General features: G+C 43.2%; 74 protein-coding genes, 9 long non-coding RNA genes, 1 other non-coding gene and 1 pseudogene across 163 annotated transcripts; 41 read left to right on the top strand and 44 right to left on the bottom strand.

Moving 5' to 3' along the window:
* The first annotated feature begins 6,583 nt into the window (after window positions 1–6,583).
* On the top strand, window positions 6,584–7,388 carry LOC4803350 (kunitz-type serine protease inhibitor nigrescinin-6). The gene has a single exon (XM_001360079.4). The coding sequence runs from the start codon at window positions 6,693–6,695 to the stop codon at window positions 7,050–7,052; it is 360 nt and encodes a 119-aa protein (XP_001360116.2). The 5' UTR covers window positions 6,584–6,692; the 3' UTR covers window positions 7,053–7,388.
* A 301-nt stretch (window positions 7,389–7,689) lies between these two features.
* Window positions 7,690–15,263, bottom strand: LOC6898061 (odorant receptor 49a-like). The gene is made up of 6 exons (XM_002138111.3): window positions 15,086–15,263; window positions 13,039–13,289; window positions 8,687–8,869; window positions 8,433–8,634; window positions 8,225–8,380; window positions 7,690–7,863 (listed from the first exon to the last, which is right to left on the bottom strand). The coding sequence occupies exons 2-6, from the start codon at window positions 13,239–13,241 to the stop codon at window positions 7,807–7,809; spliced, it is 801 nt and encodes a 266-aa protein (XP_002138147.2). The 5' UTR covers window positions 13,242–13,289; window positions 15,086–15,263; the 3' UTR covers window positions 7,690–7,806.
* Window positions 15,264–15,552: 289 nt separating this feature from the next.
* Window positions 15,553–18,494, bottom strand: LOC4803351 (dymeclin). The gene is made up of 5 exons (XM_001360078.4): window positions 18,150–18,494; window positions 16,886–18,074; window positions 16,317–16,814; window positions 16,134–16,256; window positions 15,553–16,066 (listed from the first exon to the last, which is right to left on the bottom strand). The coding sequence occupies exons 1-5, from the start codon at window positions 18,290–18,292 to the stop codon at window positions 15,917–15,919; spliced, it is 2,103 nt and encodes a 700-aa protein (XP_001360115.1). The 5' UTR covers window positions 18,293–18,494; the 3' UTR covers window positions 15,553–15,916.
* Window positions 18,495–18,571: 77 nt separating this feature from the next.
* LOC6898059 (uncharacterized) lies at window positions 18,572–20,327 on the top strand. 2 transcript variants are annotated; one of them, XM_002138109.3, is made up of 2 exons: window positions 18,572–19,086; window positions 19,138–20,327. In XM_002138109.3, exons 1-2 carry the CDS (start codon window positions 18,881–18,883, stop codon window positions 19,565–19,567), a joined length of 636 nt encoding a protein of 211 aa, XP_002138145.1. In that variant the 5' UTR covers window positions 18,572–18,880; the 3' UTR covers window positions 19,568–20,327. The 2 variants fall into 2 exon arrangements, with proteins under 2 accessions (XP_002138145.1, XP_015039042.1); XM_015183556.2 differs by having other exon boundaries at window positions 18,989–19,069.
* On the bottom strand, window positions 20,089–23,003 carry LOC6898058 (uncharacterized). Of its 3 annotated transcripts, none has more exons than XM_002138108.3 (3): window positions 22,856–22,995; window positions 22,647–22,719; window positions 20,089–20,953 (listed from the first exon to the last, which is right to left on the bottom strand). In XM_002138108.3, exons 2-3 carry the CDS (start codon window positions 22,695–22,697, stop codon window positions 20,762–20,764), a joined length of 243 nt encoding a protein of 80 aa, XP_002138144.2. In that variant the 5' UTR covers window positions 22,698–22,719; window positions 22,856–22,995; the 3' UTR covers window positions 20,089–20,761. The 3 variants fall into 3 exon arrangements, with proteins under 3 accessions (XP_002138144.2, XP_015039041.1, XP_033235037.1); XM_015183555.2 differs by having other exon boundaries at window positions 22,647–22,735; window positions 22,856–22,989; XM_033379146.1 differs by lacking the exon at window positions 20,089–20,953 and having other exon boundaries at window positions 21,528–22,719; window positions 22,856–23,003.
* A 227-nt stretch (window positions 23,004–23,230) lies between these two features.
* On the top strand, window positions 23,231–23,733 carry Tom7 (Translocase of outer membrane 7). The gene is made up of 2 exons (XM_001360075.4): window positions 23,231–23,433; window positions 23,527–23,733. Exons 1-2 carry the CDS (start codon window positions 23,334–23,336, stop codon window positions 23,589–23,591), a joined length of 165 nt encoding a protein of 54 aa, XP_001360112.1. The 5' UTR covers window positions 23,231–23,333; the 3' UTR covers window positions 23,592–23,733.
* A 1,709-nt stretch (window positions 23,734–25,442) lies between these two features.
* On the top strand, window positions 25,443–29,666 carry LOC4803355 (uncharacterized). The gene is made up of 3 exons (XM_001360074.4): window positions 25,443–25,628; window positions 25,702–27,063; window positions 27,145–29,666. Exons 1-3 carry the CDS (start codon window positions 25,584–25,586, stop codon window positions 29,194–29,196), a joined length of 3,459 nt encoding a protein of 1,152 aa, XP_001360111.2. The 5' UTR covers window positions 25,443–25,583; the 3' UTR covers window positions 29,197–29,666.
* Window positions 29,650–35,579, bottom strand: Xpc (DNA repair protein complementing XP-C cells homolog). The gene is made up of 6 exons (XM_001360073.4): window positions 35,086–35,579; window positions 34,238–35,028; window positions 30,881–32,724; window positions 30,360–30,827; window positions 30,125–30,293; window positions 29,650–30,043 (listed from the first exon to the last, which is right to left on the bottom strand). The coding sequence occupies exons 1-6, from the start codon at window positions 35,277–35,279 to the stop codon at window positions 29,766–29,768; spliced, it is 3,744 nt and encodes a 1,247-aa protein (XP_001360110.3). The 5' UTR covers window positions 35,280–35,579; the 3' UTR covers window positions 29,650–29,765.
* LOC4803357 (G patch domain and ankyrin repeat-containing protein 1 homolog) lies at window positions 35,502–36,976 on the top strand. The gene is made up of 2 exons (XM_001360072.4): window positions 35,502–35,622; window positions 35,920–36,976. Exon 2 carries the CDS (start codon window positions 35,923–35,925, stop codon window positions 36,937–36,939), a length of 1,017 nt encoding a protein of 338 aa, XP_001360109.2. The 5' UTR covers window positions 35,502–35,622; window positions 35,920–35,922; the 3' UTR covers window positions 36,940–36,976.
* Window positions 36,977–37,105: 129 nt separating this feature from the next.
* On the bottom strand, window positions 37,106–37,765 carry LOC26533529 (uncharacterized). The gene is made up of 2 exons (XR_001452025.2): window positions 37,584–37,765; window positions 37,106–37,516 (listed from the first exon to the last, which is right to left on the bottom strand). It is a non-coding gene; the product is annotated as an uncharacterized lncRNA (long non-coding RNA).
* On the top strand, window positions 37,470–77,711 carry Trpm (transient receptor potential cation channel, subfamily M). 27 transcript variants are annotated; one of them, XM_033379130.1, is made up of 35 exons: window positions 37,470–37,558; window positions 39,065–39,397; window positions 49,812–49,938; window positions 57,586–57,668; window positions 58,328–58,490; window positions 58,573–58,713; window positions 58,863–58,935; window positions 59,527–59,686; window positions 59,796–59,932; window positions 60,240–60,396; window positions 60,840–60,987; window positions 61,656–61,842; window positions 61,926–62,082; window positions 62,178–62,279; window positions 64,524–64,716; window positions 64,776–64,965; window positions 65,029–65,240; window positions 65,305–65,457; window positions 65,739–65,813; window positions 67,759–67,815; window positions 68,199–68,237; window positions 68,818–68,967; window positions 69,102–69,259; window positions 69,475–69,665; window positions 69,729–69,874; window positions 72,280–72,379; window positions 72,442–72,563; window positions 72,645–72,768; window positions 73,180–73,412; window positions 73,676–73,951; window positions 74,016–74,400; window positions 74,600–74,809; window positions 75,053–75,190; window positions 75,448–75,605; window positions 75,679–77,711. In XM_033379130.1, exons 3-35 carry the CDS (start codon window positions 49,858–49,860, stop codon window positions 76,759–76,761), a joined length of 5,982 nt encoding a protein of 1,993 aa, XP_033235021.1. In that variant the 5' UTR covers window positions 37,470–37,558; window positions 39,065–39,397; window positions 49,812–49,857; the 3' UTR covers window positions 76,762–77,711. The 27 variants fall into 27 exon arrangements, with proteins under 27 accessions (XP_033235021.1, XP_033235020.1, XP_033235019.1 ...); XM_033379129.1 differs by lacking the exon at window positions 37,470–37,558 and adding an exon at window positions 37,808–37,890; XM_033379128.1 differs by lacking the exon at window positions 37,470–37,558 and adding an exon at window positions 37,845–38,023.
* On the top strand, window positions 45,764–47,380 carry ND-51L2 (NADH dehydrogenase (ubiquinone) 51 kDa subunit-like 2). Its single transcript, XM_001360071.4, has one exon. The coding sequence runs from the start codon at window positions 45,847–45,849 to the stop codon at window positions 47,239–47,241; it is 1,395 nt and encodes a 464-aa protein (XP_001360108.4). The 5' UTR covers window positions 45,764–45,846; the 3' UTR covers window positions 47,242–47,380.
* Window positions 52,845–53,763, bottom strand: LOC117183779 (uncharacterized). Its single transcript, XR_004468950.1, has 2 exons — window positions 53,596–53,763; window positions 52,845–53,525 (listed from the first exon to the last, which is right to left on the bottom strand). It is a non-coding gene; the product is annotated as an uncharacterized lncRNA (long non-coding RNA).
* A 411-nt stretch (window positions 77,712–78,122) lies between the features above and the next one.
* scb (scab) lies at window positions 78,123–101,389 on the bottom strand. Of its 4 annotated transcripts, none has more exons than XM_033379144.1 (10): window positions 100,859–101,389; window positions 96,373–96,963; window positions 95,579–95,764; window positions 81,264–82,248; window positions 81,057–81,159; window positions 80,408–80,992; window positions 80,214–80,343; window positions 79,792–80,154; window positions 78,841–79,729; window positions 78,123–78,775 (listed from the first exon to the last, which is right to left on the bottom strand). In XM_033379144.1, the coding sequence occupies exons 3-10, from the start codon at window positions 95,686–95,688 to the stop codon at window positions 78,671–78,673; spliced, it is 3,270 nt and encodes a 1,089-aa protein (XP_033235035.1). In that variant the 5' UTR covers window positions 95,689–95,764; window positions 96,373–96,963; window positions 100,859–101,389; the 3' UTR covers window positions 78,123–78,670. The 4 variants fall into 4 exon arrangements, with proteins under 4 accessions (XP_033235035.1, XP_033235036.1, XP_001360105.3 ...); XM_033379145.1 differs by having other exon boundaries at window positions 96,373–96,863; XM_001360068.4 differs by lacking the exons at window positions 95,579–95,764; window positions 96,373–96,963; window positions 100,859–101,389 and adding an exon at window positions 85,923–86,709.
* A 13,277-nt stretch (window positions 101,390–114,666) lies between these two features.
* Window positions 114,667–129,599, top strand: Fs (Follistatin). Of its 3 annotated transcripts, none has more exons than XM_015183526.2 (8): window positions 114,667–115,146; window positions 119,169–119,659; window positions 120,263–120,448; window positions 121,528–122,645; window positions 122,776–122,914; window positions 124,139–124,369; window positions 128,654–128,772; window positions 128,836–129,599. In XM_015183526.2, exons 2-8 carry the CDS (start codon window positions 119,173–119,175, stop codon window positions 128,947–128,949), a joined length of 2,394 nt encoding a protein of 797 aa, XP_015039012.2. In that variant the 5' UTR covers window positions 114,667–115,146; window positions 119,169–119,172; the 3' UTR covers window positions 128,950–129,599. The 3 variants fall into 3 exon arrangements, with proteins under 3 accessions (XP_015039012.2, XP_015039014.2, XP_002138138.2); XM_015183528.2 differs by having other exon boundaries at window positions 119,069–119,659; window positions 122,779–122,914; XM_002138102.3 differs by having other exon boundaries at window positions 119,069–119,659.
* Window positions 129,323–134,623, bottom strand: LOC4803366 (angiogenic factor with G patch and FHA domains 1). 2 transcript variants are annotated; one of them, XM_015183524.2, is made up of 9 exons: window positions 134,257–134,623; window positions 134,090–134,201; window positions 131,718–131,854; window positions 131,452–131,547; window positions 131,300–131,381; window positions 130,238–130,723; window positions 130,026–130,149; window positions 129,847–129,952; window positions 129,323–129,772 (listed from the first exon to the last, which is right to left on the bottom strand). In XM_015183524.2, the coding sequence occupies exons 1-9, from the start codon at window positions 134,452–134,454 to the stop codon at window positions 129,611–129,613; spliced, it is 1,503 nt and encodes a 500-aa protein (XP_015039010.2). In that variant the 5' UTR covers window positions 134,455–134,623; the 3' UTR covers window positions 129,323–129,610. The 2 variants fall into 2 exon arrangements, with proteins under 2 accessions (XP_015039010.2, XP_001360103.4); XM_001360066.4 differs by lacking the exon at window positions 131,300–131,381 and adding an exon at window positions 130,829–131,237 and having other exon boundaries at window positions 134,257–134,622.
* Window positions 132,631–134,090, top strand: Hex-C (Hexokinase C). The gene has a single exon (XM_001360067.4). It carries the CDS (start codon window positions 132,691–132,693, stop codon window positions 134,053–134,055), a length of 1,365 nt encoding a protein of 454 aa, XP_001360104.2. The 5' UTR covers window positions 132,631–132,690; the 3' UTR covers window positions 134,056–134,090.
* A 1,593-nt stretch (window positions 134,624–136,216) lies between the features above and the next one.
* Window positions 136,217–138,214, top strand: Lnpk (zinc-ribbon metal-binding protein lunapark). Of its 2 annotated transcripts, XR_001452024.2 has the most exons (7): window positions 136,217–136,385; window positions 136,457–136,686; window positions 136,761–136,893; window positions 136,959–137,334; window positions 137,400–137,579; window positions 137,637–137,973; window positions 138,032–138,214. XR_001452024.2 is itself a non-coding variant. In XM_001360065.4 (6 exons), exons 1-6 carry the CDS (start codon window positions 136,359–136,361, stop codon window positions 137,885–137,887), a joined length of 1,197 nt encoding a protein of 398 aa, XP_001360102.3. In that variant the 5' UTR covers window positions 136,217–136,358; the 3' UTR covers window positions 137,888–137,983. The 2 variants fall into 2 exon arrangements, 1 of the variants encoding a protein (XP_001360102.3); XM_001360065.4 differs by lacking the exon at window positions 138,032–138,214 and having other exon boundaries at window positions 137,637–137,983.
* Window positions 138,215–140,083: 1,869 nt separating this feature from the next.
* On the top strand, window positions 140,084–140,971 carry LOC6898050 (tyrosine-protein phosphatase non-receptor type 23). Its single transcript, XM_002138100.3, has 2 exons — window positions 140,084–140,252; window positions 140,320–140,971. Exons 1-2 carry the CDS (start codon window positions 140,238–140,240, stop codon window positions 140,809–140,811), a joined length of 507 nt encoding a protein of 168 aa, XP_002138136.1. The 5' UTR covers window positions 140,084–140,237; the 3' UTR covers window positions 140,812–140,971.
* A 507-nt stretch (window positions 140,972–141,478) lies between these two features.
* Window positions 141,479–142,756, bottom strand: LOC4803369 (histidine-rich glycoprotein). Its single transcript, XM_001360063.4, has 3 exons — window positions 142,597–142,756; window positions 142,288–142,349; window positions 141,479–141,787 (listed from the first exon to the last, which is right to left on the bottom strand). Exons 1-3 carry the CDS (start codon window positions 142,615–142,617, stop codon window positions 141,532–141,534), a joined length of 339 nt encoding a protein of 112 aa, XP_001360100.2. The 5' UTR covers window positions 142,618–142,756; the 3' UTR covers window positions 141,479–141,531.
* Window positions 142,757–146,941: 4,185 nt separating this feature from the next.
* On the top strand, window positions 146,942–157,905 carry LOC4803371 (uncharacterized). Of its 3 annotated transcripts, none has more exons than XM_015183523.2 (12): window positions 146,942–147,119; window positions 147,826–148,452; window positions 149,577–149,712; window positions 149,810–150,822; window positions 150,889–150,966; window positions 154,064–155,308; window positions 155,386–155,724; window positions 155,787–156,104; window positions 156,167–156,314; window positions 156,377–156,582; window positions 156,971–157,154; window positions 157,228–157,905. In XM_015183523.2, the coding sequence occupies exons 2-12, from the start codon at window positions 148,320–148,322 to the stop codon at window positions 157,568–157,570; spliced, it is 4,143 nt and encodes a 1,380-aa protein (XP_015039009.2). In that variant the 5' UTR covers window positions 146,942–147,119; window positions 147,826–148,319; the 3' UTR covers window positions 157,571–157,905. The 3 variants fall into 3 exon arrangements, with proteins under 3 accessions (XP_015039009.2, XP_033234136.1, XP_001360098.3); XM_033378245.1 differs by having other exon boundaries at window positions 147,802–148,452; XM_001360061.4 differs by lacking the exons at window positions 146,942–147,119; window positions 147,826–148,452; window positions 149,577–149,712; window positions 149,810–150,822; window positions 150,889–150,966 and adding an exon at window positions 153,061–153,564.
* A 10,768-nt stretch (window positions 157,906–168,673) lies between these two features.
* On the top strand, window positions 168,674–171,146 carry CCT5 (chaperonin containing TCP1 subunit 5). The gene is made up of 3 exons (XM_001360060.4): window positions 168,674–168,887; window positions 169,343–170,324; window positions 170,386–171,146. The coding sequence occupies exons 1-3, from the start codon at window positions 168,780–168,782 to the stop codon at window positions 170,922–170,924; spliced, it is 1,629 nt and encodes a 542-aa protein (XP_001360097.1). The 5' UTR covers window positions 168,674–168,779; the 3' UTR covers window positions 170,925–171,146.
* On the bottom strand, window positions 171,041–172,173 carry EndoG (Endonuclease G). Its single transcript, XM_002138097.3, has one exon. It carries the CDS (start codon window positions 172,072–172,074, stop codon window positions 171,160–171,162), a length of 915 nt encoding a protein of 304 aa, XP_002138133.2. The 5' UTR covers window positions 172,075–172,173; the 3' UTR covers window positions 171,041–171,159.
* Window positions 172,174–172,887: 714 nt separating this feature from the next.
* LOC117183776 (uncharacterized) lies at window positions 172,888–173,771 on the bottom strand. Of its 2 annotated transcripts, XR_004468937.1 has the most exons (3): window positions 173,327–173,742; window positions 173,024–173,265; window positions 172,888–172,902 (listed from the first exon to the last, which is right to left on the bottom strand). It is a non-coding gene; the product is annotated as an uncharacterized lncRNA (long non-coding RNA). The 2 variants fall into 2 exon arrangements; XR_004468936.1 differs by lacking the exon at window positions 172,888–172,902 and having other exon boundaries at window positions 172,966–173,265; window positions 173,327–173,771.
* A 4,879-nt stretch (window positions 173,772–178,650) lies between these two features.
* Oda (Ornithine decarboxylase antizyme) lies at window positions 178,651–182,570 on the top strand. The gene is given in 4 exon segments (XM_002138095.3): window positions 178,651–178,934; window positions 181,013–181,166; window positions 181,168–181,219; window positions 181,285–182,570. Coding segments are annotated over 4 exon segments (774 nt in total). The 5' UTR covers window positions 178,651–178,893; the 3' UTR covers window positions 181,812–182,570.
* SmD3 (small ribonucleoprotein particle protein SmD3) lies at window positions 179,747–180,613 on the bottom strand. The gene is made up of 2 exons (XM_002138096.3): window positions 180,124–180,613; window positions 179,747–180,049 (listed from the first exon to the last, which is right to left on the bottom strand). Exons 1-2 carry the CDS (start codon window positions 180,440–180,442, stop codon window positions 179,916–179,918), a joined length of 453 nt encoding a protein of 150 aa, XP_002138132.1. The 5' UTR covers window positions 180,443–180,613; the 3' UTR covers window positions 179,747–179,915.
* A 1,034-nt stretch (window positions 182,571–183,604) lies between the features above and the next one.
* Window positions 183,605–184,337, top strand: LOC6898042 (50 kDa gamma-zein). The gene is made up of 2 exons (XM_002138094.3): window positions 183,605–183,735; window positions 183,883–184,337. The coding sequence occupies exons 1-2, from the start codon at window positions 183,724–183,726 to the stop codon at window positions 184,264–184,266; spliced, it is 396 nt and encodes a 131-aa protein (XP_002138130.2). The 5' UTR covers window positions 183,605–183,723; the 3' UTR covers window positions 184,267–184,337.
* A 249-nt stretch (window positions 184,338–184,586) lies between these two features.
* Window positions 184,587–185,240, bottom strand: LOC6898041 (uncharacterized). The gene is made up of 3 exons (XM_002138093.3): window positions 185,148–185,240; window positions 185,013–185,075; window positions 184,587–184,941 (listed from the first exon to the last, which is right to left on the bottom strand). Exons 1-3 carry the CDS (start codon window positions 185,154–185,156, stop codon window positions 184,756–184,758), a joined length of 258 nt encoding a protein of 85 aa, XP_002138129.1. The 5' UTR covers window positions 185,157–185,240; the 3' UTR covers window positions 184,587–184,755.
* A 5,025-nt stretch (window positions 185,241–190,265) lies between these two features.
* Prp8 (pre-mRNA processing factor 8) lies at window positions 190,266–199,363 on the top strand. Its single transcript, XM_001360058.4, has 15 exons — window positions 190,266–190,406; window positions 190,613–191,255; window positions 191,319–191,534; window positions 191,606–191,818; window positions 191,880–192,005; window positions 192,318–192,737; window positions 192,917–193,134; window positions 193,218–194,269; window positions 194,333–194,525; window positions 194,778–195,351; window positions 195,418–195,568; window positions 195,629–195,805; window positions 195,877–196,168; window positions 196,235–197,850; window positions 197,916–199,363. The coding sequence occupies exons 2-15, from the start codon at window positions 190,639–190,641 to the stop codon at window positions 199,242–199,244; spliced, it is 7,194 nt and encodes a 2,397-aa protein (XP_001360095.2). The 5' UTR covers window positions 190,266–190,406; window positions 190,613–190,638; the 3' UTR covers window positions 199,245–199,363.
* On the top strand, window positions 192,052–192,229 carry LOC117183799 (small Cajal body-specific RNA PsiU2-55). Its single transcript, XR_004468977.1, has one exon. It is a non-coding gene; the product is annotated as a small Cajal body-specific RNA PsiU2-55 (non-coding RNA).
* LOC4803377 (dynein light chain 4, axonemal) lies at window positions 199,267–200,225 on the bottom strand. The gene is made up of 3 exons (XM_001360057.3): window positions 199,995–200,225; window positions 199,839–199,922; window positions 199,267–199,779 (listed from the first exon to the last, which is right to left on the bottom strand). Exons 1-3 carry the CDS (start codon window positions 200,061–200,063, stop codon window positions 199,615–199,617), a joined length of 318 nt encoding a protein of 105 aa, XP_001360094.1. The 5' UTR covers window positions 200,064–200,225; the 3' UTR covers window positions 199,267–199,614.
* Window positions 200,226–200,848: 623 nt separating this feature from the next.
* On the bottom strand, window positions 200,849–209,935 carry Hen1 (Hen1 methyltransferase). The gene is made up of 3 exons (XM_033378001.1): window positions 209,349–209,935; window positions 203,331–203,500; window positions 200,849–201,694 (listed from the first exon to the last, which is right to left on the bottom strand). Exons 1-3 carry the CDS (start codon window positions 209,571–209,573, stop codon window positions 200,938–200,940), a joined length of 1,152 nt encoding a protein of 383 aa, XP_033233892.1. The 5' UTR covers window positions 209,574–209,935; the 3' UTR covers window positions 200,849–200,937.
* bsd (back seat driver) lies at window positions 204,241–209,200 on the top strand. Of its 3 annotated transcripts, XM_015183522.2 has the most exons (6): window positions 204,243–204,328; window positions 204,497–204,651; window positions 205,180–205,747; window positions 205,821–205,976; window positions 206,035–208,073; window positions 208,135–209,200. In XM_015183522.2, the coding sequence occupies exons 3-6, from the start codon at window positions 205,351–205,353 to the stop codon at window positions 208,651–208,653; spliced, it is 3,111 nt and encodes a 1,036-aa protein (XP_015039008.2). In that variant the 5' UTR covers window positions 204,243–204,328; window positions 204,497–204,651; window positions 205,180–205,350; the 3' UTR covers window positions 208,654–209,200. The 3 variants fall into 3 exon arrangements, with proteins under 3 accessions (XP_001360093.3, XP_015039008.2, XP_033233889.1); XM_001360056.4 differs by having other exon boundaries at window positions 204,241–204,328; window positions 204,497–205,747; window positions 208,138–209,200; XM_033377998.1 differs by having other exon boundaries at window positions 204,497–205,747.
* A 115-nt stretch (window positions 209,936–210,050) lies between the features above and the next one.
* On the top strand, window positions 210,051–211,454 carry LOC6898040 (GTPase Era, mitochondrial). The gene is made up of 2 exons (XM_002138092.3): window positions 210,051–211,147; window positions 211,200–211,454. The coding sequence occupies exons 1-2, from the start codon at window positions 210,178–210,180 to the stop codon at window positions 211,373–211,375; spliced, it is 1,146 nt and encodes a 381-aa protein (XP_002138128.2). The 5' UTR covers window positions 210,051–210,177; the 3' UTR covers window positions 211,376–211,454.
* LOC6898039 (peptidyl-tRNA hydrolase 2, mitochondrial) lies at window positions 211,397–211,995 on the bottom strand. The gene has a single exon (XM_002138091.3). It carries the CDS (start codon window positions 211,843–211,845, stop codon window positions 211,447–211,449), a length of 399 nt encoding a protein of 132 aa, XP_002138127.1. The 5' UTR covers window positions 211,846–211,995; the 3' UTR covers window positions 211,397–211,446.
* LOC26532207 (cytochrome c oxidase assembly factor 4 homolog, mitochondrial) lies at window positions 211,401–212,071 on the bottom strand. Its single transcript, XM_015183521.2, has one exon. It carries the CDS (start codon window positions 212,024–212,026, stop codon window positions 211,829–211,831), a length of 198 nt encoding a protein of 65 aa, XP_015039007.1. The 5' UTR covers window positions 212,027–212,071; the 3' UTR covers window positions 211,401–211,828.
* A 1,562-nt stretch (window positions 212,072–213,633) lies between these two features.
* Window positions 213,634–214,380, top strand: LOC117183588 (uncharacterized). The gene has a single exon (XM_033378002.1). It carries the CDS (start codon window positions 214,120–214,122, stop codon window positions 214,276–214,278), a length of 159 nt encoding a protein of 52 aa, XP_033233893.1. The 5' UTR covers window positions 213,634–214,119; the 3' UTR covers window positions 214,279–214,380.
* Window positions 214,381–214,411: 31 nt separating this feature from the next.
* Window positions 214,412–217,210, bottom strand: LOC4803380 (arylsulfatase B). Of its 2 annotated transcripts, none has more exons than XM_001360054.4 (7): window positions 216,701–217,210; window positions 216,369–216,492; window positions 216,148–216,307; window positions 215,998–216,085; window positions 215,542–215,933; window positions 214,718–215,468; window positions 214,412–214,656 (listed from the first exon to the last, which is right to left on the bottom strand). In XM_001360054.4, exons 2-7 carry the CDS (start codon window positions 216,474–216,476, stop codon window positions 214,467–214,469), a joined length of 1,689 nt encoding a protein of 562 aa, XP_001360091.3. In that variant the 5' UTR covers window positions 216,477–216,492; window positions 216,701–217,210; the 3' UTR covers window positions 214,412–214,466. The 2 variants fall into 2 exon arrangements, with proteins under 2 accessions (XP_001360091.3, XP_033233891.1); XM_033378000.1 differs by having other exon boundaries at window positions 216,369–216,487; window positions 216,701–216,869.
* Window positions 217,211–218,479: 1,269 nt separating this feature from the next.
* Window positions 218,480–221,452, bottom strand: ZnT49B (Zinc transporter 49B). 3 transcript variants are annotated; one of them, XR_001452019.2, is made up of 9 exons: window positions 221,161–221,452; window positions 220,262–221,093; window positions 220,061–220,187; window positions 219,597–220,003; window positions 219,201–219,529; window positions 219,063–219,137; window positions 218,890–219,003; window positions 218,731–218,825; window positions 218,481–218,652 (listed from the first exon to the last, which is right to left on the bottom strand). XR_001452019.2 is itself a non-coding variant. In XM_033377999.1 (8 exons), the coding sequence occupies exons 2-8, from the start codon at window positions 220,449–220,451 to the stop codon at window positions 218,781–218,783; spliced, it is 1,287 nt and encodes a 428-aa protein (XP_033233890.1). In that variant the 5' UTR covers window positions 220,452–220,456; window positions 220,581–220,717; the 3' UTR covers window positions 218,480–218,780. The 3 variants fall into 3 exon arrangements, 2 of the variants coding, with proteins under 2 accessions (XP_033233890.1, XP_001360090.3); XM_033377999.1 differs by lacking the exon at window positions 221,161–221,452 and having other exon boundaries at window positions 218,480–218,825; window positions 220,262–220,456; window positions 220,581–220,717; XM_001360053.4 differs by having other exon boundaries at window positions 218,481–218,825.
* A 34-nt stretch (window positions 221,453–221,486) lies between these two features.
* Window positions 221,487–222,795, top strand: LOC4803382 (methylglutaconyl-CoA hydratase, mitochondrial). The gene is made up of 2 exons (XM_001360052.4): window positions 221,487–221,906; window positions 221,965–222,795. The coding sequence occupies exons 1-2, from the start codon at window positions 221,588–221,590 to the stop codon at window positions 222,540–222,542; spliced, it is 897 nt and encodes a 298-aa protein (XP_001360089.3). The 5' UTR covers window positions 221,487–221,587; the 3' UTR covers window positions 222,543–222,795.
* A 2,736-nt stretch (window positions 222,796–225,531) lies between these two features.
* LOC4803383 (proton-coupled amino acid transporter-like protein CG1139) lies at window positions 225,532–233,733 on the top strand. Of its 2 annotated transcripts, none has more exons than XM_015183519.2 (5): window positions 225,532–226,147; window positions 231,037–231,152; window positions 231,228–231,462; window positions 232,236–232,357; window positions 232,429–233,733. In XM_015183519.2, exons 2-5 carry the CDS (start codon window positions 231,037–231,039, stop codon window positions 233,387–233,389), a joined length of 1,434 nt encoding a protein of 477 aa, XP_015039005.1. In that variant the 5' UTR covers window positions 225,532–226,147; the 3' UTR covers window positions 233,390–233,733. The 2 variants fall into 2 exon arrangements, with proteins under 2 accessions (XP_015039005.1, XP_001360088.1); XM_001360051.4 differs by lacking the exon at window positions 225,532–226,147 and adding an exon at window positions 229,613–229,764.
* A 77-nt stretch (window positions 233,734–233,810) lies between these two features.
* Iswi (Imitation SWI) lies at window positions 233,811–237,952 on the bottom strand. Of its 3 annotated transcripts, none has more exons than XM_015183517.2 (7): window positions 237,812–237,952; window positions 237,540–237,696; window positions 237,189–237,433; window positions 236,872–237,126; window positions 234,696–236,811; window positions 234,467–234,627; window positions 233,811–234,396 (listed from the first exon to the last, which is right to left on the bottom strand). In XM_015183517.2, the coding sequence occupies exons 2-7, from the start codon at window positions 237,585–237,587 to the stop codon at window positions 234,114–234,116; spliced, it is 3,108 nt and encodes a 1,035-aa protein (XP_015039003.1). In that variant the 5' UTR covers window positions 237,588–237,696; window positions 237,812–237,952; the 3' UTR covers window positions 233,811–234,113. The 3 variants fall into 3 exon arrangements, with proteins under 3 accessions (XP_015039003.1, XP_015039004.1, XP_001357539.2); XM_015183518.2 differs by having other exon boundaries at window positions 237,750–237,843; XM_001357503.4 differs by having other exon boundaries at window positions 237,540–237,854.
* Window positions 237,953–238,043: 91 nt separating this feature from the next.
* LOC117183788 (uncharacterized) lies at window positions 238,044–239,381 on the top strand. The gene is made up of 2 exons (XR_004468964.1): window positions 238,044–238,123; window positions 238,249–239,381. It is a non-coding gene; the product is annotated as an uncharacterized lncRNA (long non-coding RNA).
* Window positions 239,382–239,903: 522 nt separating this feature from the next.
* On the bottom strand, window positions 239,904–241,635 carry prel (preli-like). 2 transcript variants are annotated; one of them, XM_015183516.2, is made up of 4 exons: window positions 241,536–241,635; window positions 241,223–241,478; window positions 240,709–241,121; window positions 239,904–240,650 (listed from the first exon to the last, which is right to left on the bottom strand). In XM_015183516.2, exons 3-4 carry the CDS (start codon window positions 241,021–241,023, stop codon window positions 240,255–240,257), a joined length of 711 nt encoding a protein of 236 aa, XP_015039002.1. In that variant the 5' UTR covers window positions 241,024–241,121; window positions 241,223–241,478; window positions 241,536–241,635; the 3' UTR covers window positions 239,904–240,254. The 2 variants fall into 2 exon arrangements, with proteins under 2 accessions (XP_015039002.1, XP_001357537.1); XM_001357501.4 differs by having other exon boundaries at window positions 241,223–241,580.
* A 197-nt stretch (window positions 241,636–241,832) lies between these two features.
* LOC6898037 (transmembrane protein 14 homolog) lies at window positions 241,833–242,482 on the top strand. Its single transcript, XM_002138089.3, has 2 exons — window positions 241,833–241,989; window positions 242,085–242,482. Exons 1-2 carry the CDS (start codon window positions 241,914–241,916, stop codon window positions 242,348–242,350), a joined length of 342 nt encoding a protein of 113 aa, XP_002138125.1. The 5' UTR covers window positions 241,833–241,913; the 3' UTR covers window positions 242,351–242,482.
* Window positions 242,483–245,320: 2,838 nt separating this feature from the next.
* sona (sol narae) lies at window positions 245,321–295,200 on the bottom strand. 5 transcript variants are annotated; one of them, XR_004468701.1, is made up of 15 exons: window positions 294,601–295,200; window positions 287,666–287,788; window positions 280,810–281,250; window positions 272,371–272,466; window positions 261,589–261,718; window positions 260,713–260,987; window positions 259,754–259,858; window positions 252,932–253,074; window positions 251,773–251,828; window positions 250,271–250,397; window positions 249,751–249,915; window positions 249,446–249,677; window positions 249,283–249,362; window positions 247,395–249,069; window positions 245,321–246,121 (listed from the first exon to the last, which is right to left on the bottom strand). XR_004468701.1 is itself a non-coding variant. In XM_002138088.4 (15 exons), the coding sequence occupies exons 2-15, from the start codon at window positions 287,732–287,734 to the stop codon at window positions 246,093–246,095; spliced, it is 2,763 nt and encodes a 920-aa protein (XP_002138124.4). In that variant the 5' UTR covers window positions 287,735–287,788; window positions 294,601–295,194; the 3' UTR covers window positions 245,321–246,092. The 5 variants fall into 5 exon arrangements, 2 of the variants coding, with proteins under 2 accessions (XP_002138124.4, XP_015039001.2); XR_004468703.1 differs by lacking the exon at window positions 251,773–251,828 and adding an exon at window positions 252,691–252,743 and having other exon boundaries at window positions 247,395–248,427; window positions 294,601–295,192; XR_004468702.1 differs by having other exon boundaries at window positions 247,395–248,427; window positions 294,601–295,186.
* Window positions 295,201–300,913: 5,713 nt separating this feature from the next.
* Window positions 300,914–303,346, bottom strand: LOC4803388 (uncharacterized). The gene is made up of 4 exons (XM_001357497.4): window positions 303,155–303,346; window positions 302,941–303,096; window positions 301,318–301,482; window positions 300,914–301,230 (listed from the first exon to the last, which is right to left on the bottom strand). The coding sequence occupies exons 1-4, from the start codon at window positions 303,209–303,211 to the stop codon at window positions 301,075–301,077; spliced, it is 534 nt and encodes a 177-aa protein (XP_001357533.3). The 5' UTR covers window positions 303,212–303,346; the 3' UTR covers window positions 300,914–301,074.
* LOC4803389 (receptor expression-enhancing protein 2) lies at window positions 301,529–303,322 on the top strand. The gene is made up of 3 exons (XM_001357496.4): window positions 301,529–301,671; window positions 301,752–302,686; window positions 302,840–303,322. The coding sequence occupies exon 2, from the start codon at window positions 301,779–301,781 to the stop codon at window positions 302,643–302,645; it is 867 nt and encodes a 288-aa protein (XP_001357532.3). The 5' UTR covers window positions 301,529–301,671; window positions 301,752–301,778; the 3' UTR covers window positions 302,646–302,686; window positions 302,840–303,322.
* A 67-nt stretch (window positions 303,347–303,413) lies between the features above and the next one.
* Ssrp (structure specific recognition protein) lies at window positions 303,414–306,107 on the bottom strand. Its single transcript, XM_001357495.4, has 3 exons — window positions 305,738–306,107; window positions 304,092–305,669; window positions 303,414–304,035 (listed from the first exon to the last, which is right to left on the bottom strand). The coding sequence occupies exons 1-3, from the start codon at window positions 305,789–305,791 to the stop codon at window positions 303,484–303,486; spliced, it is 2,184 nt and encodes a 727-aa protein (XP_001357531.2). The 5' UTR covers window positions 305,792–306,107; the 3' UTR covers window positions 303,414–303,483.
* A 111-nt stretch (window positions 306,108–306,218) lies between these two features.
* LOC4803392 (gastrulation defective protein 1 homolog) lies at window positions 306,219–308,321 on the top strand. The gene has a single exon (XM_001357494.4). It carries the CDS (start codon window positions 306,342–306,344, stop codon window positions 308,274–308,276), a length of 1,935 nt encoding a protein of 644 aa, XP_001357530.2. The 5' UTR covers window positions 306,219–306,341; the 3' UTR covers window positions 308,277–308,321.
* Nxt1 (NTF2-related export protein 1) lies at window positions 308,307–309,014 on the bottom strand. Its single transcript, XM_001357493.3, has 3 exons — window positions 308,899–309,014; window positions 308,748–308,834; window positions 308,307–308,682 (listed from the first exon to the last, which is right to left on the bottom strand). Exons 1-3 carry the CDS (start codon window positions 308,905–308,907, stop codon window positions 308,371–308,373), a joined length of 408 nt encoding a protein of 135 aa, XP_001357529.1. The 5' UTR covers window positions 308,908–309,014; the 3' UTR covers window positions 308,307–308,370.
* A 341-nt stretch (window positions 309,015–309,355) lies between these two features.
* Window positions 309,356–310,374, top strand: LOC117183629 (uncharacterized). The gene is made up of 2 exons (XR_004468756.1): window positions 309,356–309,805; window positions 309,872–310,374. It is a non-coding gene; the product is annotated as an uncharacterized lncRNA (long non-coding RNA).
* A 5,769-nt stretch (window positions 310,375–316,143) lies between these two features.
* On the bottom strand, window positions 316,144–322,635 carry pippin (solute carrier family member pippin). Of its 3 annotated transcripts, none has more exons than XM_002136781.3 (5): window positions 322,398–322,634; window positions 319,569–319,728; window positions 318,743–318,881; window positions 318,370–318,578; window positions 316,144–317,486 (listed from the first exon to the last, which is right to left on the bottom strand). In XM_002136781.3, exons 1-5 carry the CDS (start codon window positions 322,409–322,411, stop codon window positions 316,407–316,409), a joined length of 1,602 nt encoding a protein of 533 aa, XP_002136817.3. In that variant the 5' UTR covers window positions 322,412–322,634; the 3' UTR covers window positions 316,144–316,406. The 3 variants fall into 3 exon arrangements, with proteins under 3 accessions (XP_002136817.3, XP_033234092.1, XP_033234093.1); XM_033378201.1 differs by lacking the exon at window positions 322,398–322,634 and adding an exon at window positions 319,802–319,956; XM_033378202.1 differs by lacking the exons at window positions 318,370–318,578; window positions 318,743–318,881 and having other exon boundaries at window positions 322,398–322,635.
* On the top strand, window positions 319,808–320,477 carry LOC26533888 (uncharacterized). 3 transcript variants are annotated; one of them, XR_004468759.1, is made up of 3 exons: window positions 319,808–319,825; window positions 320,072–320,213; window positions 320,305–320,477. It is a non-coding gene; the product is annotated as an uncharacterized lncRNA (long non-coding RNA). The 3 variants fall into 3 exon arrangements; XR_001450694.2 differs by lacking the exon at window positions 319,808–319,825 and having other exon boundaries at window positions 319,972–320,173; XR_001450695.2 differs by lacking the exon at window positions 319,808–319,825 and having other exon boundaries at window positions 319,972–320,213.
* Window positions 322,636–325,254: 2,619 nt separating the features above from the next.
* On the top strand, window positions 325,255–346,025 carry LOC4803395 (sodium- and chloride-dependent glycine transporter 1-like). 3 transcript variants are annotated; one of them, XM_033378037.1, is made up of 11 exons: window positions 325,255–325,492; window positions 325,815–326,030; window positions 333,060–333,516; window positions 334,991–335,438; window positions 335,799–336,077; window positions 341,517–341,670; window positions 341,734–342,001; window positions 342,058–342,161; window positions 342,216–342,582; window positions 342,648–342,857; window positions 342,916–346,025. In XM_033378037.1, the coding sequence occupies exons 3-11, from the start codon at window positions 333,427–333,429 to the stop codon at window positions 343,327–343,329; spliced, it is 2,334 nt and encodes a 777-aa protein (XP_033233928.1). In that variant the 5' UTR covers window positions 325,255–325,492; window positions 325,815–326,030; window positions 333,060–333,426; the 3' UTR covers window positions 343,330–346,025. The 3 variants fall into 3 exon arrangements, with proteins under 3 accessions (XP_033233928.1, XP_033233930.1, XP_033233929.1); XM_033378039.1 differs by lacking the exon at window positions 325,815–326,030; XM_033378038.1 differs by having other exon boundaries at window positions 325,255–326,030.
* Window positions 327,737–328,675, bottom strand: LOC6903655 (uncharacterized). 2 transcript variants are annotated; one of them, XM_002136780.3, is made up of 3 exons: window positions 328,502–328,675; window positions 328,172–328,423; window positions 327,737–328,098 (listed from the first exon to the last, which is right to left on the bottom strand). In XM_002136780.3, the coding sequence occupies exons 1-3, from the start codon at window positions 328,599–328,601 to the stop codon at window positions 327,890–327,892; spliced, it is 561 nt and encodes a 186-aa protein (XP_002136816.1). In that variant the 5' UTR covers window positions 328,602–328,675; the 3' UTR covers window positions 327,737–327,889. The 2 variants fall into 2 exon arrangements, with proteins under 2 accessions (XP_002136816.1, XP_015034997.1); XM_015179511.2 differs by having other exon boundaries at window positions 328,172–328,451; window positions 328,502–328,633.
* LOC117183520 (mucin-5AC-like) lies at window positions 343,330–347,089 on the top strand (the record flags this gene model as incomplete). The annotated part of the gene is made up of 1 exon (XM_033377511.1): window positions 343,330–347,089. A coding segment is annotated over one exon (1,554 nt), but the record flags the coding sequence as incomplete, so codon positions are not given.
* Window positions 347,090–351,677: 4,588 nt separating this feature from the next.
* On the top strand, window positions 351,678–352,415 carry LOC6898034 (dynein light chain roadblock-type 1). Its single transcript, XM_002138087.3, has 2 exons — window positions 351,678–351,814; window positions 351,889–352,415. Exons 1-2 carry the CDS (start codon window positions 351,794–351,796, stop codon window positions 352,234–352,236), a joined length of 369 nt encoding a protein of 122 aa, XP_002138123.2. The 5' UTR covers window positions 351,678–351,793; the 3' UTR covers window positions 352,237–352,415.
* Window positions 352,416–352,435: 20 nt separating this feature from the next.
* On the bottom strand, window positions 352,436–354,187 carry shu (inactive peptidyl-prolyl cis-trans isomerase shutdown). The gene is made up of 3 exons (XM_001357491.4): window positions 354,022–354,187; window positions 353,203–353,953; window positions 352,436–353,132 (listed from the first exon to the last, which is right to left on the bottom strand). Exons 1-3 carry the CDS (start codon window positions 354,075–354,077, stop codon window positions 352,614–352,616), a joined length of 1,326 nt encoding a protein of 441 aa, XP_001357527.2. The 5' UTR covers window positions 354,078–354,187; the 3' UTR covers window positions 352,436–352,613.
* Window positions 354,188–355,113: 926 nt separating this feature from the next.
* Window positions 355,114–356,262, bottom strand: Snap29 (Synaptosomal-associated protein 29kDa). The gene is made up of 2 exons (XM_001357490.4): window positions 355,859–356,262; window positions 355,114–355,786 (listed from the first exon to the last, which is right to left on the bottom strand). Exons 1-2 carry the CDS (start codon window positions 356,118–356,120, stop codon window positions 355,206–355,208), a joined length of 843 nt encoding a protein of 280 aa, XP_001357526.2. The 5' UTR covers window positions 356,121–356,262; the 3' UTR covers window positions 355,114–355,205.
* Window positions 356,263–356,822: 560 nt separating this feature from the next.
* On the top strand, window positions 356,823–358,994 carry LOC4803397 (thioredoxin-related transmembrane protein 1). Of its 2 annotated transcripts, none has more exons than XM_033379214.1 (4): window positions 356,823–357,156; window positions 357,464–357,625; window positions 357,692–357,866; window positions 358,087–358,994. In XM_033379214.1, the coding sequence occupies exons 1-4, from the start codon at window positions 357,005–357,007 to the stop codon at window positions 358,546–358,548; spliced, it is 951 nt and encodes a 316-aa protein (XP_033235105.1). In that variant the 5' UTR covers window positions 356,823–357,004; the 3' UTR covers window positions 358,549–358,994. The 2 variants fall into 2 exon arrangements, with proteins under 2 accessions (XP_033235105.1, XP_001357525.3); XM_001357489.4 differs by having other exon boundaries at window positions 356,825–357,156; window positions 358,108–358,994.
* A 302-nt stretch (window positions 358,995–359,296) lies between these two features.
* Window positions 359,297–362,886, bottom strand: ytr (U4/U6.U5 small nuclear ribonucleoprotein 27 kDa protein yantar). Its single transcript, XM_001357487.4, has 3 exons — window positions 362,735–362,886; window positions 362,403–362,667; window positions 359,297–360,871 (listed from the first exon to the last, which is right to left on the bottom strand). Exons 2-3 carry the CDS (start codon window positions 362,609–362,611, stop codon window positions 360,523–360,525), a joined length of 558 nt encoding a protein of 185 aa, XP_001357523.1. The 5' UTR covers window positions 362,612–362,667; window positions 362,735–362,886; the 3' UTR covers window positions 359,297–360,522.
* Window positions 361,144–362,254, bottom strand: eIF6 (eukaryotic translation initiation factor 6). Its single transcript, XM_003736904.3, has one exon. It carries the CDS (start codon window positions 362,002–362,004, stop codon window positions 361,267–361,269), a length of 738 nt encoding a protein of 245 aa, XP_003736952.1. The 5' UTR covers window positions 362,005–362,254; the 3' UTR covers window positions 361,144–361,266.
* A 3,789-nt stretch (window positions 362,887–366,675) lies between the features above and the next one.
* LOC26533512 (FACT complex subunit Ssrp1-like) lies at window positions 366,676–367,910 on the bottom strand. Its single transcript, XM_033377960.1, has 3 exons — window positions 367,802–367,910; window positions 367,223–367,731; window positions 366,676–367,156 (listed from the first exon to the last, which is right to left on the bottom strand). Exons 2-3 carry the CDS (start codon window positions 367,368–367,370, stop codon window positions 367,089–367,091), a joined length of 216 nt encoding a protein of 71 aa, XP_033233851.1. The 5' UTR covers window positions 367,371–367,731; window positions 367,802–367,910; the 3' UTR covers window positions 366,676–367,088.
* A 67-nt stretch (window positions 367,911–367,977) lies between these two features.
* On the top strand, window positions 367,978–368,887 carry LOC26533381 (uncharacterized). The gene is made up of 3 exons (XR_004468718.1): window positions 367,978–368,102; window positions 368,162–368,267; window positions 368,344–368,887. It is a non-coding gene; the product is annotated as an uncharacterized lncRNA (long non-coding RNA).
* A 76-nt stretch (window positions 368,888–368,963) lies between these two features.
* Window positions 368,964–371,407, bottom strand: LOC4803334 (cytosolic non-specific dipeptidase-like). The gene is made up of 6 exons (XM_001357486.4): window positions 371,258–371,407; window positions 370,022–370,790; window positions 369,891–369,958; window positions 369,563–369,827; window positions 369,246–369,497; window positions 368,964–369,188 (listed from the first exon to the last, which is right to left on the bottom strand). Exons 1-6 carry the CDS (start codon window positions 371,293–371,295, stop codon window positions 369,144–369,146), a joined length of 1,437 nt encoding a protein of 478 aa, XP_001357522.1. The 5' UTR covers window positions 371,296–371,407; the 3' UTR covers window positions 368,964–369,143.
* A 9,746-nt stretch (window positions 371,408–381,153) lies between these two features.
* On the bottom strand, window positions 381,154–394,922 carry scaf (inactive serine protease scarface). Its single transcript, XM_001357485.4, has 7 exons — window positions 394,778–394,922; window positions 392,097–392,469; window positions 388,711–388,893; window positions 382,459–383,213; window positions 382,236–382,388; window positions 381,904–382,172; window positions 381,154–381,844 (listed from the first exon to the last, which is right to left on the bottom strand). The coding sequence occupies exons 2-7, from the start codon at window positions 392,427–392,429 to the stop codon at window positions 381,552–381,554; spliced, it is 1,986 nt and encodes a 661-aa protein (XP_001357521.3). The 5' UTR covers window positions 392,430–392,469; window positions 394,778–394,922; the 3' UTR covers window positions 381,154–381,551.
* Window positions 394,923–424,279: 29,357 nt separating this feature from the next.
* LOC6898029 (uncharacterized) lies at window positions 424,280–428,699 on the top strand. 2 transcript variants are annotated; one of them, XR_004468827.1, is made up of 3 exons: window positions 424,280–425,409; window positions 425,981–426,161; window positions 427,465–427,552. XR_004468827.1 is itself a non-coding variant. In XM_033378441.1 (3 exons), exons 1-3 carry the CDS (start codon window positions 424,643–424,645, stop codon window positions 428,334–428,336), a joined length of 1,578 nt encoding a protein of 525 aa, XP_033234332.1. In that variant the 5' UTR covers window positions 424,282–424,642; the 3' UTR covers window positions 428,337–428,699. The 2 variants fall into 2 exon arrangements, 1 of the variants encoding a protein (XP_033234332.1); XM_033378441.1 differs by lacking the exon at window positions 425,981–426,161 and adding an exon at window positions 428,138–428,699 and having other exon boundaries at window positions 424,282–425,409; window positions 427,465–428,076.
* A 1,305-nt stretch (window positions 428,700–430,004) lies between these two features.
* LOC6898027 (cytosolic non-specific dipeptidase-like) lies at window positions 430,005–431,329 on the bottom strand (annotated as a pseudogene).
* Window positions 431,330–431,713: 384 nt separating this feature from the next.
* On the bottom strand, window positions 431,714–446,796 carry Ugt50B3 (UDP-glycosyltransferase family 50 member B3). 3 transcript variants are annotated; one of them, XM_002138079.3, is made up of 7 exons: window positions 445,758–446,796; window positions 436,344–436,426; window positions 436,124–436,181; window positions 435,197–435,380; window positions 433,105–433,401; window positions 432,259–433,046; window positions 431,714–432,181 (listed from the first exon to the last, which is right to left on the bottom strand). In XM_002138079.3, exons 1-7 carry the CDS (start codon window positions 445,769–445,771, stop codon window positions 432,013–432,015), a joined length of 1,593 nt encoding a protein of 530 aa, XP_002138115.2. In that variant the 5' UTR covers window positions 445,772–446,796; the 3' UTR covers window positions 431,714–432,012. The 3 variants fall into 3 exon arrangements, with proteins under 3 accessions (XP_002138115.2, XP_015038999.1, XP_033234331.1); XM_015183513.2 differs by having other exon boundaries at window positions 445,794–446,796; XM_033378440.1 differs by having other exon boundaries at window positions 446,267–446,796.
* Window positions 446,797–446,937: 141 nt separating this feature from the next.
* On the bottom strand, window positions 446,938–448,509 carry Yeti (yeti). The gene is made up of 2 exons (XM_002138078.3): window positions 447,495–448,509; window positions 446,938–447,437 (listed from the first exon to the last, which is right to left on the bottom strand). Exons 1-2 carry the CDS (start codon window positions 448,229–448,231, stop codon window positions 447,347–447,349), a joined length of 828 nt encoding a protein of 275 aa, XP_002138114.1. The 5' UTR covers window positions 448,232–448,509; the 3' UTR covers window positions 446,938–447,346.
* A 653-nt stretch (window positions 448,510–449,162) lies between these two features.
* Window positions 449,163–486,406, top strand: LOC4803329 (guanine nucleotide exchange factor DBS). Of its 12 annotated transcripts, XM_015183507.2 has the most exons (19): window positions 453,484–453,765; window positions 453,844–453,874; window positions 454,784–455,330; window positions 455,397–455,487; window positions 455,565–455,795; window positions 455,873–456,022; window positions 456,078–456,190; window positions 457,240–457,462; window positions 457,522–457,830; window positions 457,894–458,103; window positions 464,426–464,596; window positions 480,510–480,623; window positions 480,748–480,843; window positions 482,513–482,698; window positions 482,760–483,077; window positions 483,138–483,335; window positions 483,416–483,868; window positions 485,475–485,601; window positions 485,735–486,079. In XM_015183507.2, the coding sequence occupies exons 1-19, from the start codon at window positions 453,736–453,738 to the stop codon at window positions 485,836–485,838; spliced, it is 3,702 nt and encodes a 1,233-aa protein (XP_015038993.1). In that variant the 5' UTR covers window positions 453,484–453,735; the 3' UTR covers window positions 485,839–486,079. The 12 variants fall into 12 exon arrangements, with proteins under 12 accessions (XP_033234330.1, XP_033234329.1, XP_015038994.1 ...); XM_033378434.1 differs by lacking the exons at window positions 453,484–453,765; window positions 453,844–453,874 and adding an exon at window positions 449,181–449,855 and having other exon boundaries at window positions 485,475–485,584; XM_015183509.2 differs by lacking the exons at window positions 453,484–453,765; window positions 453,844–453,874 and adding an exon at window positions 449,182–449,855.
* Window positions 461,115–462,401, bottom strand: LOC26532803 (uncharacterized). 2 transcript variants are annotated; one of them, XR_001452013.2, is made up of 3 exons: window positions 462,000–462,400; window positions 461,754–461,944; window positions 461,115–461,682 (listed from the first exon to the last, which is right to left on the bottom strand). It is a non-coding gene; the product is annotated as an uncharacterized lncRNA (long non-coding RNA). The 2 variants fall into 2 exon arrangements; XR_004468828.1 differs by having other exon boundaries at window positions 461,754–462,401.
* Window positions 468,040–470,636, bottom strand: Ir41a (Ionotropic receptor 41a). Its single transcript, XM_002138077.3, has 7 exons — window positions 470,291–470,636; window positions 470,075–470,231; window positions 469,770–470,020; window positions 469,572–469,710; window positions 468,854–469,473; window positions 468,687–468,801; window positions 468,040–468,627 (listed from the first exon to the last, which is right to left on the bottom strand). The coding sequence occupies exons 1-7, from the start codon at window positions 470,546–470,548 to the stop codon at window positions 468,224–468,226; spliced, it is 1,944 nt and encodes a 647-aa protein (XP_002138113.2). The 5' UTR covers window positions 470,549–470,636; the 3' UTR covers window positions 468,040–468,223.
* An 8,557-nt stretch (window positions 486,407–494,963) lies between the features above and the next one.
* Window positions 494,964–496,015, bottom strand: RNASEK (Ribonuclease kappa). The gene is made up of 3 exons (XM_002138076.3): window positions 495,825–496,015; window positions 495,589–495,708; window positions 494,964–495,374 (listed from the first exon to the last, which is right to left on the bottom strand). Exons 1-3 carry the CDS (start codon window positions 496,011–496,013, stop codon window positions 495,276–495,278), a joined length of 408 nt encoding a protein of 135 aa, XP_002138112.2. The 5' UTR covers window positions 496,014–496,015; the 3' UTR covers window positions 494,964–495,275.
* A 1,824-nt stretch (window positions 496,016–497,839) lies between these two features.
* Window positions 497,840–498,901, top strand: LOC6898022 (josephin-like protein). 2 transcript variants are annotated; one of them, XM_015183505.2, is made up of 2 exons: window positions 497,840–498,113; window positions 498,410–498,901. In XM_015183505.2, exons 1-2 carry the CDS (start codon window positions 498,032–498,034, stop codon window positions 498,679–498,681), a joined length of 354 nt encoding a protein of 117 aa, XP_015038991.1. In that variant the 5' UTR covers window positions 497,840–498,031; the 3' UTR covers window positions 498,682–498,901. The 2 variants fall into 2 exon arrangements, with proteins under 2 accessions (XP_015038991.1, XP_002138111.1); XM_002138075.3 differs by having other exon boundaries at window positions 497,842–498,113; window positions 498,182–498,901.
* kune (claudin kune-kune) lies at window positions 498,895–500,006 on the bottom strand. Its single transcript, XM_001357482.4, has one exon. It carries the CDS (start codon window positions 499,902–499,904, stop codon window positions 499,110–499,112), a length of 795 nt encoding a protein of 264 aa, XP_001357518.1. The 5' UTR covers window positions 499,905–500,006; the 3' UTR covers window positions 498,895–499,109.
* A 1,150-nt stretch (window positions 500,007–501,156) lies between these two features.
* On the top strand, window positions 501,157–503,574 carry d4 (double PHD fingers d4). The gene is made up of 3 exons (XM_001357481.4): window positions 501,157–501,875; window positions 502,087–502,356; window positions 502,417–503,574. The coding sequence occupies exons 1-3, from the start codon at window positions 501,425–501,427 to the stop codon at window positions 503,217–503,219; spliced, it is 1,524 nt and encodes a 507-aa protein (XP_001357517.2). The 5' UTR covers window positions 501,157–501,424; the 3' UTR covers window positions 503,220–503,574.
* A 4,972-nt stretch (window positions 503,575–508,546) lies between these two features.
* LOC6898020 (uncharacterized) lies at window positions 508,547–509,500 on the top strand. 3 transcript variants are annotated; one of them, XM_015183503.2, is made up of 4 exons: window positions 508,547–508,701; window positions 508,754–508,995; window positions 509,049–509,159; window positions 509,218–509,500. In XM_015183503.2, the coding sequence occupies exons 1-4, from the start codon at window positions 508,570–508,572 to the stop codon at window positions 509,351–509,353; spliced, it is 621 nt and encodes a 206-aa protein (XP_015038989.1). In that variant the 5' UTR covers window positions 508,547–508,569; the 3' UTR covers window positions 509,354–509,500. The 3 variants fall into 3 exon arrangements, with proteins under 3 accessions (XP_015038989.1, XP_002138109.2, XP_033234460.1); XM_002138073.3 differs by having other exon boundaries at window positions 508,548–508,701; window positions 508,760–508,995; XM_033378569.1 differs by having other exon boundaries at window positions 508,549–508,706; window positions 508,760–508,995.
* A 1,233-nt stretch (window positions 509,501–510,733) lies between these two features.
* On the bottom strand, window positions 510,734–511,315 carry LOC26532816 (ARL14 effector protein). Its single transcript, XM_015183502.2, has one exon. The coding sequence runs from the start codon at window positions 511,224–511,226 to the stop codon at window positions 510,867–510,869; it is 360 nt and encodes a 119-aa protein (XP_015038988.1). The 5' UTR covers window positions 511,227–511,315; the 3' UTR covers window positions 510,734–510,866.
* A 1,586-nt stretch (window positions 511,316–512,901) lies between these two features.
* On the bottom strand, window positions 512,902–513,989 carry LOC26532434 (uncharacterized). Its single transcript, XM_015183501.2, has 3 exons — window positions 513,741–513,989; window positions 513,343–513,675; window positions 512,902–513,284 (listed from the first exon to the last, which is right to left on the bottom strand). Exons 1-3 carry the CDS (start codon window positions 513,769–513,771, stop codon window positions 512,917–512,919), a joined length of 732 nt encoding a protein of 243 aa, XP_015038987.1. The 5' UTR covers window positions 513,772–513,989; the 3' UTR covers window positions 512,902–512,916.
* A 1,019-nt stretch (window positions 513,990–515,008) lies between these two features.
* LOC4803331 (presequence protease, mitochondrial) lies at window positions 515,009–518,704 on the top strand. Its single transcript, XM_015183500.2, has 3 exons — window positions 515,009–515,120; window positions 515,361–515,950; window positions 516,014–518,704. Exons 2-3 carry the CDS (start codon window positions 515,370–515,372, stop codon window positions 518,535–518,537), a joined length of 3,105 nt encoding a protein of 1,034 aa, XP_015038986.2. The 5' UTR covers window positions 515,009–515,120; window positions 515,361–515,369; the 3' UTR covers window positions 518,538–518,704.
* A 2,120-nt stretch (window positions 518,705–520,824) lies between these two features.
* RYa (RYamide) lies at window positions 520,825–529,618 on the bottom strand. 2 transcript variants are annotated; one of them, XM_015183497.2, is made up of 4 exons: window positions 529,481–529,618; window positions 521,829–522,003; window positions 521,425–521,767; window positions 520,825–521,345 (listed from the first exon to the last, which is right to left on the bottom strand). In XM_015183497.2, exons 2-4 carry the CDS (start codon window positions 521,977–521,979, stop codon window positions 521,261–521,263), a joined length of 579 nt encoding a protein of 192 aa, XP_015038983.1. In that variant the 5' UTR covers window positions 521,980–522,003; window positions 529,481–529,618; the 3' UTR covers window positions 520,825–521,260. The 2 variants fall into 2 exon arrangements, with proteins under 2 accessions (XP_015038983.1, XP_002138108.2); XM_002138072.3 differs by having other exon boundaries at window positions 520,825–521,348; window positions 529,481–529,617.
* LOC117183543 (uncharacterized) lies at window positions 522,337–523,716 on the top strand. The gene has a single exon (XM_033377685.1). The coding sequence runs from the start codon at window positions 522,759–522,761 to the stop codon at window positions 523,455–523,457; it is 699 nt and encodes a 232-aa protein (XP_033233576.1). The 5' UTR covers window positions 522,337–522,758; the 3' UTR covers window positions 523,458–523,716.
* A 5,930-nt stretch (window positions 529,619–535,548) lies between the features above and the next one.
* LOC117183567 (uncharacterized) lies at window positions 535,549–541,382 on the top strand. The gene is made up of 3 exons (XR_004468670.1): window positions 535,549–536,471; window positions 540,844–540,983; window positions 541,036–541,382. It is a non-coding gene; the product is annotated as an uncharacterized lncRNA (long non-coding RNA).
* The last annotated feature ends 8,562 nt before the right edge of the window (window positions 541,383–549,944 follow it).

The following is a 549,944-nucleotide window of genomic DNA, read 5'->3' as shown; positions in this document are numbered from 1 at the left end:
CCGGATACTGCACAAGTCTCCACCTGCACCCTTGCATTGTGGACGATTGTAGCGAACGCGGTAAGTGATGGTTGTTTTCCGCAAAACAAAAATGCTTAATGAGCAAAAAGGAATTTACTTTTTTTGATTTCAACTCGAATTACGAGAATGTCTGTAATAAATGGCTGTCAAGCACAAACTGTCGCAGCGTTTTCAAGTTTTGATAGGAGTCAACTGACAGATAAGAATCTCTTAAGTAAGAGGCGGGAAAGTTAAAATTTCACGGACTTATTGAATGGCCTTCATAGATCAAACTACTTGGTAATGCACCTATCCCAGATGCTCGCGTTTCAAAATAATGGAAATAGCGGTAATTGTGGATTAAATCAAAAATATTTCCACTAATACAAAATATGAGACTTTTCACTCGTTCGTTTCATTTCATTCTATTGGATTCTAGTCTTCGGGAATTTCCTTATACTTCTTTTTGTGCTGCATTTTTCGGAAATCTCTTTTATAAATGAAAAAAACTTCTTCTCAGAACCAAAGAAAACTCATCGCATTCCTCTTTTTTACAAATCCATCATAATTCACGCGGACTCTCAGCACTCTGCGTCCGTCTGTTGTTTTTCGATTATGTAGCATTGTCTTGGCTTAAAGTTTTTTGGGGCCCGTCCCGGCCCCCACTGACTGCAACACTCTGGATGTTGCCTGGCAAATATTACAGCGATTCCTACTTATGTCCCGATTCGTTTGCCTTGTCAGGCGGACTGCTCAAAGGGGAGCCGGGATGGGGAGCCAGCGACATGACAAAGGAGCACCGAGCAGAGAAAGAGGAAAACGGGCAGGCGGAAAAAAGGACTGCGAGCGCATCCTTGGACTCGTGCATCACAGGACATGACATGGCACGAGCCATTTCGTTTGTTTTTTCTATTCCCATTTTACAGCAGTCCCATGTCCAAACAAATTTCTTCTAGTTTTTTTTATTTGTATTTTTCCCCCCTTTCTACGATCTCTGAGTAAAATATTATGTTACCAGGCGACAAAGAAAGAAGGAACTTTTTTTACACCCGCCAAAAATTTAATATAAGGGTATATCTGACTATCAAGAGTCTTTTCATATATCATTCTTATTATTACTACGAATATTATGGAAACAATTAAAAGAGAACTTACAAAAGTCGACTTAGGGAATGTCACGATGGTTTTCCTTACTTTGAATAGATATTTCAGAGTTACACCTGTTCGGACCAATATGCGACAAAATGGAAACTATTTGCTTTCCACGAGACAAAAACTAGGTTGTAGGCCTGGATGAGTATTTCTTTAATGATTAAATTGAAAAAAGAATTGTACGTAATTTCGCAGGATTTTGTATTCGTGTCGATAGAGTGAATGTATCCGAAGATAGCGACTCAAAGTTGAAGTTTTCTTTAACTAGTTAATTTCTTTTTTTTTATCCGAGTGGCGGGTATCTTATAGTCGCAATAATTGAGCATGGCGTTCCCAGTTCCATTATACGTTGCCATTACTTTTGCATTTTTGCCAGCGGGCACCAAGCTGAAAGATGAGTGCGGGGCGCGGCATGGCCCCGGTATGGGTCAGGGAAAGAACATATTTAAATGCAATTTCTATAAACAAATTTAGCTGCTTATGCATATGCAGCAAGCCGGCACACAAGCAATTCATTAAGCGGGAGTTGCGCATAGAACATTTCTGACAAAATGATGCCCGACAGTTTACGAGCCGCAGACGGCGGCGGGCAGGAGAATGGTGCCATGGACAGGGGCCACGAGGCAGACACGCCGAACGGCAGGAACTTATTTACAACTTTCAAACGCTTCATTTTATTGGTCTCGAAATGAACAAATGGCGCACAAGCCGCACAGAGATATAGAGAGACGGTTTGGCTGGGAAAAATTTTGCATAATTTATGAGCAGAGGAAGCGGCGGCAACACACGAAGGACTCGGAAAAACAACGCACGAACACCACACGGCCAACTGATTTAAATGCAATTGCATTGAAGTATGCTGTCCTGGTCGTATCCTTGTTGGGTTTCAGATATAGAGACAGCAGCACGTGCTGCATCAACAGGAGCATCGATGGCCAGACAGCACCCTTGTCCTGTTTTGTCTTGCTCTTGGCAATTTCTTTTCATTTGCCAAGGTGTTGAGATGAACAGACGTGGAACTGGGAGCCAGGGTCCAGAGGCCAGAAGCCATTCCCAGCCTGGTATCCTCTTGGCCTCAAGTGTCATCTATTTGCAGGCAAAAAAGAGGCAAACAACCAACAAATTTAGTGTATTTTGTGCATTCTTAAAATTGTGGAATTTATGTGACACGATGCGCCAATAGATCAGATTAAAAAAACATGAGATCCAACGAAGCAAGCTCCGAACAGACAATGCGGGTGATAGAGAAGAGTTATATGGACCGAAACCTTCAGATGGAACGGTAAGCCGAAACTTCATGAATAGAATTTCTACAAACTATTAATCTAACTCTTTCAAACAGACTATTAGCCTACTAGACTATCTATATTTCTGTAAGTACATACTCCCAAACAAAAATGCCGAATGTGCAAAGATTTTCAAATTTACGAAACACGCACAAAAGTTAGATATTAATCGGGAAACCCAAATATATCAGCAAAAAAAGAGCGGTAACGGTATGAGTAGCGGCAAGGGCCGCGGCTCTGGTTTTATTTCCTTTACTCAGTCAAAATATAGGGGAGCTTATGATTTGTGCTGCTTACTATATATTTACTATATATTTCATACGTAATTATACGTGTGCTCCGGATCCGGTATCGAAGCCGATAACTGTCGCATTCTCTCGCTCTCTTTTGGTACCGCTGTTCGCAAAGGGACGAAGTAAATTGCTGGTTAAGGGGAGGAGAGGAGGATCTCTAATTTCTCTAAATTTGTTTAGCACTTGTCACAGAGAGAAAAAGGGGAGCCACGAGCGATAATTATGTTCTAATGTTAGTTCTGTTACGCCGGTTCGAGTTCTATTCCAGTATTTACTCTGTAAAATAAGAAGTACATTCATTCACATTCACAGGCATGAAGGACTTGACAGGATCTTTACAAGATACGATAACAAGGCATCTCAATTTCAATATGCGCCACAGATTAGCGGACAATTCCCCGCTGGAAAGTTTTAATGTCGCACAAAGTTCGTCAGTGCCCTCTGGCCAATAAACAATTTTGCGATAAATTTGCGGCAGCAATGTAATTAAATTACTTAGCAAGTACCTGGCAGAACCCGCCGCCAGGAAATGCATCACGCGAAATCCTTTTAACAGGTCTGCAAAATGCCAAACGTAGGCCGCACAGGGCCGGCCTGGGGCGGGCGCTTGGCTCACGGGCATATTTCCATAAAGCCACCGCAATAACCGCTGTCAATGTGCGGATTAACACATCAATTACCAATACAGATACGGAAAAGGCAGTACGGAAAAGGGAGACGCATACGGATATGGACTGAGGAGTGGGAAGTGAGGCAATGGGAATCACTGTGAGTGGGGGCTAGGGCTACTGATTGCTTGTAGTGACAAAAATTTCATTTTGCGGAGTAATTTAATTAATTGCAAATTTTCGAAATCCAGCCACAGCTTGCTGGCGGAAAAACAATTTGAATTCCATGCTGGCCAGCAGCAAACGTCATAATCCCTCCCGTTCTAGTCGTTACCATTCACATTCACAGTTATGACGTGAATGAAGTGAAAATGTAACCATTTCCAGGCCCGTCTGGTCCCGTCCAGAGCCGGACACTGGATAACTAAATTAATTCGATAATTGACTTCCATTCTCTTGTCTGCCCCACGCATTCAACCCTTCCGGCTGCGAGGCAAACTGTTGATGCTGCCCCATGGACCATGGACCATGACCATGGCATTCTCTTCTGCACACTTCTGCACCTCCTGGCTCCTGGCTCTTGGCTGGTTTTTCTTTTTTATGGGCGGCGCACAGAGAAAACATAAAAACGTCTGTTGCGTGTTGCATATGGAAAACTGCCAAAAGTTGGCTGAAAAAATGAGAGCGAGCGAGCGACCGAAAAGAAGTCGCAAAAGGAAATGTTGCAAAGTAGTAAAGGCTAGGCTAATGGCAATAGCATGACGACCCCTAAGGAAAGAAAAACGTACCAGAGGATGTGGCAGACGGAAGAACAAGAAAACATGTCCAAGAGACCAGGCCACGCCAAGTCAGGAAGTCAGGAAGTTTTTATAGTTGTGCAAGTGCATGTGATTGCTTTATGAGCTACAGATGAAGTGGTCGGCACGTCCGGTTCCAACTACAGGTCCAGGCCCAAGTCCGGGCTGTCATTTAGTTAATTATAAGCAATTAGCAGCGGATGTTGCCACCCGAAAGTTAAATATAAGGCTCCCAAATGCATCTATTGAATATTTTTTGGCTTTGCAAACGAGTCACGGCTGTCACGAAACATTTAAAAAACTTCTGAACAGTTACTGGTGTCGATGTAGCTAGGACCTGTAGCTGTATGTCATTCGAATCCTGACGGATCAAAACGCAGTGATCAGTGATCTTACGGGCTCAAACCAACCAAAATCACCAGGTTGTCGAGGTTTAGAACACTATTTTGGCGTCAAGAAGTCAAGACTGTTGTTATTATTATTGCAAAATGATGTACCAATCTGATGACTTTCGGAAGATTTTCCAACGTCCTTTGCCAAGCTCCTTCACAATTAGACAGCAAGAAGATCAATATTGTCTGCCTTTAGTAAAGGGTTCACCGAATATGCTGCAAAATATACGACAGTATATTTCCAATCCAATTTAACCCACATTAAAGTTGCGCTTGAAGTAGAACCGTGTCAACCTCTTTCAGACAACTTTCCAGCTTGTTACACGTTAATCCGTTGCATGCTCTGGGGTGTCGGGGCTGCCCCATGAGTGGGTTCCAGATGCGTGCAGGTGTGTCCTGACTATTTATCAATTTATTACGCGCAAAAGTTCCTTTTGTGGCCTTAGCCTGCAGATAGTTTCTGTCTCTGACAGCGCTCAACGCTCAATGGGAATTCGCTTGTCGATGGGTGCGAGCCGCTGAATTAGCCTGGCCCACAGACACGTACATATGTACGTATTTCCCGGACACGGAAACGGATACGGATACGGACTCGGGAGCTTGCATCAGGTGGCTGGGCCTTGTTAACGGACTTATGCAGCGCTAATAAAACTTGCTCGCTGTAAATTGATTTATATGGGAGAGCGGGGCCAACAATTGCGGAGCTGAGCCGAGCCGAGCCAGGCCATGTCGGGGAGCAAGGAAAACTTTTAATTTTCCAAATGTATTCGCCGACAGAGAAGCTGATGTCTTCGATGGGCCACGCACATAAAAAACGAAGCCAACTAGAGACAGAGCCAGAGCCAGAGTCAGAGCCAGAGAGAGTCCCAGAGAGAGCCAAGGTGGAATTTAGGGCCAACGGAGCCAACGTAAAAACTGGAAAATTATGACCAAAATGAGAATTTAATCGAAGTACGTGAGCGGAAAAATGAAAATTTGACTGCAACTGGGGAGAGCGTCTGACTGGCCGAGGCCGAAACCCTCCTGCGAAACGTCGGCAGGCAACAGGCAACAGCATAAAATGCCAAGTGCAAGCTCATGCAATTTTTATCATGGCCACAAATGCTGCTCCACCTCCACCTCCACCTCCACCTCCACCTCCTGCGGCTGCAGCGCTTCCGCCTCTCGCTGCAGCATCCTGGCATCATCATCAACACTGTCTTCATCTGCTTATGCGTTACCTCCCACTCCAACTGCATCCCAGTCCTAGTCGTGGCAGTTGCGCAAATTAATGCCGCCGACACTGACTCTTGCTTTCTTTCCAACTCTGGCGTTTACCTCTGCGTCTGCCCCTGCACGATTCCCACACGCAGCCAGACAGACAATTCTCAAATGAGTCAACAGTAGTAAAATTGTTTATTTTATTACCCGGCCTGGCCCGGCCAAGGGAGAGGGGGGTTTAATGGCACTCGATCTCTGCGATTGTAGGAGAGAAACGTGATAAATATCAGAACAGACAAAGATGAACCTTGTAAGAGATTAACATCACTGAGTAACCGTTACCATCTGGCAACACTAACTACATACTGGATGTGACTATTTGGAAACAAACGTAAACAGTTTGTATATGGTAAAAGGACTCGGCAAAAGGTTACTGCAGCTCGAATCAGCAGCTTCTAATAGTTATTAAAATAGTGACGATATTACTATAACCTCTTATAATATCTTCAATCCCAATGCCCTTAAATGATCTGTAGTCGCGCTTATCTAGCGAACAATAACACCTTAAACTTAAACTGTAATCTAACAACGGAGAAATCTTATAAATGTAAATCTGGAGTTGGAGTTACCGAAAAAGCTCGGCAGCTTCCAACAGTGAGCATCATTAGTAACCGTTAACATCAGCTCACTCATAATACTCACACTCACTGGCAACGCCAAGCGATGGAGAGCAGCCTAGGAGCCAATTCGAAAGCTCCACTCGATGTGGGGCTCTCAGCTCCAGCCGTGGCACTGACGATCTGCCGCCAGTCACGTCACTGGCCGTCGTATAAAACCAAATGCCGGGCCTGCGATGCAACCAGTTGCGTGCCACTAGTCGCCAGGTGAACAAGTGAGAGAGAAAGAGAGCTGTATACCAGAGACTGTGTTCAGTTGAGTTCCGTTGAGTTAAGAGTGTGTAACAATGTGCGGAAAGGGCCGACTGTTGAGAGCGATGGAGGTAGCCAGTGTGGTGCTGGTGCTGGGACTGCTGCTGGCCGTGGCGGGAGTCAGCGAGGGTCGCCCAATGGATCTGTACGATGATGTGAGCGACTTCTTTGATGCCATTTCTTTGGACGATGTGGCCAATACGGGCCGCAACACGCATCCGGAGCAGTTCTGCCTGATGCCGGCCCGAAAAGGCGTCTGTCGGGCCCTCATACCGCGATGGCGCTACGATCCCGAGCAGAAGAAGTGTGTGGAGTTCAAGTTCGGTGGCTGCGATGGCAACGAGAACAATTTCTCCAGCTACAAGGACTGCATGTCCACCTGCGAGGGAATGTAGGGGTCACCAAGATCAGGAGCTGGAGCTGGAGCTGGAGCTACTGCTGATCGGCCAATATGGTCGATGTGTTGCCAAAGGCGCCTGCTTTTCTTTCGAGCTCTGCAAAGTAGCAGAACCAAAGGCAGCATTTAATTTAACCCACATACACATACACATCATAATCTATTCAAATCTATTCGATTGTCTGTTCTGTACATGTAATATTTATATAGTTTCTGTCATTGATCCATTTATTTTGTACTTTCGGAGGTGTCCAACGCCACCGATCCACCTAGAGCTTAAGTTATTGTGATAAAATAAATCAAATTGATTCATCATGAAATAAAGAGTTTTATACTGAAACTGAATTAAAAAATGTTTTACAATTTTATGAAGAAGAAATGCAATCACAAACTGTGGAAACGAGCTCTAACTTGACTTCTTCTATTGAAGACTGTAAAAAGAGTATACACTAAGATTTGAGACCGAAAGATACAAGGACTGCGAGGGAATATGCAGGTCGGATCTCAAGCTCTCACTTAAATCTGGATACAAATCCACCGAATACCTCTACATTTGTAGGTCTGTAAAGCTTAATTTTCAATAGAAAGTCTGTTGAATGAACAAAAATGTATTGTATTAACACAACGTTACCCAATCATTCAAATAAAAAAAGGTTTATTTGCAATACATAGAATAACAAGTTATTAACGTTTGCACATATTTTAAAAACTGAAGAAAAAATACATCATTTTCTGGTTATTCTCGAAACAGATCACTTTCCCACAGTTTGGCGAATAACCGCAAAGAATCGATAGGTGATGCTCATCAGCTGTCAAACCAGGAAAAATATTATTCAAATAATACGAACGGAAACGTAAAGAGCCACTTTATACCCGGTACTCCGCAAGTGTTTGCCAATATTTTTGTATATTCGATATTACCTGTTTTCATTTTTCTTAGCATTTATACATATTTTATAACACATCTGTATTCTTTCGCTTTTCTCGCACCAACACCAACCATTCTTTTCCTTTTGTTTGGCTTTTTGCATTGGGCTAGTGATGTCGATCACGAATATGTATACTTTATGTAGTCGGAAATCATTCCTTCTGGCTATTACATACACTTCCACATATACATACATACCTCCACAGTCTTCGAGTACCGGGTATAAAGAGAGGTTTACTCACGATCTTAAAGGTATCGAGGGATATAACGATAATTCCCTTTGCAGATATCTCCGCTGGACGCTGGGCGCGAGCCATAATAAGGAGGAGGTCTTTCTTATACCGTATGGATCCATCATACCAATTCTGAAGATAGGCAGCCATGGAAATGCTGAAACTCTGAAGGGAAAAGAGTTAGTGTTTACCGAGCTTATATGTATGTACATCGTACCAAGTCGATAAGCCGCTGCCCATAGGAGCTGACCATATAGAACTGGGCAGCAACGCTGGCGAAGAGCATCATGTAGGATATTCCCTCCGCATTCAGACCCTGGACAACGGTGTAAAAGGCCATACAGCAGAGCAGACTGGCTGTGGTAAAAAGATTTGAGGCCAAGAGAAGGCCAAAAACCTGATTCACCTCCTTGTGCAACCTTTAACAAAGTGCAAAGCTTATTAAATATCCGTGAAGTGAAAACCTCCCACCTGAGGATCTGCTGATGTTTCTGCACGAAGCTGCACAAGAACTCACAATCCGCTCGTTCTCGTTCTCGACTTGGAAGGTATGCGGCCAGCTTCTTGGCCAGATATCCAAAGTGCATGCAGATCTGGCTCGAGACACACATCATCCAGAGATCTGTGCCCAAACTGACGTTGACGATGAACTGGCTGTAAGTAAAGTCCATGATATAGGCTACAGCATAGCCTTTGGGAGTATCCACGCGGAAACTGAGCCGCGTTGGAAAGATCCGAAGAAAGAGAAACTTTGCATCGTTCCCCTGTAGAAAATACATTGTGAACGACTGAAGAAGAGGCCCTAATGCCATCAGAGCCATCACGAAGTAGTAAAAGTACAACACATATCGCGTCGCTCGGGGAAGATAGTATCTGTTAACCTCGTACTCCCTCCGAAGCGAGTCGTCCGTAGGATACAACTCCTGCAAACCTAAGATTAACGTACGAAGTCGTTTGCGGTAGATTATGAGTGTGACAAACTTCACTTCTGCACTGAGCATGTAGAAGAAGTGTAGGGCCTGGCGCATGATCTTGGATGGACTCCCGGCCACAGACTCCCACTGGATAATCCTGAGAGCCACGAAAGAGGCCTCATAGCAGTTGGAGGCAATGCATAGGAAAAAGTAGCAGCGCAGGAGAACCTTTTGCCACGATGGCCTGGCCGAATCCAGAAAGTCGTATCCCAATGTCTTAAACATTATGTTCGCAAAAAAGATAAAGTCCTGGTATTCACATTGCTTCTCCTTCTCCTTCATCTTTTTGTTTTGCTGCCTTTCGACTCCTGACATTTCAAAGGGTTTGTTTCTCAACTCTAAACTGGTTTGTGTTTCTCAGGAATAGTTGGTTTTATATCCTCCAAGGTAGGAAAATATCTATCGATTGTCCTACACATAATTGTCGATTGAATAATTGATGTTCTAATTGTTTTGTTAAGTGTTAGGAAATTATTTAGTTGACGGTGCTATTAATACTCTTGAATAATATATAATTGGGCTGTCCCGGATCAATCAATGGTCGTTTAGTGTAAACTGTTATTCAAAACCTATTCATCATTCACTTGGATCCTTAATATACTAAATGTTATTTAGTTACTATAATGTAGTATAGACTCTTCTAGAAACTACCCAAGCTAAAGATGGAAAACCAGTTCATTGAATACTTACCAGTATTTGTGCCTTCACCAAACATAAACAGATGCGAATTCCGTGTCTGCGGCCTCACATTGTTTGCAACTGAGTGTCGGCGGCTTTGGTTCGCCGCAGTTTGCCCCTTTGCTGCTTTGCTACTTTGCCAGAGGCAAAAATCATTCAGAGCGGCTCTACTTTCATAGATTTCACTTGGAAATGGCCCAAGCCCAACGCTCAGGTCTCTCAATGCAAAACTGGCCCATTCATGCGGGCCAGCACTCAATCGATCGATTGATCGATCGTTCAACAACATCAAATGGACAAACAAGATCAAATAGCTGCAAAGGTCATATGGAGAGACAGATGACTAGACCACGTCAATGGATTCCCAGTTGGGTCTAGGTGAACAACTACGATCCACTGCGTCAGCGGTAAAAATACGCACAGATACGGGCAGGCGGACGAACAAACCGGTGAGAAACTCACGCCAAAGCCATCGACGAAGCAAGCAAACATAAACAATTGAAAGGTGCGAATTTATGCTAAAACGATTGGCAATAAACCAAAAGGGGAAAAAACGAAATAAGTAACTCAAAATCTAATTCAACAAATATGCATAATTTTGAGACGAAGTCGCTGAAGCAAGACCTAATCGAGGGCAAATCGAGGGTCTGGTCTGGGGCCTGGACTTGGGGACAGGACTGGGACGCCGGGACTGGCGTTTGGCTTGGGCGAATTTCCAAAATATTCGCATTTGAACCTGTATGTGCGGGCCTGCTGCACACGTACCTGAGCGTACACACGTAGTAAAATATATTTGTATTCCCATTCGTCTATTCGTATATAGGTTTCTTTTATAAACAACCTATTGGATCAATGACCTAAAGCCGCTCACCAAAACAAAACGCGAAAATGCGGGCTTTACTGATCCAAATAAATCGAGCTGAGCGTAGTTGCAACACATGATAGCAACCGGCGACTGGACCGGCAGCTACTAGAGCTCTTACGGTGCTCTGATACCCTGGGTCGATGTTTATGTTGATTATGACGAACAGTTGTGCAGGCTATCCCTTGCTCCAAACATATACATTAATTCCATGGAATCAAGTAAAATCTACCCCAAATGTGTCCTAGATATAAACACATATGTACATATAGCATTCAGATGGCGCTATGCCATCAAGTAACTGAAATAAAATATTTTTCGATACGATCTTATTTTTCTTCATATCTTCATGATTGATAAAGAATGGTTATATTTATTGGAACATTCGAGAACTTACTCGATTGGTATACTGTTTAGGACCAGCTCCTGCTTCTATACTCCATTTACAGGTTACAAGAGGTTGTTCGAAGGCTAATTTCTCACTTCTTTCTGCTTAATCGCACAATCAAATTAGGTGTCATAATGGGTCCCAATGCATGGGCCACAGATTTTGTACATCTGTTGAAATTTGCTCAACAATTTGCGGTCTGGTCAAGGGGCTGAGTGAGCTGCGTGGAGCGGAGGGAAGCTCGCTTCAATCAAGCAAAGCATGCGCAATATTTGTTCGCTGTTGGCCAAGCTTCTGGAAAATTCTGCGATGCGATTGGGCAACGCAGCGAATTCAATTGAATGGAATTTAAATTCAGTCAATTGTGGAAGCAAGGTAGCAACGGAAATAGGAACAAGCTATTGGCCAGATCCAAATGGCTAGCACTTTTTAGCCTGTACATCTCCAGAGAAGCAGGTAGCTGCAGTTACTAAAATTGCAACAGAGGTAGGCAGTCAGCCAAAATTAATGGCAAAATGAGCTGCAAAGAAATTTGAACAATTTTCGCCGTTTGTTGCAAGCTAGAAATTAATTAAAATGCACTAGGCGCACGCGGCACTGCAACAGCGGCAACATGCCATGAAACTGCACAATAACACATTTTCCGCGTTTCTGCAGCGGCAGCAGCGCAACTACAGTAAACGCATTTTATTAGCTACACATCCATACAACATGAATGTTTACTTTGGGTTTTTTTTGTTTTCTTTCATTTTTCCCCTTTTTATTCGCTTTCCTGCAGTTCGAAGTTTATTATTTGAGGCACGTACGACGAAGCGCTGGACAAAAGTGCAACGGCAACCAAGTCGGCCGACCACAGTGCAAATAAAAATGCAAAATTCAGAAACTACAGCACTGACCTGCAGAAGTATAGATACTCTTCCACAGTGCGACGATCATTTGATATTTGTAAAGCCAATTGTTGGGCTTCGAATCTGCTTCTGAATGTACCAAAAAGTTTTCCTGTTACACCTATTTATATTCTGAAAAATTGTCTATGATCGCTTAGACATTCCTCGAGTATCTCAAATTGGGCAGTGGGCAAACTTGCAACTCAACTCAACTTGTCATCCTGATCGAATTCATATATACCCTCTGCGAGAGCATAACAATATTCTCTTTTACCCCACCCTCCAGCCACCCTACTGCATGCCTAACCTTTCGATGGGCCTGTGTCTATGTTGAAGCGGCGACAACAACAACGACAACGACAACGACAGCGACAACGACACCGACACCGACAACAACCAAAGTCAACGAACTTTGACGTCAGGCAGGCAGTAAAAGTCAGTTCTTTGGTTTTTCTTGTTGTTGTGGCTGTTAGTGGCGCTGCCTGCTGGTGGGGGTGCTGCTGGTGGGAAAAATACGTAGTAATAAACAAGACGGGGCCCATTGTAATTCTTGCTGCTGCCGTGGATAGTGCAAATATGCATAATCAAGCGCAAGCAGACAGACATCGGTGGCATCGATACACCCATGATTAATGAAATGCAAAATAAAAAAACAATAACACATGAAAACATGAGCTTCAAATATTTGTGGGAACACGCTGCGTATACACAATACCCATTTTTCTGAACATTCATGTGGTACTTTGGTACTTTTTTGTTCAGAAGGCTGCCTATTAAGTTTTCAATTTCTAAAAAAAAACCTTTAAAAAATCTCTGCTACTTATGTAAATATATGAGACTATATTAAACTTACGAATAGAATCTCCAAGAGTGTCTAAAGCTTCGTTCTCTGAAGATAACATTCTGTTATTCTGAATGTTTTCTAGAAAACACTCATTTGGGAAAGCCATTTAATTTTCACTCAATGAATTCGAAATCCTTATGATAGTTTTATCTTTGCTCAAAATCAAAACATTATGGTATCACTAACTTACCCGGCAAACCATTTTCCGCAGGGCTGAGAACTATTTCTGCTCCTCCAAACAATGTCTTTCTGTAGCATGAATTGAATGTCCGAATGGGCATGGAACATGTTTGAATTTGGATCCGTGCCGATGAGCAAGCCGTTCCATGGTTCTGGTGGTGTCTCAATTTCTGGTATGTAGGTGCACTTTTCCTGATGAGCAACACATGTCATCAATCAGCACTTTCAGATGAGCGGAATATCAAGAAAATGTCTCGTGCTCTAATGAAAGAAGAAGAAAAGAAGCGAATGTAAATGCTCAATGAACTTGTTAACGTTGTCTTCTCTCTGTATAGAAACCTTTTAAAGTCATAAAACACGTAGCACACACACACACATACAAATAGTCAACAAAGAGTATTGCCTAGTAGTCACTTTGGACATTAAGAACGCGTTCAACACGGCGAGGTGGAGCTGCATCCTAAGGGCGCTGGAGAGTTTCGACACACCCAGGTACCTGCAGCGGATGGTAAAAAGTTACTTTGAGGGAAGGCTGCTTTTGTACGACACGCAGGCTGACACGGAGGAATACGAGGTATCGGCAGGCGTCCCGCTGGGTTCAGTGCTTGGCCCCACTCTGTGGAACGCAATCTATGACGGCATCTTGCGACTCAGCCTCCCCCACGGAGTACACATGGTGGGCTTTGCAGACGATGTGGCTGTTCTAGTGGTGGCAAAAGACCTGTCCGTCGTGGAAACGACCTGTAACCAAACGATAGCGCGCATTCAACAGTGGCTGGACCTGGTCGGGCTCGAACTCGCACCCCACAAAACAGAGGCAGTGCTGGTATCCAGCCGGAAGAAAGTTGAGACGGCCAACATCTCAGTGGCAGGTACCCTGGTCTCGTCTAAGCGCGCTATTAAATACCTTGGTGTCCTGGTGGACACACGTCTCTGCTTTCGGGAGCACTTGGCCGCCTCTCTTCGATTCGGATCACCAGTGCCTTCCGAACGGTCTCGGACGAGGCAGCACACGTGATCGCGGGCATAGTACATACTACCAGCACATACTACCAGGAAACACATGGCAGAGGAATGGACGCGGCGGCGAAAAGGCAGGTACGCACGGCGTGCAGACAGGAGAGTCTCAGAAGGTGGCAACAGCGCTGGGACACGACCACTAAGGGGCGTTGGACCCACCAGCTTATCCCGTCCATCGACGCGTGGGTAAGCAGGAAGCACGGGCAGGTCAACTTTTACCTGACTCAGCTCCTCAGTGGTCACGGCTGCTTCCGAAGCTACCTTCATCGCTTCGGACACGCGGACTCCGCAGAATGCTCTTCGCGCGGGCACTACGTGGAGGAGGATGCCGAGCATGCGATATTTTCGTGTGGCAGGTTCGCAGCGCAGCGCCAGCGGCTAGAAGAAGCGCTGGGTGGAGCCGTAGTCAAGCAGAGCTTGGTGCCGTGCATGCTCCTGTCCCCGGAAAACTGGGAGGCGACGAGCTGCTTCGCGGCGACCATTATGAGGGAACTGCGCGCTGTTGAGCACCAGACAAGAGTCCAGTTAGTCTAAACGAAGCCTGCACATGTGTGAAGCATTGCTTCACGGCCGTACCACACATGTTGGGCTTGCATAGCCTAACCTTTAATATATGTAGTTTGCTTTAAGTATAAAATAAGTTGTAAATACGAGCAATTAAATGGAATTAAAAAAAAAAAAATAGTCATCACTGCGCCAATTCCGCTCAAGGAGCTGATACGGGAGAGGAAGGAGATACACGACACCACGAAGAACAGTGATGCAGAGGTGTAAGCGAAAGGAGTAGTATGAATAGATTAAAGACGCTGGACCCACAAATGGGTCGTGCCACTTATTGTAGCGCATCCCAAGGTATGGGATGCAACCACTAAGTTTTGTGCAACAATAATGCGGAAGCTTCTGATGGCAGGGATGGCAAAGGGATGTCGCCGGAGTATGAAGGAATGGTTGAGCGAAACAATGCTTTGCGGCCGTACCTAACTACACAGACCCTAAAGATTTTTTATATTAGTACGATTTAAACAGGAATTACATACCTATTTGCTAAATGTACAAGTGTACACCGTGACACGAGAATTTTTTGTATTAGATGTAGTACTTTCATGGACCTCACTGTGCCACAGATATTGTTTCTAAGACTATCCAACGTGTGGGTTTATAAGCAACTTTATCTAATGGAATAGACGTACTGTCTACGCGAAGATAAGAAAATTTGGTAACACATTAGGATTTGCCACCCAGAAAGTTATCTTATCCAAGCGCTGATATAGAATTAAATACAGAAAGACAGAGGGGCACGAGAATGATAAACTTTAGTTATTATATAATTTATCGACTTTTCCAATTGCTAAATACAATAATATATCATTATCCATAGACTAAAATACGCAATGTAAATATATCTATGTTTATGTATACATATATAGGTATATTTATATATATATATATAGATATATATATTATCCTTTTCTTCAATATGTGTATATACTTTTTATCGATTTCGTTTCTGCCGCTCAACATCCATAGGTATGCTCCGTTTGTCAGCGCAGCTAAATATTATCATATGTTATGTGGTTTGAACAATTTCCGATTGGATTGACGGTTAACATACAATAGCGTTACTTGCTCTAGGTATTATCATTAGATCGCTTGTCCAGCTTTGTTTCCATTTATCGTCAACGTTCGAGATGTGTTTTTCGTTTTTCTTTCGATACAACAGTTTGACCTTTTGGCTTGAATTAGTGCATTAGGCATACATAGGTGCGAGCCAGGCTCTGTCTTAGTAGATGACATATACATAGATCAGATGTGCTTCATGGATAGGAGAAGCGAATAAGAAGAGTGTGCGTGGGGAGCGTGGACAAATATTAGCAGGCAATGTCCGTGGTGACGGTCTTTATGCTCTCCGAGCTGAAGTGCACGCAGCCATACTTGCAGACCAGCGTCCAGACATATGGAATGAAGAACTCCTCGGGTGCATCCTCCTCAACGTACTTAAACTTAAGATCAGGAAACTTCTGCAATAATAAGCCATAAAAACTCATGAAGCACATATCTCTCTCATTGGCTTAAAGGCTCACTTACCCTCAGCCGATCGCTGGACCATTGGCTGGCACCTTTCGATATCACCTCGAGCACCTCATTGACCCCCAGTTCGCCGCGCTGCTCTTGCACGCGCTGCAAACGAGATGAGAAGAAGCCCACCACCTGAAAAGGGAAAGGGATAAATCATTTTAATTGAATATGTTTTTAAAGAGTATAACTTACCATGTCGATATTCTGGACGACATCCTGGAAAGCGTGATGACTGCGGAAGCCCTCAAAGACACTGCGCTTGTACAGCAGCGTGTAGACCAGGTTCGGACAATACACAAGCTGATTTGTAAGACAGGAGTTGAGGATTTCCAATACCATGCGCAGCACCTCCTCCAGTACGCTCAGGTCTTGAAGCATATCCTCGGCCGTAGTGACGACATTGACAAACACGGCGCTGTCGGCTGGCTCCTTGAGCTGGGCATCCAGTCGCGTGTGCTTCCGTGCCAGTGTCTCGAACAGCGAGACCAAGCGTTGCGCCACATATGGATGGAGGGCTCGGAAGTGTCCGGACATGTTGGCCAGAGCTGCCAGGCAATTGGTGTGCAAGTACTTGTCGCGCATCTTCAGCATGTTGTACTGTATGGTGCGGATGACGATCAGGATAAGAATGCCGCCTAGCGATATCTCCGATATGCTGCGCTCCGTGTACCACGTGATATTCTTCAGCATCTGGAAACAGTATGGAAATAGCACGCGGATAAGATGGGATGGGAGGAGAGCATGTGACAGGTACAACATACAATTGTGTGCACGTTCTTATTGAAGCCCTCGTCTTCGCTCAGAATGAGGAGTACAATCAGTGACATGTATATGTGATGGGAGTTGCTGTCGGGGGCATTGTACAGAGTCTGCAGAATGGGGATGACCAACTGTTCCAGGTCTTGCTGCTGCATGACGAACCTGTAGAAGCGCTCATTCCGATGGAGCAGCAGATAGAGCAGCAGCGTGGCCTGGTCAATGGTGACAATGCGGCAAAGTGTCTCGTACACGGCCGAGAAGTCAATCTGGAAGGACACCGTTCCCTGCTTGGGCGAGTCCTTGGAGTCGGCGCAGCCAAAGAGACTGGCGCGATAGGCATTCTCCTGGGCCGTGCAGTGGTTTGTCAGTATAAGGATGAGCAGTAGACTCTGGTTGGCCAGCGGATAGTGGGTGCGAAATTGCAGCGAAAGCTCTCCGCCAACGGCGTTGCTTGCCTTCAGCACATCCTGCTGCTTGCGGAACGTGAAGATGGATAGCAGCGATTCAGCGATGCCGAAGACGATGGAACCTGCTGAGCTGGAGCCGAACATGGTATGCGGCACCTCCACCATGCGCGCCACAAAATGCAGCAGGGCCGACATCAGCACGTTGGCGTGCTGGCACTTGAAGACCGTGCGAAAGACTATCGATTTCTCCGTGGGCTGCTGCGCAAACAGATGCACCGACAGCAGCGTGATAAGCATATTGACAGCCTCCAGGTGCAAGTGGTAGGTGAACTCCTTGACGGGTATCACTACGATTAGGTTCACCAAGGCATCAATAAAGGTCTCGAACTTGGCGCCGTCCACGAAGACAGGCGCTGATGCGGCGGCAGCCGCTGCCTGCTCTGTGGCCTCGATGGCAATGGTGGCACTCTCCGCTGGCGTCTGTTGCTGCAGCTCAACGGCCGCCTGCACAAGCTCTGCGCTGGGCAGCGCCTCGAAGTGCTGCAGCAGCTGGAACTCGGAGCCCGTTTCATTGATGTACTTGACCAAGGTGCGAATGATGAAGAGGGCATTGAAGGTCTGCCACACATGCATGTTGCTCTCTTGGTCAGACAGCGACAGCAGCTCGCTGGTCTTTTCCAGGAACACAGTGACCAGGGAGCCGAAGTTGCCAGTCTTCAGATTATTACCGATAAACGACTGACATAGCGTCTCCAGCCGGCTGTCCAGGTTTAGCTGGTCCTGGCTGAAAAAAACGAAGAAACGTTAACCAGACCGCTTGATGACGTTTACACACTTCCAGCACCCGCCCAGTACGCACCTGTTCTCCGGCAACACAATGTTGTAGTTGAGAAGTCCGTTCCAGAAGGCCTCGTCATCGTGTGCAATGTGGTGTCGCCCAACGAACCGCTGCAGCCACTCGTTGGACCCCAGGTCCGCCGTCCGGCTGACGTTGATACCCATTCTTCTCTGTCGTACCACCTGTCCCTGTCGCCACTAGCGACAAACAATCAATCTGTGTGCTCACTGCAGCTCCGTTGTTCTCCGGGGAGGCGTCTACTGCATTTGATTTGATTTGGCCAGTGGCTTGGCCGTTTCCAGTTAACCAAATATAATAACAATTGTCGATGCTGATGGCACGGGCACGTCACCCATTTGTGGAATAGTTTTTTCATATGGTTTTGACGTTGCCGCACCGTTGCCCAACACTGCTCGCCCGCACAGCTGACGTCACTGGAGCCCAAAAGAGTGCAATAGAAAATATAAAAATATAAAATATACATAGAAATAGAAAATCCGTTTTAATACCAAAACGAATATGTTTTGCGCCGTCGAGGAGTGCAGGACCCCCCTGACGGGAAGCAGCCAGAGCTCCTTCAGATTTCCCATCGATTCAAAGCTGCGCCTTCAGTGGACCCTCTTCTGCCGCCGAATTGACGACATAAATTACCCAATGAAAGGGATTTGCGGCTGGATCGGGGGGTCTGTGGATATCTGACACCCCTCAAACTAAAGCCAGAAGCTGTGCCCAGCCTGCAATCGCATCAAGATATGGATTTAGAAATAGTTGAGGAGCATTTGCTGCCACCAGAGACAAACGAGGAAACTCTAATGGTGCAATACGATAAAGAGCCTGCCAGGAACCAGCCAGAGGAGTCGGAGAGTGATTACGAATTTGAGGAACTGCCTGCGGAGGAGTGTCTGCAAGTACAGGTGGTGGACGCCGATGGCTACCTTAAGGTCTTGGAGAAGGAAAAGTAGGGATCAAAATCATTGCATATCCCAATTTAATTTCACTGTTTTTGCAGCTCCGAACTGAAACGCGACAACTTAATAATGAATCTGTCCATCCAGACCAGCGAAAGGGACACGGAGAGACTGCAACGGCAGCTGGACAAATCGAATGACCTCTATGGACAACTCGTTACAAATTTGGAGAGGATATTCTCCCCGGCCCAAATCGAAAAGATTCAGAATGACAGGCGTATCGTGTGGCCCAGGGCGGACCTAATAGAAGCGCATAATCTGTATGCGGCCAGCAGAAGTGTCTGCAACATCCTGCTGAGAAGGAACTATCCACTACCCTCTGTGCGGACAATGCAGTACTGGGAAGCCCGTGAGCGGAACCGAACCGCGAGCGCAGCGAATCAGACTGCCCAGCGGAGCGCAACAGAGCAGGCCATGTCCCATCTGCTCGAGGTCATTGATGCGATCAACCTGGTTCACAATTACACCTAGCGTACACCCACCATATCCATCTATCCTGATGTCGTAGATAACATCAACTTGGATCACAATTATACAAAGGCCGAGTTCCCATAAACAAGATGCCACATAGTAAGGTGTCGATCGAGTTTAATCGAAGCTGCGAACACATTCAATTATTTAGATACATCAATGTGAGGTATTTTTATAAATCATCAGTTTATGAAGATTTGTGTTTTTTTATGTTTTAAGAGGTTTTAACTCTCTAAAATGTCTCTGCTCCATTTCCCGTCGGACTTTTTCGATTAAATGTACATGTATACATATGTATAATAGATTTAATCAGTATAAGTTTAATCAAAGCATTATTATTCGATGCCATACGCAATATAATGCCACTGTTCGATTAACTTTGTTATGTTCTCACGGGCCATCCATTAAGTTGTTGTTACGTTGTACAGGAAACATTATTAAATAGGACTAAGGGATATCTGAATAAAACAGTAATGTATAAATATAATATAATAATATAGTAATAAACGAGACATTCCATATTGAATAAATTGCATTTATTAGAATATGGAACTAAGACTAATTTGTTGATTGGATACTGTTGCACCTGAAGCGCACACAGCCTGCGATTCAGCGATTCACTGTCCAACGGTGTCAATAATGTATGTACGAGTATATCCCTTCCTACTTAGTCGCTTCTCTGGTTTTAGTTGCTTCCGATTTACATACAATTTGTAACTAAATATATATAAATATACATATGTAAAAACTAAACGGGGATCAAAAAATCAAATGGTAAGCGGAAATTTAGAAATTTTCTATCCTCCTCAACCGTACATCCTTCTGTATTTTTTCATACACTACACGATTATCACAAATTGTATTCCTTGTTGGCGCTGCATGCGAAATCGCTGCGAGTGGTCTGAACAGTATAGAAAGTATAGCTACAATATATGCATGTTATAGGTGCAGCATTTAAACAAAAGTTGGTACAAAATAAACTGCCTCGCGGTCATGCCTGTTTGTTGAGTTTTGCGATCGGGTGACTTAACTTAAGAAATGTACAGTGTGAATGTTGTAATGATAATGGATAATGGATATATAATGGCAGATTGTATGACTACAGGACATGGCGGCTGGCCTCCTCGCTATTCCTTTGCTTCCGATGTTAGCCCAACATCGTTTCCGTCTGTTTCTGCAGGGACATCCTCCTCTTTAAAGCTTGCGCAGGGCATTGTGCTTGCTGTGCTTCTTGGCTAGCAGCTGCTTCAGGCTGAACGAGGAGAGGGCGATGCCGAAAAGCGCTAGCATGGTGGCCGAGCGCGTCACCACACGGTTGGAGCTGGACGAGCTCGTGGTGTACGCATGGCTGCAGTTCGTCGAGGCCTGCGCAGATAGCGGCGGCGCCTGCAAGAGATTAGGAAAAAACACGATTAGAAGCGGTACCATCTCACACGGCTCTCTAAATTTTGTAGATACGAGTATTTTTAGAAGGCCAAACAAACAAGTGCCGCTATATAATTGGCCCAGTGCCCAGCCCAGTGTCTGTCTCGTTTACTACGCAGCAAAGAAACTGCGACCGGGGCCGTTGTCAACCGGTTCATGCCACCGATTACCCCACACACAGGCCCAAACACGTTCATTGAACTGATTAAACGAGAGTGGCCTGGGGTCGATGTAATAGCTGATTAAATAGGGACAGCCGATCTCATTCTCACCACTAACGACGCCGTTGTGCTGCAATCTTTGTCCCTCTCGTGACGTCAAAATTTCCACGGATAAGCCTCCGATGCGGCCTATAATCCCGAGACGCACTCAGCCTGTCCTCGTTGCCGCCAAAGTTCACATCTCTTCGGCATCGTTGCTCTGGCTCTGGCACGCTCGAACATGCGCTAGGCGCGTGCCGCACACAGGCGTGCGCACACAAATCGCAACACAAAATAAAGACAAAGCGAAATTGTTTATAAATAAACGAACTTGCTTTCGTTTCTCGTATTCTCATATGCATAATTCCATTCGCAAATTTATTCAAACAAAAAGAATTGCAAATTTTCATAGCTGTGGTGGGCGCTTCACTTCCGAGTCGGCTCCCACTGCCTGCTCCTGCCGGTGCTTGAGCAGCTGCATCACCGCCTGCGTCCGCAAAGCCGTGCCCGTCCCAGTTCTGACTACTGGGCGTCTGCGCGTCGTCTTTGAGCTGCGGGTTGGCGTAACATCATGCCGCTTTATGGCGTCCAGGAACGGGTTGTCCTTGCTGAGAATTTCTTTCTCGGTAATTCTCGCTTGTGTTGAGGCCGTCTTCAAGGGCACTGGATTAAGGTTTGCTTCTTTCCGGGGCAGAGTGGATGCCTTCGGGAGCGGAGTGCAGAAGGGATCGCTCCTTGGCCTAGCTCTGGGACTGAGTATCGGCGCAGTGTTGAAGGTATCAGTATTTGGACTAAGCATAGGCGCAGTCTGCAGCGTCTTAGGCAGTTGCGGAATTTCTTCTTTGGTTATCACGCGATTCGGGAATTCACTCTTATCGGGAATGCTCGGCTCCAGCCAGCTAAAATCTAGCCCTGTACAAGCCTCTGGTTCAGTAAGAGGACCAGAAAGAAGATCCGGCATGGAGATGAGATTCAAATCAGACGCCGGCTGGGTCTCCACTGCTGCTGGCTCTACGCCTGACCCCAGGTCCTGCAGCAGCTGCAGGATGAACTCATCGGCCTCGTCTGGAGCAGCAGTGTTTTCATTTTGTGGGGCTTCAATGGGAACTGTTTCTCCAAAGTCGAATTCCTCGTCAGAGGAAACCTCATCGTTTTGTGGCCAAAGGCAGCTGCGGGACTCGCACTTTAGCAGCTGCTCCTCGAGACTGATGTAAAAGTAGCGTAGCCTGTGGTCCAGGCCCAGGTCCAGGCACTCTCGGCACGGGTCGCCCGACTGCAGTTTCTCCAGCTCCATCATTTGTGAGTGTGTGTGTATGTGTGTGTACGGTAGGGGCGGCCTTCAGTGGGTTACTTCGGAAATCCCCTAACCCCACCGTTCACCCATTTGCATTTTGTTCTTGGTGCGCTTTCTACAATACCTTCCCGTTTTTCTGGTTTAATTTACGAAGGCTTACCTGTCCGAAGGTTAAACGGAAAGCATACAGGCCGAGATTGGTCGTTTTCATGGTCCGGCCAGGCAATGAGCGGCTGCAACACAGAGAAACTGCCGTTAAATGAGTGCCGAGAAGCTTACATAATACGGAATTGATTTTTCAATGTCTTTTTTTCTAGTCGCCTGCGAAAATGACAATACGATAGAGAAACTGAGGTGCTTATCACTTACTTTTGTGGCGCGACTAAACTGAATGGCGCTCTCTGCTGCTAGGTGCAATCCGTGGCGATCTGCGTCGAGAATACTTAATTTGGCGGTGAGAATAAATTAAAACCAAAATAAAAATTCTCTAAAGCGCAGCGTTCCACATGTCAAAGAGAGTTGAAAACCAGCTGTTCTCTATTTGCAGGGTTGCCCAATCTCGCAATGAATTTCCAGCCAATCAAAGTAAATAAATTATCTGATGCCACGAAACATTGACATTGATCTATTAATTGCTATCTACATTGATAATATGAATATAAAAAAAGACCAAAGTGTACAGACAAAATCTACGAAATTCAGCAAAACAAAAAAGAATTATTAATATTTGAAGTCTGGTAGTTTTGGTCGCACCCGTTTACCAATACTGTCAGGCGTTCTGGCGATTTCTGTCGACACATTTCATAATCTTTGATTCTGATTATCGAAAAAATAAATAAAATAAGAAATGGAGCTATCCGAAGGAGTCAAGGAGCGTTTGGGAGTGGTCGTCGGCGTGGTCCAAACGACATTCCACTGGGGATTCGTGCCAATGGTGCTTTATCTGGGTATGTTTTTGTTTTGTTCGCCAGCACGCGGTGACTGCTGGGAAGAAGCAGCTCAGCTCTTTAATTGTTCCATGTTTTTCCATGCAATTGCAGGATTCTCAAAGGGAGCCGAGCCCGGGATGCCACCATTGTCCATCCTGAGCCTGTTGTGGCAGTAAAAACAAGCTAAGCACACTCTAACCCGAAACATGCCGTGGATCTTCCAATACCGCGGTGTGTGCCATAATTTTGGTACGAATTGGATTTCCTGGCAATTCCGTATTACCTGAAACTATTGCAAATACATTTTTGTTTATAAAAGTTGTGTTGAAGAATCCGCAGGAAGGGGAAAAAGTGTGTGTGTGGAAAGTATCACACGAAATCACTTCCACGCTTTTTTACATACAACGATATCTCGTAAGGGCTTGGGAGACACATATTAAAGAAACTTCTTCATGCGGTTGGCCGAGGACTGCAGATAAATGCAACTTTTTAAAATCGATACAGTACTGATCCGAGGACAGCGTGGACGGATCAGTTCGGTGGCATTCACCAGCTTGCTGCATTGATCACCGCAAGCATCTGCATAGCCGCAGCCGGGATGCGGACAGGTGCTCTCCACAAAACTATAGACAAAGCTCGATTTAGAGATTACATTTCAAAGTAGATAGTCATGGAATACTCACAGATCGGCCAAAAAACGGTCGTACATCTGGCGGATGATGTAGAAACCACTGTGGACATCCTTGCTGCAACTATGTTTGCTCCTGGGTGGTGGAGTAATCGAAACTAATGCCAAGCCAGCGATATATGAACTTGTCGCAGATCACCCGCGGTGTCAGGTTCGGCCAGAGCCTTGTTCTAGGTGGCAGTGCCATATTCATCTGATCCGCAGATAAGCAGAGTGTTGTACCAGATGTTGCCCAAGTGGGGAAAATTGTTTACATAAAGCAGGACCCACCCACTCTTGGCCACCCAGCCAGGCCGGTTGTCCGCCCAATTTGCTAGGGAAGTTCTAGTTCCTCATCTGTAACGTGACTGTGTCACTATTTTTTGTTCTACATAAACTACTATGGTCTGCCAGGCAGACATACAAATTTCATTAAATCCATATATATATATATATATATAAAGTCTATATATAGTCTATATGTTCTATCTAGCTTATAAAATTCGACGGAACATAAAAATTGAGCAATTCCAATCCTTGACGGAGAACGATTAACCCGTTATAAGCCAAAGTGTTATTTTTACATTCCACCGAAAATAATGAAAATTGAAAATTTTAATGCAAAAATAGGGTGGCTTTTTTTTAAGTTCAGAGGTAAGATGGCGTGGACCTAGAAGAAGAATTTACAATCAGTAATATTTGCCGCCATTTAAATCAAGTCGTTAATCTGTTTAAATAGAGGGGGGTTGAGTGGGCTAAGACAAATCCGCGCTGATGGGTTGCGGATATCGATGATTTCGATGTTTTCAAAATTTTTCCCATTTGATTATATTATTATTATATTATATTATAAATGAGGATCTGAAGACACGGCGACAGCCTCTGATGATTGCGATGGGAAAATTAGTGACAGGCAGTTGTGGTTGTTTCTGATACTGAGTTTTATTGAACAAATGCATCTCCTTATATAGCTAGCAGTGGTACTCTTATTGTAGGGGAAGGAACTCACAGGCTCCATGTGAGTGAATTTTTAAATAGGGTGCACTTACTCTGTGCGGGGGTTACATTTCAGTGCATTTACTTACATATGCACTTGGCAGCAATAAAGTAAATAGTTTATTGTCTGTGACTGAACAGTACTCTTCGTACCTTCCCAAACACACAACGGGTTGCCTTCGAATGATGTTAACGGCGTTTGCAGTTTCATATTTAAACAAATGTATACCATCTATAGTAAATTTGATTTAATTTAAATAAAATATGCTTACTTACTTTGGCATTGCAATGATATGAAATGAAACTACCGATGTTTTGCAAAACATCGATGCATCACTCAACATCGGTAGCAGCAAAAACATCGGAAAACATCAGTGAACATCGGTACATCACTAACAACAGCTCTACTTGCGACCTCTTGATTCGCTCCAAAGCAATCAAATACAAACAAAAGAAAAAATATGAAAATAATGGAAACAAGTTAGTCGCAAAGTGCAACAACAAGATGGCAGGCATTTGCCCCAGAGAGGCTGTGAGAGTTAAAGTGAAGGTGAGTAGCAAGAGGGCCAGCGAGACAACAAAGGCCACTGCTTCGCGTTTATCACATTTCACATTGGTTGCAGAAATGCGAGTCGACCACCAAACCAGAGTGGCGAAAGTTTTCGGTAGACCCCCAGATTACAACTTTGGAGGTTCTGTACTCTTTGCTCGCCAAGGCGTTTGACGTCAAGTCGGACTTCTCCATTAAATACAAAGCCTTTGATCCGGCTGGCAATGAAATTTACTTGGCCGTCCGCTCTGATTGGGACCTCGATGCGGCGTTTCTTCGAATTCACAACATTTCCATACAGACAGCCTCAGAGCCCTGTTTGATGCTGCAGATCGATGTGAAACCGTTCACATTGGTAAGGGAGTGCGAGACGGAGTCACCCGCAACCACCAGCCGATCAAGCAGCATTACCTCATCGACACTCTCTGCCTCCCCAAGTGGGGGGAGTGCTAGTGGTGGCGGTCATGCATCTGCCCGGGAGCTGGTGTCGCCGCTGCAGTCGTTGGGAGTCTCGCAGAAATATGTTCAACACATGCAGACGAAACTGCCGGGTCTCATCATGAATCACATGGAAAAGACTTTTTCGATCGTTCAGAAGGCATTCAATTTGTCCGAGGAACACATGGCCAATCTTCCGCCTCGTCCTCCCATGTGCGACAGCGAATTTCGCCTGTTCCTAGATGCTCTAGGCCAGATCCAGCGCAAGGATGAGTTGCACAAGGTGATCTTCCTGGGCGGGATCGATCCTAGCCTTCGCCGCGTTGTGTGGAAGCACCTGCTTAATGTCTATCCAGGCGGGACACACGGACTGGCCTTGGATGGGCATCAGCGTATGGAGTTTATGCGGCGCAAGTCGGAGCAGTACTGCAGGCTTAGGGACACATGGAAGGCGGCCATTAAACGGGGCAGTGTGGCCGGAGAACTCGCCTACGTAACCAGCATGGTGAAAAAGGATGTCCTGCGCACGGACCGACTGCATCCGTTCTACGCCGGCAGCGACGACAATCAGAACATTGCATCGCTTTTCAACATCCTCACCACCTACGCCCTGAACCATCCCTCGGTGAGCTATTGTCAGGGAATGTCGGATATAGCCTCGCCCCTTCTGGTCACCATGAACGATGAAGCCCAGGCCTACATATGCTTCTGTGCCATTATGTCTCGAGTCCGCGGTAACTTCATGCTAGACGGCATCGCGATGACGCAGAAGTTCGCACACCTCACAGAGGCACTAAGCTTCTACGATCCCGAGTTCTGGGAGTACCTCAAGTCGCAGCAGGCAGACGATTTACTCTTCTGTTACCGTTGGCTGCTGCTCGAGCTGAAGCGGGAGTTCCCATTCGAGGATGCGCTGCGCATGCTGGAGGTACAGTGGAGCTCGCTCCGTTATGGCAGCAATCCCAGTAGCGAAAAGGAGCTTCAGTTGTTTGAGAAGGTTTGTGAATATAAAATATATTTAGCTTTATATTTGATATTTTTATATGATTTATTCAAATTCGAAATGGGCATCTTGCAGGAATTCTTGGCCATTGCGGATGCCTCAGTGCCCAGCAGTGCCAGCACGTTCTCCAGCTCCTACAGCGCGACGCCGACCAGTCCTTCTTATCTATTAAACAAACCGCGAGAGAATCCTTACACAAAGGTCTGTGCACTACGCCGTCAGAGCTCGTCCGCATCTCTCAGCTCGTTAAGCTCTTCCCTCGGGGCCAGCGGCCATGCTCTGGACAGCACAAAGCGGTTGAATCACAGTCTGGACGACAATATGTCTCGTCATGCGGGGGCAGCTGCTCGTCGTCAGCGACGAACTTCTGCCAAAGTGCACCAGAGCCTAGACGAGTCAAAAATGTTGGCGCTGATTGAGGGGGCCACGGAAAGCACAATCGTTCAGTCTGTGCAAAAACTAACTGCCGGCGAGGATTCCGAGGAGGATGATGATGTATTTGATAGGAAGGACTCCCCGCGTTTTCTTGAAACGAATCCTTTTAAAGATGATGCCCAAAAGGCCCCAGGCGCGGAAAGCCCAAAATCAGCCTCTCCAGGACGGGCCTTCCTGTGCAGTTCATCCTCATCTTGCAACTTGGACGAGGCACCGCAGGGCCCCGTGGGACAAAAGCCACAGCAAAATAACATTTTATCCGTAAGCAATATAATTGCAAAGCAATTGGCATCGAATGCCAGTCACGTCAGCGAGAGTGTAAAGCGCGTCAGTAGCGGCAGCCACTTCAAGGACCTCAAGGAGAAGCTTGCATCGACGAGCCGCATTGGTATTCCGTTCAATGAAGATGGCGAGACTGCCATCTCCGGTAATGGCGAAAGCCAGATGCCGCCCAAGCTTGTCAAGAACTTCAACGAATTTCTCAATTTCGCAACAATTAATAAGAACCGCATCTCAGATCGAATTGCCAATCAGCAGTTTTTGGGCGAAAAGCGGTCTCCCCCAGACTCTACTTCGCTCTCCAAGCCGCTGGTTCAGTTGACCAAAGCCGGACTGGGAGGGTCCCTCGATGAGTCCGACTCTTCTTCGCTGCCAGATACTAGTTGGAGCGCCTCAACAGCGGCAACGGCCATACAACAGGCGCAAGACTTGAGCAGCTACAATCTGCAGCTGGAGTTGGAGAACATCTCGCCAGGACTCCGCACTCCGGACCTGCAACAGAGGGAACCGGGAGACCGGGTGCCAGAGGTGAGAAATACCAGCGACTGCACGCCCGACCAGGAGCCAGACCAGGATCAAGAATATTATCCCATGACAAACGCAATAACACGTGAGCTGCGTCTGGAGGCGGAAAACTTGGATCGCCAAGTGTTCGGCCTCCCCTTCACGGAGAGCACAAAACGGCCGATGGATTCAGACGGAATAGAGTACGAAGAGCTGGACAAGGACACGCTGGACATGGTAGATGATCTTAAGGAGAACGAGATCATAACGTGTCCCGACGTCAGCGAACTGCACATGCGACGTCGCCAGCGACTAGCGGCCACCAAGAGCAACAGCGTCCAGCTGAACGAGTCCCGCACTTTCAATCCGTTCATCGACGAAAGCCAGCTGCTGCTGGACGGGCATAGTCCGCTGGGAATGCGCAACAGCAGTAGCCTGCCAGAGGTGATCCTGCCCATCTCAACAGAGCCGAATTTGGTGGAAGTATCCCCGCTTGTGGAGATTGCCACCAATGCCGATGACGAGAGCGCGTACACACATTCGCCACAACGAACGGGCAATCTGAATGGAATCGCCGGAACACTTGGCACCACGTCGACGGCACTACCTCCGCCGTCAGAATTCGGCGGTGGCAATGCCTTCCTGATGTTCCTTTGCCTTACCCTGCTGCTGCAGCACCGCAACACCATCATGAAAGCGGGAATGGACTACAACGAGATTGCGATGCACTTTGACAAGATGGTGCGCAAGCACGACGTTACACGCGTTCTCAACCAAGCCAGGCGAATGTATGTCGAGTATTTGAAGGCCCAGAGCTGTTTGCAGCATCAGCAGACGACCAGTGCGACACCGTCTCCGGGCAACCCCGTGTCGACGGGCAGGCAGTCGGCCACGACCTTGCCTGCGTAGGTTTAGGCAGCAGTGGAACTTGACCGAAACTCCCATTGATTCTGACTGGAACTGATCGAACTTAACGGCAGATCAGTGTGGAGTACTGAAGTTGAACCAACTGAAGCGATAAGCCACTCTTTTTGCATATTAGTTCTCGATTTTATTTATAGATTGCCTTAGTTTACTAGTGTTCCGATGCATTCCATGCTCTTGTAGAGACTTGACTACCACCACACTGCTTACTATGAGATATTTGATGAGATACAATTGACGACGCCTGGAAGAGTCGGAGCCCAATTACTGTTTTTCCTTTCCTCTATATATTCAAACGTTAGTCGTCAATGTCTTTATACTTACTCAGCTAATGAAAAGTCGTTTTGTAAATTAACTGATACCAAATAATAATATACGATTGATTATGCATATGTAAAGCTACCGAAAATCAAATACTAAACAGTCGCTAAATAAATGAATTCGAAAGAAAGAAATTAATCGCAGAGTTTATTTAAATGGAACATAATTTGGAGCTCGAAACTGAGACAAAGAAGAAAGTCAATCGACACGAAAACACAAAGAAAATTAAACATTTAGAAATTATACTTCCTCTTGAGACGCTCGCGTATAATCAGACCCTTGATGAGCTTCTTCCAATTGCCAAAGACTCGGGTCTCGTACTTCTCCTGCTCTTTGCGCGCCTGCTCCTGCTGATCTTCTTCCCAAGCCGCACAGACCACTTCGCGGAACTCTTCGCAGACAACGAAGCCATCTAGCATGGGGTGGCAAGCGCCCTGGTGGAAGTCAAAGCCGATCACTGCATTGGCACAATCAATGTTCAGCTTCTTGCAAACGCGCATCAGTCCGGGCACTGTCGACAAACGAAAAATACACAATAAATAAAAAAGCAAGAGAATTATGGCGTGGTATCCCCACGGCTAATAGAACTTACGCCTCAGGTGCACCGTTTTCTTGGGAAGCATGCAGGCCTTGAATAGCTCCACATTGCCGTAGGCATTGCGCGGCACAATGCCGTTCTCCGCGGTGGGAGGTTCGTAGTCCTGTGTTTGCCAGTAGCCGAATATCTCAAGTGGCTGGTCTTTAATAACAGAGCGCGTGAGCTGGCAGAGCATATACATTACATTAGTCAATAAGGATGCTCGATCTCGATGTGGATGCTCGCCTACCTTATCCCACTTAGGACGCGCCTTGACAATCTTGTAGGGCTGCTCACCCAGCTTCACGACGCGGGCGCTCTTGAGCCAGATTTCCCGGGAGTGGAGAAGATGCACACAATCTCTGGAATAGACAGCTTCCCCACGTATAAAGCCAAGAGTCGGCGCATCTGCCGGATAGAGGCCCTGAAACTTCAGAAGGTGCCGTTCGAGAACATACAGCGGATGATCTTTGAATTCGGCTATGGACTTGGGAAGGGGCTTCTCCGAGTGTATGCGCCGCAGCTGCTCATCCTCGCAGATGTCCCTTTTGGTGCGACGACCCAGATACGGAGCGATGGTTTCATCGATCCAGCCCTTTTCAACGCGTGCCTTTCGAACGACGGAGCTCCAATTGGCGCAGTAGCGAGCGGTCACATCCTTTAGACTCAGATCATCCTGGAAAGCAAATACGTAGGCCAGGCCTGGAGATGCATTTTTCTGCAAGGGCACGATGTTAACATATCTGATGGCTCTGGAATATTATGTCTTACCCTGATGGTGTCTACGCAGTGCAACTTTAGCTTCACCAAGTCAATGCAGATCCACTGCTCCTCCACCTCGGACCAGACCTCAACCCACATGTCGGATGCGTCAGGCCTGGGCTTGCCTTTTGAGCCGCTCTCATCGTCTGTGGACAAGACTCGCCTGTCCTTGCGCAACTTTTCCACTGCCTTGGGCAGAACCGGCGCTTTCTTCACTGGCCTGGCTGGCTCAAATACTTCGTCGGAGTCGGGCGACCTCTGTAGCTTCTCCAACTTCAGACGCTTCTTGGCCACTGGCAGGTCGTCGGCGCCATCTAACTGCGGTATGGCCTGTTTTCCGATCTTCGGCTGTCGAGTCCGAAGCTGCCGTCCAGAAGCCGTTCTGGCCCCAGCCCCAGCCTCAGCCTCTTGGCTCTTGGTAAGCGCCTGGCTCGGAGTGCTATCTGCTCTTGCTGCGCCAGATTTAACCGTTAAAAAAGTGGGTGAGATGTGGACCTTTGGCGACTTGCTACGCGACCGTGTTTCTCGCGTACCTAGCTGCTGCTTATGCTGCGGCTGATGCTTCTCTGTGGGATTTGCGTTCTCGGCATCACTGTGCTTGGCATTCTGCAGTTTGGCTTTTGAAAAGACCAGTTTAGGAATGACGGGGGATCCGACCTTCTGCGGGGACCCCACTCTGTTCTTTTGCAGAGCTGCAGGTATTGGCCTTTCAGCTGCTTTGCGCGTACGTCCTGCTACTGGGGAGAACGAATTGTCAGGAGCCAACCTGGATTTCTTACTCTCGTCCGCGGCCGCCATTCCTGTAACCGTACTGGCACGCTTTAGCGCAGACAACTGCGGCCTGGCTGCTTTCGAAGTACTTGGTTTTTCCTCGAAGACACATTTTTCGGACTTTGAGTGCGCTTTAAGACCACTTTTAGGAGGGCTTGCGACCACGTCAGATTTCAGTGCCCGCTCTGGTTCCTTCTTGACTATCCTGGACTTTGCGATGGGACTACAGCCCGGCTTTATGTCTTCAGCCTCTTTTTTGGCCGGCTTAGCTGCACCGCTCTCCTTCTTGACACTTTTTAATCTGCGTGAACTGGGATTCGGTCCTTTAGGTTCTGTTGGGGAGCCCAGCTTTGGCTTGCTAGTGTTCATTACACTGCTCACCCCCGCGGGCTTGGCCTTGGCAGCACCTTTGCGCTCCGTCGTTTCGCCACCGGAGTCGCTCTTATCATCGGAGTCGACCGTCTGACTTCGATTCCTATTCGCTTCATTCGACTTCAGCTTGATGGGAATTAGGTCACTGGCTGCCGGCCGCAACGGCATTGGCTGTAGATTGACGATCAGCCGGCAGTGCATGCCCATACCTCGCGCAAGAACAATAAATATGAAGATCATATCCTGCTTGCAGCGAGCTTCCTTACGCGAAATTTGCGTGAGCAGCTCTTTGACAATGCCCTGCTTGGTACCAGCCGTTCGCTCGGGATACAAGTGGGGGCTCAGTAGTTTGATGGCAGTTTTGAACCAGGTGACAAAGGATTGCAGATACTTCAGCTCGGTGCCCCGCTCCGTGGGATAGGCATTCCTGCTGGGCAGCAGCTTCAATGCCCCGTTCATTAGCTCGGAGTCGCCCAGCAGGCGATTGTACAGCATGCTGCGCGTCATTTGGGCCAGCAGACTGACCTTGTGCTGCAGCTGATATCGATCCTTAATGTCGCGGTTGAGCCGACGCTTGAGCGCCATCTCCAGTTCGTGCTGGCTCTTCTGCTCCTTGGTAACGTGGCCGGACTGCAGGCCGATGTGGATTTCCAGATCGCCAGAGATGTTCGGAGTGGCGGCACCATCCTCGTCGCTGCCAAGTTCCGCGTCTGCAATGGGAAGTGGGGTACAATGAGGAAGTGGCGACACTGGCGAAGTGGGGGCTTACATTAAGGCTATATATTATAGGGGCCTGGATAGCACACCACCCCCGAGAGCATACAGCAGACCAGAGCCATTAACTCTTTTTAACATTTGCATTTATTTTATTACATCATTTAAAGTGCGGTTTTAAGTTTAATACTGAATTACGAATTAGTGAATTACTGAATTAATATTACAATCAACATTCCATTCACTAAATTGCGCTAAAATTACGGATTCATTTGTTACTTATTCTTTTATTAATTCTGTTTTTCTTACTCTGCATTCTGCATTCAGAATTCACTCTGCAGATGCTATGCGATGCTACTGCTAAATACTCTGTGGAATGGCCATAATTTTGCTAAAGTAAATTCGTTAAACATCAGTTCTAATCGGTTAGGTTAGCTATTTGTTGTTCATTTGTTTGAAACACTTGAAATTGCCATAAAGTAACTACACAAATGTTGTGCACTCTGCACTCTGCACACTGCACATAGCACATAGCACATTGATTATTATTTGCATTTTGAATTTCAATCTGCTTGAATTCTGGACTTTGCTTTTGTCTCAACGCAAACTTCACACTCCCCAAAACAATCTCATGTACTGCTATTGTATAGTATGTATGTATGTATGTAAATGCAGTTTGTATAAAGTATTCATAATTAGTGAGTGGCCTTTATTGCATATAATCGTGGTTCCGTATACTCGTGTGTGCAGACATTTAAACCACATTTAGATACAAAAAATCAACAGTATTTGAATTCTCTTTCAAATGTCACCCCATCCCCATCCCCATGGACATTTAACCCCCCATCCTTTTACACTGAACTCATGGATATCGAAGAGATTTTAAGTGTTCTGTTTGTTTCCAGAAGCCTCTATAGCACAGTAGTTGAACTTTCGATTTCGTTTTCATAGTAGGTTCTTGGTTAGGCCCGCATAAGTGGCGCAGAGATGTACAGATTCCGAATACACGGGGTTTATACAATACATAAATCACGAACTTTGTCGGCTTGACGTCGACGCCACGGGCCAATACCTTTCACAGGTTATCATCAGGAGTTATTGTTAGTTTGGGTTAAAGCAAAGCACTCTCAACAAAAGCCATCTACTGGGGTGAAATTCTGGGGAATGTGTTAGGCTAGTTCTTTAGTCTGATCGACTAACAATATGTTACAGTAAATAGGTACATACTATATATCGAAGAGATACGACTACATAGCTTCATTCCGTTCCTTACGTCTGTGAGTAATTTCTATTTTCACTCGAATAAATACAAATAAAGTACAAAACAAAACTACAGTCTCATACAGAGCAATTTGGAAGCTTTTGTTTTTCAGATACCAGGATGCCATCCTATTAACACCATCGAGCGCCACAACCAACTTTCATAAGCATGCTCCAAACGCGACACGCGACACGCGACACGCCACTCGCCTTCTGGAGCGTAGACAAACTACTTGTATTTCCTCCTACCTGCCACTTCCTCAAAATCGGAGTCGTCTGTGTCTTGAGCAGCAGCCACCACAGTGGACACGGGCCGCGTCTTGGTGTGCCGCTTTATGCGCGTCGACTTGGTCTTGCTTAGACGAGGCGGTCCGTCCAAGGGAGGCGGCGGGGCCTCTGCTGCAGCTCGTCGCCCTGCTCGCTCCTCCTTCACCTCGTCCTTATCAGATTCGATAGCCTTGGCGTAGTTCTGATTTGGATTTTCGCCCAATGCAAGCAGTGCATTGACATCCATTGTTGCGGCGCGGTTTTTCGGCGATGCGGCTGTGACGGCGCGTCTGGCCAGTGCATCCCTGGTGCGCTCCAGACTGTTGGCATTCTCTAGGAGCCCGCGGAAGTCAAACGCATTGGTCGCTTTGTCCTCGACGCTGCTGTCGTTGTTATCCTCGGAACCGGAGTCGGAGAGAATTTTAACACCTGCATTGCAATCGAATTGCGGCGCTGGCGATTTATCCTTTGACGGTGGCTGAGCCGAAAAGAAGCTCGAGCGCAGATCGAGGTCGGCAGGATTCACCAAATAGTCCTCCACGCTGGATTCACTGCTGGAATCAGCATACTGCCGATCCTGTGAACCGCTTTCATTGGGCGTTCTTGCGTTTTTTGAACCCGACGCTGATGGCGAGTTCTGCTGAGAGGGTGAAGTTTGAAACGTTTTGGGCGGCGGCCGGTACTTGTTGTACAGCTTTGAGCGCAGAGATTGCCCACTTGGCTTGCGCTTCTTTACTGAAGCTCCCTTTATGCCGCTCGGCGGTTTCTGATCCCTGCAGAGGCACAGTGTTAACCAAAAAGGACTGAATGTCCAGTGAGTGTCTGCTTACCTCTTTTTTGATGCGCCCGCAGATGATCGGCCACTAGGCCCTGCAGCACCAGCCGCCCCTGCTGCTTGCATCTCATCAAATTCGCTATCGTCGTCGTCCGATGATTCGCCTCCACGAGCATCTTTGTTGGGCTTCCACTCATCTTCGCTGGCAGAGAAGCCCTCGGACACCGAGTCTTCTTCTTCGTCGGACATTGTTCGGACTGTTCCCGTTACTCCTGGGCGTTTCACATTTAGGTATAGAGCGTGGCCCTTACAGTTATTGATTTTAAGTGCGCAGTTCTGAAGTCACGATTTCGAAAGACCAAGTCTTGCGTCTTTTATACTGTAGTTCAGGTAGTTTCATTTAGGTAATTAATCTAATTAATTAATTAATTACGATTAACCTGCGCTTGCTATTTCAATAACAATTTAAACAAGTTGCGAAATTTACATTTACGCGGTTGCCAAGAAAACAGGCCAAAACGAAGAGGCGAAAACAGAGCATCAACACAGCAGTGCTGGTAAACTCCAGCGATAATATCGAGTTGAATTTATTGTAAGTGTAAATTATTCGAAGAAATTTAACTAAAAATAAAAAATAAAACTATTTTTGATTGAAATTTAGGCTTAAGCTGGGGAACAAGTGTTTTTATTTTTAATTGTCTTGCAAACACAAAATAAGACTCGCACATATATTAACTTTTGGCAATACTAATATGATGTAAATTAAATAAAAAACAACAATCGGGAGACAGATCTATTTGATTCGATACAAAACGTGCAGCACTAGTTTTTGTGTGTTTTACAGCACTTGTATATAATATTGTTTACTAAGTTGATTTTTGTTACAAAGCAAATGAATTCAGCTGGAGACGAATTGCATCCAAACTGGTTGGCACTAACCACTTTGCCGCTACAACTGAAACGTTTCGTCCGAGCTGGCCAGATAGAATGCGCCCAGCAACCAATAAAAGACACCAAGCACAAAATAAACGGTCTGGACGGAGCTGATGCACAGAAGTTCTATGAGGAAGTTTTGCACACACCAGCTACTAGTAGAGCCATTCCCACACACACACATAAGAAGTCAAATGGATCCGGGAGGGATCCACTGCTGCCGTTCGACAAGAGCAAGTTCTTCCGCTACGCCATCAGCAACAAGGTGGAGGAGATGTCTCAAATGCTCATCACAGACAAGGCCATGGAGCTGAACGCCTGCGACGTCTATGGTTGGACGGCACTTATGATGGCTGCATGTGAGGGTGCCAAGGATGCGGTAGCATGGCTTCTACATAATGGGGCGCACGCAGATGTCCGAGACAAATCTGGTAACACGGCTCTCACACTGGCCATGCTGAAAGGTCATACGGAAGTAGTAAAAATTCTAGAAACTGCACCCAATTCAGAAAAAGCTGATATACCGGAAGAAATAGCCGGCGACCCGACAACGCCCTTCCATTGTCGTATCTGCAAAAGAAACTACAAGGAGACACCGTGGTATGTTCATCAAACATCCACCGTGCACCAGTTCAATATGAAAGCTTTTCCGCCCCACAAGCTGGAAAAGTTTAACATATCTTCCAAAAATCGTGGCCTGCAGCTAATGGTCAAGCAGGGCTGGGACCGAGAGCACGGGCTGGGACCTAACCAAAGTGGACGCTTATATCCGGTGAAGACAGTGCTAAGAAAACAACGAACCGGCCTCGGGATCGAGCAATCACCCGCAAGGGTTACACATTTCCAAGCATTCGACACGAATGCAACAAGAAGAAGGGGTCCAGTGCCTCAGCAGCGACGCACTCGTCAAGATATGCAGCGTGAAAAAGTGCGAGACTGGAAGCGTAATCGACGCCTTCGCAGTGAATTAAATTAAGTCAAAATGCATAATAAATACAATGCTGAACTCTAACTCTACCTGTGAGATGAATTCGCGGCTAAATATCTTTATCTGTGTTTGAAAGACAATGAGCGGTGTTTTGCAGCACTGACTAATGCAGCTGACTAACAGCTGATTCAGGAATAATAAAAAATTTTAAATGAAAGGTTTTGCATTTAACATGTTTCAAAATGTAATGCCATTTTAATAGTGGTACTTAAAAACAAAGTAGGTATTTTCCTGTTCAATTGCAATCAACAGCTGATGGTTGACAGCAAAGAGACAACTTTCACACTTAGACTCGTTTCGCTCTTTCCAACCTAAGCATTTCCATGGATATGCTGTTGCATGTATCCTCTCTCTTCGTTTATTTGACTAGGACACCACAACAGTAGGCCAGCAGTGAGTTGACACCGTTTCCGCTTTGCGCCTGCGCCCTGGGCCTTGGCTCTCCTCTCGTGCGTCCTGGTCCTGGCTGGTATATAAGGGACTTGTACGAGTCCGCTCCCTGAGTTCTATTCGGCCTGCAGCACGGTGTACTGTGTCAAGTCCTTTTCTTTCGCTATCCTGACATCTACGGCCGCAAACGGAGCGCCATAAAAATAATTCACTCAGTGTGCGTGTTTTAAAGTTGTACATACCCTAATTACGCGAGAGCGGCGGGAAGTGTGGGCCGCACGAAGGTCAGCAGTGCGTTCCAGTTAGCCAAACTGCAGATAAATATTTAACGCTGCCTGTTCCTAAAACACACAGGAGCGAACTTCATTTCATGGCATCATAGCTGGCTTTTATGGTTTTGCCGCTCATTAGCAAAGTGTGAAATAGTGCGATGGTCTGGCAGCGCTGCTGCGATCAACACGAACAGCTGTTCAGTGTGTGTGTGTTGTGTGGCTGCGGACTAGCGGGTCTCTGGTTCTCATAATTGTTGTTGGTGCTCCAACGTGTTCGGTTCGTAAACGAAAGCCTGGGGGCCAAAAAGTATTCCCAATAAACGTATAAAAGTTCCGACGTCTTGCTAGCAATTGATCTCCGCGTTCGAAAACTCTACGGTGCCCTGTGGCCGGCCAGTGAAGTGCGACGCGTGTGTGTGTCCCAGCCAATAAAAAGTGATGGTCGGCGGAAATTACGCAAATTGCGAGCAACAAAACCCACCCATTGCTCAATTGCTCCATGCTACCATGTGATCGCCCGCGGGCGCCATAGGACTCGCGTCTCGATAGGAACTGGAGAAGCCCGTAGCAGTCGCGGGGACTCGTGTAGTGGAGGGCGCAATAGATAGAATCAATATATGTACATACATATTTTTCCCTTTATGGTTTATTTCTGTGATTTGTTTGGTTTGCATTGGACGTGTATATTTCCGCGGCCTATCTGTCTCTCTCTCTCTCCCTGTTTCTCTGTCTCGATTTGTTTATCTCGCTCGATCGCCATATACTCGTGTACTCACGCAGCCTCCCTACGTTCGGGGTGATCCCGCTTCATTATCTTTTGTTGAAACTTGCAGTGCATTCACTTCTCTTTTCTCACTTTTCTCTGAGAACTGTCAGAATGAATCAATTAATCAGAATAGCCGAAGCGCAAGTATCTTGAATAACATTTTAATTGACCAAGTGTCTGATGCAAGTGCTTTTTCAGGGAGAAACATTTACTACTACCCTTAGTTTGCAACCGTAAATCTTTAAAATCGTAAACCAAACAAATGAATACCAGATCGAGAAGAGCCATGGCGAAAATTCGTTTTGTTTATTGTTATAAAATAAACCTAAAGAACGGTACAAGATACCCACCCCACCGCACCCCTCCCCACATCCCATCCCACCCGCACCGAAGAGCAAAACGAAAAACGAGATAAATGAGATGCCGAAAACTTCCGGGTCATTGCCAGTGTCGGCACTGGCAGGGGCACCTCCTCCTCCTGCCGTGCGCCCATTCGCTCAAATATCCCCCGCTCCTGCTCTAGAGTACACTTGAATTCGAATGTTTCTGTGTGCTGGAGAGAAACACTAAATGTGCATATAAAATAAATTGCAATAAAACGAAGACAAATAAATACACACACAGATATTAAATGAATTGAAACGCAGAATTGCTCAACAAGCTATATTTTCCGGAATTTCTTTAGATTGTTTACCCATCCCGCGCGCAGCTTACCTCGGATCCGAAAGACCAGCGATCGGCGAACAGCAATTAAAGCAATTACAACAATTATAAACAACAATAACACAATGAGCAATACAAAATGTTTGGACTTGAAAAACACACTTAATTGTGCCTGAACCAATCCAATAAGCACATATTCGACATACATATAGAAGACATATTCAAACAGGCCTTAAAACACGATTAATGCCTGCAAAAACAGCCGCATCAGCGAATTCGTCCATTCAAAAACAGGTGTGTCTGCAGCTTATTTTGCCTGGATCTGTTAATTGACTTCTGGGAGTGCTTTCCCAAGGTAAGGCCCTCCGAGATAGGCACGGAAAAGTCTCCGCCCCAGTGTGGGAGTGAGTGTATTTAGCATAAATCTCTCTCCCTGGTGGAATTTCTAATATCACGAAGGTGTTGCATACCAAACGTTGCTTGAAATGAGCAATTTGCCAGAACTTTTGGCATTAATTGCTGCTCCTGCTTCAGGCGACGTTCATGGCCCTGTGTCTGGGGGATGCGCAGGGCCGAAAATGAACAAAAATTAACAAAACGGCATGAAGTTTGTTAGCAAGCTCGATAATGCGTTGTGGCTTCAAAGGATAAAGAGCTTTTCGTATGGAAACAGCGGTAATTAACAGTAATCAGGGGCAGACCTATGGCCTATGAAGAGAGGAGGAAAGGGCGGACGTCTGATTGACGGCCCCATATTATTCATTCACCAGACGAATGTACATACATATGTACATATGTATATATGTATGCATGTGATTTAATGTAGCCTGCTTTAAGGCGCCCCAACTTTCCAGACAACTGCTTTCAAGGTCTCGCATATTTGAATATCTTACTCGTATATAAACTAGAAATAAGAATAGAATAAGAAATAGAAGCAACTTGTGAACAAGCCCAACGGAGGGACGGAAGTAGGGAGGTATCCGTATGTTTGCGGACAATGTGTCTGCCGTTTTGCCCACGTCACGCAGCGAAAACGAAAAACTCTTTCAACGCAACAGCCTTAACCGCACGAAGCGTCCTGTTTGTAGTCTCTTAATTGCTCCACGAAGGACTCGGCGGCAGAATTACACTGATAAAATAATAATAATAATAATAATAATAAGAAAGCTTTTGCTGGTGGCTCGCTGAACGGCTATGCGACTGAGCTACTGAGGGATCTGGCTTTACAACTGGCTTTTCACTGTTGCAAAAGTTAATTAACCCTCGGGGACTGGAAAGGGTCAGCAGAGGAGTCAGCTTGATTGAATTTCTTTAAAACGGTTAATTGAATCCTGATTACCGATTGTTCAGTTCTTCCCACGCACCAGCGAACCACTAACCCATTCCATGGATAGGCACGGGAACGGGGACGGGGACGGGACTCTATCCCCCACATTTACGAGAATAAATCCGGCAATTTTTTCTAACATTCGAGTGAGTTTCAGAGCGAATGTAGCGAAAGTGTCTCGAAAAGTGAAAATATTCCATTGAGCGTGTAAAAGCCAAGCCAAATTTGAGCCAAAGCGACGGGCGGGAGGCCCGTGTGAGGACCCGAGTTCTTAAGGCTGCTTGTGGCAGCAACCAAGTCCACTGAAGCGAGAAATCGACTTAATGCATTAGACTAGAAGAGAAGAAGCGAAGGCGAATGCCAGTAAAGCCTCAGCCCGCCACTCGCCCACGCTGCCGGAATGACACGTACTCGTAGAGCAAACATTTGTGGCTCACGAGTCGCCGCCATAAACCCCAGATAGGTACGAGCAGGCGAACATAACGCCCGCCGCCGATATACGAGTAATATCAAAAACACTGGAAAGCTGCAGGTTTGTCAACGAAGCTATGGGGAAATGCAGAGGCGCCCAAGTGCCCTGCCCCCCACTCACTTGCTCATATTCATATCGTTCCATGGCTCAATTGCTCCATTGCTCCATCGCTCCATCTCTCCATTGCTATGCAAGTTGATTAACTTGAGAATCCGACAACGATAGCAACGGAAAGACCAAAGTCAACAAGTAGCCATAAAACACAGACAGAGACAGCATCACCCACAGATTACAGATACACTTAGATCAGATACAGACTTAGGAGGGGAGCCATGCAGCGGTACGTCAGTGACGGCGACAGGGCAAACACAAAATTCAAGGTTCCCGCTCGGACTAAAGAAAAGTTTCCTTACTAAGATAAAAACACTGAAAAATAAGCACCCACTCTACAGCAACCGAACTGCGTCACGGGGCATGAGATCTCTGCCGTTGGATCATTATATGGCGATGATTTATCTCGCATAAGAGCTCTCCCGGATACCCACGGGAGGCTCTGTGTTCGTGAGCCTGTTCCCACTACTTTTAATAGCTCTTTTGAATGAAAACCAGATAGACAAGTCAAACGTTTTTTGGCAGCATATTCTTGCTTCAGCAGATACAGCAAATTGAAGGAAAGTAAGTGTGCGACTTGGTCACTTGAGTACACCAACGCAGACGTTTGAATACAATACTCCTGGAATACAATACTCCTCAATAAGCAAATTCCTGATTTTGTAAAGTTGCATGAGATGACGATGACATTTTAGATTTTGGCCCAAGAAGTTTCCACAAATTTCCTTATCCCGTTCTTAAATCCATGACATCAGGAGCGAAAGGTCAGTCGTTGATCCAATACCTTGACTGGATTGGAAAGCCAAATTTCGCTGCATGAACCCCTTGATCTTCAGCAAAGAGCATAGCCTGAAGTCAAATCAAATACATAGAATGCTCTGTCGTGATAAAATACTATCTAAAAGATAAGGCTGCAGCACGTGCCACTGCGCACCATATAAACCACAGATTGTTTCTTTTTTGATATCCTGAATGGCCGGCTGAGCACCACACAAATATTGATGTCATCGTAAATGCAAGCCACATTAACACTGATGAATAAAATTATCGGATGTCAGTGACACCATAATATTGGATGTGTTTTTGCACAAGCTGTCAACAAAATTAATGCATTAAACAGGTCCGAAAATTCCGATTCATAGGGCTACCATAAATCTGTACTATTACTATTTTATCTTTTTGAGGTTGGTTTACAATAATTATTGTGTATCCCAATAATATCCTTAAATTATTACCTACAATGATTGCGGTCCTTGCTCCCTACTCCTAGCCGAGTAGTCCGATCCGGACGAGTATTCCTCTTTTTAGGAATGTCTAATGAATACTGCTAGCACGGAAGCGAGCCCTGAATTGGGAAATTGCTGTGGCCAGCTGAAGATAAATATCTACCGATATTATAACTTACAACCAGCGTGGGGCTCTAAAACGCGAGTCAGTTTTGGTTTGGGTGTTTTTCATGACTTTATCAGCAAAAGCATATTTAAGGCAGAAAAAATAATGTTGTCGCATGCCATAAACATGGAGCTGGTATATTCGTTTACTTCTTGCAGGAGGGTCTTAAATTTTTAATGAAACACAAACATATTTTTCAATAGGTTTCTACACTCTCCCTGTCCCCGTCCCCGTCCCAGTCCCTGTCCCCGTCCCAGTCCCTGTCCCCGTCTCTGTCCCTGTCTCGGTGTTTGTTCCTTCACTGGCCAGTCTTTGTCAACGGAACGGAAAACGTATTGAGTGCCTGGAGTCGAGTGGGGCGAATACTTGCATACGGATATATGTACATATTGGCACGAGTATTGGCACGAGTATTGGGGCACGGGGCAAAGGTGGCCTTCGCTCGGACCCTGTTAAATGCAAATCCTGTGAACGGCATTCACATACACCCCCGGCTGCCCTGGTTATTCAAGGCATATTGGGGACCTGGGCTTTGGATTTGGACCTGGATCAGCTCGTCGATTCGGGTCGATTCCCTTTGCCTATTATGAGCCGTTCTGCAAATATGAGAATCCGTTTGCAGTTTGTACGAGCTTATCGCTTTAAATTACGCCCACGTCTCTGACCAAACATCACAGTGTTCACGGAACTGGTAAAAATCCTCTCTAGCGCGAGCAAAAAATTGCACTCTCGGCCTGGATCGGAGAAGGGGAAAGCTTTTGAATGGTTTCTCGTGAAAAAATGGACTATAAACTATCGTCTTTCAGGCACGGTACTCGTATAAAAAGTGCATAAATGGCCGACCTTAAAAGGTGTGCAATCATCGGGGGAACAAAAGTGTGTTAGTCTGCTTTTACATTGTCCCTTGGTTTGTTTTTGTTTCACTTGTTGTTCCCCAAGCTGTTTTTTCCGACCCCCAGAACTTGTGGAACTTCAGTTTGGAGTTTGGTTGTTTCTGCCTGTCTGTGTGTATATGTGGGTCGTACTGGTGTTCATTGGTGTTTTTTTGTGTGAATTATTTCACATTTACCTGCACTTACTGCCCTGATTCTCACATAGCATATCCAGACCCACACCCACTACAACACACTACAGCACTGTAGGTCATTCAGCCCCAGCTTCGTGACTTTTCCTGGCACGTGATTAACTTGCCTTAATGCCGCCAGTTCTCTGCTGGCCCTGTGTCATGCAAATGACCATGGTCCGGTCCGGTCCCGTCCGGTCGGGGCCTGCCAGGCTCGGCCGAGTGCTTACGGCGTGTTTGCATGTTGAAAATACTTTCAGTTTTTTTGTGGCACTCATAATTGTAACCTGTTGTTGCCACAGCTTTAACGCGACGCTCCGTCGCCTGCAGCCGGCATTTGAAATCCGTGCATTCAGATCCAATATTCGCCTTGGATAATGAATTAGCAAATAGCCGGGTGAGCACAGGGGGGAGGAGCAGCAGACAATCAAAGTCAGCTGCAGGAATGATTGAGGGCGAACCGCAGTGGTCTGTGGTCGGATTGGGGGTGATGGGGGGTTATGGGGCTCCCCAAGACATTTCTTCGCCTCAGCTCGCGCTGCAGGCTGTTAACGCGGAGCTGTGAACTTGCAACGACGCGATGGTGGCAGTGGCGACAGCTTGTTTGCCACTCGCGGCTGGGAAGTTGTTGGCTTGTCGGCGACAGTTACAAATTGCCACCAGGAGGAGCTCCATGTGTCGATGTAAATTAGCTTATTTAACGGCAGCCATGGCAGCCATGGCAGGGATGGCAGGGACGGCTGCGATATAGCGTCCTTGGGGCGTCTATTGATGGCTATTTAGTGTGCTCGTATCGACTCCTTAGACGCATGCGGTACACTCAAAGGTGTGGTAAATGCAAGTGGCATCTCATCGCACGTTGACAACGTTGACAGGCTCTTAGCGTTTGCTGGGAAAATGGATTGTCGACATCTGTGCGGAAATAATAAAGATTACATGCAATGCTGAACGATAGTACACTGTACAGGTATCACAGACACCCTTGAATGAACCCCAAGTCCTCTGCCAATACAGATATTTGATCATTGAATATCCCTCTCCAAGAGTGACAAATGTAAGGAATGCCCCTTTGGGACAGAAATTATGCCACCACTGGAAGAGACTCATAGTTTTAGATTATTACTCGTATCCGATCCATTAGGAAAGTACGGATACTAACACGGACGTATACAGACATTAGTAGATTATTGGCAGGGGCAGAGGTCGGATTTTGTTTGTGGTCGGATTTAATATACAATACCTGGACTTCTAGTATCTGGAAAAGCCCTCCTCCGCCTCCCCTAAAGTGCACACAATATCATGTGGAGCACAAAAAGGGGGCTAAACAAAGCACATACCAAAGGCGCGATTCAATCTGTTCAATTTGTGGACTGGAAATGGAAACGCGCACCATTAGGGCTATCTCTGGGGGCTTGATGGATGTTTGCATTGGTCGCGCGTGAAAGTATGCAGCGATATTTGATCCGCGCTGCATTGTCGAAGGTGTGAAAGGAACGTGACTGCAAGGAGCAGAAGACAGCAGAGGCGGAAGCAATAATAAACTCAAAAGCTCATAAAACGTTAAATAAGCAGCACGTCCGTAGGGAGGTCCAGGGGCAGTCCTCCGAGCTGCACAGGCAAGATGACGGGAATGAACAGATGACAGAACTGTGGGGACCACGAACATACTTTCAGTCCCAGAGAGTTTATCCTATACGATCACGATTTGCATCAGATGTTGTCAGCGCTCTGCAGAAATCACCTTTTTGGTTGCAAAGCCCCTCTTTTACTCGGGGCGAACTCTTGTTGTTTGCTGCAATTAGCCGCAAGTTGTGCAGAAATCTCCACAGTCGGCTCCACAGTCATAGGGGGCAATCGAAAGGAAAGGAAGTTGGATCAAAACCAGTGCCGTGTGTGCGCAACATCTTGTGCTAATTGATCCCCTTTGGGGACGGGAGTGGAGTACTTATGTTTGTGGAGGACACATTTCCTTATGCGGCTCATCCACCTTTTGTTGCCTTCCATTAAACTCAAATTTCTGTCGAATGGTTGCATAAATTGAAAAGGGGCCTGCCTGCCTGTCCCATCCTCGCATAATTTGTCGGAAACCTACGGCCTGGGTCCGGGTAGATGTGTGCTCGGTAGGTACCCGGAAATTCACGGGTGCTGTGGCTTCTACTGTCGTTATGGCATCATTTTCTTTGCTGCTCGGAGCCTAGACCAACTCCTCTCCTCGACATAGACAAGTATTTCCAATGGATTGGTATGTTCGGGGATACTCGCTCTCAACAGAATTTCGGTTGAATTTACGGCTTATGGCAGGCCTTTAAGTTTCGATTTAATTGAACTAAATCGGAAATGTTTCATCACACAAATCTAGTAGGTGTATGTGTCGTAGTCTTAGCCCCCGTTCGTTTTACCTATCAACCAGGAAGGACTTTTCCTGTTTTGTATATAAATATGTTTCGGAAGATTATAGAGCTAAATCGACTGCCCGGGCTGACGCAATGGAGACGGTCATTTGTTGCAGGCAAGAATGATCCTCCAAAGTCATGTCTGACGAATGAGAAGACGACCTTCGGTCCGCTGCACGACTGCGACCGCGTCTTTCAGAACCTGTACGGACGCCACGATTGGCGCCTCAAAGGCGCCTGCAAACGAGGGGACTGGTACCACACCGCTGTGCTGCTGGAGAAGGGGTCCGACTGGATAATGGAGCAGGTGTGCCAGAGCGGGCTTCGCGGACGAGGAGGCGGTGGCTTCTTCTGCGGGAACAAGTGGAACTTCCTTCGCTGTGCCGAGTCCAAGCAGGACAAGGTCCTCGTCATGAACTGCGCCGAGGGCGAGCCGGGGACGTGCAAGGACCGCGAGATCATTCGCCATGAGCCGCACAAGATAATTGAGGGCTGCCTCCTGGCCGGCTTTGCTATGGGCTGTAATCGGGCCATCATCTACGTGAGGAACCGCTTCTACAATGAGGCGTGCAATCTGCAGTTCGCCCTGGCCGAGGCCTACCGCTACGGACTGCTCGGCCCCAGCGCCTGCGACACGGGCATCAAGTTCGACATCCTGGTCCAGCGAGGGGATCGCTACCTCTGCGGCGAGGAGACGGCGCTGGTTAAGTGCCTGATGGGCAAGATCGGGAGGCCGCGCAGGCGACCGCCCTTTCTCACCGAGCAGGGATACTTCTCGCATCCCTGCGTGGTGATCAATGCGGAGTCCATTGCAGTGCTGCCCACAATCCTGCGCCGAGGAGCCTCGTGGTGGGCCGACCTGGGGCGCTCCTACAACTCGGGCACCAAGCTCTTCAACATAAGCGGACAGGTGAACAGTCCCTGCACCGTCGAGGAGGAGATGTCGATGCCGATGCGCGATCTCATCGAAAAGCACGCGGGTGGAGTGCGCGGCGGCTGGGACAATCTGCTGGCCATTTTCCCCGGCGGCCTCTCCACCCCTCTGATCAACAAGCAGGTTGCCGGGGAGGTGCTGATGGACTTCGAGTGCCTGGAGGCGGCCGGCAGCAGTCTCGGCTCTGGCGCTCTGATCGTCGTAAACAAGCAGAGCGACCCCCTCCAGGTCATGCTCCGCTCCATCCAGTTCTACGAGAAGCACACGTGCAAGCAGTGCACCTATTGCCGTGACGGAGCCATCTGGCTGCCCGAGCTGTTCGACCGCTTTGTCAAGGGCGAGGCTCATCCACATGAGATCGACTGGACCCTGGCCATAGGGAAGAAGATTAAGGACAGCAATCCGATTTGCGGCTTAGCCCAGGGACAGGTCAACGTAGCCGTCAGTCTGGTCGACAATTTCAGACCGTACATCGAAGATCGCATTCTCCAGTTCATCAAGGATTGACGTACCTGCCAACCACATACTTATATATCTTTTAGCTCTGAATGCCCAAGTTCTAAATCGAAACCCACTGTTTGGGTTGAATTGGTTTCCATAGCCGCTATTATATGATTATATGTGTACGAGTAGTCCGTGGAAAGTATCCATCCGAGTCCATTTTCCCCATGCATTGCTTCCTTCAGCGTTTTCCTGAATGAATGTAATTAAGATTCATGTTTTACAGAGATTATAGCCGTATCTCTGTACTCGTGTGGGTATTCCTGGTCGCCTCCCCCGGTAGGGAGAAGGGACATCTTCAGGGGGCGAACCAATCAACAGTTTAGGCAGCTCAGACCATTCAACGGTCGCCGCCTCCCGTTGGTTGTTTGCTTGCTTTTGGGTGGGAGCTCAGGGCGAGAACGCAACGAAATGGGAAAAAGGCTCTGTCGTGTGGCAATGGAATGTGTGGATCAGAGTCAGAGTCATAGTCGGAGGAGACAATGTTGCCATGAACAAGCACCAGGGCATTTGTCTGGCGCTTGAATGATTGCCGAGACAACAACGACAACATCAGGGAATAGTATGGGCAACGCGGCCCTGTCCGCCCTACTGCCCAACAGTCTTTGTAGTTTGTCCTTGCCATTATCCTTTCCCCACTTCCCGGTGCGCTGCTCGGTTTGCCAATAATCAAGGTTTTGGCAGAAGCAGACACAAACGCCGTATTTGTGGAGAGACTGCAGCTGCATGCCCCCCGCTCCTGGCTGGGTTGGGTTGGCCTGGACACCGCCTGCGTCGCTCTCATCTCAATTAGGAACTCATTCATCCGGACAGCCGAGCACACTTGACACTTGACAACACTCGCAGCGCTGGACAGTGTCCACACCAGTCCCGCCAGGTTCAAGATAAAGGCTTTAATGATTACGGGCCATTCTGCGACGAGCATCTGTGCACTCAAAAACTACAAAAGTCTGTGCAAAGTTAGCCTCAATTATGGACTGTTGAGAGTTAATCAGGATATCATCATTTATGATTCTGATGCACGTGCTGCAAAGACCTTGGGAAGGTCTTATAAGGAGATTGACAAATTGCTTTCATACTCGTTCCCTAACTGAAAAGGCTGTGTGCCATGTAACAAAAGGAAGTATCTCTAACCTGTAGTCAAGGTAGAAGCAGTGCTCAGTGCTCACTGTGCACGTGTCGACACATGGCTCAAAGGAGACATCTGGCTTGCCATCCTTGGGTCCGCCTCATCCGCCTCCGACCTCATCTGTGACAAAGTGGGAGATGCTCTTTAAAAAGTGACGCAAAAGCGGGCTGGCATATACATTTCACACTCGACTCCTTAGCGTCAAGGACCCGGGACGTGCCAGACTGATTGTCGTACTCAGGAGCAGTCGTCAAGCGGCGATAAGGGCCTCTTGGCATCGGGGAACATTGAAAGTTACGGGTGAAAACCGCTGGAAACCGGGATGGTTGCAGCAAGCAGTGCGGCTTTCGAAGTTTGCGGTCTTTAATTCGCGTTGGGGCACTGCCGACGCTCCATGGCAGCACACAGGCCCAAACCACACAACCAGCAAGGCAATTGCTTATTAAAGTCCAATTAAAAGTCTGATCATTGGAGAGGAGGGGCCAGATCCCCGGATAGCCGGACGAAGACGAAGGCGAATGGCGAATGGCGAATGGCAGGGCCCCAAGGAGGGAGTACTGGGCGCAGAGAGCCTAATCACATGTGGCTGAAAATCGAATCAAGGTATCGATTTTGCCTTGTACTTTTTGCGTCGAGGACTGAGTCTGAGGTACACATGTCCATACTCCTACACGCTCACTGCGGCGCATTCCCCGTGCATTCAGATCGTAGTCCAGATATTCTACGTCAAACTGTTGAATGAGTAAAATTGGTCAGGGAAAGCAACGAAAACGTACAAGGATTCATTCTATCTTTCTATATATATTTGTTCCAATCCAGTTCTTCTGTATTTAATAGTCGTACTAAGTAAATACTTCATGTACATATGTGCCATTGAAGTTAAAGTAGTGGTGCATACATCGTATGCCCCACCGCCACTCCATCCGCACTCCATCTCTGCTAGCGGATTATAATGCTCGAGCATAATCTCGAATGAAAGCGAATGTCTTGAATTCCGCAAATTAAGAAGGCCGCAGTCTTAGACTTCCGTTGCTTTTTGTTTCATCCTCGCGAGGCCCCGTTCTGTTTCACGGCCCGCGCCCTGCCTGCCTGGCACTTGATTCATGCTTAGCTGGAATTCTTGGCATAACTTTCCCTGTTTGCTGCGCTTACTTTCTCTCACTTTGGCTCCTGCTTTCGGCCAGCAGCGCAGCTCGCATTACTGTAATGAAGGAGCCTGGCACTCGGGACTCGCAGCCGTTCCGGCTGAGCATGTCACTTGAGACGACACACGCTCACACGCTATCTGCGGCCATCCCAATGGAAAGGTCACCCAAGGTCTACGCCGTAGGCGTGCAGCGCATGATTTTCCCACCACTTACCTAAACTACTACTATATCACACACATGTATACACACGTACTAAATATCTCGTCCTAGTAATTATAGCTCGTTCAACTGTTTTTCAGAGCCATCCTCGCTGACCGTCGCTGGCATCTCGGCCAGTTGATACAGATGTTGGGCAAATTCACCTCGAACCATGTGCAGGTCTACCATCAATATTCCCGCACAGTGTCCGTAAAGAAGCCCGTGAAGGTGAGTACTTGTGCTTGAGTCCTCCGTCGTCTGTCCTGAGCCTGAGCGTCTTGTTGGCACTCTGAGCTCCTAAGTAAACACAATTAGCATGCATTAAAAGAACCCTTTTCGTTCGGTGGCATCCGATGGGGATGGGGTGCCCCATAATTGGGTGCCAGGTGAATGGGAATTCGTGTGTCTTATTTATTTTCTGTGTTGAATTGTATCTGTGTGTGTGTTTCGTTTCCATTTGTTTGTACTTGTTGTTTGCACTTTGCGACGCACAAAAGCGAGCTATAATACTTGCATTGGGATGCAATGGAATGTACGTATGTGTATATCCTTGTGCGTATAAAACGACCGACGACCCACTGCATGAGACTTGACACCCAACGCCCGAAACCAGAGTCCGGATCACCTTCTATCCAGCACAAATTTCCTTCTGCATGCCGGCACGACAAGGCCAAGCCAAGAAGACAATAAATAATTTATAATTCATAATCATTTTTCTTACTCCCAGCAGCCCGCGTGTTGCACTTGCCGTCAGTAACGAACAGGAGTTGAATCGATTGAAGCGGATCCTGTGCGTCCACTGGCAGCCCTCGTTCTCCGCCCGTTGCTCGTAACGAGTTGCCCGTGGCCCGTGGTCGGCTGCCACACCAAGCTGGGCCTCTGCCCCGTCTCCCTGTCTGTCCCGTGTATGTGTGCGTGTCTGTGCGTCCGCTGTGGACGATGTTGAAACAGAAACGTTTGGCCAAGCAGAAGCCCAAAGCGAAACCGGTAAGCAAATCGAACCAATAGCCATCCATCCGCAGCCGAATCGGCCTCAACTCTGACTTCTGTCCTCTCCAGATGCTCACTCTATAACTCTATAATTTGCACTGATTTCCTCACTGCTTGATTTCCAATCTGACAATCTTTCTCTGCTCTCTTCTCTCTTCTCTCTGATACGTATATCTCTGCTATTTGACTGACTGCCAAACTGCTTTGTTGTGGAACAATGGAGCACTCTCTGAGCACTCTGCTCTGTGATTATCTACCATCTATGTACTCTTCAGCTCTCCATAGTTTAGTTGTAGGGAAACCTGCCGTGGCGAGTTCTAGTTCTTTTGGTGCTCCTTTGATAAATGAAACATTCGTAAATTCGAAGCCTTTGTGAACACCCACAACAGAGGTATTTTGTGTACATTTTTCAAACAGTTTTTGTTAGCCATGTTCCTGAAACTCCTCGACATTTCGCGGCCTGCCGCACCAATTATCACAAAGAACAGAGCGCATTGTTCTGTTGCAAAATAGTTTTTGAAAATGTGAATCTGCCCCCATGTGGGGTAGTCATGTTGTCATGTAAATTGACCTAGGAACAGGATTTTTAATCGTCAATTAATTGCAATAACTAGTACATGGTCTCTCAGTATACGAAATGCTAGCAAGGCATACATGTTAAATGTACATGTATGTTCCATAAAGGACAGAAGCTCATCAGTGTGAAACTCAAGCCATAATTGTCATTTTTTAGGCAATCAAATCAAATAATAATAATTGTGTAATTTTTTAAAGATGTATGTATATCGTATGAATGTATGTAAAATCAAAGGGATCACAGTTTTCGACTAGTGGGGCTATTGTTGCCTCGAGATCAGTAAGCCCTTTGATTTGGCTTATATTGGCCTGCCAGAGTTGCACACCTTTTTGGACCGGGTGTAAGACCGGGTGTCACAAAGACTCGAGCTATTCTTACAGGGGGAGCTATCGAGTTTCCGTGCGCACTGATTTTATTTGTTTTTAATGTTTATTAAGGTATACTGATATCTTATGCGTTATTACTCCTATCATGTGTTTTATCATTCTTACAGATGCATAGATGCCTCCTACTGCCTGTTGCACATTTATTTAGGTTTTCAGTGCAATTTCCACTCAAAATCTCAGCGCCGTATGGCCACTATTTACTTAGGTCTATTCGTAACCCAGTTCATGTGCGATCAACGAGCTATACTTTGTTGAGGCAATCATACAAATTCTCTGTGTCACGGTATATATAAAAGTACAGTGAACTTTCTGTTTATGTCAGGTATTCGGTTCGAATCGGTTCTTTGAAAACAGTTTGCGTTTGAGTTTGACTTGCGGCCAATTGAAGTACATTTTGTGTACTATCGTGTACTCTCAATGAACCACACGAGCACACGCATACATAGCTGAATGTTATTAAACATTAATATAGAAGACCAGCGAAAAGAAGAGAACTCTCGTCTCTCTAACCACTGCTACGAGTATATGTACATTCTTATCGCTCATGCCGTGCTACCGCTCTCGCTATGGGCGTGCCCAGTACTCGCTGGGGAGAGGGGTATATACGGTTGGTGTAAATGTGGACTCCGCGATGCCCACGCAGATCATTTTGGTTTCAGATGTGTGACATTTCCACTGCAACCGTTTTTAATATCCACAAAAAATCATTACGATCGAGTAGTTCTTGTAGAAAGAAAAAAATAGACCACAAAGAAGTGCGTCTGACTGGCGCTGGTATCCGATAGTCGGCACTCCCACACCAGCGCTGTTACTCGTTTTTGCTCATTTTTCTATGCGCTCACTCATATTCGATCGTATTGGCGCTATATTTGAGCCGCTAATTGACGCAGCTCGACCCGCCGACTGGGCGGGGGAGCGACAACTCCGCCAGCAGTTCTTGACGCGACACCGAACTGAATCATGCGGGAACTGTCAGCTCCGAAAGCGCATCGCACAGCCCGTAATCGTAATCGTAATCGCAGTCGCAATCGCAGTCGCGCATAGTCGATACGCATGTAGTAGATATGTACATGTTGCATGTGTACCTTTCGAGCTTGCGGCCATAACTGTGCAGATTCCCCTACGCCGAGCGGCTAGCCATGTTCTTCCAGACAAACTGGGTGTTTGTAAGTACGAGTAGATCAGTCAATGAGTAATTTACTGCTCATTATCTAACCGGTATTCGTGTTGTGTTCGTATTGTGCCTACATATACAATATATATATGTACATATACATGTCGACTGGGCCATATATCGGACGTGCTATGACGTGCTCTGACGACTGTCGCCTTGTGTTAATCGGCAGCTGTCGTTGTGCTGTGAAGCGTGAGCGACTTGCTCCCACTCTCCCCTCGTTCTCTTCAGCCGGGGTCTCTTCCAGTTCAAGTTGCTCTTATGTATGGGCTTCACGCAAATGTTGTGAAAACTCCGGCAAAAGTCAATTCCGCACTCATATTGGAAGCCAACCATGCAAACGGGCACTCCGAGACTGCCGGCCCGCACATCCAATGCTGTCATGGAAGCACTACTAATTTCACTACAAATTTCCCACGGTGGCACTGCTCCGGAAGAACTCTGGTCGTGCTGTTTTGTGGTCCACCTGGCTTTACGCACGAGCTGGAAGACGAGACTGATGCACTTGCACCTATCTGGGCATCTGGGATGTCGTATCCTGTGTCTGTTGCCCGGGAAACAACAAATGCTGGCTAGAGCTTTTGAGCCATTCCGTTAGACATACAACCCACCGTTATGATGAGTTTTTGTGGTCAGGCTACAAGTTTTGGGTTGTGTTGCCTCGAGGCATTCGAAATTCCCCACTCCACTGAGGTGTGAAACAGGAGTTAATTAATTGACAGCTTCATACAGGCCAATATTTATTTCAGCATTATTACCATTAAAATGTTTCGATCACGACACGCGCCAGTGCCTGTTAGCCAGTTCCGTATAATATGTGGGCTGGCTGTTTAATTAAATTGAAATGTGTCACATTTTCCTTCCATATCCCCTGAACTGTGTGTTTGTTCCCACACAAAAGTTGTTTGGCTCTTGGGTGCACAGGAAGAAAAAGCTTTTAGTTTAATAGTCGCTGCATGAAGCAGTTTTTGGAAAGATATATGTACATACATACGTACCAGCAGATGCAGATGCACACGCATCTGTATATGGACACATATATGGAGATACGTACGTACGGATATGCAGGGGTATGGCTTGTATGGCTCCTAGTGGGCCCAATGGCTTTGCGGCAGAAAAACAAAATTTCCCCAGTGTTCTGGGCACTTTTTGTAGCCGGCGTCCTTTGGCTCCCATTCAACGGAAGCGTGTGGGTGCATTTTTGTTTGTTATTTCTAATTCGGGGCTCCAAACTTCAATAGTGTACTTAACTGTAGTGGTAGAATTATTGAAAATAGAGAAGTACTGGTCATTGGTTTAGAGATGAGAATTATCGAGCTCTGTTCTTACAAAAAAAAAAAAAAAAACAAAACAAAGCGGTCTGGCAGCAGGTCATTACAGAATACGCCTCGAATATCCAATGAGAAGACGAAACAGTCTTTTCATATCCTCCGACTAATTTTCAATAATATTTCTCTTCTACTTTCAACTTTGCTTTTCACAACACTGACACAACGACTCACACTCGCACACCGTCTCACAACACCCCACACAAACACCAACACAAAATGTGTGCTCTGTTTCGGTCCTTGAAATACCCAAACCCTCTTTCACCTTCCGTTCGGTTTTGAAACATCTTCATTGCAAATTTGAATTATTGTGCTGCGATCTGTTAATTAATCTCTTTTGTGTTTTCACACTCCACTCCACTCCCCTCCCAAACAACGCCACAACCCCCACACGGGAACACGCACACATAAACAACACCCGATCTGTCAAACACGATTTGTCGTTGACAACACTTGAATGCACCGTTTCTGTGTATGCGTATTTGTGTGTGCGTGGGTGTTCGTAATTCGAATTCGCATTCGCATTCGAAATTGCCCAAATGATTAAATTATGTATGCGATTATTGAAACATCAATGTCAATCCAACGACTACAACGACCACCACCCGACAACCAACATCAACATCAACATCAACATCATTGCAACACCAACAAAAACCATCTGCAACGTGCTGCGACACGTCAACACTACCTGACCATTGAACAATGTAAACTGAAAACCAACACAATAATTAAAACACAACCAAGATACCATGGGGACTGAAAAAAATCTGTTGGGGTCTGATAAATATAACTGTGCCGAGGGTAAGCAATCAACATTGAATCCACATTTAGTTTGTATATCATTTACTTGTTTTCGCTGTACGTTCCCCCACAATCGTTGTCGCTAGCTCTGTACTCCACGTTTAGTTTGTTTGCATTTGTTCCTGCCTATTAATCAAAGTGCACCTAACCTTTATTGTACGCGAAATCTGTCCAGCGACGAGCCGAGCCCGGACCGGAGGGCTCTGCGACTAATTAATTAACCTCATTTGATCAACAAAAGCAACTTAATTCTCCACTCGTTCGTGACATCTCGCTGGAATCGATGCTGCCGACTAAACATCCTAGCCTTTTCATGGAACTAATGCCTTCCGATGGGGCTCCGGCCCATCAACTATTTTGGCACGCCCCAATCTAAGGATGAAGCCAACAAAACATCCAAGGCAAATAATTACACAAATAATTTAAATTTTGCCATAGCGTAACAGAGGAGGAGATGGAATGGTCTTGGATGCACTCCAGATTTCAGCTAATAATGAGGCCAGTCGAATTTGGCAAGAGACATACACATCGTACGCCAACTGTTTTCCCACAGAATCTTGGCCAGGACCCCAACAGAAATTTGCATACTCGAGGGCACGGCCATCATCGTGTCATCGAGTCTGTCTGTCTTGATTAATCCCAATTGAACCGGCGCTGGTGAAGAACAGTCCCAAACTGTGTGTTGCATTGTCTGCTTATCAGACAGAGTGTAGAGTGTAGCAGAGTGTGAGATGACACCTTGTCGGAAAATTCAAATTAACCAACCTGCAAATCAAATGCTCCGCTCGAAAACCATTTCATACTTTTGGGAGCCCCCCGGAAAATCGATGCGAAGCTTTCATCGTCGGCATTGTGGAGCAGAAAGTGTCGCCGAAACAACACAAACGAAATCTCTTGTCTGCCAGAGCTTGTCATATCTAATTGGAGAGCAGTTGGGTCCCGCCTACACACCTACACCTTACACCCGGTACGATGGAGCAGAGATTGCGTTCCTGTTCCCCCTCTCAGTAAATATCCGCAGCCGCAGCTGCAGCTGCAAGCCCCAGAAAAGAGAGCAGCTTCCCAGCATCATATGCGTGCCAGTTGGGATTGGACTGTCGCGCCGATAGCACGCCAGATTCTGATTTGGTTTCATATGGAAATGCCAAACGGATTAACAGTGGAGCATGTCGTGTGGATAATACAGTTAAGAGGAAATACAGTATCGAAATACAGCCAACATTGCGGCTGCCAATATGGTTGTTGTCGACTCGCCGCTGGCGCCTCAAAAATACCTGCGTCGCATCTCAAAAGACTTCTCCACCGTGCGTCGGTATAGCAACACGCCAGGCTCCGTTTCCACAGCCACCGCAGTGCGGGTCTCCACCTCCGCCTTTATTGCCGCCGAGGCTGGGGCCCATTTGGCAACGAACACGCCCCTGGACACTCCTGTAGCTACGCCCCGTGGAATCCGCAAGCGGAGGCGGATGCGTAAGCGCTCCTCGGTCTCATCGACGCTATCCAAAGTTCTGATTCTCAACGTGCGAGATCTGCTGAAGGCCCACGCCGCCAGCGAACATCCCAAAGAGGTAGGAAGTGCTTACACTTGTTGCTCGGATCCAGCCGGTGGACCGAATTAGTAACATGTGACTCCTTTGTGGGTGCCGGGCAAAAGATTAGCGGCTGTTGTTGAGTGCGGCTTTCCTGTTGCTCGAAACTCTCCCAGTCAAAGGAGCGACTGGAAAAGGTGGGATTCGGTACTCGGTACCCGGTATTCGGTATTTGAATAAATTGTGTATATTCTATTCGGCGGATTCAAGTCTGTACAGCAACGTGACTTCCAGGTAACCTTACATAAGCGTTACATGCCGTTCTACCTCCCTGCCGCTCTGCCCGTTCAGAGAAAACGGTCTGGTCTGGTCTGGTCTGGCAGGAAGGCAACGTGCTGCTGGCGGGGGCAGCGTCGAGCGATTTATGTTCGAATGCAGCTCAATCTAAAGTGGATGACAATCTCCATTCAAGTCCAAAATGGTCTAAATTAATGGAAAATGAAAACAGAGAAATGAAAAGCTTACAGATGCTTGCAGTATTGTACATACATCATTCTTCCCACCAAACATTGTAAATATATTTGATTGCAAAAAGTATTAACGCATTTCTTTTCTTGTTTCCCACATTCGTTTTTAGTAAATTAACCAATTGTTTATTTCACCTTTGCGTTTAGATATTTCACGTTTAATTATAAATGTTGTTTGTGTTCGATGGGAGATGTGAAATTCGAGATTTGTAAATTCGTATTTCAATCGATTTTTGTTTCCCCAATAATATTTCAAATACTTTTTTATTTTGATATGCTTTTGCGAATTTCTTTCAACCTTTCAACATTTACAAAATGCATATCTCGAGCACCCACTGTAGTCCTCTACAACTCGTGCGCTGAGATCGATCTCTTCACATGGCCATTCTTTCCCCAAGTTTATGTTCTTACTTACATTTATTCCTCTAGCTGTATATTCAGTGTATGCATATCAAAATGTAACAAATGGAACCAATTAACACTTTTGATGGGCCCGTGATGTAGTAATTAACCGGTTTAACCCTTGTTCTCTTCTTGACTTTATCGCGCGCGCCATTTAGCATCAGCCGCGCAGTTGGATCGAGACAAATTTTCAGAAGCGCGAGTGCATCAAGTTCATACCATGCCCAAAGGACGACACAAGGTAAGTGCAACTAGTTTCAGTTACTTCCCCATCTGAACGCGAAAGCAGACGAGCCAAAGTGCAGCGGATGTGGAGCCAGAGGCAAAGAAGTCCAACTCCAGGTCCAAGTCCAAGTCAAGACGGCACCAGTTGACCCAGTTTCGCTAGTATCTAAAGGCGTTCTCTGCTCAAAAGCAGCTACTGCCCCAGTTTCTCGCGATTGTGTGCTTAGTTTCATTTTGGCCCGTTAGCATTTATTGTTTATTATGACAGACGGATCCACAGGCAGACGCAGAGGCAGAGGCAGAGTAGGAGGCAAGACCCTGCAGTGGAGATAGCTACGCCATAAACTGACTGACAGGCTGGTGAAAGTTTTCAGTTTCGTAGATAGCTGAACTGAACTGCTTCGCGATGGGGGTTTATGGCCCTGACTTTACATGACTTTGACTGCTGGTGTTGCCAAATATTTACTCAGTGGCCTAACAGATCCCACAAGTCTCCAAAGCCATGTCACTGGCCCCTACATGTGCCTGATAGTTCACGGGATGATTCCCCGAATGTCTGTTAAGCAAAAATGCAACAATGATTGTTGTTTCCCATTTGGCGAGGGAAGGGTAGGGGTCATTCGTCATTCACTGCCCTGGAGAATGTATGGCAAGTCGTTTCCCTCACTTTTGCAGGTGCTGCTGCGGCCAGGCCCAAATCACGCATCAGACCATACAGGGCATCGAGAGCGGCTCGCCGGGGGACCTCTGGCTGCCGACGAAGCACACCCGACCACAGCCCACGGACGCCTATGGAACCATTGAGTTCCAAGGCGGTGCCCATCCCACAAAGGCTCAGGTGGGTTCTGCTCAATTTTGAGGCGATTTCCTTTAGTGCGGTCCCAATAACTTTTGATCCGTCCATCCCATGTTGCCATCAGTACGTTCGTTTGTCCTTCGACACGCGTCCAGAGCTGCTGGTGCAGCTGTTCACAAAGGAATGGAACCTGGAACTGCCGAAACTTCTGATCACCGTCCAAGGCGGCAAGGCCAACTTTGATTTGCAGGCGAAGCTAAAGAAGGTGAGCTGCGAAAACTTTTGCACTTTGCCACCTTGGCACTTTGGAACTTTGGCACTTGAACACGCTGGAAGTGTGTCGTCGCGTGGGTCACACGCTAATTGAATGGCCGGGCTTTGACAACGACAACCTTACCTTTCTCCGATTCACAGGAGATACGCAAAGGACTGCTGAAGGCGGCCAAGACCACGGGAGCGTGGATATTCACCGGCGGCACCAACACTGGTAAGCATGCGTTTCATTAGTTGAACTTTTACGAAAGGACACTACACTGCCGAGCTTTTACGGCCGGCGATTACTTTCGTCTGAAGCCCCCATCGGGACCCAAGGCAAACACCAGCCAGAAGAAAAGTGAGCAAAAGCAAACAACGGACGATAGCAGGAAACTCAAAGAAAAAACGGCGAAAAGGGATGGGAGGATGGGCGTCCCCAGTCGAAAATTAAATAAATAAAAACTCAAGCGGAAATCACGCAGCCAGTGATTGAGGGCACACTTCCAACTACTTGCCGCCGACATAATGCGACACCCAGTATCCGAAGGGGTGTCCGGGCAGGCCCTGAGACGGTCCGCAAATAACCCGACCCGGTTTACGTTTTTACACCGTTTTCCTTAGTCGGAACGGACAGGAAGATATTTTTTGGTTCGCTCGGCGCGTCTGGATTTTGGGATCCATTTTTATTAAATTTTAGAAACCCCTAACTAAGATATAAAAAAGCGGCAACGCACCTCCTCCTCTTGGAGGGTCAGAACAACGTATTTGTTCAATTGCTCAGTGCCCAACGTTTTCATTGTTGTCTCCTCCTACTGTCACGCAGGGGTCACCAAGCAAGTGGGCGACGCCCTGCTCCTGGAGGGTCAGCAACGGACTGGGCGTGTGGTCAGCATCGGCATTGCCCCCTGGGGCATAGTCGAGCGCAATCATGAGCTGCTTGGGCACAATCGGGAGGTGCCCTGCCACAGCATTAGTTCGCCCAGGTGAGTTCGAGCCGCATCCTGGTCCCAGATGTCGCCCTGTTAATGCATATTTGATAGGGCCCAGCCAAGGGAGCAATTGTAACCGGCGCAACGAACCTCTCTTTTTCAGATCGAAATTGGCCGTGCTAAACAATCGGCACGCCTACTTCCTGCTAGTCGACAATGGGACCCAGGCGAAGTACGGGGCTGAATTGATTTTGCGGCGGAAGCTGGAGAAGTTCATATCGAACCTGAAGCTGCATCCATGTGAGTCGACAAAGAGGGTCCACACAAACACTCGCACATATGTATCTGAGAGCACAATAGGCAATAGCCTGCCCGCAGTTCACAGATTGATGCACCTTATTCCCGACTTCCCTTCAAAAGGCACTCTGTGTTTATATGTTTCTTTCTCAATCAGCTCTGAATGGGGTTATTCAGTCTGTGAACGGGAGTTCTATGTCGAATAATTCATTTAGTCTGGCCCTAGACCTGTGGAGTTCTGGGCCTGTGTTGCATGCCACTCATGAGATGCTCATGCCTCTTTCTCTATATTTTTCCCTTCTCGCTGCAGTCACACATTCCAGTACGCCCGTCGTCTGCCTGGTGATCGAAGGCGGTACCAACACCATACGTGCGGTGCTCGAGTACGTGACGGACTCGCCTCCGGTGCCCGTAGTGGTGTGCGATGGATCCGGGCGTGCCGCCGACCTGCTCGCCTTCGTCCACAAGTGAGTAAAATGCGAGCGCGTTGGCTTTAGTTGAAGATGGTGCTTAGCTTTAGGATGGATTGCCGTGCGGGTACTTTGCAGGACGTAAAGCATATATACGTATACTCGTATCTTCTTATCAGGGAGCTTGATGCGAAGCCGACCGCAGCTTGTGTCCTTATTTTAATTAAGGACATGTCGGCATGCGTCTCTTGTTGTTGCTGTTGCCGGCTGATACTCGCATTGTTGTTGGCACCGGCTCGGTTGCCTTTCATTGTCAAGCACGCGACATTTGGAAAATTATTTAAATTTATCCACCTCCCACCCAGTCCCTTCGGCTGCTGGGGGTTGGGCGCCCTATGCTGTGGCGGTCCGGACCTTTTTGTGTGCCACATTTAATTTTGTTGTTTAATTAGTCGGAATAATTGGGCGCCTGACAATGTTACAACAATATTTATATGCAGATATGCCTCGGACGGAGAGGAGCAGCCTGTACTGGAGTCGATGAGGGATTATCTAATTGGAACCATACAGAAAACCTTCGAGGTGGGCCTGGACCAGGCCGAGAAACTCTACCAGGAGCTGCTGCAGTGCACGCGCAACAAGAACCTGGTAAGATGATCAAATGTTTCGCTGTTAACAGTGTACGTACATACTCGTATATAGTAGTATATGTTCATTCCCTGGTAGGAATGTCGAATGGGGTAGTTGTGCTTTGGGTGATTCAGCAGGTCTCGGGGGAAGTTTTCTAGAACTATTTATAGAAAGGAGACATTAATTAAAATCGCGTAACCCGAAAAATCTTTGCTAAACTTGGCTTACTGGAAGTGATTTAAGCTGACTGGCGGGTGGGGGGTAACATTTCCATCACTCAAGACATTTCGCGAGCCGATTTGAAATTTTAATTAATGCTCGATGCCGTAGCCGTAGCAGTAGCCGTGGCCGTTGCCGTAGCCCCGCTGAGATAATTAGGCTACAGAATTCAATTGAACGTGTAATGAATTTTGAATCACCGCGAACCAGGGCAGACAGTCTCTTGGGAGTATTCCTAGACCAAAATGTTGGCATTTCGTCAATTCCGCCGCAGCTGTTATTAAGATTTTAATTGGTTTTTGAATAAGCAAGGAGCCCTCGCCCCGTTCCGAGTCCTTGACTGGTCTGTTCGGCTGGGGATGGGTCCCAAACATAGGCATAGGCAAATGTATTATGTGCGGTGTGGAGTGGGGTACATTAAGAGATACTTACGGTTTTTATGTATATTTTTTCAATTTCTCTGCCAGATTACCGTCTTTCGCATACAGGAAAAGCCCGAGGGCGAGGCGCAGGAGCTGGATCAGACCATTCTAACGGCCCTCTTCAAGTCGCAGCATCTCAGCCCTCCAGAGCAATTGAGTTTGGCACTGACATGGAACCGGGTGGACATAGCACGCAGCGAGATATTTGTCTACGGCCAGGAATGGCCCCACGGTGGGTCCCCGTCTCCCTCTGAGCATTTGTTTAAATTTCAATATATTTTCCTTCTTATTTTAATTTGGTGTGCATGTCCTTAGGCGCCCTGGATGAAGCCATGATGCAGGCCCTGGAACACGATAGAATCGATTTTGTCAAATTACTTTTGGAGAACGGCGTTTCAATGAAGAAATTTTTAACAATACCGCGCCTCGAGGAGCTCTACAACACAAAGCACGGCCCGGCCAACACACTGGGGTGAGCATTAGGGTCCACAGACTGCCCCAAATGCTCGCCATTCGGCCTATGTAAATTTGGACTGTGGTCCGCTCCGCTTTCTTTGTCGCCTACAGGTACATTCTGCGCGATGTGAGGCCGCACATACCCAAGGGCTACATTTACACTCTCCACGACATTGGCCTGGTGATCAATAAACTGATGGGCGGCGCCTACCGGTGAGTGCCGGGGTATTATATGATTCACTTTTGTCCAAACACACAATGGGCCAAAAAACTATGGTCACATAGCTAAGTATTTCCGTACCGCTTTGTCTGTTTATGCGTTTGAAACATACTTAAACATACTCCTCCATCATCCTGCATCAACCGGCGAGTCCGAAGAGACGGCAGTCCGTATCTATGCCTAGTCCCCCTCGATCTCAAAGCTACGAGTCTAAGTTTCGCCCGTATTCTGCTCACTTTATCGTATAGTGTAGATGCAATATGTTTCAAATGTTCAGTCAAGCAAAAGTCTCAAGCTGCATCCGATGGTTCACTCAAACTGCATAAATTCTAGCTCTTACGATTCGGCAGTTGGCCATGTGAATTCAAGCAAGCGCGCGTCTACTTTTTTTGACCAAAAGAAACTGTAGAGCTTGTGGGCTGCAAACAATTGCCAAAGCAATAAGAGATCGAGATGGCTAAGCATTTCATTCGCCCTATGGATGGCCTTCACTTGTGGTGGTCTGAACTGGGAGTCGGAAAGTTTGTTCATCAAATTTGTTCATCAATGTACACAAAAATTCCTGAGCACCAAGCTGTATTGCAAGTAAAAAGAGCTTCCTTTGTCATGTTGATTTGGGAAATGCGACTACGGGGGAAAGGCAAAGGAGCGAGGCCTCAGCCACACGTCCCTTAATTATGCAGCATTAACATTTTAGCCTGCGAGGCGAAAAATGTTCGGGCGACCTAAGTTTTTTAATTTTTCCCATAAAGTGCGGATGCCTTGGCTCAGCCAGGGATTGCCCAGCAACTTGTTTGTGGCTTAAATAAAAAATCGTTGTTGCTGAAGCTGACGGGATCTGGGATCACTCAATTTAAAAAAGAGTCAAATGCATGCTGAGAAAGTTTGTTGACCCTTGCTGAACCCTGTATGGGGCGAATTTTCGAGAAAACTTTCAAAAATAAGAAAATTCCCCAAACGGCTCTGAGGTTCTATGGCGACGAGGCTTTTAACACAAGCTAATTAATGTGCTAGCTTTAATTTTCCATTGAAGTAGATTTGAACTGTGCACGGGCCTTCCAACGGGTGCCCCTTAACGGTTGTTCCTTTTCAATGAACCCATCTGTATGTCCAGTCCGGCTGAATCCTGATGTCGGCAGCTCAACCTTAAGTCGTCTTTATTGCTTTTGAATAAATATCTTCAAGCATAGCCAGCCATTCTGATGGGGTTTGCTTGCAAACTAATTTGACACCACTTGCCTCTTGCCTTTTGTACGTTCTCGGTGTTCGGTGTTCGGTGTTCGCTGTTAGCTGCTCTTTTTATTCCACTAAGTATCCACTATCCCACCCTACTTTCAACGTGCTGTTTGCCACGTTTGTGTTTCGATCAGAGGTCCCGGACTCCTCCCTCGTCATCGGTGGAATGCTATCAGACAAATGGCCATCTAAATGGCAAATGCTACCTAAGCTATGAGCCGGCATCGAAGCTGTTCTGTTTATATATTAAATTACGGACTTAGGCCCTTTGCCTTTTGCGGCTCTCTTGGGCTGGGGTACTCGTGTGATTTCTTGCTCCGATTCAAAGGGTCTAGACATTTAAATTCGGTCTTCAACAGCAAGAGCAGACAAGGAGCGGAGTCAAGGAGCACTGGGCTTAATTAAAAGCATTAAAGTTTTGCGATTAGATTAACACAAAATTCAAATGGAGCTGCCCTTTTGGCTGCTGTGTGCTGCCGACGGGCAACGGCCAACGGCCAACGGCCAACGGGTGTCTTTCGGCTTAGCTTGGCAGCAAAATCAATTGATTCGAAATTTGATGTGACATAAATATTTGATGGCTGTTTTTCTTGATGCTCTGCATTTAATTGGGCGCACGTTAAACGCCTACAGGTCCTTGCGAATGCCGATTATGCCAGGCCATTGGACTTGTTTGTTGCGTCAAGTAGCAGTACTCGTAGGCTTATTACTTTTTTACCTCCCATTCTGGCTCGAATCCTAGTCCTAGTATTCGTGGAAGAGGCAGTCGCACAACGGGCCTAGACAAGAAAACCAAAATTATATTCAAATTTCAGCCTGGAAGGTACTCGACCTGCCAGCAAACAATGAAATGGGTACACATAATAGAATGTGAATTGGAGGGCTTTCATTATCCGTTTGGTTGTACCCGGTTGGTTGTCTGTGACTCTGGGGGTTTGGGCGTCTAAAAAGTAGCCAATAGCACGAGTATTAGATTAAATATCCGTCTGTGTATCCTGCAGGTCCTATTACACGCGTCGCAAGTTCCGTCCCATCTACGCCAAGGTCATGAACAGCTATGCCAACGCCTGCCGGAAGTCCTCGACATATCAATACCAAAGGTATGCAGGAGCCAATTCACTAAGTCTGGTGACGGGACTGCTGCCGTTTACCTCGGAGATGGCGCTGTTCGAGTTCCCGTTCAACGAGCTGCTGGTAAGAGCTCACCCAACCGGGAGTTCCAAGGGAGTTTTTTAACGGAAGTTCGATTGTAGATTTGGGCCGTTCTGACCAAGCGGCAGCAAATGGCTCTGCTTATGTGGACGCACGGCGAGGAGGCACTAGCCAAATCACTGGTTTCCTGCAAACTTTACAAGGCCATGGCGCATGAGGCGGCCGAGGACGACTTGGACACAGAGATCTACGAGGAGCTGCGCTCCTATGCCAAGGAGTTCGAGAGCAAAGGTGAGTGCTAAGCACCCTTGCGGCTGACTTGCCAATCGAATTCCGGCTTCATACTTGGTGCAGGCAACAAGCTCCTGGACTTCAGCTACCGCCAGGACGCGGAGAAGGCGCAACGTTTGCTCACCTGCGAGCTGCATTCGTGGTCCAACCAGAGCTGCCTGTCACTGGCCGTGGCGGCGAATCACCGGGCTCTGCTTGCCCACCCCTGTAGTCAGGTCATCCTGGCCGATCTCTGGATGGGCGGCCTACGCACCCGCAAGAATACCAACTTCAAGGTGCGACTTCTAGCAATGGCCGAGCCAGCTGAATCTTTGATTCTAAATTGTATCTTGTGTGCAGGTCATCTTGGGTTTGGTGATGCCTTTGTACATCAGGCAGCTGGACTTTAAGTCGAAGGAAGAGCTCCAGCAAATGCCGCAAACCGAGGAGGAGCACTTGGAGAACCAAAACTTGGACAATGACGATTCGGATCGCTCCCAGCCCGATGCCGAGGTAGATCAATCAGCAGTTCAATTTATTCGCCGCTGTTCTTCTGTTCATATATGTAAAACTAATTTCAAACTTGAATTACATTTGTTTGTGTTGTCTGTATGTGCCAATCCTGAGTGTGCCTTACACATTTCAGCGTCAGCTTTCAGTTTATAAATTTAAATTTATTCAACTAATTTACCAACTAAAGTTTACCACTTATATACCATTAACGAGATGCCGCTCTGCTATTCATCACCACTCCTAACCAAACGCTTTCCGAATCCAAATCTATCTGTTTGTAGAGCGCCCTTTTAAAAGCCAAAAGATCCATTTCCTTGAGATATAGGATGGGCGCGAACACTTATAATCGCGAAAAGGTAGTAACAATTGCTCAACTGATCTAAGTCAATTCCTGTGTATTTTCTGTACAAGTCGTCTATGCATACTCCTGATATACATATGTATCTTCTATTTTCTGCTCGCTGTTTCTATATCTCTATCTCTCTTTCTCGCTTTCTCGCTTTCTCGCTTTCTTTCTCTATCTCTACCTCTTTCTCTGATTCGGTGTCTGAGCACTGTGCCTACATATTCTTTGTGTTTTTTTCTACTGTATGTATTATGTATGCTACCAAAACCGACTTTAGTCGCTCTGTACTTTATATGTTTTTAGTTTTCAAATGTTATTCGCTTTCAGTAACGTTATTTGGTATGTGTATGTAAATATTATATATTGTATTTGGATTTAAGCCCTGCAAGGGCTTTATAGTAACGATTGGATAGGAAAATGCTTAGGCGGGCTATGAGACATGTTCGAGCTCAACTATGCCACATTCTGGCTAAGTCTACGAATGGTCGAAGGACGTTCATTCGCTGTACAAATTTCCCATAAGCAAACGGAAGCATTCGCTTCGAAAGATACGACCAGAGACCATTCGCAACGAGCGGTTCGGTATTAACTATTATTGTATAGTATTTTTGAGAGTTTTGACAAAGTCGATTGTTGCACAGAGAATTAAATAGAGAGAAGTAACTAAGGATAGTCACCCGGTTTTTATAGTTTCGTTGAAACTATAAGAACACGAATGAAATTACAGCTCGCAGAGTTTGCCTGCTAAAAGTTTATTTGCAGAAGGCGGAAAAGGGTCAGACATGGCTACGTCGACCATGACGTTGATGATTAGTCGCGGCGTAGATCAAGTACATCAGACATTTGGCCACGCTCTTCTCCGCCTCCGCTAAGAACCCTCAGTGATAATAATAGATACCGAGTAGAGTATCTTAAAAGTTAAATTATTTTTAGAGGCGCTTCTGAATACCCTCGGCATTTGCCATGCGCGTCCCATTAGCGTGTGATGCGGGAGATTAATTGTGGTGACGTGGCATGGGGTTACACAGATACATTTAAAACACACACACCGAACCTTTTGACTTTCTGACTAACTATCATTTGAATATTTTTTAAAGTGCAAGCTCATAGCAGCTGAAACAAGCTCGCCCTCCTATAAAAGCGCCGCTAATTCAACAGACGTAAGTGTCCGAACAAGTGTCCTTTTGCTTCTAATGCTTCCCATAAAATGTTCCATTTTCCCTGCTTGGCTCCGAGTTAAGTGCGAAATACCATTGCCGGAGAAATGATATCAGATATTAGTGGCAGCACAGCCGCCACTGGTTTCAATTAAGTAATAAGCTGGGCACATCACCGCCACGTTCCCCCACGTTCCCCGTCATCGAATCGCATTGATCCCAGCAGAGCCACACATGACGCTATACTTTCAGTCCGTTAGTGTCAGGCTGCCTTCTGGCACTGCACTTGTGCAAATATTTTTTTTCAGTTACGCGAGCACTGCACAAACACCCAATCTTTATTATCATCATATTTCCATCGCTGTCCCCACTGTGCGCACGCTCCACACACGGGAAAAATCCTTTCACCGGGGATCCAATTGTTGCAAAACCTTTAAAGGTAGATTCTCGATGTGTCCACAGTATACTACTTGGGGCAGTCATGGCGCTTGTGTAGTTCTTGATGGTGGTGTTTATTATTATGTATTTGTACGTATATCTGTAGAATGCGAATGGTTATACTCTTATTCGGGAATAAATTATTGGCAGTCATACTTTTATTTTAAGCCATTTCCTTGTAATATAGAATCATTATGATAAATCTTTTCCTTGCTAATCGGTTCAACACACACCCATTTCAACTCTTCATCTCAACTCAAGTATTTCGTCCAAAGTCCATGGCAAATAGACGTGGAACTAAAATTTAACCATTAAATACCCTCTCTGATAAATGCGAAAAATGTGCCCAAACCGTTACAGGCTCTATTGGCGGATACTTATTCAGTACGCGATACAAAAGTACACGAAAATGGCAAAGTGAGTAATCTGACCACTTAAACTGCAACACGAAGCAAACCAACACTCACACCCCAAAAATTTCATCGAAAACTTGTACTGAGAACAGGATGAGATTCCAATTTACCCAATCCCAAAAATCCGTAACTACATACGAAACGACACCCTAAAATTGTATTTTTGTATATTTTGTTAAGAATCGTAAACACCTCTAGAGAACACTATCCCGTAGGTAACCCCCATAGTTTGTAAGTACTCGCATCACCCTGACATTTGCGAACTATGACCAATGATTCATACTCCAGCATCCATACTATACTATGCATACATACAGACAGCTTCACGTAAAGTTCCCCACATGTTGTTTTAATAAGTTTCAGTCCTGGTATCATATCAATTTACAGGTCAATCTCACTGCTGGAGCGGAAGAACCACCCTCCAATGTTAGTTGATCCCGGATTGAGTTTCTCTCCCAAAAGTATTTTTTTTTTCAATGGCACATCTGTAATTAGTTTTAGAATTTATTCCATTTAAGCCTTATTCCTTGTTCTTCTTGGGATGCTCATTTCTTAGTTGTTTATCGACAATTGGACATATTCGTAGCCAAAATTTAAATCATCCTTGTCGGCTTGCCTAAGTAGTGCAGTGTTTTTTCGCTATTTTTGTACGTAATCACTCTTCGAGAAACTATACGACTAACTATACCTGCTTAAACTATACGTGCAGCTGCGTTTCCGCGTCTCTGCGTTGCATGCTGTGTATGAAAACTAAACACGCATATAAATAGCAAACCATACATAACTGAAAATTAAAAATTAACTAGAAACAAAACCAATCAGATCACACTTTCCTCGGCCATTCCTCTAGTCGTATACGCAATTGCCCAATGTACTATATCTCCACTCCCTTTTTGGATGTTTGATTGCACATTGATGATTTAATTAAGCCCAAATAGTGTACCTTTACGCTTTTACGCACACTAGGCTCAGCACGCTGATTAATTTCGTTGGCGTTTCTCCGTAGGTCTCGCTCACTGACTCAGATCCCGCGCAGTTCCGGGAGTTCTTCAACTTGTCGGAGTACAACGAAATCAAGCAGCACCAGCCCCTGCGCCTGAAGAAAAAGTTCCACGAGTTTTACACAGCCCCCATTACCAAATTCTGGGCTGATTCGGTAAGTAGCGTAGCGGAAATGACTATCCCTCTAGCTAGTGGGTTCCCTTTCCGAAATGTCTGACCAAGGGGGTTTTCGGATATTTAAAATTATTTCTCCACCTTTTCATTGACTGTCCAACCCTTCCGTTGCAGATTGCCTACATGTTCTTTCTGATAATGTTCTCGTTCACGGTTTTGGTCAAGATGGGACCGGTGCCGCGGTGGCAGGAGTGGTATTCGATAGCTTACATCACGACTCTGGGATTCGAGAAGGTTCGCGAAATCATATCCTCGGAGCCAGTGGCCATTACGTAAGTAGTCCTCTCCTCTCCCCCGCAAAACAAGGTGTTAAATGTCACCTCTCGATGCACGATGGGAACATATGAGTCCGGACGGACTACGGAGATGTACGCATTTTCATTACTTTTTGTTCTCAATATGTTCGGGAAATGTGTGCTTCTCACGCTTGAATAAACGCTATGTCCTTGGCGACGATGGGATCCGTTGATGGGAATTCGGCGGGCAGGCATAAATTTTCTGTGTGGGCGTGGAACATGTGGAACCCGTGCGACGGAGCTGCCATTATACTCTTCCTCATTGGTCTGGCATTCCGCTTCCGCCCCAACACAATGGACATCGGACGAGTCATCTACTGCGTGGACAGCATCTACTGGTATCTGCGCATACTGAACATCCTTGGCGTCAATAAATATCTTGGTAAGTTAAGCAAGGCAGCGTGGGATGATTAATTTCTCATCCGCGGAGGTCCATCTGTTGCAGGTCCCCTGGTCACCATGATGGGCAAAATGGTCAAGAACATGATATACTTCGTCGTCCTGTTGGCTGTCGTCCTGATGAGCTTCGGCGTCAGCCGTCAGGCCATACTGTACCCCAACAGCGAGCCAACTTGGCGGCTGATCAGAGAGGTAAGCCAGACGACATCTGCCGACATCCGAGCGGGTGTGCGATCGCTGGGAGCGATTCGCTGATTGTAAATACGTATGTATGTATGTACATATGTAGCTGTACTTGACGTCAAAACTGACCCATGTCCTGCTGAGAGTGATTGTGCGCGAGAGCTTGCCCCACTAAAACACACCCACCCACATATACTCTGTGTGTACTGTGTGTCCGTATGATCTGTGCACACTGACGCTGGTTTCTATTGCAGCTTTAAACTATGAGTCACGACCCGGAGTACATACATTTACTTAATAGCAAGTGAAGCAAGTTTTTGGCTTGAGTTCCTCAGTAGTGGTGCAAGCAGAACGTTAATACGTAGTTTTGGGAATTGCCCCGCAATTCGACTCACCTTTTTACCATTTTTAGCTTATGATAATTAGCTAACTACGACGATCAAAAGATCTTGTGAAATTTGATCAAACTAACGCTGATTTCAATTTATTGTATCTCGTATTGTATTCTTGTATTCTTCTTTCTTTCCATCTTTCATTTGTTTCTGGCGCATCAAATCCTTCATTTAATCCCATTTACATTTCACCGTACACTTACTCCCGCATATTTCTTGAATTTGCATTTGCCTTGATTCGTCTCGCCCTTCAACTTTTCCCAAATACCAAATGCTAGGTTATTGCCGGCTCAATTGTAGCCCCCGGATTTCCGGGTGCCCTCGGCCACAGTAGTCGCTCACACAATGCCCGCGGAGGGGGTTACGGATCCACTTTCAGCCCCGGTTCCTTTGCTGCCGGCTATCATCGCGGCCATGCAACGGCCTCGTCGCCCACGGCAACCGCTACCACCACCACCACCACGTCTACAGTGCGACCTCTATCGTCTGCAACAGCAACAGCACCAGAAACAGGCTCAGCTGCAACACCAGCGCCACATGCACCAACAGGCACAACTTTCAATTCTTCTGAGCATGGGCACTTGTCGGGCGGAAATTTAACAAATGTACAAATTAACAAAGATGAGAACAATAAATTGGTTTGCTATTTAGAGAGCCGATTGTAGCATGCTCTAGCCGCGTCCCCCCTTCGCGATTTACATAAGTGTGTTTGTGGCCAACTGTCTATAGATAGTCATTGTTGTGTCCTAATAAAGATCTGTGTGCAAATTTCAGTTTTTTGGATTCCCCAACCTCCAACCCTTAACCCCCAACCACCCTCTTACGTTCTTCGTTGGCCCCTTCTTTGATACTTCGTTTTCTATATACATGTATAGTGCCTTTATCCCCTTTTGCTCAGATCTCTCTCTCTCTGTCTCTGTCTCTATCTCTATCTCTACCGCCCTTTTCCTCTCTTCTGGCCAAAAGCAAGAATTTTTGTATTATTTCCACTCTTAGCTCTAAGCCCAATCAAGTATATCAAGTATATTATGCATTTCCACTAGCATTAACAGGAGCGAATTCACGACCGTTCGTTCCCTCAGCCAAAAATGCATGCAACTCGGTTGAATTTGCAGAGATTTGTAAATAATTTGGTTCAATAGTACAGATTTTCAAATGTAAACTTCTGCATGATGTGTTCGCTAAACTCTTTGTTCTTGCATCCTTTAGGTAAATGTGTGTACTCATTGCGCTTGTAAATATTCATGCATATGAAACCTTATTTTGATTTATGCACCCATCGACTGTCAGCTTTAAGGTCTCCACTTCACTATTGACTTAATCCTTACACTCGTAGAACTACAAGTCTGTGTGTACATTCCTAGTATTTTCATATTGCATGCAAAATGTGAGCCCAACCTTGTGGGCGCATGAGAATGCATGGCCATATTAATTGTTTCCGTCGCATATTTTCCGTTCGGTTGACTTCAAACAAAGAGAAATCGAAAATATTCAATGTCGAGTCCAGCAGTTGTACAATTAATCAAGAAGGACAATGATTGCTGCGACTGTTTTATGTTTACTTTGCCGTTTCAAAGAACCAATTAAGCCGTTCTGTTCCCCGTGATGATGCGATATGCAAATGAGGCGGAAAGTCGAATTCCCGCTATGACCCATAAAAAACATGTAAATAGCACGTAGCATGCTGCTTCTGATATGAAAAGAAAAACAGCCAGGACAACTACTAATCAAACTAAATTGCATCCCGCACACAAGCGCACAAACGCAAAAGACACAGATAGACACATGTATGTATTTGGGTGTACACACACATACATAGGTGTGCCAGTGATGGCTAAAATAACCAAAACTCTGTTTCGATGTGTAAACTTGCATTCATGTTGAGCCAAAGGCGAAAATTGAATTACCCTGGCCGTTTCTGGATTCGGCCGTTTCTTGCTCTTGCTCACCGTGGAGCGTGGACGCCGCGCAGCAGTTGCCAATTTAATGGTGATTTTAATCTATCATCGTATCGTTGTCCAGGTCACCTACCAACCCTACTTCATGCTGTACGGCGAGGTGTTTGCCGACGACATTGACCCTCCCTGCGGCGAGGATCCGCGTCAGCCGGCTTGCGTGACGGGTAAGTTGGGCGACGTGGGCTCTGGCTCTCCGGCGGGAATGACCGTATTAATTTGATTACAGGCCATTGGGTGACACCGATAACGATGTCCATGTATCTGTTGATTGCCAATATTCTGTTGATAAATCTGCTCATCGCCGTGTTCAACAATATCTTCAACGAGGTGAACTCGGTGTCACATCAGGTACGAATGCGACAACTTCAAGGACTTGGCCGAACTCGAACTCCGAACTCGACTCAACCCAAAATCTTCTGATAATTGCAGGTTTGGATGTTCCAGCGATTCACGGTGGTGATGGAGTACCAGCAGAAGCCCGTCCTGCCGCCGCCTTTCATTGCCTTTTGCCATTTCTATTCCCTGCTAAAGTACTGTGTGCGCAAAGCGAAAGGTGAGCCCGGCATGAGCAAGTTTAGCTTTGTTCCCTGTGAGTCTATCATATCTGAATGCTTCATTCGATTGTACAATATCTAACTTCTCTCCCCGGCGTGCCTGCTCTAACACTCAACGTCGCTGTGTCTCTAACTCGGTGTCTAACCATATTACTTGCTCGTATACGCACTTCCATTGTATAAAATCATTTATGGAACATACAATACTCGTACAAAACAACAATAACAACAATAACAACGCATAATTGGGTTATGATGTACACAATGTACATACACTTTTCGTGAATTAATATTCTATTGTGCATTTCCCCCGGTGCTGCTGTTACTGTTGTCCATTGTATCGCTTTCCTGAATTTCAATTTGTTCTCTGCGACTCACATGTCCTCCTTATCGACTGTCCTGTCCCACAGGATTGGAGGTGCAGCGGGACAATGGTCTCAAACTGTTCCTGGAGAAGGATGACTTGGAACGACTGTACGACTTTGAGGAGGAATGCGTGGAGGGTTTTTTCCACGAACAGGAAATAATATTAAATCAGTCCACCGACGAGCGGGTGAAGAACACAACGGACCGGGTCGAGACCATGTCTCAGAAAATCGAAGACATCAATCAAAAGGAGAACATACAAACAGCTACGGTGCAGGTGCGTCTCCATCTCCTACACCCCTACCCTCCGCACCCTAGTTCAGAGCATCCTAATCTTTGGTTTGAATCTTTATTCAAATATCTAATACGATTTCTGTTCCCCGCATTGACATGGGTATTGGCACGAATGGAATTGAAAATGTCCATGGCCATGTCCATTCGGAACGTTCATTGTGCTGCTCCTCATGCTGCAGCTGGTGCACGCCTTTGACGGAAGCTTTCCTCACTCCGCTGTATTGTTTGTATTCTTTCACTTTATAGAACATTGAATTTCGTTTGCGGAAGATGGAGGAGTCGTCCGAACAGATACTGTCGCACCTGGCGGTCATACATCGCTTCATGTCTACACACACGGTAGGTACGGATGACATGCGCGGCTCCGCGATAAACATTCCAGCTGAAATCCATCGCATTCGCACCATTTCAATGTCGGATACCGATGGCGGCGGTGGAAGCTCAGGAAATGGAGGGGGCGGGGGTGGAGGCGCTGCAGTGCCGCTTGTTCTAGGTGCCGGCCTGAATGTAAATTCCTTGCAGGTTCGTTTTAGTTATTTATGTTTTCTCAGTCCTCAGTTAACCCGCTTCGAATTTATCGAACTAGGTGACCAACCGACGCCGCTTCAATCGCTCTCTAACGGAGGTGCGTCCAGACGCCTACATCCTCGACGAAGGCACCCACTTTGAGGTGGTGCCCTTGCCGGAGGAGCCGGATGAAGTGGTCAAGTCGCGCGAGGCCCTCAACGAGCAGGTCGTGCGGAAGGCATCGATGCAGTCGGAGGCAGACTCGGATATCTATCTGCCGTTATCGCAGCGTCCCTCTACCTGTGAGACGGTGAAGCGCACTCCATATGTTACTGTGCGCCAGGACACGGGGGCCAGCACGGAGAGTAAGGACACCTTGACACCTCTAGGCACCAACGATGACGACCAGACGCTCGTTGGGGGCGACAACTCCGATGATGCGGCACCGGACATCAACTTTGAGGGTAATTTCATAGCCGGCCACTAATCAACTGCTTCCCCGATTGCATTTGCTATCGTTCACTCTTTGTGTTGTGTTATGTTGCGTTGATCTGTTCTCCTCTACTGCTCTGTACTGTAATTCTCTGTACTGTAATTCTCTGTACTGTAATTCTGTAGCGCAGTAGCGACCCTCTATAAAAGTATACTTCTAATCGCATACAGCTGCCAGGCATCGAGCGCTGCGCCAGCGCACAGTCTCGCTCTGCCGCCGCAACTCGGAAACCTATTCGCTGGCCGGCGCGGACATAAATCGATCGCACATTAGCCTTAACCAGCTGACAATGCTGTCGCGTCGCCAGATGAGCCTAACTCAGTCCGAGCCTGACAGTGACAAGGACGCGCCGCCAGCGGCTGCAGGCAGCACACATCCGGGTATGTATTGAGGCGAGAAACGATACACTTTCGCACCCGGCCACAGACTTGCGCTCTAAATTCTGGCTACTAACCCTCATGCCCTCCCAATAAGCCCATCATAACCCAACCACGATCCAACCAATCCAGCAAAACGATTTGGCCCCGTAAATTTGCATTACCAGCACTATTGTGCTGCACTATCTCTCGCACCCATTTTATCTCTTACGCATTCTCAACCTAACCACGAACTCCGAACTTTAGGTAAATCAGTATTGCATGCGAAACCCTCAAGAAATATCTTGCTGAAACTGCACAGCGAGTACACGTCGATCACTGATGAGCTGGAGAGCGTCTGCCACATGATTGCCTCGCCAACGGTCTCCCTGCAGAGTAACAAAGGTAAGCTTCGTGCAGAGCCTGGGGCGCACAAGGTCACAATTTGATTTCCCATTACCACTTTTCCGTAACGTAGCCGTAACCAGAGTCCAAGAGAAACCAATATGTATATCCGTGAGAAATGTGTGACAAACTAACCGGGTGATTGCTCACTACCGTTTCATTGCCTTGCTTTAGCCGCCTTCAAAGCAGCACCTGTCAGTCGAGCAGGTCTGCCGTTCCAAACTTTTACTATAAAATGTATCATTTTCTTCTGATAGCTTCATTGGATCGCCCCAAGACGGAAATGTCGCGCGCAGAAGCCGCGGCATTACAAGAGAAGAAGCATTTGAAGGAGTGTGAGGAGAACGATTACAGAATACTAGAGGGCCTGTTCGAGGCACGTGGATCCATCGATGCCAGCGCCGAGGCCTTTGAGGTATCTCTCATTCAAAAAGCATATCCATGATAAAATTTGGCCAATTCATAATATTCTCGATATTCCTGAACAGAGCGTCATATCCGTGGACTACAGCCATCGCTATCCACTACGTCGAGAGACTGCCGTGGAGCTGTCGCCTTCGAAGCCCTCAGCTGAGGTTGATCTCATGGGGGGCGGCGGAGGAGGCGGAGACAGCAGCGATACAAGTGGAGCTGGTAGCTGCAGTGCCATGGGGGCAGTCTCAAGTGGGTTTCAGCTCAAAAACGAGCGCCCCTGGCAGCGCAACTCCTCAATGGAGCAGCAGACATATCCGTCACCTCTGGTTCCCTCGAGAGCCACAAGCGACTTCCTCAATCCACCCTTCGAAAGCAGCGGACGCCTGTTCAAGAAATCGAGCGAAAGTCTGCAGAAGAACTCCAGTACTGAAACAGACTATTCTGCCCATCCGTATCGCTTCATCAAGCAGAGTTCCAACGAGACGAACACCTCGCTCACCGGCTCCTACAACGTGGACACGCCCTCACTTACTGCGGAGCCCTCTTTGGATGCCTGCGACTCGCATTCGGCGACGGGAATTTCCATAAGCGTTGGTGCTGCTGGCGGAAGTGCCGCTCGTTACCAGCCCATTCGCACGACTTCCATTGGCGCGGCCGATGGAAGGCAGCTACGCGACGAGAGCTCTAGTTCGCTGCAGAGTCCAGAGCTCGGAGTCCAATGCTCGGCGCCAGTGACGATGCAGGCACCGCCAGCTGTACCAACACGCCCGATGCTGCTGAAGAAACAGTTTAGCCTCGACAAGGGCAAGCCACAGCAAGCGCAAATTACTGCAGAGGCTATGGCCACACCAGAATCGGGCATAGATGCAGCAACTGTTGCCCAGGCCAGGGTCAAACTGATTTCCTCGCTAAAGCCTCAGTCTCATACGAGCAAGCTGGGAATGAACGTACTCAAGGAAAGCAGCTCCAGCACAGAGGGGTCCCGCGAGGGCGAAGGCCTGTCCACTACGTCCTCGGCGAAAAACAGCAACCCGGCTCTCTCCATACCGCAGATTAGCACGCATCTGGTGCAAGATGAGATCGCCAAGCTGTCATCCAACATAAAAAGCAGCACTGAATCTGAAAAGGACCCGCCGTATAACGAGACAATGTGTTAGAAAAATTGAAGGTGAAGACCATTTCTGAATAGTCCAATTGAGGTTGGAAGCTGGAATATGTGTTGTATACTCATCATATACTGTTACTTGTTGTTTAAGCTAGCCTGGCTAGCACGGCTCTATAAAAATACTAATCATCGGAGCTCGGTGATAAGCTAAAGCCGCTGAAAAACTAGCACTGATGGAGGCATAGAATGGATGGAAGATTGAGACTTTCGAGGGAGCTGGAAATTAGATGCGAATTAATAATTTTGACAATACATAGTTCACAAATTGTCTGTATTTTTATAAAAGTATTTAACTAGAAGATTTCATTGTTGATACATAATATATACATATGCATACTTGGTACATGCGAAAACATGGATATCAATCAATATTAAAAGGACGCATTTCTGTGTGGAAATATATCTTTCACCTTAACAGAAGACATCTGTAGATACTTTCGAAATGCCACCAATTGCTAAAATTAGTGGTAATACATATTCAACACTCCTACAAATGCTTAGGCTTAGTTAGTGTTACTCGTACATATGCAATTTTCACGTAAACACACATACATATCTTGAGCAACTTCACTACTTTACCAGCCACGAACTTCTCCTAACCAAGCATATATTTATGTAGATATTTACACTTACCTTAACAAAATGTAAAACTCAATTCAACATAATGTACTTAATAGTATTTCTGTGAGCACCTTGAACCCATTAGTACGATCCCAACTACAATTTTCACTACGAAATCAAAGTTTTTATATACATATGTATTAGCATAGGTATGTGGCTGCCAGAATTATCTTATTGTGTGCGTTCTGCAAGGTTACCAGTTAGTTAGTCCATTTTACTTGTTCGTAAGAAATAACTGTGTGTATTCTGTGTATATAAAACTGCCTTTTTCGGCTGCTTTAGATGTCTCTGTGTATATCAAATAAATGTTGCTTTAAATTATCGCAAAACTTTTAATGTTGGGCCACATTGTGCGAAAACTATAATTAGTCTTAAGAGATATGTAATTAATTAATATAGCTGTGCATTTGATTGAAGAACTACTGATTCTAGTTATTATATATCAACTTAAAATACACTTATAACACTAAGCATTTTTAAGGAAGAAGTCCCAACTTGTCGAAGTTCTGTTCCGGCTGTTTTCGACCACAACGCCACAAAAATCAACATAAACTGTCTATTATTTCTAGTGCGCTCACGAAACGCTTTTAAAAACTTCGTCTTCTTTCAATATAAAAATCACTTTTCTTAATTGCTACATGTGGAAATTGTGTGGAAATTTAGATATTCTACCTGCGCACTTAAATAACACACACAAGTCAAATCAATCAGTTCCGTCTGTTACGAGCCATCTTTTTGTCATGTAATATAAAATGAATTTTTATTTAATACTTCTTCTAACATAATACTATAAGAGTTTATACAAAAGCTGTATTGTGCGCAAAATAATCTAGTTTCGGTTTTACAGTTGTTTACACATTAATAAAGTCTTTTACGTCGCCTTGTAACGTTACTTAGAACTAGTAAAACTATTCAAAAAATGTATTATTACAAATGTTTAATAAATATTTACAACAAATGGCAATCAAGTCTGTGTTGCACACGAGGCACTTTTTTATATAAAATAGTTGTCGTTAAAATATAAATTGCAAGGCACTTATCGTAGACCACTAGGAAGTCAAACCAACAAGAACATTCAATGCTTTCGCGGTTTAAAAGTTGCACCCTTTCATATAAATTGTGAGGACTATCGTAGATCGATTTCGCTTTCTTTTTAAATGCATGTAGAACACACATACTTAGTAAACATACAATTTGTAATGGCGTCTTCAAGTAATAATATTAGGATTTGGTATCTGCTGAAATTTGCAGCTTGTTTTCGGCCAAACTCTTGAATAAAGTTAGTTATTACCGTCGCTATTTAGGTTCTCAGCCTCGGGTTCGTCGGGGCTCTGCTTCACCAGTCTATTCAGTTCTTCCTTTTTGGCTCGATTGAAGAACCCGAACTAAAATAGGACGAAACAAAGCTGTGAGTTAGGGCCTTAAACATTATTTACAATGGGATACACACCTTATAGAGGGCATAGCTTATCGCTGAGAGCAGAAGCAAGCCACCGATAATGGATACAATTATGATCCAGATGGGCAGGCGTGACTGCAGATGTTTGGATATCACATTTGGCTCAATCTTCCGATTGATGGAATACGAGCTGCCGGACAGGTCTCCCTTCTTCAACAAGTCCAGATCGGTCAGGATGACAAAGTACTCCCATGGATCCAATAAAATGGCATTGACTTCATTGAGGTCAACAGAGTAACGAACATTCAGGTTGACAGGCTTATCCGCTCTAAAGTTGTAGACACGCATCTCGGCTCGGATGCAGATCGTCATGTCTGGATCCCTGCAGTTAAATACAATTGTGCGATTCACCGGCAACTTGCCCTTAAAGTCCTCGCTGAGCAGGTCGTGCGCTTTGGCGTTTGAGATGCGAGCGTACTGCTCGCGGTTGGCAGTCACCGCTTTGAGATCACGCCGCTTGCGCGTCATGGAAGCGGTAGCCACCATATCAGAGTCCAGCTCTTGCCAAGACTGGTGTATATGACCACTAGTGGTAATATCGTATCCCTGTCCATTCTGTCTAATCACCGTTCGCTCCGTACTCTGGATGCCGCGCGTGGAGGAAATTTCTATTGGATCTAGGATGAGCATGGTGTTGTTCTGATCGAACAGCTCTATACCCAGCAGCTGAGCATCGTAGGTAGCCTGCATCTTCAATGTGGTCATGTTGATGATGGGTATGATGGCAGTTGATCCAGCAATTTTATACGCTATAGGTATATGAAAGGACAATGTCAAGTCGTCGATAATACTGGGGCCATTGCTCTTAATCTCGTAATTGTTGATTATTTCCGCGGAGTTTTTGTAGTGTTCCAAGTCAATTTGGCCATTTATTTGGCCCCTGTCAAAAGACAATAGAAACTTATGTTAATTCTTTGCCTGTACAGGCCACACGTTCCTTACCCAGTGGCGTCTATCTCGGTGTACTCCCTCAGGCTGATCACATTGGTCTGCCTGTTGTCCATGGGATTCTTTTCATATCCCGTACTGAACACCTCGGCGTTTATTATAAGTGCTAAACCACTCAGAGAGCTTACATCGAAGCTAATAGTAATGCCATCCCTATCTCCCTTGGCCAGCGGTCGCCCCCGGTTCAGATCGCAGACCATTCCAGTGTCGCTAACCCGGCAATTGCCCGGTATCTGAGCAAAGCTCAAGTGGGGCACGCTCGTCACATTGAATTGTGGCAGATAGGCGGTCTCTCCGTTGTTGGTGATCTCGTAGTTCAAGCGGAGAGTATTGCCACTCCCCAAGGTGTAGGTAGGGCTATAAAATAAGAATCTGTTAGAATATTACCAAACTAAATGGAAACTGATCGGGGTTACCTCACATCCTTGCTTTTCAGTTGTAAGTCTGCAATACAAATATCAGTTGCGCAACCCGTGCTGAATATGATCTTCTCAGTGTAGACCTTCGGCTCTGCGGGATCAACAGCGACACAGGTCTCGCAGAAATCTTCAAAATTTTGGGAAATTTTAATAATAATGACACTGTACCATTTTAAGAGCTTTGATCTCACCCTCAGAATCAGGGACTTTCTTTGTTAGTTCGTATTGCATCTCCAGTTCGATGGGTGTGAATATGTCCTTCTCGCTGTAGCGCACAACGCACTCAAAGACTCTGCACTGCTCAGTCAGTCCTGCGTCGACTGTGAAGCTCATTTCATGGCTTTGAGTCTGAGTAAACTTGGCCCGTTTCAACTGTGAATCGATGACGATGCGTATGGTCATCTCCTGCTTCTGGACTGCCGGCGCTGTGGCCGTTGTGGTTATTCCGTAGCAGGCTGTGATTGCCACCTTGTCCTGCTCCGGCTTGATTTCACGCGACTGTGATTTTACAGTAGCTTTTAACCTGACAACAGGATAGGCACGATACAAATACACGGCCTCAGCATTCGGAGCTCCGATTGCAAAGTCATTAAATCCATTGCCGTCGATGTCGGACCCACGGGAGAGGCCGTGGCCAAACATATGTTCTCCATACTTTGAAGGTTTGCCCGAAGGCGCATCCAGCCGCTGACTGGGCTGGTTCCGCAGACCGTGCTCGCTACCCAGGTAGATGAAAACCGATCCATTTCCCGCAAACGGCGCCCCGACAGCGATATCTGTTCAAAAGCGGAAACGAGCTAATTAAGCAAGTCCGAAATAGATGAAAGGACAACTACTAACCATTGTAGCCATCGTGATTAATGTCTCCCAGGCGGGTCAGCGTAGTCCCGAAGCGTGCCTTGCTGGCAATGGGCGATCGCAGCAGTTTCGACTCAAAATTGAACTGCAATCGATAGCATTTTGATTATTGGTTGGGTTATATTAGGTTAGTCACGTTATTACGGTGCCCTAACGAGGCGGGGCTCACGAAGCCCTACTCATACTCACAAAGCCCTTGTTGATAAAAACATAGATGGCACCGTTGTCGTGCGAGTCTTCCTGGGAGTGTTGGGGGGCTGAAATCACCACATCCGTCCTTCCATCGCCGTTGAGATCCTCGGCGAGGACCGAATAGCCGAAGTACTCCCCAAACTGCTCTCCACGGAACACGTGGAATTTCTTTATGGTCTTGCCCAGAACATCGAATATATATGCCTCGCCGGATTGTCTGTTGGCCTGCGGAGCGGTGGCCACGTACAGCAGAGTGGTTAGGTTCGTGCTGTCAAAGTAACCAGAGGCCACAGAATAGCCAAAGTAGGAGTCATCCTGTTGACCCCAGTTCTGTGGCTTGGGAATTTCCGGGACAAAGTTGTCGGGTGTGTAGTCATTGGAGTCGCTTTCCCGAGTCTTTCGGCGCAAAGCGCTGCTCGTGTCGCGCCGGCTGACGCTTGGGTTTTCTGCAGGGTCCACTCGCCCATAGAGTATCACCGATCCCTTCCAGGTATATATGCCCGGGGCACCAATTAGAAATTTGCTGTTGTCGTCCGAAACATGAGCACTCAGTCCCAGCTCGCCGAGTATGTAGTAGAAGTTGATTTCGTTGTTCTCCTGCACCACCTGATCCGTCTTTAGCCGCAACGGGGAAATCCGATTGACGTGCTCCGGACTGCCAGCCAGGGTGTTTTTCACCCAGTAGCAAACTCCATGCATATGGTAATCCTTTGTGCTGGGAGCATAAAATCGCGGGGCGCAAACCAGAAGCTTGTCCGCGTCGCTAGTGCCGCCGTCCATCGAGCCACCCAGCCACTGGAAGTCCTTTCGCTCCGAGTCGTAGGTGTACTCGCTGAACGGAGCGTCTCGGTTTCCATTGGGATCGAGGACATATGGGTTGCAGGAGCCGGTACTCAAGGAGCACCTGTAAATGGCGCCGGTCTCATTGATCTGGCGCTGTGACTCCAGGGACGACTGGGCGCGCGGGGCTCCTACAATGACACTGAAACGAGACAAGGGGAATCGAATTAGTCAGACTTTGGAGGCAGTTATTGTCTATGTATCATTCATTAGTCGATTTTTCCGTATAAATTTCTCTCAAGTGGAAAACGAGATAGCATATGAGACTGCCCATCGGGTGCGGTTTCTGATTCGCCTGGAGACGAAGCGCACGAGTATTTGCGATGTGCAACAGGGCAATCACTAGCGCTTTTAACTTAGCGGCGTTTGACTGTGGCAGCAGGCAATCTTATCGTAAAGCGCAGAAAACGGAGCTGGCAATGTTGGTTGATAACAAATTGGCATTGACTATTTTTTTAGCTTGAAAAGAACGAGTTTTGATGCCACAAATTTGACATAGTACATCCGACAAAGGTACGAACGTGCGACAGAGCGAATATTTGCATAGTTTCCAGCTCTACCCGCTGCCACCGCTCCAGACTTATACACCCACCCAGTGGGGGCAAGGCAGAGCTGGTATCTAAGAACAAAATATGTTTCTGCAGTCACCTCCTCGTTATGTGTAGATAATTGATATCGAGAGTATGACTTCATCGTTTGCACACGGTCTTCAACGTTTTGCACTGAACTGTGCTTCTTTGTCTTGTCGCTGAACCTCTCCTCTCAACAATTTCATTCACTTTTACTACTGCTACTATTTCGGAGTTCGATTGCCGCCAGCGTGAATCATCCGAACGCAATGCACAACCTGTTTACTCTAACGGACGGCCCTCTCGCTGTCGCTGCCCGCACCCAGCAGCTCCAAAGTCGCGGAGTTTCAGAGCTTCCAGAGTCTTCCCCGCCCACTTACCCATTCGGTCGCAGGCTCATGGTATAACCAAAATATGACGCACGCACTTTGGGCAAAGCGGTGGCGAACTGTGGATCGTTTATCTGCCTATTCGGACGAGGGGATAAGTTAAAGGCCCCTACGCTGCCCGCGAGACAGCAGAACAGCAGCAATACATCCCGAGTCAGGATCGACAAGTGACCTTGCCGCGCCATATCCGCACTTGTAGGTAACTTGTATAAGCCTTTTCGAAATATTGTTTAAATATACTGGTTAAAACTAGACAACTTCGATTTTAGGTGTACTATCACTATCACGCTGTCTTAGCACTAGCACTGAATGACGTGGAGAACCGCGTCCGCATCGAATGAAAGATGAAAGTTGAATAATCAAGTACCCGACCCGACCACCAGACGACTACCTCAATGAGAGCGCGAGCGCAAACGCGAACGCGAGGTGTAGAGAGCCCGACTGGGCCAGTTTGTGCCGTTGCTGAGAGAGAACCAAACCTCTCTCTTTCCTCTCACTGATTACTCACTTTACCGTTGTCGCTCATCCAGATTTCGAAATCGGTTCGCGGGAGAGCTACTGCTTCGAGGAGTATCTTTGTCAATTTTTATCCACAATATTAGTGATTTTAGCGAAACAGATTCATTGCAATCATTACACAAGTGGGTGGGTAGTTTTCGAACAGCCTCACGCCTGATTCATGCCGGATTTAATTGATACGAACTATTAAGATATCCAATATCTGTGTTTTTCCTAGTTTTGTAAGCTGAAAAAACTCCTCGGATTAGTCAGCGCCAATGACGATGCCCAATGGTCCCTAGGGTATACATACATATGTACATATGTAGATACGATTATGCTCGCCAACATTATAACATAGTAGCAAATGTGACAACACCGGTTGCGAGACACAGGCACATGGCAAACGGGCTACCGGCTCCAAAATGTCTTAATGCGAAGGAAAAGGAAAGGGAATGAAAACAGCCAGCCCAGTTTTGTTTTTGTTTCAACGAAGAAGTCTGGATGTGCGATATGAGCGGAACTTCTTGTTCCGTTGTTCCCCAAGAGTGAGTCATACCATGTAGACTGTCTCACACGCATACCCTACCCCGATCCCATGCCTGGCCCTTGTAAGTGCACCGAAGATGCTCGCTTTGTTTAAACAATGAACTGTTTATTTGAATGGGCAACAAGCCACGTTGGGACCACACAAATCTTCGCTCCATCGTCAGCGACATGAGTTCAGGAGCAGCGGCCAACAAATGTTCAAGAACAAAAGCTACCCCGCTACCCTGCTGCAGCGATTTTGGTTTGTTGGTTTTTTCGGAATCGGGTTTAATGACCAGGAGAAAAGCGGCTAAAAATATTTGTGTGGTGTCAAGTCGGTGTGGGAGGGGAGGAGGAACTTCGGCATGGGCATGGGGATGGATGAGGCGCCGCTGCAATACAGAATGCAGCTGTTGCGTTCGCCGACGCCGTAGTACCCCCATTACTCGGATTCTGATTGAAAAATTGTGTGACTCATGCAGCCTGTATTGGTTGCATGGCGACACTCATTTCCCCGTGCAGTTTTTTGACAGTTCGGACTCGAGTGACCACAGTCCGTGGAAATGGTAATATGTTTATACTCGGTACCCCGCTGCTCTCCAGGAAGCAATAGAAACCAACATTAGTTTTTCATTTTGGTCAACTTCAATTGATGTGAAATAAATTGCAGCTTGCCGTGATTTTACGCGCAATTTCCGTATATAATTAGGCTAGAGTACTCCATGATGGCAGCAGTAATTTGTACCTGGTAAAGTACCAGCAATAAAAAAAAAACTAGGGAACTCGGGAACGGTTGAAGAAATTGTACCAAGTAGCCTCACAGGTTTTTTGTGGCAATGGTAAATGGTGTAATATGGTACAGCTTCTAACGAGATTAACAAATCTCTGTTTGATTCTAAGCCAATGAAAATGCAATTCTAAAGATATGAATCAATCATTAATCTTTCTTCAATTAACATAAATACTTTTGAATGTGGGTGGATTTGACCACACATTGATAATTCTCTTCAATAATGTTTAGAATGAGAACGAACCCATAAAAGAAGAGTATCTCGTATCTCGTATTACTTGTGCTTAAAACTTTCTGATTTGAGCCGTCCTCTGAGGTGTGTGATGTCATTTCTGAGCAAAAGTCGCCGCCATCAGGTCTACATATCATATGATTCGAAGTACCTATGTACATACCTACAAAGTATGTAGGTCGCCCAAAAACACATAGAAAAGTGTTGGAGTTTGTCAGTTGTGTGGATCGTCGCCGAAGCCGAGACTTGATCTCGGATCTGTGGCAATTGAAACTGATGGCAATTGAAGCCAGTTTTTTGTTGTTATTTTTAGATATTGCTGTCTGAAGTGATATTGTTTTTGAGTGGTTTTCGGGCTGAGACTTTCCTACTCTACTTGTATTATTAGTTGCTGGGGCATGTTTATGCAGCTGCCCAGTCGAGATTAATGGCGGGGAAAAGATACCCACTTGCCGCCATGGAGCCATTTACGATTGCGGTTTTAGCACGCTACTCGTCAAGCTGAAGACAAATAAAAGTGGCTCTACCAGAACTTTTCTAATTTTGTCAATCCCATCTTTAACACCTCCAAACTATTTACTCGTACAGTACATACCATGTGCCACAAGTCTTAAAATATTGACAAAGGTGGTGACTCAAAGTACGGAATTGAAAAGAATTGGTTGTCTTTAAGCAAATCAACCGAACGGAAGGGAACGTATGCCAGTTATCGAAATGTGTGCATGGTATATATTCACACTGGGCCGGGGTGTTTGTCGAATTATTTACATATGTACAAACATTTCACTCCCCTGCCTCTATGCAACTCACCTGGTTGGACGTATCACCAGGGTGTATCCAAAGTAGGAGCTGCGCGTTTGGTTCAAGTGAAAACGCAAATGTTGCGGGGCGCCTAACACTAGGTTTGCACGCGGCGAAAAGTTAAAGGCATCAACCAGTAGGCCTGGCAGCAGATGCAACTGCAGGGACAGCGACACGAGTATCCAGAGACGGCAGATATCCATTTTAGTTGAAGTTAGTGATTGAAATTTCATCGAAATTCATTAAAAATTAAATTTTGCTCATTCGTAATTTCTCCTTAATTTATTTCGCGCTCTGCGAGCTCCGACATGCCATTAAATCACAGTTTTAAACAGATTCGCTCAGTCACAGTGACACAAGCCACTCGAAAAGCAGGATTTAGTACACATTTATTTATGATTTATTGAATTTAATTGACGCTCTCTACGCACACACTCGGGCACTTTATACTCGCATTGACGTTCGCTTATGTTAGCGTTCTCGCGAATTTATATTTATTAAATAAAGCCCGGCGAAGTCTCGCGCTTTCTTTCGGTCCGCTCTCAGATAGATACATATGAATCTACTTCTGCATGCTTGAGAGATTGAAACGAGGGAAACTGGTGTGATGTGATATCTGTCGCTGAGGTCGTGCCAAGTTGTAAGCTTTAATAATTACTGGTTTATATTATCTGCACAAATATGTTTTATTTCCGTAATCGCTGCCGCAACGCTAAATACAAACTAAGACGAGATCATGCGTGCAACCGAACTTTGTACGTCTTTTCACTCCCCGACGACTCCGAACCGAATGAATTGCGCTCGTGCTGCCGTCGCTGCCTCGGACTGTCTGGTGCTTGACTGTATTTGTCCACCCTACATATTTGTCAGAAGCAATGCAAAGTTCAAACGTATATTTATGTAAATATGGCATATTTTCAACTTTAATCAGTGCTTGTTTTGTTTGTGGTATTACCACAAACACAAGAACACTTGGAACTCAAGACCAGTAAATAAGCATTGAAACACGCCCTTCTGAAAGCACTTTCTCCAGCGAAGTACCATATTGCACATGGTTGTTCCAGATTGTTTTCGACCATTTCGTACGGTGGATCTTCTTGTGTGCATTGCAGGAAAGTGTGAGAGCCTGTGTACAATACAAACAAATTCGCCTCTTTACAGTCACCATGGAGAGGGGACTGGACTGTATAATTCTTATTGATCGGCGAGGGCTTTTACTCATTGCGAGCTGTACTCTTATGTGCATTTAAGATCACACATATTAAGTTATAATTAATATTTACCATGAGTATGAGACACCCCATCCCTTCGTCCATCGTCCATCGCCCATCGCCCATTGCAAGCGCGACAGTCAGCGTGCAAATGAAAATGAAAAGCATATGGCTGACATAAAGGATGCCGATCACGATTCTGATGTGGGTACACACCCGAAAAGTGCAGCTTATGGGGCTGCCACTGTCATTGAACTTGGGGCAAACTATATACATATGTACATATACAAACATAGATACAATAATGAAACTGCTTATCAGCTGGAACCAGCTCGAACATGTACATACATGCATGCCTCCATGTGTACAAAAACATACACATACATACATATGTACATATGTACCAGAATTGGGGTAGGTTTATTTATGATTCGGTGTCATGAAATTATACTAGTATCTACGAGGGTTCAGCGGATCAATTAGAGCGATCTCACAAGCATACAGTACAACAAATACACCATTCCGAGTGGCCGGACCTGATAAGCGGACAACCGCATTTAGTTCGGTTCGTTCTTGGCTGCATGGTGCATGGTGCTCAAGCGTGGGGGTCGGCTCTCAGTAATTGAATTTGTATGCAGTTTATCAAGACAATTGAAAAACAATAAAAGCCAATAGAGGGAAAGTGCGTTTCAGGCCACAGCGTCTGCTCGACTCTGCTGATAAGACCGCGCACAACAGATTTCCCCATTCCCAATCGACATGGTAAATGGTTTCTGCCTAATTCATAAATAAAGTTCTAGTTAGAAGTTGTAAACAACCAATAGTTTCACACTTTGGTTTATTCCCCAAACACAACGTAACGAAAAAAGCTCAAAATCCGGAGAGATCAAGGAAAAGGGAAATATCTGATGTTTCCAGATGGAAACATTAGAGTGGTAAGTGCTTTTGGCCGCGCTCCACCCCACCGTTTTTTTGGCGTCGCTGATATTGATATTGAAACGCTTTTGTAATTATGCGGCCGCCAGCCGATTTGACAGCAATTATGTGCCTGCCAACAACACAGCACACAACGCAAGTGCAGTAGAGCACTGAAACAGAAACAACTGCTCCCCTGAGGGGGCAACAGCCACAGCGGCACCTGCTGTTGCGCGGAGTAGGGGAAGGAAGGGAGGGGAAGTCATGATGTAGCGCATAATTGAAGTTCATGACCCAATGGTCGACGTCAGACGCCCCTCGTACGCGTCGTTTTTTGGAGCCAGAGCAGCTATTTCAGTACGGCTGAAAACGGGAGCACCAAGTGCAGACGCACACTTCTCAAGGCGCAAATTGAATGGTTGAAGTGAGTTTTAGCTTCGAAATGGGGTGCGAGTATGGGATGCAGTTGCCACTCTGTCAATAATTATCTGTCGTCACACTTGGCGGATGTTTGAGGCTCGACCACATAACTCCAGCTTGTGACGATTGCACTGCAAGCTGCACTGCATTTATCAGTGTTACTTGCCAGTACCGCGATTGCTCCGCAGTGTAGTCGGAGTCATGCTTTATTCAAAGCATAAATATGTGCATGTAGATAGGTAGAAGCTCAACCCAACGTTAGCTTGATGCGCAGCTGTGACAATGCTGTGAGGCAGCACCTTATTTGGGCACGGCACACCGGGGGACTTATAAATATCAAAAGGAAATCAATGCAGGTGTGCTCGCTTCTGACGTCATATAAGACGGATCGCTTTGTTGAACACATCAAAGGCGGACAAGTATCCCCTTAACGTCGAGGATGGGATAGGATTATTACAGTGTGTTCCGCGAATGTCTTTGGAAAGGTCAATAAAAATAAATGACCAACCAACCATCAACCCTTTTAAATGAAGGCCCAGCGCCGGCGTTAGGTTCTGCTCATAAAAAATGGGTGTCCGCAACTGATCTAGTGACCTAGTTGAAACCAAGAGTGAAAGAGTAGCCGGCTCTAGCACGCAACAAACACAGACGTCGCCGCCCACATAATGATACCTTTCAAGCGAAAATATCAGTCATAAAGTGTCTGCTGAAACACTTTCACAGCGAGCGGACAATGAGTATCAATACAACGGCCTTCCGGTGTGCCGGCGCCCCGCTTCAAACTGTCAAATCCAAATAGTGTCACACACATATCGAGTGTAATACGAGATGGACAAGCCATGTAGGCCCATACTGTATGTAATTGATACTTAAGTTGATCAAAAAAATTTGTTCACAGATTTTGGCTGACGGTCAACAGAAGCAATCTCGCATTTCAATTGTGGCAAAGTCAAACCTCATTGTTTGTCCGTGATGAGCGAACACGGCACTCGTTTGTTACGTTTGTCACGTTTTCGTCGTAAAATAATCAAACTATCTTTATGCTCTTTAAACATCACATAAAAATTATATTGCAGCTTGTCGCTGATGTTCCTCGCTCAGAATTCTGCTGTTGATATGCTTATACTGCATTTAAAATTCATATCATGAGGAGCTACATTAAAGAGACATCTCTCTACACTGGGGCGTCCCTAAAACACCGACAGCTGTGTCTCTGGGACTTCGAAATGATAGGATTCTTTTCATTTATATTAATATTATATTAAGAAGCAGAGAATACGCCAAAACAAGCAGTATGAGGGGTCGGTAGCGCAGTCGACGAAGCAGTTCAAGCAATGCAAGCAGTACAAGCACTACATACGTCATTACACAACATCTATTGCAGCAATCCAGGCAAACAATGACTTGAAAGGCGGACTGCATCGCACCCCCCAACGTCATCCCACCAGGAGCTACATATGTACATCACAATCTCAAAAAAGAGGTCGAAGAAGAAGCTGGTCCGCATCTATAAAGAATCACTTATTAAAAGACACTTTTGTATAAATTATTATCTTCCCATTTCTCAAGAATTTTTAGTACTAGTAAGCTTTCTAACCATTGGGGTAACATGGGTAAAAAACAAGGCAAGTTTAATTAGCACCAAGCAGATTTTAAAAGCGATTGCTCAACAGCGCATGGAATCGAATCTTTAATCAGAAACAATAGTCAAAATAAAAATCGTTGCGTTTGACCGGGTGCCTAGAGGATTGTTCATCCAGGGTCAAACAGTGATGCCCCCTGTCGCCGCTACTCTTCGCGCCTTATTTGGACGACCATCTTGAAGGAGGACTAAGTATTGGAGCAACTATCGTAAGAGTTCGCCTAGATGCCGATGACATAGTTATTCTAGGACAGACCAAAGACATTCCAATGATGATAGGGGTACGATAGGGGGAATGGACGTTAGACAAGCTAAATCAGTAATAATGGTGTACCGGAGTGGAGGGAGACTAGCAGCATGAGAAAAAAAGTTATTCCAATTTAATTATCTTCAAGTTCTCTCTGCCCACTATTGGCATCAAAAAGCACGTTATAGCCCAAGCTAAAGAAGCTAAGGGAAGCTAAGCTTAACTCAGCGTGGAGTAAGTAGCTTCGTAAACAGACGAAATGCAAGCCTCAGCTCAAAATGGAACGTTTTCGAAGTCATAGGCTGACGTATTCTTTGTTACGGTGCACAAGTGAGGGGAGGGAGACATTTGAAGGGAGGATACTGCAGAGATATTTCGCAAAAAGGATACTTAAATTAACCGACAGTTCAAAAAACTACATTTTGGCGATCGACCCAGGGCTGGAGGAGGGGCAAATAGACAGCTTAAGTCTTCACCTATGATATTTGTATTGGCGATCTTTGATATTCGCTCTTCGAAGCAGTAACCTCACTCTTGTTTGGCGGTTCTTAAAAGAAACATCCAGTAACGGCGCATCAACATGGCTTACACTAGGTAAACCGGTTGCCGGGCTTATAGACTCCTGGTCTGCCTTTGCCTTTGCAATCCATACGCCTTTGCCTTTGCAATCCCTACTCAAACCAGTTTGTCAATTAATTAAGAACTTTAAATTTTCGCGACCGAAGATTGGATTGGATAAGGGAGGCCAAAGGGAACGGAAAGGTGCAAGAACACCCGCCATACAATGATTCTGAAATGCCACATATGAAATCACAGGATCCCTCCAACAAGGACGGAGGCCGCAAAACTAAGTTTATTTAGTAAAATGGCTATTCCAATAATTTACAAGAACGATGCTTGTAGCGCTTTTAACAGGAAATTTGAAATTTTTGTATGGCGCCATCTATTGCTCAGAGAGAAAAGCGAACGATAAAACAGGAAAATTCTCTGTGGGAAATTCATCCTGACCTGTTAGAGGACTTTCCGCCCGAAGGCTGCCGTCCAAGAAAGAGCCAGGATGCTTAAGTGAGAGGTGCTACTAATATTTGGTTAAGTAGGATTTTGCATAGTGTGAAGTGGATTGGGTAAAATTTTGGTTTCCGGCAGTGTTTGCTCGCCGAGCAGTGGCTATGATATTCCCGTTCCTATGCCCTTTTAATTATTTACCATCCACAGCATTGTTGCTATATTTAAGGTCTAATATATATCTATTTATTCTGTTTTTTTACTTATTTTATATAATCAATGTTTTTGTTTTGTTTCTGTACGTTTATAACCCATGGGAAATGGTAAAATTTTCTTTTAGTGAATAAATGTATTTTATAATGTTCTAAACAGCGTAGAGTTTGACATCGGCTAACCCCAGGCCGTAGAACAGAGGCATTTGGATTCTGCCTGGGGGCAGGCTGGCCAATGGTAGCGAGGACAAGTCCGGCCTGAGATCGAGGCAGACTAACAGAACCAGCAGAGGCAAACTGATTGAGTTCTTCTCTCGTTTTTTTTGGGGATATCGAAATCAATGTTAAGTGGTATTCTCTATACCGGAAATTTAGCTTCTGCCTACAGCGCAAATCATTTAGAAGTAATAATGAAGGAAGACGAGCCTCAGCCGGAGTATCCCGAGAGCGCCCCTCGCCCATGCCCAAAACAAACAAAAGTAAATCTCCAACATCTTTCCTTTGGATGATTAGATGAAGAGGTCTCTGTAAATTCTGCGGCATGAATTTCCTTTTTCTTTATATTTTTACAAAACTTTGGACGGGCTTAATGCAATGCGGAACAACCAAATAAAAGAGCGCTGCCATTTCATCGTAAAATATAAGTTTAACAGCTTTATGAAACCTCGCATGATCAATAAATACAATTTTTAACTGCCTATTTTTAGGATGTAATTTCAAATTAAACTTTGATTTTTACAAATGAAATAACTGCGGCTGCCTTTCTGCTGTTCTCCCGCCAGGAGCACATTGGCCGCATATCGATCGTGCAAAGGATCGTGGCTCCGGGGCTCGTTGGGCCGGATGGCATTGTCATTGCTATCGACTGGTTGGTCGACGTCTAATGTTGTGCCGCTCCCGTTGTACGGCAAGAATATCTGTGCTGTTCCTTTTTCAATGGCCAGTTTGGCCATTCGCACTCCCGCTGGATCGGTTTGCAGGATTTCCTCGGCGAGCATTTGAAGCTGCCGTGCGTATATCGCATGCCAAAGCAGCGCCAAATTGTTCAATGCTAGTGAACTCAAACTCAAATGCCTGGAATCAGAACAACACTGTTGAAAATTTGTACCTGAACGCTCCTTCAAATCACCGCCTCTACAGAAGATGTCCGGTGTGAGACCCAGTTAATTCCGTCTAAGATTTCGCTAAAGGCATCATATGTGGAGGATCAAATGCTTTTATTTCTATTTGTGTTTGTGCGCTGTACTAGACAAGATAAATATAAATATATAAAATTAATATTTTCTGGAACCGAATATTAAAAGCGATGAATATAACCTTTTAAAATTTTAAATTTTGTTGGATGTTAACGATCAAATTTACCACAAGAATTCCAGAAGAATTTTTAACAAGAATTCTTGTAGTAAATGAGCTCCAAAAGTTGTGTCATGCACAAGCACACACATATAGCTACTCCTTAGCCGCATTTCAGAAACGGAACGCATCGCTGTATGCGTGTGGGAAACACTCTTATGCGCCTAAAACTGGGTGCTTAAACTGGAATAGACATACATATAATGCATTTCCATAATAGGAAAAGTTATGGTATGAATGACTATGAAATATGAACTATAGAAAACTCAAATAGGCGGCTAATATCTCACCAAAAATATTCAAAAAATTACAACTAAAATAAAAATATGTTAAATATATTAGTAAAATCAATTTACATAGGATCTACTGATTCTACATAGGATTAACAGAGTCTGAGGAGATAAATGATTCATAATCCTTCTTTAATTCCAGATGGAAGGCAGTGAACGCCTCTTGGCCTTCACTATACAGCCCTTCGACTTTACCATCGACATCTTGGGCGGCTGCTTTTTTGGACTTGCTCCTCCGCGAAAGAAGCGAGTATATCCGACCCCATTGAGTATATTTATTCCTGATCATCATCAATAGCGGATTCGATATACCCGTCCGGGCTTGGTGAAATACACCCCGTTCTAATGTTAATTTTGCACTTGTATAATTTTGCACCCTTTCCAAGACTGGTTGCTTCGTAAATATACAGCATGATCTAAATGCCTTTATTTTTTCAATCGCTCAAAAGAGCTTCTAAAAAGAAGCAAAACGACGGTAGAAAATGCGCGAGCCAAGGAGATCAAGACATCTTAAAGGCAACACCTGTCTTGTTAACACATCTGACAAGCTATAACAGTTATATATATCAACGTTCCGATAACCGATTCGAACATGTCAAATAGTGTTAAATTTATGTTAATGCAGCAATTATGATTCGTTTTGTTGTATAAAAGGCGAGCCAAATGTATCCGTTTTGAAAACGGCGAAATCTTGCTTTTTTGGAATAAAAATCGGACCATTTTTGTGAAAGTCAAAGCCAGAGCCTGCCTGTATGAGTAAAAGGTTTAATTTTGAACAATCTTTATTTAATTTTACGTGTCAAATGGCTTTTAATAGCCTATTTTAAAACTCATTATTTTAGCCCAATACTATCGGTGGATCGATTTTTTAGGTCAATAAATTCAAACCTGTCGAATGGCGCCAGCATCGTTGGTTTAACACGTATAAAGCTCACAACGTTCCCAATCCTATCTTGCATGTGAATTTAAATATATGAAATCTGTACAACTGGTTTTGCTGACTTTTTGTGGAACAAAAATTTCTTTGATCAATAAAATTCCACAACTGTGGAAGTCGAGTCTCAATGACTGTAAGCTTTGTATTGAAAGCTTTTGGTTGATACAAATAAATTACTTGACATGGCTCTGTGGCTACATCTAAAAACTACGATATAAACCAGAAATTCTACATTACCTATACATACTAATACACTAATACGAATAAAAGAGTTATACATTAGAAACATTAAATTTATTAGATATTACGGTCCATATGGATTATTATTTTACAGACTAGGCAAAAACAGTTGCAGCGCACCTCACAGGACATTGGCAAATAGGCACCCACGCTCGCTATCTTAGTAAGAGCATCTGGATGGGATAATAGCTGACATTACGACTCACGGCGCAGGAAAGGCGCATACCCAAGCTGTATCATGTCGGCCCGAATCCGGTGAGCGAGCCTGGTAGCCGCCTCTATATAATATACAGCTACATAATATACGCTATATACACCGAAAATGACCATTAAACATTCCATATCGATCCTAAAAAATCAACATATTTTATATTATACACAAAAGTAAATATGCACTTTAACAAAGTTCGATTTTGACAATGTAACTTAAGTCTTCCTTCTTCATGAAAATATCTTATTTCGTTCAGAAGCTAATAATTTATCGAGCTGAAATGGCCGAATGTCCCACTGTGCGTCGCGTGTCAGGTGTTTTTTCTCGATTTGGGACTATAGTATATAGTATAGTCTATTCGTAAACACTTTTAGGGAGACTTGCAAGTATGGAATGGATGCCAGCAGAACTCAGACGCAGATCTACGTATTCACCATGATTTTCGACCTAAGAGTTAGGTTAGGTAGAGGCGGCTGCCAGGCTCGCTCTGAGCCCGGCACACTTAGGCCGGTTTCCGCCCGTTCAGATACCGCTTGGGATCCTTCCCTCCCTGCAGTGGGATTTCATGTCAACAGTTGTCCCATCCAGATGCTCTTATAAAGTTTGCAATCTTTCTGGGACACAGCGTGGACATCTCCGAGATGTCGTTCAGGAAGGCGGACCTAAGAGTTATAGTGCCGGATTTATCCAGAAGGGTCGGACACGAAAAGACCCTGTCCTTCGGGTACCGACATATGTACCTTATTTGGTATATTAGATAATCGTTTCTTTCGTTTGAATACTCTTTGCTAGCGACCCCACCAGACAATTATCATAGCTGATTTAATCGCTGTATGATTTGCCTAATCCTTACTTCTCGTCCCACGAAGCTCGCTGCTACTGATCAGTCTATAGCCCCATCTCTTCCAAAATATCTTACTGGTATACATATGTACATATGTAAGGGCGCACCCTTATTGGTGGTACCTCGTTACGCACTTACCAATGCACGGAGCGCACTCGACGCCGCCTCCGATGGCCGTCGCAAAGAAGTACTCCACGCTGCTCAGCTCGCGATCGGTGTAGGAGAAGGTCTGGCTGGCGCCACAGCATTCCGACTTGGTGATGTTCGTGGAGAATATCTGGCTGCACTTGCCGCTGCCCAGGTGGGTCTGCCAGCAGGTGCCGGCTGCGGAGGGAGGAGAGCAAGATTTGGGCAGAATTTTATTAGAATTAGAATGAAACAGTCGACCTTAGCGATACGACATGCGCTGAGAGATTCCATTGAATCCTCCCCTCCAGATTTAGAAGGCCTGGAAATAGCCACCGTAAATATTGGCGTGTTTACTAAATGGAATCCGTGGGGAGAGTTCCTGCCGCTAACTATCTTGAGGCAGAAGTCGTTCCAACGATCCCAAATATCGCAGCATGCTGGAGGGAGAATTCGCGGGCCGGTCTTTCTGATCTGTTGATATGTTTGTTTTGTTTTGATCGACCCGGCATGCCAAGCAGTGAATGCGATACCGCCGACCGTTGCCGTAAACAAACAACAGCTCTGCCGTGAGAAATTGCGTCATATTTGACTAAAATGTGTCACATTTGTCGTTCGATCCGCCGGGGCAAGGCCGAGGCAGCGACCGACGCACAGCTGCAGGCACGAAGTGAGAGGAGAGGAGATACATTTGGAGACACAGATGGGATGCCATGAACGGATTCAGGGAAATATCGAAATATATGATTTTGGGTCATTCTCTCCTCCAAGCAAGTGTGAGTCAGAAAAAGTATCTGGACACTTACCCGCCGCCGGCCGCATATTCAGTAGCAGCAATCCTAAAGCAAACAGAGCCATCGACACCGCTTGAGAAGTGGCTCGCAGGCGGCTCCTCCTCCGATGTGGACTAGAACCAGATAGGGGCTTCTGTTTGCCTTGCTGCTTATGGTGTTCACGTGCCATTGACACCTCGTCACTTGGATCGCGAGTACCGGGCGTGCGTCTATGTCTCACTCGGTCCGCATTGACGTCACGGCCATGGTCGCCAGCAGCCCTGACACAGCCATCGTCTTTCCCGTCACTGGCCAATTCTTGCAGAGAGTTCCATGCGATTACTATAAATAAACTTAGAATTGATCTACTTTTGTGGCTAGTAGTTGTCGTCGATGTCGATGCCACTGCCGTTGCGGCCGATTCTGATGCTGCTGACGTCTTTGACATTGTTGCCGCTAATTGGTTCGGTGGTGTACGCGCTTCCGCTGATGCCACAGGAAGTGCGCGGATCGTCGGCATTTCTCTGCGTTTGAATTTGTAATTTGATTTTAAAAATGTCAAATGGTTGTGGCTGTTCGTTTGATGGTGATGAGGCATGACCAGGCGATGGAGAACGGCCAAAGCTGAGGATAAAAGACGCACGCGCAAAAAAGAGGATGAGATGATGCATGAGTTCAGTTGCAAGTTCCAGGTTCCATTATAAAATGCACAAAGTTCTTGGGATGGAGTTCTTGGGCATCGCTCTCGCAATGCAGGGAGGGAGTGCGAGTGCAGCCACTTGGCCGAAGAACTCGCTTCGGGCACACAATCTTTTGTACAAGAACGACAAAACGGCAGAGAGCCAACAATTAAGTCTCAAACGTTAAGTTGACATTGAGCAGGCGGTTTTCAAAATGCGACTACTAAAAATAAAGAACCTGTTGCTGTCGCCGCTTGTAGTAGTCGTGGCGTTGTTGCCTTGCCGCACATTATGCAGCCGCGTCCACCTCCGTCTGGCTCTGAAAGACCGTCTCTGCCCCCACCTCTGTGTCTGTCTGTCTGTCTGCCTGTTTGTTTGTTTGGTTGTTTGCTTGGGTCGCTAGTTTGGCATTTGCTTTACTTTGGCTGCCATCGCGGCTGCCATTGCAATCGTCATGGCACTAAGGACGTGCTCGAGACAACATATGCAGGGATGGGGTAGGCCGGAGCAGACATGCAACAATTTCTGCCCAGAGAGGCCAATGAAACGTGACTGTAGTGTGGTTTTTCTCAAGTATCCTAATTTGGCCGACTCGCGAACGTCCTTGAGGCGATGACAACAACCGCCTCCTCGTCCTCACGGAGGCAGCGGCGGAGCCCTAATAGATTAGCCCACTGGAAGCGGTTCCCCCCGAGTGCGGGCCGCCACTTTCGAAAGTTCAGCAGCTCGAACGGCTCCTGCTGCGGATGTTGCCGTTGCATGCAGCTGCAGCAGGCACCACCAGCATGCAGGCAGGCGTGCTGCCTGCCCTTTTCAGGTGAACACTTAATGACCCACTGCGTCATGGTTCCTGTCCAAGCCAGTGTCCGTCGTTTGGACCGAAAATTATGGCGTTAGCATGCGCTGTGACATTTTGTAGGACGCTCCAACTGCAGTTTCGTCTCTCCGTCTGTGCCCACAGCCGTCGCACACGCACACGTACACGCACACTGAGGCAGGAACATCCACACAGTTGCACTGGAGCTGGAGCTGGGGCTGGAGCTCAAGCTGCATTCCTGCGTTGGAGCGGAAAGACGCCTGCCCGGTGGCTATTTTTAGACCTGGTGCAGTCAATGGGTTTGCACTAGTATAACCGCTGCGGAAGCTATCGCAAATAACTTTTTTACTACTCTTACCGATGCACCGATGTACTGATGCACCGACACGTGCAGAGAGAGGGAGTCTGTCCTAACGAGTGTGTCTAACATTTAGATAGATCTGACATGATCTGGGATATGGGACTTGGGGTCTCTTCATGGTCCTTCGAATGATCGGCTTGTGTCAGCAGAGCTTTTGTTTGCGTGCGAGTCGAAATTTTGGGCCTTTACTGTACTCGGAGATATCGCGAATTCCTCAGAGCTTGCAGGCACTTCTTTCGGGGCCCGTGGAGCCAACAGTGAGGAACGGAGCGGCCACGCCAGAGGCACAGCAACCAAAAATGCAAGGAGCGCCGCAGCAACAGAAAGCAGCAAGCAGCAAGCAGCAAGAGCAGGGCATAAAATGCATTCTCGCCAGCAGCAACTGCATTGCCAAACACAATATCACGCATACACAACCGCAATCCCACTGATAAACACACACACACACACAGACACACACAGAAACACAGACACACACACACACACCGCACATACAGTTTTGGAGAGTTTGGGGTTTGGGTCTGTCTGGATACAGCGAATGCCTTCTCGAGATGCAGTTTGACCGTTGGCCGCCGCTTCTAAAGACCTGTTTTTATGTTTTTGGGCATTTATTCTGGACCTTTTTTTTGCTCATTTTTGTTTGTATTGAATTGCATCTTTTGCTGCGCCGATCAGAGTCTGCTGATGCACTTGAGCAACAAGTGCATAATTTCAACCTTAAGACCGTAGCTGGCCAAAAAAAGCATCAAGCGTGGTGCTGAGTTTCACTGCGGTTCCAGAGCCTCCCTTGAAAGGTATTCCAGTATAGGAAACGTAGGAAACCGCCTTTAGTTACATTTGCATTTTGTATTTTGCATACTCGTATTAGATTAGCCCGCTCGCATGTCAACTCCCATCCCGGTCCACCACTCCTCAGTGCGTATCATGTTATAAGTCGCAAGGAGTCGGAGTCTAAGGCGGAGTCGTAGTCGGAGCATGCACTGAAGCACGTGCTATGCGTGTAGCCAGAAAACTGATCTCCCAGATAGAGCTCAGTACATTTGGGAAACAATGTTGCGCTGCTCAAAAAGCACAGCGAGGAAGTTGAACCCAGCTCCAAAGCTGTTGAGGATGGGATAAGTTGGGATTAAGTTGGTCGACAGCTGCAGCACCCCGTCCCCCGTGAAGCCTTCAGCGAGTGACTTTGAGCCCTATTCCTGTGCCCCCATTCCATTCACGCTTTTCCCAGGCTAGGCGATTGCGCAATAGGGGCGGAGGGGACTCAGGACTGATCCAGCTATTTAAAGCACTGTCCGTTCCGCGGAACACCGAATGTCTTATGTTTACGAGTGTGTGCTCTTCTGTGTGCGTTTGCCCTGCCCTGCCACACTGACGTGTGGGCTCAAATCAGAAAAGGGTCAACATATTTGGTTTCATAAATAACAAACAGCCCGCCAAACCGATACCGTTCCAGACTCTCTGGAGTGGAGCTTCTAAGGAAACTGTTTGTCATCTGCCGGGGCGGACGCGGAGCCAGCAAAAACAGGAAATTCATTTCGACAAAGTCAGCAGTTTTGGCGCGAGATTAATGACTTCTGGACAGCGCCCCCACCCTCGCGCCCTTTCAGCGCCTGCCCCTCATTCCACCATTTGCATATGACAGCGGCAGCCACAGCAGCAGCAACAACAACAGCAGCAGCAGCAGCAGCAGCCATAGCGGCAGCAGCAGCAGTAGCAAAAGCAGGAGCTGGTCGTTTGTTATGCAAGCAGTAAATTTTCAATAAATATACATAGGATAGGCGCACAAACAAACCAAACCAAAACAAAAATTGAATTGACGGACTGCCGGCGCGGATGCCACAGCATTCCACCAGAACAGCAGCTGATACCCGGGACGGAGGGACAGGCGACTTTGAGCACTTTGAAGCCTAAGTATCCAAGAAGATGTTTGTTTTTGGAGAGCTCACGCATCGCGTCACGCGTTAGTGGCCGCACTGCACATTGCACATACGCAGCGTTGGCCGAAAACCCGCCACTCGAGAGGGTCTTATTTGATGAGCCCGTGTATGCACCGTGCACTGTACGATCTAAGGCCAGTCGACTCATTTACAGGCATCAGCGGGAGTGGAAGCGGGAGCGGGATCGGTAGCCGCAAAAATACAAAAAGTAAACAGGAAATCGGCAGGATCGCAGAGCTGGAAGAGAGCGTGAAATCGCTGTTTGCTTTTTCTGGAATGGTATGCTATTGGTTTTTCCTCCCATTATTTTTTTGCCCTCTAATACTCCGTAGTACTCGTACTCGTTTCTGTCTCCGAGTCGGACAGGCAGAGGCAGGGCTTGCAGACACAGCAAACCGCACAGGCCCAGGCCCAGGCCCAGGCACAGGCATAAGACTGTAGGACCGTCTCGTCGGGCAAATAAAAATAAATATCGGCTCACATGAAATCCGAGCTCTTATTGAGTCTGTCGATCGCGCCCTTCCCTCTGTTGACAACTATGCAAGAATTTTGTTATTGTCTGAGATGTGCAATTATCGTAGAAGAGTTTTTCTGCCACTGAAGTGGTACCAATAAGTGGGAATGAAAATGGCGACCTACTCCGAAAGTTGTGCCCACGCAATGGTGTCAATGAATAATGAAAATTTCATCCCCGAGAGCGGACCTCTTCTGTCTCTTATCTCACCTTTTCAGCGTTTGTTTAGCGATGATTAGCACCGCTCTGTGGCGGCTCACAGACTGGCTGCGACCACGCGAAAATTGTCGATGGGTTTTGGCTAGTGGCTAGTGGCTAATGGCTCTACTTTTACATCTTGTTTTATCAGCTCGTTGGCCTGTCTTCAACACTTGTGCAAAATGCAACTCAAAAAAATTATAAAACCGAATGAACCGAATACAACACAAAAATATTTCGTGGCCAGAACAGAAGTGAACGTAATTGAAAATGGGTAATTGAAAATGGAAAACTGCAAGCTCGACAACGATTTGTGTTTTGCTTCCGCTAGCTGATCGCTCTTTTCGCCGAGCTTTCTGAAGCAAACGATTCTCGGAAGTTTTCGCGTGCTCCGCACTTGTCTGATTTGGAACACTACTCTAATATAACGTCTTTGCCGAATCACAGAGTACGGTAAGTACTGAACGTTTAACTTTAACTGTCCGCGGCGACACCAATTTCCGTTGTTTCCTTTTCCGCGGCCGTTAAAATTGTGCCAAACAGTGCGGCAGTGCTAACATTAACATCCAATGAGTGGGAAAAAGTCTCTCAAGTCGGAGCTGGATTCGGGTTTGAGTTCGACGTGATTGCGTTTTGTATGGCAAAATCACTCAAAGTCAAAACGCATCGAACCGCATTGCTCAAACCAAGTGGTTGCGTTGCGTATGAACAATCACGCTCAAACCAAACGCTCACACCACAGAGCGAGAGAGAAAAATGTAAGAGTCATTAACATAAAATTTAACATTGGACGTGTTTAACTTAACATTGGCCATGCACTATGAATGAACTTAAAACAACATATAGCGGCTGCCAGTATAAGAAGTATAACAATAAGATCGCTTTAAAAACATTAACCATATTTGTATATTGGTAAGTTTTTTTTTATACCCGGTACTCGAAGAGTTAAGGGGTAAGGGACTAGTTTTGTGGTGGATTGGCATCAATAGCCGAGTCGAGTGACTGTCGGTCATTCCGCTCTTCTTGTTCGACGCCTAGTCCTCTGAGACTAAGAGGAAAAGCAACAGTTTTGTTTGTAGACTCGTGAGATATCACACTGAATCAAGCTTTTTTACAAGTTTTGCCACGCCGCCTACCCCACCCACAAAAGGCGAAAATCTGTGGCATCCACAATTTGCGTATTTCTATACGCATAATCATAACGAATGACCATATCTACCAGATGGCTGAGTCTAGGGAGGGCAGCGAGATATAAAGGCTGGTGTTGGTAGCGGAATGCAGAACAGTATCGTAAAAATGGCCAGAGATAAAGTATTTTAAGACTCTAATCAGATAGGTCATCAGACGGAAAAAGGATTAACGAAGTGCAATAATTAACATTAGAGCAGATGTAGCTTGCGGTTTTATGTCTATAGCTTTGTCTATATCTCTATATGATTCCCGTTCCTGACATGCCAAATTGAGATCGCGGTCTGTGTTGCCTTCCCTACCAATAATTCCCCCTCCCCATTAACCCACATATCCCACATATAGTCCCTTTTGCGAACGGCGATACCAATATAGATATATAGAGAGAAAGAGCAAGTGGCAGTCTTGGGTTCGGATGACAATTCTAGGCCTTTACGTATAAAATAAATTGAATAGTTTACATAAATCCCTAGTAAAAAATGGCCATAATACCTCCTGGCACGTCACCGAGCCATAACGCAGCATCACATCATATCGATCAATATCCAAACGTGAAACTGACGATCTAATATGTTGGTAGGAAAAACTCGCCCAGGCCATAGCGGAAGAGCCACGCTATGCCAACCGTAAGAATTATTTTCTAAAGCTTCGTGTCAGTAAATTATAATTTCTAGGGCTTCTTCTGACGGTTTCAATAATAGAGTCCGAGCTAACACTTTTTAAGGCTCCTGCAAGAACAGAAGAGGCCCATATCGCTTGTAGTAGTCGCCGATCTACTGATATTTTGGCGTATAACTGGCCCGATCGCGAGGCTAACTTCATGGTTCTTATTACATGTTCCCATGAAGCAACAATGCTATTTTGCCCCTCATCTCGACATATCTCTTACTGTGTAAAATGATAATGATTTTCAAAACTTTCTGTAGTGGTGATGAGTACCGAAAAAATACGAAATGTAATGCAGAGAAAAGGCATAATTGAAGCAAGCAGAGCAATGGTTGACAAGGCAAAAGTAAAGGTAACAACAACAAAAAACGAACAAAGCCCATATTAGTACTACTATTATCTTGACCGCAACTGTATGTCCAAATCTCGTCCAAAGGTTCCCACAAGTGCCGGAGTGTCGACGCTCATTAAATCCAGCGAAATCATGCCGCGACTGTATAGAAAACATATCGCTGCTATCCTCAGCCTTAACTGTCTATTGTTTGGCCGAGCAAAGCGGCGTGCAGCGCGAAAAACGATTTCTTTATGGTGCAAACAGCGTCATAAGTTAGATGTATTTGCCAGATACTCGCAGAAACACACTGCACGTCGCTGCCAAGATGCACCTCTGAGGGAAATAAAGACATTGAATGGCTTGGATGTCATTTCGGCATGGAGCGTTTTATTAGGAAATGGCGTGCTGGTGCGTATTAAGCCAGCCGTTGATAACATAACGGTGGCAACTCTTTACTCTCCTGGCCACCATCCCCCCATTCCCACCTTCGACCCAGCTAATGATAGCCGCCAGGCAGTGGCTTGTGTGTGCCTGGTGCCTGTCTGCCACATTGACGGGTATTTATTGAAAGTGCATCTGATGGGGAATATGGACAGTGCGAATCTGTGAGACAGCGAGGCAGCGGCGGGCATGCTGCCCAACCCTGCTCGTGCATGAGTGAATGGAATCACGTTCGCTTGAGTCATGCCGATGCACACATATTTATATTTGGCGGTGCATCCACCCCCACCCCTCTGAAAAGCCAATTGAAAATCAAAATTCAAAAATCGAAATTCCCACTAATTTCAGTTCTCTACGTGTTCTGCGTAGTAGTTCAATAATTTTGATTTTATGAATGAGATTTTTCTGTATGTTTTCTGTACGGCCGTCACATCCAATCAAATCAAAATGTTAAATTCACTTCAAAGCAAACACATTTTTGCAACTTCCGTCCGTCATATTTGAGCTGCAGCCGGAAATGATGAGTGGGAAAAATATGTACGAGTAGAGTAAAAATCTTCATAACGTTTAGCTATCAGTCACACAGATCGAATGTTGTCGTTCATTGCAGCGCAATTTCAGGATCTTTGGCGATTCAGTTTACGTTTCTCACGACAATTAGTACCAGCAAGTAGCAGGTGAGCAGGAGAGCAGGTGACCAGCAAAGGACACTGTAGCTGGACTGGGGCGGCTCAAGTGACGGTAATTTGCGGTGCCTCAAGGATATTTGATGACAAAAGGAAATTGCTTTGTGCTAATCTGTCTGCCTGCTGGCCCGTCTAGACTATGAGTGATTTCTGCCGGCCTGATGTATGCCGGCCGTGTGTGGCACAGTCCGCTTAGGCTTTCTTGGCTGTCGGCACTTTACATCAAAGTAAAAGCCATTGCGATTGGCTAGACAGCGCTTTATAATCCTCTCCTCGTTAGTTGGATTACATTCGGTTTCCCCCACAAATGCTTGTGTGTTTATATTCATTCACACACACGCACACGACACAAGATTGCCAATGTAAATGAAATAAAGCAAAAATTAGCAAGCGAAATAATATATCTTCTCACCAGGTAAAAACCATTCTAATACCCAATGCTCAAAACGTGTATGGGGGTATATTAGATTTGTGGGGAAAGTGGATGTGTGTAACGTCAAGAAAGAAGCGTTTCCGAACCAAAAAGATCAGAATCAATAGCCGAGTCGATAGAGCCTTGTTTGTCCGTCCGTCCGTCCGCCTTATCAGACGCCTAGGTCTCATAGACTCATAAGAGTTGGATCAACGAAATTTTGTGTCCAGACTCCTGTGATATTACAATGTTACAAGTGTTACAACTGTTACAAAGAACGAAAATTGAGGAATAGTGACTTAGTATCGGGTATAAATATAGATTCGCGGCCGTAGCGTCGACTCACAACGTTACCTTATTTTTTTATACCCGATACTCAAAATGATTATTGGGGTATATTAGATTTGTGGTAAAAGTGGATGTGTGTAACGTCCAGAAGGAATCGTTTCCGACCCCATAAAGTATATATATTCTTGATCCATGTCTGTCTGTCCGTCCGTCTGTCCGTCCGTCCGTCTGTCCGTCCCCTGTGGCATCCACATTTTTAAAGATACGATAAAAGCAAAAACGCAGAATCGTAGAGGATGACTATATGTTCTAGAGTGTAAAATTTCAACCAGATCGTATAATTATTATAGCCAGAATCAAGAAAACAATTTTATTCTATCTCGCTCTGTCTCTCTCTAACACACAGGTTTCATGGTCGGTTTTGCCAATTGCAAAATATGAGTTCAAGGATCTCAGAACCTATGAGAGCCAGAGCAACCAACTTTGGTATCCACACTCCTGTGATATCGGACCTTGACCGTTTCGTGTCCAAATTTCGCCACACCCCCTTCCGCCCCCGCAAAGGACGAAAATCTGTGGATGCACAATATTGCACATTCAAGAAAACTGAAAACGCAGAATCATAGATAATGACGAATCTGTATCAGATCGGATCATTTTTGTAGCCAAAAGCAAGAAATCAATTTGCAGTGGCTACGCAGCGCCCGACGTCACGCTCAGATTTTCTGTCTCTCTCGCACGCATTCTTTGTCGTGTCGTTCAATATTAGCGGCGTCTGCCGGAGGAGAGCCATACTGACTATGTATCGGGTATAAATGTAGAGTTGCGGTCTCCGCAGCAACTCACAACGTTCCCCCTCGTTTCTTTTAAATTTTGAGATTTTTAACGGTATTTCACGGTAAAATCGTATTTATGCGTTTGGTCAAACGGCTGCACCTTAAACTTTTATCCGTAGACTTTTATAAACTCCAAAAAAAAAATAAAAGGCTATTCCATAGCCTCCAATGCCTCCTAATGAACCGTAATGCATGCTGTAGCTACATAATAAACCATACAAATAAATATCAAAGGGGTATTCCAAAGCTTATGTCCACTTTAATGCACCTAAGAGAAGCTGTAAGGGACAATTACACGATCACACAAAAGCTGCAGCACATTGGTCAGAAACTTTCGGGGCACTGAGATATCTGCTCACGAAGCCGTATATTGTTGTCTAGGCATTCCTTCGTGTGGAATAGCAAACAAATGTATTCCTGTGAATACTTTCCCTGCAGAGTAACGAGTTCGAATTCTCAAATCCACAGCCTTCCAAATATGAATTATGACATATTCGTCAAAGGATTGCTGGAGCGGTTTGAACAATGACCAACTGATCTTGAGATCCTGTGTTTAGCCGATTTTGCTGTCCAGAATAGAGATGATGAAGAGGCCGCAGAAAATGAGGTCATAGTAGAAGCTTTATCCCCCTCACCGATAATAGTGTTTTATTATAGAACGGACCAAGACTTCAATTTGAAAATATACATATGAGGTTTAAAATAAATGCAGATAGTTTTAACTATTTTGGAGCATTAATGATGCTATTTTATCCGTGGAGAGATGTAGAGAAAGAGTTAGTGAGCAAAAAATCATTTTTACAAAATATGAAATACAATATGAAGGAAAATGTAGGTGAAGAGTCAGTTGATGAGGAGTGTAGGGCTTTAGCGATTCCACAAATAAATTCTCCAAGGAATGTTCTGAATTTTAATGGCCAGGCCGTGGATCAAGTTAGGAGAATTTAAATGTTTAAGCTTCCCCCGATTGTTCCCCTTAATACTTTAGTCAATTTGATTAGATCGCTTAATTTGAAACAAAAATCTTATCGCACCCATGTTCTGCATAAGGCGAGAAATAAGACAGTTTTTATGAGCTTGTAGGTGACGGCGCAGGCGTCGGCATGAGTAGAACAATATCTAACAATTTTCAGACTATTTCCCAGGAGTTTAATCGTTTCCCGGATCTAACCCTAAAACTGTTCTTCTTCTGTGTGCTCCCCCGGGAAAGCTGCATTTGGTATTGGAGGTGCCACACTTCACTCAATGTTTTCTTTACCTCTCAATCACTAAACAATTGGGTCCAGATTTGTTATATACATACCTTGCGTTCAAGATTTATTGATTTTTAAATTCCCATAATTGACGAAATTTCCATGGTCGGTGGAAAAATGTTTTCATATTCGAATAGGCTCCTAAAACGCATATTTTTAAGGCGAAGTATCCTTTTGGTGGCAGTTCTGTTACATTTCGTCGACCCAAGGCAGTTGTGGCCAGTAGGTGATCGTTGGATAATCAAATCCTCATCAGGAGCGTGAAATCCATACAGTGCAATAGTTGGCTCTAGTCTCTGTAATGGCTTCAAGTTTTTCGAACTTAGAGAGCTAATGCGATCTGTACTCCGTTGAGAGTTACCTCTTAACATTACAAATATCAGCAGAGCAACGCAGTTCAGGTGGAATCAGAAATATACTTGATTTGAAATTTGAAATGGAATAGAAACACATACAATAAGAATCAAATATACAATATATACATACAAATATCACTCATATTACAAATATTAGAATAAGCAAATCATCTTGTTTGAAAGCACACAACTATGAACTCCTTGTGACTGGCGCATTAACATAAAGTAGAAGTACTGTAGCGTTAGGAAAATATAAATATGCAACTAACATACACATAAGAGTTTCAAAACTTCGAAAACACAAGGTTATCCTCCAACTCGAATGTCCAAAATTTGCGTAGAGCGCGGCCTTAACGCCATCTGTTGAAATGGTTTTTCCGAGTTTTTTGTGGAACAAAAATCTCTTTGATCATGGAATGAAGTCTTTTGGATTGTAAAAACCATCAACCATGGCGCCATCTGTACGAATGGATTTTCTGAATTTTGTGTGGAACAAAAATCTCCTTGATCAATAAAATCCACAATTTTGAAAGTCGTCTTTATGGATTGAAGGCTTTTGGATTGTAAAACCAGCCAGCGCCATCTGGATGGATGGATTTTTTTGTGGAACAAAACTTTTTCTTTTGTATGTATGTACATATGCACAAAAAAAGGACACAAACCAATATGCTCATATGTATTTTCTTTATGATCTTTCCTGTTTTCGTATGGTTTCTTGCTGCGTGTGGGCTGTGCGTGTTTTAATTAATTTTTGTGCTGTGTTATGTTGAATCGTGCTAAATGGAATAATATCGTGAACAAAAATTTGAAATTTATAATATTCAAACAGCACCAAGCTAACAACTGTTAGTTCCAAAAACTAACTCACCACAAAATGTGGCGCGAAGCCTATAATCCAATTAGATTTGACTTCCAAACTTGTGGTTTGTGTTGAACAAAGAGAAAATCTCCGAAAATCTACTCCTACAGATGGCGCCATGGTTGATGGTTTTTACAATCCAAAAGACTTCAACCCATGATCAAGGAGCTTGAACCTTAGAAAAACCATTTCAACAGATGGCGTTAAGGCCGCGCTCTACGCAAATTTTGGACATTCGAGTTGGAGGATAACCTTGTGTTTTCGAAGTTTTGAAACTCTTATGTGTATGTTAGTTGCATATTTATATTTTCCTAACGCTACAGTACTTCTACTTTATGTTAATGCGCCAGTCACAAGGAGTTCATAGTTGTGTGCTTTCAAACAAGATGATTTGCTTATTCTAATATTTGTAATATGAGTGATATTTGTATGTATATATTGTATATTTGATTCTTATTGTATGTGTTTCTATTCCATTTCAAATTTCAAATCAAGTATATTTCTGATTCCACCTGAACTGCGTTGCTCTGCTGATATTTGTAATGTTAAGAGGTAACTCTCAACGGAGTACAGATCGCATTAGCTCTCTAAGTTCGAAAAACTTGAAGCCATTACAGAGACTAGAGCCAACTATTGCACTGTATGGATTTCACGCTCCTGATGAGGATTTGATTATCCAACGATCACCTACTGGCCACAACTGCCTTGGGTCGACGAAATGTAACAGAACTGCCACCAAAAGGATACTTCGCCTTAAAAATATGCGTTTTAGGAGCCTATTCGAATATGAAAACATTTTTCCACCGACCATGGAAATTTCGTCAATTATGGGAATTTAAAAATCAATAAATCTTGAACGCAAGGTATGTATATAACAAATCTGGACCCAATTGTTTAGTGATTGAGAGGTAAAGAAAACATTGAGTGAAGTGTGGCACCTCCAATACCAAATGCAGCTTTCCCGGGGGAGCACACAGAAGAAGAACAGTTTTAGGGTTAGATCCGGGAAACGATTAAACTCCTGGGAAATAGTCTGAAAATTGTTAGATATTGTTCTACTCATGCCGACGCCTGCGCCGTCACCTACAAGCTCATAAAAACTGTCTTATTTCTCGCCTTATGCAGAACATGGGTGCGATAAGATTTTTGTTTCAAATTAAGCGATCTAATCAAATTGACTAAAGTATTAAGGGGAACAATCGGGGGAAGCTTAAACATTTAAATTCTCCTAACTTGATCCACGGCCTGGCCATTAAAATTCAGAACATTCCTTGGAGAATTTATTTGTGGAATCGCTAAAGCCCTACACTCCTCATCAACTGACTCTTCACCTACATTTTCCTTCATATTGTATTTCATATTTTGTAAAAATGATTTTTTGCTCACTAACTCTTTCTCTACATCTCTCCACGGATAAAATAGCATCATTAATGCTCCAAAATAGTTAAAACTATCTGCATTTATTTTAAACCTCATATGTATATTTTCAAATTGAAGTCTTGGTCCGTTCTATAATAAAACACTATTATCGGTGAGGGGGATAAAGCTTCTACTATGACCTCATTTTCTGCGGCCTCTTCATCATCTCTATTCTGGACAGCAAAATCGGCTAAACACAGGATCTCAAGATCAGTTGGTCATTGTTCAAACCGCTCCAGCAATCCTTTGACGAATATGTCATAATTCATATTTGGAAGGCTGTGGATTTGAGAATTCGAACTCGTTACTCTGCAGGGAAAGTATTCACAGGAATACATTTGTTTGCTATTCCACACGAAGGAATGCCTAGACAACAATATACGGCTTCGTGAGCAGATATCTCAGTGCCCCGAAAGTTTCTGACCAATGTGCTGCAGCTTTTGTGTGATCGTGTAATTGTCCCTTACAGCTTCTCTTAGGTGCATTAAAGTGGACATAAGCTTTGGAATACCCCTTTGATATTTATTTGTATGGTTTATTATGTAGCTACAGCATGCATTACGGTTCATTAGGAGGCATTGGAGGCTATGGAATAGCCTTTTATTTTTTTTTTGGAGTTTATAAAAGTCTACGGATAAAAGTTTAAGGTGCAGCCGTTTGACCAAACGCATAAATACGATTTTACCGTGAAATACCGTTAAAAATCTCAAAATTTAAAAGAAACGAGGGGGAACGTTGTGAGTTGCTGCGGAGACCGCAACTCTACATTTATACCCGATACATAGTCAGTATGGCTCTCCTCCGGCAGACGCCGCTAATATTGAACGACACGACAAAGAATGCGTGCGAGAGAGACAGAAAATCTGAGCGTGACGTCGGGCGCTGCGTAGCCACTGCAAATTGATTTCTTGCTTTTGGCTACAAAAATGATCCGATCTGATACAGATTCGTCATTATCTATGATTCTGCGTTTTCAGTTTTCTTGAATGTGCAATATTGTGCATCCACAGATTTTCGTCCTTTGCGGGGGCGGAAGGGGGTGTGGCGAAATTTGGACACGAAACGGTCAAGGTCCGATATCACAGGAGTGTGGATACCAAAGTTGGTTGCTCTGGCTCTCATAGGTTCTGAGATCCTTGAACTCATATTTTGCAATTGGCAAAACCGACCATGAAACCTGTGTGTTAGAGAGAGACAGAGCGAGATAGAATAAAATTGTTTTCTTGATTCTGGCTATAATAATTATACGATCTGGTTGAAATTTTACACTCTAGAACATATAGTCATCCTCTACGATTCTGCGTTTTTGCTTTTATCGTATCTTTAAAAATGTGGATGCCACAGGGGACGGACAGACGGACGGACGGACAGACGGACGGACAGACAGACATGGATCAAGAATATATATACTTTATGGGGTCGGAAACGATTCCTTCTGGACGTTACACACATCCACTTTTACCACAAATCTAATATACCCCAATAATCATTTTGAGTATCGGGTATAAAAAAATAAGGTAACGTTGTGAGTCGACGCTACGGCCGCGAATCTATATTTATACCCGATACTAAGTCACTATTCCTCAATTTTCGTTCTTTGTAACAGTTGTAACACTTGTAACAGTGTAATATCACAGGAGTCTGGACACAAAATTTCTTTGATCCAACTCTTATGAGTCTATGAGACCTAGGCGTCTGATAAGGCGGACGGACGGACGGACAAACAAGGCTCTATCGACTCGGCTATTGATTCTGATCTTTTTGGTTCGGAAACGCTTCTTTCTTGACAAATCTAATATACCCCCATACGAGTTTTGAGCATTGGGTATTAGAATGGTTTTTACCTGGTGAGAAGATATATTATTTCGCTTGCTAATTTTTGCTTTATTTCATTTACATTGGCAATCTTGTGTCGTGTGCGTGTGTGTGAATGAATATAAACACACAAGCATTTGTGGGGGAAACCGAATGTAATCCAACTAACGAGGAGAGGATTATAAAGCGCTGTCTAGCCAATCGCAATGGCTTTTACTTTGATGTAAAGTGCCGACAGCCAAGAAAGCCTAAGCGGACTGTGCCACACACGGCCGGCATACATCAGGCCGGCAGAAATCACTCATAGTCTAGACGGGCCAGCAGGCAGACAGATTAGCACAAAGCAATTTCCTTTTGTCATCAAATATCCTTGAGGCACCGCAAATTACCGTCACTTGAGCCGCCCCAGTCCAGCTACAGTGTCCTTTGCTGGTCACCTGCTCTCCTGCTCATCTGCTACTTGCTGGTACTAATTGTCGTGAGAAACGTAAACTGAATCGCCAAAGATCCTGAAATTGCGCTGCAATGAACGACAACATTCGATCTGTGTGACTGATAGCTAAACGTTATGAAGATTTTTACTCTACTCGTACATATTTTTCCCACTCATCATTTCCGGCTGCAGCTCAAATATGACGGACGGAAGTTGCAAAAATGTGTTTGCTTTGAAGTGAATTTAACATTTTGATTTGATTGGATGTGACGGCCGCACAGAAAACATACAGAAAAATCTCATTCATAAAATCAAAATTATTGAACTACTACGCAGAACACGTAGAGAACTGAAATTAGTGGGAATTTCGATTTTTGAATTTTGATTTTCAATTGGCTTTTCAGAGGGGTGGGGGTGGATGCACCGCCAAATATAAATATGTGTGCATCGGCATGACTCAAGCGAACGTGATTCCATTCACTCATGCACGAGCAGGGTTGGGCAGCATGCCCGCCGCTGCCTCGCTGTCTCACAGATTCGCACTGTCCATATTCCCCATCAGATGCACTTTCAATAAATACCCGTCAATGTGGCAGACAGGCACCAGGCACACACAAGCCACTGCCTGGCGGCTATCATTAGCTGGGTCGAAGGTGGGAATGGGGGGATGGTGGCCAGGAGAGTAAAGAGTTGCCACCGTTATGTTATCAACGGCTGGCTTAATACGCACCAGCACGCCATTTCCTAATAAAACGCTCCATGCCGAAATGACATCCAAGCCATTCAATGTCTTTATTTCCCTCAGAGGTGCATCTTGGCAGCGACGTGCAGTGTGTTTCTGCGAGTATCTGGCAAATACATCTAACTTATGACGCTGTTTGCACCATAAAGAAATCGTTTTTCGCGCTGCACGCCGCTTTGCTCGGCCAAACAATAGACAGTTAAGGCTGAGGATAGCAGCGATATGTTTTCTATACAGTCGCGGCATGATTTCGCTGGATTTAATGAGCGTCGACACTCCGGCACTTGTGGGAACCTTTGGACGAGATTTGGACATACAGTTGCGGTCAAGATAATAGTAGTACTAATATGGGCTTTGTTCGTTTTTTGTTGTTGTTACCTTTACTTTTGCCTTGTCAACCATTGCTCTGCTTGCTTCAATTATGCCTTTTCTCTGCATTACATTTCGTATTTTTTCGGTACTCATCACCACTACAGAAAGTTTTGAAAATCATTATCATTTTACACAGTAAGAGATATGTCGAGATGAGGGGCAAAATAGCATTGTTGCTTCATGGGAACATGTAATAAGAACCATGAAGTTAGCCTCGCGATCGGGCCAGTTATACGCCAAAATATCAGTAGATCGGCGACTACTACAAGCGATATGGGCCTCTTCTGTTCTTGCAGGAGCCTTAAAAAGTGTTAGCTCGGACTCTATTATTGAAACCGTCAGAAGAAGCCCTAGAAATTATAATTTACTGACACGAAGCTTTAGAAAATAATTCTTACGGTTGGCATAGCGTGGCTCTTCCGCTATGGCCTGGGCGAGTTTTTCCTACCAACATATTAGATCGTCAGTTTCACGTTTGGATATTGATCGATATGATGTGATGCTGCGTTATGGCTCGGTGACGTGCCAGGAGGTATTATGGCCATTTTTTACTAGGGATTTATGTAAACTATTCAATTTATTTTATACGTAAAGGCCTAGAATTGTCATCCGAACCCAAGACTGCCACTTGCTCTTTCTCTCTATATATCTATATTGGTATCGCCGTTCGCAAAAGGGACTATATGTGGGATATGTGGGTTAATGGGGAGGGGGAATTATTGGTAGGGAAAGAAACACAGACCGCGATCTCAATTTGGCATGTCAGGAACGGGAATCATATAGAGAGATAGACAAAGCTATAGACATAAAACCGCAAGCTACATCTGCTCTAATGTTAATTATTGCACTTCGTTAATCCTTTTTCCGTCTGATGACCTATCTGATTAGAGTCTTAAAATACTTTATCTCTGGCCATTTTTACGATACTGTTCTGCATTCCGCTACCAACACCAGCCTTTATATCTCGCTGCCCTCCCTAGACTCAGCCATCTGGTAGATATGGTCATTCGTTATGATTATGCGTATAGAAATACGCAAATTGTGGATGCCACAGATTTTCGCCTTTTGTGGGTGGGGTAGGCGGCGTGGCAAAACTTGTAAAAAAGCTTGATTCAGTGTGATATCTCACGAGTCTACAAACAAAACTGTTGCTTTTCCTCTTAGTCTCAGAGGACTAGGCGTCGAACAAGAAGAGCGGAATGACCGACAGTCACTCGACTCGGCTATTGATGCCAATCCACCACAAAACTAGTCCCTTACCCCTTAACTCTTCGAGTACCGGGTATAAAAAAAAACTTACCAATATACAAATATGGTTAATGTTTTTAAAGCGATCTTATTGTTATACTTCTTATACTGGCAGCCGCTATATGTTGTTTTAAGTTCATTCATAGTGCATGGCCAATGTTAAGTTAAACACGTCCAATGTTAAATTTTATGTTAATGACTCTTACATTTTTCTCTCTCGCTCTGTGGTGTGAGCGTTTGGTTTGAGCGTGATTGTTCAAACGCAACGCAACCACTTGGTTTGAGCAATGCGGTTCGATGCGTTTTGACTTTGAGTGATTTTGCCATACAAAACGCAATCACGTCGAACTCAAACCCGAATCCAGCTCCGACTTGAGAGACTTTTTCCCACTCATTGGATGTTAATGTTAGCACTGCCGCACTGTTTGGCACAATTTTAACGGCCGCGGAAAAGGAAACAACGGAAATTGGTGTCGCCGCGGACAATTAAAGTTAAACGTTCAGTACTTACCGTACTCTGTGATTCGGCAAAGACGTTATATTAGAGTAGTGTTCCAAATCAGACAAGTGCGGAGCACGCGAAAACTTCCGAGAATCGTTTGCTTCAGAAAGCTCGGCGAAAAGAGCGATCAGCTAGCGGAAGCAAAACACAAATCGTTGTCGAGCTTGCAGTTTTCCATTTTCAATTACCCATTTTCAATTACGTTCACTTCTGTTCTGGCCACGAAATATTTTTGTGTTGTATTCGGTTCATTCGGTTTTATAATTTTTTTGAGTTGCATTTTGCACAAGTGTTGAAGACAGGCCAACGAGCTGATAAAACAAGATGTAAAAGTAGAGCCATTAGCCACTAGCCACTAGCCAAAACCCATCGACAATTTTCGCGTGGTCGCAGCCAGTCTGTGAGCCGCCACAGAGCGGTGCTAATCATCGCTAAACAAACGCTGAAAAGGTGAGATAAGAGACAGAAGAGGTCCGCTCTCGGGGATGAAATTTTCATTATTCATTGACACCATTGCGTGGGCACAACTTTCGGAGTAGGTCGCCATTTTCATTCCCACTTATTGGTACCACTTCAGTGGCAGAAAAACTCTTCTACGATAATTGCACATCTCAGACAATAACAAAATTCTTGCATAGTTGTCAACAGAGGGAAGGGCGCGATCGACAGACTCAATAAGAGCTCGGATTTCATGTGAGCCGATATTTATTTTTATTTGCCCGACGAGACGGTCCTACAGTCTTATGCCTGTGCCTGGGCCTGGGCCTGGGCCTGTGCGGTTTGCTGTGTCTGCAAGCCCTGCCTCTGCCTGTCCGACTCGGAGACAGAAACGAGTACGAGTACTACGGAGTATTAGAGGGCAAAAAAATAATGGGAGGAAAAACCAATAGCATACCATTCCAGAAAAAGCAAACAGCGATTTCACGCTCTCTTCCAGCTCTGCGATCCTGCCGATTTCCTGTTTACTTTTTGTATTTTTGCGGCTACCGATCCCGCTCCCGCTTCCACTCCCGCTGATGCCTGTAAATGAGTCGACTGGCCTTAGATCGTACAGTGCACGGTGCATACACGGGCTCATCAAATAAGACCCTCTCGAGTGGCGGGTTTTCGGCCAACGCTGCGTATGTGCAATGTGCAGTGCGCCCACAAACGCGTGACGCGATGCGTGAGCTCTCCAAAAACAAACATCTTCTTGGATACTTAGGCTTCAAAGTGCTCAAAGTCGCCTGTCCCTCCGTCCCGGGTATCAGCTGCTGTTCTGGTGGAATGCTGTGGCATCCGCGCCGGCAGTCCGTCAATTCAATTTTTGTTTTGGTTTGGTTTGTTTGTGCGCCTATCCTATGTATATTTATTGAAAATTTACTGCTTGCATAACAAACGACCAGCTCCTGCTTTTGCTACTGCTGCTGCTGCCGCTATGGCTGCTGCTGCTGCTGCTGCTGCTGCTGCTGCTGCTGCTGTTGTTGTTGCTGCTGCTGTGGCTGCCGCTGTCATATGCAAATGGTGGAATGAGGGGCAGGCGCTGAAAGGGCGCGAGGGTGGGGGCGCTGTCCAGAAGTCATTAATCTCGCGCCAAAACTGCTGACTTTGTCGAAATGAATTTCCTGTTTTTGCTGGCTCCGCGTCCGCCCCGGCAGATGACAAACAGTTTCCTTAGAAGCTCCACTCCAGAGAGTCTGGAACGGTATCGGTTTGGCGGGCTGTTTGTTATTTATGAAACCAAATATGTTGACCCTTTTCTGATTTGAGCCCACACGTCAGTGTGGCAGGGCAGGGCAAACGCACACAGAAGAGCACACACTCGTAAACATAAGACATTCGGTGTTCCGCGGAACGGACAGTGCTTTAAATAGCTGGATCAGTCCTGAGTCCCCTCCGCCCCTATTGCGCAATCGCCTAGCCTGGGAAAAGCGTGAATGGAATGGGGGCACAGGAATAGGGCTCAAAGTCACTCGCTGAAGGCTTCACGGGGGACGGGGTGCTGCAGCTGTCGACCAACTTAATCCCAACTTATCCCATCCTCAACAGCTTTGGAGCTGGGTTCAACTTCCTCGCTGTGCTTTTTGAGCAGCGCAACATTGTTTCCCAAATGTACTGAGCTCTATCTGGGAGATCAGTTTTCTGGCTACACGCATAGCACGTGCTTCAGTGCATGCTCCGACTACGACTCCGCCTTAGACTCCGACTCCTTGCGACTTATAACATGATACGCACTGAGGAGTGGTGGACCGGGATGGGAGTTGACATGCGAGCGGGCTAATCTAATACGAGTATGCAAAATACAAAATGCAAATGTAACTAAAGGCGGTTTCCTACGTTTCCTATACTGGAATACCTTTCAAGGGAGGCTCTGGAACCGCAGTGAAACTCAGCACCACGCTTGATGCTTTTTTTGGCCAGCTACGGTCTTAAGGTTGAAATTATGCACTTGTTGCTCAAGTGCATCAGCAGACTCTGATCGGCGCAGCAAAAGATGCAATTCAATACAAACAAAAATGAGCAAAAAAAAGGTCCAGAATAAATGCCCAAAAACATAAAAACAGGTCTTTAGAAGCGGCGGCCAACGGTCAAACTGCATCTCGAGAAGGCATTCGCTGTATCCAGACAGACCCAAACCCCAAACTCTCCAAAACTGTATGTGCGGTGTGTGTGTGTGTGTCTGTGTTTCTGTGTGTGTCTGTGTGTGTGTGTGTGTTTATCAGTGGGATTGCGGTTGTGTATGCGTGATATTGTGTTTGGCAATGCAGTTGCTGCTGGCGAGAATGCATTTTATGCCCTGCTCTTGCTGCTTGCTGCTTGCTGCTTTCTGTTGCTGCGGCGCTCCTTGCATTTTTGGTTGCTGTGCCTCTGGCGTGGCCGCTCCGTTCCTCACTGTTGGCTCCACGGGCCCCGAAAGAAGTGCCTGCAAGCTCTGAGGAATTCGCGATATCTCCGAGTACAGTAAAGGCCCAAAATTTCGACTCGCACGCAAACAAAAGCTCTGCTGACACAAGCCGATCATTCGAAGGACCATGAAGAGAAGAGAAGGACCCCAAGTCCCATATCCCAGATCATGTCAGATCTATCTAAATGTTAGACACACTCGTTAGGACAGACTCCCTCTCTCTGCACGTGTCGGTGCATCAGTACATCGGTGCATCGGTACGAGTAGTAAAAAAGTTATTTGCGATAGCTTCCGCAGCGGTTATACTAGTGCAAACCCATTGACTGCACCAGGTCTAAAAATAGCCACCGGGCAGGCGTCTTTCCGCTCCAACGCAGGAATGCAGCTTGAGCTCCAGCCCCAGCTCCAGCTCCAGTGCAACTGTGTGGATGTTCCTGCCTCAGTGTGCGTGTACGTGTGCGTGTGCGACGGCTGTGGGCACAGACGGAGAGACGAAACTGCAGTTGGAGCGTCCTACAAAATGTCACAGCGCATGCTAACGCCATAATTTTCGGTCCAAACGACGGAAACTGGCTTGGACAGGAACCACGACGCAGTGGGTCATTAAGTGTTCACCTGAAAAGGGCAGGCAGCACGCCTGCCTGCATGCTGGTGGTGCCTGCTGCAGCTGCATGCAACGGCAACATCCGCAGCAGGAGCCGTTCGAGCTGCTGAACTTTCGAAAGTGGCGGCCCGCACTCGGGGGGAACCGCTTCCAGTGGGCTAATCTATTAGGGCTCCGCCGCTGCCTCCGTGAGGACGAGGAGGCGGTTGTTGTCATCGCCTCAAGGACGTTCGCGAGTCGGCCAAATTAGGATACTTGAGAAAAACCACACTACAGTCACGTTTCATTGGCCTCTCTGGGCAGAAATTGTTGCATGTCTGCTCCGGCCTACCCCATCCCTGCATATGTTGTCTCGAGCACGTCCTTAGTGCCATGACGATTGCAATGGCAGCCGCGATGGCAGCCAAAGTAAAGCAAATGCCAAACTAGCGACCCAAGCAAACAACCAAACAAACAAACAGGCAGACAGACAGACAGACACAGAGGTGGGGGCAGAGACGGTCTTTCAGAGCCAGACGGAGGTGGACGCGGCTGCATAATGTGCGGCAAGGCAACAACGCCACGACTACTACAAGCGGCGACAGCAACAGGTTCTTTATTTTTAGTAGTCGCATTTTGAAAACCGCCTGCTCAATGTCAACTTAACGTTTGAGACTTAATTGTTGGCTCTCTGCCGTTTTGTCGTTCTTGTACAAAAGATTGTGTGCCCGAAGCGAGTTCTTCGGCCAAGTGGCTGCACTCGCACTCCCTCCCTGCATTGCGAGAGCGATGCCCAAGAACTCCATCCCAAGAACTTTGTGCATTTTATAATGGAACCTGGAACTTGCAACTGAACTCATGCCTCATCTCATCCTCTTTTTTGCGCGTGCGTCTTTTATCCTCAGCTTTGGCCGTTCTCCATCGCCTGGTCATGCCTCATCACCATCAAACGAACAGCCACAACCATTTGACATTTTTAAAATCAAATTACAAATTCAAACGCAGAGAAATGCCGACGATCCGCGCACTTCCTGTGGCATCAGCGGAAGCGCGTACACCACCGAACCAATTAGCGGCAACAATGTCAAAGACGTCAGCAGCATCAGAATCGGCCGCAACGGCAGTGGCATCGACATCGACGACAACTACTAGCCACAAAAGTAGATCAATTCTAAGTTTATTTATAGTAATCGCATGGAACTCTCTGCAAGAATTGGCCAGTGACGGGAAAGACGATGGCTGTGTCAGGGCTGCTGGCGACCATGGCCGTGACGTCAATGCGGACCGAGTGAGACATAGACGCACGCCCGGTACTCGCGATCCAAGTGACGAGGTGTCAATGGCACGTGAACACCATAAGCAGCAAGGCAAACAGAAGCCCCTATCTGGTTCTAGTCCACATCGGAGGAGGAGCCGCCTGCGAGCCACTTCTCAAGCGGTGTCGATGGCTCTGTTTGCTTTAGGATTGCTGCTACTGAATATGCGGCCGGCGGAGGGTAAGTGTCCAGATACTTTTTCTGACTCACACTTGCTTGAGGAGAGAATGACCCAAAATCATATATTTCGATATTTCCCTGAATCCGTTCATGGCATCCCATCTGTGTCTCCAAATGTATCTCCTCTCCTCTCACTTCGTGCCTGCAGCTGTGCGTCGGTCGCTCGCCCTTGCCCCGGCGGATCGAACGACAAATGTGACACATTTTAGTCAAATATGACGCAATTTCTCACGGCAGAGCTGTTGTTTGTTTACGGCAACGGTCGGCGGTATCGCATTCACTGCTTGGCATGCCGGGTCGATCAAAACAAAACAAACATATCAACAGATCAGAAAGACCGGCCCGCGAATTCTCCCTCCAGCATGCTGCGATATTTGGGATCGTTGGAACGACTTCTGCCTCAAGATAGTTAGCGGCAGGAACTCTCCCCACGGATTCCATTTAGTAAACACGCCAATATTTACGGTGGCTATTTCCAGGCCTTCTAAATCTGGAGGGGAGGATTCAATGGAATCTCTCAGCGCATGTCGTATCGCTAAGGTCGACTGTTTCATTCTAATTCTAATAAAATTCTGCCCAAATCTTGCTCTCCTCCCTCCGCAGCCGGCACCTGCTGGCAGACCCACCTGGGCAGCGGCAAGTGCAGCCAGATATTCTCCACGAACATCACCAAGTCGGAATGCTGTGGCGCCAGCCAGACCTTCTCCTACACCGATCGCGAGCTGAGCAGCGTGGAGTACTTCTTTGCGACGGCCATCGGAGGCGGCGTCGAGTGCGCTCCGTGCATTGGTAAGTGCGTAACGAGGTACCACCAATAAGGGTGCGCCCTTACATATGTACATATGTATACCAGTAAGATATTTTGGAAGAGATGGGGCTATAGACTGATCAGTAGCAGCGAGCTTCGTGGGACGAGAAGTAAGGATTAGGCAAATCATACAGCGATTAAATCAGCTATGATAATTGTCTGGTGGGGTCGCTAGCAAAGAGTATTCAAACGAAAGAAACGATTATCTAATATACCAAATAAGGTACATATGTCGGTACCCGAAGGACAGGGTCTTTTCGTGTCCGACCCTTCTGGATAAATCCGGCACTATAACTCTTAGGTCCGCCTTCCTGAACGACATCTCGGAGATGTCCACGCTGTGTCCCAGAAAGATTGCAAACTTTATAAGAGCATCTGGATGGGACAACTGTTGACATGAAATCCCACTGCAGGGAGGGAAGGATCCCAAGCGGTATCTAAACGGGCGGAAACCGGCCTAAGTGTGCCGGGCTCAGAGCGAGCCTGGCAGCCGCCTCTACCTAACCTAACTCTTAGGTCGAAAATCATGGTGAATACGTAGATCTGCGTCTGAGTTCTGCTGGCATCCATTCCATACTTGCAAGTCTCCCTAAAAGTGTTTACGAATAGACTATACTATATACTATAGTCCCAAATCGAGAAAAAACACCTGACACGCGACGCACAGTGGGACATTCGGCCATTTCAGCTCGATAAATTATTAGCTTCTGAACGAAATAAGATATTTTCATGAAGAAGGAAGACTTAAGTTACAGTGTCATACCGCTTGGGTAAGCGCCTTTCCTGCGCCGTGAGACGTAATGTCAGTTATTATCCCATCCATCTTCCTCTGAAATGTCGGTTAGGAAGGGTGCGCCCGAAGATACATTCGAGAATATTAACGCACAATCATAGAGAATGACCATATCTACCACATTGCCGCATCTGCATCAGATCGAATCATTATTATAACCAAAAGAAACAAATCAATCGACGTCCCACAGTTAATAATTGTTTCAATGCAAAGCCGCAAAAAAGTAATCTGTGTGTTTTGTTATATTTTGTTCTTGCCATTTTTTAGAGAACTGTAAGGGTTTCAAATGTGGGCCAAACAAAAAGTGCGTCAAGCGCAAGGGAAGGCCCAAGTGCGTCTGTGCCCCCGAGTGCGGGGCAGCGCTGCGTCGAAGACAACACCAGAAGCTATGGAAGATGTCGCCGACAGTGGCAGTGACAGTACCACCACCGCGTGGCTCACGTAGTCTAAGTGGCGAAATTTTCAACAACAACCCCATCGCTGACAACCAAAGAAAGCATCAACAGCGCCAGCGCCAGCACGAACACGAACAAGAACAAACCCAAGAAATGCAACAGATGCTACGGCGCCAGAGTCACAAAAAGGCGCAGGGCGAGACGAAGTACAGAAGACTTTTGATTATAGACAGCAGCAGCAGCAGCAACAGCAACAGCAACAGCAATTCGCAAGAGCTGCCCACGGCCAGGCGGAGCGGCGGCAGAGTGGAAATGACGGGCTATGAGAGGCGCAGACACAGAAATAACCAAGGCAAACACTTTACAAGATCAATGACGACAGGAGCCAATGACTCGTCCAAAGCAGACAAGACGCCTGCACAAGCGGCGCTCTCTGTCTCTGTCTCAGTCTCGACTCCAGCTCCAGCTCCGGCTTCGGCTTCGGCTCAGTCTAGACACAAGTTTGCAAATGCTAATGAACCCGCCAACGACAGTAATAGACAGTACCAGAAGCTAGACAATGCCCCGTTCAGACACCAGAAAGCCACTACCAGAACCAGACGCATTGAGCATGCCCCAAATCATGACAATGGGCAGCGGGAGCCGCGCAGGCACAGGCGGCCCAAACACAGTCCCGGCAAGGATCATGAACAGCACGAACAGCGCTTTGGAACGGCAGTTAACCCGGCAGAAGTGGCTGAGACAGAAGCAGAAGCTGATACGAGCACCGCAGCAGCATCTACGCTGGCAGCGAATACCACAATGTCTGGGGCACATGCGCAGCGTCGTCTGTACCTGGATGAACACGGAAGTGAAATGACTGCGTCATCGGCAGCGGCTGCGGCAGCGACTGCGGTTGCGGACGGCCATAGCATCAGCATCAGCCATGGCCACTTGGCTAATGCCGGTGACTTGGCTTTTCTGGGTGGAATTTATGAGCCTGTGCTGATGGTAAGTCCTCATCCCATCCCATCCCAGTCCCAGTCCCAGTCCCCGCCATTCTATCCATTCCATTCGCACTTAGCGTTGCATACTCCTTGGGGCAGTTTTTTGGGCGTTTTGTTAACTTGGTTACTTTCAGCAGCAGCACCAGCAGCAGCACAAGAATCCGGTTTGCGGCACCGACGGACGCACCTACAACACCGAATGCCAGCTGCGCAAGCGCGCCTGCCGCACAAGCAACGCCCAACTGGAGGTCGCCTATCGGGGGCACTGCAAGAGTAAGTCTACCCATATCCACACACACGCAGAGAAAAATACATATACTGTCCTAGCTGGGGAACGGGAACGGGCTGCTCGCGTGCCACAATTAGATTAGATGACAAATTATTGCACATTTCAATTACGGCCAACAACTTGTCGCCAGTGGTGAAATCAACCAGTCAGAGCCAGAGCCAGAGCCAGAGCCGGAGCCAGACGTTGAAGTTGAAGTTGGAGTTAGGGTAGCACCAATTGCATCGCCTATCCGATCCGATCCCGGACCCGATCCCGATCCCGGTCCCGGTCCCAATCCCCTCCAGAGCTTCGATCGAAATGTTGTGTAATAATTTAATGATACAGGAAGCACTCTCAAACATGCTCAAATTATCAATAAAACAGCGCGGCGCACAAGAACGATGAGCCAAGAGTCCAAAGAACTTGTTGGATTAGCCGTGAGCACACGACATGGCTGCTACTGCCACTGCCACTGATGCTTCTGTGGCCGTTTCGTGGCAATTTCTGTTGCAAGACATAAACGGCAATACTCGAATCAACAACAACACCAACAATGACAGCTATCTAACGTTGGCGCGTGCCGATATCCAATGGAATGCGCAATCGGCAACGCAACCGTTTGCCTATGCATGGAGCTGCTTGCCGCGGAAGATAGAAGGGGATGGATGGGACAGGATCCACATCTACGGCATCCACTCGCACTCGCATTCGCATTCAATAGCACTCGTAATTTTGAGCAGAAAAATGAATGCAATTTCTTGCAAGTGTCACAGTTGGCGCCAACGCGTTGGGGCCTCGCATCAGCGGGCCCCATTGGCGTGGCATGTACCATGATAAATTTCGACAGTTTATTGCTCGCCATATAAGCGAATATATCCACACTCACACACACACAAACACACACTTTTGTACACTGCGACGATCTGGCTAATCATAGAAATTGGCCAATAGTTTATTAATAGTCCCAATCAGCGCCTAAGCAACGAAGACAAAGTTGCCAGATTCGGCATGAGTTTACTCAGGAGACTAGTTCAGATGTGTTGACTGGTGGGGCTTCGACAGCGCGAATGGGGAAGAGCTACGTGGACAACGCCAGTTCTTTGTATTCTGAATACAAAATTTAATTTGCAAAATGAATATATTTTGTTTGAACTTTAAACTTACAAATTATTAGGACTATGTGTACATGTGTGCGTGTATTGTATTGATGTACGCTCTCATTTCCACAGGTAGCTGTAGAGGCGTCCAGTGCTTGAATGGCCTAACCTGCGTAGAGGATCAGTACCTGACCCCGCACTGCATTCCCTGCAAAATCGAGTGTCCCCGGGAAGAGGAGGAGGAGCAGCAGCAGGCAGTGTGCGGTGTCGACGGCAAGACATACAGGAGCCTTTGTGATATAAATCGAATGATTTGCAAAACTGGACGTTCCATCGCCGTGGCATATTCGGGACCCTGTCGTGGTATGTATGAGTATTTTGTCCAGTTTCTGGAGTCGGCTCTCCGACTGCCCGCGTGCCCGGCTGCCCGGCAGTCGGAGTTTGGCTGGAAAAGTCAATCAAATTAATTGGTATGGAGAGCCCTGCTGCTGTCGGCAAACTGTAGCCTGCAATTGCAATTGCAATTGCAATGGCAATTGCAGTGCATTGTTGCTGTTTTAGCTCTGAGGTTTTAGCTGGCTTGATGGTTGTTCCAGAGGGGCTGTGCAAATTTAACAACAATCAGCAAAGAACCGCAATTTTGCATTTGATTGACTTGGCTGACTGAGGCTTAGTACTCGCATAGACGATTCGAGTCGAGTCGAGTCGAGTCAAGTCAAGTCAAGTCGATTGGTTACCTTGCTGCTCTGGCTCTGACTGTGGCTCTGGCTGTGGCTGTGGCTCTGGCTGTGGCGATGGTCTGCAGCCAGGCCATATCGGGTTGCCGCTGCTCGGCGTTTGGCTGAAATTGCTGCATTTGCTTATACGGCTCCATGATTGCCAGCAATTCGATTAGGCCGCACTGTCGCACAGTCTGTCGGCTGCTCCACTTTGCTGGCGCGCATCCACAATTACAGCTTGCCCCGCTACCGCGTCGTCGGTGCTCGTATCATTCATGCTTATTAGTTTTGTGGTCGCACTCCGATTGATCGACTCCAATATCCAATTAATTACAATGCAGGCCGCAGTGGGAGCTGGACTGCCGGCTGCTGGCTGCTGGCTGCAATGGCCTGGTAATTGCTGTGTTTTGTTGCAAATTAATGCCGAAACAAACACTGCCAGCCCCGCGCCGACAGCAGCAGCTGACGCAATTCCCTCTACCAGCCGCACCCCTCTGTTATTACTTATCAATGACCAATCATTCTGCACCCAGTACGATTATGATGTCGGTCCGCATTCTCCGAAGCTACCAGCACTACCATTACTCTCCTGAGAGTCGGCTGAGACCATTCCCGGTAGAGCTTGCCGGCTCCTGTACACTTCCAGCACGATCTTATGCCCACTCTGAACGGTAGCCGGACATTACAATAAGTTAAGATCATTAGCTACTATTCACTTTTGCTTTTAGCCCTTTCCTTTCCTTCCCTTTCCTTCCCTTCCCTTCTCTTGCGTCCCCTTCCATTTCATTCCCTTCCTGCGATTGCGTGCGTGCATGCAGTTTCTTGATCTCGGCCAGACTGCTTTCTTCCTCTGGCACTTCCACTCACACCTAGTCGTTCCCTTGCCATTGCAATTGCCATTGCCCCTTCCAACTGTTGGATTGTACGAATATGAGTCTGTTCCTCATTATGTTCTGTGGATCGCCCGTCGATAAGATAGTGCACCTGTGTGCGTTGGTCCCTGAGCTTTTTATCTTCATGGATAGTCAGTTTATGGCTCTCGTGTGTTTGCTTGTCTGCTTTCACATACTCGTAAATACTTGCAGCGATCCAGCGATCCAGCGAACCAGCAATCCAGGCTCGGGTCCAAGCAAAATAAAACAGGCACAGGAACAGAACAGGCACTAGCACAAGCAGGGACTCAGACTCAGAATCAGACTCAGGCCACTAAGAGTTCCCGCTGCCCCCAAGAAATATGACTACACGTTCAAACCATTAAAACGCCATTTTCGCAACGACTTTGGTGACGCAGGTTCTGTGATTGCAACTGCCAGACTCGGCCGCAGCCACATCCCCATTCCATCCCCATCTCCATCCCCATGCACATACACAGCCGTCTAGCTGTCCACGTCGTCGCGACGTCACTTATGTCTGGCTCAGCGTCTGGGCTCTTGCTCTTACTCTTGCTGTTGCTCTTCCCCTGCGCTGGCTGTAGTTTACGATCGTATTAAAATCACCTTAAACAACACGCAATGCCCGAATAGCCAGACAGCCAGAATGGTAACACAGACGCACACACACATTCACGCACACATGACATAGACACACAGACACATGACCCACGCCAAATTCCTGACCATGCCACACAATGTTGCATTAAGTTCCGCCAACGGACGTTGGGCAATAACCGACGAAGGGGAGATCCGGGACAGCCGCTGGCGTTGATTAAACCACGTCGACATTGCAAATTATAGTTGCCCTGCATTGTGACGGCATTATCAGCCATACCTGCAGCCACATCTGTAGATGTGCGATGTGTAGATATGCTGATGCAGGCGGTACGCGAGGCAGCGAGGCCGTGGTCGTGGCCGTGCTCCCGACATATCCATCACAATCAACCAGTGTGGCCAGGGGGAGCCACGCAGGGAGGAGCCCAGTCGTTGCAAAGGACCTAAAGGCCTAAAGCTAAATTGGCAGTTGAAATTAATAAACTTTAACTGTTACGAATTGGTAGACGGGCGACTTTCATGCACCGTCGCCGTCTTGTCCGCCCAGAGATGCAGAACCAGACGTATGTATATATACTCTGCCCCGCCCCGCCAGCATGCAGCCCATCCCCCGTCCAGTCCATGCCCTGCTCCACCCGGTAAGCAATTGCCTTCTACAATGCTTCGGGGGCATGCAACATTGTTGCCAAGTCGGAGATCATGTTGACGATAAATACATATATTGCCTGGCGTTTGCGGCTGCGTGCCGCTTGGCTGACTCCCTTGCCTCTTGGCCGTCCGACTGTGCTGGATCTCCAGCTCGGTTCGGCTTGCTGCTACCCGTCTTGAGCATGCGCTCCAGTCGCCGCGTGCGGGGTTGGGCTGCCCTGTCCGTACCATTGCCTGCGGTGTGAATAATATGTCAGCGTAGAAAATGGTAGTTCTGGGACCCAACGACAGCCGAAGCCACAGCACCACAGTTAAGCGGAAGGAAAGATAGGATAGTATTGGCATAAGTCAATGCTGCAGTAGATTTCTAAATCATTATGGTGGATATTGGATCCGAAGTAGTAGTTATAACACGAGATTATATATATGCGGAGATTGGACTGAATTTAAGATATCGACAGCTAAAAAAAAAAAACGAGGGGGAACGTTGTGAGTTGCTGCGGACTCCGCAACTCTACAGTTATACCCGATACTAAGTCAGTATGGCTCTCCTCCGGCAGACGCCGCTAATATTAAACGACACGACAAAGAGCGCGTGCGAGAGAGACAGAAAATCAGTCTGAGCGTGACGTCGGGCGCTGCGGAGCCACTGCAAATTGATTTCTTGCTTTTGGCTACAAAAATGATCCGATCTGATCCAGATTCGGCAATCTGATAGATTCTGCGTTTTCAGTTTTCTTGAATGTGCAATATTGTGGATGCAACAGATTTTCGTTCTTTGTGGGGGCGGAAGGGAGTGGGGCGAAATTCTGAGATATACGTTTTATAGTGAGATCTAACAGAAGTGCGGATACCAAATATGGTTACTAGCCTTAATAGTCTCTGAGATTTGTGGATGCCCCAGAATTTCGTCCTTTGCGGGGGCGGAAGGGGGTGTGGCGAAATTTGGATAGGAAACGGTCAAGGTCCGATATCACAGGAGTGTGGATACCAAATTTGGTTGCTCTGGCTCTTATAGGTTCTGAGATCCTTGAACTCATATTTTGCAATTGGCAAAACCGACCATGAAACCTGTGTGTTAGAGAGAGACAGAGCGAGAAAGAATGAAATTGTTTTATTGATTCTGGCTATAATAATTATACGATCTGGTTCAGATTTTGCACTCTAGAAGATGTAGTCATCTTCTACTATTCTGCGTCTTTAGTTTTCTCGTATCATCGAAATTGTGGATGCCACAGATTTTCGCCATTTGTGGGGGCGGAAGTGGGCGGGGCAAAGTTTTGAAATATTTTTGTAGCAGTGACATTTCACAGAAGTCTGGATCCAAAACATAGTTGCTCTAGCTCTTATAGTCTTTGAGCATTAGGCGCTGAAGGGGACGGACAGACGGACAGACAGACATGGCTCAATCGACTCGGCTATTGATGCTGAAACGATTCCTTCTGGACGTTACACACATCCACTTTTACCACAAATCTAATATACCGCAATACTCATTTTGAGTATCGGGTATAAAAACAGCGCATGAATCTTGTGGAGATTGCGATTAAATGATGATGACTTTTGCTTCCTGGTGCTAGAAAGTTTTTTTTTGCATATTTCACGGAGGCTCTGGTTCGTAACGTCTCAAGTGCCGTGATTGGCAGCACCTGATGTTGTTCTGTTCTCATGGGTAGCCGGATATGGGCCGGGGCCCTTCACATTGGCCATAAACTGAAATTGCAAACATAAAACCAAACAGAAACTTAACCACGGCCAACTGAATACGTGAAATCGTGAAATTTATTTTGCAGCGGACCGCGTGAGCTGCGCTGACATCATATGTGGCCCGAAGGATACTTGCTTGGTGGATCTGGAGACGCGTCTGCCGCGCTGCGTGTCCTGTCGGTACAATTGCCCGAAGCAGCGACTGGTGAGCCTCCGCTGGAGTGGAACGATGTGACACATTTTACTTAACGCCCTTTCCCACTTTCAGGTGCACAAAATATGCGGATTCAACAACCACACATACAGTTCATGGTGCGAGGTATATCAGCACTCCTGCAGCACCGGGTTCTTCATAGGTGTCAAGGCCGCGGGGAGCTGTTAGAGAGAAGCTGCTGCGAAGCATCTACGTATTAATATCATTAGCAAATGACATAGAAGGCGTTATGGGGGGAGGTAGCTGTCGCGCATTTCTGCGCTGTGTACTCCCACAGTTCCAGCATCCAAAGATTCTCGTTGAGCGTTTCGTGTTGTAAGCGGTGGATGGCCTAAGGTGGTTGGCAAACCGTCCAAACTGTCCACTAAATAATATCGAACACACTTTCATATGGCAAAGTATTATCAACCATACGACATTACGTATTGCAAGCTCTCTTATCCGACATATGTATGTATATTGCAAGAGAAACCACATATCTTAAGAGGCTTTTGTATTTAACATTAACATAGGCTACTTCATAATTAATTTAAACGATTGATTTTCGTGCGCAATTCACTCGCATTTAGTTTAGCCACACGCGTAGCCGACCGACGTCATATTTATTTAACATTACCATTTTCTACTTTTTTTTTAAATCGAAGCTAATTTAATTAATTGACTGATAGCTTAACCGTATAGAAAGATTTTTAATTAATACTATACACATACATATATACATACATAAATGCAAATCAATAAGTATATGCACACATAATCCACACATACCTATGCATATGTTTGAGCAATTGTTAATTAAATGTGTTTCCATCTTAAAAGTAAAGGCCTTTCAATCGCTCTCGCCGGACAGTTCGAATATGTCGTTGGCTCGCTGATAGCGAGCCTGGGTAATCTTTAAATTGGCCATCTTCCGTTTGTCCACGGGCCTGGAAGCGCTGATAGTTTCACCCCTCCCTAAGCCGCTGGTTCCCTCGTTGGCCACCACATTAATCTATCGAAGCAAATCATAAAATATTAGGTAACTTAGTTATATGACCATTATGTGGGCTGTAACATCATGTTTACCGGTGTCAGTAAGCCTGCACTGGCGTTGGTCTTTCCCAGGGTATTGCCCTTCTGCCACCCAAGCTTGCTCAACATCTTGAACCCTTTGTTTGAGCTGGCAATCTCCCTGCGAATGTAGGTTTTACGAAGCGTTAACGGTAACTACTGAGCAAGAAACTTTCGAGCTTTCGGGCACTTACGTATGCACACACGCCACCTCTGTCTTCTCCTTGTCCGTACTGCTTCCCACGTTGACGCGCCGCGTTGCCGCACGATCATTGTAGTTTGGTTTCTGCTGTCCATTGCCACTAGCTTCAACAAATTCTATAAACCGATAAGAGGATAAAGGAAATGCGTTCCTGGTAAGAAAACACACGTCGAAGCTAGTTACGTTGCGACGGCTACTACTCACTCTCATTTTCCAGACCGTACTTCTTTTGCAGCTTCTTCAGCTGCTCCTTGTGAGACAATACCGTCGCAGTTGATGACAACGCTGTTGCTGACACTGGCACTTGCGTCTCTATCAACAGACCCGGCTCGCATAGTCCGCACGTGCTGTTACCCTCGTGCACATGACACAAGAGCTTAGTCTGTCCAATGGTGACAACACTCCCGTGTACCAGATCCATCGGATCGCTCGCCATGCGCATGCCATTGAGTACGGTGCCATTCCGGGAGCCAAGGTCACGACATCTATAAATTCCCGACTTGGCCTCGTAGTAGAATTCCAAATGACTCTTGCTCACGTTCACATCTGGTATGATGACATCATGCTCGCCCTCGCGACCTAGCGATCCACCCTTATATGTGATCAAATGAAGGCTTCCGACCAGTAACTCCTCCACGTTTGTCTCCTGAACAATGATGCGCAGCGAGGGCGGATACTTCTTGGCGATGTCTATACATGTTGGGAGAACAGAGGGAGAGGTGTATTGTATTAAAAGTCTGTAGAACGACCATTACAGAAGGCGAGATAAAAATGCGGATCGGATCTCTTAAACACCTTGAAAGCGTCCAGCAGCCTTGAAGACGGGAACACTGCCGTCGTCTTCACTGGCGCTACTGCTGCTATCGTTGTCGCTGGAGTTGGAGCTGGAACTGGAGTCGCTTGACTCGGACAGCTCGCCGTCTTCGGCGTCGCCGTTATCATCGGCATTGCGACGTTTCCTTTTCGGTTTGCGGCAACGCTCCTTCTTGTTCTTCTTCTTACTGTGCTTCTTGTTCTTCTTCTTCTTCTTCGCCCTGCGCTTGGACTTTTCGGCTCGTTCTTTAAGCTTCTGCTTTTCGGTTTTAATCTTTTGCAGCGTTGCTGTGTCCGTTATGACGCCTCCGAGTTCGTCGAACTCCACCTCATCATCCTCATCGTCCTCGTGCGGCGCCGGCTCCGATCCGGGCTTAGCTGCGTCGTTCGCCTGCAACCAGTGAAGAAAAGAAATCCGCGTTTTTATCGAAAGTTCTGGGTCTTAGTTCTTACCTAATGCATTGCTACGCATTCGGTCTATGCTCAGTTTGTGAAAACCCTTTAAAAGTCTACTATATGCGCAGGGGTTCAAGTGCTGGGCACCGAGGAGAAGAAGAACATCGGTTAATTATGTGGGCGCCAGTGGGATGTCCACACCCGCTCACCTGCACCTGAGCCTGCGAGTGAAACTCGTAGGAGTCTTTGCCGTGATCGTAGCTGTAGTAGCAGCCTGTGTTGCCATCGTAGTACAGATCGTACTCCTGGGAGAAAGAGAAACAAAGAGCGGGTTAAAAAAAATTCGTGCCCACGATCTACTTAGGTCCATCAGAGCGATAACCTCTGAATGTCACAGCACAACTTGCTGCACACAACAGAACGCAGCGGAACGGGACGTCATAAAGATTACATTCGTTGTTTATTGCATATTTACCGCGTTGTAGTAGTAGCCTGTCTTCGGATCGTAGTACATTCCCGACGTCGGCTCATACACGAAGTTGTTTAAGTTCTCCGCATGCTTGGCCGCCTGGCGCATCTCGTCCACAAAGCTGAAGGCGTCTGTTGCCGAAACTGAAAATGACACAACAACCGCTATAACGCCATGTCACAACACATTGCAAGGGACACTGCGCCCTAGCTAACTTATCGCCCATAGCCACTAGGCCATAAATCGTATACACCCCCACATCCGTCCACTTGCGCAACTTTCAAGCAGCATTGCAATAAACGGAAAAATGGGATCTCAGGGTAGCAGCGCTAATCTCAGGCACTAACAAGCCTGATCCGGCCTGATTATGATCAGGCCTGGGGCCCCGTTGATAGCGGCAGTTGGTGGATGGATCGTGAAAATTGTACCTACTCCTTGGAAAAGCATACTGGGATAGCCCTAACCTCGTGCAGGCAGGTGGAGGAGCATGAAGTGTCAAAAAGAGTGTTGATAAGGTCAGCCAATGACCAGTCACATGTGTAAATCATTTGGTTTTTTACAGAAATTTAAGAGAAGGTGAAGTCTATCTTGTTTCCTATTATGCAGAATAATAATATGCGTCATAAAGTCTGTTGCAACGTAGGTCGGCAAATCGGGAGCTATTGCCAGCAATTGATAGACAGTATTCCAGTCCGAGCGATTAGCATACATCGCGCACTTGTAGATTCAGATTCAGATTCAAATTCGGATTCAGCTGATCTTGCTACCCAAGTGTTTTTGTTTTTAATTTGCTACTAAACGCCTGCTGCAGATTGTGCAGTTATGTCTACGTCTGACGGAATTGCATTGCGAAAAGTGAGCAACTCTTATCGGGGAATAGTGCGAATCGAGGTGTGCTGTCAAGGCGCCTGGTGGGTTAGTCGTTACTCATCGTTCGAGACAAGCGGTTGGACCCAGAGCCCAGATTAGCCGAATCAAAATGATGGATGTGGAGGTGCGAGAACTTATGCAAGCCTTTGTGCTGAGTGACTACCAGGTTCAAGAGGTGTACAGTCGATTCTGTGCGGAAATATCAAAGGGCTTGAAGCGGTCCACACATGCACTAGCCAACACCAAGTGTTTTCCGACTTATGTGCAAGACTTGCCGACGGGCGACGAGATGGGGAAGTATCTCGCGCTGGACTTGGGTGGAACAAACTTCCGAGTGCTGCTTGTTTCCCTCAAAGGTCACCACGACGCCATGGTGGAGTCCCAGATATATGCAGTTCCGAAGGATTTGATGGTTGGCCCTGGCGTCGAGTTATTCGATCACATCGCTGACTGTCTCGCCAGATTTGTGGAAAAGCATGAAATGCGAAATTCCCATCTCCCACTAGGTTTCACCTTTTCGTTTCCCTGCGAACAGAAAGGTCTCAAGGAGGCCATTTTGACGCGCTGGACAAAGGGCTTTGGCTGTCCGGGTGTGGAAGGCGAAGACGTTGGTCGTTTGCTGCATGAGGCCATCCAGCGACGGGGCGATGCGGAAATTGCCGTCGTAGCCATACTCAACGATACCACAGGCACTCTCATGTCCTGCGCACACCGAAATGCTGACTGTCGTGTAGGCGTTATCGTGGGAACTGGCTGCAACGCCTGCTACGTCGAAGACGTAGCGAACGTGGATCTTCTGCACGCGGACTTCAAACGAAACCAGAAAGACGTCCTGGTCAATGCAGAGTGGGGAGCCTTTGGTGAGAGCGGCCAACTGGATTTTGTGCGCACCGAATATGACCGCGAGGTGGACGATACGTCGATCAACAAGTCGGAGCAATTATTTGAAAAAATGACTTCCGGCATGTATCTGGGAAGATTAGTTCGTTTAATACTGATGCGCGCCATGCAGAGCAAAGTCATATTCAAGTTAAGCAATCGACGGGAACATTTTGCCACCGCGTTGCAAAAAAATGAAGACGTCTTTGAAACACGATTCATATCCGAGATTGAGTCGGATTCTTTTCCAGAATTTTCGAAAACAAGAACTATTATCACGGAGCTTTTTGGGCTGGAGAAGGCCTCAGTCGAAGACTGCCAGAAAATTAAGTACATCTGCGAGTGTGTGTCCAAGCGGGCGGCCACCTTGGTGGCCATTGGCGTCAGTGGCCTGATCAACAGAATTTCAGACCGCAGAGTTGTTGTTGGCATGGACGGCTCCGTGTACAGGTACCATCCTAAATTTGACGCCTACATGCGCAATACAATGCACAAGCTGGTGAAGTCGGACAAGGAGTTTGATATTATGCTATCGGAGGATGGTTCGGGGCGTGGTGCGGCTCTTGTCGCCGCTGTCGCCAGTAAGACGAAGTGATAGAATAAAAAATTGGCTCATTCCTGGAACTTACATTCTGCGGCAGTCTCCTTTTTTTCACTTTTGCCAGGAACTTCTTCCTCGTCTGAATCGATGCTAGACTGTAGGGCTGTATGAGATAGTTTCTTCTCCTGGCTCAGCTGTGTCTGAAAATCATAATTATTAATACATACTATATGCACTATGAAATGTACTTTTTACTTGTTTCAGCTTTTGTTTGTTGGCCGCAAGCCTAGTGTCGTATTTTCGGATAATTCCATGTAGTTTTTCAATGTACTGGTATAATTGCCGCTGATCGCAGGCCTCCACATCCTGCATGCTCTTCAACTGTATAAAATCATGCTCTGAAGCAGCTTCACTAGAATCTTCCCCAGCCGCTGCCTCCGCCGCCACAGACATTTTTTGTTTTTATAATTTTTTTGGGGGGCTTCCTATGAAGGTGTAAATTGCCAGGTCAGAGAAATATTCGATTTTGATGCAGTTGATATAACAAGTTATAGCAAAACAAAACATAAATTTCGTCGATGATGTCAAAATGTACGGTCTGACTCAAAGAAATATACCAAAATATACCGTTCCATTTTTAAAATATACCGTATATATACATTCTATATACATATTCCTCGCTTTTGATATTCCATCGAATATTACTAGCTAGCCCCACATAATTTGATCCAATTAATAAACATATTTTTTACTTAACTGGTTTATTTAAACTACGTGCTATTATTGGATTAGCCTAAGAAAAGGTTTTAGCAAAAAAGGTGAAACAAAAAAAAACTTAAGAGAGAATCGTTAATATTGCTCAATTTTGATATTCCGTTGAATAATACTGGCTTACTAAAACCCCCAGCCCTGTCCACATAGTTTTAACCCATTGATGAATAAATTTACAAACAAGTTAAAAAAAAAAAATCGCAATGTTGTCACGTCAATTCATGAGAGCGTGGGATGACAAACATTTCCGCAATTATATAAAATCCTTTTCTACAGGGTATTCGGAATGTTGCCTGTCTGGTCCATACAAATGAATGTTGAGGCAACTTTTGTGCTGAATGATCAAGTAAGAACATGTTGCTGCAACAAAAATTGTTAATAATTGTATATCAACTGTGGTCACTAATATGATTAAAAACACTTTTCCTGTCTAGCGATTGATCAAGGCTCAAACAAACAAAAACGGCATGTTGGCATTTTAGTAACGTGTTAAAATATGAAAATATGCATATAAAATATTCTTATATTGCCCGCAGAACGCAGATACAAATATTTTTGAAATTTTTGTTGCGAAATTTTTTAAGCGGAAAATGAAAATAAAAAGGCCCTACTGCAGTTCAGTATGATTTTTGAATAACATTTAAAAAATGAACTTGATCAGTGCTGAAAGTTAGCTTGAAATGGATTTTTCGTCATGGCGTGCGCCTGCCAGCCCACATGATCCTAAAAAAACTTCAAAGTCAGAACAAGCGGCTCAGGGCAGCTAATGTTGGGAAATTTACAAAAAGGACGAATCATATTTTCACACAAGTATAACATATTTACTGGCCGACATGTGCCATAGTACTTTTTACTCTACAGAAGATGAAATTATCTCACATATAGGGTTCTAGAAAGGCTGTTAGTTTCAAGCAGAAGTTAGCAATACAACATATATATTCACAGGTCACAAAGCATTTATTTTCTTTTAATACATACATTCAGATGGTCAAAAATCAAAAAACCTGATCGAAAATGGATAACAAAAATCAAAAAACCCGGGAAAACTAAAAAAAAATTGTGCTTGCATATGATGTGTTCGGCACAGCTTTTAAACGATTTGGACTTGATTGGAGGCCGAGAAATCAAAATTTGGCGGATTTTAAAAGTAGAAAATTTATATTTCGTTACGATAGATCAGGCAAATCGTCCAGGCTGCTGGAATTGCTCGTGCCCAGGGCTCAGAAAGAACGAGGGCGAAAGCGAAGGAAGAGAGAGAGAACGGCTGCATAGACTGCAGCAATAATATAGGGTATAGGTATCACTGGTGCACCACTGACTTTTTTTGCTAATATTGGACCGAACAGAAAGAATGATCTCAGTTAAAGAAAAATTCGACTAATACTAAAAAAAATGTTGTATCGGTATATTTTGAAAATGTGACGTATTTTCGGTATATTTGTGAGGGTCAGACCGTATATTTTATACATAAATATTACCAACAACAAACAAAAAATAATTGCAAGGCGGCGGGCAGTTTAATAGCAAAATATAAAAATAAATGTTTAAAGTTTGAGCACGTCCAGTTAAAAATCGAAAACTCCAAGATGGGATTCGTTTTGTCGAAATTTCGGGTTCGTATTTGGGCAAAACAAACTTTTTGCATGCATATTAAAATATGACGTGCCCATGATTCTAATTATAGAAGGAAAAATCAACGGAGGAGGTTCTGGAGGCCCTGCAAGTACAGATCAAAGACCTGGAGAAATACATGATAAATACTCAAGAGAGGAAGCGGAGCTTCGTCACGAACTTTCTAGGAATCACAATTGGCGCATACATCGTTGGTTTTGGATTATGGTGTTGCTTTTACTTTCCACCGACATGGAAAGAGCGCATCGTGTACTTGGTACCGCTGCTCCTGTTCCCCGTTATGTGAGTAATGCAGTGATTTGATGATATCACAGAAATGACGCGCCAACTCAAATCTCTGATTTTTTGCACTCTAGCATCGTCTTCATGCGGCAGATGTTTACGTGGTACTTTCAGCGCAAGCTCAACAAAAATGGCGATAAGCTAGCCCAGCTGAAGGAGAAGAAGAAAAAGATATTAGAGCAGGTCATGGACAAAGAGACCTACAAGGTAGTGCAGCCCAATATGGCCACTGGATGTCAATTGCTTGTCTTATTCGTTCTTTTGTTTAACAGGTGGCAGTGAATCTCCTGGAACGCTTCGGGGACAGGAAGTTAAACCAGTCGTTTAGTCGTTCCCCCGCAATGCAGCCTCAACGAACGCCACAACCTGCAGCAAGACTGCCAGGAGCCAGTACGCAGCAGAGATTGTTGACTCCGTATAGGAGCGTCTACCGCAACGTCAACAACAACAATCTAAACAGCTCGACACAGTCGATGACGTCAGCATCTCCGAATGTGGGCGCAGTGCAGGAACTGCGTCGGCGTACGCCTTTTCCAGTGGTAGATCAGAACCGGTCACGTAGCGCAGTGGACCGTATTGTAGACTTTATTGTAGGAGACACTCCGATTCGCTACGGCATGATCTGCAAAGAGTGCGATGGCCATAACGGTGAGAATTGAATTGATGTGTTACGTCCGACACTCTACTGTCGAATTGTGTTGCTCCTCCAATAGGTATGCTGCCGGAGGATGAATATGTTTTCACTTCATTTCGTTGTGCCTTTTGCAATGCTTTGAACCCAGCGCGCAAGAAGCGACCAGTGGCTCCTCGACTCTCACTAAATCAGCAAACACCACCTTCAAACAATCGCATCGATAGCTCCGGCAGCGATTCATCAGATGACTACGACTCTGGTAGCGAAATTATTGCATTTTCCACTTCTTCCACTTCCACTTCCACTTATCTTTCAGATAAGGAGCAACTGTCGCGCCGGGCTTTGTTACAAGATGAGCCTTCGGATGACATTGATAAGGAGGATGTTGAGGCCAATCCCAGTGCCCAAAGTGCAGCAACTGTGACCGAAATAGGAGCAATGGAGACTGAAACTACTGAGGCTGTAGCTGAGGAAGCTGCTGGAGTGGTCGAGGTCGACAGCAAAGCCGAAGCTGTAGAAGCTGCTGGAGCTTGCGACGGCAAAGCTGAAGAAGCATCAAGCTCCTAAACGATCGCCCTCATAAGCTTTAGGCGCGAGTTGAGCAAAGTTTTTACATTGTTTGCTTAATAGTTTACTAATTTAACACTTTGTTGGTAAGAAAAATGGAAAGATTTACTTCTGTTAGCCTGAAAAAAAAATGTCAAATTGCAGATATTGAACTGACTACATTTTTTGCAAGTCGCATCTAAAGCTCCTTTCAGCCGCTTTCTCTAATGGTAATAAACCAAGCGGCCACGCCACCCACCTATGCATTTGGCTGGCACCACACCCCGAGCTCGCACTGGAGCTGTCAGCTTAGAAGGAAATAGATAATTAAAATCTTGACAAAAATAAGGCGACAACTAATGGCATAATAATTTAAAACGCGCCGGGTGACAAAAAAGGAAAACTTGAAAACAGTCGCGATATACCCAGCAGTAGCAGCAGCATTAGCACCAGCACCAGCCAATATCAGCTTACAAGCGCGAGAACAAACACATGGATGCTTTTGGTCCAGCCAGGGCTATGCCGCGCTGGAGACTGGCTACAAAGACTGCACTTTGCGAACGGTCAACCATTTGAATTTCGCTGGCTTTTATTTTTCTCTATTCTATTTTTTCCGGGCCATTGATCAAGGCTAACGAGATCGATCGGCTGGCGTTGGAGCAACGTACCACAACGCATTAGCCATACCAGCGTCGACCACCTACAAGTTGTAGAGCAGAACAGGCAGGCGGCGATTGCGGGACTAGACTGGACTGGACTGGCTATGCTGTGCCGCGCCCGCGCAAATTCCTGGCAATGGCTGGCGGCAAGCACAAATTATAAGAATTAAACTAAATCTGTTACACTGTTGCCAACAATTGGGCACGTCCGCCTGTCCACGTCCGTCTTTATAACATGTTCATGCACACATGTGCTTGTGTGTCGTGTTGCTGCGACCTGTGGCAATGGGTGCTGCCTGATTAGCTCATAATTTGTGTGGCACTGCGGTTTTCATGCCATGTAATTGAGTTTTCCATCGAATTCTGCATCGGCTCTGTGTCTGTGACGTAGCCAGCCCAGGAAGTCGCCGCGCGCGTTGGTGCGTAAGTTGATTCCACCTCCACTTCCGCGGTTCGAGTGGACTGGCGCTGCGCATGCGTTTGTGGAATAGAAATCCGTTCCAACGCCGACAGAATAACGGGTTATGGAAGACAGAATTGCCAAAGGCGAAAGGAAAACAAGACTAGGGATGGAAGAACAAGTAAGGGAAAAGGTCTTGAATTCAAATCCATTATTGAAATCAACGCATATGCAGGACATGTACATACTTGCAAATTTCATATCATATAGCCAGAGTATAGCCACATATCGCCCAACCCTAGCATAGAAGTGAACCTCAGGCCACCTCTCGAATACGTGTATTATGCATTAAGCGAGAAGTAAGATCTAGTGCAAGTTCGCTGCACTGAAACCAGTTTCCAATGACATGGGCTGCTGGCACTGCCTTCCGGGCAGGCAGGCAGGCGTCGGCAGCATGTGGCATGCCAAGGCGATGGCCTCTTACACGATCCTATCCGAAAAGCTCTGAATAAAGTGATTCACGAACTGATCCCCAACATAGGCAGAGGCGAGACAAGGGCCGGTAATAAAAGTAGAAACAACAGCGACTGGCAAATGGCAATTGAAAATTGGCCATACGCCAACGCGCAGTTGTCAAAATACAAAAACAGCCCAGAGATTTCTTTTGGCCAAACGGCAAGTTGGGGCTTAGTTCATTGCTAATGACGGCATGTCTGTAACTCGATATTCATACCTATGTATGAATATATATGTACATACATGCACTATATACACCATTCCTTCATACAATATATCTATGCTATTCGTAGAAGTCTGTCTGCACAAGTATGTGTTCGCACAGTGAGTGCTTAAGCACATTACCTGCATACTGCATGCATGCTCTCGATTCGGCGGTACGTACCTCCAGCCGGCCCCGTTCGATTTATTTGTTCGCGCTCTGCAACAAAGACTCATAATAATCTGTTGGGCCAATCAAGTAAAATATGCGCGAGATCAGTCAACTACAAAAGCAACAACCACAGCCCCAGCAATTGCCACGGCCGCTACGAGCCGCCAATGAAAGTGAAACCGATTCAGACCGAGAGACTGAGACTGAGAGTGAGACCAGACTCGACTCGGTTCTAGCCTGCACCAGCATCCGCTATATAAGCCTGATGGCTGCTCACCGCAGCAACAGTGCAGCGCTGACCAGGAACAGAACCTAATTGGAAGTTTAAGCTATCGACTCATAGTCCAATTTGGTCAAGGATTATTCCCTGCCAGCCAAAGCCAATCTCGCGCCACTCGCAACCCCACACAAACATTCGTCCCGATGTTCTTCAAGCTGGTAAGTGGGTCCATGCCTCCAGACCTCCTCTTCCAAGAAGCAACCAATCATCTCGGCTCTCATTCAGCTGTTCGCTTCCTGTCTGGCTTTGGCTCTGGCCAAGCCCCAGCATCCACCTGCAGCGCAGTATCCGGCCGGCGTGAACCCGCAGGACTGCCCCGGCTTCCCAATCTGTGATAACGAGCGACTGCACAGCCCCAAATCGCAGTGGGGAGCTCCGCAGAATCAATGGCAGCCGCAGCCACAATGGCAGCAACAACCGCAAACGTGGCAGCCGCAACCCCAGTGGCAGCCGCAGCCTCAAACGTGGCAGCCGCAGCCGCAATGGCAGCCACAACCACAGCCCTCTTGGAATTCGGCACCTGCGCCTGCTGCAGGCGGAGACAAATATCCCGCTGGTGTCAATCCCCAGACCTGCCCCAACTATCCGTACTGCGACGTGAATGCCGGACACGCTGGCGGTCCTGTGGCGGCTCCTCCGCTGCCAGGCTGGACAGAGCGTCTTTACCCGGCCGGAGTTTCTCCACACGAGTGCCCCAACTTCCCCTATTGCCACTAGAGCAATCTGGGGTGATGAAGATTCTATTCTATCCCTATCGTTTCTATCTCCCTTCCCCGCAGCTTCCCCAACCTAACGCTTCGCCCTATGTTCTCAATTAGTGAAAATTGATTTGAAATTCTGTTGTTGGCGCCGAATAAAATGCATGTTGGTCAAAGAATCAGAGCTTAAGAGCTGGTTTTCCTCTGCCAGGCAACTAAAAGTGAGAAGTGAGTGGAATGATGCTGAGGCCATTCTCTTGCTCGAGCAAATTCCTGATCTTGCTGTAATATCGGGAGTGGTGTGGTGGGGAACTAGGAACTTCGAGTATCAGCTCGGAGTGCCGCTCTATGTCATGCAACCGGAATGTGGCGTGCTCCGCCCTTGGCTTACAACACGCGTAGTGTACTGGTTGGGCAGACCAAGCGTTGGCCTGCTGGCGGTTGACCTCAGATGGAGCTGGTTGAGTGAGTGCTTTGTGAAAGTCGTTCTTGCAAAACTCCGGCTTAATTGCCGTCTTTAGACGCTGCCCAAGGTCAAGTGCAACTGCAAATTATAATCTTGCATGGGACTGGTACGAAGTGGCCGAATGGGAGATGTGAGATCCAATCCAGAGCGTATACGTACAATCGAATTCAGTTTATTTACAATCATTAACTTAGGAATTGTATAATATTTACAGTCAGGAGGGTTGGGCTGGGTTTTATTGGTTTGGTGGAGCGTTTTGGTGGGGCTGACGACCTAGATCCAGCCGTGTCCATGGTGCGCTGAGCTCCAGCCCTTGTGGTAATCGTGATGATCCTCGTAGACATGATGGACTGGCACCTCCTCGTGATGGACGTGAACGGGCACTGGGAGGATCTCCTCGTGGTGTACGTGGTGAACAGGAACCTCCTTGTAAATCGGCACGTGCTTTACCACCGGAACATGAATCTTCTGTACATGATGGTGGTGAACCGTGTGAACCTTGTATGGAACATGGATCGTATGATGTTCGCTGCGAATTGATTGGAAACATGAAAGTGAAATCAGTCCAAGAGCTGGGAGGCTAGACTTGACTATCAGCAATTGGCACTCGTCGTTTCGCGTATTAGCTAATCAGATTGTCAACTCTACTTCAGTTGCTTGAACCCTGCCGATCGCAGTCAGCAATGGTCGATTGTCACTTGGCAGCAGGCAGCAGACAACAACCGCGACGATCGATGCTCGGAATTAGCAATTAAGTCAGCAAATTATGGGCGCATTATAATGAACTGAGTGCCAATCGCAGCCTGGGAAATTCCTCTACGGCGGAAAGTGAATCGGATCGTATCGGTGCTAATCAGCCGAAGTGCCATTAGCGTTCGATTGCTCAATAATCGAATGCATATTTCATATCTATCTCACTGCCAGCGTTTAAAAGCACATACGAATCGGAAATAACCATTTTTATCGACTGGTGCTGGTTATTTACGGATCTGGTACGAGTACTCGTATATAATTAGTTGATATACTCACTGTTTGCCGAAGAAGCCTGGGCTGGGCGCACAGTAAGCCACGGACAATAGGGCGAACATGATCTGAAAGAGGTGCATGAATAGGATAAATGAAGCTTGAACTGGAACTTTTCTGAGTTAATCGAATTCTTTGCGGATCTTCATATCTAAAGATCTTCCAGTCTGGAGTTTTATCATTGAAACATGAAAAACAGAGCCTCTGCACAGTTGTCCTTTGTATTTAGACCTCATCACATCTAACCACTTGTTTCAATCACTTGATGAACTTGATCCTTTCTCACATCACATCCTCTGGTTGCTGAACACTTACGAATGCTTTCAGGGCGGACATATTTGGTCAAATGAAATCACGAGCTCTTCTACACTGGAAATACTAGTAACGTAACGTATAATGCGAAAACCGAAGCACTGTGAATGCCTGCCGCTGACTGATAACCACAGGCTGGCGACCCATCTGTTTTATACTCGTACCCCCCAATGCAGGCGCCACAGCCGCAGCCACAGCGAGCCGAGTCGAACCACGGGCGGCGGCGACTGCGCTGCGCAAGACAAACGTGACGGGGACGCATGCGCAAGACAGCAGCAACGGCAAAAGTGGACGACTGTTAACAGATAGGTGTGTATGTATGTACGTACGAGGTACATACATATGTATGTACGTTCATACAAATCTTTTTGACTCTTCTGGCCGCTTCTGTTTACGAGGGTTAGGACCGCGCTGGGCTGACGTCGCGTCGTCTGTCCATGCTTCACTTGCTGGCAAACGACAATGAAGACGCATTCGGATGACGCAGACAATCGAACTTTGACTGTCGCCGGCAGAGACAATGATGTTGTACTACAGTAGCAGCTCGGTGATGTTTTGTGAAATATGATACAAATTACATTAATTTCATAATCGCGACTATGTGGCCAGGCCTTCTGCCCGCGCGCCGAAGTAGCAAAAGTAGCAAGGAGGGGATTGCATGGGATGGGAAGGGATGGGAAATCATTCCAAGTGAACGACCAAGTAGCACAGCCATATGCAGACATCACTATTGAACGGTACGGGTCACTTAGCGGCCTTCTGAAGAGATCAGCACTGAACATCGAAAAGTGAACGTTGGAGAGACGGCATCGAATTGTCACATCGAGGTTGTCACACTAATCCCAGTCCCTTCCATATCAGGTTGAAGACATCTTGAGAGTACGACCTTGAACGTTACAATAGCATATACCATACATGTACATATGTATGTAATATGGGTCAGCATGGAAATTACAGGAGAGAGAAAGAGCACACAAGTAAATATGTACATATGTATGCATGTACATATTTAAAATATATAGTCGCATCGTGTGTACATATTGACGTTATCAAATCACGAAACACGTACGAGACGCGCTTCACATAAGATAAATGAAATTAGCAATAAAACGCATTTCGGGCAATTACTTAACGGTAATGCCTCACATGATTTTAACAGGTGTTCGATGCGTAGATTCCCATTCTGTCCCTGATATAACATTAAAGTAGCTAATGCATGCTGAATGCTGCACGCTGCACGCTGCACGCTGCACGCTGCACGCTGCACGCTGCACGCTGCATGTTGCAACCAACTGTTGCAACTCTGTTGACAAAACTGTTAACAATCCCCGCTGCTCCGCATGAGTGCGAATCGGTAAAGTTGGGAGCATGAGTGGAGTCTGCTCGGTGGTATGTACATGTAGGCCAGTGTGCCTTTCTGCGTCTGAGGGCGCACCGCGCCTCCATTCCCATTCCCATCCTGCCCCAGCCGGCGCTCGGACGTTGCTGCATTTGTGGCCAATTGCTAGTTTCAGACATGGCCAATTGCATAATGGATATTTGTTGTGATAAATACGCGGTGGCCCCTACCGCCCCTGGCCCGTGCGTGTCTATAGCATTCGTTGTGCTATGGTAGCTGTACTGCTCTGGATGATTACTTTCCTTTCGCTTTCTGTGGACGCCTCCCGAGTGGCGAATGCAAATACTTCCTGCTGGGTGAGTTTTGGATAACTGCGAAAGTGGAACACCCGATGCTACGGACAGGAGCCCGAACTACTGGGAACTGGAACTGGGGGACTCGGTCATTGTGGGGCTGTGGCCTGCTGGTCAAACAGCTGTTGCAGCAAATGTTGCTGTCTATTTTCTGCGATTATGATCCTACAACACAAGAGCTGGCCAAAACTAGTTTCTGGGGAAAGAGCTTGGAATATAGTTAAAGATTACATATGTATACGCGTATGTTATGCACTGCCAAACGCTGATGCTGATCAAGAATATACATAAGTATGTATAGATTCATACTGGCGTCAAAGACGAATTACTGGCTAATGCTGTTTTATTGGACATGTTGGTGTTGGTGGGTTGTCAATTAGCTTATCTGTGATTATATACATACATATGTATATTTAAATGGTTAACGTTTTCCACGAATCGGTCACAGTAAACGAAAACCTGATTATTATCTCATACTCATACGTTTGTTTGTACTTATAGTCGAGGCTTACATGATAGGAGAAAGATTGATTTGCAGAAGCAAACGAATTTGCAGCATGAATGAGTGGGCGACTAGGCATTTTATTTAGTGAATGTCGATCAGCTGGGGCTTCCTGTTGGCCCACATTTGTCAATCAGCTCTTGACAAAATTTATGCGCCCTGGCAGAAACCGTTTACCCAATCGATAAGTATTACATGACGTGGAGGAGCCCCCAGTCAGCCAGCTAGTTGATCGTTCCTGCGGATCCGCCGTCCACCCACGATCAACCCACTCGCAGTGGTATCTGCCGCCAATATCTGTTTTTAGACACGCGCTGCGTATTGAATTTTCACGCAAAAACGCTAGAAACGGCGCCACCAAGTGGCTGCCATTTGCCCACTTGGCAGGCGCAATGCGTCCCTCAAAAGCGCCGATCGCCCTCTGAATTTTGATTGACTTTTGAAGCGATTTTGGATTTCGGATAGGGTCGATGTCGATGGTGCCGGAGCTGGAGCCGGAGCCGAGGGACAAATACCAAGCAAACCTCGGTGCTGCCTGTTGCATTCAAGTGATATGTAGAGCAACGCCTCCCACAAAATATTCACACAAATAAATTATTTTGCAACATTTGTCTCGTCTGCCAATACTGATACCTGCTTCTATTTGGCAATCTTCAAGAAGTGACCCTTTTTGAGGGCGTGGCCACGGAGAACATTAGCGGCTGCTGTTGCTGTTGCTCCTTGCCTTTATAATTCCCAGGAATTCCTGATATGCAAATGAACGAACCAGAACGAGCATGAGCTCATTTCTCAAGCTTCCAGCGAATCGAGGAGACTCGACTCCTCTGCCACCATCGTTCATCTTCCGCCAGCGCCAGCGTCGATGTCGATGCCAACAGCGACGCATGCGCACAGACGCAGACGCCGGCAGTGGCAGTGGCGATGGTGATGTCGACGCGCTGATGAAGAACAACCCCGGCCTGAATTAGACGACGCCAGCGAGCATGACAAGGTCGGCACTTAAAGGTGTCGCCAATTACACACCTCCTACAGCAACACCACCCCTCCACCGCCCCCAGTCTCCGGCACCCTTTCGTGCCCTTTGACTTTTTTTCATCTTTTTTTCGGTGAAAACACACACGAGTTAACGGTTGAGCAGCATCTGCTCGGCATCGGCATCGGCTGCCGAAGACGAAGCCCACACCAAATACATGTGTGGCCAGTGTGTCCGTTAAATTTAAATTTCTCATCGCTTAGGGGGGCTAACAAAGCGGAAAAGAAAGATTCTCGGCTTCGGGTGCGATTCTAATTTGAGTGGAGTGCTCTACTGACTCCCGCCTTGCAACCAAGAACTCTGCCTCTAATTGCGCGCACACTCGAGCCATAATCACGCAAAGCAGCGTCTGCTTCCGTTAGCACTCTTCAATTGATAGGTACATACAATATGAGCTCATATAGCGACACAAAAGCTCGAAAGAACTACTTACTGGGTTTCATCGATACTTACTATTCGAAAAGCGAAGCTGTTCGGTAAATCGGTAGAAAACCCTATTATGTGCAATAATATGATAGAAACATGATACATATCTACAAACTGAAGCTATAAGTAAGTTGGTTTTCTGGGTCTGTGTGTGGGCATCAGAGAGCTTTCTTCCCCTATTCTCTTCTCTTCTCTTCCAGAGTGGACATGACTAATACGAAATACAACAAGAGCATTCGAGCTTCGCTTATCTTTTAGTTTCAATCCTCTTCTTACCATTTCGTTTTGAAACGTTTTTCGAGAGTCATTGCCAGCTATTAGGCGGAAAGAAGACGCGGAAGACGGACTCCCAAGCAGCCAGAGGGCTGGGCTGAGCTGGGCTGAGCTGGGCTGTCTGCCCCCTCTTTCCCGACTCATCCCCACATCGAATCATCGCCCCAAGTGGGCGCAGCGAGGGCAATGCTAATGATGATAATGATGATGACGATCTGCGGAGCCAAACTCCAGTGCCTCTCGTCTGCCCATGCCCCTCCGATGTCCCACCTGTGTTCGAATCTAAACGCTCCATACAACAAAAGCTTTGTGAGCGCTGCTGCTCTGCCGGTGTCTCTGTCACAGCGCAGCCGGCGGCGACGCTGCCGCTTTGCTTTCTGCTCTTTCGATGAATTTCAAACACAACTAAATCAGAATTTTTATTCGGCTTCAATTGTTTAGCGAGTGCGGATCGGCGGCGAGTTCGAGTCGCAGCGAAAGCAAACCAAACGAATCGAGACGAGACGAAAATCAGAATTGAAAGCGGGTTGCAAAAATATATTCGTAATCCAATGCAAAGCAAAGCAAACCCAGAAAAAACTGAGCTCAAGTCCGAAGCTAGTGAGTGTAGACCGGGCGGGAGAGAGATTTCTTGTCATTAGCCAAAAATACGCAGTGTCAAAGCGCAACGTACCTATCCATTCGCCCTAATCGCAGTCGTGAAGCGGAAAGGCGTTGAAGAAGCTGACCCGAATCCAGGGACCCCAGAAGAAGTGGTTGAAACATTCTACATACTCGTATATATATATATATATATATATATATACTACAATAGTACACTTCGTAAGATTTGTTTTTAAATTGTGAGACCTACATATTCGTTGCAACCAACAGCCACAAACCTTAGGACGGCTTCAGTTGGCCTCTAATTAATCATCAAGATTCTTCATCAAGCCATCAAAGTCGGCAAATAAAAATAAAAAATTATTGTTTTTTGGGATTTTTGGCCAACTTGGGTCGGATCGGCTTGGATCGGCTTGGATGATGACAAACGCTGGATTTACGCATTGATGAGCACTTTGTCATTCGAGTTTTTAATTATTGGGCAATTCTTGTTTCTAACCATTGGTCGAAAGGTCACAGGCACGGCACCCTCTGCCTCTGGAATGGGATGAACTCATCGTCAAGGAAGTTCCTAGCCGATCCGAGCCGAAGCGCTTCGTTGGAGAGGTTATTGACTCTGGCTATCTCTTTCCCACTCGCATTTACAAGCCGCCCAATACTCATCCGCGTAATTATGTAGATTTGGTCTCTTCCGCAACCGTAGATTCTTCAGGCTTTTCTGCTGAGCCGAGCCCATAAATAAGCGGCAGAGAGGGTCCCACTATAGATGTTGGGGATCTTTTATAATGATCTGCATATTTTGGCAACATAATTAACGGTGAAAGAATGTGAAAAGTAGCGAAACGTAACGCGAAAGCCAGAAACACTCCAACACGAAAAGAAATAAAAATAAAAATAAAAACCACTCTAACACGCGACTGTGACTCTGAAGAAAGGCCAGAGAGAAAGAGGAGAAATAGTCGTAACGAATAAGGTTTCTACGCGCCTCGCGTGGCTGCCTGTCTTTCAGTTCGCCATCTCCGGTCCGTCCTAACAGTGCGATGCAAACACGATTCTCTACACAGAATTTATAAAGAAAAACCTCTAATAATGTAAAAGGAAGGCAAGATTGATTACGAATCAAGGACCAAGTGAATCTGTACCAAACCAATACAGATAGGATATCGGTTCCACCAGTGAAAACAATTTCGAGGCCCAATGATTCGGTTTATGGAGGAACAGCACAGGCGGCGATCACTACCGATGCTCTGGACGCTCTTCATACTCTTCGGCATCTGGCAGACCGCAGAGGCACTAACTGTCGATAATCAGTTGGTTTCCGCACGAAATGGTAAGTGCGATGACGCGTCGGGAGGGTTGGATAAACGAACCCTACATATCCCTACATAGAAGTACACACATTCATGTTGTAGATATAGGAGTAAAAGCTCCATTTCAGGCATTTTAAAGCAGAACATCGTTCAACGACAGGACAAGCGAAATGATCTTAACCCCAATATCACTTAAGAGAAATTCACACCAGAGAAATAATTATGTACCCGGTTAGATATTCGTTAAATATGTGTAAATGTAACAACAAGGGGGAAGAGTTTCCAACCCCTTCAAGTTTATATATTTGGAGTATTCTCAATACCCATCGATGGCATCAATGAACTTGTCTACCATACTCCCCAATCTGGTTGCGATCGGTTATATTCATAATGAAATAAAAAAGAATACAAGTTTCACCGCATGCGTGACCATCTCCCTTTCTCTCCTCCTCTCTGCCACTAACTCTCTCCCAGTAAGATTCGTACTGGAAAAAACTTGATTAAGCGGACAACGGGGACTGCCGCACACTCCTTGATTGCAGGGAAAAGGAAAAACGAGATTTCCTAGGAATTGGTTGAAATCCGTCCCTCTAAAAACCATAGATTGACAACCAAGCCGTGGAGCATGTCAAAGCCACAGACATCACAATGAGAGTTTTGTTTGTGTGTTTGACCTTTTTGAATTATTCATGACACTCGCATACCGACAGCCACCAAATAGGAGAAGAAAGGAACTTATACGAGTCGCAGATGGGTTAATGGCAGTCAGCTGCGTCGCCGCGGCACGCAATGCTAATACAATTCCAATTTGAATAAAGAACAAAGCTAGCAGAATGGCAGACAATCGGAAAGCGACAATTGCAGAGTCGATAAAACTAACCTACCATAAAGTGGATGAAGTGGAGCATCGCACCAGCTCCACTGAGTGGTGGCCTTGAAAGTGCAAGTGGAACTTGCTCATCATTTACCCATTTATCTGGTGACGCAATCCGAGGTCCACTGCTAGCTCGGCTTAGAGGAGGGGGATTCCTCTTCCTACTCCCATTCCCATTTCCATTGCCCAACTGCAGTTCGCAAGTAGCAACCTTTAAGCGCAATAATTGTTGTATGATTGTGTTTTTATTTGAATTGGAATCGTCGGCAGACTGCTTCGAGCGGATCGCACTGGAGGCGATGCTGCCATTTGAGAAGACCTTCCGCACCGAAGACACCAACTCGCTGAAGATGTGCAAGGAAAAGTGTCTGCAGGCGGGCGAGAAGTGCCAGGCCATCTCATTCGGGTGAGTTCAAGCTGTCACACGGCGATTACCCAATCCCGATCCCAGCCTCTTGGTGTCCCTCTTGGTTGCGGCCCTCTGAATTCGTTTCTGTTTGCAGTGTGCATCGACGCGGAAACGGCACATGTCAGTTGTCGTCGGAGCAGTACGGCTCGGGCGGCGGTGGGCGGCCGGGAGGCGTGATTTTCGATCCCGACTTTGATTTGTATACTCGCAAGACGAACTGCTTCGACCTGAGCGACAATTCGATTGCACCCGGACCGGGTCCCAGTCCCATCAGCCCCGGACCGACCCCGGCGAACTTGCCCAATCGTCCGCTGGAGGTGGGTAACACTCCAGTGCTGATCGTGAACCCGACTCCGCACACGGACGAGCCCGCGCCGCCGCAGCTTCCCGCGATCTCTGCGCCATCTCTTCCGCCGCCCCCTGGTCTCGGCGATCGGTTGTACTTCTCGCACGACTTGTATCCCCTATACAAATACCCCGCCCTCTATGAGAACAACTATCCAGCTCCCAACGAAGACGTCTACATCCCAGGCGGCTACGCGGCCAACGCCCCTGAGATAGAGGACCACTATCATGGCCCGCCATCCCTGGAGAATGAGGAGGCGAGGCCCACACCCCATGGCCCCCCACGCCCCATCTTCGGGCTGGGCTATGGAAACGGCTACAGTTATGGCAGCCCGGAACGGTACACACCACCTACCATGCGACCTCCGAGCGCGTCCTCGGATGAGCGGCCACACTATGGAGCCAGGCCGCCTCGTCCTGACTATCCGCCTCCTCCACCGCGGCCGTACGACAGCTCCACGCCTCCATCCTACGGACTGCGACCCAGTCCCAGCTACGAATCCCACCGTGAACCCAGGCCGGACTACACTAACCGACCCGATCCGCCGATGCAGTCCACACACGACGGCGACTATGGCATGCCAGGACCCTCCGCCCGCCCTCCACCCCCATACGATGAATCTCCGCCACTGCGGGACGACTACGTGCGACGCAATGGAAGCGCAATGCGCCCTGGGGACGGGTATGGGGGATACAGCTTGGACGACGATAAAACCATTGCCACCTACTTCAATCCCGATGACTACATGCAGGGGAGCAACAGTAAGTGTGAAACGATGATAATCTGGAAGTTCTCTGGACTGAAAAGGCGCCATGGTAAAATTTCAGAACGACCTATGGGCGACAGAGATAGAGACCGCGATCGCGATCACGATTATCTCGGTTATCCCACGGATAAGCTGAAAGGTAAGTGCCTAAGTCTGATTTCACTTATACCGACCCGTCCCCAATCCACATTCGCCTACTAATTATCGGATTCGCGCTGTCCCAGAAGTTAACCTACGTACCTGCACTTTCAAATATTCATGTAACAGACAATGACGCGGGTCACTTGACAATTACAAATATATGCTACTCGTAAAATGTAGAACTAACATGGCGCACAGCTAAAAATCATTTGGTTTTGGCGTCCACACAGGTGACAGACAGTCGGACAGACAGACGGACAGCCGAGCAGCCACTCGATTGACCCACATTCTTTACCTTTTATTCGCCCAACAAAAATAAACCCATTAGCCTGGCAGATTGTCTACTCTCGTCTCTCATCAGCTCTGGTAAAATCGCGTCCGGTGGATGGGTGGTTCGATATTCATCCACACTCAAACTTTAGCATTTTACGAATTCGCACTCTACAGCAAAGCAAAAGCTCAACAAAGTTTGGACTACTACATGTACATAGATTCATTTGACAGTTGCTCTCTGTATCGGAAAAGTACAAGACGAGTAAATCAGATGAGGTGAAAGATTCCTTATTAGAGAAAGAAAAACATACTTAACTTACGAGTTGAAGGATTTAAGCATTGAAGTATGCACAAACGTATTTATGGGAGGTAAGTAAGTATGGGACTCTTCCTTGAATGTTTTTCCAAAATCATATTTTGCTTTAGCAAGAGTATGGCAATACAGCAACTCATATCGGTGTAATCTGAAATCCCTAGACAAAATGATCTCATTTCTTACAGGGGGCATTCTGCTGTCAAGCGCAGAAGATTTATGATAGCTCTAAAAATTTCATCAAAGAACAATTCTACTTAAACATTTGGCTCAGCTTCCCTTCGAGCTTCCCGAGTGTGACGAAGTTGAGTGCATGAACAGGAACTCCACCGAAGCAGCGGGTGGCGGTGACATAACCATATGCCAAGTGCCAAACAAATCCAAGTTCAAATGGCAAACTTGATGACGTTAACATGGTTAATTGTTGTTTCTGAGGTGGCGTGTTCGTTTGTTTTGTTGGTTAGTTAGTTAGTTCACTAACAGATCGTGGGACAGATCGTAATTCACACTTGAAGATTGGAGCACAGAACAATTTGGTTTGCTCGGAGGCGGAAGCAATGCTCCTACACATCAGCGCCTTTTTTTTCGGCTATGCCAGGCCATGCCACGGAGTTGTGCAAGAGCAGCACACCAGAAGAGAATTGCACTATGCATGCACTTGAATGGCGATGCAGCTCCCCTGGCATTCATTGTATGCAAATCCCAACCATAAAGCCACAGCACAAAAACACAGAACCCCCCACTCGTGGTGCATACCAGTAGCCAGTAGTGACATTGATTCAGAAACGGAAATGCGCTCAAGCTCTCTTATACCTCTTGTACCTGAGCTTCTGCATGCATATCATATGTACCTGCATATTCTATGAATATGGCATCTAAAATGATTGATGGAATGGAGTGTTGTCTGTAAGCAGGTCTCGCACAAAACTAGAGAAAACCATACGTTCAGCTTTGCTCTGGGAAATAGTTTTGAAAATCCTTTAAGACACCAAAGGACCCAAGCGGCGAATATAGTTCGTATATGGCAGGGCTGATAACTGATCGAAATATTCACATCCTTGAACTCCTTTAACTCTTTCTATACTTAACCATTAACCAAGTAACAGTTAAGGTAGTTTGCTAAAATGTAATATAATAATGTAGGACGAGTAAGTACGAGTATTATGGCATCCTTGACTGGGGTGTGGGTCGGCGGGTCCAACTGGAAACGCTTGGCTGCATCTTGGATCTCGTCTCATCCATCGCATCTGCTGGCAGATCTGCCCAGGGCAAATCTCATTCATGCGATCTGTACCCTCGTATTTTCATCTGAACCATCGCTGCAGATAAGCAATCTTCTTCCAAAAAACTCTCATTAAACTAGACTCAAGGCTTCAGACGATACTCACCCACAATGGAGCACGGCATGCGGAGAGGAGGGGCGAAGAATCCCCATGAAAATGCGAAACTTTAACTGAGAGCGGAGCGACAGAGATCAAGAGAGTTTAGCGGAGCGAAAAGCTCAGCTCGGTACTCGTATAAAACCGCAAGCTTGACCACAGCCGCTGTTCATTCGCGATTAGAATCACCGTTGCCGCGTGTCGTTCTGGGCCGGGCCCCGAAATCGTTCTCGTGTATCCGCCGTGTCCTGCATGCTACCGAGAGGTCATGCTAGCAGGCGGCCTGCCACCGCGCTCCCGCTCTCGTTCATTGTTCTAATCATTTGACATTGCACAGAAATTAATTGGCCCAGAACGCCAGTTACTAATTACGTAATCAGTCATCAGTGAGCGACGCAGAAGCGAGACAAATTATAAATTCAGTTTTCAATTTTCGAGGCTTCATTGGAATCTGTCTTCTTTAAAATGAGGTCACTCAGACGGGATCAAGGGCCACCGACTCCGGGTCTGAGTCTAAGTCTGATTCTGTCCTTGTTTCTGCTGTATGTCGATGACATCGAAGCCAAATTTGTGAGTCCCACCAGGCACAGCGACCTGAGCAGCACAATTATCATTGTGGAGGATGCCAAAGGTAAGGTCGGGAGGTTAGCCACTTCGCCCACTCGGTCATTCCACTTGAGGTATAATTTTATTTTGGGGAGTTGTGGTGCGTATTAAAGTAATTTGCATAATTTCCATCGTGGGCCTGGGTTCTTTTTCGTGGAGACGTAGTGGCTGTTGTCTTTTTTTTCTCGAAGATAATCTGTGGCGAAGGCTGATGATATACATGGGTGTTGTGTCCGCCGTAGCACCGAACATGACTCGAACATAATTTACTGAAGCGGCAGCGGATGTGCCGGTGCCGCCAAAAAGAAAAACATGGCCCGAAACAGAAACATCAGAAACATCAGAAACATGAAGCAAGCAACCCACTCCCAGCCCCGATCTTGGGTTCTGTCCGCGCTTCACTGACTTTCAGCGTCAAACAGTTTTTCTTACTAGCAGTTGCGTAAAGAGCCTCAGCATCTCCACATCCACCTCCACCTCCGCCTCCATCTTCAACTCCAACTCGAACTTTATTTCCATTGCAGCCTGCTTCCGTCGAGTCTTAGCTGGGAAGCGCATAGCGCCCCACTGGGTGCGTCGCTCCATCTCCTGCGAGCGGGTAGAGGAATGCATGCGGGAGTGCGGCCATGAGAGGAGATTTATGTGCGAGGGCTTCAACTACAGGCTGGACCCCTCCGGGCATGGCCAGGGCGATTGCGAGTTGATCGAGATGCCCTTGTCGCAGATGGATCTCTACTCCAGTGCCAATCGGCGGGACTCTAATCTGCTGCGGCATCCGGACTACGATTACTATGAGAGGGATCGCAATGCGCCGTCTAGTTGTCGGCGCAACGCTTGCCAGGACTGCTCAAAGGGTCCCTTGAGTAGCAATCCCATTTACTTGAAGCCAAGCACTGGTCCAGGACCCAGCAGTAGCGGCAGCGGATATGGTGATCGCGATCGAGACCGCGACAGGGATAGGAATCATTTTCGGCCACCACCCCCAAGTAGCTCAGCTATTGACCATTATCGAGGGCCGTCGAGTCCGCCGGGTCCGCCGGGTCCGCCGAGGGCGCCGAGCAGCTCCTATGAGCACCGACCTTTCTCCTCTGATTACCAAGGCTCGCACACCGCTTCTTCGTCATCGTCGTCGTCGTCCTCCTCTTCCTATGAGTTCTCCTCACATGGGTCTGGATCCGCCGGCTCCGACTATTTTGGACACACACCACCCAGCAGCTACGGAAGCGATCACTCTTATGCAGATCGTCATGATCCCCCACGCTATAGTCCAGTTCGACCAGATCGATGGGAAACGTTACCGAGCAGTTCTGGGTACGATGGTTCTGCGTACAGGCCACCAAGACCCGAAACAGATCGAGTCGACAAGTACCGACCGCCCTATCGGCCGGGCCCTGACTTCTCTCCATATCGACCGCATGAGCCAAGCCGTCCTATCCATAATTATCTCGATCGCGATGGATCTAGTGCAGGTCCTAGCCCATACAAGAAGCCCAATAAGTTTGTTCCGTATCTCATCGGGGGCGAGGAAAACTGGGGTAACTATGGCGGCAGCTACGGGGGCAGCAACAGCAATAGTAAGCACACCTCCTACTGGGGTCTGAGTGAGTCGCAGCGACGCAAGGACCATGACTTCAACTACTTCCAGCTGGGGGCACCGCATCGGGAGTCCAACTCCGTGCTGGGTTACCCGGGCTCCAGCTACGAGGACGACTATCCAAAGCGGCGCAACGATTACAGACAACAGTGGACACGACGCCCCGGGCCGGATGGTAAGTAAAAGCGAAAGTGAAGGTGGAGGCCTCCCACCGATTGACAAGTGCATGAACATTCTTCGCCCCTCCATCAGAATGCTCGGCGAAGACCAGCGAAGGCTTCCGACTGCATAAAACGGCCATAAGGCACGCCTACAATGTGCCAACATTGACGGAGTGCGAGCGCCTGTGCTCGGACCAGCGGCCTAGCTTTAGCTGCCACACTTTCAGCTACCGGTACAACCAGGCGGGCAGGGACAATTGCATGCTCTGCGACAGGCCAGTCAACATGCTGGATTACTACGTGGACATTGAGCCGGATCGAGACTATGACATATACTCCATGGCGGACGATATGGATGTCTGCAGACAGCCGCTCCGTCGCCACGACAGCGGTGCCCCCAACACGGCGCTCTCCGATCCGCGAAATGCGCGTAAGTTTGCGGAAGGGCCTAGATGACATGACTGATGATCAGCGTATTGATGATCTTTGCAGAGTGTTTCTTCCGAGCCATCGACGCCACGCGGTTCTTCAAGTCCATTGTTCGCGACTCCCTTACCGTGAGATCCGTGGGGGAGTGCGAAATGGAATGCATTCGTTCCACCAAATTTACCTGTCGCGCTTTTGCGTACCGCTATGGCCAACAGAGGCACACGGGCATAATTGACAATTGCCAGCTAAGTGACTGGCCCGTGCGGGACATGGACAAGGAGCGGCACCTCATCCTGGATGCGGCCTTCGACATCTTCGAGCGCGCCAGCTATGGACACGGATGTGAGATTCAGCCCATCGTGGACGAGAAGCACAAGAAACGTGAGTAGTAGAATCGATCCCAAGCAAAGATCCACCCTGTAAAGAAACCTCTCCCATCGCAGTGTGCTATCTGGGCTATGGCTCCCCCGCCAGGCTCCTCCCACCAGCCATCAAGAAGTTGATATCAGTGCCTTCGGAGATGGCCTGCAAGAAGGAGTGCATACGATTTAGGGAGACTACTCCATTCAAATGCTATGCCTTTAGTTACGGGTAATTAGAGAGTAGGCCGAATGAAGATCCATATACAGTAAAACCTCTTTCAACCCTCCCAGCTCGCATGCTAGCTCCCATAACTGCGAACTCTCTGACCTCGACCAAACGGAGCTCAAGCTCGATGTTCACTATACACACACCAAGGAGCGGGACTTCTGGCTCTTTGCCTGGAATCCCTTTGACTGGACCTGTCGTGACAAGGTGAACACAATTGGCGGATCGCGAGTGAACAACGATCGACGAATGGACATCTTCCGGGAACCTGGTAAACTAAAGCTATTAACCTGTTGCAACTCCCCCACTGTGTAAATAACCCGAGCGGGCTCCAGATCCACCTGCTGTTCCAAGGGAAATAGTCTGTATAGCCCAAGTTAGACCTAGTAATGTATTTATACCTAATATTAATCTGTAAAATAGCTTGTAGCGGAGAATGCTTTGTGTATAACGATTACTAGCATGTACAGTTGGAACCTGATATAACACAAACCAACCAATCTATCATTGCATCAACCTACCAATCAACAGAAAAGACGAATCCAAATACCACCCAACTCTTCCCCGAATACTAACCAACAGCTTGCATACCAATTCCCACTCCCTATGTCCATTTCCATATCCATGGCTTTTCTAAATGCACTTCTCATTCGCAAAAGGCGATGTGGCCTGGCGTCATTACACGGTCTCCGGCAAACCCTGTCGACGCAGCAGTCCCTGCGAGAAAAATCTGATCACGGGATTTTACTCCTGCGAGACGGACGGCTCTGAGGTTGGCTCCTGGGACTACTGTTGCAAGGCGGATCATCCGTGTGGCTACAGCAAGGGCTTCGATTACCCCTGGTAAGTAAGGGCGTCCATCTCGCTCTTCCTGCCTCCCACTGTCGGCCTTCTCGCTTTATTCTATACCTTCCAGGTGTTTTGTGGGCGACGAGTCTGATCAGTGGCGCAAGTGCAGCGATCGATACTATCCCGGCCAGAACGGAACACAGCCGACGCACTCCCACCTTGGTCTGGCCAGTCCCAAGGAGCAGCAAAAGCAGAAGCACCAGTCACACTCACACCAACACTCTCACTCGCAGCCTGCGACAGCGGCAAGCAGCGAATACAGCCAGCATCCACCTCGTCCTGGGGGATTGCAAAGTCTTAGCGATTTCGCCGCCGCCCGCCTCTGGCCCGTCACCTATCTGTACAGCGAGGGCCCGCCAAATGCCACGGAGTTTAGTAACTTTGTCGACTGCAATAAGGAGTCATGCTAAGATGTAGTAGTTCTCAAAGCAGGTCGATGTACGATGTACCAGACTCAGACTTAAGTGATATGTACGTGTACGTGTATACCCAACCAAAGGTACTCGAGCCGCGCGTTGGAGAACGAGACAAAGGAAACTTCTCACAGAAAGTCGTTGTGATCATCAATGAGATTGGATACCATTGTCGTCATATTCAAGCAAATCCAATTAACTTATTAATTTAATATACCTTGAATCTAACTTAAATGACAGCTTGCGTGCAGGCGATCTTCTTTGTACTTATGCACACTATGAACATAAGTTTAGTATGAACATGTATTAATAAAAATTAGCTTTTATGGAAACACTCAGCCTCAATCCCTTCCCACACTTTGGAATATTAGGTGATATTCAGGTATGGTATCTTTCCGCACACTCGGTCGACTTCAGGTTGACGTGAAAGTATAGAAAACAAAAAATTAATATAATAATTTAAAATATTAAGAAACTCCGTCAGGTCCCCGTAGCGTACCTTTCCGACCTCGACTCCGATAGATATTTGGAAATTGAATTGAATTGAATTAATATGTGTAATAATGATCCCAACGATTCGTATCGAATTGAAGTCACAGCGGCGGCGCTTGCGCAAAAGCTAGACGATGGCGTTTGTAACGAACTAGGCAGGTGTTGGGGAGTGGGAGAAGATGGCACGCAGTTATTCCTGGCTGGGATACTCGTCGGGTAATTGGGGTGGTGATCTTGCCCTCCTCTCACTTAAGGCCTATCCTCATTAATACGAAGCTATAATTTGTGCGTGCTACGACGATAGTTAAAGAGGACCTAAAATTTGCATAAACACATAATTGGCCCTTTCTCCGACCTGTCCCCGAACGCTTTTTATACCCGATACTCAAAATGAGTATTGGGGTATATTAGATTTGTGGTAAAAGTGGATGTGTGTAACGTCCAGAAGGAATCGTTTCCGACCCCATAAAGTATATATATTCTTGATCAGCATCAATAACCGAGTCGATTGAGCCATGTCTGTCTGTCCGTCTGTCCGTCCGTCCGTCCGTCTGTCCGTCTGTCCGTCCCCTTCAGCGCCTAATGCTCAAAGACTATAAGAGCTAGAGCAACGATGTTTTGGATCCAGACTTCTGTGATATGTCACTGCTACAAAAATATTTCAAAACTACAAAACTAGCTAACCGAAGGCAAACAAAAAACTATATTCTAGAAAATTATATTATATTTATTGAATCCTATCTAAAGAAACAAATTTCTAAACTAAAACTAACCCCAAACCAAAAAAAAAAGGACGCATATGCCAAAATGCCTTAATAATAATGATAAGTAAAACGAACAATTATTTCAAATATAAAGACTAACAACGGCCAGACCGAAAAGGGGGGAAGAAACAGAAACAGTGAGGGGGAAGTATATAAATTATTTGACTCTCTCCTCTTTACTGTCTTCAGTGGGTCTTGAGTCAAACTGTTTCGGTTGAGTCTTACTGTGTTTTTCTTTTACACTAACCCGCAGAGACGAAAGCGCTTTCCGGAGGAGACTAGGACCTGGAACGAGAACTTATAACATATAAGCACACAAAAAAACTCACTCTCAAATTCCACTCTTTCCTCTCTCCACTTTTATTCTTCGAGCCTCATTTCGCTCGGGTATAAAAAAAAAACTTTCTCGGCCCTTTTCTTTTCTCGTTTACGCCCGGCCTTTGCCGACTGCCGATGTCTTTTTCCCAAAAAAAAAACGAGGGGGAACGTTGTGAGTTGCTGCGGACACCGCAACTCTACAGTTATACCCGATACTAAGTCAGTATGGCTCTCCTCCGGCAGACGCCGCTAATATTAAACGACACGACAAAGAGTGCGTGCGAGAGAGACAAAAAATCAGCCTGAGCGTGACGTCGGGCGCTGCGTAGCCACTGCAAATTGATTTGTTCCTTTTGGCTATAAAAATTATCTGATCTGATCTGATCCAGATTCCGCAACCGGATAGATATGGTCATTCTCTATGATTCTGCGTTTTTAGTTTTCTCGAATCTGCAATATTGTGGATGCAACAGATTTTCGTCCTTTGTTGGGGCGGAAGGGAGTGGGGCAAAATTCTGAGATATACGTTTTATAGTGAGATTTAACAGAAGTGCGGATACTAAATTTGGTTACTCTAGCGTTAATAGTCTCTGAGATTTGTGGATGCCTCAGAGAAAGAATGAAATTGTTTTCCTGATTCTGGCTGTAATAATTATACGATCTGGTTGAGATTTTCCACTCTAGAAGATATAGTCATCCTCAACGATAAGTGTCACGGCCTGCACATAACCTTACTTTTAAATTGCCTCGAACTGTTGCCTGTGTGCATGGAACTCACTTTAGAATACTAAAGCCTGTACAAAACCATTTCGTTTTCTTCAACATATAATTTCTATTGTTTTATATTTTGAATCTATTGAAGTTTTAGGAATGTTATAGGAATGGGTTCTGGGTTTTTCTGCTTCATTCCAAGTCTTCAGTTCCCTGGTCATCCTGTTCTATTCTGGAATAGCAAAGAGGGTCCTTGAGTTTTTCTGCTTCATTCCTAGGAATGTCGATTCCTGGTACAACTTACCTGTTTCCCCATCTTTAGCGCAGTAGGAATTGATTACGTCTCGGGAACACCACAGAGAGGTGAAAGCGGGTCCAGCGGCTCCTCGGGTGGGGCAGCCATATTCAAGGCGAAGGAGGCATTCGAATCAGAGTCATCGAAGCTGTTGCTTGGGATTTCTGGTGCTGCTGCTGCCGAGATTTGACAAATCTTCAGCATTTAGATTTAATATATTATTTATTTTTGAAATGATTTTATTTATTAAATTTAAGGCTAATATAAAATATTAACTTAAAAACTATTCGAGCACTAGCTAAGGAATGTGCCGAAAAGAAACTGCACACTTACAATCGTCAATTTCTCGCAGTGCGAGCTTTCGATCATGCCGTTCGATTAGAAAGCTTGAGAAATTCTGCCTTGTTTGCATGTTCATTTTTCACTATTCACTTATCAGTTTCAAGGATGCCTCGATTTAAAGAGCAAGTTCGCAAAAAAATTTTGGACAATTATTGCACAGAAAAAGGTGTGTCTTACAGACAATTAGCTAAACGCTACAAAGTTAGTGTTAATAGTGTTTAAAATATTATAATTAAGTTTGGAGAGACATGTTCTTTAAAAGATTTACCAAAAACTGGGAGAAAAAAGGGTCCAAGGGATCAAAATATTGATTAAAAGCATTAGCCTTAATCCACAAACATAACACGATGTCCGTTCGAGAATTGGCAAAAAAAGCGCGAACAAGTATGAGCATGGTTAAAAAAAAAAAGCAACGCCATAATTTAAAGACATACAAAAAACAAAAAGTTCCGAAAAAAAGTCTGCGACAAGTAGAAGTCGGCAAAACGAGAGTGCGAAAGCTTTATGATCGCTTGCTCAATGATGCAGTTCAATGCGTTATTATGGACGACGAAACGTATGTCAAATTGGACTCGAAAACTTTACCCGGCCCTCAGTTTTATACAAAAGTTAAAGGTGGAACTGTTGACGAGTCGGTGTCAACAATTCAAGTCGATAAATTTGGGGAGAAAGTGCTAATATGGCAGACCATTTGCACCTGTGGCCTAAGAAGCAGTGCTTTTTTCACAAAGGAGACAATCAACGCCGATGTGTACATGAAGGAGCGTTTGAAAAAGCGTCTTATACCTTTTTATGAAAAACACAATGTGCCAAGAATATTTTGGCCAGATCTGGCGTCCGCGCACTATGCCCGCTCAACGTTAGCGCTACTTGACTCAAAAGGCATCAATTTCGTGTCAAAAGAGGAGAACCCACCAAATTGCCCAGAGCTCCGGCCAATAGAGCGATATTGGGCATTAGTTAAAAGAAATTTAAAGAAGGATGGTAGTCTCTCCGAAAACATGGAAGATATGAAAAAAAACTGGATGCGTGCGACCCGTAGGATTACCAAAGAGTGTGTGCAGAACTTAATGAGCGGTGTTAAGCAAAAAAATTCAATCAAAAATAAAAGGCTAGACATTTTTTTAAATTTATTAACAAAATTGAAAGTTAATCTTTTTCTCTAAAATTAAAAAAAATAAAAATTGAAATCGGAACGAAAACATCGAAGTTATAAGAAAAAAAAAGTGTGCAGTTTCTTTTCGGCACATTCCTTACTAGGGCCTTCAGCTCTGCTGTTTAATTGCTCCTGTTAGATATATTCGTTTAATTTACATTTTTCTAAAAATTGGTTAATTAAATTAATGTTTTCAGGTTTAGTATGCTCAAGAAATGCTGAGGGCTTTTTATCTTCAAAGAATTCTTGTCTTATCCTTGACCATTATGTACAAAATATCTAAAAGGTGATCCACTGAGAGAGTGTCCCCACAAGGCGAACGTTATGCGGTTTTGCCGGTTAACAGGTGTTCATGAGACAATTTTGTATGGCCGATACGTAGGCGGATGAACATGGTCCGTTTGGATTTTGTACATTTTGCTGGATAGATCGTGGGTGAACCACTCGGGTTAAACATCTTGTATCGGTGGGGGAATTGGTTCCAATCTTCAGAGTGTCTTTGGGATGAGATCTGGGTGATGAGCCTTTTTATATCAATTTCCTCAGTGGAAGTATGCAGGAAAGGGCTTTTGTGACGTGATTTGCAGCTAAGTCCGCATACTCATTTGCTTGGATAACCTGATGACTGGGCACCCAGAAAAGAGTTCGTTTTTTTGGATATTGACTGCACAGGTTTCGAATCTCGGCAATTACTTTATTGTGGCAGTTTAAATTTTTGACAGCTTCAATAGTAGAGAGGCTATCTGTGCAGATCGTAAATGGACCGGGGGTTTCCTTTGCAAATGGCGAAAGCCTCTGCAGTGAAGACTGAGGAATAATCAGGAAGTAAGGCTCCTGCGAAAATTATGTTTTCGCTGTTAACCACGGCAAAGCCGGTTTCAGAGATGTTTGTTGATGCATCGGTAAATAGCCAGTAAGAGTTACTCCTTTTGGAAAACTCTTCCAAGAAGAGCTCATAATATTTCATTTTTTGAGTTGGTGAATTTGGAGATTGAAAGACGAGCTGCGTAGCTGCCATGGAGGATAGCAGAGGCGTAATTTGGGTTTTCCTGGGGATTGTATTTTGTGTTGTTTCCAGACCATGGCGCTGCGTCGTATGGTTGAGAGTACTTTGTGTTTACGTTTGGAATTTATGGCACTCATAAAATATTTGTTGAGTAGCAGCCGGTTGGCTGACCGCGAGAGTTTTTGCAGCAGCCTGAGTCTGGATTCATAAAACCTATGTATGTATGTATGTTTGATGGACGGAAGGCCAACTTCTGCTAATGTTTGCTGGAGTTCATTTGCACATTCAATTCATTCTTTCAAATGACATTGTTCCGAGCAACAGAAATAGTTCACAATAAGAGCACATGGTTTCCCGGGTCAGTTAGTGTTAGTGTTGTGTTGCTCATGAGTGAGTGAACAAAAAAGAGTTGTTCACTTAAGTGATGTAACGTGTCACCTACGCACGTCTGTGTATATAAATCCTGCCAGGCTAGCTGTTATTCAGCGAACGGAAGCACACGCTTTGGGTTTGATGTTCTTGCCCCGGGAAGCTAGCCGCTTGATCGGACCGAGCGCTCCCCAAATGTCTTCTCCCTCTGCTTCCACGCTCGCTTCTCCGATGGCTGAGCGCTTTCCAGACAATCCCAAAGGTTTAAACGCCACTTTGCTAGGCTTGCGGCTGCTGTTGTTTGCTTGCTGGCTTCCTTGGACGATCGAATCCGCACTGATTAACTCGGTTTACTAAGCGCCAAGACAACTCTTTGATATTTTCCTTTAGCCCTTCTCTTCTTTTCTCGCAGCACTTACCCCAATCGGACTCAGCGCTATACGGCTTCTGACGACCTCGCAGTCGAATCTTAGATTTAGATATTTAGATTTCCTAGAGTTTTTCTTTCACTAAATTCTTTTTGTTTCCTTTTCGTCGGGCCGATGCGCAACCGACTCAATTGACTTTCACGAGGGAATAGTGACGCCAACGTTCTGGCGGCAAATCCTCTAACAAATCCTCCTGGATGCATTTTCAACCGAGATAGCCTGACGTTTCGACCTGTTAACGCCTTTTTGGTTTTCTGAGCTCTAGATGGCGCCCCAAAAACTCGGAATTTCGGAATTGCGGCCATGCTGAAATGGACACTAGCTACACGCGAAATCTTCCTCTATCTGGACCGTTTATAAGAGAGACAAAGCGAAATATTCGCTGTAGCATTGGGGCAAGTCTAAGATATTTAGATAAATTAAAACGAGGGGGAACGTTGTGAGTTTATACCCGATACTTAGTCAGTATGGCTCTCCTCCGGCAGACGCCGCTAATATTAATCGACACGACAAAGAGTGCGTGCGAGAGAGGCAGAAAATCAGTCTGAGCGTGACATCGGGCGCTGCGTAGCCAGTGCAAATTTATCTGATCTGATCCAGATTCAGCAACCTAATAGATATGATCATTATCTATGCTTCTGCGTTTTTAGTTTTCTCGTATCTTCAAATTGTGGATGCCACAGATTTTCATCCTTTGTGGGGCAGAACGGGGTGGGGCGAAATTTTGAGATATACGTTTTAGAGTGAGATCTAACAGGAGTGCGAATACCAAATTTGGTTACTCTAGCGTTAATAGTCTCTGAGATTTGTTAATATCCCCAGATTTTCGTCCTTTTGCGGGGGCGGAAGGGGGTGTGGCGAAATTTTGAAACGCTAATGTTTTACTAGATCTAGCCGCTAGCTAGATGTTTGTTTTATGTTTTATGTTTTACTCTAAGCAAAGCCGCCTATGCTACGTGTGTGTTAGAGAGAGACAGGGCGAGAAAAAATGAAATTGTTTTCTTGATGCTGGCTATAATAATAATACTATCCAATTCAGATTCTGCAGTCTAAAATATATGGTCATTCTCTACGACTCTGCGTTTTTGGTTTTCTCATTTCTTTAAAATTGTGGATGCCACAGATTTTCGTGGGGGCGGAAGTGGGCGGGGCGAAGTTTTGAAATATTTTTGTAGCAGTGACATATCACAGAAGTCTGGATCCAAAACATCGTTGCTCTAGCTCTTACAGTCTTTGAGCACTAGGCGCTAATAGGGACGGACAGACAGACAGGGCTCAATCGACTCGGCTATTGATGCTGATCAAGAATATATATACTTTATGGGGTCGGAAACGATTCCTTCTGGACGTTACACACATCCATTTTCACCACAAATCTAATATACCCCAATACTCATTTTGGGTATCGGGTATAAAAAATAGCATTTCTACACAAACGACATATAAATATATTCTATAAAGCATAAGCTCACATATGTATGTATATTGTGACTGAGTTGCGGGTATAAAGTAGAGCAAGCTTTTGCCGCGGCTCAAAACGTCCCGCGGTTTAAATTAATATTTAAAACGTTGGAACGTTGTGAGTAGCTCTACATATAGTAAATACTTAGTCGCTGCGTAGCCATTGAAAATTGATTTGTTCCTTTTGGCTATAATAATGGTCTGATCTGATCCAGATTCGGCAATCTGGAGATATGGTCATTCTCTATGATTGTGCGTTTTCAATTTATTTGTATCTTACAAATTGTGGATCGAAAAAAATAAAAATCATAGATAATCATTATTTTTGAGTTTTCGTTTTTTTGATCAAGAATAATGAGTCTAAATTTTATCAAATTACTCAAAACTAATGATTATCAATGAAAAAAAATGTATACAATTTAAATATAATCATTACCAAGGGTTTTTATACCCGATACTCAAAATGAGTATTGGGGTATATTAGATTTGCGGTAAAATTGGATGTGTGTAACGTCCAGAAGGAATCGTTTCCGACCCCATAAAGTATATATATTCTTGATCAGCATCAATAGCCGAGTCGATTTAGCCATGTCTGTCTGTCCGTCTGTCCGTCCGTCCGTCTGTCCGTCCCCTTCAGCGCCTAGTGCTCAAAGACTATAAGAGCTAGAGCAACGATGTTTTGGATCCAGACTTCTGTGATATGTCACTGCTCCAAAAATATTTCAAAACTTTGCCCCGCCCACTTCCGCCCCCACAAAGGGCGAAAATCTGTGGCATCCACAATTTCGACGATACGAGAAAACTAAAAACGCAGAATCGTAGAAGATGCCTATATCTTCTAGAGTGCAAAATCTGAACCAGATCGTATAATTATTACAGCCAGAATCACGAAAACAATTTCACTCTTTCTCGCTCTGTCTCACTCTAACACACAGGTTTCATTGTCGGTTTTGCCAATTGCAAAATATGAGTTCAAGGATCTCAGAACCCATAAGAGCTAGAGCAACCAAATTTGGTATCCACACTCCTGTGATATCGGACCTTGACCGTTTCATGTCAAAATTTCGCCACACCGCCTTCCGCCCCCGCAAAGGACGAAAATCTGAGGCAACCACAAATCTCAGAGACTATTAAGGCTAGAGTAACCAAATTTTGTACACACACTCCTTTAAGATGTCACTATAAAACGTATATCTCAGAATTTCGCCCCACCCCCATCCGCCCCCACAAAGGACGAAAATCTGTTGCATCCACAATATTGCAGATTCGAGAAAACTAAAAACGCAGAATCATAGATAACGACCATATCTATCAGATTGCTGAATCTGAATCAGATCAGATCATTTTTATAGCCAAAGGAAACAAATCAATTTGCAGTGGCTACGCAGCGCCCGACGTCACGCTCAGACTGATTTTCTGTCTCTCTCGCACGCATTCTTTGTCGTATCGTTTAATATTAGCGGCGTCTGCCGGAGGAGAGCCATACTGACTTAGTATCGGGTATAACTGTAGAGTTGCGGTGTCCGCAGCAACTCACAACGTTCCCCCTCGTTTATTATATAACTTATAATGATTACGGTCCCGGTCATTTCATCCACTGTGCATCCACGTTGTTCTTCTTCTCACAGGCACGTATTTATGTATACATACATATGTATGTACATATACATTTTTCTTACCCCAATTTTAATCCATAGCTCATCTATAAATATGAAGAACAGCTCTTTCTCATAGTATTTTAAATTCCCAATGAAGTTCACTTCTCCATTTCTCTCGAAATCTCTCTCTCTTCAGCGGCGGTATCTACGGAAATAGCTCCTGTCTCTGGGGCAAGCGTCAAGTCTGGCTTGCCATCCGGGCGTACAGCCATCTTTGAAAACAAAGCTGGCGCTGGAGGGCAGATGCAAGGTGGACACCGCTGCCGATCAGGATTTCTACTACAACCAGGACAGTTGGCTTAACTCGTCGCAGGCCTCGGCATTGATGACTATTTAGATGAGGCTCTGGTCGACGACTATGGAATCACTCAGAATGATGACAGCCATGATGACTTGGACAGTCACCTATTGAGGGGCGTAAGTTTTCTCTGTTTCCTCTTTTGTTCCACCTACTTATAATCCGTTTGTACAGAGCAAAGAAAACCCGGCCCCAACGAGTTGCCTTACTATTGGCGATCAGGAGATCATGGACCGCAAAGACCTATTCGACAAGCAGCGGCAGGAAATATTACTTGCGCCAGAGCAGGGGCAGCTCGAAAAAGAGCGCCCAAAGATCAGGGCCAAAAAGGATTATCTTCAGCAATTGACATTTCAATGCCTAGGAAAACCTCCCGAAGAAGATTAATCCTTAATCCCTCTTATCCCTAAGAGGACCTATAAAGTACCAGCCGACAGCAGCAGCTCTATTACAAGTAACCGGTCCCCATGTCTAACAGACTGACTGAAATGACTCAAAACAATACATTTAAGAATATAAATGTTTCAAATCTTTTATATGTGAGACAAGGTCTAAGGAAGGCCAACGGTTGCGAGAATTTTGAACCGAACACTGAAATGCTGTTAAAAAATCCCAGCGACATCGTTATTGACGATAGTGATGTTAGCGATTAGTATATTATTAAGACTTTATTATTATTAATATGTCTTATTAAGACTTAAGGTTATTAAATAAAATGAATTAAAAAATTATTTCGAATAGGCCAATCATGTAGGAAATAGATTAATCAATCGCATAAAATTATGATGGCATTGATAAATGTTCTATATAGCTAGTAATATTCGTCGGAATATCAAAAACGAGGAATATGTAAAATAGAACTTGAAGTCGTCAGTATTTATGGCATATTTTTAAAATGAGGCGGTATATTTCGGTGCTGTTCTGAAGGTCATACTGTAGAAATACTGGTTTCGCCGCGCTCCCATGGTATTTTTGTCAATTTCATCAATCTATTAATTTAATTTTCAATGTTATATAGAAATCCAATAAAAGGAAGTATTTCGAATAGGTCAATCATGTATAGAATTGATTCATCAATCGTATAAAATTATGTGGGCATCGCTAAATGTTCTATATAGCTAGTTATATTCGTCGGAATATCAAAAACGAGGAATATGTAAAATAAAACTTGAATTCGTCAGTATATTTACGGTATATTTTTAAAGTAAGACGGTATGTTTCGGTATATTTTCTGAGGGTAGGACGGTATATTTTATCGATAAGTCCGCGGTCACACTAGTGATGTAAATTTGGATGAAAACATCGATGTCGATGTCCATCGATGTTCTCAAAATCAAACATCGATGTTGGATTGATACATCGGATTGATTCTTCGATGCATCGATGATGACCGATGTTTCAAAACTTTATGCTTTCATAGCAGTCTTTTACATATCATTGTAGATCAGAGATAACTATTATTTCAAATAAGTACTATTTGTCAATGCTTTGCAAAAACCAAAATGCGGCCCGTTCAAAATACACCCAGAAGATGCCATTAACGTCAAAAATTGCATTGCAATTTTGTATAAATTAGGACAGGTACTGTTCATACCGTCCCAAAAACACGAAGGACTGCTTTCAAATGAGGCAGGCATTGCTGTGTTTGCTGCTTACAGATTTGAAATTAATTGATCGATGTTTTGCAAAACATCGATACATCACTCGACATCGGTAGAAGTAAAAACATCGGAAAACATCAGTAAACATCGGCAGAAAAACATCGATGCTCGATGCATCGATGTTTTTTTTACATCACTAGGTCACACTGGCTCCGGAAAACGAAATTAAAAGCGAAAAATATAAGATTGAAGGAAAATTTAATCTCGAAAATTCGTAAAAATCCGCGATTCTTAAAACTTAAAAACTATGAACGCCTTCCCAGGTACGTTCGCGTTTGACGAATATGGTCGGCCTTTCATTATTTTGCGTGATCAGGAGAGCCAGAAGCGCATCACAGGAACAGATGCCATCAAGGTAAATGAAAACTATGATCCGATTGTCCCAAGTGGACAAACCTCCTTTTAAAAGGAATGAATTTTAAAAAAAGGACTCCAAAAGGTCTTTCCCAGTGAATTGTAGTATTGTCTTCCGCATAAAATGACGCATCGCCTGCCGAATGTTCCAGATGTTCATTCCAGCCGGAATTTTTATGAGAGACAGTAAAATGCATTCATAAAAGTGTTCAACTTATCCTGCCAGTGGAGTGGACAGGGATGTTGGAAACGAGTTTTTCCTTCAGCTATATTATTTAGTTGAAAATGCATCAAACTGACGTCATTTTGTCAGTTTTGAGGTTAAAAAGCCGCACAGATGTTCGCCGTTAAAGCGCCGCAGCGTGCCGCCGGCTGAGTCACGCGCACTGTGAAAACTTATGGTTGGTGAAAGATAGGTAATTAATAGTCTTTTCTTGGTATTGGTGTTATTTGCAGACGCATATTATGGCGGCACGTCAGATCGCCTCGACTGTGAAGACGTCTCTGGGACCCAAGGGTCTAGACAAGATCATGGTCAGCTCTGATGGCGATGTGACTGTCACAAATGACGGTGCCACTATTATGAAACTGATGGAGGTGGAGCACGAGATTGCCAAATTAATGGTGCAGTTGTCGCAGTCGCAGGACGATGAAATTGGCGACGGCACCACTGGCGTTGTTGTCTTAGCCGGTGCACTGCTAGAGCAGGCAGAGAGCTTGATCGACCGTGGCATTCATCCCATTCGCATTGCAGATGGCTTCGAGCTGGCTGCTCAGTGCGCCATCAAGCAACTCGATGCAATTGCTGAACCCTTCCCCGTGGATCCTAACAATAAGGAGCCACTCATTCAGATAGCTATGACCACGCTGGGAAGCAAGATTGTGAACAAATGCCATCGTCAAATGGCCGAGATGGCAGTAGACGCTGTCCTCAATGTGGCCGATATTGAAAAGAAGGATGTCAACTTTGAGCTCATCAAGATCGAGACTAAGGTCGGAGGTCGCATGGAGGACTCGATGCTGGTGAAGGGCGTCATTGTGGACAAGACTCTTAGCCACTCGCAAATGCCCAAAGAGTTGAGAAATGTTAAGCTGGCCATCCTCACCTGCCCATTTGAGCCTCCCAAGCCCAAGACCAAGCATAAGTTGGACGTTACCTCTGCCGAGGACTACAGGGCGCTGCGCGAGTACGAGCAGGAGAAGTTTACGCTGATGGTCAAGCAAGTGAAAGACGCCGGCGCCACTCTGGCCATCTGTCAGTGGGGCTTTGACGACGAAGCCAACCATCTACTGCTGCAGCAGGATCTCCCCGCAGTACGCTGGGTCGGTGGTCCTGAGATTGAGCTCATCGCTATTGCAACTGGTGGTCGCATTGTTCCGCGGTTTGAGGAGCTGACTCCTGAAAAGCTCGGATCAGCCGGTCTAGTGCGTGAGATGGGTGAGTTTCGATGCTTGCGCATGTCTCAGACACTATAATTGATTTATGTCTTCACTTTTAGCTTTCGGCACGTCGAAGGACAAAATGCTTGTGATTGAGGAGTGCAAAAACTCAAAGGCAGTCACAATCTTCCTGCGTGGAGGCAATGCAATGATCATTGCCGAGGCCAAACGCTCTATCCACGATGCGATCTGTGTGGTGCGCTCGTTAGTCAAGGACTCGCGTATTGTGTACGGTGGTGGAGCCGCAGAGATCAGTTGCTCCCTGGCTGTGGCCAAGGAGGCCGACCAGCTGTCTACCCTGGAGCAGTACGCATTCCGCGCCTTTTCCGTGGCCTTGGAGAGCATTCCCCTGGCCCTGGCCGAGAACAGCGGTCTCCATCCGATTGAAACGTTGTCGGAATTGAAGGCCAGTCAGGTCGCTGAGAAGAAACCTAGCTTGGGTGTTGACTGCATGCTGACCGGCGATTCGGACATGAAGAGCCACAATGTTGTGGAGTCGTTGAACTCGAAGAAACAGCAAATCTTGCTGTCCACCCAGCTCGTCAAAATGATACTCAAGATCGATGACGTGCGATCCAAGAACGATGGTAGCATGTAGAGAGTGCCCTCGCCACGCAACACACATCAATCAGCACCCAGACATAGATTTTTCACACATCCCCTTCGCTTTGCTATTTTCTCACGAACACCCGCGAATCGCCTCATCTACTTATGTTTATCTGTATTAATTGTTTCAATTTATTAATCAACAACTAAATTCTTTTGAAAAGAACAAAAATTATATAAAAAAGGTACACAAATACACTAAAATTCAACTAAACTTTGGCTCAAACTCAAACTTTCCTGCCGTTGATGCTGGCCAGCTGGTTTCTGTTAATCTGATCAAAGAAGAGCAGTCCGGCCGCCCGCTCCACCGTCTCTGGTGGTACCTGGAACACATTTAATGGGGTGTCGTTGCTAATCACCTTGTTGGGCATTACGTATGCCTCCATGTGTAGTTTGTGATCGGCGGCCTCGCCCACGATAACCTTATAGAAGTGAGTGGGCACGGCAACGGTGTTGGACCCGATGACTTCGTACTTGACATACATTTTGCCGTCATCCTCCTTGTGGGGGAGGTACAGTGGACCCGTGCAGACATACACATTTGAGTAACTCTTGGTTAGCTTGCGCACGTGCATTTCCAGAGAGTTCCACGCGTCGCGATTGAACCCCTGGCCCACCTGGGGCGCCATGTTCGACAGGTAAAAGGTTTCCTCGCAGTGCTTCTGGTGCAGTCGATGGTTGCCAGCGGCAGCCATGTGACCACGATCAAAGCCAGACTTTCTATAGTCAGTGTTCTGTGATCGGAAGAAGGGATGTATGCTCTCATCTGGTTTGAAGTCGCATTTCGAACGATCCACAGAATCGTTTTTTGCCACTGACTCCGCTGTGAGGTGCTCAAACACCCAATGCGGAATACGATTGCGTCGGTCGTAGGAGAGCACATAGTCTGAATGGGAGCGCACGTTGTCCAGCCCTGGAAAGCCAAACTTCATGATCTCCGAGATTCGCGACGGCGTTGCAGTCAGGTTTACATTGGAGGCCACAAGACTAGCGGCTGAAACTGTCCCAAATGTCGGCAGTCCAGGCAAGCGCGGAAAAACATCGCTGCTCTGCTGGAGACGTTCTGTTCGGGAGCCTAGGTAATAAGCTCCCAAGGCAGTCGCACTGAGGGCTAACAAGCCGCGTACTCTAAGCCCACTCATATTAAAATTGTAATAGATAAAACGGAAAATATCAGAAGTTCCCGCTATTGCACAATTCAAGAGATGTTCAACAGCTGACCTAAAATATGCGATACATATCGATAAATATATATCGGTTCAAGTATGGATCTTTCGCGTGGCAGCACCCGCTGGAACGGTGGGATATTTTGACAGATGTGAAACCTCGATTAACACTGGCAGCTTCTACAATCTACAAGCCGTCAAAAAGCAGCTAACGAGCATATAATACACGAGGGGGAACGTTGTACATTTATACCCTACATTAAAAGACAAGGAGTGCGTGCGGGAGAGACAGAAAACGTGTTTGAACGTGTCGTCGGGCGCTGCGTATCCACTGCAAATTGATTTGTTCCTTTTGGCCATAAAAATGATTCGATCTGATTCAGATTCGGCAATCTGGTAGATGTGGTCATTCTCTGTGATTGTGCGTTTCTAGTTTTTTCGTATCTTCAATATGATTACAAAATTTGGTCGATCTGGTATAATTCTCTACGAATTCTGCGTTTCTGCGTTTTTGGGTTTCTCGTATCTCTAAAATTGTAGACGCCACAGATTTGCGTCCTTTGTGCGGGCAAAAAGGGGCGGGCCGAAGTTTTGAAATACACTTGTAACAGTGACATATCACAGATGTCTGGTTTGGGGGTGAAATCGTAACTAACTAACTGTATGCCTTATGATGCTTTTGCTGCCGTGAGCGCCGTGTGGATCGTGGATTGTGGATCCGAGCGCCCCTCCGAGCGCGCGAGAGTGAATTGGGACCGGGGCGCACGAAGTTGGCACAGTGCGCGGAAATTGTTTACTGCTGGCCTGAACACTCATTTTGAGCATCGGTTATAAAAAGTTTTGGAATGAATTGAGAAATTTACACAATTTTAAATTAGTTAATTTTATATTTTATTGGCTATAATGAAACAATCCATATACATACAATAAACGTTGCTCTTTGGACTTCCGTGAAAATTGCAGAAGCTCTCCTTGGAAGTTGGTTTGGCCCTGGCTGCTTCGCATTCTGGTGCTCCTCCTCCTTCTGGACTTCCAGCATTTTCCGAAAAATCTCCAGAAGATTTTCCAGCTACATCCGCAGTACTATCATGCGAAATGTTCATAGCGAGATTTTCCATCTAAGCTTTCCTATTTGACATGCGTGTATTGTTTGTTTTTTTTTAATGGCTGCAAAATGCTAATCATAAAAAGCAAACACATACATGCAAACATACATATTACTTATTACCATTACTGGCCATTCCATTTGGTATTGTGTCAGTTGAATTTTTTTTTATTAGTCCACAACGATTTAAAATTCATATTATGATATGATAAATATATATCTAGGCGCAAACTATTTTTTATTACCATTCAGTGCTTTCAGGGTTGCATTTGAAAACCATCGGCTAACTATCGCATAGAAATATGCGGTTTAGGAACATCCAAAATGGATGATGGATATTGTCGTCAGTATGAATAGCCTATAACGAACCTTACAATTTGCCTTGGCTGTTTTTGCCTGTTGTCCATACACTTTTTTATTGACCATTCAAAATTACGACTCTTTTTATCGTCGCAGGAGTGAAGCAGTGTGGCCGCCTGACCTTCAGAAATACCGTAAATATACCGATGAAAAAAAACCTAGCCTACTAAAACCCCCTTTTTTTAACCAGGATCTCAAATTGAATATAACTGCGAAAATTTAGTCTACTAATAATAATAGTTAATAATAATAATAAAAAAATAACATATGTTTATGCTCCCGTTTCAAATCCCGCAAGATTTCATCTTTTTCAAAAAGAAAACATTTTCCTTGATAAAATGAAAAGTAAACGGTTTTTTATAAGACGAAACGAATCTTAATTGTTTGCCTTCTGCCATGACCGAGGACTACCTCACATGCTCAAACTGCAGCGGAAAGCCTGCAGAATATGACAGATCCTCCAAGATAAAAATCACCAATCCGCCATGAACGTCTCTCCGCAAATCCTAGGTGCTAGAAAGGTGAGAAATGTCCCCTCGTTGGCCGTACAGCGTATCCTTCAACAGGCCTGCGTTGATACTCGTCGGCACTACTCGGCAGAGCCGGATTACAAGCCCACGGTTCTCCTACAGAACCGCAGATGGATACGAGCTCCATAGCTCAGGTTCTTATGGAACTGCAGAGGTTAGTAGCGGACCTCAAAACGGCAGTAACAGGTATCCTACAATCCCTCGACGAACTGCGTAACGCAGGTACACCCCTACCCTTACAATCTCTCTGAAAACCATAATGCTGTCGGGCCTGAGGATCGGATTCTGGAACGCCCGTAGCCTGGTTTACAACACTAATGGCTGGCTCTATTTGTTTAACTATACCCAGGGAAAAACTACCCGCTCTACGGATACGAGTGTTACAGAGCTGAACACCCATCCAACAATTCCAGAGGAGGAGCAGCTGTATTCGTTCGGAAGGATATTTCCCACTACCAATTGTTCTGTGCAATTGGAGCACATTCAGCTTGTGGCGGTCATGGTTTTATTGCTGCAGCCTATCGATTCCCTGGTCAAGCACTGATTTCGACAATCTTCTGTCGTAACTGGGTTGGAGGAGACTTTAATGCGAAGCACAGGCTTTGGGGCAATCACAGATGGTTGGCGCTGCATGACGCTCTAACCAATGGCTCGACAAAAATTCTAGCGACAGGAAGCCCCACCTTCTACCCACCGTTTCGGAGATCCATGCCCTCCTGCCTAGACTTCTCCATATATCGATCCATATATCTATTCCCAGCAATCAGCTTAGCATCCGTGAAGAGCATGACCCCAGCGACAACTTGTGCCCAAATAATTCTGTTGCCAAAGCCAGGAAAGCCACCGGAAGACCTCAACAACCATAGACCTTGTCGACCTTTTACAAAATGTTTTTAGGGCTGCATCCTACGAAGGATACTGAAGTCGCCGCAGGTCAAGGCAACCAGGCAGACCCTCAAGGTGGCAACATTTGCTGTGGTTCTCGGGAGCTAGCTGTGTCTACGATGGCACAGACAATCTACAGCAATACCTCAAGCTGTTTAAAAACTGGACCTGCCGATGGAATATCTCCATAAACCCTGCTAACTGCTTGGGAAACTCGTGGAGCAGCGTAGGAATCACACATACCTCTGAGTTACACTGGATTCACGTTTAACTTTCGACAGTCACATCCGTAGCGTGAGGAGCAGAAATGGTCCAGAAAATGTTCTGGCTAGTGGTATATCCGTAAACGGGACATCGCCAAGGACCTTAACGAAGAGCCATATTTGTAAGCTCATAAGCAAACATAATTTATTTGCGAGGCGTCTTGCGAAAACCAGATACCGGCGTAGGCTGGTCAGAATACACCCAGTCGACCTGCCCATCCTAGAAACCTGGACATATAATTGCACACATTTTTTTTAATCATCGTAATTTTTCCTTTGCTTGTTATATAAGTTGCTCTAACAGTAACTGCAAAAAACATAATTGTATCTGTGATAAAATTGTATGTTCAAATACAATATTCAAATTACCCAAAAAAAACAACATAAACAACATAAATTTTACGCCATAACTAGGGCAACTTAGCTTGTGCCTTCATTAAACATTTTTTTGTAGACCAATCTTAAATTTGCGTCGGAAATAATTGGTTAGGGCACTAAAACATTTCGGCTTCGTGCAAACAGCTGACGCAGTCCGATTCGGTTAACGGAACGTTGGCAAAAAATACATTTCTGTGCATAACAGCTCGGAACATACGCGGATGACCACGATATCTTTCACCTGAACTGCACTAGAATTTTTCAAGATTCATAAGTTTTGTGGATTCATTAGACCAAGAATGGGTATCGGGATCGAGATATAAACTGAAATAGCTAGTCATATCAAATCGCATATCCAAATCGACGAATTTGACCTCCAAACTTGGACATTAAAATACTCTCCACGAGCAATATGAATCTTGGCGAATTTTAGCGCAATTCAGGTGAAAGATATTGTGGAGTTTTTTGTAATTTAAAAGGATAGGATGGATCTACAAGAAGAATTCACAACCAGCACTATTTACCGCCGTTTCCCTCAAGGTGTTCACCTAATTAAATAAGGGGGGCTTAAGTGGGCTAAGCCGATTTTGTCTTCAAGGTATATTGGTCAAAATAGGTGGATTTTACCTGGAATGCATTCCGTTTCTGAGCCGTTTTGCCTGTTGTCCATACCCTTTTTTATCTTCCATTATGTAGCAAATGTGTATTTCTGAGTGTCAGACGGGTGTATTTTATATTTTATCGACACTGACATCAAGAAAAGCAACCATTGTGAGGCTATCAAAATCTTCCAAGTGTTTTTGTGGACATCAAGGCAGGTGCTACGTTTTCGTAGGCAGTTTTTCCAACTGAACTGAACAGCGAATTTTTCCGTATCAAAACTTCTGTTTTATATCATTTCAATCGTTGTTTGTGCTTTAAGTTGCAACCATTAAGTGTAAAAATGCCATCAAGTATGAATAATAAACTGTAAGTAATGGTTCCAAGGTGCCATACAGAAGAAAGTGTGCAAAAATCGATTTTGTAGTGCAAAATGAAAGATAATGTAAAACAGTGCGCCACGACCCCTTTCCAATTGGTGGCATGTAGCTATGGTTGTAGTGGTTTGTAGTGAAGTAGCTGGTGTAACCTGCTAACAAAATTACGGTTTTGGTGTTGGTTTTTTTCTTATACACACTCACCAATCTACATAAGTGTTGGTACTTTTTAAGAATGTGTGACGCACACAGAAGAACAATAGAAGAAATGAGTAAAGAAATCTGCCAATCTTGTACACACAAATGATTGTAGCATATTTCGTAAGTAAAGTAAATAATTCGTTTAAGAAAAACGCCTTTCTGCTTTTTGACTACATATGTCTTGCGATATTTATTTTGTTTTCCAGTCATCTTTTTGTGGTCGCCTGCGTGGTTGCCACCCTGTTTACAGCGTCGGTCTTTGGGAGATCTATCTGATTTCCTGTTTATATTTTCGTATATTATAGTTAGTTCGACTTATTCTAATTCCGTTGTCTGCTTATCCGAGATTATATAACAATTAAGTACTTTAGTCGCCAATCCATTCTGAACAATATGGCAACGCCTCGCACATGCTTCACACATGCATATGCGCTGTTATTTTTTGTTTACTTGCGTCCCTTTCGCTTCTAATTGGAATTATGTGAACAGAAGCAAGCAATTGAAAGTCTCCTGACTTTACAGTTACAGACGGTAGAAGAAACAACAGCACTTAGGTTCCATCAGACTCGCGCTTTTATTATGTCACAAAATGCACGCACACACACGTACCCTTGCTGTATGTACAATAAACAAGGGAAAATTCCATTCGATTCGCCATTGCACTTGATGCTTTACTGCGCGTGCAAGCGAGACAGCGAGAACATGAACAGGCAAACAACCAACAAAGAGCTCTCCCGATTTTAGGTCAGCGCTAGCCAGAGCCAGCCCAGCGTGTTCGCTTCTAGATGCTTCGTTAAGGGTGTCCGGGGGTGGTATTTCGATTTCCCGCCACCATAAGCAACCTTTCAGCTTACACGTTTTAATCTAATCATAGGAGCAACAAGTAATCGTTCTTATCGCTTCTGTTGTTTTGGGCCCGCAATAAAATATCGGGCTTCTTTGCTTTGTGACACTGCTTTTGTGTTAAATCTCCACGGCTTGTTTGCATATTTAGCCTCTTTTTATTGCGTCTTAAGCATGTTTGCACTCGGTGCTGAAATTCCCTATCTCGGAGCACAGCACTGCTCCTCCAATATTTGCGGACGCTGTCACGCTGTCATCTGTTTGACAATGTTACACATGCGATTTATCTAGAGATCTAATCTGCATCGGGTACTACAATGCTTTGTTTATTTGGTTGCTGCACGGGGCTCTGCAGGGACAAATAGCCCATTTCTACCTGCATATCATATTTGTGTGCCGTATTATATTACTTGGCGGTGCCATGTGATTGCCGCAATAGGTTAGTTTTAAAACATGCCTTTGCTGTATCTCGAACAATAAAACGGAAAATGTAAAATGGTTTACCGTTTGCGTGTGTGCAATCTAGACATTGAGAGCCGTAATCGCGTTGAAACTTGTTTATGGTTGAGTTGGTTGTTAAATTTCGATTGAGTTGGCATTGTTTTTGTTATCGCAGATTATTTATATTGATTTGCGCGAAGCGTCGCACACGTGCTGCCGAAAAGCTCTCGCCCCAAATTTGCCACAAATAAATCTTGTGCTTGGCAAAAACAAAGCTAATTTCTGTATTTATTTCTCCGATATTTATAGCTCGAGTTTTCAAGTGTTATTTACGTAGAAGGGCCTACTTTTGACGGCGTTTAGCAATGCAAACGTACATAGAATTATTTCCACATTTTGTATTTGTCATTTCGGAAGGGGACTCTGTTTGACCTTGGAACAGACAGAGGCCTCTATTAAACCTGAGGAAAGTTCTTCGTACCAGCTTCCACTTCAAATAGTATGTGTACCTATTCATCGGCAGCAGGCCATTTATCTCATAAATGATGCCGCCGCCGTGTGTATGTCGTCAGTTGCCAGCCAACGCTCAACGCTGCGCCACGGGAAACAATTCAGCTTCAGACAAGAGAACAAACGCAAACGGAGGGAGAAAACTGAATCCGGATAAGATCTTTCGATGTAAACCCCAAGCCTCAATAAGGAACACCAGCAACTAATCTGTGATAAGAAAACCGTTAAGTGGAAGCCAACTGAAGCTGTGATTGCTTTCCGTACAAATAGCTACGCCAATTGTGCCCAGCCCATCCATATCAATGACATCGACCAACATGCAGCCAGAGCGCCTGACTCAGTGGTACGTCCATCCCCTTAAAAGGTACATATACCATTCGATGGCATTACAGTGAAACCCCATCAGTTTCTATCTTTTTGATGTCCATGCATCCGAGAATTGCATCCAGTGGGATATTACACTGTCACCTCTTCGCCCGCTCCTGTGGGGGTAGACTCGGAGCTTTCGCTTTGACTGGCCATCATTCTCAATTTGAAATGCCTTGCCAAGTGCGCAGTTTGCCGATTTAATTGGTTGGCGGGCATGGATGAGAAAAACAAAATACTTTGCATATTTCCCCGTATGCCCGGTCAGCCGGCAAGCAATAATACATTCATACATATGTAGGTGGTGTGCTTGTTTGTGCTGTCCCGTTCCGTCCCGTCCCCCTTAATGTTCGACTAACAATCGAGAAGAACACAAAACACGAATGCGAATAGGTGAATAAAGAGAGCTGTCCGTCGACAGTCAACGTACCAATTTAATACTGTCATGGAATTGCTCTCTTTGTATAATATTCGACGTTGCGCAGAACTAACCAAATGTGTTCCAAAATCCACTAACAGTTGTATATCTGTCTGGGCTAATCTGTCTTTTGTCTGTCGTCCCCTCCACTTTTCTGTATAATACTGAACGAATAGTGAAATAAAGAGAGCTATCCGTCGACAGTCAAGTTAATCAGATTGTAATACTGTCATGGAATTGCTCTCTTTGTATAATATTCGAAAAGCGCCGACACATGTGCATAGTTTCGTAACTTGTACTTCGTCCAAACGGTGGCTGGCTTAACTACTTTTCTTCCTTTTCTGCAGGCCACAATAATACAATAAGGCCGGTTTTCATATTCAAGGTTCTTTCTGTATTCATAGCAAAAGTTATCTTCTTGATTCTCAAAATACATAGTTTACAATTGTGTTGCCTTTCAACAATTTCGCCCCGCCCGCTAATAATAGAACGCCCTCAACTTATATATTAGTAATGCATAGTTTGAATCCTTGAGTTGCCTTACAAACCGCCGCGTCCACGTCCGCCGGTGGGTCCGCCTTGCCAAGCTCCACGTCCGCCACCGCCTGGAGCACCAGGTGGTCCGCCACTACCTCGTCCTCCGCCCGGAGGTCCGCCTCTGCCCCGACCTCGAGCTGGAAATCGACCAAACGTTAATATGCAAACTGAAGTGACGCGCCGCGCGGCAAAACAAAAGCCGCCTACTCACCCTGTGCACGCAGAATGGCCGCCTTGCCGCGGCCGGCCGTTCCTCCCAGGCCCTTCCCCGTCTGTTTCTTGAACATCGGTGCGTTCTTTAACATGTCCGGAAGGATCAGAAAACGGATTTTCGAGCCACGAATGTAGACATTCTCCAAATTGCCGGTGCGTCCATCGCGGTAGGTGACTGTAATCTGTGTCATTTGGCAATTCATGTTGTCTTCGGCTTCAATGAGTTTGCCGCGGTACACTTCGCCGGTAATCGTCTCGCAAGTGATTATGTGGCCCTCGGCCTCATGTAAAACCTTAATGGGCACACCGATTGACATTTTTGCGTTATTTTTATGTGTTTTCCGAACGTTTTTAGCTTTTAATTATTGATTTTTCTGCAGTTCGACGCTGATGAAATATTTTTACGAATTTTCTTTTCTCAAACGTTTACGAGGCGAGTGTCTGTGTGTGTATGTGTCTGGCGCGGTTTTGACAGCTGCCAGCCGCCATGTTGTGCGCGTGAGCGCACGGTTGTATTAGCCTCACGACATTCACGTCCCTATCGATATATTTTTATCGTTAGTCAGCCCTCGACTTAGATAAGGGCGCGAGCATATCTAATCTTTGAAATATAAACACTTACTTGTTAATGCACATACATACGTACTTTTGTCGTGAGAGGAGATTATTAAATGAATTGCTTTCATATTGCTGATAAGAGTACTGGCGTTGTGGCTATTACTTTGCCCTCAGCTATTGCGCCGTTAAGCAGTGTTTCTCGCCACCAATTAACTCCAAAATGATTTGGTAAATTTTGCCTCTACAAAATCAACGAAGGCACACTCCATTCAGTAGAGGGACTAAAACTAATTTTTGTATTTTTAATGTGCCTTTCTTCTCGTTTACAGCGACCCAATGTTTAGTAGTATTGTTAGAAGAGATTTTAATGATAGCGGAATTGCCGATGGCAAGTTCCGCACCATTTCGACTTCGTCTTGCGCCACGAACATGTCGAATGAGTCCTACCGCATCTCTCTTGGCGTAGGGCCTCTGTGGTGGTCCTGATGTCCCTGTCCACCACAGAACAGATCACGATAGGGCATCGCTCTTAACGGGTAAGCCCTGCAAATGGAGAAGGAGATTTGTGTTCCTCAGCTGAATTTGTTCATTTATTTCACAGGCTACAGCCGTAAGTCTTCGGTCGACTCGGCTGGTGGCAGCTTGTACGAGGTCAGTTCCCGGTCTTCGTCGCCCTCCTCCTCGTCAGAATGCTCTGACTCGGAGTCGCACAACGATATCCATTCGTTGTGCTCGGACGATGATTGCCAGGAAGTACTACGCCAGATCTTGCAGCATGACCAACCGGTGCAGATTTCCATCAAGCTGCATGTGACCGAAGACCAGTATACGAATTGGATGTCGATTTTGAACCCAGTCAACAACATGCTTTATGTCGCCTTCCCCAAGGATTTACCACCAGCTGGCTCCAAGGAGACCTTTCTCTCCTTGCTGGAGTTTGCCGAGGATAAGCTTGAGGTGGACGGCATTGTAATGGCCATGCGCAAAGACCATCCGGAGCGCACACGTTTGATTGAGGCATTTTTGTTTATGGGTTTTGAGCCAATGTCTAGAAAGGCACCACAGGCCCCACCATCGGCCATAAATGACAAGGATAACTACTATTTCCTATACACCATCGAGGGGTAGTTCTACGGCGCGAGAAACGATTTCCGAAGCAAACCATAACCTTTACATTATTACAACACTAATATGTATATCCACAAACTGCAATATACGTAGCAGCATCCCCAGATATCACGCCACACAACATATACATACTGACGACATATTGTCCCCAATGTGTTCAACGAAAGCAAACATTTTATTCAAATCTTGGTGTATATGTAACCGAAAATCGTTTTTAACTCGTCTTCAGAGCGGCCCGAATTATTGTGGTAGTCGTTCTATAATTCCCACTACTAATCTATTTGCGCAAGCCACGTTAAGAGCAAGCTAAATTGTCGTAAACTATTACATCAAACTATAACCGAAAAATATCCAGCAAAAATGTAAAAAAAAAAATTAAAAACTAAAAAATTAAAAAAAAAAAACAACTATGTATTAATCATAAGTTTATTTGTGAATTAACCAATATTTTTGGATTTATGTTTTCACTTTTTGTTTATATCCATGTTTTTTTTCAATCAGTTTATTTCATTTATTACTTATATTTAACCATTTGGGAATGAATCATACAAGTAGTCCCATGTTTTTTGTATACTATCAAATATTTTATTTATATTTTTATTAACATTTTGTACACCGTTTTGCGAAGAGAATGAGAAACAGCTGCAAAGGAGCACTCAAAGGGAAACACACATATTCATGTATAAGCTAGTGCACCTACGCCAGTAAATACATACTATATATGCAGATACAATATTAATAAAACTATAAATCAATAGATTCAACAAAAAAATCAATCAAATGGGAGTAATTGTTTGCTTCGCACGTTATTGTTCGTATCGATAATAACGCAGGGGGCCAAATACGCAGTAAAATTCTCAAGTGGTTCGCTTCTCATTACCTTCTCATTTTAATATTACAACCAATCCCGAGTCAGCGCTAACAGTGGAATGCAACGCGTGCCCATACCCGTAAAATAGTCCATTGAGATCGATGAGCCCAGTAGGATTGTCCTCTTCTAGATTGTCCTTAGTCCAGGCTGGGCTTAATTTTCCTTCAAAGAATTTACTGCCTGCGGAACTGATCAATCTGATCGCTGCACCTATGGAGACACCCGTTATTATCAAAAAATAGGGTGGGACAGTTTGTATCTTTCGCTTTGGATTGACCCATCCAAAGACGAAACCATAGCCCGCTGTGAACTAAGAATTACTCATAGGTCTCGCAGTTTCTGGAAGAGCATTCATTTGTATTGTATTTATATTCTTTCTTCCTGTTGAAATGTCGTGATTTATTTGAAGAAAGGAAATCATATCCACATAAAATCCACATGTTACAAATTTTTAGGTTTTTTTATAGCTTTTGGGCAATTTACCGTTTGAAACTGCAATGATATCTTTTAAGCTTTTTCGGATTACCTTCAGATTTCGCCAAGTACAAATAATTTCTAAGCGACCTAACAGATGAGATGGCCAGCGGGAAAATAACACTATTCGGCGTACATGCGTGCACTCATGTGTATACGAGTATATGTATGCACAAACGGTATATATATATACATATATATTTATTTATGTGTTGCTTTAAAGTTTTTAAGCTCTAGAGCAAATTCCTCTGCTGTTGTACATTGGAAAATTCAACGACTCCATATTGTTATGTATATATGTACATACATATGTATGTACTCCTCATAGCACATATATTGAGTTTATATGCGATAAAACTCTGACGAGCTCAACTAAAATATACATATGTACATATGAGGTTCCGAGCAGAGTGTCGTGTATACCGGGGTATATAACAGATAACGATATAACCTGGAATGAAAGAGTTTCCGAAAAACAGTCGAGTCTCGAACGTCAAATCGCTTGCACCACTCGACGCAGAAACTCTGTAAAGCTGACCGACAGCATACACAATATATAGCGATACAATGTTCAAGGAGGTAAGTGTTTGATGTGACCGGGGAAACGGAAAGAGATGGGACGGGACCTTATCTTATCAACATAGATAAGCGTTTGCTTGACTTTCAATCCTTTTTTTCGATTTTGTTTATTTGAATCACTTTGATTGTATCCGATCGCTGCTCTAGATTATTATATTGGCAACGCTTTTGGCGGTCGTGGCCCTGGCTATGCATCCGGATGCATCGATGGAAAACCAACACCATCGTCAGCTGGCCCACCATACTCGCAACGGGCATCTGAAGACAGTTAAACATCATTCACACGATCAGGAGCACATCCAACATGGCAAGCTCGCAGTTCCTGCGATCACTTCACACGTCCACAAGCAGCACACCCAATCCGCGTCACACAAGAAGCCGGGACAGAGTAAGGCAACCAAGTCAGTGCAGGGCCAAAAGAAGCATCGACACCTGCATGCTCCCAGCAATCAACGATCGAAGAACCGCAACCAGTCGCATGATGGCACCCACCACCAGAAGCGCCACTCGGGATCGCGTCGCCACTTTTAGCCAGTAAATTTTTTGTACATAAGATGTATCCATAGGCCCCAATAAAGCTGGAGAAGCAGTAGTTGAATTCACGAAAATTTGTTATTTCGCGCAACCTTTTTTGAATGCGCGAAGATTGGTTGCGTTGGCTGTGTGTGCCGTAAAAGCATTGGCTGGGAAAAGTCCAAGCAAGTCCCCTGCTCCAGGTCGGGTCGGGGGTTTCAAATGTGTAATTACGCTTGGCCAACCCGGCTTTCTGTTTATGTTTCTTCGGAAGCGCTGGCAGTCTCGAAAGCCGGTTTTGGCGAGCTAAGTGTAGCAAAAATAATAAAGCATATATATAAGATGTTTTGCTTTTATTGCGATTATGCCGGGGCGGTGTTAATTGTTTCTGGGGTCAAAAACTTCATCCCAAATGCCAGTATTTTTGGTACGTTTACACAACTTCGTTGGTTACAATAGTGGTCAAGCCGCTAGTGTTCATTTAAGGGTGATGTTCAGGGATTAGCCTTAGCCCCAGACTGGATAAATTGGTGGACGATAGTAGCTTCCGTAGCTGCGATATCTACCGTAGCCGCTGTATCCTCCGTACTTATATCCCCCTCCGTATCCGTAAGCTGGAATAGGAGCCGCATAGTAGCCATAGCTGACAGAGTCGGCAGTAGAGAGGTCACCCTCGGACATGAAAATTTTCCTCTTGGAAGAAACAAATCGATCTACGTTGAATTGGTCCGTATGGTGTGATATACTATAATTTTTTCACTTACTCCCACGGGTCCTGCAAATGTAGATGACGCTAAAAGAGCCAGCACTGAAAGCACAGCAAATGTCTGTAAGAAAACGGAACATAAAATGTTTTACACCCATTTGCGCATTTACACCCTTTCCTCTCGTCATCACACCTTTGTCATTTTTAAAGATTTAACGACTTGTTCCCGGCGAAGATCTGTTTTTCAACTGTGATTGCAACCAACAAGCTTACAATATTTATAGTGTTCACAACAGTCCGGAGATCGATTTTACACATGATCATTGATTTGGCAAACACTGGGAGGTCTGGAATAGACGTTATCCCAATCAGGGTCATGAAGATACATATCTTGACAAGTTAATTATAATTAATAATTTTTTAGACATATGTATTCTGTGATGGGGCATTAACAAATTTGGCACAATGAATTTAGTACTTAAAAACCTGATTGGTCTTTTTTACTCCGATTTTATAACAACGACGGCCCGGTTGACAACATTTAAATGCTTGTCGTTCACATTCAAAAAATTTATATTTGGCGCGCACCACTCGTATCCAGTCGATACGATAACAGAACCCTGACCTCACATCTAATGACGTAATTGCTTTTATTCAAAGCAAAATAAAAGCCGTGGGTTTAAAGGTGAAATTTAACTTCTCTTATGCCAGGGAGATAGCCTTGTTTAAGATAAGCATCTCCCCAACTCAATTTGACACCATTTGCTCCAACAAATTTTGGCCGGAGCATTTGGTGGTGAAGGAGTTTAAGGCTAAGAAGAAGAATAGGCCCCCCATATCCCTTCCAAATCTTTCCAGTGTGACACCCTCAACCTCAACTTCCTCTTCCTCAACTTCCCGTCTTGCTTCCACCTTTCCAAAAAACTAACTTCTCTTTTAGTAACCTATCAGAATGTAAGAGGCTTGCGTAGTAAGCTCAGCATTCTTTTCCAGGATAGTGTTGCATTTGCTTCCCACGTTATTGTGTTTACTGAAACCTGGTTAAAGCCGGACATTCTAAGTTCCGAGGTTTTGGCAGGTCGGTACACAACTTTTAGAAAGGACCGTTCGTCTCGACGTGCAGGAGGGGTCTTATTGCGGTGGACTCTTACTTCACGTCAGAATACTTCACAGTCCAAGTTCAACAGGAACTGGAATTCCTGTGTGTAAAACTGATTCTTCCCGCTTTCGCTATATTCATTACTTGCTCGTATATCCCACCTTCTTCGGAAATTTCAATTTATGAGCAGCACTTGTCCGCTTTAACCGCTGTCCGCTTTTTCCTCGCTATCTGATAAAGATCGTATTATAGTTCTTGGTGACTTCAACTTGCCAGGAACTGTTTGGTCTTCGGTAAACGAGTCTAGTATCCTAGTGCCCATGTCACGACATGACTTTGTTGACGGCTTGCTTGACCTGTCCCTGTCTCAAGTCAATCATGTGAAAAATTCCTTGGGTCGATTGCTTGATCTATGCTTTGTATCGGATCCGACCATAGTGTTGTTAACCCGAGCCCTTCCGCTCACTATACCTGAAGACGCCTACCACCCTACTTTCGAGGTGTCGCTAGATATAGGACCAACTGTATTGGATCGGTCGAGTAGACTACCTGAACGTGTCCGCTGCTTTCGTAAAACCGAGTTTGCGACGCTTAATAACCTAATTAGGGATTTTGATTGGTCCGCTTTGTACTTGTGCACTGATGTCACAAAAGGCACAAACATTTTTTACAATGCTCTTGGCACATTTTTTGATTCTTGTGTCCCGCTTTCTTGTCCGATTAGATCTGGAAAACCCCCTTGGTTTACCAAAGAGTTATCCAGTCTAAAAATCTTAAAATCAAGACTTTATAAAAAATTTCAAGAAGTGGGCTCTCCTACTTCTCACTCTCGTTATGTAATAGCTCGGTCAAATGCTCAATGCTATAAGAACTACCTATCTCGTTGCAGGATACGTTTTTCTCAGGATCCTAAACAGTTTTACTGCTTCGTAAACAGTAAGCGTAGAACGTCCGCACACCCATCCTCGCTATCATTTTGTAATACGTCGGCAAATAATGATCAGGCAATTGCCGATCTTTTTGCCCAGTTTTTCCAAACTACCTATTCTGAGGAAAGCTACCGAGGTCGAACGGCATTTTCAGTCCCTTGTTAAATGAATATTCCCTACTTCATGATCTTCGAAGTTAAGCCGGTGTTTTCACCGGGTCCAGACGGGGTTCCAGGTTGTGTACTCAGGTACTGCGCCGAGGCTCTGTGTGGACCATTGCTTAAACTATTCACCCTGTCCATTGATTCCTCTTGCTTCCCCCAATCTGGAATGAATCGTTTATAATTCCTCTCCATAAAAAAGGTAGCAAGTCTGATGCAAAAAATTATAGAGGTATAGCAAAGTTATCCGCTATTCCCAAATTTGTTGAGAAGGTTTTAACTCCGCATTTGCAACATCTCTGCAAGTCACTTATATCTCCAACCATCACGATCAACCACCACGAACTTGTTAGAGTTTACCTCTTTCATTATTAAAGGCTTACAGACGGATGTTATTTACACCGACTTTAGTAAAGCATTCGACTCTGTAAACCATTCCCTTTTAGCACATAAACTTGACCTTTTAGGGTTTCCGCCCAACCTCCTGAGATGGATTTCTAGCTATCTTTGTTCTAGGTCTCAAAGAGTCCTCTTCAAAAACTCCCTCTCTTTACCAGTAAAGGTTTCTTCGGGAGTACCACAGGGCAGCCATCTAGGCCCCTTACTCTTCACACTCTTTATTAATGACTTACCTTCAGTATTAACATACTCTCGAGTACTTATGTATGCGGATGATGTTAAGCTCTGTGTCCAGTACAAGGACATTTCATTTCATTCTCGCTTGCAATCCGATCTCAATAGCTTTCAGTCATGGTGTTGTGCAAACTTGTTACACCTTAATGCCTCGAAGTGCAAAGTTATGACATTTCATCGTTCTAGCCCTTTGTTGGCTCCCAACACCCTATTTGGCGGTTATCTTGAGAGAATTACCCTGGTGGATGATCTGGGTGTTATGTTAGACCCCAAGTTAAAGTTTTCCGAACACATTTCTACCATGGTAAATAAGGCCATGGGCGTGCTTGGGTTTATAAAGAGGTGGTCAAAGGAATTTGACGACCCCTATATAAGAAAGACTCTCTATACCTCGCTTGTTCGTCCGATCTTAGAATACGGCTCCTGTGTATGGTGCCCTCAGTACAAAGTACACCAGGACCGTATAGAATCAGTACAGAAAAACTTTTTACTCTTTGCTCTGCGGGGCCTTAACTGGGATGCGGGTGTAAGACTCTTAAGAATCTTACTCTAGTAGACTATTATTAGTAAACCTCCCATCCTTAGTTAACCGTAGAATAATGCTTGGTGTGATATTTATGCACAACTTGATCAGGGGTGACATAGACAGCCCTGATCTGTTGAGCCGCATAAACTTCACGATTCCTGTTAGACTGACTAGAAATTTTATACCGTTGTTCCTTCCACTTTGTAGATCGAATTATTCTTTGCATGAACCGTTTAGGGTCTTATGCTCGGATTATAATTCCCTCTACCATATTATATCCAATACTAATTCTCTTCCTCTTATTAAATTATTAATCCTTACACACCTTTCTAATAATTAGTAACTGTAGTGGTATTTGTATTTTGATTGCATGCTTAGTTTCTTAGTAAGTTTAGTGCTAATTTTCCTCGAATGTTAGTCTAATAGCTATCTTTCTTGCATGTTCGCGTTTGGTTTGGCTACGCACCGCGCGTCTTGCGGCAGCGCCCCTCGGTCGGTTGGGCGCGAGGAGGGCTGCGTTTTGCCTGGGATCCGCGCGTAACAGCCTTCTGCTGGTGTCACACGGGCCACTTGCCGGTGCAGTAACTGCATCGCCTCTTGAAAGATGCAGTCATTGCATGTCAACGTCCAGATAAAAAAAAAACAGAACTTGAATCGGGTAAGGACCTCTTTTACCCGGTTGACGCACACATGTTGCTAATTCCATGTTCACATACCCTGTGGGAAATAGATGTTATAGAACTGAGAAAATATTTGTCATCCCAGGCTCTAATTAATGCAGAAACTAGTCAGTCTCTTTTATTTATTTTATTAAACGATATTTTGAAATTATTATTCTTCTTACAGATACCAAGAACTGTTACTGGGATCAGGATTTATGAGCAAGAATCTAATCAAATGCATGAATAGACAAAAAATCTAAGACCAGGTCTTTATTAATTACAAATGTTTATACCCTGGTTGACAACAAATGAGTGCAAATATTAGCAGCATTGACGTCACAGCACTGCGACTAAAACCGTGTTTTTTTCAAAACAAAAACATGCAAGTACTTAAAAGTAGCTAATCCTGATTTAAATTGATTCATCAACCATATAAAATGATCTGGGCAAAACTGAGAGATCTATATAAATGAGAATATTCGACGGAAGATAATAAACGAGTATTTATTGGTGAATAACCGGTTGACAACATTGATTACCGGCAACCCTACCTTATACCACTACATATATACTGTATGGTTAGAGCTTATACCCTAGGGAAAAGGATGTCTTAGAGTTGAGAAAATGTTTGTCATCACAGGCTCCGTAGGTATCAGGATCGAGATGAATATATACAAGATACTAACAATATACATGAATATGTCTAAAGAATATAAATTTTAGAAAAGCTCTTTATAAATTACGATTCATCTTCATATGAAATTAACGAAATATGGTGTACAAAGGCTATACACGCATCATGTCTTCAAATACCAGCAACATTGCTACTGTTTTTTTTTTGTTGAACTGTTTTGTTTATGCCTTTTTTTAGACAAAATACAACAAAAGTAAGTACTAAAAACTAACCAATTGTGTAGAAAATTTATTCATCAATGGGCTAAAATTATGTGGGCAGAACTAAGGGTTTTAGTTAGGCAGCATTATTCAACGGAATAAAGAAATTGAGCAATTGGAACGATTTTTCTCTTAGGTTTTATTAAGTTTCATTTGTTTGACCTTTTTCGCTAAAACCTTTTTTACGCAAAATGCAATAAAAGCAAGTAGTTAAAATAAGCCAGTTAAATACAAAATTGATGAATTAATTGGATAAAACTATGTGGGCATGGATAAATGTTCTATATAGCAATTAATGTTCCACAGAAGATCAAAAACGAGGAATATGTATAATAGAACTTGAGCTCGTCAGTATATTTACGGTATATTTTTAAAGTAAGACGGTATGTTTTGGTATTTTTCGAAGGGTCGGACCGTATAATTTTTAACGATAAATCCGCGGTCGCACTAGAAATGGCTGCCGCATTGAAAAAAATTTTGCAAAACCGGGAAAATTGTTAATTGTTAATTAATTGTTGGTGAAGCAGTAAATTGAAGGTGTAATCTGGGTAAGTGCCGGCTTGGGAAGAGTGTCTCTTTTCATTTAAGACTAAAATTTGTGTTTAAAACCACACTTTTGTGGCATTTCTGCGTGGTGAAAATTGCAAAAGCCGCTGGTGGCGGCGGCATCGACGTTTCGCTCTGAGAAAACGTGTACATAAGTACATGTGCATTTGTGTCATACTAAATGTTCTATCCTTTACCGAACGAACAGGACTGGGCATTGCATGCAACTAAAAGATGTCCATTCCGCCGTACATGATACCACAAAATGCATGGGCCGCTCAATTGATGGCCCAGCAGGCATACGCGGCTGCACACGCACAGCAGGCACAATTGCATGCGCAGCAGCAGATGGCCAACCAGATACAACAAATACCACCACCAGGAGCACCCTTACCGCCAGCCAGCGGCCATTCTAATGGCATACCAATTCCGGCCGCAGGCCAGGGGCAGTCTGGGCTGGGGCAAATTCCCACGCCAAAGCCGGACATACTTACGGAGGATAAACTGCAGGAGAAGGCGCTAAAGTGGCAAAATCTGCAGTCCAAGCGTTTCGCTGAGAAGCGAAAGTTCGGCTTCGTCGACACACAGAAGGAAGACATGCCGCCGGAGCATATAAGAAAAATTATACGCGATCATGGTGACATGACCTCGCGCAAGTATCGCCATGACAAGCGGGTTTATTTGGGCGCTCTGAAGTACATGCCACATGCAGTGCTGAAGCTGCTGGAAAATATGCCCATGCCATGGGAGCAGATCCGGGACGTACAGGTGCTGTACCATATCACTGGTGCCATAACCTTTGTTAACGAAATACCATGGGTTATTGAGCCGGTTTACATTGCTCAGTGGGGGTAAGACGTATTCGATTTCCTAAATGGGATTTATGCTCATATCAAAAATGATTTTCTCACCAGAACAATGTGGATAATGATGCGTCGCGAGAAGCGTGATCGTCGCCACTTCAAGCGTATGCGATTTCCGCCGTTTGACGATGAAGAACCACCGCTGGACTATGCGGACAACGTACTGGATGTGGAGCCATTGGAAGCCATTCAAATTGAGCTCGATAATGATGAAGACAATGCCGTGTACAAATGGTTCTACGACCATCGTCCCCTCGTAGACACGCCGTGAGTTCTATCCTAAGTAAATTGATTCCGTATCGTGTAATACCGCTGCGCCATTCTGACCACCATTCCAGCTATGTGAATGGGTCTACCTACCGCAAGTGGAATCTGTCCCTGCCTCAATTGGCTACTCTTTATCGCCTGGCGAACCAGTTGCTCACGGACCTGGTCGATAACAACTTCTTTTACCTATTTGACCCGAAGAGTTTCTTTACCGCGAAGGCTCTGAACATGGCTATACCGGGCGGGCCCAAATTCGAGCCACTCATCAAGGATAATAATGTTGGGTAACGAAGGCATTTCCAACGCCACATCTTGGTCCTTGCTTAAACCCGTTTTTCCTTCCAGCGATGAGGACTGGAACGAGTTCAACGACATAAATAAGGTGATCATCCGCCAACCAATTCGCACGGAGTATCGTATTGCTTTTCCCTACCTGTACAACAATATGCCGCACTTTGTGCATCTAAGCTGGTAAGTAAGTGGGAGAGAGGGAATGGGTATCTGTGCAACTACTGAATTTGCGCGTTGCTTGATGCGTTGCCAGTTGAGAACTTCACTGGAAACGTTTCGCATCGCGGTAGATAAACGAAACACTCCCAGCTTACTACTAATTTAGCGATTAAAGGGAGTTGCAATGAATATGTTCGTGATGATTGAACAGCATAAATCGTTGCTGCTGATACTTGCATACACTGGAAAAGGGCGAGAATGCTTCTAGGATTCTCCGCAAAGATTTTACTATTTCGCATTAATTAATTTCGCATGTTTATGTTTTACTTTCAGGTATCACACACCCAACGTGGTCTACATCAAGACTGAAGATCCCGATTTGCCTGCGTTTTACTTTGATCCGCTCATCAATCCCATTTCGCATCGCAATGTAAATTCCAAGCTGCAGGAACCCCTGCCTGATGACGATGAGGACTTTACGCTCCCGGATGAAGTGCAGCCGTTCCTGCAGGACACGCCGCTTTACACCGACAACACCGCCAATGGAATTGCTTTGCTATGGGCTCCGCGCCCTTTCAACATGCGTTCCGGTCGCTCCCGTCGAGCCATTGATGTGCCGTTGGTCAAGTGCTGGTACAAGGAGCACTGTCCACCTGGCCATCCGGTAAAAGTGCGCGTCAGCTATCAGAAATTGCTGAAATATTATGTACTAAATGCTCTGAAGCACCGAAAGCCCAAGCCGCAAAAGAAACGGTAAGATATATATTTCAATTAAAATCGGTTCCGGAGGGTACAATGCATGAATCTCCTCAGCCGAGTCGATCGTTCGATGTTCGTGTTTATCCTTCCGTGAAGGCACCGTTCTTGACAGACTCAAAGCTGTTGCTGGTAGCAAGACATAGTCATATTCCAATATATATTCTCATTTGCAGATACCTGTTCCGGTCCTTCAAGGCCACAAAGTTCTTCCAGACCACCACGTTGGATTGGGTTGAGGCTGGATTGCAGGTGTGCCGTCAGGGATACAACATGCTAAATCTCTTGATTCATCGCAAAAATCTTAACTATTTGCATCTGGACTATAATTTCAACTTGAAGCCGGTCAAGACATTGACTACCAAAGAGCGCAAAAAGTCACGTTTCGGCAACGGTAAGTTGTTGGGATACTCGCAACTCTATAGGATTATCTATAGGATATATCAGATTGATTGGAGTGTGTTTTCTGTATTTTAGCGTTTCATTTGTGCCGAGAGATCCTGCGTCTGACCAAGCTCATCATCGACTCCCACGTGCAGTATCGCTTGAATAATGTGGATGCTTTCCAGCTATCCGATGGCCTGCAGTACATATTCGCGCATGTCGGTCAGCTCACTGGCATGTATCGTTATAAGTACAAGCTGATGAGGCAGATAAGAATGTGCAAGGATCTGAAGCATTTGATCTACTACCGCTTTAATACGGGACCCGTGGGCAAGGGACCCGGTTGTGGTTTCTGGGCACCCGGATGGCGGGTGTGGCTGTTCTTTATGCGCGGCATCACTCCCCTGCTGGAACGTTGGCTGGGAAATCTGCTGTCTCGTCAGTTCGAAGGACGCCACTCCAAGGGCGTAGCCAAAACCGTGACCAAGCAGCGCGTCGAGTCGCACTTCGATCTGGAGCTGCGAGCCTCTGTTATGCACGACATCGTGGACATGATGCCTGAGGGCATTAAGCAAAACAAGGCTCGCACCATTCTGCAGCATCTGTCGGAGGCTTGGCGCTGCTGGAAAGCCAACATTCCGTGGAAGGTACCCGGCCTCCCCATACCCATCGAGAATATGATCCTCCGCTATGTGAAAATGAAGGCGGACTGGTGGACAAACACGGCCCACTACAACCGAGAGCGCATCCGACGAGGTGCTACCGTGGATAAGACCGTATGTAAGAAGAATCTGGGCCGCCTCACTCGTCTCTACCTGAAGGCGGAGCAGGAAAGACAACACAACTACCTCAAGGATGGTCCATACATATCGCCAGAGGAGGCGGTGGCCATCTACACCACCACAGTGCACTGGCTGGAGTCACGTCGCTTTGCGCCCATCCCATTCCCTCCGCTGTCCTACAAGCACGACACAAAATTGCTGATCCTTGCACTCGAGCGACTAAAGGAGGCCTACAGCGTGAAGTCGCGCTTGAATCAAAGCCAGCGTGAGGAGCTTGGTCTCATCGAACAAGCCTACGATAATCCTCACGAGGCATTGTCTCGTATCAAGCGCCATCTGCTGACGCAGCGGGCTTTCAAAGAGGTTTGTCACAGCAATTTCTTGATCGATTGATCTTCGATCTATAGATTTTGACTTCGATTACAGGTGGGGATTGAGTTCATGGACCTGTACAGCCATCTGATACCCGTGTATGAGGTGGAACCGCTGGAGAAGATCACGGACGCATATCTCGACCAGTACCTCTGGTACGAGGCAGACAAGCGGAGGCTGTTTCCCCCCTGGATCAAGCCCAGCGACACAGAGCCTCCGCCGCTCCTGGCCTATAAGTGGTGTCAAGGTAGAAGCTAGATAAGAAAAAAGTTTTTATATCCCGGATAACTGGGTATCCAGGAATCCAGACTGTGGACATTTTGGGTGTGTGATTTGTGGCAAAGTGATATGCATTTGATCATCCCCTTGTTGCAAACCTCACGCCAAAGTTGAATCCCACACCTACACTCTCAGATAATGATCATGTGAACGAAAACAAAAGCGAAGGTGAAGCTAGCCCTGGCCTAAAGCAAGAACGATTTTATTTTCCTTCATCTAGGCATCAACAATCTTCAGGAGGTCTGGGATGTGGGCGAGGGCGAATGCAATGTGCTGCTGGAGTCGCGCTTTGAGAAGCTATACGAGAAGATTGACTTGACCCTGCTTAACCGTCTTCTGCGCCTGATCGTGGACCATAATATCGCCGATTATATGACGGCGAAGAACAATGTTGTGATCAACTACAAGGACATGAACCACACCAACAGTTATGGCATCATCCGTGGCCTGCAGTTCTCCTCGTTCATAACGCAATACTATGGCTTGGTTCTGGACCTCCTGGTGCTGGGCCTGCATCGATCCAGCGAGATGGCCGGCCCTCCGCAAATGCCCAATGATTTTCTTACCTTTCAGGACGCAGTCACGGAGACGGCACATCCTATTCGGCTGTATTGTCGCTACGTCGATCGCATACACTTGTTTTTCAGATTCTCGGCGGAGGAGGCGCGAGACCTCATCCAGCGGTATCTCACCGAGCATCCCGATCCCAACAATGAAAACATTGTCGGCTACAACAACAAGAAATGCTGGCCCCGCGATGCTCGTATGCGTTTAATGAAACACGACGTCAATCTGTTAGTTTTCCAAGTACAAAAATACTTTTAGAGAAGTGTCTTATGTAATTTCTTATGTATTTGCAGAGGCCGCGCCGTCTTCTGGGACATTAAGAACCGCTTGCCGCGCTCTGTTACCACCATTGGCTGGGAAAGCACCTTTGTTTCGGTCTATTCCAAGGACAATCCGAACTTGCTGTTCAACATGAGCGGCTTTGAGTGTCGAATCTTGCCAAAGGTTCCTATAGCTCCAATCCATAATCCAGGTTCAGCTATTAATTGACTTTTCTTCACGTAGTGTCGCACCCAAAACGAAGAGTTCACACATCGCGATGGCGTGTGGAATCTGCAGAACGAAATAACCAAGGAGCGCACAGCTCAATGCTTCCTGCGTGTGGACGATGAATCGCTGGGACGCTTCCACAATCGGGTGCGTCAGATCTTGATGGCTTCCGGTTCCACCACGTTTACAAAGGTAACTATTTTAGACTCGGAGTACTAGAACTGTACGGCTTGGACGGTTTGAACGGTTCTATTGCTCTTCAGATTGTTAACAAATGGAACACGGCCCTCATTGGCCTGATGACGTACTTCCGCGAGGCTGTTGTCAATACCCAGGAGTTGCTGGATCTACTGGTCAAGTGTGAAAACAAGATTCAGACGCGCATCAAGATTGGCCTTAACTCGAAAATGCCCTCGCGCTTTCCACCCGTCGTGTTCTACACTCCAAAGGAGCTGGGAGGTCTCGGCATGTTGAGCATGGGCCACGTTCTCATTCCGCAATCCGATCTGCGCTGGTCCAAGCAGACGGATGTGGGAATAACCCACTTCCGATCGGGTAGGTTCAATTTGAATGTGTCCAAGTGATGATTTTTTCCTAATGCCTTTGGATTTTCATTTGAAGGCATGTCCCATGACGAGGATCAGCTTATTCCGAATCTGTATCGGTACATTCAGCCGTGGGAGAGTGAGTTTATCGATTCGCAGCGCGTCTGGGCGGAGTATGCGCTGAAGCGCCAGGAGGCAAATGCTCAGAACCGTCGCCTCACGCTGGAGGACCTCGAGGACAGCTGGGATCGGGGTATTCCTCGGATCAACACGCTTTTCCAGAAGGACCGCCACACTCTGGCCTATGACAAGGGCTGGCGCATACGCACCGAGTTCAAGCAGTACCAGGTGCTGAAGCAAAACCCCTTCTGGTGGACCCATCAACGCCACGACGGCAAGTTGTGGAACCTGAACAACTATCGCACGGATATGATCCAAGCGCTGGGCGGCGTGGAGGGAATTCTCGAGCACACTCTGTTCAAGGGCACCTATTTCCCCACCTGGGAGGGTCTGTTCTGGGAGAAGGCCTCTGGCTTCGAGGAGTCCATGAAGTACAAGAAACTGACCAATGCACAGCGCTCTGGTCTGAATCAGATCCCGAATCGTCGCTTCACACTCTGGTGGTCCCCGACGATCAACCGCGCCAATGTCTATGTGGGCTTCCAGGTGCAGTTGGATCTGACTGGCATATTCATGCATGGCAAAATTCCGACGCTCAAGATTTCGCTGATTCAAATTTTCCGTGCCCATTTGTGGCAGAAGATACACGAGTCCATTGTAATGGACTTGTGCCAGGTGTTTGATCAGGAGCTGGACGCTCTTGAAATCGAAACGGTGCAGAAGGAGACGATCCATCCGCGTAAGTCCTACAAGATGAACTCCTCCTGTGCCGACATTTTACTCTTCCCCGCCTACAAGTGGAACGTGTCGCGACCCTCTCTGCTGGCCGACACCAAGGACACCATGGACAACACGACCACTCAGAAGTATTGGCTAGACATTCAGCTGCGCTGGGGAGACTATGATTCCCACGATGTGGAGCGTTACGCGAGGGCCAAGTTCCTTGATTACACCACAGACAACATGTCCATTTATCCCTCGCCCACGGGTATCCTGATTGCCATCGATCTGGCCTACAATCTGCACTCAGCATATGGAAATTGGTTCCCTGGCTGCAAGACTCTCATCCAGCAGGCCATGGCCAAAATCATGAAGGCCAATCCGGCCCTCTATGTCCTGCGCGAGCGCATCCGCAAGGCTCTGCAGCTGTACTCCTCAGAGCCAACGGAACCCTACTTGAGCTCACAGAACTATGGCGAACTTTTCTCAAATCAGATCATCTGGTTTGTCGACGACACCAACGTGTACCGCGTCACCATCCATAAGACATTCGAGGGCAATCTGACAACGAAGCCGATAAACGGCGCAATCTTTATATTCAATCCCCGGACGGGCCAGCTTTTCCTAAAGATTATCCACACTTCGGTATGGGCGGGGCAGAAACGTTTGGGTCAGTTGGCCAAGTGGAAGACGGCTGAAGAGGTGGCTGCCCTGATTCGCTCGCTGCCCGTGGAGGAGCAGCCGAAACAGATCATTGTGACGCGCAAGGGTATGCTTGATCCTCTCGAGGTTCATTTGCTCGACTTTCCCAACATCGTTATCAAAGGCTCTGAGCTGCAGTTGCCCTTCCAGGTTAGTGCCTAGGATGCCCAGCTACTGACATACGGATCTAACTAATACATATTTTTATTTTTCAGGCCTGCTTGAAAGTGGAGAAGTTTGGTGATCTGATTCTGAAGGCCACCGAGCCCCAAATGGTGCTCTTTAATCTTTACGACGACTGGCTGAAGACAATTTCCTCGTACACGGCGTTCAGCCGTCTCATTTTGATCCTACGAGCCCTGCATGTGAATACGGAGCGCACCAAGATCATCCTAAAGCCAGACAAGACCACTATTACCGAGGCCCATCATATCTGGCCAACATTGACGGATGAGGAGTGGATCAAGGTGGAGGTGCAGCTCAAGGATCTCATTTTAGCCGACTACGGAAAGAAGAACAACGTGAACGTGGCCTCACTCACACAGTCGGAGATCCGCGACATTATTCTCGGCATGGAGATCAGTGCGCCATCGGCGCAACGTCAGCAGATAGCAGAGATCGAGAAGCAGACAAAGGAGCAGAATCAACTGACGGCGACCACCACGCGCACCACAAACAAACACGGCGACGAGATCATCACTTCCACCACATCCAATTACGAGACGCAGACTTTCAGCTCGAAGACTGAGTGGCGCGTGCGAGCCATCTCTGCCACGAATCTGCATTTGCGAACGAATCACATATATGTCAGCTCCGATGACATCAAGGAAACTGGCTATACTTACATTCTGCCCAAGAACATACTGAAGAAGTTCGTCACCATCTCCGATTTGAGAGCACAGATTGCGGGATATCTTTACGGCGTAAGTCCGCCGGACAACCCGCAGGTGAAGGAGATTCGCTGCATTGTGATGCCTCCACAATGGGGAACGCACCAGACAATTAACCTTCCCAACACCCTGCCCACCCATCAGTACCTTAAGGACATGGAACCGTTGGGCTGGATCCACACGCAGCCCAACGAGTTGCCGCAGCTATCGCCGCAGGATATCACGACCCATGCCAAGATAATGCAGGAGAACTCCAACTGGGACGGCGAAAAGACGATTGTAATTACCTGCTCCTTCACTCCCGGCTCTTGCTCGCTGACCGCTTACAAACTGACCCCGTCGGGCTTCGAGTGGGGCTCTAAGAACACGGACAAGGGAAACAACCCCAAGGGCTACCTGCCTTCTCACTACGAAAGAGTTCAGATGCTGCTGTCGAACAAGTTCCTTGGCTTCTTCATGGTGCCCGCGCAGAGCAGCTGGAACTACAATTTCATGGGAGTGCGGCACGATCCCAACATGAAGTACGAACTGCAGCTGGCCAACCCAAAGGAGTTCTACCACGAACTGCACCGCACGTCGCACTTCCTGCTTTTCTCGAACCTCGAGGATGGTGGCGATGGCGCCGGCGCGGATCGTGAGGATGTCTATGCGTAGGCGAATCGTTCAGGTGTTCGTGTTTTCGTTTTGTGCATACCAACAATTTATGATTTGTGTTTTCAAAATGTTAGCGACTAGGTACATTTCGTAATAAAATTAAATTCTTTTCTCACGAAGCAACATCGAAACGGAAGGAAGGGCTGGGGGTTGCCAAAGTTACCATGGAAATCACACGTATTGGTCGGTTGGTTCCTTCTTCATCCGTCATCCGCATTTGCTGCTACTTGTGCGTATTTGAGTCCATTAACTGTACGGTACGCCGTTTGTATATTGTATTCGCGTATGTAAAACTCAAGTTAATACAAAAATAAACTTCTCTTTGGGAGGTTTCTAGGTACGTTTGATTGATTGGTGACTCGCTCGCTCTCTAAGAGCACTTCCACAACACAATGGCCAGATTGCCGGCGAAGAATAGGTACAGAATGTTCTCTGTTTCATAGGATACCTCAAAGCCGAATCCCTCGCCAACAACCACATGCCAATAGATGCCAAACTTCTTGTCCATGGTCTCCTTAATGATCTTGGCTGCTTGCTGAAACGAAACCAGGCAAACTGTGAAGCTTACCCAATAGGCTTGCCCCCACCACATACCTCATAGTTTGACGAATACTTCTCGCACGCGGTGATGCTCAGTTCAATGGCCTCCGTTCGCATTTCCTCATTCATGTCCGAGTGCTGCGAGAAAAATCGAATACTGAGGTTAATCTTGCGAACGTGCTGTAAGGTTCATTAAGTTGCTCTGCAAACCTTTACTAGAGGATAGACGTGGAGGATTTTCTTTTCACCCTCCTTGCCGCCTTCACCCTCATCGGCCATGGCTTCGATTGACTGAAACTGTCGACTGAACGAACCACGCAAGACTCCTCACACAATCACAGGGCGAACTAATGTAGTAAAAATTGAGTTAAATTCCGATTTACATGTGACACTCGACCCAAGGTGAAAGGATGTATATATATGTACATATATATGTATGTATATGTGTCTACTTCTGTTGGGTGAATGTTTATGAATTCTTGTTTTCGTTACTTGTCACGACAGCACCAGGCCACTAGGACGGGGCTACTTTTGCTACTATGGCAATTCGTTCTTAGATATTTTTCAGTTCGCTGGCCCCCTTGTCAGGAGCGAGGTTCACTTACAACTGACGATGACTCTCCGGCGCCAGCTCCGAGCTGACGCCAGCTCCATTAACAGAGCTCTGGGAAGGCAACCGCAGAGTTCCGTAGAGTTTCAGGGTGCCAGAGAGTGGAGTGTAGTGTATGCCGGGTGGATGCATTAATAGCGCAGGCAATTTCGGTATGCGCTGCGTTTGCGCCAAGTCTGCATGTTAAACTCTCCCCTGCTTTCCCCCCACCTTGCTGCATCCCTCTATTGTTGCAAAAAAAACCAATTTCCGTGCGGGTGCCCCAGCTAGACAGACGACGCGGCGTCGGCGTCTTCATCATCTTGGCGGCAACCCCAATTTTCGCAACGTTTCGCAGTGATAGTGGTCTACTAGGGAGAAAGGGCGGGTGAACTCCCTCAACTGAAACTGAAATTGAAACTGTGCTTGGAAAAACCCACCCTGGACCCCGAAGAGATATGTAAGAGGGAACAGATTTGGTTCTGGATTTATTCGAAGTCCCAATATGGGAGTTCACCGCGTCTTATGAAAAAATATTATTCTTGGGAATCTTGGGAGCGGAGCTTAATTGACACCCCAAAGCTCCTCGTCCTCTCCGGATAATTGGACCTCATTCAAGCTCTGCTCATCGGCATCACTATGGGTTGAAGTTACGGAATCGTCGTCCGAGTCCTCTATCAGAACGAAATCATCCTTGACCTGAACTGATTTCTTTTTTAGGATATCGTCAAGTATTTCTCTTGTAGCGCCAGTGCGTTGGATGCGTGACAGTAGTGTCTCAAATGGTAGTTTATGTATATCCGAACAGTCGTCATCCTCGGTTTGGTATTTGCAGTATTGCTTAAAATTATTCAGCTCATATTGAACATCGTCCCAGATACGTTGCTCCTGACTCCTGGTATCCACATGAAAGGGATAGGTGACGCCATGTATGAGCTGGTAGGGACTGGATGTCCCTACATTGCGAATCAGCGGATTCTCTAGCTCCAATTCGAGGATATCCTTGCGTACGAATATCGCTATCTGCGACACATGACCGACGGACTCATAGCCCTTGGGAGGATCTCCCACTCCCATTAGGGCGAACATGTAATTGGGATATTTCTGAACAATAGACGTGCACCAGGACTTAAATTCTTCCCGCGTCCATTCAAACTTGTGATCTTCGTGACGAAATCCATTCGGTAGAAGGGGATTGAAGCGCGTAAAGATGACATTATAGTCCGAATTAGGCGTGCTGAATATGGCAATTTTCGGTTGCATGAATCCGAAAACATTCAATGGAATTTTGGTCAACACATCTTCATAAACGTGCTCAATGCTGTAAGTAAATAAATGCGTACATAAAATTATTATCTTCTGGAGCCGAATATAAAAAACGAGTAATATGATGATTGACTTTTATCACTTTATGTCTATTAATTTGAGGCCGCTGATTCTAAAAATACACTCATTTGTTTTGAAACAGCTCTAGTTTACGAGTTAGCTTTCACTCTAAATTCGCTTTTTCATAGCCCTAATTTGCTGTTACTTATTCAAATTTGATATGGCACAGTCTGTTTGTGCATAGCCTTGTGCATAGAATTCTTTGTGTGAATAGTCCGAAAGAATATTTAAAGAATATCGTTTAAATGTAACAGAGTTCGTAAAAGAAGCTTGAATGAATTACTTTGGTCAGCCGCTGGAAATTAAATATAAGCATTGGGTTCCGCAAAAAGTATGCAAAACGTGCGTTGAGTTTCTGCGTTTGTGGACAAATGGAAAACGGAACAAAATTAGGTACAAAGTCGCTATCTATGAATATTTAGGACGTTGATATGCAACGACTGCATCTGTCAAGTGGCGATGCAATATGCAATATGGGACGTACAATACCTTTGGCCACCTTTTTATAAACCCAAGCAGGCCCATGGCATTATTTACCATGGTAGATATGTATGTGTTCAGAAAACTTTAGTTTGACGTCTGTTATAACAGCAAGATCATCCACCAGGGTAATTCTCTTAAGAGAAATAACCTGTGAACCACAACGACGACTGTTATTTTAGTTTGGTGAACAAAAACAGAGCCTTAAGGAGAAGCACATGCATTTTAAGGTGGAAAATGACAGTACTGACGATCCGACTGATCCAAGACGATTTAAACGATCCTATAGGAGATCTAGGACTGTCAAAGACCGCTTCACAAATTGTAGCCTCTAGGCTAAAAGAAGGACAACAAAATATCGTCTAGTTCTGACTATCCTCAACACGTCGAACAACTAATTTATCACTTTCAAAGGGTTGGATGTAGCATAAGAATTATGTTATACTTTCTCCATAATCACCTGGACTATTTTTTCGTCAATCTTGAAGATCAGGATCTTCGTACGATGGAGGGACGCTATCAAGGCTACTGGAACTCACACATGATGGCTGACTATTGTTGGATCATTCAGAACAGCTCTCTTTCAGCCTTCAGCTGTAAAAAGAAACTTTTCTTCAACTAAAGATCTAAATAAAATAATCCTCTGAAATCATCAGATATGCTGTGCAGTGTTATTTATGAAGAATAGAAAATATTATGTCTCAACATCACTGCTGTAGTACTGAGTACATCTAATAAGATTATGATGTAAAATGTAAAATGTTGCTACAACAATTCCAGTAGAAAATTTTTACAAATTTGTACTTGTGTCATGCAGCTGTCGAACCATCGATAGTGGCGCCCTCGATAGTTTTGAATGGAATGATTTAAAAAATCAGGTAAATAACGCAGCCAAATAGCTTATATCAAACGATTTTATCGTTCGTATGAAATGGGTCGGATTACGCTGGAGCCCTGTCGTATTTTATACAACACAACATTTTGCAACGAAATGCAAAAACAGTGCGCGCGGCATTAAATTCATTAAAACTATACGGACTAGCTAAATTATTGTAGTAAATAGTAGTGTAAATATGCAGTGTATTTCTTACAGTTCCAAAGCGATAACAGCATCTGTGTCCCGCAATTCATCCGAGGAATCGGCGACGTTTCCTTGCAGAACCTGCACTTGCAGGAGACTCTGGCGTTTCTTAATATGGTCGGAGAGCAATGGGTCTATTCGATTCATGTTCTTCCTCAGCAGTGCTTCGTCAATGTCCACCTACGAAAACAGATAGAAGCGATTTCATGTTAAAAGAATTCGCGAATGTAAATTGCGCGAATATAAATTTTCTTCTAACTTTTTTGAGTTAAGATTTAAATCAGCAACACTCCACATAGTGAAAAGGATATTATATAATTGGGGAAATGTTTGTTATCCTAGGATCCAATGAATGAAGATATCACAAGCTATCACAACAAAATGTTGCAGTTTATTGTCTTTTTACAGAGACCAAGAATAGGTATCGGGATCGAGATATATTTACAAGAAAATATTAATACAAGGTCTAAAACATCTCACTCTCGGAAAAGACCATTACTAATAACGTTTTAAAGCAGCTTGGAAACCAGAATTTGAGTATTAGTTAAAAGAAATAGGGTATAAAGAGAATAACATTCAAGACACATTTTCGTTTTATGCTTTGAGCTTTTTTTTAACCTTATTTTAGACACAACCAAATAAAAGAGAGTATTTAATATAAGCCAATCTTGTAGAAAATATCACTTGGATACAATAATGTCTTCAGAACTGAGTTTCCTGGCTAGCTATCAATATTAAACCAAATATCAAAATCGACTAATATGATTTTTGAATATGGACAAATGTCCGTCCTCCGCGAAAATTATGAATCATGAAGAATTCTAGCTCCAGCTGTTTAAATAAAGGGGGTTTTAGTGGTATAAGATCGTTTTTTCATCGGTATATTTGCGTTATTTCTGAGGGTAGGACGGTCACACTGCTGTTCTCTCGGCAACAACAACATGAGTCGTAATGGGCTATAAATATGGGTATGGACAATAGCACAAAATAGCCAAGGCAAATTGCAAGGTTCGTACGAATCTTACCTCGCGTGTGAGAACAATATATATTGAAAAAAAAATCGTCTTTTTCTCTTCGAGGTATATTGGGAAATGGGGTAGATTTTACCTTGCATGCGTTGCTTTTCTGGGCCGGTTTGGCTCTTGTCCATACCCTCTTTTTCCTTCCATTATGTAGCAAATGTGTAGAAACTGTGTATTTCTGACTTGATAAATTTTATCGATATGTTGAAAAAATGTGTAATTACTAAAATAAGCTAAACAATAAAGAGAAGAAAGCAATGAACTATATGTGAAAATTAAACGTGTAAGACGCCGGGCCAACTAAAAATTGTAAGCATTTATTTACGGCTATGAGCGGTACAAACCTACAAGAAATGGTCTTGTAGAGGACAGAGAAAGAAAAGCTACAAAAAAAGAAGAAGAGAGCTAGCAATACGTGAGAAAAATAGCTACTGGAAAATCAATTCAATCGAGTTTGTGCTGAGGAAATCGAGTGGCAGCTATAATATATCTATAACGAATACTCTAGTGAAAAGAAAGATTAACAATATGCTTTAATGCTATGTGCTGTAATGCCGGGGAGAAAAATCAATTTTGTACTCATTTGTCTGTCCGTCCGTCTGTCCTGTTATTTTATCCCCATGTTTACAGACATTGAATATTGAATATAAATCTGCAGACTTGCACGCATTTACACATGCTATTCGAATAATGAACAAATCAACATTTCGGACATTTCCGAAAGATATTAAATTATTTGTTTTGTTTGTGTGTACATAATTATTACACACTAATACAAACGAACACTATGTCGCTGTCTATTTGACATACCACTCTACGCTTTACTCAAATCTCAAGTGAAAAAGCATAGACAACAAGCTATAAAACGGAACTCGAAGAAAACAATAAAATTTTTACGCGCAAATCTAATCAACGTTCCTTAATACGCCTCGCGTAAATCTGCAACGAGACTGAGCTATAGCGTAGTCCGTTTGCAACCAAATCCAAGGAGGGGGCATCGGCATCACGATGGGCAAACGCCTCCCGTTGGAACGCCCACCGATAGACCGCAACATACGCAAACGAAAGCGAGCGCCGGCCAAAACCAGCGGCAGTGTGACGGAGAAATGCCTGCGCCTCAGCGCGGCGACAAATGGCAATGGATATGAGTTCCACGAGAACGACGACGAGGATTCCTCATCGTCGGGGTCTGCTGGCGGTGGTGAAGTGGAGGAAGATACATCTGTGTTGAAGACCCCGCAAGCTCAAAGCCTCCTGTTGGCTGGAGCTAGTTTTGCCAGTGACCACAATCACTCAAACTCTACCGAGTCGCCGCGTCCGGTATATACGTTGCGTCCATCTGTCGTCAATGGAACCATACTGAGGGACGTGCTCTCCAAGGCGTGGCGTTTGGGGCGACCCATAGGTGAGTGGTGATCGACAGATTGGTTATAATGCAAATGCAAAGTGCGCATTTTAACTACCATATTTTTCTATAGGCAAGGGAAACTTTGGCGAGATCTTCCTAGCCTCAGAAGACACTGTCTGCCCCGTTAGCTCTGAAAGAGCCAAATTCGTCGTCAAAATTGAACCCCACTCAAATGGACCACTTTTCGTAGAGATTCACTGTCTGATCAACACATCTCAGACTAAGAGTAAGCATTATACACCGTAGGTTTACTGCTTGATGCTATGATCATTCTTTTGTTGTAGAAATAGCTGATGATCACGAGGATGCTGCCAACATTTCGGCTCGTAGGCATATTATTAGCAACGGGCCCCCGTCCGGAATACCCAGCTACATTGCATCGGGCACACACTACTTTGGAGATGCTCGGTATCGGTTCTTGGTCCTGCCCCGCTTCGATCGCGACCTGCACTCGCTCATTAAAAACTCACGGGTGGAGCAGAAATGCTTGCTGGTCCTCGCTATCCACATAATTAATGTGCTAGAGCATCTTCACGACAAGGGCTATTGTCACAACGATATCAAGGCACAGAACCTAATGATATCCAAGTGCAAGTACCTCAAGCAGCAGGCAGTGCCTGCCGGAAAAGTCAAGGGGGCAAAGAGCGATGGCTACGACGAGCACTACGATGAGAAACAGCAGACGACAGACAGCGGGAATAGCTCGGAGCAGGAGACAACCGATGATGTAGTCAAGTTCAGTGATGGCGACGATGACTACTTCATGAAGAACAAAAAGTTGGCTTTAAAGCAAATTGTGGATGCCGCCCAGGAAGATGAGGAAGACGAGGACTTTGATGATGGCGCCACTTCGAACAGTAACAACAGCAACAGCCTGGACACGTACCACACGCCACTGAACAAAAATAAGGGAAGCGTGCGCAAGACTAACATCGAGTTCAGCGGCTCCAATCCGGTGCGTTCGTGCCGTCGAGAAAAGCGCAACTCCATGTACGAGGAAATGGTCAAGTCGCACTATCTGCGACCCACCAAACGCGTTAGCTACCGCGAGGACTTTAACGAGGATGGCTATCCCATAAAAAATAATGAGGATAAAGACGATCAGTCGCCAGTAACGTCCGATAACGATTCAGAGGAGTTTCTTCCACCCTCGGCGCGACGCGCGACAGCAGCCGTGGGTAAACGGGCAAGGCACGCACAAGCACATGCACATCCATCTACGCCCTCCAAGTGTTCCATAACTACACGAGCAACGAGACATCAATCGAAACTTAAAAGTGAAATGAGCGAAGGTAGCAAACGGAGTGGAAGGCGAAAGCAGGACGACACCCAATCCCACGCAGAGTATCAGCTTCTCCCCGCCGAGGAAGAGCACGTGTTCCTTATCGACTTTGGCCTGGCCTCAAAATATCAAGACCGCGGTGTTCACCGTCCGTTTATTATGGACCAACGACGTGCGCACGACGGCACTCTAGAGTTCACATCGCGCGACGCCCACCTGGGCGCGCATTCGCGACGCAGCGATTTGGAGTGCTTGGGCTACAATTTGGTGTACTGGTCCGAGGGTTACCTGCCCTGGAAGGATGTGGCCCAGCAGCAACAGCAGGAGAAAGTGCACCGTGCTAAGGAGCTCTTTATGACGGATGTCTCGGAAATGTTGCGTCAATTCTACGGAAAACAAGTTCCTAAGTATTTGGGCGAGTTTCTGAAACAGATTGGCCAGTTAGCATACCAGGAGCGTCCCAATTATGAGCGTTATCGCAACATCTTTAAGCGAGAGTTTCATCGTCTGGGCCATGACCCCAGCCAGATGCGCTTAAACAGCGAAGAGATTTTGCTCACCCGCGTGGCTGTTAAGGACGAAATGTATGGCAACAAGTGCGATATATTTGAACTGAATAATAAGATTTCCACCAACGTGATGCGTAACTCAACGCTTAGCACTCCGTTCCAGGAGCACTCGATAACAAATCGTGTATCGCCCAAGAACCTGCGATCCAAGTCGAGCAAGAAGAATGTGAAAAAGAAGTTCTCATGGGCGGAGGTTATCTCTCAAGACCCCGATCAAATAGCCCGCGAACGGGCGGCCAAGGAGTTTGAACGGGAGGAGACCATATGCCCCTTGCAAATGCGTCTTCCTAAGCGCTATGAGGGCAGGCCAACCTATGCGATACTGACGGTTGAGCAGAGTCGACGCGATAAGGGGCTGGTCGTGCAGGAACACAACGAAGGCGAATGCCATGATGCAGTCGATGCATTGACTCGTGAGCAGGACCAGGAGGAGGAGGAGGATAATGATGCAGCAGAAAGCACTGATGGAGAGGTAAATTGTGGTGGCATATAAAAACATTTATTTTTATGTTTTATCATTTTTATCTTTATAGCAGTATGCAGAGCAAGGCACGTCTGAGGAGAGCGATTACTCTGACCATTCCGAGCAAGCAGTTCGTCGACGCGTCGGGGGGGGAGCCTACCGGAAAAGAACCAGCAAGCAAACCCAAACACAGCAGCTGAAATCCAACCGAGGTGTATCAAAAATCAACAAAAATATAGCCTCGGCTAAATTTGCCGGCGGTGCTGTTAGCAAATCTCGGTCTACGCCGTTGTCAGCAGTGGCCAGTAACAAACGTGGCTGCGCCACACGCAAAGAAAATGCCACTGTGTCCTCTGCCACCGATGAGGTGGAGCGCAAACTGAAGTCAAGGCGGTCGCCAGAGGATCGACCTAAGCAGCGTCGCACGCGCCGATGCCTATATAAGACTGAGTCAAAAATTGGCGAGCACGATGTAGAGAACAACTCGAGCTTGTTGGAAGTGCAGAATCTGTACAGCGAATACGATGACGAAAACAAGTACATCAAGGGGCGTAATGTCAACCCGTCCAGGCATTCTCGCAAATTATAGAGCTATAAATAGGGACCGACCGACCAACCGACCGACCGACTAGGCTAGGGGGACTTCAAACCAAGAATTAGAAAACTAGCAACCTAAATTCGTTTTCAAGTATTTTTAGTGGTTAACAAGGCACTACCCGATGCCAGATGAGTTGTTCAGAGGAACAGAACAAAACCTAATCATGCTAATACACGTGGACACCACTCGTCATGATTTCTAATTTTGGTTTTTAATAAATTAATTTGTTATCTTTAAGCATTCAGATTGGTACGCTCAGGCAGTCGGAGCAGAGCTATGAGAGCATCGGCTCAGCACAGCTCGGCTCCATGCGCAAGACGTTGAATTACCCATTATACGATGTTGTAAGAAATATATGTACGGACAAAAGGTGTGCAGAAACAGTGCACCGTTTGGCTCCACATGGCCTTGATAGCAAATCTTTCATGTATTGAATTTTTATTTGCCACTTTTCCGTTATTGTTAGGTTTCATTTCCCATTTTCCCTATTACATTTAAAAGGTATACTCTACTCAATAAAGTATTTAATATATATATATATAGATAAAGGTTATTTCGTAATTATTATGATAGCAGTCTAAGATAGGATACAGATACAGCCGAAGTAAATAAAATATAATCGTGTTTCCTTAACAATGTCCCTAAAAAAACGACGCGCTTTTTTCACGCTGAGTTTCAATGCTTACCAGAACTATATTTTCAATCGTCTCAATTCGTCGTAGTAGGGGGAAGAACCGGATTTCGGCACAGCCAAATTCGACCACCTTCTTGATTTGATCCTGCCATCCCATTAAAATTTGAATTGCCGCGCAGTACCTCTGCTCGTAAACTGGCGGCACGAAGCTTATATTTTTCTCCGTCATTGTGGTGACCGTTTGGAAGTCCCCGCACGGCAGCTTATATGAAAACATTGTGCGTCTTCTATTGGGGATTTGTGTTTGGCGACTTCGATTGATTCACGTGCTAATCTTTGTTGCAATTATATTATGTGAAATGTATTGAGGTATTCTTTCTTTGTCCTGCTAATCACTTGGTCGCGAACGCGTTGAGACGATTGATTGTTACACTTTCAATTACAGGTCCAATTCTGCTCATCTATTGGTCGTATTTCACTACTGTAAATATCGGTATTGCATGAAAGCAAAAACACAACTATTAATTTGCGTTGGCGTTGGTGATTTGGTGGTTCAGCGTCACACACCGGACGATTCTTACATACATATGTATGTACATATATCGCATGTGATAATTTCACAGTATGAATTTATCTGCTGCTGCGCTGCCGCCAGTTCGATGACAATATCGTACTATTATATCGTACATTACTTTTCCCGTAATGTTTTTATTGCTGGTCTCACACTTTTCAAGTGTTGTCATATGTGTGTTTAACCGGTCCGGTTAGAGTAGTGGAATACGACCATTAGCAAAGAGTAATGTCATACGGCCAGGAAGAACATCAGCTATCGAAATTGGCTATCGAAATTTGCTAAATAAAAATAAACTTGATTTCGCAAGATGCGGTATAATTGGTTTTCAAGTGCTTTAAAATTGCTGAATAGGACTAATAGCAATCGATGTTTGCTTACAAATGGACGCAGCTTGTCCAACGCCACTCAATCCGACGACACATCGTCCAACCCTGCGCAACTACCTCCGCAGGAGAGTACGAAGAATATCAACAAGTCAGTGGATCAGCAGATGTCCCTGCACATTGCTGTGATTGGAGTCCCCAATGTGGGCAAGAGCACGTTCATCAACAACATAATTAACCACAGGGTATGTCCCACATCCGCTAAAGTACATACCACCCGCAAGTCGAACACGGCCATTTGCACAACCGGACAAACTCAGCTCGTGTTCTACGATACGCCCGGCTTGGTGACCCAGCGGGAAATACGGAAGCACCACTTGGAGCAGAGCTTTAAGAGCTCCTACCGGCATGCCATTCAGCATGCGGACGTCATCGCCGTCATGCAGGATGTCTCAAACAGCTGGACGAGAAAGGAACTGCACCCTACTGTCTTGGACACCTTGAAGGCCTACGCCAACCTACCCAGTTTCCTCGTGCTGAACAAGATAGATGCCCTTAAATCGAAGCGCGTGCTTTTGGATCTGATCAAGACTCTAACCAATGACACGCTCTCCGGTCAGCGAAATGGCAAAGGTGCGACGCGAGGTCTGGCAGCCGCTACCACGGGTCAGGTGGCAGAGGGAATTCCGCTAAGCAAGCGACAGACCACTTGGGATCACTTTGATAATGTGTTCCTTGTCTCAGCCATGACAGGTAATGGCCTGAATGAGCTTCAGAACTATTTGATTGGACAGGCATTGCCAAGACAATGGAGATTCGCCTCGGACATTCACACAGATGCCAGCCCCGAGGCGCTCATTGTAGAAAGTGTTCGTGCCCGTTTGCTAGACTACTTGCCGCAGGAGATACCCTATAACCTGAAGTGCGAGCTAGAGTATTACAGCTTGGAGAAACGTATGTATACGATACAGGAGAAGTTCCATATAAAGTACGATTCTCATTGCAGATGTTGTCTACACGTCCGTTCAAGTACAATGTCCCACTGAACGCATTGAGCGGCTGATATGTGGCGAGTCCAATGGGAAATTGCGACAGATAACTGAACGTGTGACCTCCGATTTGGTGGAGATGTTCGGTCAGGCGGTTTCCCTGACCATTTCCACGGCCTCCAAGGTCAAGTAGACCGGCCGAAGCTAAAGAATACCTGTTGTTAAATTTTACTTTAATTGTAATGAACATATAAAACTTAGAGCTCATAATAGTTTCAAGTGTGCAACCAATTTATCCAGTTCAGAAGCTGGTGCTGGTCCCAAGCCCAGAACCGTCGCCGTTCCCGGTTCCAGCTGTGTTCGGCCAGCATCTCTCACCAGAGCAGCAACGACGTTCGCCTCCTGCGCTTGTCGCTCCAGTCCATTAAGTTGCTCGAAGTTTTCGACCCGTAACACTATCTTCGGTTGGCCCATACGACACCAACGCTGCAGAACAGCACTCTGTTCGGCTGTTCCGTTAGCCGCGTTCTGGTAGCACATGACGGCAGCGTGTGCACATTGGGCCGCTGTTTTGCCTTTGGTCATCTTAAGATCGCTGCGCACGACGAGCGCCAGCTTGGTTGGTTTGATGAACTTCTGCAGGATGCTACTTGACGTTGGCATACTTTTTACTCTGCTGGTCGACGTATTTCTGCATGCAGGCCCTGAATTCTTTAACTTTGTCCTGGCACGCACGCCAGTCACCGGTGTCGGCTATACACTCCTGCACCTTGTAATGTAGCTCAATGCAGCCTGTTTTCTTCAGCATCAACTCCACGGGATCCTTTTCTTCAGCGGCGGACATGGCGAGTGTTACATCTCTCCCTCAAAAATATAAAAATATATACTGACGAATTCGAGTTCTATTATACATATTCTTCGATTTTGATCTTCCCTCGAATATTACTAGCTATATAGAACATTTAGCCATGCCCACATAATTTTATACGATTGAAGAACCTATTTTCTAATTGATTGCTTTATTTTAAACACTTGCTTTTATTGGATTTCTTTATAACGTTGAAAATTAAATTTAATAGAATGATGAAATTGAGAAAACATACCATTATATACATATATACAGTAAATATACCGTCTCATTTTAAAAATTGTATTGTACATATTCCTCGCTTTTGATCTTCTGTCGAATATTCTCAGCTATATAGAACATTTAGCCCTGCCCACATAATTTTATCCGATTAATGAATCAATTTTCTGCTTGACTGGCTTATTTTAAATACTTGACTTTGATTATTTTTGCCTCAATTTTGGTTCCTTAACAACAATATAGCGTCTCGTATGATGAAAAACCGAACTTAGCCCACCTAAGACCCCTCTATTTAACTTGTTTAACTACTTGAGGTAAATGGCGGAAAATATTAACAATTGTACATTTTTCTTAAGGATTCACGCCATCTTTCCTCTGAACTTGAAAAAACAACGATATCTTTCACCTGAACTGTGCTAAAATGATTCAATTTTCATTATTTTCGGTAGAATATTTAAATAGCCCCTTGGCTTCCAATAGGTTAATCGTTCTCCGTCACGATTGGAACCCATATTCTCCCAGGTTTATATCCCGTTGAATATTACTATTTAGATAGAACATTTAGCCATGCCCACATAGTTTTATCCGACTGATAAACTAATTTTCTACTTGAATGGTTTATTTTAAATAGTGGATTGGATTTTGTCTGAAAAAAAGGTTTAAGCGAAAACGGTCAAACAAATATAACTCGAGAGAAATTTACACGATTCGTTCGTTTTCATTCGTTTATTTCTCTGATGTTTTCTACTTTTGAACTGGTATGGAAACCCTTTTCACATTTTGTTGTGGCGGACTCGGGAAAGAAAGTTTAAAGACAAACAAAACTGTTTTGAAATGTCACATAAAGGTAAATTTAATGATTTTTTAAATCACTTCGACGCTATAGGCGAGAAAAAAGCAAAGTGCACGCAATGCAAGTCGGAGTTAAGTATGGTGGCTCACTAAGCAATTTGACTCGGCATTTGAAGTTGAGACACCCAGCTTCTATCGAAACAATTGAATGGCAAGGAAGTGGAAGTACTGGAGCTAGTAATTACGAAGTTAAAACGTCAATGAATTGCATTTAAGCTTAAAACTAGATATTAGATTTTAAAATTTAACTAAGAACAAAAAGACAAATGAACAAAGAAGATAAAAAAAATGAAAAGTATGGAAGTATGAAATGCGTATGGAAGTTGATATAACTACTTCTTAAATATACATTTGAAAATGAAATTAAATAGGTTGATCCTAGGTTGCGAATTATACAAAATTAAATAAAGTTATTCTTAGCTAAAAATCTATCGAATGTATTTTGTGTTATCGATACTAATTAAAACTAAATTATACATGTTAGAATCTTTGATACCCTGCATTAAAAGACCACATATATAATACATTTTTTTTTGCATTGATCTTATTTAATTGGTTATTTTTGCTATTAGAGAATAGATGTACTAACTGTGAGAATTGTCCCGCCTGATCGCTCACACTGCCTGATTTGCTCTTATAGCCGCAGAGTTAGTTTGAGTAAAGACTAGTGGACTTGATGAAATAAACTACTTGAGATTTGCCTGTTTTTGTCCTATTAGTTTCGAGTATCTTCGAATACAGTTGTATCCCAGATTTATGGATAATTCTCATGGAAGGCGGCCTGTCCATTGGCCTCGAAGTGGATTGAGTAAATGTTTACCCTCACAGCGAATCAGGTCAAAGACAGTTGACCAGACGGAACACAGCCACAGCTGGACAAATACATGTACATATGTGGATTGCTGAGCAACTGTAAGATCTGGGTGCTTATAAATAAGGCCTGATCCATTAGTAAGATAGTATCAGAGCTTGAATAAAGGCTTCTTTCGTTCGCAATCATGGACATGTCGGTGTTGTGTCTGTATCTGCTCCTGGTGTCCGTCCTGATGTTGTTCCTGGTGCCCACAGCCGAGTCAACATTCCTTCTCTGGGCCTGCATTTTACGGCTAAATATCTGTCCATTCCGCACCACCACCCCAGCCACGGCTTCGTCTTAATTGAGTATGATGGAGACATGATGGAGACAGCACCCGTCAAATTGATAATCGATTATCTTTCTTTAGATGCTAGCTATAAATAAATGCCAAACTCTATCGAAATTCGTTAAACCTAGCCAACTTCAAATAACTGTTAATAGACTAAAACTTGATAACTTTATTTTAAGCAGTCTTCTTCGCAGTGTCCTTCAAAACTTCGAGCTTATATCACCCAGGACAGCACCTTTGATATTGCCATAATAGTCCCCAAAGTTGGTCCATGTGTAGTTGAAGTACATAGGACTTGCCCTGGGATCATCAGGTTGGTTGGACGGCGGCACAGCAGTGGAGTTGATATGCTGGAGCTCCGCCATCAATAAATCGAGTACCTTGGGATATCTGAAAGAATGAAGGTATTGAGGGACAACCGAACAAGTAAAGCAGATAGTCTCCAACTCACTGTTCCGCCAGATTGAATTGTTCGCACGGATCGTCGCGCACATGGAACAAACATGGGGCTGAAAATGCGGTCGCCACACAACTGGTGCCCTGAGTTGATTGCCCTTGGCAGGTGACTGTGGCAGTCTCTCGCAGTCTCTGCTGATCCGCCCGACTTGGAAGCATTTTCAGGCCAGTCATTGCTTTGCCACTGCTACTCTTGAGCACCAGGTTCCAGTCGTAGAGATGGGGATCTCGCTCCCCACCCGGTCCGTACCAGCCGTCCCATCTTCCATTGTAATTGGTGCCCTGGATCATCTTCCAGTCGCCGACCGTCAAGGCGGCGCTGCCCCAGATGTCGTCGATGTTGTGGAGCACAGTCTTGCGCGGTGATGGGTAGGCATGGACCAGCGTCTGCCAAATGCTCATCCCATCCAAACTCTGACTGAGATTGGCATTGGCCAGAGCCGGTATGCCTCCAGCCGCCTCAATCAGCGTCGGTAGCCAGTCGCTGATGTGCATGGTCTCGTCGACAACTCGTTGCCTCTTCTCGAGAAGCGGTGACCAAACGAGACCTGCGGCTCTAACGCCTCCCTCCCACAAGGTGTTCTTTACGCCCCGCAACGGATAGTTCGAGGCAAAGTTCAGGTTGAATCCCTGGGCCGGGCCACCGTTGTCCGAGGAGAAGATAATGATCGAGTTTTCCAACATATTCGACTTTCGCAGCTGGTCCACAATCACGCCAACACTCTCATCCATTTTGGCGACCATGGCTGAAAGCGAGAAACCAAAACAACGTCGCAGCATCAGGACTAGAGGTACTTGCGATCGAAGCACGAGACTCACCGGCGTATCTACGACGCTTGTAGTGGAGAATGTGGTCCAGCTTCATCACATCGTCGTCTGGCACCGGCAGTGGATTGTATGGATTGCCCGAATGACCTGCCGCATGCGCCACGTACAAAAAAAGTGGACCTTTCGCTGCGTCATGGTTGGCTATTACTGAGACGGAGTGCTTTGTTATCACGTCTGTCGTGTACTGTCCGTGCAGATTGTAGGCCACATCCGTTCCGTTGCGCATGTCCAGCCCCCACAGGTTTTTCTCGACGGCCGTATGATCGTTGTAGTCATGATGGCCGGACCAAAATCCTACATGGCTGCTGAAGCCCCGAAACAGTGGCGTATACTCGAGTTTCCAATGTCCCAGATGCCATTTTCCAGATATGTGAGACGTGTAACTGGGGACCAGAGGGATCGAGATAAGGACAAGAACGTTTCGGGGATAAATTGCAAAGGACCTACCCCAAGTCATTTAAATATTGTGGTAGAATCTTTTCCTTGAGTGGCAGTCCACGTGGCTCAGCCGCATAGAGCACCGTATGCTGCATACCTATCCAGGACGAAGGAATGGATTGGATTGAATAGTAATATGAAAGGACTTGGTCCACATACCTGTGTGTATGGGGTATTTTCCCGTCATTAGTGCGGACCTCGAGGGTGTACAGATCGGAGCGACATAATAACGATTCAGAATGATGCCCGAGTAAGCCAACGCATCGATATTGGGAGTGGGAATCTGTGCTGAACCATGGAAGCCCACGTCGTTGAAGCCCTAAAAGTAGAGATAACCAACAGATAATTATACGATTCAGGTTAGGATCAAGGGAACTTACTAAATCATCGGCCAGAATGAAGATTATATGCGGCTTGGGCGGATCATTGGCCGCCTCGGAGGGAATCGGCATGGGTAGCACCAACCATAACAGCACCAGAAACAGCATTGTTTGCGTCTCTGAACTGGAAGATCGGGTGAGATGTGCCGGCATTAGATGTCAGTTGCTCACTAATTGATGTATTGCAGAGATTCGCTGTGTTCGAGGGTTCCCTTCCCCATCAATTAAAATCACGAGTACGGTACGCGACGATCTCAATTGATCGCCCCAGTCTACATTTTCGACTACGTATCGTATTGAGTGTGGCATTGATCGTCGTCCGGCGAACTTACCGTCACAGTTCGGAGAACGGGAATGCAACTGAATCAGCAATCGGACTGGGCTTGATGTCCAGTCTGGTCTGTGCTAGTTACTCCCAATGCCACACTTCAGCTGAAGCGACGCCTAATTGATTCGGTGACAGATTTCATGGCTGTACGAATGGGAATACGATTGTCTCTGCCAGTTGGAACAGGAATGGCTGGTTATATACCTGCCGCACACATTTACATATCTGCACAGCACAGTCCAGAACAGAACGGCTTCTGAAGTCTGAAGTCAGGTCCCATCCAATTAGCATGTGAATTGCGTTGTGTTGTGTCGCTGCTTTTACCGTTAATGGGTCAAATAAATGCCACACGGTAGCACCAGCAGCGTCAGCAGAAGAAGCAGCAGCAGCTGGCTGTACAGTAAACCAGTGTGTTCAAATTAAAAAACCAAATCGGAATGAAAGAATCGGATTGATACGTCGATCTTTAGCTCAGGCGCTAAGGCGCTGCTAATGCCCATGCCCCAGCCGCAAGAACAGTGAATGAGAGTGTATCTATTATAGTGTTCGTCGAAGTTCGTTCACCACTAAAGCATAAGAGAAATTCCTTTATAAAAAATTATTCATGAGCGAGTGTTTTGTTTGTTTTGGTTAATATAGAAATGGTAATAAGGGGTTTTTTGTTGGTTGTTATACCCTTTAAACGCGCATTATGGAATTGATCAGACAATTGCAGTCCAAATAACGAAGCATTAACATATATTTCAGCTGACATATGAACGAACGGGTTTAAAAAATTCGTTGTCAAACGTACAGTCGAACTTCAAGGGTATATAAAATTCGGGGCTTGGAAATGAGCTTCCTTACAGGCTTTACTTAAGAACTTTTTGCTGATCACTTAAATTTATGAATAAGAAGTCACTTTCGTTTCACATTAAAATTGGTGTACACCTTTCAAATAAAGCTTCACGTTTGCATTTAATTTCATTCACAGCCAGACCAGACCGCCGCAACCGTTTATTCAAAGAGTTGGATTTGGTTCATCCATTGGTGATTCCAAATGAGCTATGTTAACTTAACAGCTAACCTTACAGTATGTACATATGTACAAAGACGCTCCCAGTTCATACAACGAAAAATTATCCCAAACATCCCATAGGCCTTCGGCTCTGGGAGCTTTCAGCTCTCTCAAGGAGCGTTCTCTCTTTGAATGAGTGCATTTTAATGATTGCGTGCGGTAGGAAGAAGGGAATTCTATTTTGTTTTCGTTTTCTGGACTTTAGAGTATTAGTAAGCTTTAAAGAAGCAATAACTGTAACTGTTATTTTGAATATCCCTTAAAGGCTAATTTAATAAACGGATATTCTTTCATAATTTTCTGCATATTAGAATAATTGGAGCAATGGATATGTAATCTGTAGCGCAAATATGACACGAAAATTTGTATAAGCCCATGTATCACCCGTAGCTGGGCTGAGAACTCCCAACAATGCGAATTTTAAAATTACCATCCCTACAGCACTGTTATCTATTATGCATTATGCAAGCGCAATCAATATGTTTTTTATCTCCTTATAAATTAATAAGATGACTACTTGGTATAAAAATACTGAGTTATAATATTCAATCGACTTTCATTCGATTGCCTTAATGCGGTAAAAATTTGTCTTCATTGTCTTCATTTTTTCAACCGGCTGAAACTTTTACGCTCCAAGTGAGGGAGGCCAGCTGTTTTCTCCTAAAAAAACCATTTCATTCGTCGACCATCGATTTGGACCTTTAATTCGTACAAACAAACATTATAGTTAATTGCATTTATATTTATATTATTATAGTACATAGCTCTCACTGGTTTCAACGGGGCATGGGATTAAAAAAGCACACTTAATTCAACTACAAACTCATAGCCGGGTATCCTTCACTTCAGCCAGACGACTTTAGAAATATCCAGGCCCAACACATTTAATGTTAATGATACTAGATAGATTCAGTAGACAATGGAAAATAAATATAAACTAAACAGGATATCATTTCTTATGGAAAGCACCCAATCACCTAATGCTTTTTGTTTGTATTCAACAGTCCCACAAGGTAGGGAACCTGTCCTAGAGTATTTCAAGGTCCACGTGTCGAATTTCCGGAAATTGCGTCTGCCAGGGGAAGAGAAGTGGATAGCTGTTGATCAATTTAAAAAGGCTTTTCAGTGTAACTTACCCGCAGATTCATTTCAATGCGATCGATCTCACCGCCCATCAGGTCCACAATGTTTTCGCCATGGGCGAGCAGGAAGGTCTCCAGATCGTCCACCTTTTGGAACCCACGAACAGTCTGAAAACAGAGAAGAAAACTTTACAAGAAATTATTAAAAATAGGTCAGGACAACGCACCGTTAGTAGCTTGGCGAGATCCTGCTTGTCCAGATACGAGCGCGTCAACTCGCGACCATCAAAGTCAAGCTCAGCCTGAGGGCAGATCCATGGAATTCAGTAAAATGTCAGCGAAAATGAAGAAGGTCAGGGTCTCACCTTATAGCGCACACGAGCATTACCAATGTCAATGCCTTTGACATCATAGATGGCTCGGATCATTACATCAGCCTCCAACGCAGTGTTGATCTTCTCAAGACGGTCGGTTGAAATGGAGACACCCACCAGAGCATTGGCATTGGTGTATATAATGAAAGAGGCCACAGCGCCCAGAAGACCGCCAATAACAAGCGATCCTGCGGCGTCAAAAATAGGTGAGCCCGTATAGCTGCTCAGTCCCATGCAGGTGCCGGCTACTATGACACCAGTCACGGCAGCAGCATCCTCGCAGAGCACCACATTCACGCAGGGATCCTTGCCAGAAATAACTGATCAGTGAAAAGATATACATATGTATGAGAAACTAGCCTCCAGATGAGTAAGGAAAATGCACACCGTATTCCTTGAAGCTCACGTTATTTACACGGGCCGCACGCTTCAACTCATTTATGGCAACCATCAGGGTAGCTCCTTCGGAGACCAGCGATCCCATCAGAATGCAGTAGACCCAGAAGAGATCGGCGATGGGCTGTGGATGGAGAATGCCCTCTATACCATGATAGATGGACAGGCCACAGCCGACACAAAAGATGCCCACGCCTGAGATCAGCGAAGACACATATCGCATGTTCATGTAACCATAGGGATGGTCGGTATCAGGACTCTGCGAGGACTTGTAGATGCCAAACGCGAGGATAAGCTGGTTAATAAGATCCGCCAGTGAGTGAATGACCTCGGCAAACATGCTATGGGAGCCACTGTAAAACCATCCACCTGCCTTGAAGAGCAAATTAGCTGCATTGCTGGAGGAATCGAGTACGTAAATCGTTTATGTTGTCAAGCAATTAATTAATTCTTACATGGCAATTGCGGTGGCGACTACTTGAGCAGATTTCTCTGACTCTGTTTGATTATCCATCATAATTTTGGTGCGAGAACCAATCTCCCGACGATAGTCGCGCAGGCGGCGTTTCACAGTGAACAAATCTGTCGGACCATCCATTTTTAGCAATACTCTATTAACTTGACAAATATGTACAGTGAGACAGGAAGGCACTTACTCTGCTGGTACTGTTTGCGCTCCACCTCGCGCTTGAGACGCTCACGCAGAAGGTTCTCCTTGGAGCCCCATACTTCCACAGCTTTTGCCTCGACATCTCGTCGCCAGTAGACGGTCATGGGAGGCTCTTGTTCGTATGGAGATCTCCTCTTGATCTTCGATAGAGAGTCCAGGTCAGCAGCCGTTAACATAAAATCTGCAATTGCTCTTCCAGGAGTCACAAAGTTACGCTCTAGTGAGGCGCGATAATCAAAGCGAGCGCGCTTTGGTGTGGGTGTGACGGCAGGTGGAGTCTCTGCAGGTGGTGGTGTTGGACTGACCTTGGTGTCCTTAACAGGTGGCGATGACTTCGGAGCAGATGTGGGGGAGCTATGCGGGGTTTCGGATCCCGTGGTACTATCGGCTCCTCCTCCTACTGTTGCACTTGCATTGGACTTTAAATTAATGTTCGTTGTGTCGGATTTCTCAAATACAATCTCATTGATCTTCGAGTCTTCAATTGTCGTGCTAATGTTTAGGATCCCCTTGGAAGTTTTCACCTCGAAGTTTTTTGTTTGTCTAGCATTCGGCTTGGCCTCAGTGGTCTCCTCCTTCGATTCCAGCGCCTTCTCTTTTTTAGTGGAATCGCTGCCTCCAGCAGTACACCGAAACTGGATGAACATGCCAGGACGAGTCCACGCTTGGGGCCTGATGAGTTCGGAGTCATTTTGCATCCAACTTTTGCCGGAGTCACGTCGCACAGAAAAGTGATTAATAGCTCTGCTGAACTGCTGGTGTCTTCGCTGCAGGACCTGCACGCCGCGAAATAGCATCCTGCTTTTCGCAGCAATGCTCTGAAAATACAAATACAATTTACAAATTCTTGCATGCTTCGATTATGGTATCTTTTCTTCCACTTACACGGCGCGCTATTTCAATATCACACTGACTGACTTTTGCTTTTAATCAGATGTTGTCTATTGTTGGCGTTATGATTCCACTTTAACCAAAAATCTACCCATGCAGAGCTACGAACAAAGCTTGTCTGTACGCACTCCTTGTGATGCTAAAATTACGTTGTTCCAGGCGTCTTCAGGCGTCTTCTGAGCCTTGAAATTATACTTAAATTTTGTGATAAATTAAAATTAACAAATTTTTTACAAATTTAACCCGGAGATAAAGAAAATGATGCTATCGATACAATATCGAGTGTGTACGATACCACAGTTCATACAACGATACATATGAACTGTTACCGCTTTCCAGCACTAGCGACCACAGCTGTTTTTGCCGGTTTTATAACAATCTTTTTCCGTTCCGTATTTGTTTGCTATATTCTGTTAATAAGATGTATCTGATGAATAAAATTGCCAGATTTTCCCGCCAGATAGCTCGCCCCCTTGTGGCGGCCCGAAATTTGGCCGTTGAGGCGCCATTAGAAGGCGGTAATGAAGTTTTGATCGAACGTTTGGAAGGTGCACAGAAAGGTATTACAGTACTTGGTCTCAATAGGCCTGCCGCAAAGAACTCTTTCAGCCGGGGAATGGTTGATACCTTTGGCGAAATATTGGAAGAAATTAAAAAGGATAATGGTTCGAGAGTGGTTGTCCTACGCAGTCTCACGCCGGGCATCTTCTGTGCTGGCGCTGACTTGAAGGAGCGTAAAGGTACAAATTACAATCAATATTGTTTTAAAGATTTTCAATAGTGTTATTATGATTCCAGGCATGTCCACCGAGGAAACCAGCGAGTTTGTGTCGAATCTACGAAACCTGTTCATTAGCATTGAACAATTGCCGATGCCCGTAATCGCCGCATTGGATGGCGCTGCTTTGGGTGGTGGTCTGGAAATGGCTCTGGCATGCGATATACGCACGGCAGCTTCAAATACCAAAATGGGTCTGGTAGAGACTCGACTGGCCATAATCCCTGGCGCCGGGGGCACTCAGCGACTCCCCCGCATTCTCTCTCCCTCGCTGGCGAAGGAACTTATTTTCACTGCCCGAGTCTTGGATGGAAGTGTGGCCAAGGAGCTGGGTCTGGTCAACCATGTTGTAAGCCAGAACGAAAAAAATGATGCTGCCTACCAGCAGGCCCTAAAGCTCGCCGAGGAAATCCTCCCCAACGGTCCAGTGGGTGTGCGAATGGCCAAACTGGCTATTGACAAGGGCATGCAGGTCGACCTAAGCACGGGCTACTCCATTGAAGAGGTCTGCTATGCTCAGGTGATTCCCACAAAGGACCGCCTGGAGGGACTCGCCGCGTTTGCCGAGAAACGCAAGCCCGTCTACAAGGGAGAGTAAATGGAAATGCCACGGTCCTAACGTTAAGCTGAACAGTGCATTTATAAGTTATTCTGCTATTGTCGTAGACACACACAAACACATGGCCGAGCCCAATATGCTTGGTTTTATATAAATCTAACGATTTTATCGAGCTGCCAAATAACTTGAATTACGTTAATTATCCAGCTATTTTTTAATCGGTCCGCTGACGCATCTCCTTTTGTTCATGCCAATGTTAATTACAGCCATTAAATACCACCCCACCGATTGACATCTACTTCTATTTCCATTGCACTCACAGCGTGGAACTGGAACTGGAAATGACATGCAAAACTCACCTTGATCATGTTGTCGCTTGAGCTATGCGGAAACAGATATTTCTTTGGAACCTCCCAAGTTCACAAATCATTTAGAAAGTATCTGTTGTTATGGGGGGCCATAGATATATGTACAAATCATACGTAAGTACGGGTCTGTAGAACAATTTCTTTTGTCGCTTGAGTCCGGCAACTGTCAGACTAAGAGAGTTGCTATTGCTGTGCCTGCATTTGTTGAATAATTTGTAATTTGCATAATGCAAATATCTTATGGGTACTGCTCTGACTCGCCTTTAGGGCGTGTTCGACACTTATTATTTTCGGGGCCCGCTCGGACAAAGGCCGTTTGTCGCCTGTGGCAAGAAGCAACGAAACAGCCACAGCCATTACTGAAATCACTTTTTGAAACAAATAAACAGTGAGAATCTCAAGATGAGGCTGCAACCGGTTTCTCCACAGCATGTCAAGGAAGTTTATTTTGGACGTCTCATCCCACCTCCACTAGCCCACATTTCTGTTACGTTACAAACACTGACACCACCCACACATGATAGCCCAGAGAGCATCAAATTAAAATGCGGTGCGGGTGTTTGACATCGGGCAAGGTCAGTGCCGTTGATCGTTGCGCTGCTTGACATAGCAGCAGCAGCAGCGACAGAACTTCGAATCCATTGAGATCTGAAACGACAATCTTTAGAGCTAATGCCAAGCGCAGTCTGCATATTAATTGGTTAATTACTCAGCGCTGAACTCGTCCGATCTGAGCCGACCCCAAAAACAGTGTCAGAAGGCAGATCCGGAAATCAATTGCGGAAGCACATCAGTATATTAATTGTGCGATAATAAACACAATACGAATTGGATTTTTTTTGTTGCGAATTTTTCGCCGAACAGTCTGAAATTTAATGTTGTTTGTAATTTTTCTCAGTTGGTCAGAAAAAGCGTGATTGGCATTGTAATGAAGGGGCAGATGAAGTCTTACATTTTATATTTGGGGGATCTTGGGATTAAACTGAAATACACTGTTTCCAGGTATTTGAGCAGCGAGTTGTCTCACTTGAATTAGATTGATGGGAGAGATGTGTTCAGAAGCTGAGCGCTATATGTATGTACGTATGTAGATGTAGTGGAAAGGGTATTCTAATTGAGAATCCCCGGCAGGCCCCGGTAATACCTTAAGAGCCCACCCATCTAGCTTTCACAACCGGTAATTCCCCATTAATGTGATAAAACTTTATCAAGCTCAACCGAGATTGTCAATACGGACAGCCACTGTGGTAAATATTTTCAAAATTCACTACGCTCAATCGATAAGGAATCGTTAAGTCAACATTGCAGCGGCTAGAGCCGAAGCTCTTGACCTGTTTGCAATGGTCTTGTCTTCTCTTTGATCCACAAGCGGAACCTTTGAGCTTATCAATTATCCAAGGCTTTCCCATAGCGTGCGTATACGCAACATGACTTTGTCGTACGTCAAGAAGAACATTGTTCCCAAGCAATATAAGATTGCTCTGCGTATAACAGGTGTACTTTTGTAGCGTGTAATTAAAGATACACGATAAACGCTGTTCAATAAAGTCCCATGTCAGCTCCCCAGCTAGTGGAGAGACATTGTTGAGGGTATTAGATCATACTTTTAGCAGTACACTAGGCCAATTTCAACTTGAAAATTGTATTTTAAATGCCGCCATAAATCTGGGGCATGTGACAATCAATTAGGACCGACAATATTTGAACTCGAAAAATTCCAAATGCACATCACGTGAAAAATGCATTTCATTTACAGTCTGTGCCATAGCAGAAAATTTTCCACTGCCCCACTGTATGTAGCTACAGCGGTTGACGACGAATTGGTAACGAATCTAACACATAATGCGGTTATCTAATCTAATCGTTATCTACTGATCCACCTAAATTTGCCGAAATCGGATAAATATTAGAGACCCAACGAAGCACGTTGTTTCCTTATTGGTTTATCCTTCCTAATGCCCGCACTTTTCTGGCATCGCCTAAGATCTGAAATAACAGATACGAGTATCTGTAGGCATCTGGAGAGGAAAAGAGTGGTTTCAAAAACTTATTTCGATTGTAAGTTTTAATTGAAATAGTGGCCTTATAAGCTTACTTCGACTCCAATCTGTTGTCTAAATCTGTAAGCTACCAGCCAAACAACAACAAAAGTCGACGACAAGCCACTGCAACACCAATAAGCTACTTGAAACGAGTCAAGCACCAAGCTCGATGATCTGTCTAAAGAAGCAGACTGCAGAGGCGGGGAGGGAGAGAGGCAACCCCTAACCAACTAATAGGAGACCAGAAAGCGGTTCGAAATATCTCACAAATTCTTGAGTTTGCTAATGTTAAATGGTCTTGATACTGTCGTTAGTAGCTAGTAAGCTGGTGTGACAAAATATGGAAAGATTGATGGGTGGTAGGCTGCAGAGTGGGCAGACTGAGTGTCTGTGCTGCATACAGGGTGAGCCACAGAATGGAGCATGACCTTGGACATTTCTCGGAAGAAATCCAATTAGATATGCTGTTGGAACCAATCAAATTAATACTACTCGTATTTAGCATATCTCTGATCACATTCCAGAACAGCGTGTAATCTTCTTTAGATAAGGAGGTGTTTTACATCACCCACTTGTCCTCTGCTTACTTCTACGGCGCCTCCTCCAACAGCTGCACGTACCACGCTGCGTATGAGTAATGGGACGAAGGCAGACCTGTCTGGCAGCCGAATGCCCAAATCTGAATGATGTGTAGAAAGCACCAGTACGCACGCTCAAACACTCGCACCGAGAGAGAGAGGCCGACTTCGCCCCACCTGCGTCACGGTGTCGTTTATTGCCCATTGCGCTAATTGCACCAACCGACTCTCCTCTCCCATCTGGAGTCTCCAGTTGAGCTCTCGGCTGGCGGAATATATCTGAGTGTTCGGGGGGCTTAACATGTAGCCGCCACGGCGACGCCGCCGCAGCAACAAATTCAAGCACAAACATTGGCTTAATATCAGTCACTAAGCGATCGCCCGACTGTTAACAACATAGGCAGATACAAAAGCTTGGAAACAAGCGTTTAAATATTACTTTGTTATGGTTTGATCGTGCTTGTTTCTCTTGATTGCCTCTGCAAATTCGCGCCATCAAGCACATCGCAGGCGAAAATTAACGCGTCGGTGTGAAAACACTTTTTTGTGAACTTTTCGTGTCAATGTTGAAGGCGACCTGTACCCCTTCCCACCAGCTAAACTAAATAAAGGAATTAAAAATATATTACAATTAAGTTTCATAAACCAGCCAAAAGGTAAATATCGGAGAGAATACCGGCCGAAAGTTGAGCAATTATTTGTTTGCCTTTTTTTTTGTCGCGTTATAATTTAGTAATTATTTATAATTAATTCCTGCACATCAACTTAGCTATCGGGAAATTATAATTGATAATTATCAGATGCATGTGACACGGAAAATTACCCTAAGACCAAGGCATTCCAAGCTAGTGGGGGCATTCCTGGAAAATTTCCTGCCCCCGCCTCGATTGCCAGTCATGGCAGGAACGGAACCCGAGAACAAATCATTTCACCAAGCTTTTATTTCGCGGCTGTGATAAGAGCCGAATTGGATGTCATAAAAGATTATTGACTCACTTTTATCTTGGCAGCTACCTTACGGTGCCGCTAGTGCAATAAACTTCAAGTTTTATTCAGTTTCTGACAATGGTATTCCTCCCTTGACATCTCCCGCGGCTGTCAGTCAGAGCTGGCGAGGCAAGGCATTATCTCATCATCGCTCGTCATTATGATTGTGATTACCGATCGAGTACCCAATAATTTATTCGGCTCGGCTCATCCGCTTTGCAGGTGCGATAAGGTCGCCAGCAAAAAGATTCGAGTACCTCGAACTGATCCGCCTTGCAGCCATCTCGTCTGACGCTGAGTTCCTTTCCCACTCACTAAGTAACTCGGGCACAGGCGCCCCTAGCCACATATGTACATGCACGTACATATAATATATGTATGTATATGCATTGACAATCAGTCAGTCGTCAATCCGGGCGGACAACGGGTTTTCTTTTCGCTTCTTCTTTCGGCACGTGAAGCGAACGCGCAAGCAAAACAAAGCAGAAAACACACAGAAGCAAAACGAAACAAAACAGCAAAAACAGAAAACGTCAAAAATCGCAACCAAAAGCTGTTTTGGCTTTACCGGAATCCATTGACCCAAAAGAGATCCTACAAACACTCAATTCAAAATTGCTGTTACCAATTAACGGCCCTTAGTCGGCGATACAGTACTTGAGAATGAGCAGGGAAGCAAACTCTGAGCGAAACCGGGAGAAACCCAACGGTGCTGCAATCGTGTTTGTGTAATAACGGCGAAGGCCATTCGGGAAACAGATCAAGTCGAGAGGAGGCAGGTGGGGTCTGCCATTTTTTTAGGACAAGAAGATAAAAATATATATCCTCGTATAATGAGACATAAATATCTGAGCTAAGGCTTTGATAAAAAGGAGCAGCATCTTAAAATAAATGTCACACATACTCGTATACACACTCCAATGGTTGGCCTCTTTCATTTTATACCTTCTGTAAATAATCTTTTAGAAGGAGGACCTGAATTACCCCTGAATTTTTTTCAATTGTATGGAAGAATAATAAGGAATAAAGAGTATTTCAATTTGTCTTGCAAACACATACATATATAAAGAGCCCGATTTTAAAGAAATTTCACCTGAATATTCAATAAGCAAACAGTGGACAAGGCGCCCTAGGTTAAGTAAGGACTCAGATTCATCCATGCATCCAGAGGATAACAAAAAACTATTTTTGCTGGCTGAACTAAAAACCGCTTGGCAAAATCGAATATTCATTTTCGAACTAAAAAAAAGGAAAAACTAAAAATATAAACACTTTTAAAGAGGATGTTTTCGGGGGTTATTGATGCATTTCTAATCTCAAACAAAAGACTAAAATTATCTATGAGTTATTTAGATAAAGTGCTTAAGGAGAAATCAATTAGACATCGGCTTAAAAGTGCATAACTATTTGATCCATGCCTTTATAGATCGTACTAGAGAAATAATTAACATTTACATATACATTTATTGCTGATCAGATCCCAGACATGTCTAATAATAATGATCTAATCCCACTATCAATATACATGTACATATATGCCTATATGTATTTAGTTGTTTTGTTAAGATTTGCGTTTTGATTCGGCATCTATTTGTCTCTAAAATTTAGAAGAGTTTGTACTGCATTTTAACCTTATGTACCGAGACGGTATGCACGATACGAATATGTTTTATATATGTGCATCTAGATATGTATCTCAATCTGTGCATCTGTATCCGTTGGATACGGCTCGTCCGGTACTGTCTAGGTATCATCCATTGGTTGCCGAATTGCCGAGCTGCTGTAAGGCACAGGCACAGGTACAGGTGGTACAGGCAGGGAAGAAATCGGTTGCTATAGGATAGCGGTTATATCCAGCAAAGACATCGGGCAGAATCGGCAGAATTTAACATTTCATTGCCATCTGGCTGGGATCACGTAACATTTTCCGTTCGATAAACAGAACTTATGGCAAACGTCGGGCCAACTATTCCAATAATCTGCACAATTCTTGTACATAAATATTTAACACTATGTCGGTTATACAGATGTGTAGAGATGGTATGGGTATGCCTATATAGCAGGCTAATTTCCTAAGCTGTCGAGCTGAGGATCTTTCCACTTTAACTTGCGTGGAAACAAAGATTATACAAATCTTTGCGTATTCCGTTTCGCTCATTAGTAGAACCTTAAAGAAAATACTGCTTCAGTGCCAAGGCACGAAGGCTTAACTTACCCAATATATCGATAGCTGATTAGCATGATCATAAACTCTGATTCGAGTTTATCTCCATAACACCTAGTGACGCACTTAACACGAATTTGAATTAAATTATAGATCTAATGACCCAACCCAAGTAATTGTCCATAAAGCTAATAAGCGACAACTTTGGGCCGACTAACGACTGTGATAGCCAGAGAGCTAATCAATGGCCACGCCACATGTCCTGATATGTATGATTCAGTATCGAATAAGTGGACGCGGGCGCGTGACGTCGTATAACTGCCCCCCAGAAACACAATTAGAAGTCGATCATAAAAATTTACCGTCGAGTTGTGTGCCGCCAACATATAATATTCGATCGTAACACATGCCATAGGTATTCATGGGTATGCATATCCCTAGAACAGTATGAATTGTGCTGGCCCTATTTTTGACGACTTCGAATAATCTTATCGGGCGACATAATAACAATAATATTAAACACGCTTTACTCTGATTACCGCTTTCAATATTGTATGTATGTATATATTGTATATTTAAACATTTTAATCGCTAATTCCCCAGAACGAAGTCAAAGTTTTTAGGGATAGCTGAGTTAGTACCGTTCATTTATAGAGATACCATGTGTATTTCATTGATGAGTCCTATTGCCTGGGTTTCTCTTCGTTCCGGCTCTGTTCTGTTCTGGCCAGCAAATTAGGTGAATGAATTTGTTCTCGGGTCAGGTTCGGCTCAGTTTGGGAACGATAAGGTTATCGGGGAGTCATTTATAATTGATTTTAAAGGTAGATTTTAACATTTTATTATTATAGGCATTTGGCGGGTATTTGTTGTTTATTAATTATTGTTGCCTGTCTTGCTTTAAGGCGTTATCATTTTGGGACATTGTTACTCCAACGTTTTCCGACACTTTTCGGCGCCGTGGCACCAACTCATGCCAGGCCCACTCGAAAGCATTCACGTACCTCATACCCGTAGCCGCTTATTACTTTTAAACTGATTATTCAGTTGCTTTTGGCCAGAGGACGCGTTCGGTCCTCAATCGCTCAAGATCTTTTCGGACCGTACTACGCTAGCTGAAAAGTAAGTTCCCGGACTCGAGGCTCCCAATAAGGAAATAACGACAGGACTAGGGTCAGAGAAGTGCATTCAAATATTTGACAAAATGTTTCTTTAATTTAAAAAAGTCTTTCAATTATTCCGGTGTTGCTTCAAAAAAAAGTGTTACATTCTATATGTGCCTTTAATACGATTACTTACAAATCCCAAGCGAGCACATTCTTCAAAGTAATGGGACATGGACAGATTTGAAATACTAGTACATACATATAAGTGATATACGCCCTCTGACTTTTATAATAGCATGCAATTACATTCTTGTGCCGAAGATCTGCAGATGTAATCCATATCACACATTGGATCATACCTCCTTCGATGCCATTTTCTAGAACATACATTTATACATATAGCCTACGCACATATGTACATATGTACCATTTTAACTATCATATCATTCGTGCTTCCGTTTTGTGTCAATTATATCGTATATTCTTGGTCAAAGGACTTTTAACAAGCCATTTTATGTAAATTATTTGGAATAGATGAGTTCCATTCCGGAAACTTTTATAAACTAATTTATGAGCTAGGTTACTACGGATGGTTATTTATACCCCCATTAAATGTTGTTGTCCTTTAGAACAAATCGGAGGAGCCAACAACAATCCCATGCGCATTAAGAAAGTATTGTAATTGTTTCATAAATTTTAATTTATAGTATAAGAGAGACGGAAAGGCTTATAAATAACACTTTGCCATGATTACGATAATCTTAACCCACTCACAGAACATAGTCAAGTATTTGGGGGAATTCAAAAAATGAAATGACTCCATTGAGCGCTCAGATACGATATCGGGAGGGGGCTACCACATTCACGCTGATTTAGAATCGCCTTTATGGCCATCAGTCAAAGTGAGTGAAATTATAGGCGGTCTTTAGGGCCATATGGCTATAGAGCCATAAAGCAAAATTTTATGAATGCAGTCCAGTGTTTTTTATTTGCGGACCCCCAGCCCCAGGCACCGATTCCAGTCGCTGGCGATAAAGATCTGCTAGTATCTGGAATCTTTTTGCTAAGGCTATTGTAATACTTGAAAGCTCCAAGCTGTCGATAAGATACGAACGGCATGCGCCTAGCAACCCTTCAATGGATTAGCACAAGCTGCAAATGGACGAACGAAAGCGAATCTCGTACCGGGGGTCATTGATAGTCGCCTACTCGTGTCGATTCATCATGTGATTGAATTACGTAATTACGATCAATTTCTCATTCATTTTCGGTATCTCTGCGCTTGTAGATGACAGATAATGCAGGATTTAAGCCAGATGCGGAGGTGTTTGCTTCGGCAGGCGACAATCCACCCGCCTACTCAACATCAACATCAGCGATCTCGTTGAACGACTTCAATTCGAAGTGAGTACTTGAACTCTCTGTAGATCATCTAGTATCTGGACCTTAAACATTTTCCTCTCTCTTTTTCGCATGCAGAGCCAACTTGACAGAGAAGAATCAGCTCGCACTCTCCGAGGATCCCTATAGTCCCTTTGAGCATCGCGATCCAAAAGGAGCCAGTACTGGAGGCGCTTTGGCACATTTGCTCAAGAGTTCCCTGGGCACAGGAATTCTAGCCATGCCTATGGCCTTTCACAACGCCGGCCTGGTCTTTGGAATGTGCATGACGCTCATCGTTGGCTTCCTCTGCACCCACTGTGTTCACATATTGGTAAGCAAATCTAAGACTTAGCACCTGATTTCGGCTGTTGACTTAAAAAATTACCAAATAAACCATTACCAGCCGAGCTGACGTATTTGTGAGTTAGCTGAAGTAGCTCAAGGTGCTGTCCCAAGTCATCTGTCAATAGAATTTGAAAGGCCTTGATAAGGCGTGCAACAGATAGTCCAGTTATTGTATTCCACGCCTCTGGAAGCCAGACATACCGCGATATGGTCTAATCAGAGAGAGATAAATACAATTTATAATTATATCAGCAATCAAGCTAAGTTTTATTGTTGATTTTATTTATGATCATGCATTTCCGATTATCGCAAATCCTTCAACACATAACTTCCCAGAATTTAGACGTACTTCACTTTCCAGACAGTTGTACAAAGCCGAGTGCGACTAAAAATCACATTCAGATGCCAAGAAAGCCCAAGTCACCGATCTATACATATTAATAATCCACTTGAGACATACAGATTTATAGCACAAACATTTTGTACAGTCATTTTTAACCTTTGTCTGTCGTCATTTTAAATAATGTTTACTACTAAGAGATGACTTTAACTCTCCAGATAGACCCGATGCTTAGCTTTCACTCCGTAGGATATAAAGCCTGGTACCAAGCTCTCCTGTTAGCACTACACCTTGAAGCAGCCTTTTCTATTCAAGTTCACTCATGATAATAATCAATAATAGAAACTGAATACCTGGTTTCGATCCAACTGGTGTATTTGTGATATGAAGAACTTAATTATCGTTTTTCTTTATTTCAGGTGAAAACTTCGCACAACATTTGCCGCGATGCTAAGGTGCCAGCTCTGGGATTTGCTGAGACGGCCGAGAAGGTGTTCGAGTACGGTCCCAAAGGCATGAGGCCCTATTCAAACTTTGCCAAGTACGTAGAAAAGTCAAATCTCACTCTATTAAGCAACAACAAAAATTAGACAATAATGTGCATTGTTTTAGGCAATTTGTGGATATTGGCTTGATGGCCACCTACTATGCGGCGGCATGTGTGTACATCGTGTTCATTGCTACCTCCTTCCACGACGTCATCAACTTCGACTGCAACCTGAACTGGGATGTACGAATCTATATTGCCCTAACGGTTATTCCGTGTCTGTTAATCGGACAGATCCGGAATCTCAAGTGGCTGGTTCCGTTCTCGCTGATGGCCAATGTGTTCATTGTGATTACCTTCGTGATTGTCCTGTACTACATGTTTGACGAGCCACTAGTGTACTCTGATAAGCCGCTGATCGCCCCGGCCGCGCACATTCCCCTCTTCTTTGCGACGGTCATCTTCGCAATGGAGGGAATTGGTGTAGTGATGCCCGTGGAGAACTCAATGCGCAAGCCTCAGCAATTCCTCGGATGTCCTGGTGTTCTTAACACGGCTATGATAACTGTGGTGCTGCTCTACGCGATCATTGGCTTCTTTGGCTATGTGAGATTCGGGGACACGGTCCGTGGCAGCATCACGCTCAATCTGCCAGAGGGCTCCTGGTTGGGCGACACGGCCAAGCTTCTGATGGCAGTGGCCATTCTGTTCACCTTTGGCCTACAGTTCTACGTGCCTAACGAGATCCTCTGGCGCAAGATCAACCACAAGTTCAGCCCTGAGAAGCACAACATTACACAGATAATGCTGCGCAGTGGCATTATTCTGGTGAGCGGAGGCGTGGCCGCTGCTATTCCCAACCTGGAACCGTTCATCAGCTTGGTGGGCGCCGTGTTCTTCTCACTGCTAGGCATTTTTGTTCCCAGCTTCGTTGAGACCGTTTACCTTTATCCCGATCGTCTGGGTTGGTGCAATTGGAAGATGGTAAAGAATATTATTTTGGGCATTCTGTCCATCCTAGCTTTGATTGCTGGTGCCGTGGCCAGCATTGGGGAGATCATTGAGATGTACAGCGGCGATGACTAATGGGATCTCTAAAGTTCCCATCCCACCCATCGTACATGGACGATGGACGATGGTAGTATTAAATACGATGCAGGTACCCCTACAGATGGAATCGAAAACTGAGACAGAGAGATGAGAGTTTGAGTTCAAAGCGCAGTTATCTAGCTCCGCCCCGCGGCGACAAGGCGGTGTCGGAGCCAATGTCGATGCCGCTGACTGCATGAATAAGATGATATTAATGTTTAAGTCTTTATGTGTGTGCATGTATAAGTGCCTCGTGACACCAAAACTGCTAAACTGCAATTCATAGAATTTATAAATGTTATTATGTTAAGTCTATAAAGAGAATGCTTCTGAAAATGAGATTGAAATTGTTTCCCTCCTCCGTTTACTTTCTAGAATAAAGGTCGGATAAACTGTTCATTAGGAATACTCATTGATCTGATGTTGCAATATATAAATATAATAATTAAGCTCTTAAAATCAAAGTACAAATACGTGGAATAGAATACAGCGGCGCGCAATGATATTATAGTTGAATTTTTGAATGCATATTTGTTGTGGGCTGTGGTGGCTGTTGGGGCAACTGAACTAAGAGCTACGTTCATACATATCTATGTATTTGTCTATGCAGACTGAAATATTAAGTAATCTGTTGTCTTTGCTCTGGAACTGCAACTAATGATTGGAAAGGCCAAATCTCAAGGGAATATCTTGCGATCGTACATTCCGTTCAGTACCTTTTTTACTTCTTCTTCTTCTTGGAACTGCTGCTGGTGGCCACCACATCGTTCTTGCGCTTCTGATTAGCCTTGGGCTGGGGCGTTGGTGCTGGAGTGCTGTTGTGGCTTCCACTGCCACTAGAAACGCTGCCTTTCGGCGTCTTTTTCTTCTTCTCGGCGCGTTCCTTTTCCTCCAATTCGATATTCTCGCGTTCGATGAGTGTAATCAAGGTGTTGCAACGACGTTGAAGTTCCAGAGCTGTGCGCGACTTGATAAACCAATCGAAGCGGAACTGCGGCGATGCTCTGTCGAATTGCATCATAACCAACAACAGAATAAGTAAGAGTTTCAGATTTTGCAGACTTCTCCACTTACCTTATAGCCGCTCTCAGTTCCTCGTAGACATTCTCCTTGTCAAAGCCAAGCTTGTGCAGCATGCAGACTAGGAAACGATCTTCGATCTCGGTATAGTTTTTCCCCTTGTTGTTGCCGTATTGCAGACGCAGTTGATGGAAGGGTGCTCGATACCTTGACATCTTTAAAGAGATGTGATATTCATTAAATGTGATACATCCTCTACTAATAAATAAATCATCCGACATACCTTTTGATCCAGGGCCTTCTTGATCGACAGCCGTCGCTGAATCTTTCCTTCACCTCGCTCAATCTGTCCCATAATTCGTTCAATGTCCTGCAGCTCTGTGCAACGCTCCCAGAACACGGCGTTGTACTCAATAACCTCTTCGGGAGTCTTGCCCTCCACGTCCTTGGCTATGTTGTCAATGTCATCACGTCCGTACTTCTCGTTGGCCTTGATGAACTGATTGAAGTCCCTCTTGGTCCAGGCCGTGAAGCCATGGGAGAGGAGGTTCTCTTTCTCGATGATTTCGTCTTCGGTGAGGGGCTCGGCCTCGTCAATCTTGCGCTGTTCCTCCCTCTGAATTTTGTTGGCTTCCGAGCCGAGTTCTGTATTCTTGGGCACCTTGTAGTTGACAGTCTTTCGGAAATAGTAGATCTCTTGGTCGAGCAGCTCGAACAGGCGGGGCGGAAAGAACTGGAAGTCCTGGACAATAGGTTGCTTGGGTGGGCGTGGGGCCTTAGGGGCTTTGGGCTCGGAGACGCGCAGGGCTTCCCTGAAATAGGCGTCCACGGCATAGTTCGCCTTACGCTCACGCTTCGGTGGCTCAATCCAGTTTCCAAGTGCGTTCTGCTTCTGCTTCTCACGCCAATCCTCGCCCTCAAACTGATAGACAGACGAAGTGCCGGCCTCGCCATTCGTGTCCATGGTGAAAGTGCGCAACGAGCTCTCTCCCATGCTATCAAGTTGGGCCTTCTGCTCAGCCGTTTTAGCCTCACCGCGCTCCAGTATGACATCGATATCCTCGTCGGTGATGTCAGTTTCCTTCGAATTAAATACTTGGCTGGCTCCGAATCGAATAATGTTAAGCATTTCATCTTTGTTAATTTGACTGGAGCGGTTGTCAACAAGGCGGCCACCCTGAATGACCATTTTGTCCAGCCTCAGCTTGACCTCGGCCCTCTCTACGATCTTCTCCTCTACAGTACTCTCTGTGATCAAGCGAAAAACTCTTACTTGCTTCTTCTGACCGATACGATGTGCACGATCCATAGCCTGCAAGTCCATTTGGGGATTCCAATCGGAGTCATAGATGATGACAACATCGGCGGTGGCCAGATTAATGCCCAGGCCTCCAGCTCTTGTGGACAACATGAAGACGAATTTTGTACTATTCTCCATATTATATTCCTGGATCTGTCGGTTGCGGTCTTCGTGAGGCGTTTGACCATCCAGCCGACAGTAGTTATAGTTCTTCCAATGGCAATAGTCCTCTAGAATATCGAGCATGCGGGTCATTTGGGAGAAGATCAAAACACGTGATCCCTGTTCCTGGAGTTTGGGCAAGAGTTTATCCAGAATGGCCATTTTTCCAGAATTGTAAACCAGATGAGTGTCCGTGGTATATGGAGGGCCCGGCTCGGCTCCATCAAACAGATAGGGGTGATTGGTGCACTTGCGCAGCTGCATGAGGATATTTTGCAGACGCATCTTCTCCACTTTACCAGCTCCGTTAACAATGTCAATGTCCTTCAGCAGTACCTTGGTGTACCAATCTCTTTGCATCTTGGAAAGACCAACGAATATCTTCATTTCCTTCTTGGGCTTCAGACGCTTCTCCACCTCGGACTTTAGACGACGCAGCAAAAAGGGTTTAAGTACGGCATGCAGTCTCGTGATGAGGGCATCATCTCCCAGGCATGTGTTTGTGTTGAACCACTCATCAAAGTCCTCCGCCGAGTTAAATACATCGGGCAAGAGAAAGTTCAAGAGGGCCCAGAGCTCGTGGAGATTGTTCTGCAATGGGGTACCGGTGATAAGCAGCCGATTAGCTGTTTTGAACTCCCGGAGTATCTCCGAAAGCTTGGATTTCTCGTTCTTGATGCGATGTGCCTCGTCAATAACCAGATAACGCCAATTGAACTTCTTAAATACGGACTTTTCACGTATGCACATCTCGTAGGATGTCACGCAAACGTCCCACTCGCCCGGCATCAACACATCACGGATGAAAGTGTTGCGAGTGTCCTGGTCACCAATCAGGCAAACAGCCTGCAGCGATGGGCACCATTTCTTGAACTCATTCACCCAATTCTGTAGCGTGGACTTGGGAACAATCACGATGTGGGGACCAGCTTGGTTTCTGCAGGATAATCAGAATGCTCTGAGTACTTTTGAAGCGTAACACATTTGGACAACTCACTTGAAATGTTTGAGATACCCAAGAAGAGAGATGGTCTGTAGGGTCTTACCCAAACCCATTTCATCGGCCAGAATGCCGTTGATGCCATTCTCGTACAATGAGATCATCCAGTTGAGACCACGAACTTGATAGTCGCGCATTTCACCACCCTTAATGTAGGTAGGGGAAGCATCGAAACGAAATAGTTCCTTTGTAGCCGTATCCTCGGCCAACAACTCTTCATCCTCCTCCTGCTCTGTTTTGCGATGACGATGACTACAGGGACAAACAGGTGGGCATAAGTACGCGTAAAGAAATATAAAATTATATGCATTTACTCAGCCAATTCCTTATCCTTATCTTTATCCTTATCCTTCTCTTTTTCTTTATCCTTGATCTTTTTGGGTCTTCCTTTTGGCTTTGTGGGACTCTTGGCGCTGTTTGTCATGAAATGGGTGAATATTTCAGCAGTTTGTTTTAGCAGAAAATCGAACCGCCGACTCCGGTCGGCTTCAATCTTGTTGTCGAACTCTGCCTCCTTCTCCCCCGAGGAGCTGGTGGCCGCATCGGAAGTGGTTTCATTCTGCGGAAAGGCAAAGAAAAATTTTAGAATATTCTACGCTTCACCGACACCCTCTATGGCGTCACTAATCGTAAATATATTGAATTTCCCTCAGCTTTCTACTTACAGAGTTCTCCTCGGTGGCGTCGACGGAGGCAGCATCTGTTTTGGACATTTTCTTAATGCCGGTGTGGTGCCTTTCTTTAATGTTCAATTAAAACTGTCCTTGCTTTCGCAGTGCACAAAAGGTTCTCGTCAGTTTGTACTGGGTACGTCTGTGCAAACTGCAAATTGTACGGGTCAGTGAGCTACGTTATAGAACCATTTATGCAATTACGTTCATATAATCTGCGAAAAAAACACTTTCTTGAACACAAAATACACAAAAAATGCGCTTACATGCGATTTTTAGAGGGAAGTTGGCGTCGCCGGGTTGTATATATTGTTATATCGATATATGTTTAAGTGATATTTCCTTGGTTGAAAAAGATCGAAATCGATATTTTTGTGCGATAGTCGGAACGTCTCTGAATTCGAAGGAAAATTTAATATTTTTTACTGTTAGGGTACTGTAAATGTAGAACAATGGCATTCCATAAAGAAAACCTAACGGTTATGGTATTGATGAATCGTCGGTATTGGCTGGGAAGTTTCCTCTTGTAGGTATCCATTCTTTCTGGAGCATCATCATTAGCAAAAGAGGCGGGCAAGGTGAGCAGATCGACTGAAATCACCTCATTCTGACCATACATCTCGATTATTTCCGTTCCCATACACATAAAAAAAACCGGTATGTTTCGCCTGCTGAAACTTTTGCTGATATATTTGGCAACTAGAATGTCAATGGAATGTATGGCATATTATTTCCAGTAGATGTGTCGCACCATATATCATATTCCTCAGAACGCTAAACTTTCAGGTGTAATGACGTATTTTCCAAATGATAAAACTCAAATCGATCATCTATAGACCTCGTCGTCCTCATGATAAATATTTTGTTTTTTCATACGTGGGAAAGTCTATCCCAGTCACCAGTCGAGCAGCAGAGCTTCAGTAATGCAAACCACATAGGACGGCACTGCTATAGAAAGTTAGCAGCGTTGATCTGTTAGCGATCTGGAATGGCACGACAATTGAGTATTGAGTATTCGGTACCATTGTGTCGATTTGTTCCTTATTGCATCAGTAATTTGAAATTTCCACTATTCTCGTTGTAACCAGCTACGATGGCCCACTAGTGTCTACGTAAATTATGTTTATTTCTAGGGATCTTAAAAATACAATCTACATACACTCCACGACACTTAAATACGACATACTAAAATGTACACTTTAGGCACCAACATTTCCGGCACAAGCCAAAGAAAACGGTGAATTTGAATTTTCCTCAAATCTCTATTCAATTTAGCATAAATTAAAATAAAATAAAATAGTAGCAATATTCATCAAAGTAGATTGAGGAAAAAAATTTAATTGACATATGTAACTCAAATTTCCGCTCCCAAAAAAATGCGACACTTGAATACGACATTCACATTGAACAATTTTTTATTTTGGATGTGGTCGCGACCGGACATTGAATAAATTCTCAAAAATCAATTAGGGTGTCCTTATTACGAGAAAAAAATTTGGGTTATGGTAAGTCCTTTTCAAAGGACGAAAACTCCACAATAAAAGCCTCGAAGGAAGTAGGTCCATCAATAATGAAAATAAGTGATGAAATTGGTAAAACTAGGTGTGTTCTGAGTGATTTCATAAAGAACGGGTCAAATTATGGCAAAAACATAAAAAACCGAACCAAAATTGCTACTTCCGAGACCTCCATAAGATCTCATCTGCGAGCCGCATCTAAAAAACACGACTAAAACTCGATTTAAAAATCTAAAACTGTACTTTTAGCTAGTGCTAAAATAATAAAACATGTTTTTTCGAAGACTCCACACCATAAGGGACTGTAATTAATAAAAAACCTCAGCCAACGGACGAAAACTTAGAATACTCCCGTACTTTTGCATATTCATATGGCGTGGAGTAGAGACTGTCGCTATATAGCATTTTCAAAGGGACAAAAATTTTAATTTGAAGGGTCATAAGGGTTTCTTTTTTATATTTATAAGGACTCAAGGAAGTAAAGGAAGTGAGTAGTAAAGAAGAATTATAATTGGATCGTTTTCACAGCAGTCTGAGCGCTATTATTCTGTGGTGAGCAAAATCCTAATTTTCATTAAGTCGAGTTTATCAAGCATGCAACAAAGTTGAGAGGTTTCTACTTTGATGAATATTGCTATTATTTTTTTTTTAATTTATGCTAAATTGAACAGAGATTTGAGGAAAATTCAAATTCCCCGTTTTCTTTGGCTTGTGCCGGAAATATTGGTGTTTAAAGTGTACATTTTAGTATGTCGTATTCAAGTGTCGGGAAGTGTATGTCAAATATAATCCATTTATTTTGAATATGAAAAGTAGATTTGTAAGAGATTGGTTGAGGGCATAATTTAAATATTAATAATTTATTTCAAAATATACAAGTTTACATACAATTCCCGAATTTTACGTACAGAATGGTTGGCCTAACAGAAATATAGATTAAACAATGCAATTTGCTTGATTAAAATTAAAGAGTTCAACAAACCAACCGTGCCATCGTTCTCATATTTTTTTGAGGGCACACTCACACGGAATGAAATGCAGCAAAGTATCAAAGTTGGTTTTGTTTGGAATACATATAATTACAGCCGGCAAATTTTCCGCTTGCCACAACGCTGAACTGAAGTCGAATCCAGAATTCGCCCCAAATCGAAGCTTTCCCATTCATTTCCCATTCTAGAAGTATAATAGCGATTCAATTTCTAACTGAAAACAGTTGTGCAATCTTGGAAGCATGACATTTCATAAAGTCATAGCCTATCCTAGCCACACTCTTTATCGTGCTGGTGTGATTCGGGACCGCCGCCGTTGTGGCAACAGACAGTTCGCTCTGATGGGCTGCAAACGCTCCCGTTGCTCCCGCTGCTGGAGAGGCTGAATGATGGACACTCGATTGGCTTTTCGGGAACATTCTGCGAAGCACGTAATCAAAGCCATTAGAAGCCTTGTTGCTGTTCGACTTAAATCGTTCAATGCCAAAGGCCCGAATGGCACGTGAGAAGCCAAACACTTGCGAGCTGATGTAGGCCCGACGAACGGCTAGTGTGCTTCCATCATTCTGCTCGGTGTAGGTAACGATTTCATCGACTCTCTAAAAATCAAAACATGTTATTTCACGTTCCCTTGCAAGAACTAGCAAATTTACTTACCATTATCTTCTTCATGCCCAGATTGCGGGTGAATGTGGTGAAGGTCTTTGCAACCGGATCTAGCACCGAATCCTCAACAATCTTGACCGGCACATTGTTGTAGAACCGAGATCCCCATTTGGGCACCGGATTAGTCTTTGAGAGCAATCTCCGCGAGTATAACTTGCCATCCCGTACCTCCCGTTGGATAGTGTCTTCGGTGAGGACGTGTGAGCTGGAGGGATTCGGGTAGCGGTTCCAGTAAGCAACTACAACATTCTTCCAGCTGTAATCGAAGACTGCCTCAGTGCGGTAACTGGACGCCGTGATGACCATGACGGCGGCAATGAATTGATAAGCCCGCTCGTCGGCGCGTGCCTTACCGAAAACAAAAGTGAATTCCTCACCAATTCACGCCGGACTGCGTCCCTGAACTAAAATAAAGAGACAAAAAGAGAAAATCAATTGCAATCGCATGTTGCAGATATAAATAGCAATCGGCAAATTGACAATTGCCTCGAGCATCGGGACCTACCAGCCTTTAGCCTTTGGTGTGTGCACAGCTCCAGAGTGCAGTGGGGGACCCCTTTCTTGGGGCACGATGTGGTTTTTGTTATGAATAATTCGTCCCCTGCCACTTTTTGTGGGCGCCCACACGTCTGTGGCAAGAATTTTGTTGTGTAACTGCGTCACAGACAGGCTAACTCGAAAACTATGAATTTCTTTGTCTTTGGGCCTTTTCTCATTAATCGGAATGGTCTCCGACGTTCACTGTTTCGTCATAATGGCACCTGTGAATTTCATTCCTACCGTTTTATTTAATTTCATCCATTTAATTTAGTTCGCACCTGGTCCAAAGGCCACTGCTGTCACACTTTGCAAGAGGGTGTGGAATTATCGATATCGGAATACCATAAACGTTCACCCTGCTGCTGTCACACATCTTTCAACTTGTATTGATCGCCTTTTGTATTGATAAGCTGTCACACCTTGTTGTGCTAGCACACCGTGTAAAATTAATCTAGAATTATCTTATAGTGATTGATCTGCCTTATAATCCAGATCGTTTGAGATACATTTTATTTAAAATTTTGGAAAATAAAATCTAGTTATTCCACAAAAATATTAATATTATATATATCGTATATCGATATCGATTGCTACTAGTTTTTCTTGTGCAACAAAAAAACAATTTGTTTTTTAATTGTTAAGTATAGCAATTTAAAATGCCGGTGGATTGGTTTGGTTATGCATATGCTGCGACAGTTGCGGCGGGCGGCATCATGGGCTATGCCAAGGCAGGTGAGTGCTTTCGTCGGAAGAGCGTAGTTCTGCCACAATATTCGTTTTAATGGGCCATGTAATCCAACCTCCTTATCTCTTTGCCATTTCACCAGCATCGATTCCTTCGCTTGGAGCTGGCCTTGCATTTGGAGCTCTACTCGGCTATGGAGCCCACCTAAATTCCCAGGATCAACCACGCCCCATGCTCCAATTGGGCACGTCCCTGTTCTTGGCTGGGCTAATGGGTGCCCGCTGGAATCGTTCTGGAAAACTAATGCCTGCCGGCGTTGTCTGTATGATCTCCGTGGTTGCTCTAGTGCGAAACCTGGTGTCGTACAACCGCTACTTGCCGCTGCCTACAAGCTCTAAGGGCGCTTAAAGCGATCTAAGCTGGATTTCCAGCAGCTCGACTTGCCGGAGATTTTCAAATAATTTTTCCATTATATGTACTCATTCTTGCGTTATTTGATTAAAATTTTTTATTTTGGTGCTTGGACCTATGATACTTAAACATGGGGAGTTGTGTCATTTTCGAAAATAGCGATAAGATACATGTACATGTTGACAGACCGGACGAAGAGAAGACCTGGCAGACCAGGACTATTTCAGAGACAAAGGAACAAAGAAGTACTAGGTAACTGGTGGCGTCCCCCAAGGATCAGTCCGGGGGTCGCTGCTATGGAACGTCATTTACGACGGAATCCTGCGACTCCAGCTACCAGATGACACATGCATGATAGGGTTTGCCGAAGACGTTGCCCTGTTGTCGGTCGCAAAAAACCTGAAGGATGCGGAAGGAAAAGACAATCAAAGAGTGGATAAGCTCATTTGGGCTCCAACTGATCGACTACAAAACAGAAGTAGTCCTGCTGAGCAGCCGAAAAAGAACGGAAATAGTGGTAATAAATGTAGGAGCATGCAGGGTAGAATGCCTGAGAGCCATCTTGGACCTGGAAGTGATGCTGGATACACGCCTATGCTTCCGTGAGCACCTAAATTGAATGAGTATAAGAGTGGCGAAGCTGAAAGGGCACTAAATCGGCTCAATACAAGGGGCCGAAACAAGGGGATGGCTCCTACTGCATAATGCCGGTCATTGCCGGTGCATTACCAATCGACCTGTTGGCACGAGAAGCCGCCGACGTCTACACAGAGCAAAGGAAAACTACTCAGTCGGCACCAAATAGAGATTTTATCCGACGTCGGGAGCGGCACAAGAAAATGGCCGAGTGGCAGCGGAGATGGAACGAGTCCACGCAGGATAGATGGACATAATCTCTCATCCCAATCGTAGAAGAGTGGTGCACGAGAAGGCATGGAAATGTGAATATCTATTTGACCCAACTTCTAAGCGGCCACGGTTTAAAGCGGCTTTAAAGCGTATCTTCACCGATTTGGGCACGAAAGCGACAGAGATTGTCCTGCCTGAAGAGATGGATCTCCAGAGGATGCGGAGCACATACTCTTCACTTGTTCCAGGTTCGAAGTCGAGAGAGAAAGGATGAAGGAAAGCTGTGGTCGAAGGCTGACTAAAGAAACGTTGGTGGGGGTACACGAAAATGGGATGCGCTGTGCAACTATGCGTAAACTATGCGAGGATGCGCGAGCCAGAAGACGGCTACCAGGAGGGTTATATAGTGCCCTGCGACGCAATGCCTCACGGTCGTTCGGCAGGAGCTACTGGCAACAAACCTTCTTATCTTATTATACCCGATACTCAAAATGAGTATTGGGGTATCTTAGATTTGTGGTGAAAGTGGATGTGATTGATCAGCATCAATAGCCGAGTCGATTGAGCCATGTCTGTCTGTCCGTCTGTCCGTCCGTCCGTCTGTTCGTCTGTCCGTCTCCTTCAGCGCCTAATGCTCAAAGACTATAAGAGCTAGAGCAACGATGTTTTGGATCCAGACTTCTGTGATATGTCACTGCTACAAAAATATTTCAAAACTTTGCCCGCCCACTTCCGCCCCCACAAAAGGCGAAAATCTGTGGCATCCACAATTTTAAAGATACGAGAAAACCAAAAACGCAGAATCGTAGAGAATGACAATATCTTTAAGACTGCAGAATCTGAATTGGATCGTATTATTATTATAGCCAGCATCAAGAAAACAATTTCATTTTTTCTCGCCCTGTCTCTCTCTAACACACACGTAGCATAGGCGGCTTTGCTTAGAGTAAAACATTAGCGCCTAGATCTCAGAGACTATAAAAGCTAGAGCAACTAAATTTGGTATCCACACTCCTAATATATCGGAACGAGACGAGTTTGTTTCAAAATTTCGCCACACCCCCTTCCGCCCTCGCAAAGGATGCAAATCTGGGGGTATTCACAAATCTCAGAGACTATTAAGGCTAGAGTAACCAAATTTAGTATCCGCACTCCTGTTAGATCTCACTATAAAACGTATATCTCAAAATTTCGCCCCACCCCCTTCCGCCCCCACAAAGAACGAAAATCTGTTGCATTCACAATATTACAGGTTCGAGAAAACTAAAAACGCAGAATCATAGATAATGACCATATCTATCAGATTGCTGAATCTGGATCAGATCAGATCATTTTTATAGCCAAAAGGCTATACAATACAAAGACTATACAATACCAAGATGTTGCATGAGGAACAAATGGTTTTTATACCCGATACTCAAAATGAGTATTGGGGTATATTAGATTTGTGGTGAAAGTGGATGTGTGTAACGTTCAGAAGGAATCGTTTCCGACCCCATAAAGTATATATATTCTTGATCAGCATCAATAGCCGAGTCGATTGAGCCCTGTCTGTCTATCCGTCCGTCCGTCCGTCTGTCCGTCCCCTTCAGCGCCTAGTGCTCAAAGACTATAAGAGCTAGAGCAACGATGTTTTGGATCCAGACTTCTGTGATATGTCACTGCTACAAAAATATTTCAAAACTTTGCCCCGCCCACTTCCGCCTCCACAAAGGGCGAAAATCTGTGGCAGGGGACGGACGGACGGACAGACGGACAGACAGACATGGCTCAATCGACTCGGCTATTGATGCTGATCAAGAATATATATACTTTATGGGGTCGGAAACGATTCCTTCTGGTCTTTACACACATCCACTTTTACCACAAATCTAATATACCCCAATACTCATTTTGAGTATCGGTTATAAAAAGATCCAGTCCGGAGGAATAATGGCATCACCCTTACTATGCACTATTGGTTGACTTGACCTTGACCCCAGAAAACATTTCCAATGGAACCTGATTCTGTACGCATTGAAATATTTTAGAGAGGTATTCTTATCTTCTTATTCTTATTCTTATTTTCATATCCCCAGTTTAATCAAAGATGTACAAGTATTTTCATGTACAGATTTATTTATTTTATGTACATACATATATTTAGGCATACGTTTTTGTTTCTTTTTGTGTGGGTGTGTGGTTGATAAATGTACAGTTTCATTTATTAGCTACAACTAAAACTTATTTTGTATATATTTTTTTTGTATCAAACATTATACTACGTAACTATAAAGTAATGATTGTTTAAGAATGTACGTCTCTAACAATTTTAATACAACAATGAAATGGAATTTTAAGTTTTCTTGTAGGCAAAGTGCGGCAAGGTATCAACGGACAATTCTCCACCTTTTTAAGCAATTTTCAAACAAAAAACGATAAATATATTTTAGTAAAGAGTACAAATTATATGTTTATCACATTGGAAAGTGGGATTATAATTATTTTTGTTCGTCTTGTTTGATGATTTGCTCAAAGAATAATTTAAGTAGTCTGCCAAAGTTGTGCGAATGAAATGTTTACAGAATAATGTGTACTATTTTACAAGAATTCGCATTAAATTAAATTATACCGAATCATTACATAATATATGTATGTATGCATGTACTGAGCAACATTTCATACGCATATTCGTATGAATGTTAAATTGCTTTGTTGCGTTGGCGTTTAACAGACAATATTTTAAATTAGTTGTGGCTATATCTAAAAACAATCAATAGTTTTCCATTCAAATAATAATAATAATAAATTCTAGCTAAAACACATTTTAACTGCAAAAACTTGTTCCAATTTCGATGGCAGTGACTGTTACTAACCAATTCCAATTGCTGCCTGTACAGCCGTCATTTCGCTAGAACGGAAACAGCTTCCAGTTAACCACTATTTTGGAGAGGGGAGGGAAGGGGAAATAAAAAAATGGAAAACGTAATTAGTAAGAATAGATCTAATGCGGCTATATCACTTTTGTCGGGCGTGCAGAATCAATGAACATTTTCTGGATTTGTTTTATATTGTAATATGTATGTAAGTATGTATGTATGTATATTTGTTGCAGTCGCCGCCATTTTGAAGTGTGGGTGTTGTATGTGCGTGTGTATTATTTATATTTCAGTTTTATATTTCCAATTCCATGCGCTTCCATTTGCCAAATTACTTTTTGTTGCACTCTCGCCTTCTGCAGCTTGATTTTTAGTATGCAAAAATGCGTTTGGTTTTGATTATTCTCTGATTCCATGCCATTTGTTGTTGATCAACTAATACTTAATTGCTACAATTCTATATATTTCCAATATTTCGATATTCCTCTCAATATGTATGTTCGAGTATGCATGTGTGGTGGTGGTGTGAGAAGGAGAGCGTGTATGTTTGTGGGTTTCTATGCTGGTACGAGTATGTGTGCGCATGTTTAAATGCCAATTTGTTCCTGTTTGGATTTGCTTGAATGCATGTGTGTATGTGTGTATGTGTGTTTGAGTGTTGGCGTGTGTCGATTTTGGAAAGATAGAGGCGAGAGATATGTATACCGGAATAGCAAAAAAAGTATCAGCGATGAGATTTTGATCTTTGAAAGAAAGTTTGATGACAGTTTTTCTTCAAGCATGCTGTATGAGGTTCTGACTATGTGTCTAATGCAAATGTACGACATTGTTTTCATCAAGTTCTGACTGGTATCGGTCAAGGATGAAGAAGGCTCAATAGTCGATAATTCTCGTTTAACTTGTTGGAAATGTAGGAGCTAATTAAAATATTATATTTCATGCAAATTCAAGGAACAATAATTTAAGAACTACAACTGGGGCCACTGACTAAGCGGTCCCTACACTACTGAGTTAAATGTTTGTTTCTTGCAGATGTCAGATATGATCGATGCAATTTCCAACGCCAAGTGCTAAAAATATATTCCATATTACAGCTAAATGGCTAATGGCCAATTACGTATGCGAATAGGGAGCTTCAAATGAGTATTGTTTATCATTTAATTTTCACTTATTCCTACTTCCATGTCGCCCTTAGCAACCAAGGTTATATTTTTGTATTTATTATAGGGCAGGCAGCGTAAAAACGGAAAATACTTTAGAGTAAAGCTTTAGACTACTGCTAAGGAGGAAGTTAAGAACCGGATTGAATGCTGGATTGGTTTGGTTTGGCTTACCGCACGTAAGAAAAACGAATCGTTTTCGGTATCGGTATCGGTATCGGATCGGTCGGTTTGACATATATGTACATGTGTACATGTGTGTGTTGCGTGTTGCTTTGTTTTGTGTGTGTGGTATTGTGGACGTTGGTCGTTGGACGAACGACGAAGGACGAAGGAGCCGTTGACATTGTATGTTGAAAGGTTCTTGTTTTGGTTTTGGCAAGCAGCTGATCAACTGTGTTTTTGGCTAGCAGTATTTAGTAGTTTATAATAAGTGGTAGCAGAGTTTCTTGTTTGCGTCTTTCTCCGTATCAGCATCTCTGTCACTTTCTCGCGTTCACTTTATGGTTACATGACTCGTGTGCGGCGTATTAGTTTTTGTGTTTTAATTTTGGGTTTCTTGGGCACAGCTGTACTTTCTGTTGTACTTGGCGCACTGTCCAACACCGCTGGCAGATTATTTGTGGTGTCGCCAATGTAGCTTGGCCTTTGTTGTTGTTGATTTTGTGGATGAGGTTGACTACTACTAATACTCGTATTGCTACTACTAGTTTTGTATGCTTTAATACTACTCCGAGTTGGCGTACGTTTCAGGAAGGCGCTGCCCTCAAATTTGTCTTCTTTCTGCGGGTGTTGCGGATGTTGCTTGCTTGTTGAGCTGACGGATGAAGAGACGGATGTGATTGTGCTGGTGGCCGTTACTGCGCCATCCAGTGTTGGTGAATGCAATGCTTGTAATTTTTTAAAATACGCATCGAGAAATGATGATGTTGTTATCCCTTTGGCAGTTGTTTCTGATGTTGTTGCTGATGTCGTTTTTGCAGCAGTTGCTATTGCTGTTGTTGCTATGGTGGATTGGATGGGGAACTTACGTTTTTGCCGCTCAATCGCTTCATTGCTCTGAATGCCGGCAGTGGCTTCATTTTCCTCATCGGTTGGCTGTTGCTGTTGCTGTTGCTGTTGCGGCTGCGGCTGCCTCTGGTTCTCTTCGCTGGTGTTCTGTTGGTGTTGTTGTTTTGCTCCGTTGCTGTTGCTGTTGCTGGTTACACTATAATTTTTAATTTGTTTTTGTACCAAAGGTATTTCAACTATCGACTGTTGTGTTTGTTCTGACTGTTGTGGCTTTTGTTCTGGTTTCAATTTTGTTGCATGTTGTTGTGTTTGTAGCATGTGTAGGTAGTATTCAATTTGTTTGCGTAATTCATGTGTGTAGACTTGAAAGAGATTCGGTGTTTGTGTGGTTGTTGTTTTTGGTATTTTTGTTGTAGAGGGAGCAGAGGGACCGCTAATGCTGCTGACGCTACTGCTGGTCCGCGTCTTCACCAAAACTCCGTCTTTCTGAAGCCATTGCCTCTCCGCGTCGTACAACGGCAAAATGCGATGCAAGTACCCAAACGCTTTCGCCTTGGGTCGCACTGTGGTCGTTGTCGTCGACTTCGTTGTAGATGTCGACGTACCAGCACCAGCAGAGGCAGCGGAAGCCGAAGCGGTGTCTGAGCTCTGCTCGACTTTATTATCCTGCTGCTCCTCGCTACTAGTGGTGCCCTCATCCTGCTCTTGCTCCTCCTCATCATCGTTCTCGTTCTCATTCTCATTCTCATTCTCATCTTCTTGCGACTCGGCCTCTTCGCTACTATTTTCAATGTCTTCCGTTGGCTCAGAGGTTGCATCTTTTTTGCTGTCGATTTTACTACGGTTGCATTTGTGTTTGGTGTTGTTGGTGTTTTAATTTAGTGTAAAGGTGTAAAGGTTTGTTCATTAAAATTTGTTTTTCTGTGTATATTCGTGTATGTACTTTGTACTCTAAATTTTTGTGTTTTAGTAAGTAGAATGCTTAGCTTACACAACAAAACTACTAAGGAACAGTCTTCTCAATAAACAAAACCAAATAAACTTTACTCACTTGTAGACTAAACGATAGTTGTTTCCATAGTCGGGGATGATGTTGGAGGGCAGAGGGGTGCACCGACCATCCAGACAGTGCTGTGTAGCGGTAAACATGTTTGGGTTAGTCGGGCCGAAAGCAGAGTGCGGCTATCAATCACAGGTGACTTAGGGGGACTTACATAACCGTTACCACAGGCCGAACCCTCCGCAGCGGGTCTGTAGGCCACGCAGTATCCCGTCTGGGCGTCGAAGCAGAACAACTGGGCACAGACGCGCTCGTCCTTGAAGCAGGCATAAGTTCCTCGGTCCCGCCGGCATTGGGCATCCAACGAAAGCAAGGTGCCTGGCAGAGAGCGTCCCAGAGCGCTGTCCTCGTGTGGGGCGTTGTGCAGGCAGGTGGCCGTGTCTCCACTGCGAACGAGAAAGAAACAGAGCCAAGTCAAGTACAATCTTCTTATCCTAGCCGTTCCTAAGATCCACTCACTTGAGAAAATGATGAAAGCTCTGGACCGTACAGGCGGACCATCTGAATCCGCGCTCAGTGTGGCGCAAATCGGACATAATGTATCCGTCCTCCCAGCGACAGCGCTGGGCGCCCGGGCCGCCTAGGTAGCTTGGTGGCGGCGACCCGTCATGGACCGCTCCCAGTCTGCGTGAAAGAGCAAGAGACACATTTTGATTGAGGAGCGTGGACGGGTGGGAAAAATGTTAATTGATTAATTGCAAGCCGAATGATGTCAAACGGAAATGCAAACGAGTTTCAGTGACCAGTTTCCAGCAACGGAAGCTATTCGCTTTTTTTTTTTTTATTTTTTTAGTTTGCTTCTGTTAAAGCTGGACAAGTGAACCCCAAATACACGTCTTTGATCAGGGACTTGGGATACTAAGTACATGAATTGAAAGTTGAGCAGAATGAGTTCCGCTCGCCGGCCGGTCAAGGAAAGCCGCTAGGAGTACAATCGTCGCTTCCTATATTGCATATATGTTCCTGTGGGACTACTTACAAGTGTCCCACTTCGTGGGCAGCCACAATGATGCCGCTGAAACCGCCGGTGTCTTCAATGATGGCCACGCTGTTCACCTTTTCCAGTCGCTTGTTCACTACGCAGGCACCGCCAACGTAGGCGAAGCCTTTTCCGAAAGAAAATACATGAAGAAAATTAGGCAATTATTTTGCGGGCCTTTTTCACATTGTGTAAATTTTCTTTTCTGTCCAACAGGAAGTTGACAATTTCCTTAAGGCAACGTCGCTGAGCTGTCGCAGTTATTAACCAAAATTATGATGTCTTGTTCCATTTCGGCCATTCGTTTTTACTCTCAAACATAATTTTCTTGTCCGTAGACAATAACTGCAACAGCTGAGAGAAGGTCTCGAATTGTTATTCGATGTGTGAGAGCGATTACGTGTAAAATTAGTAGCTAAAACTGCAAAACTCCAGCTTAGATATGACTAGCCCATAACCAAAATGGTGAAACGTTAGTAATAGTATATGGATTTATTAGTGTTATTAACAGAAGCCCAATATAACTAGTTTGAAAAGCATTTTTATTTTTGTAGTGCTTTTATAAAAATAATAATTAATTTGTATGGCAATTTGTGTCTTGCAGCAATTCGTTCTAATGAAGCGTTGCAGTTAGTAGTATATTCATATATTTATGTATGTTAAACCTTTTTTCAATTGTGGACTTTCTATATACATTATTCATTAAACATCGTTGATACTTTTCATTCATATTTATTATTTATTTGTCAGCTGAAATTCAATAAATTGGTTATATTAACAGTTTAAGAGTACATATATGTACATACATATGTACATGCAGTTGACACAGAAGACAGAGAAGAGTTCGATAAAGTAATTCGGAAAACGTACATACATATATAGCATTTAGACGGAAGCCGACAGAATATCGATAGCAGTGGGAAAGTTGTACAGTCTTAGGAGCGCTGAAGAAACCGCTGAAGAAAGGCTCAGCGCGCATGTGAATGTATGTATGTACATATGTACATACATATGTATGTAAATATTTATTAATGAAAACATTTACAAAATGTATAGTTCGAAACGGAATGCTTCAAAGAAATATGTACATATGTATGTACATATATAATTTACACAGAGAAAAGGAAGAATTGCAAAGATATCGTTCGCCAGCGCATGCGCACATTTCCTTGTTCTTGCTTCCGCACAGCAGCGATTACTCGAAAAGCACTCGTTTAATTCGCTTTGCCGGAAGGAGAGAGGTGGAGCAGTGTCAGAGGCAGAGTGGGTTGGATAGAGGAGGAGGGTGAGAATAGAGACAAAGAGACGTGCATGAAATTCATTAAATTTGCTTGATTTTGTTGATGATGGAGCGACGCATTTGGGGCTTGGCGGGGCCCGCCTTTAATGTTACTTATTTTAGCGCGTTTGCACAGCTCGATGTGCTTATTTTTTGCATTTGTCTGTACAGATACATAGTAGTTGTTGGCTAACGAAGTGAATGATAGTTGTGGGGTCTTTACCTGCGGTACCGCGATTACATTCGCCATAAGCGGAGGTGCGACGGCACATATCGAGTCTGCGGGCGAAAATTGTTCAAAAATGCGTAGAAATTTTAGATTTGGTTTCGGTTTCAGTTTCGATTTGGGGTTTCTGAACCATTTATTTCATTATCTCCTCGTGGCCGTTGATCGATTGTTGTTTTGTCGATCGGGGGGCGTGCCAAATTCGATATTGATTGTTTGGGCAGGCACACATAGCTTGAGCATTACTTAATATCGTTTCAAGAGCGGAGAAAGGGCCACGAGAAAAATCTATCTTCGACGCACCGAATCGTGAAGCAAAGATCGGGTTCAGAAATGTACGCAATACTCGTATCCCAGTTTTATAGATTCCAATCCAACTGCCGATAGGGAACACTAATTTAGGGATTAAGTCTTCCATTTACCACTTTTTGTCTACAAATGATACCACATGGAGGCCTTTCCAAGTTGGACGTAAAAAGTATATTTAAACGCTAGTATTGATGTAAATATATGATTCAAAGCGCAAACCAATGCAACCGTGAGCCAGGTACTGATATAAGATACTCGTACTAAAGAAGTCAACCGGTTTTACGATTAATGCCCGATCCGCTACTCAAATTAGTTTAACGCTTTGGAATTAACTATTTTTTACTAGTATGTTGTGTGTGTGTGTGTGTGCGTGTGCGTGTGTGTGTGTGTTGTGTAGTGGTGGTAATTTATTAAGACCCACACGCAAATTTAGGTGACTTTTTTTAGTGTGTCTTGTAGCTGGGGAGAGGTGATAACCAAAAACTAACTCAAATATGTTAAACACCCGTAATGACATTTGTTCTGAGTGTGTATCTGTGTGTACCAGTGTTTGTGTGTGTGGGTGTGTACAAGTCTAGGTCTAGTATTTTCATGGTATCTCTTTACCCGCTGTGCCCTTGGTGCAACGACCTCCTTTACGCCTGCGACACATATCATACCTAGACACAGGAAGACATTATAGGAATGTATCTTTAGGGGATATGTCTCTAATATAGTTAATATACTAATAAAGAGTAAAAGGGGAAGTGCCGATAGCTGCTCAGAGAACTCAGAGAACTGCCGTTGATCCTGAAATGAAAACCAAAACACTGGGCGACAACAATGCCGGATCCCCCGAAGCACTTACTTAGTTATGGCCACGGCGATGTCGTAGACTGGCAGACGGCGCTCGCGAAACAGATATTTGCCCATGTCGGTGAGGGCGGCAGCCGAGTCGATGGCGTCCCGTCCCACTCGATTGCGTTCCAGATAGGGGGTGGCATCGCGGCCCTGCAACAGTCAGAAGGTAATGGTAAGGTTGGGAGTATTTTTATTGGATACGGGGATGCTAATGGTGATGCTGAGGAGATGCTGAAAGGTTAATATTATACAAACCTTTCAAAGTTCTTTGAAAGTTCAGTTTAAAATTTACAGTCACTCCCAGTAGCTGACATTTCAGCTGGGCGAACCGTGAAATAATCTGTACCTCAGCGCCGTCATCGGGTGACTTGGCGACCTCCATTGGATAGAAGCCCCCAAAGGAAACTCCACTTTCGATTGCGCAACCGATTTGGCATTTGACTGAGGAAAGCCACACAAATGGAAAGAGCTTCGAGCAACATATGTATTTATGGCCCATTTCTCGGTGGAAATGATGTTGGTGGCTACACTCGAAACGGAAATCAAGTGAACGTGAAAAACGTGCCATTAGTGCTGTTGCAGCGATAAGGCCGTTGCAGAAGACGATCATCGCCATCATTGGGGATGACGATGTCTGATTATTGGCAAAGTCAAAGTCGTGTGGGTTTTCTTTCAATCGTATTGCATCTGATTGTTGTTGGGGGCAGGCCACAGCAGACAGCAGACAGCACACAGCACACAGAAAACCAGTTGCAATTGTGCGTTGCATAATTGGGAGTTGGTTGCAGTTCAATTAATTTCATCAGTTACATCCCAGGGCAACTTTCAGTCGGCTACTCGTGAATATACACATACTATACATACATACATACATATGTACATATGCACACACTCGTACATTGCAGATATCGTGACTAAAGGGGCGTTGTGAGATTTACTGAAGTGACAGCTACATAAATTATAGTAACACAATTGTCAATCACTTTGAGCCCTAGGCAAATCAATATGTTAATAGAATGGCTCCACGGCTAATCGTGTATGTGCCAGAACCAGTTGCAGTCGCAGCTCCTTCTCCCTGGACGGAGGTACTCAGCGTGCAGGTGATAAAACCAAAGTAAGGTGACAAACAGAGCCCGACTGACACATTTGATTTGCAGCCATTTTCCAACTGCACAGCAATCTCACAGATTGCTCACATCTGTATCTGGGTATCTGTGTGTCTAAGCCGGAGGACTGCAGCCTAAGCTAGAGCATTTTGATAAATTACCAACTAGTTGAGTAGACAGCAGACGGCAGACAGCAGACGGCAGACAGCAGACGGCAGACAGCAGATGTCTAGGAAATGAACAGAGTCTGACAAAGTGATCTATAAACAGACAACCGCAAACAATAACAAAATATTCAAACATCAAACGAATTCGAACGGATTCGAGTCTGCGAAGGCATCAGTATTGCCAAATGATATGCAGAATGTGTCCGCTCGATTGGGTGTATTTGTATCTGATAGTTTAGTGGGATTGCCGTGTACTCGTATCTAGTATCTATCCATTAAAAGTCCGCACTCCATGTCGGCTCTTTGCCGCTCTATTCCCATTCCCGCTCGGGTTTTGGACAAGATGACAGACTGATCAATTCCGAGTACGGGCACGTCGTGCTCCCCCCTCCCCAATAATGAACAAACATCCAAAATGAATATTTGGCAATTCTTCAGACGAAACGATCAAGAATTTTAAATGTTCCGTCTCTGGCCTTGGGCCGAGTGGGAAAGGCAAACGCATGGGGTCTACGATTCGACTCGAATTTGCCAAATTACAAATAATTATTACAGAATTACATTTTGAATAGTTTATTAGAGCAGTTTGTTGCCAAACGTGAAGATGATTCATTGAGCAGCGCACCTTGGGATCACACACTTGGGATCTCTGGCACAGCAATTGCAAAGGAATGGAAAAAGGGTTTCGAATGTTTTAAACGCATGGGCATTTCACTCTAAAGATTTCCCCAATCCTTCACTGTTCAATCCACCCAAACTTGCAAACTAGTAATTATACATTATACATTTGTTGTGCCCAGTCCCGGCGAGGGATCTCAACGTGCCTTGTTCTCACACTGGGCCACACACGGCCATCGATGTCACAGAAGTTGGCCTGGAAAAGACAGCCAAGACTGAGCTGCCAGACTAGCACTAGACTGCCTAATGCTCGTACATAGAGTGTCCCCTATCCAGAGAACCAGCGGGAAAGCCGTCGGACCATGGATGACCTGGCACATCTTTGATTACGGATTGCACAATTCGAGTGGCCACTGCGGCCCCGACTCTGGGGCGGCAGTCCACCACGAACATTAGCCACTAGCTAACTTGGGAGCACCGACTTTTATATACCCTGTGCAGTAAAAAAAAATTACACTCGGAAGGCCTATCAGCTATGGCGGTCATCTGCCCATCTTTGAAAGGAGAATATTTGCACAATTTCGGCGAAACCGTTTAAAAACTGAAAGAATAGTTTGTACGAAAACAGACGGAATGTGATCAGGATATGCTTCGTGTGGAGATGATTCCTAGTGGATTTTACAAACTTCTGACAAAGTTTAAAATACTCTCCAAGGATACAAAAAAACATGTTTCAAATAATCAGATTTGAAAGCAAAAGCCAAAAAACGTATCAGAGAAACTGTCAGTAGGACCTAAAATGTAACCAAACCATGGCAGACACCCAACCGGGACCGGTTTGCCTTTCCCCCGAATAAAAAATTACATAGAAAAGCACATAAAATTAAAAATAAAATAACGTTTGTGCGACAGTTTCGCAACAACCTTTTGTGCGTAATTAAAAGCAAAATGTATATTTTAATTTAATTTTCCAGCCGGTCTCGGGTGCCTTTCTCTGGGCTGGGCTTATAAGTCTTTTATAAAAACTGTCAATGGAATGGTCTGTAATTTCTACCATTTCGTAAGGCTTGCTAAACCATCTGACTGGGAGGTGGACGGTGTTCCACTAAAAGCACTCACACCCACTCACACACCCACTAAGCCCCTTCGATTCCCTCCTTCCAGAGACACTCGCTTCGGCTTTTGGCGCCCACACATCGGATACGTTGGACCTGGGCGACAGGCGGCCGATTGGGGCACCACCCACAGAGTCCGACAGGCTTTTGGGTCAACCAATGGGGGATAAGTTTTCATTTTCAATACCCTGCAACTGTGATAAGCTGGGCTTACCGCTAGCAGGTAGGGGGTCCTACTCACGGAACCAAGAAAAAGGGATAAACTCAACTGAACTCTGCCTATGGATATGATCGATTGTCGATATGTACATTTAGCTTATATAGACGTCCTCGTAGAGTATTCCCGGCAAGGGCTTTGAAGACAGAGTGTTTGCCAAAGGGGACGTTTTACTCTATTTTTTATTTGGTTTTCTTTGTGTCCAAGCTTTGCTTCAAGTTTCCATTTGCATTATTGCAATTTATACGTTTGTCAGGCACTTGCATTTTCGGCTACCGGCACTCTATATGCGAGTGGGGGAGATTTTCCCTGAAGCCAACATCTGGTCAAGACTGATTGTCCAGGTCTGGTCCGGGCCTGGGCCTGGGCCTGGTCCTATCCCGGTTTTCGCCGCGGCACAAGCTTCGTTAGCTGAGGAATTTGTTATGACAACTGGCAAATATGAGAACTGGCGAAGACAACAAGACTATTTCCATATATACTTTTTATTTGGGGCCTGCTGGGTGTGTCACTCATGCATTGTTTGGCATTTTTGTGGCACTCTAGATAAAGTCACCGCGATAAGAGCGAATGGAGAATGTTTATTGGCGTCTTGAAAGTGGATGGGGATAGCCAGACGAACTGAACATTTTTGGTCAGGGGAGGTCCGGGAGGAAGTCGGAAGAGGAGTGGAGGCGAAGAATCGGATTGACTTCTTTTCTCTGCTGAAGCGGATCCATTAATCAACCGAGTGGAATTCCCTGGGCTGATAGCCAACTGCAGGTGATCATAACAAGTCATGGATATAGATTTATAAAGCCAACACTATATATCAGATCAGATCAGATCAGCTCAGCTCAGATCCAAGCCAAACCGAACCGAGTGGAATTGGCGTGGGGGTAGCTCTCAAGTCGGCTACCGACTGGCCTGAACTTTTATCTGTGACATTTAATTAACATTTTAATTAATTGCGGGCAACTTTCCGTTAGAAGTTAAACAGCCTCGCCCCTTCTTCTGCTAGCCCGGCTTACTGCCTGTACAAGTGTCGAACGCACTGGCGCTGCGCTTGCGCCACAATCATATTTCAATTTCAGCCAAGTGGCAGCTGCAGCGGTAGCGACTATATTGCGTATACGCAATTTATTAGGTGCGGGTCGTGGTTGTGTGGCGCTCGACTTTGGGTTACGCAGTGCTGGGATTTGATAGGGGAGATTGAAGTTGTGAACGTTGTGAAGTTGATTCATTCCATACACCCCTTCATACCCAGCTGTACTAAAAAACTGTTTAATATTCCCCGGGCAAACTGTAATTTGAGTGCCTGCCACTCGATGAGAATTTTCAGACTAGCCGCTGGCGGATCTCGTAGCTGCGTTGCAACTCGATCTAAGCTCATTGTTCTGCCCCTCATTCATGGGTAGCACAGAGACTAAAAAAATGCCGGCACGCCATTAACTAGGCTGAGCTGCAGTTGCTGTGGGCTGTTCTTAGCGCCTTGTGCAGTTGAGTTACGCAGCCCACGGCTTATTAATGTGGCAACGTTTTGTTGTCATTTTGTTGCGGCTCTATTTTCGTTTTGGGTTTTTCCAGCAAGAATCAATTAATCGAACAACTCTCATAGAACTGGCAGTCCGCAGTTGTTGCCTAAGTAATTCTCTTAGTTATTTGTCAATGAGTGATTAATTTATGTGGCTTTGGGTTGCGTTCTTTCTGTTAAATGGCTTCAAAATTTGAAAAGCCGCTGGGCGCTTTGTCTCTGGCATTGGGGTCAAGTTGTTTAACTTTTCAAAAATGTTGCTCTAGAGCACGAAAAAGTGAAGGATGTCCAGAGTTCAGCCCCCAAAAACCCTTCCGACTAAGTGCCACTCACGTTCAGGGGATTAGTTTAGAGTCCTTGCCGTTTTCGGCCACTCGTTGTTGGCCAACATGCCTCGGCAGGTTATCGGACATGGATATCCCATAATTTGTTACCCAACTCAAATTCTGAGTAATTATTCGAGCCCAGTTTTTCGCAGGTTGGACTGGCCAGAGCGCAAATGCAATCCAACATTTATTAGCGTAGCAAAAAGTGCTTAGCGACGACTTCCCGACGACATACACGAGCATTTACGGATACACTTGCTCGAGTGCATGGAGAAGAGGAAGTCATGTGTGTGTGAAATTGGGCAAAAAGGAGACCAAAATGTGTGTACGGAAAAATCTGATCTGAGTCAACTGCGGCTAAGGCCGAATGCAGTTAGCGTGGCCCATTAGATTATGCAACTGCGGCCAACACGCAGTACTGGCACTGGTGGCAGTGGTGGCACTGGTGGCACTGGTGGCACTGGTGGCTGTTGCATTATTTATGCGGTCTGAAAATAATTTTTTGTGGCTGCAGAGTCGGAGTCAGAGTCAGAGTCAGATCCATAGCTAGAGCCAGAGACAGAGCTAACGCCAATTGACGTACTTAGGGTAACCCGTCGACATCGTTGTCTCCTCGATGGCCTGCTCGTTGCTGTCGTGTGGGCAGCCGCTTGATGCAACTTGTGGCGTCTGTGTGCCGCAGGTGCCTCTCTGCCGATGCTATGCCTGTGCCTGTGCCAATTTTCCACTTTCGTGTGCCGCACTTTCGAGCCGTCCCACTCTCCCTCGATGGCTCCCTCTGTGGCCACGACAAATGGCTGTGGCTTCCTGAACCAACGCCAAACTGATTTGTGTGAGAAAGTCTAACCAGGCGGCAGTCTGGGTCTCAGATTGAGACAAAACGAAACGAAATGGTAACAGAGACACGATGCTATAATGTTGTCAAAGTGTTTTATGGTTTTGCGTTATGCAATCAAATTAGTGGACTGTTAATAAGTGAAAGATGTTCACAGCGATCTATAGCTGGCTGCCTGGAAACGACAGCCAAGTGTTGGCCTTCTTTGGTGAGCTTTTCCTCTTTTCCTCTTATGAAATGCACACAGAAACTGTCCTATTGAATGTGGCTGTTACGTGTCCGTATATTTATTTCCAATACGATCTTAAACCAAAAAGGGCAGAGAACGTTGAACACTAAACGTTCTGTTCTACTCCCAAGAGCATGCCCATTCACATCTAGAATGGATAGGAATCATCTTTCGGAGAACTGTTCAATGATACCAATATCTATCCCCCAAACGGGGCCTGAGGAAACTGAATCTCTGAAACTCTTGACCAGCTCGATTCGCGGGCCATAAAGCATTCTGTGGCTAATTTTTAGAAAAACATTTAGCAAGGCTTTGGAGCTGGCACGAGTGTGCCTCAAAACATAGCCAGGAAAAAACTTGTTAAAATTTGTTGGCCGAGCTTTTTGCTGGCTACGGCCAAGCAAATAGCCAAATTGGTTGTTCACATTTTTTCCAACGAATCGCAGCGCATGCGTTGCATGTTTTGTTTCCAGCCAGATCCCAGATCGTGACCGATCATTGGAGCTGACTCGGGAATTAGCTGCCTGGGTCGGGGTGGAGAAGAGCTGCTCCAATTTGAGAGACCGATTTTGGCGAGAGGTTAAAGTTGAGCTACCAAATGGATTGCTCAATTAGCCAAATGAGAGTGGATGGCTGGGATTGTGTAATGAGCTGGCTCGAGGGTTTGTTGCAGGGCATTGGATTGCCGTTAAGTCGTACTTACCCGGGAGATGATGATGCCAGCGATGCTGATGCGTATTCTGGGGCCCTTCAGCAGGCGGTAACGAAGATCGACGCCGTTCCAGAATGAGATGAAGTACCGCTTGACCTGCGTTTGGGAAAAGGGGGGAGGCTAGCATTAGTCAAAGCTGGAGAACGGCGCGGCTGAGTACTCGTATCTATCAGCTGCGGTCCGGACACATTCATCAGTCCTATCTGCTTTCATCTGGGCCGCTTCCCTGCCGCTGGCTAGTCTTGCGGCAGATTCTCGCGGACAAGAGCGCACCCAGGTCGGGCAGACCTATAAATCTCCACTGTGAGTGATGTGCATAATAATCAAATTTTGTGCGTCGGCTTTACTTCGAAGTGAATCCGAAAACGCAGAGATAGAACCACTGAGAACTGGAGATGGAGCACATTCGAGCCTTTTTGAGCTCAGAGCCGATTTCAGAATCCAAATTATGGTGGAAGAAATTGTATCTCTATTACCGCACTATCCCTCCTACATTGTTCATTAAGATCGTTTGCACGTTCTGTTCTGTACCATTTCTGTTCCATTTTACCTGTGTTCTTTGCGTCTGAAATACTCGTACAATCCTAATCCTAATCTGGACTCTCTGGCCGCTTGGGGCACCTGGATCTGGATAGGCTCACAGCCAGACCAGACCTATCTGTCAGTATATATTCCATGTATACACATGTAGCTAACAAACCACCAACTGGCAGACCAGGCAACAAAAAGACACAGACCAAAAAACAACTTTTACAATCTTCAGACTTCGAAATCCCCCGCGGGCTGGGTTGCGCTGGGTGCGACCGTATCGGAGTCGTGGCAGCGCCACGCACAAGCGGAGACAATCCCAGCTGTCTGCAATCGCGGACAACTCCATTCGGGCTCTGACTTTTTAATTTCTTTTTTCTGCACCCTCGTGCCTCTGGAGCGGCTCGCCATCGCTCACGCACCTGCAAATTATCGCCGCCGTGGAGCCGATAGCCATCGTAGTCGACGATAACCAAGACTTCGGGGTAGATGATGTACGGTGCCTGGCGCCGGGAACGGGTGCGGGTGCGGGTGCGGGACTCGGCGGTCTGGGGCTCTGGGTCCAGAACGCCCTCATCCTCGTCGTTGAGGTCCTCGAAGTCGGGACTGGTGGGAACGCTGCGCCGTTTGCGCCGCTGGCGCCGTTGCAGACGCTCCAGCTTCTCGCTGGCCAGCAGATCATCGGGTTCCATGAAGGCTGCATACGAAACGAAACCGGAAAACGTAAATTAAGCAAAATTAACAACAATCGAGTATCGGAATGTCTTTATTATGATATAAGAAGCTGGCAAGTCAGGTAGCCGAACATTTAACTGTATTTAGTATAATTTTTGGGCGCATTTCACAAAAGCCGACTGTGGAAATACCCGTATTTCCCATAATTATTATTTTTGATTTCTGAGAATATTGAATAGTGCACGGTGAGGAAAATCATCCATAAAGTACATGTTTTTATAGTGGAGTTTTTTGGCTGGAATTTTGGCGCCACCAACCGGAGGGTAAATGCATTCAGCGAAGGGCGTACTGTTACATTGAACTCTTAGCTTCGTACGAGTGTTTCTTTTGTTTTATGTTATTCAGCCGCGAAGAATCTTCGAACAGGAAATGCTATCGGCCTCACGTTGATCTCAACTTGTTGCCGCGGCCCGCGATTTATGGGCCACGGCTTAGCGGAGTGCTTCTATGGCTGCTACGGCTTCCATGGGTCAATGCGCCCATTAAGAATGTACAGTGTGCAGTGTGCCACACAGGGGCTCGGGTCAATGCTGCCCCAGGAACCATCCATCACCCAGACTTACCGAAGTCACTCAGTTGATCTTCTGCTGCGCTCGCCTCGCGCTTGTACACAATGTGGTGGGCCTCCTCCTGGCTGGGACTGAGCTCGTGCGGCAAGGGCTTAATCACCAGGTCGTGACCGATGCTGCCCTCCTGAAAACGACAGATTGGGGAAAATGTGATCAGTAACGAACATGGCGAATAAATCAGGGAATTAGTCCAATCAATGATACTTGTAAGGCTTTAGATACACATATGTACATATATACATACATATGTATAATTCAAAGCGGAAACGTTGTGAGGCGCGGCAAGGGCAGCGGTATTCAATCAGTATATATGTACATCTTTACACAACATATTTTATATGTCGATTATAAGATTTGATCCGATGGTCTGGATCATAGATGCGGCAATCTGGTGGGTAGTTTCATTCTCTATGATTCTGGGTTTTTTGTCTTTCTCGTATCTTTGGAATTGTTGATGCCACAGATTTACGTGCTTGGTGGGGCCGGAAGGGGGTATTGAAACGAATTTGGTTTTTTTTTAACATCACAGGAGGGACATCTCTTATAGTCTCTGAGCACTAGGCGTCAAAAACGATGGACAGACGGACATGGCTATATCGACGCGACTATTGATGCTGATCAAGAATATAAATACTTTATGGGGTCAGAAACGTTTGCCTCTAGGTGTTGCACGCATCCACTTCCACCACAAATCTAATATGCCCATAGCCTTCTTTGAGCATCGGCCATAAATATGTGTGAATATGTAGATGCAATATAAATAGCTGTATCCACCTTCCTTTGGAATTCAGTATATATGGTTTTTGTATCCACCCAAAAATCATATTATGTATCTTTGGTTTAAGTACGTTAAGCACATATGTACGTTTCATTCAAATTTGTCAAAGAAATCGCAATATCGAATCCATTTTGGGCCAGCCGTTAGACATTGACAAGTAAGCGCCGTATAAATAATTTATTACACTTATTTCGCTCAGCATTCTTGCTCCGTAGTGCCCATAGAGGTACGAGTGCATATGAACGCCAATATGAATATGAGTTGGCTTTGAATGACTTTGGCCAAGTCATAAAAATTAGCTGCAATTTGCATAGTTGCACATTTTATGCAAATAATCTGCGATCGTCGATAAGAAATGTATCCACACTCTTTGAGTTCTCGGGTTCGGTTTTATCGCCTCTGTAATTGCAATGATTAGTAGAGGGTAACAGAGTAAGCCAGACGGCAATATATACACGTACACGTACACGTACACGTACACGTACACGTACATATGCATAAGTAGACAAAGACGGAGACAGACCTTGAAAAAGGTTAGCTACTTGTTTGGACACCCGAATGCCTTCGATTCAATTTGCTTATGAGTTTATTTCAGCTTTAATTGGCTTTTTGTTTATCAATCATCGATTTGCCAGAGGCCCAGCGACCATTGGCACCCACTCGGTACGAGGTGGTCCAATTAAATCTTGGAAATAATCTCTACATGCTATAATTAAAGCATTAGCTATGAACTAGAGCTGCTGCGAGATGTTGCCCCCAGCTGAGATCGTGCCAGATACAAAAGGAAGTGGAAGTGAGAGCTACCTGAGAACTGAGCTGAGTCAGCTTTAGATAAAGATACACTTTGATGACTGGTGTTGGGATACAGTGCTAGGTGTACACCCTACATCTTTTAAGCAAGTTTGGGCCCAAAAATGGCTAATCAGGCACACAATGATTCGACTTCGCTCTCAATATATGTATGTATATTTGACTATAAAATACAAAACGGCAAAGTTCAATGTCCCGCAACCGCGGCTGCAGCTAAATGTCAACAACGGCGACAGCTCAACAGCAACTTGTGCCGCAAACAAATTGCAGGCAAAGCCAGGCCACAAATTGCCATTGATGACATGAGCCAGTCCAGGCCAGTCCAGGCCAGGCCATGCCGAACCGGGCCGGGCCGGGCCAAACCGAGCGGTGCGAAGCCTATACAACCCAACGGCTACAAACTCTTCAACTTGAATGCAGTTGGAGCCTCGTTGGGAACTTGAATTATGATAAATATTTGAGCTGGCGACACTTGAATGGCTGTTGGCACACAGTGCGTATGATCAATGTGCGAGAAGCAGCTCCGGCCTTCACATTGACAGCGAGCCGGAACGAAAGGATTGCCTTCCTTGTCCTGCAAGAGGCCACTTGTTGTGCGTAGGAGTAGGAAAATTCATTTCAACTCTGCATACAAATAGACAGACCTGTGGAGGCCAGCATCCTAGTACCGTCTACTTACTAGCATATCGCCGTAACATTCATAAGTGTGTAGCAATAAGTAACTCTTAATTTTCGCATTAATTCTGTCTTGGGCAACACTGCTCGCAATTATTTTTAAGTTTATTTAAGTTTTATTTGGCATTTGGCAGATCTTTTAATTTATGCGGCTGGCTGCAAGTTTTCTCGGCATGTGGCAATTGGCCTAATGCTGGCTAGCAAATTTTTCGTGTTTCGTGTTTTCTTTTGGTTTTGTTTTTGTTTTCCGCATTTCCACCAACAAGTGCAAAAACAGAAACAGAAAAACAACCGCCAGCTGAAGTGTTTGGGCGTGTGCTTTATTTTTCTCCGACTTACTCAACGCTTTTTCACTCGGCCTGAGTTTGTCCCGCCGTCAGAGTTCTGGTTGGTACGCGGTACGTGGAACGTGGAACGTTATGTAATTGCCAAAATGAGGCAGGCTCTAATTTTCAAATGCCTGTTGCCTTGTTGCCTTGTTGCCCAGCTGCCTTGAACGCAATTTATGCGAAAAGTCCATTAATAAATTACCCCTTCCTATTCCCGACCCGATTCCTTCGCCGGGCGCCAAGCGTTGAGAGTTCGGCTAAGTAATTGGCTTTTAATTGTGACGGAACACACCCGTGAACACACTCTCTCTTGGGTAATTGAAAGCGACTGCGAGAGATCTGCTATATGCAGGCATATCTGTTCAGGCCAATAGGAAGTGATTTTGCAATTAAACTTCAAGTGGATGGGGATTTCCTAGTGGATTGATTAAACCAAGAGTGTACTCGCGTTTCCCAACATTGGGTGCAGAAGTTCTCTCCCTCATACCCAGCTCTGTGTAGATTACTCATGAGTCATGACCAAAGGTGGATCGCAATTGAATGCCACTATCCAGCCCCTCGGTAAGTGCAAGTGCTGCAGGCCAAATCTCAAATGATGGGGAAAGCCAACAGGTGATTGCGGGAGAGTGAGGGAGATGGGTGGGGGGAAGCTGCGAATTGCTTTCAAATCACGCAGCTTACACTCTGCAGATGGCTTCGCGGCTGTCGGGTGGCTCTCGATGCTTTGCCATCGGCTGGCCCCAAAATAAAGTTGTCGGAGTTGTCTTATTTATGTAATCACCCCCGACCCGACTCGATTGTTATATCAAGATGAGGAGGACCGGTGTGGGTATTACGTTGCCGAGTGATTTCTAGGTTTTGTTTCAGCAGCCAACCTTTCGTACACCCCGGACAAGTGCGCGTATCTGTCAGATACAGATAGATACTGTTTGAGTGAGATAGACACTTGCAGAAACGCCCACGGATTGCGATCGAATGGCGGTGAATTTGATTGATTTGTGATGATATTTTCATTAGGATTTGTTGTCTGCCGTTTTTTCCCAATGAAATATAAATTATTCTACAACATTTCGGTTCAACCATCGGGGCTAAAAACGAGCAGAGATTGCACAATGTGACACGCCACAAAGAGTTCAGTGAACCAAAAATTTACTTACAATCAAAATTATCACCTTTTGGTATTTGTTTTTCGGGCTTTGCGGCGCTCGCTGCTGCTGCTGCTGTTTCCTCTCTGCCCAGAGCGTCGAAGCGCTCAAATGTGCAAATATCCGAAATCGGCAGACACCAGAGCCCAGACTCCAGCAGCAGCAACCACAGAAATGGCAATAGAAAAATCACTTTGTGGTTTGTAATTTTGGGAAATTAGCATAATTTGTGCAAATTCATGACACGAACGGTGGCCCGACGCGAGGCCAGGGGAAGGAGTCGCAGTCAGAGTCGTCATTATAGTCATGACTATTGCGGTTTGTTGAGGTTATTGTGGCTGGTGTTGGTGTTGCCAAGAGCTGGCTGCCACTTGCCACTACCACTGCCACAGCGGGTCATAAATGCCGGGAGACGTCAGAAAATGAATATTAATTGAAATAGAAGGCGTCTGACGAATGGCTGTTGTTGAAAATGGTGTTAAACTGAATTGAGTTGCCTGCGTTTTTCCTTAATTCATTTTCTTAATGTCAATAATTGGTTTTTGGGACTAACAATTTTACGTTTTGAATAAATGTACGAATTGCCCGTAGACTTAAGCTCTGCTATTTGATATTGGATATTTGATATTTTGTTTTTCATTATTTATACAACTCCGATTCAAATGCAAATAAAACACATTCCAAAGGATTTACTGTATGCACGAATTAGACACCATTTATATGAAAACATAGTTCGGCAGTCGAAAGCCTTGATTTGTGGAAATATTCGTAAATTCTGGTCTTTCAGATGCTGATCTTGTCACGGCGGCATCAATGAAAATGCGTAAGAAAAATATCAGTTGAGGTGTTTTGTTGGTTGTTGTCTTTTTTGTTGGCTATCATCTTGGTCAAGGTTAGATCTAATCGGCTCTTAAGATCGCTGTTCAATGCGATTGCATGTAGCCATAAACTACGGCGTCAACAATGAGAACAAGAACAGGCACTAATACCCATATCACGGGACATAGAGACAGACAGACACACAGAGATAGAGATAGAGAGAGAGACCTGCCACGGGTGCCCCAACTGTGTTAACAGTTTGTTTACATAAAGCAGCTCGTTAAAAATATTCCGAGCCCACCTTCAGGCAGAAACCCACTCGGCTCCATACGGATTCAGCAACTGTATTGGCATCTGTACCTGTGTCCGTGCCTGTATCTGTATGGGTATCTGTATGGGTATCTGTATGGGTATCTGTGGTCAATGAATATTTATAAAAGAATCAAAAAGCAGCAGAACAGCAGTGGCCACCGCCCATGGTCAGTCTGAGTCCCAGGCGGAGCTCTAAGAACCTGGCCCACACAGCGGCTCCCAGCCGAATGCATTCAAAAGCAATCAAAATTAATTTGCTCACAAAATGTATCTGCCACTAGAACGCACTTTGGTTCTTGCCTCTTTTTTTCGGTATACGCGTAATTTGTTCTGATGCCTCGTGTGGCGCTGCCAACAAGTTCAATGCGAACTGGAGACAAGTCAAAGTGCGCTTTCAAGTTGCCGCTCCAATAGCTCCAGATACTTACAAACGCACACGAGTGGTTCGATGGATCGGTGGCTGAGATGCCTGAGGTGGCTGGGTAGCCAGCCGGGCGTATGGGCGTATGGGCGTATAGCCTAATGAAGCTCGAGTCGCATGTCGGAGTCAAGTGGAGTCAGCATCAGCATGTAGATTGACTGGTGGACTGCTGTCCGACTGCAGGTTGTCCTTGCACTTAGAAGTTTCTCAAAAGTGAAGGCCTCTCAAGGTTATTCTCAAGGGTGTGCGACATTTTGGCATACAGTTGGCATTTAGTTGGCATTTAGTTGGCGTTTAGTTGGCGTTTAGTTGGCTGGGGTTAGTAAAACTGAGACTGAACCCAGAAGTATCTTCCATTTCGTTGCTCCCCTCAAATGATTAATGATATCCATTGATCCGCTTAATTGAAATTGGATCGCCATTCCTCCAAATTGAATTGGGTGGCTACTCCCCGTTCCCTACCCCGTCTCCGTCCCCGGCACCACTTGTGCCCCAAATTTGGTTATCTAAAGCGTGAAAATTTCAGGCCCGTGCTCGGCAGCCCCTGTCCCCTGACATTAATCGGCTTATGTGATCTGCGATGTGTTTGTGAATGCCCTGACGTAACCGATATGGCCGCTTATTAATATGCAGCATGCAGCAAAGTCTCGGAACAGCACCCGCCTGCAATGCTGCTATCGCCTGGTGCTTGCCACACCAAGTGGCACCAATTAAAAAACATTTTCCGCGAGGAAATTGCAGCCACTGCCCCAAAATAAACGTGGCGTTCGATTAAATAATACGAGTATGATCGGAGCCGGGCATAATTGAAAAGCGATTTGCTGGCCGCTGTTCGTCCGAGCTGTGCGTACGCACATTGCCAATAGAGCTGACGGAGTGGAGTGAGCACGACAGCTTTCGTGTCACGCTCTCATCTCTAAAAGTTGGCTGGACCCGGGGGAAACCTCTTGGGATCCGAAATCTGCATGTGAGCGGCCAACTGAAATCGTCGGGCTGCTGCCTCGGACTTATGAATATTGGTAACACGCTCGTTGTTATGTCGACTCGATTTAGTTTCAGTTTTATTACATTTTCCTTTCCTTTCGGACAAGTGAGCCGCGTTCCTTGCGGCTATCGGGTAACCAACATCGAAACCCGTAAGACTTGAGCAACTCGAGCAGCCAAACTCGTCAGTGGGGGTTGTGTCGTCCACATGGTATGTCCAGTATGTCCAGGGCGGGGCAGGGAACAGCGTTTTGCAAAACTATTTTACATTAATTTGCAGAAACCGCTGCCCCGAGTCGCACCAATTTCTGGAACACACGAGCAGCTCTTTGAGTTGTAATCAACCGAGAGTCAAAAACAGTGGCCGCGGACATAGCCATCAGCTTTAGTAACATTTGAAAATGCCATCGTCCCATAAATTGCTATTCTCAATTGACGATCAGAGGCTTCCCCGCCTGAATATCAGGACGGCCGCAGGCCTAACACTTGGTCCGGCTGCCCGAAGCTAATGCAAATCAAATCGGCCAAATCAGCGGTCAGACAGCTACAGTTTTAGTATTAATACAGAATTTCCATTCAAGAAGATCAACTATCGCACAGACACACTCGCCAGCGAACACTCAACACTCTGTGTAAATATCAAGGCCAGCAATTAGCTGGGAGCTGAGCTGAGCTGAGCTGGGAAGGTGAGAATACCCCAAGCCGAAGAAGCTACCGCAAGATACCTCGGATAGAAACTCGTTTGGCACTTTGGACATGAATGTTGCTTAATGATGACGACTGCGACTGCTGTCTAATAGAGTCGGCCCAAGCGCTGCCAGCCGATTCCAAATGTCGCCTCCCGAGCTGCTGCCAGCTCCCCAATAGTTCTACGTGTTGTCCCTACTGTTGCCATGCCTGTTTGCTCAAATGGCAGTACAGTGCATGATATTTCAATCGTTGGCAATCGGTGGCCAAATGTCAAATGTCAAATGGTCTAAAAAAGAGCAGCGCATCGCTGGGAGTGGCAGCTGAGGGATGCTCAAACATCTGCAGCTCAGGACAGCAGAATAAAAGTATAAGTACTCTCTCCTCGCACTGAGTGTGTGTAAACCCATCTTTACGTCGCACTTAAGCCCAAACTTCAATCAAAAATCGAACTGCACAGAAGACCTTCTTTTACCTGGGGCGCAAGCAACCCGAAGAAATTTCGAAAGCTCATTAATAGGTAGATGCCTATCTGAGGTGCCTCAACTGACAATTGCATAAGCGCTCCGGTACGCCACCTGTGAAAGGGCCCCTTGGCCGAAGTGCATTTCAGGGCCAAATTCTTCTGAGCACAGTGTGATTAGCAGACAAGAGGCAGACATCAGATACTCGTCAAACATCGCATTCATCAGCCACACGCACCGCAACGCCTAGCATCGCAATTAGCATTAATCAAGCTGGGTTACAGAAAACAGATGCTTTATTTATTCGAGGTACCCGAAAGAGCTCACAAGATGGTGTGCCAGAAAAGCCGGAATTATAGTTTGTTCGGTGCTGGCTCCTTTAATTAGCCAAAATAGCTAGCCAAGAACCATGCCCCCGAAGTAATTGTCATCAGTTTTTCGTTACAAGCCATTTGGGGACTCCGCTGTACCCGTGTATAATTGACCATGATACTACGGGCAATATTCGCCTGTAAGTGTTTCTCTTTTGTTTTCGTGGTGCCACACTCTTCGGGGATTTTGAGTCAATGTCAGCATTGATTAGGTCAAAATTGGCCACGTTACCTCGACTGGCAGTGGGTGGCTCAGCTAATGGATGCGGCAAGTGAATCGAGTTGAATCATGCTGATGTTCAAGTCCAGGTCAGCTAAGGGCATTCGCGGCGACCTTCAACTTCTGGCATGTATATGTATAAATCAAATTCGAGTTTTATTTTCGGGTCTCTTTTCCCACACACAGCAGAGACTACACTGCACATCCATCAAGATGATGGAATACCTTCGGTTGGAGGATGCATCGTTTACAGTCCCGTATTGTGGGAACCGTTTTGACCGAAGCTCGAAAGAATCTGAGGCTGTCTTCAGCCCGATCTTGGTCTCTTCATAGGTTCAGTCTACTTTTGGCTGCTGTACCTTCCCTCCAGACCTCCTTCCGATATCAAATTCGAGTACCTTTCGGTTAGTTTCAACAACAACAAGGGCGTGTAAAACTACTGTAGGAGATTTGAAGTGTTCAGTGAAAATGCTTTGCAATGCGCTGAAGGCAAGTTCGTGTCTGAAGTCTTTCGTACAGTGGCTGCGATTGATGCACAATTGATAGATTAACTATACTCGAACCTCTCGTTCATTAAGGTGCACAAGTATATTCTGGAGTTCCAGAATCTGTGCCCAATTTTGAAACGCCTTGCGCAAAATATTTTAAATACTTCTGTTGAGTTTGAGTTTGAGTTTGAGTTTGGTCTGTGGTAACAATTTCCTTAAGTAAGACGCACATTTTTTGGACGAAGTCTCTTGCGGCGGGCCTAATTAAATGGCCATAAACGTAGGTGAGTGAATGGGGCAGCACTGCGCAGCAGCAAGTTTATTTGTCGGCATTGTTTGAATAGTAGTCCAACAAACGAACAAACGATCGAACAAGCAGAAGTATTACGCAATTGTCGCTGCCTAAGACATCTTCTGACGGTTTCTCGTTAATTACAAGCCGGTAACGGCATCTCGATAGTTTTGAGGCCCGTCCGTTTAAGGTCACATCAAAGCCGGAAGACGGCGTCTGACTCTGGCTATGGCTCCGGCTGGGGCTCGGGCTCGGGCTCGGGCTCGGACAGCGGCTAGCGGCTAGCCGCCGGCGGCCGGTGGCCAGCAGCTGCTGACACAGACCCCAGACCCCAGACCCAGCTGCGTTTTCTGCATTTTGGCCAATTGCGAAACATTTTCACCGGCTTTTGCACCTCGAAATGTCAGCGAGCAGGCATTTTTCATGCTCACATGAGTGCTTGTGTATTTTCTACATATTATTTATGAATTTTTCTGTGTGTCAGTCAGTGCTGCGGCAGCGGCAGCGCCAGCGCCAACAGCGGCTTCAACCTGATCTGGCTGGCGCACTTGGCCATAACAAGTCGGTCAAGTCGGACCGGGCCAGAAGTTGCTGTTTGACCTTTTATTAGCTGTCTGTAATTATTATCAAAAATACATTTTTTTCCTACCCAGCTTTTGTTTAACAAATTGAAATCCAAGCAGACGCTGTCGAAGCCAAAAAGTCAAAGAAATGGAGTCAACGAAAAATCTGTGCGAAGGCAAAGGGGAAGCCCGAAGACGCTTGGCGATGATTGTTGTCTATTGACCTTATTGTCTGTCAAATTATTTGTTGGTCATTTTATGATTTGCTGCCCGTTTGTTCGTCTGAGTATTAATTTGCTTGAATTGTGACATTCAGTTGTGCAATTGTCCGTGCAGGGAGCCTCAAAAGGTTTCTTTCGGTTCACATAACCGAAATGGAATGGATCCGTTCTCTCGCCCTCGCATAAAGGAAAACATCCCCTACACAAAGGCCGGCGATTAAGGCCCACTTCCTCTATGCCAGAGCTTGTGCTGATCGCTCGGGTTAAATGTTAATTGCCAATTCTCTCATAAAAGAACGTCAGCAGAAGCACTGGAAAAATGAGGTATACAAATGGGACTATAAAATAAAAGACAATGTCTCTCAGCGATGGGAATTATATTACGCTGACCTTCAGCCGTTTCAGCCAGGAACAATTATTGCCGATCAGGCGGGGGCGGGGACGGAGTCGGAGACCATTCATTTAAAATATAGTCGAGATTGATATTCTGTGACTCTATCGGCACATTTATGCGATTGTTCTCATTCAGAAACATGAGCATTTATGGTGTAATATATCTTGGCCTTATCGCCCATACGCCATCGCAATTTTCACTCTTGTTAAATGGGTTCAAGGTGCGCGACGACAGCAACAGCAGCAGTTCTTTCCTAGAAAAAACGGGTGTATTTGGCTGGGGGGAAGGGTTGACTGCAGCCGGCCCGGCAAATTTTTGAAGAAATTTCAAATGAATTGATTATTTGGATGTACATACGTACATCTGTAGTAATAAATACGCGAGCAAGGAACCAATAAAGCATGTCCGATGGAGTTTGGTTCTTCAGTGCTTATGATCTACCATCCAATGCCACCTCTTAGATGTGCGATTCCTAGGTACCCGCCAGTCGTCCCAAGACCCCAGTGCAGCTCCAAAAGTGACCACAACAATGGCCGTCTGTCATAACAGAAACAAGTACGTAGCAGCACAAGCACGTACAAGTACGAGTGCGACCAGAATAGAGCCCACGAGCACAAGAACAGAATCGAAACCAAATCGAAAGCAGAATCAAGAACAACTTAAGAACAAGCCTAATGGCCTGCGCTAATTGAAATTCCTGCGGCACGTCTCTCGATCGGATCGGCGTACTGGCGGTGTGACCTTGTGGGGCGTGTTGGGGAGGGTGGGGGCTGTTGATTAGAGACCACTTATAGAACACTTACCATTATCAAGTCGCCCGTTTCCATGTGGCGCCGCATCAAGATCGCTGCCATGTTTCGCTCATCCTGGAACACTTCACCAATCTCGTCTTTGTGGTGCTACAAAACAAGAGAGAAACAGTATGATGAATACCATTTTGGTGAAAATAATGGGTGTTGATTTCACCGAGTGGAGTTTTAACTTCGAACTGATGTTATTTTCAACTTCAGAACTGACATGACTAATTACGAGCTAAGACTTGATCGCTCGCCCATCCCAACAAGTGACACCTCATGTATGCCTAGCAAACCTTTTGGCCGGTCAGGCAATCTCTCCTTTTCCTCAAGTGGCCTCCCTCAAGAGGACTGCCTTGTGTGTGTCGGTCCTGTTCATTTTCATTAGTGGGAGATTTCCATCGCATCGGATAAATTTCATTTTATTTCTCCTCAAAGAAGAGGTCTTTCCAGCGTAAAAAAATATGATTAGTCTATTATTCGTAAACTCTCGCCTAAGATATTTGAACAGTTTTTTGAAGGTCTCGCCATTCCTGGCATACCAATCTGTGCACTCAGACCCAGACTGCCACAGGTGGCCGCAACGAAAAACTTAAAGCAGTTTTCGTTTTGGGTTTTCGTATAACAAATGTATGGTTTGTTGGCCGCCGACCAGAGCGGCGCTGACCAAGACAAAACGCGTGGTTAGCGGCTAAATTTAATTAAATGCAGCTCTGGCCGGGCACGGAGAGAAAGAGAGTGAGCAGGAGGAACGGGGAACTGGCGAGGAGCGTGGGGTAGGCAGCGGTAGCAGCAGCAGCCGGAGCAGCAGTTAGCCGAGCTTTGATTAATGCCAGTGGTCAGAAAATGTGACGCCTCAGCATGCACGTCACTCATACGCCGTGTGTGCCGTTGCAGAGTCTAGAGTCCGGACTGACCATGAAAACGGCGCTGCTGGCCGGGCTTAAAGCCTAAGCTTTTGACATTTGGCCAACTGCTCTGGTTTCGATTCTGCAAATGTTTTTTCCAATCCTTTGACATCGAAGTTCTGTGTTTTCTTTTTTTGTGCGCTTGCCATTCAAGTCGATCGCTGGTCGAACGCGCATACCCCAGGGATATTAGTCTAGTATTAGCATAAATTTTGATTGCGATGGTTTATCTTTAGTCGCGCTCCGGCCAAACTAATTAAATGAATTGCCGCTGCGTAGCCGGGCCAGTTCCAGGTCGGTTCCATTCAGTTGAGTTCTCTAATAAATATCGAAATAAATGTAATCTGACACTTGACATCGGCATCAGCATTTGGCATTGGACTCAGTTTCAGACTCAGACTCAGACTCGCCATAGGTCCCCCATAAACTTGTCTTGCCGGCACTCTATCAAATTACAGACATAAATCATAACTGCCCCCTCAGCATAGAGCAGCATAGTACAGTTACTAATCGCCGTATGCCGCCTGAATGGAGCAGAAAATGCAGCAAATGCAGCAAATGCATATGGAAAAGTAAGTCAAGTGCCAAAATCGAAATAAAAGTTAATGTCAGAGTCAGAGCCATTGGCCAGTGGCCTTTGGCAGCGGCAGCGGCAGTGGCTATCGCCTGATGGGAGCTGTCGAGCATAAGAAATACTCAGATTAATCTACACGCTTGTTTGCCAGAGGTAACTCACACCTCAGAACTATTTCAGATACGCTAATACTCGTATGTACCTAGATGATCTCTCATTCGAATTATCGGCCCAGGGCGCCTCCAGATAAAGGCTCTGCCGCATGAGGAGGGGGAGTGTTGAGGGAGAGATTGAGGCATCGCTACATTTCGCGAAGAGGCAACCTGTCTTCTTTCTTATCACTTATCCTTCGGACCCAGTAGCCAGAATTCAATTCATTCCGCTATTGCCTTCCCCGAAATGCGCTCGAGTGCGGCAATTATTTATCGCTTCGATCGAATTACTGAGCTGTCCAGAACGGGGCGTGGCACTTGTTAAGTGACCGCCAAAGCGTGTGGACACGCAGCGGCAACAACAAATTCATGTGCAGCAAGCAGTTATGGCTTAATTTGTTGTTGCTGCCCAGCAAATGCTGGCTATTTTCTAGTTGGACACGACGACCTTGTGGAAAATAAGTTCAAAGCAACAAGTGGCAAGTGGCGACCCCCACGCCGCATACACTCGACTCGTAGACGTGTGGCATATTGTACAAGACTCACGTATTTCGGCTGCCATGAATCCGAATCCGAGTCCGATTCCGAGTCGGAGCCGGTGCCGATGCCGATGCCGGAGACCAAAAAGCAGCTCGAGTTGTCAACTCTTTGGAGCCTGGCCAAGTGTTTTGGCCATATTTATGAACTGTCAGTCCACCACTTATTGCTCTTGACTCTCGACTTTGCATGGACCAATTTCCTTTGCCCAGCTGTGTGCCGCATGTGTGCTGACAATTGCTGTTCTCATTTTGACTTATTTTGTTCTCTCGCGACTGCAATTTTAATTAGTTGACTTGCAAATTGTGAACTGTTGGCTGTCGCGCGTTTTTCTGTTTGGTTTTTTCAACTTTTCTACTTCGTTTCGATTGCAATTGAATCGAACCTACACTCACACTTACTCTTTTGACATTCTTGGCGGCGTAAATTTGTTTAATTGAAAATGGCGACAAGACATTATGTAGATCGTTCAGCTCTGATTAGGCGGTTCCAGCAGAAATGTCTCCTTCCTTTGGGCGGGCCCGAATTTCTCGCCCCACTTGATTTCCATTTCAGTTGATTTAAAATCCCAAGGGTTTTGCCAGTGGTTTTGCCTATAGGCCTATAATTCATTGCGTGGCTCGTTACGGAAGAGAAAAGAAAGACTTTCAACTCTGATTGAAGCCCATAGATGAGAGATTGTGTTTTTTCTCAGCTCTGAATGAATGCTGCGAGTAGGTGTCCTCGGCTTGGAGAATCAAATGGAAGTGAAGTGATTCACCAATGATGACTGATGTTTGAATGCTCTTTATTGACAAAAAAAATCACCTACTCTAATTCCTTGGAATAAAAGTGGTCAGATGGTTGTGGCACACTGGAGCATCTCCCACTCTATAAAGTTTTCATATGTATGAATGTACGAGTATGTACATATTTCTATGAGAGCCCAAACATCTCTCTCTCTCTGCAGCTGGCTCTTTGTCGTTCAGACTCATAGTCGTAAAAATACCCCCCCACCCCACTTCTGTGGTCTTCCTACGGATGGATATAGGTCAGCAATTTATTGGCGAGTTGGCTATAAATAGGCTTGTAATAGAGAACTGGACATTTATAGGGTCTCGAAAAGGATATCCAATTCACGACCAATTTGTTTTACACAGCCGACAACTTGGTTGTGGACTACTCCGATTTTAGCGGCTACGAATATAATTGGTCCTTAAGAGATCCACACAGCATTCATTCCTCTGCGCCAATCCTTAAAATACATAATTTAAGCTCCTCTAGCCCCAACACTCCTCGCCTGAAGCTGAAAATGAAAGTAAAAGCCCAGAAACTGAACCACTTCCTGAGTGCTGCTTTCGAGTATACTCGATTTTTTTGCCTTGCTCTTAGCCATTTTGTTATGCAAATTAGTTGGCAATAGTTGGCAGAAGAAAGACACAAATGACCCGGAGCAGCGAACTTGGCAAAGTGAAAATTAGCCCCTGAACTCTTGTGGCGAGGCGAAAAGCGGAGAAGAAGGTTAAGGCATTAGTGCCAGGCCCTTAACCGAAGACAGCGCTAATTTCCCATTGTTTTCCTCTGCGGAAGGTGAAATGAAAGCGCAGGGCGGAAAGACTTTTCCGACTGTACGCGTATTCGTCGGGAGCCGAAACCGATCTGCTTTCGGTAATGTGGGCGCCCCCTACGCACCGCACCGCACCATACCATAAATCCGCGAGCCATTAGCCAAGTTAACTGGCAATTAACGCATTAGACGACTTGTAGGCGTTTCTCCGCTCAAGCCGTCTGTTCGCTGTTTGCTGGCTTGCTGTTCCCTTTCGTTCGGTTTTTGTTGATTTGTTTGACGTCGTTACGCATACGCCGCATTGGTCGCACTGGCCGCATTTGAGCCTCAAAGCTTAGCCATGCGTGTGTGTTTGGCTGCCTGATTTGCTTTGGCAGTTATCCAGTTTATTACGCACCATTATGCACTGCAGACATATATCCGATTCGAGATCAGCACCGAGGCAAACTTTATTTGTTTTTTTGGCGTCGGCTCTTGACGCCGATATAATACAATGCCAAGGCTGGGGCGACCCATTATTTGTCCATTATTCGGTCAATTATGTATCCCATTGAGTCTTTGGCTGAGCTGAGATCTCTTGGATGCCTAGAGGACTGTGGGAGTCTGTCCCTGCCACACTGGCACACTGCCCAAGCGAATCGGGTAACAGGCCTCCTAAAATCCCGCTTTGATCTTTCGCCAAACGAGCCCCATATCTGGATGAGGCTGAAACCCTCTAATGGGGAAGGCAAAAGGGAGCGAACAGGCTGGATGTTGCCTATGAAGCAACAAGCCGCGCAGAGCTAACAACATAACTGCGACATGAGCATAACAGGAGCAACAGCAAGAGCAACCGCAAAAGCAACGAAAGGAGGGGAAAATGTCAGGCCACAGCAACAACTTGCAGCATTATGCAACCGATTGTAGCCGCAGCCGCACAAACAGAGAAAGAGGTAGAGACAGAGAGACAGAGAGAGAGAGAGAGAGAGAGCAGTTAGCTCTTAACTGCTTTCTAAGCCTCCAAAGTCTTTTCTGCCAGTTACCCATGCCTCCCGCTCAAGCAGCCATCCCCTCTCTCTCTTTCCTTGTCAGTTTCTGCCCCTGCCACTTCTGCTGATTTTGCAACTTGCATCACCCGCGCATTCAGAGAGAGACAGCGAGAGAGAGGGACAGAGAGAGAGAGAGCGAATAAGAGAATGAGGGAAAGAGTTCCAGAGTGGGCTAATTTCAAATTCATTCAGCGGCCAAATCGGCCAACTCATTAATCATGCTTCTGCGCCGCCGACAACAAGTTGGAACCGTTTTGCAATGACAACGATACTCGTGCATGTTGAGTGCAACTGCAGCAGCAGAGGAGCTGTGGCATGGGGCAGCCACAAATACCTTTGCAGTTTCATTAAGGAGCAACTTACACACACAAGCCTTTTTTAATTATGCACTTAATCTACGAGTAGTTGCCATTGCCAGCCATCAAAAGTACATTTGGAAACCTCAACTCGTTCGCTTTCGATTCGCTGCGACTCGCTGGTGGTGGGTGTCTGGTGCCAGGGGAGGCAGGATAGAATTGGGGATCGCTTTTGCGATTTTAGCGCTCGAGTTTGTTGCCCAAGTCTTTCGTTTGTGCTCCGACTTTATGGTAATTGTAAGGCTATACAATCCGACTACGAGTCGGAGCCCGAGTCTGACTCTGAGTATGACTCTTGGGCCCAATGGCAGGTTGCCAAACCGAAGCCAAGGGGGCACAGTCCACTGTGGGTCCACCTAGAGATAGGTATCGACTACCTTGAGTACCTTGCGGTCATGTAAGCCCAAATCAATTGTCTTCCGTCTGTGGTTTGGGCTGCGAGGGATGTTGATCTGTGGGAACAAGTAGACAATCTCTCGATCTCTTGATGAAGTGAAGTCTTCGTGCTGAATACTTTAATTTGGAATTCAAGAAGCCCTTGTACTTGATTATATTCGAAACTGCTCTTAGCTGTAAGAAGTAAGCACTTCCTTTCGAAGATTTCGTTGAGCGATCTCAAGGTAAGCGGATTCCTTCTTCGGTCCAGTCATATTTTGGGTCCTACTCCACACTATTGGTTCTGTTCTCCATCTACTTTCTCCTACGTATTTTCTTCCCACAACTTCTAGTGCACAGTTCCTACCTCCATTTACTCCACTGAGCGCTCCCCTTTTTGCCAGTTTCCATTCCGGGCAAGGGAAGCGAGATCTAAGCCACCTTATTTTCGGTATTTTGTGGCTGTGGCTGTGGCTGACCTTTGTGCGAGGCCTATCGCAGTCATCGATTGAATGCGGCAGTGGGAGTGCCCGGCAACGCCTTGTGTTTGCCTTTTGGCTTCGTTGCTCGTTATGCGGGAGATGGGGAATGGGAGTGGGAGTGGAAGTGGGAGTGGAAGTGGAAGTGGGTGTGGGAGGGACCAGGTGAAGGTAGGGTAGGCAGTGGTGGATTTCGTTCGATATAACACTGCAACAGGAGACATTTCTCCGCACGAAATCGCTTGGTTTTGAGTTCGAGTGAAAAAGAGATTGCTCTCGGAAAGTCTTCAATTATTTTTTCGCAATTAACTTTTTACTGCGAATCGATCAACAGAAACTGCAAACACAAAATTTTCCTCACTCGGAGGTCGTTTCCGACCAAAATAAAGTAGAAACTGAGTCAGTTCTTGGGACCAGATATCAATGTTATATTATTTTTGTGTGCTTTTGCGGTTTGCCGGCAATGAATGGCCAACAGACAAAAAACACAACAGAATGCCAGAAATTAGAATAAATGGTTTTTCTTGGGCATTTTTTCGGTTCGCTGGTGCTCGGAAGGTCTCTGACAAAGTGCCGCCATTACCAAAAAAGAGCCAAAAAATCCAGCATGGAAAACATTGAAATTGTTGTAGTTATGTGGTCTATATCTTGGGGCCATTTGTTCGAGGCCTGAGTGCAGCACGGCAAAGAAAAAACCCAAATACAAATAATTGCCAAGTCAGTGATACTCAGAGGAGAACAGAGGTCTTGCGTGGGTTGCCCAATCCAACATGCATCAAATACTGAAATAATACTCCTGCAGCTTGATTCGTTTTAATTAAAAGCAAAGACAAATCCCCAAAAAAGAAGTGGCAGCAACATCGTACAAATCTTTCCGCATTTCACGGCGGAGGCTTAACACTTGAATTATCACACATAAATCACAAACAACAAAAAGTACGAAAACTGAAACAGCTTGAAAAAGTCCAAAGCTGAACAGACCACAGCCGCAAGAGTTCGGTCGGCGGGTTCATTTCTTTTTTCGCTTTGGCTGTCGTCTGACATGACATTTCACTTTCATTTCCGAAGTCTTGCGTCTTGCATTCAAAACTATTTTGTATGTGCTATCCTTTCCTCTCTCTGCGCCCTCTCTCCCCGCCTGCCACCCTTTCCCTCCAAGCCAACTGGCAATAAATGGTACGATCAATGGTATCGATTGCGCTCCATAGGAACACGCCCACAACACAGCAGGCAGCAGCCACAGCACTGGCATGAATAATGGACGACTGGGTTCCAATACAATTACAGTATGTGTTACAATTACTGTGTACTTCGGTGCCAAAAGAAAGTGAACTTTACTCGTAAGTCCAGGAAAGTCACGTTCATGGCTCAAAACCAATGTTTGCGAACGAATTCGACTTGTATGGCACCTTGTAGGTGGAAGCACCTGCTATTACCCATAAGTACATACATATGTATACACAGATATATTTCTGAAAAGATCTTAGTTGGGAACAGTTTGAAAGAGAAATCCAGATCTTTCGCGTGAAGCGTGTCAAGGACCTTCACGGCAGAAAGAACCTTAACGCGGCTCTTGGAACCGACTGAACCATGCTTTGTCCAACCAATTAATACCCTGTCTAGTTACCCTGTATCTAATTTAATCTGGAGATTTGTTCCCCCCTACTGAAACCTGCTCAGAAGTCATTTATATCCAAATCTATTACGTACACAATACCCTCTTCTGTTCAATAAGAGTTGATTGATAAGTTGATTCCTCAAGCTCCTCAATTCTCCTAGAACACACTTGGACAAAAATCACACGTGATTAAAGCCAATCGGAATACAGTCAGGCGGATTTCCTAGGCGGATAATTTGTAACATTTTGTTTGTAATAAAACTTGTGTACACTTTTCATTCACACAATTACGTATAACAAATAAATTTAATTGCATTTGCGGTCTGAACAGTTTTCGTAGAGACACAAGAAGCGCGGCCTGCGTCTAATCTCTTTATCACTTGGCCAATTAATTTTGATTAGATACGAGTATGGGTACAGGCGCAGGCACTGGCACTGGTACAGCTACAGATACAGATACAGGCAATAAAAGCAACGAGTGCCAAAGAAACAAAAGAGAGGCAAACGAAGAGAAGGAAAATCAAACAAAACAAAACAAAATAAGTCTTTGGACGAAGCGCAGCTTGAAAAAGAGTGGAAAAACAAAAGAAACAACAGAGTAAAAATCTGCCTACCTCAAGCGGAAGTATGGCGAATCGGCAAATCAGAAAACGTACAAAAGCAAAAAGTGACTGTGATAATTTTCTTATGTTACCCGCCCGCCGTGATGCAATCAATGAAAGTGCCACAAAGACAGATACAAAGATACAATACGTATGAGGGGGAAGTGTGCAACAAGCCAGCTATTGGGGGCATGGAAGCCAATGAAAGCGATCGGGCGTAAATAAACAAATGGGAAAACCCCAGATTTCGAGTGAAATGCAACTCGGACTCACCTCCTCCTTGGGTATCTCCTGAAGGTCGAGGCCGTGGGTGGCATTGGGCTCGCTGCCCACGCTCCACATCCGCAGCTGGTGGGGCGTGTCCTTGAAGAGGCCCTTGGTTGGGCGCAGGGTGAGGTTCAGGCGGTGTCCGAAGGCGCTGAAGGAGACGTTGTGGGACTGGATGGCGCTGACATCGAGGCCGGACAGATGGTTGCCCCCCGAGGCCATGGCCTGGTGCTTCAGCTCGCTGTAATAGGAGTTCTTGCTGAGATCCTTTTTCACGTGGTGGGGCGGCAGCGCTGTGACCGCCCTACGGCTGTCGGAGATGCTGCGCCGCTGGCGCTGGTGGTGGTCGTGGTGCAGCAGCTGGACGACCTCATAGTGGGGCACAGCGTCGTGGCTGTCCACGTGGAAGACGGACTGCAGCTGCTCCGGCGACATGTATTTGTGCAGCTGAAACGACAAGGAGAAGGAAAACACTTGAGTTCGGTGAACAAAAATGCGTGCCCCGGGCAGTGGCAACAAATTGTAGCAATTGTTTGATGGTTAATTGAAAAATTATCAATAATTCAATGCAATAATCAAGTGTTTGTTGATCGTTGTTGAAACGGTCTCATGCGTTTATTCGGCTATTCGACTATTCGGCCTGTGTTTGGATTGGGCCGCCCCTCAAGTGCTATCTGGAGATTAACGACTAAGCCAAAGCCAAAGCCAGAGCCAGAGCCAGAGCTCGCCTCGGCTATACTCTGAGTATTCGTCTTCAAAAACTGGGTCAGGGTCAATGCGTTGTTTGATAGATTTCTCATAAAGTCACACACATGCTTTATGTGCTCGCAGTATATCTAAGTATTTCCGAGTCAAGCGAACCGCCAGAAACAGAAATTTAATAAAAAAAAAAACAATCTTGTCCGTCTTGCGTGTACACTTTTTATACCCGATACTCAAAATGAGTATTGGGGTATATTAGATTTGTGGTGAAAATGGATGGGTGTAACGTACAGAAGGAATGGTTTCCGACCCCATAAAGTATATATATTCTTGATCAGCATCAATATCCGAGTCGATTGAGCCATGTCTGTCTGTCCGTCCGTCCGTCTGTCCGTCCCCTTAAGCGCCTAGTGCTCAAAGACTATAAGAGCTAGAGCAACGATGTTTTGGATCCAGACTTCTGTGATATGTCACTGCTACAAGAATATTTCAAAGCTTTGCCCCGCCCACTTCCCCCCCCACAGAAGGCGAAAATCTGTGGCATCCACAATTTCGTCGATACGAGAAAACTAAATCGTAGAAGAATGACTATATCTTCTAGAGTGCAAAATCTGAACCAGATCGTATAATTATTATAGCCAGAATCAAGAAAACAATTTCATTCTTTCTCGCTCTGTCTCTCTCTAACACACAGGTTTCATGGTCGGTTTTGCCAATTGCAAAATATGAGTTCAAGGATCTCAGAACCCTTTAGAGCTAGAGTAACCAAATTTTGTATCCACACTGCTGTGATATCGGACCTTGACCGTTTTGTGTCAAAATTTCGCCACACCCCCTTCCGCCCCGCAAAGGACGAAAATCTTAGGCATCCACAAATCTCAGAGACTATTAAGGCTAGAGTAACCAAATTTGGTTGCGGATAATTGTATAGCCAAAAGCAACAAATCAGTTTGCAGTTTTCCGTCTCTCTCGCACGCACTCTTTGTCGTGTCGTTTAATATTCGCGGCGTCTGCCGGAGGAGATCCATACTGACTTAGTATCGGGTATAACTGTAGAGTTGCGGTGTCCGCAGCAACTCACGACGTTCCCCCTCGTTTCTTCTTATTTTTGATCTATAGTTCAATATTTCCAATAGTTCCCGAAATTGCGAAATGAATTAAATATAAATTATTTCATATTGTTATTAATGGATTTTTAATTTGTGGCCATTTGTTATTGCCTATGAATTGTCTCTGGCATTCACAGAGCACTCATTCTGAAAGAGGATAGTTCTCCTTTCTGTTGGAAATCTGAGAGAATTATTGAATTATTATTGCTAAATGAATACTCATTCATGTCTGAGACGAATCATCCTATAGATACATATGTAGTTCCCCTGCCGTACGACCGAAGATAGCTCCAACGTGATTATAGCGTAATTCCAACTCAATCAATCCGAATGGAGCCTCGCTCAGAGCTATGCAAATCTCCACTGAATTGCCGCTTTATTTATCTGCCAAATCTGCATCTCACCTGCGACTACAATCAGCGAATAATCAGATCAGTTACAGGGTCAGAGCGGGACTGATATTTCCTTAAAGAAACGGTCAGCACGGCCCGGCAATGACAAAAGTCCAAGACAGCGAACTTCTTGGCTGGGCTGCAAGCGGTCCGTAATTTGGCCAAATTTCTTGCATTTATTTTGTCCGAAATGGCCCAAAATGAGTCAGAAATGGAGCTGAAGTGACGGCGAATGCAGACACAAAAAGCGAAGATGCAGACAAGGTAAACGAGATATAAGACTCTACAGCTACTCGTTCGCTGAGATGCCGCTGCTCTTGGCCATAACGGTACGGTCAGCATAATGATTCTTGTATAATTGAAACGCGAACCTCCGCAGTGGGCTTCCACTTGGAAGCATCATTTAAGGCAGGCAGGTGAACAAACGCCAGAAGAAAACCAAACGCAGGGGACGCAAACGCAGACAATGCCAAAGAGTTTTTACTTTCATTTGGAACGTGTTTCGACCACAGACAACAGTCGCACATGAGGCCAGGAGCCGAAGACAAGCCAGCCAGCCAGCCAGCCAGCTGCTGCTGCAAATGAAGCAACTGTGGCCGGTACTGGCGAAGTCGTCGTTGTTGGCCCATTGAAAGTGAAACTGAAGCTTGGAAAAGGAAAACAGCAGACAAAAACGATGACGCGTTGAGCCACTCGTTGCCACTCGAGTGAGATTGTGATTGTTGCATCGAGTCGAGTGCAATCTTTGGTCTTGAATGCACCGTTCGACACTAGGGCTCTTGGCCAGCACAACCAAAAGATGTGGAAAGTTTTGCACCTGCAACGAATTATCCAATATTCTTCAGTGCTCTCGCTAAACGATATGCAAATCCCGCTCTGGGGAACGGCACCGGCAACGGCAACGGGAACCACACCCAGACACCAATCAACACTTAGCTCTGGCCCTTGTGGCCAATTAATTGCAATTAAAAACAAATGAGCCAGAGAAAAACTTCGATCAGCAATTACGAATTATGCAAAAAAGGCGGCATCCAATGAACAAGATCAGCCGCGGCGATTAGAGAGCCAGGGACGGAGCTCAGCTGGAAAGGGAACCCTGGGGAGCCTGAGGAAACCAATGAAGGAGCTGTGAAGATTTTTGTACAGTCCTGCACTACAGGTACTTAACATACATAACACCCATACACTCGAATGATCATGTTCAAATAAATTCAAATAAAATCTATAATTTTCAAAAATAACTGAAGCAACCGCTTCAGAATGGTGGCAGACCCTACTGCAACTTGTCATCCGAATCGATTAGCTGGCAGTTTTTCAGTTGCTATTTGCGATCTGCGATTTACGATTTAGTAGATGCCACAGTCAGCGGCACCGGCACCGGCACCGGCACCGGCAACGCCACCGACAGGCGCTGTTTATCCACCGATTTGTCCAGGCATAGGTTTGATTTTATTTTCGGTTTTTGCCGAGTGCAATGACGGATATTGTGAAAATGTTGCTGTTCGTAATTTGTACGGCTGGCTGTAGCGGTCGAAGCGATGGCGATGGCGATGGCTGACTCGGGCAATTACTGAAATTGTGTGAGATTACTCATACGCCCGGCAGACCACTCGAAGAGCGATACTCGCATATAACCGGCATGACGACGATGACGCCGCGACGGCGATGGTTATGGCGATGTCGATGGCGACCAAGTGCAATCACAGTCAAGCCAAAGTAAAAGGTGTAGCCGCCATATTAACGCAAAAAGTGTGCTTCAAATTGGCTCTGGCTGAGGCCAATACACTTTTTATGGCATATGGCATATAGCCAGCGCCAGCCCCAGAGCCAGCACCGGCTAGAGTTGGTGTAAAAGCCACATTAAGCCTGTTGCAATGGTTTTCCTCTCTTTCTACCCGGTCAAAGTCAACACCACAGCACCAGCAACAACCCCCCACTCGAAAAACAATCAAACAACCGATCGACGCACGAAAGAGTGTCACTCGACCTTTCGCATAGTCGCACACAAAGAAATTATTCACTTCAAAAGCAACGGCAACGGCAACAGCAACAGCAAAAGCTTGAAGATGGATCCGAGGACTGCGCAGGGTTGAGGGTAGAGGGTTGAGGGTTGAGGGAACTGTTAACCATACACCAAATTGCGATCGTGTGCTTGGGCTTCGCTTCTTTCCATTTCCTTGGGTGTGTTGACCTTGCCGCCACGGCTGACATGCGGCGGAAATTAGCAACTGCTTCTGTCGGCGCTAAATGCTCAGTACTTTCGGGTTTCCCCCCCCTTGTTACGGGACTTATGCTTATGTCAAACATCAACAGAGTGTGAAAAGTTCAGGGTGTTACGACACCGCCGGCATGGATGGGGAGCGCACACTGAAAGTGATGGCAATTTTGTGTCTACAAATATACTGCACACTGTACCGTAGGCCAGATCGACAGAGTGCTGAGTTTTTGGATAAGTATTCTTGGCCTGTTATAGCTACAGAAAAGGAACGTAAGAGTGTCCGCTGTGTAGAGCAAGTAATTCAACTTAAACTCCATCGACTTCATTGTTTGTACAAATTTCGGTTCAAGCTGCCTCTCATAATCGAATATTTGACGTTCCGCTTGCGATTGCATAATCTCTTTATCTGTCGGCAATTACTCATGCCCTGGCATTCCACCCACCTCCACTCAGACACACACACGTACACAGTGGGGGAGAACGTGACCCCAGAACGGGACAGACACAGACACAGACGGAGACGGAGACGGAGACAGACAAGCCAAAGCCGAAACGCAACTCGAGCCGTGAAAAGTATCAGACAACTGCAGACTGAGACAAGAAGCAGTGACAGCGGAAACAAACAAACCAAAAGCAAAGAATCGCAGGAGGAAGGCTACATCCTTGCAGAAGCTGGAGCTTTTAGTATCCTTGCGGATCCGTAGCTACGCTTCGATATCGATGCAGCTTTTCTGAGCTGAGAGCTAAGCCAACTAATACACCTAAAAACATAAGTAATTTGTATGATAGTACTATCAGCGATGTATTTTCCTTGTTGGTTCCCTTGCCAGCTGCTCCGATTAGTTAGTGGTGACTAGTGACTTATTTGCATAGAAACAGACAGACAACAGAATATCTAAGCTCTAAGCTCAGTGTTCGGTACGGTAAAGCTTCCTTCTGTGCGTGGTAAATATCACAATCGTAATACCCTCTGCAAGGGTACTCTCATAAAGACTAACTGCAACGATCCTGCAGCAGGCACAGCGAATCGTGCCCTGGATGGAGCAAGCGACGCAAACAGTTCTTTATTTCACAATTAAAGGCTTAATTTATTTGGCCGGCCATTGATAGCCACGGAGGAAGGCGGAATGGGGTTTCTCATAACTTTTTTCCTCGTTTCTGACAGCACATGAAACATTAACAAGATCTGCAGCAGCAACAGCGGCTGACTCATGCATTTTGCTCCGATATTCGGGCTGTGATTTGCATGTTTTGCCTTGCTTGGCAAGTTACTTCAGTTTGAATAAGTTTGAATACTCTTCACGAACTTGTAAGGGAAAGCCATAACAAGAGTACGATTCTTATGAAAACATATGTACTAATAGTCAGCTTTGCAGTATTTGGCTGAGAGAGCGTCTTTGTTTTTTCTGCATTTGGCATACGATATGTACACATGGGCCACGGATTTATTCGATATTTTAGTGGAAACGATCGTGCTGCAAGGGTATGCCGTGCTTCGGCAGCCGAAGCTTGTTCTTCCTCCTGGCCATGCTTGGCTGCCATTTGAAGGGCCTCGTCATAGTTTTTGCTGTTGCTGCAGCTGTAGCTGTAGCTGTAGCGTGTCAACTTTAATTGCAGTGGAAGACGGAGACGGAGACGGAGTCGGTTATGGGGCATCATGTTGCAAGCGCCGTTTATGTGACTACGGCAAGGCTATGGGTCGATGTCTCCACAAGCACGAACTTGCTCGGAAAACTAGCCAGACGAAATGATTAAGAAAATCTTTGCCAAAGCAATCAGCCATCGGGTCCATTCAGCAAGATCAGCAAGGCGATAGTTGAGTCATCGAGAGCCGTCAATAACCATAGGGCTAGGGCTTTCTACCTCCAAAAAACACCCCAACGACAGCAGAAAAGTGAACGAAATAACAAAAACCACAGACAGACAAGCTTGAAGGGAAAGAGAGGGGGATAGAAAGAGAGAGAGAAAAGAGATACTTGAAATAATTACAAGAACTTCTTACGCTTGACCTTGAGATACCGTTTTGTGGGCAAAGCTTTTTCTTTGAGACAAGCAAAAGCGCTGACCTGAGTCGGATTTCAATGAGACACTCACACAGACGCGCGCTGCCGTTGTGTTGGTGGCGGGCGAGCTGGCGAGCTGGCGAGCTGCCGAACGAGACTCTCTTCGGGTGGGTCCGCTCTGTTTTGTAATTGACTTAATGCACAGAAAATGTTTTGTTGTTTCTTGAAATGCTAATTACGCACAATGCGAATGACAATGAAGCCGCCGACTGGCGGGGTTTTTCTTCGCTTTGTTAGCCTGTTGACTGTGGTAAGTGCCCCCAAAGGTTATTTGTATCGCATTGAATTGATTGATGAGTTCTGGGACTCGGCCTGAACGTGATCCGAGGCACTCGGTGTGCACTGGGAGTGCTTGCTGTACTGTCTTGCTGTACTTACGTCTGGCTGGGCCTGGCATATCGTGCTCGCCAGGAGTAGCGCTGTGATGAGGCCTAGTGTAGAGGACATTTTGCTGGGCAGCTCGCCTAGAGTGTGCTACAGTGTTTCCTGAAAACTGCTAACCTGAAAATGTAAGAAGTGGTAAAATCGATTAATAAACTGATTAAACAAAGGGGCGTAATCTAGTTGGTTTCTTACAATTTCTCCTCCTGTTCTTTCCCTCCATTTTGGAAGAGCACTTCTCTCTCTCATATTGTAATTACTTAAAGTGGTGCTTCCCTTTTCGTACCTTATCCATTCTCTTCAACCGATTGCGGCATGCAAACCCTATTGAACATTTCTGCCTTCCACCACCCCTGCTCTCTTGAACCACCCCCACACCTTTTGGTCATGCTCAAATGGACATTATTGCATTAATCCAAGTACAGTAAGTACATGCCATCATCGACAGTGTTCGTCAACTGTTGCAACTGCATCGCTTCTACGAGTATGGCTGTTCACTTAATAATTGTATTTTTAGTAGCAAAACCTAGTTTTCGGACCCGTTGGCCGAGTAATTAATGGTTGCATAAAGCCAAGAAGCAAGCAGCAAGAAGCAAAAAGCAGCCTCGTGACGGTAAAACAATCTTGAATCGTCCGGCCCTGCTGATAGCTAATGATGCTGCTGTTGCAGCCTTTGCACATCCGCCCCGGCATCAAATGCGGCTAATTGTCAGTAATGATGCAGCGATGCGTGGCAGGAGGCAAACAGCATCCCATTCCATGCCATGCCATGCCGGGCCATCCTATCCATACCTTTTGACAAACCGACCAAGAAAACAAACAGAACTGACCAACAGCAACTCCAGCACCAGCAGTAGCAGCAGCAGAAGCAGTAGCACTGCTTCAGCAACTGCGATTTCATGTTGCAACTTCTCGGCGGCATTTACGACAAATTGCATGACATTTTATTTGCCCGCTTCCCCCTAAAGGTTTTGCACAACTTGCATGCAAATGATGCAAGATTTCTCATGGCCCGAATTCAATACAAAGAAAGTGTGGGCCCAAGTATCCTTTGATTTTCCCCTCTGCCCTTCACCAGAGAAAACACAAACGATAAACGGAGTGGCGTTGGACATGGACTGCCACAGGCTACTGCTCTTCCGATTCTGAGCTCCAACCCAAGGTTAGAGCAAGAGTCGGAGCCAAAGACCGACTCGTCTGCAACAGAAAGTGCAATTTCCCAAGTATTTAAGTATTATTTCTGTTGATCAGCAAAGAAAGGAACAGGAAAGAACAAAAGACTCAGGAAGCAAACTTCTTTAGTGCAAATATGAAAATGAAAACAATTTAAAGGCATGCTGGAAGTCAACTCAAGTGTAGCTAATGAACACCGAATTATTGTGACTAAGCCGGAGGACAAAACGTAACGTTTACCAGTACAGTGTTCGCCTGTATTCAAGATCCAAATAAGACAAGAAACAGAAACAGTTATGGGGTAAACAAAGGCAGGTACTCTGCAGAAGCGGCTCAAGATGGCAGGCAGCTCCATTGAGTCGATCATTTGCATAATTAAGGTCGATTAGGGTCGAATCATTCGCCATATGCGTGCATGCATCGAGCTGAGTCGCAGCCAGCTCAAGGTTATGGCTATGGCAAAACTATTTTTTGATTTGTATTCAATCTTGCATAATTGCCGCTCATATTTTTATATAATTGCTGGCATATAGCTCCGCAAAAGGCGGAGTGAAGAAAAGATACGCATCATCAAATGTCAACCAGTTTCAAACAGAAGCAGAAACAGCCTGCCCCAAGAGTGTGGAAATGGAAATGGAATTGGAACTGTGCCAAAGGCCATTGAAAGAGACAACAGCAGCCGCAGCGAGCGGCAGAAAGCAAGTTGCACCGTCAGCTTCCGCATAATTATGCCACCGACTACGAGTCGGCCAGCACTCGGCCATATATTTCAGTCTTTTTTCACTTTAATTTTTCGGCTGGCTTTTACCCCAGCGTCAGCGTCAGCGTCTGTTTCGGCTTTATGGGAATTTTTTCGTGTGGTTGATGGTTTTGGTGTTGGTATTGGTTTTGGATTTGGTTTTGCTTTTGCTTTTGCTTTCAGCTCCCTTGCTTTCTTAATGAATTTGCTGACACAACAATCTGAGTTGGTTTGGCCAACGCTGCCACTGCTGCAGCGGGGCTGTTATATGTACATATGTATGTGAGTCCATCGCTGGCTGTTTCTGTTTTTAAGGGGCGTCAGCGTTTTACTTAAATTGACATTGACAGTCGGACTGGGCCAGCACCTCTCGCCTCCAGTCCCTTTCTTTCTCTGGGCCACGCCACCTTTTTCCCCTGCTCCAATAGACAGCCGACTTTCAGTTAATTTGGCTGCTGCCACCGCTGCTTCTGTTGGCGGATAGCCATCGTTTCAATGGTGAGCACCAGGGCCAGTGACGTCTACCTGGTGTGATTAGCTCTGCATTTCGCTTGATAATGAACTTAATTTATCATTTGCTACCTCGCACTAGTTCTGTCTCTGGGTCTGGGCAGAAACACCGCCCTCCAGCAGGGCGGATGAGCAATGCTGATCGGAATTAGCGCACTCCGCAGTTCAATCTAGACCCAAACCATTGCATACTCCACAAAGGTGACAAAACAAAGTTCAACTGTGCACATTTTGCACAACAGATAATATATGTTTCTCAGCTATGTACGTATGTATTTGGCAGACACAATTCGCTGCAAGTTGCAGACGGCGATTAGGTGGAGGTGGGGGTGGAGACGGAGACGGAGATGGAGACGGAGATGGAGGCGGAGATTACGTAAAATGTCTGTGACCTGAACTTTTTGTATTTGATCAACATTTTCAGCCTCTCTCTCTCTCTCTCTCTCTCTCTCTTTCCCTATCTTAGTTTTTGTGAATGTGTGTTTGGATAAGGGCGAGCGAATCTTTAGACCATTGTCTTGATCATTTTTATTAGACAATGGATGTGTGCTTTGGGAACTTGTACCTTGAGTCGGGTGTTGAAAATTTTGCCGACAACATCAGAAGCTGAAGAAACAGCTGTGCACATATATTTTACATTGTTGCCCAGAAGCCAGAAAAACGAGGGGGAACGTTGTGAGTTGCTGCGGAGACCGCAACTCTACAGTTATACCCGATACTAAGTCAGTATGGCTCTCCTCCGGCAGACGCCGCTAATATTAAACGACACGATAAAGAGTGCGTGCGAGAGAGACGGAAAATCAGTCTGAGCGTGACGTCGGGCGCTGCGTAGCCACAGCAAATTGATTTGTTCCTTTTGGCTATAAAAATGATCTGATCTGATCCAGATTCAGCAATCTGATAGATATGGTCATTATCTATGATTCTGCGCTTTTAGTTTTCTCGTATCTGCAATATTGTGGATGCAACATGTTTTCGTCCTTTGTTGCTCTAGCTTTTATAGTCTCTGAGATCTAGGCGCTAATGTTTTACTCTAAGCAAAGCCGCCTATGCTACGTGTGTGTTAGAGAGAGACAGGGCGAGAAAAAATGAAATTGTTTTCTTGATGCTGGCTACGATTCTGCGTTTTTGGTTTTCTCCTATCTTTAAAATTGTGGATGCCACAGATTTTCGCCCTTTGTGGGGGCGGAAGTGGGCGGGCAAAGTTTTGAAATATTTTTGTAGCAGTGACATATCACAGAAGTCTGGATCCAAAACATCGTTGCTCTAGCTCTTATAGTCTTTGAGCATTATTGAGCATTTCTTTGTCTGACGGACAGAAAGACATGGCTCAATCGACTCGGCTATTGATGCTGATCAAGAATATATATACTTTATGGGGTCGGAAACGATTCCTTCTGGACGTTACACACATCCACTTTTGCCACAAATCTAATATACCCCAATACTCATTTTGAGTATCGGGTATAAAAAGCGAAACCTTAAAATATATGCTAACAAAATATTTGAATCTGTTTCTTCTGAGCACTATCTAAAGTCTGAGTTCGCTGACTGAAGTCATCAAAGATGTTGGCTTCCAAACCTGTTTCAGGGCCTTGGCTTTAGATGTTTGGAAAACTTTTGGCCGCAACATCTGTTTTCAGGCAAACTATTAATTTATGTAGATTATGCTCCTAGCCAAGAGAATCCACCAAAGAGAGCATCGTAAGCATGGGCTCACGCATAGCGGACCATACAGTGCGTATACGTAATACCATTAATTCAAAAGACAAGAGAGAGAGAGATATAACAGTAAATAAATGCCTAAACCTGTTTGAAGATATACTCATTAAGGGGCCATTAAAACAATGTGCAAATATTGAAAAATTGCATGAAAAAATGACGAAGAAGAAGAAGGCATGCAGAGAGAGGGAAAATTGCGTATACATAATATGGCAAAACTAATTAAATTTCAAGATGCAGGCAATGACAGCAGAAAAGAGGCAAAAACTAACAAAAAAAAGGAAAAGAACAACATGCTGCATAAATCAATTATGTGACCAAAGAACTGGCACCAACATAATTCGCACATTTTTTATTTCGCTTTCAAAAATTGTCGGAGTTTCTGAATGAAAAATTTGTTGTGGCGGCTTATGTTTCGCGCTGCATTTCTCGCTTGCTGTTGCAACTACCGCTGCTCTTGCTATAATTTTCCAGCTGTTGTTACAACATGCAACAACAGCAGCCTAAGCTGATTGCGTGCTACGTCGACGTCAACACCAACGTCGCTGCTGCGGTTGAAGCCGGCAACTATCGGAAAAGTTGTAAACCGCATAAAAATGAAAGTGAAATTGAAATTGAAGAAGACGTTGCCCGAAATGTTTGACTTCAGTTTAGATTTGATTTCAATTTGCTTTTGATTTTTTATTATTCCATTTTCCATTTTGTCTATATTTTGAACATTTTTTAACGTAAGCGTAAGCTGAACGGTTTTTACGGAAAATTACACATTTATATTATATTTGTATATTTTTAATTGATTTTAAAGTTGGAAAATTGGCATTTTCCTGTCTTAAACTTGAATAAATTATAAATAAATTTAGGCTTTGAACAAAGAATAATATATCGAATATAACGCGAAGCTTTTTAGCGGATTAAATTATTTAATTTCTTCAGTTTCTATTGAACTGTTTGAACAAGACTACAATAAATACATCTCCCACTAAATAATTGCATAAAACCCTTCGGAAGGGGGGGAGAAAAACAAATGCTTTCTGTGCAAGTGCAAAACAAACAAACTTGAGTACATTGACTACCCGGAGCGGAGCAACAGCAACTATTCCATGTACATATGTATGTATGTTAAGCAAATATGAGTAGCAGCAACCACTGACTGCTGAATGAATGTTGAATGGCAACAAAAGTAAAAATACGAACCAACAGGTTACTCGAGTTTCGTCTTCGAAACACAAGTAAATTAATGCCCGAAACAAATTGCATTTAACCCCTTGTGATGAATGAGACCTGCACTGGTTATTCAAAACATACCGTACATATGTACATATGTATACTATATTTATATGTGGAATATGTCTCAAGAAACAGATTTATATATAGATGTGTTAGGGCTGTTTGAATGACTTCCAAGGAATACCAATAGCATAGAAAGTTGCAATAATCCCCCGTGGTCGACGGCCAGCAGACAAAGGCGGAGGCAAAAGCTCAAAGCTTCTTTCTCTCTCCAGCTGGAGAGCTCGCCCGCTCTGCCACTCTCCAGCTGACTCTCTTGCACAGTCTTTCTCTTTGTTGAAATCAAAAACTGCAATAATTGCAATAGCAGAAACAACATTAAGGAGAGCAAAGCGTAGCGGGCAATAATAACTGTAGCAATATTACAAAATCGCGTTGGTCCGAGGCTCGAAAAGCACACCAAAATACCAATCCATACACCAACAAATACACATACACACAAACATACACAGACACACACCACCGACAATGGGATAATAAGCCTACAACAACAGTGTGGCACGAAAAGTTGTTTCAGCGAAATAAAAAATATATAAAACAAAACCAGCTCCACTCAACCTCCACTGGAAAACAAGCCCATTTTGTGGGCCCAACTAAAACAAAAGTTTTTGTACATGTACTGGGTATGTACATACATACATACATAAATATGTACATGCATATGGTATATCTGGGCTCCCCTCCCCGGAGCCGGATCCTGCTCTAGAGGTCTTGTTTATCCCACCCTCCCATGCCGATTGCTTACCAGAACTGTTGTTTCGCCCTCTGCGTTGCACAGATACAAGCATGTTCATATGTATGTACATATGTATAGATTAACGTATGAATCTCTGGAGTTCCATTCGGAATCCCCTTTGAATTGTTCTTAAAGATTGTACGAGTGTATGGGTATGTTCTCGATGTAGAAAAGTTCCATTGCCCTTTCCGAAGAAATGTATTTCTAACAGTTACCATAACTTTTTTTGTTTGACAAAGCTATTAGCAGGTCCGTCCATATTGGAATCGAAGCTCACGTATGAAGTAATAACTTGAACCAAAACTTGTCTGCAAATTAGTAAAATCCAACCAGGCAACTTTTTATTATATTTCTTATATGTATATCAAATTTTGATCCCCCTTTCGACTAATCTAGCGTTGTGACATGCCAGAGGAGATGTCCAGGAGGGTAAGAAGTCTGAGAACAGTGAAGAAGATCATGTGATGAATGGAAATGGATCTTACAAAAAGTACATACTAGGTAAAGGGTTAAATACATTTTCCTGAATAAAAGTATCAAAATTTGTACGATTATTTTCATCGATTTCACTTCGATTTCCGCATTTTTGAATCGGGTCTTCAAATCACACCAGAATGGTTGTTCTCTATTGGTCATAAATTCCCTTGCTATCTTTCAGAACAGATCGAACTGGGAAATATTTTTCCAATAACTTACTGTATATTACAGCCTATTATATCATATTATGTCATATACTATATTATTTAATAGTATCTCTAAACTCACCTAAGTTTGTTTCTGTGTTTTATTTCTGGCAAAACTAGAGCTCCGAACCAAACTTATTTTTATTTAATTTCTAAGTTTTTGCAGCACTCTCATATGCAGCCACTAAGCACTGTGATTATCTGGTTGACTTGACTCAAGAACTCTTCCAAAGAAATGGCAGTGGTACAGCTACTTTTTGTTGAATTTGAAAACGAATTTGCTACGAAAACGATAGGACAAACGCGCGACAGATAGACAGAAGACAGCAGCGGAAGCGTATCGAAATCAAAGTCGGAACGGAACCGTGGCCGTAGCTGAAGCTGGACCTGGAGCCAGAGCCGGAGCCGGAGCACAGAACACACGCGAACGCGAACGGAACGGAACGGAAAGAAAGACGAGCAGCGATTAAGCTGGAGGCGGTCAGTGGGCAAAGATTAAATACGGCGTGAAATTCGCTCGCCAGCGGATTTTTTCTTGTTAACTTATTTGATTTTGTTGCTTTCTGTAAGCGAAATATATTTTTCACTCAATTTCGTTTCATTGTGATTGTATTGCTTTTATTATTACCTCTCAACCTTCTGAGCAAGCAGGAGGCTGGGGCGGGGCAGGCAGAGCAGCAGCTCAGAACACACAAAAACATAAACAATACGAGCCGCGACTTCAGCAGCGACAGCGGCGGCGGTGAGAGCGACGACGACGGCAGCGAAACAGACGCAAAATTAAAAGCTGGGTGCGAGCGAGATGGAGTCTAAGATAACTTTAAAAGCAGATTCACTTTTTTGTATGCTTTTTTGCACAATTCGATTACGAAAACGGGTGCTAAGACAGAGATAGGGAGAGAGCTTGACGAGGAGCTGCTGCTGGACGGGGACTGAACTGCACTTTAGAGCTCTCCCTTGACGTCACTTTTGTCACTGCACTGAACAGAACTCTGAATGGGATTCTGAATGGGATTTCGGGAGTATCCGTACAGCAGCGATCTGCATAACCGTTAACTGTTGAATTTTTTTGTTTTTTTTTTTTGTTGGTTATTTTGTCTTAAAATGTTTGTGGCCGTCTCGGAAACTGGTCGGCGCACACTGAAGTTAACGTTCGCTTGGGCCGCTCGACGGAGTCCAAAATTGATCCAAAGCTGACGGTGCAAACGGGACAGCAATAGCTACGCCGCTACGCGAGAGACAGACAGAAACTGAGAGTGGTGGGGAGCTTTGGGCCAAACCGTTGATCGTGGCTGGAATGGGGCTAGACGACACGCTGGCTCAAGCCAAAAGCCTTGAAAGCTTTCAATGAAAGCGAAAACAGAAAACACTTGCATTTTTCGTTCCATAGTTCAAGCTTTGGACTCTGGCTTAGCTTTTGAGTCAAAGTCTTGAGTGAGACTCGTCATTCTCTCTTTTGAGTTAAGCGTATTGTTGCTTTTGCTTCTGCTGTCGTTGCTGCTGCATGATTAATGTTGTAAAGATTTGTTTCAATTAATCTTTACTGGCGAATCTTCACATTGAAAATTGAACTCCAAAACAGTTGACGTTGTTTAATTGGTGAACCAAAAGCAATATTAATTCAAAAACTGCCATTAAGGCATTGGCATCTCTGACACCTACTCCAGGAAGAACATCCCAGTCGTGCTCTACGGCTAACGGTAGAACCAGTGAGTACATATGTACAGTACTGTACATGTACATGTACATGTGTACATGTAAATATGTACATATGTATCAAAATAAGAGCGTCATATCTGAAGAAATGGCAAATGAATATTCATTCATATGTACATAAAGCCTCCACATATACAAAAATGTTCCAATGAGAGTTCTATAATCAAGGTTCAACCTATATTTTTGGATAGATAATGGGCTTCCTTACAAAAACCCATTCAAGCCACTTCCCGTTCTCTTTGAGAAACCATCTAATTATGATTAATAACCAAGGTAATCGATAACAAAAAGCATTTTTTCTGAAGTCTTTTCATTCAAATCAGGTTCAATGACAGAGGTGATGTGAAATTATTTATGGTTACATTGATGAAAAAACACATTTGACTCCCACGTAAAGATCAACAGCTAAGGCATACAAAGTGGGCCAATTAAAAAGGTAATTGTCACACATTGAGAGATCGATGTGAAGATCTCAATGAGCACAGTTCCGAGTGCACTGCAGGCACAGTGAACCCTCGACGCCGCGACGTAAGACCGGCAGCAGCAGAAGCAAAAGGCTGTGTTTCCATTTTAGGTGAAACGGCAATGAACCGATCACTTGATCGATAACAACAATGGAGATGACTCAACGTCAACGTCTGACCGCATGCACACGAGCTGCTCCAGTAACCCCTCATTTGCATGCAAAAATCCACCATTATTACCATTATTACATTATACGAACCCAAGCAGAACACGTATCTCCGCTGAAATTCGGGTAACATTTCAGGCGACACTTACCGCGGAGACAAAGATACGAATCTATTAATGAGCTGTGAATTCCTCCCCCATCAACACCACAGCCCCAAAGGTTTAACAGGTTTCGTTTTGGCAATTGAACCCATTACTTTCATGTGGATTTCGTGTTAATTACCTTGCATTCGTTGGCATTGTCTTAAATTCACGGTGTTTATTGGCCTAATCGCGCCTTTCTCACAGCCCGTCATCACATTTCATTTGACTTTATTTCCATTGCATAAAACACATTACTTGTTCTCCCTCCGTTTGTGGGTCTCCGAATTATTGAACCCGAAACGGCGGCTTTTTTTTTGTTGTGGGAAGTAGGAAGCTGGGTGTTGAGACTAAATCAGGAAAAATGTGCGGTTTATGAGTAGAGCAAACCCACAACGGACCCAAAACAGAGAGAAAACATCACTCCCATGTCACTCCAAACATCACAGCCCATGTGCTATAACTCTCTATGGATGAATAGGCCTTCTGATAAAAGAATAACAACCTGTACATGTGTCTTTCCCTGTTCTCTTCTGAGGAAACTTTACAGAAGCAACACCCAGTCAGGCACGCTTATTCCTAAAGGTCCATTAGCCCCGAAACATAACACATATACCTAATACTGGTCTGTCAATTTTGTATGCCTCCAGCCGGGCATTAGTCCGTGTCGAGTCATGGGGTCAATGTCAATTGGCTCCCATCCACAACCCGAAGCGAGGGAGGGAGCGGGGGCTAGTTATTGGGCAACCGCAGATGGGAAACTCATGAGAGATCCAACTTGTTGACCCCTTCTCCCTCGATGTCTGAGCCCGTAGTATCGCCATCAAATAATATGTATATTAAGAGTCAACAAGGCGTGAACATCCGAAAATGAAACATACACAGCATTAAAAGATCATAAAAAAACAACGAAACCAAAATCTGTTAAAGACCAATTTCATCCAAATCTGAAATTTATGACTGTTCCCTAGTAAAACAAATAAAGAAAAGCGACACAAAAATTTGCATAATTTTCAACATTTCATACAGCGACGGATTTTTGGGATATAGGTTTGGAAACAAATCCGAATCCGCCGACGAAAAATTTTACGAAATCTTTAAACAAAAGGTTAGCTTCAGTTAAGTGATGTAATACTAGTCGAGCCAACTAAGCAAATTAATCAGGTTTGTGAACAAAATCGCTTGAATCAAACTGAAAATACGCATGAATAGCGAGCAAGTGCAGCGGACTGCAGTCCGTTGAAATGTTCATTGTTGAATTTCAGAGGCAGCCGTACCAAACTTCAAATAATTGCACACAAAATCGATTATATTATTATTACCGTTATGTTGGGTAGAAAACAGCTGGCTACTGACTGCCAAATGCCCAATGGACCAACTAAAGCGTTTCGGTTAAAAAGGCGCCGCCAATAATACGTATAATCTGGCTCACAAACTGGGTCTGAACCTCTCTTTCTCTCTCTCTGTGTTCCATATCTCCGTCGCGTGCGCCTTTGGTTATAGTTTTGGTTTGTTAGTTTGCCAAACAAATCTATAAATATGCATAAAGTACGCTGAGGGTAGATACACACATGGATTGGCCTGGCTCCTGGTCTTGCGAAAGCCCCAACCACTGCTCCAGGCACTAGTCCAGGCACTGCTCCAGGCACTTAGCCAGATCGGAGCCATTACATTACCACTCTGATGGCTAAGCTGATGGCTAAGTGTTGGCCGCAGTATTCGATTGCTCTTAGTGCAGAGCTCTAGGAAGTGACAAGGAGTTATTTGATTGTTTTCTTTTTTCGATTGCGCATGCAATCATTATAAACTATTTTCAGTTGGAAAATCATTGATTCATGGCAGATTTGAGGATTGTGGCCTAGAAAATATTCAGAGGCCATTGCAGTCGCTTCGGAGTGCTCGTCCATGATTCATTTTTTGGGACTTTACAGAAGCAGCTGCCATCCGTCGAGACTTTCCATTAATCTTCAATGAGAAAAGTTCATTGGCAGGACGAGGCGCCGTATGCTAATTGATTCCTGAAACAGCGCCCCAATCCGATGATGATCGGTAGCAATTTGTTGGCCAATGGCCTATCATGTAATTACACATTGGACAACCAAATTGTGTTTGAGAAATTTGTTGAAAGCTGAAAACACACATGACCCGAGTGTTACATTGCTCGAAGTGTCACATCCCTCGTACCCCATATCTCTCCCCTACCAATGATCGACTGATTAATTAAGTCGAGAGCGCAAAATGCACACTCAAACAAAAGACTGAAGCAACGAACTTGCGGCGGCGGACGCGTGTGATGGCTTTGGACAATGATTTGCACTCAACGGAATGCTGCTGGAACAATTTTAACGCAATTAGCACACTATTAATCTTGATCAGAATCGAATATCCAACGAACTTGCCATAACAACTGGGCAGGTAATAACGCAGTCACCACTCCCTCACCTTTCCCCCATTATCCTCACCAAAAAACGATTTGTTTCAGTTTTGTTTATCGATCATTGAGCTCAGCTGGACTTTATAAGCTGATCTGGCTGTGAGGATTCCTTCTCTAAGCTAATTCAGTCAACATTACTGGAATTTATTGCGTCCAACATTTTCCTGTTGATGCATTTCCTTTCATTAGCAACAATTTAATTCAAATTAAAGAATTTGCTCAATTGTTGATTGACAGGAAGACAACTTTTGCAGCCACAAAACCCATACAGCTTTAGATTTGCTTCTGGCAACGCGTAGTTTTCAGTGATCAGAACATAATCCTAGCCCTAAAGAGACCAAAACCAGATACACACATATGTTCATATGTATGTATAAATGGTTGATATTCATGTTTACAAACTAATTTAATCAGATGACTGCACCCACGTTCCGAAAGTGTCATTAACTTCAAACCGAAGTTCCTTAGCCTTTTGGCTGAGTTTTCGCCGAATCGGACGAGCGGCTAAGACTCATTTAAATTTGGATTAATCAGCGATAAAGCGCGCATTGCCATCGCCAGCATCGAAAACCGGCCAAACAGAGTGCGAAATAAATATTTACATTTACATATCTTGTAAAAATAACAATAACAAATAAGAATCTTCAATTAATAAATCGGCTTTGTCTCGCACTGCTAATTGTTCGTCATTCATTTGCATGAAAAAAAACAAAAAACCAAAAAAAAACAGAAAAACACTTCCTAGGCAATGTGCGGGCACATGACAGATCCAAAAAAGATGACACCTCTCGAACGCGGCTCGGTTCAGCCCGGATCACCTTAGAGCCAAAGCCACTTGAATTGAGGTTCAAGTTTTTGCAATTGACCCACAAATTAATTATGCATGCAAAATGCTGGTAATTGTAATCTATACGTAATGTTTCGCTCCCTCTATGATTGTGTTATTTCCGTCAACATTTCATTCCGTTCGTTAGATACAATTTGCAGTTGATTTCAATTGCTGAAAGGTCTTTGATTTGTATGGGAACCACTGCTGATTTCTTTTTGAATACACGGTCCAAATGTCATGAGCGTTCAACGGTGGGCCAAGGCTCAGCCAAAATCTGAAAATGTCTTCAAACACCCAAACGAACCTTTTTTGTTTTTGTTGATATTTACATACATATACATATACATATACATATACATATACATATACATATACATATACATATACATATACATATACGATTAATTACCGAATAATAATATCAATTTCCACGGGCAATGAATAATTTAAATCGAGGGCCTTTTGTTCTGGATCAAATTGGAAGAGTTTATTTTTACAGTCCTTTCTGAACCATTTAAAATGTCATTTAAGATTTATATGATTTATAAAAATTTGTCACGTGTCGCAACCTTTAATACATACATATGTACTATGTACATACAAACAAATCCAACAAACCTAATCCCAAGAAGAACTCATAAATACTTTGAGTGGAAACAATTTTATTATCAATACAAAGAGACAATCAAATTACGAATTAATTTTTTCCCGCATGTAAACGAATTTATGGCTAATTTATAAATTGGTTTAATGCACTGCCGTCGATTTTTATTGCAATTTGCATCCAACTCATATTTTTCACCACATTAACGATACTCCGTCAGAGTGAAGTAAACCTTGACCAAGGCCCGTTCCTGGCTATCAAAACTGAATGTAATGAAGAGGGCGTAGTCCCCAGATGGCAGGGGCAGCAGTTCCAAGGCTTTGACAGGGAAACGAAAGTGTTCCAGCATAATTTCAGCCTGCAGATAGACCATTCGACGTAGAGTTAAAGTATAATACAATATATTGATAAATAGTAAATATATCACTGGAATCAAGTAACTTACAGGAAGCGGGCACCGGTTCACATTGGTTCGATTGGTAAAACTGTTGAATATGATGTTGACAAAGGGGTGATTCCGCTTCTCCAGATACTCGCACAGGTCCGACTGGCAGATATTGTACAGGAATGGCTTATACCCACTGGCCCGCTTCAGCAACTGTATTCGCATCTGTATTGATGAATATTGATGAAAATTGAATTTATTTTGCTTATACACAGATCAGCGAGGCTTTGAAATGTCAGAACTGTCTAAATAACATATGTAATATGTATATCTAAATCATTTGTTTATTTGATTCCGCCGGCGTAAAATATACATATTCTTGTTAAAATTTTCAACGAATACATTTTTCAATAGGTATCAAACGCCACTGAATTCAAGCAAACACAAGTCAAAATTATTCAATCATATAAATCGTCTTTATACATTTTTTCTAGCATAAAAACAACGGAAAGAAACGCAAGATGTGTGTCTTCAGCTGTGCAGCGTGGGTTCTCTTTTACATATACGGGACCATTTTGCCGGCCTTTTACACATTCAAGGCTGTGTCGAATGGCACTCAAAAGGACCTCACGCCCTGGGCTAAGTATTGGATTGTGTATGCCTTCATTGCAACCTTCGAGGTGCTGGCCGATATGTTTATCTCGTGGGTTCCACTGTATGGCATCACCAAAATGGCGTTGATATTTTGGATTGGTCACACGGCGCCAGCTGCCAATGTGTGGATTTTTAATTCGATCCTGGGTCCATTGCTCTTTAAGCATCAGAAGCAGATCGATCACTTCTTGCAACGGGGCAAGCAGCAGATGCTAAACGAGTTCTTCATTTGGGGAACGCAGATTATCATCCGAAGCCGAAAGACCGTACTGCCCCTTATCTGCGGCGTTTTTAAACGCTCTGGGAATTCCATTGTAATGTCGCAAGAGGCCACTGATGCAGACGGTTTGGAGGAATGCGAGTTGTCAAATAACCGGGAAGCTGTCCCCAATATATATCCTGACCCCGAAATGTATGCTGAAAAACTGACTTTATCGTCAGCCGTAGCCGTAGCCGGTACACCGGTGGCTCACTCGTCTAAGGATTCATCTGGCGAGCTGGATAAGAAAAATGGCTTGCCTACGGAATCATCCGGGACCTCTCTAAGCCGCGGCCACCGCAAGCGTTTGTTGCGTTCCTCCAATACGAAGAATGAAATTGAGGATCTACCGGCAGTACCAATTCCGAAGGAAGAAGGTAACGAAGAAACAGAGGATCTGCTAGCCAAGTCACAAAAGGAGGGCAATGGCTGGACATTCAGACAATTTTTGAATCCTCGAAGCAGTAAATTTTAATCAGTCCTAACTTTCTACGCTATTCAAGTACAGTACCTAAGGTGAGCATACACACTCGATACTATATACTCTTTGGGTATAACTAAGCACGGAAAATACATCTGACCGCTATTGGGGTCACTTGTTGATGCCGTTGAATACCTTTAATGGTCGATTTCCGCACACCGTTCAATCGTTGTACACAATTATTTCAGATCAAATCGTCGTCAAAATGTTCGGTACTCATTCAACCAAAACAAAAAACTCAACTACGCAGAAACACACAATTTGAATCAAAAGCTAATATCAAACTCACCGAAACTGGACGCTTAGGCCAATGTAATACCTTGGCGATCAGGCTCATCTCAACCACATCCCTTTTTACTGCATAGAGACGGCACCGCGAAAAGTTTGCGAACTTTTCATCAACAGCAAAGCACTGGACATTGGTGAACTTGGCAATACCACGGACCTAAGAAGATCAGATTCGTAAATCGAAACATAACCAGAGGTGAGTGCTCCAAACTTGCCTGGAGAATGTGCCAAAGCCCAATCCAAACGAAGAGGTGGCCCCACAAAGTGGCCATAACCGAAGACAGGGAAAAACTCTTTATGACTGAACCAATCAGTCTTCAAAACGAATGTGATGTGCCATCGAAAACCAATTCATGCGAGAAATAAAGCTGATACAAATCAAACATTATGGGCAATTATTAAAACCATACCAGATAATTACATGAGCTTTGCTTTGCTCTTGAAAGTTTATTTAAACAAAAACATATTTTTTAGGGAGAACTTAAAAACTAGGTTTGTGTGGCTGTGTGACTGAATTATGGAATAGTGTTGAATGACTGGGAGCCTAATCACTGCCCTCATCTTCCTCTTCATCATCGTCCTCGCTGGCATTGCTTGCGTCGTCGCTATCCCCCCCTTCGCTTTCGCTTTTCTTTGAGTTCTTATCCTTGTCCTCAGCGGTAGATTTGTTTTTCTTCTTTGGGATTTCCTTGACCTTTTCCTGATCGTCGCTGGTGGATTCATCATCGGAGATGTATTCCTTGCTCTTGAAGCCACTTCCAGAGGTATTTGCTTTCTTTGATGGCGATGGCTCAGATTTGCGTTTCTTAGTTGCCTTGCTGGTGCCTCCTTTTTCGTCCTCACTACCACCGCCCGCTCCGGACTTGTAGTTGCGCATCTCTTCCTGATAGCGAATCTTATCTTTGTTAGCGGCCTCTTCCCACTTGGACTTGTCCTTGAGCTCCTTCCACATTTCGCCGCCCTTTTTGGCTATCTCGGTGACTTTGATGCCCGGATTTTCACGCTTAATGCTTTCACGGGTATCATTAAGCCACAACATGAAGGCGGAAGTCCCTCGTTTGGGCTTGCCGGTATCCTTCTTCTTGGTGGGTTTTTTCTGGGGAATAGACAAATATTGAATACCGTTCGCATTAAGATGTGATTTTTTTTTACAATTTTCTCCTTCTCCTTATGTGTCTTCTCCTTTTTCTCGTTCTTTTTTTCCTTGTGCTTCTTTTTGGTCGAACCATCAGTACCACCATCTCCTCCGCCGCCACTAGCGTCACTGTCGTCGTCGGAATCATCCTCCACATTGCTATCATACTCTTCGGCCACGTCCGATTCGTTTTCGTTGGGTTTAAAGTCCTCATCGGTGGATTCTTCATCGGAATCATCGCCGTCATCATCTTCCTCCTCTTTTTCTCTGGCCTCGGCCTTGAGACGGGCTAGGTAAGCATCGGGCTCGTTCTCATTGTCAGAATCACCAAAGTCTACATCTTTGTAGCCACTCTTGTCCTTGCCCATATTGCTCACATGCAACTTCTTCTGTGTGATGAAGTCAAAGAGCTTGGCATACTCTTCCTTCTCAATGGACGAGAATATGTGCACCGTTCCGTTTTTCAGGGTGACTTCGAAGTCAAAGGAACGCGTGGATCCTCCACTGCGAGCGAAATTCACTGAGCTAATCTCCTCAAAACGGATGTGCAGGGGCGGCTTGTGAATGTAGATAAAGCCACGCTCAAGGGGATACAAATAACCAGCGGCAGCCTTGAAGGAGCAGCCCACAGCTGCCGTGCCCGAGTGGCCTATAAAGTTTCCCGGCCCTGTAATCTTGCGGCCAATTAGCACCTTCATAACCTTGCCCATCACCTCGTACACTGGCCCCGACAACTCCTTCTCCAGCTTGCCTTCGTATTTGTCACGCAGCTCGGCCTCCGAAAACGGCAGTTCAATGGTGGTCTCCTCGTCGGGTGCGAAGAGCAACACCAAATAATGATACCGCGTCTGTCCTTGCTTGATGGGAGGATCCAGTGAGAGCACGAAGAACATTTGCCGGCTGTCCTTGTGTGGTAGCATGAACAAGCGTAGCACCGAGTCCATGGGTATCTTGTAGTCAAAAGTCTTGCCATGCAGCTGGAAGAAAGTCGAAAAGATCTTGATGTCGTAACGACCGCGAGGTGTTAGAATCTGAATCTCTCTAAAGATGGCGATGGACTCGCCAGACGCTGAGATGACCGAGGCCTTGCTCATCACATTCTGATGAAATTTCTCAACTGGGTCATCATCTGCTGACTCCACAGCTGGAATGTGAAACCTCATCTCGAGGAGACCGACCGGGGCATCATCGTTTTGGTGGTACTCCAAAGTGACCTCATTCTTGCCAGTCACACACTGAGACACATGAGAGAGCGGCACTTCAAATATGGTCTTCGAGTCTTTATCGAAGCTCAAAACGGAGCCCATGAATCGAGCCGTGCCCCAGTTCCAGCCTTTGACACACATCTCCTTCTCTACCATTTCCTGCGAATAGGCATCCTTTATGAATTTTCCCAGCTTCTCGTGCTCGCTGTCCCGAAAGCCTGTGAAGCGATGCAGAGCACCGCTCTTGGTGAACACTCGTAGTCCCCAAGTACCCACAAATTTTTGAGAATTAATTAGATCAATATCATCCACGGAAATCTGCTCCACCTTGCCCGTCTTGTTATTTTTGAAGATAATGTTCTGGTCGGTAAGCTTGAGACGACCAGATGACTATCATGGGAAGGGATTAACAAGTCAGACGAAATGTGCAAAAAAATTATTACATTTTTGCGACTCACCAGGACGCCGCGGACCTCGGCATTTATGTCGTTGTACTCCAAGGAATCCGTCATGTTTGATTCCCAGTGCACGATAAACTTAAAACAACAAACTAATTACACCAGCAGGGGAAATTCTTACAATTATATTCTTGACAAATCTAACACGAGCAAACGCCGCCGGCAACAAATAACACTACTACCTACGCGCTCAATTTTAGGTTAGACGACGCTATCAGCGAACTAGTTTGAAACAGTGATGCGTGAATTCGCTTGTTAAATATGACATGTTCGCTTATATAAAATATCCAAGTGTATCACTGTGTGTACAAATATTGTTTATGCCAGGAAAATTCGATGGCCTATTGAATGGATTACATGTTAGAAAGTCTACTAATTTTCAACGAAATCTATTTATATTTTATTGTACCTGCTCATGGTAGTTCAATACCGAGTCAGAGCTAAAATGATGTAGCTCCCAGTTATTCATGTGAACCTATATCTTGCATCGATAGTAGTATCGATGGTAGCTCGATAGTTGCACGCTCACATTGTTTACATCGCGCCTCTTGCGAAAAATTAATATTAAATTAGAAAAAAAAAACTTAGTCCAGGGTTCCCAGCCATGCAACGTGGTAAAATCTCCTTTGGGAAAATCCAATTAAACATCAATCAACCTCCTGACGAGCCAAATGCAGATGAGAATGAAGACGGAAAAGAATCTGGCAGCAGTGGCGGAGGCGGCTTCAAGAAAATGGACAAACAGCAAATGATTCGACAAATTGAAGATGTCGCCGAAGATTTGGAGAGTCAGCACTTGAAGGAAGTGATGGGCATCAGTGGGTTTGGACGCAAGGCAGCCCAAGTGTTTGACATTAATGAGCAGATAGCCAAGGCGAAGATCACACGTCCAGGTGTGGAGAAGAAGAGAGAGGTGGCCGAGCAGGAGGAAGATGTGATCGGGCCATTGCCACCGGCAGCAGTCGAGGATTCAAAACAAGGCTGCAAGGATGAAGCCACAAATAAGGTCGAAGACTCCGATGACGACTGCTCTTCTGATGAGGATTCCGATGATGAGCAAAGCCTCTCCAAGCGTATACCATACACACACGAGGTCCAAATGCAGCATGGCTCACGGGCTGTCTTGGCCCTGGCAGGCGATCCTTCTGGTGCCCGCTTGGTTTCCGGTTCCATAGACTACGATATGTGCTTTTGGGACTTTGTTGGCATGGACTCAAGCATGCGGAGCTTTCGGCAACTACAGCCATGCGAGAACCATCCAATTCGATCCTTACAATACTCAGTGACCGGGGAGATGATCTTGGTCATCTCTGGCAATGCTCAGGCCAAGGTATTGGATCGCGATGGGTTTGAAAAACTAGAGTGTTGCAAGGGAGATCAATACATATCGGACATGTCTCGCACAAAAGGCCATGTGGCGCAGCTGACCTCGGGCTGCTGGCATCCCTTTAATCGGGAGCAGTTCCTCACGGCTGCGCTAGATGGAACACTCCGTATTTGGCAGGGCTTGAAGGCCAAGGAACAATGTCAGGTTATCAAGACGAGGGCAATTGGAGGCCTTAGAACCAACGCCTCGTCCTGCAACTTCAATAGAGATGCGACTCTGATAGCAGCCGGGTGCGTGGACGGCTCCATTCAGACCTGGGATACACGCAAAATGTTTGTGAACACAACCCACTGCGTACGAGGGGCCCACCAGAAAGGCGCTGAAATTACCTCCATTGTTTTTTCATATATGGGGCAACAGTTGGCCACCAGGAGCAACGACGAGACCATGAAGTTGTGGGATCTGCGAAAATTTAAGCAGCCTCTGAACACTTGGAACAATCTGTACTCTCGCTACGACACCACTGATTGTTGTTTTAGCCCAGACGATCGGTTGTTGGTCACTGGCGAGTCCCTTCCGAAGGATCAGGCCGAAGCTAATCTCTATTTCTACAGCACCAAAAGCTTCCAGGAAGTTCAACGCATTCCCGTGTCGAACTCGCATGTGGTTAAGACGCTCTGGCATCCAAAGCTAAACCAGCTCTTTGTGAGCTGTGGAAACGGCACTATTAAGTGCCTGTACGACGAGAAACGCAGCATACGAGGCGCAACGTTGTGCGTGGTCAAGACCCACCGAAAGCGACAGCAGATGGAGATGGTGGGCGTTTCGCAGATCATCACTCCTCACGCTCTGCCTCTATTCCGACAGGAGAAATCCCGTTCCTCCCGCAAGAAGATGGAGAAGGCCCGGATGGACCCTGTAAAGTCGAAACGACCGGACTTGCCCATCACCAGCGGACAGGGTGGTCGTGTGGCAAGCTCGGGTGGTACACTCTCCTCCTATGTCATTCGCAATCTCGGCCTGAGCAAGAGAGTAGATGATGATCAGGATCCTAGAGAGGCCATTCTTAAGTACGCCAAGGATGCGGCTGAAAATCCATACTGGATAGCACCTGCTTATAAAGAAACTCAGCCTAAGGCCATATTCTCGGAAAAACTGCCCACCGACACAGAGCCGTCTACAAAAAAGCCCAAGACGGAGGTGGACAATTAATTAGTTACTAAGTAATGTAAATAAACCTTCCATATTTCAAGTTAAGTTTAACTTTTATTTGTGCAAACTTATGAACTAGGTGCACCTGGATTGATCACAGGGTCACTTCCTGCAATCGATAGCAGTCCGAGGCGATTTTCCACTTGTCACCTTCGGCAGTTACAATGAAAGCCTGCTGAAAATTACGAGTCGGCTGGTCTTGATACTTAACAGTGCCGCTGGCCATTACCAAGTACGTTAGCTGAATGCCCACTGCAGCATCTAGTATGGGCTGGGCATCCAGGGTGTTCATCTGATGGCTAGACGAAGGCAACTCCAGAAAATAGCGCTCGATCATTTGACGTCCATTGGCTCCATTTCCATTCCAGCTAAAGACTGCATTGTCAAGGTACAGACGTCCTAATTGCTGCAATGCATTATTTTTGTTGGTAATTTCGCATGGCATTGAAATGCGTGAGCAACTGAACTTACATGGCGACGATTGTCAAAGGAAGCGTAGTAAAGGCGCGTGAAATCCTCGGCTGTGTGAGCACAACGTTCAACTTTAATCTTTAGTTCCTGCGAACAGATTTATTAGTCAATTACTATTTAAATAGTTTACATATAGCCGGCGCAGCCTTACGTTGTTCATCTTGTTGTTGTTGCTTTTTTAGCTTGTTTCTATTAGTACAATTAGGTGTTTTGGGGGTTAAGCATTTATCGTTAAAATATACTGTCCGTCTCAGAAATATACCGTAAGTATACTGACGAATTCAATATCTATTATACATATTTCCTCAGCCCTGCCCATAATTTTATCCGATTAGTGAATCAATTTTCTACTTGTCTGGCGTCTTTTAAATATATTCTTTTCTTGGATTTCTTTATATCGTTGAAAATTAAATTTAATAGATTGATGAAATTGACAAAGTATACCATTATATACCGATATACCGTAAATATACGATCCGTTCAATTTTCACCTCAAAAAATACCAATAAGCATGTGTATTGGCTAAGTGTGGCCAGTTTATGGCATCGAAAACACTTACATCAATATGTAGGAATTATATATATATATATAGTATATATACTATATGGTTAGTGGCTGTATTAAATCGTGAAACAAATGCCAAGCTGTTGCATGCGAAGATATCGATAGGGAGGAAAGATGTTTGAACAGAGTGGCAAGGCCAAAATTTAAGGGGAAAAGTTAGCGAAGAGTGGCGCCACCTGGTCCTGGAGAGTGAGAGTTCCGCGCGCTCTCCGGAGCCGTTATGAGAGAGGATTTCCGATCTCATCCCATAACGGAGTCCCGAAGCCAACTCACCCACACCCCACAGAAAGAGAGCCGCCAGCAGCCCGAATCAGGCCATGACCTTGAACCTAGTTCAAGGGCGATAGAAAAGAGAGCGATGGGGGATCAGCGGCCCGGGAGCATTAAACAGAGCAGCTAAGCCAAGAGGGGGTTCAGAGAAAGAAATTCCCGCAACGGAGGAGCATGCGCGCTGGTCATAGTGATCTAGTGATATTTTTAGTTTGAAAGAAAAAGTGAGTGGGATAAGGATGGAGTAGTGGCCATCACCCGATAAAAGATAAATAAATCTGTGATTCCAGGGGATCAAGATCAGTGAAACACCAGGAATTCTAGAGCTGACCAGCGGGACGGAAAGTAGACCCAAAAAGCACAAGAGTGAGTCCGCTCCAAAGGGGGAGTAAAGAAACCCCAAATTTATTATTTTTGTTGGCAAATCCATAGGGAATAGGCCACAGCTCCGCCATCCTGGCTTGGTTTTGCTGGTCTCGAAGGAACTCTTCTGGCCACGTAGTGCGGGTTCCCTCGCTCATTTAGGGAGAAAAAAAAGCACCAATTAACTTATTTACTCCCATTATTTATTTTTGTTAGATGTCTCCATTTATATGTATATGTTAATCCCCTAATTTAAGTCCGCCCATATTATATCTATATGTAATTTATTTATATTTATTATATTAAGATTAAGACGAGGGGGGAATGAATAGGCAGGCTTAGTGTAGCGATGATAACGTGTAAAAGCAGGAAATTGAAGTGAGAATTATAACGAAGGAAATGAATTGCTAAGCGTTTCATATGGGGGGAAGAGGAGTCACAGCAACGAGAGGGTAAGGCTGCTGCACATGGCAGGGAGATCCAGAACGTCGTGATTCGGGTCTCAGGTAGGGTGGGTACATCAGAGGTAAAAACATCGACACCTCGACCTGGTCCACGTCTGTGTTGAAGGAAGTTACTGTAATGTTGTTTGTCGAGTAGAGTCCGTTTGCAGTTTTTTTGTCGGTTACTTTTGTTGTTTTAATTTGTTCGAGATGTCTAAATAGTTGGTATATTGTGCGACCTGAGGGCTTGGGAAGTACCCAGCCCTGGGATGACTGGCTAGCCGGCCTTGCCCCGAAGAAAACAAAGGTTCGTAACAGGTTAGGTTAGGTTAACCCGGACGGCCCTCAGCGGGGCCACGCATAGGCCAATATGGCCCTTAGTTATCCGGATGGGGGGTTTATGAACCGTCGCGGGAGTGTTAATGTGGTTTTAAAAGTCCCCGAGAATCGAGGTATTTTTCGTTCTTTTGGAGGCATCTTCCAGTCATGCCAACACTGGGGCGCCCAGGTATCTCCTCCTTGCCCTTGAGAGAGCCGGACAGTTGCAGATGAGATGTTCCAGGGTTTCGATAGCCCCAGGTTCCTCACATTTCCTACAACTGTCTCTGTTGGTGATGCCTAGCTTTGCTGCATGTGCAGCAGCCAGACAGTGACCTGTTAGTATTCCCACTATCAGTCTACAGTCCTTTCGTGGTAGGTGCAGTAGGTAGTGGCTAAGTTTCTCGTTGCGCTCCTTGCACATTATCTTCGAGGATCTGCAGGTGGTGGTACTCCTCCACCTGCTATCAGTCTGTGCTCTAGCCTGCTTCTCTAGATCGCCTTGCAGAGTTCTGAGGGAGACAGGCACGTTCTCGGTTCTCCTATTCTCCAGCCCGACGCCTTCCTTAGCTAGTACGTCCGCCGCTTCGTTTCCTTCGATGCCCTGGTGGCTGGGAACCCAATAGATCCGCACTGTCTTTGTCGTGCTTAGGATGCCTAGTGCCTCCCTGCTCGCCAAGACATTTCTGGAACTGACCGCGGACGACTGCATGGACTTATCGACGAATAGGTTGACCGCATCGTGTGCTCGTTCTGTGAGTAGAGCGACCTCCGCTGCTTTCCCGATGGCAAAAACTTTTGCCTGGAATATGCATCATTGGTCCGGTAGCTTATACGACAGCCTTATCTCAGGGTCTGTACAGTATAGGCCCGCTCCTACTCCTCCGTCCATCTTGGAGCCGTCTGTGTATATATTGAGGTGCTCAGTTTGGTCCCTTCCAATTTTCCAGTCTTCAGGTCCCAAAGATGTGGTTGTTTTGACGTCAAGGCAAGTTTGGGGGGTCATGTAATCATTTGATCTGGTCATTTCCCTGCCGATTGAACTATGCCCGTATCCTTGTGGAGATAGATTTCCTGATGCTATGAGGCGTTGTGCTGCCTTTCCCGCAATCAGGCGAGCGTGAATGCCCAGTGGGTCGATTCCGAGTACAGTTTCGAGTGCTTTTGTTGGGGTTGACCTCAGCGCCCCTGTAATACAGAGCAGAGCCTGTCGCTGAGTCTTTTCCATAAGCTTATGGTATGTCTTCTTTTCAGTAGCCTGGCACCACACTAAGGCTCCATACAGCAGAGTTGGTCGCACCACCGAGATGTAGATCCACTGCATTAGAGCAGCCAGCTTGCTGTCCAGTACTGTGCCTAGGTATTTCACCTGTGATTTTGGGGTCAGCCTAGTTTGGTCAATTTTCGGGGGGGTCCATATCGGTACCTTGTACCTCTTGGTAAAGAGTATGAGGTCCGTCTTGTCCGCGTTGATACTGAGTCCTACCTCTTCCGCCCACTCACGTATCTCCCTGAGTGTACGTGTCATTAAGGAGCTGAGGGTCGATGGACATACACCCGTAATAAGTATGCTTATGTCATCTGCATAAGCTGTTCTTTGGGGCCTTCCTTTCAAATCTCTTGATGAGGTCGTCGACCACCAGATTCCACAGTAGTGGCGACAGGACTCCACCCTGAGGTGTGCCTCTGTGTGCCCCCTTTACCATGGAAGCAGTGCCCCACTCCGATTGCACCCGTCTGCAACTTAGGAGGTTTTTGATCCAGACGTTGATTGCAGGGTGTATGTTACTCGCTTCTAGGGGACTTGTTATTGCGGTTGTGGCCACGTTGTTGAATGCTCCTAAGATGTCCACAAATGCTCCCAAACAATACTTTTTGTTGTGAAGGGCGCTCTCGATGGTGGCTACTAGCGAGTGTAGTGCCGTCTCCACTGATTTCCTTTAGTGTAGGCGTGTTGGTTTGGTCTTTGGTCAACTGCATCATGGCTGGGAATATCCCGTCCAGTCCTGGTGCTTTTATGCCCGCAAAGGAATCTATGGCCCAGTGGAATCTCTTAGAGGTTAACAGACCTATTGGAGGGTGCTGTTCCTCGGTTGCTAGGTCCTGATGCTCCTTGGCGTCAGTGACCTCGGTGCATCCAGGGAAGTGCGCCTCCATTAGTGCTGTTAGGGCTTCTTTGCTGCCCTCTGTCCACTGTCCGTTGTCTAGTTTTAGTTGGCTCTGTACTGTGGGCTGCTTTGAAAGCAGCTTCCGAAGCCTAGCGGTTTCGTGCACTTTCTCGATGTTGGAGCAGAAGTTTCTCCACGAGTTCCTTTGTGCCTTACGTATTTCCTTCTTGTAGCTCCTAAGTAGGATTTTATATTCCTCATTGACAATCTCTTCGTTCGCTTGTTTGGCGATCTTAAAGAATTCCTTGAGGTTGTTCCTTTGGAGAGAGAGATCTCGGTTCCACCAGAGTGGCTTGGACCTCCTCTTCGTTCTCGAGGGTTTGCACGATGCATGGTAGGCGTTCAGTAGCTCATTGTATAGGGTCTTTAGGGACTTCTCTATATCCTACGCGGATTTCACTGAGCCCGGATTCGCGAGCTTCGAAGTAACTGTCTCTTTAAACTGTGCCCAGTTTGTGTTCCGGGGGTTTCTATAGACTGTTGTCTTCGAAGGGTGTTTGAATTCGCACTTGAACTGAATGTACTTATGGTCTGAGAAGGATGGTCTATCGAGGACCCTCCAGCTAGATACCGTAGTACTGTTTCCCGTTGCAAGTGTAAGGTCTAGCACGTTGGATGAGGTCGGACCTACGAAGGTGTGCTCCTCCCCAACGTTTGCTATATATAGATTAGTTGCTAGTATAAAGTCTAAGAGTGACTCACCTCTGTCATTGATGTCGGTGCTTCCCCACACATTGTGGTGGGCATTGGCGTCCGTTCCGATGACGAGTTGATAGTTTTTGGTGCCGGCTTCTGTCACCAGGCTCCTGAGTTCGTCGGGTGGTGCGGGTCTGTCGTGAGCCATGTAGCAGGAAGCCACCAGAAGGCGCTTTTCCTCACTCTCCAGCATCACAACCGTCAGGTCATCCGTGCTATAATGAGACATAAGGTAAGCATGGATTCCCTTTCGTACGAGTACGACGGTTCTGTTCCTGCTTACCGATGTTGAGTAGAACAGGTTATGATTTGAGGACTTTAGTCCGGCCACTGAATTGCCTGTCGCAATCCAGGGCTCCTGGACTAGAGCTATGTCGGCGATCCCTTGCTCCATGGCGATGAGGAGCTCCGCTACCTTGCTTTTATGCAAGGTGAGCTGCAGCACACTCAGCATGGGTGGCTGGCTCACTTGCACCTGACGGGTTGACTACCAGCGTCAGGTCACCGTCTTCCTCTTCTTCGTCTTCAAGCGCAAGACCCTGGGCGGCCTCCACGATGGACTCGAGACCTAGGTCCTTTTCCCACCTCGCCTGCCTGCAGGGTATGCGCGTCCTTGTCCTCAGGGTGGCGCTTTTTGAGGCGCAGATAGACGCTACCCATGCCCCACGCCATCTTCCCGAACTTGGGGTATAGCAGATCCTCTGCTTCCTTGTTTATTTGGAGGATCACACATTGGCCCCCCTCGTTGGGAAGTGGGCTACCAATGTGTAGGATCCTCCAATCAGCCGTTGAAGGAGCTTCAGCGCTCGGTCCCCCTGGATTGTGATGGGGAAGAGTACCTTCGCCTTAGGCTTGGACGGGATAAGCTCCCGGTCCACAACCTCCAGCTTGGCCCCCTCCAATATCGCCTCCAGTTGGCAGACCGTACGCGTCAGCCACCTTAGGGTTGGATCATCATTGCACTTCAGGATCTTAACCCCATTTAGCCACCCAGCACCATCGAACGTGGGCATTGGGGCCGCGGGGTCTTCCTCCATCTGTGCAAAAAGTGCGTCGCCGAGACGCGCGTGCACCAGCTTCCACTGTGCCGCTGACATCTTGCCGTTTTCCTCGCTGCGGTCGATGAGTGCCACGATCAGATGTCGTTTGGTCACATCGCTGACCTTCGCTTTCGGCTTCGTTGGTAACAAAGCTTTGACAACAAGTAAATCCAAAACCCACAGTTTGTAACTGTTTCCACTGGTTTTTCGGTTCAACGTCCATTGAATGCGCCCGAATGCCAAACACCAAATGTATTTTCTTATGTTATTTGTTCCGATAGGCTTCCAACACACATACAGTAGTCAGCTTGATGACTAGAAAGAAATAAAATTCCTTCTGCATTCCATCCGCAGTCAACATCCCACTACCTAATTCGTTGCAAAGGTAAACCGAGGAACACCATACTGACAATATTTTCCAATATTGCCAGACAATGTGAATATTTGAATGTCAATCGACATATATCTGGTCAATAAAATTAAATTAAATTTCCTGATCTTGAAATAGAACGAGGGGGAACGTTGTGAGTTGCTGCGGACACCGCAACTCTACGGTTATACCCGATACTAAGTCAGTATGGCTCTCCTCCGGCAGACGCCGCTAATATTTAACGACACGACAAAGAGTGCGTGCGAGAGAGACAGAAAATCAGTCTGAGCTTGACGTCGGGCGCTGCGTAGCCACTGCAAATTGAAATGATCTGATCTGATCCAGATTCAGCAATCTATTAGATATGGTCATTATCTATGATTCTGCGTTTTTAGTTTTCTCAAATCTGCAATATTGCGGATGTCACAGATTTTCGTCCTTTGTGGGGGCGGATGGTGGTGGGGCGAAATTCTGAGATATACGTTTTATAGTGACATCTTAAAGGAGTGTGTGTACCAAATTTGGTTACTCTAGCCTTAATAGTCTCTGAGATTTGTGGTTGCCTCAGATTTTCGTCCTTTGCGGGGTCGGAAGGGGGTGTGGCGAAATTTGGACATGAAACGGTCAAGGTCCGATATCACAGGAGTGTGGATACCAAATTTGGTTGCTCTGGCTTTTATAGATTCTGAGATCCTTGAACTCATATTTTGCAATTGGCAAAAGCGACCATGAAACCTGTGTGTTGGAGTGAGACAGAGCGAGAAAGAGTGAAATTGTTTTCGTGATTCTGGCTATAATAATTATACGATCTGGTTCAGATTTTGTCGAAATTGTGGATGCCACAGATTTTCGTCCTTTGTGGGGGCGGAAGTGGGCGGGGCAAACTTTTGAAATATTTTTGTAGCAGTGACATATCACAGAAGTCTGGATCCAAAACATCGTTGCTCTAGCTTCTATAGGCTTTGAGCATTAGGCGCTGAAGGGGACGGACAGACGGACAGACAGACATGGCTCAATCGACTCGGCTATTGATGCTGATCAAGAATATATATACTTTATGGGGTCGGAAACGATTCCTTCTGGACGTTACACACATCCACTTTCACCACAAATCTAATATACCCCATTACTCATTTTGAGTATCGGGTATAAAAACAGTCGATATCATTAAAACGAACTTTATTCTCTAATCATATATGATTTATTACAAAAGAGATACAATTTAAAGCAGATTTATCACAACTTGAAAGGATACCGTGAAGACTGAAGATTACCGTGTTGGAATCACTGAGGAACACTGGAAAATCGATAGATTTAAATAACTACGAGGCACTAAGGATAGAACTAAGAGTACGCCAAATACTATCTAAGCAAACTAATTGTAATCTTAACAGCCCTGTATACAAGCTAGCCCCCCTAGGGGTGACCTATGCACTTTCCGCTGCGTTTTCTTTTAGTGGTTGCAAGGGTAGGAGCTTGACCGTCTTGTAGCCACGGTCCCGGCGGAACCACAGCCAGTTGTTGCCATTAAAGTAGTCCTCGATGTGCTCTAGGCTGCGACCCTTTGTTTCGGGCTGAAATAGGCACATAAAGATGGTTAACAGGAAGCTGGAAAAGCCGAATACCAGGAAAACCCCTCGCATCTTTAACAACGACTGCAGAGCAGGGAATCCCTTGGCAAAGATGAACAGGGCCACATTCATGGAGGCAAACACTCCGCCCGCCGTCCGACCGCGAATCCTGGCCGGAAACAGTTCTCCAATCATGATGCCCGGCATCACCATCAGCGCTGTGTTGAAGACTATATAGCCCAGGAGGCAGCCACCAGCCACCAATAAGTCGTACGACATCTTTGGGTGACCCATCCGAGCATACATGAATCCGCTCAAAGCCAGGCAGAATACGCCCGAGCCGATGCCCGACAGGATCATAATGCGACGCCTCCGCACAAAGATTAGGATCGCACAGAAGATCATGCAGCAGACGACCCGTACAGCAGCCGTCCAGATCGCAGCCTGTTTAGAATCAAAGTCGGCCCCGAACTCCGACACAATATCGATGGCGTAAAATATCACAATGAAAGTGCCAGAGAACATCTGCAGTAGCGAGAAGACAATCACGATGACCAGAGGTTTAATAGCCACTCGCTGGCAGCACAGCCTGAAGATATTCTCATTGGTCTTGGTGGTGTCCCGCTCCTTGTCCAGGCGCTGCTTCATATCATTCACCTCCTTCTGGGCACTAATCTCGCTGCCCCTAAGGAAGGTTAGGGCTTGCAGGGCTTTCTTCTCGTGCCCGTTGCGCAGCAGCCAGGACGGGGTCTCCGGTATGCAGTAGATAGAGACCACAGCAAGAAACGGCAGTACGTTGGCACACCAGGCCACATTCCGCCAGTACATAATGGAACCGAGCGAGTAGACGAGCAGTATGCCGCAGGAATACGCTACATAGGGTGCTCCAATAAGCAGACTTCTCAGATTGGGTTCCGCTGTTTCGGCTATGTAGACCTGTGGAGTGGAGTTGACCATTATTTAACAACTTAGAAGACAATAATTCTATTCTCAACACAAAAGGAAAACAAAAATGCCAATTCTTAAATTGTAGACGTGACCCAAATAAACCCTGACCCCACACAAGAAGAAAAACTTTTGCAGGTCGAAGACAAGCAAACAATTTGATCAAATTGAGGGTCACAAAAGCATCAGTATAATAATAACTGAATCTAAATCTCAATCGTAATCTTCCGAATGGGGATGGTAATCATAAAATCGTAAATCATGCCAGCAAACCATTAATGAAAATGAAATTCGCTCGGACGACACACACGCGCAACAGTCGACGCCCAAGAGCCATCCATCCCATTCCCCATCGCCCACCCACCACTCCGATGACAACAAAAGCATTATTGTAGACTAAGGTCAAGAATCCGGAACTACAGCGGTTGTGTGTGCGGAAAGATTTTGCTAATGCAAATGATGCGCGCGCCATTTCAAGTCGAGTATGATGAATGGGAATGATGGCAACAACGTCAGCGTTTATGAGTCCGACTATCCTTATCATTTTGGCCGCAAGATAAGTCACGGACATATCCATAAGGTACGAGTAAATAAATAAACAGCCGGCTTACATCGCATTATCATAGACACAATGGGGAACCGACCAGAGAATCCGCGACAATAGACGCTAAGTGAGCAATTGACAGCCAAACTTGGACAACTTGTCAGCAGCTGTCTTCTCGCGCTGTATGTGTGGGGTGGGGTTCAAGGATGAGCCATTTACGGTTAATGGGTCAGTCGAACATGCTCGACTTGTGTCAGGTATTATCACCGGGAAAAGTGAATGAACTCAAGAGAGCAGTCTGAATGAATCATACATAAATGGATCACTCACCTGTCCTGGTCCGCCCAGAATGCCAGTGGCAAAGCCGCACAGAAAGCGGGCAAAGATCATAATCTTAACGCTCTTGGCTGTGGCCAGCGTGCTCCAGCCTAGGAAGAGGGGAATCACCGACACCAGCAGAGTCTTGCGACGTCCCAAATAGTCAGCGAGGGGCCCGGACAGCAGCGAACCAAAGGGCGTGGCCAAACTATGGACGCTCGCTGAGGTTTTGGAGAGACAGGTAGAAATATATTAGATCGTAACCCGAATAGAAAGGCAGACTTGAGATAGCCAAAACTTTGTTTGTCTTTGCCGATTAATAGTCATCTTTTTAATCGCAAATATTTTGTCGCAGCTTGTGCGGCTGATTTTCGACTCAACATACCTATCCATGAGCCTGTGTCGACATCTATTGGTATCTCTGTGGTATTTCCATCACTCAGCTGGGGCAGCAATACCGCTGAGAATCCAATGGGCATACCACAGCCGGCGGACAGCAACAAGACCGCGCAGGTGGCCAGAACCTGGTGGAAAAATGAATCCAAGGAAAATGTCAACCAAAAAGGAATCATTCTATCAAGGTCTCAGATGGTCAGGGCATCAATGCAACAGTGTCCCATGCTTGAAACGTCTTGCACAACAATTGGCTTCAATGGAAGTTGCCCCACAGACGCCACACGCCGTTTGACGCAGCGGCGCTGCTGTTGCATGAGCATGAGCAGCATTTTTGATTTCTGGTGATAGTCATAAACGATCTCTCAGCTGATTCTTGATTGCCTTTGAACCTACATATTCAACTCAATTGTGATGCGGGCACGCTAAACACGGACACGCTGAAATTGAATGGCATTTCAGTCCCAATCGATTCTATTCAATTAGAGCGCCTTCATCACATGAGCGCCACATGTGGCCCCCACAAAAAGCGTTTCTAATCATTGAGTGAAGAAAGTTCAGTTCAATTGCGTATCTTATCATTTTGTCCTTCAGAAAATATATTGTATCTGCCGAGCATTCGCATGTCTAGGCCGTGCCGAAATGGTTTTTGACAAGTGACTGACAAGATTATAAAATAAATCAGGAATAAAATAAAAAGGTGTAAACTCATCCAAACTTTGTCATTTATAACGGCCTGCTCTTTCAGCTTGTTCATTAAACTTCAACCCTCTGAAACCCAGAGTCACATCATCACAGTCTTTATTAAATCAACTCACCTGATTTCTCATCCCCCTTCGATTAGCCTGCTCGTAGTCCTGCTCATCGATGGTAGACAGCTTCCTAGAGTTTTGGTGGGCCAGTTTGCACTGGAAATCAGCTCCAGGCACGACATGATAGGCCAGTTTGTTCGGCATAAATTTACTATATTCGTCATCCCTGTTTTTGAAATAGGGCGGATACGAAAGTCGTAGATTTGAATTCAGTGCAGATATCAGTACAATGTACATACATAAGTAAGATGATAAAAAATAGGGTAAGCGGAAGTATCTTTAGAAGTCCGAGTATCTTTCAACTCTCTCCAAAGACATGTTCAGACTTCAATTACCAATTGATTTGTCTGTATGCCCCTATTGAAATGCAAACCGAAAAAGCAAAGAGTTTTCTATCATTTATTTTATAGATTTTATGGCAGCAATACAAAGCCTAAACAATTGGTTACACATTAATGTATAGTATTCTCAGGTCCCTTTGTTCAAGGTCCCCCATTTTCCATTTCCAGCTTAAATTGGCATAACAATTGCAATTATTGGCAATTTCATGGGCACTTGGGGACAGCCTACAGCCCTACGACCGTCTGGTATGGTCTGTAATCGAGGCCATGGTAATTAGAACGCTTTTTACACGCCACTCGAATCGATCAGGTTGCACTTCCACCTTTTTCATTTGTGTTGTGTTCGCCAATTAATCCAGAACGTTTTATTGTTTAATCATTCAGTCGCTATCTCTTTCCAGCGCGAACAAAAGGAGCGGACCAAAGAGAGGAAGAGCTGGTGAGATAAGCTCGCTTGAGAGAGTGCGAGTGTAACGACTCATGGCTCGCCTACGTCACAAATGTAGTGTTTGAGTTTGTTTTGACTCTTGCTTCGCGTTGATAATGCAAAATAAACGATAAATAGCAACTCGGATTGGTGTTTATTATTATTCGCTCTCTTTTGAATGTATGGCATGGTATGGTATTGTTTTTTGATCGAATAAGTGTCTGGTGCCAAGGTCCCTATGAAGTCACGTAGAATTAAGCCGTAGCAGTTTCTTTTATTTTTTGATAGTTTTTCATAAAATTCACAATTCTTCGTGATAGGCATAGAAAAATATAAGTGAAACAGCACCTTCTCGCCAAAATAACGAGCAAGAAGCAACAAATTTTCGGTGTACAGATAGTATTGCATTATCGGAAGGGTTAATCGTCAGACTTGACTTTGATTGAGGAAGTGTCGACAAAGCCGAAGGTTCAATGTGCCAAAACAAACTCCAGACATTGAAGCACACCACATTGTATGAGAGGAAAACAGAACACTTTTAGTTTTAATTGGTTTCAATGACACCTAAAGAAGCTTCTTGCTAACAAACTCATTTTTCAAGCTTCGGATGATGGACTTTCTATTCTAGGTAAACCAGTTAAATCGCAGTCAGTCAGGTCTGTTTGGTTATCGATTTTTGGATGTGTGAATTAAAAAAGTTTCTGTACGATGTTAGCCAATAATAGAAAACATACAGTCGCCCACTGTTGACACCGAAAATTAGATAATTGATAACAGCTCACACGCAGTAAAATCGTGTCGCGACATGTGCAGCCCAGCCATTCAATCGATTCAAGCTCAAGCAAATTACTATGCTATTGCTTTATTGGGACAACAAGCCATTCGATGATGCTACGTCACTCAATCAGGAATGGAAATCAATCCTCATCATCGTCATTTGAGCTTCGGGTAGCCATGGCACGGATCCGACCCACCCACCGTATGCGTAATAATAATTAAATTGCATCGCATAATGGGGTAGATAAGATAAGGCGGCCCAGAAGCGTGGGAATCTCGTTAATTTTCTTAAATGAAATTCTAAACGAAGCCACTGGGCTTATCAACCAATTATATGCGAGTAATTTCTGGGGTACACCAAACCAGTAAAGGAATTTAAGGGGAAAGAAAAAGTTTGTGCAGATGTTGAATTGCACAATATTCTGAAATAATTTTATTTTATCAATTATCTTTAAAGGAAAGGAAGCCAGCCCATTAAGGTTTTTAAGGTATATTTACAGCAACAAAACTCCTACGGCTATACCGTGATAACGTCTTCTAGTATAGTGACAGATGATTGATCAGGTAATCGTTCAATCTCCCGATCGAAACAGGCTTTGATAACACCAGGCAGACACGATTCGTTTTACATTCTACTAATGTTATGGAAAATTCGAAGTATTTTAAGCGAATAGTTTACTGGGAAGTACTTTACTTATCACTATGGATAACCGAACCATTTAGCACGTGTTTCTGTCTGTAAAATACGCAACTATCTTATCGCATTGGCTAAAATGTACAGCAAACATAATTGTTTATAATCATTGCTGAGCCAATAGATAGGGTATAGTAGAACTGAGATCTGTCAATCTGAATTACGACTATTTCATTGATCAGCCAAGAACCAAAAATCGCATCTGGCCGACGGAAACGGCGAATTTGATCGATAAGACTACTCGTCGGAGGCAGATTTCACATATGTATATGTGTACACACGAGGGCCACGCCACCCACATTCGATGAGTTAGCTCTGAGTTAGGAGAACCTTATCAATGGTGGAACAAAATATGAGTAATCTCAGACCTGGCCCTCCATCCGTCTGTCTACCTGAACCTGGCAACAGGTGAAGGCTATACCCGGTAAAAAGAACCGAAAACTTGTTTTGTTTCATACGCGTAAAGGTTTAAAGTCGAATGATGTATTTTTAGCTGACCAGACAGAAAATTCTCATAGTTCTGATGAATATGCAATATGCATGGCACAATCGATTTGTATATTCAATATTCTTTTGTTGTGTTTGGCTTGTATTACCTTTCGACGCTCATTTTGGCGGACAAGTGGTATTCTTTCTAATATGTACTTATGTAACTTGCACTTTTCCAGCCCCGATTTAATACGCGCGTTTCTGATACATTTGTTTAACAAAGAACAACACGCGATCGGTGTTATAGTTTTCTATCGATGGGACAAACGAAAAAATAACAGAGACACACTACACGGACAACAGAGAGGCACTCGCCGATCGCACCTAAAATTTTTTTGATTTGAGCAAGTGGTTCAAAAACAGCTTTTATTTATGAGAAGCGCTTGCCCGATCGCGACGATCCAAACCAGTGCTGCTATTTTAGCATATTTCAGGCTACATCTAGCTTTACGACGTGGAATTGCTTATAAAATTTTAGCAATGCTTATACATATATATATACATATACATATATATGTACATACATATTCATTCAAGCATTTTAGCATTTTGTTAAAAGAAATTCAGCTTCCGAGCCTTTTAATCCTCTTTCCAAATATTAAGCTTTATCTGTTTTTAGTAAATCAAAATGTCCAAGCAAGGCTTGCTGTATAATATATTTTTTCGAATCTACCTTTTAGTCAGTCTTAAATTCTGGCAGCACTGATCAAAACACGCACACATGCAGGCCGATCAAATTCGCTCTCTTTTTTTTTCGGCAACGCTCTTCGTCACATTATTGACAACAACAGCAATATCAACAGCTGATCTAGCCGACGACACCGTCATAACGGTTATTGTGCCGCGCGTGGGCTATTTTTCTCCCGCCACATTAAGTGAGCGCAACTTTAGAGAAAGAAAGCTTTTGCAGCCAAGCAAAGACCACAACCAGAACGCAGATTCGGGTTATTTTTACTAAAACCAACTGAAATTAACAAAATAGAACCGCATAGAATATGGAATCCAGCTATATACATATAATGGCTTTAGTATGATTTCTAATCAGGGACCTCTCTTTAGTGGAAATGATGTAAGTAGTAGAGCCAATCTCAAGAAACGAATGCAGTATATCTTAGAAAATCCTATATATCCGTTAAAAGTTTGTTTAGTCTTGAATATATTACATATGCAGGTAGCATATACTTTGTATACAAACCTTAGTGTTTGGGTTCGGAAATGCTTCTTTCTGTTCGTTGAAACCATCTAATTCAACCTACAACGCCGTCTTCAAGTTTATAAAGGTGAGGTCGATTCTCCCGTTGTTCCCTCCAAGTTTCAGTTCCTGTGCGCCACAAGCTGTAGCTGCCAGATTAAACTTGCCCCAAGGTGCAGGTTCTGAGACTAAAAGACGAGTAGAAATCAATATAAATCGTGCATACGTTCCCTGTATTGCTTCTGAAAAGTGCACAAGAGTCATGGTCAAGGTTCTCTTAACCAGCTGTATCTCACTCTCTTGCTATCGTTTCTTCCTCGTCTTTCAGTTAGCAACCACACAAAATGAGCAAGTGAAAAAAGTGCCAGAGCGGAGAGCACTAAGGACACACGCGACAGGACAGCCAATCGGAAAACAGCCCGAGGGTCCAATGAAGCTGAATAGGAAAAGCTTTTCATTCATAACAGTACACCCGGCAACAGACACAAAACGACGACAACAAACGCAGCAGCCGCCTGCTGCAATGGAGCGATGTGGAAATACTCGTATGTCGGTACTTTGAAAATTTCTATAGATAAGTCGCCCATTCAAATGGGAAAAAATATTGTGCGACTCAGCTGCGGGGCATGAAAGTATAGAAACTATATGAAACTGAGCTATTGTTTTGCCACTTTCTGCTTCCACGGAGGTATGTGCTTCCGTAATCGGCTTACGCCGTTAGAGATTCATCTGCGGCCCATTTTCATTCATGCGCATCACACTCCACAGAGTTGAGCTTCTCATGATTCCTCCTGTTTCGTGTTTTATTTTTCTATTTCCATACATTTTTGCTTGATAGGCTGTTGTAGCTGGCAGTGCTTTTCAGCTGTTTCTAATTTGCGCTAAGCTGGAACGCATGGGACGTGCTCTCTCGTGGTTCTCTCTCACTCTCCCGGAGGCAAAGCGTTTTCAGTGCCTAGGTCGAGGCAGCCTTATCGTCGTAGTGGGTGTGTGTGTGTGTTTGTGTTTGAAGGTCGCCGCCTCTTTCGGAGGCCGTCAAATAGTTATGTTATTGGCCTTTCCAGCAAAAATACCCAACTATGCTAGGGATGACGACCACTGTGTGAGGATCATAGCTCATTTGCTGGTAGCTGCTAGTTATATTACCATCCCACTACAAATAATGCATGACATTCAATAAAGATATTACCTTTTCAGATGATTTTGGGTTCGTGTTAACAACAGTGATCAGATGATTTGACTATGGTAAGGTATCATGTTTCTACTGTTCTTAGCGTTTAAGCGCAGTAGCTTTGCCCAATCTCACAAAATAACGCATTGTTGTCCGGAGCGAGTTGCCTGTAACGTTTCAGGGACGCAACTCCCACAACAAAACGCGGCAACAAGAGGCATTGCAACGTGCCACGCGCACGGATTCACCCCCGCCCACACATTCATAATTAAGTGAATTATTATTCAAGGACCAGTTCAGTGGAAAGCCCCTTCCACCCACAAAGAGAATTGAGAGCTTAGCGCTGCATCGCACTCCAGCGGCACTGCCAGTCCCAGTCCCAATCCCGTTCCCTACCCGCACCGATCCCCGTTCGCAGTAAATCGAATTGCAAATCAAAAGCACCGCCCAGCCGCAGCAATACATGTTTATGGCTAGTGAGAGCAGCGTAGAGCTTTCCCTCTCAAATGCACAAAAGCTCTCTCCCTGCCAGAAAGAGAGCGAATACACCGCCCACCTTGCCCAATGCCAGTAGTTGGGTTGTCGTTAGTCCTGGCTGCTGCTGGGGCTTCCGTTTCGATTTAAGTCGCTTTTGAACGGTCCGCCTGTTTGGACCTTTCCCTGTTGCTATAACAATTTCGAGAAACGAGAAACCAAGTCTTACAAAAACAACAACACGAACCACAAATTCTACTGCAACAGCGTTGCAACAAAAATCGTTTAAGCTCGCAGCAAAAGGTTCCACTGCACAGGCCAGCAGAAGCTTAGAAAAGAAAAAAAAGACCGAAAAGTTTAATTGTGTAAGTAGCGTTTAATGGAAAGTTGTATATACTCGTACTCTTACTCGTATACGTGTACGTATGTGTATAACTGTGAGAGTGGGCATAGCTTGTTCTGGTGCGTGTGTCCTTCGGGCCTTTTGTGCGATTGCTTAACCCAGAAAAATATTTAAAACAATTAACAAACAAATCGTGACGAGCGTAATGAAAGCTACAGTCCGAGCTACGGTCATCGGTGCACGGTCCGCGGTCCTGGGCTGACGTTGCCAAACCTAATTAAATGAGATCGAATTGCGCAGCCGGGCCATTGTGTTCACCCTTCACCTTTATTCTTTGTTCCCAGCTAACTTCATTGTCTGGTCAATTATCTGGGAATTCGAATTCAGCTTTATTATTGTATTGCTACACTGGCCAGTTTCAGGCATGGATGGATGAGGCAGGTTCCAGGAATGACCAAATGGACATGAAATATCGCACAACAATTCTGCGTTTCTGTAGTATACTTTTTGGAAAATTGAACATATGAATCGATCCGAGTGAATCGTAATTAATCAGTCAGGTATTTATTCAGAAAAATTTGTAAATTCATTTTAAACGGAAATTCGTGCTTTTTGTCATGCTTGATTAATTTCCCTTAATATCCATTAACGTTCCCTGTAGTTCAATAGGTTGGCGAATTCCATGTTATAGGCCCGCCCTCAGCTGCATCCCATTTCGGTCTAAATGTATAGTTCGGGCTCTGCAAACTTTTGCCACAAGTTGACTCTCCTCCCTACTATCGCTTTGAGGGAATGCAATGCCCAGCCCAGCCCAGCCCAGCCCCCCAATGGCATCCTCCAAAGTCCGCCCCTAGCCCCGGGCCATTCGCTGTGGCCTGAATGAACGCAAAATTAATTCCAGCCTCCCCCTCCACCCGCTCAATTCCTAGTGGGTTCACGGCTTTTTCTGAAAGAAGCTCGGTTTCTCGGTTTTACTGCCTTTTTCTATCTTTCTCTGTCGTTCTAGCTCTAGCTCTACCTTTTCTTTTCCCTTATTTTGTTGTTACTCATTGTTATTGGAATGTCTATGTCGGGATTTTGTGTTTATTGTTGTAGTTGTCGTGACTTTTGTACTAGTTATTGCTGTTGCTGTTGCTGTTGTTGTTTTTGTTACCTTAGCATCCTTGCCCTTGGCTTCTGAGCGCTCTCATCTCCTCTTCTGGCTTTTGTTCCCTTCCTGTGTGCCGTACCGCCTGGCTTCCTTCCTGTTCGACATGAACGTGCGTTGTTTCCTTCTCTCGCAAGCGTCTGTTCTGGCATTGGGCTGTCCCTGTCCCTGTCCTTGTCCCAGTCCCTGCTGGCGTCCTGTGCGTATTTGCTTCGACTTGAGCTCAAGTTTACTTTTTTTCGTATTTATGCAAATGGAAATCAAAAATAATAAAAACCATACCTAGTTATGTATGATATGGCTATACATTACCTTAAATATGTACATATGTATGTACATAAACAATATACATTTACATATACATATATACTCATCACATTCAGTTTATTATGTAATTTAACGTTCGTCCATCTTCGAAGCGACTCATACTATGCTGTTCTTTTTAATGCCATGTGATAGTACATCGTACATTATTATTTATTATTTATGTATAAGGAAGTGCAATAATAAAAATATCTAATAATATATGTACATATACATATAATAATAATTAATATTTAATAATAATTGAGAGAAGCAATAAAGTTCAACCCAACAAAATATTATTTTCATTATTTCGATTGGACGGTGTGTAAGAAAGAGAGAGAGAGAGAGAGAGAGAGAGAGGGAAAATTGATTAATCGGATTATTTTTATTCATTAATGCGGACGTGCGGAAAGTAGAGACGAACTCGAGAAGTGGAAAGCGAAGGAAATGTTGAACCAAGAAGGGGTAGGGTAGCCTGCTGTAAATGATGATGAACTTTGACCTTTGTGAAGTGGGCCGCTCGCTCCCCTCCGACTCTCTCTGTATCCCTCTGTCTCCATCGTCAGATGTTGATGCATTTTGACGACAATGCAACTGCCGACATGTCTGTTTCAGTATCTGTGCCAGTACGAGTATGAATGTCTGCATGTGTGCGATTGAATTAGTTATTGACATTGCATTGACATTATGTCCTTTGAAGCGTGTCTCGTTCGAGGCAAAGGGACGATAGTAAAGGGGGACAAGGGGCAGCAGCCATTTCTTCAAATCCATAATCACTCATCCATTCACATGTATGCAAGGATATACGAAATCTTTATGTACAACTACTACCAAGCGAATGTTGCATTGGGAAATATATATTGTGACCTTGACTCCAATTATGCAGAAACAATGTTTCCTAACCAAGAATATAACTTGTATATAGTATGTAGCAGAAGGTGGTTTTCAAAGTGTTTGTCCATTTGCTCAACATTCGGCAATCTCCTGGAACTGCTGAACGATCAGGCCGTGCAGTATTCGCCCGGACAGCTGGCATCCGTGGCAGGAACAGCTCTGAGTGCTGGGTACATGCCGATGCTGTAGGGCGGAGAGCTGCAGGGTGCCCTGGGCGTTCAGTCTGTGGCGCCTCTTTAGGGCCCGGCTCTTCCAGTACACGCAGCTGTAGATGATGAATGCTGGAGCGCAAAGCGAGGGTCGGGGAAGGGTAAGGAATGTTAGGAAAGAGATTCTGCCGTGCTGCATACTCACCCACGCCCACAACGAGAATGTGCAGCAGCAAGGCCATGAAAGCAAGTCGAACAATTTGCTGATGATGCACCAGCTGCTCCAGCGGGACGTTGGAATCCGTACTTCTGCCACTGTTGCTGTTGTTGCACGGATGGCAATTGACAGTGATGTTGTGCAACTGCAAATGCAAATCCGGGATGGGTTCGGTGGAATCTGTGCCATTGTCGGAGCCATCCACTTGCAGCAGCTGCGTCTCATTTAGCCAGTCAAAGTCTTTCGAGGAATTTATAGAAAAGGAAAACTACCAAACCAATTCAAACACATTTCTCTCGGGATTCCCAGAAAACTTACCCGTGATGTTGTCACTGGCTTTGCTCTTGCACAGTCGGACACACAGGATGAAGGGCAACAAAAGCACCCACTTGGCAGTCTTCGTGTCATCCTTGTTCATTCTGCTGTTCAACTGCTACTAAACGACCCATAGACTCGCTAATCCATCCCAGTACTGGCCTGGCCTACCAGCCGCAGCCCATTACATCTAAAACAGCTGTTACTGCGCAGAGACAAGGCGTTTAAAACAAATTTATCAAACTGTTTCCAGGTGCCCAACAAAGCGCCAGCTTGCTCCAACTTTTGTCCCTACAAGTTGCGCTAATTCTTTTTCGAACGCTCGCTACGCAAATTGCAAGATCAATTAAAAAGTAAAAGTCAGGGACTAAAGCCCACTGCCCGCACAGTCAGGTAAAGGGCTATCCGCTTTCAGCTATCCACCACAAAATTGTATGGGATGTGATTCTGCTTGAATCACAACGCGAACGCTCATTCTTTTTTAAATGGTTAAGTTAAGCACCGGTCTGATGTCCATGCTGCCCCTTTGGGGATGTCTGAAAGCATTAAATCTGCCATTTGGGCCCTGCTGCATTTGCGGTAAACCAAATAAAACTATACCACTGGTGCTGAGAGATTACATTTCAATTGCAAATTTCGAGCGAGTGCGAGCAGTACACTCGCATTTGCTGAGCAAAATACAAACAGCCATGCGCATGCAGATGCAGAGGAAAACCCACTCAGGTACAGACAGACTCGAAATTATGTGAATGTATGCAAAGGGGAAAACCAAAAAGAAGGTGCCGAAACTTAAGTGAAAACAGCGAGCCGAGATATGAAGCTTTTTCCAGACATTATTTAATTTTTTCGCTGTCAACCCCCCATCCCCATCCCCATGCCCATCACAATCCCATCTTTACTCTTCGGGGCAGCCCCTTTCTATGAGTATTTTCTTATTTTCTCCACGTTTTCCTCTAGCTTTTCCGTTTTAAATTCAGAAATTCAAATGAATTGCATTTGGAGTCCTCAAGGTTCAGTATAAGCAGAATCTTTATCCCCTTTAGGAGTTGTGGACAGCCCGTTAATGAGAAATCTGTGTAAATGCTAATTCTGAAAATATCGGAAATATCAGAACTTACGAAACTTTACGGCTCACCATTGCTCTAATATTTTGCACAATTTAATCAAATAATGATTTAAAATTTCATCTTCCCAAGAGAAAATCACTTGAAATGCCACATAACGCCTTTTTCATTGTGATTTAGCGCTGAATTTGCGATTACCAGGAAAATGACAGCGAAGGGCGACAGAAGATGAAGAAGGCGATGAATATTTAATGAGGTGACGACGGGTAATCCAAGGTGTGAGTCAGGCTGCCTGACAAATGAGGAAGATGCTATCCGGTTAGAGGGACGGGAGTAGATGCGCTACATTTGCACGTATTCCCTGGGCTCTGACAATGGTCAGGCTGCTCTTGGCCAAATAAATAATCGATGTCGTTGGCTGACATCAGGTATGGCAGCAGCGTGAGACCAAGCTCGGTACGAGTATTGCAGCTCCCGAAACGACAATTGGAGGCTTGGTTGTCAAATAATACGGCGATTCAACAACCAACACTTGCAAAAGACTTACCCGAGCAAATAGCACCGCTGATTGCTCAATTGTCGTTTTGCTGCTGAATGCAGATGCAGATGCAACAGAAAATGGTAAATGCTTACAGAGAAAAAAAGATGAACAGTTTGCTCTACGTGCCCAGGCCTGAATGAATACAAATGCTGGCCAACCACTGCATCATAACAGAACAGTCCTCAACCCTCTCCAGCACAGGGTCGTGGCATGTCCCTCCCCCTCTCCTTGTTTGCTGTTTGTGGGCAACCTTCGTGTGGATCAAGTTCAAGTGCTCTGGGCTTGCCCCTTAATAATTGCCGAGACTTGGGCAGCAACAGCAGTGACGATGATGACAATGAAGGTCTCTCGCGTCTCGTGTCTCGCCTTGGGTGCCAAGCCGAAAAAAATGTAACTTTCGCATCAAAACATCAAAAAGAAAAAAAAGGCGGCAAATGCTGCGGGCGAATAGCAAAAAGTGGGACGGAAAATTTATAACGCTGCTCATGTTAAATGTTCGCTACAGCTACAGCTTCAGCCCCGACTGTGTTGCACATTGCGAAGGTCATTAGATGCAACTCACCCTTCCACCAGCAGCCCGCCCCTCTACCCTTCTCCCGAGCTCTCATCAAGTGTAAATAAGCGCGATAGCGGAAGCTCGAAATCATTTTCACACTCGAACTGACCGCATTCAGAGCGGCGGGGCGAAGCGGGGAAGGATTGGATTCCCCTTCCCCGCACACGTCAAGAGTAAAATAGTTCCACACTGATTTCCTTGCCTGCAAGGATTTTTAGATTTTCCCAAAGATTCGAACTGTAACTTGTTTGAAAATATGTATCCGCAAAAAAGCATATAGTAAAACCAAAGCAAAACCGTAATAAAAACCAGAAAGGAAGCAAACTTCGCCGCCCAACTTATACCCTTTAAACTCCAATATTCACGTTTTTTATAAGATACGTGGGTCTTTCCCGAATTCGACCTTCGCCGTAGTGGCCATCGCCGTTGACCCCTTTTGCTTTGGCAGAAACTTTTCCCACACTTCACACATCACACTTCACTTTTCCCCTTTCACGTCCCACGTTTCACGTTAAAGGGTAACTTTTTCTCTTCCGCTTGCCACCTCTCATTGTCAGTTCGAGTGGCGAGTTGTCTGCCAAATGTTTCAACTGCCAAAATCAACACAAAGCTAAATGTTTTCCAGTTGTTTTTGTGTTGTAGCTGCATCGCATGCCTCAAACTGCCTCCGGTCATTACAGGACTCATTAGAAACTATTTGCTAAGCCAATTCCAAAAGCAACGGAAACGACCAGTATAGAACTAGAATTTGGTCGAAAGCGAAATGTAGGAGAGAACGGCTAGGCTTCTTAGTTTTCCACTGACCATAATTCAACCTGCGAAAATTGCATTTTGTGTTATTATTTTTATGCCCTGTCTGGCAAGTTGCGGGAGGTCACCATCACCATCATTAACGCCATTAACCAGCTAGCTAGGTTAAAGATAAATTCGACGGCCTAATTACGAGGCTGTCAACAAATTGTGCTGGGGAAACAACAACAGTAGCGACAGACAGCTGCAGCCAAGAAAATGGCACATAAAAAGAAACACACAAGAAACGTGACCGAGGGGAATACCCGGAATACTGTGGAAAAGCACACCATCTCATCCTCAAAATACTCAAAATACGATACTCAAAATGAGTATTGGGGTATATTAGATTTGTGGTAAAAGTGGATGTGTGTAACGTCCAGAAGGAATAGTTTCCGACTCCATAAAGTATATATATTCTTGATCAGCATCAATAGCCGAGTCGATTGAGCCATGTCTGTCTGTCCGTCTGTCCGTCCCCTTCAGCGCCTAATGCTCAAAGCCTATAGAAGCTAGAGCAACGATGTTTTGGATCCAGACTTCTGTCATATGTCACTGCTACAAAAATATTTCAAAACTTTGCCCCGCCCACTTCCGCCACCACAAAGGACGAAAATCTGTGGCATCCACAATTTCGACGATACGCGAAAACTAAAAACGCAGAATCGTAGAAGATGACTATATCTTTTAGAGTGCGAAATCTGAACCAGATCGTATAATTATTATAGCCAGAATCAAGAAAACAATTTCATTTTTTCTCGCTCTGTCTCTCTCTAACACACAGGTTTCATGGTCGGTTTTGCCAATTCCTAAATATGAGTTCAAGGATCTCAGAACCCATAAAAGCTAAAGCAACCAAATTTGGTATCCACACTCCTGTGACATCGGACCTTGCCCGTTTTGTATCAAAATTTCGACACACCCCCTTCCGCCCCCGCAAAGGACGAAAATCTGGAGCAACCACAAATCTCAGAGATTATTAACGCTAGAGTAACCAAATTTAGTATCCGCACTCCTGTTAGATCTCACTATAAAACGTATATCTCAGAATTTCGCCCCACCCCCATCCGCCCCCACAAAGGACGAAAATCTGTTGCATCCACAATATTGCAGATTTGAGAAAACTAAAAACGCAGAATCATAGATAATGACCATATCTATTAGATTGCTGAATCTGGATCAGATCAGATCATTTTTATAGCCAAAAGGAACAAATCAATTTGCAGTGGCTACGCAGCGCCCGACGTCACGCTCAGACTGATTTTCTGTCTCTCTCGCACGCACTCTTTGTCGTGTCGTTAAATATTAGCGGCGTCTGCCGGAGGAGAGCCACACTGACTTAGTATCGGGTATAACTGTAGAGTTGCGGTGTCCGCAGCAACTCACAACGTTCCCCCTCGTTTATTCATTATTCTATATTGTTATTGGAAACAACGAAAGCTGTGTGTTAAATATTTTGTGTTTATTATTCCCAACATCTGTCGCTCATAATCGCGCCACCTAATGCAATTTATTTAACTTGCTTCTATTTTAAATGGTATTCAGATTGATGTATTCTCTCAGTAATGAAAGTTTCCCTCACATAACTTTGCTGAATTTTTACTCGTACAGCTCTGCTGCAACAATTTATCGAGAGAATCTGCCCGTGGAAGCTCGGCCGCAAGGCAAGGCAAAGGCATCAGTTTGCCTAAAAGTTACAATTCATGCAGGAAATCGCATTAATCACAGGGAACATCTAGCAGCTGAAGTGGAGAGCGAGATACGAATTTCCACGTACTATAAAATCAAAAACCCATCAGCAAGAGGAAATAGCGCAAAATTGGGGCAGAGAATAGAATGCAATTAACGGCAGCTTTTCCCGAAGAGACAGTAGGAAAAGCAGCAGCAGTTTCCACAGCATCGACAAGCTCATTGAGAAAATTCATCTAAGCAGCTCTACGCGAAAAAGCAAACTACTCGAAAAGGACAGCAGTAAACCATGGACAAGAAATCGAAGAGTAAAGCTAAAATGAAAGGTCTAAAGCCTAACAAGGAGTCGAGCACTATGCTGGATGTGGATCTGTGGGAGGTAAGTGGCAGTTGGAGCCGATAACCCTGCCTGCTGCAATTATTCCACATTTCGCTATAATCATTGCCCAAGCTCTTAGTAATGATGAGAGCATCGAGCTGCAGCCCGATCCATCCCAGATAAAACTTTCCGACTCAAAAATTGCCAATGCTAAGATATGAATATTTTAATTTAAAAATTATAAATTTATATTTTTATACCCGATACTCAAAATGAGTATTGGGGTATATTAGATTTGTGGTAAAAGTGGATGTGTGTAACGTCCAGAAGGAATCGTTTCCGACCCCATAAAGTATATATATTCTTTATTCCGTCCGTCCGTCCGTCCGTCTGTCCGTCCCCTTCAGCGCCTAGTGCTCAAAGACTATAAGAGCTAGAGCAACGATGTTTTGGATCCAGACTTCTGTGATATGTCACTGCTACAAAAATATTTCATAACTTTGCCCCGCCCACTTCCGCCCCCACAAAGGGCGAAAATCTGTGGCATCCACAATTTCGACGATACGAGAAAACTAAAAACGCAGAATCGTAGAGAATGACCATATCTATTAGACTGCAGAATCTGAATTGGATCGTATTATTATTATAGCCCGTATCAAGAAAACAATTTCATTTTTTCTCGCCCTTTCTCTCTCTAACACACACGTAGCATGGGCGGCTTTGCTTAGAGTAAAACATTAGCGCCTAGATCTCAGAGACTATAAAAGCTAGAGCAACAAAGGACGAAAACATGTGGCATCCACAATATTGCAGATACGAGAAAACTAAAAAAAACGCAGAATCATAGATAATGACCATATCTATCCGGTTGCTGAATTTGGATCAGATCGGATAATTTTTATAGCCAAAAGGGATTTGTTCCATTTTCAGTGGCTACGCAGCGCCCGACGTCACGCTCAGACTGATTTTCTGTCTCTCTCGCACGCACTCTTTGTCGTGTCGTTTAATATTCACGGCGTCTGCCGGAGGAGAGCCACAGTGACTTAGTATCGGGTATAACTGTAGAGTTGCGGTGTCCGCAGCAACTCACAACGTTCCCCCTCGTTAAAGTTATTTTTGTTGGCAACTGATCTGAATGGATGGTACTTAAATTGTGCCCCACCAGTACTATATTTTTCTGAAACAAAACTGCTTTTATCTGATAGACTTGGACTATATTAACAGCTAGTCGTAAACTTAAAGACTTATCAAAATTGCAAGTTCCTTCACAGCAAGCTGAAAAATACTCAAGTTATGACTGTTCGGAGTATATATTTACTTTTTTTCTATATTTGGAGCTCCAGGTCTATCAGGAAAAGTCTATCGATTTCATTCATAGAGTGTTAATATTTATGATTGATCAATAGGCAAGACTGAAACCGATGAACTGCGACAATTGGCGGCGGGCCAAACAGTTGGCGGCTGTTCCCTCGACTGTCCCTCACCCCCAAATCCAATTCTGCAAAAATATTATTTTTTGTGCTGTTCATTTCAGCAAAACGAAGATCGCTTCACCACCATCGACATTCCGGGACCAAAGGCACTGGGCAAAAAGAGCGCTGCAGAAGCGGTCATCGGAGGCGGTGGCGGAGGAATAGGAAACGCACCAGTGGCGGGAGCAGCGGTGGGAGCTCTGCCCTCTGGGGTTGTCTGCCCATCTAATGCATCGGCCTTGGCCAAGGACGTTGTCTCAGTACCGAAGGCATCCAAAGCAGCCGCGCAAATGAGCACCACCCCCACAGCGTTAAGCATTGCTGGCTGCGCCTCTGGCACTGCTCTGGTCACACTCGATGCCGCTCTCGTGGAGGCTGCCGATGGCGGGACAGAGCCGGAGCGCGGCAATTGGAGCGGTCGCTTCGACTTTCTACTTTCGCTTTTGGGCTACTCCGTGGGCTTGGGAAACGTCTGGCGCTTTCCCTATCTCTGTTACAACAACGGCGGAGGTAAGTGTCACCGATGCTGACACATATGTAACATTCTTCTTGTCCTCCGTCCCCTTTCGGGGAGTACATATTGCTATTTTTAGTATTTTTATAATTATCACCGTTAGGATACACTCCATTTCCAACCATGTATTGTAAAGTACTGTTAAAATGGAAAAGAAGAATAAAATAAATGTATGGTTCTTTCCAATTGAAGATTGAGTGAAAAGCTCTCATAAGTTAAGTGCCATACCATTCGAAGGATTGTTAATTAGGAAAGTCTTCTTTCTTAATTAAAGGTTTTCGAAGCATCGGCCAGCCGAAGCGCGCATTCATTCCTTGATCGTACTTGTTCACATCTATCTGTTGTATCCTCTTCAGGTGCTTTTCTGATTCCCTTCACCATAATGCTGGTGATTGCGGGGCTACCCCTAATGTTCATGGAGCTGTCGTTTGGCCAATACGCTGCTTTGGGACCAGTGGCCGTATACAGGCGCTTCTGCCCTCTGTTCCGCGGCCTAGGTACTGGCATGATCCTGGTATCGGCTATTGTTATGCTCTACTATAACCTAATCATTGCTTGGACCATATTCTATATGTTTGCATCCCTGGGCACCACGCTTCCTTGGCAGAACTGCGAGCCGGCATGGAGCACGAAACGTGAGTATCTAAACTCCCTTTGGGGCTGGGACTGAGGCTGAGGCTGGGGCTGGGGATGGGACTGCGGCGGGTAAGTGGATAATCCGATGGTTACAATTAATTAATAGCCCAGGCCACTCAAGACAATAACAAATGGAACAATAAGTGACAGATTCTCATCTTTTGTTACGATTTAGGTAATAAATTAACCAAATTGCAAGCTGTCAAAAGTGTAACTTTATATTTGTTTTGCCTCAGTTCTGTTCTTGTTTCTTTTTTCATTTCGTTTTCCTGCTGGCACGTGGCCTGGGTGGAAAAACACATGGCTTCGGGGCACCTGAAAATGGGGAAGGGAATGGAGGGAGGTGCGTATCCAGGAGACATAACAGACAATGGGTATGACATATAGTATGTACTGTGCGTACGGATAGAGATAAACGTAGAGCTAAACACAAACACAAGAAATTCAAGTGAGACTTTAGAATAGTTACATACATATGTATGTATCATTGCGAATAACGTTTGATTTTGTTGCACCGACATAGACTCTCAGATAGAATGTTTAAACCATCCTGCCACACGAAACGCATAAGTCTTCCACGAGAGTTGAACACTGGCAGAGTCCGAGAGATCATCGGAGTTTTATGGAGAAGAACAGAGCATAAGCAGACATTTTCTGGAACTTTGGTTTATAGGTTGGGTGTTATTTCTAAGTTTCTGATAGTATTTTTAACGTTTATTCTTCCAAACTAACATTCCTGAACATCCTGAAACAACACACAGTTTTATATAATTTAAATATACCATTGAGAAAAGGAGAAAAAGTAACTATCTATATACTGGTTCCTGATCTATGATCCGGGTATGAAATATTCCTGACAATCTCCACTTTCGCTTCTCATCTTTCGCTTTGCAGCTATTCAGTTTGCTTCTTTTGCGTGTTCTTGTTTAACCTTCTATGCGCCTATATATATGTATATGTATATGCATATGTATATGCATGAACATAGAGCGCACAGAAACTCAACTGGCTGTATCTGTTTACCTGGCAGCAGGAACAACAATAACCATCGACCGATGCCATTGAACGTTTTACACGTACACATCATACGCACACAAGCAGAGGACACGAACACAAGCAAATGTGCACACACACGAAGAGCGATGATTTAATACAAGTTTGCCTGAGACAGGGACACTGGGGACTGGGAACTGGGAACTGGGAACTGAGGACTGGTGACTGGGGGCTATTTCAGAGACTGAGAATCTGAGTCGGGCTGAGGACTAACATTTCTCTGGAGAAATTAGGAATCGATAGAAAGTGGATCTAATCTCTCCTGTTCTCCCCCAACTCGGTCCTATTCGCCTATTCGTCTTGTTCTCCATGGAACGGCAGCTGAAATCGTTAAAATGACACACAATTATGTCTTAACTGTTTTGGACATTCAATCGGCAGCTCGGGAAGAACGTACGGGGAAACCTTGGTACGGGCTCTCTCGCTTGAGCTCTTGAGATACAAGCAAGGAAAAGTCGAATGGTGCAGAGAGGGAGACTATAGACAGAGACACAGACACAGACACAGGAGGGGAGAAGGCTAGAAAGAGTGTCGTAGCAGACACGCAATTTCTTAAGGATTTCATTTATTGACACTTTTCGCGTCTGCTTCGGGTTCGCCTTCGCCTTCGCTTTCGCATCCATCCACCCACTCACCCCACTGTCATCCATTCAGAGCATCTCTGACCTGCTCGAGAGAGCTCTGGCTGTCTTGTCGCTGTTGTCTTTGTCTTCATTCAAGTCTGTTTTAGATGACAAATGTTTACGTTTGGTGTCATGATTAAAATGTGTTTAACTTTGTTTGTCCATTGATTGAAAGTCTCAAACTCATGATCCGCCTCTTGTCGAGCTCTCCAAACATGTCTCTCTTCTTTTGAGTAAATATTTCGATACAAATACATATTTATGTATGTTTGTCTAGAGTATATGGTGTAGTAGATCTGCCTAATAACGTGAATGGGATAACATTATGTTGAAGTAGAGTAGAGTAGGGGGATAAGAGAATATTGAATTCTTTGACTGGAATACCTGATAATATCTCTTTAAATTGAAGCGGAGGATTGCTTAGATGAAAATGAAGCTACCAATATCTGAATTCTAAAGACTTCTTTCTTTACCATTCCGTACTCTATTCTTACGACATCCTCAGTAATCGCTTCTCCCCCCAAGTGGCCCTTAAGCTTAAAGGTCGTCGAATTTGAGCCCAACGTTCAGTGCCACATGCGGAGGGAATTCTGGCGTGTAAATAAGGGATGTGGATGTGGGTGTGCCACACCAACACACATGTAGACACTGAAACTGTTTGGAACTCGACGTTTCCTGCATCCCTTTTTTCCCTCACTCAAATAAAATGATACATGATTCGTATGTGTGTGTGTGTGTGTTTGTGAGTGTGTAATCAAATTAATTGCAGAGCAAACAGATTCAGACAGAAACAAAATTAAACGGCTTGTAAACACTTTGAAGTTCTGCCAGCTACCCCAACCCAAGCCGCAAGAAGAAATTGTTCACATTTTCTATTCTGGATTCTGATGGATTGATGAATACAAGTTCGTGTGTGTGTGTGTGTGTGGTTGGTGGGGGGGGGGGGGAGTGGAAGACCTGAAAATCCATCAAACTTTTAGCTCCGTGCTTGTCACTTTATCTAGACGTATCTGGTGACACCATTGCGTATGAGTAACGTTGAATGCCTGAAAGCTGGAAAGGTCCTAGTAAAGCTACTTTAGAAAGTAGTCCAGTCCATGTTGTATTTTGGAGCTACTTAAAACCTAAAATGTTAGGGAGGAACCTTGAAAGCTCCAAATTAGATTCAATGGCCCACGCATGGCACTGCGCAGGCCTCCGTGCGCTCAGCTACTCATTTCTGTGGTCAACTGCAGCTCCGCTCCGAGCTAACTCATCGCATTAGCACATCACACACAGCGGGTTAAAAGGGGCCATTTGGACTATCTCGTGTTGCCCAATCCTGCAGCCTGGGCCCAACGCAGGCAGCACTTTTATTTTGGTTGATTACCTTTTTTGCACCATCACCGCACACAGAAGTCAAATGTCAGGCGCTGCAGCTGACAGAGCCTTGATATGTAATTTGAGAGCTCATGCCATGCGGATACAACTTTGTTAAGAGGAAAAATTGGGGAAAATTGACCAGAACTAAGTATGGATATGGAGCGAATTTAGATCAGATCAGAACAGCCCGAGAACAGAATATACGACGAGTATCCATTCAGTGCATATGATTATGGCGACATTTTTCCGGCAAGCCTTGTGTTAAATATACATTTTTAAAACCAACGAGGGGGAACGTTTTGAGTTGCTGCGGACACTGTAACTCTACAGTTATACCCGATACTAAGTCAGTGTGGCTCTCCTCCGGCAGACGCCGTGAATATTAAACGACACGACAAAGAGTGCGTGCGAGAGAGACAGAAAATCAGTCTGAGTGTGACGTCGGGTGCTGCGTAGCCACTGAAAATGGAACAAATCCCTTTTGGCTATAAAAATTATCCGATCTGATCCAAATTCAATCATCTGATAGATATGGTCATTATCTATGATTCTGAGTTTTCAGTTTTCTTGAATGTGCAATATTGTGGACGCAACAGATTTTCGTCCTTTGTGTGGGCGGAAGTGGGCGGGGCGAAGTTTTGAAATATTTTTGTAACAGTGACATATCACAGAAGTCTGGATCCAAAACATCGTTGCTCTAGCTCTTATAGTCTTTGAGCACTAGGCGCTGAAGGGGACGGACAGACGGACGGACGGACGGACAGACAGACAGGGCTCAATCGACTTGGATATTGATGCTGATCAAGAATATATATTCTTTATGGGGTCGGAAACGATTCCTTCTGGACGTTACACACATCCACTTTTACCACAAATCTAATATACCCCAATACTCATTTTGAGTATCGGTTATAAAAAGGCTTATGTTTTCCAGGTTAAGCAGAGCTGTTATAAGAGGGACAATTACAGACAAATTCGTTCGAGTTTGGATAGAAATTATCCCGTTCGAGGTTCGGCAGAGAGACTCCCGTAATGGCAACTCTCCAACTTAGCAAAATTCCCAAGCCAAAGCCTTCCAAATTCAAGTTCAAATCATGTGGAAAATGAAAGCCAAGGGTCGAATACTGGGCGGACTGTGGTTACAGCCTGAAGGTCATCCCTTTTCGACAAACCCTTTCACCCTCCCAGTGCTGTTTATACCCGATACTCAAAATGAGAATTGGGGTATATTAGATTTGTGGTAAAAGTGGATGTGTGTAACGTCCAGAAGGAAAATATTTCAAAACTTTGCCCCGCCCACTTCCGCCACCACAAAGGACGAAAATCTGTGGCATCCACAATTTCGACGATACGCGAAAACTAAAAACGCAGAATCGTAGAAGATGACTATATCTTTTAGAGTGCGAAATCTGAACCAGATCGTATAATTATTATAGCCAGAATCAAGAAAACAATTTCATTTTTTCTCGCTCTGTCTCTCTCTAACACACAGGTTTCATGGTCGGTTTTGCCAATTCCTAAATATGAGTTCAAGGATCTCAGAACCCATAAAAGCTAAAGCAACCAAATTTGGTATCCACACTCCGTTTTGTATCAAAATTTCGACACAGCCCCTTCCGCCCCCGCAAAGGGCGAAAATATGGAGCAACCACAAATCTCAGAGATTATTAACGCTAGAGTAACCAAATTTAGTATCCGCACTCCTGTTAGATCTCACTATAAAACGTATATCTCAGAATTTCGCCCCACCACCATCCGCCCACACAAAGGACGAAAATCTGTTGCATCCACAATATTGCAGATTCGAGAAAACTAAAAACGCAGAATCATAGATAACGACCATATCTATCAGATTGCTGAATCTGGATTAGATCAGATAATTTTTATAGCCAAAGGAACAAATCAATTTGCACTGGCTACGCAGCGCCCGACGTCACGCTCAGACTGATTACTGTCTCTCTCGCACGCACTCCTTGTCGTGTCGTTTAATATTCGCGGCGTCTGCCGGAGGAGAGCCACACTGACTTAGTATCGGGTATAACTGTAGAGTTACGGTGTCCGCAGCAACTCAAAACGTTCCCCCTCGTTTATGTTTCCATTGTTGTCGGATGAGCAGTGGGGTAAGTCATTCATTGACCTGATGTTGTTGGGACTGCCACGGTCTCTTGCATGCTTTTCACTGATTTGCTACTTTGTCCTTTTAATTATGTAGCCGAACATAAAAAGTTGGACCTTGTGCCTTTTTCCTCTGCCAGCGACAAATAGTTCATAAATATTCAAACGCCTTTGCCCTTTTCATGCATAATTCTGGAGCAATGGGAGGATGGTGGGTTGGGAGCTGGGGGATGGGGGATGACTATCCCGCCTGTTCAACTTGTTGACAGCTTAAGCCTCTTCCAGATTGCTTCTCGTATGTCCAGGCGGATCAGTGCGAGGCCACCAACGGCACCTACTATCTACGCACCTGCTACAATTCCACCGTGGCCGAGGAAAATAACATAACGACCCTGGCCCTGCATGCTCTGAAGCGTCCACCAGCCGAGGAATACTTTAAGTGGGTCCCCTAACAGGATTTCTCTCTTCCTTGTTTTAAAGTGATTTCCCTTGGATTTTGCAGCAATTTTGTGCTAGGTCTGTCGTCCGGCATCGAGGAGACGGGTAGCATTAAGCCCTCTTTGGCAGGCTGCCTCTTCATGGCCTGGGTAATTGTGTTCCTTTGCCTGTGCAAGGGTGTGCAGTCCTCCGGAAAGGTTGTATACTTCACCGCTCTCTTTCCGTATGTCGTTCTGGTCATACTGTTTGTGAGGGGTGTAACCCTTCCCGGCGCCAGTACTGGCATACTATTCTATCTGACACCCGACTGGAAGCAGCTGGCCAATGCTCAGGTAGGTATTGATCCATAGCACGGACTTACATGACCTTCATTGTCTCCTGTTCTAAGGTGTGGGGCGATGCGGCGGTGCAGATATTCTTTGCCCTCAGTCCCTCCTGGGGTGGACTGATTACCCTCTCCTCCTACAACAAGTTCTCCAACAATTGCTACAAGTAAGTAAACCATTTCATTACTAAAGCATGAAGAGGAATATTCAATCCCGCCAGGGACTCCATGATCGTGGCTTTCTGCAATATTGCCACGTCGTTCTTTGCTGGGCTGGTGATCTTCTCTATCATTGGCTTTCTGGCTCACGAGCTGGATGTGGATGTGGGAAAAGTGGTGGACCAGGGTGCTGGGCTGGCATTCATTGTCTATCCGGAGGTCGTGACCCGACTGCCAATCTCCCCGGTGTGGTCGGTACTATTCTTTGTAATGCTTTTGACCCTGGGCCTGGACTCGCAGTTCGCTTTGATGGAAACCGTGACAACGGCGATTTTGGACAAGTTTCCCAACCTGCGTCACTCCAAGATTTGGGTGGTACTGTCGGTTGCTATATTTGGGTATATCGGCGGGCTCGGCTTCACCACCAACGTGAGTATCAAACTGGTCGACTATCACCTCAAGGATCTAATATTTTTGATTTTATTGGTTTTTAGAGCGGGATGTATTGGCTTCAGCTGATGGACAAATATGCAGCCAATTGGTCTGTCCTACTCATTGCCATCTCGGAGTGCATTCTTATCTCCTGGGTGTACGGATCACAGCGTTTCCTCAACGACATTCAGGGCATGATTGGCAAGAGGTCCTGGTTGTGGAACACTTTCTGGGGCATCATGTGGCGCTACATAACCCCAGCCACTCTTTTGGTGAGCTTCTATTAGCGTTCGGTCTGCGAAACTTTATTGAGCTTTGTTCCGATTTCAGTTTATCCTGTTCTTCAATTGGGTCGAATACAAGCCGGCCAAGTATGGGCACTACGTCTATCCATTGTGGGCTGACACTGTGGGCTGGATCATCGGACTTCTGCCCGTGTTTATTGTGTTCCTGGTAGGTTTTCAGCAGATCTGGAAGGCTCCCAAGCACCTCAGCTTCCTGGAGCGTATCAAGTTTCTTCTTAAGCCCACCGCCGAATGGGGACCGGCAGGCAGACCCTGCGTCAACCTGCATGCCGAACGTTATCAGACCCAGAACTACGATGGTGTGACCAATGCACAGATCCTGGTCCACGGCGGCCCCTCCGATGTGCTGGCATACGAGGATGCCGAAGCTACTGCCAATGGCAGTGGCAGTGGAAATAACACCCAAAACGGCTACTGCGACGAGGCCATGCAACTCTGAGAGCGGGTGAAGGCATCCTCGTCGACGGTGGTGACCGTTGATGTGGATGTTGATGTTCTGCCACTGGCAACGGTTGGCAAGCTGCCAGGACCAAGCATCTTGAAGTCCTCAGCGAAATACTGCAGCATTCAACAGGCGGTAGATGACAATGGCAAGCACAGGGGCCAGACTCAGACCAGTTCTAGCAAGAAGCCACTCATCGTAACAGATACGGAAAAAAAGAAGAACAATCAAAAAGGTGAACAAAATTTGGCTAGCACTACCAAGGTTCTGTCTACTGGCACCATGAGCAGCGGACGTGAATGCATCACCATGTCCACATTCGCAGGGGCTGGTGAGAAAGACTCAAAGAAAGTAAATCAGCCGACACTTGGAGCTGTTGGGTCGGTCAAAGCGTCCATAACATCTGGTGGACCTCCCTTGAAGCCCATGGCTTCTACTGTTGCATCTCGCACATCTCCACCTGGAAATGTCTGTGCTGCTGTACTTCAAGTCAGGGCATCACCGACAGCAGCTATATACTGTGAAGAGGACGGAGCTCGGATCAAAACGACCTCATCAGTAGCGGTGGGTGCTTTTTCAGTCTCAGGAAGGACACAATCAACTCTTGGTACCACAGAGATAGCTAAACTCAAAACAACTAAAACAACTCCTGCTGGTAGTGGAACGAAGCCAACCGCTTCTTTGACAGCGTCTAAGCCAAACACTACAGCTTCATCGACAGTAAACGTTAGTGCGGCCAGCACCACAACAGTCAATGCCAAAATAAATGCAAATGCAGCTTCAAACGATCAAAAGACGCAAGCTGCCGGTATAACTGTGACGACAATTACAGAGACAGCTGTTTGTGTTGCCAATGAGAGAGCGGAGCCATCGCCAATTTCTGCCAAAGGAATGCCGATTTCAGTGATTTCAACAACAACAACTTTAGCGAGTACAGCAGCTGCATCATCAAAACCGCAAACAGTAAGGGCTATACCAGCGTGTAGTATACCAGGCGCCACAACACCAGCAACATTTGCAGCCCCAAAAGCAACAGTGGCAGCTACTCCCACAGAATCAAATCCTGCAGTAAAAGCTCCTGCCAAGAGCACTGCAACCAAGGGATTATCTTCAAAGCCGACTGCAGGTGCAACAACAGCCACGCCAAAAACAGCACCTCCTTCTTCATCAGTAACTGCCAAGCTACCCGCGGGCTCGGAAACCGACCCAAGGGAACTATCATCTGTCAAACAATCGAACATAGCTCTAAAAACAACGTGCAGCCCTGCTGCTTCCGATATTGCCCCACAAGCTAAAAACAAAGTCAAAACCACGAAACCAGGCACTGCGAAGCCAATGGCTACAAGTCCTACGAAGTCGACAGTCAAGCCAATAAAGCCAGTATCAACCAGTCCCACAAAAACAATAAGGGGAAAAGCTATAACTTCACCTGGAACCTCTGCTAACACAGGAGCATCAGTGGGAACCGTTGGTAAGACAGGAGCTTCTACCAGTAAGACCACTAGCAGCGGCAAAGCGAAAGCAAATTTATCAGCATCAACTAGGAAATAAGCAGACGAAGTGATCTCGTATTCTCATAAAACTAAAAATAGGTAAATGGGATAGAATGAATCTGTTGAGATCATACTATTGCCCAATATCGAATACTATTTTTATAAGTATTATATATCTAACGAGCTAAGCAAACAAATTTTGTTAGCCCAACGGCAACCTAACCATATATGATTGTTATGCGTTTAGATGTTTATACATATATGTATGTAGATAATCGGAAAGAAAATATTTTAGGAATCTTTAATTTGGATTTAATTTTACGGGAGACAGGCAGAAATTAGGATGAATATGAACGAAGATTTCCAACGGGAAAGACAAAACAGAAAAACCTTCATGTTTCCTATGAGTACCTATTTATGAGAATTCTGTTCCTTAGTGCATACCTAATGAAGATATAATAGCATGGAGCGGAGATGGATGTGGGTGTGGATTTGGAAAGACTTGATTGCCATTACGAACAAGTTAACGTAGAATTTAGTAGGCTCGATGAGGGAGATGAGATGAGAATGTCCTGTAGTTTGTTTATATGTATGTTTATATGGAGGTACATATGTATGCACTTTCAATACATCCATACAAATATATGAGTGTGCGAATTTGCAACCCAATTTGATAATGAAATCAAACGAAATTAATAGCAATGTGCAAAAGCAAACGTTTAAAGTTTTTAAACAAAAACAATTTATATAAAAATATACAAATAATGTAAAAATAAGAAAGCATTTCTTTGTTTGTGTTGTTTTATACCACAAATATTTTTAAAAATATTTTGGAAAGAGCGATCAGACGGAGTAGAAAGGGTAACTTTGTATTTTATATACAGAGCTCCTGTATTGTATATGTATGCACATTGTACATATATATACTCGTATATATCTCATAATCTCTGTAAATGTATATCTAACTATACACTCGCTGTACCCCATGTTTTCTTAGGCGTAACCAAATGAGAGACTCATGTACCTAAATGAAAATGAAGTTGCATCAGATCCAATCGATTTGCGTGCAGTTGTATGATAAAGAAACAAAAATATAGTTATAAATGTTTTATGTGTGCGAATTAGAGATACTAAACTAAAATCAAAATGCTCATAGAAAAACAGAACAAAAATAAAACAATAACTATTACTACAATTCAAGAATTTATATAACCATTGTTGTGTATTCATGTTTGAAATGTAATTTATTAGTTGCCCAATTTAACGGCAAAGAAACGATATATTAAATAAAATATACAAAATAAATAGAAAAATATATACACATATACATAGCTATATATTTATATACATATATGAATATTATATAAACATTTGCATGTGTTTATATCTGCCTCTGCAGCTATTTATGGAAAAAATTTTACGTTACGTTACATTTGTTTTATATATGTACTGATATTATTGAAATCTTCGTGTTATCCATTATATAATTGTGACAGACATCTCTTTGTATTAATAATACATATATCATTTAAAAGTCAGCAATTTATTTAAGTGTGCCTATCAATGTATAATTTTACTGATTAAAATACCCCTACCCGAAAAATCCCAAAAAAATGTGTGATAAATAATTTGAACAAGCTCAACATAGTTTTCGATTTTACTATGTCAACACATTTTAGTCGTAAGTCATGGAAACAGGAATATTAAAGTAAACATTTTTGTTACTTGGATCCTTTGTTGTTGTTGTTGTTGTTGTTTTGTTAGCGCAGTAGCTGTGACCCAAGCCTACATACATATGTACCTAGAACGTATTTTTATCAGACACATAACATAAAGAGAATATATGTCTATATTTATAAGTATTTACAGATGAATAATACATTGATGTTGCATGTTTGTTAATTGACATGGATGTGTACCTGTGACAAAGCCCAAGATTAAAATTAGAGTAGAATTATTAACAATAATATACATACGAGTATATGTACATATACTGAAATGCATAATGGCTGTCAAAAAATATAAAAAGGCAATTATGTATATTGTAAATAATACATTACTTAATTAAAATGATAATATCGAAAATCAAAAGCAATTTGCCGGAATCTTAAAACGAAGAAAGAAAAACCAAATTCCTGTCAATTCAGATACATTGTTTGTACATTATTTTTCATTATGAGTAGAAAATGTGGTGATGTAAGAAAAAAAATGTGCTACTTCCCAAAACAGAGTATATTCATATTTATACCAATTTTTTTGACTATCAAGAGAATAGATATTGAATAGAATAGATATTGAAATGCATGTAACTTGATGGCGTTCCGAATACAAGTAAATTCGAAATATTCATATCGATATCGACGTACCCACAGAAAAACGTGTAACATTTGTAACATCCCACCCGCTCAATGTACAATATCTTGAAAGGGTCTTGAAAATGTGCATCGTTAAAACTAATATACACATATGTATCCTATATTTTGCTGTTTCGGTAATTAAATATATATTATATATGTTATACGAAGATTAAAGTGTAAGCAAAAATACATATACTCCAATAATGCCAAACCAAAACGAAAAATATAATTTATAATGAAAATTAATAAAAATTAATGGGTTTTAACAAAAAGAAAAACTGTTAATGGGTCAAGGCGCACAAGCAGAAGGCTGTAAAAACAAAATATGTACAAGCAGTGTCCTTGAGGCGCGGGGCAAAGAATGCAAAAACAAAATACACGCAACTCGAGCCTCGCAAAGCCTCGGGGCAAAGAATGCAAAAACAAAATACACGCAACTCGAGCCTCGCTGGTAAAAGTTTTTTTTTCTGTTGCTTGAATGCTCCCCAACTCAACCTGTTGGGACGCTGTGAGTCACAAGTACCGGTGAAGGACATTGCCGATTAAAGATTTTGCAAATTCGAATTATCGGCAGGAGATCTACTAGATCGGGTCTACAACCTTGTTTTGTCTGTAATTTGTTATGACAAGTTGGCATGAACGCTGGAGTTCCCAGCAGAGTAGGGAAAATTCCGGAAGGACCCTCTTAACTCTGTTAAAAGCGAAGTAGTACTAATCCAGAAGCTTGAGAATGTAGGAGAGAAGGCGGAGAGAGAGAAACACGGCGGCGAGCTTTCAAGAGCTGAAAAGTCCTAGAGGACCACTCCTTCTCAGAACACAGGTATTTCGAGGCGATACCATCCCTCGAGAGCCACAAACTGTTGACTATATTTATCCAAATATATAGCACAACCTTGGCGGAGTTACTCCCCTCTAAATCACCAATATATCCAGACACACAACAGGTTCACGGAAGCATGAAACAACGCTAGGTATGAAACAAAAACCTAGGGTAGTCTGGTGGTCAAAACAAGTAGATGGCCTACTCAGAAGATGCCGAACTCTTTTTCAACAGAGTTAAAAGTGATAACTAAGAGTAACACTGGTCAGACTACAAAGCTAGTCTACAACTACTTTAGAACTTGCTAGGCTACAAAAGATCCTCTCAAAAGCAACTCTTTGGTGGGGTACCTCAAAAGAATTAGTGTAACATGGAAAAAACTAGGCTAAAACTGAGATCACCTATAAATACTTACATGGCTACAACATCCACGGAAACGGCACTCCATGAAGTAATCTCTCTTTCTCGACAGCGAGGGAGCTTCAACAACGTCGTACCAGCGAGGGAGCCTTCAACAACGTCGTACCAGAAGACAGTACGAAAGCCCAAGCGAATCTGTGAGTAGACCATCACTTGGTGATGCTCATCGATCAATTGCTCATATACAGGACAGTGACATCATGGGAACCAAAATGTGGTGTCCGTCTCATCTTCTATGGAATATATGTACATATGTAGATATGTTTTTTAGGTTATCTCGGTTGTATTATCCAGCCCTTGTGCTTTAGAGCGTTCCCTAAGAATAATATTAATAGAGGGAACCGAAGAAAGAACAAAAAAACGAGGTGGAACGTTGTGAGTTGCTGCGGACACCGCAACTCTACGGTTATACCCGATACTAAGTCAGTATGGCTCTCCTCCGGCAGACGCCGCTAATATTGAACGACACGACAAAGAGTGCGTGCGAGAGAGACAGAAAATCAGTCTGAGCGTGACGTCGGGCGCTGCGTAGCCACTGCAAATTGATTTGTTCCTTTTGGCTATAAAAATGATCTGATCTGATCCAGATTCAGCAATCTAATAGATATGGTCATTATCTCTGATTCTGCGTTTTTAGTTTTCTCAAATCTGCAATATTGTGGATGCAACAGATTTTCGTCCTTTGTGGGGGCGGATGGGGGTGGGGCGAAATTCTGAGATATACGTTTTATAGTGACATCTTAAAGGAGTGTGTGTACCAAATTTGGTTACTCTAGCCTTAATAGTCTCTGAGATTTGTGGTTGCCTCAGATTTTCGTGCTTTGCGGGGGCGGAAGGGGGTGTGGCGAAATTTGGACATGAAACGGTCAAGGTCCGATATCACAGGAGTGTGGATACCAAATTTGGTTGCTCTGGCTTTTATAGGTTCTGAGATCCTTGAGCTCATATTTTGCAATTGGCAAAACCGACCATGAAACCTGTGTGTTAGAGTGAGACAGAGCGAGAAAGAGTGAAATTGTTTTCGTGATTCTGGCTGTAATAATTATACGATCTGGTTCAGATTTTGCACTCTAGAAGATATAGTCATCTTCTACGATTCTGCGTTTTTAGTTTTCTCGTATCGTCGAAATTGTGGATGCCACAGATTTTCGCCCTTTGTGGGGGCGGAAGTGGGCGGGGCAAAGTTTTGAAATATTTTTGGAGCAGTGACATATCACAGAAGTCTGGATCCAAAACATCGTTGCTCTAGCTCTTATAGTCTTTGAGCATTAGGCGCTGAAGGGGACGGACAGACGGACAGACGGACAGACGGACGGACGGACGGACGGACAGACGGACAGACAGACATGGCTCAATCGACTCGGCTATTGATGCTGATCAAGAATATATATACTTTATGGGGTCGGAAACGATTCCTTCTGGACGTTACACACATCCACTTTTACCACAAATCTAATATACCCCAATACTCATTTTGAGTATCGGGTATAATAAAAGCAAGTTACATAGCCCCTTCCATCAGGTAACCAAACTCTACCAATGAATTTTCGCACATGCGGCTAATATCAGTTAATTCTGTTAAGGGTGCACATGCCAAGGCCGCCTCAATATATCAATTCGCGTGCCGAAATTTAATAAGTGCTCTCCAGAATTAAGCCCTGTTTTAAGACCCAACATTTAATTACTGTTCCATACAGTTACAGTTAAATAACCCCCACTTGCATGCATGTTCGTTGCAGCGATAGAGAACCAATTATAAGCCACCAACAAGACTGATTGCTGATAACAATAATATTTTAGTTTTGCATTTAAATTTTCTCATCGTCATACATATATTAAGAAAAAGCCCATGCATATATGTATGTACATAAATTCTTATTCCTATACATATAGTTGATCAAACCCCTAGAATCAAGCTATTATCGTGTTAAATCGTTTTATGAGAAGTTCGGAATTTTTGAATAATGTAAAATCATTGAGGCGGCACACTTCCCAAGTGATGGCTCAGTAACTTCGATGGCGCATATCCTCACAAAACGCCAGAAGCTGACAGGCTGTAATGTATGATTATTATAATGAAAATACAATGAAGATTAGTCGATATTTAATTGGAGTAAAGTAATTACAATGGGGTACTGGGAGGAGAATATATTAAGGCTTAAGGACTAACACGGAATAAAAGAGCAGTGTTTACATGGTTGGGTGGGTAAACTCGAAATAACAACACCTGAATCCGCGCGGCTATACATATGAAACAATCGACTGGATTTCTGTAACCCGTAACGCCAGGTTGGCAAATAAAATCTTTTTTATGTGTTTAACTAGAACAACTAAAAGATCCAGCCCATGCAAATAGCCCCGGGGCGAAAGATCCCCCATAGCTACCCATGATCTCTAGAAAAGTTTACTAGTTTACAGCAACCATCACACTAGAAAACCGCGACCCATTACACACAAAATTTGGTTTCTCTGCCTCTGAGAACTAGGCGTCAAGAACAGATATCGGGTCAGAAATATAAATGCCAGCCCACCCTTGCCCTTATACGCCTATACTCTTTGAGTTTCGTAAATAAATGTTCAAAATATTGTGGAGGGAAACAAGGATGATAGTTTTCCCACGGATTTGACAACCGTTACGGGCACCGAAGGCGAATTCCCACCTGTTCAATCAATCTACCTCCTCTTGCATTTACGGCATTAATTATTGTAAAATTAACCCGGCCAAAGAGAGGGGCACCGCTCTCAGCGATTCATTTCAAAAACGCAATGAAATTTGAGTCTTTGTCTCCGGGCGGTCTCGAACCTATGTCATCAAAAGAGTCTGCGAGACTCAACGCGCAGCACCAAACAGGTCACTCCACAAAAATCGGAAAATTGTGAATTTTGTTGAGCAAGCAGTTCACACTTAAATAAACTGCTTGCATTAAGAAACCCTTATGGTCAATTTGAAACTAGCCGCCAAAATTTGTTTAAATTTTAAATAAAATTTGAGTTTCACTTCATTCAATCCAGTCATAATTCTATTTTCATGGTTTAAAATGTGTGTGTTAATTGTTGATAATACAAAAACTGTTTACGACTTCGTACGAAAATATTTGTAACTAAAGATAGCAGCTAAGATGAGACTTAAATTGTTATTTATTCTGTTGTTGATTATTCTAGCAATGGTTTTATTTATGACGAAAGTCAGTGCCAAACGATGGGCTGATGGAGTAGATGGAGTGTGTGCCTAAGCACTTTTTATAGTGTTAAATTATACCAATAAAGATGATGTAGCAAGCTTAGCGATAGTTGATTTAAACAAGTAAATTCATTATTTTTGAGCTACAAGCTGATCTCAAAGCGTAGAGCTCTGAGATATAATACACACAATGCAGGCAGCCGAAACTGAGGTTTGCACATACCTATCTATCAAATGTAGAGCTCAAAGTATTATAATTCAACTAACGAATCGCCAATTCCACAGCCCAAACGTACCAAGAGTTATATTGATGAGGTATACCGACTTTTAGAAAAAAAGCCAGGGGTTGAAGAAATACTAATCATGAATCGTTCCGGTGTGCCGATCAAAACGTCAATGGAACGCCAAGACGCACTTCAACATGCCTGTCTCTATGAGAATTTGCGTGAAAAGTGTCAGGCATTTCTATCAAAAATGGAGCCACCACAGCTCCTGACCATGTTGCGAGTCCGTACCAGATTCCACGAGGTCCTGCTAACACCTGATGGCAAGATAACCGTTTTGGTAGTGCAAAATCCAAAGGATACACATCTTAAGGTTGAGGATCTAAATCGTCATTCCTCCAATTTTTAAATAGTTACTCCTACATATATCTACGTTGTTAGTCATCCAACTTCCTACGCGTAAATCATTCTTCTCACTTTGTACACAGCCCAAACAAAACAAACTGTTCATTTATGTGACTACCTGAATATAAATTCAATCAAATAAGTAATAAATAGTCCTCAGAGCTTCAGCTTAAAAACAAAATATATTCCAAAAACAGATGACATTTTCTGACCAACAGAAAGTAAATATATTCTTGTACTCGTATTTATAAAACACATTTCATTTTCATACTCTTCAGTATGTACAACATAAACGTTAAGTTCTTCTAGAACTAATGTAAAATATTGAATTTGGTTGTATGTTTTTTATTTATATGGATTAATCCTTCAATGGGAAACACATCAGTGCAGATTTAGCTTGGACAACGTCAACTCATTCTCGTCAATAGCAGACACCGTTAGTTTCATTTTGTGCTCCTTGGCCATTTTGGATAACATTACAATGTCCGAGTTTATATAGGCACCCCGCAAAAATTCCACCGACGATTTTTCGGAAGTCTCAAGCACCTTCACAAGTTCTTCAAGACTGGGATTACATTTGGTTTCATCCTTTACTTCTTTAAACTTCTGGCCTGACAACGCACGAGTCCAAATGTCCTGAGATGCCTCTTTGTATTTTTTGATTTTTTTGTCCAGGTCAGTAATCTTAGCACTGATCTCATTGTTATCGGGCTGTTTGGCTTGAGCCTGCATAAAAATACACCGAGCATCCTCATATTCGCCTAAGGCGGACAGGGCGCAACCTTCCTGGTAGAGGGCCTTACAGGAAGGCTTATTTTCAGTGAGACGCCGCAAGGCTTTCATCGTAATGCACACGCGTTGGGGATTATGCAATTTATTGTAGCAGATCATCAAGTTTTGCTGGAAAAGTTTAAAAAAGAAAAAACACATAAGTGGGGATGAGCCACGACGCTACAAGTTGCATAGTTACATTGAGGGTGATCAACAGAGCGATTTGCTTGCGCTCATCCTCATCATTGGCTAGGCGGCAATAGTTTAGAGAGCTTACGGCCCGCTCGAAGGCAGTGATGGCGTTGCGGTAGCGAAAGCGCTTCACACAGTCCTTGCCATGCATGTGCATGTCTAATGCCTTGGGGTAAACTATTGCAAACTTGTCCTGATCCACAGCGGCCATTGACGCGAAGGCATCTGAGTCCCCGATCAATGTAAAGTGAAGAACTTCGATTTTGAAAAGTCCATCTGAACGTGGTTTAATGCGCGGCGGGCAGCCCATCTCGTGAAATAGCAACTTATAGGATATAATAAATTCGGCTTTTTCATATGGGCGCATGGTAAGTACAGCAGCCTGGAGGCCTTCTAGCACATCGCAACCGGCACCGGTCTCAAAATAGAATTTATTGCGGCGCATCAATGAGGAATCAAAAGGAGAACTCTCGCCTTCCCAATAACCACTATAGCGCACAGCGACACGTGCCTTGTCTGGCACCAGACCTCGGCCCTGGTGCCCCTCACGTGTGATGCGCTTAAAAATGTTCTCATTGATCGGCTCCATCAATTTTTTGAGTTCCTCGAACGATTGGGTCCATGGAGAAGCGAGCTCTTCTTCATCAACATCTGGAGCGTTATCACTATCTTCCATTTCGTCGACATTAAAATCATCATCGCCAGCCCCAAATGGCGACTGTTCTACCTCAAATTGTGAGCCAGAGCCAACGAGTTTTCTAGAAGAGTAAGAGGCAGCGTCTAGGGAGCACATGATTGTGCAAATGTGTCAAATTTCGATGCTTACCCAAGTTGCAGTGGTTCCTTGAGCATTTGAGTGCAATATGAAAAATTATCTTCCATTTTTTCCACACTTTTTCCCAACTTTAACTTGTTTGGTAAAATTAAAAAAATGCGCGCTAGACAGTGACACCCTCAGAACTATACCAAGTATATACCGATGAAAAAACGACCTTAGCCCACTTATGACCTCTTTATTTAAACATGATAAAAAATTGAGCTAAACCGCGGAAAATAAATCTTTTCTCTGAAATTAAAAAAAAAAAAACACACACACACGATATCTTTAGCTGGAACAGCGCCAAAATGATTCAATTTTCTTTATTTTTGGTGGAATATTAAGAAACCGCCTTGGGCGACAATGGGTTAATCGTTCGGACAAGGATGGGAAACCGTATTTCTCGATTTTTATTCAAGATATGCTAATTTTAGCCACTCCCTTTTACTGAACTTTTTATATAAACAAAAAAATGTAACGAAAAAGGTCGAACTGCCCACAAAGTTTTTTTTTCTACACGATTAGCTACTTTTAAGTACTCCTGAGTACATATGCAGATGTCCCAGTTCATAGAACGAATAGATAAAACCACACCAAGGAATGAACCAATGATTCATTAAACATTTCTAACGGCCCAAATGTATCTGTGTATTTGAAAAGTTATTAAAAAATTTAATTTTGTAGTCTAGTATAATTAGAAAATCTTTTACCGTTTCTAGTCGCAGGCGACGGATAGAAGTGATATTTATGTGGGGAGTGCTGGTTCCGGCCAAGTGTTGTATGTACCCCTGCAAGCAATCTACGTGGAATCAACGGATTTATTCTTCTCTTTGCCTGGATTTCTGGAGCGCCAGTCCCTCAGACTCGGACTCCCTCTCTCGGATCAGCTGCAGTGATGCAGCTCGTTCGAGACCTAGTTCGAAAAAAAAACAATTCTACCTTTTGTGCAGTGCGGAAATGAGAATATTTTCCATTGGGCAACCAATTTTTTAGAAAAAGGTTTGTTTTTTTCGTTTATATGAACTTTTTATTCAATAAGTGAACGCGAATATTTGCTTTTGGTTTGTGTATCAGTACAAAGCTGAAAACTAAAATGAGGAATGCATTTGCAATGGCCTGGTCATTCATTACGCGAGAGATATGTTATGACTATGTTATAAATATAATAAAGAATTCAATAAAGATGATTAAAACTATTTTTTTAGCAATTTATTCATATCCTTGTTTTGCCTGGTCATCTTCAGGTCGACATCCTCGATTTTATAGTTCATGTTGTCCAGTAGCTCATTTTGCGATTCAATCTCAGTGCCCAAATCAGTTGCCAAAAACTTCAAGCGCGACAAATTGTCACACATATCTTCAAGATTTGAGTCCAACTGAGCTTGAAAAGGGTTGCCAGCCTGAGTCGTCGGCTGATATTTACTGCTGGATTCTCCGCGGATCCGACTTACTGGATGGTTATCGTAGGGCTCAGAGGGTGACATGGGAGCGGATGATCCCCCGAAGACTCCAGCGTTAACATTACTGTTGGCTTCCTGCGAGGATTGACTGGCCGTGGGCGAGGCCGTGGCCGAGGTTGGCTGATCTCGATTGCCTGACAAATAGTTCTTCAGTCCACCGAATACACTCTTTAGACCATTCAGATGACGCTGGCTAAAGCGTAAGGTCGAGTTGATTTCATCCAATTGATGTGAGGTCTTTTCCAACTGCTCCCGTTGCTTGGCCAGCTCTATGGCCGTGGCCTTTCCAACCTCCTCGGTTTCGTAGAGCAGACCTGTTAGAGTTTTCGTGTGTGTGATCAATTAACAACGCCTCTTAATTGGCGAGCCTTTTCTGAAATTATTACCCAAGCTTTTTTCCGTCGAGTCTAGAGTACGTTGCTCTATTGCTCGTCTCTTCTCTGCGTACGCCTGCCTCTGAGCTGAGATTGAAGAGGTTGTAGAGTCCTCGTCATCATCGTTTTCGAACGGGTTGGTGCTGCGCTGCTGTGGTTTGTGGCTGCTAGCACTTGTTCGCTTGTTCTTCAGAAACAAATCATCATCGACATCCTCGAATCGGTCCACGTCATCAAAGTAATTGTGCACTGGCTGCAGATAATTATTAGCCATGTCGTTGGCAGACTACGCGAGCAAATCGAGCGAGAGGCAAATTTAGTTTTTCAATGTTTTGATGTAGTTTTTCTTTGTTTTTATTTTTATCTGTCTAGCAATGTCGCAATTTAAGTATATCGATAGTTGCTGGTTTATTTCGTTCTGGTGGGCGGCGATTATGAATTGAACTACTATCGAATCATGCTAGGTTTATATACAGTATATGGATGCATTTCCCAAATCGACGTGATATTATTCTGGAGCTGGAGCAGATAAAGAATGTACGAGCAACATGATGGAGCTTAAATACAAATAATTCGTCAGTATATTTCGATATTTGTGACGTATTTTCGGTATAATTCATATGGTCAAATTGTATATTTTACCAATAAGTCCGCAGTCGCACTGGTCGGCAGGGTGACCGCTTACGGTATTTTTAATATTTTTCGGTATTGAGGTCAAAATTGAACCGACGGTATACTTACGGTATATCGGTATATAATGGTATATTTTGTAAATTTCATCAATCTATTAAATTTCATTTTCAACGGTATATAGAAATCCAATAAAAGCAAGTAAAACCGGATAAAATTAGGTGGGCAGGGCTAATAGTAATATACCACGAAATATCAAAAACGAGGAATATGTAAAATAGGACTTGGACTCGGCAGAATATTTACGGTATATTTTGGTATATTTCTGAGGGTCGGACGGTATATTTTAACGATAAACCCGCGGTCATACTGCTGGTCGGCGTCGCAGTTTTTTACTTTTGTTTGAATTTTAAATTGAATAAAAATTTAGCAAATAAAATAGCCATTTAAATTCGTTGCGTCAAGTGTTACATATTGTGTGACTAATACGTCCCACGCATAACATAACCCGCAAAAGAAAATAAACAAATGCAGTGTAATTCACAGCTTGTGGCCGCGTCATGTGTCATAGCGCTATTGATGTCGACGGCGCAGGCAGGACTGCAGCCAGGTGGCAAGATAATCGAACTGGACGAGGATAATTGGCACTTGATGCTCAAGGGAGAATGGATGATTGAATTGTAAGTTAGAAAATGAGACTCCCTGCTCTCCATCCATCCTCACCTCCCTCCCCGCCTGACGTAACGCAGTCGCAGTCCGGTGTGTGGTGGGCCTCATGCGGCGTGTAAATGCGGCAACAAGCTTGCAACAACAACCACGCCGGGCAAGCTGGTTTTGTGGAATGTTGCATACCGTTCTTTGTTTCTTTCTGTACGCAGTGCAGACTCATGCTGGTGACGCAGTCCCATTCCAGAGCCCGTTCCTCCCACCAACCCCTCCCACACTCCCGCACTTCTCCAAGGCAACTGTTTTAATGTGTATTTTCAGCTTTGCCCCTTGGTGCCCGGCCTGCAAAAACTTGGGACCCACTTGGGAGCGGTTTGCACGCGTTGCAAAAGATGTCAAAGTGGAGGTGGCCAAAATCGATGTGACCACATCACCATCCCTCAGCGGACGTTTCTTTGTCACAGCCTTGCCCACCATCTATCAGTGAGCCATTTATCTAACCGTATAACTGACCAAAAAAACAGTATCATATAATGTGATCCTTTGTAGCGTCAAAGATGGCGAATTCCGTCCGTATCGTGGAGCCCGCGACGGGGACGCTCTGCTGTACTTTGTGAAGAAGCAGCAGTGGCAGAAAATTGAGCCGCTATCCGCCTGGAAGAAGCCTGATACCATACACATGTCCGTTCTTTCCTATTTCTTCAAACTGTCGCACACCCTGAAGGTACGTTCACCTGCTTAAGTGAATTGCGATGAGCAATCCACTGTGTTTATGTCTACTTCTCACACATCAGTTCATTGCATGCGGGATGCGGAAGCTTATCACCGCCAACTGACCCTTGGTGTTGAGAGCTGATTACGTTCCATTCACATTTGCTAATTGACTCATAATTCCGGTCTTTGCTCTCTGCATTGCTTCGTGTTTGTTGTTCATATACTAATAGCACACGCAAAAACTCTTTAAGGACTTCAACGGACGCCTTCAAGAGGAATACGGACTGCCCACATGGGGCTCCTATGCTCTGTTTGCAATCGCCACCATCTTCGTTGGAGCTGCATTGGGACTGCTGCTAGTGTGCCTTGTGGACTTTGTGTATCCACCCAAGAAATCGCAGCGACAGAGCTTCTCCGAGTCTCAGGATAATCTAGCTGAGGGCGTTGAAGATCTGGCCACCGAGGAAATCGAAGATGATGGCGAGGCTGACGACGATGATGATGAGGAGCAGCAGCGTGACAGCGTCGACGAAGAAGAGCCGGAAGACGAGAAGGAGGACGATGAAGCCGATGATGATGGTGAGCCGGAGAAGACCGACAAAGAAGTAGCGAAGCAGGGTGGCGATGCCGTGCCAGAAAAACTCGAAAAGACAGACCAAGTGCGCAAGCGCAAACCTCGTAAGGCGGATTAGATCCAGTCGGTCTCAGTAATTGGACCAGCAGCAAAAGACTAACGAACTGAAATAGAATCGAGAAAAAATCGCATTTTTCAAAGCAAATCGTTTTCACATATACTTTCAGCATGTCAGGTCCTCTGCTCTGCGCACAAAAAAAAAGATTTTCCACACTTAATACCAGCATTAAAAGCAAAGCCAGTTTCCACGTGCTATGGCACCTTAACATGTATTTCTTAAATATGGAAACTATAAACGAAACGTAACAATAACTACTTTAACCTTAGTCGTACACTTTCATTTTTGTTGCAAAAGCCTTGTGTTCATAATTGTTTTCCTTCTCGATAATGTAATAATAAATTCTCTAAGCATTTCATTATGTATTTGAATTTAAATCAAATTTCAAAAAGGATGTATTAAAATGTATTAAAAAATAAATTTAAACACAAACCGTAATGACCGAATGTAACTTTTAGTTCATTTTTTGTGAACATCATAACTGAATGTCTCATTCAACCAAAGGTGCATATGGCCAATCCCGGTAATATAGTTCTTAATATCGAAGCTGGGATACTATGTACTTATGTACATATGTATAGACACGTTCTAGCCATTTTGTCAGGATCAATAATCGAAATTACCTTTTAACCATTGACTTTTTTTTAAAATCCATTTTTCTTTTTTAAGATTTTTCATCCAAGAAAGTCTCCACTAAAGTAAAATTATTTATTTGTAATTTGTTCCTTTAAAAATAAATACAAAAATATTGAATGATATAAATGTTTCGATTTTATTTTCTTACATTTTCGTTCAGTTTATAGTAGGAGAATATAAAATAAGAAATAATCCCTGCAATTTCGATATAGTTAAGGGCTACAGATAATGGAGAGATAAGTGAGAGTGTGTGGGCCAAAGGTTTTTCAATTTCCAATAAATAGTATTTGCCAAAAGTAGAAAAAAACTGTCACTATTGCTTATAATAGTTTGTTTGTTGTCATACAAATACATATGTGTATTTAATAGTCCTATAAAAGAGTACAAAATGATCATACAAATATGTTTATATAAAAGGTGAATCATCTTAAGCGTTGATCTGCCTGATCTGCGTTGGCACTTGTGATTTAAATCGGAATTAACTGGTTTAATTACAACATTTTGATTGTTAACAAATAACGTTTCTTTCAACAAATTGCTATGGCTATTGTTCGGTTTATCTGGGGGATCATCAGGATAAGGTACTTGTGGTGTGTGTGTATATAATTAATTTCATATATATTAAATATATATTTGATATATATTTGTTTGGTTGTAAAAGTTGTACTATTGCAGCGTATGGAGGAGTTTTTTGTGGGATAGTTTTGGGATCAGGAGCAGGAGAAATAGGGATTGGTTTGTTTCGGGTGTGTGTTTTCAAATACTTTAAGTAATTGTCTGTGTGTGGTTTGGAAATTTTGCTGTTGTGAATTTTAGGCGCAGGCTGGCCTTCAGTTAATTCGTATTCCGTTCAAAATGATGTGATGTCAACAAGAACAATTGTTAATTACTTTGAAATATTTAAAAATCAATCGTCGTCGTGCGCCTCAAATGCAACTGAAAGCAGACTCCCCAAATCTCGAACATTTTGCATTATGTTATAGGATAGGGCTTTTGTGGGGCTTTGCTTTCAGCTTCAGATATTTGTTGTAAAATTAACGTGGTAACTTTATAACAAAGGCGCACTTCTGGCTAAATATACTACTACTAAATAACTAACTGAGGTATGAGTGTGTGTAGTGCTGTTGCTGGGTGGTTTGGTTGATTGAGTGGAAATTTTTGTTGGGATAAAAATTGGAGAATTTTGTAAACCGGTCTATTGCATAAAATTGCAGGTTTTTGTCCGTCGTCGCTCGGCCCCGTGCGTGCAACGAGGACAAGTAAAAAATCGTAGCAAACTAGTTTGGTTGGTAGTGGCCGCCAGGGCAGCGAAGGAGCGAAAAAGGACTCCTCCGACAGCTAGGCCACGAAATCGAGCGGCCTGTTGAAGCCACCCTTGCGGTTCATATACTGGCGATACTTGCGCTTGAGGATTACGTGCACTTCACCGACATCATTGCCCTCGACCTTCTTGTTCTTAGTGGTGTCGAACGTGCAGAAACCCATAGTCTTGAGCATCTCAACCTCTTCCGGCGATTTACCCTCCAGATCGGCATCATTAATCTGGGGACGATCAGCAGCTGCTGCAGCAGCGGCTGCTGCTTTGTTTCGTGTGGTTCGCCTGGACGTTGATGGTCCCGAGCTGCTGTTGTTGCTGCTGCTATTTCCGCCGCCAGCAGCACCGCCGCCGCCGACTCTCGAACGTGATCTGCAAATTGGGAATTTCAGCTTTGGTGAGTGACAGTTTCGTTCTGCAGTGAAAGATGATTACATTTGGGTCGAGAAAAGCTTGACAATTAATTGGGGCAGCCTGGAATCGCATTGCATCGGGCTGGGCAATTGGAATTTGTTATTTAATTACGGAAAGGAAATATGATACCCAGAAGAACGAGAACCAGTCCGGGCACTTCATTAAAGGGTCGTATGGAATCGTATGTCTATCATAGCTAGGGCATAAACATATTGACTAAACGGATCTAATGTGTTTCGTGTTGCTTTTTTGTATTTCGCATTGCGCTCTTAAATGACATTGTATAGAAGATAACAAAGATATCGCTTAGATCAAGTACATATATAAGGGTTTGATTAAAACGGAATGTCCGCCTAGGACATGTCCTCAATCAGGGCCGCGCGTAATTTGGTTGTCACCGCAGCCGGCTGTGCCTGATTCAGCTTAAAGACGCTCTCAATCACCGATATCTCTGTGGCTGTTGTGTTCATGCCCACAAAGGAGAGCCAATCGTTGACCACCATGCCGGCCGCGAGGACCTCGCTACCACGGTTCACCGTTCCAGCTACGAGGGGAACCTGCAGCAGAGAAGACAGCTCGTCCTGGTCCTGTATGCTCGTCTTGGGATGCACCATGCCTCCCTGGTTGCTCAGTACAGTGTAGGAGCCGACCAAGGTGTTGTCGGCAATGGTCTGGCGAAAGACCTCCACATTGAGGACGTCCCCAATAATCTCCTCTGTCTCCTTGTCCAAATCAGGGTGAACAAGGGCCACATAATCGTTGCAGGCCACCACGTTGCCCAGGGCTGAGAGACGCTCCTCCACCCGCTGGATCTTTACGGCGTCTGGCAGACTATTGCGCAGATGCTGCAGCTCTTCGTCTGTGGTCGAGTTGGGCACCAGCAGCCCGTTGCGGTTGCCGACAGTGAGGCGTCCGATGATGCGGCAGCCTCCCACATTTGCATGCACCACCGGAATGGTCTCGGCCAATTCGGCCTCGAAAGCACTGTAGAAGGTCTCGGAGCCGCCAATGGCGACTAGACAATATGTATTTGTGAGTTTGGTGAAGACGCCGATGTCATCGTTGTTCTCGAATTGCACGCGAAGCGCCATTTTTTCTGTGTCTTTTAAAGTCGGTTCTTCCTCTGTGTTTGTTGAGTGGAGTGGTGTGTATTCGGCTTGACTGAGCCCGAATCTACCTAGTTTCTAGATATGCTTTATACTATTTTCAGTGATTTTGTTCGACGTTGTGATGAAATTCGGATAAATTTCACTTCACGTGGTAATTTTTTAGGGCGCCGACAGAGCTGCAAAAGAACCGATGACCTGCTCGATAGCGCTCTTGTGGAAAAACTATTGAATCCCTATCGATATTTTGTAACTTTTCCGTGTTTATGCCCCACCACCCCCATTACCAATACATAATGTGTATGGATAAATAATATTGGGGATATTACTTTTTATACTTATCGTTTGGCTTGGTTTTTGGTACACTACACTTTGTTATTCACCTAGAACGCCGTCCTCCTCCGCGCGCACGATCTCTGTCACGGCTGCGACTCCTCTCGCGTTCACGATCGCGGTCACGACGACCGCTGCTGCTGCTCTCTTTCTGCGCCTCTCTTTCTCTGGATCGGCGTTCGCGTCTCTTTTTTCTCTCTGTGCGCTCTTTCTCACGTCTTCTGTGGGCTGGAGAGGCGGGACTGCGACTTCGACCCATTTTTCCACACTTTCTTCTGCGTGTGTTTGCGGGTTCTTAAACGTTTAAAGTTATGCCTAAATAGAAGTCACACGAATAACTGACAGCCCAGAGTATGGTAATCGGCAAAAGTGCCACTCTCACCGTTGCTTTATGCTGTGTCTAGCATTATTTGGGCGACACCGGCATCGGGTAAAAACGCGCTAAACTTAAAACTAAAACGTAAAAAAACAACCTCACGGCGCGACGTTGGCGTCAGTGTGACCGCGGACGTATTGGTCAAATATACCTTCTCATCTTTTCATATACCAAAATATACCGCCTCATTTTAAAAATGTACCGTAAATGTACTGACGACTTCAAGTTCTATTTTACATATTCCTCGTTTTTTGTATTCCTTGGAATATTACTAGCTATATAGAACATTTAGCCATGCCCACATAATTTTATCCGATTATTGAATCTATTTTTAAATTGACTGGTTTATTTCAAACACTTGCTTTTATTGCATTTTGCGTAAAAAGAGGTTTTAGCGAAAATGGTCAAACAAAAAAAAACCTAAGAAAGATCGTTCCTGTTGCTAAATTTTGATATTCCGTTGAATAATGCGGCTAACTAAAACCCTCGGCCCTGCCCACATAGTTATATCGCATTGATGAATACATTTTCTACAAAATTAACTACTTTTAAGTACTCCCATTTATTGTATTTTGACTAAAACAAGGTTAAAAAGCTCAACAAAAAAACAGTCGCATTGTTGTCCATCAATGTTGCTGGTATTTGAAGACTGTTGCTTTTCAGCGGAGTGTGGCCATAAAGATGCTGTTTTCCAATTAAACCGTAATTAATTAATAAAATGTTCTCAAATTGATATGTCTTAGACCCTATTCATGAATTTTGATTAGTTTCCTATGTACATATCCTGATCCCGATACTCGTTCTTGGTCTTCAAAATGGCGTTGAAGTACCTTTTAAACAGAGATGAACCTAACTAGTTTCTGCATTCAAGTGAGTCTAGATGACAAATATTTCCGCAATTCTATAATATCCTTTTCAATAGGGTATGGGATGCAGAATGTTCAAGGCAGAACTCGGATTAAAAATCCCCAGGAAACGTGTGAGCCAAATTTTACACGGAAATTTGAACCTTTAATATCAAAATAAAGTTGACAAGTTTAAGATTGTGAGGCGGCAATCCTGGAAAATCAATGCAGGGCAAAGAAACGTTTACATTTAAAGATTTTAAGTGACATTTTAACACAGAAAATTTACATTTTACCAAAGACAATTTGTTTTTGAGTAATGTACCGTCGTATAAATACATTATAAATACTTATAAATATTGAAAAATATTGACATTAATATTTATACGATACTAACGTCACTCAATTGTTTGCCTTCCCGAAACGCCTCCAATAACACTTAAACTTTATGGTATTCTATTAAAGTTGTAATTGACTTGTAAGTATTATTACGAATCTCTTGTATGCGAATACAGAAAATTTATGTTTTTTTTTTACTTTTTCAGGCAATTGTTTTTAATTTTAATTTTAATTAAAATATAGTTTCGGACGACGATTTTGTTCTTTGCGAACTTTCCAAAACACGGACATTGGTGAACTTGTCAATGCAATGGACTCTAAGTGCTAGTGTTTTGCTACCATCCCTACATTCTCGAGGTAGTATTTGTCGCCTCCCCATCTGTCTTCATATCAACATTCTATCGCAAAATTTCTCAAAAGTTTGTAAATTTGCAGTTTTTACGCCGACAATTTACGAACGGCAGCGTACCCGCCAGAGGTATGGCTGTATACATAAAAAACAGGTGAGCCTAGTACAATCCTAGGAATGTATTCTTAAGTACTTTTTACTTTTGCACAATACAATCAAAATGTGTTTTAAACTATTTATCTTGTCATTTCGTTTGTTTTCTCTACGAAATATAATACAATTGTATAATATATATAATATAATAATGTATATAATAATATAATAGGCGCAGAACTCTGTTCCATTCCTCAAGTCCAAGTACCAGGTTCCCTACTAGCGCCGCTAATGAGATCTTTGATCCAAGCTGCTCCAAGCACTTCATCATCGACAATGAATTGACCAGTAAATTGCTTAAGCTGTGTCGACAGAATGGCATAGGCGTCATCAGCCATGAACACGGGCTTGCGAGACCACTGGGCCGATTCAGAACCAGTAAGCATTTCAATTGCAGCAGTCAGAATAATTTAAGAGCGTTGTAGCCTCAGGTATACGGTAAGTTTAGTCTATAAAGTGTTTGGGTCCGATTTATAGCTACATTTATCAGGGTTTCAGAATTGCAAAGTTTAATACCAGGCGAAAGATACTTAAATTATGGGAAAAAAAACAGCCTCTGATAGAACCTCAAAAGCTGAAAAAAGGAAACAGAAAAAAAATATTATTATTAAAAGTGTATACAGCCCCAAATCGATCAGATCTTATAGATATCCTATCACCGTGTACCGTGTACTCGAAAAAATAAAGATTTGAAAGATTTCCCGTTCAAATTATGTTTATGTCATGAAAATATCTCTATTCGTTCAGAAGTTATTAATTTTTCAAGCTGAAATGGCGGAATATCCCACTGTATATCGGCACGTACGTTTTGAGCTTGAGGCTATTGAAGATTACAGAAATGTGAAGAGTTATATGTAAAACTCTGAAACGATTTCAATAAACCATAAAACGAAAATGTAGCTACCAATTTTCTTCCTGGGGAGATTTAATTTGATGTTGTTGGTGAGAGGGATACATTTTTAAATCGGAAATAGTCGGCAAACACGACGATCCTTTTTTAAAGAATTTGAATTACAGTGTATAAACCGAAGTTATGCTCTTGTTTTTCGCAACAAAGCCGGTATTAATCTTTATTCGATCGAGTGCCCCAGAATTTGGTTAAAATTCAATTACATCATGAAATGCTTAGAGAATTTATTGTTAAATTATCAAGATGGAAAAGAATTATGAACACAAGGCGTTTGCAAGAAAAACGAAAGTGTACGACATAGTTTTAAGTCAGTTATTGTTACGTATCGTTTGCAGTTTTTATATTTAAGAAATACGTTAAGGTGCGTAGCACCTATTTGGGTTTGCTTTTAATGTTGGTGTTTGAGATGCCAAGCTTTTTTTGGCAGCTATGTATGTGTTTCAAAAATGAAAATAGAATTTGGTTTAATCTTTATAATTCGTATTTAATTTTGGTGGCTTAGCGGAAACCGATTGTTTGCTATGGCCAGTTAAAATTTATGCGAGATCGATATGTAACCAATGCGCAGAGGGGTTAGCATAGAACTAAAATAGACGACGGCGTCAGATCAAAGTTATTGCCGAAGTGGCGGCGGCAGAGAGCCCCCTTAGCGGGAGCGCAGCAGCTCTGCAGAAAGTCAACGTTTTACAACATAAGCGGCTCTCTCTGCTCATACAATAATAATTCTTAAAGCTACGGTTATTATTTGGCGGCTGGCCCGAACAGTTGGTATTAAGTGGGAAAAAATTTTTACATTGTACATCGTATTCATTGCCACCTCCTTCCACGACGTCATTAACTTCGACTGCAACCTAAACTGGGATGTACGAATCTATATTGCCCTAACGGTTATTCCGTGTCTGTTAATCGGACAGATCCGGAATCTCAAGTGGCTGGTTCCGTTTTCGCTGATGGCCAATGTGTTCATTGTGATTACCTTCGTGATTTTCCAGTACTACATGTTCGACGAGCCACTAGTCTACTCTGATAAGCCGCTGATCGCCCCGGCCGCGCACATTCCCCTCCTCTTTGCGACGGTCATCTTCGCAATGTAGGGAATTGGTGTAGTGATGCCCGTGGAGAACTCAATGCGCAAGCCTCAGCAATTCCTCGGATGTCCTGGTGTTCTTAACATGGCTATGATAACTCTGGTGGTGCTTTGGCCTCTGGAACAAGAGCAACCGTCATCATTGGGCTCCCGGGATAATGTGCCAAAACCCAAACCATAACCGAAGACAGAGAAAAACGACTGACTAAACCCCAATAGGTCATCAAAACGAAAGTGCCTACAAAAACCAATTCATGATAAAAATAAAAAATTATGGGAAATTATTAATACCATAAAAAGTTTGGTTTTGCTCTTAGGGAGAACTTAAAAACTATATGTGTGACTGAATTATGGAATAGCGTTCAATGACTGGGAGCCCAATCACTTTCATCATCGGAGATGAGTTCCTTGCTCTTGAAGCCACTGCCAGAGGTATTTGCTTTCTTCGATGGCGGTGGGTCAGATTTGCGTTACTTGGTTGCCTTGCTGGAGCCTCCCTTGTCGTCATCACTGCCACCGCCCGCTCCGCACTTGTAGTTGCGCATATCTTCCTGATAGCGAAGCTTATTCTTGTTAGCGTGCTCTTCGCGTTTTGACTTGTCCTCGAGCTCCTTCCGCATTTCAACGTCCTTTTTTGGGTTTTCGGCTCTGATGGCCGGATTTTCGCGCTTAATGCTTTAACGGGTATCCTTAAACCCCAACATGAAGGCGAGAGTCCCTGGTATCCTTCTTCTTTTTTTTTTTTCTTCGGGATAGACAAATATTTAATACAGTTTACTATTCTTTTCCTTGTGCTTTTTTTTGGGCGAACCATCAGTGCCACCCTTTCCTCCACCGCCACTAGCGTCAATGCCGTCGTCCGAATCAGCCTCCACCTTGCTGTCATACTCCTCGGCCACGTCTTTCTTCGGAATCATCGCCGTCATTATCTTCCTCCTCCTTTTCTTTGGACTCGGCATTTAGGCGAGCTTGGTAAGCATCGGGCTGGTTCTCATTGTCAGAATCTCCAAAGTCTACATCTTTTTGCCTGTGGTTAGCTTGTATCCAATTTCACCAGCCCATCGCAAGTGTTTTCGATGGACACCTTGTTAACAATGTTCCGTATGCCCTCTAGCATGTCCTCCGTGTAACTCCGTGTCCACATCATCACCAACGGTATTCTGTTTGGTTTGTCTGTGGTTTCCCCATGCATGACCATATTGACTTCAAAGTCAATGGCATTTATTGGCACCCAAACACACACATGTTATCCAGATCTAGAAAGTTCTCAAAGTTCAGCGGAGCATCGTGAAAGACCATTTTGGCCTGTTCCTGTTGAAGCTGTAGCGAAATAGAGAAAGGAAAAATGATTAGCATGCGAATGATATCCACAGAATAGGGTCGGCACGACCTAATCTATTGTCCACCCCCGTTACGATATGCCGCGTCGCGCACACAGTTACACAAGCTTATACGAATATTCCAAACGGAAAACAGACTGAAGAATTGCTATATAAGCTATATACATTTCTTGTATATTATTCTAAAATACATATAAAAATCTCTAAAATGGTTGGGCCGATTGATTAATTTGATTAATTGTAGGATTTTTTCTTCCAGCCCTATAATAGAAACGTTGGTCCAGATTCTGCATTACTTCGTCATTACTCTTGATTCTGCAGAACAATGGCTGTTGGTTGTCTCCAAAGGAGGTGAAGGTGGATTGGTTTGTTAGAAAAAGTAAAAAATGTCACTGTTTCCCTTACAATAGTTTGTTGGCTTGACGCCTATCCGGCTTTCTCAATTCTGTGATGCCGAAATGGATAAATGCAGTTGCTGCGACAAGGAATCCGGCAAATTACAAAAAATTAAATTTTGTAAGTACATCTCCTCTAATTTTTGAAGTATTTTATTTTTATTTCTGATTGATTGTCGGTAATCACCGCTAATCAGCCCAAGATAAATAATCTGGCTGCTCTACGACGTCCCGTCGCAAGGAAGAATCTGGCGATATCTGTTCTGCTGCAGATCTTACAGCAGTGGGCCGACATCAACGCCATTCTCTTCTTTTCTACTTCCATATTCGAAGATGTGCGATGTCACACATCTCACACATTTCAGATGAGTGAAAGCGGTCCAGATTCGGTGGTCGGGTCGTTTCCGATGTCGTATCCAAGCATTCGAGACAGACCGAGTACTATATCAGTCAAACAGAATCGTACCCTAGCAGGACAGAACCCTTGGAAGTTCCGAACATAACAAGTCATTGATTGCCAGTTTAGACCCCATTTCTACCACTTTTTCTAATACCTTTTGTAATATTTTTGAGAATTTTGTAGTATTTTCTAGTATTTATTATTGAATCACCTCGTTGTGCTAATCCAATAAAGTAAAAATCCAGTAAATGTCATTTAAAGCCACGTCCTAGGCCATATCGAATATAAGCATATATCGTATAACCATATCGTGATAAGCATGAAATTCCTGATCAAAATCATAATCATAATTCAGCAATAAAAATCTCGGGTTTTTAAAAAATATCGGGGGTAAAGGCAATTCAAAAAGCGGAAAACTGAAGTTTTTGCTTATTCCGGTGCGTATGTATGTATGTACGATATGATTTAATATCTAAATACAAAAAATAATATAAATTCATAAAGATAATACGTATATGAATATGTATATTGTAAGTGCACAATTGTGATGTTATATCGCTGTTGTAGTCGAATCTCGTAGGTCATCATTCTACTTTCCTACAACTTTCCCACCTCGTGCAGATAGGCGCCGAGAAGTTTGGTCTGGTAAATGAAAAGGCTTTAATCACAACGAAAACTATTCGTTAATTGGAAACCTACCCCTTCAATGTAGTTGTAAATATCGATCTTTTCATTTTGAGAATGAGCACCATCATCGCAAGCACCCACAGGCACCAGGATGACATTTTTTCCAGTCGCTTCCTGCAATGTGAGGGTGACAGGAATGGAGCCGCCTTCGCGAGTCATGTCAGGTTCCACATTGAACACATGCTTGATAGCACGCTTCGCAGCCTCGTAGTGTGGGTGGTTGGGATCCTCAGTCCAGGGCTTGCCAGCTGACAGCATGACGACCTACATGCGTAAGATCAAAAGCTGGTTAGCATGTATCAATGTTTGGGGACATGTAATAAACATACCTTCATTTTGTTGGGTGAGCCACGCTCCACCCATTTATCATTGATGTAGTTTACAACGCACTCCTCAATGTGCTTTGGGTCTTGGTCGGGTACTAAACGAATGGAGAACTTGCCAATGACCTTCTTGGGTATAACAGTCTTTGCGCCCGGCTCATAAAAAGCACCTTCGATTCCATGAATGGACAAACTGGGAAACCGCCATCTGGCCTGAAGTAGTCTCGTTTTGTCGCCGTTATGCGGCAGCTGCTCGACACCAACGTCTTTCCTGCAGGAGATTACACCGATTACAGAGATTTACGATGTAGATGTGGAGATTACATTAAATTACTTATACTCGGCCACTTCAAAGTCGATGTTCTCGTAGATTTCTTTCTCGTTTTTTAGCTGCGGTGCCACCTATTAGGTGTGGTATTGAGGAATTTAATAACTAGTCGCTTGTTATCTAATATGACCACTCACGTCACGATCCACTCCTGGAATCAGTATATTGGTGTCCTTGTCGACGAGTACGCTGAGCAGGTAGCAAAGATCTGGCATTGCTTCATGAACGGTTCCACCGAAAACTCCACTATGCAGATCCTTGGTGGCACACTCTACCTCCAACTGGAAATATGCCAAGCCACGGAGACCATAGGTGAGGCACGGACGTTTCTTTCCCAACCAGTAGTTGTCCGAAATGCAAACGTAGTCAACATCAGCAAGGAAATCATTTTTGCGTTCCATCAAGAGATCATCGAGGCCTTCGCTGCCACTCTCCTCCATTCCCTCGAACACAAACTTAACGTTAAGTGGCAGTGGAATGTTCAGCTTCTGGTATGCCTCGATCGCATGAATCCAGCACAGGACAGGTCCCTTGTCATCGGATGCCCCGCGGCCAAACAGCTTTCCATCGACCTCAGTGAGCACAAAAGGCTCGGTGTCCCAGCCGTCCTCCTTCAAGGCAGGCTGCACATCAAGGTGGCCATAGACCAAGACAGTCTTCTTAGTGGGGTCCTTGCCCAGAGTCCCCAGCAGCACCTTTGGCAACGGAATTATCTGGCCGCTCGGCAGGGTCTGCTTACCCACATCTGCAAGCTCGATTTCTGTGCCCAATGCCTTTAGCTTGTCAGCGGTCCAGTCAACCATGCGATCGATTTCGCCGCGCTTATCAGGCCAAGCCGAAACGGACTGAATCCCCACAGCGGTTTTTAGAGCGCCTATGTAATCGCCTTTCTTGCCATCAACGAAGCTAGAAAAAATGTAATCATTTTATGACCAACAGATATGGGCGTGTGAAATTAATAATAGGAAACCACATGTTCTATGAACTAGAAAAATATGGATAATCGTGCTTGCGGTTTCTTTTTTCTCTTTTCTATTCACCCCTCGCCCATCACACATCTAACAAAGAAAGCGATAAAGAGAAGAAATTTTTGCAACGTATTCCAGCCAGCGGTCGTCCGAGATAAAATGCAAATCACCCCCACCCATTAATGTACTCGTACATATAAAGATAGCGCGAAGCATATATGCACGAATATCTTTATGTTCGTGCCAATGAAATGGAAAAACAAGCATTTAGCCATCTTTTTCCTGTCGTCCCTTATCAGGCGTTCTCTTATTTTTGCGGCACAGCGTGTCTGACGTCAAAAGCGGCTGGCAACAGGATTTCAAGTTATCCCTGCCACCCACACAATCAATTTTGTTTTTACTTACGCGAAGAATTGCTGAAGTTCACTGGGAAGCTCTGACATTTTTCTAATATTTTAATTTTTAACTTCGCCGTTCGCGTTGCGTTTAAATAGTTTTTCGAACAACAGCTGTGCAGTGTGACCGTGAACTTACCACCCAAATATACCATCTGACTTTCAAAAATATACCCTTACATATTCGAAATATACTGTTAAGACACGTCTTTTCGCTCACTAACTGTTAAATATTTTCACAAATTAATGATTTTAAAATACGTTATAATTTGTATTGTGGGTAATTGTTAAGCGAGTCAAAGATTGGGGACAAAAAGGTCTGTACTCCAATAAGTTGTAACTAACTATAGCAAGCTTTGCAACGCCATAGAAAAGGAAATATAATAAATTATGTGTTACGAACCTTTTTTTTCATCCCAGGGCTGGGTACTTGCCAAGCCCTCAGGTCGCACAATATACCAACGAATTGGACATCTCGGACAAATTCAAATAACAAAAGTAACCGAAAAAAAAAAACTGCAAACGGACTCTACTCGACAAACAATATCACAGGAACTTCCCCAGGTCGAGGTGTCGATGTCTTTACCTCTGACTTACCTGAGATCCGAATCATAACGCTCTGGATCTTCCTGCCATGAGCAGCAGTCTTCTTATCCTCTCGTTGTTGTGGCTCCGCTTCCCCCCATTCGAAACAATTAGCAACTCATTGTTTTGCTTATAATTTTCACGTTGACTTCATACTTTTACATGGTATCATTACTAAACTATGCCTGCCTATTCATACTCCCCTCATCTTATCATTACGGGCGGTTAGATAAATAAATAAATAGGAATAATTAATATAATAAATATAAATAAATTACATATAAGGAAGAGTATATGTATAATTAGATATTATTTAGAGAGATTTTAGAGAGAGATATTATTAGAGATTATATATAAATGGAGACGTCTAAAGTGTTAACAAAAAGTGTTAATTGGAGTAAAAAAGTTAATTGATTATATTCTCTGCTAGTCCCTAGCAGGATGAGGGACCCGCACTATGTGGCCAGGATAGTTCCGCGAGACCAAAAAAAAAAAGCAAACCATGGTGGCGGAACTGGATTTCGCAAAAATAATAAATTTGATCCTGGTCCCCTGGAATCACAGATTTTTCGATAGAGTGAAGAGGCCACTACTCCATCCTCATCCCACTTACTTTTTTTTTCAGACATAAAGCGTTACAAAACTTTCAATCGGCTGCACATTCGCGTTAGCCTCCGTTTCGTACTTTTTTTTAACTGATATAATTCCTGGCTTAAATGTTCTATGTATCTCTCCCGGACCGGACTCATCGTCTTCCCGATCTAAAGTCGGGGGAACTGAACCAAGGCCAAGCTAGAGGTGCCTGGCGGCCAGGCATAAAATGCTAGGGGGTGGTCCCCCCGAAAATCATTAACCGGTATGGACCTTCGGGCCAAATATGGAGGCAGATAAGGAGCAAGCACGGGTTGGGATGTCAACCCAAACGTCGGTGGAAAGCGTGACTGCTACCACCGGCGGGCACGGGGAGGAGCAATCCTCTCTGCGTGTCGCCAGCGGTCACACCTCGGGCATGGCGGAGCAGGCCATGTCAGTTGTAATACTACTGCCACAAAAACGACGCGTTGCAGGGTGAGCCGCGCAGGTGCCGTTGTCGACGCAGACTCGGACCCGGAGAGCGTGCTATCCATTAGCAAGACCGAAGAGGAAAGCCTTCTTCACTCGCCGGAACCAGGTACCAGCTCCCTCCGTAGGGAAGGGCCGAAGCGTTCCAGGGAGGGGATGAAGGCAAAAGCTCAGTATAAGGCGGCCCTCAAGCTACTGAGCCGGCTCCAGGGCAAGGCGGATATCTCCCAAGAGGAGAAGTCCAAGCTAGCCTGGGCTGAGCAACGGGTACAGGATGAAGGCAACAAACGGTGGATTCGCCAACAAGGTGGGGGAGATGTTGGCCACCAAGAGAAAACGCTCGATCCAGAGTGCTGGCAAAGACACTCCGTCGAGCAAGCGGCAACGCGGGCCCAAGGTGGCCACCCCCTAGCCGAAGACGAGGAAGCCGAGACAGAAGGCCATGAGCGAGGTGTCCAAGAGACATCTCATTGTGGCCTTGATCGACCGCAGCGACGAGAACGGGAAGATGACGGCGGCGCAGTGGAAGTTAGTCCACGCGCAGCTCGTCGAGGCACTATTATCGCGAATGGAGGAGGACCCCAGCGCTCCCATGCCCACGTTCGATGGAGCGGGATGGCTGAACGGGGTCAAAATCCTCAAATGCAATGACGACCCAACGCGGCAGTGGCTGGTGCAGAAGGTGCCCCTACTGGAAGCTCTGTGGGAGGGGGCCAAGCTGGAGGTGGTAGACAGGGAGCTGATCCCGTCCATACCAAAGGCGAAGGTGCTCTTCCCCATTGCTGTCCAGGGGGAGCGAGCACTGAAGCTGCTGCAGAGGCAACGGACGTGCCAACGGACTCGGAGCAGGATGGTGACCTGACAATCATAGTCAACCCGTCGTGCGAGGTTGAGTTAGCCACCCATGACACTAAGGGTGCTGCAACTCAATCTTAATAAAAGCAAGGTAGCGTCGGCGGAGCTCCTCATTGCCATGGAGAGAGGGCCCGCCGACATAGGGACAAGGGCCCGTGCAAACTTTAGTCCAGGAGCCGTGGATTGCGTCAGGCAACTCTGTGGCCGGACTAAAGTCCTCAAATTACAACCTTCTCTACTCAACATCGGTAAGCAGGAACAGAACCGCCGTACTCGTACGGAAGGGAATCCATGCTCATCTTATGTCTCATTACAGCACGGATGACCTGACGGTGGTGATGCTGGAGAGCGAGGAAAAGCGACTAATGGCAGCTTCCTGCTACATGGCCCATGACAGGCCCGCCCCTCCGGAAGAACTTAGGAGTCTGGTGACAGAAGCCGGCTCCAAAAATCTCCAACTCCTCATCGGCGCAGACGCTAACGCCCATCACAATGTGTGGGGAAGCCCCGACCTCAACGATAGAGGTGAGTCACTCCTAGACTTTATCTTATCCACTAACTTAGACGTAGCAAACGTGGGGGAGGAACACACCTTCGTGGGTCCCACCTCGTCAAATGTGCTAGACCAAACTCTTGTCACGGGAAAGAGTACTTTGGTGTATCTGACTGGAGGGTCCTCGAAAGAATATCCTTCTCAGTCCATAAGTACATTCAGTTCAAGTGCGAATTCAAACACTCTTCGAAGATAAAAGTCTATAGAAACCCCAGGAACACAAACTGGGCAAAGTTTAAAAAGACAGTTACTTCGAAGCTCGCGATATAGATATAGAGAAGTCCCTAAAGACCCTGCATCGTGCAAACCCTCGAGAACGAAGAGGAGGTCCAAGCCAATCTGGTGGAACCGAGATCTCTCTCTCTCCAAAGGAACAACCTCAAGGAATTCTTCAAGATCGCCAAACAAGCGAACGAAGAGATTGTTAATGAGGAATATAAAATCCTACTTAGGAGCTACAAGAAGGAAATACGTAAGGCACAAAGGAACTCGTGGAGAAACTTCTGCTCCAGCATCGAGAAAGTGCCCGAAACCGCTAGGCTCCGGAAGCTGCTTTCAAAGCAGCCCACAGTACAGAGCCAACTAAAACTAGACAACGGACAGTGGACAGAGGGCAGTAAAGAAGCCCTAACAGCACTAATGGAGGCGCACTTTCCTGGATGCACCGAGGTCACCGGAGCACTGGATGCCAAGGAGCATCAGGACCTAGCAACCGAGGAACAGCACCCTCCAATAGGTCTGTTAACCACTAAGAGAATCCATTGGGCCATAGATTCCTTCGCGGGCATAAAAGCACCAGGACTGGACGGGATATTCCCAGCCATGATGCAGTTGACCAAAGAGGTTATTACCCCACGGCTCCTCGCAATATACTCAGCATGCCTAAGTACGGGCTATATCCTCATCCAATGGAGAACCTCGAGAGTTGTCTTCCTCCCTAAGGCAGGAAAGTGCAGCCACGTGAGTCCCAAGGATTACAGACCGATAAGCCTTACCTCCTTTATACTAAAAACACTAGAAAAGCTCTTGGATTTGCACGTCAGGAATGAGGCAGAGGCACTGATGTCAACAAACCAACACGCCTACACCAAAGGGAAATCAGTGGAGACGGCACTACACTCGCTAGTAGCCAACATCGAGAGCGCCCTTCACAACAAAAAGCTTGCGTTGGGAGCATTTGTGGACATCTTAGGAGCATTCAACAACGTGGCCACAACCGCAATAACAAGTCGCCTAGAAGCGAATAACATACACCCTGCAATCAACGTCTGGATCAAAAACCCCCTAAGTTGTAGACGGGTGCAATCGGAGTGGGGCACTGCTTCCATGGTAAAGGGGGCACACAGAGGCACACCTTAGGTTGGAGTTCTGTCGCCTCTACTGTGGAATTTGGTGGTCGACGACCTCATTAAGAGATTTGAAAGGAAGGCACCAAAGATAACAGCTTATGCAGACGACATAAGCATACTTATTACGGGTGTATTTCCATCGACCCTCAGCTCCTTAATGGAACGTACACTCAGGAAGATACGTGAGTGGGCGGAAGAGGTAGGACTCATATCAACGCGGACAAGACGGACCTCATACTCTTTACCAAGAGGTACAAGGTACCGATATGGACCTCCCCGACATAGTTCAATCGGCAGGGAAATGACCAGATCAACTGATTACATGACCCCCAAACTTGCCTTGACAAAAACAACCACATCTTTAGGACCTGAAGACTGGAAAATTGGAAGGGACCAAACTGTGCAAACAGACGGCTCCAAGATGGACGGAGGAGTAGGAGCGGGCCTATACTGTACAGACCCTGAGATAAGGCTGTCGTATAAGCTACCGGACCAATGCAGCATATTCCAGGCAGAAGTTTTTGCCATCGGGAAAGCGTCGGAGGTCGCTCTACTACAGAACGAGCACACGATGCGGTCAACCTATTCGTCGATAAGTCCATGCAGTCGTCCGCGGTCAGTTCCAGAAATGTCTTGGCGAGCAGGGAGGCACTAGGCATCCTAAGCACGACAAAGACAGTGCGGATCTATTGGGTTCCCAGCCACCAGGGCATCGAAGGAAACGAAGCGGCGGACGTACTAGCTAAGGAAGGCGTCGGGCTGGAATAGGAGAACCTAGAACTTGCCTATCTCCCTTAGAACGCTGCAAGGCGATCTAGAGAAGCAGGCTAGAGCACAGACTGATAGCAGGTGGAGGAGTACCACCACCTGCAGAACCTCGAAGATAATGTGCAAGGAGCGCAACGAGAAACTTAGCCACTACCTACTGCACCTACCACGAAAGGACTGTAGACTGATAGTGGGAATACTAACAGGTCACTGTCTGGCTGCTGCACATGCAGCAAAGCTACGCATCACCAACAGAGACAGTTGTAGGAAATGTGAGGAACCTGGGGCTATCGAAACCCTGGAACATCTCATCTGCAACTGTCCGGCTCTCTCAAGGGCAAGGAGGAGATACCTGGGCGCCCCAGTGTTGGCATCACTGGAAGATGCCTCCAAAAGAACGCCACAGGAACTGCTGGCCTATGCTAAAAACACCTCGATTCTCGGGGACTTTAAAACCACATAAACACTCCCGCGACGGTTCATACACCGCCCTATCCGGATAACTAAGGGCCAGATTGGCCTATGCGTGGCCCCGCTAGGGGCCGTCCGGGTTAACATAACCTAACCCAAACTACATATATAAATGGCAAACGAAACGCATTAAAAGTTTGAATCCAAAATCGTTGTTTTCAAAAGAATCCTTAAATTGTGATGGACCTATTTCAGGTTAAGGTAAGCTCAGTCACGTCCAGGGGTCAATCCACAAAAAATTTGTAGAAGTAGATGGAACTTTAAGGAAAACGTCGGGTTTGGCCTATCGCAGGTGGTGGTGTTGGTAAATAATATATATGCGGGGTGTTGTAACTTATTAGCAGGTTTATGTTTATCACACGTTGGGGGATGGATTGTATCGAACCCTTTTAGGTTCGTTACAAAATCAAAAAGTATTCACTTTGGTATTAACTTTTATAATTGTACGGAAAAATTTATTCTTAGTTTTTAGTCCGGAAATAAAATTGTTCTGTTATTGCGTTGTATTCTATGAATATTGAAGAGTTTGTAAATATTTTTTTGTACCTCCTTGCAGTTCAAGAACCAGTTTTCTACGCGAAAGCTTGGTACCTCTTAATTAGCAGATTAATTCGATGTTTCTATGGTTATTCAACACTTTTTCAAATATTTCTTTCAATTCTGATAAGTTTTGGGTCTCTGTTTTCATTACTAAATGCTCATTTCAATGGTCTAAAGATTCTCGATCGGATTGAAACCAGGAGCATTTCCCGGCCAGTCCATTGTCCTCATTCCCACTATTGGTAAATGTTATTTGAGTTAAGAGAACCTATCATTGGAAAAATCAAACTTTTTGAATATATCATTACACAATATAATACAAAAGTTTGAAAAAGTATGCCTGACCAATCTTGCCCGGTGGTAAGTAGCAGAATTGTCCTAGAAGATGAGGGCGTCAGCAAGCGGAAAGTTTTCCGCTGAAATTTTTTTGCACGGGACCGCCTTCACATATCCGTCAATTTGTGCCAGATAAACTCTAAAATAAACGAGGGGGAACGTTGTGAGTTGCTGCGGACACGTGCGAGAGAGACAGAAAATCAGTCTGAGCATGACGTCGGGCGCTGCGTAGCCACTGAAAATTGATTTGTTCCTTTGGCTATAAAAATGATCTGATCTGATCCAGATTCACCAATCTAATAGATATGGTCGTTATCTATGATTCTGAGTTTTTCGTTTTCTCGAATCTGCAATATTGTGGATGCAACAGATTTTCGTCCTTTGTGTGGGCGGAAGGGAGTGGGGCGAAATTTTGAGATATACGCTTTATAGTGAGATCTAACAGGAGTGCGGATACCAAATTTGGTTACTCTAGCCTTAATAGTCTCTGAGATTTGTGGATGCCCCAGAGTTTCGTCCTTTGCGTGGGCGGAGGGGGGTGTTGCGAAATTGTGACACAAAACGGTCAAGGTCCGATATAACAGGAGTGTGGATACCAAATTTGGTTGCTCTGGCTCTTACAGGTTCTGAGATCCTTGAACTCATATTTTGCAATTGGCAAAACCGACCATGAAACCTATGTGTTAGAGAGAGACAGAGCGAGAAAGAATGAAATTGTTTTATTGATTCTGGCTATGATAATTATACGATCTGGTTCACATTGGACATCTGGACATCCTTCTGCGTTTTCAGTTTTTTTGTATCTTTGAATTTGTGGATGCCACAGATTTTTGGCGGGCGGAAGTGGGCGGGGCGAAGTTTTGAAATATTTTTGTAGCAGTGACATATCACAGAAGTCTGGATCCAAAACATCGTTGCTCTAGCTCTTATAGTCTTTGAGCACTAGGCGCTGAAGGGGACGGACGGACAGACGGACGGACGGACGGACAGACGGACAGATGGACAGATGGACAGACAGACAGGGCTCAATCGACTCGGCTATTGATGCTGATCAAGAATATATATACTTTATGGGGTCGGACGTTACACACATCCACTTTTACCACAAATCTAATATACCCCAATACTCATTGTGAGTATCGGGTATAAAAAACGAAAAAATCCCCAGAAAATCCTGCTGCCTCCTTGCATAACCGTTCGTTTCAGGCATTAACTTTTATGGCGTTCTCCGACTTATATTTGCGTTTATTTTAGATCAAATAATAACATTATATTTCTCCAATCATTAACAGTCAAAGTTTCGTTGAGTTTGGGGATAATAGACCTAAAAATAATGTTTTACACATTATTTCTTTTTTGTTTTAACTTTTTTTATGAAAAAAAGACTTTAATTAACAGCTAAGAAATGTATCTACACAATACAAATTTTTCCCGACTGACTTCTGAGTATTTGAATACGCGACATCGGTTTAAAGTTAGATAACATGAGTGTCCACATATTACTGTCTGCTACTGTAACTAACATAAGCTTTATTTTTCATCGAAGTAAGAGATCAAGATGCCAGACCGATAAAAATAGTCGCTGGTGCTGCCACACCAGCGAACGATTATAAGATTAGTGTTGAGGGGCTGCGACCCGGGCTGCCGCATTACACCCCCTACAAAAGTTACAAATCTTTAGTTTTGTCTTTTCTTCTCGTATGTCCGTAATGGAACACTTGATAGCAGATCGTCAGAAGAAGAAGAAGAAGCCTGTCGAATCAAAATAGCCGTCTCTTTTCCATTAATGCGGATGGTGAAGACCCTGATGACTTGGATGCAATCGGGTATGGTCCTGTGTACGGCGGCTCCAAGGGTTTTATAGCATCATTCCGAATAAAGACATGAGAACAATTGGGAATATCCTTAAGCAGGAAGAGTTTGGGCTTGATGATGATACCACCTGCATTCTTCTCCTGAACTGGCTGGCAAAGTCGAGCAGTTCCGACGGCACATCCAATTCGGAAAAGTATTCGTTGGGAAGACGTAACGTACACCCATATAGCATCTCTGCTGCTGATGCCTTAATGTCCTACTTGAAGCACGTGCGGAGGTCCAGCATGATGGTTGGAAGTAGCTTGATCCATGGTACATCCGGTTGGCACATCAAGGAGTCTTTCATGGATCTGTGCCAACGCTCGATCATGCCATTTGACTGGGGGTGGTACGGCGTTGTGTGAATGTGCTCGCTTCCCAGCATATTCGCTAGAGACTTAAAGAGTGCAGACTCGAATTGAGTTCCTTGATCAGTTGTAATAGTCAATGGGCACCCGAAAATCGATATCCAGCGCGACCATATTGCTTCACATATGCAGTCATATCCTTCAACGGCACTGCCTCCGGCCATCGGGAAAAATGGTCAATCATTGTCATAGCAATTTCGCATAAGTTTGAAAAAATAGGTTAGAGACTTGAAACTAGATACAGTTGAGTGTATTAATATATATTAGAGCTGAGAGAAATCCGGCCACGCTCACCCCTACCGCCCATATAATGTGCAGTTTTTACTTGCTGTTTTTGTTGAGTAATGCGGTATCTGCTTCATCTGTTTAAATTTTTATATTTCTACAGAATTTTTGCAGGATTCAATGTTGTGCAGCACAATAGACAAACAAAGCCCACAAGACACACAAAACAAACTGTCAAATATACAATCAAACTCGTAGCAGATCGAACATCTGACTTTGAAGGGCTGCAAACCTTTCAGCTCTGCATTAAAATCAAATATATAAGTCCAGGTTATTTTGATATCGTATCATTCAAAATTTGTTTCCATGATATTTTTGAATGCCAGAATATCGGCCCAGTGTGCCTTGTATTTTCCGCTGAAATACATTATCGCATTCGATTTGGAACCAGCGAGGTGAGAATGATAACTAGTGCGACACCGGTGGCTGATAGTTGTGTACGATACAATGTGTAATGCAAATAAACTTCAACTTAGTTTCAAGTTCGCTTGTAATCGAAATCCATGATTTTCGCCTGTGTCGACAGGATGTTGAGCATTAATAATAAACTCTTTGATATATCTAAATAATTTTTCTTTATTTAAAATTTAAATTAGAAACTAAATTTAGATGAATAGACACTTTATACAACATTTTAAACATATTAACATATACCTACACGATTTACGATACACGATATAGGAAAAGCTTTAAATAATAGTAAAAATATGTGTAGATGCTGCAGCTGAGATGTGGTGGAGTGGTGTAGAGGAGTGCCGTTTTGCTTATGTCTAGAAAGAGTGCACTGGGCACGACTTACAATACATAGTACATATATGGATTGAAGAAAGTATATTTTATAATCTCAAGTTTCAAATCAAAATCTTTGTGGGTCGTCGTGGTTTGCGGAGCTGGTAGTAATTAGTTTGGCCATTCAAAAATTCATGTGAACAACCTATCGCTTACAATTAATTATTTTACAACTCGTCAATAGTTTTTCTACTGCTGAACTGAATTGAAACTACATGGTCGGATAGTTGTGATTGCAACAAATATGAACTGTGGTGTCCTACTCGGGTTATTTTATGGTCTTGAATAAATATCTATAATGTGGGCGTGGCAGGTTGCGACTTAGAACAACAGTAGTGCAATGTAGGCTAAATTTGAGATAGTTCAACTAAAATCAAAAGACTATTAACCGTCGGAGCTGTTCTATTGTAGGTATTCAATTCTCCTCTTTGCTCACTGCTTCACTGTACTCCACTTCGGAGAACGGTTATCTATGCGTCTTTTCGCGGATTAGAAACGTTTCAGGAGCAGCGGCTTGTTCCTGTCGGCAAACGCCGTGTTAATCCACTTGATATCGGGCTTGGCAAAGCGCACCGTCTGTCCGTCCCCGCAGGAGTTCTCGGCGCTGAAAATGCCCTTGAGGCGGATACTCGACCCGCTGCCGCAGGCGAGCGCGCTCCCCAGATCGAATTGGCATGCATCAAACTTCGTGGCGCTGCATACGCTGGTGGCGTCCGCTGCGCACTCACTGCGTCCCTGCGACGATGTGTCAGTAACGTGCATGATTGCGCCTTCCTCGTGAACTAAGGGATTGAAGAGTGAGTGGATACATATGTATGTGCGGACGCATGTCCAAACTTACTTGACAATGCCTGCTTGCCCCAGCCGGAGGTCACGCACTGTTCCGAGGCCTGGGGATCCGCGTCGCTGATGCAGATTGGCTGGATATGGGTGGCGAACTCCAGGCGTTTATCCAGCCGAATAATGGCCAGGTCGTTAGCAGTGCTCGAGGAGGCATATGATGGATGGACGTCAATCGACTTGGCCCCGGTCAGCTGGAAGGGCAGTGGCTCGTTTGTGCTTCCCAGTTCCCATTCTCCGGCCTTGATGCGGATGTCGTTAACTGGCAGCCTAAACGTGATTCGATTCTCATTGATATTGAAGAAATATTGCATGTAAAATTCTTGTTCTTACCCGTTGACGCAGCTGGCGGTGGTCAGGACGAACTCGTCCCCAATGATGGCACCGCCACAAAGCAGCGTTTTGCTAGACTCCCGCAGAATCATTGCCTGCCATGGGATCTCGGCAAAGTTAGCATCCAGGTCCTTAATGCCAGTGGGCTTAGTGCTTCAAAATATAAAACAATACGACTATTGTATATTGCTGTTTTTGAGATTAATCAATTTGTTTTGCTTACCGCTTATTTCTGGTGGCGCACACGCCGGCCAAGTTGACTGGCCACGGGTCTACGTAGTTCGGATCGCGGCAACATTTTCCAGCTGCTCCACTCTCGGCCTGCAAGCAGTCGGTGAGGGGCACTCGGAAGGCCGCTTCCATGGGAGATAGCTCGACGGGCGTTTCGGAGAGCACACCGATGGCATTGCAGTAGTTTTCGTCCGTACAGACCAAGGCAGAGGCGCACTTTGCAAAGTATTTTGGTACATTTACGGTCTGTGGCGTTGGGAAGATCTGCGGCGAAAGCTGATCCTCGCCGCGGTACACAGGCTTCTCATTAGATGGTTCCGGAACACGGTCCGGCTCGTAACGTGGAATCTCGCGGTGAGGAATCTCATTCACCGATACGGGAGGCAAATACTCGTTGGTGGGACGACGGGTCGATTGCGGCTGTGTCGGCTGTGGTCGGTAAGCGGGCTGCGTGGGCTGGGTTTGCGGGCGGATGGTAGTGGGTGGCGGCTGATAGACGGGACGTTGTGTTGTCTGGGGGGGTTGTTGGTACACCGGCCGACGAGTCGTCTGTGGTGGCAGGTACTCGTTAGTGGGACGAGTGGTGGGCAGTGGACGTAGGGCAGGCTGCGTTGTGCGGACGGCGGGCACCGTGGGATTGGTGGGCAGCGGGAACGTCTTGTCAGGCAGGTTAAATATGTATCCGTCTTCGGTTAGCGTTGTAGAGGGCATCCGGCAGCACACCTCGGGAGCGTAGCAACGGTTGGGCTGCAAGAAAAATTTGTGAAACAAAAAGGTTAGAGTAGGCTCGAGGGTATCGATGGTATGGGGGATAGGTGACAACGCACGCTATGTCACTTAAACTACCAGTTGGAGCCTCAGCACATCCAGCTACGTGCATGGTCGTTGTCGCGCTGCGGAGTCCGTGAACCAGCGCATTAAATTACAGCAGCAGAAGTTCTGCTCACTGGTTGACTGGCAACGGACTGCTACCTGGTCATTAAAGCGGCCATGCCGTCTGGCTGTGAGTTGTCTATGGCTGTGCGGTTTCATGGTGCAATGCAATACGACACGTCGAGGGCGGGGACTTTGAAATGACTTTGACGCGGCGCGACGCGACGCGACGCAGATGCGGTTGCAGTGGCTGACGCGAGTGGATGCTGATTCAAGTTTGTCGGCCGAGTCTATTGTTCGCTGAAGTTGTCAAATTTTTTTGGGGGGTGTAGGTGGGGCCTTCTTCGCTACTAGCATACTTGAAGGTGTTCTCCCATAGCTAATCATTGTGGAAGGAGCTGATGACCAAATAACTGTTAAATTTTGATTCTGATTCTGATTCTGAATAATAGAGATCTACTGTATGTTCATATTCATCGACCTGTTAACGTTAACTGGTTAAATTATGTATAAATAGGCAATTAGTCAGCTGACAGAATTCAGAATACGGCTATATTTCGTCCATACATTCATACACACTTATAGTATGTGTGCTTTGAGAATGTATCAAGTTGCGGAACCATTAGAAATTACAATACAAATGCGAGATCATTTGCATATTTTTTAGCAGTCGAAAAATTTACAAACTCTGTTGGCCGGTTCGAGTTGCTGCCTGCTTACGCAATCATCGCGATAATCATCAGCACCAGAACCAGCACCAGACCAGTAGCACCACCAGCGCCCACCACAAAAGAGTGGAATTAAACGGCACCCCAAGTGCTCCCTCTCTTTCCTCGCTCCAGGCGGATTTTCTCACGCAGCTTGAGCGCCGGTCTCGGCCCCCAGTCGAGATGTCAACGGGACACGACCTTGGGCTTATTGTTTCGCGCAATTTGTAGCTCGTAAGTCAGAGAGCAGCATCCGCCGTCGGCCGTAATGTAGGAGTAATGTGCTCATTTGTTGAAATTAAACAAAAAGTGATCCGTGGGTAGCTGATAAAGGCAGCAGCCGCGTGCTCATTGCTGACTGCTGATTGCCTGAAAGGCAAATTAATAATAATAATTATTAAAGTATATGCGCTTCCGTTTGGCAAGTCTTGAGCAAGTCTGATCTGTCCCGTCCGGACCGGCTGAGCTTGGCCCAATTTCCGATCATTAATGGAAACCACCATTATCATACGCTGTCCTTCTGCTCCGGCTGACCCGCTTAATTTCTTAACATTGTCATTAGGCGCAACTGGCGACCCTCTGCGTAATTTTCATTAATTAAGAGTTAATCAAATGTTATCTTAATGTAGACATCACTCATCGCAGCGAAGAGGACCATACGCCTTAAACTTTATATAACACACGAAATACACATTGTCCCAAAGGATGCCATACCTCAGCCAGAAATCGAAATAATGACCAATGACAATACCAGTGAGGGGAAGTGGGAGGCCCTATCCTCGCCTCCAGATTTACTCTGCCCCGCTGTCGAGCTCCACCTGATCTCCGATTACTTGGACTTGCTTGCCGCTGGTCTCTGCATTGCTTATGATCAATCATTTCGCGCCGAGATAACAACATCGACAACGAAAACCACAAGCTACTTGTGTACCAGCGACAGCTAAAATATGTAATCGCCAGAAACCACCAACAGCAACTCAGAAATGCTTTTAATAAATGTTGCTGGTGGTCATACAAGACAACTTGTCCATTGTTGACATTGTCGTTGTATTTTTGGTTTTATGTGCTTATGTCTCATAGATTGTCTGGCGCAATTTTAAAATAATGTTGCAATTACTATAAGCATATGATATACCAGAATGCCCGTGGATACACGAATCTTTGAACATTTTTGTTTATGGATTTGCTAAGTTCATATCTGAGGAAAATAATATGGGCTTTGGGCTTTGGGCTTTGGGCGATGGGCTATGGGTTATGGGCTTTGGGCCATCATCCAGTTGGATGAACTGAGTCAATTCTTGCGACTGGCAGTCGCAGCTTGAAGGACAGGCCAAGCTCCAAGCCTATCTGAAGCTTCGAAATTTATGGCGAAAATGTTTCACAGCAAAGACGAAATTATTTTTACGACCGCATTAATGTGCCACTAACACATCAATAAATTCCTAGAGCCTGGTTCTTCGCTTTTTCTGCCCGCAATTTATGCGCCTATAAAATTAGGCAATTTTCGATCTCTGGTGAAGAAGCTTCTGCGCGTCGACATCGCTGTCGTCTCGGCCCTGAGTGCATGCAAGTCAGCAGTCGGTTGGAACACAAGTTTGCCGCTTAAGTCTTTTGTTTATGCGCCTGCACTGCAATTTATGCATAGGAGTCATAGACCAGGGGATCGGGTGTAAGTCAATAATTTACGACCAAACTGAATGACATATAATTCAGAAATGGGCGTAGCCTTACCAATAATACTAATGAATAGTCTCTGAAGACATAACAGTATATATTAAAATTTGAGTATAATTCAAAAATGTGTCGTTAAAACCATTCATGAAGTTGTAGTATAACAAAAGCGACATTGACATTGTATTGATCTGAAGCCCGGAGACGCAGACCAATAAAATCATAATAGGACTAAAAATTTGTATTAATTGTTATTATAGTAAAATTAAATAACAATAAAATAACAACCAAGCGAAGCGCCACGAAGGGTTACGTTAGGCAGATCTGCACCAGTGACAACATAAAAGCGCTGACAACGACTTTCTGTCTTTGGTTTGTCCCCATCGCGATGGGGGCTGAACTCGAGTTCGACCTAGACCTTGGGTTGGCGCTCGCTTCGTTTCCCGCTCTACGTCACCCTCTGTTCTTGCTCTGCGTCCACTTAATGCTGACGCTCCGACAATCACGACCTGCTCTGTTCATTTGTGTGAGCCTTGGTATGTGTGCCCCTTCTTCCGACTGCTACAGTTTTCAAGTGGTGCATCAACCGACTAAATTACCCAAACTACCCCAAACCTGAGGTCACAACTACAATTTGTTATGTAGTTATGGGGTGATCATAATGCATTGCATCCACGGTACCACAGAAGAGGCTTGAAGACGCTCACCTGATTGCCAGAATGAATATATCAGGCTTATCAGAGCTTAAAATTTGTCCAACTAGACAGCCTTAAACCGGCTTTCTCAAAAAGCAGCGTTGTACACGCATTTGCGCGTAGGAAACGATACCCTAAATGGTAACTTTAATGGTGGATTTCACAAAATGTAAAACATGCAATCGAAGCCACACACGGCCAGCCAGATCTGTCGGCCAGATCAGCCAGGCCGAAATGATAAATGGCCGGAGTGTAAGTATGCCCTATAATATTCATAATTATCAGTGATTTGGTGAGCCAGTGAAGGCTTGCGTGCTTCCCCGTTCATCGATCGAATCGACTCGACTCGACTCGACTCAACTCCAAATCCTCTTCCATTAAAACGATGTTCATGCTGGCTTGGGTATGTTATCGCGTCTGACAAACGCTTGGCATAAGGTCGCTCTGCATACTACATACATACATAATACATGCGTATATACGTATGTATGTACATATGATTGCTATTTCAGTAGCATGTAAACATTAATTGATCAGATAAGAGCATAATCTGGCAAATGTGGAAGTTGAGACTGAGTTGGCCCACAATGTCCAAGTCCACCTAGTGTGCCGGACCGGTGCCATGCCATGCCGATTTAAGAATCAAGCTTAATGTACCTTATGTGCCTTATTTGGAAGTCTCAATTCCTGTCAGTATCGTCCCAGTCTTGGCCTCAGATCCCAGCCCAAAACGACCTTGCGTGCATTCCTCGCATTTTCAACTGCTAAACTACTCAGGCCATTTCTCCTCCTTGCCTCTTGTAGGTCGGGAATACGACTTTGAGCAACTGGTTGCTAATACAGCTGTTGATGTTGGTCAGTTGGAGACTGATGACACTGCACCAGTGTGCATTTTGTAGTATGCCAAGCAATTGGCGTCAATGCCTGCATAACTTAACGAGTTCGAGGCAAGAGCACCTGAACGAGGGCCAACAAGAAAGGCATTTTGGTCGGAGGTTGTCGACACTAATTTACCCTATGCTTTAAATCTCGTCGACCGTTTCACTTCAGCCTATGTATGTAGTATGTTTAATCTGTACTCTTACATAAAATCCATGTTCGCTGGCCCTCTCTTAGTAAAGATAACTTGATTGGGTATCAAACGGACTTTTTCTGACAACTCTCAAAAATTGAAGCTAGAAGCCCTGACAAAAAAGTGTGGGCAATACTTTAGCCGTATCCATTGAGATAAATCCTTCAGTGTCACACTAAGTGAAAGCATAGTATACCCGTACAGTGCCTGAATACCGAGCAAAAAAACTAAAACGATTTTGCTTTAAGTGCGACCTGCAGCTGCAGGGATGTCCGTCTGGGCTGCAACATATTTCACTTGCCGCGTTGATTTTTTCAGGCGTTGCATGCAACAACAACGTACGCAGCCGACCCGTTTTGTTGGCCATTGCATGTAAACAAATTATGCAATTGCAATAGCCAGTTGAATATATCGAGACTTCCCTTTGCCTCTCTTTGTTTCGGCCTCCCAGAGCCTCTCTTTGGCTGCCATACGCACTTGTATCTGGCGCTCTGGTAGGCTGTAATTTAACACTTTTTTGGCTTGAATGTATGTATATTGCGTTACTGGAAGGTAAGGTTCAACCGCATTCCAATTTGATTGCACCCGATGGCGTCAAGTTCGTTGCCTGAGTGCTGCGCATTAACATTTCCCCCTGTGGCAATGACAGTGCTATGTACGAGTACTTATGTATGTACATATGTATGTACTACGTACATCCACATTGAGTATACCACACGCACATATGTATGTGCATATACAACCGTTATGAGAACGATTTAGGTAATATCGTAACTTATCGTAACGACAGCATCACGTCACCCGTCTAAGATTGCCAAGAGAATAACCACCCACTCGGCGCGTGGGGTTTGGGAGAATCTCAAGACGAAAATCAGAGCTCTGGCGATTACAACTAATTGTGTGCTAATAAGCTGTCGGAGCTTTGTGAGATTGTTTGATTGTTTGGTTGTTGGGTCTTTGGGGCTTCCCCATGTGCTTGCTGTACCGCTGGGCTTGTGTAACGCGCTGGGATCGGATCGGATCGGTGTGGTCGACTCTGATTCCTCCAAAACGAGGTGCATCTGCTCAGATCGCTTTGTTTCATACATCAAAGCGGTTTTACTCAGCTGGTCGTTTGTTATACTTCTCAAACCGATTGCATGGGGAAACTCTGCATACTAAGTATCGTGTTTCTTGTGATCCTCCATCTGGGTTGCCCAGATTTGTAAGTGTCAGCCAAAACTTACCCCTTGCTTCTTCACATAGTTGATGGAGCTGATCTCCCCGTTGCGGCAGTCCTCTGGTGCTACACAATCCGAGTCGCGTGGACAGGTCGCGAACGGCAGAGGTGTGGTAGTCGTTGTGGTGGTGGTGGTGGTGGTGGGTGGTGCGCGGTAGGTGCAGCAAACGTTCGAGTCCGGCTCGCAGTTCTGTAAGACAAAGAGTGACTGCGATGAATAATGTGCCAAAGCGCAAGCAGTAAAGACACTCGCAGATTGACTTAAAGATAAGACACCCACAATCAATCAGCAGGCAATGCGATTGAGCCACTTGGGGCGTACTTGACCAGTGCAGCAGCCATGAATCGCTTGCCCCCTGCAGCATTAATTGAGAGACTGCGACTGCTGTCGTCTTTGTCAAAAGGTCACCAAAGTGCAGCCAATTGCATTAATGATGTGCTAAGAAGTGTTCAGCCAGGTGCCTGGGGCTGTGGCTGGGGCTGGGGCTGGGGCTGGCGCTGACGCTCTTCAGTTGCATTTGCATTGAACTTTGCCGCCGCGTGCTTGGAGACGTTCTACCAAACCTTCGCAGATGTCTTGCTAATTTTTTGCTTGCGCTGCCTTCGCTCTTTGTCAACTGGCATTTAGCAACTGGACAATTTCAAATTAATAACTTTGTTGGATGCGGCCAAAGTTCAATAGCCACACATGCTCGCTCTTATTTGTCCGTGTACGGCCAACGGCAGCCCGAGTGTACGTCCGCTCTTAGAAATACGAGTAGTATATTTCCCCAGATGTCCCCAGTGAGGTGAATATAAAAGAGAACAGTCCGAAAAACCCGTTCACAGTGGCGCAGAAGCTGCCACTCAATATATCAATCAGCCCCTGTACGAGTATGTTACAAATTAAACTGTCCACGTCTAATTTATTCCTGCCTTTATAGCCCCAAAAACAAGAAAATCTATAATCGGAAACCCATTTAAAAAAGCCGTGCGTAGTTCTGAAGAATGACCTTGAGTAATGAAGAGATTCAGCATGAGGTTATTTTCGAGCTAAGCATGCTAAATGGGTAATAAATGGGTATAAAGCAATAACTTAAGTTTAAGCTCGGGTTTTTGAAAGTGCCTGAATCTGGTTAGTGGATGAATTGGGCATGGGATTGATGTTAATGCTGAGACCAGGGGGGGGGAGGGGGGGGGGGTGGCATCATAAGAGACATTTACCGCAAGTCTTCGAATCGATCGCTTATGGTAAAAAAGCGGATGAGGTTTTACTTGAGGCGGCTTCGCTTTTCCGTTTTACGGGACCGGAGCTGTAGCTGGATCTGGAGCTGGAGACGTATCTGACATTTATCTATACTATAGATTGTTCATTATGTATGTGACGCACAGGTTGATAAACCCATCAACAGACGGAACAACTGGAAAAGATCCCCACACAAAAAGCGAACTTTTTGACATCATCGTCTGAGAAATCTGCGAGATTTCATTTCTATTTGTGTTCCTTAATTGCTTGGGTGTGCTGTGGTCGTAACTTGCAATCGTTTCGATAATTATTCCCATCTGCTCACTCGAGTTCAAATATTTGTTCACATTCCTGGCTATTGACAAAATAACTTTGCATGCTAAGCATTGCGCATAGCTCCAGCTCCCTATAAAATGAGCCATTTTTCCCATCATTTCACATCAACACGGATGAGGTGTGCGAAAAACCAGCGAATTTCCCGCGATTTTCTCGCTCCCCTTCCCCCAATTCTTTCTGCTGCACTGCTGCATCAGCAGTGAGTCAATGTCAAGATCACACACGGCTTGGGATTGTTCAAACAAGTTACCTAGTTTGGCTAGACACTGGCTGATCGGTCTCCTGCCAGCTGGTCTGATCTGGTCTGTGCTGTGCTTGATCTTGTCTTGCTCGGTGGAACTAAGCGAGAGACGCCTACGGGTCGGGGTGACAATTGTTGGCTCAAAGTCTTTTCGCCTGCTGTTTTGTCCACAATTTGTGTGAGCAAACTGTTGCAAAGTTTGATGGCGTGAGTGGATATTAGGCGATTGTAGTAGGAGTAAATAACGCCAATTGCCATTAAATTCGGTCGGGAGTGTATGGCGATGGTGCAATCCACTTCAGAGACCTAACAGAGCATGCATCTATGCAACGTTCTGTGCAGCTGAGATGGTCGCCAATAAAAACGCATTTCTTGTCTAGATTCGACTTGCCAAACTTGTCGCTGCACTGCGCTCCGCTGTGCAGGTCGGTCATTGGGTCAAATGAGCACTCAGTGCCGCAAGAGTCGCCGTCGCAGCTCCTTAGCTTCAATAATTTTTAATTAAAAAACATAATTCAGAAGTTTTGCAATGTGCAGTATGCGGTGTATGTGAGAAATAAAATGCATATTTTATATCCAACTGCCACGAGATACTTCATTAGGTGTCCGTCGGCGTCAGCGTCGGCGTCGGCGTCGGCTAGCTTGTTGTCGGAGTCTTCACCTTGGATCTCGTCTCCCATAATCATAAGAGTTGCCTATTGCGTCCCCAAGAATGTCAGTATGCCCAAAATGACTTGCACAATTTCACATCGTGGTACGAGCACTCGAGCACCCTTTTCACGTCCTTCCCCTACTGTGCATCATGGGCGTCATCAGCTTCATATGCACCTCCAAACAGCAGTGGGGAGGAAGCCCACAAGAAAAGAGAAATCCGCAGCTCAATTGCACACGGGCACACGGGCACAGGTGGTCGAGACAACCGAGCATCAATGGAGAAGCATTGCCCTGCGAATGTCTTGTTTGTGTTATTTACGAGCGCGAAGGGCTACGACGCCACTGAAAAATATGCAAAGCAGCGGCAGCTTTTTTACATACGTTTATGTGGAAGCGAAGCCAACTTGGCGAGGGGCAATTAAACATGAACTTCGCTTTTTACTTTCTGGGATTACGACATTCCCATCCCGGACTGGGCAGCGGAGCACAGAGCAGCGCGTACAAATGCGCGTATACGAGTATGTGATTCGGATTTCGGTAATGAAAAACCGGAAAATAACGGTAACTGTGCCAAACAACCCAGTTCGTATAGGCCCCACCGATCATCCGCAGATCAGGCTGGCTAATCAAGCAACAACTACGACTGCAATATTTTACGCGTTATCGCTGAGGACGGGATTTTAATTTTTTGATTGTAGGGCTGCTGCGGATCGGTCGAGCACGCTGGATCCGATAGGGTCGGATGTCGGGGAGCTGGGGCAGCTTGTCAAGCGCAAGCTCAAACTAAATTTATTGTTGTTTTTGCGTGGCTGGCAAAACCCAAATCAATGTCCATTATGCAATAGACAACTGGATAAATTGAAAGCGAATGAATGGGTGCCCCGGGTTAGAGAGTGGTCCAGCGCACGACCGTTGCTAGGGTGGGATTGGGGCTTACCTGGATCTTGGGCAGTTGCTGTGTGTAGTATCCGTTTTGACATTGACCCTGACGCACACATTGCTGGCCTGAGGCGCACTTCAGGAACTCCTTTGGCGGCAGGTATGTGGGGCCCTGGAAGGGCGAGGCTTGGCGGCTGATGATAGCGTGATTCAGGAAGACGTTCGATGCGGCGTTCACGGAGAAGTGGGTCTCCTGGTGCTCCTTAGCGCCGTTCTTGTACTGCCCGTTGAGAAACATGTTGCCCTGGTAGTCGGCACTGGCCAGAGCCAGAGCCAGCGCCAGCATCGCCATGGAGAGGACGACTGCGAACTGTTCTCGAAATCGGAACATGGCTTTTGCTTTCACTTTGCTCTGTGTTGCTACGAAAAACCTGCGGAGAAGACAATATTTCGATTAACAGCGGCCAATAAGCTGCCTTTGTATGTACCTAAGTATAAAGGCTAAGAGTCGAACAAGAAGGTGCCAGTGACAATCAAGAATATACAGAGTGACTCGCGTAATCGATTGAGCAGTGTTTCGTCATCGTCAAGATGCAAACAGCGTCATGACAACATTTCGCGACGGGATCGTGAAAGACCCATAAAAGTCGAAAAGCTGGATATGCGAAGCCACCCGAGTATTTGTCAGCTATGGAGATGGATGATATTATGGAGGATATTCCATAGATGATGGGGCAGACAGTCAGGCCCGAGATCACGATATCGATGGCAAATGGCACTTGCTGCTCCGCCAACACTGAAGACGAAGTAGCTTGTCCAAAGGAGGAGCTTAAGTTAACTCAAGACAACTCGTACTGGCGCGGTTGGGTGTGAGATTACCGGTCCCTCCTCCCTCGTCCCAGCTATCCGCTACCCGCTCCCCACCGGTTCTCAGACATCTAAACACTTTTGCAAAATGTATGCAGTAGTAGTGTGTAGACACGAGTACGTGTGCAATTTGTCAGAGCTTCTTAGTCGGATAAACGACTTCTCTGGTGGCCCCGCTACTGCTGTCTGCTCTGAAGATCTGAAGAAGCGTGCGTTACGCAAAGGGGCGGCAGTCGTTTGGTGTTTAGAGCGTCAATTTCATAATTGACGATATTTTATTATATGTATAGCATGAGCCCCCTCCCATACGGAAAGACTGGCAGTACTGGCAGAGTTGTGATGACTGAATTTGAGTTGGTTAGCCGAGGAGCTTTGCTGGTGTTTTCCCACAATCAGATCCGGATAAGCATGATTTGCCAAAATCTATTCTCAGTCAGGCCGAGTTAAATCAGTGTCTCAGGTATCTTGGCTCATAAATCGTCAGCCTGATTGTTTTAGCCAGCAAGAGCTGGTGAAATTTGCATGTGACCATAAACAAAATCTCAACAAGAACTAAGCCGAGCTCGTGCCCAATCGCTAAATCGATCTCTGAGCCAAATTGCGGGATGCGTTCGGCGTGAGTCAAACCTAAAAATAGTTGACTATGAACAAATTAAATTGCTGGTTTTTACCAAACAAAATTTGCATAAAATATTTTCAGAGTTTCTTTGAGTCATTTGATTGACCAGACTATTAACTTTTGCCTTGGATTTAGAAATTCTGCTTTCTATTTCATGAGCTTAGAATTTATTGAGTTGCGTATAATATTTTTTCCTCATATACATATAATAATACATACATATATGTACATACATATGCGCAGTCAAAAATCTACCCGCGGCTACCACAAACGATTCATTGACACACTTTCAGCGGGAATTGATGGACGTCCAGACCGAGGGGAAAAACAAAAGACTCGAAAAAGCGACAAACTTTCTTGAGGCTCCAATCGGGGCCTGTTAACTAATTGAATCTCAAATCGCCATTGGCAAATAGCTTAGACCTTCCAATCCCATATTCGTAAAACTCTTCTTCCTCCTTCAAGAACTCGTACGACGCATGTAGGTGTTATAGGTAGTATACATATGTACATATATGCACATACATATGTACATACATTGTCTTTTTTTTTGTGCTGGTACGATTAGTAATTTAATGCCCATGCCATTGCTGTGTATAAGTTGCAGCATCTGTGGTGTCTACTGCCGCTGTTCTGTGGCCGCTTTTCACATAATTTAAAACTGCAGATTTTTGCGCTGCTGTATTTTGCAACAGTGCAACAAAACACAAAACAATCAACTGCAAAGTTCAGATCGCATCTCCAACAAATAAATTTCCAGCACTCCAAGCAACGGTCGAAATGGTTGCATGAGACAGACAAGAAACTGCGGAATGGTGAGAGGGTAGCGGGGTAGAGGGGGACAGACATGGGTGGACATGCAGACAGGCAGAGGCAGGGACGGGACTAGGCATCCGCAGAGAAGCGACAACTGCAACTGAATCAATGAAACTATCCATCAATCAATCAACTGCAGATGAATTTAATTTCTAGCCACAAAAGGCTGCTGCAGCACAATTTATACTCGTACTTAGAGTAGCGGTATAAATTGCAGCATCTGTGGCTGATCCTATATCGAGGTCAGGGCACACTAGGGATTCGCTATTCTCGGACGTCCTTTGGATTTTCACTTCACCACCAATTGGCCAGTCACTTTTTCCGTTCGTTAAGAGTCTGCGGCTGTGGCTGAGCAGCTTTCATTGAACTTGGGTCTGAGCACTTTTTGCATATGGCACACCGATAACTTTACTAAATCTATTGACGCCGTCGCTTACACTGAAAAAATCCAGACACCTCTCGACTCGAGCGCGCGTACGAACAGCTTGAAAATGATTGTGAATATTTTACCAAGATCGTCTGTTTTATATGTACCAAGCAGGCGCTGCTTGCGTTGCCGCCGCTCCGCTGCGCGGCCGCAGACTCAGCCGTCCGCAGCAGTCTCAAGCCGCGCAGAAGAGGTACGAGTAAACGATACGCTTGCAGCTCAGCCAGCAGATGAGTCAACGCCAACGCCAACGCTGAAGCTGACGCCAACGCCAACAGCGAAGCTCACTCTCATGCTCACTTTCGTTTTGTTGTCTCTGAGAGTAAGCTCCAAAAGTTGGATCTCGGCGCGGGCGTGCTCTTGCTTTGCCCCTGGAAGTCGCAGCAGCGTGTTGAGAGTTGGCATCTCTTTGCTTACTGTATGTCACTATGCGCATTCCCAGCAGCTTTCCGCTTGGCCAGGGACTTAATTTGTTTTCGCCTGCTTTTGGCTTTGCCATTTCAGTGGGCTTTACATTTTTATTAGTAGTATTTTTGGCTCTCTGGTTCCTACTAATGGATTTCGTTCTTTGAGCCTTGTCCAAATAATATTTAGTTTGCTGTGTGTGGAGCCTAAATATGTATTGTACTTTTCGATTTGTGGTGTCCGCAGAACACTTTTTGTGGCATTAAAGTATTATTATATTATGAGTCTCGTAGTAAATTAAAGGCACTATAATGAAATGGCGGAAAAACAAATCCGGGTAGTTCTAGGCACTAGCAATCGTCAACAAATTGCCTTGCTGGGATGCTGATGAATCATATACTAAAAATGCGACATCTGTCAAGGGTAAACGCTCATACGAAATTACTCCCGAACACAATACACATAATTATATATGTATCTATTTGTCCGGCTTGGGCTGGGCTGAAAAGTCTTGGACGTTATCACTAATACCTTAGTGTGGAGAAATTGGATCCGAATCAGAGCGCTAAGAAATCCGAATCCGTTCCACTAAAACAATGTTGCAATTTGCTAAAACAAATTTAATCAAAGCATCAGCGACAACTCAAACGTGTGGTCTATGTTGTACTCTGATTTGTTTTAGGTGTATTTTTATATGTATTTAATATATTAGATAATAGTTTAGGGGCACGCTAATTACTATTTTTCAGTTTGCTCAACATGTTCATATACGAATATGCAAGTAGCGAGATACATCCGATAGATACTATTTTTGCATTGGTGGAGCCTAGGCCACTGCCAAGCCACCAATCTGTCATAAGTTTCATCATTATTTCGCATGCCCCCGGTTCGTACATGTATTTGTTATGCTTATCAAAAGTTAGTACAATTAATGGGCATTTACCAGCCAGATTTTGGATTTCGGGCGATGCTTGTAAATTGGAAAGCCGGTTAAGGGACTGTCACTGTTGATCTGCTGCCAGCAGTGACGCCCCCAAGTCCTCTTCTTTTGCAAATCATCTCCTCTCAGGCACACACCGATGACATCTCTTATAATTCAGTTGTTTGATATACTCGTAATCATAAAGTATACGTACATATATATAAGTAGGTACATACATATGTAGGGTGTAAGGGCGTTAGATCACCCTTAGCGATCGTGATCGAAAGCAACCCAAAAGTTAGCTCTTGCTTGCGTATGCGGGAAGTGTGCTTCTAATTGAACAAGTCATAGTTGATCATGGTGGTGACATGCCCCGATGAGATTGCATTAAAAATCATATTTGCCAAATACACTGGCTTATTGTATGCTTGTGGTTTTTCATCAGGTCAGTCTGGAGTCCATTGATACTACAATTGGACCACAACTGTTCGCTTCGGATCATTGGAGCTATGATGAAAGCCATCATCTTGTGTAATTATGCCAGGTGAATACGAGCTTGCCTCGGAAATCAAATGCCCGTTACAATTATTGCTTTTGGCTGCCTGAGATTTAAGTCAAGAGCGATTCAAATGTGATTTTAATTTGAAAAATTTCACAATTCGACACACAAGTGTCTCTCAAGCTACTCTCCATTAGTAAATATATTTCGAAATACTCGCTTTTAAGATCCTGACGACTGTCTGCAGTTATATCCCAGGAGTCAGGACATAAAAATTAGTCTGCTCTCGCTCCGATAGTCTCTGAGAACTAGGCGTCCATCGGGACTTACCATGTTGGTGCTTGCTTCAACGAAATCTCGCGCATCTATCATCTCTCGGATGGACTGTGACTGGGCCAGAGGGCAGCCACATAATTAGAAGGTTCATTCCCATTCTAATGGCATTTTCATGCAAGCTTTGCATTGGCACATTGAAAAATTAATGCTATTCATTCAAGCCGACCCCGCAGCGCCAAGGCGGAGCTTTGAGTCCATGCTGACCTATGGCAATGCGAACATTTACGGTTATTTGTTAATGCAGCAAATGACAGCAAACGCCTCGCAAAGTCGGTGTGGCCACCTTTGACGCATGCACAGCTGTCCATTTTTTAGCAGCTAACATTTTTTGTTGTGTTCATCAAATATTTCTTGGGCATTTTTACAAGCCGCCAAGATGTTCTTTGCAGCCTTGTAAGTGCTGTTTATTTGCTCTTCGTGCTCTTCGGGCATCCATATTTTGTAATGGTATTTTATCATGCTTTTATAATTATTCATACGGATATTTGGGGCAATATCTATCGAGTCGTTGCATCCTCTGGTTTTGTATCGGAATAATCTGCTTAAAGTATCAAAAGGAAAACAGAGGGCTTGTGCGATTTTCATATGAGATAAAAACTCACAAGCTACTGCGCTTTTTCGCTGTTGCTATACGGTTTTATTGATTATTAGGATTTTGCATATCAAAGAGCTCTTTGTGTGAGTTCGCAAAATGTTCAGCATACACAACTGTCTACATATGTTAAAACTACCCATCGTCTTAATTGTCTAGACAGAATTTAGATCTCGGGTACATAGTTTACTATTGTGTCCTGCACACAGTATCATTATTTCTTCTTTAAGGTCAATGCCTCACCCAGCTTTTAAATTTTTTAATCTTATCTTTGTCGCTTAGGGGAAGGCCTACGTGACTATTAAGCGTTCAACTCTAGTCCACGCCTGTCAACATCGCCCGAGCTCTTAGCTTCATTATCTGAAGACAATCAGGGAGCCTACCGTCGCATACAGCTCAACGGGATATCGAATACGATGTTAATTGCAGTAGTTAAAATTAGATTTTAATTAATTCCAGTTTTACGAAAAATACAATTCCAGCTACAAACTCAGACGTAGCTGGATACTTGGTTCTAAGAAAAGAGTCCGCAAAAAGAATCGACCCTGCCAGTCTACATTCCAGCAGCTGATAAAAAACTTCTGCTCCTTTAACCAATTTAAAAGGCGGATCCCTTATGGTCCCATCGTCTTATGGCAAACCTGCAGTTACGTGGTTTTGTGGTCAAGCTCCAAGTATGATTATTTGTGACGTGACTAGACTGCCAGCCCAGTGTCTTGGCTCTGGGTCTCAAGGTCGTCTGTTGACCGACCTTACTGGTTGAGTGAAACTGCTGCAAAGCAAAATAGAAGGAATGGTTGCTCCGCTGTTTTGTTGCTTTAACCTGTGAGGCAAGTTTTTCTAGGCTTAGGCATTTTATTATACAGTGGAACATTCTTCTTCTGTCCAGATTCCACTATACCCATGTTAAAAGTTTTGTTCCAGGATCGACCTAGTATTTTTTGACTTTATTCTATTTCTGTCCCCGTTTTTTATCCTCTCACAGGATACCATTTCTGTTCATATGATTGTAACGTACAGAAAGAAGATCTCCTATAACCTATAAATAGGATATACCAGACATACATATGTACATTAGCATTAGTATCCAGCCAATTGGATTGTTTATCCGTGTGTTTCTTTGCAAACCAGCCTCTGAGTTTTTAATTTAATATCAATCAAAAGCAGATCTGAAATAGAAATAATTACTTAAGGGAAAAACGCTACCAAATATTTAAAATGGGTTTTCAATTTACTTGTAACTTTAAATAAAATATCTGATTCGATACATTGTAAATATTTTGTAATTTTAGTTTTAAGTTATAATTTAAGGTTCGACAAAGTACGCTCTTCTTTATTTTTGTTGGTACTTTTATCGCTACGGCATTAATAGTTTATATGTTTATGTTTATGCTGCCATCGCCTTACTTCAAAGCCAAGCATACAAATCTGGGAGATGCCAAGAGGTAATAGGTACATACATACATATCTACATATACATACATACGTATATGGATACAAGTGGACGCGGTGAAACCGGTTCCGGTTCATTATTTTCGATGAGAGCAGCTGCGGACTTGCAATCATTTCAATGGGTATCGGGGCAGATTATAGTTCTTGCACAGTATTCTATTTCACATTTTAGATGAGTTTGTTTGAAAATGCCGGAATTATGCTAATTTCAGAATAAGAGTTGCCCATTATGTCAGCTCAGCAGCACGTCTCTCATAAGCTGCGAGAGTTTACTGGCCGACAAAAGCGGAGCGCAACTTGTGGCTACCATATCTAATCATATGTATTTCCGTAGCGGAAATAGGGAGCAGAGCAGATACAGACTGCAGCCAAGCATACGAGTATACGGCGGTGCCAAGATTCTTAAGTGAAGTAGCTTAGAGACATTTGTCAGCACTCTGATTAATGAAGCGGAGCTAAACTTGATCCGGCCAAGTGGGCCCGGGGTACAATCATATCATCGACGTCTTTGTATTGGTGGGGCGTTTAGCATGTTTTGAAAATCCATTTACAACTTGTATATTTTACGATGTTTTTAGCACTACATTTGCACAGTTTCCTCACAGCACTTTGCATAAATTCTGTGCCATGGCTTTGGATTAACATTTCAATGAAAACTATTAGAATTATTTAACTAAATGAGTCATTTAATATCAAACTCAAAAACAAACAAAAAATTCCATTGCAGTGAAATCCGCAGCAATATAGCAGCATTGCCAGTCTAAATTAATTTTATATTGTAGTTTTCCATCTGTATTCTGTGGCCATCTCCCACGCAGCAGTGTTACTATAATCATAATCATTTCGATGCTTAAGGTACATAAGTATAAGTTTTTACATACTCGTACATATTTTGTAATATATGTATATACTTATGAGTAAGCTTCGTCTGATTAATTCGTATGTATGTTTAGTCAGGACATAATTAAAGACTTAACTTCATTTAACACACGTGAGCATTGATTGGAAATTGATATTCCTACAGGGAAATATTTATCAATTGGAGACCCCAGAAAAACATTAGTGGCCCTGATTTAAACTCACTGAGAGGGCTGTAGCATACCGTTCGACCATGCAAAGGGACATTTTCAAATTTTCTAATTTACGGCTGATTCATAAACTTTAAATCGACATTTCTTAACAGCAGAATCATGAATAATCTTCGACCTCTAGTTGGAGCCTGTGTGCAGGTTCTACATTTGGTACTGATCAGAAAACAGAAAAATACTGAAATAAATGCAAGAACCGAGGGCCAAGCCCCCCATTGGGTATGTAAGATGTAATGAAAGTTGTAGAAAATTACTAGTACTTAATATTCCCGACCTGTACACCGGAGGATGTGTAGGTTCTTAACTTTTTTTTTGTATACTACGATGTCACATTGTTTCTTATTCAACTAAAGCGTTATTAATTGAAACAAAAGATTTTATTCAAAGATTTCAAGATTTTTATTCAAAACAAAACGTTGCTATTAATGTGAACTCATCAATCGGAACTTTCCAAGTATTTTTTGCAGCACAATAGTTTAAGGAATTTGGTAAAAAAAAAACACAAATTAATCAGGTTTCAAAGACGTCTATAATAAAGATATTACCAGCTTGAATCCACTGAGAAGACAATAGAAAACGAGGGGGAACGTTGTGAGTTGCTGCGGACACCGCAACTCTACGGTTATACCCGATACTAAGTCAGTATGGCTCTCCTCCGGCAGACGCCGCTAATATTTAACGACACGACAAAGAGTGCGTGCGAGAGAGACAGAAAATCAGTCTGAGCGTGACGTCGGGCGCTGCGTAGCCACTGCAAATTGATTTGTTCCTTTTGGCTATAAAAATGATCTGATCTGATCCAGATTCAGCAACCGGATAGATATGGTCATTATCTATGATTCTGCGTTTTTAGTTTTCTCAAATCTGCAATATTGTGGATGCAACAGATTTTCGTCCTTTGTGGGGGCGGATGGGGGTGGGGCGAAATTCTGAGATATACGTTTTATAGTGACAGCTTAAAGGAGTGTGTGTACCAAATTTGGTTACTCTAGCCTTAATAGTCTCTGAGATTTGTGGTTGCCTCAGATTTTCGTCCTTTGCGGGGGCGGAAGGGGGTGTGGCGAAATTTGGACAGGAAACGGTCAAGGTCCGATATCACAGGAGTGTGGATACCAAATTTGGTTGCTCTAGCTCTTATGGGTTCTCAGATCCTTGAACTCATATTTTGCAATTGGCAAAACCGACCATGAAACCTGTGTGTTAGAGTGAGACAGAGCGAGAAAGAGTGAAATTGTTTTCGTGATTCTGGCTATAATAATTATACGATCTGGTTCAGATTTTGCACTCTGTAAGATATAGTCATCTTCTACGATTCTGCGTTTTTAGTTTTCTCGTATCTTTAAAATTGTGGATGCCACAGATTTTCGCCTTTTGTGGGGGCGGAAGTGGGCGGGGCAAAGTTTTTAAATATTTTTGTAGCAGTGACATATCACAGAAGTCGGGATCCAAAACATCGTTGCTCTAGCTCTTATAGTCTTTGAGCATTAGGCGCTGAAGGGGACGGACAGACGGACAGACGGACGGACGGACAGACGGACAGACGGACGGACGGACAGACAGACAGGGCTCAATCGACTCGGCTATTGATGCTGATCAAGAATATATATACTTTATAGGGTCGGAAACGATTCCTTCTGGACGTTACACACATCCACTTTCACCACAAATCTAATATACCCCAATACTCATTTTGAGTATCGGGTATAAAAATCAGTGTATGTAGCCCGCATTCTAAGCAGAAAAGTAAAAGTCTTGTCAATATATTTTGTCTGTTTATGTTCATACCACCGAAGAGGGTATATTCATTTTTACAAACTATTTGGTACGCTGACAAGGTTCCATCTGCATAATATATAAAGTAAAGTATTATGATTATTCTTTATCTAACGGCCGCCACCTGTTTAACATTTGACCTTTTTATTTGCGCAGTAAAATTCTTAACCCTCGAAACCGTAGCTTAATATCAGCGGCCATTGGAACGATCGAAACAGAAACTGTAGTGAGGGGAAGCTGCTATGGAATCGATCCATCTGAAAGAGTATCCAGAGCTCGGCATCAATTTGGTAATTGTTTTCAGCTAAATATGAATTTTATAGATGGGCTGCTGGTATGCTTTGTTGATCAAAAGAGATGAAATTAATTTGTAATTAATTAATATTAATATCTGCTCAGCTAGTCTCAGCATAAATTAACCGTGTCGGCATGCACTATGCTATCCAAATTAGTATGGACCGTTCACTGTGAGCTCCAGTGCCTGCTGGAGATGGTCTGAAGCGATGGTCCGTGTTGATCGATATATGTACGTCTTCCTCAACCCGATGTGCTGTTATAATGGTGTCATTCGTTTGTATGAGTATCTTAGCTTTAGAACTAGAATCGACAAATTTCAGCATCGGATCGAAATGAATGGAATTTGCATAAATTTAAAAAAGTTACCCAGCTTGATTACGTGTATATACACAAGCGAGTCCTAAAAGTTTATTAATTATAAATATAAATATATATATACATTTATGTATACAAAAGTACATAGTATATCGTACCGTGTGAGAGATTTCTATGCAAATATGCGGGCTTCGGCGTGGCACCCAAGCAAAAGGCAAATTGATTTCAGAGTTGGGGAACTTCAAAGAAACTGAAAGTTTGCATTGGAAGACAATTTCATGGTGTGAGAACAAGCTTAACTTTGAATTGACAAAACAATTAATTTAAATTCATAGCTGTATCACAAATGGAAATGGTCTCGACGTGTCTTTGTTTCTTTTTAGCGTTGAAAGGCGATTTGAATAATTCTTATGAAGGGAAGATCTTTCAAAATCAGCGTTACATGAATTTAATCGGCTATGATGTATTTTAGGGACACCAGGATTATCTAAAAAGTTATGAGAATGCCCGGAACCTCGCTTGAGAGTATATTTCAAATAACTTTAAGTAGCATTATTCCAGCACTTATCAGCCTCCAATAAATCGCAATCGCAGTCACCATGGCAGTGGCAGTGGCAGTGGCAGTGGCAGGGGCTTTGATTGATGGAAACGAACGTTGAATACACAAGCAATTGGAAACAAATCTGAGGAACAGAAAGTATAAAACGGAAAGTGAATTAAAGAGCATTAAAAATGAAACAATTGATTATGACATCACGTCGATCGCCAGCACTTACATGTGGGTGGAAGATCGGCTTCAAGTTGGACAGATGCCAAGGAGGCCAGTAAGGTTGACATTCGATATTGAAAATTATTATTGTTAGCATATGATAGAGAGACTTACCAGTCCTCAAAATAAAACCGTTGCGACAGTTAAGTTTTCTTAATATTGAAAGCAATCTGAGTATGTTCTTTGCATATTATTAGACATAACTTATATTTAGCTGATGCCCCACAGTGACACAAAACGCTTTTAACTTCATTAGGCATTTTTTGACTTTATTCTTTCGCGCTCAGTTTTTACGGAGCATTTATTAGCATATGATTATGAAAGACCTGAAATCAATAATGACGGCGAAACATCAATGGGCGCAATTCATGTGGAATTGACGGCTGCCTGAAGTTTCCATGTAAGATTCTTTTACCTTTTACTTGTTCTGCTCAAAGAAATTCGTTTAGAAAACGGAACTGGAATCTGGAATTTATTAGATAAGTCACAGCTGCCAGGTCACAGCCAATATTATTTACAAGAAGAGGGCGTGAGATGCTGAAAATGCAAAAATGCTTCCCGCTGAGTCAAAGTGTGTGGCTTCACCTACGACTCAGAATAGACACCAATGTGAACATCCAAGCCATCAACCTGTGGTTTATTGTGCGTAAATAATGAGTGGAATTAAGAGCGGCACCTACCACCAGTCGCCATTGGAATCACCGATAGAATCATGATAAAATGCCTGAGCATTACTCATACGCCCCATTACTTGGATATGGTGGCCACATTATAAAAATGCTCATTTTACTAGATGAGAAAATAATACGTCGTCATCCGCAAGAATGTTGAGACAAAAAGAAACCACTAATTAATTGAGTATCGTCAAGGAGAGACGACTTGAAAATATTTTTGACACCGCGACGCTCCGCTAAGCGACCTGGCGCGGATCGGCGTCAGAAGTTTCGTGGAAGGTTTTGTCGTGTCTCGACTAATTCGCATAGATGCGACTTGAAAACTAATAGATCAGTTTCATATCAATCACACTTTATGATAGTTGGACTGGTTTGAGCACGCACACCGAAAACCTCAGCCACGAAGACAAGACTTTGGCGAGCACAACTTGTTTTATGCACGCAGGCGCTTGTTCGTAGACATAAAAATCTAATGTCCAATAAACATTTTTGAGAAATTCATTTGGCGCCAGGTCAACCCCGAAATGTCCACTACGTACTACAGTTGGCCACATTCAAAAGACATAAATATATTTTTGCCGCGTTAACTAGAGTTACTGAAGAACTTTTCAACAGTGTCCCAGCCATCTTCGAAATATCGTATGTAAACCTACACACCAATGTGTGTGTGTATGTATATGTGTCTATAATTAAGTTTGTACAATACATGGCACTGTCTCAACCTCTGAACTTTGCGTAATTGAATTGCCTATTAATGCAAAAAATGGTGCCGCGGGACGGACTATGCTAATAAGACTCTTTAAAACCAACTTGTTTGGTTAACAGGGGAATACCGAATTTGGTTTGCCGGGGTGTTGTTAAAAACCAGTTCAATTGCGTGTATTAATACATTTTTATCATTCACATTAGCATTCACATTCAGTGGGATTCAGAATTGCACCTATTGAAAATTTGGTAATTAGAGTAGCTTGAAAATGCACAAATAAGCGAATTCGCCCAGTTATCCATTTGTCTATTAAGAGGTTTTCCACGTTTTCACGTACATAAATGCATGGAAGATACAATTCTACTAGTATACTAAGAATATGTCAACATAGCTATACCGGTATCATCGCTCGTACAATTCTTTCAATTATCTTGTGGTCAGTTACTGAAACCTGGATTTCAAATGCGACATGTCGATGGAGAGACTCTTTGGTTTTGGTGTGTGTCAATCTCTTGCTAGTGATAACCACAGCATGAACGTAGGCGGGACGACACTGGTGCACGGTCCACACCATCAAAACTCAATTGTCGCTCGCTGGTCAAGCAGCGTATCTGTGTTTGACGTTAAAGGTGGTCTGTGTCTGTGTCTGTGCCTGTAGATGCTCAGGGTGAGTGGAAGCGTAGTTGGAGCTGAAGTCATGTCACGCTTGACCTTGAAGCCTCCTTTGGGTTAATGCCGGTTAACTCAAGTAAATGAATGAAGCGTAGCACTCAGATAATCGCAGTGGAAATCAAGTGACACGAGCAAAGCCGTGTACGTAATGTACATTACATTTACATTACTTACTTTTCTGATTGAAAGTATTCCTCCGATACCAAAGCTGCGGACCTCGCATCTCGATGGAGCGATGCTTCTTCTATGGAGTTAAAATAACTTTTTTTTCCTGGATGTAAATAAAGGACAATGAAGCTATGCATACATATACTGGATTGGATGTTATCTGAAAACGGACGTTCGGGCTTTCCAGCTTTTCTGCATATTCTGGGTTTCGTATTTATATTTTACATTGAATAACATATTTATTTGTATATATCTGGTAAACCAAAGCTTCGAGAATTGCCAAAACCGTTTATAACTGATATAGCCGCTATAACTGATTAGCTTGTTTTTGGAGATTCAAAATATATGTAAGTACGTGTGTTTAGCTAGTAAGTATAATATTTCATTTACTAATACTAATGGTTGGGTCTGTCAGTAAGCTCTTATATTCCTTCCGAAAATTCTCAAGTGCCCATTGGCACCACATGGAGAATAGGTACAATATTCAAAGGATTAACGATGTAATAATAGTATGACGCTTCAGTAAAATGTTTCGGATTGATTTTTGTGAAATAATCATAGCAAATGAAATTTTAATGATTTTAAGTAGTTATGGGGCTTTGACCGAGCTGATGAGCTAATTGAAACAACCAAAGCTAATTTTGGTAATATCTCAGCCGTCCTTCAGCCGTCATCTGAATCAATTAGCAAGGCGCTTGGCGCTTATTTTTATACATTTGTCGTCCCACTGTCAGCTTGAACGCCGTTCTACCATAAGGCCGATTTATTCAGTTATTTTGTAACAGTTGCCCAACCGACAAGTATCTTTCATAAACCAGGCGAATGAACCTAGCTGAAGACTCAAAAACAGACAAACAGACACGGAAAAATTTGCCAAGTCTCATCGCGTTAAACAAAGCGCTTCCGTTCAGAATGACTAAAACCTTAGCTGGGCCAGGCTGGGGCATCTACAATGGAACTGGGGCAACATATAAACCATGGACCAACAGCCGAAACTGAATTCGCGTTGCTGCTGCTGCTGGTTTTGATGATAGTGATGTGATGTGCTTGCTTCAAGTTCATTTCAACGGCTGGTTGGGCAGCAATCGCTGTGAAACCTTCTCGAAAAAGAGAAAAAATTAATACTGTTGAAAATGTAGAAATAAACAACAACAACAACACTGTGCGGGCTGGTATGCTCGTCACACAAACTCTAATTTATTTGTTCATCTTGATCTATGAAAGCATAAAATTTAATGGAGCATTATGAAAGAGTTCGTAGAACAAAACCCAAACAACAGCAGCTACGAGCCTCAGAAATTGAAAGGTGGGAAGAGACTGGTCCAACCCGTCTAGGTACAATGTGATAGCGACTGACAGCACCGACAGCACCGACAGGGCGACAGGTCGACAGGTCGGATAGTTGCACGTCAACGCGTCACTTTCTGTTGAGCACCAGCAGCTTCGGGCAGCTCAGATGAAATTCTTTGCCTATACGCTTTAGCAATTGCAGATGCTTAATGGCAAATGGTCAGTGGCTGACCCGTACGGCGACGTTCAGATAGCAGACAGCACACAATTAAATTATCATTACAGACTTTGAGGCTGTGCTATCGGCTTGATTGGCGCTATCGCAGTAAAATGATGCTCTACATTAGGCACACCTGGCATTGATTAGAAAAAACATCGAGTGAAACGACTATTAGTCAGCGTAATTAAGTTCCGGCAGCTACGAGTATACTCGTAAATGCAGCCAATTCATATTGCAAACTAATACTCGTAGATGATGAATCCCGGTCTGGCGACGACGACTTTTCGTAGACGGATGTGAATTTCGGGGTTTTACCAGCGAACATATTCGGCTGTAACTTGTTGCTGCTTCTGCCTTTGTTTCTGTCGCTGGATCTACAGCTTTATTCTAGAACTTGTTGCTAGATAGTAGCGCGTTCGTTTCGCCTAGGTGTAAATATCCCATGACTGTGACGGTCCCGAAAACTTTAAGCTTCCAGCATTGGCCTTATTTCATGATTGCTTAATCAAATCAACCGCAAAACTTTTGACTTGGAACAATGGAAAGAAGCTCTGAATCACTACATAAAAATATGGAAAACCTACACAAAAGTAAAAAAAAAACTAAAGTGGTTGATTGAAGGCATCAGTTCTAAGATTGTGTTATGTTGAGACTGTATTGTACTTCATTGGATCCGATGCACTTGGTAATAACCCGTACATACTCGTTCATTTCATCAGCCTTTGATGGTTGTCACAGGGGTATCACAGCAGAAATGTAACGGACTATGTGAACACAAAAAAATTTCAAAATAAAAATAATAATAAAAAATTCTCTGTTTGAATAAAAGATCATTAATCCATGTTAACTGTCAGTAGACAGTTGAGAGGTGAAGCCACATATTGTAAAGATGATTTCTGAGTGCAGACAGCATTTGAGGGAAAGATCAGCTGTGATCCGTTGGCCATAAATTATATTTTACTCGTACTATCCTTGAAGGCCGTTTGTAACAGATTGGAAAACACGAGAAGACAGTGATGCAATGTAAAATATTCATTAGTAGCATAGATAGTTAAAAAAGACAACTTTTATTTTTGGACGGACTCAAATCGTTACGGATATTTTCGTTGTTTTCCAAGATGTATAGGTTTCCCATTATCCGAGTGATATCGAAAGTAAATAAAATTCGCCCACACTTATTAACGAGCATTTAATTTAGTGTCATTCGACACTTTTACTACATGCCTCTCTTTTATATCTTATTATAATCTCATAAATCTCCTGCCATTTTAATTTGCTCGGTACCTTGCGCCCCATTTGCATAGGTTTTTGCAACAATACAATGAGTTAATTTGCTGCTTTATAGTGGCATACCACTCGTGCTACATTTAAAATTTAACGTTCAATTAAATTTTATTGTTTCGAACATAATGAAGAAGTAAAATGTGCCTCCAGCTACCACGACCGTTCCTGCTCCAACTCTCGTTGCAGTTGTAGTGGAGTGCTGTGGAGTGGAATGCTGGGGAAGGGGCGAGGCTGACCTTCAACTCAGTTTCAGCCGCTGTGTATGCACTGCCCTGCACTTGTTTGTCCAATATTTCGGTTCTGATATCGTTTTCCTTTCTATATTGGAGCTATCATTTGTTAATTATGCGAACTATTTTGTAAGTCGTGTAATTCAAACTCGCTCCCTACCATCGCAACCAAGTTTGCATTATATTTGTATGTACAGTATATTCACAGAGGTTTTGGTTTCGGCTCACTAAACTTCAGCATCAAATGGCAAGGACATTTGAGGCGCGTTATGAAGCATTTATTAAATCATATTAAAATCGCAATCCCAACTGCTAAGGTTGTTAATAATCAATTTATATTATTTAGTGGCAGCGTTGAGTCACTCGAGTCTACAAATACATATGCATGAATGAATGAAAAATGAATGGTAGTTAATTAATTTGTCTTTAAAATCAGTATCAAATATCAAAAGAATTATCTCTTTTTAATTTATCCGTAGTCCACCTGCAAGCTCCTGACTTTTCGCTGAGCTTGAACTCTGAGTTAGTTAAGCATTTGTCTTGGAAGCCGCGAAGGCTACAGGTCATATCCAATTAGAAATTTGTATGTGTTAGGAATAAAATTATACACAATGGGTAACACCCAGAAGGACGCTTTTCAGTATATACATATGTCGCATAGCGAATATATGTATGTATGTACATATATTCTTGATCAGCATCAGTAGGTCGATATCAGTCTGTCCGTCCTTCCGTCTTCTTTGAGCTAGGGCAAACAATTTTTTTCACGCTCCTGGGATCTCTTCCGAATTTGTCACGCCCCCTACCGCCCCCATTAAAGGCATCCAAAAATTTGATGATAGAGCTTACGAAACAGTGTACATGGATACTGGAACATGCCATTGGATATATTTTATATTCATTCAAATCCAGAGCTTGTGACCTGCCGAAAATTAATTAGAAAATCTGAACCACTTCCAGATGGTTTATTTATGGCTACTACGCCAACGGCAAATTAGTCAAAGGTAAAAAAACCTGGTCAAAAATCAGGTTTGGTAATTTATATGCTTACATATTCACTTTGGAATTGGTAATAACAACGTTGAAGACGCTCAACTGCTTCTAGAGCAATTGAGCATGCCAAAAATAGTTTCTCCCTTGTCTGATATATTGTATGTATACTACTCATATTTCTATAGCTGTACATACATAGTTCATACTTCCGATTGCGTGAAGAACGAGATCTTAGCAAAATTTATTAACTGGCTGAAACTCATGCTCGTCTGAGTCTGAGGGTCTGTCTATGCAAAGAAGCAGGAAGCAAACACAGTCCCCACATCGCATGACACGAGAATAATGATAATTTCGGCTTCATCTGCCGCAATGGAGCACTTGCTTTGCCTATTGTAATGGGCCGCCGGCGCTGACGCCGCCAACGGGAATGGCTGTTGTAGCGCACGATTTGACCTCAGTGTTTAAATGTTAATTGATGTTTCTCCACAACTGCAGCCCGGCTAACAGCTGTTGATATTCGCCTTGGTGCGTACCAGCTTCGGGTGCTGACGGCTATGCCTTTTAGCTGCCTCTTGATGTACCCTTTAAAAATTCCCTAAAGCTTCCAAGCCAGCACAACAACACTACGTTAAGATAAAATGATACTCAGTCTGTATAATTATAATGTTATGATTGGTGTAACCTATACAATATATATTTTAGTTTTCGGTAATAGTACGTAAAAGCTGGAATTATCGGATCCGATGAATGCCGCACGCTCTCTCTATGTGTTTTGGTATCGCTGTTCTCAGAAGGGACAGATTTATTATTTGGTTAACGCGGAGAGGTCCGATTTCGGGACGGTCAAAATATTGAAATACACTTGTAGCAGTGAGCTCTCTACAGTGAGCAAAAGGAAGTGAGTTCTGCAGTGAAAAATTACAAATAGTTTTGTAACAGTGAGAGCTCTACAGTCAGTTCGAATAGTTTTTGAGATTTGTGGATGCCCCAGATTTTCGTCCTTTGCGGGGGCGGAAGGGGGTGTGGCAAATTTTTGAAACATACTCGTCAAGGTCCGATATCACAGGAGTGTGGATGGTTGCTCTAGATTTTCACCTTTGGTGGGGGCGGAAGTGGGCGGGGCAATGTTTTAAAATATACTTGTAACAGTGACATATCACAAAAGTCCGGATATGAAATGTCGCTGCTCTAGCTCTCATAGTCTTTAAGCACTAGGCGCTAATACGGACGGATGGACAGTCCGAAATTGCTCAATCGACTCGGCTATTGATGCTGATCAAGAATACATATACTTTATGGGGTCGGAAACGATTCCCTCTGGACGTTACACAGATCCATTTCCACCACAAATCTAATATACCCCTATACTCATTTTGAGTATCGGGTATAAAAAGAAAGAGCACGCCAGCTAGCAATGTTTTAGGGTTTGTTTTTCCACTGGATAAGGAAGAGTGAGCGCGAGTAAAAACCATACTTTTTGTGAGCAGGGTGGTGCAGTTTAATATGCTCAATGCCGATGGGAGGGCTTACAGAATCTTTCAAATCCTCAAAGTAGATTGGTAGTAAGATTCGTTAGATGCTTTAAGCCCCACAGAACACAAAACTGGTGTTGATAAAGGAATATATTTATTCATTTATTTGTATACCCAATACTGCGGCTACCCGACCTTCTGGTGTAGCAGAGGGGGATGACTTTCCGCCGACAAGCGCTCAAGCCAAACGCTACACCTATGCCGAAAAGAGGAGTTCAGGGAACATACTCCGTCGGCAATTCGCCAGAAGCGAAGCCAGCCCATCAGCCGACTGGCTGAAGAAGATGGAATGGGCTTCGACTATGCTCCCGGAGTTCACCTTAGAACAGAAAAAGGTGGCTCCGCAAGCTAAGAGGCCGCGCTCGCAGGAGACGGCTTCAAAGAGCCACAGCGCATCATCCAGATGTGCAACCTAGGCCTACCGACCTCGGATTGGAAGGTAGCCAAGGTTGAGACGACACAAGGGCCGACTAACCAGCCAGTGCTCGTCCTCAACAAAGAGTCGCTGGCCCCGATAGAGGCAGCAGATCCTTAGTTAACCGTAGAAAAATGCTTGGTGTGATTTTTATGCACAACTTGATCAGAGGTGACAAAGACAGCCCTGATCAGTTGAGCCGCATAAACTTCACGATTCCTATTAGAAATTTTATACCGTTTTTCCTTCCACTTTGTAGATCGAATTATTCCTTGCATGAACCGTTTAGGGTCTTATGCTCGGATTATAATTCCCTCTAAAATATCATAATCCTTACACACCTTTCTAGTAATTAGTAAGTGTAGGGGTATTTTTATTATACCCGATACTCAAAATGAGTATTGGGGTATATTAGATTTGTGGTAAAAGTGGATGTGTGTAACGTCCAGAAGGAATCGTTTCCGACTCCATGAAGTATATATATTCTTGATCAGCATCAATAGCCGAGTCGATTGAGCCCTGTCTGTCTGTCCGTCCGTCTGTCCGTCCGTCCGTCTGTCCGTCTCTTTCAGCGCCTAGTGCTCAAAGACTATAAGAGCTAGAGCAACGATGTTTTGGATCCAGACTTCTGTGATATGTCACTGCTACAAAAATATTTCAAAATATTGCAAAATATGAGTTCAAGGATTTCAGAACCTATAAGAGACAGAGCAACCAAATTTGGTATCCACACTCCTGTGAAATTGGACCTTGACCGTTTTGTGTAACAATTTCACCACACCCCCCTCCGCCCCCGCAAAGGACGAAAATCTGGGGCACCCACAAATCTCAGAGACTATTTAGGCTAGAGTAACCAAATTTGGTATCCGCACTTCTGTTAGATCTCACTATAAAACGTATATATCAGAATTTCGCCCCAACCCCCACTGACTAAGTATCGGGAATAAATGTAGAGTTGCGGTGTCCGCAGCAACTCACAACGTTCCCCCTCGTTTTATGTTTATTTTGAATGCATGTCTAGCTCTCTTAGAAACTTTCGTGCTAATCTTTCTCGAATATTAGTCTAACAGCTATCTTTCCTGCATGCTCGCGTAACAGCCAGCGTAAATGTAGAGTTGCGGTGTCCGCAGCAACTCACAACGTTCCCCCTCGTTTTTATGTTTATTTTGAATGCATGTCTAGCTCTCTTAGAAACTTTCGTGCTAATCTTTCTCGAATATTAGTCTAACAGCTATCTTTCCTGCATGCTCGCGTAACAGCCTTCTGCTGGTGTCACACGGGCCACTTGACGGCGCAGTAATTGCATCGCCTCTTGAAAGATTTAGTCATTGCATGTCAACGTCCACGATAAAAAAAAGAAGGCGAGCTAAACAGTGCAGGACGTCGCTGCGGAGATCGAAGCGCCTGACGACGAGCTGGAGCCAGACCAAGAAGGCTTCTCTTCGGAGACGGAGCTGTTGCTCGATTTTTAAGCAATGTGCCGAGAGGGTCTGAGACGACTCGGACGCAGATATTACAGTGGTGGAGAACCTTGAAAATGGTCCTAAGGATACTTCAAATCAATCTCCACCACTGTAAAGCAGCATCTGCGGTCCTCATACGACGTAGTCCTGATCCTGGGGCCTTGGATGGTAAGAAACAATGTTGGTGGATTAGGGACTATGGCATACAAGATCCCAAAATGAAGGTAAAACGAGTACCTGCAAACTTGCAAGACATATCTCTTAAATATCTTTCTGCTCCACAATAGCGATGGCGTAACACGGCGGCAAGCCTAGAGATAAACGGGACTCATCTCAGGCTGGTGACGTCCTATATGGCCCACGAGGAAGATGATCATCCCAACGACCTTGTTCGCAAAATAGCTAGCGACAGCATAAGTGCGGACAAAGTCCTACTAATAGGTTGCGATACCAACGCCCACCACAGCCAATGGGGGAGCACGGACACGAATGTAAGGGGTGAGTCACTTTTCAGCTTCATCCTGGACTCAAATTTATTGATTTGCAATCGGGGCAACGAGCCCAAGTTTATAATTAAAAATAGGCAGGAGGTTATTGACCTCACGCTAGTGTCAAAGAAACTGATAGACACAATCAAGAGTTGGAAAGTCCTAGAAGACCATTCCTTCTCGAACCACAGGTACATCGAGACGATATTATCCCTCGAGATCCCTAAACCCACCGACTATATCAACCCCAGAAAAGTCAACTGGGAAAAATATAGCACAACTCTGGAGAAACCACTCCCTCCGACCACCACTAAATGCCGAACACGAAAGACGACCTAAGCCGTCTTGTGAACAGGTTCACGGAGGCGTCCCATAAAGCCTTCAAGGCAGCATGCCCTTCTAACAGACCAAGGGGAAAAAGAAACCCCTGGTGGTCTAAACAACTAGATATCCTTCGTAGGACTTGTAGGACGCTCTTCAAGAGCTAATAAGGATACTCACGGGCAGACTACAAAACCAGACTAGCACTATACAACGAGGGGGAACGTTGTGAGTTGCTGCGGAGACCGCAACTCTACATTTATACCGGATACTTAGTCAGTATAGCTCTCCTCCGGCAGACGCCGCTAATATTAAACGACACGACAAAGAGTGCGTGCGAGAGAGACAGAATATCAGTCTGAGCGTGACGTCGGCACTGCGTAGCCACTGCAAACTGATTTGTTGCTTTTGGCTATACAAATTATCCGATCTGATCTAGATTCCGCAACCAAATTTGGTTACTCTAGCCTTAATAGTCTCTGAGATTTGTGGATGCCTCCGATTTTCGTCCTTTGCGGGGGCGGAAGGAGGTGTGGCGAAATTTTGACATAAAACGATCAAGGTCCGATATCACAGGAGTGTGGATACCAAATTTGGTTGCTCAAGCTTTTATAGTCTCTGAGATCCTTGAACTCATATTTTGCAATTGGCAAAACCGACCATGAAACCTGTGTGTTAGAGAGAGAGACAGAGCGAGAAAGAATGAAATTGTTTTCTTGATTCTGGCTATAATAATTATACGATCTGGTTCGTATGGTACTACGAAACTTTGCCCCGCCAACTTCCGCCCCCACAAATTGCGAAAATCTGTGGCAATTTGAAGGATACGAGTTAGCCAAAAACGCAGAACCGAAAAAAATGATTATATCTTTATATCCAAACTCCTGTGATATCGAACCTGCACAAGAGTATTTCAAAATTTCGCCCCACCCCTTTCAGCTCGCGAATACACAAATCGCAGACTATTAGAGCTAGAGCAAGCAATTTTTTTATCCATACTCCTTTTAGATCTCACTGTTACAAGTGTTATTACAAATTTCGCCCCAAATCTGTGCCATCCACACTATTTAAGATACGAGTAAACTATAAACGCACAATCATAGATAATGACCATATCTACCATATTGCCGAATCTGAATCAGATAGGATAATTTTTATAGCCAAAAGGAACACATCAATTTACAGTGGCTTCGCATACTGACTGAGTATCGGGTATAAATGTAGAGTTGCGGTCGCCGCAGCAACTTACAACGTTCCCCCTCGTTTGTATTGTCACTAAACCATACAACTGTATGGTTAGTGGTATTGTCAACGCTCATTAGTGTGACCGCGGATTTATCGTTAAAATATACCGTCCGACCCTCAGAAATATACCAAAATGTACGGTCTCATTTAAAAAATCGTAAATACACCTTAAATATACTGATTAATTCAAGTTATATTTTACATATTCTTCGTTTTTGATATTCCGTCGAGTATTACTAGCTAGACAGATATCTCAGCCGTGGACACATCATTTTATCCAATTTATGAATCAATTTTCTACTTGATTAGCGTATTTTAAATATTTGCATTTATTGGATTTCTATATAACGTTGAAAATGAAATTTAATAGATTAATGAAATTGACAAATGTCAATTATCGAATCGATAACTGACAAAAGCTCGCCGCCACAAGTAAATTATCGGTTTGTCATTCGACAAAAACTGACATGTATGAAACTGTATGTATGAAAAAAAAACTGAGGTTAGCTGGCCAAAAGTTTTTTGAGCCTATATTGAATACAATTTTGATTAGGAAAATAAGGCACGTGGTGTGTAGGTGTGGTAAAGGTGGTATACTATCCAGGGCCAATTTTCGGGCCAACATTCTGGAGCTGCTTCAGCTAATATGAACATCGCGTACTTTTTCCGGTCGGTTCACCAGCGCCTTTCATAAGCTGTGTTGATCATCTCTGCCAATTTTGGGGGAAGTGAATCAAAAAATAATGATACATGTTGATGATATATGTAGCTATTCTCTACGATTCTGCTTTTTTGTTTTGTTTCGAGCTGTCGGGTCAAGCAACTTAAATATTGTAAATTATTGTCCAAAATTTAGTAGAGTCCGCTTATAACGACTCTGCTTATAGCGTCCGTCCGTAGGTCATTGCGACGAAAATTCGATGACTTGGTTGGTCCCCATACAAACTTATATGAAAGGGCCTTCGCTTAGTACGTCTCCGCATTTGCCGACAATATTTTTCACAATTCAACCGGCTATTGCGACGTGCCGAAGAAAAATACAGCGAAATAATGCCAAAAAAATTAAGCATTAAGCGACACAGTTAGAAATGTATGTATTTATCAATTATCGGCACCGATTTCAAATAAAGAACTGGATGAATATGTTCTTATTGACAATGATTTGGCGATTTAAGGCAGCAGAAATTTTGAATAGATTCCATTCAAATTTTAATGACGAGAGCTTAACGCACAGCATATCAAGTTTAAATAATGCTGTGCGCGATTGTTTTTATATGCCAAAAACAACTGCTAAACAATAAAAAATTTAAAAAAAATAATGATTATTTAAAATAAGAATAAAAAGATAACCCACACATAGAAATTCATTTTTTTATATTATGAATTATGTATATGTATACGAGTTTCTATGAAAAAAACGTGTTGTTGAATTAAATTTGTTACATGTCTTTTTTTTTTGATTACAAAATTAATTTGTTCTATTTAAAAACCTATTACGAACATGGCAACCATAAAATAAATAAACCAAATTTGTTTGTCTCCTTTCGGTTAGAACGTCTTCCGGGTATAACGACGTAAAATCGTCGGTCCCTTGAGTGTCGTTATAACCGGTCTCTACTGTAAATATCATTTTTTTGTTACCGCATATGTGTATGCAACATAATTCTTTCGTCTCTTTATATTGCCTGTATCAATCTTTCGTACTCGGCTTAGCAGCAGCCCCGAGCTGCTGTAACGCTCTCGGGCTAGCCTACTCTCTCGCTAGCGTCTAAGCTTGCTCCATGAGGACCAGAAATTTGGACCGTCAGCATTTTTAGCTAATCTTGAGCTAATCGTCGAGAAACACTAAAAACGATATACCGTTGTCCCTTCAGTTTGGTACATCAAATTTTTCCTTGCATACTCGCATGGGCCACTTGATGGTGAAGTCATTGCATATTACCAAAGACTATACAATATTGTATATTGTATTGTAGTATTGTATAGTCTTTGATATTACCGTCCAAATATCACTACACTTTTCTTCTTGTCTCTTTTCTCAGGTGGGAAAGGCATGCCCCGACTACAAAAAAAGACTATACTAAGGCATACATATACTGGGAAACGAATTATTATTAAAACAACACGTCTGTTATGCTTTTTCGGTAATTGTAAACAAACTGAAGAAAAAATTAATTTTAAGTAAAAACTGTTTAAAACAAATAAAAAAAATTTGTTTCCAATAAGTTTATTTGTTTCCTGTAAACTAATAATAAGATTATTCAAAATAATACTAATAATAATAATAATAGGCAAAAATTTCAGCAGAATTGCAGTATCGTCCTGAAAGATGAGTTCTCTTTCAGTAACGTCACAGTCAGTAAGAATAATCTTTTATGCTTTTTTTGCATTGACAATACCCTCAACTATTAAAAGCAATTCAGTTTTATTTATAGATTGCATCCTCATATCATTATACAACGAAACGACTCATCCGAGAATATATTACGTGACTAGCCAGATTCACCCCAAATTGATTTTTTCATCAACCAATTTATTTCTAATATGAAGGATTTGAATTCAACCCAAAATCGAGACGTACGATTTTTCACAGCCTGCTCAAGTCTCTATATATAAACATATATATTCTTGTGTATATGTACTATATTAAGAATAATATTCTGACTGAAAGAAAGGGATATTATCTACCTTCTGTGTAATTATCTATAATGAAAAAGCCAAAATCCTGTGTAAAAAAGTGCACTTGCATCGGTTTACAGACAGTATTACTCACAAAACAACCCAACAGTCTGTATGGAGACTTATCTCAAAACAGGGTGGAAAACTAAGTCTGCACCCTGTTGTGATGGAAGACGTGACAAATGTAGAGTTCAGTAGATAAACAGCAGCGTGATGGAGGCATTTTCTCCCTCATTCCTCTATAACATATTTATCGATCTGATCTGCCTTCCCACGTAGTCTAAAATGCATCTTCAATGACTCCATCTCTCCGTACAACTACTCTCGCTCAATTTCCTACTTCTCATCCACTCAGGAATTCATTAACTTTGATGAAACATTTGTTAGATCTGGCGATATCCCCCACAAAAACAGATTTGAATTTGGCCATTCTTTCGGGTTCCGAATACAAAACGTACGCATATTTTTTAATCGTAAACTCGTTGAATCGCCGGGAGTGTTATGTCTCTGATTCATTCCGAACGGTATAGTAGTTTTAGTAAGTAGATCATTGTTTAATGTTAATTTAGTTGTTTATCAGCTTATTGGCCTTATTAAATAATTCAATTTTAATCTGTAGATATACAATTTGGTATAGAATAAACATTTTATCAAATGTTTGGGAGCATTACCATATACATATAAAACAGTCGAGAACATCTCAATGGCCATGCAATCATAATCATTTCCAGAACGGTGGGCACATCTCCCAAATAATGACAATTTATTTGCCGCTTCGGCCTAATAATAAAGTCCGCTCAATTTTGTTTGGTCAAATTAAATTGGGTTTCGTTTAGTAAGTAAAGTCTATATTCTCTTACTTCCAAGGGTTGACATTTGATTGCGTAGACAATGTCAATAAGGATTGGAAAGGAAGACTTGGCTCTAAATTGTGGGGATGAAAGTACGGGGGTGGATTTTCATTGCCAATACATAACACTTGCTAAAATATTAACTGTCATCACCAACAACGCTACTGCCAAACTAGTCAACTTTAAGTGCCCCAAGCTAGCTTGCAATCTCCAAATCGATGGTCGGAAAAGAAAGAAAACGTGATTGTCAATTGTTTATCTCTGACTGTCCTAGCTAAAATAGATTCATAAGGATCATCAAAGTATTTTCAACGGGTTTCAGACAACCATTGAAGCCACGTGGTTTTGGGACAATCATTTTCAAGTTGCTCTCAAAACACGAGCAGTATTGTTCTCTCAGATTTGAATTTAGCCGGATCGGCTGCCATTTTTATGTTTAGTTTGCAGATTGCTCTTTCTTGGTACCAGCTATAGATTCTGTTTTTGTGATAAGAATATTTTAACATTTCTCTGCGTATTATTCTCTAAGCTGTAACACAATATTTCAAAGATGCAGCTTAGATTCGTATGTGTTTGTGTGTCTGTTTTCGTTTGTGTACCAAGGTACTCAAAGAGTGTAAATGTGATGTATGTAAAAGCCAGAAAGTATTGATTCCGATTATTCTAGATCAGCAGCTATAGTCGATATATATATCCTATCTGTCTGTTCTCCAGACTGGAGCTATGTACATATGTATGTAAATATATAGAAACTGAGTACCGGGTAGTATAGTGTCGCGGCACGTGAGCTGCGACTAAAAATTTTTCGAATGGTTTTTTTTTCCTCCTGCTGGCGTTGTTGCCACACGTGTTACACACGTCCAGGTCCAGGGGATTGCCAGTGGACAGGATACATTCAAGGTCCACAACGTTTGTTGTTTTTCAATATACTAACTATACTAATGTAAATAACCGTATATATACTGAAAACGGACTGAGTTTTTTTTTGTGCCTGATTAATTACAGGCGTCATTTTTCAGCTGTCGACCAAGATGAGCAATAGAGTGGCAGCCAATTGATCTTCTCTCTTTCTTATACTCTGGACACTTTTAACATCTGTCGTACCACAGAATTCCACAGATCCTAACACTCCGCGCCGACCGGCAGGACACACATCCTGCGAAACGCCTTCTCATGGCATGACTTGAGGTTTCGGATTTCACTTTGGAAGGCAATCATTAGCAGTTTCCTGCTTATTAATGGTTTAGAATAGCCTTATGTACACACACATATGCATTCTTATGTAAATAATCCTAAAAAACTAGGCACATCCGAAATCCATATCGCTTTTATGAAAGGAAATAAGGAAAAAATGAAAATTCCATATCCATATGCAAAAAAGTCTTCCTTGTACTTCCTTTCTGTAGAAAAAATCAATTAGGCTGCCGTCAGTCTGATTGATAATCCACTTCATAAAGGAAATATTAACGAGGGGGAACGTTGTGAGTTGCTGCGGACACCGCAACTCTACGGTTATACCCGATACTAAGTCAGTATGGCTCTCCTCCGGCAGACGCCGTTAATATTAAACGACACGACAAAGAGTACGTGCGAGAGAGACAGAAAATCAGTCTGAGCGTGACGTCACGCGCTGCGTAGCCACAGCAAATTGATTTGTTTCCTTTGGCTATAAAAATGATCTGATCTGATCCAGATTCAGCAATCTGATAGATATGGTCGGTATCTATGATTCTGCGTTTTTAGTTTTCTCAAATCTGCAATATTGTGGATGCAACAGATTTTCGTCCTTTGTGTGGGCGGAAGGGGGTGGGGCGAAATTTTGAGATATACGTTTTATAGTGAGATCTAACAGGATTGCGGATACCAAATTTGGTTACTCTAGCTTTAATAGTCTCTGAGATTTGTGAATATCCCCAGATTTGCATCCTTTGCGGGGGCGGAAGGGGGTGTGGCGAAATTTTGAAACAAACTCGTCTCGGTCCGATATATTAGGAGTGTGGATACCAAATTTGGTTGCTTTAGCTTTAATAGTCTCTGAGATCTAGGCGCTAATGTTTTACTCTAAGCAAAGCCGCCTATCCTACGTGTGTGTTAGAGAGAGACAGGGCGAGAAAAAATGAAATTGTTTTCTTGATGCTGGCTATAATAATAATACGATCCAATTGAGATTCCGCAGTCTAAAAGATATGGTCATTCTCTACGATTCTGCGTTTTTAGTTTTCTCGTATCGTCGAAATTGTGGATGCCACAGATTTTCGCCCTTTGTGGGGGCGGAAGTGGGCGGGGCAAAGTTTTTAAATATTTTTGGAGCAGTGACATATCACAGAAGTCTGGATCCAAAACATCGTTGCTCTAGCTCTTATAGTCTTTGAGCATTAGGACGGACAGACGGACGGACGGACAGACGGACAGACAGACATGGCTCAATCGACTCGGCTATTGATGCTGATCAAGAATATATATACTTTATGGGGTCGGAAACGATTCCTCCTGGACGTTACACACATCCACTTTTACCACAAATCTAATATACCCCAATACTCATTTTGAGTATCGGGTATAACAATACTCATTTTGAGTATCGGGTATAAAAAGGCATACGCTAAAAAAAACTGAGGAAACAGTTGGTCGGCCTGACGGGCAAATTACACAGATAGACTAGGTTTGTTCCTTCAGTACGCTATAATCAGTAGTAGGGAAAAATTACAGCTTCATGGGAAATCTCTATGTTATAATATTTTCACAGTATTACCGAACAAGCTGTCAGTCGACAAGACATTTCTGAATAAAGCGATCTAACGATTTTATTGTCTCTATTGTCTATACGCCAAAGCTTCGACTGAACCGCTAAACGATCGTCATCAGAATCGGAAACTCGTTTGCCTTTTCTATACTATGCTTCGCAGTACATACGCACAAATATCCACAACACCAAATGTTACCAAAACAATCCAGGATCCGTGTCTCAAGGATTCAAAGACCCAGACACAATTTGATCCCACCACACACGCAGAAAGCGGCATGAGCTCGGTTCAATCCGCTGCCTGACAGCATTATTTTGCTTCCTATGTAAAGGCCTAGCAGCCTGGCTGCTAAATCAGGCGTATACAATTCCTATGTGCTTCATTTTGTGGCACACATTTGTTCGCTTCTACCTATTGTTTCGTTTATGTACTGTTCGTCTCGTCATCCTCATTCATTTACCGCCTCTATGCGTCGCGTCGTTTGTCCGCTGCACTGCCGCCTGAATTTTGGGAAAGAATTTTTAGAATGGTTTGAAGCAGATGTTTCTTTTTCGTAAATCGGCTTTTATCTTTCCCATTTTGGGATCTCTAAGACTGGCACTGAAATGATCTGTGGTCTTTTGTGCATCGGCTGGAACATTTCACCCATTTGCCTGTTCATAAAATTATCTTTTATACATACATATGTACATACACACTCGTACAGCTCTAGCTCTTGTTAGGGCTATAGATATGTCAAGAGATCCTTTGTGCGGAAGCTCTGATACTTTTACCAGAACACCGATACAGAACGGTTGGCGGTCCAATTTTCGAAAAACAAAAGAATGGGCGTTCTTTCTGACAGATTAAGCAGATCTACTCTACCAACTCATAACTTTATTCATAGATTTACATATATACAGTCCTTTGTCAAATGGAAGTCCATATAACTGCTTAAAAAGAGAAAAAGAAACATTGGCGAGTAAAAAGATAATGAAAAATCGATTTGATTCATTGACGCTGGGCTAAAGTCATGGAAATATACTTGTAAGATTTTAAAGGCAAAGCAAACCATATTCAGGAACTTCTATTGCTTGTGTTAGGTCCTTCTTCGATTATAAAAATATTATAATGCTCACTCCCACTCTGCAATTGATTGTAAATACCTATTTATACCAGGTACTCGAAGAGTTTAGGGATATATTAGTTTTGTCATGGATGTGTTAGCATCAATAGCCGGGCCGATATACATATATTTAGCTTTGTAAAGGTAAATCTGTTTGTGCGTCAGTCTGTCTTGATGGGCGCTTAGATGTCAGTGACTATAAGAGCTACAGTAATCAAATTCTGCATCCAGACTTGTGTGATATTAAACTGTTAAAGACGTATTTCAAGATTTCGCGACGACCCCTTCCGCCCCCACAAACGACGAAAATCTGTGGCATCCACAATTTTGAAGATACGAGCTAAACGAAGTGCTAGAATGAACATTATCAGAACGCCGAGAGATCCCCTTCCCTGCATTAACCAAAAAATCACTTTCGCGAACAGCGGTACTAAAATATATGGTATAAGTTACATGAATCATAAGCTCACTGACTGAGTACCAAGTGCAAAAAAGTAAAAGTGGAAAGTGGTTTCGGATGATAAAAAACAAAATTTAACAAAACCTGTACATATGTATGTATGTAAATATATACATGTACATACAATGTACATGAACATGAAGTGTGATCAGATTTAATTCATCGCTAAAAACAGCCATCATTTCTTAATGTATTCGTATTCTTAGTGATGCATACATATTTTTGAATTTGAAAAGCTAATGCTCTGTATAATGAGATCAGCTTTTGAAATCTAGTTATTACTATTTTAATTTCCTGTCGAGATAAAGTAAGAATAATCATCAGTATTGATTTCCGGCTCAAAGGTGAATCTTTGTATACTGTACGGATTTCGATAGGAAAAGATTTAATAAAAGCTGGAAGTTTGTCTAGGTGTCTGGCACAGCCTTATCACAAGCTCCACTTTCTTAATGACTGGTCTACGTGACCTCGTATGTTTTTTGTTGTCAGAGATCCTTTTATGTGGGTCGCAAACATCTTGCGAAAATCGGGTTCGCCTCTGCAATGGTACTAAATTGTTCTTAAAAGCCTTCGGGGTTGCTGGTGCCCTCACTTTAGTTATCAGCAGGACAGGGATGTTAGATTGGACTTCAAGTAGCACATTGACAAATATTGCTTGCAATTTTCTCTCGATACAAATTACCTGATTTAGCAAAGGAAAAAGTGGCAGAGAAATGATAAAAACGCATGATTTTGTTTTAACCAAACATTTGTTTCGTTGGCTTTATTTTCTGCGCACTACTACGCAGACATATCTATTTTAATGCTACTTTTAAGACACTTACATATGCACCACCAAATCCGCGCCGGAAGCCATTCTGAGAGCAATGGCTAGTGAGAGAGAGAGCGCGAGGGAGAGAGAATGAGCGAGCAGGCTCATCTTTCTTCTCTGGGGACATTAGCGAGGGTGAGTATGAGGGTGTATCTGTGTATACTCTTACAGCTGCAGTGAGAAGCATCATATTATCCATTTCAAGTCACCAGCGCAGAAGCCGATGTTGGTAGTGATGGTGGTGGTTGTTCGAAATTTGAAGCACAATACCGACGCCATTGAAGTCAGCGCACAGTGGGTGAAACGGCCAAATATCTAGACTTGTCTAGTCTAAAACTTGTATAAATTGGTAATCTTCCTTAAAACGATCACTTTTTCCAGAATTCAGAAATTTTAAGTGTGTCTTAGGATATGGATCCAACCAGAATATCATTCCGAATAATATTTTATATTTTTTCTTTACTAGTTTTTACCAATAATCAGATGTGTATATTTGTTTTATTATTATTAAATAAAAATGAAAAATTTAAAATAATTTAAAAAAATTGTGTATAATAATATTCTATGATTCATAATACACATATGTAAAAACAGGAAGGCGATATCTTTTTTACTTTCGAAGATGTTATTTTGTATACGCTAGATTAGCCGTTTCACCCACTGTGCAGCGTCGGCGTCGGCAAGCAGGAAAAGTTGAAAAACCAGAAGTAAGAGAAGCCGTAGACTCATAACAGGCATCAATACAAAATACAAATCAATTTTTGGCGGTACGTGGGCCCGAAAGGTTCAAATACAAAATACGGTTCTGGCGCTCGTGATCGTGATCGGCCATAGTTTCGAAATAACTGGCTTTTCGGTGGTGAATAATATGAAGTAATACAATATGCCCGTGTAGCGAATCGGGGTATCAATAGTGAATGGTGTGGTGTGTGTTATCTGAATGAGCTGGTCTGTATTTCGGAGTTGGTTCAGAGTTTGGATTTTAGGGACCATAGTGAAAGAAAGCGAAAGGCTTAGCAAGTGATTGTGATTTTTAAGTGATACCTGTCTGTTTCGACAATTCTTCTATTTGTGTGATGGCATCGACATCTACGCCTCCAACTACAGTAGTTTTCGAAAACGGCACAATGCTGGGCTCCATGAGTTGTGAGCACTCCCATGCAAAGGTCCAGTTCCTGGGAAATCAGTCACACTTTGTTGTACCGGAAATAGTAATTAGTTACAGTCAGAGCAGCAATAGTATCTACAACCATCGAAGTCCCTGTGTTATGTCGAGCTCCAGCGCACTTAGCAGCGCAAGTCCAACCATAAACGAGAACGAATTGTCAGAGGAACATGCATCGCTCCTGGAAATTCAGCAAGGAGAACGCGAGGAAGAGTCTGAATTTGAACAATTCATATTGAATCGCACCACTTCAGAGAGCAACATACTAGAGTCCAGCTCCTACAGTGAGTTGCAGATCCCAACTTCGCTGTGCGTTCCAGCAGCTCAAACCCTTGCTCTAGACTGTTCGCGGTCCGACTCAGAATCTAGGCAAGGCAAGCGAATGCGGCGGAAGGCTGACAAGGCCCAAGCCAAGACGAAGTGCTCTACCAATGCACTTGGGTCTCCCACGCCCACAGTGACGTCTGTGGCAGAAGGATATCCTCCACAATACACAGCGATTTTTCTGGACCGTCCCCATAGAAACAGTGGTGTCCCAGCGAACGCAGCGGTGCAAGGGACAGGATCCAACGCGGTCAACTATTTAGAGTTTCATCAATACTGTCAGCAGCGCCCGGGAATGGGCAACGTGTCACTCGGACATCTACATCAGCATCATCATCTGCATCACCCGCAAAGGTAACGCAACCAGACGGAAAACTGACTTAATATCTTTTAAATGACAATGCTGCAGAATATGTCTTTCCAAAGCCGAACCAAATCCGATACTATAAGATACATTTAATATATATTCTTGACTTTATATTCAACTATGTCCATACGACTATGTGTATCTAATGGTCTAATTTTTAAAGCAATCTGGTTGAATATTCAAATATACCCTTCATATTGATGCACGAATGAATACTGGAAGAGTCCAAAAACTAGTTTGAGAGAAAAACTTTGTTTCTAATATTCAAATTAATTTATATGTATAGAGGACATTGAATTTCCGTTTATACACATATTTCACTACATAAAGCTAAAAAAAATCGTCCGAAAAATTGTCACAATGAATTCAAGAATTTCTTTCTACCAACCGTGCACAAAGGTTCAACAAAATCTTGATTCGAATCTTTATTCTGTGCGTATCTAAGCTACGACTTCGACCAATTCTTTTTCTTTCAACTTGCTGTCAAACATCTGATCTCTCCCCCGCTCCTTGATTTTGTTTAACTGGAATACATTTAACCGGTTCCTTTTAATGCAGTTCCAATATTTACCATTATGGCATTCTTGTGGTTGTTATTTGATACCTCCAAAAGCGAGGGACGGAAGCTCATCAATAGTCAGTTCGTGTTTCACATTTTATGGTTGTGTCGGTCAACACTGGACAATATAACCATCTGGTTATAATGTGAAGGAGAGGAGTAAACCTAAAATGTTCATATGTATGTATATGCATGTGTGTACGTCGACTTCATTACTCTGATAAAGCCTTGACTATATTCTTTCATTCAAAGCTCCGACAATTTCCTTTGGTAGCCCAACACGTGCGCAGTTGTATCAGCTTTTTAGCCATCGGCGAATGAGATTAAAACTCCTAATAAATCTACTGCGGTATTAGCTGCGCTTAAATGAAGCTTGCTTTCATTAACAACAAACGATTTAGAAAATACAAATTCCTTTAGCCAATGCCAATAATCAAGGTAGAGTAGAATGTCTAATCTCATTAAATTTTTTAAGTGTTGTCGAAATGAGATCAAAAAGTGGAGAATAACAGCGTTGAATCATTACTCGAAAGGTATAATGGTATATTAGTGGTATTATATATATTTTTGATCAGCTTCAATAGCCGAGTCAATAGCCATATCTGTCTGTCTGTCCGTCCGTCCGTCCGTCCGTCCGTCTTGTTTGACGCCTAGTTCTCAGAGACTATAAAAGCTATACCAATTACATTTTGTATCCAGACTCCTTCGATATCACACTGAATCAAGTTTGTTTCAAAATGGAACACCCCCTTACGCCCTCACAAAAGACCAAAATCTGTGGCATCCACAATCCTCAAAACCAAAAACGCAGAATAATCGGAAATGACCACATCTAGCAGATTGCCGAATCAGATCGGTATATTTACTGTATATTTTTACATAAATAATATGTATGTATATACGACTGAGTTCCGATCAACGGCCTCGACTCACAACGTTCTCCCTCGCTTTAAATAGTTTTTTGAATTGAAGTGGGACTTGTATGAAGTTTATAAGAGTACCAGCGAAATTCACAAATAGAGAAATCATAATCATAATGATTGCATCATTTAATTTAATGCAATTTTATATGTAAAATCTAAAGACTACTTTTAAATGCAACCCTTCTTAAAAAACCCTCTTCGACAAATAAAAAAACACCAAATGGTGCACTCGATGCTAGTTTTAAAATAAACGCAGACATAAGGGATCGTTGGAGATGGTTTTGGAACAGACAGAAGACAGGTGCAACGTGCCAGATTTGACAATGTATTCCTCTTGCCCATAACTTTTTTTGTGCGAGTAGAGTTTCAAAAACTATCAATAGCAATCGAGGTTACAAGTGAAAGACACAAACATAGATCCATACATAGAAAAGGTAATGTGAGTGGGACCGGCAGCTACCTACCTGCCAAGGGCTAGTTAGATTGGATAAATTTAGGATGCATCAGGTAGATTCCCAACTCCTTGAAAAAAAACTAATGTGTGTCCTCGTTCTTTGCAGAAGTCTGTTTGAAGTGGCTGTACCGCTGGCCGGTAGCACCGTGGAAGCCAGCAACAACTTGTTCAGTACAAACATCAATATGTGTAGTGCAGCTGAATCCTCGGGCAATCTGGCTGTGACCTATAATTTTCGAAAGTGGTTCGCACGTCCTTCGCTGCCTTTCGTAATAGGAATATTTGCACTTGGTGGCGTGGCATGCACACTTGGCGGCATAGTGCTTGGGAGCACGGGCCTGATAGAGCATTCGACACAGTATCTAAGTGCGGCTCTCTTGATGATTGGCATTGGGGTCTCGCTGTTGGTGATATCGGGCGCCATTTGGCGTCTGAGTCTCCCCGATGATGTCGATGACTGTCCCTGCTTTCGACGAATGGAAACCTGTCGCAACTGCAACAGTCCACACTGCAACAACCGCCTTCTTCCCGGCAGCTATTTGTACCCAGAATTCCAGCATCGGCAGCCGCCGCCTTCGTATCTAACATCACTAAACGAGTACGCCTTCATCTATCATCCCAGTGCCCAACCGACAGCGGCAGCAGCAGCAGCAGCAGCTTATGCTACATTGGAAATGAACACTCCTCCGCCGCTTTATCGTTCGACCTACTCCCTCAAGTAAGCATAGCATTTCTTCCAATCGATTTCGGGCATGTAATTACCAAAATTATCCTTTCAGCACTTCAGCATCGATGGGTTCGCGTACAGTATTACAACTGCCGCGTACGACCGATCATTCATCTGAGGATCACCATCCGGTCTTGCTCATCCGAGAAGCCACCAGTCAGACATCATTAAAAGAGGTCGAGATCGAGGACATGCGTGAGGCTGGGAAGAGGGAAATGCAAACGCTTTATAAGGAAGATGAACTTGACTAGAGGGTGCGGGCTCGCGAGAGCGAGCGTTTCAGGAATTATTCAATGATCTTCTGATTTGACTGACTGACTATATTAACCTTATTCATTTATACATACATACATATGTACTTACTACATGTGTACATATAGTACATGTTATAGTCAACCGAATCTTTAAATAATATTATGCGATAAAATGTTGTAAAAAATACGTCCATATTTTTGTCCATACAAATTACATATTCTCGAAACTTAATTTTAAGCAGCGTGAAAGCCAATGAATAACGTTTAAGTACATATTTATGTGGCTCATTGATCATATCAAATGATATAATGCCAAACTCAAACTTAATAAACATATGAATACTCGTATTCAACAGTCAATTTATTATTCTCAAATTGATGGGGTTTCTCCAGCTCCTAAGGTCTCATAAGGCAGATTATTATGTATGTTCTTGTGATATGCGTTTTTCTGAATCGCAAATTTTTCAATGAATAGCATAGGATATCAGACTAATTGTTTATAGCTTTTTTTTTTTTACAAAGTTCGATATAAAGTTCGGCCATTCTACGAACTATGTATGGACATACAAATTTTAGTCTAAAAACATTGTTAGAGGTTGGTTTAAGCATTGTTATTTAAAATAAAAAGGATTTTATAGGTATTCTTTTTTTGAATATTCAACTATAACTGCTGGCCAAGCCTCATGAAAATTATAGATATTGTGCCATTTTTTTTTTTAATTTAATATTTTACCATTTCATATCATCAATTTTCAAATTTTATGGCCGAATCGCAATAACTAGAAAGTATGTATCTTTTCATTGCTGTTAATCTTTTATCCCAACATCCAATTTTTAAGATTATTTGGATTAACACCACGTTTAATAACTCTATAGTTATACAAATTATGGTGCGCCGAAGTTTCTTACCTTCCTTAGTGGTTATAATTTAATTTTTAATATCTTCGAAACTTGCACAAAATTCAAAGGCTATTTTATAGCTTCATTTATGGGTCGCACAATAGTTTTTAAATGCTTATGTAGTTTACAACGTTTAAACAAGGAGGAACCTTGAGAGTCGCTGCTATTTTATTTTTGGCCGCGACTCTATATACACATTGTACTACCACAAATCTAATATACCCCTATACTATTTTTATGTATCGGGTATAAAAATGCATAACCGTTTCTGATTCTTCAATGAATTTAACCCTGGACCGCCATCCTTCGTAAAAAAGACTACATTTCACGTGTACATCAAACGTACATCAAATAAGGATGACGGTCCAGCGCTAAAGATTTGTTTTTGAATGCTTGTCGTCATTTTTGAGTCTAATTACATTATAATTATAGATCGGGGTCTGATTCTTTGCGCGTTTAGTTGTACGTTCTGCCGGCTTCTATTCCTACTATTTCTAATAGAAAATCCATTGAAGGCTATGAGGAAATTCATTCATCGTAGAACAGTTCACAGTTGGTTTTTACATGCTGCTCATGAGATGTTCCCTGCATATGAATAGTTGATTCGAAGGGTACAGTAGAACCGCTAGTAAATTAATCTTTTCTTATTTTTGTATCATTTTTACTATTTTTATTATTTTTGTACTAATAGTAAGGTAATTAACCTTTTTTTAAAGGAGATAACGGATGTTTTTGCTTATCCCAGTGCGTATGTATTTATGTGCATATGTACGATATGATTTAATATCTAACTACAAAGGGAATGTAAATTCATAAAGATAACACTTATATGAGTATGTATATTCGTAGATCATCATACAACTTTCCCACCTCGTGCAGATAGGCGCCGAGTAGTTTGGCCTGATAAATGAAAAGGTTTTAATCACTATTCGTCAATTGGAAACATACCCCTTCAATGTAGTTGTAAATGTCGATCTTTTCATTTTGAGAATGAGCACCATCATCGCAAGCACCCCCAGGCACCAGGATGACATTTTTTCCAGTCGCTTCCTGCAATGTGAGGGTGACAGGAATGGAGCCGCCTTCGCGAGTCATGTCAGGTTCCACATTGAACACATGCTTGATAGCACGCTTCGCAGCCTCGTAGTGTGGTTGGGATCTTCAGACCTACATGCGTAAGATCAAAAGCTGGTTAGCCTGTATCAATGTTTGGGAAACATACCTTCATTTTGTTGGGTGAGCCACGCTCCACCCATTTATCATTGATGTACTTTACAACGCACTCCCAATGTGCTTTGGGTCTTGGTCGGGTACTAAACAAATGGAGAACTTGCCAATGACCTTCTTGAATATAACAGTCTTTGCGCCCGGCTCATAAAAGGCACCTTTGATTCCATGAATGGACAAACTGGGAAACAGCCATCTGGCCTGAAGTAGTCTCAATTTGTCGCCGTTATGCGGCAGCTGCTCGACACCAACGTCTTTCCTGCAGGAGATTACACCGATTACAGAGATTAACTATGTAGATGTGCAGATGAGATGAACTTACTTATACTCGGCCACTTCAAAGTCGATGTTGGGTGTGGTATTGAGGACTTTAATAACTATTCGCTTGTTATCTAATATGACCACTCACGTCACGATCCACTCCTGGAATCAGTATATTGGTGTCCTTGTCGAAGAGTACGCTGAGCAGGTAGCAAAGAACTGGCATTGCTTCATGAACGGTTCCACCGAAAACTCCACTATGCAGATCCTTGGTGGAACACTCTATCTCCAACTGGAAATAAGCGAAGCCCCGGAGACCATAGGTGAGGCACGGACGTTTCTTTCCCAACCAGAAGTTGTCCGATATGCAAACGTAGTCAACATCAGCAAGGAAATCATTTTTGCGTTCCATCAAGAGATCGTCGAGGCCTTCGCTGCCACTCTTCTCCATTCCTTCGAACATAAACTTAAAGTAAGTGGCATTGAAATGTTCAGCTTTCTTTCGTGGCATCGATGGCAGCTGCGCGGATAAGGACACGGTAGTTTTGGGTATCTGTCGGACACTCCAAGAGGGACTCCAAAGCTGAAAAAGCTAAAAAAGGTGCCTTGTGCTGAGAAAAAATTACAAGATTTCACTGCTGCGCACGGTGGGTGAAATTTCAAGTGTTTCTCTAGGAAGTACCGCCGGTCACTTTCTGAGAAACCAAACAGATGTCAGCTGGTACATAGTATCAGGTTAAATGGATAGAAGTAAAATTACAACCATATCTCTTAGTGTCACCAGTTATTAATATTATCAATTAAATACTATAGTGCCTGTTCTCCGCCCCTTCAAGTTCAACAAATTCTTCCGATGGCCCCAAATTTTCGTAGCCGCCTTTGGCATGGCGTTGCATATTGCTCTACCCTATACTCGTAATAGCATATGTGATCGACTAAATGGCCTTAAACGACCAGAAAAATTACTGAAATAAGATGGTTTAAAATTAAACACTTATGATTTAAGCTTTATTTCGTTTTAACTTTTCTCGACATTTTGTTTTGTAGACTTTGGTTTCAATGTTCCGTGATCAAAAATTTTATTCTAGGCTATTGGAAAAGTCATTTTCGGTCATTATGAATAAAGTAAATATTTACAAGGTAATTTCTCCCGTCAATATAAGGAAAAGAAAGCTACAATTTTTCAAGTTTGAGCCTTTTTGGACGCACATCACAACAAAACCCACTTAAGCTTAAATTTTAAACTGATATACGGCCTAATCAGTTATCTAAGGGTGGGATCCAGTTACAGCTTCTTCGACTTTGTTTTGCCGGCTGTAGGCGCGGCAGTCGAAGGTACGTGTAGGCTGCGCAGCTTCTCCGAGCGAAAGTCGAGTCGCTTGATTAACAAAAAGAGACCGTACAAGGAAAGAAGATAAACAAGAAGAACATCTAGTAGATAGTATTGAGACCAGCTGAGGAAAGTAATGGAGAGGTTTAATATTTTGGATAGAGGTGGGAGAGACATACATATGTATGTGTATTAACTCACTGCATATTGCGTGCTGGAGCTTGAAGATGATAGGCGCCCTTGTGGCGGAGCACGTACTCCGTCCAGTATATGGCAGTCTCAAGGGCTGTCGAGCGCTGATCAAGCAAGAGGTTCTGACGATATCTGGCAGCGCTCCTATATCGGGAATCGTGTATCACTTTCATAATGGCCTTGTAGAGCTGATTCGTCGATAGTGTCTCCAGGTCTAACTTAATGGCGTAGCCATCGGCCTCAGCCTTAGCGGAGTTTACATCATGATCGCAAAAAACAGGCATGGTTACCACGGGCACTCCATGATAGACTGTTTCAAACATGCTCAATAAGCCCCCATGAGTGACAAAGGCTCGCAGCTTTTTATGGCCCAGAATATCCTGCTGTGGCAACCATCGTGATAGTTTCACATTTGACGTCAGGTCCTGCATGTCAGCGGAGCTTCCTTCGTACTTCCATAGTACATGATAGGGGAGGCGGGCAAAAGTCTTGACTAGCATACGACGTAACGACTCTGGCATATTGGCAGCTTTTACCGAAGACCCCATCGACACGTAAATGAAGCCAGAGGCTCCGGAAGCCCCAATGAAGTCCTGCAAATCCTTGGGAAGCTTTCGAGCGGGCTTACAATGTATGCAAGCAACCTCTGCTACATTAGGATTGAGAGCTCTGGGATATGACACCACTGCATGGCCGTTTTGCAGAATAAAGCTTACATTGCGTGACATCTCGTAGGGATGTGGTATTTGGGAGCCCAAATGTTGACGCAGGACAAGATGCGTTTTGCGCATAACATACTGTACAAAAATTTGAGAATACAGAGACACTGTAGAGCCGTGCAAAGACTTTACTCACCATGTGCATTAGGTTTTGTCCGATTTGCATTCCCGTGTTGATTGCCCGCTCGTAGAGACTCATGTTGTCAGTGAAGCGCGAGTAAAAGTTTGGAGTTATGGCATAGCTAATGGGGTTCCCCGCTACTGAGAGACTTCCTGTGTAGAAGCCTACAGTATTTATATACATGAATGGAATTTTGTATTGATGTACCAGTCCCAGCACACACTCTGGAAAAGCTCCGTCCAATATGGCTAGATCAAAGCTACGGTTTGCCAAATCTTTGGTTTCCGCATCGCCAAGCATAGCATCACACGACTGTCGACAGAAGTTTGAATATAAATTTAATCTGCTCTACTGATGATAATATTTTATCAAATTCATGTCAAATGGATGAAAGTTACTCATAGAGTACAAGATAGACGGAGAACATATGTATGTGCATGTGAGTGTATGAGTATTTATTCTTAAGCGGCATAACATCATTATATTTATTTATTTGCATACTTTATCCTAGCGCTACAAGTTTACACTTATGTTTAATGCGCTAGTCACATGACATAGACCTTAGAGACTATACGAATTTGCTATGTATGTAAAACCGTTTTTGATTAATTAATTATAACTTTCGAATAGTTAATGCAGACAGAATGAACACAATTGGTGTGCATATTTGTGTGAAAATTTGCAAAAAGCAAAGCACTATTTTCCCCCATTTTGGGAAGGGTACATCTATCTATCTACCCAGATATATTTCAGAAATAGTTGCGATCAGATAAATAGAAGATAAAAGCAGTACCCCAAAGGGTACGTTTAGCAGAATAACTTGCTTCCAGATAAATGATTACAAAAACGAGGGGGAACGTTGTGAGTTGCTGCGGACACCGCAACTCTACAGTTATACCCGATACTAAGTCAGTACGGCTCTCTTCCGGCAGACGCCGCTAATATTAAAAGACACGACAAAGAGTGCGTGCGAGAGAGACAGAAAATCAGTCTGAGTGTGACATCGGGCGCTGCGTAGCCACTGCAAATAGATTTGTTCCTTTTGTTCAGCAACAGGATAGATATGGTCATTCTCTATGATTGTGCGTTTTTTCTTATCTTCAATATTGTGGATGCTACAGATTTTCGTCCTTTGTGGGGGCGGAAGGGGATGGGGCGAGGAGGAGTGTGGATACTAAGTTTGGTTAATCTAGCCTTAATAGTCTCTGAGATTTGTGGATACCCCAGATTTTCGTCATTTGCGGGGGCGGAAGGGGGGTGTGGCGAAATGTTGACATAAAACGGTCAGGGTCCGATATCACAGGAGTGTGAGTACCAAATTTGGTTGCTCAAGCTTTTATAGTCTCTGAGATCGTTGAACTCACATTTTGCAATTGGCAAAACCGACCATGAAACCTGGGTGTTAGAGAGGGACAGAGCGAGAAAGAATGAAATTGTTTTTTGATTCTGGCTATAATAATTATAGGATCTGATTCAGATTTTGCACTCGAGAAGATATGGTCATCCTCTACGATTCTGCGTTTTCTCGTATCTTTAAAATTGTGGATGCCACAGATTTTCGCTTCTTGTGGGAGCGGAAGGGGCGGGGCAAAGTTTTGAAATATAATTGTAACAGTGACATATCACAGATATCGTCTTTGAGCACTAGGCGCTGATAGGGACGGACAGACAGACAGGGCTCAATCGGCTCGGCTATGGATGCTGATCAAGAATATATGTATATACTTTATGGGGTCGGAAACGTTTCCTTCTGGACACACATCCATTTTCACCACAAATCTAATATACCCCAATACTCATTTTGAGTATCGGGTATAAAAATTACGTCCATGTGAAGCTTCGATTAACTAAGAAAAGTATCACAAGAATCAGTAAAATACCGTACTTTTTTTGTGCAGCATGAAACATAAAATTTTGTATCACGAATAAGTCTGGTGTTGTTAATCTTGGACGATCCGAGCATGTTTAGCAAATAGCAAGGACTGTTTAGGTTTTTACCCAGATTACTTTAAAACACAGAGATTATTGGTATAAGGAATATGATGCTGCCTTCTGTGAGTTGTACAACCTGACAAAAAATATCTTTGCACGAGTATACAATGCTTACCTCAAAAGCATATCGAAGACCATCCCACGGCTTTATAGGCATTTCTCCAGCCATTCGTGAACCCAAAAGATCCCAATTCGTATAGTTCTGAATGTATTCAACCAGGCCAGCTGGTGTCACCTCCTGTAGGCCTTCGATATGAAAATCTGCTGGGAACCCATTTAGGAAGGTAATATTATGTCCTCTGGAATCGAGAAAGGTTGTATATTAGACGAACGTGCAAGTACAGATGAATAAATGACTTTAGATTTACTTTTGTTTTTCCGAAATACTAAACCACTGAAAATGACAACAGATCAGTCAACAAATGAAATCGTCAGTAGAAAGTTTATATACCCTTCCAGTTCATAGGAAACATCAAATTAAAAGATTATTTATACTATGTTTAGAAACAAAATTTGTTTTTATTTCTAATATTGTATACTAATATTTTTCTAATTTTGACTAAATCTGTTTAAGCTGTATAAACGTATGTGTTGTTTCTGTGCGTTATGAAATTAAATTTCGTGAGACAGCCAGCGACAAACAATTTTTGAAGCTCGGTGATTCAAAATAATTCACTGCGGGACCTCGTTCTCTAGGCCCTGAAAACATTTACTTGTATTTACTGATGCGAATTTTCTACTTTGAATTCAGTGCCACGACTCATCCTAATAAATAATATCCGTTCGAAATAAACACTCAAACAAAAGGGGAATAATACAATACAAATATTCGGTCGCCCTGTCAAAGTTTTTCCCTTTCAGAACCAATATTGATTAATTTTAGTTTTTCATTGATTGATGTAACTTAGAGGTACAAGGTTAACATAACTGGAAGCTTAGTTTTATGTAATATTCTATTAATTGGCACTTTTTGCTCTGAAATAAATACGCTTTTTGCACCGTTGGCATTGTGGCGAGTGTGAAATCTAATAAGAATACGCACCTGGCTATTAATCCCTTGGCCAGCTCCCAAAACGGTATCTTATGTGATTTGGTTCCACCTGTAATAATTTTCATCAATTAATGCGTCGACAATCTTAAAATTAGTCTACCTGTTAAGAAGACAAAATATAAATATAAATACAAAATGGTCTAAGCATTTTTGAAATGATCTTAAAGGTACATATGTATAAATACGCAGTTTGTTGATTTGAAACTCTTACCTTGCGTAGCCATTAGAATGTCCGCCGCCAGTGCGCCGCAGGTACATAGGATCAACAACAAGCCGACAGTTCGATGCATGTTGCTGCAAGGGACACAAAAAATATGGTCAGCTTTGCACACTTATATCCTCGTAGAGCTTCTAAACCGTATGCCGCGACTTCAGATTAGTATTTGGTACGCAACCACGCACGCTCCCAGATTTTATAGATTTGATACGAGGCAGCCTCATGCGCGTGATGTTTAAGTTACTTAATCGAGCGTTTAGTACACGGCCGAAAATGTTATAATGTACATATAATTGTTGTATTCTCACTGCTAAAAGGAATTTTTTAACTAATGAGCTTACGCACAGTGTCAGCAAAAAGTCAACGGGCAATAAACTGGAATTCCACTTAACTGGAGACACAGGGCAGACTTCGGTTCGACTTAAAGAGAGACTGGTCTAAATCGAATACCCTTTGCATACGTACACATATAGCCAATGTACGAGTACCAACCATTCACGCGTATTAGTATACATAATTGGTTTCAACTTTCGACTTTGGAAAAAGGGACATAAGGAATGACACAAAATACCTAATTTTTCAAAAGCGTTGAAAATCGCCATACTCCTTTAATTCCAAACATCAGAACCAGAGCCAGAGCTTTCAGTTCCCTCGAACATAGCATATTTAGACACATCTGTATTTTTGAATATCTGTATTTAATAGTCATTTCTTCAGTTTGCTTGCTTTTCGTGTATCTTCAAAAACCAAACAAAAAAAAATATTCACGAAAGTTTCTCAAAACTTGTTTTTACTGCGATATGTCCTATAGAAGTTATATGATAAGTAATGGGGTTTTTATTTTTATACCCGATACTTAAAATGAGTATTGGGGTATATTAGATTTGTGGTAAAAGTGTATGTGTGTAACGTCCACAAGAAATCGTTTCCGACCCCATAAAGTATATATATTCTTGATCAGCATCAATAGCCGAGTCGATTGAGCCATGTCTGTCTGTCCGTCCGTCTGTCCGTCCCCTTCAGCGCCTAGTGCTCAGAGACTATAAGAGCTAGAGCAACGATGTTTTGGATCCAGACTTCTGTGATATGTCACTGCTACAAAAATATTTCAAAACTTTGCTTCGCCCACTTCCGCCCACACAAAGGACGAAAATCTGTGGCATCCACATTTTTAAAGATTCGATAAAACCAAAAACGCAGAATCGTAGAGAATGACCATATCTTTTAGACTGCAGAATCTGAATTGGATCGTATTATTATTATAGCCAGCATCAAGAAAACAATTTAATTTTTTCTCGCCCTGTCTCTCTCTAACACACACGTAGCATAGGCGCCTTTGCTTAGAGTAAAACATTAGCGCCTAGATCTCAGAGACTATAAAAGCTAGAGCAACCAAATTTGGTATCCACACTCCTAATATATCGGACCGAGACGAGTTTGTTTCAAAATTTCGCCACACCCCCTTCCGCCCCCGCAAAGGATGCAAATCTGGGGATATTCACAAATCTCAGAGAGTATTAAGGCTAGAGTAACCAAATTTAGTGTCCGTACTCCTGTTAGATCTCACTATAAAACGTATATCTCAGAATTTCGCCCCACCCCCTTCCGCCCCCACAAAGGACGAAAAACTGTTGCATCCATAATATTGGGGATACAAGAAAACTAAAAACGCAGAATCATAGAGATTGACTATATCTATCCGGTTGCTGAATTTGGATCAGATCAGATAATTTTTGTAGCCAAAAGGAACAAATCAATTTGCAGTGGCTACGCAGCGCCCGACGTCACGCTCAGACTGATTTTCTGTCTCTCTCGCACGCATTCTTTGTCGTGTCTTTTAATATCAGCGGCGTCTGCCGGAGGAGAGCCATACTGACTTAGTATCGGGTATAACTGTAGAGTTGCGGTGTCCGCAGCAACTCACAACGTTCCCCCTCGTTTTGGGCTGATTTATGTATTTTGTTTTCATTATCATGTTTTTTTTTGCCCTGTACTGAAAAAGAATATGGGTATATTAAGTTGGTGTTATGTATGTAACGGACAGGAGGTAACGTATCCGATCAGCATCAATAGTCAACACGATATACCGCCTAGTTCCGGGAGACTTTAAGATCTAGGAGCTTCTACTTATTACACTGTAAGTTCCTATGAAAGGGTGGAAATATGTGGAATACACAATTTTGATCATAGAAGAAACCCAAAAACGCAGAATTATAGACAACGATCAGATCATTATTAACCCATGCTACTTCGTTGATGTGCAGAAAGAGAGAAATAAAGAGAGATGTGGGAGATTACGGTGGGACCATCTAAAACCAGCCAGAAAAATTATTCTAAAATTCAAGTCAAAAAAAGGTGAATGTGATTATTGGTGAATGAAAAAGTTACGGCTACGTAATTATGATGCGTATTTGCTTAAGTCTAATACTTATTAACATTTTTTACATTTTTATACAAACATGCATTATAGTGCTTGGTTTTTTATACCCGATACTCAAAATGAGTATTGGGGTATATTAGATTTGTGGTAAAAGTGGATGTGTGTAACGTCCAGAAGGAATCGTTTCCGACCCTATAAAGTATATATATTCTTGATCAGCATCAATAGCCGAGTCGATAGAGCCCTGTCTGTCTGTCCGTCCGTCCGTCTGTCCGTCTGTCCGTCCGTCCGTCTGTCCGTCTGTCCGTCCCATTCAGCGCCTAATGCTCAAAGACTATAAGAGCTAGAGCAACGATGTTTTGGATCCAGACTTCTGTGATATGTCACTGCTCCAAAAATATTTCAAAACTTTGCCCCGCCCATTTCCGCCCCCACAAAGGGCGAAAATCTGTGGCATCCACAATTTCGACGATACGAGAAAAATAAAAACGCGGAATCGTAGAAAATGACTATATCTTCTAGAGTGCAAAATCTGAACCAGATCGTATAATTATTACAGCCAGAATCACGAAAACAATTTCACTCTTTCTCGCTCTGTCTCACTCTAACACACAGGTTTCATGGTCGGTTTTGCCAATTGCTAAATATGAGTTCAAGGATCTCAGAACCTATAAAAGCCAGAGCAACCAAATTTGGTATCCACACTCCTGTGATATCGGACCTTGACCGTTTCATGTCCAAATTTCGCCACACCCCCTTCCGCCCCCGCAAAAAACGAAAATCTGAGGCAACCACAAATCTCAGAGACTATTAGAGCTAGAGTAACCAAATTTGGTATCCGCACTCCTGTTAGATCTCACTATAAAACGTATATCTCAGAATTTCGCCCCACCCCCTTCCGCCCACACAAAGGACGAAAATCTGTTGCATCCACTATATTGCAAATTCGAGTAAACTAAAAACGCAGAATCATAGACAATGACCATATCTATCCGGTTGCCGAATCTGGATCAGATCGGATCATTTTTGTAGCCAAAAGCAAGAAATCAATTTTTAGTGGCTACGCAGCGCCCGACGTCACGCTCAGACTGATTTTCGTGTCGTGATTTGTCGTGTCGTTTAATATTAGCGGCGTCTGCCGGAGGAGAGCATACTGACTTAGTATCGGGTATAACCGTAGAGTTGCGGTGTCCGCAGCAACTCACAACGTTCCCCCTCGTTATACCCGATACTCAAAATGAGTATTGGGGTATATTAGATTTGTGGTAAAAGTGTATGTGTGTAACGTCCAGAAGGAATCGTTTCCGACCCCATAAAGTATATATATTCTTGATCAGCATCAATAGCCGAGTCGATTGAGCCATGTCTGTCTGTCCGTCTGTCCGTCCGTCCGTCTGTCCGTCTGTCCGTCCCCTTCAGCGCCTAATGCTCAAAGACTATAAGAGCTAGAGCAACGATGTTTTGGATCCAGACTTCTGTGATATGTCACTGCTACAAAAATATTTCAAAACTTTGCCCCGCCCACTTTCGTCCCCACAAAGGGCGAAAATCTGTGGCATCCACAATTTTAAAGATACGAGAAATCCAAAAACGCAGAATCGTAGAGAATGACTATATCTTCTAGAGTGAAAAATCTGAACCAGATCGTATAATTATTACAGCCAGAATCACGAAAACAATTTCACTCTTTCTCGCTCTGTCTCACTCTAACACACAGGTTTCATGGTCGGTTTTGCCAATTGCTAAATATGAGTTCAAGGATCTCAGAACCTATAAAAGCCAGAGCAACCAAATTTGGTATCCACACTCCTGTGATATCGGACCTTGACCGTTTCCTGTCCAAATTTCGCCACACCCCCTTCCGCCACCGCAAAGGACGAAAATCTGAGGCAACCACAAATCTCAGAGACTATTAAGGCTAGAGTAACCAAATTTGGTGCACACATTCCTTTAAGATGTCACTATAAAACGTATGTCTCAGAATTTCGCCCCACCCCCATCCGCCCCCACAAAGGACGAAAATCTGTTGCATCCACAATATTGCAGATTTGAGAAAACTAAAAACGCAGAATCATAGATAATGACCATATCGATTAGATTGCTGAATCTGGATCAGATCAGATCATTTTTATAGCCAAAAGGAACAAATCAATTTGCAGTGGCTACGCAGCGCCCGACGTCACGCTCAGACTGATTTTCTGTCTCTCTCGCACGCACTCTTTGTCGTGTCGTTAAATATTAGCGGCGTCTGCCGGAGGAGAGCCATACTGACTTAGTATCGGGTATAACCGTAGAGTTGCGGTGTCCGCAGCAACTCACAACGTTCCCCCTCGTTTTTTATTATTATTACTATATTATTTTTATCGATGACACAACAAAAAAATTCTTTCATTCGATTATTAAATTGAGTTGCGGTACTAATTGATTTGAGGTTATGCGGTAAATATGCGCATACGCAATTATTTCATTATTTTTATATTTAATAATTTTTAGTTTAATAATACAAATAGGTAAAATGTCTAAGCATTCATATAGATTAGTACATATTGCGGACAGAACGATGCTTCTGGGCGTTCATATATATTCTCGAAAACAATACTGGGTATAAAAAGCAAACTTACATATATGCATAGCAACCATCCTCTCTATATCTTTTGAATTAAATAAGAGGAAGTAGATTTTAAAATTCAAGGTAAAACATGTGACGTAGTCCATCGCGCAAATACCATTTCAGCACAGCTCAGAGATTTCATTTTCATGATTTCAAAAGGCCCATTGCATAAATTACCACTTTTTATGCTACTGGAATAATTTTTCGATCGCGACGATTTATAAAATCTTTATATGTAAATGTGTCAAGACATTGTCAAGTTAAATATTATCACATCGAGTTTCTCTCAATTTACGGGGGTGGAACAGGGCGTGACAAAAGATGTGCTCTGGATCTTTAGGTCCCATATCAACCTTGTACTCTCCGAATGCTTTAACATCAACTTAAAACTTAATTTTACACTTCGTTTTATTTTGTATGTAATGTAAACGAATTGAAAATGAATGGTAAACTTTGCAAGTAATGTAAACATTGAGCTCAAGGCAGGACGGGCCTGCCAAAAGTGTTAGAAACTACATATGTACATATGTAGTGCAAAAATGTTTCTGCCGTGCAATTAATTTTTTGCTCTTGTTGAGCAAGTTGCAAAATTAAATGCCTCACATTGGCTTTTTTAGCGGGATCTGTATTCTATTACACCAAGCGGATAAATCAATAATACCAAGTCATTCGCAATATTACGAATATTTCAGCAAAAGAACTAAAGTCTTATTATGAAATACCCAAAGTTCATCTGACTTACGATTAGCGGCACAATACTAGAGAATACGATACTCGAGAATAAAATCGTTTATGTGGGATTCTCTCTAAAATATAAGGATATCAATGTTTCATCAAATCTATTGTAGCCAATGTAAAGACATAGACGTCTCTAGTCGTTTTATATAAATATCTCTATAAGTATATACGTATGTACATATATTTAAAAACACTATAAAGATTAAAGACAAATGAAAATTGTATAGTTAATATTGAAGTCAACATTTTTTTTTCCATATTTGTGACAATTCTTCCTGTTTTCTGTATAATTGGTGTCAAATAGTTATTGCTAATAAATACAAAAGATATGTGGAAGCCCATGAATATGAATGTAAGAGTTTAGTTGGGCTTTTTTAAAACAAAAAAGAGCGTGAACGTTGTGAGTCGCAGCTACGGCCGCGAGTCTTCACATACATATGTACATATATCCGATACTAAGTCAGTAAGAATCACCTCCACGGGAGGGTGCATTCTGCGTTTGTAATTTTGTTTGTGTGTTCAAAATCATGGATGTCACGGATTTTCTTCCTTTTTGGGGGCGGCAATATATTAAGACTTTATTCAGTCGTTCAGTCATATCACAGGACTCTGGATACAAAATTTGGTTACTCTAGCGCTAATAGTCCCTGAGATCTAGGCGCTTATCGACTCGGCTTTTAATGCTGATCAAGGGGGTCGGAAACGCTTTTTTCTGGGCACTACACACATCCACTAACACAAAAATCCACCCCTGCACCCCTATATACCTTTTAGGTAACTGGTATAAATGAAATATTTCTCACACTACATTTTTTTGATGGAACCTATATCAAATATAAGTCAATCATACATAATACATATACATAATATACATATGTACGTACATATGTATGTAGGTACGTTGAAAAACAGTTTTGTTGCGTAGTGTAACCGCCCGATGAGATTTACGATCCGCAGTTTATGCGCGACACGTTCAATCGCATGGTTCGCATTTGTGGCCAGAAATCGCGATAGTGCAGTTGGCCAAGTGTACAAGTGGTTCGGGCAAAGTGGATACATATACATACAGTACATAGTACGTGCGTGTCATCAAATCGATGTCGTAACAAAAGCACGGTTATCTCTTTTATGCGTATGCACATGAGAGCCGAAAAACCCAAAATCGTTTAGCAGACGCAGAATGCGTAACGAAAACAAAAGGGATAAAAGCGTTTTGAGTTTTGCTTTAATTGGTTACGGTATCAGACGAGGCGTCAGTCGGTGCTCACATATGTATGTACATATGTACAAGTATAGTACTTACTACGTATGCAATTGTAGGTTAAATCAATAAAAAAAATCATAATTAATTAAATGGTATGAGGCTTTCACTTTCTGCTGTGGGTAGTACAAGTATTTGCATATCGGAGTCAAGTTAGCCTCTGTACCGAACTTATAGAAGCCGATTGCATTCCAACGGTATTTTTCAAAGCTTTATTTATTTTTAAAGAGTGGAGTCCAGGAGGAGCACTGCTACTTAAGTGCATGCGCGCTCTGGCTTTTGAACACGACGATAAGTACTCGCGCTGTGTTTCACTGCAAAGCCAACCAGTTGCAGCTGTCGGCTGTAGGCTGGGCTGGCAACTGGTGGCAAGATCATTATTACGTGTTTCGTCATTATCATTCAGTCAGTGCAATATCAGGTTGAATGCGCTCAAAGAAAACGAAAGTGCAGGCGTTTCAGGCGTTTCAGGCGGCGCTCAGAAAAACCGCCATCGACGACAACACAACGACGACGCATACACACATGTAGACGTGGCACGCCTCATTTAGCTGCAGTAAACGGGCGCACCAGTCACCATACCCCATACGCCATACGCCATATGTGGTACAATCAAAGCTCTTTTTTAACAACTTCGCCAAATTGGCCGAAAAGAATGTGGCAAGAGCTTCTCAGATAGATATAAAAATCTCCACCTGCAAACTATTTTTAAAGGTGTTTACACTATACACTGCTTCGCCAAATACCATGATCCAATCCAGAAAGTAGCCCAGCGCAGAATGAAGGAGTTCAGTTCAGTGAAAGTCAGCCCAGCAAGCCTCAAAAACGTACTGAGGGCACTCAGAGTCTCTTGGCTTCCAGCATTCGCAACTTGAAAGAAAGAAAACAATATTTACCTAGGAGTTTGGTGTGACCGTTATTTATGGCCAATGTTGTTGGAACAGTTGTTTTCATTTACTATGGCGATGCTCTCCTCTCCTCTAAGGGCCATTGTTTGGTTACCACGGTTTTACATCATAGCCAAAAAGACAAATCCGTTAAGACGAAAAAAAATTTTGGCGTTGCTACACTAAATATTTCGTTAAGCTATGTGCCTGTTTTATGCCAATTACCCTATGCATGGCCTTACACCTTTGCCTTACAGCTTTGCCAAATGTCGTATGGAACGCAGTTTCTTATGCTTTTGAGGCTGCTTTGTTGTGCTGGCATGTGTCAGGCCGACGCCGGAAAGCGAATTGCTTAAGTGCTTCTGCCAAAAATTAGACAATCATACCGCAGAGTGGAGATTTTTTAGAGTAGCTCAACGACTTTGCACAATTAGCTAATACAACTGTCACTTTTATATACGCAGCAAAATAATGATTAATTTGATAGACTTACAAAAACTGAAAAATCAATTTGGATGATTTGCATCGAGTCACTGAGTCTAAAAACTTCTGAGGCCATTGCCAAAACAATTTGGGATCATAGGGGCTTAACCATTTAATAACAACATGGGTTTCTCGAAATTTCTCGCAATTTTGTTTATTTGATTCGCTTGTCTGGGACATTTGATGTTATTTTACAAAAGCTATCACTTAACAAATAACTTTGGGATGACACACAGCAAATGACAACTCCGGCAATAAAAACCAAATAATTCCCAACGACTCTGATCAGCCTTGACCAGATTTAAGAAAACGTTTAACATTAATAAACACACAAATAAAAACATTCCAACTATAGAGCACATGAAAAGTTATACATACGAGTTTATACATATGTACGTATGTGTGTATATAGGTACAGATTTTTAATTACATTATGTAATTTATTTAATTTTTTAGTCGAGTCTACACTGCTCCACATTTTACGAAATGATGAGCGAAACATGTTCGTCTCTTGAGTCTTCTGTTTTGCCTCCTTTAAACATTAAGATTTCAGTAATTTTGTTGAATTTTTTTTGTTTTCTGTTTGACCTTGCGTTACGGCAAAAAGACATTGTCTCAGTCTCTTTGATATATCCTCACTTTTTTAACAAAACATACACTCTATAAGATTTACGAAACTTCATGCGAAGAGTTGGTTTCCTAGTAAAGCGTATGGTTGCAACATAGTGGGCAAAATATTAAAATCCAACCGAACTGGTTATCAGTTATTCTCACAACTTGTTCATCTTGCTGAACTCCAATTAAGTTTGCGTTTGTTTCACAAGCGTTGAGCCCTGAGTGACCCACAAGAATTTCCAGTCGAAGACATTTCAACATGCGTGTATCTATGTACATATATGTGTATCTACATATGCATGTATTTAAGTTGTTTTTCATAATTGGATTGGGGGGATATTTCGGGTATATACTTGTACAGAAAACTCGTTTGTTTCAGCAAAAAATTGGCAAAAAGTTTTTGATATTTGTATGTACTTGTATCTTAACTTACTGTTGCAGTACCATTACCAAATTGGTATGCTCATACCTAATGCAACGACGAGGTCTTAGCTTTGTGAATCGGAGCACTTGGATTCGCTTTGGTTGGGCGAGTTATTCAAATTGCTTGAGATTGATTTTGCACAGTCGCATGTTCAATTCTGTTTATTTGTGCTGCACTTTTAACCTTCCATGCATATGCATCAACTTGGATTCGAGATGAGTTTTGTCTCCGGCCGAGGCACGGGCTTTTTTTTTTGTAACTGGGATAGCTTTGTCCGCGGCACTCTTAACGCATATGCAAAGCTATTAACACACTTTCACCAATGCCGACGTATTATTTAATATTCGATTTTGATACAGTGATAATACAAATGAAACATATTCCCCACGTCGATTTTCGAAGTCGTGGTTGCCAGCCACCAAAAGGGGACAGAAGAGCAACGGCGAGGAGCCACAATAAACAGTTGCCCCTTTTGGGGTAGTAAGTATGACTTCGGCTACCGACGCGTCGTCGCTAACCAATTGAACTTATTGGCCAATTGACACTTTTGTCGAACAAAAACGAAACGAAAACCACAAGACTTTTCACTTTTCTTCGGAGCTTGAGCTCTTGCCTTTACGAAGTTTCTCGGCGGGTTAACTGAAACAAACTGATCGTTGGGCTTGCTTTTTGGCGCTGCTTAACGTAACGACCAGAGACTGGTGTTACAGCAATATGTGCATACGAGTATAACGCAGAGTCGACGATTGGGATCGGTTTCGGTTACGTTTGAGTTATTTTGGTCGGCACTGCATTTGCTGCGTGGTATTTTTTAGTGTCATTCCTTCTTCAACAGCACACGGGGTCTACTTGGTCTGAAAATCTGGAAATATTGCTTCGTTTTATGGAAGTTTTACCTCTTGATAACCAACTGGAACCAAGGAATTACAAATGTATGAAGTTCATACTATGAACCCTTTTGATGTCTGTAACTTATAAATAATCTAATTTCAGCTTTATGCATGTGTGTACATATGTACATTATTTACAAATGCAAATATGCTTAGATGCTAGATCTTATCAATTTCAGAGATGCGAGAGAAGAAGAAAGGATAACTCTTTTTGATTCTAGGCTAAGAAAAAGGCCATTCAGTTAGTAGTATTTCTCGGATTTTTTGTTCAATCAAAATAACTAAATTATACATTACAATCACGGTTGCAACACTTGGCGATTTTTCGCCTAAATTTTTTTTTATTTTATTGAAATTGTCGATATTTTTACCATAGGTCTACTACTTTGGTTCTACTAGACTTAAGTGTAACTAACTAAAAGATTTGTGAGCCCAGATGCAGATCTAATGGGAAAAACAGGCAGTGTTAGTTAGAGAAATATATAAATTTATGAACCATTAATCATTTTTCGGATTTCTTAATAAAGTTTGCGATGTTTTTAAATTTTGTTGGCGAATTCTGATTTTTCGATGTGGCTACCGTGCTTGCAAAATTCAAAGTAGTTTACGTAGACTTAAATAATATATGTCACTTAAATTTAGAATGTAATCGGTATATGGATTTTTATTTGAAAATTCCATAAAAGGGAATGAGTATAGAGACAGGACTTAGTTTTGCCGGCGCGTTTGACGTAAGTTTTTCTCAATTTCAAATTGTCGCAAATCGGTTCTCTGTAAAAAGTCCTGCCGTTCTAAATAACTGAAAGATAAAACAACATTAATGAAATGGTGAAATTTAAGGAACATAGGTACGTACCCATCCTTGCCTTTATTGTGAGTGCTCAGCTGCTCATTAATACCTTCGTCTGTTTTAAAAGTTTTCCAATCCATTTGCGACTTTTCCAGCACAGACAATTTCTTTTTTTTCCCCAGTTGATTTAGAAAAGAGCCAACTCCACTTCCAATTTGCGGTCTTTTGGATACACGAGAGAAGCATTTCGAACTGGTGGCTACAGGTTGCTGTTGGTTTTCCTTTGCATTGGTGGAGTCCTTACTTTTTTCTACATCGAACTTCGTATTTAAACATTTAGAAGTGTCTTCTCGAGGGATAATTGCTGGGGTAAGTTTCTTTGAAGCAATCTTGGTGTCGTCTGTGGGTTCTACTGGTGTCTCCACAGATTTCGTCTTATGTTGAATTTGTTTCTCTGTCCCAACGTCGCTTAAAAAGTCGGCCCAGAGCGCATTGGAACGCGATTTATCTGTTTCCTCATCTGACTCCAGCTCGTCTTTTTCCATATTTATGCGATCATTTTTGTTCCTGTCTGCTTGTCTTGTTTTGCGAGGTATGGAACTTTCAGATTCATAGACATTAGAGGAAATATGTTTTTTCTGATTCTTGGTGGATTTGGAAGGTTTATCGTCAGAATCGTAGTTTTCGGAATCAGCGTCATTATTGATGCTATCATCGTCGCTTCCCGAGTCAACATTTTCACCGTCAATGCAATAATCTTCGTCGTTTTCGCTTTCCGATGTATATTCTTCTTCCTTGTTCATATTTTCTATTTACTTTTTATTCACACCGACTTTGTTATATATTTCAATATATATTTATTCAATAAATATTTTGTTCCGGTATGTATACTTCTCGTGTTGAAACGTTTTGTTATTCTGGTTAGATACGTTGTCCTATATCCAGCTACAGCAGCAGCTACTTAAATAAAACAATAAAACTATTGATTTCACTTTACGCAAACGCCGCGCTGACAATAGACAAAATCAACTAAAAATCGCGTAAAGCGACAAAGTAAGTAGAGATGGAAAATTATCAATAGTAAAAATATTCGATTCATATGGGAATTGCTTAGGGTATTCCGGTTAGTGTGGTATAGGTTTAATCAAGACGTACTATTTTAGAACAAAAATAACATATCAGTCAATTGGTGCTCCCGTTTTCAGAAAATGCAAGATTTCTCCGTTCAAATGAAAAGCAAACGAATTTTATACAAGAAAACTAATCTTAATTGCAAAAGGAAAAAAATTGATGACTTATTGAAGCATTAACATAAATTTAATACCATTACCAGGGCAATTCAGCTTGTATATAAATATTATAAATATCCTTATAAATATTTTGTTTGGCTCGGCTCAAATTTGGCTCGGAAATAATTGGTCAAAGAAACAACACTTTTCGTTTTCGTGCTGAAGCAGCCGGATTGGCTTATCGGAGGGCTGACAAAAATGTGCACAAATGTGCGCGAACAGCGGGGTAGGACAGCTGTTTCCCGCCACACCGGAGCACATAAAAGCTCTAAAGCTTTTATGAATAATGTCGGTCTCCTGATTAATCAAGAGCAATTTATAGAGTACCGTCATTATTCAAATGTATAAGTACATATACGTATACCTATGCATGTACCTATATACGTAAATACATAAACGGCGACCTTAGAGGAAATGATTGTGCGCATGCTCATCATCAGCAAATGCATACCAATCCAATGATTTCAGCTTTTAAGTACGTTATGACAAGCATCACAAACAAGTGGATTAAGATCAAAGTTGCCGGTTCGGAGTTGTAATTCCTTTATCGTAGTAGTATTGTCCACTGTAAAAAAGGCTCTGGTAGAGAATTTTTGCATTTGACACTCATTTGATGAACAAAAGCATAAATAGTGGTGAAACTACTTATTAAAAATTGTATATTATGATGTACAAATATTATGTACATGCAAATATAGTATTATATGTACATTTTTAAAATTAAAATCGTTTAAACGACGGTTAAATGTGAAAAATGCCCTGAGTGTCATGTCTTTTTGATCAATATTGTTGATTTTACAATTTGTGAATTTGTGAAACCAAAGCTAAAACTTTACAAAAAACTAAATTTATACAAAGATACGTAGATATGTTTGTACATAAATACAGAAGAAGGATTCTGTAATGGAAAACTCGCCGTGCCATTCAATTGAAATACAAATTGATAGTTTCCTTGAGCACTTTAAACGTAGTGCTTCTAAGGCCGTCGAAATTGATGGCAGCGAATGGAGCAATGGAAAAGGCATTCACGGAGCAGCGTCTATCTCTGGACAACCAGGAAGCCCGCTACGTCAAAAAGAAAAATTCTTAAAAAAAGCTATGAGTCAATCCAGCTGCTCAGTCGTATCCGAATCAAGTGGTAGGTATCATTAGTAAATTCAAGGGCACAAAAGCCACTACAAATGTAATATTATTGATTTTTCCCTTTTTTTGAAACTGATAAAGATATTGCATTTACCAAGCTAACATATATATGTACATATGTACATGTTTCTGCATTTATATTGGCAAAGATTTATCGTAATTAAATGAAGCCAAAAGCTATACAATTACCAAGATGATGCATACGGATCCAAAAAACCGACAAATTTTCAACGGCGGGGTTTTTTCCCTTCGCGTGGGGTTTCAATTTATTTTATCCTATGCATCGTCTCTAACTGCGGCAGAGCTGTGTACTCGGCGAGCTTTGAGTAACAGCATGGCCAAAGGATTAATTTGTTGGACCAACACTTGAGTGTGGCGGGAAACAGGAAATATTTGTAAAAGCAAAAACCGAAGCCTGGCTTGATTCCAGTGCACAAGCGAATGGATCAAAGCGGGATGGCAATAATTCAATGTATAAGCACACGTATTCTATAATAAATGACCAGACATTTTATTGTCATGGGCACGAGTTCTTGACCATCAATTTACTGGGTCATGCGTTGAATATTGTTTTTGGTTTCTTGCGACCAAACCGAGTCACGAACCTCGGTACAGAAGTCCCCGGTGAGCGTCGCTAAAGACTGTGTATTTTATTATTAGATTCAGAGAACCACAATAGACCGACTCAGCTGCCCACGCCATTGACGAACAAACGAAGCAAAGAACACAGCACTGCCGCAGGCGAAGCCTAGAAAAAATGACAATTGATATTGAGAAATTGAACAGTACCCTTCCGCTCGAACCTAAATCGGAATTTAAATGGAATTTGTTTCTGATGCAGTATATTAATATTTTATAGTCTTTGATGAAGCACTTCAATAATTTATTAGGATACATCCGTTAAAGACAAAAACAGCTAGAGCTGTGAAAAACTGTGATTCAGCCAAAAATCACTACATAAACACATATATCTATCATAGAACTAATTGTTTTCAATATTCAACAAATCTCAAAAAGTTGAAATTTTATTGACTCTGGTCATAGCATATTCTTTTTTATTAAATCGGCTGATATTTTATATTGTATCGAATGGGAAATCTAGTAGGCCGACTATGGGATTCTTTGTATTTTTAACTATTCTTTTGGAAATAAAGTCTCCTTCATTCCGGAAGAAAGAAACTCCAGGAGAACTCAAAAGCAGTGCAGTTTTCAGTTCAGAAGCACCGTGTGAGAGGTTTGCAGTGGATATAGCAGGCCCATTCCCAACCAGTAACAGTGAAAATAAATATGTGCTCGTGGTAATTGATTATTTTAGCAAGTGGCTAAACACGTCCGACACCACTTCACCCTCAATCCGGTGGAATGGTGGAACGTTTTAACAGAACCTTAGAAGAGCATCTTTCGAAAATCGTCGATGCAAATCAGAACGAGGGGGAACGTTGTGAGTTGCTGCGGACACCGCAACTCTACATTTATACCAGATACTTAGTCAGTATGGCTCTCCTCCGGCAGACGCCGCTATTATTAAAATACACGACAAAGAGTGCCTGCGAGAGACAGAAAATCAGTCTGAGCGGGTCGTCGGGCGATGCGTAGCTACTGCAAATTGATTTGTTCCTTTTGGCTTTAAAAATGATCTGATCTAATCTAGATTCAGCAATCTGATAGATATGGTCATTATCTATGATTCTGCATTTTTAGTTTTCTCGAATCTGCAATATTGTGGATGCAACAGATTTTCGTCCTTTGTGGGGGCGTAAGAGGGTGGGGAAAAATTTTAGATATATGTTTTATAGTGAGATCTAACAAGAGTGCGGATACCAAATTTGGTGACTCTAGCGAAAATAGTCTCTGAGATTTGTGGATTCCCAGGATTTTCGTCCTTTGCGGGGGCAGAAGGGGGTGTGTCGAAATTTTGACACAAAACGGTCAAGGTCCGATATCACAGGAAAGTGGATACCAAATTTGTTTGCTCTGGCTCTTATAGGTTCAGAGAGCCTTGAACTCATATTTTGCAATTGGCAAAAAAGACCATGAAACCTGTGTGTTAGAGAGAGACAGAGCGAGAAAGAATGAAATTGTTTTCTTGATTCTGGCTATAATAATTATACGATCTGGTTCAGATTTTGAACTTTAGAAGATATAGTCATCCTCTACGATTTTAGTTTTATCGTATCGTCGAAATTGTGGATGCCACAGATTTTCGCCCTTTGTGGGGGCGGAAGTGGGCGGGGTAAGTTTTGATATATACTTGAAGCAGTGACATATCACAGAAGTCTGGATTCAAAACATCGTTACTCTAACTCTTATAGTCTTTGAGCACTAGGCGCTAATAGGGACGGACAGACGGACGGACGGACAGACAGACAGGGCTCAATCGACTCGACTATTGATGCTAATCAAGAATATATATACTTTATGGGGTCGGAAACGATTCCTTCTGGACGTTACACACATCCGCTTTTACCACAAATCTAATATACCCCAATACTCATTTTGAGTATCGGGTATAAAAATTGGGATGAGCTTATTGAAATATTTTTAATGGCATATCGCACCGGAAAGCAGGATACGACATCGACCATATATTTGGCAACGACAATATTTAGGAACGATTTAAGGCTTCCGGCTGATTTGAAATTCGGCGTAACCCAAACTTTTAATGGAACTACCAATGATGGTGATAGAAGAGACCAGTTGATCGAGATTCACAAATTCAGAAGAAGTCCCATCCAATTAATTAGTGATAGAACAAAGATCTGAAGGCGTTTTATCTGTTTTATAATCCACAAAGGAAGAAAGTATTATCTCCGAAGCTACGCACAAATTGGCAGGGTCCTTATACAATCATAGAACGAATTAATGATCTATTGTATCGTATTCAAAAGTAAGATAACTGAAGCTTACCATGGAACCGGCTAGGAACTTATTCGAGACGAACAAGCTAAGGTGGAGGAAAGCAGTGTAACGATTGTGAAAATCCAGTAGGCCGATTATTTTTAATACAAAATAGTCAGTCTCTCGGTGTTGTTTGGAAGAGCATACAAATTCTACGCTCCTCAATCCGAAATACGAACAGTAGAAACGTAAGAATCTAGTCTACTCCATTAATTTTTAAAGCGGTATGAAATTAGACCTAGCTAACGGGCTGGGTTATCTTGGTATTTTCAATAAAATTTAAATTTGTTTATGCAAATGCCATTGATTAAATAGATCTGTTAATATTAGTCTCAGTCGAAATTTAAACAATCCGTTTCATTGAAATTTTTCGGTTATATATTTAATCATAGTTAACTCAAATAAACATACTTACTACTACCTCTAACCATACAGTAAACTGTAAACTGTTCTTAAGTTCATTTTTTCATCGGTATATGTACGGTATATTTCTGAGGGTCAGACGGTCACACGTCTGATCTCTTCGAAACGATAACATTAGTCGTAATTTTGAATGGTTTATAGAGGGGGGGTATGGACAACAGGCAAAAACAGCCAAGACAAATTGCAAGGTTCGTACAAACCTCACCTCGCTTGTGAGGACAATATACCTGTCTTCAAGGTATGTTCAGAAAAAGGGGTGGTTTTTACGTTTCCTGCGTTGCATTTTCTGGGCCGTTTTGCCTTTTGTCTATACCCTCCTTTTTCCTCCCCTTATGTAAAAAATGTGTAGTTGCCATGTAATGCATTGAGCAAATGTAAATATTGTGAAACAAATAAAAATCTTAAAGAAATCGATTCGCTGCCTTCGAAATAGGATATATTTCTTTTGCAACGAAAACAGCTGGAACATTGCGTTGCAACAACGGTTTGGAGGCGTCACAAATTTGTATTTTGGATGTGGAGCGTGGAGTACGCATCGTTGTGCATGCCCTGACATGCATTATGCAGACGGAGCTGTTCAACAGGTTCACTAGCTAGTGCATTAGGATAGTAAAAATAATATATTTAAGTTTTATTAATCTGACGGTTTTACGCGACTTAAGGAAACGGTAGACGATTATCCTGTGCCTGGAGGTAAACCACAAACCCCATTTGTAGTTCTATATATGTACATAATTTAATATACGCCGGTGTTTTCACAAATAGTTTTTTTTATGTAAAATGTACATCAATTATGATCGACATGAAAATAAGGGATGCGAGTCTTTCACAGCTGGCACGTGCAGCTAATTGAATCACAGACAATTTACAACTTATCGGTATTATGCATAATGTTTATTCCATTATCAAACCACAGTTACATACATACATACATATATAAGTTATATTTAGCCGCTATGTATGAGTCAAGTATGTACATACTTGTACATACTGTGTACATACAGATGCGGTTAATTGAATATAATAGTTTTAAAAATAATTCGAAGCATTTGGTATACCAGATACTTGCGCATAAAATCAGACAGGCGGAGGAAAGTGGCTAGATCGACTCGGCTCAACATCCTGATTTAGATTATTTATACATATAAATATATACATATCTACATATATGTGTGCATCCCTAATGGTATTTTGCCTATCCTTTGTGCGTTGCAACATCAGGTAAAAGTCATAATATCTCTACTAGGGTATATACATAAATTGTGAAAACTTAAAAGATATGTATGGCTATATGGTAAGGATCCTTACGTTATAACAAAGGTCTATGCAGTCGACATTATGAGTAATTTCTACCTAGCGTATGCAAATTCATATCTTTATTATTGCACTTAAATCTATCAGCTTTAAAATTAAGTTTAGAAAAACTATACATACTTTGAAACGTAAATACTTGATTAGTACCAAGAATGTTTATTTAATAGCATAATAATTGGCCTTATCCTTATTCAGAAATATTCGACTAGTTATAGTTCAAATCGAACTTTGTTATTAAACGATATAAGAAATGAACTAATTATGTTCTGTTTTGTCAATGAAACACAGCTAATGATGTCGGGAGCCAGCCGACTGAATCACAGGAAAAAGTGGTGGGCACTTCTCAAACACAGCCGCGTCAGCAGGCAAAGCTTAGCCAGCACATGATCGACTCCCAAATTTCGATCAGCAGTGGGGCATCCATACAGACGGCTTTTTTTCAGTCGCTCAACAATTCCCCGGCACATCAAGATCAAGCAGCCACAGAACCCATGCACTTCACGACGTCAACGTTCAGTAGCATTTCCGCCACATCTGTCAACACACAAGGTGTGTTCTACGCAACAGACGCGTTGATCGCTCAGCGTCCATCGGAACTTATAAATTCCCTTGTGGAACACATTAATCCAGCCCAAGTGGCAGCTGCCATGAACGGCGAGGGCGTGCTGAACATTGCCGATGTGGCAGATCTGTTACACCCACAACATGCTATCATCACTGGTGGACGCTCGCAGGAGGGGTGCCCGCTAATCATATTTCCAGATAACAATAATTTTAATTTGTTAGAAGAAGCAGATTACCAAAAGCTAATTTTGTATCTCAGTTCAGTACCGTCGTAAGTACCAGTGATTGCTGACTCCAGGCTGTTGTTTAGTCGTTAGAGTTACATTTTATATTTCAGATTGCAAGACGCTGATCTTGGGTTTCATTTAATTGTGGATCGACGAAAGGACAGGTGGACTTCGGTGAAGACTGTTTTGCAAAGAATCTCGGTAATTAACTAGCACGGACTGCTTTCAACCAGCCCAAGATGGACTCAGAAATTGAAAATATCGTTATTAATTTCTAGATTTATTTTCCGGGTATTATTCATGTAGTATATGTGCTTCGTCCGTCGGGGCTCTTTCAAAAAGCTATATCAGAAGTAAGCACTAAATTTTCCAAAGATGAATATAGATTTCGACTGGTTGTGTGCTCGGCTCTTTCTGATCTGCATGAGTTTGTCGATGCTAGCCAATTAACACCCGATATGGGAGGCGTTTTGATCTACTCTCATCACGAGTGGATACAACAAAGAATTGTATGTATTTTATTTCCAGTATATATGTACATATAGGTTTTTTTTTTGTTTTACTTCAATTGTGTTATACTTTACAGTCGCTTGAAAAGTTTTCGAGCCTAACACACCAAGTTTCTGCTGAACTGGATATATTTATTACAAATATACACGATACTGAGTTTCCTAATTCAGTAGAGGCCACTAAAAATCTATTAGAAGTTCAAGGGACAGACTATACCCGCTTAAAGGTCAGTTTCAGTCCTTTTTGTTTTTTATGTGTTTGTCATTTGTGTATTCACCTAGGAGGAAATACTTTCTGCATCTAAGCACGGAGAGTCCCTTCTTGACAACATTAAGTTAATTGATGAGTATAAGGAATTCTCTGAGCGCACCGGTAACGTTAGTGCCATAGAAAGGTTTGTAATCAGAATTTCAAAATATGTACTAACAAGAATAATAATTCGACTTAACGATTTTAATATATTTTGAAAATCTTGTTTGTGTTCTAACAACTAAAACTAAATGTTTACAACTAACTCCAAGTAAATTCGGTTTTAAAGCTCTGCACTGGTTTTGTATTCTCATAATTTAAGAAAGTAAGATATTCAGTTAAGGGGCATGTTTGAGAACTAGATCCAATTATTTGATATTCTTTATGTTTGAATCATTAGGCATTTAAGAATTCAAAAGATGTCGACAATAATACATCAAATATTTGAAATACATTCATTAAAAAATAACATTTAGTGACAGAGTACTAACTTTTCTAAAATGGGTTTGCAGCATTGATGTATACATTTGTTACTAGTTATGATTTTAGATGAATTTTAATCCTGTAATCAATTAGTGCAAATAGTGCTTCTCGTTGCCATTGCATGGATGTACATATAATTGTTTGTGCTTTTTTTTAGTAGACGATATAACAAAAAATGTATGATAAATATAACTTAGAACGCTATAGTTGCGGATTGTTTGCTTTGTCGACATCAAGATGCAAATTCAATAATGCCCAATTCAAATAATGTAGCATTTCCGGTCATGGAAGCGTTAAGCATACTAGCTCTACTACAGATGGTCTCGAGGATCCCAGTGCTCAAGCGGATTGACCACCGTCCAACCCGACATAATTGTCTCAATTAAATATGTACATATATATATATGAATAATATCAACCTTCAGACATCCTGGACATAATCACTAGCAGCATTAGAATTTTAAATTGGCACCCATTTATTCACTCAATTCACCAACAGCACCAACACGTATACATTTGTGTGAATTTAAACAACTGATCAAATGTTTTCAAGCTCATTTAAGTGTCACCCATCTCGCTTATCAAAGTTGTTGTCGTCTTTTGTCTTTCCCAACGTGCGCACGGGTGCATACATATGTAACATAACAAAATAATATTTCAAAATCAAATGAACTCAATGCACTGTTCGCCTACCAACAACCCGACGTGCAGATCCAGTGCAGGGCAGCCGATGCACCGTCAGCAAATTATTTATCATCAACAATATACATTTAAAAAACCCCAACATTATGATGATTGTCGCGATTACCGTAGACTACTCGTGCAGCTGGAGGAGACTGAGCGACGCTTCGATGAGTTCTGGCGAACGCACCGCAATCGCCTGGAACAGTGTCTGCGTCTGCGGATGTTCGAGCAGGGGTTTCGCGATCTGCAGGTATGGTGCAGTGCAGTCTTATCAAAACTGTTCCTCATTATTCTGAACCCCTCCTATAGAACCTATTCGATGGGCATCTTAAGGCGATTGCTGAAATGAATGAAATCGGCGAGAGCGTGGAACGTGTTGCTATGCTGATACAAGAAACCGAGTACTTTCAAGCAATGATCAGGACTGACGTTGAGCGTATCGAAGAAGTTGTTCATGCCGGACAGCAGTTGATAGGATCACGGGGAGTTTACCCCTGGGAGGTCGTTCAGCCCAAATGTGATGAGCTCCAGCGCGTTCGCGACGTAATTGGCATGCGTCTAACCAAAAGGTTGGATATCCTGGCCAAAAATAGCGAACTAATGGAGAGAGTTGAAAAGGTAAGCATTGCTAGATTGATTTTACAAAGTTTTTCTACTGACGTTCCCATTCCTTTTATGAAGGCTAATCAGTGGTGCGCCAATGGTGTGGAGTTGTTGGCTTCCCAACGCATCGAAAAGTGCTCAGTATCAGCAGATTTGGCCGAGCAGAGTCTACACGAGATACAAGCTTTCATCGCTTCTGCTTCTGAATTTAAATTATCTAGTCCAAGTGAATTTAAAAAAATTTTCCTTGATAGCACTACTCCTGAGACCAAAGCTCTCGTATCACAGGTGAGTGGATCAGTGGATCCATTAAAAAGATTATAATTTTGTTTGATTATAAATCAAAATTGTATCATGCTGACTAAAGTTAAAGTACATCGTGAAATTTTTATTGCGATGATTGTTTACGGTTTTTGTGGATACACGCATTGTGTCATTCAAAAGAATACGAGATGTGCATTTCTATACCCGATACTCCTAATGAGTATAGAAGTATTAGGATATATTAGATTTTTACGGAAAGTGGATGTGTGTAACATCCAGAAAGAAGCGTTTCCGACCCAATAAATGATATATACTCTTGATCAGCATTAATAGCCGAGGCGATAGAGCCTGTTCTGTCTGTCCGTCCGTCCCTGTGAGCGCCTCGCGCTCAGAGACAATAAGAGCCAGCGCAAGGACATTTTGTATCCAGACTTCTGTGATATGTCACGGTTACAAGTGTATTTCAAAACTTCGCCACGCCCCCTTCCGCCCCCACAAAGAGCGAAAATCTTTGGGATCCACAATTTTTAAGATACGAGAACTGCAGAACTACAGAAAACGCATGTGGCTTTCTGTCCCCCTCTCACACATGCTTTGCCGCGCATAATGTGTGCCCTCTGGCGGAGTTGACCTATACTGACTTAGTATCGGGTATAGTAAATGTAGAGTCGCGGCCGTAGCAGCGACTCACAACGTTCCCCCTCGTTTTTTTTTTTTTGTCTATGGCAGAAACTTTTGCGGGGCTGTGCGGTATCTTAACAGTACGAATACCTAATATTTATATTAGGTGGAAAGAGGATGGCGGAGTGCGGGAAAAAATTGAAAAAGTTGCATAAATTATAGAATTGCATATTGACAACCACTGGGTAGTTTAGTGTCACGACTCTTCGACGTCAGGGCTGGTTTAATATCGATTATTTGCACTATTGTTTTGGGTTTGTTTCTAAAACGATTTATAAAGATTTCTTTCATTGCAAAAAGGTTGAACAAATAGAGCTTGAAGTTTAACTCAAACTTTCGAGAATCGTGTTTTAGCGCAAAAATTGTGTATTTTAGAATTTTGTATCAATTTGCCGATCATTAAGCTATTGTATATGGTAAACGGTATTTTGAAGAAAAAATTATAAAGTTATAAATAATTTTCCATTTTGTAGTTGTCTGTACTTTAATGTATGGCCTTATATTAACTAATCTTAAATCGACAGCGGGAATTCAAAATCTTAAATTCTCACACAGGTTTCATGGTCGGTTTTGCCAATTGCAAAATATGAGTTCAAGGATCTCGGAACCCATAAGAGCTAAAGCAACCAAATTTGGTATCCACACTCCGTTTTGTATCAAAATTTCGACACACCCCCTTCCGCCCCCGCAAAGGACGAAAATCTGGAGGAACCACAAATCTCAGAGACTATTAGAGCTAGAGTAACCAAATTTGGTATCCGCACTCCTGTTAGATCTCACTATAAAACGTATATCTCAGAATTTCGCCCCACCCCCTTCCGCCCACACAAAGGACGAAAATCTGTTGCATCCACTATATTGCAAATTCGAGTAAACTAAAAACGCAGAATCATAGACAATGACCATATCTATCCGGTTGCCGAATCTGGATCAGATCGGATCATTTTTGTAGCCAAAAGCAAGAAATAAATTTTTAGTGGCTACGCAGCGCCCGACGTCAATCTCAGACTGATTTTCTGTCTCTCTCGCACGCACTCTTTGTCGTGTCGTTTAATATTAGCGGCGTCTGCCGGAGGAGAGCATACTGACTTAGTATCGGGTATAATTGTAGAGTTGCGGTGTCCGCAGCAACTCACAACGTTCCCCCTCGTTTTTAATGAATCTAAGATAAACCTGTTTGGGAAAGTATGACAAATGATCGTCGGAAAGTCGGCATGACTTAAACGAACGATGTGGCAGGGAGGCAACAGGATGGTCTGAATGGGGATGTTTTTTTATATTTTTTTATGGAGTTGGGTATCTGGCTCTAATTGACGAGTAGGTGAACTCGGTCACGTCGAAACAAACTTCAGAGTAAAACCTCAGACCGGCTAATGAGGAGCACTTTCTATATTCTGACGCCCTCATCTTCTAGGACCATTCTGATTCCATTCCTTGGCTCCGTGCAAGATTTGTCAGAAATATTTTTTTAAACTTTGTTATTGTATTGTGCTACAATTTATTTAAAAGGTTTGATCTTTCCAATGATTTGTTTGTTTTTTAGCTAATTTTTTAGCTGTTATGAATCCGATGGAGAAATTTTGGCACATCCTGAACCATTTTTTATGAAAGCAGAGGCAAAACTTTATTTTTATGTATTGAAAAAAATATAGAAATAAGTCAGACATAACGATATAAACAACTAAACGATCTGTAATCTAGAGATACCAGGCCTTCGCGTAGAAAATAGCACAGAGGACAGAGGACACAGACCTATAATGAAATTGTACAATTATTATTTTGAATTAAATAAGTGAATACCAACGTGAATAATTTTTGATTTAAGGATTCTTTTAAAACCAAGGACATTTGTATTTAAACTGTAGGCATGTTTTGGTAGACTTTTATATTGTTTACTTAGTTAAATAAGCTTTTTTCTTAAGAAACACTCAAAAACTTGATAAAACCAAAAACAAATACTTCTTTTTACTTTCTTTTTACTTTTATTTTCTTGATTTATTTTATATTTTTATTTGGTTAGCTGTTAATAAGTACAAAACAAAAAGATTGGTCTGTTGATGCTGCAATTCGTCATACTTAGATTAAATCTTGGCATGGGTACCCAAGGCAACTGCTTCTGTCCCATATAAAAAAAGAAGTTTCGTTGCTCTCAACCCGCCCATTCGTACAAGTGACTGTGCTGGACTATTTTGTACTCTTCTTATACTCTTGTAGAAGGTTCCTTACTTTTTTAACCAGATAATTGAAACGCACAAAAGAATCATATGATCAGAGAAACAGCTGGGTCGACCATATGACTGTTTGGCAAGCAGCAGATTTGTCTCCAGCGAATAAAATATAAAATGAGACAGGTATACATTTTGCTTAGTTTATTTCTTAAAAATATCTTCTTCAATTAATAAAATCAATGGAACCAATATATTGAGGTAGTTCAACTTCTTTCTTTTTTTCAAGTTGCATTGCTATGCCGTCAAACTTGTTTCGTTAAATTGTAGTTGAAAGACTTATTCTCTAGTTTTCAAACTGGTTTCCTGTAGTTTAAGGCAATATGCATAATACGAAGAAATTACTAAATCGCTTTTTATTATATAAAAAGAACATTAAAAAATAATTGTATTAGGTCATATCCTTGTGAGGCAAGACAGTCTCTAAAGACGTTTAGAGATGCAGATTCCAAATTGTTTGAACAGTCATGAGTCGGGAAGGCCACTCTTGCGCAGGTTTCTCTGTTTTTTTGTTCCAGAAAGGCCTGTCCAAGTATGCATGAAATAGGCCATGCAAACCCGTTTTCTTTCTACCAGTTATTTAACTGTAAGCACATTAAACCTGACCCATTTTTCCAAGCTCGCTAGGCCGCTTTCTAAGCATGTTTAATCAGTTAGAAAAATCGACGTCCTTGATAGGAAGGAAATGCAGATTGATCTAAAAAAAGTTGGTAAGAACATTACGCACCAGCATTCGACAACGAGAGGAACAATAATATATTTGCATACCAATCGTAACATGAACATGAACATAGTTCATTTAAATTTGGTTAAATCTGAAAACCATTCGCAAAAACGGCTAAAACAAGCGCGATCATCGATGGCATCTTGCATAAGAGGAGGTCAACGGAAGTCTCTTTCACAGCTGGTGGTTGTGCAACCCAAAGAGGTTGTTGAAGTTCAATAACGCGTTGACCATCCTGCCAAAACAACAGAAAGTTTATGGGAACACTGGCCAAATAAATTAAACTTAACCAATGTACTCGAAAGGCTACAAAATGTTTAGTAGGAAAATGTTAAATTACATTATTTGACTGGACTTTCGGTAAATTTCAAATTGTTAAAAACTGGTTAGCTCAGTGCTGTGTCAGCATCATGTACATCGAAGCTTGTGCCTTCGGCAAGTTGAAGATGCGCTCAAGCATTTTTGATAAAAGCCCGGCTCAGGTGAAAGCGAAAGTGGACGTGGATATAGATAAAGTGGGGTCGCCTTGGCGCAATTACGTAAAATGTCAAACGGCATAACACCGCAACTTTACTGCAATCCCCGTTCAAAAACCGTTGTGCAATAATGGCGTCCTAGACAAATTAAACAAGAGCCCGGAAAAATATCAATGTAGATGCAAGCAAGGTACCAGCAAGTGAACTAATCATTTATCTGAAATTAGAACTAATAAACATATCGTCAACATGTTAAGAGTTTGGTAAAAGTAATTCATCTGATGAATTTGTTATGAGAAAGCCCATATTAGATTTTAAGTTAGAAGCCGGATTGTGCCTTGGTTATAGGGCAATTATTCGTAAGCATTAGAATCGCTGAAAATCCAAAACCTTGTGCGTTTTATTGTCTGTTTTCAGCTGCCTCAAGAAATGGTTCATCTTCCGTGCGGGTGACTTTCTAAAAAGTTTTTCTTTCCGTTACACTAAAAAGGTTTTCACTCAACAATGGAAACGAAAATCACATGCTCTTCAACTGAATTCTGCGTCTTAAGTGTAATCCATGAACTGTGGCAAGGGTTAGCGAGGTCCCATGAAAGCGTCCCAAACACTTGTATTGTACAATAAAATGTACAGGATAAATGTAAAAATAAAAGCTATAATCGTATAAAATCAGTTTAAGTTTTGATCACATCTATCTCGCCGTTGAGTTTGCTCATTCTCTCGCCCTCTTTTATCATTAATCATGGTGATACGTTTTGATTCTTTTCACTTTATGTTTACATTTTAAAACGAAAATAATATGCAGTTAGGCAAAGAATAAGTATTGTAACCAGAGTACAGAGTAAAACTAGAATAAGAGCATTTCCATGATTTCGCCCAGAACCGCCGCACAGTGTTGCAAAATCTGAAAACCGGTGGCAAAAGTGATTTTTATAATTTGATAGAGACTTCAGCGGGGCTTTAAAAACTCCGCGAAAATCGAATTTTTAGTTTAATTTAGGAGATGTGAGCCTTCAAACTCTTGATCTATTTGTTTTCTTATATTTTTCAATTTTGACGTAACGTTCAGAAAAAATAACCCCTGGTTGAAGAAGAATACAAAGTGCAAATAATTAGACCAACTTTTGAGTTTTTAATTTAAAAATTTAATAAAAAATTATTATTTATATTAAAAATAATCATTAGAAGTTCTTTATCGAAAAAAAAATTGTACAAAAACTAAGCAATCTACACAAGACAGTTCATATCATAAAAACATCTACATATATTCGTTCAGAAGTAAGGCCATAGACATTTAAAGTAAACAAAATATATATCGAATAAAATGAGTGCATAAGAACAGAACGGATTTTCGCTGCCTACAATTCAAACACCGTGCAATGATGTGCTTGAAATGCTTATACGTATATTGTGTAAAAATCCGATGGGGCTGGCTAATCTAAGTTTCCTGGCGGCGCGCTATCTCTCGGGACTTTAAATAGCGTTTAAATAGTTTTCTGCTGACTACTTTCATAGAGGTAGTTTTTTAATAATGAAATGCATTATATAGTTTTAATACCCGACACTCAAAAAGAGTATAGCGGTATATTGTATTTGTACGGAAAATGGATGCGTGTACCGTCCAGAAGGAAGGGTTTCCGACCCCATAAAGTATATATATTCTTGATCAGCAGCGATAGCCGAGTGAGATAGAGCCATGTCTGTCTGTCCGCATTTCCGTCCATCCGTCTTGTTTGACGCCAAGTTCTCAAAGACTATAAAAGATAACGAATCGAAATTTTGTATCCAGACTCTTGTGATATCACACTGAATCAAGTCAGAATCAGGTTTTTAAAATTTGGCTACGCCCACTTCCGCCGCCACAAGAAATTCTGTGGCACCCTCAACTTTGAAGATACGAGCAAACAAAATCAGAATCAGCAGAATCATAGAGAATGACCATGTCTTCCAGACTACAGAATCTGAATCAGATAGGATCATTATTATAGCTTCGTTGATTGGCCACGCCCCATACTCATTTTCTGTCTCTCTCTCTCACACAATCTTTGTCGTGCATTATGCGCCCTTTGGCAGAGGGGAGCCATACTGACTGAGTATCGGGTATAAGTGTAGGGTCGCGGCCCTAACTGCGACTCACAACGTTCCCCCTCGTTATATATGAATATATCTGAATACGTGCAGAATACGTGAATGATTATTTGTAGCATATTTTATATAAGTTTATAAATTCTATTCTTCAGGTGCTGCAGAGAATTGATGATGTGTCTTTAATGTGCGACAAGCGAATTGCCAGTCTCAAGAAGTTAGCACTGAAACCTCCGCGACCTGTGCAGCAAGTTACACCGGAGCCGGCTGTTCCTCTACAACCCCCCGGAGGGGCACCACACCTACTCCGCCGTAAGCAAAATAAGGTAAGTACCACACTTTAAATTCGTATTGAAAAAAATACTTGCGTAAGTATGTACATATGTGCATAGCTTAAGTCTAAATTCTTTGGAAAACAATTTGGTTACATATCTTCTATTTGTTAATTTTATGTATATGTATATATTAATGATAATTGAGCACCACGAAAGTACTACCAGTACACAGGGTATGTAAAAGCCGACCTAGCATTTTGATTTAAGTGAAACTTCCACGGTAACCACTTTAAAGATTTTCTTTTGTGTTGCACAGTTGTTGTACATGTTTCAAGTTCATTGTGCGAATTTCACACACTGATCTTTTTATCTACTTATACAAAAGATTTGGCCTGGCGGCTATGAGCAATTGTTTCGTTGCATCAAATTGGTTTAACAAAAGCTCAGGGCGAAACAGAGCCAAGTCACTTGGCTCTGCATGATAAGACACCTCTACGAAAAATTTCACTTTTCTCTATTCGGAGGTCGACTCGACGCGACTCAACTCGACCGAGAGCCCGAGTCCACAAAAGCTTTAAGGTCTGGATGGATACTTGCAACCGCCAGCCGCAATCCACGGTTGTTTAATGACCCGCTGCGACGCGGCGCTACATTTTGTTTGCGGACAAATCATAGCTGAGTGGAACCGCTGCTGGTATTTAGCATTACGATCGTTTTAATGACACCAACAGCCATTTAAAGGCATTTCCTTTTAAACCAGCATATATAGCTACAAGAAGCCCAAGAGCTTACCACCACTGGCGGTCTATGATGTGGTCATTGGCTTGCATTTACATAAGCCAATACAAACCCAGGCGAGAAGTATACGAGTGTACGAAAGAACGTTGTTCTCAGTTGGGAGTTACACGTTCGGTAGTCTTAGGTGCCTTGCCATACATATGTACACATGTACGTACGTACGTGCATACGCTCTGAAGATATGAATGAGCACGTACGCTCCATTCCGCGGCTTGTGGCTGTACAGGGAAGGTCAGATATATGCACTCGATAGCGGCAGTAACAATCTAAACTAATTTTATTACATGCTGTAACTGTTTAAACAGTTGGGTTTTCTTTCCGGAGAGAGAAAATAATTTGCGCTAAATTCAAAGTCTTCAATGCTGTGGAAAGACATATCTAAATACAGCTTGGATAGACTTTTATTTACCGTTTTGCTTGGCCAATTCTAAACGGAGCATTTATAAAAAAGGCCAGACGTTTTACTCTTTTCTAAGTCTGTGTCACTGTCGCCGCCAACAAATGTACTGTTGACGACTGTCATGAAATAAATGAATAATGAGGCTACCATCATACTATACTTGGCACATTAAGACCTTTTTCTGAACTTCTGGGTGGATGATTAATGCTGGGACCGATTTGGTTCCGCTTTTTATTGTGTGTGGATCGCAAAAGTAGCTAAAGGTTGATATTGAAGCGACACGTTCTGACCAGTGTACGCACATTTTGTACGTATAGTTTTTAGAGCTTTCTACTGGAGACATTTCCAACATTTCAAAAGTCCGCTTTGAACAACGTTTCACTCGAACACAGCCATTGTACATAAAGTGCAATTTGTACACCTATTAATCAGGCAAACAATCGAAAGTCAGTTATATTATGCTACTATCAGGTGCTCATATAAATTACACTCAGTAAAAGCATTAATGAAACCAGTAGCTACGATGCTTGGATCTTACATCTACCACCTTTTACCGCATGTTTTCACCACCTCCAAGATACGGGAATCACATCATTCCCTAACCTAACTATTTGATGAAAGTTAATCGCCTTACAGAAAGCAACAGCTACTGATATTTTTACCAATGAATTTATTTTCAGTTTATCCATAATTATATAATTAATTCGCTTTTCTAGGCTTGTCAACGATCCGCGCGTTGTAGTAGCTTTTTCACTTTCACATATTTATGCATAAACTATTGTACTTATTATTATAAAATGTTTGGTCTGCTGTACTCGCCGCGCTGTTGACGTTTGTTTTCTTTTGATGTTTGGCGTTTTAAAATTGTTAAAGCTGCGCACGTAAGGTTGAGCAAGTGCAGTAAAAGAAGCACAGTCACAAGTCGAACTCTCTAATTTAACGCTGATGGGTAAATCAGAGGTCACACTGCGTACGTTGTTCGTGACTTTCCTTTGATACGAGCACGCAAGAACATAAATCTATCGGTGGACAGAGATACATTATCTTTGAATTGCATGCTCGTACGCGTACTGGAATTATGGATAATCCCCTTATGCAACAGAAGCGTTGCCCCATATTTCTATCATTTTGGCAATACGTTTTAAAAGTATGTAGTGATCATGAATAATAATTCAAAGCATTATAAACACTCTATTAAAAACATAACTAGTATACGCTTAAAATAAAGAGCCTTTTGGCATTACTAGGAAACAACATTGAACTTTATACTTACGCTTCGAAATAAACCGAGTTTTCTGATAGATTTGTGTATATATTTAAAACGAGGGGGAACGTTGTGTGGCGCTGCTACCCTCCGCCAGAGTGTGCACATAATGCCCGACAAAGACTGTGTGAGAGGGAGTCAGACACGCTGCGTAGAAATTTCATTTCTTCCGTCTGGTTCTGATCCGATCTGATTCAGATCTGCAGTCTGGAAGATATGGTCAGTTTCTATGATTCTGCTGATTCTGATTTTCTCTTCTCGTATCTTCAAAATTGTGGATGCTACAAATTTTACAGTAGTCTGGATACAACATTTCGTTGCTCTATCTGTTATATGAGAGCTAGGCGCTAGGCGTTATATGAGAGCTAGGCGTCAAATAAGTCGGACAGACAGACGGACATGGCTCTATTGACTCGGCCGGCTAGTGATGCTGATCAAGAATATACATATATACTTTATGGAGTCGGAAACGCTTCCTACTGGACGTTACACACATCCATTTTCCCAAAAAATCTAATATGCCCCTATACTCACTCTGAGTATCGGGTATAAAAAACCATTGTAAAGGCCCAAATCTATCAGAAAAGTCGGCACGAAGAGTAAATATGGTGTTGTATAGTGCAATCATTCCTGAGACTCATTGACTTTACTCATTAATATACTCTTACTCTACAAATATTCAAGATACTGTAATTTTTTCAAGTAATAGATTTGGCCTTGCCATGGCAAACGTTCCAGTGAATCAAGATTAAATCGGACACAAAAAGAAAGCTGCGTTGAGGGCCAATTAACCTTTCACCAAAAAAATATGTCACGTGTCTGTGGCCAGGCTGCCCAGACATTTTCACGTCGCATAAATATGAGCATGACATGACGGCTGACTACCCAAACTAACTTTTTGTCTTACTGATGGCAATACTGCTATAGAATTTTGGCCTACTTTTGGCCGACATACAAATTTCCACAGAATCTCCATGCATGAAAATTATTTGCTTGAGTACGTGTATAAGCTTTCAATAAAGATACAATATAAAGAACTGTTATTCGATTTCACAGAGCAGTTATTTCATCTGTGCGTTAAACTCTTATGCTCAATTTTATTGGGTAATATTTTTTAAGAGTAATATTCTCAAAATAAATTTTTTGTTTTAAATTAAAGTCTACCTCGTATAGGTTTAGCTATTAAATACCTCTAAGAGGGTTGTGCAACAATTTCCTAAATCAATGATGTATTTGTTGGTGTTTTTTTAAAATTGTCGACAAACAACTCGGCTACAAAGATCAGCGTGGCGACTGTAGATCCCAATACCCAGACGAGTATAATACCTGCAAAATTCGACATCCCAAGCCGGACAGGACCAATATCCTCTTGGCTTCTCGTCATGGTGCTCTCCACCTGCTGTTGTTTCTGAACGTTGAGATTGTCGGCGACCACACGGTACTCCCAGTATTTATCGAATCCGGATGAATGCCAACTATAGATTAGTGTATTGAACTGCTCAAGTAATGGCCACAGTCTGGGAACGAAAGCCACCGTGTATTGGTAGTAGAGGTCCTCCTGCATGATTACCATTTGATCGATAGCTTCTGGTAATAAGTAGTCCCCAATTGCAAAGTGACCTGGAGACATTGGATATCAACATTAAATGACATATACATTTTCAAAATATCTAAGATACCGAAGGGAAGACGTTCTACAGTGAAACCCATTCGCACTTGAGTCTCCTGTGCCAATTCGAGCAGCTGCTCATCGCTGTAGATGTGGAAATTGCTTAAAAGATCTTGCACCAAAGGCTGCGAAAGATAAATGGCTCGTAGCATAGCTATTGTACCACACACAACTTACATCATCAGAACCACGGATAGCTGAAACCCATGCCTCCGAGTTAGCGGCCCACTGCAAACGGTGGTTGCGCAACCGTGGCACTGTGTCCGCCGCTTCAGACATACTTGGTATAGTCAATATACTAGCCAGACCACCACCATAAATGCTGGTTATGATTATGTCGTTGAGAAAGCAGGCAAAGAGCAGCACACGGACAGTTACAGAAGTCGTTTTACTGTTTCCAGACTGCGAGATGAAAAGCTTAAAAGCCGTAGCCAGGCCCAGCTTTGCGCAGCACCACCAGCCATCACGGGCGATTTCCGAGACGTACAGCTCTTGCTCGCTTCTGTAGGCCAACACCAACCCCAAGGTCTCCAAACAGAGATACACCAGGACCGCAGCCCAGAGGTTTGTTTGAAACGGCTGAAGGGGAAGGTACCAGCTAGCTAGTCGGAGAGGTGCTGGGACCAGACAAGTTATTCCGGACCGCACGAGATACATTGATAGATCTAAATATGTGTAGCCCTCATACCACGAATACATTGCGCCAATGCAAATATCTGCTTTGTGATTAATAACCATGCCCATGGCGCCATCCCCAGACATATTTTGGTAAACGGTGCCCCAATCATCGGCATCAGCTGTCAATGTTAAAAGAGAAGGGGTTCAACTCAGTGTAGTTAATTGTAGTCTTCTTGGTAGACACTAGGACCTAAGTTAAAACGTATTGACGACTTACTTGTGTCAATTTGCACTGTACAATTGAACTTTGCACAAAAGTTGAGAACAACGCGTGCTTCCGTGCCATCAATGTAGACATTGCTCAAGCCTGAATCTTGTGTCACACCTATATCACGTGTGTTGCTATTCTCTTTGTTCTGTAGAATGGATACAGATACCTTAAGTTTTTTACTGCGAGGTTTGGCAAATAGCTTACATATTTTATAACCGTATAGGGTCTATAGTCAAAGCCGGCGATGATTACCTCACGGCCCTGCAAGTCCTTTAGCTTATTCGGGAACAACAAATTCTTTAGCTGAAATCGTTGCTCTGCGACATAGTATCGGTCCAATAGTTGTAATTGTGCCGGTTTTTCCGCCCTAGTGCCCACATATTTGTTGGTCTTTATTTCAAAGACGGCCCCAGATGCATCTTGACTCTCCACTATAAACAGAATGTTCGGCTGATCTGAGGATATTCTAATGATGATGATATTTGATGGATGATATTTTAATTATTTACCCTCGAAGAAGAAGTTGTCACAGCAATTCTCGTTCAGCTCATCAGCCACGTGCGAGAAAATGAATCTGTTGTGCAAAGAACGCCATATGGAATACATGGATGCATTTGTGAAAGCGTCCACAAAACGTGCTATGTCATTTCCAAATACCATAAAAGTCTGCATTTAAGAAAAGAAATTGTGAATAGTAGATTGTAAAACCAATTTGAAAATCGTACCTCACAGTGTGTCACCTCAATAGATATCATAAGCTTGAGCAGAAGGTCATCGTACAGCAAATTTTTCTCCTGTAGCTGTTTTTTCATTGACCGTACATCAACAGTGCCTTCATCAAAACTTCCCTTCAGATTATTTATATTAATACCCACGAAACTGGCATAATCAGCAACTGAGGCTTGTGGCTGGAACTCAAAGTTCCTATTCCAAAATAGGCATATGGTACTCCCATTCAAATAGGTTCCTACTTTGTATGACATATTTTCCTTGAAGTATTTTCCTTTTCGCCATCAACTTACTTACTTATAGAATTAAGAACAAGCGACCAACTCTGCTGCACAAATAACATTTTCATTTTGAACATTCGATGGTTGGAAGTCGAGCGATTTATTTACACCAAATTGAGCTGAAATTGCAATAGCTTTGACCGATTTTATTTTTTTTGTTTGCTTATCAAATGAAGCAATTGAACAAATTGATGTAAACGGTTATCTATTGTCAATTATAAACGCTAAAGTGGAAGTATTTGGTTTTCGAAGGGTATATCAACTTGGTTCATATTCTGCCATTTATTTTTTTAAAGTGGATGTTAATAGTAATGTTTTTTTCATCTTTACTTTATGAAATAGCAGCCAATTATATCCCGAACGAAAGGAGCAAAAATCATGTAAAAGTCGTATAGCAATTGAACGCTTCTTTAAGATAAGTTTGTAGTGATTTTAAATAATATAAAATATATATTTAAATATGTCTTGACCACATATGACTTCTGTATATTGCGCATTTATCGACCGATCAATGCATCAAGAAAAATATATTTTTCTATGCCATATGATTTATCTTCAGTAATTATAATTTCTTAGGACCTTGATTTCCGCCATTTGAATTAATTTAAATTAAGCTCGTATACAATCTGCATAGCGGTTTTTAAGTGCTACCTTCTACTAGGCCTAACAGGTACCCAACCATTTTTGGTAGAGTACTCGAAGAGTATATTGGTATATTAGATTTGTGGTAGAAGTGGATATATGTACCACTCAGGAGGAAGCGTTACAAACTCCATAAAGTATATATATTCTTGATCATCATCAATAACCGAGTCGAGAATCATATATCTGTCTGTTCGTCCGTCAGTTCGACTTGTTTGACGCCTAATTCTTTGATACTAGAAGAGCTAGAATCTCCAAGCAATTTTGTGTGCAGACTCCTGTGATATCACACTTTTTTTTATTTAATATTTATTTTTTATTAGTAAAATTAGATAATTAGTATTGTATTTTGTATTTTTGATTATGAAATAATATCCCTGAAACAAACAATTTTTTGTTCCTGTTAGAGCAACTTATACAAAAGTCACAAATAAATAAATACAAAAATGCGTGTCATCAAGGTCGAAGAATTCGGATGAGGATATTATTTGGTTCAATTATCTGTCAAGGTTTTCTAGGGAGGAGGTCCTCTCCTGTTGTGCAGTTCGACTGGGTGTATTGGGCCAGCCTACACCGGTATCTGGATCTCGCAAGACGCCTCGCCAGTACATTAGGGTGGCTTCTGAGCTTACAAATGTGGTTAGTCTTGGCTGCAATCCCATACACCTGAATGCCGTGGCACGGGCTAGTATGACTTTATAGATCATGACTTTGTTATACCCGATACTCAAAATGAGTATTGGGGTATATTAGATTTGTGGTAAAAGTGGATGTGTGTAACGTCCAGAAGGAATCGTTTCCGACCCTATAAAGTATATATATTCTTGATCAGCATCAATCAATCAATCAGCGTCTGTCCGTCCCCTTCAGCGCCTAGTGCTCAGAGACTATAAGAGCTAGAGCAACGATGTTTTGGATCCAGACTTCTGTGATATGTCACTGCTACAAAAATATTTCAAAACTTTGCTTCGCCCACTTCCGCCCCCACAAAGGACGAAAATCTGTGGCATCCACATTTTTAAAGATACGATAAAACCAAAAACGCAGAATCGTAGAGAATGACCATATCTTTTAGACTGCGGAATCTGAATTGGATCGTATTATTATTATAGCCAGCATCAAGAAAACAATTTCATTTTTTCTCGCCCTGTCTGTCTCTCTCTAACACACACGTAGCATAGGCGCCTTTGCTTAGAGTAAAACATTAGCGCCTAGATCTCAGAGACTATAAAAGCTAGAGCAACCAAATTTGGTATCCACACTCCTAATATATCGGACCGAGACGAGTTTGTTTCAAAATTTCGCCACACCCCCTTCCGCCCCCGCAAAGGATGCAAATCTGGGGATATTCACAAATCTCAGAGAGTATTAAGGCTAGAGTAACCAAATTTAGTGTCCGTACTCCTGTTAGATCTCACTATAAAACGTATATCTCAGAATTTCGCCCCACGAAAAAGAAGGACGACAAACTGTTGCATCCATAATATTGAGGATACAAGAAAACTAAAAACGCAGAATCATAGATAATGATCATATCTATCAGATTGCTGAATCTGGATCAGATCAGATCATTTTTATAGCCAACAGGAACAAATCAATTTGCAGTGGCTACGTGGCGCCCGACGTCACGCTCAGACTGATTTTCTGTCTCTCTCGCACGCACTCTTTGTCGTGTCGTTCAATATTAGCGGCGTCTGCTGGAGGAGAGCCATACTGGTAAGGCTAAGTATCGGGTATAACTGTAGAGTTGCTGTGTCCGCAGCAACTCACAACGTTCCCCCTCGTTTTTAGCTTGTTGAGCTGAGCTTGTTGCTTTGTTTAACTACCCAGAACATTTTCTGAGCCTTACCCACCAACTTGCTCCTCACGCTACGAATGTGACTGTCGAAAGTATAAATCCGAGGTATGTGTGATTCCTTTCCCAAGCAGGAAGACGCCAGGACTAGAGCCTATTCTTAAAGTGTGCGTCACCACTACACTTTTATCAGGGTTTATGGAGATGTTCCATCGGCAGGCTCAGTTCTTAAACAGCTTGAAGTATTGCTGTAGATTGTCTGTGGCATCATAGACACAGCTAGCCCTCGAGAGTACTGCTCTGAGCTGCCACCTTGAGGGTCTGCCCTGTTTGCCTTCGGACCGTAGAGCGATTTGGCATGGCGAGGGTGGATAAGCAGTACAGTGTCGGACGCTGTACGCAGTACGCTGCCTTGCGGTACTCCTGCCTTGATGGTCTTGGTCAAAGAAGCTGCACCAACCTGGACTACACGGCAGGTACTGTACGTCAGAAAGTTTTTAATATCTTCATACAGCTGAGGGTTCAACATCATTTTTATCTTGACGAGTACTCCCTCGGGCCTCGTGATATCACACTGAATCAAGTTTATTTTTATAAATTTCACGCCCCCAAGAAGTGCAAATCTAGAACTAGATCGGATGAGTAGATGTTATAACCAGAAGGAACAAATGTAATTACAGTGGCTGGGTACAAAAATTTTGCTGGATCTAAGACAATGGACTGACTACACATGGATTTCTCAAAGTCTAATTTTTAAACTACTACTGGTACTATTTGTTGTGATATTTGTCACAGATGGGAGAAAGTATTACGCCAACATTCAATTAGATCTGGAGTAGGCTTAAAAATTTACTTATTGAAGCAAAATCAGTTGAGACCGATGTATTTCGTACGTTTCGGTTATTACGCTTCGGACTCTCGGATTGGAGCAGTTGCAACGCCGCATTAGGCTTTCCGCTTTAAGCCTTTCGCGACCTAGTGTCACTCCCATATACTTCACATTACGGCAAAGGTTTGGTTTGGTGTGGACGATAAAATCAAAAGCTTAATTTTAGTGATGCTGAGTTCACCGCTGACTTTGCGTCGCATACAATGGTATACACGCATGTTTGTTACGCGATAATTTCTCTTGTCGCTTTTTGTTTAATTTAATTAATGAAAAGATGAATTTTTCAGTTTCATTGTTTTCGACGAAGTTTCTCTTTCAATTGAACTTTCTGTTGGGTTCGTTTCGTTTGCACTATATTTTCCAGTGTACGCTACTGCTGGTGGTAGTCTATTTGTGGTTGTATTAATTCTTTCCTTTTAAACCCCTACTTGACATTTTTTTCATGGCACTGGTGAAATGAAATTAAATGTATCAATATAAATGTAGTTTCAACAGAATTTGAATACAATACAAAGGAAATATTTTTATTTTTCATTCGATTTTCCAATTAATTAGTCTTCGTCAGTTTTTTTATCATAATTTTTCTGCAATCTTATCGTTAGCTTTAAATTTTTTTTTTTTAAGGTAAAGCTGTTGTAATAAAACCTACCTAACTACTTCAAGCATCCCAACCTCAACAGATAGTAGTGCCGCAGGTCTTGGAAGCCCGACGGTTAATTTAGCAATTACTTAATTATAGACTCTAGAAAGAAAAACTGTATATTTGGAAACCCAACAAAATCTTATTTTCGTCAATATAAGAAACATTTCAAGAAGCCGTCATTAGCGGAAACCCGACTTACAATCAGACCAAGGTGGCAGGTGGCAAAATGAGAAAGAAAGCGCAAGAATCTAGGTGGATTGCGGCCAAGAAACGGTTCGCTGTGGCAGTGGATAAAACGAAAAATATACATATCTAATATATATCTCTAATTTCGAAATGTTTAATCTATTTAATATTAATGTAATCAGGAGAAATAAAATATGTTTTTAAATACGTACCATAAAAACAAAATATTTGTTTTCATTATTAATTTTTTAATAATGTAAAGCACAATTTGTTGTTTTATGTATTCTTTTGTGGCGTCCAAATGTCCGGTTCTGTTTGTAATATTGGCCAATGTGATTTAGATAGTCGAAAGTGTTGTCTGTTTCCAGTATGCAGGGAAGAATTCTGTCCGAATATTATTCTAAACAATATTTTATATATATAAAATTCTATGATTTACACCACATTCATTTCTATAAGCTGATTGGCCGTTTGTTTTATCCACTGTACGTGGCCTCAAACCCAAACATGTTGCATCGAACTCGCTGCAGTGCTCATCAAACCCGAAGATTATACCCCAGCAACATGTGGACGAGAGTGGGCAACATTGTAAATACCCTTGGGCAAAAGGCATATTAGTGAAATTTTTTTCATATCGTGGATCCATAGTATGATTAATATATTAATAGTATATTAAATTAATCGATTTTCTAAATTTAATTTTCGAGAAACAGGAAACTAACCTTTTTTTAAGCTGTCTCAACGAGATTTCTCATTTGTATTAAGGAGGGTTCCACAAAAAACTCTAGAGTTTTTGACTTAAGAGTTTTTCCAAATCATTTTTCGGACACTTTTTCGTAGTTCACGCACAGCAATGAGAATTGTAGCACAGAGTTCATATCTTTAAGTTTTGTTTTTTTTTTATTTTTTCATTTTTATTCAAAATCTCCACTTCTTATTTGTAGAAAAAATGTTTCTGATTGCGTGTGACTGGCAAGCATTAATTGTTTACATTATAAATCGTGAAAATATCATCATTATTAAATTATGATGATGCAGATAGGTATGTTCTAAAATTAAAACATTCTTTACGAGTCTGTTTTACTAAACTTCAAGTGATAATACTAGTTTTTAAACCAACCGGATTGCGTATTCAGGTTGGAGTGACAAACAGTGGCACCGCCGTATTAAATAAGTTTTAACGATATTTATTGAGAGGCAGCCTGAAAAACAGACTTTTAACGTTAATAGGGTGTACAAGCGTCCATATTCCAAAAGATATCACTGGAACCGGTTTACCAGCAACATGCAAGAAGTGAGTAGTAGCTGAGACAGTGGAGTGGAAGCACTGTAGATTTTTCTGCATCAATCTTTTTCGAGTCGCGGACAACGAAAGTAGTTGATAAATACCTCAAAAATATCCGTATTGATATTCGCGCAGAAAAATATCACTTACACATGTACGAATACATTAACAAAACAAAAAATACAAGCACAGAACCGACGAAAAGAACAGCTTACAAGTGACAGTGGCCTTAATATGTATATTTATTATGATTTGTATTTATGCAAAAGTCCAAAACGGAGCTTAAGTATGATCGACCGCGACTGTAGCTTCCCCAGTCCGTAATCCGTAATCACAAGTGAATCTATTGATAATCCTAATAAAAGCAACGCAACCACCAAGATTAGCATATGAATCGTGAACAGTCAAAAGAGTTTTAGACGTGTGTGTAGTAAAGCTTGATACAATATATATACTCGTATGGAGTCTGTGTTTATATTTATGTACATATTGTACAATGTACATAAAGTATTGCTGAATTTCCCTTGTGAGCAGGCAAAAACTACAAGTATTATTATTTAAAAGTTTTCGATAAAAATGCCCATAGGCAAATTGCCTCTTCCCCTACCGCCAAAGCCGTTTGCAGGCGACATGTGTGGGCAGGACAGCACGATTGACTCACGAATGTCTAATAGTGGCATCGGCGGAATACCCAAAATGGAGCTACTAAAAGTTAACTATGTGCATCAGTGCAAGCAGGCTATAATGCACAAGCCGAATCAGTCCCCACAGGCTCTCAGGCTGAACAATCCCGCCCGATTTGGTGGATACCGCAGACAACCACCCCAATCAAGTATCGAAGCTGAAATGAGCATGTCAGGACGACAGCACTGCTTCTCACCCAAGATTGTGCCGGATCCAAAGCCTTCTTTACCACCACCTACAATAGAGTCGTGGCAGTTGCTCTTGCAACAGAAGCGCACATCTCTGCCCAGGGTCCATTCTCAGAAAGGTACGCAGACCACTCTGCCGAATGAATTGGAATGTGCTCTGTCGCAGTGTTGCACTAATTCTTCCTGCTCATGTGATGAGTCGCATTCTGACACAACAGAGACCAACACCGGTGTAGATGACTGTAAGAAATCGCAGAGCTGGAAGTACCATAGGAATAAACGTGACTTCCAGCGCGCGGCTGTAGGCATAAAATCTCGGGCAGATCGTATCGCGCGCATCGAAAACAGAGAGGGCGATACACGTCTGCAATCGCGGCTCCGAATCCCAAACACGATAACGAATTGCGATGTAAAGGAGACTGCACCAACATGGATGTTTCAGAAAACAGATGGCGCGAGTGGAAGCAGTTCACAATTGGTAACAGAGCAGGAGTCACACCGCATTCAGCAAAAAGTCAAGTTGGAACGTGTTCACATTCGAAAGAAGCGGCAGCCACTGCTTATCGTTAACCACTTAGAGGTTAAAAAACCACAGAGTGGCTACAAAATACAGGTTTCGAACAGCAATTCTGAACTTTCAACATGCAGCTTTGCGTACTGTTCCCTCTCCCGGCATGATAGGTGTCGAGATAATATAACTGTTAATGGAGAGAAGCGTTTTTCTATCGAGAGCTGCTCTGACTCTGGTGTATCTTTCTCTAATGACAATAGCCAGGAACGGGGTAAGCAAACGAACAACCGCCAGAATGGAGAGTGTGTGGGCTGCAAAAAGGGTCTTGAAAAGCAAAGCCAGATCAAGAAATTCGATGAAACAACTGCTCCTACTCAGATGAAATCGGCTGCTGATCACAACGATGTACAAAACTTTGCCAAGAAGAATCTCACTAAGGTCACTACCAACGAGCTGCTAAAAGCTGCCGCAGTTCATGCAAAGCAATGCAATATCGAAAAACAACGCAACATTAACGGTCTTAATGTAAAGGGAGCGGACACTAAGTCCACAATCGTAGCTATCGACGACAGCTGGGTCCGAGAGTCCAGCATAGATCCCTATGATAACTACATGGAAACCGAGGCTCAAACGTTTTCGAAATCTGCCGGCTTTTTAAACCACTCATTTTTCAAACCAGACACAATAGACAACTTAAAAACGATTGTAAACAACAACAGCAATGGTGAGAAGTTGAAGGAAACGCCCAGAAGCCATTCTGTGGCCCTGTCATCAAGCATCTCAACGTCTTCGTCTGGTTGCGGCGAGGAATGCTATCTTGACATTAGCTCGCAGTGTGACTCGGAACAGGATTGTTGCCAATGCAACCCCTCAAAATCGGCGAACATCCTTTCGAAAGACTGCTGCAATGCCGTCGGCGGTGTTTTCTGGAACAGTGCATATAACGAATCTTCGACGGACGTTGCGGCTAGCTGTTGCTGTAGTATATCCAGCTGCGACGAAGATGACTGCTCCTACTACGATGGGGATTCCAGCAACAACATAGCATGCTTGCAAACTTGGCGCGGGAGCCAACTGACACACACTTCCAAAGAGCTCATACGAAACAAAAAATTACTGCTTAAGGTAGGAAACGAATCTCGTACTGCTATGCAGACCTAATAATTATTGTGTCTAATAAGGCGGAAGTTGTACTAGGAACTGGCGCTGGGCATAAAGCTTTGGACTTCCGCTTGCCTGCTGAATTTTCCCATGAATCATACAGAAAACTGGGGGTATTCATGCCAGGTGTTCGTAGATTACAAGGCCATTTCTCTGTCTGTCTGGTTAGATCTTCCAGACTATACGAATAAGAGCTTTTGTGATGCACACGTTACCAATCTCACGCATATCCTACCAATCTGAATAGTTCAAGATATGGAACCTCGCTTTGAATCAATGGCATATATTAGCCAATATTAGGGACCTTAGTTGATAGTTAAATGCCACTCTCTATCTATTTTAGTGTCAATATGCCTAGGGTTACGTTACGTGTGTGGCCACATGAAATCGTCGCCGAATCATCACCGACACGTAAATACCGCTCGGCCTTTCACTTTCTCTATTTTTTGTGCATTTCCAATACTTGAATACAACGCAAGATGAGTTCAGGCCAGATCAGAGCCTCTGTTGTTTTGGTTTACAATCCACAGGTAGAACCATCGCATCCGAAATAATTTCTAGAATGTTTATGTATAAATCTCTCCCAAAAAGAGATTTAGTTTATATTCAGTGACCCTATTTTTGTTAGCCTTCAAAGTACGGTACAAATTTACCTTCGCATGCTTAAAAGACATAGAGGGGCACAGCATAAAAGAGCAGGTTCCATGTTCATAAAAATTTAATACAGAAATCATCGAGCTGATTCCGCTGCTATTCACTCAGTCGTCTCCTCAATATTAAACACATTTTACCAACTCTGATTGAGGTTCCTCTTGCTTGTACAAAGTCATTAAACATTTAATATTACTTTCTAAACGATTTCAGTCGATTGTAGCCACGTATAACGTATCGTTGTTCAAAAGAAACACATATTTGGGTAGCCATAGCGAGGCTTACTCTAGTTTTCATGCCCCTATTCCACACTTCTTTAAAATGTGAGCAAGTTTGCGTTCAGCTCACAGAGAACAAAGAAAGCGTTACCTTATTTTAACATGCATCGAAACTTGCATACCCTTAAAAACCTTTTTCTGGAATCTCGGTAAGAATACATAGGAATTTCTATGGCATATTTACATACAAACATATTTGTTGGCCTAGTGAAATGCCTTGCAATTGTAGTCCTTTAAATTGCTAGCGTAAAAATTCACGGTATTGAATAATGGTAAGCTCGAAAGAAACGATCTAATATTCAGCTAAAGACACCAGACCCCAGGCTAGCTTCACAACATAGCACTGCCAAGAACTATTACAGTTATTTTCGAGATGCAGCTCTTTGACGTTGTTGGCATAACTATGACTGCCAACGAAACATAGCCACGAAAGCCAAACGAAAGTTGCTCTGGACATGCTAAGATGGCTAAACACAAAGAACCGTTTTCCCAAATAAATTAGCGATTGTAGTTTGAGAAGTTTGGAAGTCTACTTTCTGTTGAATTGGCAGAATTAGAGAGCTCTTGTTGTGTAAAGAATACAATAGCCTCGGGCCCTCTTTTTATATTTATGTTGGTCTGAGAATCGCGTGGCCGATTGCGATTAATGTCAACCGGTGAATCGTATGAAGGTCCAAATTTTTGTAACGTAGAAAAATTGATCAACATCAACAGCTGAGTCGATAGACCCGTGCCCCCCGTGCTCTCAAAATTCAAGGGAAAGCGCTCTTTGTTAAGAATATGTATGTGACTAGTGTCAGTCATAGGGTTAAGATCATAATTTCCACAGGAAATAATAGTAAATAATAGATAATTTAAACAATTTCTTAGGATCTTTTCAAATGTTGTACAATTAAACCCCATAATGTAGTGCGAACTGAAGTTCGATTATATGGTAGTTTCGTGTTTTTTAATTATGCCTGTCGAAGGTATTTCAAGTAATCTGTAACCACTTAGTATGCATTTCTTTGTTGATTTACAGACTGATGGAATCCATGATTTAAGGCCTACATCTATCGATGGTGCAACGGACTCGGGGATCTCGTTAACCAGCAACTCGAACCCAGACAGCGTCGAGCACGTACAAAATCAACAGGTTAGTAATTCAAAATAGACAAATTGAAAATGCACTCATATTGAGCCTCAAGACAGACCAAAGAAGCAGTGTTGTTTAGTTTAGCTCACACTCATAATAATTGAATTTCATTGCTGTATTTTAGGACGTGGAGGCCCGACGCCTAAAACGTGGTCATGTTCTAACGGAGCTTTTAGAGACGGAACGCATCTACGTAACCGAAATGAGCTCGATTCTTAAGGTATTTTTAATTTAATTTTTCGTAGGTATAAACTGCGAATATTGTATGCCTACAAAAAGTCGTTTGATTAAAACAAATTTTAGACGAACGAGGCGGTTCTCCGCTGGCCACACGTGCAACCAACCGTAAAACTCCAAGATTTTATTCCTAATGTTTCTAGCTCAAAAGTGGTCAGCGAACTGGAGCCGAAACGGAATTGTTTAAAGGCCCACTATCATAAGGCCCGGGCCATGCATGAATGCTCGTGGTTGTAATTAGTGCATTAAGTTCATAATGTTTATCATCTTCAAGAACATCTACTGCACACGTACCAAAGCGGTACGGCAGTCCACTCATTCTGTGTTTAGCTTTTGTACGCGACGGTCGGACGGGCGATCGAACTCTAAGCTCTGCTCAAATCTAGAAGCAAATATAAATATGCGATATGGCGGATATGATCTTAATAAAGCATCAAAGCCAAAGTCTTCTGGTGGACAATACTCCATTCAGTTGCGACGGGTACAAAATGCAGCAAACAATATTGTCAGTCGCTTCAATTTTAAATTAGGGAGCTCCATGAGCAGGCAACTTAGCTTTTCGATGGGAGATTCGAAAATTCCTCGTGCCTCTCCTCTTTCGTTTCAAGGCTCCCTTTTTGAGTCTCACCCGTCTAATGGGTCCCTCTGCTATCGTCCTAGCGATTTTCGTTCCCACTTTGCCCCAACTATTGTTGGGAATGACGGAAGCTACGTTTTCGGCATGAATTTTTGCAATTTCGCCACGCGGAACGTACTAAATGGAAAATCTACTATTAGCATCTTTAACAAACTACAAAAATGCGAGGATATGCCATTTTCCGACAGAGATAAGGAAGTGGGTCCTGATCCTTGTGGGCTAACACCAAGCACAAGCCTTCGACGTTTAAAAGACGAACGTCGCACCGTTTTCAAGGAGCTAATTGAGTTGTCCAGTTGTGACGAATCGCTGGAATACCGACTGGTCAAGGACTATTTAGAGTCAAACACTTATTCTGAAATTGAAAACGATACTGAGTTCAGAGAGTATCTTCAACGTAAAAATTATTCTGACATAGTCGCCTATCTCGAAGATAGTGAACAGAAAAGTTTTCTATCCGTATCCCCGTCAGTGGCACGTGCACAAAGCTCGCTCAGCTTGTTGAACAACGAAAAAGTGTTGTCCACTCCTAAGGCCCTGATAGAACCTAACTACGTGCCTCCGATCGACAGTCACATTTGCCACAAATGTCGACTTAACCTGGAACAAAACCACTTTGGTCCCCTGGAGAATAGCTCAATTTTACAGGATGAAAAGAAAAGAAAGAAACAATCAAACGAACGCAAAGACTACGACGAGATACTTAAATTTTGTCATGAATTTTTTCAAGAAAGCTTCCTGAAAAACGATGCTGGCACACTTCCCAAGATACGCCATTCTCAATATAAGCCAGCTAAGTATGAGCGGGTTCTTAACGATTTTGTGTTAGCACATGGCTTTGGTACCGTTGCACAGTATGTGGATCAAAAATTTGGACAGTTCATCAAGGAAAGCAACGAGTGTTCCGTTTTCAATAATATTGAATTTTTTGATGTAATTCACTTTATTATTTGTACTTGAACTGCCCCGATGTTTTTTGAAAATCCCAGTTTTATCTTGATATGCTTTTTTTCAGGGCTATTATGATCGGATGAAATCAGAAGATCTTTTGCATCTTGCCCCCCCGAGTTTAAATGGGAAGGAGGATATCTTGTTTGGCAACCTACACGAACTCTATACCTTTCATAACGATGTCTTTCTTAAAGACCTGGAAAACTGTATTTCAACCACTGAGCTTGTGGCGCTTTGCTTTGTTCAACGGGTAAGTGTTGTCAAGTGTATATATATCTCCCTAAAACTTAAGTACTCTTCAATTTCTTTAGCGAGATACTTTTTACCGGCTGTATTCATTTTATTGTCAAAACATCCCAAGATCAGAGCGGTTGCGCGAAACCCTTGTGGACACGCACCTATTTCTACAAGAGTGTCAAATGCGACTGGGTCATAAGCTCCCGCTAGCGGCGTATTTGCTAAAGCCAGTACAAAGGATCACCAAGTACCAACTTCTTCTGAAAGATTTGCTCCGCTTCAGCGATAGTGGCAGCTGCACCAAGGAACTTCAGAAGGCGCTAGATTGCATGTTGATCGTACTGAAGTGCGTCAACGACTCCATGCATCAAGTAGCTATAACTGGTTTTCCGGTAATTAACTTCGCTCAGTAGATTTTCTTTCCCTAATGTTCTCTTTTTTAATTTTTACAGACCGATCTATCCCAACAGGGCGAACTACTTCTTCAGGATTCTTTCCAGGTTTGGACAGAATCAAAAAAGGACATTCGTCTTCGCATCAAGCCCCAGCAGCGTCACATATTTCTTTACCAAAAATCCATGTTGTTCTGTAAACAAACCGCAAAGTCTGGTCATAACAAAAGCACCTACCAGTTCAAACACCACGTAAAGGTGAGTCTCATTGAAATTAGCCAAATCGGCGAACCAAATTATATCTTAAGTGGTACATACCCACTTATTAAAATTTTCAGATGTCTCAAATCGGGTTGACTGAATCTGTTCGGGGCGATACCAAACGTTTTGAAGTTTGGCTTCAGGGTCGACAGGAGGTACATACTCTGCAGGCACCGACGGTCGATTTAAAGAACAAGTGGGTGGCAGAGATCAAGCGTGTTTTACTCAATCAGCTAGAGGAATTAAAAGGCGAAAAAATTAAACAGTACAGCCTTAACCACCGTGGCCTCAGGCAGACAACTTCTTGGGACACCCCTAACATTATTCTTGCGAACACGATAAGCTGTGACGCCACTTCAGAGTCTTCCAACCGAAACTCAAACTGCAGCAGCGACGATAACGCTGGAGCTACTTTCGTCAACTCTCTTAGCGGCGCTGCTGACAAAGAGCAGCAGGAAGTTTGTGGATGGAGCTCCGACTGCTCGAATAGCGAGGACGAATTGTCTTTGGTCGAAGATAATAGCACCCCGGTGAGTGGACCTAATTCTTTTAGTTATTCCAAAAAAAATACACAAAATACGCAAATCCCCAAGCTTACAATTCTAGAGTTCTAAAAAAAAAATCAAGATAATCTAAATCGACACGCAGTAAAAGTTTTCTTTCTCTATTTTGCGCAAATAATTATATTATATTAGTATATATATATATTATATTATATTTGGTAATGAAATATCCAAACACTTTTTGTTATTCGACCAATCTTTGCTATCGAAACATACCAAACCCGAAAAATAATTAACCCACTTAGGAATGACGACAATGTTTCATTGACACACGTTAATTCTATGAGGTTTGATTCGGCCTGTAACTTTGATCAAAAATATACATACATAGTATGAATATGTGTCTTGTGTGGGTTATAATATTATTAGTTTTAGCGACCTAACAAACATCTCTTGCTATTCGTTCGCATCTAACATACCACAAGAACATATGTACATAAGTTCGACTACTTGTCATTGAAATTAAATGATAATTTCATCGAGATCGCTTACATTTTGTTTGAATTAAATTTAATTATATGACTTACAATATACAATGACTTATATTTTCTTCATTCAATTCAATATTTATGGGTTGTTTCTTTATTTTCATGAACAAACAACAAACCATTTAATAAAAACCAAAAATTGTGCTCGTAAACTGCACAATATATGAAATATTTCATTGGGTTTACACAGTGGGTGACGAAACATAGAGATGATCCACCAATTCTGGCCTCACTTACAGGAAACAGCAAATCAAATTCAGTTTTCTATGTTTCATTCGATCAATAAATTGTATCTATACTATATAAAAAGCCAAATAATAATCGAAATTTGACATCAAATATGCGTAACTGATAAGTTAAAGATGCTAGAAATTGTATGAATGGACAGCTAGAACTTACATCGTAGCCATAAGCGTTAAATTTATCAAATGTATATGTAGTATAGTAAAACTTACTCCGTATAATTATTTATTCAATGCTCATCGCAAATGCGCAGGTCTTTAACAGCAATAACCAAATTAAACGAAAAAACCGAAATCGGTTAATAGCTTTTTCTGGCTTTTCTGGCTTAAACTGGCTCTAACTGCTTTTACTAAAAAAGATACATATGTATATATAGGAAATTTATTTCCTGAGTTTTAATCAGTTGTGCACGCGAAATTTTTTATATTATCGTGATTTTAGTTAGGCTTGATTTGATAGTCCTTGAATAATTATTACATTTAAGAAGCGTATTTTCCAACTTTTCATAGAAGCTTTTAGGTCCAATACTAAAGTCACTTCCATACAACGCCAAATTTTTCTGGCACTACGCTGCTCGGTACAGTCTCAATGGAAATTTCAAGAAAAAGGAAAAAGTTTATATCTTATTGAAGAATGTTTGGTTTGTTAGAATCGTTTGTAACGCCATGCCATGTACCTAAAATTACAAATGTACATATAAATAGTTTTAGAGCTACCACACATTTCTTGAATACTTTTTCTTACATTTTTCTTCATACATTTTTCTTATTGGAATGAATAACGATATCAACATATTATTTCTTGCATATATATACTAACACTTTGTGTGAATTTTAATACAGGGCAGTAAGTTCATTGCCCTGGCTGACTATACTGCTATGGGACACTCGGAAGTTTCGATGCGTGAAGGTGAAACTGTAGAGCTGCTTAAGGTGGGCTGTGCTGGATGGTGGTATGTTCGAATCTTAGGTAAATGTTCAAATTTAATGCATGTACTAACCAAATTCATAATACCTAATTTATTTACTTATTTAAAAAATTGTTATAAATATTTATTGCAAATTTAGAAATAATCATAATATCCATGTTGGATCATTCACAGATGCCAATTCAGAAGGCTGGACCCCAGCCGCGTATCTGGAATCAATCAATCGAAAATCTTCACGATCATCGAGTCGCAATCAGGAGCGAATAAATTGTGGATAATTTGTTATTCCTTTCTACTAGCACAATGCTTTTTAGTCGTTTTGCTTTAGCCAAAACCAAATTCATCGTGTTCTATAGATGCAAGAATTTTTGTTGTCGAGGCACGTAACAAATTTTTGTAGTTTTGTAGTTTGTAGAACACAGCTCATCTCATTTTACCAATATAACAGAACCTTCCAATATTTTGGTGCCGCCTATTTATTATTTTCGTTAAATATAACAGGACGAATATACATATTTACATATATAAATATATATATCTGTTCAAAATCCCTGCGGGTAAACGGACAAGCTTAAAATGATTTTGCTTGAGCCAATTCGAATAGGATAAGTTTTTGCTCTCTAGTTTGTAGACTTATCTATTTAAGCAGTATAAACCAATATAAGAACTAGCTTAAGTAAATACATAAATATTTCTAAACTTTGCGGACTGTTAAAATTATTGTTGATATAAAACATATTCGCATTGCAATTAAAAAATATTCTTCTATGTAATGGATTCTATTATATTTTAGCTTAAAACTAACATAATATGTCATTGTTAATAAATCGAATCATGCAAAAAATACAAATTATTTTATTATCTTTTGTTCTGACTGCCAGATGTACTGTGTGAATTTCAAAATGAATACTACTTCTTGTCATTGACTTTGTAAAACTATTTTTCAAATGTGAGTTAAAAACAACCATTTAGTATTGTAAAGTTAATAAATATCAATACGTTCTGTGCACTTTTACTAGCGGTTTTCGAAATATTAACGTTTAAAGCGAGGTAATCAGACCGAGAAAATATTCCAGGTATGTATTAGTATTTATAATTTACGAAGAGAAAGTAGATTAGTGTTCAATACTCGTATAGTGTGATTTTGGGAATTATAGTCTCAACATTTAATGTTGATTCATGCATGGAACCAAACCTATCTGCAGTGTCGAGCACGCGTATACAAATTTTATCGGCCTATTTAGTAGCGTAGTGGATAGCGATTGACATTAAAGGCAGCTCAAGCCAGCGTCAGCCAGCCAGAGTATTGTTGGACTCTGGTTCTCAAGTGAACTTTATCACCGATGAATTGGCAAAAAGTCTGCAGTTAAAGAGAACTAGAAAGCATATTAGTTTGTTAGGTATTGGAAAATCCTTAAGCTTATCGGCACACCAAGATGTGCAAACCACAATCTGCTCTCGCATACACCCATTCGAAATGGTGGCAGATTTCGTGATTTTAAAATCGATTTTCTCGTAGCATCCAGAAAAGGCGGTTCCGCCTGATTCCTTAATGGATGCTACTGAGAACTATCCACTGGCTGATCCAGTCTTTTACAAGCCACAAAAAGTTGATCTGCTATTAGGTGCAGACGCCTTTTTCGATATCTTAAGTAATGGTCAAGTAAAACAGGGCAGAGAGGCACTAACCTTACAAAACACTGTTTTTGGGTGGGTGGTGTCTGGACGTTGCAAGTCCAAAGGCTCTCAAGCCACATAAACTTGCTCTATGGTGAGCAGTTCAAGAAGCCTGCCCGCTCGACAGCTTGGTCAAACGTTTCTGGGAGTTGGAAAATGTTCCAAATGCATCCATAGAAAGACTGTATACCCCCGAAGAAACTATGTGTGAAAAATCCTTTATCGACACTATCACACGTCTACCCTCCGGTCGATTGCAAGTTTCTTTGCCATTTAAGTCTAGCCCGACATCTCTCGGTTCGTCGTTTGAGACAGCCAGAAGACGATTTTTGTCTTTAGAAAGGCGATTATGCCAAAAACCTGCCATAAAATCGATGTTTATGGACTTTATGGAGGAATACCTGTCGTTAGGCCATATAACTACAATGGAAAACTCGATCCCGGCAGAGCCGCATTGTTTCATCCCGTATCAATGCGTGGAACGACCACAAAGTACATCCACTAAGCTTAGAGTAGTGTTCGATGCGTCGTGCAAAGCAACGAGTCAAGTCTCGCTCAATGATTTACTCATGGTGGGAGCAACCATCCAGCCGTGCCTATACGCAACGTTGTTAAGATTTCGGGGTCGCAAATTCGCTCTTACAGCAGACATTACAAAAATGTACCGTCAAGTCGAACTTGATGAGGCGCATCGCAAATTCCAATTAATTATTTGGAGACGTGCAAGTTCGGATCCCTTGCAAGTGTTTCGTCTAAATACGGTAACTTATGGCACGGCCAGCGCACCATTTCTTGCTGTCAGGTGCTTGAAGTATCTAAGCGAAACTCATTTAAATTCGCATCCACTTGGCTCAAAGTCTCTTGCTTCCGATTTCTATGTTGACGATCTTCTTACAGGCGCAGACACGAAATCCGAACTACGGATATTGCGTCAACAGTTAGTTGAAATCCTAGAGCCAGCCGGATTTGTGCTGACGAAGTGGACTGCTAATTGTCAACTAGGTGACAGTCAGAAAGAGAATCTGGTTATTTCAAGTGGAGATCAGCAAGATTGCAAAACTCTTGGACTGATTTGGAACCCACAGGCAGACATTTTCAACTACTGTCTGAAACCAATAGTCTCGTCCGAAACCACAACCAAGAGAGTAATGTTATCCGTCATAGCCAGTCTTTTCGATCCCTTGGGTCTGCTATGTCCGGTGATTACTAATGCAAAAATCTTCTTGCAGGAAATTTGGCTTTTGAGCCTTGGTTGGGACGATCCCATTCCCTTAAAGTTGCAACAAAGATGGGAGTCGATGGTTTCGGACATGCAAAGGTTGCATGAAGTCACCATTCCACGTTTTGTAGGAGCTAGCACAAGCACTCGATGTCAAATACATGGGTTTGCAGATGCGTCCACGCGAGCATACGGCTGCTGCATCTACGCTCGTGTGTCCCATTCAAATGGAGTGTCCGTTAACTTATTAACGGTAAAGTCAAGGGTGGCACCCTTAAAGACAAAAACAATCCCAAGATTGGAGCTATGTGCCGCTCATCTGTTGGCAAAGTTGTGGGAGGAAGTTCGATCTATTATTGATTGCCCCGTAGAGAAGGTTATATTGTGGTCAGATTCGGAAGTGGTTCTACATTGGCTGCAAACTCATCCCTCCCAGTTAACAACATTTGTTTCAAATCGAGTTGCAGAGATACAGGAAATCACTTCGACTGCCTCATGGAGACATGTACCCACCGAAGAAAATCCTGCAGATCCAGTATCTCGGGGATCATCAGTAGCAGACTTAGATTCACTATTTTGGTTTAACGGCCCGTCATTCCTGCAACAAAATGCCATGGATTGGCCTCAAAATCTTAATTTACGTTTGACAGAAGGGGACGCGTCATTAGAGAAGAAGAAGGTAGCCACTTCGCTTGTCGCGGCCGATGGCGAACACAATCCCATCCTCATAGAAAACTCATCATCATATATGAAAGTGGTAGGCACAATTGCATATATCCGCCGGTTCATAAATAAAAGGAAAGGAGTAACTTGGAGTAGTACTTGTCCGTCATCAGAAGAGCTCGGCGCAGCGTTTCTAGCAGCAGTTGAAGCTGCTCAAAGAGACGCATTCTCCCAGGAGATTGACAAAATAAAAAACTCATCAAAGTTTCAGGCATTACTTCAAAAACTAACTCCCTTCATTTCAGAAGAACAAGTGGGCTCATGCTCGTTTTCATTGGTTCGAGTAGGTGGGCGCCTATTATTAGCAGTGTTTGTCTGCTTTGCATCTAAGGCCGTACACCTAGATATTGTAAAAGACTTGACCTCTTATACATTTATTTTGTGCTTATCCAGGTTTGTTGGACGTCGTGGGCCTCTTGTCAAACTCTATTGCGACAACGCTACGAATTTTGTTGCGCGCATGGATGCAGTCAATGCCAAGGACGAAGCCCTCAAGGCGTATGCTGCGGCTCACAGTTTTCCGGTGGAATTCATTCCCCCGCGAGCCCCGCACATTGGAGGCCTGTGGGAGTCGGCGGTGAAGTCCGCCAAGAATCTGCTGCTCAGGGCTATGGGCAGCGCAGTGCTTAAGGAGGACGAGCTGCTTACGGTTCTCGTGGACGTCGAGGCAGTGCTCAATTCCAGACCACTGGTGGTCGGAGGGCGGCAGCCCCAACGAAGGGGAGGTGTTGACTCCAGCGCATCTGCTAGTCGGCAGAACGCTAGTTTCGCTGCCGCCCGAATCAGAGCTGCACAGACCAGACAGCAGCCTCTCATATCTGCAACGATGGCAGCTCGTGTCTGCCATCAAGCAAAGATTTTGGAGAGATTGGTCCAGAGACTATCTTCTCAGCCTTCAACAGCGAGGGAAGTGGTCCGAGGAGGTCGCCAACTTGGAGCCAGGCAGAGTGGTGGCAATTCACAAGGACAACGTGCCACTTCAAATGTGGCTCACCGGAATAGTGGGCAATCCCAGGAGCGGACGGGAACGTTCGCGTGGCCGCGTCTGATTCCAGTGTCTAATTAAACCCTCAGAAATCGTGCCTAAGGATGGAAGGTCTATTAAAACCAATCTACATACTAGGGTAAGATGGCAGTCTCACACACGCGCAAAAAGTAACGTTTTTCTGGACTGATTCAATACGGTCTTGGTATTCTTTGTACTGAGGGTACCATACATAAGAGACGTATTCTAAGGTCGGACGTATAAGAGTGGTATAGAGAGTCTTTGTCGTCAAATTGACCATCTCTTTATAAACCGAATCACGCTTGGCGTCTAATATAACACCAAGATCATCCACCAGGGTAATTCTCCTAAGAGAACCACTGCGTAGGGTATAGGGTGCCAACAAGGCGCTAGAACGATGAAATATCATTACGTTGCATTTCGAGGCCTGAAGGTGTAACAAGATCGGATTGCAAAGGAGAACGAAATGAAATGTGCTTAATATCATCAGCATACATGAGTACTCGAGAGTATCTTAGTACCGAAGGTAACGTTCGAAAAGAAAGGGGCCTAGATGGCTGCCCTGTGGTACTTCAGAAGTAACCTTGACTGGTGAGGAGAGGGATTTTTTGAAGATGACTTTTTAAGACGTGGAACAAAGGTAGCTAGAAATCCATCTCAAGAGGTTAAGCGGATATGCTAAAAGGTCTATGTGCTAGAATGGAATGGTTTGCAGAGTTGAATGCCTTACTAAAGTCGATGTAAATAGCATCCGTCTGTAAGCTACCTTGAAAGCATTTAAAGATGAAAGACGTAAACTCTAACAAGCACGTGGTGGTTGATTGCCGCCTTATAAATCCATGCTGAGTTGGAGATATAAGTGACTTGCAGAGATTTGGCAGGTGCGGAGTTAAAATCTTCTCAAACATTTCCGGAATAGCGGATAACTTAGAAATACCTCTATTGTTCTTTGCATTATACTTCCTACATTTCTTATGGACAGGGTGAATAGTTTAAGCAAGAGTCCACACAGAACCTCGGTGCACTACTTGAGAACACAGCCAGGAACTCCGTCAGGACACGGTAAAAACTCTCGCTTAACTAGTAGAAAATCATGAAACAGTAAGCTTTTATTTAGCAAAATACTGAAAATGGCTTCCGATCTCGGTAAACCGTTTGGGTACGGCTGACCAGAGTAGCTTTCCTGAGAATATGTGGTTTGGAAAAATTGGGGGAAAAGATCGGCGATTGCCTGATTATTATTTGCTGACGTATTAAAAAATGAAATACATGAATATTTTGACATGCACATGTGCTGGTTCGATATCACAGCAGTGTGGATACCAAATTTGGTTGCTGTAGCTCTTATAGTCTCTGAGATCTAGGCGCTCACTTTTAGCGATAGGCAACGCCGACTATGTAACGTGTGACATATGTAACAGTGACATATCACGGAAGTCCGGATACAAAATGTCGTGGCTCTTATAATCTCTGAGCACAAGGCACTCACAGGGACAGACAGACATGGCTCAATCGACTCGGCTATTGATGCTGATCACGAATATATATACTTTATGGAGTCGGAAACGCTTCCTTCTGGACGTTACACACATCCACTTTTACCACAAATCTAATATACGCCTATACTTATTTTGAGTATCGGGTATAAATATTTTTGTGACGTTTCTATTTTTATAGTGCCTTCTTATATACATTTTTGGTTACGGTCAACATTAGTTGTTGAATCTGGACAACTATAAAGAATTTGATCCGAAAATTACAAACGTTGTTTTAAAAAAACAAAAAAGACTTGCAGCCGTTTGTGGTATTTATCAGATGAAAATATCGCACTTGCATTGTTTGACGATAAAGTTACTTTCATGGGGAAGCGAAAAATGGCGAAGCAATGGCACTTTGTGCTGACCATGATGATGTCGAAGAAAATAATTTTCCAACGTTTATTACAAAGAGACTATCTGGTATTGTGATACCTATTTCTGCTAAATATTTTATGTATATGATTTCCAAACGTGTTTAACTGAAGATTCTTCAGAATGGCATAGTAATGAAGATTTTCAAAATGCTCTAGATATATTAAAACATTTAAAAGTGGCTAATGATATAGCCGAACGTGCTGTTAAACTTATGCAAACTATAACCAAATACTGGCCAAAAAATAGATGACTTTCAGAAGTTGCTTAACGTCGTAAAAGAATATGCTAGTCAATATCCCCTGAATAATAAAAATTCCTTAATATAATAACAAAGCTGTCGGTTAACTATTTATATAACTATACTATATATTATATATTACATAACTATACTAACTATACGGTTAACTATACTCATTTTGAGTATCAGGTATAAAAATATTCCTTCATTTTATAGCATCAGTGCACAGGTACAAGGCGGCCCAATCAAAATCCCTAATAGGATTCCCTAATAGCTCAAAAGAGGGCGATAGAAGGTAAGCTGATAAGCCGAGCACTGAAGATAGATAGAGAGCGAGTGAAAAGCCTAAATACTACAGCTGCAGTAACGAAGAATTCGGGATATAGACCCGAGGGCCGCTGCCGTGCGTAAGGATCTGTGGTAAACTATGTATGTATGTGTACAAGGTTCTGCTGAAGCGCTCCACAATACCATCACCATCGTGTTATCCGAATTCCTAATGAGACTCTAAATTGCGAATCTGGGCAGAGTGTAATTCCAATTTACCTCAGAATCTGGTTACCCAATTACTGGTGAACACGCTCGCCACTGGTGACGCCTCCTGATTTAGGATCTGATATACCTCGGTCCACTTGCTCGAAAATAGTCAAATACCATGGGCACATCTATATTTACACTGTGACTGACTGGGAATGGACGGTGGACTGGGAAACGGTGTTCCTGAATTGAACTAACGCATTTTTCCGTGGCTTCTAGTAGATGGTCCACCATAGCACAACGGTCGTATAGTCGGATCGATTCAGTTGCTGACTCCTGGCAACCAATCCAATTGATGATGACCTTGGCATGTGCCACTACATTTGTTTGTAGTGGTGCGGATCGAAGATCAATTCTCCAAACGTCAAAAATCGTTGATCCAATTAACCTGTGACCTGTGGATCGTAGACCTCCCGAGCGACCCTCCGAGCGCGCGAGCGCAAGTTGGGACCGGAGCGCCCGGCGTTGGCACAGTGCGCGGCAATCATCTCCTGCTGGCCTGAACAACATTCATTTTGGTACTCTTCAATGAGTTCTTTAACTCGTTTCTGTGGTATAGTCGGTATGGTTTTCGAATCCTCGCTTTCCATGATTGTTATAGACTTCGTTTTTGAGGTCAAAATTTTGCCACTGAGTCCAGTTTAACTTCCGATAATCTTCGCACTACTGGAGAACTCCATGGGCTAATGGACGGGCTATATTATTCCATTACATTCTGTGGCCGATATTAATTTTCTTGGTTCTTCCCTAATGGGCAGTGGAATCCTACGTGTTGACCTGTGTCATTTATATACCTAACAAAAGCTGTTCTTCCTGTTAATTTATCCAAAGCATTGCAGTGCCAAAACTTTTCTAACAAGGAAGAATCTTTTATCTTTTGATAGTAGATGAACCCAATTTTGTAACTGTAATCTTTCCAAAGGCTCAGGTTCCACACGCTGATTACTCATTTGTGATTCATTTCACTCGCATTTTACAACCATAGAATACTCTTGAAACTGTCCAATTTTATTCGTTAAAGTTGGGTTTAAAAACATTACTGGTATCTGTCCATCTTCAGTAGCATGTAGAAGAGCCTTTCCCAACAAAACGTTTTTAGATTTCTTTCCAACGGACTCGACAACCACTAACTTTTCATCTCCATCCCTTCGACATAACTTTATCCACACACATGCTTGAAAATTGCCCACATAGCCGTCGTCTCTGCTTGCACTAATAGGCAGTTCTACATTTCCATAGCTCAGAATTTTTTTTGGTAAATTTAGTTTAAAGCCATAACTGATCATGAAATATTCTGCAATAATATTATTGTCTACGAAATCAGGAACTTTGTTTTAACCGCAAATCATTTGCCATTCCATGATTTTTTTATATCAAGCCTATTAGAGGCGCGTCTTCACCTGCATCCGTTCGCAGTCCAGTCGTATCCCACTCAAAAGTTCCTCATTTCCATTACCATTTCCACACTTCCGTCCAAAGTCATTACCAACTCGTTTCCATCCATTATGTCTCTGATAGTAAGGTTCTTCGAGTTTTACACAAACTGGGAAACTAGAATTGTGTGACAGTCCAAAGTATGAGTCAGCATAAATTTTGGATCTGATACAGTAAAAATACCGATATCTGCTCCGTTCAGTGCGTATTAAGCGAGTGATTCGATGTAATGAGAAAGCCGAGACGCTGATTCTAACTGACCGAACGAAGCGAATACCAAGTCCCAACAAATCGATTCGTTGCTTGTTCATGCAGAGCTCTAGTACTATGTACCCTCCCTTTCGCATTCTAAGCCCGATACTCATATACTTTTGAATTGGTGCATACATAATGTATATATGCAACGCGGTAAGATCATAGACTTTCTACATTTCAACCAGGAATTACTCATACAAAAGCTTTCCGTTAAACAAATAGGAAATATTTTTCCCATTCAGATATCAAAACAGGATACGAATTAAAGTTATTTTATATTTATTCTTGCATAAACATTTGAGCTATAAAGGATGTCATAGAACATCTACGAAAACTTTGTCATAACCATTGCATTGAATCCAAGAAAATTTTAAAAGATAATCATTTGTCCCCATTGTAAGTCAACTTTACTGCAGATATTTGGCAGTAATTAAACCAAGACGGAATGTATTTTATGAACAAAAACAAATATATTACATGCGCATACTGTATATATAGGGTGTGTTGTGGAAAGATTACAACATATGATTCAAATTATACTTCAATGACATCACGTAAGGAAATATTATACAATTAAAATAAAGGGTTTAACAAATATCTTCAACTGAACATTTCAATACTTTTCTTTTAGTGCAAGCTTTGATGAATACACCAGTACATTATATATTGACAACTGAGTACGAGAAGCAGTTAGAAATCTAAAATTGAAATATTTAATTGGCAGTTACTCTGCTGTTCATGTAGAATTGTTGTGCAGAAAGCAACAATGTCAAAACATAAATGCATGCTGCGATCCAGCAGTTGTAGGCGTTCTGAAAAAAAAAAACCGATAACTGTTACAACAACAAAAACATTACTGGTTCAACGCAAATATTCGTTACGTACATACGTACATATGATATATATGTACATAGAAATCGTTAAATTCCATGTAAATATATATTTATGTGTGTATATAACGCTCTGGTCATGTACATATGTATGTAAATGTCAAGTACTCCGATTTATCCCGTGATATGAACTAACCTGATTGTACGCTCTATTCGCAGCTGCATAAAAATCTTCCAGAGAATGGTACTCCTCATCTAGGGGCAAATCCTCAATAAGGGCAACACTATTAATGTAGAAAAACAGCCCCATCAGCACCTAAAACAAAAGTAATTTAAATTTGTAGAATAACTCATGACTATAAACTGTAACCTTGTGACTTTCAAGTGTGACCACAAACACAGACATTCAGCTGAAAGAACCAACGTACTCACCAGTTGAACAATTCCCCAAACGGAGATAATCAAACCACAAAGGGATAATTTTGGACCACAGATTTTCATTTTGCCGACTTTTGGTTTAGTTGTACGTAAATTTTTGGCAAAGCTCAGAAAATTCTCATCAAACACAGAAAAACTCGTCAGGTGAATATCATGTGACCTAATTTCAGTGTCACCGTACATAGAAAAATGTTAAATACTGCTGGTAATAGTTTTGGTATATTTTTACGGATACATTTTTTTCAGGTAGTTTCCAGGGGTCAAAGATCATAAAATGTCTGGAGTTTTCAATTTCACCTTATATATAGATATCACAGAAAGTTGCCAGAAAACTCAAGAATATGCATAAAAAGATACATTTTACGCTACAGTTTAAATACAACTCAAAATTTTCTTAGCGCTATTGAAGTCAAAATGTTGAGAATTTCCACAGTAACAAGTAGACACAGACAAAAGAACGTAGTGCATGACAATATCAAATCGTTAATTCGACTCGATGACTCCATAGAGTCTGGGATCCATGCTTCTGCGCGGTTCCAATATCTTATCAGATGCCGTCTAAAGAGAAGGTGTAGATTAGTTTTGTACAGTATCTAGTCAATTGGAACCTGAAACAATATCACTACAATAGTCAATATAAGCTAAATAATACAATAGTCAATATAAGCTAAAATACTAATATAGGTAGGCTGGCTTTGCAGGGCTTGTGTTTAAAAAATTTTTTGCATGGTGTGATACATACATATGTATATGAAAGCCCGTATACCGAATTTTGAAACTATGGATACTGATCAAGAATATACAAATATAATACTAATATTAAAGATTTTTTTTAGATATATCTATTTATATCTTTTGTGAATATTGGTAACAAAAGACATAAATAACATACATATATTGTATTCATTACATAAATAATATGCTCACAGATATACTGATTGAATAGGAAAAGTAGAGCCTTTGCAGATATAGTGCCATCCATCAAGTGCAAAACTTTCCCATTTGATTATATTATTATTATTGCGTTATTATTATACAAAAAATCTTAAAACTTAAAAATTAAACTTAAGCTTTCATAACAGTCTTTTACATATGATAAGACTAAGCTAAAAAATGTTTAACATAAAAGAAATAGCTTTCATAGCAGTATTTTCCTTTCATTGTAGATCAAACTAGTATATAAAAAAAGTACTTTTTGTCTATGCTTTGCACAAATTAGTTAAATTTATTCTATTACTTTTTTGAGATAATAATAAGCAGGAACGGAAGAACGGCAAAAATTGCATTGCAGTTCAATATTTCAACTATATTTTAAAGCTTATTGTCTTCTTGTAGGGACCAAGAATAGGTATCAGGATCGAGATATATGTATTTACATATATACAAAACACTCATCATATACATGAATATGTCTAAAAAATGTCAATTTGAGAAAAGGTCTTTATTAGTTACGTTTTATCTTCAAATAAATATTTATACCTTCATATAAAATCAACAAAATAGAGTATACAAAGGCCTATACTACGGCTTACACGCAATATAGCGATCGTTTTTTTGTTGAACTTTTTCGTTTAAACCTTTCTTTACAATAAATATAATAAAAGCAAGGATTAAAAACTATCCAGTCTTGTAGACAATTTATTCATCAATGGGATAAAACCATGTGGGCGTTGTTGAGAAATTTAGTTAGTCAGCATTATTCAATATTTTTCGTTTGTCTTGATTTACCTATTTCGCTACTTGTTTTTGTTTGACTTGTTTCGCTAAAACCTTTTTTTACGCATAATGCAATAAAAGCAAGTATTAAAAATACACCAGTTAAATAGAAAATTGATTCATCAATCGTATAAAATTATGTGGGCATGGCTAAATGTTCTATATAGCTAGTAATATTCGACGGAATATCAAAAACGAGGAATATGTAAAATATAACTTGAATTCGTCAGTATATTTACGGTATATTTTGAAAATTAGGCGGTATGTTTCCGCATATTTCTGAGGGTTCGACGGTATATTTTATCGATAACTCCGCAGTCACACTGATCCCTAGCTACCTAAATATAAAAATATTTTCAACGAAAACAAAAAAGAATACAATTAAGAGTTCTAGTGTACTAAGAGTTCTAAAAAGTGCGCACTCGACTACCCACTCACAACTATGTCAAATTAATTAATTAATTATTAGTATAATTAAGACAACCATGCCAACAACTTTGAAGATTTATCATGAGAAGCAAACAAGGCAGTTATGTGCGCTCCACGCTCTTAACAATCTATTTCAAGGTATGATAGTTACCTTTTACTGTATTACGCTTTTAAAGGCATTCTGATACATGCAATTTTATTGCCAGAAAATATTTACCAAAAGGCAGAACTGGATAATATCTGCAGTAACTTAAGTCCGAACGCGTGGATAAATCCTCATCGATCTCTTCTGGGACTCGGAAATTATGATATCAATGTTATTATGACTGCCTTAGAGATAAGACATTGCGAAGCCTTTTGGTTTGATAAACGAAAAGACCCGTCTTGCATTGACTTGGATAAAATTGTGGGTTTCATACTTAATATTCCATTAGATTACAAAATCGGCGCAATAACATTACCATTACGAAAGAGACACTGGATAGCTGTGCGTCGCATAGGTCAGCACTACTATAATCTGGATTCCAAACTTCGACAGCCTGAATTGTTGGGCACAGAATCCGACGTGCTCCACTTTTTGCGGGAACAGCTTAAGGAAAAGGAACAGCAGCGAGAACTTTTTCTTGTACGTTATCGCAGCGACTGTAATGAATCACAACAGCGATGGATAGAAGAATCGCACGACATAAATAAAACAGCAGATTGAACATGATCTTTTACATCTAAGTTTTCTTGTCGACGAATTGAACTTGGGCAGCCCCACATAATGCGTCGTGTTTAAATTGTAAAAAGATTAAGTTGTTGTTAGGCATGGACAGGAAATAATATTACTTTAGTATAAATTAATTTTATAAGAAACATCTCTGTAAGTTTTTTCAAATCTGCATCATAGTACTTGAGAATAAAATAAAACTTTAAGTTTGAAATGTTTGTAGAATTTATTTCAAGTTCTGTTCTTAAAATATTTGTAGTAAAATTTGAAAAAATAAGCATTAATGGACGGATGTTTCAATAATGTTTGATTACATCTAGCGACAATATAATTGCTGGAGTTAATCGAGCTAATATTATTAATCTAGACACGGTACTAAAAATGAATTGATATGTTTAGATTAGTTGAGTCCTCTTTAACGGTTATATATCTGTTTGGATTCCTCCCTGTGGCTGGGTATTTGGTGTACGTCCAGGCTGAGGACGACGTGGGCGGCTTGGCTCTGGTGCAAAGTAAGATTGAGACGGTGATGGAGCAGTGGGGGTCGTCGCGACGTTTGCCTGGTGCTGATAGTAGTCATCTCCATATTCGCTAACTTCTCGGTTACTTATTTCGTTGAGGCGCTTGTAGCGCTCGCGTCGAGCTTCAATCATGTAAAGTATTCCTCCAGGTAGCAACAACACAGCGCCAACCACGCCCAACGCGAAAGACCAGCCCATGTCATTGTTCTGCCATCCAGGCATCCAGTCACGAGAGTCTCCCTTGGCACCGAAAATGACCACGGCAATAAATCCGAAAATTGAGCCCAACACTTGGCAAGTTCCAATGGTCAGTAGCAGCACAACATATCTATCATCGTCGCGAGAAGTCCGTAAAAAGGCCAGTGTAAGGGGAAGGCCAATAAGGCACATGACGAAGCACAGCGTTGCAAATAGCTGCACCGCTATATAGAATCCCGGTAGTAGAAAATCATGAATGATGTAGTATTCCTCTTCAAAGACCCACATGCATCCATTGAAAGGGTTGTCGTAGAAACGGTGAATATCCTGAAAATCGTTGAAGCACACTTCCCATAGCCCTAGATTGGTAAAGCGTGGCTTTTCTAAACGACCATCTGTAACCAACCAATAGGGGGTTGAAAACGCAATAATAAAAAGCAGAAATGAAATCGCGGAAATGCAAAGAGCCACTTGCGTACTACGGTTTGACGCCCCCATTTTGGAACGCGGGATTTGTTTGACTATACAAACGAAAAACACCCAACCCAAGAAACCTTTGCGTCATAAAAACAACACACGCCCTTTAGTGTAACCGTCCCAAAAAAAAAATACCGCTTATCAAATCTTAAAATACTAATTAAATTAAAATTAAATCTTTTTAATGATTTTCCTTAACAGTATTTTTTATACATACTTTCTAAAATTAATTTTTATTTATTTTCTCCCTTAGAATTCATTAAGATACATTTTTGAACACAATATTAATCAAGTGCTGACTACTACATCACCGTATTCGCCAACTTCTCTGTTACTTACTTCGTTGAGGCGAAACCAACGATGTTTCCATTTCTTGATACCAGACGTCCAAGGAATTTTCGTTGTATAAACTGAATTGTGTGCTTTATAGTGGTGTATTGCGTATCTTCTTGTTAAAGCTGCATTTGCCTATTGACGTAACACAACTGAACGATTATTTTCAATGCACAGCGCATTGTTTCAGTGTAAAGCGCATGAAGCAGACTCTGTTCTCGGACACAACACTACCATCGGAGGATCCGCTGTGTCCCATCTGCTGGGCCAAGTACGGCAGTATTCACGCCCTGCAGGCATTATTTGTGCGACTACATCGACTGCATCATGCAGCAGATGCTGAACTCCGAGGTGTGTTTCTATTGCAAGACCCCCATTCAGACGATTGAAACTTTGATGGCACACTCATATATTCCAACAACGAGGGCTTTCATTCGCCCCTAACCGAGACAGCTTAAGACCCTGGCCTCAAACCCCACCGATGTCAAACCAAAGACACTCCTTTTGAAAACACCAACTAAGTCTAGTCACTGTTATAGGACAACCTGTGGCGCTTAAACTGTAGATAGTTATACTATTTGTATATATGTATAGTCCCTAAATATATTCGTTCAGTAAAATATTATTTGGCTTGTATGCCGTCGAAAAATTAGTTAAGTGATGTACCGAAGAGGCAATGTAAGAAGAAAATAAATAAACTAAGTAACACAAAGTATTACATTATAATATTCGTTTTCCTGATTCCTTAGGCCATATAAAAAAAAAATGTCAATCGTATCACAAATGTCAAAGTAATTTTAATACCATATTAAATTAAATTTGCATTCATATACTCTCATAAACTGATGACGAACCCAATTTTTAAGCATATTACGGGCCTCCCCCTATTATTTTTGATACTTGAAGTCGCGGTATTTATACCAAATTCGTACGAAATCCGAATACCAAAAACGTATTGTTGCCACTTCGGGAAAATATTAATTTGTTTGTGTGTGTTCGTTCTGCGTCCCGTCCCTTTGTTTTGTACTTTAAAAAAGTTGTTTGTACATACGAACACAATTGGGAAAAATGCGTGGTTTTTGCATTTAAATCAAACCAATTTTTTCAATGATTGCCGAAAGTTTGAGATAAATTATTTCATTTAATTCGCGATACTTAGTTTCTTTCTACTGGTCGAAGGCTCGCACGCCGACATCAACCGCATCAATATGGCTTCCGCTTCGGAAATTGAAAAAACATTGGTCGTAAACATTGGAAACTTTGAGAGAATCCAAAACTTTCTAAACGACAAGGAAAGGTATAAGGAGATACTAGAAAATAGCGAGAACTTCAACACGCGACTTTGTATCGAAAGACGTCTTCGAATGCCATTTCTTGACCCCCAGACCGGTGTTGCGCAGACACACTGTGCCCTCTTCATGAAAAAGAAACAGCGTATGCCAGGATTCCGCCATGGACAGATTTATACGTACCCATCAACTCGTTGGCGTAAGCCGAAGCGACAGTATTTACTAAACCCAAATCATAGCTACCGTGCCTATCAGTACCGCGAGCACCATCTTTCCCACTCCCACCACCAACAGCATCAACAACATCACCATCACCATGTACCAACATGTACAGTCAGTGTACGTGACCATCATCAGACTGAAAGTGCTGGTAAGGGACTATCTAAAGTTTCAAAAATCAATAAAAATTTAGTTGTTCACCTTGTAAATATCATTAGGAAGGTCACTTTAGTTTGGTGAAATTTTTAAAATATATAAATCCAAATGCTATATATTTGATCATTTGGCGGTTTCACAGGTTAAAGTGAAAAACTTAACTGAGTAAAACTACGCTCGATTATTATATTTATTTTTTCTTTCAGCTATTGCTGCTACAGACGGCAATTCTATGGGGGCTTCGGGAGACAATGATAGTAAAGATTCACATGCAAATGCCGAAAAGGAGTGGTTCCACGACGAGATAGACTCTTCCCACTACCATCATGGCGGCGACGACTATGAAGATGACTTTGATTCTGATAACGATTTCGATGAGTCTTACAGTAATAGGGGAAAACGCAAGCGGAGCTCACGGCCACGGCGGTCCAATGCAAATGTAGAAGGTACTCCTAAGCGTGGTCGCAAAGGCGGTGGTAAGTAACTAATTTCATGAGCTTGGACACTACGATCTCTGAATGTGCTTATTGTTGCAGGCAGTCGTCGCAAAAACACTGCTGATGGGGAAACCGATCGGAGACGTCGAGGCGGTGGAAATAGCGGAAACACATCTGCAGCTGCAGCGGCTGCTGCAGCAGCAGTTGCCCACGCAGCTAACACGGCAGCTGCTGCAGCCACAGGACTCTATACATCGCATTCAAACTCAGCATCGCCCATTCCCATTAACGATGAAACCTCCCAATCGGCTCTGGTAATGCCGACCAACATTGCTTCATCTTACGACAAGACTTTAAGTGATGCAGGAGCTTCCAATGACTCGATTCCCTTGGCAACCATGGCTGGAATCGCAGGGATGGGCATAGCCGCAACATCCAACGTCTCTGCTGGACCTCCTATTTATGCTGCGGTTAACCCAACAGTACCAGCGCCAGTGGTGGCGTCTGTCGCTAGTCCTAAAAAACTCAAACTACGTGTTGAACGAGAAGTGGCGCAACCATCTCCATACTGTGACTTTTGCTTGGGCGATCAGCGCGAAAACAAAAAAACTAATATGCCGGAGGAGCTTGTTTCCTGTTCCGACTGTGGTCGTTCTGGTCATCCATCGTGCCTACAGTTCACAGCAAATATGATAATATCAGTTAAACGGTATCGTTGGCAATGCATAGAATGCAAGTACTGTTCTATTTGTGGGACATCTGATAATGACGATCAGCTTTTATTCTGCGACGATTGTGATCGCGGATATCACATGTATTGCCTATCACCACCTCTTGTTACTCCACCAGAAGGATCTTGGAGCTGCAAGCTTTGCATGGAAGAATTTCACAAGAACAAATAAACAACGATAAATGCTCATAGTTTCCGAAAAATGCAAAACTGCGAGTCCTCATTCATTTAGTCGCATCATAAATATTTAAGCCAGGATTTTAATTTAAATATTACGTTAGGTATTTGTTTTACTTACGTGTATCAATTTTTATTTTTACAACTAACTATGCATAAGTGAAGTCCTCAAGTATTTTTCTAAGTATTCTGCGCAGCTTTGAAAATTTGTTTGTAAGTAACTTGTGTCCATTTATTGTCTCTAGTTTCTTTTTATTTAAAATGTATGCATATTTACAAGAAATAGTATAGAGCTCCATTTTTTACATAATCAATAAATTATGCAATTCTTCAGGCATATACATAAAAGATTGTTCCATAGTTCTTAACAGTAACACTAGTTGAGAATTTCCAAAATGAATTTCTATGCAAATCGAAAAACGGCATGGGTGGTTGCACAAACTTTCATACATGAACAATACTTGAATAACTACCGTTCACGTTCAATCGGAAAATATGTATGTACATACATATGTATGTATTTTTGTTCATTGTTGATTTTAAATCACCAAAACTGTGCGTTTTATGAATGTGTTCTTTCCGATCAGTTTGTACAGTTGTTCAATAAGCTAGATTCAATTCGTATGATTTTATTCATTTGAAGAGTCGGTGAACAGTTGCTGACAGAGATGAAAAAGAAGGCGAAATAAAATTGAATCCAAATTTATTATTAATTAATTAATATTAATAATAAAAAAAAAAAATTATTTAAAATATATACTAGTGGGCCCTGCCACGCTACGTTGTGGCGCACATTGTGTTAGAACGGATATGAAATGAACAAAACCCTAAACCTTTCAAATGCAATACCTGTGGGTATAAAATATTTTTTGATTTGCCGATATTGAGTTTCCCAATATTCCGCTTCCGTTGCCGAATTCCCCTTCAAATCCAGTGGATCCCGCTACGTCTCTGTGTGTTAAGTCTACTTCTCTCGCGTACGGATTCCCGTTCTTCCTCGGTCACATTCGAACGCTGTCTTCTCAGTCCATTTCTGTTACTACCTAAAAGAAGTTTTTATTGCGAGTCATTAACTTTTTCTGACCGAATCTGATCTAAGACTGACTTTATTTTGGTATTCATCGGTTCATTTTTTAAAATGCTGCCCCACTTATTTGATTTAAACCTTTTTCACGTTGTCTGGTTCGTGCTTTGTGGGGGCGGAACGAAATTTTGAAATACATATGTTGCATGTATGTAACAGTGTGATATCAAAGAAGTCTGGATACAAAATATTGTATCTCTAGCTCGGACGATCGGTCGGACGGTCTCACAGACATAGCCATATCGACCCGGCTATCGATGCTGACCAAGAATATGAATGTTTATTTTGTATACCACCACAAAACTAATTTTTCCCTAAGTTCTCGAGTACCGGGTATAAAAATTGTTCCACGAACTGCCATTTGGCATAATCGTCGTCTGCTTTACGATTTATTTAAAAACGTTTTGTTTCTGAAATGTTATGTTTGGATGGATTATTATAATGAAAACTAATTTTTAGTCATACATTTCACATTTGGTTCGTATAGATTCATTATGATTTATTTATCCGATCGGCTCAAATTTTAAGTGAAAAATATCATTCAGATAGATTTTGAACTGAGAATAGTTTTAATAGAAAATATGACGAAATTATTATATTCACTTCTTTTTCCGAACAAGACTATTTTCTTACTCCTTCTGTACATTGAACACTTCTTTCCAATATTACAATAAATTATTTACCACCTACATTGACCAATTGAACCAAAACCCTTCCGTAGTGCGCAAATTTTCCATAACTTGTGGGAAAATGGCAACCCCATACTACCTATGCCTCCAAATAGCATTTTCCGTTTTATTTATATGAAAAATTTGCACATACATATGCATAGCTCGTTTTAAACCCATAATGGGTTATGGGTACCGTCGATTAAAATGTTTTTTTCCGTGCTCAAATTCCTATATCCGTTACACGTAACCTCTGTAGATGTTATATGCAGCTTTTGAAGCTCCGCGATCGTATTTTTGTATCATTTTCTTACACCAATTTTCTTTGACCGATGTTTAAATTGTTTGGCATCTAACGCGAAAAAGGCTATTACGCGCGGATCCCAGGCAATAGCGCAGCCCTTCTGCCGCCCAACCGACCGAGATGCGCTGCGACGCGATAACCGGACCGATCACGAACATTCAGGAAAGATAGCTATTAGAACTTAGAACTAAACTTACCAAAATAACTAAGCATGCATTCAAAATACAAATACAGTTACTAATTACAAGAAAGCTGTGTGAGTATTAGTAGTTTAATAAGAGGAAGGGGATTAGTGGTGGATATGGTAGAGGGAATTATAATCCGAGCATATGATCCTAATCGATTCATGTAAGAAATAATTCAATCCACAAAATGGAAGGAACAACGTTATCTAGTTTATAATGGATCTAATAGGAATCGTAAAGTTTATGCGGCTTAACAAACCAGGGCTATCTACGTCACCATTGATCAAGTTGTGCACAAAAATAACACTAAGCTTTTTTCTGCTATTATGAAAGATGGAAGGTCAATATCAAACTTGTATCCCCAAACTTCTGGGCGGTCCTGATGTACTTTGTACTGAGGGCGCCAAACACAAGAGCCGTTTATAGCCGAGATATAGAGAGTCTTTGTTATATAGGGGTCGTCTAATTCCTTTGACCACCTCTTTATAAACTCAAGCACGACCATTTCCTTATTTACCATGTTAGAAATGTGTTCAGAAAACTTTAGCTTGGCGTCTAATATAACACCACGATCATACACCAGGGTAATTCTCTCAAGAGAACCACCGCATATAGGGGCACCGGCTATAGGGGCTACTAGGCTTGCGCTTATTTGTATGGGCGAAAAAAAATGTGTCGGAATCAAAAGTCTCAGGGTCTAAAAATGTTTCTTTTGTTATAAAACAATAAAATATGTGGGAAGTGGGCGGGGCGAAGTTTTTAAGTTTTCTTGTAGCAGTGACATATCACAGAAGTCTGGATCCAAAACATCGTTGGCTTTGCTCTTATAGTCTTTGAGCACTAGGCGCTGAAGGGGACGGACAGACAGACAGGGCTCAATCGACTCGGCTATTGATGCTGATCAAGAATATATGTATATACTTTATGGGGTCCGAAACGCTTCCATCTGGAGTTACACACATCCACTTTTACCACAAATCTAATATACCCCAATACTCATTTTGAGTATGAATGGGAATGAAATTGGGAGTATCTGATCAAATTAAAAAGCCTGTTTTGATACAACTGTGTCCAATTCTGAACAACTACAGGGCGCTATATTCCGCCTAAGGAAACTATTATAATAAAGACTCTTATACCTCCCATGCAGAGAACACAGCAGTGAAATTTGCGGGAAGCATTTGAGTCATGTGCCGAACCTACATCAGGTACAAATGTACCAAACGTGTCAGATTTAAAGATTCATGGAAAACTATTGAAAAAATCAAGTTTAAGTTTGGTGTTACTGATCAGTACTTCTGTCAAGTTAAATTGAGAAAACTCATGCGCGTACTGATTACGTTAAATCGTTAGAGTTAACTCGAATTGTTTCGGAATTTTTCCGACTCCCTGGAGGCGATTTATACCTTTAAAATATATAGTTTTCGAGAGAAGTTTAAGTTGACAACTCAAGAAGAAAAATATTTGAGCGACGTTTCTATTTTTGTAGAGCGTTCTTATATAAATGATTGGTTTCGGTCAGCATTAGCTGTTGATTCTAAACTTTCAATTTATGCGAAAAATGTACAACTATAAAGAATTTGATCCGAAAATTGCAAACCTGCAGCCTTTTGTGTTATTTATCGGATGAAAATATCTCACTTGCATTGTTTGACGAAAACTTACTTTCATGGAGAAGCGAAAAATGGCGATGCAACTCTCGGCACTTTGTGTTGACCATGATGATGTCAGAACTTCTGCAAAATGCCATATTTTTAAATAAAATAATTTTCCAATGTTTATTACAAAGAGACTATCTGGTTTTTGTGATACCTATTTCTGCTAAATATTTTATGTTTATGATTTCCAAACGTGTTTTAACTGAAGATTCTTCAGAATGGCATAGTAATGAAGATTTTCAAAATGCTTTAGATATATTAAAACATTTAAAAGTGGCTAATGATATAGCCGAAAGTGCTGTTAAACTTATGCAAACTATAACCAAATACTAGGCAAAAAATAAATGAGTTTCAGAATTTTCTAAACGTCATTAAAGTTGTTTTATAACAAGAGGAACACTTGTAGACCCTGTGACCTTTGAAAGTTCAACTTTTAAGGGGCCTAGCGGCTGCCCTGTGCTACTCTTCAGTAACCTTGACTGGTGAAGAGAGGGAGTTTTTGAAGTACTGCCATTCCCTGGACGGTCTTCAATTTCGCCGCGCTGTCAGGCATACAGTTGATGATGTTTTCGACTGTTATAGCGGAACTCGCCGTCCGCTCCTTAGCGCATAGAGTGCAGATAAAGATTGCAGTTGTGGCAATATAGATACGTCTGCGTATTTTTCGCTCGAATATCTCCCCAGCATGCACAAGGGGCGATTGGTCGATATCGTTGGCTTCTTTAAATAGCTTTAGAATGATTCCCAGCCTCTGTCAGATCCATATGCGCGTGATTTTTACAGAGACCCATGATGCGTTGGTCTAAATAGAGACGATTAGATGGGCTGCGATAATGGTTTCTTGGGTGTGATTTGACCCTCCATCAATGCCAAGTTCCTTCTCTGCCTTGATCTTCGCAGCTGTGAGGCGAGTGGACGGTGGCTTTCACTGGGTTCGTTGGTATTTTCTTGTGCATTGCCTCCCATCTCGTACGCCAAAGGGTTCGGCATCGAGAGCGTCGCATAGCTCTAGAAATTATTTAGCTTTACTCCTCTTGATAGTTTTCTTTAGAGCCTTAAGCTTCGATCTGAAGTCCTCTTAGCTGAGTCCGTGATCGGGATCGCCTCTAGATCTCTGGCATCTTCGTCACGCGGCACAGCAGTGGGCCGTGGCGATACCCGCGTCCCACTACGATGCCCCGCATGCCATTATTACGTAGGCTGCTAGGCTCTCCGCGCAGCTATTAGCATCGCCAGATATGTATATATGTATGTATGTACATCTGAAAGAACCACTAGAGTTACAAATATGTACTTACGAATTCTGACGACTTGTATTAACAACTGCAATAATACTGTAGCCTGGTTATTTTTTCACTGTTTTGCAGTATGCTAATTGTTAAAAAAAAAAGTATGTATATTGACTTGAAATATCTTTCTGAGGTCAGTTATAGTACTGTCAGCGAAATGAATAGGTGTGTTTGGTCTATAGTCTTAACAATATGTCTAATTTTAGCGTTTCAAACCCAAAAAATTGATATGCATGTACGAGCTAAACGTTTCCTAATATTCCCAAGGCAAGCACCAACTAGACATCAGGTAATGTATGTTAAAGACTTCACTTTAAGAATAAATATTTGTATCAAAATAGTTTCAGTTCATTGCTGGAATAGGCATACCAGCTAATCTCGACTATGAATCGCTCACCGTCGGCTACGTATTAAAAGCCGAGTTTCATCTACCCTATAATGCTACGGTTTTTCGCCAGAACCCTTTTTTGCCCGAATATAACCACAATAAGTTTATAAATGCTGGAAAAGAAAGGAAAATGTACCAAAAGCCCACACAGCTACGCTGGAAAATATACGCTTTTATTGAGTATTTACTTAACGGGTATGTTGTAATAGTCGTATGTACATGTACTAAATCCGGTTTTATTATTAAAGTTACGGCTACAATGGGCATGAGTGTCTTTTACAAGCCATTTGTGATGTCAACAGAATTGGATTTTCCAAGGACTTCAGTGTTGGAGCTGAGCTGATTCATTTAGTTTTAAGGTTCGTTTTAAACACTAAATTGATTCTTTAATACTGAAAATTATATTTATACTTACAGTCCCACATCTACTTTGAACTCTAAAAATTATATAGCGCATGATTTCATATTTGCGGAGAAAGGAAACTGCCGACGGTACGACTGCAAAATAGATCTGATTAATTGGGTTTCGCATGTCGCAAACTTGAAAATCTAAGTTCGCATGAAATATTAATAAACTAATGTAATTATCCGAAACATTCAAAAGTAAACCAGGAAAAGAACAACGACGTTCACATATGTATACATACATATGTACATATGGTAATACCTCTTTGTCTTTTTGACATTGCTGTTCACAAAAGTGACAAATGGATTTAATGGTCAATGGAGGGAGGGGAATTGTTGGATGGTTGCAGTTTGGCTAAGAGATGTGGCATATGTGCGCAAAGTATTTTTAATTGTATACCAATTTTTTAGGTCTTCATTTAAAGTCTGTGTGCAAATCTGCTTCATTTCCATAATCATCATCTTCTTTCTGTTTACCCTGTTCCACACTCTCCACCTGCATGTGTTTCTCTCCTCTTTTCTAATTATTTGCTATCTTGTTTCTATTACTCTGGTCTTCGGTCTTTTTTATACCCGATACTCAAAATAAGTATCAACATGGCTCAATCGACTCGGCTATTGATGCTGATCAAGAATATATATACTTAATGGGGTCGGAAACGCTTCCTTCTGGACGTTACACACATCTATTTTCACCACAAATCTAATATACCCCAATACTCATTTTGAGTATCGGGTATAAAATATCGAATTGTCACCCTCGTCTACCCAAAATGCATGGGTGAATGGGAATGAAATTGGGAGTAGTTGATCAAATTAAAAAGCATGTTTTGATACAACTGTGTCCAATTCTGAACAACTACAGGGCGCTATATTCCGCCTAAGGAAACTATTATAATAAAGACTCTTATACCTCCCATGCAGAGAACACAGCAGTGAAATTTGCGGGAAGCATTTGAGTCATGTGCCGATGCTACATCAGGTACAAACGTACCAAACGTGCCAGATTTAAAGATTCATGGAAAACTATTGAAAAAATCAAGTTTAAGTTTGGTGTGACTGACTGCCGCGCCAAAGACATCAGCGACCACGCTGCCCTACGGTTTCAGCACGCAGACGATTCATATTTTGTTTTTGTATTCCTTCTCTCGAGACACACCGACTCGACGCTGACCGAGGCATTGACGAAGCCGAGTAGCAAAGAAAAGAGAATTGAAGTAATAGCCCCGCGCGCCCGTACCATGAAGCGTCAAACGAAAATTGAAAAAGAATTTGTTCCTCATGCAACATCTTGGTATTGTATAGTCTTTGGTTCTAGTGCTTCCTGCTTGCCAGACAAATTTTTAAGCTTACACCGTACAATTGAATAGACTTTATCGCTAGGAAAAAAATATTGATCTTGCAGTGTTTAATGCCTCGTCATATCAACAATGATAATCTATTATCTATTTAGGGCTAGATTTTTTTTAATCTAGTAGTAGTGGCTGTGTTCAATATTTCTTTAGAAAGTTTAACACATGAATGTAACTAGGTTTTCTTTGGGCTTTCACACGAAAATTGTATTTATAAAATATTAATACATTTATTGGTACTTAAAACTAATTCCTGACCTAGGTTCGCGTCATAGGCATACATTTTTAATTTTTAAACTAATTTTCAGTTTATTTTGGAAGGAATTTATTGGTTATGGATAAGTCTTTTCCATCGTGGTTCATTCCTTCGTAGAAAAACTTTCGATTAGCTCTACAGGTAGGACCGCACCTGGTAGAACCACAGCTTGGACATTCGTACCAGCATCCATCACACTCTTCGCTCATGCAGTCGCAAATGTCTAATCCATTGTAGCGAATAATTCCATACTCATCATAAGCACTATTTTTCCCGTAATTTTGACCTCTTTTCTTTCCTTTTCGCTTGTGCTTCTCGGATTCAATAGCCACATTGTCATCATTGGATGTCTTTGTTTGTCTTTGCCGTAAGTTACGGCGAGTGGAATAATCAGGGTCAATATCTGAACTCATTTTTCAAGTTCCGAAACAAAAACAAGCTTACACCACAATGTTATATCAGCAGCTGTAATTGTGAGTACAGACTGTAATATTCGAAAAAAAAATACCAAATGAAATAATGGAACAAAAATGTATGGGTATTCCTGTAATCAATTTAGTCTTGCTTTGGCTGCTCGGATGAGTTTCATATACATTGCCAACGGCAAAGTGTGACCAGATGTACTTAAGTGGACAAAACATCAACAAAAATTTATATCTATATAAATTATAAACACTTGGTATGGAACAAACAATAGCAAATCAATTTCATCGTGAAAAAAAGGTAATTTCATATCGGTTCCCTGCGAATTTCATCTCTGTTTACGCTGTTTTAATCTAGCAATAGCAATAGCCGAGTCGATTGAGCCCTGTCTGTCTGTCCGTCTGTGCGCCGCTATGTGCGCATAGTGCTCAGAGACTATTAGAGATAGTGCAACGACATTTTGTATCCAGACTTCTGTGATATGTCACTGCTACAAATATATTTCCAAACTTCCCCCCGCCGACTTTCGCCACCACAAAGGGCGAAAATCAGTTGCATCAACAATTTCAAAGATACGTAAAGACAAAAAACGCAGAATCGTAAATAATGACTATATCTTCTATCTTTTTATCTTTTAGACTGCAGAATGTGAGCCAATTCGTATCATTATTACAGCCAGAATGATGAAAACAATTTAATTCTTTCTCTCTCTGTCTCTCTCTAGCACACACGTTTCATGGTCGACTTTACCTATCGCAGAAAGTGAGCGCATAGATCTCAGAGACTATAAGAGCTAGAGCAACCAAATTTGGTGTCCACACTCCTTTGATATCTTGCAGATGTTTTTTAAAAATTCGTCGCAACACCTTCCGCCTCCGTAAAGGATAAAAGCTATTGATGCTACGAGTAAACTAAAAACGCACAATTATAAGGAACCATATCTGATAATTTGTATACCTAAAATTAACAAATCAATTTGCAGTGGCTACGCAGCGCCATAATAATAAATAAATAATATTAATAATAAAAAAAAATCGTATTCTTCACGGCCTTTAAAAGAAAAAATCTTGTTCAGAAAATGCTTGAAGACCCAAAGGAGCTGCAGTCTATATTTGTATTGTTTTTTTATAGCCAATTAGTTAGTCAATTTAAAAATATAAAATTGTGCAATTTTCACAATACAGATCAAAACCTTGTAATTTTATGCTCAGAAGTTGCTTTTTGATGGATGGTGACAGTGTGAATCGAGGTTTCATATCGTTCAAAAAATCCTACCATTCCCTTCGGGATGTGCTAAGTGTGCTGAGCTGAAGTTATAAATATAATCGGCTCAGAAAAAATCTATATTGCAACAAGCAGCCGTTTGCTTATATTTTGCTCAAATCCAAATTATAAATTAAAAATAAAATTTTGCATAATTTTTAACAGAAGATGAATTAATTTGTCTTTGCTTACGTTTTTATTCTTTTGCTCATTCTTAGCGATATGTCGGCTATCGATATAAGCCAAAAGCATTGCATTATATCACTAACCATACAGTATATAGATGTGCCAGTTCATACAACGAAAGCGTCATACTGTATGGTTATAGGCTCTGCACACTGAGCCCATCCCGGGGGAATGGTGGGATTTTTTGACAGATGTGAAACTCCGAATCACACTGCCACCATCCACCATCCGTCAAAAACAGCTGATGCCAATAACAAGTTCATTAAATTTGCGCGGAAGATTTATTAATTCTTGGTTCTTATAATGGATGATGAAGATATAGCAATTATTTCGGCTGTGGTTTAGCACTTCCAACAGATCATTTTGAAATTTCGTTTGTGTGCTGATTAGGTCCTGCACCATCTTCTCCTGCCTCACGTCGTGCTCTTCCTTCTTTCTGTGGTGGTCCTTCTGTTCTTCGAGACGTTCCCGGGCGATCTCTGCCAGCCACGAAATGTCGGTCTTTTTCTTTTTCTTTGGCGGACGCCCAGACAAGGTGCTGGAGCTACAAGATCCGTTCAGGTCCATCTCAATAATATCCGAAAAGTACTCATCAGGATCTGCAACGAACACCTTAAATGAAATATATTTTTTTAGCAATAAATTAATAAAACTTACTGTCGTTGTCCAATGTGCTCTGCTCCATGTTGTTTATCCGGTAGCACCCCAGAAATGAGTTTAATTTATCGTAATGTTGCCACCCAGATGGAGCACCCCCGCTCGGTCCAATTTCTATATATTTTTTGGTCATGTTCTCGAGCTTTGTCTTTATCTCGCCCCATCCAAGCTCAAGCCCAGCCTCCTTAATGGACTCGGCCATCTCCATGTACACATGTGAATTTTTGCGTGGTCCGCGCAAATCTTCAATTTTCTCCTGCCATATGTCAATCAGCAGGCTCTCAAGCGCGGCACTCCATTTCACCCTGCCGCCTGCTGTTGTTCTCTTGTTTGCTGCATTGTGTAATAATATTATATATTATAAACAATAAAAAAACAGATATATCTATTCAACGTACCACTGGAGGAGTTTTGTGGCACTAAATCCATTTTATTAATAAGTTTTTCGAAAATTTGGTCTGCTGTCCTTCCGAGCTGTTCTGTTGTTGTTTTTGTTTTTTGTTAATTTTGTCAAAATCATTGTTTACGTTTTCGCAGTGAATACCATTTTTCCATTGTGAATGACAATTATTCAGAGTTGCATTTGAAAACCATCGGCTAACTATCGCATAGAAACGTGCGGTTTAGGAACATCCAAAATGGATAATGAACTAACTGGGAAATTTTCGGAACGGCAGAACCTTACGGACCATCCCCGAAATGGATGGTGGATGGTCGTCAGTGTGAATAGCCTATTACGGACCATCCCCGAAATGGATGATGGATGGCCGTCAGTGTGAATAGCCTATTAGTGATCATATGTAGCGTACCATATCTACGCTATATCTGTTGCTCGAATGTATGCGTGAACGTCATTAATAATCGACATTGTATCATATTCATTACTGTTCCCTGAGAAAGTTCTGTTGGTGAACGTGCCCAATAATTTAGATGTGCCTGTTGGCAGGTAATGCCATAGATTCGAACATTATCAGATCTCCATGTTATTCGCTAAAATTTTGAAATTTTGTATATACTTACATGATAAAACAATTAATTAGTAATTAAACCGATAGCACTTAGATAAATATGCTAGATTTCACAAAAATACAAGCTAGAACAAGCTTAAAATTGTAAAAATACAGTCTAAAAAATATGCTACGAATAAAGCAGCACATAGATATATACATTTTTAATTGTGTTATTATTTCATCCAATTCGCTATTAATCCAATCCGTATTTTTATCGCTGGAATGTATTAAATTTAGATATTTCCTGGTAGTTCCGGTAGCTGCGGCCACATGACGGCGCAACCCATATCCGTTAAATTTCAAAAGAATGTTAGTCGTATACATAACAAAATTAAATATTTCTAAAACAAACCTTATATTTAATATTTAACAGTAATTTTGTTCCTAAGTTTGGTCTTAACGATATTCATTTGACTGAATTTCAATCACAGCATTTTACCACGGTGGACTTAAAATTCCAATGCCAAATAAAGTGATTTCTCCAAAAGTTTGGCTTTTGCCAGCATCTTTATAAGTCAGTACTTCTGACCAAAGCTTTGTAGTTTCATCTGTATTCTGCCAAGGGACTAAATATTTCCGTTTTCAAATTAAGTAGATCTAGCCTTAAATAGGCCAAAATGGCAACACTGATTCATATATGTATATATTTATAAACAGCTGATACCGATAACTATAATCGTCTCCTTAAAAAGACTTGGTCACACATATTCTAGTTCAGAAAAACTTTGTTGAATTTATAAACTAAAAATAATCTTGTTTGTTTCATAGGTAAGTTAAATCAATTTAGTAACTCGATATGTGTATATTTATTTTTCTGAAAATATTGTCATCGGAACTCATTTATAACATAGAAAAGAACAAATTTACATATGTGAATTCAATGGATTCCGGCTGATGTAACTGCAGCTCAAACGCGTGTTGCCATTTTAATTGTTTACTAGTTATTCTGTCTGATGGTTTCATCTGCGAATCATCTGAATTTTTATATTGTGTGTTTATCATTCGTAGCCAAATACAATGTTATCACGGTTGAAATTTTTGAGATTGGCTCCGCATAGAACGAATGTGTTGCGTGCTCAACGAAGAACAAATTGCAAATCGGTGTCCTCTTTTGATGACATGTTGAGCGATGCAAAGACAAAGGAAGCGAATGTAGCGTCCCCAGCTCAGCTTGAAGTCCCACATTTAATACAGCAGCATGAATACAAATTTAATGAAGGCAAGCTGTATCATGGGTTCCAATGTGAACGCGTCGAAAGAATACCTGACTTTGATCTTACGTCCTATACACTGCGACATGAAGGAACTGGCACGGAACTATGGCATATCGATCGAAATGACGCAAACAATGTATTCTCGATCAATTTTCGGACAACACCTTTTGACTCCACTGGTCTTCCGCATATTTTGGAACATCTAGCGTTATGTGGCTCAAAAAACTATCCCGTCCGTGACCCATTCTTCAAGATGCTTAATCGCTCTGTAGCCACGTTCATGAATGCCATGACAGGTCCAGATTACACACTCTATCCTTTTTCAACCATGAATGAAGTGGACTTTAGGAATTTACAGCGAATTTACTTGGATGCGGTTTTTAGGTAAGTCCACATACATACATATGTTAAAACATAAAAAAAAATATTGAAAATTCTTTATTATAGCCCTAACCTTGCGTATTTGGATTTTCTTCAAGAGGGTTGGCGATTAGAGAACAAGGAATTACATAATCGGAAGTCTGAACTGGTCATCAAGGGTGTGGTTTATAATGAAATGAAAGGCGCGTTTTCGGAGAACTCTTTGGTTTTTGGACAGAATCTCCTTAATAATATTTTACCCGACCACACGTATGGACATGTATCCGGAGGAAATCCATTGGAGATACCCAAATTAACGCACACGGATTTAATTGAGTTCCATCGCAAATATTATCATCCAAGTAACGCCCGTGTATACTCTTATGGTTCTTTCGATTTGACAAAGACCCTCTCGCTTATTGATAAAGAATATTTATCTCTGCACACCAGAGTAGACAACTCTTATAGCCGTATCCCGCTACAACCGCGATGGTCACAGCCACGGCATGTACACATTTCCAGCAGACTGGACAATATGGGCGCTGCTTTTGATCGACAGAACCAAATTGCCATTGCTGTGCTTATGTGCGACATGACCAACATACAAGAAACCTTTGAATTAAAAGTCCTATCCGAAATATTGATCCGTGGACCTAACTCTGCCTTTTACAAGAGCCTAATAGAACCAAACTTTTCCGGGGGCTACAACCAGAGTACAGGGTATTCTTCAGACACCAAGGATACGGCATTCGTTGTGGGGTTGCAAGACCTGCGTGTTGAAGAATTCAAAAAATTCAACGACATCTTTAGCCAAACTATATGCAAAGCCATGAAAGAGGGATTTGAGTCCCAACATGTAGAAAGTATTCTCCATAATCTTGAATTATCACTAAAACATCAAAGTCCACATTTTGGCAATGCTTTGTTATTTAACTCAACAGCACTTTGGAACCATGATGGCGATGTAGTTAGCAACCTTCGGGTTTCGGATATGATAGCAGGGCTGCGAACTTGTTTAAGGCAGAATAAGAATTATTTCCAAGAAAAAATGAACACATATTTTGTAAATAATTCGCACAAACTTACACTTACGATGTCGCCTGACGAGTTGTACGAGGAAAACTTTAAACAGGCTGAATTGGAAATGCTAGAGCAGAAAACTAGTGCGCTCGATAATGAAAAGTTGGAAAAAATATATCAGAATGGGTTGAAATTGGACGCCTCTCAAAAGGCTGCACCGAATACTGAACTTTTGCCCTGTCTTACGCTTAGCGATGTGAAGAAGTCACCGAATTGGCCAAAGTTAAGCATCCAAACTATTGAAGAAGTTCAAACTCAAATTTGCAAAGTTCCGACCAACGAGATTACTTATTTTAAATGTCTATTTAATATAACTGGTCTGAGTGAAGATGAAGTAAAGCTCGTACCATTATTTTGCAATATTATCAATGACATGGGAACCACCCAGCATGATTTTCGTGAATTTGACAAACTCGTACTCTCTAAGACTGCTGGAATTGACTTCAAGTTAAATTTCGTCGAAAATGTTGAAGACGCCAAAAGCTACCGGCTGAGCTTGATGATGACAACACATGCACTAGATAAAAATGTGCCTGATATGTTTTTACTGTGCCAAGATTTGCTGCGAAACTTTAAGCTTGAAGACACGGACCGTCTGAAAATGCTTATTGAAAACTACATATCCAATATATCAATAGGCATCGCTAGCTCTGGTCACTTATACGCTATGTTAGGAGCGGCAGCGTTAGTTAGTAATGCAAGTAAATTGAAGTCTCTGTTATCAGGAGTTGATCACATAGATTTCATGAAGAATTTTGTGCAGAAAAACAACACTGCGGACATTCGAGACCAGTTAAAGTCAATAGGCACAAAGGTTTTTAATAAGAGCAATATGCGTGTAGCTATCAACAGCTCAGAATCATACCTACCAACGGCCTTAGAACATTTGAAGAATTTTTTGGGGACATTGTCCACTCTAGAAAAAACGAATGAGAGTAGCGAAATTACACTCTTACATCCGAGCTGTCAACAATACCTCATGAACATACCAGTGAACTACTGTGCAAAAGCATTCTTTGCAGTCCCATATTTGCATAAAGATCATCCCACATTGCGCGTTCTTGCCAAGCTTGTGTCGGCTAAGTATCTTCTGCCTGTGGTTCGCGAACAGAATGGGGCCTACGGAGCGGGCGCTAAGATAAGTTCAGATGGAATTTTTAGCTTCTATAGCTATCGTGACCCCCATTCCACAAAAACGCTAGATGCGTTTGAAAAAACATATGAGTGGTTGCATTCGGAAAGTAAGATTGATCAGCAGGCCTTATTTGAGGCGAAACTCGGAGTACTACAGCAGCTGGACTCGCCAATTGCACCCGGAAATATTGGGATTGATTATTTCTTGTATGAAGTATCGCAAGAGATGTTTGTGAAATATCGCTCTCGAATGCTATCTATAACTATTGATGAACTCCACGACGTGATTGAACGTTACTTTAAGGAGAAATCAAAAAATTATGGAAAATGCATTTTGGGACCAGCCAATGAAAGTTTGGAACTGGAAACTAGTCAGAAATGGAAAATCATAGCATAGATATTCGTATTTAAAATTTTTACTGTTCTCAAAAATATCCGTAGGAAGACTTTTTCATACTTTTTCAGCCACCCATCATAAATCCATTGTTGTTATTTCGATGTATTTCCTTAATGGAAGGTTAAGACGATGTGTTTCACTTTTGTTAAATATTTATATGTATAGTATATGTACTATGTAAAAATATTAGTAGCTAAATAAAGTGGAAAAATAATATTACATTTTTCTATCTTTTTTATCCCTTAGAAATGGCCATGCCCAACACTTTTACCAATCCTGAGAAGTATTTCGAATCAGTAGTCGATTTTTTGAGTTCCTACTCCTGGGTTTATCGCAAAGCCAACACAGAATGTCTTGTTTCAATAGAATCAATGCCGCTGGATATGAAAAACTATTTTCTTGCAGTATCAAACGAAAAGCTTAATGAATTTCCATTTATTTACGAGAACTTGGACTCTTTCCCCACATCATTATTAAGCTTCCGGAAAAATCTGGCCTCTCTGACACCAAAAGAAACTTTCGACCACAGCTTTTTCGAAGTAACGGGACGCCAAACCACCAGTAAGCGCAGGATATCGACAAAAAAACAGCATGAAATCAAACATTTTGCCACTCACATTCACACTCAATGCCTAAACGAGCAAATTTTGGTTGACTTGGGTTCAGGATTGGGCTATCTAAGTCAAGCATTATACGAACTGGACCCAAATCGCTCTATACTTGGATTGGAAGCAGATGAAACACGAGTGGAGGCGGCACGTAGCCGGTGTCGTCAGTGGTTACCATCGGCAGCCACAAAGTCAATTAGCTACCAGCAAAAATATGTTGACGCTGACTCAGGGGCTTATATCGACACACACTCACTGGCTCTAGCGAAAAATAACGGCTTCTTGGAGGTGAAATCTATGTCGATAATAGGCTTGCATGCTTGTGCGGATTTGAGTATTAACGCAATGCGATTATTTTTGAAAATGGATCGTGTGCGAAGTCTTCACATTATGCCCTGTTGTTACCACAAATTAGCTTTGCAGTCTGCTGGCGGGGGAGTTAATAGCACTGATCAGCCTAATTTTGTAAATTTTCCGCTTAGCATTGCCTTGCGCAAGGCGGTAGAAGCATGTAAAACAGAATTATATCTTAATCGTCCATTTCTTAGACTAGCATGCCAACAAACGCGTGCTCGCTGGCGGCGAACAAGTTACGAAGAACACGCTGAGCACGGAGATCAGATGTACACGCGTGCACTGGCGGATTCCGTTCGACACTCAAATGAATTGGTAAAACCAAAAAAGGGTATCCTTCCGTCTCATGAAAATCAGGATGCATTTTGGGAGATAGTGAGAAAATTTCAGTTGTTCTCAAAGGAGACAGGCGCTCCGCTAGAGTGGCAACCTACACACAAAACGCGCTTTATAGCAATAAGCGACAAATACACCGATAAACAGGGTCCCCGTCTAGCTGAAGCTTTGCAATGCTTGCAGACAGCCATGCAGGTAATGAATTTGCGATTTTACTTAACTTATTCATAAAATGATTAGCGGCTTGTTTTTGAATTATTTAGAAGCTCTGTGAGAACGTGATATTATTTGACCGGTTGTGTTATCTTCAGGAAGCTGCTGCCGAACATAAAGTGAATGTCAGGGTGCGATATGAAAAATTGCTTGATGAGGAAGTATCGCCTCGATGCCACGTTCTGGTTGCTGAAAAGTTGTCCTAATGCGGGCCAAAACTTCTGGAAGCTTGTGTGTCCTTTTTGGCCGTATGTCAGAAATTTAAATGGCTGTGCTGCCTGCGCACAAGCACTAATACAATTAGCAGGCACTCTGTTTTTTGTTGTTTAAATTTTGAGTTTAAGCAATGCTGTAGGTGGATGGCCCTTATATAAAAATACCACTGTCTGTTGTCATCAATTAAAATCAATGTGAGCTGCGGAAGATGGTGTATGGTGTACAGCTCTGAGCATGTACTTTTTTATTTTGCATTTATTGTTTAAGGAAGCATTTTACGAGTAAGTGCTCAGTCTTTTTGCTCATTACGCAGCCAGAGCGGTGCGGGTGAGTCTATGGTAATTAAATTTCTTGTGGCTCTAGGTATACATGACCCACATACACATGGAAGTATGTTCATAGGGGAACTGATTCGTGAGGGAATTGCATCATCCAAATGTAATTGCTTTAGTTATACAATGACAGAGTTTTATATGAATGTGCAGCCTTTATTTCGATACCTACAGAAATACATATGTCTCAGATAAATACCCATAAGCTAAAATTTCCAAAAAGTCATATCTGGTTTTTTCAACTGCATTTATTGAATATTATTATAAATGTTTGTTGCATGTACTGTACCTTTTCATAAATAAAACGTATTATGTATATATGTACTATATGTCTATTTTTACAGTGAGCGTGTGCGCGCCCTAATTCGGATTTCAACATATTAAAATATTTTAATTCGGTAAATACTAAATAATGTAGCTGCCCATAATTTAATGGCACATCGACATTGGGTATCTATCAATTTGTTAAATATTAAAACTTTTTCCAGCCCCTTTGAAAAGTTTTAATACCTTTTTGCTTGTAGGTTTAGTAAATCGCAGAAAAGCAATTGGATAGCAAGAATCGTATTAAATGTCATAGAAGCATGTGCCACTACAAGCTCTGAATGTTTGTCAATGAATCGCCAGCATTTTTCTTTTTCTTTGTTCTTTATGATTTCCTTCCTCAGTTGATGACGTTGTTTGTATCACCATCACTTTCTGCCATGCTTGTGGAATCGAGACTTTCATCAACTGCAGAGTGATGGTCACTGCTGTGTTTAATAAATATAATATCCATGTTCAGTGAAATGCAAATCCCTGTACATTTATTTCTATAGATAAACTTACCCTTTACAACGATAGTAATTGCTGATGCCTGTGTAGACGCACGACATAAGGGATGGCCGTAACCTGCTGTTGGTGTTTAATGTCTGTTGCTCCACATCCTGTGACGAGTCTTTGCTGAGGGCCAGGCTTAGGCTGTTTTGCTCGTAGGGGGACAAATACTCGCCGTTCCGTTTTCCATATCGAGAGCCAAGAAAAAAACGATCGTTTCGTGGTACAATTATGAGACGTCGTGTTTTCGAGCTACCAACACTAGTTGCCCCACCGCCGGTGACAGCGTTGCCGCTGGACCGCCCGTAGCGACTTCCCACAAAGAAGGCGGGCCTTTTTTGCAATGCTTGCATACCTGTAAAGTTAAACAATTACAAATATAATATAATGAAGCTATTGGATATGGGGGTACAGACCTCCGCCGTCTTGCCCATGCGTGTTTTCAACATACGATTGATCGGTGGGCACTGCACATACATCCTCGGACAGCACCGCGCAAATCGTAATCAATAAGAGCCCCAAATAAAATTGTCGCGGCTGTGTAGGGAGCTGATTCGCATTCCACATTTTGATGTCCTTTTACCTATATCTCTGCAATAGAATAAGTTCATTGCGAGTCAGCATAAATGCTGCAGAGTTAGATTGTATCTATTCATAATATTTGTTTCCCGAGAAGAAATTGACTACCAAATGCGCATACTAAATAAATAAAAATAGAAATCATTAAATACAATATTCCCCAGATAATGACTCCTCAGAATTAATTCGCTGCTGTTACTTGCATTAATGGTAATTAAAGTGGGTAGAATGAACGGCAAACATTTTGCAATGGCAGCTGAACAGAAAAGGTTTAAGTTTGTCCTTCCATGCACAGTTGTTTGACAGAATAATACCTTTTTGGTCACGTACATTCATGGCGCGGCTGATATAATTACCTTTTCACAATAAAAATACTTTACAAAGGCAGCTTTATTTCAGCCATGAGTCGACAGCTCATCATCAGGTCCAGTACGCAGAACAGACAAATTCATTTTGTAGACGTCTTACGTAACAGTGAAAAACTTCATGGCGATTCACTTTTTGACCAATTTGAAAACTGGTCTGAAATAATAAGGATTATTAAAGCACCCTTTCATTTCCGGCAAATGTAAGTAGGGTACTTGCCGAAAAGCACCAACAAAATTTGAAAGAGCGAAAGTTTACAAATTATTACTAAACGTTCAAATAACGCCGCTCCTACGTGAGTAATTGTTGATACTTTTTCCGATTGGAGAGGAGGCCAAGCTATGTATAAATAGTAATGCTGACAGCTCAAAGCTCAGCATAACTCAGTTGTCCTCAAAAGAATGCATTTCACAAAGACACGAAGCTGCCGGTCAACTATGCCATTGATGCTTCTACTAATTGTTCTAACTGCTGGTGCCTGGTGTGCTTCCAGCTCCAAGCCGTTAGAAAAGCGGAGTCTCGCTTTGGACGAAGCCAGCATTCCATGGGCTATAACGAGTGGCCCGCGAGCTTTGAACGGAGGGGCTTGGAACCTTGGTTGGCCCACTTGGAGTGGGGGACACACCTCGCTGGGAATCGGGCCGACACCCAACGAAGTTGCACACGCTATTTCGGTAGCTAAGCAGGCCTCAGCCAATGTTCTTATAGCGCAGCAGCATTTACAAGCGGCTAAGGAAAACGTGTTAAATCAGCAACGCATCGCCACAGAAAGACAAACTCAGGCAGTAATACTGAAGCAAAAGTCTCAGGCGGCGGCTGCGATTCAACGTTCTGAGGCGATACAGCAGCGTCTTGCTGCCTCAAAGGCAGCTGTGGCACATGCTGCTGCTCATGCAGCTGCTGCGGAAATCCAGAAAACCGAACATGAGGCGGCCAAGCTTGGCCACTTCACAAGAAACGCGCACCCGGGAGTTGGTAATCCACTCTCTACTATTGGATCGGGAAACAATAATTTTTCGCCCTCCAATGTAGAAGCGATCGGATTTGGGCATTGGCTCTCTGGCAGTACCGCAGGGAAATCTGTCAATAATTGGTACTGAAGAATAAAAAGAAATCGCTAAATGATAAAGTGCTTTGCTGTAAGCAATTTTTGTTAAAAAATATAATTAATTATATACCCAGAAATTTGCGCAATGAGTAAATTTTCATACATAATAAGAAAAACAATTTTTCTTGTGATCTATGTATGTATAATGTATAATGATCAGAATACACGTATTGGTTTGCTTCATGTGTGACTAAAAGAAGTCACATTTATGCCGATTTATGAAATGTGTAACATTTCTTGTAAAAGGAAATATTAATGCTGTCTGATAGCACCGATATATTAACTTAAATTTATGGTTAAATTATGCAAATAAATAATGCATAATTTTCACCTCTAAAGATCAAAACGTTGACCCACTCCGGTAAGGGTGTGCTTAAACTTTTGCTGTATTTTGGTCAGATTACCCACAAACCACACCACCCCCACAGTGTCTGCAGTCATATGTCACACGTCCACATGTTTTGTTGAAACGCCCTTGGACTCCCAGAGGCGGGAGGTCTTGCTGACCCTTAGAGTTGTCGGCATTATTACAGAGCTGGTCTGCGCACGAACCACGTAAATACTATCGCATCGTTCTATTTTCCTGAGACTGCTACACCTGCTTCACTGAAATTTGTGGTCCTTGGGCATACTTTCTACTCATTTCAACCTTTTTTTTTAGGGAGTCTGCTGTTTACTGAGGTTTGCTGGTGTAATTTGTAACCGGACCAAAGCTGATGTTGGTCGTCTGTGCTCCCAACGAACAGTCATGTTCCTAATTCAGGTGTAGTTTAACTTTGTTTTGCCGTGTAATTTCTTTATGTGGAGCACAGAATGCAAAAATGTACTTTTTTGTCAAGTAGTGAGTCCTATTTACTGTTCATTAGTACGTCCCCAATTGATGGTTAGCTCTGATTAGACGGAACTTAAAATACTCTTGCAGTTTCACCTAAAACCTCGTCAAATCCACATTTTCAAAATCACAAAAGGAAGCATATAAAAGTATATTCCCAATAAAGTATATATTAGTGTACATATGGTATATACAATGTGGATCAGCGAAATCAGCCTCTAGCAATATATCCATATTATCGTCGGTAGTGTACAAATAAATGATAGCTAAAATAATCGCCTTTAGTTTTTAGCACTACCCTATTTACATACACAAATAAGAAAGTATTGGTCAGTGCAAGGAACCAAAAATAACTAGAAACGGCTCATTGGCGAAGGAAATGAATACATACATTCTTTTATAAGCGGGAACTTTCTTAAGTGTCAACAATCACAAACACAAACAAATAAATTTTAATAGACGTCTCTAGGTAACAAACGCCGCATTAACTCGCCCTAAATTGCAATTAGCGAATATATTTGGCAATTTGGTAATTGACGGGCCAGCCTTTACGCAGCTGTGGGAACTTGTTGACAGAACAAAGAACAATAAGAAGAAAATGCAAAATCGTATTGAACTCAACCAGAAGGACTTGACTTGGTGGTGTAGCGTAAAGCTCAGGCTTAAAACGACTCGTGGCAATGAAAAAAAAAATACAGATCTTTCAATCACCTTCGCCAGAAAATGTATCTGCGGTTAGCGTTACCAATGCGCCAAACTGACTGCTAAGATATGGCGTACAACATTTGTGTAAGTACATACATATGTACATATGTATGAACATATATCTCATCATATGAGTAAACCATATTTTGACACTGATGATACGCCTTATTCCAGATACGCGGTAATAAATTTATTGATTAATTTCTCAATATGTATACAGCATAATTTTGTAAATAATCACAAATTATACAGTTGCAATGTTTTAATGCCTTTATCAATTTCTGAGAGAGCTTGTCAAGCAACGCACCTGTAGCTTATGTGGAGAGTTCACGTACTCAGAGAATGGCAATTTAATTGCATCAATCATAAATTTGGTTCAATTTTGGGTTATCGGGCGCAATAATTTGATTTCCATCAGGGCGTAACGAAGCGAATGTGAATGTTCTTAAATCAAAATTTATGGGTTGGGGTCGGTCGTGCATCGTAAATACTGTTATCTACCTCTGAGTCCCCATGCTCAACCACAAAGCAAGTATGCTGAAATGGTGGCTTGTCCAGAGTAAAGGTAACATTCGATTTTACTGTAAACACAATCGTTTAACAACCTAAACAAGGTGGAAGGTGTCTTAAAAAGGGCAAACGGCCGCATACACGTACGAAATCTTTATTTCGTCAGTTTTGTGCGTCAGCGATGCCTGAATGCCAATACCAGCCTGGGTATCTCTTGGAAAAACTTTATCGGGCCTCAAAAGCAAACCTTTCACGAGCAGATGCCATGCTTCCTTAATAAAGCAATGTCCGAATTGACCGGTTTTCGCTAAATAAACTTCCTAATACATCTGTAAAACTTTAATAGAATTTATAACTGAATTTAGCCCAATCCCAACACCGAGAAGAGAAATGATGCCCCTCTACCTGGGATTGGGTAATTAAAAAACCCTATTTAATTAATGCTTTAATGAGCCTTTCTGTGTAGTGATTCATCTTTAAACTTGTTCACCGATTTTACGCATTTTCCCAACGGATAAGCCTGTGTTACATATTCAGCACCCAGCATTAGTTAAGTTAAGTGTGCAGCGTCATTAAAAATATTTTGCCAAGCATACTAGAATTCAAGGAGCAGGTCAAGTACAAATTCAAACGTAGGACCATTGGTAAACTTTATTTAGGTAGTACGTCGTTAAAAAATGAAATTATTATAAAACTAAAAACTACAATCTAACATTTTTTACAAATATTAAGTTTTGCATATTTTAATTTTCCTTTAAACAACTTTTACTTTAAACTTATTTATATGTAGCAGTATAGATGAAAAAAACTATAGTGAAGTTAACAAAACTGCTGGCTAAGAGCTTTTAGCTAATAGTTATAAAAAAAAGTAGAATATTTGTTGAAGGAAACTGATACTGCTACAGTCACATATGTATGTACGTAAGTCAGTACATACATATATCCACATTATGACAATACAACAATAAAAACAGTTGCTCAAATTCCATTTTTGTTTGCATAGGTGTAAGTACACATTCATACATATTTACTATACATTCGCTTGAATAAATATTAAAGGATAGACATACATATACACATAAACACACAGGTGCATTGATAGAAAATCTCCTTCCGAACGTACGGGTATGTATGAAACCATGTTGTAATTTTGTGTTGGTGGGGTTAATCGATTGAAAATAAAGTCAATCAAAGTCTTAGACTTTTTTAAATGTTTACCCTTGAATTCGGTAAAATATAAATTATTTGCATTCTTTTCAATATGCTGTGATTTAATTAAAACCCATTTATTTAATGGAATAATGAAAATTAACAACTTCTTGGTGTGATTTTTGTGCACAACTTGTTCAAGGGTGACGGTTTTGTTGAGCCGCATAAACTTCACGATTCCTATTAGACTGACTAGAAAATTTATACCGTTGTTCCTTCCACTTTGTAGATCGAATTATTCCTTTCATGAACCGTTTAGGGTCTTATGCTCGGACTATAATTCCCTCTACCATATTATATCCAACACTAATTCTCTTCCTCTTATTAAATTACTAATCCTTACACACCTTTCTAGTAATTAGTAATTGTAGTGGTATTTGTATTTTGATTGCATGCTTAGTTCTCCTAGTAGTGCTTCGCATATTAGTCTAACAGCTATCTTTCCTGCATGTTCGCGTTCGATTCGGTTAATCATTGCAATCATTACATATCAATGTCCAAATATCATAACATTAAAATTATGTACATAAGAATTAGTTGTTAGTGAGTCCTTCGCAAGTCGATCCGCAAGCGGAGTCTCTAGACCGATATATAGTGCAAGAAATTATTTGCCAAGCTGGTTGTATCATTTTTCAGAAAACTGTAAAACAAAACTATTTTAAGGGCCTGCGGTGTCGGGACAAAAGTTGGCACTGGTGCAGTAAGCCACAATCAACGGGGCGGACTTTATTTCCCCGCTAAGAAGCGGATGCCACTCAACTCATGAATATTGATTGAACGAACCTTTTGTTGCGTAAAGTTTTTCGCTCGCCCTGCTGTTTATTAGTAATTTGCAACCAACATAATAATTGGACTATTCATTATTACATAGTTAATATCTACATATTGACTAAGTTCCATTTACAGGTTGTTTTTATGTATATTTACTCAATTTCCCATTTAATAGTATACATATATTTATTCAGCTGGAATTATGCTGATTGGATACGTTGTTAATTATTGAGCAATAAGTAGAAATTATCGAGTATATTGATTTGCCAAAGATTGAGCATTCAGAAAGTAAGAAATTTGAGCCAATTGGAACGCCATAGTTGGGATTCAAACTAAGGAGATGAGATACGATATTCAGAATTTTCTTTTTGTAACAACCTGAAACAGTTGCAAAAATGTAGCCTGAAAAATTTTATTTTAATTCTAAATTAAAATTTTCACGAGCCACACTTCTCTGAATCGAAACCATACAATCTTATTTTCAAGTCCCTGTACCATATAAGTGGCATAGAATCAATCGATTTGCTTTGCCGACGGTAGCAACAACTTTTGTGTATCTTAATAAAAGAAATAATTATAATATGTACTAAATGAAGATATACCAACCAAATGTTAAATTTGTGTTACTGTACCATTTTTTTCGAATGTTAAAGTAAGTTTGTAAATGTTGGTGAAAAGTGAAGAAATCCTTCTGTTTGCTGTTTTTCTTTCATAGAACTTCTTGGTAACAAAAAGATTAATTTAATATTTTTTATCAGAAGTAATTGCGAAAATTGTATTTTTTTAATTTAAAGTGAACATATTTTAGTTGTCCTCAAATGTTTTCCTTTAATTAATATGGATTCAATTTCTTAGAAGAACCTCATCATATTTGTATATTTTTTGTCGATTCCGTGATGTGAGAAAAACTTATTTAATGTTATCTAAGGCTTCAAATTGTTGCCTATTTGTATGAAGTTTGATTGGCAGTATGGCCAAAAGCTTAAAAAAGTTGTAGGTAATAGCAACTCAAATTCAGATATGTTTCTGGACGATAAATATTATTTTTTTCCAGAATGCACATAGCCCTATATCCTAATATTAATTAGGAGCGCAACTTAATTTCGTTAACATTTTAAGGAATTCTTAATAAATCAAAAAAAGGAAATAAGACAAATCGAAAATTAGAAGCACTTTATAAAAATGTTAATGTATTAGAATTAAGAATTTTAAGAATTATATTTAAGTAGCTTTCAACATAAACTATAGATTTAATGTGACTAGCGCAATAAATATAAGTTGAACCTGGTAGCGGTAGGTAAAACAACCGAAATCATGAGGATCAGGATTATAACAGCGTTTACTTTGATAACGAAGTATATCAAGTTTATCAATAGTGAAATTGATAATTCTATAAGGTAGCTGCCTTGGAGGTCATCGTTCGAAATCCATCTTTTTCTGAAGATTTCTGCCAAATATTCAAATTTTGTGAACATAGAATCATATTGTTTAAATATATTGTTTATAGTGGAAATTCGAAAAATTGAAATTAATTAAATAAATACTAGTCGTCAAACATAGCTTTTGTGGATTTATTTTCTAACTTATTTCCAGATTAATCAACAGACTAACTTGTAGTTTGAAAAAAAGGTACTGGGGGACCTTCGTATACCTTAGGTATTTAACGACATTAGTGATGAATTGGTTATGGATGATACATTGTTTTATTTACGTATGCAGTATTCATTTTATTTATATAAATTGTTTTATTTATTTAATTATTTATGTATCTAGTACTCGTTTAATGATGACATAAACATCTTTAATCGGAGACTGTACATTTTTTTATTTCTGAGCTTCTGAAATGATTTTCCTTCTATGATTTTCTAATGAGAGCTGTTTAATTTTTGAGGAACCACGGAATATTTGATGCACACAGTATAACTCATAACAAAAATTGCAGGAAGATGTAGTTTTTAAATAAAGTATCAATTCCAACGGCTACTCACAAAACTTTCACAGTAGCTCTGCTATCACAATAGCCAGTGCCCCAGGTAGCGTTGGCTTCGCTTGGTAGAATCACCGCGAACGTTTGCACAGAACTCAACCGAACTGAATGAGCGCACATCCTTTAGCTGCCTTTGCTTTTATATCTAGAAGAACGCGCGGTGTCGAAGCAACACAACAGTATCCCCAACATGCTGGTGATTGTATGTGTGTGTCTGTGTGTGTCGGTGTTGGCTTTCCAAGTATAAGTGTGAGATAGCCCTGTATATGACAAGAGCTTCGCTTCACCCCTGTGGTGGCAGGTGACTTTTGCTGTATGAGTTTATGTATTGCGGTCGCTTTCGTTTCCGTTGGTCACAGCCCACTTAGGATGGACATGGACAGCAACATGTTGCTTCTGCAAGTGCGAAAAATACTATTTTAAGAGCTTTGCCAAAGATCTCATGAAAAATGTACAAATGAATTTTAAAATATTCTCTGCAGTGTGTTTAGTTGTAACGATAAAGTTATTTAGTACCTATGTACATAGTATCCTATATAGATCTCATGACGAAATACTTCTCAAAAAAAGCTTGTGCCGGTGTTGGATTATCCATTCAATGGTATTCGTATCTAATCTGAAATTTGGTTAGTTTAGGATGAAATAAATTAGGGAACACATAAATCTAATGTGACATATTCAAGTACCAATTAGATAAAAAAAAACTACAAAAACCCATTGTAGCCCATGCGTACTAATGCAATTGATAATATTTCCGCATTGAAATATGCTTTGCCAGTAATAACACATATGGGTAAATAATTTGGCGGAGAAATGCTTTCGTCATGCGTCGAAAGGCGAAAGTTCGTTGCGACCATCCTCACTCAATGGGCAACCATTACAATGTTTGTTGTGGACGAAGTTATTGTAATAATTATTAAGCAATCAACATCCACGCTCAGATTGAAAAATATGTGTACATATAAAATAAATACATACATATAAGTATATGTGTACACATATGTATGTGAATACAAGGGATCCATCTTGTGCTGATGCATGATTTCATATTTACATATCACTGTTGTGTAAATACAAATTTAGTCTAGAGGTCTATTAGTGGAGTTGAGGTTGATTTTCTTCGTCATCGTCCAACAGTGAAAATGGTCTTATAAAGTCGTTGCATGTCGACTACACCATTTTTTCTTTAATTTAAAAAATTTTTGTTTCTTTGTCACTGTCACTGCCTCTATCCGTCTTCAGAATAACGGTGTTCTCTCAATAACAAGTAAGTACTCTTGCTTAAGTCGGTCGTGTTTTTATCTCGCTCTTGCACTTTCAACCTTTACTCGAAAATCATACAACATTCATTTCTATTTGTACAGTTTCAAATACCTTATTATTAAACAGTAATTGTGTTGATCACCAGTGATTCGGTAATCAATCTTTGATTTCTTCTTGGACTTTTCCACAAGTTGTAGTGCAAACAATTCCCAATACCTTCTAAAAACAAAAGAGTAGGATTATCAAAGCGGCTGGTGAGGCAGGTCAGCGAATAATTAAACTTTTCTATTTTGGACAATCCAGACTCACGCACAACAATTTGCTCAAACGAGTGAATAAAATTCTTATAGTTTGCATATGTTCCGTCGAAAGTGGGCATGGACAACCTTGGTAACGATGACTTCATCGGCGTTCTGTGTTTTTAGTTTTCTCGAATCTGCAATATTGTGGATGCAACAGATTTTCGTCCTTTGTGGGGGCGGAAGGGGGTGGGTCGAAATTCTGAGATATACGTTTTATAGTGAGATCTAACAGAAGTGCGGATACCAAATTTGGTTACTCTAGCGTTAATAGTCTCTGAGATTTGTGGATGGCCCAGATTTTCGTTCTTTGCGGGGGCGGAACGGGGTTTGGCGAAATTTGGACACGAAACGGTCAAGGTGCGATATCACAGGAGTGTGGATACCGAATTTGGTTGCTCTAGCTCTTATGGGTTCTGAGATCCTTGAACTCATATTTTGCAATTGGCAAAACCGACCATGAAACCTGTGTGTTAGAGAGATACAGAGCGAGAAAGAATGAAATTGTATTTTTGATTCTGGCTATAATAATTATACGATCTAATTCAGATTTTGCACTCGAGAAGATATGGTCATCCTCTACGATTCTGCGTTTTCAGTTTTCTCGTATATTTAAAATTGTGGATGCCACAGATTTTCGCATTTTGTGGAGGCGGAAGTGGGTGGGGTAAAGTTTTGAAATATTCTTGTACCAGTGACATATCACAGAAGTCCGGATATAAAATGTCGTTGCTCAAGCTCTTATAGTCTTTGTGCACTAGGCGCTGATAGGGACGGACAGACAGACAGGGCTCAATCGACTCGGCTATTGATGCTGATCAAGAATATATATACTTTATGGGGTCGGAAACGATTCCTTCTGGACGTTACACACATCCATTTTCATCACAAATCTAATATACCCCAATACTCATTTTGAGTATCCGATCCCTATACCCTATTAGGTGGTTCTCTTGAGAGACTTTTTAAGTTTAAACTTAAAAGTTGCATTGGCTCATCAACTCAAAAAGTAAGCAATGATAATTCCTATATGGACATACGGCACTAAAGCCGGGGGATGTGCACTGAAGACGCGTCTTACAGGTGCCCCGTGGTTTGTTCGGACCACAATGCTTGAAAAGATCTCCACATCCCAAAAATTGGAGATCAAATTAACCATCATAGAAGTCGATACAATGATAGGCTTTTCATTTCACTAACCAAATGAAGCAGCTAGACGATTGATGCATACTCAAATCTCACATAGACTCAAACGTCTTCACCCATCGTACGTAAAAAATATAAATATTTGCTAAATATCATATAAACATCACTATTAAACTCTTAAAATATGTAGTGTATATATTATTAATATTAGATCATAATTTATGATTGATTTCTACTAAAAAAAAAACAGATTGAAAAAAAAACGCAGGGGAACTCTGCGCTAACATTGAACAACAAAGAGAGAGACCACTGCAAATTGATTTGTTCATTTTGTTTATAATAATGATGCGATCCCATGATTTCCCATGATTTGAGTCATTAATTTTGGTTTGTAGCGAAAACAATGGATGCATCTCCTAACTATCCGAGTGCATTCTCGACATGCATTTACAAGCCAATTCTCTTGTTTCAGCAGACTGACCAGTGTCTTTGCATTGGCATGACAATTTGACAATACACATATACAAATACTCGAACCAATTTTGTGTACGACGAAAAACGAGCAAATATCTGATTGGGAAACCTCAACACCAATTAAAACTTGGTCGGACTTTTTTACCTCCGAATCCCTTACATCGGCTGGCATGTTAAAATTCGAATTCTCTGGCCAACAATGAGATTAGGCTCGCATACAAATTTAGGACCTTATAACCAAATTGACTCAAGGACTTAAGAGACGTCGCATCCACGAGAGCCTGAGACCGCTGGATTTGATAGCGAAAGCACATGACGCCATATAATATCTTCTGACAGCTCCTGAATTGTGGCGATAATGGCAGAGCTCCCAAAGTTTTTGGAGGAGAATTTTTGACGTTATGCCAATGGGGCACAGCAATCCCAACGGATCGAATAATCGTGCACTCACTGAGAGAATTGTTCGCTTTGTTTGGGTTACTTCCTTTAAAATTTTATCCAAATGAAAGCGGAATGTGTCTGCATTTCGACGCCATCGCATACCTAAGGCTTTGGTCGAATCGGTATCATTGAAATTAAAGGATGTTTCCATATTGATTCCTTCAGCTAGTTGTGGATGGTTTGAAAACCATTTAGACACTTAATTAAATAATACATGCAACGTTTCAATCTTATCGGCTCCAGTAAGCATGTAGTCCACATAAAAATCGTTGCAAATTGTGCAAAGCCGATCTCATGTGTGTCTTTATGACGAACTCCAAGTTATTGCACGCAACGCTCGACCTACATATGGGTAAGCAGAATGGCATAAAAGTACGGGTCAACGGCCAAGTCAATCTGAACCAAGAGAGTTTGGGAGTCAACAATCCCGAGAAGGAGCTTGGGCTCGAACATTACCCATTACACATTCTGCGATGGTGTAACGACGGAAGGTCAATTAGATTTACCCTGACCGGTAGGGTAGCAAGATCCTACCCGAGTCCAGTTAGAGGTACGAAGGGAAAAAATTAAAAATTGCTTTTGCACTGATTCATAACAACCTGCTGCTCTTTATGCTGCGGGCTCCACACACAAGAACAATACTCCAATATAGGACGTACTAAAGAGATATACAGTTATTTATTTTCTTTCCTAGAGCTACAAGCATGGGGCTTATAATTAGAGCACTAGTCACTAGATGTCACATTGGTTTTGGTTGGGTCAAACTCAACAACTTATATAATCATAATAATCTTTTCTAATTTAGGGTTACATATGTACGTTATATTCGGCATTTATTAATTATAGGTAATGTTGTCTTTTATTTAATTTAATGACATAGACGAAGAAATGGCTCTCGGAATTTAAAGTTTTATTTCGAATGGTGATAATATTATTTGTTCTGACGGAATTAGTGAATCTAAGAATTTGGTGCAGGTATTCGGGTTGTTTGGTGAATAATATCTTATGAAGGAATGTTAGCATCTTATAGTCAATCCATTTAAAAAAATGCATTACGAATATTTTGAATGAAAAAGCTGAAATTCTGTCATTACGGCTTAACCGAGATATATATCTATATATTTTTGCCTGTCTGCGTAACCACAGTTACCAAATGCCTCTATCCCATAGGTGAGTACAGGTACAAGGTATGCTTTTGCTATTTGCATCCGAATGTTTAGCGGTATAAATCGTTTGGTAATATTTAGTGACCTTAAAATCCCATAGGTTTTTCCTACGGCTTTGCTTACGTGATCATCCCACGAAAGCGTTTTGTTTAGAATAAAGCCTAAGTTTTATGCCTTATCTACGTAGCTAATGGGAGTATTTGAGATTTCTACGCGTCTTAATAGTGTTGAGTTTATCTGACTCTGATACACTCATCTATTCTACTTAACGGTCGACTAACATATAATTGGACGTCATCGGCGTACATGTGTGCACATCACAGTCGGACAATACCATTGGCAGGTCATTTACATAAATGGAGAACAATAATGGACCAAGTACTGATCCCTGTGGGACACCACACTTAACATATGCAAACTACGACAATTCAGTTTCGGTGACAACAGCCTGACTCCTATTTAAGAGATAAGACGATAGCAACCGTACTGCTGAGACAGAGTAATTATAGGATTTACGAAGCTTTGCAATGAGGATACCATGGTCAACTGAATCAAAAGCTTTAGTATATTAAAGAAGAGTTAGGAATGTCACATTTCCGTCGTCCATTCTTTCGCGGATATCCTCTACAATTTTTATTATGGAGGTAGAACAACTTCTATTTCGTCTGAATCCAGATTGGTTGTTGTAAGTAATGTATGCTCAGAAAGAAATATATTTATTTGCACAGCCACCAAAGCCTCGAACGCTCTTGATAGGCTCGGTAAAATGGATATTGAACTGTAATCTAGAGAGTTTACTTTAGGGATAGGGACTATTTTGCCCTCCTTCCACTTTTCAGGGAATATTGATGTAGTAATGGCTGTGTTAAAAATGTGGATAACTTGCATTAAAACTCGGGGGAGAATTATTCTCAGAAATTTAGGGTTCATGTTGTTCAAGCCGATCGCATTCGACGTAATCTTAAGTAGGGATTCTAGAACATCACACAGACTAAAACAACAGAAACTGAAGCTAGGAACAGTGTTAGGATAGGGTACTGATGTCAAGTTAAGGGTTGGGGGAAAGTCAGGTACATCTAGTTGCACAAATTTGTTATTTATTTCATTTACGTCCATGTCAACTTAAGTGTTTCGTGTTTTCTTCCCAATTCCAATATTTTTAATAATTTGCCATTTTTTCTTACCGCATACCGCGTTATTAAACTTTGACGTGTAGAAGGCGGTCTTGGCAGAGTTTTTAGCTTTGTTACATTTGATATTAATGATTTGTACATATTAAGGTGGCTTTCAGTCTTATATATTTTAAACTTTTTCTTTTAATGATACCCATTTTTATTTCATGGTTGAACCAGGAGTTATCTGTTTGTCTAACGGCCGCTTTCTTGATAGGTACATGTTCATTATAAAGATAGTCGATGTTTGATTGAAGGTGGGCAAGCTGAGAATTCACACCCGGCATATAATATATTGATGTCCAGTCGAGCATGTTAATGTCAGTGTCTAGTTTTCCAAGGTCAATGTTCCTAAAGTCTCTATAGAAGGTAACATAGTCATGGTAGTCAGGATTGATGACGTAGGTCATGAAAATAAGGACATGTTTTGAATACCCTGGCACTGTGAGTTGATCATAGAGTAACAATTTTTCGGTGCTGTCAACAAAAAATAAGTCTAATAGTGTGTTTCTGGTTTTTGTAAAGTGTGTGGGGTATTGGTGGTTTACAACATTTAAACCAAGACTAAACAGTTTATCTGGCAATCGGGATTCTCTCAGAATGTCACAGTTAAAGTCACCTGCATGTATTATGTCTGTATACATCAGAGAAATGTCAGTAACAAGTGTTGTCAAATACGAATAGTCAATGTTTTGGTTTGGTCGATATATACAGCCAAGGAGCAGTCTCTTTTTGTCTCTTTGATCTTTAGAAAAATGTATTCTATAGCGCTGTCCGGTATTTGCTTACAGACGAGTTTAGCAGCTGTCTTGTTATTTATATATATTGCAACGCCCCCGGCATGTTCTATACGATCAGATCGCAACACAAACAAAGTTTCAGACACAAATATAACATCCACTCCTGAATCCACGAACATATGTCTAAATTCTTCAATTTTTTTCGGCAAGCTTTGTGCATTAATATGGCAGATTTGGAGACCCGATTTTTGCTTCACCAGAATTCTAAGCATCTGAAATGTATTCGCATTGGTAAGTGTTACTAAATTGTGAGTTTTATCAAAACTAAGAATGACAGTATAGTAAAAGAAGTCAAGGGCCCACTTAATAATATTATATAGGACAACGGTTAGATTAGGGATTCTTAAGGCTAACATAAAAAAATGACTAATATTTTTGTTATTGGCGAAACGAACAATTCTCGCCGCCTGCGGCAAGACCCTCGGTGTCGGCTTGCATCTCTCTCAGCTCCTGTATTTTGAGAACTTCCCAGAACTCGCTTTCTTGACGGACTTTTATGTGAACTGTACCCCTTTATGTGACTGCAGCTGTCGGTGCTTCTTCATTTTTAAAGCTTCTTTAAAGATCTGGTAGTTTTCTTTTGTAAGCTGCTCGTTGATGTATACTGGCGCTGGCGAGTTCAGGCCGAGTACCTGCAAGGTGATTGGTTTTTTTTGTTTCCCGCCTATACATACCGATATTACGTAGAAGTGCCGCTTTATCGCGCACCAGTTCCAGTTTGACCATGATAGGGTCAACAATAGAGTGGGGCAAATTTTTGTTCAGTTTCATACGGTAGATTTCCTTAATAGCAGGCGCTGGAGTGTGATTAAGGCTGAGGCACAAGTTGTTGAAGATGTGCTTCAGTTTCTCCCCTTCCACGTAAGGAATTCCATGGATCCTAAGGCTGCTTGCGATGTTAGCATTAGCAAAGACTATACAATACCAAGATGTTGCATGAGCGACCAAAAAGCTGTTCTATGGCGGGTCCTAACATTAGAACCCAAAAGTCACGAGGGAGCGCGCGGGGTTTCAATTCCCTTTTCGCCTGTACTTCGTCTCTACCGCGACCCCGCTGCCCATCGGTTTCGTCTGTTCGGCAATTCTGGACTCTCGAGCCTCAGCACCGTCGAAGAGGTGGTCGCGGATCGCCGATGTCTTTGGAGCGGCACAGTGGGACCTTTGGCCGTCTCAGCTTTCTAAATTAGTTAGTGAATATGAGCTCAATAGATATTTGCACACTGAAAAAATGTTAAACTTTGAGTGCTTATATCTCCTAAACTAAAACTATCTTGAAAATTCGATTGGAAAATTCTCTATTAGATGCGTACATTAAATTTATCTTAAGCACTCATACAGTTTTTTTACTATTTCGGCTGAGTCCCCACTGTGCCGCGCCAAAGACATCAGCGACCACGCTGCCCTACGGTTTCGGCACGCAGACGATTCATATTTTGTTTTTGTATTCTTTGTCTCGAGACACACCGACTCGACGCTGACCGAGGCATTGACGAAGCCGAGTAGCATTTCGGAGGCGAAGGTAGCGTAAAAGAGAATTGAAGTAATAGCCCCGCGTGCCGGTACCATGAAGCGTCAAACGAAAATTGAAAAAGAATTTGTTTCTCATGCAACATCTTGGTATTGTATAGTCTTTGGCATTAGCCTGTTCATCGAACTTTTGCTTAATTTATTGGACGTTGACATGCAATGACTGCATCTAACAAGAGGCGATGCAATTACTGCACCGTCAAGTGGCCCGTGTGACACCAGCAGAAGGCTGTTACGCGCGGATCCCAGGCAAAACGCAGCCCTCCTCCCGCCCAACCGACCGAGGGGCGCTGCCGCATGACGCGCGGTGCGTAGCCGAACCAAACGCGAGCATGCAAGAAAGATAGATATTAGACTAACCTTCGAGGAAAATTAGCACTAAACTTATTAAGAAATTAAGCATGCAATAAAATACAAAATACAAATACCACTACAATTACTAATTACTAGAAAGGTGTGTAAGGATTAGTAATTTAATAAGAGGAAGAGAATTAGTGGAGGATATAATATGGTAGAGGGAATTATAGTCCGAGCATAAGACCCTAAATGGTTCATGCAAGGAATAATTCGATCTACAAAGTGGAAGGAACAACGGTATAAAGTTTCTAGTCAGTCTAATAGGAATCGTGAAGTTTATGCGGCTCAACAGATCAGGGCTGTCTATGTCACCCCTGATCAAGTTGTGCATAAATATCACACCAAGCATTTTTCTACGGTTAACTAAGGATGGGAGGTTTACTAATAATAGTCTACTAGAGTAAGATGGGAGTCTTACACCCGCATCCCAGTTAAGGCCCCGCAGAGCAAAGAGTAAAAAGTTTTTCTGTACTGATTCTATACGGTCCTGGTGTACTTTGTACTGAGGGCACCATACACAGGAGCCGTATTCTAAGATCGGACGAACAAGCGAGGTATAGAGAGTCTTTGTTATATAGGGGTCGTCAAATTCCTTTGACCACCTCTTTATAAACCCAAGCACGCCCATGGCCTTATTTACCATGGTAGAAATGTGTTCGGAAAACTTTAACTTGGGATCTAACATAACACCCAGATCATCCACCAGGGTAATTCTCTCAAGAGAACCCCCAAATAGGGTGTAGGGAGCCAACAAAGGGTTAGAACGATGAAATGTCATAACTTTGCATTTCGAGGCATTAAGGTGTAACAAGTTTGCACAACACCATGACTGAAAGCTATTGAGATCGGATTGCAAGCGAGAATGAAATGAAATGTCCTTGTACTGGACACAGAGTTTAACATCATCCGCATACATAAGTACTCGAGAGTATGTTATTACTGAAGGCAAGTCATTAATAAAGAGTGTGAAGAGTAAGGGGCCTAGATGGCTGCCCTGTGGTACTCCCGAAGAAACCTTTACTGGTAAAGAGAGGGAGTTTTTGAAGAGGACTCTTTGAGACCTAGAACAAAGATAGCTAGAAATCCATCTCAGGAGGTTGGGCGGAAACCCTAAAAGGTCAAGTTTATGTGCTAAAAGGGAATGGTTTACAGAGTCGAATGCTTTACTAAAGTCGGTGTAAATAACATCCGTCTGTAAGTTACCTTGAAAGCCTTTAATAATGAAAGAGGTAAACTCTAACAAGTTCGTGGTGGTTGATCGCCGCCTTATAAATCCATGCTGAGTTGGAGATATAAGTGACTTGCAGAGATGTTGCAAGTGCGGAGTTAAAACCTTCTCAAACAATTTGGGAATAGCGGATAACTTTGCTATACCTCTATAATTTTTTACATCAGACTTACTACCTTTTTTATGGAGAGGAATTATAAACGATTCCTTCCAGATTGGGGGGAAGCAAGATGAATCAATGGACATGGTGAATAGTTTAAGCAATGGTCCACACAGAGCCTCGGCGCAGTACCTGAGTACACAACCTGGAACCCCGTCTGGACCCGGTGAAAACACCGGCTTAACTAGTCGAAGATCTTGAAGTAGGGAATACTCATTTAACAAGGGACTGAAAATGCCGTTCGACCTCGGTAATCCGTATGGGTACGGTTGACCAGAGTAGCGTTCCTCAGAATAGGTAGTTTGGAAAAACTGGGCAAAAAGATCGGCAATTGCCTGATCATTATTTGCCGACGTATTACAAAATGATAGCGAGGATGGGTGTGCGGACGTTCTACGCTTACTGTTTACGAAGCAGTAAAACTGTTTAGGGTCCTGAGAAAAACGTATCCTGCAACGAGATAGGTAGTTCTTATAGCATTGAGCATTAAGAACTGAAAAGTTTGACCGAGCTATTACATAACGAGAGTGAGAAGTAGGAGAACCCACTTCTTGAAATTTTTTATAAAGTCTTGATTTTAAGTTTTTTAGACTGGATAACTCTTTGGTAAACCAAGGGGGTTTTCCAGATCTAATCGGACAAGAGAGCGGGACACAAGAATCAAAAAATGTGCCAAGAGCATTGTAAAAAATGTTTGTGGCTTTTGTGACATCAGTGCACAAGTACAAAGCGGACCAATCAAAATCCCTAATTAGGTTATTAAGCTTCGCAAACTCGGCTTTACGAAAGCAGCGGACACGTTCAGGTAGTCTACTCGACCGATCCAATACAGTTGGTCCTATGTCTAGCGACACCTCGAAAGTAGGGTGGTAGGCGTCTTCAGGTATAGTGAGCGGAAGGGCTCGGGTTAACAACACTATGGTCGGATCCGATACAAAGCATAGATCAAGCAATCGACCCAAGGAAACTGGGCTTCTATATTATCTACCTTTCGTGTAAGGTGTTGAGTCTCACCCAGTTTGTCCTCGAGAAACTGAACTCTTTTTGTGGGATTATGGATCTTGCCAGCCATACTGATAAGCTATTCTGCCTGCCCCAGTCATTGTTGTAGAAATGAGACTGGCTTGCTCCTCAAATCGTTGGTTCAGTAGCTGAACCAATTCCTGGGATGGCGTTTCTGACACACGCGGCGCTTTTAGAATTGCCCCCGTGTTCTCACGCAGACGTTTTGAGACACGCAGACGTTTCGATCGCAAACAGCTGTCACGTATCACCTCTATCTAGTTAATGTTATTTTCTTTGCACCCACACGCTTTTCACTCGGTATTTAGTGAAATTTCGTTCCCCGCTTTTTCCTGGCCTTCCTTCGCCAATATTGAGTGTCTTTGGCGTGTGATGATGATCAGGTTCGAAATGGATATTCTACACACGGACCTGCCGCTGGGGATCTGTTGACAGTGCTCAGATGTTGGTAAGCTCCCTATGCTTGGATTGTACAGCAGCTGATTTGTTGTTGTTCGCAGGTTCCACAGAAAACGCACTTGTCTACGGAGCGTGTCACTTGCACGTCTGTTCTTCTCGAGTTGTTTCGTGTTGTTTCGTTGTTACAGTTGTTTCGGAACATACGGGTCGTCAAACTCCTTGGACCAACGCTTGACGAACGCTAAAACACCTTAGCTTTATTTACTGTTGCAACCTCTTATGATCAAAAAGGACTCCGAGGTCATTTTAACTCGAAATTCGTTCGGGGACATGATTTCCTAGAACATATGAGACAAAATGTGGAGCATTGCATTTAGAAAGGTTCAGAAAAAGAAGATTAGTTGAACACCACGATAGTAGTTCACTTAGATCCAGTTGAAGGCGTGTGTGCAAATACCAATCAGAGTAAGGCAGACAGATTTTAACATCATCAGCATACGTTAGTGTAGTAGAGTATGTTGAGCAAGGTCATTCACAAATAAAATAAACAGAAGCGGGTCCAAATAACTTCCAAATAACTAAAGTAACATGAACAATATTTGGCAACACATACGAAAACAAAACGCGTTGAGTACGGTAAGAGAGAAAGGACAAAATCCAATCCGGAAGATTTGTTGGGAACCCTAATAAAGAGAGCTTGTGAATAAGCAGAATATGGTTCACAGAATCGTATGCCTTGCTGAAGTCCGTAAAAACTGGTGGATTAGGTTAGAAACCTCAAGAAGGTTAGTCGATGTTGAACGATGCCTGAAAAAACTATGTTGCGACGGAGATATCAAGCTGCAACAAAGATATCGCAGTTGACCAGGACCAGGTGACCAGGAACTCAAGAATCTTCGGTATGGCGGAAAGCTTAGCGATACCACGATAGTTTTCAATATTTGATCTTGAACCTTTATTGTGAAGCGGAATGATGTAGGAATCATTCCAAATTACTGGGAGACAAAACTGTTCCAAGCAGAGGTTGAAGAGAAAGGTCAAGGGTTTGCAATGGGATGGGGCACAGTGTTTTAAAATGTAACTTGGTGTCTTTTCTGGACCCGCAGAAAACGATCTGTCCATAGATGACAAACCTTTCAGATCAACGCTTTCCTCGAAAATAGACAGACGAGTACGTTGTTTGGAAAAAGGTAGCGAATAAATTTGCAGTATCAACAACAAAACCTTCTGTTTGACTTAATTCCACAAGTGTAAGCGAATGGCGTTTAAGAAGCCTTCCACACAAACGAACTGGAAAAGCACACAGACGTACGATGCTCCAATGTTATAGTTAACTTCCCAAGTATAAGAGACTTCTTAACATACGAACGATACGCAAGCTGAGCGAATCCAGAAAAAGAGTCCGATATGACAAACGAAGCTGTGAAAGCAAGCTATGAATTGAAACGTATGTGGTGCATTAAAGAGACGAATTTTTGAAGAGCACGGCAATGCGCATTAGCTTACCACTGCAAGGGTCAATGTTTTCTAGAAACGAAAGACGAAATATTGCAACCCAAGAAGCGAAATAAACGGTCTTCCTGTTTTTACAAAGCGACACACGAATATTCAAACGTTTTGGGCTTATGTACACTTGTACTGATCTATGCCAAGCCATTTGGTATTTTCCTTTTATTTTAGCCTCTATTGCTTTGGCATTGTTACCTGATCGTCGGATGAATCCCAAGGTCCCTGACCAGATACTTCAATAGCACCGGCAGGGCTCGAGTACATGTTGGTTATTGTTTCATTATTTTGATGTTGCAGCGTCTCTTGGGATGGATTGATTAATTGGTTGATGTCTTAGTTGTCGACGGCTTGAAAGGTGTGTTTTACCACTAACCATAGAGTATGTGAAATTTTATACACCGAGCATTTCTTAGAGCGAACATTCAAAATTAGATCCCAGGGTGTCGACGGACGATAGTTGACCATGGCATTCGATTTAGTATTTAATGTATAACGATAATAGGTGAATTTCTAGCCATGAATGAACGGGCATACTTTTCGGCCACCATGAGGTGCCGCCATAGTTTAAGCTTTACTTTTTACTGTCGGGTTTTTAATAGACAGCCAGTCCAAAGCATCGTACCTACTTACGCGCACAGCTTGCGACACCAACTGCTCTTGCGGCAATTAATCTGTGCTGTTAAAGCCAACTAAACGGGACGACCAACACAGGGTCCTCGGCTCTGGCGTTCGCCTACCGCCGCGTCATCATGACGCCAGCGCGTCAGCCAGCTTACTCCTGGTACTGCAGGGTACAGTTGAAAAGAGAAGTAGTGCACTACGAGTGTTGTACAAAGTTGGTTAATAGTGAAGACATAATGAAAAGACAATATATGTCAATTATACAATATAATGGTTATAAACAGAAGGAAATGTGGGAAGCAAAGGGAACAGAACGTACCCTTTAAAATGGAGCAACAACTGAAGGTTTCTAACCAATATGACTTCCGATGGCACTCAGTTGCTTGACCCCGACGATTTAGTGTGCATATGACTTTCCTGTGTTTCGATTCAAAATTCCAAATTGGTTTCATTAATGAATTTGGCTAAGTACATAGAAGTCCTCCATACCTGGAGGCCCCGGAGACTCCGAGCCTGGAGATCAAGCCTGCGGTGTCGGATGTAGCATCAGTGGTGTCGGATGACATCCGGGATGACTATGTGTCCGACGGGAGCGATCTTGCTAGGGGTGCTTCAGGCACATTGGTGTCGGGGAGGAACTCAGGAATGTCGCTGATACTCCTGAAGATAAACTTTCACCATTGTAAGGCAGCATGCGCTGCTCTCTTGCTCCACCAGGGGTGGAGCCGGCACAGTCCTCACCAAGTCAGTGTCGAGGGGTAGTTTGGATGCTATAGAAATGGCCTCTTTGATTGGTGCAAACTCCGCTTGAAACACACTACAGCGATCTGGGAGCATGCAGCAATGACTGATGTTTAGCTCGTTACAGTAGAGTCCGCCTCTCACGCGGCCGTCTAGCTTTGAGCCATCAGTGTAGAAGTGGACCGCATTTGCAGGTCCTGGTTCGCCCATCTCCCAGTCCTCCCTAGGTGGGAAACCTGGAATGTGATACATGGAAAGGCAAAGAGAGGTGATAACTAGGCATACAGTAATATGTCCTCTCTGGTAATTGTGGGAGTCTCGTCAGGATTTCCGAGCGCCCAAACGCGGATGCTTTCCATAGTTTGGCTTCCCTAATTCTGAGGGCGGAAAGGATTGCAAACTTCTTTCCCATGAGGTCTATGGGAAGGAGGTCCAGCATGGTATCGAGGGCTTCATTTGGGTTAGTGCGTAGCCCGCCAGTTATGCATAGCTCTGCCATGCGTTGAACTCTGCTGAGTTTATTGAGGCATGTTCTTTTCTCTGAGGCTGGCCACCATACCACCACTCCACAGAGCATGATTGGTCATATGATAGTTGTGTAAAGCCACCGAAATATATAGAGGGTCATTCTCCATTATAGTCCGATGGTTTTTCTGCAAGCGCTTCCCCACATAGTTTTAGGGGAATCAGTGCCAGAACTTTGTACTTCCTAGTGAAAAGCACCAGTTCCGTTTTAGATGGATTGACACCTAGACCGCATTTGTCTGCCCATTTTGACATCTTCATGAGTGTGCTTGTCAAGCACTCACACAGCTATGACAACATCGTACGCATACGCCACTATCGCACTCTATCTCCCACAGCAGTACGTTCAGTGCCCCGTTCCATAGGAGGGACGAGAGTACTCCGCCCTGCGGTATGCCTCTGCTGACAAATCTGGTGGACGTTGACGTAACCAGTGATGCCTCAACCGTCCTGCATTGTAGCATCTGATCGATCAGGCTCACCGTCCGAGAGCCAACCCCCAGGTCCGTCAGTGCACCCGTGATGGCGGTCGGGAGGATGCTATTAAAGGCGCCTTCTGTGTAGTAAAGTATGTAAAGTTAAGAGACGCTTCGATGATCGATGTGATCGAGTGTGGGGCCGTTTCGGTGGATCTTCCCTTCCGATAGGCATGCTGGGAGCCTGAGATTAGACTAGGCGGAATACTCGCCGTGAGATGCATCCCCAGAAGCCGTCTTCAAAAAGAAATACGATAGCCTTATGAGTCTGACATCTTTGGGGGCAGTATGCGAGGGCTTGCCTGCCTTGGGAATGAAGACGACTTTGGTATGAAGCCAGGTTTCCAGGATGAATCCATGGGAAAAGATTCCCTCGAATATCCTTTTTGAGCCATTAAGTGGACTTGTAAAGTTTAAGGCTTTTGATTTCCCAGGAAATGTTCTCCCGGCTTAGCAAGTTCGTGATATCACTTGAGGCCACGGAAGGAGCCGCGAAGGAGTGTGGTCTTTTTGTCATCGCAGCCGGGGAATTGGTTGTTAAAGAAAAGATGTAGCGACTCATTGCTGGACGTAGTCCAAAAGAGGATGTTGTCTTCGAGAGAACTTTGCGCAAGCGAGAGGCTTCTGAGCTATTCTACAGAACTTACGCCGCCTCATGGCGTAAGCTTGGCTTGGCTTTTTATACCCGATACTCAAAATGAGTATTGGGGTATATTAGATTTGTGGTAAAAGTGGATGTGTGTAACGTCCAGAAGTAATCGTTTCCGACCCCATAAAGTATATATATTTCTTGGACGTTGACATGCAATGACTGCATCTTTCAAGAGGCGATGCAGTTACTGCACCCGTGTGACACCAGCAGAAGGCTGTTACGCGCGGATCCCAGGCAAAACGCAGCCCTCTTCCCGCCCAACCGACCAAGGGGCGCTGCCGCATGACGCGCGGTGCGTAGCCGAACCAAACGCGAACATGCAAGAAAGATAGATATTAGACTAACATTCGAGGAAAATTAGCACTAAACTTACATGCTAACTAAGCATGCAATCAAAATACAAATACCACTACAGTTACTAATTAATAGAAAGGTGTGTAAGGATTAGTAATTTAATAAGAGGAAGAGAATTAGTGTTGGATATAAATTGGAGAGGGAATTATAATCCGAGCATAAGACCCTAAACGGTTCATGCAAGGAATAATTCGATCTACAAAGTGGAAGGAACAACGGTATAAAATTTCTAGTCAGTCTAATAGGAATCGTGAAGTTTATGCGGCTCAACAGATCAGGGCTGTCTATGTCAACCCTGATCAAGTTGTGCATAAATATCACACCAAGTATTTTTCTACGGTTAACTAAGGATGGGAGGTTTACTAATAGTAGGCTACTAGAGTAAGATGGGAGTCTTACACCCGCATCCCAGTTAAGGCGCCGCAGAGCAAAGAGTTAAAAGTTTTTCTGTACTGATTCTATACGGTCCTGGTGTACTTTGTACTGAGGGCACCATACACAGGAGCCGTATTCTAAGATCGATGCCTCCGTTTCACGTGGCAATCCGATGACATACACTTTCCTGCCTGCGCTCAGTGTTCGGTTTTCGGGTCAATGGGATATTTCCAAAAGAGAGTTGCTTGGTTCGCTACGGATCTCACGGTGTGGCCGGCCGAGCGGCGTTCTCTCTCCCTTTTTGGGGGCTGTCACTTCTTCTTCGGTGTGGGTGGGTTTTTAGCTATGTCTATGCAAAATAAAAACTTGCTTATTGGGCTCCTAAAAGTATTATAATTGGACTTAATATTATATGCCTTATACTAATTATAAGTGAAATGGCTTATAAATGTGACGCTCCCAATACGGATCCTGACAATGACAACCATTCCGCAGAATTGGAAGCATACATATGTAGGAGTAGATATAGATTTCCGTACTACGGAACGAAGAGGTAGTCACCAGTCTGACTTTCTTCATTTGTCAGCTAGTAGTCCGTCAGAGATAAATAGTATCACATAAAATATATATTCCACATTAAACTCACTATATTTTAACAAATCAAAATTTCCTGCTTGTGGTAATGTTTTTTTTTATAATCCTTTACACTAATTCGTGTTAACAGCTAGGAATCACACTGTGCACAGTATTAAATCATGATTCATGTCTTCTTTTCACTCTATCTTTCAATTCATTTTCTTTCCTTCATTTGCTGACTCATTGACTCAAGGCATAATTGTCGAGTGACTCCCGAATTGAAAGAAATGAAAACGTAAAAAAGCTAACGAGAAGGACATTTGTATTTAATTTTCTGTCGGTGCTTCTACTGTTTGCTAATTACAGTAAATGGAATATTCGATTGTTGGTTATTTTGATTATGTATGTTTAGTAGAAAAATGTATGCGTATGTTTCTATTCGAATATTATATGCACATTTAATATTGTGCAAGGAGCGCAACGAGAAACTTAGCCACTACCTACTGCACCTACCACGAAAGGACTGCAGACTGATGGTGGGAATACTAACAGGTCACTGTCTGGCTGCTGCACATGCAGCAAAGCTAGGCATCACCAACAGAGACAGCTGCAGGAAATGTGAGGAACCTGGGGCTATCGAAACCCTGGAACATCTCATCTGCAACTGTCCGGCTCTCTCAAGGGCAAGGAGGAGATACCTGGGCGCCCCAGTGTTGGCATCACTGGAAGATGCCTCCAAAAGGACGCCTCAGGAACTGCTGGCCTATGCTAAAAACACCTCGATTCTCGGGGACTTTTTAAAACCACATTAACACTCCCGCGACGGTTCATACACCCCCCCCCATCCGGATAACTAAGGGCCATATTGGCCTATGCGCGGCCCCGCTGAGGGCCGTCCGGGTTAACCTAATTCCCAGTCCTTGTCACCATCTGGCGTCGAATTACCAGCCGATATAAAAGCATAAATAATGGATGGCCAATACATAAGCGTGGTAAAAGCAAGGTGTGGAATGTTTTTGGTCATGTCTTTGGAGATGACAGCAATGTAATTCAAATTTGCTGTTGCCAGGCTACCAAATCTGAAGAAAAAGGGAACGTTTTTGAACCTGTTTTAGATGCCGAAACAACAAAGGTTATTTATTATATTCCTTATAATTTCCATCTCAATTTCATAATTTTACATATTCTATTCATGCCTGATCCAGATTCAGCAATCTGATAGATATGGTCATTATCTATGATTCTGCGTTTTTAGTTTTCTCAAATCTGCAATATTGTGGATGCAACAGATTTTCGTCCTTTGTGGGGGCGGAAGGGGGTGGGGCAAAATTTTGAGATATACGTTTTATAGTGAGATCTAACAGAAGTGCGGATAACAAATTTGGTTACTCTAACGTTAATAGTCTCTGAGATTTGTGGATGCCTCAGATTTTCGTCCTTTGCGGGGGCAGAAAGGGGTGTGGCGAAATTTTGACACAAAATGGTCAAGGTCCGATATCACAGGAGTGTGGATACCAAATTTGGTTGCTCCGGCTCTTATAGGTTCTGAGATCCTTGAACTCATATTTTGCAATTGGCAAAACCGACCATGAAACCTGTGTGTTAGAGAGAGACAGAGCGAGAAAGAATGAAATTGTTTTTTTGATTCTGGCTATAATAATTATACGATCTTGTTCAGATTTTATCGTCGAAATTGTGGATGCCACAGATTTTCGCTTTTTGTGGAGGCGGAAGTGGGTGGGGTAAAGTTTTGAAATATTCTTGTACCAGTGACATATCACAGAAGTCCGGATATAAAATGTCGTTGCTCAAGCTCTTATAGTCTTTGAGCACTAGGCGCTGATAGGGACGGACAGACAGACAGGGCTCAATCGACTCGGCTATTGATGCTGATCAAGAATATATATACTTTATGGGGTCGGAAACGATTTCTTCTGGACGTTACACACATCCATTTTCATCACAAATCTAATATACCCCAATACTCATTTTGAGTATCCGATCCCTATACCCTATTAGGTGGTTCTCTTGAGAGAATTACTCTGGTGGATGATCTGGGTGTTATGTTAGACCCAAAGTTAAAGTTTTCCGAATGGGCGTGCTTGGAATTATAAAGAAGTCGTCAAAGGAATTTGACGACTCCTATATATCAAGGACTCTCTATACCCCGCTTGTTCGTCCGATCTTAGAATACGGCTCCTGTGTATGGTGCCCTCAGTACAAAGTACACCAGGACCGTATAGAATTAGTACAGAAAAACTTTTTACTCGTTGCTCTGCGGGGCCTTAACTGGGATGAAGGTGTGAGACTCCCATCTTACTCGAGAAGACTGCTATTAGTAAACCTCCCATCCTTAGTTAACCGTAGAAAAATGCTTGGTGTGATTTTTATGCACAACTTGATCAAGGGTGACATAGACAGCCCCGATCTGTTGAGCCGCATAATCTTCACGATTCCTATTAGACTTACTAGAAATTTTATACCGTTGTTCCTTCTACTTTGTAGATCGAATTATTCCTTGCATGAACCGTTTAGGGTCTTATGCTCGGATTATAATTCCCTCTACCATATTATATTCACCACTAATTCTCTTTCTCTTATTAAATCACTAATCCTTACATACCTCTCTAGTAATTACTAATTATGGTGGTATTGTATTTTTAATGCATGCCTAGTTCCCTCAGTGACTTCAATGCTAATTTTCATCGAATATTAGTCTAACAGTTATCATTCCTGCATGCTCGCGTAACAGCCTTCTACTGGTTTCAGACGGGCCACTTGACGGTGCAGTAATTGCATCGCCTCTTGCAAGATGCAGTCATTGCATGTCAACGTCCAGAATGCTCTCTGGATCGTGGAGGAGCCGGATTTGAAGAAGCTGATAGAGGACGTTTCAAATTGCCCTGGTTATAAGTTGCGCACACGTAAAACGCTGTCTAATGTGCTACTTCCAAATTTACACAGTGAGTTAATTGCCAATGTGAAAGAGAAGATTGGTTCTGAATCTGGAGTTTGTCTCACAACTGATGGATGGACATCGCTTACCAATGAGAGATACATACAGATAAGGAATAACGTCAACATCTTTGGGATATTTTAGAGAGATTGGTACGGAAGTATGACATCAGCATTTGGTGGCATCGATGCCCCGAAGACTACAGGCTGTAATAGATGCCAATGG

Source organism: Drosophila pseudoobscura, chromosome 3 (genome assembly GCF_009870125.1).
Source record: "Drosophila pseudoobscura strain MV-25-SWS-2005 chromosome 3, UCI_Dpse_MV25, whole genome shotgun sequence".
NCBI lineage: Eukaryota > Metazoa > Arthropoda > Insecta > Diptera > Drosophilidae > Drosophila > Drosophila pseudoobscura.
Note: the sequence above shows the minus strand (reverse complement) of the source record. Positions and strands in the feature narration are given on the sequence as shown.

Coding starts and splice junctions, on each gene's coding strand:
- LOC4803350 (XM_001360079.4), top strand. CDS start 6,693: ATGTGCGGAAAGGGCCGACTGTTGAGAGCGATGGAGGTAGCCAGTGTG.
- LOC6898061 (XM_002138111.3), bottom strand. CDS start 13,241: ATGACATGTGTTGCTCATCAGGAAAAGTGCACCTACATACCAGAAATT. Junction 8,381..8,432: donor GGCAGCGGCTTATCGACTTG/GTACGATGTACA, acceptor TTTTCCCTTCAG/AGTTTCAGCATTTCCATGGC. Junction 7,864..8,224: donor CCCTCGATACCTTTAAGATC/GTGAGTAAACCT, acceptor CTGGTTTGACAG/CTGATGAGCATCACCTATCG.
- LOC4803351 (XM_001360078.4), bottom strand. CDS start 18,292: ATGGGTATCAACGTCAGCCGGACGGCGGACCTGGGGTCCAACGAGTGG. Junction 18,075..18,149: donor ATTGTGTTGCCGGAGAACAG/GTGCGTACTGGG, acceptor CGTTTTTTTCAG/CCAGGACCAGCTAAACCTGG. Junction 16,257..16,316: donor TCGTCCAGAATATCGACATG/GTAAGTTATACT, acceptor TTCCCTTTTCAG/GTGGTGGGCTTCTTCTCATC.
- LOC6898059 (XM_002138109.3), top strand. CDS start 18,881: ATGGATTTAGAAATAGTTGAGGAGCATTTGCTGCCACCAGAGACAAAC. Junction 19,087..19,137: donor AAGGTCTTGGAGAAGGAAAA/GTAGGGATCAAA, acceptor CTGTTTTTGCAG/CTCCGAACTGAAACGCGACA.
- LOC6898058 (XM_033379146.1), bottom strand. CDS start 22,489: ATGATGGAGCTGGAGAAACTGCAGTCGGGCGACCCGTGCCGAGAGTGC.
- Tom7 (XM_001360075.4), top strand. CDS start 23,334: ATGGAGCTATCCGAAGGAGTCAAGGAGCGTTTGGGAGTGGTCGTCGGC. Junction 23,434..23,526: donor GCCAATGGTGCTTTATCTGG/GTATGTTTTTGT, acceptor ATGCAATTGCAG/GATTCTCAAAGGGAGCCGAG.
- LOC4803355 (XM_001360074.4), top strand. CDS start 25,584: ATGGCAGGCATTTGCCCCAGAGAGGCTGTGAGAGTTAAAGTGAAG. Junction 25,629..25,701: donor CTGTGAGAGTTAAAGTGAAG/GTGAGTAGCAAG, acceptor CATTGGTTGCAG/AAATGCGAGTCGACCACCAA. Junction 27,064..27,144: donor AGCTTCAGTTGTTTGAGAAG/GTTTGTGAATAT, acceptor GGCATCTTGCAG/GAATTCTTGGCCATTGCGGA.
- Xpc (XM_001360073.4), bottom strand. CDS start 35,279: ATGTCCGACGAAGAAGAAGACTCGGTGTCCGAGGGCTTCTCTGCCAGC. Junction 32,725..34,237: donor CGATTTTGAGGAAGTGGCAG/GTAGGAGGAAAT, acceptor TTCCCATTGCAG/ACGCGGAACTTGGCAGCGAC. Junction 30,828..30,880: donor ACTGCGTAGACACCATCAGG/GTAAGACATAAT, acceptor GTGCCCTTGCAG/AAAAATGCATCTCCAGGCCT.
- LOC4803357 (XM_001360072.4), top strand. CDS start 35,923: ATGAATTCAGCTGGAGACGAATTGCATCCAAACTGGTTGGCACTAACC.
- ND-51L2 (XM_001360071.4), top strand. CDS start 45,847: ATGTTTCGGAAGATTATAGAGCTAAATCGACTGCCCGGGCTGACGCAA.
- Trpm (XM_033379115.1), top strand. CDS start 56,205: ATGGTTGTTGTCGACTCGCCGCTGGCGCCTCAAAAATACCTGCGTCGC. Junction 69,260..69,474: donor TCGGAGCCAGTGGCCATTAC/GTAAGTAGTCCT, acceptor TTCGGCGGGCAG/GCATAAATTTTCTGTGTGGG. Junction 74,401..74,599: donor ACCGGACATCAACTTTGAGG/GTAATTTCATAG, acceptor AATCGCATACAG/CTGCCAGGCATCGAGCGCTG.
- scb (XM_001360068.4), bottom strand. CDS start 86,146: ATGAAATTTCAATCACTAACTTCAACTAAAATGGATATCTGCCGTCTC. Junction 81,160..81,263: donor TTTTTATCAACAAGGGCTTT/GTGAGTATGAGT, acceptor TATCGATTGCAG/TTCAATTTTGAGTCGAAACT. Junction 78,776..78,840: donor TAAGCTATGCCCTCTATAAG/GTGTGTATCCCA, acceptor GTCCTATTTTAG/TTCGGGTTCTTCAATCGAGC.
- Fs (XM_002138102.3), top strand. CDS start 119,095: ATGCCTCATCACCATCAAACGAACAGCCACAACCATTTGACATTTTTA. Junction 119,660..120,262: donor GAATATGCGGCCGGCGGAGG/GTAAGTGTCCAG, acceptor CTCCCTCCGCAG/CCGGCACCTGCTGGCAGACC. Junction 128,773..128,835: donor ATTGCCCGAAGCAGCGACTG/GTGAGCCTCCGC, acceptor TCCCACTTTCAG/GTGCACAAAATATGCGGATT.
- Hex-C (XM_001360067.4), top strand. CDS start 132,691: ATGATGGATGTGGAGGTGCGAGAACTTATGCAAGCCTTTGTGCTGAGT.
- LOC4803366 (XM_001360066.4), bottom strand. CDS start 134,454: ATGTCTGTGGCGGCGGAGGCAGCGGCTGGGGAAGATTCTAGTGAAGCT. Junction 131,855..134,089: donor AAAGGAGACTGCCGCAGAAT/GTAAGTTCCAGG, acceptor TGTCATTTTCAG/TTTCGGCAACAGACGCCTTC. Junction 129,953..130,025: donor GAGGTGGCGTGTGTGCATAC/GTAAGTGCCCGA, acceptor CTACATTCGCAG/GGAGATTGCCAGCTCAAACA.
- Lnpk (XM_001360065.4), top strand. CDS start 136,359: ATGGGATTCGTTTTGTCGAAATTTCGG. Junction 136,386..136,456: donor TCGTTTTGTCGAAATTTCGG/GTTCGTATTTGG, acceptor TTCTAATTATAG/AAGGAAAAATCAACGGAGGA. Junction 136,687..136,760: donor CTGCTCCTGTTCCCCGTTAT/GTGAGTAATGCA, acceptor TTTGCACTCTAG/CATCGTCTTCATGCGGCAGA.
- LOC4803369 (XM_001360063.4), bottom strand. CDS start 142,617: ATGTCCGCCCTGAAAGCATTC. Junction 142,350..142,596: donor TGTCCGCCCTGAAAGCATTC/GTAAGTGTTCAG, acceptor CACCTCTTTCAG/ATCATGTTCGCCCTATTGTC. Junction 141,788..142,287: donor CCAGGCTTCTTCGGCAAACA/GTGAGTATATCA, acceptor ATCAATTCGCAG/CGAACATCATACGATCCATG.
- LOC4803371 (XM_015183523.2), top strand. CDS start 148,320: ATGATTCGGTTTATGGAGGAACAGCACAGGCGGCGATCACTACCGATG. Junction 155,725..155,786: donor CTCCGATCCGCGAAATGCGC/GTAAGTTTGCGG, acceptor TGATCTTTGCAG/AGTGTTTCTTCCGAGCCATC. Junction 156,583..156,970: donor GGACATCTTCCGGGAACCTG/GTAAACTAAAGC, acceptor CATTCGCAAAAG/GCGATGTGGCCTGGCGTCAT.
- CCT5 (XM_001360060.4), top strand. CDS start 168,780: ATGAACGCCTTCCCAGGTACGTTCGCGTTTGACGAATATGGTCGGCCT. Junction 168,888..169,342: donor CAGGAACAGATGCCATCAAG/GTAAATGAAAAC, acceptor TGTTATTTGCAG/ACGCATATTATGGCGGCACG. Junction 170,325..170,385: donor CGGTCTAGTGCGTGAGATGG/GTGAGTTTCGAT, acceptor CTTCACTTTTAG/CTTTCGGCACGTCGAAGGAC.
- EndoG (XM_002138097.3), bottom strand. CDS start 172,074: ATGAGTGGGCTTAGAGTACGCGGCTTGTTAGCCCTCAGTGCGACTGCC.
- SmD3 (XM_002138096.3), bottom strand. CDS start 180,442: ATGTCAATCGGTGTGCCCATTAAGGTTTTACATGAGGCCGAGGGCCAC. Junction 180,050..180,123: donor GGCCATTCTGCGTGCACAGG/GTGAGTAGGCGG, acceptor GTCGATTTCCAG/CTCGAGGTCGGGGCAGAGGC.
- LOC6898041 (XM_002138093.3), bottom strand. Junction 184,942..185,012: donor CATTTGCAGGACCCGTGGGA/GTAAGTGAAAAA, acceptor GTTTCTTCCAAG/AGGAAAATTTTCATGTCCGA.
- Prp8 (XM_001360058.4), top strand. CDS start 190,639: ATGTCCATTCCGCCGTACATGATACCACAAAATGCATGGGCCGCTCAA. Junction 194,270..194,332: donor CGCAGCGGGCTTTCAAAGAG/GTTTGTCACAGC, acceptor CTTCGATTACAG/GTGGGGATTGAGTTCATGGA. Junction 197,851..197,915: donor AGCTGCAGTTGCCCTTCCAG/GTTAGTGCCTAG, acceptor TTTATTTTTCAG/GCCTGCTTGAAAGTGGAGAA.
- LOC4803377 (XM_001360057.3), bottom strand. CDS start 200,063: ATGGCCGATGAGGGTGAAGGCGGCAAGGAGGGTGAAAAGAAAATCCTC. Junction 199,923..199,994: donor ACGTCTATCCTCTAGTAAAG/GTTTGCAGAGCA, acceptor TTTTTCTCGCAG/CACTCGGACATGAATGAGGA. Junction 199,780..199,838: donor AGTATTCGTCAAACTATGAG/GTATGTGGTGGG, acceptor GTTTCGTTTCAG/CAAGCAGCCAAGATCATTAA.
- bsd (XM_015183522.2), top strand. CDS start 205,351: ATGGGCAAACGCCTCCCGTTGGAACGCCCACCGATAGACCGCAACATA. Junction 205,977..206,034: donor CAACACATCTCAGACTAAGA/GTAAGCATTATA, acceptor CTTTTGTTGTAG/AAATAGCTGATGATCACGAG. Junction 208,074..208,134: donor CAGAAAGCACTGATGGAGAG/GTAAATTGTGGT, acceptor TTATCTTTATAG/CAGTATGCAGAGCAAGGCAC.
- Hen1 (XM_033378001.1), bottom strand. CDS start 209,573: ATGTTTTCATATAAGCTGCCGTGCGGGGACTTCCAAACGGTCACCACA. Junction 203,501..209,348: donor CGATTGAAAATATAGTTCTG/GTAAGCATTGAA, acceptor CTGTTTTCGTAG/GTGGACATTGACGAAGCACT. Junction 201,695..203,330: donor GCTGTTATCGCTTTGGAACT/GTAAGAAATACA, acceptor ATTTACTTACAG/CATTGAGCACGTTTATGAAG.
- LOC6898040 (XM_002138092.3), top strand. CDS start 210,178: ATGCGGTATAATTGGTTTTCAAGTGCTTTAAAATTGCTGAATAGGACT. Junction 211,148..211,199: donor GTATTACAGCTTGGAGAAAC/GTATGTATACGA, acceptor TTCTCATTGCAG/ATGTTGTCTACACGTCCGTT.
- LOC6898039 (XM_002138091.3), bottom strand. CDS start 211,845: ATGCCAACGTCAAGTAGCATCCTGCAGAAGTTCATCAAACCAACCAAG.
- LOC26532207 (XM_015183521.2), bottom strand. CDS start 212,026: ATGTCCGCCGCTGAAGAAAAGGATCCCGTGGAGTTGATGCTGAAGAAA.
- LOC117183588 (XM_033378002.1), top strand. CDS start 214,120: ATGGACATGTCGGTGTTGTGTCTGTATCTGCTCCTGGTGTCCGTCCTG.
- LOC4803380 (XM_001360054.4), bottom strand. CDS start 216,476: ATGCTGTTTCTGGTGCTGTTATGGTTGGTGCTACCCATGCCGATTCCC. Junction 216,086..216,147: donor AAAATACCCCATACACACAG/GTATGTGGACCA, acceptor CGTCCTGGATAG/GTATGCAGCATACGGTGCTC. Junction 215,934..215,997: donor CAATATTTAAATGACTTGGG/GTAGGTCCTTTG, acceptor TCTGGTCCCCAG/TTACACGTCTCACATATCTG.
- ZnT49B (XM_001360053.4), bottom strand. CDS start 221,072: ATGCTATTTCGCGGCGTGCAGGTCCTGCAGCGAAGACACCAGCAGTTC. Junction 220,188..220,261: donor GCGCAAACAGTACCAGCAGA/GTAAGTGCCTTC, acceptor ATGGTCCGACAG/ATTTGTTCACTGTGAAACGC. Junction 220,004..220,060: donor GTCGCCACCGCAATTGCCAT/GTAAGAATTAAT, acceptor CGATTCCTCCAG/CAATGCAGCTAATTTGCTCT.
- LOC4803382 (XM_001360052.4), top strand. CDS start 221,588: ATGTATCTGATGAATAAAATTGCCAGATTTTCCCGCCAGATAGCTCGC. Junction 221,907..221,964: donor TGACTTGAAGGAGCGTAAAG/GTACAAATTACA, acceptor TTATGATTCCAG/GCATGTCCACCGAGGAAACC.
- LOC4803383 (XM_015183519.2), top strand. CDS start 231,037: ATGACAGATAATGCAGGATTTAAGCCAGATGCGGAGGTGTTTGCTTCG. Junction 231,463..232,235: donor CCCACTGTGTTCACATATTG/GTAAGCAAATCT, acceptor TCTTTATTTCAG/GTGAAAACTTCGCACAACAT. Junction 232,358..232,428: donor CCCTATTCAAACTTTGCCAA/GTACGTAGAAAA, acceptor GCATTGTTTTAG/GCAATTTGTGGATATTGGCT.
- Iswi (XM_015183517.2), bottom strand. CDS start 237,587: ATGTCCAAAACAGATGCTGCCTCCGTCGACGCCACCGAGGAGAACTCT. Junction 237,127..237,188: donor AAGGATAAGGAATTGGCTGA/GTAAATGCATAT, acceptor TTGTCCCTGTAG/TCATCGTCATCGCAAAACAG. Junction 236,812..236,871: donor GGGTATCTCAAACATTTCAA/GTGAGTTGTCCA, acceptor ATTATCCTGCAG/AAACCAAGCTGGTCCCCACA.
- prel (XM_015183516.2), bottom strand. CDS start 241,023: ATGGTCATCACGGCGTCCAGTTACCGCACTGAGGCAGTCTTCGATTAC. Junction 240,651..240,708: donor TGGGCATGAAGAAGATAATG/GTAAGTAAATTT, acceptor TTTGATTTTTAG/AGAGTCGATGAAATCGTTAC.
- LOC6898037 (XM_002138089.3), top strand. CDS start 241,914: ATGCCGGTGGATTGGTTTGGTTATGCATATGCTGCGACAGTTGCGGCG. Junction 241,990..242,084: donor CATGGGCTATGCCAAGGCAG/GTGAGTGCTTTC, acceptor CCATTTCACCAG/CATCGATTCCTTCGCTTGGA.
- sona (XM_002138088.4), bottom strand. CDS start 287,734: ATGTCCTCTACACTAGGCCTCATCACAGCGCTACTCCTGGCGAGCACG. Junction 259,859..260,712: donor ACGGCGGCGATAATTTGCAG/GTGCGTGAGCGA, acceptor TCCCAAACGCAG/GTCAAGCGGTACTTCATCTC. Junction 253,075..259,753: donor CTGGCATCATCATCTCCCGG/GTAAGTACGACT, acceptor TGACTGTTGCAG/GGCCGCGATGCCACCCCCTA.
- LOC4803389 (XM_001357496.4), top strand. CDS start 301,779: ATGTGTGTCTTCAGCTGTGCAGCGTGGGTTCTCTTTTACATATACGGG.
- LOC4803388 (XM_001357497.4), bottom strand. CDS start 303,211: ATGGCCACTTTGTGGGGCCACCTCTTCGTTTGGATTGGGCTTTGGCAC. Junction 303,097..303,154: donor GGCTTTGGCACATTCTCCAG/GCAAGTTTGGAG, acceptor TGATCTTCTTAG/GTCCGTGGTATTGCCAAGTT. Junction 301,483..302,940: donor GGCCTAAGCGTCCAGTTTCG/GTGAGTTTGATA, acceptor TCATCAATACAG/ATGCGAATACAGTTGCTGAA.
- Ssrp (XM_001357495.4), bottom strand. CDS start 305,791: ATGACGGATTCCTTGGAGTACAACGACATAAATGCCGAGGTCCGCGGC. Junction 305,670..305,737: donor CCGAGGTCCGCGGCGTCCTG/GTGAGTCGCAAA, acceptor TTCCCATGATAG/TCATCTGGTCGTCTCAAGCT. Junction 304,036..304,091: donor ATAAGGAGAAGGAGAAAATT/GTAAAAAAAAAT, acceptor TCTATTCCCCAG/AAAAAACCCACCAAGAAGAA.
- LOC4803392 (XM_001357494.4), top strand. CDS start 306,342: ATGCAACGTGGTAAAATCTCCTTTGGGAAAATCCAATTAAACATCAAT.
- Nxt1 (XM_001357493.3), bottom strand. Junction 308,683..308,747: donor CCTTTGACAATCGTCGCCAT/GTAAGTTCAGTT, acceptor AATGCATTGCAG/CAATTAGGACGTCTGTACCT.
- pippin (XM_002136781.3), bottom strand. Junction 318,882..319,568: donor GAAGGGGGATGAGAAATCAG/GTGAGTTGATTT, acceptor TTTTTCCACCAG/GTTCTGGCCACCTGCGCGGT. Junction 318,579..318,742: donor CGACACAGGCTCATGGATAG/GTATGTTGAGTC, acceptor CCAAAACCTCAG/CGAGCGTCCATAGTTTGGCC.
- LOC6903655 (XM_015179511.2), bottom strand. CDS start 328,591: ATGACACGAAGACTGCCAAGTGGGTGCTTTTGTTGCCCTTCATCCTGT. Junction 328,452..328,501: donor AGCCAGTGACAACATCACGG/GTAAGTTTTCTG, acceptor TTGGTTTGGTAG/TTTTCCTTTTCTATAAATTC. Junction 328,099..328,171: donor CATTCTCGTTGTGGGCGTGG/GTGAGTATGCAG, acceptor TTTGCGCTCCAG/CATTCATCATCTACAGCTGC.
- LOC4803395 (XM_033378039.1), top strand. CDS start 333,427: ATGGACAAGAAATCGAAGAGTAAAGCTAAAATGAAAGGTCTAAAGCCT. Junction 335,439..335,798: donor CTGTTACAACAACGGCGGAG/GTAAGTGTCACC, acceptor TATCCTCTTCAG/GTGCTTTTCTGATTCCCTTC. Junction 342,002..342,057: donor AGCAGCTGGCCAATGCTCAG/GTAGGTATTGAT, acceptor TCCTGTTCTAAG/GTGTGGGGCGATGCGGCGGT.
- LOC6898034 (XM_002138087.3), top strand. CDS start 351,794: ATGCAGGCAGCCGAAACTGAG. Junction 351,815..351,888: donor TGCAGGCAGCCGAAACTGAG/GTTTGCACATAC, acceptor CCAATTCCACAG/CCCAAACGTACCAAGAGTTA.
- shu (XM_001357491.4), bottom strand. CDS start 354,077: ATGGAAGATAATTTTTCATATTGCACTCAAATGCTCAAGGAACCACTG. Junction 353,954..354,021: donor AAGGAACCACTGCAACTTGG/GTAAGCATCGAA, acceptor TTACTCTTCTAG/AAAACTCGTTGGCTCTGGCT. Junction 353,133..353,202: donor CTCTGTTGATCACCCTCAAT/GTAACTATGCAA, acceptor AAACTTTTCCAG/CAAAACTTGATGATCTGCTA.
- Snap29 (XM_001357490.4), bottom strand. CDS start 356,120: ATGGCTAATAATTATCTGCAGCCAGTGCACAATTACTTTGATGACGTG. Junction 355,787..355,858: donor CTCGACGGAAAAAAGCTTGG/GTAATAATTTCA, acceptor AAACTCTAACAG/GTCTGCTCTACGAAACCGAG.
- LOC4803397 (XM_033379214.1), top strand. CDS start 357,005: ATGCAGTGTAATTCACAGCTTGTGGCCGCGTCATGTGTCATAGCGCTA. Junction 357,157..357,463: donor GGAGAATGGATGATTGAATT/GTAAGTTAGAAA, acceptor GTGTATTTTCAG/CTTTGCCCCTTGGTGCCCGG. Junction 357,626..357,691: donor GCCTTGCCCACCATCTATCA/GTGAGCCATTTA, acceptor GATCCTTTGTAG/CGTCAAAGATGGCGAATTCC.
- eIF6 (XM_003736904.3), bottom strand. CDS start 362,004: ATGGCGCTTCGCGTGCAATTCGAGAACAACGATGACATCGGCGTCTTC.
- ytr (XM_001357487.4), bottom strand. CDS start 362,611: ATGGGTCGAAGTCGCAGTCCCGCCTCTCCAGCCCACAGAAGACGTGAG. Junction 360,872..362,402: donor GGAGGAGGACGGCGTTCTAG/GTGAATAACAAA, acceptor CCCAATTTGCAG/ATCACGTTCGAGAGTCGGCG.
- LOC26533512 (XM_033377960.1), bottom strand. CDS start 367,370: ATGCCGAGTCCAAAGAAAAGGAGGAGGAAGATAATGACGGCGATGATT. Junction 367,157..367,222: donor AGGAAAGGGTGGCACTGATG/GTTCGCCCAAAA, acceptor TCTATCCCGAAG/AAAAAAAAAAAAGAAGAAGG.
- LOC4803334 (XM_001357486.4), bottom strand. CDS start 371,295: ATGTCAGAGCTTCCCAGTGAACTTCAGCAATTCTTCGC. Junction 370,791..371,257: donor GAACTTCAGCAATTCTTCGC/GTAAGTAAAAAC, acceptor CATTTTTTCTAG/CTTCGTTGATGGCAAGAAAG. Junction 369,828..369,890: donor TTTGAAGTGGCCGAGTATAA/GTAATTTAATGT, acceptor AATCTCCTGCAG/GAAAGACGTTGGTGTCGAGC.
- scaf (XM_001357485.4), bottom strand. CDS start 392,429: ATGTTCCGATTTCGAGAACAGTTCGCAGTCGTCCTCTCCATGGCGATG. Junction 388,894..392,096: donor AGCAACTGCCCAAGATCCAG/GTAAGCCCCAAT, acceptor TTTGTCTTACAG/AACTGCGAGCCGGACTCGAA. Junction 383,214..388,710: donor ACTATGTGAAGAAGCAAGGG/GTAAGTTTTGGC, acceptor TTTTTCTTGCAG/CCCAACCGTTGCTACGCTCC.
- LOC6898029 (XM_033378441.1), top strand. CDS start 424,643: ATGGCATCGACATCTACGCCTCCAACTACAGTAGTTTTCGAAAACGGC. Junction 425,410..427,464: donor CATCTGCATCACCCGCAAAG/GTAACGCAACCA, acceptor CGTTCTTTGCAG/AAGTCTGTTTGAAGTGGCTG. Junction 428,077..428,137: donor CGTTCGACCTACTCCCTCAA/GTAAGCATAGCA, acceptor TTATCCTTTCAG/CACTTCAGCATCGATGGGTT.
- Ugt50B3 (XM_002138079.3), bottom strand. Junction 436,182..436,343: donor CATTCTAATGGCTACGCAAG/GTAAGAGTTTCA, acceptor AAATTATTACAG/GTGGAACCAAATCACATAAG. Junction 433,402..435,196: donor GTCTTCGATATGCTTTTGAG/GTAAGCATTGTA, acceptor TTCTGTCGACAG/TCGTGTGATGCTATGCTTGG.
- Yeti (XM_002138078.3), bottom strand. CDS start 448,231: ATGAACAAGGAAGAAGAATATACATCGGAAAGCGAAAACGACGAAGAT. Junction 447,438..447,494: donor CACAATAAAGGCAAGGATGG/GTACGTACCTAT, acceptor TTTATCTTTCAG/TTATTTAGAACGGCAGGACT.
- LOC4803329 (XM_015183509.2), top strand. CDS start 449,621: ATGGAAAACTCGCCGTGCCATTCAATTGAAATACAAATTGATAGTTTC. Junction 455,796..455,872: donor AGTGGATACAACAAAGAATT/GTATGTATTTTA, acceptor TATACTTTACAG/TCGCTTGAAAAGTTTTCGAG. Junction 464,597..480,509: donor TCCGCCGTAAGCAAAATAAG/GTAAGTACCACA, acceptor GTTGATTTACAG/ACTGATGGAATCCATGATTT.
- Ir41a (XM_002138077.3), bottom strand. CDS start 470,548: ATGTCATACAAAGTAGGAACCTATTTGAATGGGAGTACCATATGCCTA. Junction 469,711..469,769: donor CCTATACGGTTATAAAATAT/GTAAGCTATTTG, acceptor TCCATTCTACAG/AACAAAGAGAATAGCAACAC. Junction 469,474..469,571: donor TACAGTGCAAATTGACACAA/GTAAGTCGTCAA, acceptor TAACATTGACAG/CTGATGCCGATGATTGGGGC.
- RNASEK (XM_002138076.3), bottom strand. CDS start 496,013: ATGTACGGTGACACTGAAATTAGGTCACATGATATTCACCTGACGAGT. Junction 495,709..495,824: donor TTTGGGGAATTGTTCAACTG/GTGAGTACGTTG, acceptor CTTTTGTTTTAG/GTGCTGATGGGGCTGTTTTT. Junction 495,375..495,588: donor CGAATAGAGCGTACAATCAG/GTTAGTTCATAT, acceptor TTTTTTTTTCAG/AACGCCTACAACTGCTGGAT.
- LOC6898022 (XM_002138075.3), top strand. CDS start 498,032: ATGCCAACAACTTTGAAGATTTATCATGAGAAGCAAACAAGGCAGTTA. Junction 498,114..498,181: donor TCTTAACAATCTATTTCAAG/GTATGATAGTTA, acceptor TTTTATTGCCAG/AAAATATTTACCAAAAGGCA.
- kune (XM_001357482.4), bottom strand. CDS start 499,904: ATGGGGGCGTCAAACCGTAGTACGCAAGTGGCTCTTTGCATTTCCGCG.
- d4 (XM_001357481.4), top strand. CDS start 501,425: ATGGCTTCCGCTTCGGAAATTGAAAAAACATTGGTCGTAAACATTGGA. Junction 501,876..502,086: donor TCATCAGACTGAAAGTGCTG/GTAAGGGACTAT, acceptor TTTTTCTTTCAG/CTATTGCTGCTACAGACGGC. Junction 502,357..502,416: donor GCGTGGTCGCAAAGGCGGTG/GTAAGTAACTAA, acceptor TTATTGTTGCAG/GCAGTCGTCGCAAAAACACT.
- LOC6898020 (XM_015183503.2), top strand. CDS start 508,570: ATGAATAGGTGTGTTTGGTCTATAGTCTTAACAATATGTCTAATTTTA. Junction 508,702..508,753: donor AAGCACCAACTAGACATCAG/GTAATGTATGTT, acceptor GTATCAAAATAG/TTTCAGTTCATTGCTGGAAT. Junction 508,996..509,048: donor ATTGAGTATTTACTTAACGG/GTATGTTGTAAT, acceptor TTATTATTAAAG/TTACGGCTACAATGGGCATG.
- LOC26532816 (XM_015183502.2), bottom strand. CDS start 511,226: ATGAGTTCAGATATTGACCCTGATTATTCCACTCGCCGTAACTTACGG.
- LOC26532434 (XM_015183501.2), bottom strand. CDS start 513,771: ATGGATTTAGTGCCACAAAACTCCTCCAGTG. Junction 513,676..513,740: donor GCCACAAAACTCCTCCAGTG/GTACGTTGAATA, acceptor TACACAATGCAG/CAAACAAGAGAACAACAGCA. Junction 513,285..513,342: donor GAGCACATTGGACAACGACA/GTAAGTTTTATT, acceptor TGTTCGTTGCAG/ATCCTGATGAGTACTTTTCG.
- LOC4803331 (XM_015183500.2), top strand. CDS start 515,370: ATGTTATCACGGTTGAAATTTTTGAGATTGGCTCCGCATAGAACGAAT. Junction 515,951..516,013: donor TACTTGGATGCGGTTTTTAG/GTAAGTCCACAT, acceptor TCTTTATTATAG/CCCTAACCTTGCGTATTTGG.
- RYa (XM_002138072.3), bottom strand. CDS start 521,979: ATGTGGAATGCGAATCAGCTCCCTACACAGCCGCGACAATTTTATTTG. Junction 521,768..521,828: donor GCATGGGCAAGACGGCGGAG/GTCTGTACCCCC, acceptor TTAACTTTACAG/GTATGCAAGCATTGCAAAAA. Junction 521,349..521,424: donor AATTACTATCGTTGTAAAGG/GTAAGTTTATCT, acceptor TATTAAACACAG/CAGTGACCATCACTCTGCAG.
- LOC117183543 (XM_033377685.1), top strand. CDS start 522,759: ATGCATTTCACAAAGACACGAAGCTGCCGGTCAACTATGCCATTGATG.